The sequence below is a fragment of the Equus przewalskii genome, chromosome 17, assembly GCF_037783145.1.
Source record: "Equus przewalskii isolate Varuska chromosome 17, EquPr2, whole genome shotgun sequence".
In the NCBI taxonomy this organism is placed as follows: domain Eukaryota; kingdom Metazoa; phylum Chordata; class Mammalia; order Perissodactyla; family Equidae; genus Equus; species Equus przewalskii.
This window is the reverse complement of record NC_091847.1, coordinates 76,610,539-77,165,688: the sequence shown is the minus strand read 5'-3', so window position 1 is coordinate 77,165,688 and position 555,150 is coordinate 76,610,539. Positions and strand designations below refer to the sequence as shown.

The window sequence follows — 555,150 nt, the reverse complement described above, 5'->3', positions numbered from 1 at the left end:
TTTTTTTCTGGTTTTTTTTTTTTTTTTTTGCATTTATTTGCCGGCTGAAGCCTCGGTCCTGCTCCCGTCCGCCCGCGCCCGGCCCTCTGCTTTTTGTGCTCGCCCACCCCGCAGCCTTCCTCCCTGACGACCTTCGCTGTCTTTCCTCTGCTTCTGACAACTTGGCTCTTTTTTTTTCGCGGATTCAGTATTTAAAGTTTCGAAAACGGTCTTGCTGGTGCTAATTTCCTTCTTCGCAGGGCTGTTACGTGGATACAATAAAAGTTTATGTGAAAGCACCTTGAAAAACGTTAAATGCTACGGAAATTGGAGCTAGATCATTTCGATCTTGCAGAGTTGTTATTCTGTTCCTACTCTCCAGATGCTGTATCTTTTCTGCCTTGATCTGACCACTCACACAATGTAATCTTAAAAAACTAGAATTCCTGACAACTGCTGAGATAAAGTCCATGACCTTTATTTGTACGGCTGAAAATCAAGGTTAACTACATCTGTAGCTTAGAACAGGATCCATTGTTTCAACTCTCATTCTAGCTTTTGTGATCTCTTGGCCCTCCTAGTGTGATTTCCCCCCCTCATTTTTTCCAGATGATGAGGAAACTATATTATACTTTCTCAAAAAAACCATTTTAGTGCCATGCTATTACAAATTTCTGAAGTAATCTCTTATGTTATTATATCGGCTTTATGATATACACATTGGCAAATTGTTTTTTGAGTTTTCACTATGAAACCCAAATTAAAGGATATTGGACATTTTGGTCCAGTCCAACTAGTTTTATTCTTAACCAAACATCATCTGTATCAGTGGTTCTCAAGCTTAAGTGTGAGAAGCTTGTTAAAAATGAAAGCCGCGGAGTCCCACTCGAGATTCGTGAGAGCGCGGTAGTGATGGAACAGGTAGTTACTTAAACGGCACATAAACTCGCTTCAGGGAATAAGACACGTATGAAAGTCAAGCGAATAAAACATATTGGATCAAAGTTTTCTCTCGGTTTAAACTTTAATGGATCAAAAGGCTACTGTTGATTTGTAAGAAACCCACCAGGTGCGCTAAAGGGCAGACAGACTCTTTCCCCCTTACACTTATTCCCCGGTAGCATTCTTTCAAATACTGCTTAGCAATTCCCAAGAAACAAATCTCCCTGAGAGATCATTGGTCATTTAGGAATCACTGCGTAAGGCTTCTAGTACTTTCTCAAGTTAATTTGCGACAATCTCACTGGATCTTAGCTTCCTTATCTGAAAAATCAAAGGGTTAAACCCAGGTCAGTTGTTCCCAGACTTCAGTGTGGATTGGAGTCACCCGGAGGGCTTGTTAAAACTCGGGATTGCTAGGCCCCACCCCCGGGGTTTCTGATTCCGTTGTCTGGCCGGATTTAGAGTTCTAACAAGTTCCCAGGTGAGGCGGTGAAATGGCCCTCTGGCTCTGAAGGTCTGTAATTCCGGGTTCTGGCAGCTAGGAATCTCCACCAAGAGAGGAGCTTTAACACTCAGCAGAATCTGAGGCTCCATGGACATAAATATGCACTTGTGCGGCCTCAAGACCATTTAAGCAAAAAGGAAAACAATTATAAGATCTGTAAAAATACGTGTATCGTGTGTGTATATATATGTAATCTGAGTGCTGGGATTGTAGGGGGTTTTGGTTTTATCTTAATTTTGCTAAAATGAACACGGATGGAATGGATTATTTTTCTAAGAGTCTAGTGAGACCACTATCTCCCAAAATCAGAGAGAATACTTTTATTAATGCAACCCAAGATTACTTTTTTAGCAATTTTATCATCAGCTTGATTCAAAGTAAGCATTAAAAACTCCTATTTTACATATTAACCCAGCCTTGCCAAGTACAGTTGAATTTTTTTTAAATCTAATTGCAGTTCTTTATATTTATTTCCAATAAATTATATCTTGGCTTTGTCCCAAATTTAAATCCTCATTACCATCTCTTAAAATAAATAATCTTGCTTCACATGATCCACAGATTTGATAAGCAAAACTGGGGTTCATCATAGCCTTTAGCAAGAATGCTGAATAGGGCCGGCCCGAGGCCAAGTGGTTAAGTTCGTGCACTCCACTTCGGCAGCCCAGGGTTTTGCCTGTTTGGATCCTAGATGCGGACAGGGCACCGCTCATCAGGCCACACTGAGGTGGTGTCCCACATGGCACAACCAGAGGAACTCTCAACTAGAATATGCAACTATGTATTGGGGGGCTTTGGGGAGAAGAAGAAAAAAAAAGGAAAAGAAAAAAGATTGGCAACAGTTGTTAGCTCAGGTGCCAATCTTTAAAAAAATTTCTCATCACAAGAAAAAAAAGAATTCTGAACAAACGAAGGCCAAGAAGAGCGCCTGATGGCTTGCCCTAAATGCCTGGCTTAGTCATTCAGAGCCAGTATCAACATACCTTAAATTCAGCCAGCTTAGAGTGTACCTGAACAAACTCACACTTATCCAACATTTCATCACCGTAGTCACAAGACTGATGAGAAAGTGTCCAATTCTTCTGGTGAAATAAAGATGCACTATGTCTGGAATTCCCCTGATGTGTATCATCCTCGTAACTCTATCCTTAAACGAGGAAATTTACAAGATAAAGACCATAATACAATGCCTGATAGCACGGGATCTAAAAAAACGTTTTGCTTAACTGTTTACATTGCTCATCTTACAACATCCAGAAGACATACCCATTCACTCCAGACCTTCCCCTCAGATTTTTCCTGCACACCATTGACGTGCCAATTAATCGTATCGTTTTCATCATTAACTCTTTGCCCCCAAATTTTCAGTCTCTCTTTTTCTTTTATTTGTTTTTTTGAGGAAGATTAGCCCTGAGCTAACATCTGCTGCCAATCCTCCTCTTTTTACTGAGGAAGACCAGCCCCGAGCTAACATCCGTGCCCATCTTCCTCTACTTATACATGGGGCACCTGCCACAGCATGGCTTGATAGGCGGTGGGTAGGTCCGCACCCAGGATCTGAACTGGCAAACCCCGGGGCCGCGGAAGCGAAACGTGCAAACTTAACCGCTGCACCCCCAGGCCAACCCCTCAGTCTCTCTTTTAAATGACATCAACCTGTCAGCTTCGGTATCCTTAACCTTATTAACAGTGTCAATTAGTATTTAATATTACTGCATTTTCTCATATTTTTAATTTGTCAGAGAACAAATAGCATCTATGGCACCTAAAGAATGACTCCAGCTGTTTCATATCCACACATATTTATCCCTTTTCCTGGTTTTACATTAAATGGTTGGAAACTATTAAATGTATTTCTTCTTAATGAAGATACTTTGAACTGTTTTCCTTTTTTACTTTGCGAGTTTCAAAACCAGTTTTCTGGCTGCTATTAGGCAACACGAAATTGGATATATACATATATATTTCAATGGATGAATGTATATCTTTCAACCAAATTTAAAAGAATTCCTTTTTGTACAAATAAGTAGAGATATTACACAGTACTCAGGAGAAATGCAAGCAGTTTTTATTCAAACAATGACATGGTTAACTGAGCTCCCATTCTCACCCCAAACAAGAGAAACAATTATGGGTGGTTAATATTTTCATAGCCAGCCCTGATGGTCTAGTGGTTAACATTCAGAGCTCGCCTCGGCTCAGGTTCATATCCCAGTTAGGGAACCACACCACCTATCTTGGCTGTCATACTGTGGTGGCTGCATGTTGCTGTGATGCTGAAAGCTCTGCCACAGGTATGTCAGGGTGACCAAAGCATCACTCATGGTGGACAGGTTTCAGCGGAGCTTCCAGACTAAGACACGGTCACCCATGGTGGACAGGTTTCAGCGGAGCTTCCAGACACACTAGGAAGAAGGACCCGGCCACTCACTTCTGAAAAAACTGGCCATGAAAACCCTTTGCCTAGCAGCAGAGTACTGGCTGATATAGGGCCAGAAGGAGAGAGGATGGCACAAAAAGACGGGGCAGGGTTCTGCTCTGCTGTCCACAGGTCTCCAGGAGTCGGAATCGACTCAACACCACTAACAGTATTTTCACAGTATTTGTACACATTTCTGAGTTTTAATCAGATTTAAGACTATCGGGAAATTTTCATACCAAGTGCATATATTTGAACGTATTAAGTCTTTGAAACAAACTTTCTGTATGTGATTGAAAGACAAATGGCTGGAATCTAAGCTTTATATTTTTAGGCAAGTGTTATCATCTGAAACAGTTTCAGTTTTAACGATACAAACTTTGGTCTCAGTTTTAGGGATATGTATTTAATGATTAAAAATTATCAAACTACCTGGGAAAAAAAAAGCCTTACTGTGCAAGAGAGCATTCCATGCTTTACAGCTGTATGAATAAACATTTTAAGAAAGAAGTTAAAAATTATTGGAAAGAATACACATTCATCAAAATTAGTTCATAAAACAAAAAACCTCTCATTTGCAGAAAGCAGCTATATAGCCCACAAATCTCGTACATTTTTTTCATTTTTATTGAAAGTCATAATTTTTTCTCTTCATTATAGAAATTGCAAACATACAATATAGAGAATGGCATGATGAATACACAAATACCTATAATTAGATGTAACAGCTTCTATTTCACCTTATCTTCTCATATTACTCTTATGCTAAAGAATTTTAAAGAAAATTACAGTAATGATGACATTTAACTCCTAAATACTTTAGTATATATCTCTAAAAGATAAGAACATTTTGCTACATAACCACAATATTGTTAGCATATTCAACAAAATCAACAATAATCTCCTTATACTAGGCTATACCCAATAAAAAGCATTTTTCAAGAAGAAATTACACTTATAAAGAGAGGAATACCATATACCCAAGATACAACCTGGAGGGATTAAATTTAAATACTCAGTAATCTATAATAGTTTCCTGTGGGAGACAAGAAAACAGCTGCCTTCCTCACGAACGATAAGAGAAAAGATTTTTCCCATTAAACCATGAGAGTAGACAATACAAACCCGGAGTTATTCACGATAATGTCTCTCTGTGTATGGGTATAGCAATGGGGTAGACAATTTAGCTTGAAAAGCACATGTTTTTGAAGAATAAAAATTCTTCAATTCTGTAGTTCCTTCTAAAATTGGCTTTACACATCCCTCCTCTCCCAAAAACAGTGAACTTCAGAGCTAAAGCATAAAACATAATAGTTTCTTCACAGCACACAGACCACCCATCACAAAAATTGGACTTCTCAAATTAGGTACTTTTGTTTTAAAGTATGTTAAAGATTTTATAAAACTTCAAAACTTAAAATATATGAACTAGGTTTTTATTACTGAAAACTATACTGACCTTTGTTTAATAGCAGGAATTGCTAAGAGTTTGAAATGTACCAGTTTTCTGATTACGTATGAATGCCGTCAGAACCTGTATGCTCAATATCAACTGACCTATGGCACGTAGGATTTCCAGAGACGCCAACTTTTTTTTATAACAATCTGTTTCTTGTCAGTTTCAGTAATACAGCAAAGATGTTAGACTTTAACAAAACTGCTACTAAACATTCTGTTGTGCGGTGGTAAGTCTTACTTGGGTAGTAAGTAGAAGGTTGATAAGAATAAGGACATTCTTGACCACTGATCGCTATGCTCGTGAAACAGAATGCAGAAGACGTTAACAGCAAAAAAATGATTCATGATTTTCTGTGTCTAAGTAATTTTATGTAGCCTCTTGGAGAGAAAGGAGCAAAACAGAATAATTTTGATAATTTAAAATGGCAGGGAACATTGAATTTAACTACACCTAAAATACATCAGTAGGACTTCTTCCTCCCTCCTCCACAGGAATTAATGTATTTCTCACAGATTTCTGTTAGCTACTTCTATTATCTAAATGTCTACCCATATGAATAAGTGAATGACTCATATCACTGAAATATTTCATAGGATTTTATGATGATATTTCAGGGAAAAATCCATTTTAGCTTCTAGCAGAAAAATCTTTGGGAACTGTGATTAAAATACAGGAAAGTAAGAGTTCCATGAGTGAAAAGGGGTTTAAGAAAAGAGATTTTTAGCGTACCAGAACACTTTTGCAACTTGAATAAATATGTTATGAAATTGCCTTTTTTTTTTTTGAGGAAGATTAGCCCTGAGCTAACATCTGCCAGCAATTCTCCTCTTTTTGCTGAGGAAGACCGGCCCTGAGCTAACATCTGTACCCATCTTCCTCTACTTTATATGTGGGACGCCTACCACAGCATGGCTTGACAAGTGGTGCATAGGTCCACACCCGGGATCCGAACCGGGGAAGCCCCGGCCTTCAAAGTGGAACGTGTGCACTTAACCGCTGCGCCACTGGGCTGGCCCCAAAATTGCTTTTCTTTTTTTGAAGTTTGGCATCTATTAATTGCCTATTTTGTAAATAATTTTAAGACATCCTAGAGAGGTTTACACTACTTAATGATAAATCATAAATGCGACATTTATGGGTATTTGCTAAGACAACTAGCATACAACCAGGAAGTAGAGCCCCCACAAACCACTGCCTCACAGCACCATGCCACGTAAGGTGAGATGGCTTCACGGGCTGTGACCAGTGCAGTTCCACAGAACCCTGCTGCTCAGAAGAGCCCTGTGGTTGGGGTTTAATGCTTTAAGGGCACTCTAGTGAAATTCTTAAAAATTTTATGTTTGAATTTGTGTTTTGTGAGTGAAGTCCAACGGGACCACGGAGCATGCACTGGAGGCTTAAAGCCCACCTCTCTGCCTCCCTGGACAGGTTCTCAGCAACTAGAGCTCCCTGCTCCCTGGTGCCCTGGGCCCCACCTGGCCTCCCTCTCCCCACCCCTGCCCACGACCGCTGCTGCCCTCTGCACAGGGCAATAGGACTGTATTAGCAGGGGAGTCAGTAGGGGAGGCCCACTTTCTGACAGGGTTACCCTTCAGTGGAGGCCTGGATGCAGGCATGGGCATGGCCGGGGTCCTGCAAGCGGTTTGCTCTGCAGCATCTGAGGCCTGGCAAGGAAGCACTCATCCCTGCCTGGGCTGGCCACTCCACAGCACGTTTGCCAGGTGACTGAGCGGGGCTCTCCTGTCTACCCCTGTGGCAGGTAAGTAACCCGAGAGTGGAGATTTCCATTCCCTCGGGGTCGCTCATCCACTGGAGGTTAAAAGAGCAGACCCATGGGAAGGGAGACTGACTTTGTCCCCAAGCAAAGCCCCACATGTTCATTTTGCACTGGGCCCCACAAATTATGTAGTCAGCCCTGATTGTGCCTCTTACAATAAAAATAAACCCCAAAGACCTTTATAAACATCATAGCATGGACTGTGGGATATCCCTTTTCAAGGGTTTTGTTTGTTTTTAGGAGACTATTATCCTATTTCTCTCAGTTATCAATAGCATAACATACTAATTTAGCCAGTTCTTTTTGTTTAGGGGGCCTTTTCTTTGTTTTAAATTCTTCCTTTAGAGAATAAGATGAAACCAAAAGAAAATCATACTCTGAACAAGTAAAAAAAAAAAAAAAAAAATTGTATCAGCCTGGGCAAATTGCCTTATAAAATAACCTCTCTCAGCTTTAATTTCCCCCTTATATGAGGTGACTGGATTAGAAAATATGCATGGATTCTCTTAAATGTAACACAGTTTTCCAAAGTCTATTGCGACTAAAGTAAATCAAAGCTAATAAATTAACAGATATTTCCGACCTCCACTTAGTTAACTGTCTCCAGGGGGTCCTTAAATTACTACAAAATGTTAATTTTTTAAAACTGCACCACAAAGGAACTAAAATATAAAACACAAACACAGCTCTTAGAGCAAGCATCTCTAAGATGCTTAAGAGTTAAGAGTTCTTAAGTACAAGTCATAGTTACTGTTACTAAAAGGTGCCAGTGACTACCCCCTTATTGACTGCTTAATAGATTCTTATTTCCAGAATTGAGGGTGAGAATTCCTTCCTCCGAAACTTTGGGTCTCCAATATCCTGTAGTCTTCGCCTGGCCCCTGACACGCAAAACAGAGTTTGATAGACAAGGGTATCTCAAGCGGGGTAAAAGGAAGTGAAGAGGTCTGATAATGGTATGTCTCCAGCATTGCTGGATTGGAGTTCAGGCCAGAAGGACCCTCTGGAGTGCCTCTGTGCACACTGTAGAGAAGATTCTTGTGGTTCTGAGTCAACCTGTGACATTAACAATGCATTAGATTTAGATGATCCCAGGGAGGATGGTTCAGTTTTGAGGCTAATCAAGAGATTTGGTCCAGAATTTCCCAAACTTCTGAGGACCCTCCTAAATATCTTCTAAATAAGAAAAATCAGAAACTCAGAACAAACTCACAGTTGTACTTCAATCCAAAATTTCATCTTGGGTTTGAAACCAGATGAATCTCTGATCATGGAGAGAACAAGATGACATTTATCTCAGTGGGATCACCATGCTACAGAATTGCCCTATTGTTCGATCTGCATTTTCCAAAATTATATAATTCCCACAGGGCACCACTCAGATAGAAATATGCCAGTGCCCAATTCTTGTGATTAAATCCTGTATTGGGAAAGATGAAAAACTCAAAGAAACAGACATAAATTTTATACACACGTTAAGAAAGGTTGTCATGGCAACTTTGCTTGAAGATATGTATTTTTAAATCTAAGTAAATTTAACATTCGAAACACATTTGCATCTGCCTCAAAGGTTCTCTATCAAGAATTTTTTTTAATTTTCCAATTGCTTCTGAATCTATATCTCCTTGAAAGCTTAACAAAATCCTATGACTATAATGGCAGCATAGACTTAAGCACACATTTTCAGAAGGCTATGAGAAAAATCCAAAGAGAAAGCCCAATAATGTTAGTCTACTAGGCCCAGGAGCCCTAGGCTGCTCCCTCTACATTTTTAAATTGTGAGCAGGCCATGCCATATAATCTCTACATGGTCCTTTTAAGCTCTAAAAATCAATTATCTATTAGCTAATGACCTTGCAACACAAGCAACAAATCATGAAAGCTGAACACACCTAGTGCTGAGGTATAATTAAACCACAATTCATACAAATGACTGTAATAAATATTGCTCTTTAACCAGGTCCCACTAATTCTTAGCTTTGTTCCTCACTCTGAAAGTTCTCCAGTATTCCTACTCAGCATCAGTGTTGACAGTTTTCCTTGATAAGATACCTAGTTTAATTCTCTCGCTCACCCACTAAAAATAACAAAAATAATGGTTTAACTCCCAACAGTTCCTTGTGCTTCTTCCCCCACTACAGACTACAGCTGAAGCCTTCTGTGTTCTTTGTCACGTAGTCATCTACAAGAGCCTTCCTATGTTCCTTTCAGCCACTAACCTAATAGGTCCTTGATCTGCTTCCAAACCCAGGACCTCGAGAGCTCTAAGTGCTAGAAGGTTCAGCTTTGGGACATAAGACTTTGGGGTTCTCCCTCCTGGGGTGAAGCACAGAAGGGAGAGAACACAGTAACGATGTCATGTCTGTTTCACTGCTGGACCCCCAATGCCTAGCCTAAGATCTGGTACACATTAAGTGCTCAGTAAAAAACTGTTGCCTGACTAAATAGGTCCCATTTCTTTGGATAGGAATGCAAGTGAGGGAGAGGTATAGGAGACAGTCAGTAGAGCAAGAGGGCTGTGCTCTGACAGAGGAAGAGAGGTAAGGGAGTGAGAGAATATGAACTCAGGTGGTTTGGTTCTAAGGCTATGGTCATTCCTAGTCTGGAGAATCTCTGGACCATGCATAGTTTGAGGAACTAGCTAAGACAGATGTTCCCTGAGACTCCTATTTGTCTCTAGATCATGTCAGAGAAAGTGGGCTCTGTTCTATAGAACCATACTTCCATGAATCACTGGTTTTACAGGATAATAGGTGTAACTAGAAAAACGGGTACCTTCATCAAATATATTTGGAACATTCAGTGTTAAATCAAGTTAAAATAGGTTTCCATAAATTAGAACTTCTCAACACTTCCAATATATTAATATGTAAGTATCTGAGAAAGAATATAGTACGGAGAATCTGAGAATGAACATGATCAAGGAACCTTTTTCTCATAGTATCTCACAGGCTAGTGCTCCATGAGACACACTTGGGAAATGATGCTCTCACTAACCTAACAAAAAACTGTGATTCTTAAACATTTAAGGTTTAATGATTATCTAGTGATAAGATATAGAAGGAACAAAGGACTACTTGCTTACCAACTATTTTGGTTGATATTTTGTATAACTGCAGCCTATTATAAATCTATGTTCACACCTAAGAGAGGCATCTCTGAAAAATGTCCACACCTCTTAAATACTTTCAGTAATGGGGTACTTAGCATATCACAAAGTACTATTAGCATTAGAAGCAGTTTGGCTATCTGGAAATGTTTTTCAACTATTAAGTGTCTTCAAGAGTTTACTTTATTCTGCATACACAGAAAACTTCAATGAAGATTTCATTTATTTCTTCAAAAATATTGATTGATTGCCTTTTTGGAGACAGGCACTTTACAACTTTATCTATGATATAGTTACAATAGTGAAGTAACAGTTTCACTCTCTACCATCGTGTCTTAATTAAAACAAGAACTGGCAAGTATTTTAGATATAAATAAATACATTTGTTTAAATTACCAAACAGGGAATTTCTGACTTATTTGCTCATGGCATTTTATCCATGCTATAACAGGATCCAGTCCCAATCTGTAGAAAGACAGCCACCAAATTGCAAACCAATTAAAAGGGGCGTGGCACTGGAAGAAGGAGTGTCATTTCCTGTCTTTTCTTTATTGCCTGGATGTTTTACAAAATGGCTCCCAGTTCAAATTTTACAATTATCCATTCACTCAGTGTCATAAAATTCTGAAAATCAAACACTAAATGGGTTTCTACTTAAAAGTCTTTCCCCCCCAAAAAAGTCTATTCCCTGAAGCCCTTACAAAAATGAAGTAACAAAGGAAAATGTTTAAAATTCTTTAAGAGAAAAGTAGACCATATGGTTATGATTGCAACTGGTAAAAAATATAAAAATACACGTATGTGTTGGGCCAGCCCAGTGGTGTAGTGGTTAAGTTCGTGTGCTCTGCTTCAGCAGCCCAGGGTTCAAGGGTTCAGATCCTGGGTGCGGACCTACACACCACTCATCAAGCCATGCTGTGGCGGTGTCCCACATCCAAAATAGAGGAAGACTGGCACAGATGTTAGCTCAGGGCCAATCTTCCTCAAGCGAAAAGAGGAAGACTGGCAACAGATGTTAGCTCAGGGCCAATCTTCCTGACCAAAAAAAATATATGTGTGTGTGTGTGTAAACAGAAAAAATTTACACAGTTGTACAAATGTGGTGAGTTGGCAATATTAGTTTTCTTTTTTAAGATGTTTTTAATACCACTGTTACATTACTCTTTTAAGTATTTTCTTTAGCTATTATGCAGTACCTCATTTGAAATTATTGCTTGATTCCCTCTTAAATAGAACAAAATACGCCAATAAATCCCACTGAAGAGTCTACGATAATCTGAAGTTTAGATCTTTTACTTACTGTTTCTTAGCCAGTATTTGCCTATCTTCATTTACAGTATTTCTTCTAGCAGGAATGAAAAACTATTTTAGTTTGTCACTGGACCTACTGTTAATGCTGTAACGACTGAATGAGATAGGTCCGTACAGTATTTGGTTTCTAACAAAGCCCCAGGCCCGTGTCCTGCTTTCAGCTAACGGCTACTGGCAGCTCCGTCTCCCCCTTTATCAGCGCAGGGCCCTGGCGAGGGCTCGAGGCCACACTGTGCTGCCTGCTCTGGCTGCGCTGGTTCCTCCGACTTCTGTAGTAACAGTAACTGCTTTGTTGTCATACCCCCCCAACTCCTCCCCTTCTACCTTAATCACTGGTCTTAGTAACTTAGGAAACAGGCATAGGACTGGCTAAGAAGAAAAATAAGGTCACTAGTATCAATTTGCTGACATTATTAAATCTGCCCTTGAAAACAGTGTCCATTTCTCTCACAGCTACTAAACTACTCCTTGATGTCACTGTGTGTCCTCAGTTTTACACGCTCAGTAGAATTCTGTTTGATTAAGCAGTTTTCAACATGTCAACATAACCACACGTGAAAAAAGCAGACTTTATAGGTTAACAGTGCTTTATATGGGTCTGGAGAGAAACAAAGATGTCTGCAGGGATGAATCTTCATCTGTTTTCTCCAGAGTCCAAACATAACAACAAAGATGCTTAAGATCTCCTCCTAAAAGTTGAAACCCCATCCCAACTTGAACTTAACTATACCAAAGATTCTTCTTAGGATAGAGAAGTAACTTCATTTCTTAAATGCTGACTTTAACACCCAGATTGTTCTATGACTTTAGCAACTTAGATGCTAAATATATACCAAATACATAACTGTTTTGATAAAATGAATGGAGAAGTGAGGTCATTTTTAAAGTTGAAAAGAATAACAGGAATATATGAGAAGGGAAAGAGAGAAAAAGTAAGAATGACAAAAATCTGTGCTTACATTCTGAGTAAGAAAAGTACTAAATTTCCAGTTGTAGAAAACACTATTGGTTCCTAATATATTAAATGAAGAAAACATTATGTATAATACATCTGTAAAAATTATATGTGGATAAAAAAAGAGAGTAGAAGGCTCTACCTCAGGAGCTTAACATCAGCTAATTTCAAGTAGTGGGACTAAAGGGGACTGAGTTTGCCATTTTTGTGTTTCCGTATTTCCTAGATTTTTCAACAATAAGCCTATATAATTTTCATAATAAAAATAGGACATTTTGTTTTTAAGGTGCAAACTGTTTTAAGATAAAGAAAACAAATAAATAAATTTTGACACAGAGTCTATAAAACAAAGAGAATCTATTTATATAAAGAAATGGCACTGCACATTTGTGGGCCAGATGAACAGCATGTGAGCTCTTCATTTTTCCCAAACACACGCACAGAATTAACTTGCCTTCAATTTTATTAGCACGAAGTGTGGAAGAGCCTTTTCATTCCATAAAAAATGTGTTGTGCTGATGTTTTTAACAATAAACTTCTGAGCTATCAAAAAGAATGCAGATCAAAACCAGTGAAGAAAGTTTTAAGAAAACCAAAAAGCTGTAAAACTCCTGCTCGAGTCCTGCTTCGAACCGTCAGTGACACTGAGGCTACTAAACTTCCAGTTGCTGGACTGACAAAGGGGCACTAAGAACAACAGGGAACGAACGGATAACTTAGTTTACACATGATAACAGTACTTTTGTTTTTTAAAAATTCTCTAGAAGATGATTTATTTTTAATGTTTAAGTTGGTCATGTAACTATGGATAAAACGTTCTTATTTAGCTGATTCTTCCATCCCCTGTTTTCCTTGATTCCAATCATTACTGACAATTATACACTGCCTCATTTATTGGCAATATGCCCCCTCCCCCACTCTGCCTCAGCTGCTGTTTCTCCTTGGTCATTGCTGATCAGGGCTCACTTGCTTTAAAATCCCACTTATCTCATCTGATTTTACTGACACTTGGTTTACACATCAATTGCTCACTCTAACCTTCCACTGCCAGTTTCCAATTAAGGTACCTGGATAACAAAGGAAGATGCTCTATAAACACAAACCATAAAAAATGACAGGTGAGAGGGGATACATTTAACAATGTGCCTTTTTAGAAACAACAACAAGATGCTAGGAACTAAAGAATACATTTCACTTAAAGTTTAAGGACTTAAATTATTCCATAAATTAAACATTTTTGTCAGAAGTAAAGGCTGCATCTAATTATTTAAATTCTATGTTAACCACTCGCAACTAGGTCCAAAACGTCAGCTATCTGACCACAAACAGCATAAATTAACTCAATTAATAAGTAGGGTACATTCACAAAACTAAAATGACAGGTGAAATTCAGCAGTGCCAGAAATAAGCCCACTTGCAACAACATGCGCCATTCTCCTTCCTCTTCTCTGTAGCCGCACTTGGCACACTTCCTTCAAGTGTCTGTAAAACACAATTCTTCAACAAGAGCGTAACTGAAAAAGGTGGACTAAGCTACAATGCTATCAATAAAAAGAGTATTAAAATATAAACCTTATCAGTACTCAAGTGTAAATCTTGAAAGATATTTAAAATATTTTTGAAATAGCCCCAGTATTTCTTTGCTTACTAGCAAGAGTCACCTTTTTCTAAGTTTATTAGCTATTTTCTCCTGTAAAGGCTGTTTACTCATGTCTTTTGTCCATTTATCTACTGTATGTTTTTTTACCAATTTGCAGGAGTTCTTTAAATATAATATGGATATTATCCCTTTCTGTCATATATTTTGCAAATATTTTCACCCATCTTTGTTTTCTTTTTGTTTTTTTAATTTGGTTTTGGTTTTTGATTAGGGCGCTCTCATTTTTTTAATAAGTTCATTATGTTTAGTATATGACAATAATAAATAATAAATTTAGGAATTCTGTTTCCTCCACAAATGATCATTAGTAGAGTAATATAGTGCTGCTAAGATTTCCAGCAAACAGGACCGACAAGCCTCAATCTTAGTTTGTCACTTAGGAGGGGTACTTCAAAACACATTAAAAAACAACTGTATTATTTTCCAAATGATTCAGAGCTGTTCAAAATGATGAGTCTTGTATAAGCCATGAAATGAACACTATTGTCTGGAAAGGCATAAAAATAGCAAACACAAGGCAGGTTACCCAATAAAGTACTCAAATCTAATAACAATGACTAAACAAAGTAATTTACAGTGAGAAAAATTAAAATATTAATCCAAGAAACAAAATTATGGGAAGTCCTTTTGTTTCCCTTTAAGGTGATTTATTGGAAATAGGTAAAGGAGTTAGAACTATGTTTCTCTTTTATGAATATTCTGAAAACGTGATTCACCAAATTCTGCAAAATAACTTCTCTCTTCAAGAATATTAATTTTAGAAATCAAACTAAGCAAAAGAATACAAAGACAATGGCATAGAAAGTGATAAAACAAAAACTAAAAGTAGAAAGCGTCCCATTAAAATAATCACTATATTGATGTAATAAGTATAAATGTATATCACACATTAAGAAAATCTGATATACAAAAATCCAAATTTACATAATTAAGTACTAACAGGTGTTCATATTACACAATGATACTTGGTTTATAAAAGGAGTAAACACAGATTTTCTAAATGGTCATGTTCTTCAACAAAGCTAAGCACATAAGATTTTAACATCTCTTTGAGACAGTGATCCAAGCTTCTTCCTTGGAGGACGTTACCAGTTCATACTTAGTTTCAATAACTTGGCCCTCCACAGAAAGCAGGTGCAGTCTCCTCACCAATACACTCAGAAGTACTGTGGTCACCATATACGCACACCTAGTGAGGAAGAAAGTTGACTGGTTACTAAAGATTAGCAATTATACTTTAATTATATGGATGGCTCATTCTCATCAACAGTGATCATCAAAATTGTAAGTCCAAAGTCTGGCATCTTTCCTTTCACTTCACTTTCCCCATCATCTCACCTCAACTCCGGGCACTCCTGTGTGCCTGAGAATCCAAGCAAGGAGAAAGTTTTCATGACCGATTCATCATCAAACCGCTCTGGATCAAACCTAAAAAGAAGATTTGGGGCCAATCACAACAGAGCTCCACTGGCATTTTACATATTTCCACTATAGGAACACAGGCATATAATAAACTTTAAAAACTACTGACAACAGAAACTGCTGTCACATTATATTCGAATTTCACCTATTATTATGTTCCCAAATTACTGAACATATCGTCTCTTTCTGCTTATTTTATTATTTCTAAACAATTTATGCAAAATACATTTCTCTGGAATCAGCAAGGAATGAAACCATAACACAGTTTTACATCTTTTTGTGAGATATAAGGATAAATCATATAAAATCACATAATGAATACTTAAATTTAAGTGTTCAAAATATCTGTTACATGAGGTCATCTGACCAATGTGAGGCATTTTACATTGTCTCTTCAATTAAAATTTGTTTCTTAAAATTGAAGACACTAGACTCAAAATTATATTCATCAATTACATTACACCCAGACTTATTAACGAGCCAGGGTAACGAAGAGGCTAAGAAGGGTTTTTTATTGTGCAGAGTTCCACACTGTAAAAAGTCACTGTGGAAACGGATATTTTACACAAAACAACCCACTCACCACGGAGCATAAAAATTCCTCTCAAAAACAAATGTTTTTAAAAGATCGAAACTCTATCATGAAGGAAAAAAAAAAAGGAAGAATTCTGCTTTCATTTTCTTTAAAAAAAGTGTAAACTACCTTTCAACTTTTGGAATATACTATATTTATATAAAGAGTCCATAGAAAAATGTTATCAAATGTAATCACCTTTTCCTTTCATAAACTATCTTGAAAATTGAGACTCTTGAAGATACCTTGTATTTTCACATTAAAAGAGAGTCAAAATTGATTTTTCCAATTTTTATAAAATACCTTACAATTTTAAGGGTTAAAAATAAAATAAAAACCAAAATAAAAGACAGATCATTTAATCTCAAATATTGAGGCATTTTTTTCTTTCTTTTTATTTTTCAGCTTTCTTTAAGTATAACTGACAAATAAAACTGTAACATATTTAAAATGTACAATATGATGATTTGATATACATACACCTTATGAAAGGATTTCCACCCTCAAGTTAACACATCCATCACATTACATAGTTACCATTTTTTTGGTGAGAACACTTAATTTCTACTCTCTCAGCAAATTTCTATTATACAATATAGTATTACCAACCATAGTCACCACGTTATACATTAGATCCTCAAACCTTATCCACCTTATAAGTGAAAGTTTGTACCCTTTTACAGCCCCGTTTCCCCCACCACCGACCCTCCCAGCACCTGACAATGACGATTCTACTCTGTTGCTGTGTTTGATTTTTTTTTTTTAATGTTACACATATAAATGATACCCCGCAACATTTGTCTTTCTCTGGCTGGCTCATTTCACTTAGCATAATGCCCTCCAGGTTCATCTGTGTTGTGCAAATGGCAGGATTTCCTTCTTTTTAGGGGATGAATAATATTCCAGCATGTATATATACATGTCTTCTTTATCCATTCATCTGCTGACAGACACTTAGGTTGTTTCCATACTTGTAAATAATACTGCAATAAACATGGGAGTACAGAAGTCTCTTTGAGACAATGATTTCGTTTCCTTTGGATATATATATACACTCAGAAGTGGCATTGATGGATCATACACTAGTTCTATTTCTAAGTTTTTGAGGAACCTCTATACTATTTTCCACAGTGGCTGTACCATTTACATTCACACCAACAGTGTATGAGGGTTCCCTTTTACCCACATCCTTACCAGCTCTTGTTATCTCTTTGTCTTTCTTGATAACAGACATCCTAACAGGTGTGAGGTGATCTCTCACTGCAGTTTTGAACTGCATTTCTCTGATCAGTGATGTTGAGCACCTTTTCATCTACCTGTTGGCCATTTGTCTATCTTCTTTGGAAAAATGTCCTTTGCTCATTTTTTAATTGGGTTATTTCTTTTTTGCTATATTGAGTTATCTGAGTTCCTTATATATTTTGGGTATTAACCTTGTATCAGGTTGGTGGTTTGCAAACATTTTCTCCCATTCCATAGGTTGCCTTTTCATTTTGCGGACAGTTTTCTTTGCTGCACAGAAGCTTTTTAGTTTGACGTAGTCCCACTTGTTTATTTTGACTCTTGTTACCTTTGCTTTTGATGTCAAATCCAAAAAATCATTGCAAGACCTCTATGAAGGATCTTACCCCATAAGTTTTCTTCTAGGAGCTTTAGGGTTTCAGGTCTTACATTCACATCTTATTCCATTTTGAGTTGATTTTTGTTCATGGTATGTAAGATAGAGGTCCAGCTTCACTCTTTCCCATGTGAATAGCCAGTTTTCCGAGCACCATTTATGGAAGAGACTATCCTTCCCCATTGCATATTCTTGCCTCCTTTGTTGAAAATTAACTGACCACATATGCATGGATTTATCTCTCAGCTCTTCATTCTATGTGTCTATGTGTCTCTGATCTATTTGTGTGTTTCTATGCCAGTACCATACTGTTTTGATTATTCTAGCTTTGTAATATAGTTTGAAATCAGGAAGTGTGATGCTTCCACCTTTGTTCTTCTTTCTCAAGACTGCTTTGCTATTCTGCGTCTTTTGTGATTGCATATGGATTTAAGGATTATTTCTGTGAAAAGTGATATTGAGATCTTGATAAGGATTGTATTGAACCTGTAAATCGCTTTGGCTAGGAAGAACATTTTAACAATATTAACTCTTCTAATCCATGAACATAGATTATATTTCCATTTACATAAGTCACATTTAATATTTTCATCAATATTGTATAGTTTTCAGTGTAGAGATCTTTCACCTCCTTGGCTGTAGTTATTCCTAAGTATTTTATTCTTTTTGATGCTATTGTAAACAGGATGGTTGTGTTAATTTTTCTGATACTTTGTTGTTAGTGTATAGAAATGCAACTGATTTATGTATTATTGATTCTGTATCATGCAACTTTACTGAATTCATTTATTAGTACCAACAGGTTTTGGTGGAATCTTTAGGGTTCTATATGCAATACATGTCATCTGCAAATAGAGACAATTTTACTTCTTCCTTTCTGATTTAGATGCCTTTTATTTCTTTTTCTTGCCTAACTGCTCTGGCTAAGACAGCCAATACTATGTTGAATGAGAGTGGTGAGACCGGATATCTGTCCTGTTCCTGATGCTAAAGGAAAAGCTTTCAGCATTTCACCATTGAGTATGATGTTAGCTGTATGCTTGTCATATATGGCCTTTATTATGCTGAGGCATGTTCCTTCTATATTTAGCATGAAAGGACGTTTAATTTTGTCAAACACTTTTTCTGCACTTACTGAGATGATCATAGGACTTTTATTCTTCCTTTTGTTGATGTGGTATATCACATTTATTGATTTGCATATGTTGAACCATCCTAGGATTTATCCCAGGAGTAAATTCCACCAGATCCTGGTGTATGATCCTTTTAATGTACCATTGAATTTGGTTTGTCAATATTTTGTTGAGGATTTTTGCATCTATGTTCATTAGGGATATTGGCCTGTAGTTTTATTTTCTTGTAGTATCCTTGTCTGGCTTTAGTATAGGGTAATGCTGGCCTCATAAATGAGTTTGGAAATGTTCTCTCCTCTTCTATTTTTGGAAGTTTAAGAAGTTTAAGAAGGATTGGTATTAATTCTGCTGTAAATGTTTGGTAGAATTCACCAGGGAAGCTATCTGGTCTCGAATTTTCCTTTGTTGGGACGTTTCTGATTACTGATTTGATCTCCTTACTAGTAACTGGTCTGTTGAGATTTTCTATCTCTTCATGATTCAATCTTGGTAGGTTTTGTTTCTAGTAATTTATCCATTTCTAGGTTATATAATTTGTTGGCTAATAATTTTTCATAGTAATTTTTTATGATCCTTAGTATTTATATGTTATCAGTTATAATGTTTCTTTTTTCATTTTACAACTTTGAGCCTTCATTATTTTTTTTCTTAGTCTAGCCAAAGGTTTGTCAATTTTGCTTATCTTTTCAAAAAACCAGTTCTTAGTTTCACTGATCTATTCTACTGTCTTTCTAGTCTCTATTTCATTTATTTCCACTCTGATCTTTGTCATTGTCTTCCTTTTACTGACTTTTTGGCTCTGTTCTTCCTTTTCTAATTCATTGCTTTTGCAGTGCTTTTGCAAGAACTGCTTTTGCTACATCTTGTAAGTTTTGGTATGTTGTGCTCTCATTTTCACTTGTCTTGAGATATTTTTTGATTTCTCGTTTGATTTCTTCTTGGACCCACTGGTTCTTCACTAGCAAGTTGTTTAATCTCCCAATATCTGTGAATTTTCCAGTTTTCCTTTTTTGAAGAAGAAGAAGACTAGCCCTGAGCTAACTGCTGCCAATCCTCCTCTTTTCACTGAGGAAGACTGGCCCTGAGTTAACATCCATGCCCATCTTCCTCTACTTTATATGTGGGACGCCTGCCACAGCACAGCGTGCTAAGCAGTGCCATGTCCGCAGCCAGGATCCGAACCAGCGAACCCCAGGCTGCTGAAGCGGAACGTGCACACTTAACAACTGCACCACCGGGCCGGCCCCTCCAGTTTTCTTCTTGTAATTGACTTCCCATTTCATACTGGATTTTTTTTTTTACTCAATAAAAAAAACAATTTTTTCCCCAAGATTTTTAAACATGTAATCAAAAAAAGAATTTGGCATTTTAAAAGTTAGGTTTACAAACTTGACACACTCTTAATAGTAGTAATTATCTATTTATACATTGTTTAAGAAAATAAGGTCTATGAAGACATCAACAAAATATTTAAGAGTTCATTATAAGCTACAGCACTTTGCGATAGGTATCCAGTTTGAATGTAACAAACCACTGTGAGCAAATATATAAAAATATTAAATACAATTCTCTGGAAATATACATGATACCTACAGCTGTTTGTTCAGTGAGATTCTTCCTCGGTTTTTTTTCCTCCTTGTGGTCAGAAAGATAGTTGATATTATTTCAATCTTCTTAAAGTTATTAAGACTTGTTCTGTGGCCTAACACGACACATCCTGTAGAACGTTCCATGTACCCGTGAGAAGAATGTGTATTGTGCTGCTGCTGGACAGGATGTTCTGCCTGTGTCTGTTAGTTCCATCTGATCTAACGTGTGGTTAAAATACAATGTTCCCTTATTGACTTTCTGTCTGGATGCTCTACCCATTGTCGAAAGCGGGGTATCGAAACCCCTTACTATTACTGTATTGTTATCTATTTCTCCCTTCAGATCTATTAATATATGCTTTATTAATTTAAGCATTCCAATGTTAGGTGCATAAATATGTACAAGTGTTATATCCTCTTGATGAACTGACCTCTTTATCACTATCTTTATCACTATCACTGTCACTAAGGATCTTCTTTATATCATTACAGCTTTTGGCTTGACATCTATTTTGTCTCATGTAAGTACACCTACCCCTACTTTATTCTGGTTTCCGTTTGTGTGGAACGGCTTTTTCCATCCCTTCACTCTCAGCCTGTGTGTGTCCTTATAGCTGAAGTCTCTTGGAGACAGCATATAGTAAGGTCTTGTTATACTATCCATTCAGCCACTCTTTGTCTTTGATTAGAGAATTTAGTCCATATACACTTAAAGAAATTATTGATAGGTATGGATGTACTAATGCCATTTTGTTTCTAGCAATGTATAGTTCCTTTATTCCTTTCTTCCTCTTTTGCTCTCTTCTTCTGTGATTTCATGATCTTATGTAGTGAGATGCTGTGATTCCTTCCTCTTTATATTTTGTGTTATTTACTATAGATTTTTCCTTTGTGATTACCAGGAGGATTACATAAAACATATTATAGTTATAACTGTTTATTTAAAGCTGATAATTTAAGTTCAAACACATACAAAAGCTCTACATTCTCATATTCTCTCCTGATATTCTATGTTTCTGACGTCACATTTTATATCTTTTTATATTGTGTACTATTAATAAATTATTATAGTTTTAGTTATTTTTAATAGTTTTGTCTTTTAACCTTTATACTACAGTTAAAAGTGATTTACCCATGACCACTACAATATTATTCATGTTAACTATATATTTACCTTTACCAATGAACTTTATGCTTTCATATGTTTTCATGTTACTAAGTAGCATCCTTTTGTTTCAGCTTGAAGAACTCCCTTTAACATTTTAGCTTTTCTTTGTCTAGAAAATTCTCTCTCTCCTTCAGTTCTAAAGGACAATTCTGCCATGTAGAGTATTTTTGCATGGCAATTTTTTTTGTTTCAGCCCTTTGAATATATCATCCCACTCCCTTCTGGCGTGCAAAGTTTACCCTGAAAAATCTGCTGATTGTGTCATGGGGGTTCCCTGGTATATAACATGTTGCTTTTCTCTTGTTGCTTTTAAGATTCTCTCTTTGTCTTTAACTTCTGACAACCTAATTATAATGTGTCTCGGTGTGGGTCTCTCTAATTCACCTTTTTTGTACTCTTCAGGCTTCTTGAATCTGCATGTCTGTTTCTTCTCCCAGGTAGGGAAGTTTTCAGCCATTATTTCTTTGAGTAAGCTTTCTCTACCCCTTTCTCTCTCTCTTCTCCTTCTCAGACAAGCATAATGTGTATATTGGTCTGCATCATGGTGCCCCTTAGTCCCTTAAGTTATCTTCACTCTTTTTCATTTTTTTTCTTTTTGCTCCTCTGATTGGATGAACTCCACTGCCCTGTCTTCAAGTTTACTGATCCTTTCTTCTGCTTCATCTAGTCTGCTTTGAACCCCTCTACTGAATTCTTCAGTTCAGTTAATGTATCCTTCAGCTCTGTGATTTCTGTTTGGTACTTTTTTATATTTTCTATCCCTTTATTGAAATTCTCACTTTGTTCATACACTGCACTCTTGACCTCTGTGAGCATCTTTATGATTGTTACGTTGAATTTTCCATTGGGTAAATCACTTATCTCCATTTCATTACTATCAGTTTCTGGAGAGTTACCTTGCTTTATTGTTTGGAACATATTCCCTCATTTCTTAATTTTTTGTGACTCCTTGTGTTGGTTTCTTCATATTAGATACAACAGTCACCTCTTCTAGTCTTGAGAGCAGTCTTGTGTAGATGAATCTTATTAATTAGCCTAGCCCAGGCCCCTGGTTGCCTCTCAAACCTTTGTGACTGTCCAAGCTGCTGTCTTTGTTCACAGAGGCTTCCAGCAGTTGAAGGTACGCCCAGGTGTGTTGCTGTCCACAGGGAGAGGACCACAGTCAGCACTTAGAGGCAGGTTGATTAGAAGACGGACTATCCAGGCACAAGCTGAGAAAGTATGTAGTTAAATTCCTTCCAAGGACAAACTGGGAGACAAGTGTTCTTGTCTGTTCCCTCTGTGCGGAGCCCAGGTGTACAGCCACAGGGGGTGCTCCTGCACTCATTTCAAAACTGTTTCTTTGTTTGCTATATAGTCTTGTGGGCTCATAAATGCAAGTCCTGCGGGCTGTGACAGCTAGGGGAGGGGGCCCATCCCTCAGTGGTAGCCATAAAAACTGAACTGCGGGGCTGGCCCCGTGGCCGAGTGGTTAAGTTCACACGCTCCGCTGCAGGTGGCCCAGTGTTTCGTTGGTTCAAATCCTGGGCGCGGACATGGCACTGCTCATCAAACCACGCTGAGGCAGCATCCCACATGCCACAACTAGAAGGACCCACAACGAAGACTATACAACTATGCACCGGGGGGCTTTGGGGAGAAAAAAGGAAAAAATAAAATCTTTAAAAAAAAAAAAAAAAAAAAACTGAACTGCTAGATGTATGGACAAGCTCCTTCCTGAGAGGTATAGGCAAGTTGGCTTTATTAACGGTGCAAGTTGGAAGGAGAAGGTAGGAGAAGTGTCCACCAGCTATTTCAGGCTCCAGGGAAAATCACAGTCAGCACCTGGTGTGTGGTCATTAGAGGCCAGACCCTCAGCCAGCAGCTTGTGAGGTATGCAGTCAAACCCCTTCCAGAGAAAGACTAGAAGATGGGCATTTCTGCCTGCTCCCTCTGTACTGAACTTTGGGGGCTAGCCACAGGAAGTACCTGCTTGCTCGTTAACAATAGCTTCTTTGTTTGCTCTAGTTCTGTGGAACTTATGAATGCAAGACCCTCTGGCTATCAGAGCTAGGTGATTTGGGACACATCCCTCAGATGGCAGCCATAAAAGTTGGGGCACTACATGTGTGCACAAGGGAGATGTCAAAATCAAGCTGACAACTTGATTTTATTGTTGGAGTCAAGGGAGGAGGTGGGGGACGTGCCCACTGGTTCCCCCAGCTCCAGAGGCATCACAGCCAGTAACTAGGTGAGCGCTAATTAGAGGCTGGACCCTCAGGCAGCAGCTCATAAAGTATGCAGTCAACCTCCTTCCAGGGAAAGACTGGGAGGTGGGTGTTTTTCTGCACTGAGCCACTGTAGAAAAGCCACAGGGAGCACTCACGCTCCCACAATGCTCCCATTAAGAGCTGCTTCTTTGTTGGCTACAATGCTGTAGGACTCATGAATGCAAGCCCCGATGGCTTTCAGAGCTAAGTGTTTTGGAAGCCCATCACTCAGGTGTGAGTCCTCAAAGCTGGGGCAATAAATGTGCAGTCCTAACCCTCTGGTCCTCAGGGAGAAGCTGGGAGTAGGGGGTTCCCTCCCAATTGCATGGCACTGTGCTGGGGGTGGGGTTTATGTCAAGATTCTCAGCCTTTCCTACCCTTTCAATATATTTCCTCATTTGTCCAATGTGTAGGAGTCACTCAGCCAGTTTCTAGATTTCTCTCAGAGGGAAATGTTCCACGTGTAGCTAAAGATTCAGTGTGTCCGTGGGAGGAGGGAAATTCAGCAGCCTGCTATGTCACCATCTTGGTCCCAGTCCATATTGAGGTTTTTGACGTTTGCCTTCATCCTTTTCTGTTGAGAATATTATTGTAATCTGGTTTTTAAAGTTGATAATATTTCACCATCTGGTATAGAGTAATTTTTATATTATCACCCGTTTAAATCGTAGAACTTGACCCAGGGTTTCGTGCTCTGAAACACTGCTAATGTGTTAACAGTAATAATGCAAATACATTTGTTTTTGTAAATAAATCGTATCTAGACATTTTTCTAGGGGGAGAATAAGTTAATGTCAGTTACTCACTCAAAAAGAAAACTTATGACCACCACAATGAAATATCACCACATACCTATTAGAACTAAAATTAAAAATAGTGATTATAGTTAATGCTACTGAGGCTGCAGAGACGCTCAATCTCTCAAATACTGCTGGTGAGGATCTCTGAAAAATAGCCTGGCAGTTTCTTGCAAAATTAAACAGGCACTAACCATATGACTCAGCAATCGCACTCTTGGGCATTTATCCCAAAGAAATGAAACCCTACGTTCACACAAAAACCTGCACCCAAATATTCACAGCAGCTTCACTCATAATAGCAAAACACTAAAAACAACCCAAATGTCCTTCAGTGAGTGAAAAGTTGAACCAATTCTGGTACATCCAGACAACAAAATACTATTCAGCCATAAAAAGATACGAAACATCCCGAGGCCGGCCAGTGGCAGCAGTTAAGTTCTGGTGCTTTGGTGGCCCAGGGTTTGCCAGTTTGGATCCTGGGTGTGGACCTATGCACCGCTTATCAAGCCATGCTGACAGCATCCCACATATAAAGTAGAGGAAGATGGGCACAGATGTTAACTCAGGGCCAACCTTCCTCAGCAAAAAGGAGGATTGGAGGTGGATGTTAGCTCAGGGCTAATCTTCCTCAAAAAAATAAATTAAAAAAAGATATGCAACATCCTACCTTGACCTCGAGGGCATTAAGTGTAGTGGAAAAAGTCAATCTCTTCATCTCTGTGTGACAACTGTATTTAAGCTGCAATTAATCAATTGTCTTTACAGGGTCTATCTCAGACCTATGTACATTTTTGTTCCTGTGAACTCTCTCTCAAGGATCATCTCAAGGTGCTGACAAAAATGAATCTCTGGACGTTTCACAAGGAATGGGTAAGGAGGTGCCCAAGTTCAGAAAGCTTTTCCTTGGCATACAACATTATTACTAACATTTCCTAAATTTGATTACATTTGAGTCCTAAAAATTATTTCCACATTTTTAGCATATATTCTTTTCAGTATCTTCAATTTATAACCTAGATTCTCTGAGTGTTTTGAGGATAGAAATAGTGTCAAAAGTTCCAGCAAAGTGCTAATATTTTTCATATTACCCTTAAATTTTATCAAAAACTTGGCATTTTCCCACATGAGAATTTTTTTTAAAGATTTTAAAATTTGAAATTTTAGGTTTTTATAATTCTAAGTACACATTTTTCCACCAACGTATATCTATTTCATTTATTAACAGACTTTCTTTAATATCATTATAATGTTAAAAACTAAATTGACAGGAACACTCAATAAGCCCCAACCTTATACTCCAGAAGTAGGTTTCCTAGTAGTTCAACCATGCCAGCCTCGCCCCCTGCACTTCCCACAGCTGTCTTACCCTAATCAACTCAATACATAACCTTCTTCCGAGGCAGTAAATCTTAACCCATTTCTTTAAGGAAGATTTCACTAGATGCCTATGTAGGAGGCAAACAGTAGTAGCTTTGTTCTTCATCTTTCCCCTCCCTTGCCATTCTCACACACAACACATACACACACAACATCTATTTTCTGAATTCGACTAAAAGCTTAGTAATTGAGACCAACAGCAGGAAAACACAGAAATTACATAAGCAATACCTACTTACCAACAAAAGAATCCCAAAACACCATTGAAATTAAAGGACAACTGTAGAGATCAGGTAACGAGACAGAGCTTAGGACAGAAGTGGTAACAGGGGACACAAAGAACAGCAGACGGCCTATTCATGAAGAAAAGTAGTGAGCAGAAGACAAAAGGAAGGCAATGGCTTTCTTTTGTTGTAACATTGTCACATATTGAATTTTCTCCTCAAAACTTGGAAAAGGATGCAAAACATGCAAATACATAAGAATCAATCATCACAAACACAATGACAGATATTTCATACTTGTGTGGTGACGGCCAAGTACGGGGATCCTGAAGTACCACCCCAAGGGCATAAAGGACAAGGGTCTGTGAAAAAAAAGTTACTCTAGTTAATCAAGGCCGAAAGAGACAACATGACTCCCAGAAAGCCAACTCATCCTAAATGCTCTTATATTATAGATAATGAATACAAAATAAAAATATAAAATAATAGAAGAAAAGACAGGCCATTACTCTGGTGACCTTAGGGTGGGGAAGGCCTCCCCTAAGCATGTCACGAAGTCTGGAAGCCATAAAGGAGTAACAGATTTAACTAAATAAAAATTTAAAACCTGCATCCAGTAAAAACAAAACAAAATACACTATAAGCATCAGTGAAAGATAAAAATAAACTGGAAGAAAATATTTGCCATAAAACTGGAAGCGTTAGTACATATAATATACAAAAAGACATAAGCTAACTAGAAAAAGAGTGAGTTCCAAGCAGATAATTCACAAAAGAAGAAATACAAACTGTTAATATATGTATGAAAAGCTGCTCAATCTCTACAATGATCAAGGAAAAGCAAATTAAAATAATGAGAGAATTTTTCATATAAGATTTGCAAAATATTTGCAAAAGGTTCATAAATCTAGAGGTGGTAAGGATATGGAGAAAAAAGCATTCTCATACATTGTTGCTAAAAATATAAATTGCCTTTTAGAGGGCAATTTAAATTTAACATACATATGCACTTTGACCCAAAAAAACTCCATCTCCAAGGCTCTACCCAATACCTGTACAAGCATATAATTTGTAATAAGAAAAAAATTAATGTCAATCTAAATTTCCATCAGTGGGGACTACTTCAATAAATCACGGTACAGTCATACAGTGGAATATTATGCATCATTAAAATAATGAGTTGAATCTGTTTTAAGTGCCAGTTGTATTCATAGCCATCATGCACTCAATAAAAGAAGAAAATTAAAGAACAATACATGAAGAGAAACTTTTCACGTATAAATTCAGTTTTAAAATACATACACATGTATGTGTATACATACAGACACACAGAGTAATATACATACACAGAAAAAGACCTACAAAAATACACACTAAACTATTAACAGTAGTACTCATGGGGAAAGGAGCCTTTCTTTTATATTGTTTGAACTTTAAAATAAGCATATAGTACTTTCCCATTTAAAACAATTATGTCTTTGATTTAATAATAGGTAGCATTTATTGGACACTTTAAACAATAAAATTTAAAAATGCACACTAAAAGAGTTGAAAAGAGTAAGCGAATGAGTTAAGCATACCAAATGTTCCCTACCTCTCTAGGAATAATAAATTTGTCAACCTTTCCTTCAACATCTTGAAGCCGAGCAGAAACTGGGGTCAGCTTGGCAGCCCGAACAGTTTCACAAAGCACTTGCCGACAATATCTGTTAAAAAAATTTTTTTTGAAGAGCTTTACTTTGGAAGAGGCAGTCTGAAATGTACATACATTTTAAAATGTCTTTCAACAACTTTCATAACCTTCCTAATTTGAAATAGTCACATCATAATTCCTATTTGCTTGAATAAAAATATGTTATAGATTAGAAATATATAAAGTCCAGGTGGGTAAAAATTCAAACAAATAAAAACAGAAGAAAACTCAAAACAAAATTTTTATAATTCTACTCAAAAATTATAAAAATATTGACACAATGCCAGAAACCATAAAGAAAAACACAAATAATCTGACTACAGAAATTTTTTTTAAATATTTGCAATCATCATAAATAAAATTAAAAGACAACTAGGAAAAATATTCACAGTAAATATATCCTTAATGTATAAAAGCTCTTTAAAAATCCATACTTAAAATAATCAAACATCCCAATAGAAATATGGACAGAGAATATAAAAAAGCAGTTCACAAAAAAATACAAATGGCCTGGAAATATATGAAATGATACTCAACCTCATTAACAATGGAAAGACTGCCAATCAAAGCAGTCTTTTTTTTTTTTACTTGCCAGAACAGCAAAGATGAAAAAGAGTGACAATAGACAATATTAACAAAAAATGAAAAAAAACACACTCATATCCAGTTGGTGGAAGTATAAATTGGTACAACCTTTCTGAAGGGTAACTTGGCAATAAATATAAAATATTAATGTGCATCACAATGAGAAGAATAAAAGCTAAACGTTCTGAAATCTTGCCACAAGCCAGTTCTGTGAAATACTTTCTATGGAGTATCTCATTTAATCCTTGTAAGAACCTCATGGATGCTACTATTATTCTAATTTTACAGATTTAAAAAATGAGGCAATTGTTTAAGATCATAGAGCAAGTAAGTGGTGTTGACAGGATTCAAACCCATGTCCGTCTTACCTCATAGCCACTAATCATAAACACTAAACTAGTGCATATATCCTTAAATAATAATTTCATTTCTAGGCCCTTACTAGAAACAATTGGAAATATTAGTAAAGATGTAAGCATAGGAATGTTGATTGTTTACAATATCTAAAAACAACAAAAACAAAAGAGGAAACATCCTTTCCTCTTTGAACAAATATTTATTGGGTACCTACTACGTTAGACACTGAGCTACAACAGTGAACAAGACAGATACTCTCAAAGGAATTCAAAGTCTAGTTGGCAAGGGAAGGGAGAGAGGAAGGGACATTAAGGATGAACAATTTAGGGGCCGGTCCTTGTGGCCGAGTGGTTAAGTCCATGTGCCCCGCTTCGGAGGCCCAGGGTTTCACTGGTTCGAATCCTGGGTACAGACATGGCACTGCTCATCAAGCTATGCTGAGGTGGCATCCCACAGGCCACAGCTGGAAGGACCTACAACTAAAAATATACAACTATGTACCAGGGGGCTTTGGGGAGAAAAAGGAAAAATAAAATCTTTAAAAAAAAAAAAAAGACTTTCTAAAAAAAAAAGAACAATTTAAAAAGCTGCAAAGTAAGTGCGAGGATCCAGGAAGTGGAGGGCGCTGGGGACGCAGGCCAGGAGCACCTCATCAGAGAAAGGACTTGGCGCAAAATAAACACTTAGGCTGAGACCTGCAAAAACCTGCAGGTAGCTGGAGGAGAGACGAAAAGAGAATCTATGCAAAGAAGGGGCTGCAAAAGCCGGGAGATGAGAAAGAGTGCTGCGCCTTTGAAGAAACAAGCATTTCAGTGCAGGTGAATCGCAGGGTATGAAGCGGCCGCGTAGTAAGAGGTGAGGTGGGAGAGGAATGCAAGGCCTAGCTCTTGAAGAGCCTCATGGGCTAGGCTAGCAAGTTTAAATTTTACCCTAATGGCAACTGGAAATCACTGGAGGATTTTAACCTGGGGAGTCACCTGACTAGATGTGACTCCTCAGATCCAGAAAGGTCACTAGCACAGTGATTCTCAACTCAGCTACACATTAGAATCACCTGAGAAGGTTCTGACACCTTCTCACGCCCAGAGATTGTTGGTTTGGGACTGGTCCCAGGTTATCTGTATTTAAAGCACCCAAAGTGACTACGGTGTGCACTCACAGGCTCCAGGAGCCATCTGGAGAAAGGACTGGAGCAGGGCAAGATCCAAGGGTGCTGAAATACCCCAGACAAGTTGACGGTGGTGTGGACAGAGTGGGGGCCATGGAAAGAGCTAAAACTAAACTTCCAGCTGGAAGTTGTATGGAGATTAGGATCAACAGAACTTGATCACTGACTGAATGTGGTGAAGTCGCTACATGTAAGACTACTGTCCACAACATATTTAGAGAAAAAATGGAACTTAAGACATGTTCTGTACTTTAAAATGTTTTTAAATTTTTTGTTTTAAATACATATGTATAGCATAGAGAAAATCTGGAAAAATAGTAAAGATAGTTAATAATTGTTATCTCTTAACGCGACATTTACAAAAGACCTTCGCCACCTACTTCATACACTTCTGTATTACAAAAACTTCAAAAGAAAAGTATGTATTACTTTTAAAATTAAAAATAGTTGTATTAAATTTAAATAAAACTTCCAGGGCAGGCCCCATGGCGTAGTGGTTAAGTTCACCATGCTCAACTTCATCGGCCCAGGTTTGCAGGTTCAGATCCTGGGCGTGGACCTACACTACTCGTCAGCCATGCTGTGGTAGCACACACATAAAGTGGAGGAAGACTGGCACAGAGCTAATCTTCCTCAGCAAAAAAATAATTAAATAAATAATCAAATAAATAAAACTTCCAACATTTTGAAGAACCTGTAACAGAAGTGTCCTTGTGAAACCCATGGCTTTAAGTTCTTTCCAAAGGCTGTGTCCCTATCTTCTTTTCTATACTAGTTGAAAGATGCTCCAAGGTAGGGTTGCTTGCTACCCAGTCTCAGACTCCGACCCCTTAAGCAATCATAGCTGCTGTTTTTTAAAATCTTTTTAACTAAGGTATTACTTACACATAAAAAAATCACTTATTTTACCTGTGAATTTTAGTAATTGCATACAATTGTGTAACCACAACCACAAACAAGATATAGAACAGTTCTCTCACCCTAAAAACTTTCCTCACACCCCTTTGTAATGTGATCCCCTCCCATTCCGGGCCCCACACAACCAGTGATCTGCTTTCTATCACAACAGATTTGCTTTGTCTAGAATTTCACCTAAATGAAATCACACTGTAGGCAGTCTTTGTGTTTGACTTCTTTCACTTAAAATAATGAGATTTATCCATGTTATTGTATGTATTGATACTGTGTTACTTTTTATTACTTGATAATATTCCACAGTACAGATATAACATGATTTATCTATTCTCCAGATGATGAACATCTGGACTGCTCCCAGTTTTTTGCTGTTATGAATAATATTGCTATGAATGTTTGCAAACAAGTCCCTGTGTGGACACATGCACATGTGTTCATTTCTCTTGGGTAAACGCCTTGGAGTAGAATTGCTGGGTCATATGGTAAGCGTGTGTTTAACTTTATAAAATTCTGCCACATGGTTTCCCAACAGGATGTACCATTTTGCATTCCCACCAAGCAGTTATGAGGGTTCCACTTACTTGACATCACTCATACTATTTTATATAAGCTAATGCAAAGGTTTCCCACTACTTTATGATTTTAAAAAGCAAATTAAATTACCCATTAAAATCTGTATGTAAATATTTTAAGTACTACAAAAATATTTAGCTTTCCTAGATATTAGCATTAGCTTTAAATTAGATAGTTAAACCAGTTTTTAATGAGCTCCTCTTCCTTTTATTGTATTCTTACCTGAGCTGCTCAATTTTCTCTGGAGTAATAGGACCCTTCCCAAAAACTTGGTCTATCTCTTCATATAATTTTTTCTGAACTTCTTCAGAGGTGGTTAAAAAACAGATTGCCCAGGTGCACACTAAGTGAAAAGTCATATTAATAACAATGGAAATAGCTAATTCATAGTTTGAGTACAGAATAAGAAAAATCTTACTTTTTTTTGCTATTTTCCTTTTTTTCTGATAGAAGATACATAAATGCTACTAAAAAATAAAACATGATTGTTCACAGGATTTGTAATGCATTAAATAGAACATGAATATAGAATACTCCCAAAAAGAGACAGTGCAATGTAGACGATTTCTTTCTTAAAACTGGCAAGTAACTGAAGCGACTTAATGCCTTTTGCCTTAGGTAAAAGAGTAATGATAATAAAGACACTTCACACCTGGGGGAGTGTTAAAATGCTGCTGACTGTGATGGATTGTCTGGTTTACTCAACACTATAAAATCAAAAACTTTATTTATCAGTGCACTCAGAAGCCCTAATGAAATGACTCATACAAATCAAAGGAGCAGGAGATTTACCTATAAATCAATATTCTAAATTTTTACTTGTAAGGGTAGACACACCATTACAAGAACTGGGAGTGGTTATTCCTTAGGACAGTGGTTCTCAAAAATCACCTGGGAGCTGGTTGATGGCACGATCCCACACCCACAGATTCTGATTCATTAGGTCTAGGGTGGGGCTCAGGTGTCTGTACTTCTAACAAATACCAGAATTATTTTAATGAACACCAAAATTGGAAAATCACTAGCTTATGGCTTACTTTTACTTAAAATGGCTTATGGATTATATTCACTGAGGAAATGAAAAGGTAAGAAAATTACATGATGAACATAAAACAGAGGAAACAGAGTAGTTATGTTTCCTTTAGGAACCACTGGTATTACAACTATAAAAGAATGGAACCACCCAGATACAGAGTGCCTCTCTCCCTAGATTATGCTTGAGATGACTCTATCTACAGCTCTACATTTTCTACGTCAAGTACATTTTAAAATGTTTAGTAATTTCTATCTCTATTTATCAATTACCCTTTTCCTGAGCTAAGTGCTGACTTAAATTTGTCTCAAAGTTAATTTTTTTCTAATGTTTGCCTAAGTCACATATTATCCAATTCCTGTGCCTGGAAAAGACATAATTCACTTTCTACACTAAATAGTATCATCAATAAAATCAATAGCTATCTGGTACTCAATTATTTTGATAATTTACTCACATCCAGAGTTCATAAAGAGCACATGAGTAACTCCTTGTCTGTAACATTTTCCTGCATACGCTTCTTTATTATGGCTTTCGAGTGAACTGCCGAATTTCTATTTCACCAGTGATGTGAAAACTTGTGCAGTGTGCCATACGTATATGTATGCAATTTTACAACAATATACAGTAATACACAATATTGAAAGATTTAGCACAAGGATTTGCATACAGTAGGCATTCATATACCCTATTTGACTATATTATCACTTAAAATTAATATAACTGTATAAGCATAATAATCTCCAACACTGGTTCTTTTGTAGAACTCTATTAAAAAGTACGACTAGGATAGCTTAAAAATGTGATTTTAAGCCAGTAAACTTTCTTTAATTACAATACTGAACCAAGACACAATTTTATAGTTGAAAGATACCTTGGGGAGGTCGTCCAGAACTGAACTTGTATTGGAGAAAAGGAGAAAACACAGAGGAAGTATCTTGCTCAAGGCTAATAAGTAGCAGGGGGGGACTTTAATTAAGGTTTCCCGCTGTCTGCCACTCAGAAACTTCAGAGATGCCTTAAAAAACAATGAACCCATATGCAAAGAAATAGCCATACTCTGAAAATTCCCCCCAAAACTGCAAATAAGATTAAAATATGAATTCGACCTTGGAATGATCACTTTTTATGGCATCCAGAGCACGAGTCAGACTTTTTGAAGGCCTTTCGCAAAGATATATTTTAATGTAATAAATTTTTAAACAAGTTGTTTCTTTAAAAGGTTCAATATATTATTTTTGTATTATTTCTATTGTATTGTATTGTATTGTATTATTTTGTAGTATTTTAACTTACCTAAACTCCATTTAATTGACAACATCTCAACATCTCTAGATAGCAAAAATTTTACAAAGAAGAAAAATTTATGGGAAGTTTACATTTGTACTGTTTTTAAGAAAATTTCCTTAATTACCATTTGAAATGAAATGCTTCAAGTAAAAATAAATTTTTTTGGATTTTAAACTCATGTTTTAACACTTCTTTCAGCATTTTATATTAGTGTATTTTTACGGATATACACAAATTTTTATTAACACTGTATGAAAGAATGGTACTCTGCTAAACTAAAAACCAGTAAGGAAACTTAGAAACATGTCACACCTTTTAGAATTTTAAATAAAAATCACCTTCATTTCTACCAAAAGAGGAATTCTTTTAAATCATGCTTTCTGTGGCCTATATCCTCTGTTGGTAGACCTTAACAATAGGAGACCGGGTTGGAGTCAAAGCGAAAAGCCGCAGCAGGAAATTGAAAAGCTCACTGCTCCGGTTGGAAAGGTGTCAATGGCAGTTCATTTTAAAGCCACTAACTAGAATTCACAATCCATAAACTGTGTCAAGAAATTTATGGCAATGTTCAGAGGTGGCACAGAGCACCTGGGGTAAAAAAAAAAAAAAAAAAAAGGTACCTGTGTACAAGAGCGTTTCAAACAAGAGTAAAAAGAAGAGGGAAGGGAAGTTATAAAGAGGTCTTGCAAAGAGTGTTACCTTTATTTTAGAATAGCTTTACCCTTGTATATTTTATAATCTATCTCAAAAAGAAATCAATTTATACTTACATTTTGCAGTTATTATGCAACTGGCCAAAGAAAATATCATACTGTCTTCTAGGATCTAGGAAACAAAACTCAGTTTAGAAAGGGTGAAACATAAGGTGTCCCGTATTATGCCTTACGCTAAAAAAATCTAGAGTATAGAATTATGGTCAAGGAAAGGAAAAAAGTGCATTATTTCTTTATGATGTTTTTCACTTAAAAAACATCTATATAATGTAAATAACCAAGTAAGATTGGCAACAGATGTTAGCTCAGGGCTACTCTCCCTCAGAAAAAAATTTTAAAATAATGTAAATAACCAACCTAAATATTGCGTTGCCTCCTCGATGCAGTAAACACTTATCGGTAATATTATTGGCTCATGACACATTTTTGCAAACAAACTGGCTCAGCTCTATCCTTCCGGCTTGGCCTGGGACAGCAACAAAGCCACAGGACAGAGGAGAGTCTGCCAGTGCCCTCAGCCTGATTCGATTTCTGCACCCACATACACCTGGAAACCAATTCTGTCTATGAAGACTTGCACATGTCGAGTGGGACAGAAGATTCCTACAATGAACAGGTGAGGCAATAATGGCTATAGTCCTGTCCTTTGCCTGACAACACCACATAGCAGTGTGCTAGGGATGACAGACATACACTGGGAAGAAGCCAGGCTGCCATGCCTGGCCACACAGGTAGAGCAGCTTAGGCGATAAAGGTTTATACTTGTCCTCCTCTGTTATGATCAGAGAATTGTGGTCCAATATTTGCTTACCCAAATATTAAATAATATACAGCTGCTTCAAAGAGCTAAAAAAATAGGAGCTAAATTCTTGTACTATTTATGGATGATGTACAATAAAAGAGAAGCCACTGAATTCTAGGAGGGCATCTGGATTAAACTGAATAAAAAGCACACTCTATACATGTGTGATTATATTTTATTTGATAAACATTTAACAATTACATCACCTGTTGGTCATTAAGGTTCCCCTGTACTAAGGAGTCAATGAAAATATGTTGATTGAAGTTCATTCCTCTTCGTTCTTTTATGATTTTCTTTAAAATAGATTCCAATTGCATAAGGGCTTAAAGAAGAAAAACAAAGAAGATTTGAGAATATAAGCCCTTGTGAAGACTGAACATTTTTAATATTTCTTTTTTTTTTTTTTGGAGAGAAAGGACTTTTTATTACAGCTTGCTAGCAAGGGGACAGATAGCTGATTAATGTCCAAAAGAACCATCTTAAGGAGAACACAGAATCTTGAAACAGTTAAATATGCCAGTGGGTTATAGGCAAGAGGGTAGGAAATGGTGAACCCCTTGGTGTTGCAGACTGGGAGTTGCCACATCAGATCTTTCAGCTGTCATGAATATCAGCATAGGATCTTGTCTAGAGGCCACCACATTCTCTCAGCCAGGCTCTGTACTCTGATCTGCTCACTTGGTGCTTATGGCGATACTTTACCTGGTGGGCTCTGGGAGCACCTTGGTGAGAGGAGGGACCTCTCTGGAAACTGAGACATTGGTGGGGGCCATTGTTCTGACCTGGTCCAGCTGTGCTGACCTAATATTTCTGTACAATGTTACTATGTGCAGAATAAAACTTCCAAAAGTAAAAGAGTAGTAATTAACAATTTTAAAAAAGCTAATTTACATTTAAAACATCTATTTTCTTTTTGCTAAATTTAACATACACACAAAAAAAGTACATAAAACATATATGCACAATTTAAGGAATCATCATAAAGCAGATATCCTCAACATCGCCACCCAGGCTGAGAAGCAGAACAATGCCAGCACCTTAGAGGCCTCCACCCACACAGCCGTCTTCCCTGGTATCATCCACCTTCCTTCTAAATTCTGTCCTCAACTCCACTCTTCTCCCAAGTCACGCATCACTCATTTGGGGTCAGAAACAGATGTGAAATCATCAAAAAAGCAAATTTCTGAAATCTAAAAGATACAGAATAACTGATATCCAACAGTCAATAAAATTATCCAAAGAGCACTTCTCAGTTCCCATGTTGATCGCTTACGCTCCAGGAAACACTTTCACATTTGGCTCCCAGGATTCCACACTTTCCTCCCACTTACTGCCTGCTCATCCTCAGGTTCCTTTGTTGATTCCTTCTCATCTCTCAAATTTCTTAACAATGGTATGTCCAAGGTCTGTAGGCTCAGTTTCTGGACCTCTTCTCTTTTTCTATTTACATTCATTACCTTGGTGATCACCAGTGTTAAACTTTCAATACAATCTACGTACTGAACACTCCCAAATTTATATTTCCAGTCAGGACATCTTTCTCCTGAACTCTAGACTCATATATCTAACAACCAACTCAGCATCTCCACTTGGAGGTCTGAAGCATACTAAACACAACATAAACAGGGGGCCGGCCCCATGGCCAAGTGGTTAAGTTCGCACGCTCTCCTTCGGCAGCCCAGGGTTTCGCCAGTTCGGATCCCAGGCGTGGACATGGCACCACTCATCAAGCCATGCTGAGACAGCGTTCCCCATGCCACAACCAGAAGGACCCACAACTAACAAATATACAACTATGTACTGGGGGGATTTTGGAAGAAGGGAAAAAAAGATTGGCAACAGTTGTTAGCTCAGGTGCCAATCTTTAAAGAAATAAATAAATAACACATCCAAAACTGAACTCTTGATATTTCCCCCCAAAACTGGATTCTCCCACAGTATGCCCCATCTATTTCCTAATAACTTTATTTTCCAATGACCTTGGTGACTCCTTCACTCTTACAACCCACATCTATCAGCCAATGTTGGTGGTTTTGTCTTCAAAATACAGAATTATTCTCCCTTACTCTTTTTTTCATTCTATATTTCCTGCTGCCTGCCACATAGTCCTAGCCCATAACAGCTCCCTAATTACTCTCTCTGCTTCTGCTCTGGGCTCCTATAATCTATCACAGCAGCCAGAGTGATCCTTTAAAAACATAACTCAGATCATAACTCTGCTCAAAACCTCCCAGTGGTTTCCTATCTCATAGTAACAACCTAGTCATACAATGATCTACAAGCTGGACAAAATCTGTCCCTCCCTCAATCTTTCTGGCCTCATCTCATTCTGTTCCTTTTCTGACTACTTCACTCCAGCCACACAGCTCCTGGTTGTACCTCCCGGTGAGGAAGAATCTCATCTCAAGGATTTTGCAATTGCTTTTCCTCAACGTGGAATACACTTCCTTTGGCTATGCGGATATGCACATGATCTGCACTGACAGGCTTCCTTATCTTTCGCAAGTGTTTGCTCAAGTCACCTGATCTTGATGAGGCCTTTCCTAAAAACCTTATTTAAAATCACAACCTCCCCACCCCGAACACTCCCCATTCCCCTTCCTGATTTAATTTCTCCATAGCACTTGTCATCTTTTAACACACTATTCAGTTTACTTACTTAGATTCTCGCCTGCCTCTTCACACTAGAATGTAGTGCCACAAGGACAGGAATTTTTGTTTGTTTTGTTCACTGACATCTCCTCAGCACCAAAAACATACCAGGATATTATAGATCCTCACTAAATATTTATAGAATTGAATAAATATAACACATTAGTGATTAAAATGAGAAACTATTAATACTGTAATACAGTGGTTCCCAAACGTTGCTACACAGAATCACCTAGAAACCTTTTTTTAAAAAACTGTAAAACATAAGAAATATAAGTCACACCTCATACCAATTAAATCGGAACGTTTAGGAGTAGAAGCCAGGCTTCAATGTTTTTTAAAAGATCCAATGTGTAGTAAAATTTGGGAACTACTGTGGTACATACTCAACCCTACAAGCACATCAGAATAGTGTGGAGAGCTTTTATAAAAATATCTGATGCCCAGGGCACCTCTATCCCAGATTCTGAATAAACTGGTCTAGGATAGAGCCTGATCTCCAGTTTTTTCGTTTTAAGTTCCCAAAGTGATTCTAATGTATAGACCAGGTTGAGAATTACTCACCTAAACAAAGGAAGCACTGATCCAGCCACAGGATCCCACTCATATAAATACCAAAACATAGTCATTTTCAATGACAGCTCAAATCTGATCTATGCCCATGTGACAGTGCAACGAACATATTATGCTTGATAATCTACTTCTATTTAGAATCAAAGAATACAAATTAATTTTCATTTTATATCAATTGAACCAATATTTGTGAAACACATTTTTTTTTAAGGGGAATTAATCCAAACGCATGCATCAAGACGATCAGAATGATGATGAAAACAAGATACCAGAAAATGTGTCAAGTAAATTGGTTTTTCTGGACTTATGTTGGGACATCAAGGGACTCACTAGAATGGGAAGCCCCATGAGGACAGGATTTTTGTCTCCTGTACATAGAATATTGCCTAGCACACACAGGCCCCAATAAACACTCGTTCAAAGAATAAAGGAAGAGAATCCCAGGAAGTAATACTATTATATATGGAAAATAATCCATTATTCCAATGCAGCCTATGTATTTTAATTTACCCAGCCTACTTCCAAAAAAGAAAGTGAAGCAGCTCAGAATAAACATATTAAAGCATTACAATCATTAAATTACTGGCAGAAAATACAGAACAAAAAGAAAAGAGGGAGAAAAATTTAGGGGAGACATCTTAAACTAAATTCGCTATTTTTCTGTGTAGATTTTCAATGTTGTAACCAATGCCAAATTTACTCAAAATGGCAAGAATTTTTTATGTTGCTACATTTTTTACAAATATCTATAGAATATTTAATCATGTTGATACTATTTCCTTATTTCCTAATTCCTATATTGTTGGACAATTTGATTATTTCTGGTTTTCTACTTGTAGAAATAGCACTATAAAAAATACTCATGAGGGGCCAGCCCAGTGGTACAGCGGTTAAGTTTGCACATTCTGCTTTGGCAGCCAGGGGTTTGCCGGTTGGGATCCTGGGTGCGGACATGGCACCGCTTGTCAAGCCATGCTGTGGTAGGCATCCCACACATAAAGCAGAGGAAGACGGGCACAGATGTTAGCTCAGGGCTAGTCTTCCTCAGCAAAAGAGAGGAGGATTGGCAGCAGATGTTAGCTCAGGGCTACTTCCTCAAAAAAAAAAAAAATACTCATGAATATTTTCTTCTTTTAGATAATCTGATCCATTATTTTATGACTCTCATATATATCATCAAATCGCTTTCCCAGGATTTACCCTTACTTTCATCAAGGCTGTAGGCTGTACCAGTTCCACAGCACCTTCATTCTGCAGCAAGTGCTAGAGTTTTGTTTACTAACTCACTGCTTTGTCCTCTTTTTTGTTTAAGAAAAACTTTCATGGGGCCAGCCCTGGTGGGCTAGTGGTTAAGTTCAGTGTGCTCTGCTTCGGTGGCCTGGGTTCAGTTCCTGGGCATGGACTTACACCACTCTGTTAGCAGCCATGCTGTGCTGGCAGCCCATACACTATAAAACAGAGGAAGATTGGCATGGATGTTAGCTCAGGGAGAATCTTCCTTAGCAAAAAAGAAAAGAAAAACTTTCGTTATAGGAAACGTAGGAGAAAAACACAGACAAAACACACATGACCTATAATTTCATGATTCAGAGATAACCCTGCTAAAATTGGGGCATACTTTCTTTTGTCTTTATTAAAAATTAAGAGTGGCAAAACTTACCATCTTCATATTGTTTTTTCCGATTTGCACTTTTATCAAGTGATCCATCTAGAAAGCCTTTTCCAATCTCAGCCCAAACCTGAAAATAGGAAAACATACCTATTATCTGATAAGTAGGCTCTCTAGATAATACCGAGCAGTTTAAGCTAATAAATGAGGCACTCCTGTCTCACCTAGGGATCTGAGAAGCTCTACCTTTTAAGTGGGCTGCATAAGCATTTACTACGTAGTCTCTGAGGACAGGGCACAACTATATTTTAATAATTTCAGTGAAGGCACTTGCAAATTAGTTATAATTGGAAAGTCAAAAGTTCCTTTTCTTATTAGGAGTAGGAATGGGGAGGAAAAGAACATGGCAATAGAGCCAATTCTCTATTTTTTATTATAATTGCACCAGTGGATAAATAAAATTCATAGGGAATTCCATATTTTTACTTCACCTGTGATATTGGTGAGCACTGGCTGAGATCCAGAAAAAAGTTAAAAATTAGTCAAAGGTTTGGAGATAGTAAACAATGGAATAGGCTTCCAATTATTTCAAAATTGGGTAATTAGCTCCTGAAAAAACTTTAACTTGTTTATTATTCAAAAGTTCTAAAAGAACTTGAGGAAAGAACATAACACTTATTAATCAATGCTAAATATTTGAAAAATTATTATTACAGTTAAGAGTCCTCAACTCTTACCTAACAAAGATAAACTTTCAGATTACTTAAATGTAAAACATGAAAGTATAAAAAGTACTGTAGGGGCCAGCCCCATGGCCGGGAGGTTAGAGTTCCGAGCACTCTGCTTCAGCAGCCAGGGTTCACCAGTGTGGATCCCAGGTGCAAACCTACTCCACTCATCAGCCATGCTGTGGGAAAAAGTAGAGGAAGAGTGGCACAGATGTTAGCTCAGGGCTAATCTTCCTCAAGCAAAAAAAAGAAGAAGACTGGCAATGGATGTTAGCTCAGGGGAAATCTTCCTCAGAAAAAAAAAGTACTGCAAAAATGTGCAGTAAATGTTTATATTAGTAATTTATATTGGTAATTTATATTAATTATATAATAATTATATTTCATATAATTTATAATATATATTATATATAATTTATATTAATTAGTAATTTATATTAGTAATTATTACATTATATTATACTCAAAGCGAGAAAGGAATTTCTAAGCATGACACAGCACAGGGAAAAAATTCATAATGAAAAAGCTGAATGCATTTAGCTACTCCATTGCAACAACGAAAACCTGAACAGACTGAAAAAATCAACAACTCTTCTTGGACCCCTAACACATGGGTGGACCCGGGGCAAACTGAGGCCCCCAAGATTGGAGAGACAGGAGAAAACAGGGAGTCCCATCTTACTGGAACAGACTCACAAGTGGAAACCAGCTTAGGAACCGGCGCTGGGGCAGGAACACCCAAACCGTACTAACAAACTGCTGGAGGTTCAGTGCACACAACTCTGGGAGTTAAAAACTCCAGGGGGACTGAGTTATAGGGGGGTTCCCCAAAATATTGTGAGATTTACCTGCCGGAGCTTGACCAGGTTCCCACAGCAAATATGGAAGGAAAATCCCCTCAGGCTTCCAGTAGGGGGAGGCCAAGCACTGTGTTCTCAACAAGGCCCGCCCTCAGGGGAAACTAGTCAACAGAGCCGGACCTGCTGGGGTCTTATCAGAGCCTAACTGACCCGGGGCAGGGAAATACCCAACTCCAGGCAGCTCTAGCCTTCCACGTGGGGGAGGGGAATTACCCAACTCCAGCCCACTCTAGCCATCCTGTCCCACCTCACGGGGCAGAAAACACTGAGAAGCACTCGTGGGGCCCACAGTCCAGAGGCGCAGGCTCACTCAGAGACTGAGACGGACTCGCAGGACTGTGGAACACCTCCCCTTCCCCACCCCTCACCGCCACATCGCTAAAGCCTACCTACACCAGTTTCTTCTACCCAGTCCATCATGTCAAGCTGTCAAGAAGAAGGTACAAGGCACACCAAAAGGCAAAAAACACAGTTCGAAGAAACAGAGCAAGCATCAGAACCAGACCAGGCAGGGACGTTGGAAATACCAGACCAGGAAAGTAAAGCAACTATGATTAATATGGTTAAATTAAAATTTCAAACTACTATGATTAATATTAATAAGGGCTCTGAAGTATCCTTGGGTAAAGGATAAAGCAGACAGCATGCAAGAACAAACAGGCAACCTAAGCAAAGAGATGGAAATCCTAAGAAAGAACCAAAAAGAAACACTAGAGATCAAAAACACTATAACAGAAAAGAAGAATGCCTCTGATAGGCTTATTCATACACTGGTCACAGCTGAGGAAAGAATCTCTGAGCTAGAGGACACATCAGTAGAATCCTCAAAAGCAGTTTCGTACAAAACTAAACATTCTCTTACCATATGATCCAGCAATCATGCTCTTTGGTATTTAACCAAAGGAGTTGCAAACTTACGTCCACACAAAAACCTGCACACAGATGTTTACAGTAGCTTGATGCATAATTATCAAAACTTGGAAGCAACCAAGATGTTCTTTAGTAGGTGAATGGATAAGCTGTTATATCCAGACAATGGAGTACGATCCAGCACTAAATGAAACGAGCTATTGGGGCTGGCCCAGTGGTGTAGTGGTTAAGTTCGCACACTCCGCTTCAGTGGCCCAGGGTTCACGGGTTCAGATCCCGGGTGCGGATCTACACACTGCTCATCAAGCCACACTGTGGCAATGTCCTATATACAAAATAGAGGAAGACTAGCACAGATGTCAGCTCAGGAACCATCTTCCTCAAACAAAAAGAAGACTGGCAAGAGATGTTAGCTCAGCGACAATCTTCCTCGCCAAAAAAACCCAGAAATGAGCTATTAAACCATGAAAGACATAGAGGAACCCTAAATGCATATTACTAAGTGAAAGAAGCCAATCTGAGAAAGCTACGTACTGTATGATTCCAACTACATGACATTCTTGAAAAGGCCAAACGATGGATACAATAAAAACATCAGTGGTGGCCAGGAGCCGGGGGACGGAGAAAAGATGAATAGGCAGAGTACAGAGGATTTTCAGGGCAGTGAAAATACTCTGTACGATATTACAATGATGGATACATGTCATTATACATTTGTCCAAACCCAATGAATGTACAACACAAAGTGTGAACTCTTAGGTAAACTATGGATTTGCATGATGACAATTTGTCAATGTAGGTTCGTCCTTGGCAAAAAATGTACCATTCTGGTGAGTGATGTTGATAACGGGGAGGCTGTGCATGTGTAGATGCATGGGGTATATAAGTCTCTGTACCTTCCTCTTAATTTTATTGTAAACCTAAAATTGTTTTAAAATAATATTTCTTTAAAAAGCACTATAAATAAAAATGAAAGCAAATGAAAACTAGAGATAAAAATTAAGAGCTCTTGCAGATCAGTAAGAAAAAGAAACACAACAATAGAAGTATTGGTGAAGGACGTGAGAAAGCAGCCCACAAATGAGGAATACAAGAGATCCACAAAAATATTAAATGAAGTTTAACCTCACAAACAGTAAAAAAATAACTTTAATCATGAAATATCATTTTCCACTTATTAGGTAGGCAAATATTTGAAGGATCAATAATTCTACACGTCAAAGCACAAGGAAAGAGCACACTAATGCTGGGGGAAGATAACTGAGACAATGGTTTGGGAGGGCAGTTCTGAAGCGGTACGCAACTCAACATGGCATGTACATTTCCTCACAGTCCAACACCTGCGAGATGGGCGTGCACCTTACACTGATGCCACCTCTCCACTGCTGTCAGCCAAGCGGCAGTGACGGGGCAGAAGTCACTGTCCCTGCAGTCACAACTGGTTATTACTCCTGCGGCCTGACTGGACAACAGCAACCCCTTGGTGTTTCAGACATCAAAAGATCATTTGAGGAAAGACTTTAAGTTATGCTTATGGTCTGAAAACTTTCCTTTAACAACTTCTGGTAGCATTAAGAAAATACCAGATTCCTTCCAAAAATACATCATCTGAATCTACTCAAACCCAAATTGATGGACATTTCAAAAAATACTTGGCCGGTACTTTTAAAAATGTCAAGGTCACAAAACAAAGAAAAGCTGAGGAACTGTTCCACATCAAAGAGGTCTGACCACCAAAATCTGAATATGGGCTCTAGGTAATACTAGTGTATGAATGTTAAATTTCCCAAGTTTGAAAACTATGTTGTCTATATAAGAGAACATCTTTGTTTTTAGGAAATACTGAAGAATTTAGGGGAAAAGAGGCAAAATCTGCACTTTACTGTCACAGGGTTCAGGTAATGGGGGAAGGAATGAATAGAGAGATGGGCAGACGGATGGATGAATAGACAGAAAGACAGATAATGAATGACAAAAGCAAATGAGGCAAAATGTAAACAACTGCCGACCCTGGGTACAGGCAGTGGGGGTTCCTTGTAGTAGGTGCAACTTTTCTGTAAGTTGGAAATTATTTCTATTTTGAGTTACAAAGAAAGAAAGAAAAAGGAAGAGAAAGAAAATGCCAGTATAAAATAGGTACAGGTAACAGCAGCTTAGAAGAAAATCTTGGGAATGATAGTGGAGGTCTTCCTTTAAAAAATGCTGTCTCACCAACATGAAAAAACATCACCTCTCAACTGAGTCAAAAATTGATTCTCCATTAAAATTTGAAGACATTTTAGGAATTCCCTAACCAATTTATTTCGCCTGGGTACAAAGAGCAGTTTACTCTAGGAAGTAGAATTTAGAGTGATTTTTCCACTTTTATTTTTATGCTCCTGAATATATGAATGTTCTAGAAGAAACGTCTATTTTTTAATCATCAAACACAACTAATAAAACCATTTTAATGGGAAAAAGTATAATATTAAACAGTGACAGGGTGTTAAGCCACAGTTCCTAGTGATTTTTTTTAAACACATTATCTTGATTATTTACTTGTTTTTATAGATTTGAATAAAATAAGCAATAAACTTCTCAGAGAGCCAAAATGCGGTAAATGACCTAAGTATGATTTGAACCAAATAAATTAATGTTGACATTGATAAAAATAGAAAATAATAAATAAATTCCATATGTGAATCTACGAAAGGCACACAGTAAATGAATTTCAAACTGAATTGGGCTTTCTTCAAATCACATGCATTTTATTAGCATTTTAATGTTCCACTGGCTTTAACTTCTTTTTATATAGGACACAGTCTAGTCTATTAAATACAGTTTTTTCTCTTTATTATAGAATTCAGTATTATAACATATTTGCTAAATATTAAAAGAAAATTTCTTTAGTCATCTCCACTTTTTAAATTTCAAAAAGTAAGAGCTTAAAAAAGTAATTTTTAAAAAGACAATTATCATTGCTTGCACTGTTGCTTTTAGCCCAAAACAACGAAACTATACTACAGAATCTTAAACTTTCATCTTGAGAGGCAAAGTCTGCATTATTCAACTATCCAATGTGATGAAAGAATAATTTTAATTTGGCCCTAGACTTACTGTGCCATGATTCTTCTGGAAGCGAACGACTTCCTGGCCATCTTCAAACGTACTACCCATTACCATCTGTGTAACAGATTTCACAGCAAAACCAAGCATATGCTGGGAGAGGGGTACATGCTGGGACTCTGGGTAGGAGAGCCATTTATCTAATAATTCTTCTGAAAGCTGAAAGAGAACAGAAAACCACAACGATTTATTATTTCCCCTTGCTAAATCTTAGAAAAACTCAGCAAGTAGGTTCATTTCAGAGCACAGAGTTCAACTCCGATCAAAGTAAGCATTCAGGTGTTTACCTAGCCTGTCAGGCTAACACTGGCTCCACCTAGAATTACGTCCTCAACAGTTCAGGTTCAGAGTCTGTCACAGGGCTGATTTGCAAAACAAAAGCAACAACCTCGACAATAAAAACAGAAAATAGAAATTAAAAGTTCTTGACCCTAATGGAAACTAAGCGACCAAAGTCTGAGTATCTACAAAGAATAGCAAAGGCTCAGGGCAGAGTGCCTGCGACACAGTGAACAGTCAACAAACACAGGAGTAGATACAAAACCTAGACACGCTTCAGCGACAGAAAGCTCTCAGGGTCTCTGCCATTGCTTCGTTCGACAAATATTTATTAAATCCCTTGCGTAATGAAAACAATGTGTAGTCAGAAGCTCAAAAGCTTTGGAGTCAGGAAAACCTTGGCTTTACTTCTGGCCCTGTCACTTAGGAGTAACGTGACTTTGAGCAATTTGCTTAACTATTCCAAGGTTCAGGGGTCTCAACAGTGACACAGAGAGGACATCTCCTACTTGCACGGCCGCAGTGACAGGGATGATTATACCACGCCACATAGCAGGGTCAGGGTTTTGTGAGGGGATAGATGTAAAGCCCCTTTCACGTTAGGAACTCAAATTCAAGCTCCTTTCCCACATCAAGTCCATGAAAGTTTTGTCACAGTATAAAAGGTTAAAATTAAATTTTGTGAGAAACAGAATAAATATTCAAAAAGAAAAGATTAGCACCACAATAGTTTACACCTACTTAAAGTGAAGTATATGGACTATAACACTTTTTTTTGGAGAAAGGAAAGGAAGCCTTAATGATTCCATAGGATCAAGATTAATGAATAGTTAATATACTTTAAAGAACTCTGAGACTCAGGTGAAGTTAAGAAAACAAGAAAATAATGATTAAAATGGAACATAAGTACATAATTAAAAAATTACTTGCATGCTACTAACAAAATAATTCCAGGTACTTTAAAGAAGTTAGCATTCTACAGTTATTAATGAAGTCATCTAGCTTCCTTTATACTAAAAGATTTTAAAAAACAGTTTTGGGGGTTGGCCCCGTGGCCGAGTGGTTAAGTTCGCGCGCTCCGCTGCAGGCGGCCCAGTGTTTCGTTGGTTCGAATCCTGGGTGCAGACATGGCACTGCTCATCAAACCACGCTGAGGCAGCGTCCCACATGCCACAACTAGAAGGACCCACAACAAAGAATATACAACTATGTACTGGGGGGCTTTGGGGAGAAAAAGGAAAAAAATAAAATCTTTAAAAAAAAAAAAACCGTTTTGGAAACAAACCATTAAAGCGAGGCTATCTCCAGGTAAAAATAAGAGCCAACATAAATTCTACCTATAGGTAACGACAGTTCTAAACGCAAAGGTAAAATAAACACTGGGGAAAAAAGCCTTCTTGTAGGAAAAAATAAAATATATTAAAAGATATAAGATAAACCCATAAGATTTCCTTTCTCTAAATATTTGCTTCAGAAAACATACTTTTTCTTAATAAGCATGGGATTTTTGCCTCAAAACAACTCTAAGAAAAGTACTTAACTCGCAACCATCTCAGCTTCATGCCCAGAAATGGGAGGCCGAGCTGAGCAGCGGTATCGCCCACTTAGACGCTGAGCTGCCAGGCCTCACCTTCCCCACCACTCCATCTGCCGCTGAACGTTGATCCTACATAGAGGCCGTTGTAAGCAGACAGCCCCAATGCCATGCAACAAAGCCACACCCTCATCATTTACAGCCTTAGTGTTGAGCCATGTGTCCGAATTTACTCCACGTACCACATGTGAATGCTGACACTTTACCTTGTTCTTTATGCTGAAAGTAGCATTTTTAAAGTGTGCATTCCATTGATTTATTTGTTCATTTAATTTTCATAAATGGTTACATTGTTCTCTCATCATTAAGTACAAGTCTTTTTCCCACAGATTTAAAATGCCATCCATTATACACTGAATTCCCATGTGACTGTGGGATTATTTCTGAACATTGTCTATTTCGTTGATATATAGATATACCATTATCATAGTTTTGAAAATTTATTTTGTCTTTATAATGCTTCCCATTACTATTCTCTTCCAAAATGTTCCAGAAGAGAGACTGACTTCCAGAATCATGGAGTGGGGACCTTGCTGATTTTGCTCTCCCTCTAAAACTATGAAAATATGTGCTAAACAACTAAACAACTAAACAACTAAAATCAATCATTTCAGCACTTTGCAACTAACCAAAATTCAGTACCCACTGAGAAGCGTCAATCCAACAGAAACAACTGAACCTCGGTAAGATGCTCGAGTTGCGATGTTTTACCTTAAGTTATTTCCATCTCCCTTCTCTCCCCAGCTCAGTAGCATGGTAGCCAAAGGCCAGCAGCACTGCAGACAACAGAGAGACCTGACATCTCTGTGGCACTGTTACAAGCACCATCACCACTGGTCACCAAAATGGTCACTGAAACAGAGGAGTAAGGAATCCCAAAACTCTGTTCCTCCTCCAAAACAAGTAATGAGCCGGCGAAAACTGTCAGAACCAACTTTTGCAAAACTCTGGAACACAGTCCACAAACTTCTAACAACCAGGGGCAGGTCTGATGAAGAAAGAAGCTGCTGCTCTGTGTGAGAGAGCACTGCGGGATTTTAAACAACCGGTCTACCACCTCCATGCCCCAGACAGGCAGCAGCTATGAGAACAGTGGCCTGTACTCCAGGTGCTAATTGCTAGGAAGGAATACAGACATCATCCTCAAAGAATTGTGACTGGAGCCTCACCTGTGTGGCAGCTCCCATGAAGGACTGGTGCAAAGGCTTCCCTTTGTTTTGCCCAACTCTGAGCACAGCCAGAGCCAGGATGCGTGCCTGGGTGGCTTCTGCTGAAAACATTTAAAGGCACAGGTAGTGGCTACAACAGGTGGGACGAGAAACAACACTTGGGACAAGCAATAAACAGCCTAAGAGGCTGGGGAAGTAAGAGGTTGGGAGAAGAGATCAATGTGGGAACAAAAGCTTTTAAAAGCTTCTGCATATACCAGAGAATTAAGAAAGCCAAGCAAATGCCCAAGGGCAGGACACAAGCTCAGAAAAGGCTAAGAGAAGACTCAGAGAAGACTCTGAAGAAGAAGAAAAGGCTCAGAGAAGACTAAGCTTCCACATCTGGCAGGTCTTCTGGCTCCAAACAAGCAGGACGTGAAAGCTAAAGTAGAGCTGTAAGAAGCCTGGATAAGTGTTAAAGGAGGACCCCAACGCAAAGCCAACCCGCAAAGACTGGAAGAATAACTTTCTCTTTTTTCTTTTCTTTTTCTTCCTTTTCCTTTTGTCAGCTACAAGTGTTTGAGGTAAATCTGTCAAAACACCAGCTAACTCATTAAGCTAACAGACAGATGCTTCAGTGGCCACACATAACAAAGAATACAGACTTCACAAAAACAGTTTAGAAAAGACACTAAACCAGCAAACCACCACCCACAAGAGGCAGCAAGAACAAACTCTGAGGAAGGGAAGATTCTGACGTGGAGAGTTGCCATCCACAGCTGTGACCCCTCCAACAGAGCCTGGATCTCAGCCCTGGAGGCACATGCTCTTCCTCAGGCCCTCTGCCTTGCCCCAGGCCTGGAGTTGGTGACTGCTCCTTATACCTGCTATTCCTATATTCTTGAGAGTTCTCTTTACTTCTGACTAGCCAATCTCTCATTACTCCAATCCCCTGTTACAGTTGTTAATTCTTTATATTAAACTTTCCCTATTTAAATAATTGTGTGATTTCTCTCTCCTGATTGGATCCACACTGAAAAGACCTTTAGAAATGTTAATCAAGAAAAAGAGAGAGAAGGTACTGCAGAGCCTAAAGACATTAGAAATATAACAGAATATTTGGCAATAAAGCAAGAAAAGAAAGAAAAGGTATTAGGATTGGAAAAGAAATAAAACTGTCATTAATCTCAGACACCATGATAAACTATCAGAGTTAATAAGGGAATTTGGCAAGGCTAATGACTACAAGATCAATATGCAAAAATCAACTGCATATATCAGCAACAAACAAAAAATGAAATTTAAAAACAGTACAATTTATGATAGCATCAAAAAACTCACTACATACCTACGAGTAAATTTAATAAAAGTTGTACAAGATCTCTACACTGAAAAGTAAAAAAAACAATTGAGAAGAACTAAAGACAAAAACAAGTGGAAGGGTCCTCTTTCATGTTCCTGGGTTGGAAGACTCCGTAACAGGTAAAGATAACTTTACACAAATCAAGTGACCTACACAGTCACGTGGTTTATGATAAAGGTAACATTACAGTACAATGGAGAAAGGATGATCTTTTCAATAAGTTATGCTGGGTCAATTGGATAACCCGTATGTAAAAAAACGAATGTTAACCCTGTTCCTCATTCTCTACACAATTATAAACACCAAATGCATTATAGATCCAAGTGTGAAAGGTAAACAGTAAAACTTTCAGAACAAAACACAGACGAATATCTTCATGACATTATGGTAAATAAAGATTTCTTACATAGGACACAAAATGTAGTAACCATAAAGACAAAAAAGTATTAAGTTGGACTACACTAAAATCAGTATCTATTCACTAAAAGACGAGCTAAGAGCATATAGAACAAGCCACAGTAGAAGACACTTCCTATATATATACATGTATGTATATGTATGTATAGCCAACAAAATTCTTTAATTCAGAATTTTTAAAAACCTCTTAAAAATTAACGAGAGAAAAATCCAAAACAAATAGGCAAAAGACCTAAAACAGCACTACACGAAAGTGAATCTGCAACTGGCCAATAAACACATGGAAAGATGCTTAATTTTATTAGCCATCAGAAAAATGCAAATTAACGTCACAATGAGATACCCTATACGTCTACAAATACGAAGGAATGGTGAGGATGCAGAAAAATCAGAACTCTCATCCACTGCCACGGGACTGTAAATGGTAAAACCACCATGGAAAACTCTTTGAAAGCACCTACTAAGGTATCGATTCATTAATCCTCAATACTATGAGACAAGTAACTGTTATTATCCCCATTTTACAAATGAGGACGTGTGTCACAGAAAACAGTAACGTGCCCACGGCTACACAACAAAAACCACAGAGCTCCTGTTCCAAGCCAGGCAGCCCCATGCAGAGCCCAAGCTCTCAACCACTCTGCCTCTGTCTATGTAAGCAAGGAAGACAGGAAAAACTACATTCATGTCGGGCAAGAAGGAAACGAAAACCAGAAGACTGATGAACTTCAAAAATAGAAGGTGTTCTGAGATGAAGGGTCAGGATGAGGGCCAAGCGAAGAGTTAAGAGGAGGAGAAATACAAAGTAGCAAAAAGTTTGCTATCAGAAACTCGGAGTCTGAAACTGGTTCCAACATTAAACAGAATGAACGCTTTTAATGAGCATCACTGTAATACTTGGTTAAAGACCAGTATTTGACAACCATTAGATATAAACCTTCTTAAGGACAGCTTTTTGTATTGGTAGTTCTAGTACCTAGCAGTGTCCAGCAAATCCCGGGTGCTCAACAAATATTTAGTGAATTTACCAAAGCCCTTTTTCAAAATGACTGTCCTGTCTCTGCTTCAAAGAATAAGTTACATTTCTGACAGAGAGTAAGAACTCTCTCAAAAGTTATTATTAGATACTTCTTTAAATATTCAATTCTGTCTTACTAGTAATGTATGTCATAACTCTCTATGTAAAGTCATTGAACATTAGACCTTTCACTTTATAAAATTTGGCTTTTTACAAAGAACGGTTTTTGGCTTTCTAAAATGGAAAAAAATCTGATAATAAATACTGAACAATGCAATAACAACAGCAGGATACATAATCCTCCCCAAACCAACTCCTGCATATTAGCAGCTTCTGTGAGAATTAAAAAACCCAAATACATAGTCCTAAAAAGTCCATGAATAAAAGACTTTGTTCTTAGAGAAAACTCAATAAATTACTGAATTTTGGTTTTAATTATTCAATGAATTATTAAGCTTTGTTCCTAACGAAAATTCAATGAATACTGAGACTATCACTGATAGTTGAATAGGTCATTGTCCTTTCGAATTGTACAGTAATACAGGTTAATTAATGTGAAAGAAAATTAAATAATATAAAAATATAGAAATTAATTTCAATTAAATTCAACCCAGATAGAGATAACAACTGGTAACATTTTTGTATGTAGCTTTTCATGTTTTTCTATAGTTACGTGTTTCCATGTATATGTGTGCATATGTGTGTATATAGATATATTCTGGAAAATACAGTAATACTATACAAACTGTTCTGTACACTGGTTTTCTCACTTGCCATCTATTATGGATTGAATCGTGTCCCCCAAGAAGATCTTGAAGCCCTAACCCCCAGTACTTATGAAGGTGGCCTTATTTGGAAATAGGGTCTCTGCAGATGATGGAGTTAAGAGTGCATCAGGGCGGGCCTTAATCCAATTGTGACTGTGTCCTCATAAAAGGGGGAGATTTGTACACTGAGACACACACACATACACGGCAAGATCTCCTCATAAACATGAAGACAGATATTGGGGTGATAAATCTATAAGCCAAGGAAGATATAGACTGCCAGCAAACTGTCAGAAACTGGAAATGCACAGACGCTCCCTCACAGTCCTCGGAAGGAACCAACCCTGCTGACACCCTGATCTTGGACCTCTAGCCTCCAGAAGTGGGAGACCATAAATTTCCGTTGTTTAAGCCAGCAAGTTTGTGGTACTTTGTTATGTCAGCCCTAGCAAACTAACAGACAACCTTAAAATCATCTCCCCATGTCAGTGAATAAACATCTTTGCCATCTTTCTTAGTGTTTTCATTCTAATCCATTTAAATAATCCTCTATTATTGGATATTTAAGTATTTTCCAACTTCCGCTACAATAATCAATGCTTCAACAGTCATCATGGTACATACATCTATTTTGCTGACTTAAGAATTAGTCATTTAATCTTTTGATACATATTGCTGTGCTGTCCTGCACAAAGCAGGTATCAACTTACACTCTGAGCAGCAATACCAAAGTGCCCATTCCCCATACCTTTGACAGAATTGTCAATCTAACAGGTAAAAAATATCTTGACATTGCTTTAGTTGCCTTCTTTTGTTGTTAAATTATTGGTAGAGTTTAGACAAATTTCAAATTTTTTTAAGACATGCCTTTTTTTTTTTTTTTGGTGAGGAAGATCGGCCCTGTGCTAACATCTGTTGCCAATATTCCTTTTATTTTTTCCCTCCTCCTCAAAGCCATAGTACATAGCTGTATATTCCAGTTGTAAGTGCTTCTAGTTCTTCTATATGGGATGCTGTCACAGCATGGCTTGACAAGCAGTGTGTAGGTCCATGCCCAGGATCTGAACCAGCGAACCCTGGGCCACTGAAGCAAAGCATGTGAACTTAACCACTACACCACCAGACTAGCCTCAGTTTAACATATTTAATTGCCATTTACACGTTTTCACCAGTGTACTGTATGTTCACTTCCTTACCCATTTTTCTATTGGGGCTTGTATCTTTTTCTTAATAATGCGTAAGAGCTTTCTGTACGTAGCTGGCTTTTAAATGAAATCCATAGTACATCTTTCCCTAGTTCTGAGTGATAGGTAGTCAAACAGTTCTACGGTGACTTTTCCTTTGTAAGACAATAGATATTAAAAATTAAAAAAAGCTATAAATGGTATTCCCAAACACCAAATTTAGGACCCAAAAGGTTTCCCAAAAACCTGTTAGGACAGTACGTTACTTATCAGAGGTTTTAATTGTGAGTATCTCCCTACAGTATCAGATCACTGCTGATTATGCAACTAACAGATTAAATGCTTTCACCCTACTCTGGTAAAGGCCTTTTTTTTTTTAGCCATGACCATAAAAATTTTCTTACCAGTACTGTCACTTGTATCACATAAGTGCATTTTATCTGCTCATGGCTTAATCCACTTGCTTTGCAAAGTACTCTACAAAACAATGCAAATATTACAAATGATTCATGCAGGATTTTTCTCTAGGCACACATATCTAGTAGGTCTGCTAGAGGATTATGTGAATTTCTGTTAGTTTGTGAATCTCAACTGGTTTATACTGACCTGGAATTCTAACAATCTGTTGACGAGCTTCATTGATAGTACAGTGTTACACACTGACTTATTATTGGTAGAAATGTCCAAATCTATGACAAGTGCTTTCATTCCTTCCCAATTTTGTCATGCGTGATAGATGCACATTTACACAAAAGACAGAACTACCCAGTGGTTGAATAACAGGAATGCGTCTATGCTGACATATTCTTTTGCCAGCTATAGTTAAATTACATAAATCACATATTGATATATAAACTGGAAAGGCCCAACAAATGTACACTATTCATCTTATCATGTGCCCTGAATAAATAAGATACAATATAACTTACAGACTTCTTCAGAATGTTCTTATTAAAAGACCATGCTAATTTCAACTAACATAAAATTGGATTACAGAAAAATGAGTCTTGAGATACAATTCTACCTGGAGGCAGAAACAAATAAGATTCTGGAGTACATATCAGTTGTTCAGAAAGAATACAAACTTTCTTTTTGAAAAAAGTCTTTAGGTAATTATTCAGTAACTATTATGAAGTTATTAGAATCGCAGAGAAGCAAATGATTTTTATTCCACCACTAGGTGGAATTAGAATATTATTGTAACTGCAATACTCAAAAAAGACTAAACAAAGGAAGCAGAGAAAAGCTAGCAAGCAAAACTACATTCCAGGGTAGCAGAACCAAGATACAGAGAAGCGACAGGCCCAACCGACTGGGATCAAATCCAGACCTACTATCTACCAGCTGTATGACGCTGGAGAAGCTACCATCTACCTACTGTATGAGCCCGGACAAGCTACCGTCTACCGGCTGTGTGAGCCTGGACAAGCTACCGTCTACCGGCTATGTGAGCCTGGACAAGCTACTGTGCTTCAGTTTCTTCATCTGTGAACACAGGGAAGTAACAACACCTACCTATAAAGTTTTTGTGAGGATTAAATGAGTTCATACAAGCTATTAAACTAATGAACTCAACAATTTTGGCTATTAATATTATTACTAAGCTGTCAATTAAGAGGATTCTGGACAAAAGTTATAAATTTTAAAATCCAGAAATACTTGTTAAATTAGAATTTAGCCCAAAAGTCACAGAAGGATATGGGCTGAAGCATACAGAAGAGAGAAATCACACTCACAGAATTAGAGTGCGGGTGTACACACTGCCTCGGAGCAGAGATGGTCAGGGCGGGAAGGAGTCAGAATTCACAGGATGAGGTTTGAGAGGATTAGAGAAGAATCAGAACACAGAACTCAGATCTGGACCCAAAACAAGAAAAAAAACGCAAAAGGTTTATTGTGCCAATATGAAGTATACAACTTATTTTGGGGTGATAGCTCCAAACAAAACTAACCAACTGGCTACTATATGCTAAACACCGTTAGGCCCTCTAAAAAGCATGTCCTCAGGGCTGGCCTGGTTGCAAAGAGGTTAGGTTCACGCACTCTGCTTCAGCGGCCCACGGTTCACAGGTTCGGATCCCAGGCACAGACCTACACCCCCTCGTCAAGCCACGCTGTGGAGGCGTCCCACATAAAACAGAGGAAGATTGGCACAGACAGCTCAGTGACAATCCTCCTCAAGCAAAAAGAGGAAAGCTGGCAGCAGATTTTAGCACAGAGCCAATCTTCCCCACAAAAAAAAAGCTTGTCCTCGTTGGTATGATGTCTGGAATTTGCTTTAAAACAATCTAGACAGAGGACAGGGGAGGAAAGTAGGGGTACAGATAAAATAAGACTGTTTAATTTGATAATGGTTAAAGTCTGGTGATGAGGACACGGATGGTCATTTTACTACTCTCTATTTATGTTTCTGTAAATTTTCCATGATTTTAAAAATTATTTACTCTACATAATGCGAGAGTAAGTGGGGTTGGGGTGTGTCTGTGCATTTTGAGTGAATGTGGAGTTAACCTCTGCAGAACACAAAGGATCTCTATGTAACCCTCCAAACAAGACAGACACAAGCCACCAACTGTAAGAACCCTGCAGGGGGGAGAGAATGCATTGGCCAAGCTGGAAATACTGACCAGGAGGTGCAGTTTCAGAGGAGAGGAGAAGGAAAAATATAAGCAAGGAGAAATGTGAACAGAACAGAACAAGGTGGGAGGAAAAAGCAGCAAACAAATGGCAGGAAAATCTATTTCTCAAGGAAAGGGGAAGGACTGGTATTTCATGAGTGGTTAGTGTGCTCTAAGACCTGCTGTTAGGTATTTACATCCTTATCTCATATAATCCTCACAGCAAATCTGTGATGTGGGTGCTACTATCCTCAATTTAAGAAGAGGAAATAAAAGCTCGCAAAGGTCAAGTAACACACAAACCACCGTGCAGATACTAAACGACAGAAGCCAGACTCAAAACCTCTTGCCCAAGCCTAACAGTCCTTGCAGTACACAACAATGCTCTTCCCCAAGCAGCTACCTTAAACATACAGCAAAACAAATAGCTGTGTCTGAAGTACGCGGATTATGAAAAGGGGAAGGAAAACACAATCTAAGAAGGGAGAGAGACAAGTGAACCGACCTGACTTTGTTATGCAGCACATGCAGGTGGTTAGGGCACTTTAGGGAAGCTGCATGGGGAAGAGAGGAAATTAAACTGGAGACTGGACGAGGCGCTAGCCAAGCAAGGTGCGAACAATATTTTGGGGGAGGAAATAGCAAGAAGAGATCCATAGAGATAAAAGAGGAGACAATGAATTAATGTCAGTATTCCTTTGCTGATGTAACAAGTATTGACTGAGGCCTATTCTACACCAAGAACCATGCACAGTAATCAAAGAGAATAGATCCTCCCTTCAAGGAGCATACGATTCAGGAGACAGACATCCAAAGAATTACACACTGGGAAGTGCTGTGAAGGAAAAGTATAGCATGTTATGATAGCATCTAAAATGGGGACCTCCCTAGGAAGAGCAGGACGATTAGAGAGAGCTTCCCTGGAAAAGCGACCTTTAAACTAAAACCTGAAGATTGAGTGCCATTAACCAGGTGTGTGGATGATCGGGGAGACAACTCAGGCCAAGCGAGTAGCAGATACAGAGACTTTGAGACAGGAGAGAACAAGGTAGAGAACTAAAAGAAAACCAGCGTGGCTAGAGTTTCAACACGAAGGAGAAGGTGGGAAAGGAGGTGGGGAAATCGGCAGGCGATCACACATGGTCTTAAGACAACATTAAAGATTTCAGAGTTTGTCCCAGAAGCAAAGGGAAGCCAGTGAGGGTTTTTGATCAAGGGAGTGATAAAATAAGAACTGCATTTTGAAAGCATCTATTCTCAAGGGTTCTGAACTTTAAGTCCACAGGTACCAAAGGGTCTGTGCATAGAATCCAGGACCCCATGAACTTGGATGATGGGGGAAAATCTTTACTTTTCACAAACCTCTACAGAAGACTTAGCATTTCCTTTCATTGTGACTATAGGCCCCTTAACTTTCTTACCAATAGAGATTTCAAATATGTTCACATCATATTTCAGTTATTGCAAAATCTCAAAATAATGGTGTTATCCCTCATAACGTCATTACTTTAAAATCACAGAAGCTTTTGGAAGCATTGCTAGATCTTGTTATTTAATACATTAATAATGAAGCACATATATTACGATATCACAAGATGTTTAAAATAGTATTTTGATAACATAGTTGGTTTCCTTTGTAGTTGTATACTTAAAAATGTTATTCTCAGGAGTCCAAAGGTTTCACCAAAACTGCCAAGTGGTACATGTCATAAAAAAAGTTTAAGAGTCCCTGCAGAAGGGAGAAAACAGAGGCGGGAGAAGGGCAGAGAGACGGTGGAGAAACAAGCACCCAGGGAAGGTGATGGGAGCTTAAATGAGGACAGCAGCAGGGCTGCCGGGAGAAGGAGATCAACCTGAAAAGTATTCAGCAGGTAAAATTGACATTAGAGACTCTTTTTGAGTGTAACTTTCAAAGAATACTTAGTGTTATAAAAATGTTTACAATATAATGATAAATCAAAAACGCAGAGTCTAAAACTATTCATACAGTATGATGATTAAAATTCTACCGTGCATAGAAAAGACTGGAATAATAGAAAGTATTTTAAATGCTAAACATGGTTATCACTGAGTAATGAACACTATTAAAAATGTTTATTTTTTCCTTAGGACTCTTCTAAATTTTTCCATATTTTGTAAAATGACTACCAGAAAAAAACAAGCATAATTTTAGTTATTTTGGGGAAAATTTTAATGACATGGGAAAATGTGTATGCTATGTTTTAAAGTGAAAAGTATATAAAATTGTACATATAGTATGATTTGAGACCATATGTATACCTATAGGGAAATTATGGGTGATTTCTATATACTGTCAGATTTTCCATGTTTTCTACAGGAACACAGCACTTTTATAAATTACAGTATTTTTAAAGGGCACAAGTGGATGGATCAGCTTTGGACAGAAGGAAAGACTATACTATTTAAAATGAGAAGAAAGAACAAAGGACTGAAGTGGACTGAGTTTGCTGGTGGGGAGAGGACACTGGGGAGTCAGACGTGCAGGACCCTACAGACTCAGCAAGGCGGCGGCCAGGACACCCACAGCAAGCCCAGGGGCTGGGAGGCCCGGCAACACGGGAACAAGCGTGCAGGTCTAGGGACAGAGAACTGTCAGGCAGCACACCAGGCTCACCTGAGAGCCTCAGGGAGAAGGAAATGGATGGAGTAGTATTGTTAACCTTTGTAAACCATGTGTGGAGCGTCTCAAAATATCAGGTCCCCTCCCCTGACTGAGTTCGTCCAAGCAGAGGCCCGGGAATCTGCATTTTCAGTGTGAGAGCACTTCAGGCGAGCACAGACCATGCTTTGGGAAACACTGGCTTAGAGTCTGGCCTGAAAACAAAGGACAAATCTATCGATATAGAAATTCTTTTCAGGATCTCTGACTCCCATCATTCCGACTTACACAGGGAGTCTAAATGTTAATACTTTTGCTTTGTTTTTGTTTATTTTGTTTTAGAATTTCAGAAGAATAAAAATCAGCTTAGAAAGACAGGTAAGAAAAGAGTAGCAAAGACAAGACACACCAACAGTCAAAAAATGTACTATTATCTGCATCAGAGAACTCCAGGCCAAACTACTCACCACCTTACCTTGAGCAGGAGAGCAAAATTACTCTGCAGAGAGGCAGTCACACCATTCTCATACAATTTTTTCCTCATGTGGTTTTCACTCACGTTCCCACCAGTAGACTGATACCTTAATAATGACTTCAGCATGGTTTCAAAAGGGTCCGCTGAAACAGACAAATTAACGTTTCTAAATCAAAGCATTAAATCAAAATAAAAACTCTCCAACAAAAGAACAAAGAGACGAGGAGGTATGGGATTGTCGCTGAGAGCACGCAGCTCTTTCCACAATTCCCTTATCTGTCTTTCCCAAATATGATCAGTTCAAGAGGCAATAAAACTTGGCAAGAAGACACGGCTCATCAGGCCACATTGAGGGGGCGCCCCACACAGCACAGCCAGAAGGACCTACAACTAGAAGACACAACTAGGTACTGAGGGAGCTGTGGGGAGAAGAAGAAAAAGAAAAAAGAGTGGCAACAGATGTTAGCACAGGTGCCAATCTTTAAAAAAAAAAAACCAACTTGGCAAGAATACAATATCCTGACTGGGAAATCCACTATAAATCATTATTACTTACATAAATTTTCTATCTACATATCAACAATCTTTGATTTTTTTAAAAAAAGCTCATTCCACTGACTTTAAATCAAAATTGATGTTTGTGTATAATCATCAAGCATTACACCTAAAATTATGTAGCTGAGTTCAAAAATTTCCTTTCTTTTCTCCTTCATTCATTTTCAAGTGTTTCTTTAATGACTATACCATCTTCACACACAAAAAATACACCGTCACTGTAAACCAAACAACACGTTAAAATACAAAGAACAAAATTCACCTAACTCCCACCATACAGAGACACTCACTTTTAGAGATTTATTAACAACTGTTAACATTTTTCATTCTGAGAAAGATTAGCTCTGAGCTAACTACTGCCAATCCTCCTCTTTTTGCTGAGGAAGACTGGCCCTGAGCTAACATCTGTGCCAATCTTCCTCTACTTTATATGTGGGACGCCTGCCACAGCATGGCTTCTGCCAAGCTGTGCCATGTCAGCACCCGGGATCCAAACCAGCGAACCTCGGGCCGCCCAGAAGCAAAACGGGCGCACTTAACCACTGCGCCACCGGGCCGGCCCATGTTAACATTTCTTAACAGAGAGAGACAGACAAAAATCTGTCAGATTTCGCAAAGAACTGCAGCCCTTTCTCTCAGAGCGCTTCCCTCAGTTCACCGGTGTGATCATTGAATACTGTTTGCACGCTTCCCCACTCCCCAACACTAGACCATAAACAGCAAGGGGCAGAGACCACGCCTGGTTTGACTCATCACTGTGTTTCCTGACAGCAGCATCCTTCCACGTTGTGGAAAGCTTAGTGACTAAGAGCAGGAACTCAACCCAGACTGCCTGGCTTCACTCCGGCTCCATCACCAAGCAATGGTGTGACTCTGGGCAAACAACAAGCTCTCTGTACCTCAGCTCTCTCTTCTGCAAAAGGCAGACAATCATAATACCTACTTCACAAGGTTGCTCTGAGGATTAAGTGAGTTAATATTTGTAGAGGGCTTACAATAGTGCTGACATGTAGTAATTGCTATACAATGATTTGATAAACAAAATAAACTGTCTCTATCATTATATTAAGGTCTGAATGTACTCTTTTATTCAGCCATTGATAAATATTTAAGTTTGTTTCAAATTTTTATTATAAATAATACTAATATGTCTTTTCTCATTTATGTGATTACCAATTTATGATAAATTCCTTAAGATATTATTGGTAAGTCAAGGGTCACTGCCAATCTTCTCTCCAGAAAGTCTGTAAAACCTTTACACTCTATGTTTCTCCACTCCCTCATCAACGAGTTTTGCCAACATTTTTCATCTCTTCTAGTCAGAGAGTTAAAAATCTCATTTTTATTTGCATCCCACTGATTAGTGAGGTTGAAATCTTTTCATTTGCTTATTGGTCATTTGTATTTCTTCTTTCTTAATTACCTTTTTTGTCTATTTTTCTACAACTGCATTTTCTTTTTATTGAATTGCTAGTTTTTATTTACTTTATATATATGGGTGGTAAACAGTTTCCCCATTTCTCTTTTAAACTTCTTCATGGTGCCTTTTTATTTCACAGAAATCTAGTAATCGTTACTACACATTATGTTAGTAATACGCGGCCAACATTTTCCCATCTCTCTCTTTTACATCCTTTTTTAAGGTGTTTTTTATTGTACTGAAATTTTTCATTTTTATGGAGACAGATTTACTCATCTCGTGCTTGATGGCTTTTAGATCTCACGTCACTCTAAGAAACTCAAAACTTTAATATTTAACCATGTTTTCTTCTACTACTTTTATGACTCCAAATTTTAATCATTTGGAATTTATTTTGATATAAAGAGTAAGACAGGGATTAAGACTTATTTTTTCCAAATAGCTAACCAGTTTCCCCAAAACCATTCATTATCTTTCTCCTTTATCATCAAAGGCTATCTTTATTGTTTCTGCTTGGTGTATGTACCAGACTACCTACTCTGTTCCATCAGTCTGTCTAGTCCTGACACAGTACAAGATTCCTTAAATTAATCTAGCTCTATAATCCACCGTTCTATCTGATGGTGCCAGTCTTCCCCTCACTAATATTCTTTTCTAGATGTTTCTTAGCTGCTCTTGTACCTTTACTCTTCCAGATAAACCCTGCAACTATTTTTTCAGGTTCCCAAAAAAATCTTCTTGGAATTTACATTGGGATTTTATTGTATAGATCTATAAATTGAATGAAAAAATAACCATTTTACTATACTCTGTCTTAAAGAGGTAATAAATACAAAAACTTCAACAGAATGCCTGGCACGTAGCAGAAAGCATTCAATACATGTTAGCTATTCCCATCCAAGAGCAATGCATGGGTCTTCATTTACAGACTTCTATTCTTAAAAGATAAGGATCAGCTAACAAGAAAGAAAAGTAAACTTACACGTCTTATTAGGGTTGATATGCTGCTTCAGGACATCGACAGTGCCCAAACTAACCACAAGGCGCCTGCCGAACCAGAAAGAGACCACAGGCCCATATCGCTCATGCAAATGCACCAGGAACTCGTGCAAACTTCCACTGTTCACGATATCAGGAAGATTACCATCTCTGAGAAAAGAGCAACATTTGACAAAATAATCAATTTAACTTGGAAAAACCAGAAAAACAACAGCTGATTCTGAATTAACTATGTCAATAGATGAGACCAAAGGTACATGAAACTCAAATTACTGCAAAATCCAAAACTCAATATATTTGACTTCTTGCTTTCTGTAGTTATATTTAGATACAGATTTGTCTGGTATTTTGACAATTCATAACACTTCAAGCCAAATAAGAAAGCTACACAAGGAACATCTTTGACCTAGACACTGGAAAACTATCCAATTTTTGCAGCACCTCATTTTGAGATAGCAATGTACATCTTTGGCTGATTTAAATCAGATCACCTATGGCAATTTTTTCTTCTTTCCTCTTTTTTTTTTTTTGGTGGGGGTGAGGAAGATTGGCCCTGAGCTAACATCTGTGCCAATCTTCCTGTATTGTACATGGGACACCACCACAGCACAGCTTGATGAGTGGTGTGTACGTCCACACCCAGGATACAAACTCAGGGCTGCCAAAGCAGAGTGCATGAACTTAACCACAACACCACCGGGGCAGCCCCTTCTTTCCTTCTATCTTAATCCTGTTTCTCTAGGGGAAGTGAAAGCAATTAAAGGTTTTGATTTATAACAACCCTCCTTTCTGTTCTTAACAAAGTTTAGATTGTATGCCCAGAGATAAATTTAGAGTAAAAAAGGAATTAAATAAGCTGAGTGATCTAAAAACATGGTTTAGTTTTGATACCAAAAATTATCAAAACTAAAAAAATTAAGAGTTGACTCTACTTGATTCCAAAAAGATAATTACTCACTTTTCTTCCGTTGGTGGAACCCCCGGAATTCCTGCAGCTTGTCTGGACGCCTTAAGAAAAAATTTTAAATTAGTTTAGTGTAACGAATTATCATATATAGCCCATAAGTCAGACGTGTTTTGCCAAGACTTCCGCAGGACCTTAAATGATAGCTTTCCAATTAGGTTAAATCTCAGGAATTATTGCTATATTAAATACAAAACCTGAGTTCTTTGTATTGAAAAGAATTATCTTAATATTCTTCCTCTATGTTAACTAAACTAAGTGTCTGAAGAATTTACTATCCATTCTACATCAATTAATATATAATCAAGAATATTTTTCTTTGTTATGAGTCTATATATGGTCCCATCTGGCTTGGCTCAAAAAATAAAAAAGTCATGTTTATCATAGTTTCATTCGTAATAAAGTTCACCTCTTTCTACTCAAAGAATTTACCAAAATACAACATGATATTCGTCTTTTGCTTTAACACAATCACTATTCCTCAGGTTCATACAGTCAGTGAGGTATCTGGTTTAAAAATAAATAACAAAATAATTCATAGCAAATTGTTAAAGTAACAACCTCTAAGGAATGAACTGGGGAAAAGTTTGGGGAATTTTAATTTTCACAATTTTGTACTACATTTACGGTTGCTGTGTTTTGGGGTCAGCATTATTTTTTATTTTACAACAGGCATACTACTTTTATAATAAGACTTTTATAAAATAATTTTTAAATTAACTATTTACAGGAAAAATAACCTAAAATATTCAACTCCAGAATCAATTCTGAATTTTGTCAATGATTTTGACTAGCATCTATCACAGTTTATCTACCTAGCATTCTGACCTTTTTTCTACTTAACATTATATAAATGAATACATATTTATTTATTTATTTGACCATTTAAAGGCTAAACTGAGTTACATCATGTAGTTGGAAGTGCTTATTCATTTTCCTTCTATACTGCTGTAAAATATCTGGGCTATTTCTTTTCTTTCTCTTGTTTTTTCATTATTATAAGTAATGCCACGAAAATCTTTGTACAGTTTACTTTTTTCCTCCTTTGGAATATATATGCCAAAAGATAAATACCAGGGTTTTGCCGGTTTGGATCCTGGGTGCAGACATGGCAGTGCTCATCAGGCCACATTGAGGCAGCATCCCACATGCCACAACTAGAAGGACCCACAACTAAAAATACACAACTATGTACCGGGGGGCTTTGGGGAGAAAAAGGGAAAATAAAATCTTAAAAAAAAAAAGAAAAAGATAAAGTCAACGGTATAAAAAAATCCTACCTTTTACTTTCTAGGCTGAAATTATTACTGACTGAAACAAGCTTCCTGATTTCTCTTTAAACATGGTAGATTGATAACATTTATTATCTCTTCCTCCTGAAATTCTGTTAGAATGAAAGTAAAGGGATAAGAAAGGAGGAAACAAGGATAAAGAGAATGGGAGAGGAGACAACAGTGGATGAACAATTCAATCAACTTTTCAAAAGAGTTAGCGGTTGGAGTGATTGACTGACATGGTTCAGAGGCCTGCTCTGTGGGCCTGCAGACGAGGATTCCCACAAGAAGCAATCAGATTTGCCCTCAGTAACTAGAAAGGCAGGATAAGACACAAGGCTTTAACAATTAGTAAAATGTCAGTATAGAGATCCCTCAGACACCCTAGGTGTCCTTCTCCATTCCTGTGATTACCTTCCTTTCGGAAAGAGACCTTAAGATTCAAGAACAGGCTGAGGGGTGGCAACCCCTGCAACCCTAAGGGAAAATTATTTCCAACCTAGAATTTTATACTGACCCAAACTATGACTCAAGCGTGAAGCTAGAACAGAAACATTTTCAAATGAGGAAGGTTTCATTAAGTGTATTTTCCATGCACTTTCTTAGGAAGCTATCGGAAAATGACGCTCTACAGCAAACAAAGGAAGTGAAAGAAAAAAAGAAGAGAATCATGTGGATCCAGGAAACAGGGTACACAACCTGGTGAAGGGCAATAAATACCACAATGAGAGTAAAAGGGCAAGAGCCACGCAGTGAACACGATGGTCACCAGCACTGACTGCGGAAGGATGATGGAGAGCTCCAGAAAGAACAGCTTCACAGGAAAGAAAACGCAACTGAAGTCTTTGAATATTTGAACAACTGCACTGAGCAGCTATGACAGAAATGTTGAAATATTTGGAATACACTGCTGACAAGTAGCAGTGAATAAGCTCTGACAAAGTGCAAAGTCCACCCCTAGCGCTTCGGCAGCTCCCCCAGGCGCAGGAAGAGGGAGCCTTAGGAGTCTGTGCGCTCTGAGGACAACGGCTCCTACACCCACCTCCACACTCCATTAGCAGAAACCAAGAGGGCGCCCCAGAAGCCCAGGTGAAATGTGCTCCTGCCCTTTACTAGATCCACATCTCCCAAATAACCAAAAGGATGAGAGGGATCCCAAGTTGCCATGCACCTGGGAAGACCCCGCAAAACTTCAATCTTCCTGATAATCGTAGCCTCGCCGCTACCATCTGCCTTGAGACTATCCAGAATAATGTTATTATGACCTTTTCTCTAACTTAAATTAGACACCACACGATGCCCAGGACTACCATCCCCAGGTCTTCCATCACCCCCGCGACTTCTATTCCTACAAGTTAATCCTCTTTCCTGAGCCATCTCTCAGCCACTCATCCCCATGGTCGTACACTAGATCTGGACATTGCCAATAACTTCAACATCTCAAGAGTTTTAACATCAAGCACCCAAATCTCCAAGCACCTCCTATCTTTCCTTCTCACTACTTTTAGTATCTTGCCTCTAAAAACTATTTTTACCCCAAAAAGACCTGTAACCCAACCCACTCATATACTCATTTTCCACTTTACCCAGGTTAGATTCCATGGCCAGTCATTATAACCACTCCTTTGCCCTGTATCCTTTCGTCATAATCATGTAGCAAAGCACCAATTCTAATTAAATCCAACCTTCTGTCAACCGCCCCTGGACCCACACAGCTCAAGAGAAACAAAGCCAGGCTGACTAGTCTTATTTTAATTTCATGAACTTCAAGTGAGCTGCCTGGAAATCACACTTCCCTAGGCCATCACTCTCCTAATCTTCTAGATAGATGGCTATTTCACTCCTCCTCTCTCTTCAAATCCCTATCCTCACCAGTAACTGACAATCTTGCTTCTATTTCATTGAAAAAATGAAGGCCATCAGGAGCTAATGGCCATACCACAGTGACCTATCTGCCTACATTTTGCCCATATCCCCCACCTTCCCTCTCACTAGGGATGAAGTGTCTGTGCTCCAAATGAAATGTACCCCCATCCCTCCACGCCTGCACTGGACCCCATCCCCTCCCACCTACTCCAGAAAATTGGTCCAGCAATTCTCTCCTCTGTTCTTACAGCATCAGTTTTCCCCTCCGGACTTGACAGTCCTCATCAGCATATGAACACAATGTCATTTCTCCCACCTTAAAAAATTTCCTTTACCTTGCTTCCCTTTTCAGTTCCCAGTCCCGCTTCCAGCAAAACTCTAAAGAGTTGTCTATACTGGATATCTCTGAACCCACTCCATTTAGGTTTATTACCACCACCATTCCACTGAAACTGCTCTTATTAAGATTATCAGTACTACGAAATTCTCAGGTCTTAACTTGACATACTGCAACATCTGACTTGGCTGATTACTCTCTTCTGCATAAAACACTTGGCTTCCTTCTATTTACCTGGCTGCTCCTTCTCAGTCTCCTTTGCCGGCTCTTCTTCCTCAACTTCTCGACATTGGAGAATCCAGGGCTTGGTCCTTGGGCCTCTTCTCTCCTGTACCACACTCTCCGGGAGATGGCAACTAGTCTCCCAGCTTTAAATACCATCTATACACTGACAGCACCCAAATTTATATCTCCAGCCTGGACTTTTTTCTTAAACTCAAGACTTATATATCCAGTTCACCATCTCCACCTGGATGTCTAAGAGGCATCTCAAATCTGGCGCATCCAAAACGAAATTCCTAATCTCTGTGAAGCCCAATACCTGCCACCAAAATAAAACTAAACAAAAACAACAGCAAAGCCCTTATGTTCCCTGGAGTCAATTCATCCTTCCAGCTACTAAGGCTAAAAAGTTTGATGTTCTCCTCGATGCCTCTCTTCTCTCACATTTCACATCCAATCCACTGGGAAATCCCACTGGCTTTATCTTCACAATGGACCAGTTCTCAGCATCTCTGCTACCATAACCTTGGTCCAAGCCAACACCATCTGACACAGAAACTGTTACAACCTCCTAACTACTCTGCCTGTTTCCATCCCTGCCCCAGGGATGTCTATTCTTTTAACATAGTAGCCAAAATGATTCTTCTAAAATTTAACTAACAAAATTAAATTCCCTTAAACTTAAATGTCACTCTTCTGTTGAAACTCTCCAGTGGCTAACCTCAGAGTCAAAGCCAAGTCCACAAGATGGCCTACAACTAAGGTCCGCCCTTCCTCCCCATCATCTGACTTGATCTTTGTGACCGGTCTCTTCCTGGCTCCCTCCACTCCAGCCACACTGGTCCCCTCGTTTTCCTGGAACACACCAGGCATGCTTCCCCCCGAAGATGTGCACTTGCTGTTCTCTTTGCCTGGAATGCCTCCCCAAATATGTGAACGACTTGCTTCTTCACCTCCTTCCCGTCTCTGCTCAAATTTGTCATCTCTTGACCATCCTACTTTAAAATAACAATCCTGCCTACCCCCAGCTCTACTTCGCTCCATAACACTTCACACGAACATTCTACATATGTCATCTGTTTACACTGTTTCCCCTCGCCAGAATATAAATTCCATGAGTCAGGAATCTCGTGTCTGGTTTGTTCGCTGCTGTTTTCCCAGCACGCGGAACCGTGTCCGGCACGTAATCGGTTGAAAGAATACAGCGTTGCTTCTATTAGCTAATCAAAGGTCAGTCTCATTTAAAGATGATCAAAGATTCAAGACCTGAGGCCACTAAATGTGTAGTTTCTCAGAAAAACAGACACACTGAAAGCTCCAGACTGCAGGGGCAAGATTCCGGGCTGATGCGCGCACCAGCTCCGAGGGCGCGCTTCAGGAGGAGTTCCGCCGCCACCAGCGACGTGCCTGGAGGTGGTCGGCTACACTCCGACTTTACCAGAAGCACCACCCCGCTTCGCGCGCGACACGTCCAGAGGCGACTCCTCCCGGGTCAGCTCCGCGATCCCGGAAAGGCCACGCGCCCCACCCCGCCTGAGAGCCCCCAGGGGTCTGCTGTACCCTCAGGACTCGGGTTCCGGCGGGGACAGCTCGGAAGACGCACGGAAAGGCAGACGGCACAGAAACGCCGGGACAATCCTCGAGAAGGGGGAAGGGAGAACGGAGCAGGGCGCCCTGGAGCGTCCCCCCAGACCCGCTAAGGACCGGAGGTCAGGGTCTGCAGCGACTGCCGAAGAGCTGCCTACTGTCCCTCAGAGCCTCGGGGCCGCGGGGGCGTGGCGACGCTGGACCCGGAGGCCCCGCCCCCAGCCCGCAGCCCCCGCAGCCGCGCAGGCGCCCCGCAGCGGAGCCGTCCGCCCCTCCTCCAAGCCGGCCGTGCGCGCGCCCGGGGCGCGTCACGTGCTCCAGGAGCCGGGCCCGCGCGGGCGGGGGCTGCGGCGGGAGGACCGGGGCTGCGGCGGGAGGACCGGGGCTGCGGCGGCGCCGACGCCCTGAGGGCGGAGCGCGTGCTTACCGGGTAGAGGTAGAGCACCGCTCCCACCAGCGCCAGCAAGAAGGTGACGGCGAAGATGGCGAAGTCCAGCATGGCCTCCCGCCCGGAGCCACGGCTCGGATTCCCTCTCGGGCAGCGGCGCCTCAGCCGGGCTGGCCCCGGGCAGGGACGGGGGCGGGGCGTCCGGCCCCGCGAGCCAATGGGCCGCTGGGGGCGTCCCCGCGGCGGGGAGAGCAGAGGAGCGCCCGAGCGGGAGGGGGCTGCGGTGGCCACGACTGCGGACACGTCCCGGGCGCGGGGCCCAGGCTTCGGAAGGACGTTAGGAGCTGCCACCGCTCTGCGCCGACCAACAGTCTTCCAGTGGATTTAGGGTCAAAACTTCTAAACCAGTGGTTGTCAAGTGGACCAGCAGCAGCAGCATCACCCGAGAACGTACTAGAAATGCAGATTCTCCATCCCACCGCAGACCTGCAGAATCAGACGCTCCGGGAGGGAGGGGGACAGCAATCTGCGTTTTAACAAAGCCGGTCCACGCAGTGAGCACCACCGACCTGAGCTAACCCGGCAAGCGTCTGAGTCAAGCACCGTTAGACGGCCCTTGTTTCGCAAAAGAATTTATACTTGAAGCGCTAGTAAATGTGATTCCTTGACCCCTTGTGTGCAGGCAGCGGAGTGCTCAGTGGTGGATAAGATTTCCTGGCTCCGCTAGAGATGCAGTAAATCGACTGAATTTTCTAAGCTTCCGTTTCCTCCTATATGAAACAATCGAAATAATACCACACAGAGTTGCCTGTAGGATTAAATTAGATAATTTATGAAAAGTACTTAGCACAGCTCCTGTTAGAATTAGTTGTTCTGAGCATAAGAATACTCTAGAATCCCTCTTCTGTTTCACATGACTCAGAAGTTTTGACGTGAATAATGTAAGGCAACTTACTGGTGCTTCATTTAGTGAAAGCGTCCTAATAGTAATTATAGATTTTGTAGCTTTAATAATACAAAGTGTCAAAAAAAAAAAGCAACAACTCAGCAAGAGAAATCATTCTAGATTTCATTTTAGAGCTTCTATGATAAATGACATTAGGTAATTATGAAACATATCTCATTGACAATGCCAAATGTTTTGGCATCTATAGCAAATAAAACACTGCTATTTTATCTTTAATTTAGCAGAAATTGTAATTTTAACTCTAGTTCCCTGCGTATAGATGTGTTTCAAAGGTTCATTTTTAAATCTGTTTCGAATTTTAAATACATTTCCCGTCGAAATCATGTTCCAAATAGGGTTTCAATACAGAAAACGTCAGATTTTTAAATGCCTAACGTAGCTACATAACAGTAACCCTAGGCACCAATCCTCGAGGATAGATACAGGCCTCCCATTTTAGTCCTATAGCTTCAGATCCTCAGAATTTTCAGAGTCTGTGAAAAAGAGACAAAAATTGCAGAGGTTGAGCAGGGCACAGTATTTTAGAGATTAAGTCTCTAAAACTGTACAACTACCTGCTCTTCTTGTGTTCTTCAAACTTTAGCCCAGATACTCCCTAAAAGTATTTTGAAAAGCCATGCATCCATATACTTTCACACTTTTTTTGTGTTGACATCTAAAATTTTTATGTTGACCTTAAAGGATTAGATTTCTGGTATATTGTAAATATCACATCTTAAAATTGTTCTCTCTCTCTTTTAAATGTTTATAAAGGAATTTAAATACCATAGTGATATGACGACTGTCATCAAGCTTTTGTTGTTGTTACTGAGGAAGATTAGCCCTGAGCTAACATCTGTGCCAGTCTTCCTCCACTTTATATGTGGGTCACTGCCACAGTGTGGCTGATGAGTGGTGTAGGTCCGCCCCCCACCATCTGAGCCTTCCAACCAGGCCACCAAAGCTGAGCACACCCAACATAACCACTACCCCATGGGGCCGGCCCCAGGCATTTTTTTAAATACATAAACTCTTTGTGAACAGCTGGAAATTTTCCATGGTTTCTTTTTCTGAACTTAATTCCATTTCACTTATCCCACAGAGTTTTATCCTAAAATATTTTTATCCTTGAAAGTCATTTTTTTGTCACCCATCATACTTCTCTTCAACATGTGCGCATGTTGAATTTTAAAATATTTTTCAGTTCTGTGACTCTAAAATTCCTCTTTTAAAACTCCTATGAAATATTTAAATATTTTTAAAAGATTTAAACATTTAAGTAAAATATTTTAAAATTTTAAATATTTGAAGTTTTAAAACAAATATTTCTTCAGGATCAAGATATCATTACAATTTTGTTACACAATTGATCAAAAAATAATTACAGAATTTGGTAAAATAGTAAATATAAGTAAAATTCTATTGGAAATGCATCTCTTCAGAGTGAAGGACACTTTTTTCAATTACTTCATGAATTTATGAATGAATATTATTTACTGCTAAAATTAGCCAGGATTCATTGTCAATTCTATTCCTGTTTTTGATTTTAATAAATGTAAGCTCCGAAAACCTTTATTCGCATAATCAGAGAGGACATTGTTACAGCAATATCATTTAATTTCTCACAGTCCTTTTGAGATACAGGCCAAAAATCTTTTATATGTATATATATGAAATATGATTTAACTATGATTATATATATATATGATTAACTATGATTATGCTTATATTTAATGATCTGTTACCTCACCTCATCTCAAGTCATCTTTCCATTTTACTGGAAGTAAAGAGTTGGAAATGGAAACATCAGTATTGGTTGTTCTCCATTCTCCCTCAACTGCCCGCGTACCATTATATGGGGTCTTTGCCCTCTATTGTGATCACTGGAGCTGATTCCTACAGGCTCCCCCATAAGCTCAGCCTGGTTGGGTTCCACCACTAGGAGGCATCAGGAGGCTAAGCCTAGAAGGAAGCAGTTTCCGAAGCTTCCTGTTGCTCCCTCTCAGCTCTGAACTGTATTGTCGGGCAGGGGCTGTATCCCTCTACAGCCATAGCTTTGAGGTAGAGGCTCCTCGTGTGATCCTCCAGCCCCCTCTAAGCAACAGTAATGTTTTCTCTCCTTGCCCCTTCAGACTTCGGAGTGATAATGCTTTCTCCTGTTTCTAGTCTCTGGATACTTCACCGTCCCTTGTTGGTGCCCTTAGACCTCCCCACACCTCCCTATCCCGTCCCTTCATTAAAGTCTTTTGAAGCTTCTGGGTTAGATACTGTTTCCTGTTAGACCTTGCTGGTTGGCACCAGGCGTGCTCCTGGAAACAAGATGGAATTCTGGACCAAGTTAAACACATATTTGATGACCTTGTGAATGACGTCCATCCTTGATAGTCTGTGGCATGCAATGACAACAAAATTATGCAAATTAACACCCATGGTGGCATGGGATGGAATGTCAATCAGGGACAAAACTTTGGGTAGTCAAGTGACTCCTGATGGCAACAATAGGGATTCCAAAAGATTGTGGAGTGCATGGCTATTTCTGACTGCATTACAGATCTTACGAAAGGAAAAAACTATAGCATAAGGCCTTGAATTCTCAATATAAACTACCTCCAAAAGCCAGGAAGCTTGTATGGCGTGTCAGAAGAATCCCTGGTCCTGTGCAGCTGCAGGGCTGAAAGGGCTGAGTGTCAGGCTCCAAAACTCTAACTGTGCAGGTTGTAGAGTTATGATGCCAGTAAAAGCACAACCTTGCTCGTTCTCTTATTCAAAAGTTAGGGCCCTGTTTGAAAAGGAATAGACCTCTGAGATCAGGACATTTAGTGACTGAAAGACAGAGCTGAACTCCTCATTCCTCTAGGCTGCCTGGCTGATGGGAGCAGGTTCTTCCACCCATCTGCAGAAGCTGGCTTCTCTGACATAAAAGCCTTAAAGAAATTTCTCTGGGGTCAGATACATCACAGCAGAAGGCCTCTTGTCTGGAAGAAGAACTCCCCTTTTTTTCTCACTGTCTCTAGGCCCATAAAGAGAGTTAAACCCCTCAGGGCCCAGGGAGAGAATAGTGAATTCAGTTTCTAGAGGAAATAACCTAACAGTAGCATTCCAGGAAAAAGAAGGCAGGTGATCGAGTGCTCTCAGCAGAGTGGAGTGATTTATCCCTGATGTTGTTTACAAGTGCCAGTACATGGTGATATTGAAAAAGCAGAAGATGTTTAGTTGGTTTTATTATTATTTTAAAATTCTCTACACAAAATGAACCCCCTTATTGCCTGGACCTGGGGAAGCACACTGGCTTATCCATCATCAAAGGACCAATAAGACCTTCTGATCTGTATCAGTGTTGGAGGAGGTCATCAAGCAGACATCAACACCCACTGGCCCTTGAGCTGGACCCAGGCAATCAGAGGCTCCTCTTCTCCCCTGTCCATGGAGTGTAAATTCTGCCAACCGTTCCCACAGTGGGAGCTGTTCCGAGGACACGGCCTTGGGTGAGTAAGGTATTGCTGAGGCCATTTGGACGATATAAGTGACTGAACCCAGTTAAGGCCTCTGTAATAAACTTTTAAGATTTGGTGGATAAGTGCAGAAATCTACTCCTCTTGTGACCACCAAAGGCAAGTCTTGTAAGTAAGTTCCTTTTCTTGTTAAAACTGCCACTTACCAGTTGGGAGTGGCCTGCCTCTTTCTTTGATCCCTTCTTGCCCTTCATGTATAGGGGCCAGTTTATAAGGCAACTAAGAGGGAACGTGGGAACCACGTCCTCTATTGGCATGAAGTCTAGGGGTATCTGTTTAAAAAGAATAAAGGCTGGCAAAGGCTAAATTTATTTACACAGTTTCATTCACTCAGGATTTGGGATTTTAATGTTAGGTTGAGCACCTGAGATTCGGTCTGAATGTGATTGCTTAATAAACGGAAGCCTGGGGCTGGCCCGGTGGTGCAGCAGTTAAGTGTGCACATTCCACTTCAGTGGCCTGGGATTCATAGGTTCAGATCCCAGGCATGGACATGGCACTGCTAGGCAAGACATGCTGTGGTAGGCATCCCACATATAAAGTAGAAGAAGATGGGCATGGACGTTAGCTCAGGGCCAGTCTTCTTCAGCAAAAAGAGGAGGATTGGCAGCAGATGTTAGCTCAGGGCTAATCTTCCTTAAAAAAATAATAAAAATAAAAAAATAAACTGAAGCCTAGATTCAATGTTGGCCAATAGTCATTCAAACTGAGATGACAGAAATTACCTGACATACTATTTTGCAGGGGTCAGCAAACAGGATTGCAGGGCCCCATCTGTTTTTGTAAATAAAGTTTTATGGGAAGACAGTGATGCTCACTTATTTATGTATTGTCTATAGCTTCTTTCATGTTACAATGGAGAAGTGAGTAGTTGCAACACAGACCGTATGACCCTCAAAGCCTAAAACATTTATTATCTGGTCCTTCACAGAACTTTGTTAACCTCAGCTGTGGAGGAAGAAGTCCACAGGTTTAGGAAGATGGGAATGTTGGCATGGATTTCATTGGCATGTCAAAATACTTACCTCTCACAAAAGAAGTTAACAAACTGCTAAATAAGTGATATTCTATCTTCCTGCCCTAAAAAATCTACCTTAATAATAACAAAATTAAAATATGTTTAAAGCTATGATTTTTATGACTCAAAGTGAACAAAATAATAAAGAAAGCTAAGCTTAATTGTTGCATATGTCTGGTGTTTTACGAAGGCCTAGTGATGTTTGGAGGAAAAGTAAAATATAGATACATAGGAGCGAGTGACATCAGCATCATGGCAGAGTGAGCTCTTCCCTTAGACTCTTCCCAGTAAGATACAGTGAAAAGGACATTCATACACCAACAGAGGACATTCACACAACACAAAAGACATCTGAGAGGCCCATGCAGCCCTACGTCTGAAGGTGGAGGTTCTGGGACCCCCCCCCCAACCCGAGGAAATGGAAGGTGGTAAGGGCATCTCCTCTTCCTCCCAACCAGCAGCAACCGCACAACTTCATGCAGCTCTGGGGGGGGTGGGGGCGGCCCTTCACAGGAATACCTTTGCTCTCCAAGTTACCTCACAGCCTGTGGGAAAGCCCCACACAGACATGGCTAAGCAATTGTGGGTGTGTCTTCATCAAGTTAGCACCCCAGGAGAGCAGATGGTGAGGGCAGAGTGAGAACACCTTTGGGATAGCCCAGGTGGAAGGAAATGCCTCTCCCCACACCTGGCACTCCAGGTCAGCCAGTCAGCCAGAGCACCACACAGATAGAAGAGCAGAAGCTGTGAGTGAGCAAGCCACGGATCATGATGGGCTCAGAATACACAGCTCTTGACCCCCACCCAGTGGCGGCAGTGGGAACATTGCAACCAAATACTATCACTATGTGGAGGCACAACTCCAAGCCGTCAAAGAGTATTAAAAAATATACTAATACTCCAGACCAGAAGGAAAATGACAAGCACCCAGAAATCAATCCTGAAGGCACAGAAATTTATAAATGACTGAGAATTCAAAATAGCTACCATAAAAAACTCAATGAGTTACCAAAAAAAATACAGATAGACAGTTCAATGAAATCATGAACTGCTTCACAAGAGATTGAAACTATAAAGAAAAACTAATCAGAAATGTTGGAGGTGAAAAACACAATCAATGAGATAAAGAAAAATGTGGACACCCTGAATATCAGAGCTGATATTATGAAGGAGAGAATTGAAGCTTGGAGGACAGAAATATAGACCTGCTTCAGATGGAGGAGGAGAGAGAACTAAGACTAAAAAGAAATGAAGACGTTCTCTGAGAAATATCCAAGTCAATTAGAAAATGCAACATAAGCACTATAGGTATTCAAGAGGGAGCAGAGAAGGAGAATGGAGCAGAGAGCTTATTCAAAGAAATAATAGCTGAGAACTTCCCAAACCTGGGAAAGAAGCTGGAAATATAAGTGAAAGAAGCTGTTAGAACCCCTAATTATATCAGTGTAAAAAGACCTTTGCCAAGGTGTATAGTAGTAAAGCTGGCAAAAATCAATGACAAAGAAAAAATATTAAGGTCACCAAGGCAGAAGAAAATAACTTATAAGGGAACCTCTATCAAGCTTTCAGCAGATTTCTCAGCAGAAACCTTACAGCCTAGGAGAGAGTGGAATGATATACCTAAAATTCTAAAAGACAAAAACTTTCAGCCAAGAATATTCTGTCCAGTGAAAGTATCCTTCAGAAATGATGGAGAAATGAAACTTTCTCAGATAAACAAAAGCTAAGGGAATTCATTGCCACAAGACCACCTATACAAGAAGTGCTCAAGAAGGCCCTCATACTTGTAAAAAAAAAAAAAAAGAAAAAGAAAGAAAGAAAGGTTTTACAAAGCTTTGAGCAAGGAGATAAATAGGTAGACAAAATCAGAAAATTGCAGCTCTCTGTCAGAACAGGTTAGCAAACACTTAGTTATAACAGTAAAGATAAAAGGAAGGAAAACATTCAAAAATAAATATAACCTCATGATTTTAACCAGAAACTCACAACACAAGATGGAATAAGTTGTGACAATAATTATTAGAAGGAGAAGAGGAGAGAGATGGAATTGGCTTAATCTAAGGAAATAAGAGGCTATTAGAAAATGGACTATCTCATCTACAAGATTTTTTATAAAAACCTCATGGTAACCACTAAACAAATAATCAGAACAGAGACACAAATGATAAACAAAGAGAAAAACAAGAAAACCATCATAGAGAACTGCCAAACTGAATTGGCAGTCCAAAACACAGGATGAGAAACAAGGGAAATGCAGAACAACCAGAAAACAAGTAATAAAATGGCAGCATTAAGCCCTCATATATCAATAATCACTCTAATGTAAATGGATTGAATTTGCCAATCAAAAGACAGAGTGGCTGGATGGATTAAAAATCAAGACCCCACAATATACTGCCTCCAGGAAACACATCTCAGCGCCAAAGACAAACACAGGCTCAGAGTGAAAGGATGGAAGGTGATACTCCAAGCTAATGGCAAACAAAAGAAAGCATGTGTTGCCATACTTATAGCAGACAGAGTAGATTTCAAGATAAAAAAGGCAATGAGAGACAAAGAGGGGCAGTATATAATGATAAAAGGGACACTCCACCAAGAAGACATAACGCTTATAAATATCTATGCACCCAAGACAGGAGCAACAAAGGACATAAAGGAACTATTGACAAGCCTAAAGGAGATATTAACAAGAACACAACATTAGCAGGGAACCTTAACACCCCACTTACATCAATGGATAGATAATCCAGTCAGAAAGTCAACAAGGAAATAGTGGATTTAAATGAAAACCTAGACCAGATGGACTTAATAGATATATGCAGAACATTCCATCCAAAAGCAGCAGGATACATATTCTTCTCATGTGCACATGGAACATTCTCAAGGATAGACCATTTTTTGGGAACAAGGCAAGCCTCAATATATTTAAGAAGATTGAAATCATATCAAGCACCTTTTCTGACCATAACGCTATGAAGCTAGAAATCAACTACAAGAAAAAAGCTGAGAAAGGGGCAAAGATGTGGGGACTAAATAAGATGTTACTGAACAACTAATGGATCATTGAAGAAATTAAAGGAGAAATAAAAAAATATCAGGAGACAAGTGAAAATGAAAATACACCTTACTGACTCATATGAGATGCAGCAAAAGCAGTCTTAAGAGGAAATTCATAGCAATACAGGCCCACCTTACTAAGCAAAAAAAGTCTCAAATAAACAATCTTAAACTATACCTAACAGAATTAGAAAAAGAAGAACAAACAAAGCCAAAGTCAGCAGAAGGAGGGAAATAGTAAAAATTAGAGAAGAAATAAATGAAATTGAAACAAACAAACAGTGGAAAGGATCAATGAAACGAAGAGCTGATTCTTCAAGAAGATAAACAAAATTGACAAACTCTTAGCCAGATTCACTAAGAAGAAAAGAGAGAAGGCTCAAATAAATAAAATTAGAAATGAAAGAGGAGAAGTTACAATGACTACCACAGAAACGCAAAGGATTATAAGACAATACTACAGGGGCCGGCCAGGTGGTGTATTGGTAAAGTTCACAGACACCATTTTGGCCACCAGGGGTTCGCAGGTTCAGATCCCAAACATGGACCTACACACCACCCATCAAGCCATATAGTGGCAACATCCCTCATACATAATAGATGAACATTGGCAACAGTTGTTAACTCAGGGCCAATCTTCTTCTTCAAACAAAAGAATACTATGAAAAACTATATTGCAACAAATTGGACAATCTAGAAGAAATGGATAAATTCTTAGACTCATACAACCTCCCAAAACTGAACCAAGAAGAAATGGAGAATCTGAATAGACCAATCACAGGGAAAGAGATTGAAACAGTAACCAAAAACCTCCCCAAAAATAAAAGTCCAGGACCAGATGGCTTCTCTGGAGAATTCTACCAAACATTCAAAGAAGATTTAATACCTATCCTTCTCAAACTATTCCAAAACATTGAGGAAGACAGAGCATTTCCTAACACATTGTATCAGGCCAACATCACCCTGATCCCAAAGCCAGACAAGGACAGCACAAAGAAGGAAAATTACAGGCCAATATTGATGATGAACATAGTTGCAAAACTCCTCAACAAAATATTGGCAAACTGAATACAGGAATACGTTTAAAGGATCATACACTATGATCAAGTGGGATTTATACCAGGGACACAGGGATGGTTCAATATCCACAAAACAATCAATGTGATACACCACATTAACAAAATGAAGAATAAAAACCACTTGATCCTCTCAATACACACAGAGAAAGCCTTTGACAAGATCCAAAATCCAGTTGTGATAAAACTTCTCAATAAGATGGGTATAGAAGGAAAGTACCTCAACATAATAAAGGCCATATATGACAAACCCACAACTGACATCATACTCAATGGGGGAAAACTGAAGCCGTCCCTCTGAGAACAGGAACAAGACAAGGGTGTCCACTCTCACCACTCTTATTCAACATAGTATTGGAGGTTTGGGCCAGAGAAATTAGACAAGAAAAAGAAATAAAAGGAATCCAAATATACAATGAAGGAGTGAAACTCTCACTGTTCACAGATGACATAATTTTATATATAGAACACCCTAAAGAATCCATCAGAAAACTTTTAGAAATAATCAACAACTACAGACAAGTTGCAGGGTACAAAATCAACTCACAAAAATGAGTTGCATTTCTATACTTTAATAATGAACTAACAGAAAGGGAACTCAAGAACACAATCTCATTTACAATCACAACAAAAAGAATGAAATATCTAGGAATAAATTTAACCAAGGAAATGAAAGACTTATACAATGAAAACTATAAGACATTACTCAAAGAAATCTATGATGACATAAAGAAATGGAAAGATATTCCATGCACATAGATTGGAAGAATAAATATAGCTAAAATGTCTGTACTACCTAAAGTAATCTACAGATTCAATGCAATCCCAATCAGAATCCCAATAACATTCTTCACAGAAATAGAACAAAGAATCCTAAAATTCATATGGGACAACAAAAGACTCCAAATAGCTAAAGGAATCTGGAGGAAAAAGAACAACACTGGAGGCATCACAATCCCTGACTTCAAAATATACTGCAAAGCTACAGTAATCCAAACAGCATGGTACTGGTACAAAAACAGACACACAGATCAGTGGAACAGGATTGAAAGCCCAGAAATAAAACCACACATCTATGGACAGCTAATCTTTGAAAAAGGAGCTAAGAACATACAATGGAGAAAGGAAAGTCTCTTCAATAGATGCTGGGAAAACTGGACAGCCACATGCAAAAGAATGAAAATAGACCATTATCTCTTGCCATACACAAAATTAACTCAAAATGGATCAAAGACTTGAAGGTAAGACATGAAACTGTAAAACTCCTAGAAGAAAATGTAGGTAGTACACTCTTTGACATTTGTCTTAGAAAGATCTTTGTGAATACCATGTCTACTCGGACAAGGGAAACAAAAGATAAACAAGTAGGACTTCATCAGACTAAAGAGCTTCTGCAAGGCAAAGGAAACCAGGAACAAAACAAAAAGACAACCCAGCAACTGGGAGAAAATATTTACAAATCATATATCTGATCAGGGATTAATTACCAAAATATACAAAGAACTCCCACACTGAACAACAGAAAGACAAACAATTCAATAAAAAAAAATGGGCAGATGATATGAAGAGACATTTTTCCAAAGAAGATATACAGATGGCCAAGAAGCACACAAAAAGATGTTCAGCATCACTAACCATCAGGGAAATGCAAATCAAAACTACACTAGGATATCACCTTACACCCATTAGAATGGCTATAACCACCAAGACAAAAAATAATAAATGTTGGAGAGGATGTGGAGAAAAGGGAACCCTCATACACTGCCAATGGGAAAGCAAACTGACGCAGCCACTATGGAAAACGGTATGGAGATTTCTCAAAAAGTTAAAAGTAGAAATACCATATGACCCAGCCATCCCACTACTGGGTATTTATCCAAAGAACTTGAAACCAACAATTCAGAGACTTACACGCCCCCATGCTCACTGCAGCATTATTCACCACAGTCAAGACATGGAAGCAACCCAAGCACCCATCGATTGATGATTGGATAAAGAAGATGTGGTATACGTATCCAATGGGATACTACTCAGCCATAAAAAAGATAACAATCATCCCATTTGCAACAACATGGATGGAGCTTGAGGGTATTATGTTAAGTGAAATAAGCCAGACAGAGAAAGACAAACACTGTATGATTCCACTCATATGTGGAAGACAAACTAACAGACGGCCAAGAGAACAGTTTTGTGGTTACCAGAGGGGAATGGGGTTGGGGGTGGGCACAAGGGACGAAGGGGCACATTTATATTGTGACAAATAATAATGTACAACTGAAATTCCACACTGTTAGAAACTATTATGATCGCAATAAAAATTTTAAAAATATAGACACAATTCATAAATTATTATATATTTATTTCATGAAAATTTTTTTCTTCCCTTCATTTCTGCAAAATCCCGATTTTTATAGTCAAGATTTTCACGTCATTTGTGTTATGTTGACAGTAATGTCAAATTAGCATGTCTTGGGTCATTGTAGTTCTTGAATAGATTTTTAAAGTAATCTTTTCAGGTTTATTGAGGTATAATTTATGCAAAGGATAATCTTTTAATTCACTTTGTGTGTGTGTGTGTGTGTGTGTGTGTGAGGAAGACTGGCCCTTAGCTAACATCCATGCCAATCTTCCTCTCCTTTGTATGTGGGACGCCTCCACAGCATGCTGATGAGTGGAGTAGGTCCACACCCGGGATCCAAACCCGGGAACCCCAACCACCAAAGCAGAGTATGTGGGACTTTAACTACTTAGCTATGAGGCTGGCCCCCTAATTCACTTTAAATTGGAGAAATTTTGCTATGTTGAGGCAGTAGCAACTGGAATTATCAATAAAATTTTTGAAGTAATATTAGATTCAGAGTGAACCATGAATTTTACCTATTGTGTTCAACTCTAATGGAGTTACAATGGTAACGTTCTAATTGCAGGGAATATTGTAAAGTAGTTTAAATTTTCACAGTTGTATCACTTAGACTGTGATTTTTTTCACCATCTCTTAAAGCATAACTAGGTCTGTACAGTAATATAAAGAACGGGTACCACAATTTACTCATGTTATGTCTAGACCTACACATATACTATTTCAAAAGGAAGAGTAATTTAATATAGAAAACTGTTCCTAAGCCACCAATTGCCGCCACTGTGGTCACCACAATAATTTTTAAGTCCTTCCATTCCACTAATTGGAACTCTAAGAGAGGAAGAAAATGATTGCTCAGCACTACCGGCAAATGGTATTTCTATATACAAGAATCTATTGTGTTTATGCTATCTGAGAACAAAGATTTGACGAATTAATTGATAGATTTTTATCTACCTATTCAAATCCTCCTTCCAGTCTTATATTCTTCTCCAACTTTAGCACTAGCACATCCTACAAATCTTTACAGCATTTAGATGTGGTCACATTTTCATTTGAAGACATAGGACCTGAAATGAGAAGAAGCCTTTCCCCTGGAGCCTGAGCGGTGTTAGCTGTGAGAGCGGATGTTGAAAGTTCACCTCACTGTGCAAACACTGCCACCGAATCCTGATTGACAGGGATGCCCGTGTGTTCTTTAATATTAATTTTTTATGGATTTGTGATCTCTGGGCATCTCTCAAGCATGGGACCCAGGGGAGGGGCCTGTCTCACCCTGGTCTAAAGGTAGTACTGCCCATATAACAGGACATTCAGTGGGCTCCCTAGCCCTCTGACTTCTGGTTGGGCTTGGCCAATGGGCAATAGTAGCATAAGATGAGAGGGATGAGAGGAAAGTAAAGTGACGATATTTATCCTCCTGGCTCTCATGCTGCGGACTCACTGTTGGCCCAGCTCCTGTCCTATGGGCTTCCCCATACGGTTACTCTTTCTAGGAACTGTAGCTCTTGCTCTTGCCACTTCAGTCTGAGGGTTGATGACAGCTCACCTCTGTGGCTAGTGATGGAGTATTGAAACTTTGTGGTTTCCTTAAACCCTTCCCACATCTTCATAATGGTTCCTTTATTAAACTCTCTTTAACTACCCAGTTTCAGTGTTTGTTTCCTGCTGGGACTCTGATCTACGTGATGATTGTTAACTTGCCTGTTTGGTAATTGCAAAAGTTTTTTCAAAATTCTAACGAATAAGGGCAATCAAATATAGTTGGCCTTTATTTAGTAGAGACAGCATTACAGTTTCAGAGTTTTACTCAAGGGCTGTGTCAATTCTCCTCTGTAATGTAAGATATAGTTTCTAACTTGTGTGTTATGGTATTCCGTATTACATCTTCCTACTCCATTATTTTGATGACATCATACTGTTGGGACTTGGTGAGCATAAAGTAGAAATGTCCTAGATGCCTGACTTAAATAATACATGCCAGAAGGTTGAAGATAAATCTCACAAAAATTACTTAGGAGTCTGCTGTATTAATAAAGTTTCCTTGGGTCCAATGGTATAGGGTTGTCGCACATTTCATCGGCAGAGTCTGCGGTGGAGTTTAGGATGCAAGATATTTATTAGGGATCAATATATGTGAAGGAAGGAAGCTGGTTTGGGCAGAGAGAAGTGAAACCGTGACCCAGGCCCAACGAGTCCTTGGCCAATATAGTGGGGAATTATGGAATGAGAATTACCCGTGAAGGTTGGGCTTTGCTGGGCCTTTTTAATGCACCCACCTTGCTCCCTTCTGAGGCAAAACTTAGAAGGCAAAAGTTAGCCTCTGCAGTTTATCTCAGGACCACTATTTATACTCATAATCTTCTTTCTCCTCTATCCATGCTAGATTCCCTTTGCTCAGCTACCAAGTCTTGGGGCTTGCCTGGTGTTTAGTCTTGGAGAATGACTGGATTATCTCAACTGCTTGAGCCTCTGGTAACCATGTCCTTCTCAGGCTGTGGTTTCTCTCTCTGTCCATTTGCAGTCACACTTGGGCACAGGAGTACCAAGTAAATCACCTGAGTTCTACATATATTTCTCCTTGTCTCCCTCATACATCGCAGCTGTACCTCTTCCTGATAATCTGGATCAATTACCCCTGGCAAGATGGTGACTCCTTGCCTGCTTGTCCCTGGACAGAAGGAAACCAGAATATGCAGGCAATAGCTATTTCTTAAAACAATGGGACTCTTGCTGTGTCTTCTGATGTAGGTGTGCCCCTTTGGACACTACGAGCTTTATAACCCTGAAAAGCCCAGATTTGTGCTATGGGAAAGACAACGTCTCCTAGTGGGTCATTAGGAGTGAAAGTCAGAAGGGTACTCTTGCGTGCCCAGACCCATGTATTACCCTCACTGCAGCCATAGCACCATACAAAAGTCTTTGATTCAATGAGAATAGTAAATCATTAAGGATAGCAGCTCATTCTCATAGAATATTGCCTCCAAGCTGATGCTTCAGCAAGCCATTCTGACACTTTACTGGGATGGCAGCTGGTGGGTGATGTAATGAGATATGAACAGTAGATTCCATTGTCATGGGCTCTTTCCAGCATCTATTTACTGTAAAATGGGTCCTTTGGTCTGAGGTGATGTTATGTGGGATCCCTTGCCAGTGAGTCAAATAACTTCAAGGCTTCAAGATAGTGGTGCTGGCTGAGACACTACAGACAGAAAAGGCAAACCTACATAAAATATCTGTCTATTCCTGTGAGAATGAACCTCTAGCCCTTCCAGAATAGAAAGAGCCCCAAATGGCTAACTTGTCAGCCAGTGGCCCCTTGATTTCCTTGAGGAGTTGTGCTGTATTGGGTGGTAAGCATTCATCTTTGTTGCTCGTAAGTTGCGCATTCAGTGGTGGTAGTAGTTAAACCAGCCTTGGTAAGTAGAGAGTTCATGCTCTTGAGCCCATGTATAGCCTCCATTTCTGCCATTTTGGCTACTTATTTCATGTACTCACTGTGCCAGCCCTGGAGCGGCCAATGGGGGGGCTACCTGGTATGAACTGGATTGGTTGTTTTGTTCACTGGATTGTTTAGTGCCTCTTTCATGGTTGGTGCTCCTGGGGTGTTAATATGTGAAAGATTTTCATACTTCTTTCCCACTCCCATATATCTAGCTACATACCTCTATCCCAGACCTTCTTGTCCCCAATCTTAAAATCTTTTTCCATTCATGCCTCTGACCAGCTGGCCAGGCCTTTCATCACTGCTCATGATTCCATATATATTCTAACTTTGGGTTTCTTCTCTTTCCACATAAAGTGAATGACATGGTGCATCACTAAAGATATGCCCATTGAGATGGTTTTCCCCTGCCAGTGTCTTTAAGACCCCCCATAAGTAAGGCTTCAACTCACCTGCTCCCCATTTTTGGCTTTACCCACATACTGGGCCATCCATTCTATAAATTAAGGTTGGGCTTTCTTGTCCTTCATCTGATCTTACAGGATCACCTATAAAACCAAATGTGTTAGCTGAGGAAGTGGCACTGGTGCAACAGTGGTGGATACGATGGGGATCTGGGCTACTTGCTCGTACAGCTTGCCTCTGACCTATGGTCCTCAAGACTTGGTGGTCTGACAAGACCTAGCTGATGATGGGCAGTGTTGGGAAACTGAGTCTCTTATGAGAAAGGTTTTAACTACCATTTTGTTCTGGACGTATCTCTTCAAGGATGTTTGTACAGCAAACAACTTTGGAAGGTAGAGATAGTCACCCTTTGGGACAGAAGGCAGGTTTACGTACTCATCAGCATGTCCCTCTCCAGGGCAAAGGTCAGGCAGGTTTGCTTTCAGCCCGTTATAAAAGATCCAACTTTCCTAAACTCAGATTCTTCAGCTGTGACATACGATTTTGAAATGTGTTCTTATGATTTCATCTAGAAGTTTACAGTTATAGCTTTTACATTTAGGTCTATAATTCACTTCAGGTTAATTTGTAAATGTGAGAGATCAATTTTATTCCATATGGATAACAAGTTCCAGCATTATTTGTTGAAAACACTGTTCTTTCCTCACTGAATTATTTTAGCACATTTGTAGACAATCAACTCATCATATATGTATGGATATATCTAACGGACTTCTATTTTCTTCCAGAGATCTACATGTCTATCCTAATTCTGACACCACAATGTCTGGATTACCATAGCTCTATAGTAAATCTTGAGATCAGAGAGTGTAAGTCTCCTAACTTTGTTCTTCTTTTCCAAATTGTTTTGGCTATTTTGAGTCCTTCGCATTTCTCTATAAAATTTAGAATCGGCTTCTCAATTTCTTCAAATCCCCATTTATTTAGGTTTTCTTCATTTTTTCCAGCCATATTTTGTAGTTTCAGTGTACATGTCCTGCAAATATTTTATTACATTCACACCTGTTTCATACTTTTCAATGCTATTGTAAATTACATCATTTTGAATTTCAATTTTTCATTACTAGTATATAGAAATACAATCTATTTTTATATATTGACCTTGTATCCTGTGACTTTGCTAGGCTCATTTATTCCAGTTGTTTTCTGTGTGTGTGGATATCTTAGGATTTTCTACATTTACCTCACGTTAACTGCAAAGGAGAATTCTTTTACTGTTTCCTTTCCAATACGTATGCGGGTTTTTTTTCCTTCTTCTTGTCTTATTGCACTAGCTAGGACTTCCAATACAATGTTAATTAGGAGTAGTGAGAATAGGTATTCTTACCTTGTTCCTGATCTTAGGAGGAAATAATTTAGTCTTGTGCCATTAAATATGTTAGTTGCAGGCTTTTCATAAATACACTTTATTATATTAAGGAAGTTCCCTTCTATTTTTAGTTTGTTGAGAATTTTTATCTTGAACCAGGTAACTTTTAAAATGTTAACGCAATCTTAAATTCACAGGATGAATCATGCTTGGTCGTGATGCATGATCCTTTTTTTTTTTTTTAAGATTTATATTTCTTTTAATTCCCAATTTAAAAGAATGTGTAAACCATATTCAGCGATTATTCATGATGCGCTCCACCATCTCTGCCTGGCAGTGGCAAATTCAATGGTCCACGCAGCCTTAGGTCCCAAGCTGTTGCTGTTTTGATACAGTGGGAGAAGACAAATTGGGGAGAGGGTGGATTACAACCTCTGTCCGTCTGAATAATTGAACTAGATATGCCAATCTGTATTTACAACAAGTCTGTGGTCTAAGGGTACAGAGGTGAGGCAAGTGGTAAAATTCATACACTGCCTATTGTTTACTGTAAAGTCCTAAGTAATTTCTTTTTAACTTTTTATTAAGATTATGATAGTTTACAACCTTGCGAAATTTCAGTTGTACATTACTGTTAGTCACGTTGTAGGTGCACCACTTCACCCTTTGTGGCCTCCCCCTACCCCCCCTTTCCCCTGGTAACCACCAATCAATTCTCTTTGTCTCTATGTTTAACTTCCACCTATGAGTGGAGTCATACAGAGTTCGTCTTTCTCTGTCTGGCTTATTTCACTTAACATAATACCTTCAAGGTCCATCCATGTTGTTGTGAATAGGATGATGTTGTCTTTTTTTATGGCTGAGTAGTATTCCATTGTATATATATACCCCATATCTTCTTTATTTAATCAGCAGTTGATGGGCATTTAGGTTGGTTCCACGTCTTGGCTATTGTAAATAATGCTGCAGTGAACATAGGGGTGCATGGGACTTTTGGAATTGCTGATTTCAAGTTCTTTGGATAGATACCCAGTAGTGGGATGGCTGGGTCATAAGGTATTTCTATTTTTAATTTTTTGAGAAATCTCCATACTGTTTTCCATAGTGGCTGTACCAGTTTGCATTCCCACCAACAGTGTATGAGGGTTCCTTTTTCTCCACAACCTCTCCAACATTTGTCACTTTTGGTTTTGGTTATTTTTGCCATTCTACCATCAGGTGTAAGGTGATATCTTAGTGTAATTTTGATTTGTATTTCCCTGATGATTAGTGATTATGAGCACCTTTTCATGTGTCTATTGGCCATCTGTATATCTTCTTTGGAGAAATGTCTGTTCATGTCCCCTGCCCATTTTTTGATTGGGTTGTTTGATTTTTTGTTGTTGAGCTGTGTGAGTTCTTTATATATTATGGAGATTAACCTTTTGTCAGATAAATAACTTGTAAATATTTTTTCCTAATTAGTGGGTTGTTTTTTTGTTTCAATCCTGTTTTCCTTAGCCTTGAAGAAGCTCTTTAGTCTGATTAAGTCCCATTTGTTTATTCTTTTTATTGTTTCCCTCGTCTGAGGTGTTATGGTGTCTGAAAAGATTCTTTTGAAACTGATATCAAAGAGTGTAATGCCCATATTCTCTTCTAGAAGACTTATTGTTTCAGGCCTAATCTTTAGGTCTTTGATCCATTTTGAGTTTATTTTTGTGAATGGTGAAAAAGAAGGGTCAATTTTCATTCTTTTACATGTGGCTGTCCAGTTTTCCCAGCACCATTTGTTGAAGAGACTTTCTTTTCTCCATTGTAGGCCCTCAGCTCCTTTATCAAAGATTAGCTGTCCATAGATGTGTGGTTTTATTTCGGGGCTTTCAATTCTATTCCATTGATCTGTGCACCTGTTTTCGTACCAGTACCATGCTGTTTTGATTACTGTAGCTTTGTAGTATGTTTTGAAATCAGGGATTGTGATGACTTCAGCTTTGTTCTTCTTTCTCAGGATTGCTTGACCAATTCGGGGTCTTTCGTTGCCCCATATGAATTTTAGGATTTTTTGTTCAATTTCTGTAAAGAATGTCATTGGGGTTCTGATTGGGATAGCATTGAATCTGTAGATTGCTTTAGGTAGTATGGACATTTTAACTATGTTTATTCTTCCAATCCATGTGCATGGAATGTCTTTCCATCTCTTTACGTCGTCATCAATTTCTTTCAGGAAAGTCTTATCGTTTTCGTTGTATAGATCCCAAGGTATTTTATTCTTTTTGTTGCGATTGTGAATGGGATTGAGTTCTTGAGTTCTTTTTCTGTTAGTTCATTGTTAGCATATAGAAATGCTACTGATTTATGTATGTTGATTTTATACCCTACAACTTTGCTGTAGCTGTTTATTATTTCTAATAGTTTTCCTATGGATTCTTTGGGGTTTTCTATATGTAAGATCATGTCGTCTGCAAACAGTGAGTTTCACTTCTTCATTGTCTATTTGGATTTCTTTTCTTTCTTTTTCCTGCCGAATTGCTCTAGCCAACACCTCCAGTACTATGTTGAATAAGAGTGGTGAGAGTGGACACCCTTGTCTTGTTCCTGTTCTCAGAGGGATGGCTTTCAGTTTTTGTCCGTTGAGTATGATGTTGGCTGTGGGTTTGTCATATACGGCCTTCATTATGTTGAGGCACTTTCCTTCTATACCCATTTTATTGAGGGTTTTTATCATAAATGGATGTTGGATGCATGATCCTTTTTACACACTGCTAGAATTGATCTAATATTCTCTTAAAGATTTCTGTGTCTTTGTTCATGACAGATAATGGACCATAATTTTTTTTGATTTTTGTTTTGTGGTGGTGGCGGTCAAGAGTAGGATTACATGTCTTTCAATATTTTTGTTTCTCCTTGGCTTGCAGGATCCTAAATCTGAAATTTCCCCCATTCTTTTTTTTTACTCCTTCACCATCCAGTCTTCAGAGGGACTGCAAGTTCACACTTTTCTCAAGAAGCAATGCCCTCTGAGATTGTCACCTCATATCCCTCAACCAAATCCATTTTTTTGATGTACGGTGCTCTGAGCCACTCAAACCCCTTTTCAATATTTTTGCACTTAGGATGGGCTTTCTTTTTAGCTCAGTCTTAGGTCCTCTGTTGTTCACTTACTCTCTCTCAATTTTTCTGGGCTCTCCTTGCTCTCCACAGAGGCTTACTCTATAGAAACTTAAGAGAGAGCTCTGCTGGAATTTTTCTTTTATATTTCTATTTTTAGCTAATTTAAAGTTTGTAGTGTTATCTGTCTTCTGGATATCTTGAAGCCATGGGGTTTTTGAGGTTGTATTTGTTCTTGCCTATCTGTACTTTCCTTTTGGGGAACATGTGGAGAGATTCAGGTTTGGATAACCATTATTACTTTAGGCACCCTGTAAATCCAGATTCATTCATTTTGGATCTGCTTTATGATTCACCCATTAATTTTCCACCTTGCAAAATTGTATTGCTTGTCTTCTCTATTTTCTTTGTCCTTGTAGGTTTATGCCTTCACTGTTGTTCTGATAGAATTTTAATATGGACCAAAACTAAATACAGTACTCATATTCAATCTATTAGCCTTTATCTAAAGTGTATAGTCTTTTCAAAGTTCTGTGCAAACAGAGCCAACTGTGGCAAATGTCAGGTGGTAAGAGCTCCTCTTACTTGATCACTATTTTACTTACTTAAGATTTCAAAAACCTAGAAGTAAAATATTTCATACTTTTAAAATAACCCAAATTAAATCCTACTTTTTGGATATTGATAGAACTCAGATTTTCCTTTAACAAACACCTTTTCATGCTGGTTAATTTAACTGGCTAACTAGGCAAAAGCAAAATGTTTCCTAAATGACACATATTTCCACTTCAAACCTCCATATAATTTTAGTGCGTAAGATTTGTGAACACTAATTGCAAAATGAAACTAATTATATCATTTGTTGGGGGATAATTTGGCTCAGGAAGCAAAAGAGGAAAGAATGCGTAACAGGCATGTTCTACCGGCTTTTCACATTCGTTACTGTTTTAGGGTGAATAATGGCATCCAGGTATGTTTACATCCTAATCTCTGGCATTTGTGAACGTTACCTTACATGGTAAAGTGAAATTCACAGAGGTGATTAAGCTGAGGATCTTGAAATGGGGAGATCAAGCTGGATTATCCACGTGGGCCCAATATAGTCACAACAGGACTAACAAGAGGGTCACAGGAAGAGGCAGAGGCAGAGAAGATGGCGATGGGAGGATGGAAGCAGAGATGGAAGCAATATGCTTTCAAGATGGAGGAAGTAGCCACAAGCGAAGGCACAGAGGGGACCGCTAGAAGCTGAAAAACACAAGGAAACAGATTTTCCCTGGAGCCTCCGGAGGAAGTCAGCCCTGCCGACACCTTGACCCCAGCCCAGTGAAACTGATTTTGAGTGTCTGACCTCCAGAATTGCAGGAGTGAATATATGTTGTTTTAAGCCACTAAATTTCTGCTAATTTGCTAACAGCAGCAACAGGAATGTGACATAATCACCTTTAAATGCAATGATGTACCTTAAATGAAGAAGAGGCAAGTTTATCTAATGTTATGATCAATACCATCTATCAGTTAAATACCTTATAGTAAAGGTAATTAGATTCAGGATATCAGCTATTCACTTCAAAGAAACTTACTTTGCCTCTCTTAAAAGATTACCCCTTGCCAGGGAAGTATAGATTCTTCATTTGTGGAAGATAATCTAAGCACTGAGCTCCTTGAATAAGGCTTGTCCATTTATTTTAAAAACTGTGTTGCCTTAACAATGTGTATTGGATATTCCTTGTTTAATAATTTATAATCTGTCATTAACCCTTCACGGCATTTTTATGAAGGAACTCCATGCTTGTTATCCTCTATGTGAACATCCCTAGCAATGATCTGGGTCCCTACAACCAATGATATGCCGATTATCCTACTTTCACTAGAGTGAAATGAAAATTGTCTATTACAATGGTATATTTCTCACCTCTGATCTTACAACATGATTTCATTTGATCCCTAAGCCATCATTAACATTGCTATTTTACAGACGAAGTAACTGGAATCAGATAGGTTAGGTGTCTTATTCAGTCATAGAACTAGATGATGTAGAAATGCGACTTGGAGCCAGATCTCTTGTTCCAGGTGCACGCCCTTTCCACCATATCACAGTGTCTCTTAGAGATATTTGGTATCTCAAAATCTTACCCAATACTGTCCACCGTAGATCACAATTTATTATATTTTCTGTTGTTTCTATGTATTTAAAAAATAGTAGTGACCTTAGTACACATCTGTTGATGGTATATAGGACAATTGTGAAAAATAAAAGAAGGAAGGTTGTCTTCGGAAAGAATGAGCACTGGAAATTAATATGCTGCATTATAATTAGTAAATTTGTATTGTAATTTACATATGTCACTCACTTGTGAACTTGTGTTAATTAGCATTCCAAAGCTTCATTATTTTTAGGATACTGATGGGGCCAGATCCTGAACCATGACAAGTTCATCAAAGTAATACCCTCCTGAGAAAGTGTGCACCTGGATAAGTCTCTCTGCATGACTATGGCTCTAATTAATAAGACTCTTAATTAATATAACCACTACTTAATCAATATGGGAAAACCAAAGTATTGCATACAACACAACTGTTCATATTAAAATGATTTGTTTTAATATAAGTTTAGGTTGTTTTCTCAAAAGTTCCTTGAACTATAGACTCAAATAAAAGCTACAGATGACCTGCATATTCCATTTCAGATATAAAATTTGACGAAGATTTTAAAAAATTATTTTGAGGTCATAACTGGTTTATAACATTGTGTAATTTCAGGTGTACATTTTTTTTGAGGAAGATTGGCCCTGAGCTAACATCTGTGCCCATCTTCCTCTACTTTATATGTCGGACACTGCCACAGCAAGGCTTGACAAGCGGTGCATGTCCACACCCGGGATCCGAACCAGTGAACCCTGAGACACTGAAGCAGAACGTGGGAACTTAACTGCTGTGCCACCAGCCCAGCCCCTCAGGTGTACATTATCATATATCAGTTTCTGTATAGACTGCATCATGCTCAGCCCCAATAGTCTAATTTTGATCCGTCACCATACATATGTACTCCTTTACCCCTTCGATCCAGACTTTTTTTTAAGCTCTCCATGTTGTTTTTCAATCCCTGACACTGTGCTCAAGGTCTCACGTGTCTTCCCATCTGTAAATGTCTCTGTGATGTTCCTTGAAAGCATTCTGACAAAAACTGCTTAAATAGGATTCAGAAACTACTGTTGCTCTAGGCTGAAGAATTAAATCCATCTTCACCTTCTCTTTAATTATCATATGCATATGACTTCGCACAAGATTTTCTTCTGAAAACCCACGATCTGTTAAAGGATTCGGGCTATAAGTTAAAGTTGAATAATGTAAGAAGGCACTTACTTTCAAAAAGAATTTTTTATCTCTAGAGCATGAATAATGGTAATTCACAATGTTTCTGTAGCCTTTCCCTAATTCTTCAGTCTCTGCAAAATGACAACTGAACCACTTTTGAATGGATACAACTTTAGAAAATGCACCAAACACTATGTAGGTAAAGAGTTTCTACCAGAATGGAATAGACTGACTGTCAAAATCATTCTACTAAGTTCACTAGTGAACAAAATAAAAAACTGGCCAAAAAATTCACAATAAAGCTTCAAAAAATTGTTTAATCTCAGATTCTCACCAAATAAACATTATATGGTGAGAAATTATAAGCTTCAGCATATTGTGTAAAACAAATACATTTATTTGATGCTTGATATGGTGTTATGGACTTATTTCACAAAAGCAAAGTGGTCTTTTTTTCAACTGAGGCAATACTGGTTTATAACATTGTATGAATTCCAGGTGTACATCATTCTATTTCGATTTCTGTATAGACTGGCGCTCACCATCAAAAGTCTGGTTTCCATCCATCATTGTATAAATGACCCATTTACCCCTTTCACCCTCCCCCAATCTAACAATATATTCTCTGTATCTATGTGTTTGCTGATTTTGCTCTTTTATCTTCCACATGAGTGAAGTCAGATGGTATTTGGCTTTCTCCAAGGCAGACTTAATTAAGCCTGTAAGGGCCCTGGCTTTCATTGTCCTGTGACTGACAAATCTCACCAGATGAATGAATGCAGAGGTTTCCAATTCTAGCCAAGTGTCTTCAGTAGAGGTAGAATAGCGCACAAATGGTACCAGACTAGAAAAAGGTTAATGTTCATTTCTGTTGTCTTGCTTTACTGGATCTGGAGACAAAAGTACTACATAGCAAGAATCCAACAGAGCTTGGATTCTGTCTTATCATGGATTAGGTTCTATTAACTTTAACAGAAACAGAAGGATTAGGTCAACATTTAGACATTAATCAAAAATTGATGAATAAAAGATTTTAATTATGAAAGGAAATAAAAGTTTTTTAAAAACCTCAACCTAATGTATTATTTGATAAACTACAAATGAAGATTTCTGGTGTATGATCATTTCCTGGGGAAAAAAATGTAGCCATATTTCTGAGGTGGCTTTAAAACGAAAGGCTTAATATCTGTTGTTACATATGACAAAAATTGGTCAATTAGCATGACGTTTATCTTGTGCACAGAAGGCTACAGAAGCGGCTCTGCTCACTTGAGAAGCAGCAGTAATGCATTAGCAAGCACTGCATTCAGGCCTCTGCCCGCTCACTCGGTGAAGGCCGAGTTCTCACCAGACGCCATGAGCTGAGACTCACAAACCAACCGAGGAAAGGAACAGCATTCTTTTAATTTGATTCCAGCCCATTTTCATATACAAAGCTATTTATTATGTACAAAATAAATGCACATTCTTAAAAACTGTTAGAATACAAATTTCCAAAGGACTAAAAAGGGTGCAAAATTTTCAGTTATCATCTTCAATCACGCTATACAGAAACAAAGCAAACAGTAACTCATATACACACACTGAAAAATTTCCAAACAGCTTTCAATGTAACAAAACAAAACATACATATTATATATTTAATTTTAAAAGGACGAGGAAGGGAAGAATATATTGCACCAAATTAACAGTAACTTCATTATAATGAAAATACTAATCAAAAGTATTTACACATCTTTATTACGTCTAAAACTCTCAACTTTAAAACCTTTTTTTGGCATACAAATATTCAGTCACAGTTTGCAGTCAATAATTAGATATAAATAAGGCTTAATAATCTTTTTTCATTGTCAATTCCAGTAGAATAAATGAGAAGGAACATTTATGATAACGACACAACTTTTGTGAATTCCTTAGATGTTTAAGTAGCAGCACGATTTGCAAGTTTTTTAACAATTCCGAATTTTCAGAATCCTCCTCTGAATTGACGACGCGCATATATAAGCATTCAAGTCACTGTCACCCTCTATGGTAACACCGAAATACTCCGATTTAATCTGAGTCCCAGAAAAACTGACATAAGAGACAAATCATATGCGTTTGATATTTTCCTGTCTTAATGGATTCACTTCTACGTACAGCAAGGCATCTGACAGAAAATGACTGTCTGGCTAGGTCTCTGATTACTTTTTTCTGAATTTGTCATTCTAGTCTACAAAAGCAAACAGCCAAGGCAAGGAAAGCCAGACCTGTTAGGAGTTTCTGAAGAGAACAGACCAGCCATATCGGTCTCTAACAGTTTTCCTTATGTAGAGCTAACTACAAAATAAACAGTAAGCAGCCACAAAACCTTTTTGGTGACGGTATTTACGAATCACAGAAAGCAGTACAAAGCAGAATAGGAAAAAACCAGTCTAAAATGTGAAAGACCTTTAACAGTAAGATTTACTGTAACATGCCATAATTTTGGAAAAAGTGTGGAAACTACTATAATTACTTTAAAAGTTACCCAAGAAAAATAATCAAAATCCCAAAGGAAGAAATAAAGTTATTTTCTTTAATCCCTATATAAGAAACTAAGAGGTTGAATTTTTTTTTTCAGTTAAGTCCGATAACTGATAACTCCTTACCAGAACCACTTTCTAAAGTGTTTATTGATTAATATAATTTTAGTATTCTGAAGAGCAAAATAATATGTCTATCACAGGTAAGTTTTTCCTTTCAAAAAGCAAGAGGAGTATTTGCTGAATTTGAGGGTTGAGCCCACTAAATCTTAAAACACATTGCTCACATAGTGTGGGAAAATGTTTCCAAGAGAAGGAATAGCAAAAATAGCATTTTAACATTAACTAGTTAGTACGCTGGCTACCAGAGAACCTCTAGTTTTAATATATATTGTTGAAATATATTATTTCCAAAATAAAATTTTAAAAGGCCCAATTGTACTAAGACTTCTTGTTTAAAAGTATATATTTTGATCAATAAAATATAATTTTTCCATCCCACCTAAATCCTAACTTGTTTTTTTATTTTCAAATTACAACGCTACATCGGAATAGTGTTACAAATAGCTAATCACTCTGCACATTCAAAAATAGTTATAAATTTTAAATAATGAGACAGCCATCATAAGTGAAAACACCCCCCCCTCCCCCAAAACTCCACTCACAGTCAACTTTGAAAAATGAATGGGTAATTCTTTCAATAACAACATTGTGTTGTTGTTATTGTTATTATTATTATGGTAATATTTGTAAAATAAGTTTCTAAGGAAACATTCAAAGTATATCATGGAAAAAAAATGTTGAATTAGTAAACTTCTACTTGTTCTTTTCCTCTGAATTTTCAGTTCTTAAGATTATAGGCATTTAGACAAAAGTAAATACAGTTGTATCTCTGTCCTTTTATTTTTCACTAAAACCGTTAGCTTCAAATCCTGCAAGGTGTTTAGAAATTACCCACATGTGACAGATGTCAATGAGGAAATGTAAGAAGACGTGTCTGACGGATTACTACAATCTCCCAGGAAAGTATTTGACAATATAGCCACTTTTACTCAAGATTCTTATACTGAAGAAAATCACATTAACTCCTATACTCGAGGATATTTTCAATGTAGAAAATGGAACCATTTCCAATATAGGCCTAAGTATCTTAAACGTTAATGCTTTATTTTCTGTACTACTAGGACTTTTCATTTGAAAACTTAAAGATTATTTAAACTTAATCTTAATTATTTAACTTAAAGATCATTTCATCTTTGATCTCAATTATTTACCATACAGAGGCTGTACCTACAGAAGTCATCAGAAGTCCTTAGGGAATTTGCCCAATCCTTTTTAATTAGGAAAATCTATTGATTACTGGCATCAAGGCTACAAGAGATCTAATTCTATGTTTTAAATCTGGCATTTTGTTACTTATGCTTTTTATTAATACTTTGAAATGTTACCTAATTCAAATATGCAAAATATTCACTGATAGTCACTAGGAACTAATAAAAGCAAACGGACACTTTGTTGGAGGCAAATATTAGTTATAATTTTCAAATGTGTAAGGTCTGAAGAGGGCTTGTGATGAGAATACTGCAACTGAAGAGGAAGTCTGACTGTTTCTATGGCACACAAAACAAAGAGAAGAAAGCCATTCCAAGCAAACTTTAGACAAAATGTCTCCAAGGATAATGATTAAACCTATTTTCAAATTAGCCTGTAAATATTAGATCTGATTTATACAAATGAATGGAGATAATCTCTATAGAGGAAAATACTTTAAGATTTAATGTAATAATCCTGAGTCATACTTTTTTTAATATCAAGAATATCAAGTAAAGAGATTCAGAAAGTCCAGAGCAGTACCTGGACTCCTGTGTATTAATAGAAGTTCGTGGACAAGTCTGACCTGCAACCTCCATTAAGAAACGCCAGCCTAGAAAATGCTAGATTCAATTAAAGAAGTCAAGTTGCAGCCAACATTTTAATAATATTGAAGTGATGACTGATAACGCTACACTGTTGTTGCCTAATGGCATCAGAAAAAGCTCTCCAGAACAATGTTCTCAGTGGGGTCACATTTAAAACAAATCAAACGCTGAGTATATATGACAAGTGAATCAGGCAAGACAAATAGTGAGAATGGCTATTTGTTGAGTGATGCAAATGTTTAAGACTGGTCATTACCGGGAAAGAACAGCTTCAGCTGATGAGGGGAACAGTAATGAGGACGAGACACGAGTCTGGCTGATAAAAGAAAACGACAGATTAGATTTAGAAAAGAAAAGGAATATACTTCACTTCCTATATCAGTCAAAAACTGTATCCTAAAGACAAGTAAGAACTTATTTAGGGAAGACAAGTTTAATGATGTATTTGAAGAAATCACCTTCAGGCATGCATGCCCGCACACACACACCCTATGATACTACATATATGATATTATTTTATATTATATATTATATACAATATTTATATTTAATATAATCCATGCACTTGCATCTTTTCATTGGAAAGGTGATAAAGACAATGCTACTCATTTAATAATATTTTATAAATATAAATATGTAAAAAAGGAGCTAACCTCTTTAAATTCAAAGATTTCCATTAGTGACTTCTTGAATAATAATAATATAAAATATATGTAAGGCAAGGGCCATGAGTCTATCATCATTAAATAAAAATCTAGTATTCAAGTTAACAGCTTTCTCCGCCTACTCCTATTCAAGCAAACATAAAAACTCTTAGGTTAAGATTCAACTTTCAAATCTAAACTCTAATTAATTATAGGGTCACACATTCCTTTAGAAGCATCAAGTTGATCTTCAGTACCAGCTCTTCAAGGATAATTTTTACATGCCTTAATAGAGAAAAAGGAAGGCTCACTGATGTTCCTCGACAACGATAAACGAATACTTGGCATTTTCTCTCCTACAGAACGATGTGACCCAAGAAAAGCGCTGTGGCCTGAGGGAGATTAATAAACAGAAGCTGACTCACAGCTCACATAAGCTTCACGGGCCTAAAAGACCTTAAACCAAGTGCCCAGGCTTCATTTTCATACATTTTCCTAATTGTCATGCCCTTATCTACTTTTTCTTCTCTCCTCCAATTTTATCTAAGTAATGACAGAATATTGATTGGGAAGAGTTGAAAAAGTCTTACAAAGCTTGTTTGTTCTCTAAGTGAGCACAGCTATTATTGTTTTAATACTTTGACCTCACTTTCTGAAAGTGAAACCATTATCTCAGGCAACATCTCTCCCCGTCACCAGGATGCTGAGGTTTTTATTTCCATCATCACCAGTGCCAAGAAACAAAAGCAGACAAAAAGTTCTGGCTGCAAAGACAACAGACTTTATAATAGCCAAGTTAAGATATATTCGATTGAAATGTCCACCTGTTATTCCATTCTAATGATACTGTTAATTTCTCCTATTATACAAAATAGAAATAATTTCTATGGATAACGTCTAAATACACCAGAATTGCCCAAAGTATATCTTTCCAGTGATTTTATCTAGTGATTTTTAATTCAGTGGGCAAAATTGGTTAAAAGAGGATTATTCAGCTAATGGTTCTACTGTGTTTGCTTATTTAATAGATAAACTTTAAGTTCCATTCTCAAAGATTTTCCTGAAAATTTTACATTTTTGGTTTTTACTTTTTGGAAAAAGTAATATAAGAAATAACTGCCTGCTCTGAACATCTATTATCAGTCTAGGTAGGATTTCTATTTTACTGTGAACAAAGCTTCTTCCTATTTCTGTGATAAAATGAATCCTGCCTCTTCAGTTCTTCCATCTTAAAAAGCAGGAAAGTCAAACACCATAAATTTAGGAATTTTCCCCTGATAATCTAAGTTAAACTTTTTCGTAACTTATAAGCATCCAAAATAATCTCCAAAACCAATATTAAGTGGCCTTAAAAATAAAGAAGGCATCCTTATACCAAAATCTCTTAATAAATAAGCAAAAGAAAACATTTCCAAAGTTTTGATTTACAAACAGTTTTAAAAAAATCAATCACGTTGGTTCTGTTGACTTGAAACCTCCTAAAAAACATAAGATAAGTGAAAATAGAATGAAATAAGGTAACAGAAGCAATAATCTCAGTAAATCATAATTATCTCTATTGACTTGTTCTGAGACATCTTCACCACAAACTCATGAAGTCCTCAAAAGGAAACCTTCACATTTACATACATTCTATTTGCACTTGCTGCACCAGTTTATTTCAGTGTTATTTACTCAAAACATAACTGTTTTTCACTGAATAAAACAGAGGATTTTAAATGACTGGGAAGAAAATTCCTCTATAATTTTTTATTAGTCTTGACTCAAACATATGAAGTCTATTCAAACAGCTTCCCTAAACAGAACTCTTTACTTCTTATAAACTTTTTACTCACTCATAAGGCTATAAAGTAAAGGGTATGAGATACTGTGGGCAACAGGAGAGAAGAACTGCAGAAGGAAAATTTCTCGAAGATTCAATTGAGAAGACAATGGGACGTAAGGAAATCTATGATTTGTGTAATAAAAAAATATTATTATTATTTTAAAAACACTATTATTGTAAAAAGCTGTGTTTTTCCCCCCTGATCATTGACCCTCTTAAAGACCCACAACCATTCACTCCTGAAAAATGTGCAGGTAACACACAGAACTTCAACACAACCTCAGGAGATTCGGAAATCCCCCAAACCCCATGGAATCTCAGGTTAAGGACACTCTCGGTTGTAAAAGCTCTCTGACCTAACTCAAAAGACGACCTTATAAAAGCACTAGGTTTAACAATCTCTTTGAATTCCAAAACAAACCTATCAGCCTTTTGCTTTAAAATCTTGAATAGTAAAGCATGTAACATTTAGCTACGTATAGTATATTAATTGTAACCCTAAAAGTTATACAGAACATGAAACAGAAATGCATATTTTTAAAAATTACTATATCTAAATGACTAGTTTAAGTTATGCATATCTTTTCAATTGATACATCAATCACATGGAAGTCCTAGGTAAAAATGTAATATATTTGGATATGCTTGTTAACTCTTCTAATTATCAGGGAAAACACAGTATTTGCTTAGTAAAGAAAACCCCCAAGAAATTTTGAGCTTTGCTGATACAAATTGTGCTGCAAATGCTACTTAAATGAGCCACTGTCAAAATCATAACCAACATTTTCCCTTAATTATACTACTAATGAAATACATCTACAAAGTGTATTTCCAGTTTCTCTGATTCCTACTCAATCTTTATTATTTAAGGATAATAATACACTTCAGTAAATTCTCATTAGTAATGTACTTAGTAGTGGAATGAGCCAATGTACCAGTTTCAATAGTCTTATTTTCAACTTATCATGAAATCCTGGAATTTATACTGAGTTTTGAAAATCCAAGCATGCAACAGATACCTTTAAAATATTACGTCCAACGAGGAGTTCCATAAATAAATTGACGTATTTTTAAATATAATGGTCAGTAAGCAGGAGGATGATAGAAGAATATATTAAAAGCCATATCTCTCAACTGTCTCATTATCTGTACTTTTATTAGAAATACCTTAAACTTTGTTGTTCTGAATAATAAGCGAACTGAATCTAACTTCTTCATTTTTAGACTTTTTTGTTTTAAAACATAGTAAGTACCTTTCAGAGTTTGTTTTTAAAAATGGATCTAATGATCTTTAGGAATGGACCACTAAATCTATCAAATGTATTTTCTCAAATACACCTTAGTGTAGACCAAGAAATACTTAACAAGATCGGATTTAATAATATCAACCAGAAATTTTTAAAGTGGATAATGTCACAACCTACGTCTTTATACACATATCATATGAAATTTTGGTAATTCCTAAATGATTTTCAGGGATAAAAGCCCTGAAACGATTCAGATAGTTGAGAGATGTAGTTAAAGTGACAAAGCAATAAATCAAGTTTCAGTTATCCATGACGGAAGATGGAAAGAACAATCACTTGGGATCTTGAGTATTATATTCAGTTTCTCCAGCTGAAATCTGGCTGAGCCGCTTGCTAGATCCCCACAGTTTTCGAGTGAGCTGACCTGAACGCATCTGTTTAATCCAGAGAAATGGAGAATAGATGTTATTGAGAAAGAAAGAGAGAAAAAGAATACATGAAATTGATATACAAGACACTGATTTTATAAAACACAGAAGAAATAAGTTTTGTTAGGAGAATCATTAACATTTTAATGTTCTTGATTAATAATAATCAAAGAAAGCCTTCACTAATTGATTGTCTTTCAGTTGAGAAACATCTAATGCCAGCCTGTAAATTTTTAAATTAAATGTCTCAGTTATGTCAAAATTACCAGCCTCTCTTACTTTATATATTAACAAAAATATATTTTCACCTTATTAAAATAATCTTCTCAAGTTATACTTGATCTAGCTAACAAGACACAGGTTTGGGGATTTTCTTTCTTAAATATTTGCAGTACTATTAACGCCAATCACAAGGATAAGAAAAAAGTAAAATAACATTTTGATGAAAAGAAAGTACTTTTAAAATATTTTTACAGAAGAATTTCAAAAATAATATTTAACAAGAGAATGACAAAAAGTAATTTAGAAACAAGAATAGCATAAGCTCTCTGAAGGCACATTTCGTCCACCATTAAATCTGTAGCACCTAGCACACTTCCCAGCAGGTAACAATTACTAATTAAACATTAAGTGAACCAGTGAGTAAATGCCCCTCTGAAAGTGCTTACACTTCTGGGAAGGGCAGAAACTCCACGTGGGAAACATTTCTCACTCTAACCCGGGATTTGCTGGAATTCCTTCCCCAAGTGCAAGCACTTTCTAATCGAGACTCATCTGCCGCGTTTCTCAATGGTTACTTCTCCAGGGTACATTTACTGGAGTGATAAAGACAAGCCTCATGTAAAGATACTCTGGCATGCCTGTTTTTGCATTTTCATTTCCAGGAGTATTTCCATTCCCACATTACCATCTGATTTAAAAATATGAATTTCATGCTGATAGTATAATACATAAACTGCTACATGATTTAAAAATACACATTAATCAAGATTTTGATCTTTTAGGTAAAAATAGATCTTGAAATAGAAATCTTTTCATAACTAAACATTGATCTTTTTAATTTCTGCCTTGTCATTTAGAATTATATGTTAATTATGCAAGATTCTAAGTATTCAATTAGATTATTTGCTAAATAAATCCATAATTCAGTTGATACATCCAAGGATGTAAAATAGGTAAAAAAATATTTTTATTCAAAATCTACACACAGTTCAGATTCTATGTTTTAGAATATAAATCTTTCAATAAGGACAAAACACTTATTTGGCGTAAATATTACAAAACATTGATTTAGGCCTAAGAAATGAAGCTGCTTAGATGTTTTTTCCAAATCAATTTTTAAAAAGAAAATGTGTGTACATACTAGTCATTTCATTTTTTAAAAATTCAGTAAAATAAGAAACTCAGAAGTCTGAGCAGAGTTCTAAAGTAATCACCACACGAGCGGAGGAGAGGAGGGCAATACTTATTGGGGAAATTTATTAACCAAGAAACTCTATTACTGTTGAATGGAAAAATGCTTCAAATGTTTAAATATAAGTGAGATACCAAGATATAGACTTACAAACATTGTTTGGGGGACCTGTTACCTCTGAAAGCAAATGTTGTTGCAGCCACTTTAACTTAAGATCTCTCTTTTGTTAAAATAACATCCTGAGAAAAGAGCATAAGGACTAACAAAATCTTAAAATATTTATAAATCAAAAAGGTCCCTATGATTGACGATAGATTTATTATAACCACTGACTGTTATTCAGTAACGTCTTCTCTTGAAATAACCCCTACAGATGTCATATTTTAGATTTCTCAGAAAAGACTGCTGGTATTAATAAATATTTATAATGCCTAATATGACTCTATGTAATAAAGTAAATTTTCTAGAAGAATTGCTAAATTACTTGGAGTATAGACACTAAGCTTGCTTAAGACAGTATTAGATTCATGATATCTGAATATTCAGTAATTGATAAACCACTGGCAAATAAATTTACAGTCACTATAGGGCACACACTGAGAATTAGCATGTTATATGGGGATATTTGTAGTTCCAAGTAAAAAATGATGCTTTTACAAAAGGACAACTGACATACAGTCACGCTGGGTATTTGTTGAAATTAAAGTAAGTAGTTTCATTGTTTGAAGCTATATTTCATTTTTATAAAGGTTTTTTTGTATTAGAAATTCAAGTAGTGGCCTCGAATCTAAATTTGGAAAGACAGAATAAAAGAACTTTCTTATTCACACAGAATGATGGATGGAAATGTCAAATGTGTGCTTTTCATACTATAAACATCACTCTTGAATACCAGCTTTATCCTCTTTTCATTTACTATCCTTTGAAAGATCAAATTTGTTTTTCAATTTGTTTATCCATAATGGAGACTTCTGATTCAACTGGAACGAAGGAGAAACAAAGGAATCCCCAAGAGTACGGGAAATGAAATTCTTGATACTAGGTTTTACCTCAGCTGGCTTGCCAACACCCACTACAATCAACTTGCCGTCTTCTAATCCTACAAGAATATGGCTGTGCTCTTTGGTTACGCAAACACAGTGGATAGGCAATCGCATGGCTAATGGGTTGATGCTGAGATTCAAACTGGAAGAGAAATAAGAAACACACACATAATTACATGGATATATAATGGATTCACAGAATTTTACACCTGGGAGGTAACTTGATCATCTAGTTCTGCATTCTAATTTCACAGATATGGGAGCTTAAGTTCTGAAAGCTTGAGTGACTCGCATGAGGGCCCACTTTTATAGCGTTACTTAAAACACTTAACAGATGTTTCCTCTATTCTCAACATATATTTCTCTTCTAACCATATATATGAGCTCTCACTAAACGACTTTCACATAGTTGACTAATAAGAGAAAATTGGATAGAAAGGGCAAAAGCTCAAAAGTTTATCTTTCGGGGGGAGGTAAGCTCAATAAAATTGGTCTATTTGCCTTATCTTAAAAGATACAACATATACAAAATATTCAAACATAAAGCATAATATTAGAATCCTATGATGTACATACTATTTTCTAGACTAATCTGCTAAAAGATCCCACTGATTTTTCTAACTTTGGATTCTCTTAACAATACCCTGAAATCAGAGTTGTAAAAGAAAATATTGGAAAGATATGATTGGAATGGGGACTCCATGCTCTACTCCAGAAGAAAGAATGACAAAAAGGAGAAAGAAAATACAAAAATAGGGAGAGGATGTTGGTACAGAAGTGATTCTGATATGAATGCAATAAGATAACACCCTGGATCAGGAAATGATCTAAAAGAAAAGGTTTTTTAGGCAGGGCCAAGATAGGCTGAGAAGTATAAATAAGCCATAATAAATTTTTTTTGAGGGGTAAGAAAAGAATGTATTTGGGCACACAGGGAAATCAGTGCTTTGTGTATATAAACTAGTAGACAGGCACATCCAGCATTCAAACATCCTCTCCTTCACTGGGTTAAATAACAAGATTCCCCACTAATTTAACACACACTCATACACAATCCTGAACAGATATGTTAGCCCTAAAAATAGTTTATTTTAACCATAGTTAGGAAAAAATTTAAAAAATCCCAACTTTACTTGTAAAAACTCAAACTATAATTGGACAGACTTCCAAATCCATAATCCAGGCTTGGCACTATGACAAGTTTTTTTCTGGCTATTATTTATTTATTTTTGGTGAGGAAGATTGCCCTGAGCTAACATCTGCCAATCCTCCTCTTTTCGCCTGAGGAAGATGTTGCTGAGCTAATATCTGTGCCAATCTTCCTCTATTTTGTATGTGGGGTGCTGCCGATGAGCAGTGTGTAGGTCTGCACCTGGGATCTGAACCTGCAAATCCCAGGCTGCTGAAGCAGAATGTGTGAACTTAACCACTACCCCACTGGGCTGGCCCTTTTTCTGGCTATTTTTTAAAAAACTTTTAATTGTGGTAAAATACACACAACATTTTCTACATTTTTAAAATGTACATCTATATATCATTTACTAATCCAAGAATACTTTAGTTTCCCCAATTATTTTCATAGTTATCAAAAAAGACATGTTCATAATAAATGATAAACCAAAAGATCAGAAATCTTACATTGCTGATTTCCACTCCAGGCTGAAAGTACTGCCACCTTTTCTTTCTTTTTTAAATTATTTTATGGCAGTCATACTGGCTTATAACACTGTGTAAATTTCAGGTGTACACTACTGTATATCAGTTTCTGCATAGACTGCATTGTGTTCACCCCCAATAGTCTAGTTCTCACCCGTCACCACACATATGTGCCCCTTTACCCCTTTTGTCCTCCTCCCACTCCTTTCCCCTCTGGTAACCGCCAATCTGTTGTTTTTATCTGTGTTTGTTTATCTTCCACATATGAGTGAAATCATACAGTGTTTGTCTTTCTCTGCCTGACATTATTTCACTTAGCATTTATACCCTCTGCCACCTTTTCTTAAGTGATACTTCAAGAATTATTATTTACCTGTGGAGATCTCTTATGGACAGGAACCCTTGCAAACTGCCTGTGATAACGTGCTCTCCAATTACACACATATCTGATACTTGTTCCTTCAGGACTTGAGACCGTAGGTACTTGCCATTTACAGAAAACACATGCAGTGCATTCTTATCCTGCAAAGATCAGATGAAGAAAATTTAATGATCTCTAATTAAAACTGTGTTTTACCACAACTAGAATGGACCTGCAACTAAGATATACAACCATGTCCCCGGAGGATTTGGGGAGATAAAGCAGAAAAAAAAAAGATTGGTGAAGTTGTTAGCTCAGGTGCCAATCTTAAGGAAAAAAAAAAAAAGACTCAATTTAAAAAAAAACAAAAAAACCTGAGTTTTAATATTATCAATTAAAACTATGACTACAACAGAATGATAACTGGGTTTAAAATTTTGGAATAAACATACAGTTATATTTAAAGAGAAAGTGTGTAGACAATATTATTAAAGTGATTTCAAATCAGATTGCCAATAAATATTAAACAAGAACTCTCACTCTTCCAAAAGAATTAAAATCTCATCCAGTTCAAAAAAGTCCACATTCTTAAAACAAAACAAAAAGATTCTCTTAATTTTTAAAAAGCTTTATATCTGAAAGGAAAATAAACATATAAAATTCATGGCTTGTTTATTTATAATGTGCCCTGTGCAAAAATAATTTAATTTTATAATTTCCACTTAAGCTTATGAAGTTTCAGATAATCAGAAATTATTTTTGAAGTTGCATATTATATAGACCAATAGAAATTCCTAAAACAAAATACAAACGTGAGGCCAAGACTCTGATAGGGGTCCATCTACCAGTATGGAATGAACAAACTGAATGGTGAAAGGAAAACATGCTATTTAAAGTGTGGTGTTTTTTCCTTCTTCAAAATGCCTCCTATATATAATGGGGGAAGGAAAAGATACGCTCATAGGGAGTCTAGCCCTATGCATGAAGCTGTTATATACCTTGAGGGTGGTCTTTTCTTCAATGCTGGAGTAGATGACAACGTGTCCTTCCCAAGATATAGCCAAACTGGGAACAGTCAGGAGCAGAGAACTCTCACAAGGGGGTCGTAAAGTCCTCATGTACTGACCTTTCTGAATGGTATGTATAATCACAGTGCCATCCTACACACAGGAAATGTAAGAAAGTGAAAAGAACAAAAAAGAAGAAAAGAAAGTGGGTCAGATAAAGAAATGTGAGACCTGAGAACATGGTTATTCCACATGTACCTTAGGAAAAATTCCAATCTTGAAATTTCAAATAGTATTTTATTTCATAAAATGCCCTCTTCCCTTAACTAATAAATTAGACCAGTAAAATATCAAAATAGAATGCAGCCTCTAGGTTTTTTCTTTCTGCATTATGTCACTTTTGCAAAGTCCTACACATAGTATAAAATTTCTATATTTTTACCTATCCCCCAAGAAAAAAATTTAAATATAAATACTGCTTCTGAATTTGTAGAAAAAATTACTATTTCTTAAAGGTGAAATCTTACCCTTGATCCTGACACTGCCATGTCTAGCTCAGTGCTGATGCCAACACTCAACACTTCATCAGTGTGTCCGTACAGAATCTGAAAGGGTTTAGACGCTAAGCCCACAGGAACACCACCCTAACAGGAAAACAGAGAAGCAAAGGTAATTTTCTTGTAGGCTATTTTCTATAAAAGGTTTATACTCTACTTAAACTGTCTAATCATTAACACTGCAACTAGTTTTTACCACTGAGCCTATTCATAATAGTACTCATTCTTGTCTTCCTTCCTGGATTCTCAAATTATTCTCAGTTTTTTGAAGCTCAGAAACTCAATCTGAATGGTTTCAAAGGTGATTGTTATGGATTAATTTTAACAGGCATATTATTTGCCCTTTTCATCCACAGATTTATTCTTCCTTCACTTCAAAGAAACTTTTTGTATTATATCTCTGAAAACTTTCTCTTTTCCATTTATTAGAGTCCCTATTTCAGGGACATCAATTGCCTTTATGCTGACTTGTCTTTGATTTCGATAGTTATCATTCTTCTTCTAATTGCTTTAATCCTTTTGTTTTTTCATTTGTGTTCACTTTGATTAACTTTCTTCCATGCTAATAATTTGATTTTCAGCCATATCAAATCTGTTCCTTGCTATTTCTGCTTTGGGTTTATTTATTATATTTATAATGGCATTATTTTTAATCTCAGTTTGATTCTTCTTCAATCTCTCTTTTCATCTTATATGCTACTTTATAATTTCACCTTTGAGGTTCTATTTTATTGAACTGATATTCTCATTATGTTCTTCTAATAGCACAATTTCACTGCAAGGGATCTCTCCGCACTTGAGTTGTTTTCTCCTAGAAGAAAGAAGATTCTCTCTTCATCTGTTTTTAGCATGCTTTGCTTGTATATTACTTTCTATAGTATAGAATGTTTGATTAGTTGCATGGTGTTTGTTTTATGGTGATCCTGGATAATTCTTTCCAGATCTTCTATCTGCACTATATAACGTGGATGAATTCCCTTTGACACTATTACCTGAGACATATTTGCCTTCCTCTAAGAGGGTCAGTCTGAGTGCTTAGTGCACTGTATCTAATTTTTTTAAATCAGGAAAATCCTATGCTATTTAGGCAATTCAAGTTACAGAGAAAAGAGATCCCTCTAAAATTAATTTTATAAAGCTTTCATATCTCAATACTAAACATGGAAAACACAGAACAAAAACAGATTTATTTCACTTATGAACAGAGGAATAAAGTACTAGCAAATAAAATCCTGCAGTACAATATAACAATACATCATGAATTATAAAGGTTTATTATAGGAATTCAAGGATGATTCAAACCTAGGACACTTCTCAACACAATATATGAAATTAAGAAAAAAGAAGAGAAAAACCATTAATAAAAAAGGAAAAGAAACTGGAGAAAATGGCTGGAAAGGATGTTATTTGGACTACTGACAAAATTAGAACATGGCCTGTGGATTAGATAATGGTATTACATAAATCTTAAGTGTTCTGATTTTGGTAACTGCACTCGGGTTATGTATAAGAAGGTCTTTTGTTCTAAGAAAATATACATTGAAGTGTTTAGGGGTAAAAGAACATAATGTCTCCAACTTTTAAATTATTCAGGAAAAAGAACGATGCTGGGAGAGAGACATGAGGAGGGAATGCTAACAGAAATGGCAAAAATGTACTATTTTTATAACTTTTCTGTAGATCAAAATTTTATTAAAATTAAAAAGTGACCAAAAGACAAAAAAAAAAAAAAAAGGAAATTAACTACTTAAATGTAAAAAAACAACACTAGTGAAACCCATCAGCAAACAGTCTACTAAACGGCACAACAGTGAGGGACTTTCATCAAAATCAGACACAAGACTGGGAGGCTCACCATAACTTTCTTACTCTATTGCATTAGCTAACAACGTAACAGGGTGCGAAAATGAAATAATTAGTATGTTGAAAAAAATAAAAACACTTTTATTTCCAGATCAAGATTGTGTATCTACCTTTTTTCCAGAAAATCCAAGAAATACTAATAATTATGAGAGCTCGATAAGAGGGTTTGGTAAACCAATTAGATACAGGATAACTGTATAGAAAACAATAGCTTTTTTGTATACTAGCAAGAATCAGAAATAAAAATAATTTTTAAAAATCCCACCAAAATAGTAATAAAAATATAATAATTAGAAGTAATACAAAAAAGTACAGGATCCAAACAGAAAAAAGTTACATTTTATCAAGGGACATAAAAGATCTGAAACAAACATGGAAAGATAGTTCTTATGTCTGGATAGGAATAATTATAAAAATGTCAATTCATATCACACTCATATATAAATTGAACATGATTTCATTAAGACTAAAATGGGGTTTTTTGAGGAGGATATGGTTAAAATATTTTTAAAGTTCATATGGAAGAATAAATACTCATATAAGAATAGCTGAGAACAGGGCAAATCTTCCTCAAGCAAAAAGAAGAAGATTGACAACAGATGTTAGCTGAGAGTGAATCTTCCTCAGCAAAAAAGAAAGGAAAAGAAAAGTAAAAGGAAAGAAAGAAAGAAAAGAACAGCTGAAAACATTTCTTTTATAGAGGAAACACAGTGAAGGAGAATTTGCCTTAGCAAATATTAAACTTAAAAAAAAAACATTTTGGTGTTGATACAGAAATAGGTAAGTACAAAAGAATGAGGAATCAAGAAAAAGATCCAATTCAGTGGGTATTCATTTATGCCACTCAGAAGTAAACAAAATCATATTTTTTAATACTCTATATTGTTATTGAACATATATTATATATTCTCTCTATATCTACATATTATATACCTAATATTATATATCTATTATAAAAATAATATTTTCTATATACTATATTGTTATACAATATATATTCTATATATACATGTTTTATATATCTATTATATATTCTATATTATCAAATATAGAAAAATTAATTATCAATGAATTAAAGATTTAAATCTAAAAAATAAAAAGAAAAGTATTAAAAGAAAACTTTTAGATAATATTTTTTATACATCTGGAGTGGGAGAGAGCCTGTTAAGCAAGGTAGAAAATTCAGAAACCATAAAGGAAGAAGACACTGCCTTGAAGCATTATTATGAGAGCACAATAAGGTTGATGAAAATTATAAATCTATAATTTCCAGTAGTCCCACCTGAAAGTAACATAGGAATATTGTTACGCTAACAAGACAAGAAAAATAATTGTTTTCCTAGAAGAGGTTAACAAGGAGGAGTTTCTGGAAAATAACAGAGGGTAAGGTCACGAATCAGACAACAAACCTAGGAAAAAAATGTGGTGATTGGGACAGGACAGAATGGGGGTAAAAGAACGGAAAGAAGCTCAAACAATCATTCAACGCCAGAGAAAAATTCACTACTCTACTAGAGCATCTCAACAGTATTCCCAGGGCGAACCTCTGATCTAAACCAAGAGTATTTAAATGTGTGACTACCTGCTGTGTTATCTGCCATATCATACACGTCGTATCTCTGGAACCAGAAATCAAATGTATTCCACAGTAATCTGTAGCTAAACAAGTCACAATATCTGTAAGAAGGAATTAAGAAAAATGAGATGGCTTGTTTTTGCTGGAACAGAACTAACAGGGCAATCTTAGTTTATGTCCACACTATTACTAAACCAGTTGTTCTGGCAGGGAGGAAGGCAGGAATGGCATTGGAAAAGCACTGGGAAAGAGCGACACAGGAAAGAAGCAGCGTTAAGGGCACGTAGGAGAGCCTTCTCCGGGGCTGCACCCTCCTCTCAGGTGAGGAGTGGGCATGGGTAGGGAATGCCTGTCAGTATCTTGGCGGGAGGTTAGGTGGCTTGAGATGGCCCCCCAGTTAATCCCGATACGCTTCTCTGCTCTCACACCCTCTCCTCCCTGTTCACCTCCTCCCACTGGCAACTGCAATCCTATAGAATATGTGTCCTTAACCAAAACAGTATGGAGCACACTGTAAATTCACAACATAAAATACATTTTGCCCAAACTGTAAAAACTTGATCTCAGTGACATCTTAGGAGTTACTGGTACAGAATTAGTAGCAGACTCCATTTCTCTTTCCCAATAGGTTTATCAAGAAAAAATCTACTCAGTGTTTTATTCTTATATTGAAGACTGAGACAACAAAAAGCAGCAGGTTAAACTACAGTCAACCATTTTATCTCTCTTGCTTTACTATTAAGAAGAAACGGGGCAGTTGATCTTATTCCACTATGACAGATTTTTTTTCCATTTTAGCTTAAAATTCTTATTTCTATCAACCCAATTTTTTGGATTTACCCTAACATCTTTCAGATACTATGAAGCTGTGTTTAATTTATGTAGTGCTTAGTATACCCAAAAATATATTAGATACTCTTAAAGAAAGCATATAATATTCATAACACTGCTCTATCAAAAAGTTCACTCAGCTTCAAAGGTAAAATTTAATGCTCCTATAAGGAGTACGCACACTTTTATAGTTTTTTGGGGAAAAAAAGTTAATGCTTACCCATGTGTCTGATGTTGTGTGAAATAACTTTGCCTTTTGTAAGTGACATCACTTGAATGCTATTATCCCAGTGTCCAGCACTGAAAAGCAACTTCGCATCATGTGATACTATAAATAGCTTAGAAGTGATCTCCAGCCCCGGAGCAAAAGGACCATTCATACTGCGCTGAGTTCTGTAAACATAATGAAATATTAGATTTTTCCTTAAAAAATCACTTAGATCAATATCAACTATTTTTAAATCTCTTTAAAAAAGAAATTATGGGGCTGGCCCAGTGGTGCAGCGGTTAAGTTTGCACGTTCCACTTCTTGGCAGCCCAGGGTTTGCCGGCTCTGATCCCGGGTGTGGACATGGCACCGCTTGGCATGCCATGCTGTGGCAGGCGTCTCACATATATAAAGTAGTGGAAGATGGGCATGGGTGTTAGCTCAGGGCCAGGCTTCCTCAGCAAAAAAGAGGAGGACTGCCAGTAGTTAGCTCAGGGCTAATCTAGTGGTTTTTCCTCGTAACAAGGTGCTGGCTGTACTTGTTTTACAGTAAATATTAATTTACTTACTTTGGATTTGTCACAGTTGGATCCCTGATGAACGTGAAGTAATTAGAAATGCTTCTGTCATAAGGCAGCCACCCATGGGTTCCGATTACATAATTCATGCTTACTGTTATCTGGAAAAAGAACATATGAAGAGGAAAATGAAATGAAAGATTAAAGAAAGTTGTATAGAATAACCAAATGCTAACATGATGTTAGCATTTATCATTCAGGGAAAAATGTGGGACTGTGTACGTAAAACATGAAACTCATCAAGAAAGTCTTAAATAATTTAAATGGAAAAGCCGTGTTTATCTTATTCAAAGAAAAGTTGTCTAATACATCCCTCTTTAGTAAGATTACTTTCCTCGTAATTTCTCAAAGTTTATTAACCTCTGTTAGTTGGCAGTCAGAAGTAATTAAGGGTCAAGCCTTACCATAAAAATATGATATATCATATACCACCTAGAACATAAATCAGAAGTATAACTTATGAACGATTGCTAAGAAGGTCTCCCTTCTTAGTGACAGTCATAGTGAATATTTTCTTTTAAAAATGAAAAGCTTTTCTCCCCCTTTGATTATAATAGATTTCCAAAAATATCAGGTAACTTTAAAGGCAACTTTAAAAATACAGGTATTGAAGGTGAAAATCACAAGTATCCTACCCCTCAAAAAGTACTATTATTATTTTTGTATCTCTTTCTAGACTCTCTTCTAAGCAAACATACAATATGCATAATTAGAAAAACAGGTCTAGTTCTGGAATCTCTACTGTTCACTGTGCTATACTCCATTTTTATAATTTCCAAGTGATAAAATTAGAGTAAGACAGACTTAGTTTGGTCCATGTGCCAGGGCCCCAAATCCCTTACTTGCCAGCTCTGTGACTTTGAGCAAGTTACTCCTGAGTTTTAATTTCTCATCTCACAGTAGCGCCTACCCTCACAGGATTGTTGGGTGGATTAAACAACAAAACTCCCGGAAAGCACTCATTAACATGCACGTGTAGTTAATCAATTCTGTATTATTTCCATTTTCATTATTATTACCGCTTTATGACAAATTTTAATATCTGATGTTATTTCTATTTTTGTTATACAAAATTTCCTAGTATTTTCACATATTTATTATACAAGATAAATTTTAGAATTACAATAACTACTTAAAATAAAAGCTGTGCAGATAGAAGATACATTTTTTTATACATGGTCAAAATAATTCTATAAAAATTTTCTCTATTATTTTTTCAAAAGGCTTTTAGAATACTGTATTTTCTCAAATTTTTTTGTAAGTTGTCATAGATATAGACACGGCAGTGTGAAAAGGTATAAATCAACTTACCAGTAATTCAGGACTGCCTTGGGACATAAAAGAACGAGATTGATTTTTGGGGACAATGGCCTTTATTAGTGGAATACCATCACTAATTCCCTATAAAATAAAAGACAGAGCTTTAGTGGCTAGTTCTGCTTACAATTTATTGCTTACAATTTATAGGTACAAATTATTGAAAACTTCTATTTCTTTAAACAAGGATGAAGCCTGTGAAATAGCATTTTACTCTATTAAAACATATCATCGGGCCGGCCTGGTGGCGCAGCGGTTAAGTTCGCACGTTGCGCTTCTCAGCAGCCCGGGGTTCACCGGTTTGGATCCCAGGTGCACACATGGCACCGCTTGGGACACCATGCTGTGGTAGGCATCCCACATTTAAAGTAGAGGAAGATGGGCACGGATGTTAGCTCAGGGCCAGTCTTCCTCAGCAAAAGAGAAGAGGACTGGCAGCAGTTAGCTCAGGGCTAATCTTCCTCAAAAAAAACAAACAACACAACATATCATCATTTAATTTAAAATGTAGGAAAGAAATTATACACCACGTTTGGATGGCATACTTGAAACTTCTGAAACCCATCACCTTCTATTCCACTACTCTGCTATTAAACAGAGATGCAGATTTCAAGGAGCGTCAACCATTTAAAACAGCCAGTGACTTAGGATCCTTCTTTTTCCCTTGCCATACTGACATGAATATAAAGTAGAAAATACAGACCATATAAAAGTGCATTTCTCAAACATGTCAGTGGGAAAACTGGTTATATTTTCTAGAAATTTCCTTTCTAAAAACAGATCTGTTCCATTAACGGAGGCACTCCCTGAAAGCCACAACAGGACCAGAAAACATACTCCTCAGAAAACATCCGCCTTTACCTTACTGCAACGTGGAAGAGAACAACGATGTGAACTATGTTTCTTGATGTGACAACAGTTCATAAATTACACCTAACCATCACTAGGTAAATTACAAGCTAAGATTATTGGGTATATACTCTGTGCCAGGTGCTGCTCTAAGACCTTTAAATGAATTAAACAATGAATTATAAACCATATAAAGTCAGTGCTTATCTTTTCTCTTCACACCATGAATTAATCAGGAAAAGAACAACTTCTATTTGAACAAGCATAAATCAAAATGGTGTCTGAGGAAATTCATTTATTAAGCTCTTGCTTTCACTGCCTCCTCCATTTTCTTCACCATTTTACCACCTAGGAAAAGATGACCTACAAAGAGGCCTTCTTTTTTCATACAAATGAGTAAGAACTTCTTCTCATATGATGATGAAAAGGGATTAACAAATTATTGGTACCCAGGGATATCTATTGTGTCCTTTATCCTGCTCCAGACACTGGTCCTGGGCATGGAACTCGGAATGTATTATCCCATAAAAACAATCTCACAAACGATTAGACATGATGAAAATACTTTATCAGCACGACATCATAAACACAGTATTACACATCCATCAGGTTATGGGTTAAATAGGTTTTTATGGGCTGCCTCATGTCCCGTAAAGAGTTAACAGAGCAGGACGGAGATTGCTCTGTTAGAAAGGCCCTCCTGCAAAGTTGGCCCTTGGTTGGCATCTGGGAACTTCGTGGGCAAAGAGTTCTTTACACTGATATAAAACTTGTCCTCAATGATAAGGGGGGCTCAAGGTACCCAGACTATCTGTGCAAACAATAGGGTTTATGCTGAACTCCCGCTCTTCTTCTGGCAGTCTGGAACTCTGGCATGTGCTAGGCACAGGGTACCTATGCGACCAGCCCTCAACAAAAACTGGGTGCTGAGCCTCTAATGAGCTTCCTTGGTAGAGAAAACCAAGTTTTCACATTTCTCTATGGGAAGAATTAAGCCTGTCCTGTGTGGCCCCACTGGGGGCGGACTTGTGGATGCTGGCACCTGGTTTCCTCCGACTTCACTCCCTGGGCCTTCGCCCTTTGCTGATGTCGCTTTGTAACCTTGCGCTGTAAGAGATCTTAGCTGTGAGGACAACTGTATGTTGAATCCTGGGAGTCCTTCTAGCAAATCACCAAATCTGAGGGACCCAGAGGTAAAATCACCTGGTCTTGGGGACCCAGAACACATCCTGGGAATTAGTCATCATTTCTAAGCATTGTTTCTGTGAGTTCTGAGTTCTAGGCAACTGACTTAGATGCTTTTGGAACACAACCAAATCTACAGAGTTTGTATTGTTAAACATTTAATAACTATCTCAACAAATGTGCATCTAGGACAACAGTAATGAAGAATATTTTGAACTGCTTTCACAAATATATGAAAACATATTTACATTAAAATACTGTGGAGCTTACTACAACATTGTTCATTTGAGTAAAATTCAGTAGAAAGCTGTAACTGTCATAAACTTCATAAAAACTTTTTAGGGGCCGGCCTGTGGCCTAGTGGTTAAGTTCGGCATGCTTGGCTTCAGTGGTCTGCGTTCAGTTCCTGGGCGCAGACTCACACCACTCGCCAGCAGCCATGCTTTGGAGGCATCCCACATACAAAACAGAGGAAGACTGGCACAGATGTTAGCTCAGGGTGAACCTTCCTCCAGCAAAAAGAGGAAGATTGTCAAGAGATGTTAGCTCAGGGTGAATCTTTCTCAGGGAAAAAAAATATTTATACCAAATTATCAAAAAATTCTATATAAAGATTTCCCAAGATATTGAACCTGAGAAGCACATTATGACGATGCCCTAATGCAGGATTTGACCAACTAGGCCTGTGGGTCAAATCCACCCAACCATCTGTTTTGTAGGCTGTGGGTAAGCTAAGAATGTTTTTTTACTTTATTTACTTATTTGTTTTGGTGAGGAAAACTGGCCCTGAGCTAACATCTGTTGCCAGTCTTCCTTTTTCGTTTCCCCAAGGCCCCAGCACTTAGTTGTATATCCAGGTTGTAAGTCATTCTAGTTCTTCTATGTGGGATGCCACCACAGTGTGGCTTGATGAGCGGTGGTAGGTCCATGCCTAGGATCCAATCCGGCGAACCCCGGGCCATCTAAGCAGAGTGCGTGAACTTAACCACTCAGCCATGGGGCCAAGCCCGGTTTCTACATTTTTAAATGGTTATATTTTAAGTAGTTTATATGTACCTATACAATATCCTTGATTTTGCCTGTGGATTACAAATTCCAAAACGTTTACTATCTGGCCCTTTAAGAAAAGGTTTCCCAACCTCTGCTGTGTTGCATGAGAGTTACTACTTGTTCTATGCACATCTCGAAACTATTCTTAGTAACCTTTTGTCATCATTTTTTGCCAAAAGAGTTAATATTATCTGTCCTAACCAAATCCATAGGTATGACTGCATTTCACATTCACATTCTGAACTATTCAAACTAATTCAATGTGTCTATTTAAACATCTGAGTTTGAAGGTACTCTTTCAATTACAGCATTGACTATCTTGTACTTGACTATTCCTTCTGATATCAGCAATCAACAATCTGATTTACTGGGCCATATTTTATACATGAGCAGCCATTATAATTAAGAATTATTTTAGACTTCCTCTACATATCATCTCAACTGTCACAAAAGGCAACTTAATTCAAATTATTTATTCTTCTTGGTCAAGAAAATGTGACTAGGAGAAAAAAAGCCACAAGAAACAGTTCAGACCAGCACATAGCAGCAAACAAGCTTTTAATAAGATTGCTTTAAAATCTAAGAACAGATTATTGTAGTACTATTTACTATTTTGGATTATATACCACCCCTACATTAAAGAATTAAAGGAACGTTGAGGTGTATAGAATTCAGAGAAAAACTCTGAAATTACCGAGTTGGACATTACCTCTATGAAAAATGACTTGAGTTCAGGAAGGTGTTGAAATAGGTTTAGGCTTGGAGTGTCCATTTTGGTCTGCTTCTGCACGGCTTCTTCTGCTGATAATCTAGGAGGGTGTGGTTCCTTCAAAATAATTTTAAGGAAAAACAATCCCACAATTGTGTTAGAACATCTCTCACTGTTTCCCTCACACATACGGGCTGCACCTACAATGGATTACGTACCGCTCAAGGCTGACAATTCCAGGCCGTTGCTCACACTATTATTCCCTCAGCAGAGGTCCTACCCTCTTCATTTCCAGAGAAACCCTACCTCTACTTCTCTTACTGATATCTCTCCTGAATTTCCAAGTCAGAATTAATTATTCTCTTTTATTATTTTCCTCAGAACATTGTTTTAATTAGTACTTATTTCTTTCTATGTTGGATTACATATAGTTGTTTATGGTCTGTCTTCCCCAACTAGGCAGTAGGTATCTTAAAGCCAAAAAACAAGTCTTATTCAGTTTTGGATTTTCAGCATCTAGTAACCTAAATACAGTAAATGCTTAATAAATGTTTGATAAAATTAAATGCATTATTAAAAAGTCAAAATTTGCAATATGGGTGAATCTTTAACTCCTGAAGTAAGATCAAAATGTCAATATTATCAGAATCAAATTTATAGATATTATTGCATTTCTTTTCAAATAAATTATTCTTCCTTAACTTTAATGTCAGAGATATAGAACAGTATTACTTTTATAAATAAGAAGTGACAAATCAAATTAACATTCCAAAGGCACAGTTAAAATGCAGAAAAGAATTCTACCGAAAGGGGATTCTTCTATCTCCATCATAAACTATTAGATTATAGGAAACAGATGTGACAGCTATAAGTACTTCAATATTTAGCACTCAATTATCCATGTGAATATCATTCACTTTATTTTAAATCAAAGGCTGATTTTGTGTCATTTTTTATGGTGATAAAAAGCTAATTAGCACTACTCTTGTTAAAAAAAAGAAAAAAGAGAGAGAAAGAGGGGCCAGCCTGGTGGCACAGCAGTTAAGTTCACACTTTCCACTTCAGCAGCCCTGTGTTTGCTGGTTCAGATCTCAGGTACGGACCTACACACTGCTTATCAAGCCATGCTGTAGCAGGCATCCCACATATAACGTAGAGGAAGACAGGCATGGATGTTAGCTCAGGGCCAGTCTTCCTCAGCAAAAAAGAGGAGGATTGGCAGCAGATGTTAGCTTAGGGCTAATCTTCCTCAAAAAAAAAGAGAGAGAGAAAGAAAAGTAAAGCAAGTACAAAAATATTATAGAATCTATATGTCAAAGCCCAAAGAAGTGTTCTGTTTTATTCTGTTACTTTTGCCTTCTGACTCTCCCGGCAGGAAAGGGATAATGCACTGATTTCAAACACGACCATTCTGTAAAAACCAATGTTGGAGGCTTCAAATAAACTGTTGCTAAGAAATAGTAACAATTATAAAGCTTAGTCTGACAACCCAACTAACAGAAGTACATTTGTAAGCCAGAGTTTAGATATATTGTTGCTGCAACAGCTTGGAAATTTCAATTCAACAATATTTACTGCACACATACTATATGCAAGAAAGGTACAAAGATGATTAAGAGAAGGTTGCTGCCTTTATAATATAGTGAAGCAAGTGAATAAACAAACAACTAACTAAGGCAGAAAGAGTCATAATTAGGATGTAAATAACAGCCCATAAGAACATGGGAAAGTGGTCTAGTTCTCCAATGGGGCTCACAGCTATGAATTGAGAGGAAACAGGGCTCGGTGGAAAGGCTTTGGAGTCAGATGGCCATGTGTGCAAATCCTGCCCAAGTCACATCCTAGCTGTGTAAACTTGGAAAAAGTATGTGATTTCTCTAAAGTGTTGTAGGCTAGGTATTAATTTCTATGAGGCTTGGCTTCATCAATCACCTGAAAAAGGAGGGTAATTGGACATTTACTGAAAGGGTTAGGTGAACCACCTAGCACAGTGCTTGCAAAAGAAAGTGTCAACTTAACAAATGGCGTATTATCGTGTATTCCCCATTTCTAAGCTCATCTACTAACAAAGATCAAGACATCTTTGAAAACTAATTTCTATGAATCCAAAGTTGTATGCAATCAGGAAGACAATAATTTAACTTCATAAACTAGTATGGGGAAAGAAATACAGTAATATTTATAATTTGATTCTATAATTTGATTTTTAGGACTGGATGTGGGTTCTGGATGGTAAGTCTCCTCTTTGGGCAGATGTCAGCTATGAGAAGTCTTATACATAGAATGAGTCCCAATGTAATGACAGTTTTAATGGTATAACCTAACTGCAGTATTCAAGCATTCAGTTAGAGCTCCTTCTCCATTTAAATAAAGGAGCGGCATCTCACTGACAGGGGCCTTCAACCTCAGCTTTTCCTTTCTCAGAAATAACAAAATAAGATGATTGGCTTTCTGAACAACTATAAATCCTCTGTAATTTAAGAGTAATTGACTGCATATGTGAATTTTGACTGCGATATTTTATTATTTCAAAATGGGAACAATCATTTAAATCTATTTTTTTTAAGTGAGAGCATAACTCTTCTGAAATTCTAGATAATTCTGAAATAAAGTTTTAAATCATTAAAATCCTTGAAAATACTGGCAGTACTATTCTTTAGCAATTAAATTCTAGACTTCTTATGTAATGAATAACTTCTATGATTTACCTTTAACAGTTGACAAGGTGTTTGCCCAAAATTATTAATCATCCCTTCTAAGGCTTTTCTTTCCTTCTCATCTGTTAAGGCATCCAGATCCACAGCTCCTAAAAGCAAGAGAAGCAGTCAACTCACTACAGAGTGAAAACAAACCAGCCAACGCACACAACTGATTAATATATCAGATTGATATATTTTCAACAAAATATTATCCCATTCCTCAATTTATGAGAACATTGTAAAGAGGTGATTTTTGAAAAATCAGTAAAGCTTCAAACATCACAGATGTATAAACATAAATTCCATCCAGTATAACTAAAATACTTTAAATAAAAGTTAACTTGCAGTCTATAAAAGTTTCTCTCAGAAAAATACAAACTATACACTTAATTGTTTTCTTCATGATAGTCAAGCTGAAACAAATGTAATAACCACACAAACATACTGCCATAAGTTACTGCCGATCTAACACATGCTGGGAAAGGTGATACTCTGGTTAATTGATTATACCCTGCCATACTTAATATGGATTGTTAAATGGCTCTTAATTGGCCAAACTAGGTAAGTCTGATTTCAAAGTCTATGCTCCTAACCACCATCCTATACTACCTCCCAATAAAACTATTATCAAATGAATATGGCAAAAGGTAAAAACATGTCTATTTACCAAAAGTCATATGGGCTCTGCTCAAATTCACCTAACTTCACACTATCCACAATCTTTAGAACTATTAGCTCTACTGAAGGACTGGAAAAGAAAGAACTATTTCCTAAGCCTTTCAAAGCCTTCAGAAAATGTTCTTGATCCTGAGGTAAACATTAAAATAATGTCATTTTATCATTTGAAGAATTTTTTATTTGTAATTCTAAAGGTTTTCTTTCAAAGTCTGCTAATAATTTAATACTGAATATTTAATGTAGGACCCGACTCAACAGGACAAATACGACCAGAGATCAGAAACTTCTATGCCACCAATAATTGACATTTATATTTAGATTTGCATACATACTCTTAAATACTATTTTTTTTAAAAAGCATGAGTCAATCTTTCAAATAGAAAAGATTACTAGGGGCTGGCCCCATGGCGGAGTGGTTAAGTTTGTGTGCTCTGCTTCAGTGGCCCAGGGTTTTGCCAGTTCAAATCCTGGGCGCGGACATGGCCATGCTGAGGCGGTGTCCCACATGCCACAACTAGAAGGACTCACATCTAAAAATACACAACTGGGGCCAGCCCGGTGGCGCAGCAGTTAAGTGCGCACGTTCCACTTTGGCAGCCTGGGGTTCACCTGTTTGGATCCCGGGTGCGGACATGGCACCGCTTGGCAAGCCATGCTGTGGTAGGCGTCCCACATATAAAGTGGAGGAAGATGGGCATAGATGTTAGCTCAGGGCCAGTCTTCCTCAGCAAAAAGAGGAGGATTGGCAGCAGTTAGCTCAGGGCTAATCTTCCTCAAAAAAAAATAAATAAATAAAAATACAGAACTATGTACCAGGGGGCTTTGGGAAGAAAAAGGAAAAATAAAATCTTTAAAGAATAATAAAATAAAAAAAAGAAAAGATCACTAAAACTATTTTTTAAATGTAGTCTTTCTCATATTAGTTATGTCCAAAATACCATGCATAACACATATTTAATAATATTGTCTATCAATATAATGCAAGAGAAAAAGCACATCGGCTTATACCTTCATAACTACAGTAATAGAAAACATTGAGTGCCTCTACTGCAGCCGGCCCCCTCTGTTTATAGCCAAAAATCAGATCTATCCATTCATGAAGATGAGCAGAAACATATTCAGACTCCTGGAAAAAGAACAAACTTAATAATTAACATAGAGATACTTTACAACTACAATGTAAATATGTATACTTTAAACGAGTAAGAGCAAATTAAGCATTTCTACACACAAATCTTACCGCTATAAATAAATAATCTCAAAATCATGTTAAAACGTTTTTTCAATATCTACTACATATATTGCCTATAATCTATCTAGTATAATGTAGACATCATATTTATTAATATTTACTACATATGCATCTCCTAACTAATGGGTGAAGAAAATAACAAATATTCTAATAGCGCAAACATGAACAACAAAAAAACTGATGACAGCTGTGGAATGCATCTTTGTTGTGAAATCTCCATTGAAATAGTTGTGTAGAAATCCAATTCAAGGACACAGTGAAACCACACTGCAGCTGATGAAAGACGGCTGCAAATCACTCCACCCACCCCACCTACCCCACTAAGAGGTGACTGGGTGGAAGGCAGAGGAGCCTATTAGTGATGTCTTGAAACACAGTAAGAAAATCACTACTGGAGACAGGAGAAAAAGGGACGCATATTTTAGTTACAGGAAAGATATAGAAAGGGTACCAATGGGCTTGTGAATCTGGGGATGGAGATTTTCAGGCAAAATGTTTTTAAGTGCTAATTGGCTTCTTTTAGCTGCCTGTGATAAAGTGTGGGAGGAGTAACATGAGTTAAAACATGAACTCTTGGGGTTTTAAGCATAATTTAAAAAAAATATATAGGAGCCAGGTCTTGCTGGGTTTGAAATAAAGTTATTTCTAATTTTCAGGATCACTAGAGAGCAAAGACTCTCAAAGCGAAAAACCGCCTAAGTCAATGATCAAATCAGAATCTTACCAGTAAAATACGGCCTCAGGCAAAAGTTTAGTTTAAGAGTATGGGTATAAAACAATCTGTTGAGACCTCAAAGATTTAGGTTGTGCCTCATAGACCCACTCAACTAGAAAACGGAGCATCTTAGGAATCTTAAGGGCATTTTCCCAGAGGAGCCTCCCACTCGGTCCAAAGGAGATAAGGGACTATAATGTAAGGTAATGCAAAATGGTTTTTGTCCAACAGAGTTGACATATGAGAAACCCATAAAATTTTAAAAGAAACTGTAATAGTTCATGAAGCTGAGAACAAATGAGTTAAAATCTTCCCTAGGTTAGAAGAAGGAAAACAAATTGAGGTAAGCTTGGCTAACTGCAGCTGTGCATACTCAGCACAGTCAACTGTTGTTAAAACTAACCAGATATTCCTGTCCCTCCTTGGTATATGAGTGAGTTGTTTTTCCCTGGAAGTCAAGGTCCAGACCGTCCAGAAGGAAGGAGACTCAGTCTCACAAGGCCAAACGAGGCTGAAGGCGCCAGCCAGCAAGGCCACGTGCTTCCCCTCCTCTGATTAGAGTTTCAGAGAAAAACCCTCTAGCTTCTTCCCTATGAGGAGGTGGATTTGAGTTTTAGCTCCCATCTCCTCGTCTGACTGCCTTTCAATAATAAACCTCTTTCTTTCCCATAAGCCTGACATTTTGGTGATTGGCTTACGCAGCGCGTCAGGTAAATGAAACTAAGTTTGTGTTTGGTTTCACTCAGACTGAGACAGAAACTGTTCAAAAATGAAGAGAGACCTTTGCCTCCAACTTACTATGGTAGGAAAGAAGCTGGCAAAGATACTCATGTAAACAATGCTTTTATTTATTTTTTAATGGAAAAGAAAGAATGACTCAGAGCAGGGAGCCAAGAGCCCAAGGGTAGAACAAAAGAGCCACGGAAAACCACTCTCAGGGAACAGCAGAAGGCCCAATAAAGGAACCGAGAACACAGCCCTGCTGGAATTCAGAGTTGTTATAAACCAGTTTCTGCTGGGTGCCTCTTTTTTCTCTCCCTTTTGAATGGGAGTGTCTATCTATTACTGTTCTCCTGTCCTTGTCACACGACTGTTACGTGGAGGCAGATAACTTGTTTCTACTTCACAGTCTTCAGCGTAGTTTCATGCACACATGGATTTGATTTAGATCACTAACAAGATTCTGGACTTCAGGCCTCACGCCACAATGCAGGGATCAGCAAACTACTGCCTGTGGGCTGCCAGATTTGCAGATTAGTAGAACACAACCACACCCATTATCTTTTGTAGTACAATGGCACAATTTCGACACATACCATAGAACCAAGGAAAATATTTCCTATCTGGTCCTTTACAGAAAAAGTCTGCAGATCCCTGCCTTAATGAGATGAGACTTCAGGAGGGTCCTCGGAGGAAGTATGTCATTTTCCATGTAGAAGGAATGTAAATAATTTGTGGCCAGAAGGCAGACTTTGTGTGGTGGAGTAAAGATGGCTGCACTTTCTCTCTCACTCCCACTATTGAGAGAAGAGTTGACTTTCCCTCCTCCTGAATCTGCGCTGACCCTGTTACCCAGTGGCAGACATGATGCTGTGACAACGAGCAGCCTCAGGCCTTAAGAAAATCTGGACGCTTCCACTTTTGCACTCTTGGGGAGCCCTGAGCTGTCACGTAAGAGGTCTGGCTACTCTGCTAGAGAGACCACATGAAGAAGAGAGATCCTTGAGATACACGGAGAGGATGAAAGGTCCAGCATCCCAGTATCTCAACGCAGCCTCCAGAAGACTCCAACCTCAGCAGCCACAGGACCGACAGGGCAGGAGAATCTCAAGCAAGACCAGGAGAACTGCCCAATTGAGGCCTGTTATCTCAGAGTCACTGAGAGACAACAAAATGGCTATAGTTTAAGTCACTAAAGCTTGGGATAATTTGTCCCACAGCAATACATAACTGAAACACAAACTTCTAACATCTTATAAATGAGGAGCATATCTTCCTAAAATCCTGGACCCCTACTTCATGTCACAGATACTACAGAGGAAAGCATCCGAGAAGTTCCTGGCTAGCTGATAAGTAACAGATTATTTTTTCAGAGCTGTTTTATTTTTTTCCCAATTTCTTATTCATGCATAAGGTTAATGTTTATAAATATCATAATCTAATCCAGAATTTTGTAAATTTGACAAACTGTGTACTAATGAGAAGGAATGTTTCCAAGTATTGGCCTAACTAGTTTCATAGTCTGCAACATTTTGGTTTAGACAGAGAACTAAGTGGGCTACTGTGGGGAAAAAACCCACATCATCTGCAAGATAACCACACAATATCCCGTTAAAGTAATTCTCACCTGTCCTTCAATTCCAAATTGGAAACTTAGCCAAAAACTAGTTATATTTTTTTAAAGTGGCATTTAGGACTTAGTTGTCTTATTAAAAACTTACTGAAACCCTTCAGAGAAAACAAAAATGTACTTATCCTGTTAGGTTTGAAACAAATGTGGGAACTACAAAACATCAAACCACATCAGGATGATGCTTGGAGGGCAGGTGTGAGTCGCTCAACAAAGGGACACATTCTGAGAAACGCATCCTTAGGTGATTTTGCCATTGTGTGAACATTGTAGAGGGTACTCACACAAACCCAGAGGGTATAGCCTACGCCCTACTACCACCTAGGCTATACAGGACTGATCTTATGGGGACGCTGCCATATCCGCGGCCTGTCCTTGACTGAAACACTGTTATGCGCCGCATGACTGTAGTTTCATGTATTAACAGGCAGATATCTTATAGAACTGACATTTGCTTTGCTATATATCCTTTGACTGTCCTATATTCTCACTGTATCAGAAGATCCAGAACCTCAAAATAAATTACTATGTTATACTTTCAAGAACAGCATGTACAATAGATTACAAATTAATCTAGAAAAATCATTAATAGTCAGGTATAGTTTACTCCATCCTCTGGAAAACACATACATCTTTATCTTATTACTCTGTCTCATAACTAAACACAAAAATCTTACCAGAGCTTTTCTATGTTTATAGATGAAATCTTCAGCTGACTTAGCCCATTTGGGGAGGATGACATCATTCACTAGTTCTTTGGAAACTTGTAGACGACCCAAGTTAAACTCTAAGACATAAAAGATAAATGCATCAAATCATTTAGATTTAAATAAATCAAGTAAAATAAATATGAGGGCACATTCCTTAGCAATACTGAAGTCTTTTTTTTCTTCTTTAAGAGTGAAAGATGAGAATCAAGTTTCCTTCTTGATCTAAAATCACTGAGTAGGTAAAAATAATTCTTATCTGTGGGGGCTGGCCCGGTGCGGTAGTGGTAAAGTTCCTGTGGTCCACTTCGGTGGCCTGGGTTCATGGGTTCAGATCCAGGGTGTGAACCTACAACACTCATCAAGCCATGCTGTGGCAGTGACCCACATACAAAATAGAGGAAGACTGGCACAGACGTTAGCTCAGGGACAATCTCCCTTAAGCAAAAGAAGGGACACTGGCACCAGATGTTAGCTCAGGGCCAATCATCCCCATCAAAACAAAAAACAAAAAAACTTATCTATTGGAATGCCTTTTATCAGTTGATTAAAAAGACAAAATGAAAGTAAAATTAGTTATTACATGGTAAATCAGATTAATAATTGATTTTCTGTTGAGAAAAGTGGGGGAAACTACAGCTATGACCAAAACCTTAATCTGAACAAAAATGCAACATTAAGTATTCTTCTTATATTAAAAATAATTAGCACAGTTCCTCTAATGGTTAATTTACAAAATACAGCTCCTGAGAGCTTGCTGGTGCAACTTACACCTTAACCTCACTCAGTAGAAGAGTTATATTTGTCTTATGGAAGAACAATATACTTATATACCACTATTCTAAGTAGATACTGACATCACAAAGATTTGCTCATATAGTTAGAACACAGTATTTTGAGAAAATTGTCCCAAAGGTGAGGTTTTCTTGTTCATGCAGTGTGCGGAGGGAAAAGTGTTAACACAAAACACCTTCATGAAAGAAGCTGCCTTAGGATATCAGTGTGTCTCAAAGGCGGAGAGGTTGAAATGTCACAGAAGGATAGGTGCGCAGGGTCTCTGCCTTCATTAACCCAACTCCTGTACAGTAGATACTGTTGGCCACCTGAGAGCCACTCCTCCTTATTTGGCAGCAGAAACTGGATTTTATTCAAGAGCCCATCCCTGCCCTCTGTTTCATGCCTGCTGCAGGTGACTGGTGTAGGGGTTGGTATGTGACCCAGCTCTAGACAATGAGGGAGGTTATGAGAAAGGTTTTCTCACTCTTAGGAAACGACACAAAGAATTAACAGTCCCACTTCTTTCTAAGATGCTGTTGCATCTGCCTGTGATGCCTGGAACTGCTTTAGTCGTTTGTAACAATGAGAGGAACTAGCAGAGGACAAAGCCAAACCCTTGGAACAGCAGAGTGAAAATACAGAAAGAACTTGGCTTTGATGATGTTGTTGAGCTACTTGAAGCTACCATACCTCACTGTTTTCATTATGGAAAATACTAAAATGTTCTTGATTGCACAGTTATGAGTTTGTTTTATTAATATTAACACTAATGTTAATTAATATTTGTTGTCATTCTAACTAATTTACTTTGCTTTCTCCCACCCAGCACATTTCAGATGAAGAGGCAACGTACAGTTAGAAATGGAGGGCTCCAGCACAGTCGTGCAAGACAGCAACTGGCTGCCTGTGGTGAATGGCAGAAATTGTCAAGCTGAGAGCACCTTCAATTCCAAATTTAATCTGCTCGTCCTCCTAACTCAGATACTCTGCTTTAGGAGACTCCAGTCCTAGGGCTGAAGGAGAGCCCACGATCAGACTCAGTCAACAGATTCACTTGATTTTCTGAAAGTGACCAATTCTAACTGCCTTACTCAGAATCAGATGCCGTGCCTCCAAGAGCCTGTCCCAGAGTGCATGATCAAAGGATGTGAAGCCCTGGATATGCTCTCCCCAGAGAGACAGATAAGTCTACTGAGGTAGAAAGGGTCAAACATTAACATTACTTGCTAGGGGACGCAAAAGAAGTTGGTAATGACCCTTTGACACAGGAATTTCCCTAAAGAACACCAGTAGTAACAATCTTGCCAATTTCCTTATAAGTACTTCATAGAAAAAGCATTTGGATATTTTTAAATATTTAGTTCCATGATTCTCTACTTCAAAAACATAATACAACTTTTCAAATATTGTAGTAACTTATACTCTGTCATTATTTTCAATTTGCCTCATGTCTTCTTCTCTAAGTCAGAGTCAGCAAACTTTTCCTATAAAGAGTCAAAGAATAAATATTTTTGGCTTTGTGAGCCCTTATGGTCTCTGTTGCAACTACTCAAATCTGCCATTATACTGTGAAAGCAGCCACAGTCTATATATTAATTAATTGGCTGGCTGTGTGCAAACAAAGCTTTATAAACAGGTTTGGCCAACGGACCTGTAGTTTGCTGACCCCTGGGCTAAATCCTCATCTTATCTAACTCAAACGCTTTTAAGCTAAGTGGTTATATGGCTGGAAGAGCATATGGCCATTTTGCTTCTCTAGTAAACACCGTACTCTGACAGGTTCTCCTACCAATTGTTTGACTCACTTATCTTGGTCACTGGAGCACTTCCCTGAAAGGTAAGACCAGCGCCTGGGCATCAGCTAAGCCCTGTCACCGAGTAATACACAGTCAATGGACCTTAAATCCTCTATAGGGCATCACAAATATGTCCTGAAAGATATTTTTCAGGATCCTCCATTGGGACTTTTGAGTCAAAATGTTAATCTCCTATTTCTTACCATTTTGATTTTCTAAAAACTCTGGGAAGTAGAAGAATTCAGGAATAAGTTCCTTTACATCATAGGGATTGTCCATGAGAGCCTGCCAGGTAGCAGGGATGGAATGGAACTGTCGATCTGCACAGTCAAACCTGCATGTGGAGATTGAAAGAGAACAGCGAATGTCCAGTGAGAGCAGCAACAGGCAGGAAACAAACCTTCAAACTCCCCTCAGGTTTCCTATTGACTAGAGTTTCCCCTTAACGTCTAAACACACAATTTGTTCTCCTTTTTATGACAATCTATCTTTCATATTTGGTTGTTAGGAACTAAACACTGTAATTTTAATCATTAGTATCATCGTAGTTAAAACAGCTGAAAACCAATTCACACTGGACAAAATTTTCAAGTAATTAAATATAAATCTAAGAGACTTTTAAAAAATGGTATAATTTTTGCTGAGTAAAGTTTATTCCAGAATGTGAATAAATGTTATTTGGATATTTTAAAATCACAGAGTTTGTCCCTCTAAGCATTGTGGTGGTGACATATGTGGTTAACAGAGCTATAGGAATGCTTCTGACTTAATCCTCGATACAGAAATATCTTTACAAACTCTTCTGCCAAAAACCAGAGGGTGAATTAGGAAAATAGTTCTGTGGCTAAAGCTTTATATTTTACTTGCATATATTGTTATCTTATTTTAACTTCATTTTTAAGTTCCATTACAGGCCTAAGGAAGTTGAAAGAAGCTCAAATGGTCATGTTGCAATTTCATTATATTTTCTTTAATCACAAAAAGCATAAACCCCTTCTCTTTCTCTCCTTTGACATTGTTTTCCTAGGTTTATTTCGTAAATAATGACTTACTAAGTGACACTGATGACTAATTTTGACTCTTTTTATGCCTACTAATCTTGGTTTGGGGCAGAGCTGAACTTAGCAGAACTCAATTTAATTATAGTCAATGACTGGGTCACCAATAAAGTCTAATGATGGAGTATCCAAATTCAAGGAGAGGTACAGCTTTAATGCTAGAATCTTTTCGTTTGGGTCGGGGAGAACAGCTTTACTGAGATATAATTAACATACATATAATTCACCCTTTCTAAGTAGACGATTCAATGATTTTTAGTCTATTCAGAGTTGCCCAACCATCACCACAATCAATCTTAGAATATTTTCATCATTCCAAAAAGAAACCCTGTATCTACTAGCAGTCACTCTCCATTCACCCTACCTCCACCCCCCTGGCGACTACTTATCTACTTTCTGTCTCTGTGGATTTGCCTGTGTTGTACATTTCATGTACTGGCAGCCCTCCACATTGCAGGTTCCCAATCCACGGATGCAACCAACTGCAGACTGAAAGCCCTATGATGGCTGTGTCCTTACTGAACATGTAGGGACTTTTTAATTGTCACTATTCTCTAAATAACACAGTATAACAACTACTTATGTAGCATTTACACTGTATTAGGTTTTATAAGTAATCTAGAGATGATTTAAAGCATATGAGAGGATGTGCGTAGGTTACATGCAAATTCTACCCATTTTATATAAGGGACTTGAGCATCTGAGGTTTTGGTATCTGCTGAGGTCCTGGAACGAATACCCCTCAGATACCAAGGATGACTGTATACCATACAATACGTGGCCTTTTGTGTCTGGTTTATTTAGCATACTATGTTCAAGGTTCACCCATGTCATAGCATGTGTCAATCTTTCATTCCTTTTATTCATTCATGGCCAAATAATATTCCATTGTATGGATATACCACATTTTATTTATTCCTTTATCAGTTGATGGAAATTTGGGTTGTTTCCACTTTTTGGCTAATATAAATAACGCAGCTCTGCATACTTGTGTGCAAGTTTTTGTGTGAACATTAGTTTTCAATTATCTTGGGTATATATCTAGGAGTGGGATTGCTGGGTTATATGGTAATTCTCTGTTGAATCCTTTAAAGAACTGCCAGATTGTTTTCAACAGAGGCTGCATCATTTTACCTTCCCACTAGGAGTTCACAAGGCTTCCAATTTCTCTACATGCTCATCAACACTAGGTACTATCTGTCTTTTTGATTATAGCCATCCTTGTGGGTGTGAAGAGGTATCTCAACTTGGTTTTGATTTGAATTTCCCTGGTGACTAATGATGCTGAACATCTTTTCATGTGTTTATTGAACATCTGTATATCTTCTTTGGAACCATGTCCATTCAGATCCTTTGTCCAATTTTTAATTGGGATATTTGTTTTTTCATTATTGCATTGTAAGGGTTCTTTACATATCCAAGATACAAGCCCCTTATAAGACATAAAATTTACAAATATTTTCTCCCACTGAGTGGACTGTCTTTTCACATTCTTGCTGGTGTCCTTTGAAACACAAACAGAATCTATTTTTGAAGCTTTCTCAAAAAATAATTTATTCATAAAAGCATTAAAAGCTGAAAAGATCCAGTTATACTTTACTGGAGGAAAAATTACCTGCTATCATGGCAAATGTAACGTTTGGAGAGGTATAGTGATCTTGAGGTCAGAGTCTCTTCTTGAAAGTCAAGTCACTGTACTGTATAAAGACCCAGGAATAAGGGACCCAGGCTAATTTTAAGACATAAAAGCTACATGGAAAGAGAGTAGAATAGACAATATTTACATAGCTTTCAATTGGGCAGGAAAGGCAAAATGGTAATGTTAGAGAATAAGGCAACCTGGAGACAAAATGTGAATAAGTAGAGAGCTATCTGGAGGCTACATGGGGAGCCGAGAATTTAGGGAGAAGTTTGCTCCTCTAGGATCATTAAGAAAATGTGAAACGCAGGTAAATTATAATATTGACAGGCAACATGATAGACAGTGATGCCACGGATCTGTCTGAGCTGCTACTAATAACGTTAAGAGCTCCTCATTCCTCCCTCTTTTCATTCTTCTTGATTGATAAATATTTTTAGGGGGACTACATAGCATTGATGAGTTTTGAAGCTCTGGTAAATGTTTTAGATCTAGGTCTAAATCAGTTCCAATTCTAAATTTCCGGTATGTTCCTAAAACCAGTAAGAATCACAAAGGTACACCGCATAATAGTAAAAAGGAATTTATCTTAAAAGTCATTTGCATAAGTCAGTTTGAATGACTCATTCTAAAACTAGTATGGCTATTTTTATCTAGAGGTTATTATATGAATCAAAACTTAATAGGAGAGAATAAAAAAAATAAGGCCCTGTTATACAGTACATTATATGAAGGCAAAGAGTTTCAACACTAACACATAGTTTTAAGAAAACATCTTATTTACCCAAAACATACCTTCCACTCTGAAGCTGGATGTGGAGGGTGGTAAACGGTTCTGTACGAATAAGATAGTGCATAACCCCGGCAGAATTTGAGTAGTGAGTACCATAATGAAATTTATCAATAGTTCCCATAGGATCCTCAAAATTTTCATATCTAAAAAAAGAAACTAAAGTTTTTTAACCACAATAGTAAAAGTAAATTAGGAGGACATAAACTTGTACTGCATTGCTGAAAACACAGTTTTTAATAAGTCCTTTTTAATGTTTCATTATCTATGTATTTGTATCATCACACCACGTTAATAAATCAAAAAAAATTTATTCATTAATATCTTCTTCTGAACAATGAAATGTCATTAACATTGGATTCTTGAACAGTTTTGTACTATTCAATAATACATGTTCACTGTAAATAAATTAGAAAGCAGAGAAGCAAAAAAGAAACTTAAAATCAACTATAATTGCACTTTCCAGAGATAATTCATATTGACATATTGGTGAACATCTGTCAATCTTTAATGAATAATACAAATATATTTTAATATAAAAGTGCTATACATAATATATTGTTCACAACTTATTTTTTCATCTAACAATTTTCTATTAATGCCTTTCCAAATGATTGATTAGTCTATTTTTAACAGTTACATGGTATTTTTAACAGGTATGTGTACGGATATATGACAATTTAACTATTTCTTACTTTTAGATTTTTAGGTTGTTTCTGTTTTTCTGCTATTGTGATATTTAGACATGACAAGCAATGCGATAATTAGACATCCTTTTGTGGCCAAGGTAACGGAAAAAAAAATACAGAGGATCAGTCAAGAGTTGTGGAAGTGAAGATCTAACAATCTAAAGGTAAAAGAAGGAGACGGTGGATAGGAAGAAGGCCTAAACCAAATTATTAGCAAAGGACAGATACAGTGATTCACAAGCACTGTCACTGACACATGTGTAACTGTTTTGAATGGTGACATCTGAATTAGTGGGTATAAAATATGAATAAAAATGAACAGTTTTGGGGAGGTGTTTATTGCCTCCCAAAATAAGCTTTCAAACCAAAATAATAATCGGTTTATCAAACTGAGGTCAATTTCCTTTTACATAGAAATTATTAATATTCAAGGGAACAAACAAGTTTTTCAGGTCAAAGTCATTTGTACCCACGCAAACAAATACACTACTGAAATCTGAACCTTATATCTTTGATTATCAATAAAATAAGTTATTTATATGACAAGTATTTCCTGTGGAAGTGTCAAAAAAAACCTTTTTTTTCATATTGTCAGAAAAAAAACTTTGACTAATGAGATAATAGATACACAGTAAAATCCCACTAGTAAATCAAATCGAATCAAGTACTAAACATTGCAAAAAGTCCTAGGGAAGACTTGCAAATAAAAAGAAAAAAATAGGAATACTGTACCATCTACTCCTAAATAAATCTACAACTAAGTTTGTTTGCAAAACAGTTATTTGTCCTTATTATTAGAAGTCATAACTGACAAGTCATCCACAAGTTCACATGGAGAAAAGGGAAATTAAAATTAGATTATTCTTTTAATCTCACAAAAAGACTGTGAGACATTTACAGGGTCGATCATAAATATATACCACTATAAAAATTTCCTTTATTAAAATGACACTGTGTAGATTTCCACACATTTCACTGTTCTTTATTCACACTATTCATGGATAGGTTAGACTATTAATTTTACATCTACTAAAATATTCTATTATATGAATATTTTTACACATTAAATTAGTAGGTTATTAAGTCTAAAATACCTGGAAAGAAAAATTTCAAGAACCTATTACCCTTGAGCACATACTTTTTACAACATGAAAAGAAATTCTAAACAGTATCAATTTAAATTCGGCAAATAAGGGAAATAACAGATTATAGTTAATATACTTGAAGGACAAGTGATATATTTTCAAGAACACTTAATGAAGGAATTATCAGACTCTGATGATTAAAAGTAGCTGTGCATTTAAAAAAGGAACGCTTGGTTGGCCGCAGCCGAAATCAATACAAATTCAAACAAATGACGGGTATCTTTCGAAAGGGATAAAAGGCACTTACTTTTCTCGCATGGCTTTGGCATTTTTATCATTAATTACCCCAATTGGTTTGGAAAGATCTCGAAATACAGATGGGTTATTAAGGTCCAACTCTTCTGAAGTATAATCTTGTAAAATCCAGGGAAACTAAAAGAGCCACAATTTACAATTTACGCATTCCTTCTTGGAGAAGCTACTATCCCCATATCTAATATCAAATGCTTATCTAAAGACAAAAAGGGACAGTCTTTACAAATATTTTTTCCCTGTTGCAGTGTTTATTCATCTTTAGTTCAATAATCACAAGTATTATTTCCTGTAATTCCACTGGAATATTTTCAGTGAAATGAAAGAAACAAGGCTTTTATTTTTTAATTACTTTTCATGTGTATATACTTCTTGAAAATAGCAGGGCAGAAAATATACAGAAGGGCAAAAATAGTTTGTTTTTTTTTTTTAAAGATTGGCACCTGAGCTAACAACTTGCCAATCTTTTTTTTTTCCTTTTTTATCCCCAAATCCCCCCCAGTAGATAGTTGTATACTTTTAGTTGCGGGTCCTTCTAGTTGTGGCATGTGGGATGCCACCTCAACATGGCCTGATGAGAGGTGCCATGTCCACGCCCAGGATATGAACCTGCGAAACCCTGGGCCACCAAAGCAGAGCGCGCGAACTCAACCACTTGGCCACGGGGCCGGCCCCCCAAAATAGTTTTTATATCTTTTTTAAAAATAAAAAATAACTAGCATGCACATATATTTTTGTGTATTATGAAACTAAAAGGCAATTCCACATTAATGAGATTTATATAAAACTTACCACAGGATACTGTGCAAGGTCATTATAAGTTCGTCCTGCCATTGTATTTATTTGAATGAGGTAGTCAAAGTTTGATATCTCTCTGTTTACCCATTTCTAGACAGCACAACAAAGAACAAAATCAGAATCAATCTCTGTCTCTTAGAAATCAGCAACTATTACTGACAGCACCAACATAAGCTTTTGTTTCCATTATGTCCACCATCTTTCTGATAAAAGGAATAGGGCTTTAAAAAAAAAGCTTATTAACAGGGAGATAAAATCAACATACTTTTACTAAATTCGCTTCCTTTTAAAAACTGGTCTCTAGAAAAGGAACAGAAAAGTCAATATAAATCTTATACTGCAGTCTAAAAGATCTCCATAAGAATTAAGTCTTTTCTTTAATTAAATAAATATTTTATTTGAATATCTTAAAAATTTTAATTCTAGGACTGTCCAACTTTGAAAATTTTGTTATAAATTGAAATTTTCGTAAGTGCACATATTAAAAAATCAGTATCTTAATGTATTAAAATGGCCTATGAATTTTAAATAAACATGACGTTAACAACCCTCAGAAAACTGCCCTTACAGAGCAATGGTAGATGGGATTTTGCTACCGTAAACACAAAATTTTCTTAAGAAAGATACTATTACTATTTTCTTCTGATCACCTCAGTGTCCCTGGCCTGCTGCCTGCTCCACCCAGCATGGGTGTGCTCAGGGTTCCGTGGACAGATTAACATGCACCTCTAAGTTTACTGTGCTCCTTAATCGCAGGACAGACAGGGAAGGCTGAATACACGTGTATGGATTTTACAGAAAGCCCCATTACAACTGTCCTCAGTGCCAAACTGAGGAATAAGTACTATAATGAATAAAGTTTTTTCCACAGAAAACAGAGACTGTACTTTATTAAATAAAGCTTATTCCATAAGCAACAGGAAAGGACTGCTGATGGCTTTTGAACACGAGCAACACTGAAGATTAATGCACACGGAGGAGGAAGGAGAGAGCTGGGAGGCAGAGATCCTTATTAGGAGACCACTAACAGTCCGGGAAAGCAGAAAACGATAGCCTTTCCTTGGATTTTGGCAGTACAAATTCAAGAGAGGCTGGGATACAGGTGAGGGTAAGAGATCAAGAGCATTAGTTAACTTTGGCTGATAGAAGGATTAACAATTTTTTTTTTTTGACCTTTTTTCCATGGTGCCTTTTGCATTTTCCCATTTTTTACCTCGTGCATGGATTATTTTTATTATTAAAAAAACCCCATGTTATTCTTTTAAAAAAGAAAATTATTAAGAAAGAAGTCACAAGATATGTCCATAAACTGAATGATATGAGAGCTGGAGAACAGGACACTGTGTGTGTGAGGGAAACAAAGAAAGATTCAAAGATTAAAGACCAATCTGAATGGAAGAAGAGCAGTTGTAATTATCGAAATAAAATAATCAGAAGAAGAGAGTTTTACTTTTAAGCAAAAGTCTGAGATATGAACACCAAAACAGCGACTGTTAAAACTTCCCACCTGCGTCAATCCTGAAGCTTTGAATAACTCCTGTGGTGATCTGGTGCCATAACTATTTGGAGAATGAAGTGACAACAGTCTGCTATACACTTTATTTCTAACCTAGAAAACACAGCATTTTATAGCTTAAAAACTGATTAAGACAAACCAGGATTACTGTTTTATGACAGCTTTATTGAGATATAATTCCCATACCATAAAATTCACCCTTTTAAAGTATACAATTCAGTGGGCTTTTTTGTATATCCACAGAGTTGTGCAACCATCAACATTATCTAAATTTGGAATATTTTCATCATCCCCAAAAGAAACTCCATATTCACTAGCCATCATTCCCGAATTCCCATTCCCTGCCATCCGCTGACAACCTCTAATCTACTTTCCGTCTCTGCAAATTTGCGTATTCTGGACATTTCACACAAACAGAGGATTATGTTTTGACTTCTCTACTATCCTACACTTGGAGAAGTGAAGACGTGTATTTTTTGAGAAAGTTATAGAGTACAATGGAATTTGTTCATCAGACACTAAATCAGAAAACTAGCTAAAGTCTAGTTCAAATTTAGTTGTCATTTACTAATCACCTTGAAAAATAAATTAATTTACTGAGTCTCACTTTTACGTTAATGTCTACCCTTAGACTTCTGTGAATTATTCAAGGCTATATAAATGTAAAGTAATAAAATTCATCTGTGAACTTCAGTCTCCTCATCTATAAAAAAAGTAATAATGGAATTTGCCATATCTAATCTGAAGGTTGTTATGGAGATTAGATACTACATACAAATGTGCTTTAAAAACTATAGTTATACAAACGTACAGTATTCAACACAGCTTTCTAAAACACACATGCTTTGTATTTTCCTATGGGAGAAAATTTATTTTTAAAGTAAAAAAGTATCCTTTTGTAAAAATAGAAAAATGCTCTGTAACATCTGAATCAAATCATCCATAAGTAAACCTAGATCCCACCAACGAACAGAAACTTAGCTACTGACTCTGCTTAATCAGGTCATCTGAGAAGCAAATGCCAAGACAGAATTGAACATGCAAGGGTTTTATTAGGAGAGAGATCTGCGAGGGGAAGCGGAGAGCTAAGCAAGGCAGGAGGAGCTGTCAGATCGTGAGGCAAGTCTGACCCCAAGTGAGTGAACGAGGGAAGGAGGACTCGGGGCAGGTGACGTGCTGAAGGTTACACAGCTAGCGGTGGAGCTCGTACCCCAACCCAGGCAACCCTGCTCCAGTGGTTATCTCTGAACCACCTAATTTCATAAATCCAGTCATATCATATATATTGCATATTATGTCACAATTGGGTACTCTGAGGCACCTGTTGGCTGACACCCAATGTTCCACTGACTTCTTTATCTACTTATATACAGAACCTGAAAACAAGCACCCTCCAAACATTCAAACATAAATCCAAACAAAAATTCATACACTGCTTAGCCCCCAAAGTACATATTTTTTCCTCTAATATTTTGACTCGAAAGAGCAGAGTCCAAAGTTTCATTACAGCTCACTAGCTGGAAAATTACTTCAAGCTAATGCTTTGGGCCTTCCAGGAAGGGAGCATCTTACATACCTCTTTTTTAAAATTGAGAAAGTAGTTGGACTGGTCAACATGAAAAATCTCGAGGGCTGACCTCCTTAAGTTGTAACGCCGTAGGTGAATCTCTCGAACTTGAGAATGAGGCCACTTGAAATCAAAGCCTACTCCTGAAAACAGAAGAAATCTTGTGACTGGGGCACCATATAAAGTTACTATGCAGAAAAATATCTCCCACTTCTGACAAAAGTAACACTTAGGGAAAAGGAATTCAATTTTTGTATCATCAAATCTATTTGTTAAATTTAGTGGACATTTAAATGTTTCTTTTAAAACTATTTCAAAATTCCTTAGGTACTCTACTTCCTTTTCATGAGAAGAGAGAAAAATTATGAATATTGTATCTTAGAAACATTTTTCCTTTTCTCTTTCTGTTGGCATCTTAGATTTTAATATCCTTTTATTTTCAGATAAAGGATTAGGTGAGAAGCCTGTAAGAGTAAGTGTACATACAAATAAAATTGAGATTGTATTTTTTTTTTTTTAAGATTTTTATTTTTTCCTTTTTCTCCCCAAAGCCCCCCAGTACATAGTTGTATATTCTTTGTTGTGGGTCCTTCTAGTTGTGGCATGTGGGACGCTGCCTCAGCGTGGTTTGATGAGCAGTGCCATGTCCGCGCCCAGGATTCGAACCAACGAAACACTGGGCCGCCTGCAGCGGAGCGCGCGAACTTAACCACTCGGCCACGGGGCCAGCCCCTGAGATTGTATTTTACAGCTTAAGTTTATAGCAATCCCTCTAGTTAAACCTTTTAAAAAACATTGATAATTTTAAAAAGCATCCCCTTCAATACATTGTTGAATAATTTAATCCCATACTGACTTTCCATTTCTCTTTGTACATGACAGACTACAATTCCACAGTCCCATCTTATTGCTTTCTTCTCATTAATGATTGATAAACAGGATACTTAACTATTGAACAACAGAAATTATTCCCCCAGAACTCCTCACCATCTTCTTTCTCAATGCTGCCATCATAGAAGTAAATGTGTTGAGTAGTGATTTCTAATCTGCCAGGAACCACATCAATCATTGTAATGAGTTCACAGTCTTCTGACAACACTAATTTTTCTTTTTGATCCTGTTCTTCTTTCTCATCACTGTAAAAACAAAAACCAACCAAACAAGCAAGAAACATCCAACAATGTGTTCTGTGTAAACGGAAAAGAATAACATATTCAAATACAAATCTTACGTTTGGAAAACTAGTATTCAAAGAGTATCCGAATTATCTACAAAAAAAATTCCATTGCATGTTAAATTACTAAAATATTATCCACGTAGTCTTATTACCTAATAACTTAATTTCAAAAAAATATTTTTTACATTTTAATTGTATATGACTCATTAAAACGAAATATAGTGAATCTTTAGTACTACTGGCAAAAGACAGTTCAAACACGCAGCAAGACCGGTCATGTCATTTGAGTTATATTTGGGAGCCATAAATTGACCCAGGGAACATAGGAATCTGTGAATAAAGGACTGCATCATTAGTGGTGCTTTGTAAATAATTATTAGAAGTACTCATTATCATTGATTCTTAAACTGTAAAATGAGACTTTTCAAGAGCAACTAAAACTAGAACATCATCACAGCGTTCCCTGACCGTGGAAGTGGAGAGAAACAAAAAGCTGCTATGCCAAACCTTCTCTTAGGAGGACTGTTTTCATTTATGTTTATTGGAGGGGATGCAGGGGAAGGGACAGCTTTCTGGGAGCCTCAGTGACTTTTAACTGCCAAGTATAGAAATGGGAACTCTGACCACTCATGGAATGTTATTCAATTTTATCCTTCAAGTCAGTTGCTCTCTGGTCCTAGATATTTCACACTGGACTCATCTCCAGGATAGCAATGACTAAGTCTAATTTGGTTTCCAATGGATTTCCATGAGCAAGCTCTATAAGTATCACCAACTTAACTGGTAATACTACAACTCTTAACTTAAAGCTAAGCTTAAAAAAAAAAATTCGGGGCCGGTCCCATGGGTAAGTGGTTAAGTTCGTGTGCTCCACTGTGGCAGCCCAGGGTTTCGCTGATTCGGACCCTAGGTGCAGACATGGCACCGCTCGTCGAGCCATGCTGAGGCAGTGTCCCACACAGCACAACCAGAAGGACCCACAACTAAAAATACACAACTATGTACCTGGGGGCTTTGGAGAGAAAAAGAAAAAAAAATTAAATCTTTAAAAAAAAGTTAAAAATTAAGGATATTTTCTTAAACAGAGAAATTCCAATATTTACAGTGATGAAATGAAGAAATAAATGACCTAAGAGAGTAAATAGTCTGAAGGCTATTTATATTCTATGAAACAAAGTGTTTTGGCTTTTCAGTTTAAAATGAATGAGACTGACATGTATGGAATTCTCTAGTCATTGAAGAAAGAAAATAATATCTCTATAAAAAGGCTAACTAAACAATCTACCAAAGATAGCTCCCTAGATAACTATCCCTACCCAGTTCCCTGAAAATAATCAAAGAAATCTTTAAAAATTATTAAAATTATATGAACAAAAATCCTGCTCTGCCAACAAAGGATATTACTGAATCTGGTCAATCTGTAATATTAAAATAAGTTCCAAAGAAATACTTGCCATGTCTAGTTTATAATCCAAACAAAGTGATGTTTAGAATAAATCAAATACTTGAGACTTAGCTACTCATTCTTGGCTAAATATGAGGCTTTACAAACATAGAAAGTAAAAGTCAGGACAGATGTGTAAATCACCAAATTTGAATGCATTCCTATTCCACACTCAGATCCACTGGCAGAGTGGCAGTCTTACTGGATCAAGGGGTTCAAACACAAACACAAACTAATCACTGGTTGACCACCAAGCTATGATGTCCTAGGGGCAACCCCTAGCAGGCCAGGCTTTAAAAACAAAACAAAAATCTAATGAATACAGACATCACTGGCAACACATTGCAGGTAAAACAGACTCCACAGAAATAGTCTAGGAAATTCACTTAAACAAAGAAACCAAAATACAACAATAACAACCACCATTGAGGGAAGGGATCAGAAACCAGAGTGGCTACAATTTATCATCTAAAATGCAGTTTTCACAAAAATTATGAGACATACAAAGAAATAAGAAAGTATCAGCCATAAACACAAAAGCTCTAAAAAGAAACTGTCTCTAGGGGACCTAAGATGTTCAACTTAGTAGACAAAGACTTCAAAGTAGATATCATAAATACATCAAAAGAACTAAAGGAAACTACGTTTACAGAACTAAAACTCATTATGGGAACAAAGCCTATCAAATAGAAATTTTCAATAGAAAGATAGAAATTACGTATTTTAAAAAGGAACCAAACGGAAAATTCTGGAATTGAAAATACAATAACTAAATGAAAAACTCACCAGAAGGACTCAACTGCATATTTGAACTTGCAAAAGAAAGAATGAGGGCTCTTGAAGATAGATCAAAAGAAACTGTCCAATTTGAAGAAGACAAAGAAAAAAGAATCAAGCAGAATAACGAAAGAGCCTCAGAGGGTCACCATCAAGCAAAACAACCTATGTGCAAAGGGATTCCCAAAAGGAGAGGACAGAGAAAAAGGACCAAAAACTCTATTTGAAGGAATAATGGCTGACAACTTCCCAAATATGAAAACAATTAATCTACACATCCAAGAAGTTCAGTGCACTCCAAGTAGGATAAACACAAAGATGCCCATACATGGACAAAAAGTCAAGTGTTGAAAGCCAAGAACAAAAAGAATAACCTACAAGCACCATTATACAGGACATCGCAATAAGATTCACAGCACATCTCTCATCAGAAACAATAGAAGCCAGAAGGTAGTGGCATGAGATATTCAAATGCTGAAAGGAAAAGACTGTCAATCAGGCATTCTATATCCAGCAAAACTATCCACCCAAACAGAAAGCAATGGTCCTGGGAAAACTAGATAACCACATGCAAAAGAATGAACATGAACCCTTACATGAAGCCATATACAGAAATTAACTCAAAATGGATCAAAGACCTAAATGTAAGAAATAAAATACAAAACTCTTAGAAAAAAATAGACAAATGGGACTTCATCAAGATTAAAAACTTGTGCATTGAAGGATACCAACAACAAAGTGGAAGAAAACCCATTCAGTGGGAAAAAATTTTTGCAAATCATATATCTGATAAGGGATTTATACTTAGAATATACAGAGAACCCTTACAACTTAATAACTAAAAGACAACCCAATTTAAAAATGGATAAAGGATTTGCATAAAGATTTCTCCAAAAGAGACATATTTATAGATGGCCAGGAAATACATGTAAAGATGTTCAGCATCACTAGTCACCAGGAAAATGCAAATTAAAATCACAAGATACCACTTCAAATCTTCTAGAATGGTATAATAAATTAAGGGAAAAAAAGAATAACAAATGTTGGCATGGATCTGGAGAAATTAGAACCTCACACATTGCTCAGGAGAATGTAAAATGGTATAGTTATTGTGAAAACACAGTTTCACAATTCCTCAAAAGATTAAACATGTAACTACTAAATGATCAGCAAAGTTATTCCTAGTTATATATCCAAGATAACTGAAAACGTACATTGACACAAAAATTTGTACATGAACATTCAAGGCAATGTTAGTCACAAAAGTAAAAAAGTAGAAACAAACTAAACGTCCACCAATTGATGAATGGATGAACAAAGGTGGTCTATCCATACAATGGAATATTACTCAGCCATAAGAAGGAATGAACTACTGTTACACGCTACTACACGGAAGACCCTCGGAAACATTATACTGAATGAAATAAGCCAGACATAAAAGGCCACATACTGTATGAAATAGATGATAGGTCAAAGACAGGCAAATCTATAGGGCCAGAAAGCTGATTAGTGGTTGTCAGGGGATGTGGGGAGGGAAAATTAGGACTGATGACTAAAAGGCACAAGATTTCCTTTAAGGGTGATGGAAATGTTTTGGAACTAGATAGTGGTGACGTTGCACAACTCTGTGAATATACTAAAAACTAGTGAACTGTACACTTTAAAATAGTTAATTTTACGTTATGCGAATTTTCAAAAACCTATCTCAATTTTTGAAAAAAAGTAGCCAAGGGGCCGGCCCAGTGGTGCAGCGGTTAAGTTCGCACGTTCTGCTTCTCGGCGGCCTGGGGTTCGCAGGTTCGGATCCCGGGTGCGGACATGGCACCACTTGTCAAGCCATGCTGCGGCAGGTGTCCCATGTATAAAGTAGAGGAAGATGGGCATGGATGTTAGTTCAGGGCCAGGCTTCCTCAGCAAAAAGAGGAGGACTGGCAGTAAAAAAAAAAAAAGTAGCCAAAAATGAAGGCAAAATAAAGATTTCTACAGATAACAAAGATTGAGAGAATTTGTGGCTATTAGACATTCCTTACAAGAAATACTAACGGAAGTCCTGTAGGCTGAAAGGAAAGGACACTAGATGTACACAAAGAAATAAGTATGATAGTATACATGTGATAAATAAGTACGTATGATAAAATGATAGTTATGTAGGCAAATATAAAATATAGTTACATACCTTTCTCTTCTCTTCCCTTAACTGATTTAATGATAACTGCATAAAACAATAACTATAAACTGTTTTCTTGGGCATCAAACATATAAAGGTCTAATATTTGTCACAATAATAACACAAAGGAGACACGAGGAAATGAACGTATTTTATATCTGCTAAGGGGAAGTTTTTAAAATACAAATTTGAAATTTAAAATATATTTAAAGCTATTCAGGTTATATATTTCTTCCTGAGGGAGGTTTGGTAATTTGCATTTTTCAAGGAATTTGTCCATTTAAGTTGTCAAATTTATTGGCATAAAGTTGTCATTTCTTTTTAGTCATTTTAATATTTGTAGTGTTACCTCCTCTTTCATTCCTGATATTGGTAATTTATGTTATATTTCTTTCCTAACCAGTCTGGCTAAAGGTTTATTGTTTTGTTATCTGTTTTTTAATAACCAGCTTTTGTCTTCTCTGATCTTTCTATTTGTTTTTTGGTTTTCTCTTTCATGTATTTCTGCTTTTATTCTTTTTAATTTCTTCCTTTCACTTAAAGAGTTTATATTTCATGCTGTACTTTCCATCTAAACACAGCTTTAGCTGCATCCCATAAATTCGATACGTCATGTTTCCATTATCATTCAGTTCAAAATATTTCTAGTTTCAAGGTCCAGCTCCAAGTTATCCCAGCTCTAAGAAGGTTCCTCAATAACCTCAGTTAACACTGACGGCCTCCCACCAACTGATACAGCAGTAACTAGGGGCCCTGGAAATGCATAGCATTAGAATTTCAAGGAAGTACCTTCCACAATTTCACAGTCCCATTTTTCAGAACAAAATAATTTTAAATTCTCCAAATACTTATACATACATATTTACTCTGGCTGTTATTTCCTCTTCAGGAAGATCTAATTTATCCTCCTCCATATCACTAACTTTTACTTGTTTCACCACTTCCAAAAGCAATGAATCACTGGAAGGCTGTGAGTGCTGGACACCTGTTTAAACACAAAATAGCTATTAAACACAATATAGCCCTTCTGTAATTTCTGATTGTTAATTATATGATAATAATGTATATTATAAGTAAAGAAGGTACTTGAAATTTTCTAAGATAAAAAAACTAATTTACTACAGAAAAGTCATTATACATGATTTAGAGTAATCTATGCTGTTTGTGATTTTTAAAATTACTATACATATAATAAAAGGAATAAATGTTTTAAAATATGATATCTATTTTTAATGGTGGTATTATGTAAGTTTCAGAAATAGGACAATTAATCTCTAATCAAATTCACTTCTAAAGCATGCCAATAAGTAAGTCAAAGAAAGAAGTATTCTCATTGTACTAACAGAACTATTTTTACTATGCAATTGTACTAAAAAAATACTAAGAAAGAAGTGACACATTATCTTGCATTGGAGGATAATACACAGAACAAGAGCTAAACTGTTCCTTTCTGGAGCACAGGGAATTTAATAGATAATTCTGACACATATCTATGCAACAAATGTAACGCATTTTATAAACTGTGAATTTTGTAAGAGAGCAGGGCTAGCGTAAAGGAAAGAACACGGGCTGAGAGGTGGTCAATCTACATTCAAACTCTGTTCTGCCATTTATTAACCATATGACTCCTCTCTGAATTGATGTTTCTGTGACTGTAAAATGGAGATACATTACATTACACAAAAAATAAATGGTAGCTATTATTATTGTAATCGACCTCTCAATTATCCGATTGGCATAAGGACAGTAATAACAATGTATGCATAATTTATAGGTAGGACTGGAAAAAATTTATATATATAACTACGAATAAAGACATTTCATTTGTGGGAAATAAAAATAATTTATGCTAAATAACAAAATACTACAAATATGACAAATCTACCCTTAATTTCTCAAACAGTATCCTTGCTCAGACGTATGAAATGAATCAGCCTAACGGACAGTTGCATTTTTCTGTGTCAATCTCCCTTGATCACACCTTTCTCTACACTAGGAAGTACTGGCTCACACTTTCCCTAGAACAAGTAACTATTTCTATGGAACACGTTTTTTTCCTGTGGTATAATGTAAGGAAAAATTTATTGTTAAACATTTAATTAAACAAAGCACGTGAGAGTGCAATAAAAACTGAAAAGCAGGAAGTCTAGATAATCTGATACAAATAGAAAACTGACTTTATGTAGATGGATGACAGTACTCCAGTAAGAGTGTAAGCTGAAAATCTGATGGGAGATTGGTGAGTAAACTGAGGGCAGGAAGGACGGCAGGAACGGGGGCCAGTTGGGACACCATTCTAAGTTTGGGAAAAGACAGCACCAAGCTAAGCCTTGGCAATAGCAAAGAGAATGCATATAAGGAAAAACATTCAAAATATATGTAAGAGAAAGAATTAACAGGACATTGTACCTAATGAGCTATTCTGTGTAGGGATTAAGAGGCGTGAGGACAGACTCATAGTTAATACTAATGATTTAAGCATGAGTAACTAATAGATGGAGACAATGATAACTACATTACAAGATACAAGAGAAGCAGAATGTGGGGTGAGGCGTAGACAAAGGGGAAAAGATAAGGAACTCAGTTTCAGGAATGTTTTATGGAAGCCCCTGTGGAAGAATCCCAACAGGCAGCTGGGAACCTTGGTCTAAAGTTTAAAAGGCAGGTGAGAATTAGAAATACAGGTGGGAAAGTATCACTTTATATATACGTAATGTATCATTAAATATATACTGTAATACAGTGGTGAAGCCAAGAGATCACCATCTCGTAGGGAGCACAGGTAAAAGGCAAGACAGCCAGGCATAGCTCTGGGAACACTATCATTTAAAACGCGAACAGAAAAAAGGGTCAAGCAAAAAAGACTAAAACACGGTAAGAAAAGGAGGAGGTTAAGCATCAGTGCTAAGAAAGAAATACACTTAAGGAGGATAACTACCAATGCTTCAGAGACCTCGGAAGTAGGACTAAAAATAAGCTGTTGCATCTGGCAATCAGAAAAGATTATTTCTAATGAAGAAGTGTGGACAAAAAAATTTTCTAAAACTAGGGGCCAGCCCAGTGGCACAGTGGTTAAGTTTGCACATTCTGCTTTGGTGGCCCAGGGTTCACTGGTTCAGATCCCGGATGTGGACCTATCCATTGCTAGTAAGCCATGCTGAGGTGGCATCCCAGATCTAAAATAGAGGAAGATGGGCACGGATGTTAGCTCAGGGCCAGTCTTCCTCAGCAAAAAGAGGAGGATTGGGGGTAGATGTTAGCTCAAGGCTAATCTTTCTCAAAAAAAAAATATTTCTAAACCCAAATATTTTTAATGATACATTTAAGAATACACTTTCTGGGGCTGGCTCCGTGGCCGAGTGGTTAAAGTTCCGTGTGCTCTGCTTTGGTGGCCCAGGGTTTGTGCATTCGGATCCTGGGTGCAGACCTACTGTACTCATCAGCCATGCTGTGGAGGCATCCTACGTACAAAATAGAGGAAGACTGGGACAGATGTTAGCTCAGGGCTAATCTTCCTCAAGCAAAAAAAAGAGGAGGATTGGTAACAGGTGTTAGCAGAGGGTAAATCTTTCTCAAAAAAAAAAAGGAACATACTTTCTTTTCGACTATTGAAATTACATAATTTACAAGTGGATGTGTTCTAAAAGATACTTCACAAATCACTTTGGAATTCATAATGAACTTTCCATCAAAAATTTTATCAATAATGGTTAACTTTGAAGGTTAGCCCATAATGTAAAGACTATTCTGTACATATGCAATGGGATACTTACAAAGCAGTACTGGGATAAGTGAAACAAAATGAAATAAGAAAATATTTCTTTAGAAAACCACCATGAATTCTGGCAGCTGATGAAAATATTTATACACAAACGCAAAGAGTAGGTAAAACATTGTGCAGTTAATTCTGATGCATACTTCAGGCAACTATAAAGAGTTCTAAAGACTGATACCACTGGTTTTGTACTATTTCCAAGTTCACTTTGAAATGTACGAATTTTTTCTTCTGTACAATTATACTGTCACCATTATACTTGGGCTAATTTTGAAAACTGTAAAGAGAAAAAGAGAAAAAAAGATAGGACACTGGTTTTCTTGGACTTAAAACAATTGAGACCAAGAAGAAGGGACACAAAATTCTATCTGTGTACATGTGCAGAGGGGTGAGAAGGAGAGGTAGAGAGACAAGGAATTTCCTGGGGTGGGACCTCTTGGCAAAAATGCAGAAAAAATAGGGAACACTAACTCCTTAAATATTAGATTCAAGTCATTCACCAGAACATGTTTTCTGGTGATAAGCACCATCAAATTTCAAGGAGGAGATGAAGAATAACAGTTTCAGAGGACGTGCAGGAAGGACACGCTAGACCCAACTGCCTGTTCCTATCGAAGATACTCTCCAAGTTAGTGTTTGTATCATGGGTAGGTACATTATTTTGCATTAAGGAAAATCACTTACTGTGTCTGATTTACCTTAGAATGTAAGACCCTAAATGGCAGGCATCATAGCTCTTTAGATTAATTTCACGCCATCAACTGTATTGGCCAATATATTAAGGCAATTTTAAGAAGTAATATTTAAAAACTGGTACTCATTTCATCTATAACTTAGTCTTGGAACACAAGGTGCACAGGTGGTTATGGTCAAGTAACTACAATTTAGTATACACATAACTGGTCAATGACTCTTAACAATCAATATTTTTGGGTATTTCACCCACCTCTCTTCAAAAAGGAAGAGATGCCAAGTCAAATGGTTAGAAAGAAAGGGCTTCCTAAAGAATTGTAGTCACTCTTTAAAATCTGTTCTGAAATATTGCTAAGGCTATGTATTTTTAAGCACTGTCCCCTAGAAAAAGCCATTGGCCCACCTAAGACATTAAGTGTCCAGAGTTCTATAAGAAGAACAGGTTATAGAAGAAGGATCTAAGAGTTGTAAGATCTCTAAATGCGTCTGACACCAGGCTCAGTCGTGGTGAGCAAAAGGCTACGGGAAAAGGGCTACCGTTTCACCGCACCATAACAGATAGAAGAGACAATGCGTTTTACACCAACTACAGTCTAAGTTTATGATTTTAAATTATGTTTTACTTTGAAAAATTACAATCAATAGAAATAGAAAGTCATCTTAATTTAGGCCAAAGGTAACAGCATTTAACATATACAACCATTTAAATATGAATTATAAAATGTCACTCCTTTCATGAGGAAATACTTTTGAAACAATTAATAAAAACAATAACCAACCCCATCAACATCTTCACCATCCTCAATGAATAATTAAACAGCCAACGGAACTCACCTAGATTATCTCTCAAAGCACTAGCTTCCTCATGGGTTTTGAAGTTATAATTCGGTACCAATTTAAGTCTCATGCGGGAATAATTTTCTACATTAGCTAGTTTCCAGTGAATTGGATTTTGTTTCCTACAAATATTCATAAGTAAACATGGAAAATTATTTAGCTTAAAGTTACAAAGATTGGTTGATCAAAACACAGTAAAAGTATCAGGTACTTTACATTTTTTAGCATCATTTTATAAAAACATTCATATTTATAATCTCATTTGACCTAAACAACACTGAGAGAAAACCAACATGAGTAGAAATAGCTATAGTTTATACACGAGGAATCTAAGACAGGCTAAACTATTTGCACAAGATGCCATATGGTTTACAGGTAGCAGAAATAAGATTGGTACATAAACCTTCACACTTATAGCCTAATATATTTTACTCTTTCATGGTTATATGGAAGTTCTTAACTACCTATACGAGTTTATTCCAAATACAGTTTTCAAAATAAAATAATTTTACTACAGATGAAGATAATATAATTGCAAATGGATCAAAGATTTAAATATAAGATTTAAAACTCTCAGAAGAAAAGATAGGGGTAAATCTTCATGACCTTGGATTTGGGAATGGTTTCTTTGACATGACGTCAAAAATACAAACAACAAAAGAAAGAGATAAATTGCACTTCAAAATTCAAAACTTTTGTGCAGCAAAGGCCACTATGCAGAAAGTGAAAAGATGGGGCCAGCCCTGTGGCCAAGTGGTTGGGTTCTCAGGCTCTGCTTCGGTGGCCCAGGGTTTGCCAGTTCGGACCATGGGTGCAGACCTACACACCGCTCATCAAGCCATGGTGTGGTGGGATTCCACACAGAAGAACTAGAATGACCTCCCACTAGCATTGTGCTGGGGCTTTGGAGGGGAGGGGAGGGGGAGAGGAAACTGGCAAAAGATGTTAGCTCAGGGCCAATCTCCTCACCAAAAAAAAAAAAAAAGAGGCTGTAGCACAATAGGCTGCCATTAAAAAAAAAAGTGAAAAGACAATCTACATATTTACAAATAATATCTGAAGAGGGTATATTATTGAGAATATAAAAAGAATTCTTACACAGAAAAAGAACTCAACCACAAAAAGTCAAACAACCCAATTTAAAAATGGGCAAAGGACTTGAATAGACATTTCTTCAAAGAAGGAGGAAAAGTTATAAATGGCCAACAAGTACATAAAAAGACGCTAACGTCATTAGGTAAATGCAACAAAATCATAAAATCTCACTTCATACCCAGTAGGATGGTCATAATAAAAAACTTGGAAAATGACAAGTATTGATAAGGTTGTAGAGAAACTGGAACCCTCACACATTGCTGATGGGAATACAAAATGGTACAGCTGCTGTGAAAAACAGTTTGGCAATTCCTTAGTCAGTTAAACACAGAATTATCATACGACCCAGCAATTCCACTCCTAGGCACATACCCAAGAGAATTAAAAATAGGTGTTGAAACAAGCACGTGTTTGCAAACATTCATAGTAATACTATTCACAACAGTCACAAGGAAAAAAACCCAAATGTCCATCACCTGATGAATGAATAGAAACAATGTGGTATATCCATACAATGAAATATTATTTGGCCACAAAAAAGGAAAGAGTACCAACGCACGCTACAACATAATGAAAACATTATGCTAAGTGAAAGGAGCCAGACACAATAGGCCACATATTGCGTAATTCTATTTATATGAAATATCCAGTATAGGCAAATCCATAGAGACAGAAAGCAGATTGGTGGTTGCCAGGGGCTGGGGGACAGGATAACAGGCAGTGACTACTTAATGGGTCCAGGGTTTCTTTTTTTTTGTTTTGTGCTGAGGAAGATTAGCCGTGAGCTAACATCTGTGCCAATCTTCCTCTACTTTATATGTGGGTCACCACCACAGGAAGGCTGATGCATGGTGTAGGACTGTGCCTAGGATCCGAATCTGTGAACCTGGGCCACTGAAGTGGAGTGTCCCAAACTTAACCACTACACCACAGAGCTGGCTCCCAGGGTTTCTTTTTGATGTGATGAAAATGTTCTGAAGCTGGACAGTGGTGATGATTACACAACATTATGAATGTAGGTAATGCCACTAAATTGTACATTTTAAAATGGTTGAAATAGTAGATTTTATATATGTGTATTTTACCCAATAAAAAAAGGGCTGAAAAAATTACATGTATATAAAATAATTAAGCAAAACAGAAGTGACTTAGGATCAAGTAAAGAAAACGTAAAATATTCAAACACATAGCATCACTAACCCCAGATCAAAGAGACGGTGTCAGTAAGACAGAAGTAAACTGATTCAAAACAACTTCTATATCAAAGGGTAAAAGGAAAGAAAATAACTCCATTGTGAAAAACATACACAAACAGGGCTCTAAACATACCAGACCCGTAATTCACAAAAACAATCTAATTAATTAAAAGCAGTCTTCTATAAATTGGACATTTTAAAAATTGGACTGGAGAGGCCATTGGCTCAGAAAGTTCTAGACCAGAGTTCTAAAGAAAAAAGAGTATTTAATAAATGATGTATTCCTACCTTTCAGCCCAAGGTCCCCTCTCACATGTAAGATAGAGCTGTACTGCCTTCCAGCGTCTCAGAGCGGCTAACTGTTGACTGCTAAGTTGTTTAAGCATATTATTATACCTCAAGTTCTCTTGGCGTGCTTTCCGATTAAATGGTTCCACAAAAAACTCCTGAAAGAAACAGCAATACAAAATAGCATTGAATCATATATTTACAGGTATATTTAAATTTAATACAATAATTTAAAAAATTTGGCCTACTATCATGCAGTAAAAGAAGGAAGCTGGTAACCAAGAGAATTTTCTTATTCCATCAGAATCATTTTCTTTAATGAAGCATATGATTCTAGCTATAATCTATTTGTATTTTTTTAAAACTTAAAAAACTAACTAAGAAACAGGTGAAGAACTGCAGAAATGTAAAGTATCTCAACACAGGATTTTTGAGCTCAGTATTACCCTCACACTGTCAAGTGAAATGATTTTCTTTTGGGATCTTTTGATTTATAAGGCATCTGGAATGAAATGCAAGTTTAAATAGAGGGAAGAGGAACCACATTTCACACTACTATTGATGGCCCGAAAGGCAATGCCAGAGACACAGAAATCTACAGGGGCCAATCTCTCACAGTGAAAACTTCCATCACGGAGACTGCTGCTCTCTGAACAACATCCTAGCTGGCAAATTAATTCACATACTCATTCCAGTTTTCAGGATACAACAGATTCTGATAATAGTTTCCACCAAGATATAACTATAAGCCCTGAAACTACAGTTTTACAGTTTTCAAAGAGACAAATGGTAAGACTGCCTTATCTAACTCACATTGAAATTCATCTATTAGGAACTAAAATGACAGTATTAATGTTTCAAACAAATCAACACTGTATCACATTAAAAAGGACAGTTAAAGACATGGATTTAAAAGATATCTTTTAGAGAGAAGTACAGCAGTGTGTGACGAAGAACACAAGCTTTGGAGTTAGACTGGGTACAAATCTCAGCTACTTAATTCTCCGAGGCTCAGAATCATCGTCAAGGTAAGATGAGGTTGACAATATTGTCATCATAAAGATTAAGATTTAAAGTGCTTAATATTTGTGCCGGAAAAGTAGCAAGCTCTCAGTAAACTGCAGTTGTTACTAATACAATTGTTATTGTAATCATTACTGGACTCTGGGAAATCAATGATTTGGGATACGGTGTTACCAAACATTTAAAACAGATCATTGCTGAGAAAATCGAAGAAGTCATGACAGCTTCATGATAATTAAACATCAATTTCACAGTTTTTTGAAGTCAAACATACAAAGATATTCTTAAATTAAGCTTTTCTAGAAAGGCTAAAGGGGAAGTCAGAGAAAAAAATGTTGGTTGGAATAGAAATTGGTAGAATTTCTATGAAGGCAACGTAACAGTATTTATCATAAGTGCTGCATACCAGTAACTCCACTTATCCTCGGAAAGTCATCCTGGATAAGTACAAAAATATGATTATAGAGATGATTAATACTATTTATAATAAAGAAAAAACGGGTAAATTAGGTCCAAAACTGGGAAATAAATTTAACACATGTTCTCATATATAATATAGTGGAATACTAGACAGTCATAAAATGGCATGAAAAGATGTTCACAACATATTTTAAGAAAAGAGTAGCAAATGAAACTGAAATATTTTGGTTTGGTGCATTTGAGGCCTTTCCGTTTTCTAATGTAAGTGCTTCACGCTATAAATTTCCCTCTAAGCACTGATATACCTCCAGCCTCCTTAGAGATATGTACTATCAGCTTAATAGACTTTTCACATAATTGCTATGTATAGAACATTTTGATATTAATTTTTTGTTACTGATCAGTGTTTTTTTCCAATGCTGAAATAATTTTCAGGCAAATGACAGAAAATACTATTTGTTTTCAAAGTTCAGACTTGTTATTACTCTCATTTGAATATTAAATACTTGAAATCAACATTAAAAACTGGATACTAAAAATACTGAATAATTTTACCTGAAACTTGAGCTTGCTTTCTCCTCCCTCCCGGTCTCGTTTGTGCATATTCACCATTAAGGCTTCATAACAATCCTTCCAATAAAGTGCCATGTTCTCATGACCATCATAAAACGTATGGGTCTCATACTGCTTCATATAAGGTACAATCTTGTAAAAAATATATATGCAAAATTTAATATATATTTCCATTAAAATGGCAATTTAGTAGAAAAATCTTACTCAAAAAAGATAAAACTTACATATTTTTCAATGTAAACTTGCCATTCATTTGAACTGCAATATTCTTGAAAATCTTCAAAAAATGAAGAGCTACCATTGGTAAAAGGTAAAGAAGGCAGGTGCAAGTTCATGAAGAGCAGCTCATAAATTTTGGAAACCAGGGTACGCACAAGGGGAATCAGAAACGAGTAGGTTTCAGTCTGCTCCTTGACTGACTGGCTTAGAACGTGTTCCAGCTTCCCCAAAATGTAACACGCTTCATCCTGATTTTCAATCACTTTGGTCTGAAGAAGTGTGTTTAGCTTAGCTGATGCCATTGCACAAACCTGGAAGAAAACAGCTTAGGTGAGAAAGAGCAGAATAAAACAGACAATGAGCGACAGCAATAGTTCTTTGGCTCTTATTGAAGTCGTTTCTTTAAATATATAATAAAAGGAACCCATATTTAATTTGGAATATACAGAAAACTTGTGATGGATAATTAATCACTCCAATGTCCATTCTACTGCTTCTTATAGTTTCTAAGGATACAAGGGTGATTCCATCTTTTGTTCCAACAATAGATCCTAAAAGATATAAGCCGAACAGAAAATCCAACCCCTTGCCACAGTGACTGGTCCAGGAACTCATCTTTCAGCCAACTCATGGCACTGCCTTTGTCACAGGGATTCCTTCAGGCATAGCTTCATCAGTGCGAGTTCAGAATTCTGACACAGTAACTGTCAAGAACCGTGAAGGGTCTCTGATGCTACCTCACCTCCAACTTAACAAGTTAGCCTACCAGAGTTTCACAGATGCTGGCAGAAGACACGAGACTCCTCGGTCAGAGACACGGATCACAGCATTAACAACAGCTGGAACATCAGCATTCTCCCTAGTTCCCCGAAATGCAATTCCCACGGCGAGAGAGTAACAGGACTAGATGGTGCCCGTGCACACAGTGGTTGTGTCACAGGAGTGCAACCCAAAGCAGAAGGAACTCAAATCTCTTACAGTGGGGAGTGTGCCCAAACTTTGCCTTGGAGGGAGACATTATCTTTATTATATCGAACAGTAAACGATCCTGCCTTTTGCTCTGGAGGGAGACATGATCTCTGTCTTCCAATCCTCAAAAAGACAGTTTATAACAAAGGCATGCAGTGCCTCTTTTCAGATGTGCAGAACACAAGAGATCCCCGAAGAACTGCCTGCCAACAATGACTGCAGGAAGAAGCACTCTCTGTCTCTGGATATGAATGGGGAAGCACGTAGCCTCAACTGCTGTTGGCAGCCATTTTGTGACAATAAGGGCAGCCAGCTTAAGACAAGCTGACACACGCTGGAGAGCAATCCTGTGAGAACAGCAAATAAAGGGAACTGGATCCTTGACTGAATCATGCCTTAAACTCCTACTAACTATTGAATTTTCAACTATATGAGCCAACAAATCCTCTTAACTGCGTTAATTTGAGTTGATATTTGTTATTTGGAATCAAAGGCATTCTGTTACAGAAAGGACAGGTTTGTAGGAGACTGAGTCCTTGATCAGAAATCTAATTACCCTTAAAGTTCCAAGAAAATACATATTCAGGGCACAAACTGAGGCAAAGGAATACCCTATATTACTCTTAAGCTTTAGCTTTAAACTCCAACTAAGAAAGGGGCCTCATTCTGTCTAGGCAAGAGAAAGAGCCAAGCTTTAAAAACCATAGCAGGACAAATGTGCTTCCTTCTCCCTCTTAACCCTAGAATCCAGTTTTGCATCTTATTACTTAAAAAGAAAAAAAGAGAAAGAGAGAAAGAAAGTATTAGAACCTGACATCACTTCAATAATGTATTTGTGCCAAAAGCTGATCTGAGCTGTGCACACAGGCCTTCGCAGGCCAAGACAAGAAGCAGGGACCCAGGCAGCCCTTCCACGCAAGCCTTAAAGCAGCATACGGCGTCAGAGGAAACAGTCTCTAAGACAGCTCAAAACTAACTTTTCTACTTTTACCTTAAGCTTCTAGTAGTGAAGCTTCTCTGCCCTTCTCAGATTTTCCCCTAAACTTTTCACTTTAGCCTTTGAATTTGACTAAAGCAGCTTAATTCAAATAGAGGCCAACAAACGTAAGAAAAAATATCATAAAACCCCATCATCCAGGAAACACCAATGCTAACATTCTGGGCTTTTTGCTATGTGTTTTTAAAAATACTTCTTACATAAAAAGTTGAATATTCGGTGCTTTGCTTTTAACTTAATATGATGGTACTACATAAACACTAAGTTTATGTTTTACCTAAAAGTATAAAGATACATTTGATGAATATAAAAGAAGCTACTTGACCATCACTTTAATTTTGGGAAATCCTGACATTTTATGGGAAATCTTCTAACGCTTAAATACTGGCAATTAAATAACATATAGGGGCCAATCAAAACAAGTTTGCTGTCAGATTCCCTGTGCAGGCAGCTCCACTTAAACCTGCATGAGGGAAGAGGCTCCTCCCCCAGCCCCTAACACGCACAGCCTCGGGGAATATGCTTCTGCTCCTGAGAGAATGAAAGCCAACAACTTGCTAGTGAGAAAGGTTCCAGGTCACTAACTACGGTAGACAGGATCAGCCTATTTATTTAACAAGTACTTATAATAGAGCCCTACCATGGGATGGGCACCGGATATTTAATGCTGAACAAATTAAAGAAACAGACATTTTATTTAGGGAAACTTCATCAAAGAGAAAAACACTGAGGGTGACTAGGAGTGGAACAAAAATAGAGTGCTAATATCTGAAATAAATAACTACGTGGCATCCTGGCTGCAATTGCTTTAACTGCTATCAGGCTAATATTGATGAAAAAGCCAAAAAAGCTATCCTCATTCTAGTTCTAAGTGGAGAAACAAAGCACACTACAGTGAACATACGTTTACAAGGATTGTCTGGTCTTTTACCATGCTACCTCAGGATACGGTTTTAGAGTAGAACTACTAGATAAAGAGTACCGTAATTTTTTTAAAGTTCTTGGTTCATATATTTTCAAACTGCATTTAAAAGGGGGTACAACTCAAATTTCCACCATCCATGGATCAGAATGACCATTTTCTGTTTAACTTTTCTGCATTTTCTACGTTTTCTATAATGAACATGTGTTACTTTTATGATTATGACAAAAACATCTTTAAAAAATGAGTAACACAGGGAAATGAGTTTGATACAATTGTAAGAGAAAGAAAAAGAACACAAAATTATCAAAATATATTATGATTTCAATCATCTGAAAAAATAGGCGCATAAGAAAAAATACTAAATATAGAAGTTGTTTCCTCTTAGGCTACAGCACAATGAATTTAATTAATTATTATTTAATTTTTAAAGATTTTAGTTTTTTCCTTTTTCTCCCCAAAGCCCCCCAGTACATAGTTGTGTATTCTTAGCTGTGGGTTCTTCCAGTTGTGGCATGTGGGATGCCACCTCAGCACGGCCTGACAGCGGTGCTATGTCCACGCCCAGGATTTGAACTGGCGAATCCCTGGGCTGCCACAGTGGAGCGCATGAACTTAACCACTCAGCCATGGGGTCAGCCCCTTGACGAATTTATTTATTTTTTTCTCTTTATGTTTTTGTGTATTTTCCACGATGAGCATGTGTTACTTTTACAATTGTAAAAAAATATCTATTGAAAAGTATGGCTTTTTAATTTATTTTTGTTTTTTATTTATTTATTTTTTGGTGAGGAAGACTGGCCTTAAGCTAACATCTGTTGCCAATCTTCCTCTTTTTGCTTGAGGAAGATTTGCCCTGAGCTAACAGCAGTGCCAATCTTCCTCTATTTTTCGTATGTGGAATGCCACCATAGCATGGCTTGATGAGCAGTGGGTAGGTCCACACCCAGCATCCAAACCTGTGAACCCTGGGCCACCAAAGCGGAGCACACAAACTCAACCACTACACCACCAGGCTGGCCGCAAAGTACGGCTTTTTTAAAACAAGGCAATCGTATGGAATTTTAACCTCCTCATGTTCTTATCAATATTATAGCAAGTTTATATATCTTAGAAATACATAATATATCTCCATCAAGACCCCCTTGCCCCAAGTACTTAAAATTCCAGTATCAAAAGAAAATAAACAGGGCCAGGTAAACAGCTAAGGGACACATGTCATGACTAATCCAACCGAGGTCACCACAAGCATCCAATGTAAATGGAAAGATGACAGACTAAAATGCACATGGAACTTTTCCAACTTTTAAAAATTTTAATTAAAAATAGAAACAAAAAATGTTCCTTGGGTCTATATTTTATTTATGTTTATTTCAGAAACCTAGTACAATGCTAACATTGGGTAGGTACTCAGTGAGTCTTTGACGAATGAAAATATATGAAGTAAATGTGAAACTGGATTAGTAGCTTCATAGAGTAATAGAAAAAGATTTTGAAAGGAACAATTTAAAAATCGTTTTCCTAAAAATGCAAGCCCCAAACTGTACATGTACAAACAGCCTATGCAGGCTGCACAGCAGCACTAAATACAGATGACACGAGCAATGCCTTCTAACATAAGCCATGTGCGAATCCTTTATACGGAAACCTTAAAATTATACGGAGTGATAAACATCAGGGAGAGATAATTAGCTGCCTCTCAAGCTTCTTTCTGATCTCAAAACCAAAACGTAACTGAAATCACAGATATTTTTTTGAACTAATTAAAAAAATTAAAATATCGAAAACGTTTTATCATTTAGTTATCACACAAATAATACCTATGTTGCATGAAAGTAGAGAAAATAATGTAAAAGAACTGACAAACCTGCAAATTACCCCTTCCAATGAATCCTAGAAGCAACTGGATTTGAATTTGAGAGAGTTTTACCCATACTGGACTTTCCGAATACCAAACTGAGAGACCATCGAAGAGCTGCATCATATTCTCTAAAAGCTGTCACAAAGGAAAAATTGAGAAATAAAAACACTCAGTTTGTAAATCTTCCAATGATGCGTGTTCCCCAACAGAAATGCAAATCATAAATATTTCAAAAATGGTTCAATGTTCAGTTGGCAAAAGCGAAAAGAACTATCCTAGTAAGAGCTAACAAAACCTGACTTTTACCACATCCTATCCATGTTCATTGCTTCCGACTAAATACCAATGCTCTGAAAAGAGGGAGTACAAAATTTCTTTCCTTGAATAAAGTCCTCCACTACCAGAAAAGAATTTCAAAGAGGTCTTACTGTACCTTCTCCGTCCACACGTTTGGATTAACCAGCCCCTCTGACTGCAGGAAGTCCTGTACGATCAGCATGAGCCGGAAGGCATTCTCAGCAGTTACCGGATTAGTTTTTGCCTCTCTGTTCTCTGTGACTGTCCATTCTAACATCTTCTGCAGCAAACTAAGTGTAAAACAAAGTCCTCTTAAAACAATTTCAAGTTTAGAGAAATCGCAGGACATGGAAAAAAGACCCAGTTACTTATGAACAGGACTGTATCTCCAAAGATACACTACTACTGGCAGGTATCATAAGACATTGTGGATGGAATTTAGTAACAATGAAGCAACTTTTAATCTTTGGAGTATCTATTTTTAATACACCTAATACTAAAAGGCAAAAAAAAAGTTACCTGTTTGACTTGACCATAAAATAGCTATGAAAATAATTCACATTCCAGTCTCCCTAAGATAGTCCAGAGTTTCTTTAAAGCTGAAATTGGAAAGACGAGGGTAGAAAGCCTAACCCTGTGGAAAAACAGAGAAGTGTTCTCCCCGAGTATGCTAATGTTACAGAGTTCTCTCAGATGCAGAGAACTCAGCCCTTTGGAGAAGCAATTTTCATGAAAAGACTACTCCCTTCCCTCAGCATGGAAACACTCAAATTTGGATAAGACTGTAGAAGACAAGGCACCAAGTGCTTAGACACTGCAGCAAACAATTTAAACAACAAGGAACACGTAATCACTTAAAACCCAAATTAATTTAAGATTTAAATCTCCTCACACTGGAGTTAGTTCTGGATTTCTCTCTAGATCCCACTGGAATGGCAAAAAGACAGGAAAAGCACAAAGTTTCTCCTTTTTCCTCTCAACACCCACTGAATACTGAATAAATGTTCAATAATAAATATTATTTTAGACTCCTGCCCACTCCAAAAGGAGAGGGGAAGTCACCAACTGAATGCTTACATTAGTTTTATTTCATCTGATGGTCGAAGCAGCTCACTGGATATCCCTGGTTTAGTTAGCGCTGCAAACACTTGTCCCCGCTCAATCCAAGCGTCGTCATCAGACTTCTCCAGCCCCTTACACATCACATAACTCAAAATGTTTGTCAGTAACTGAAGAAGCTCCTCCTCACATCTCTACACAAAACATAAAGTGATGGTAAATTATCGGGGGGAGGGGCTGTTAAAAGCACATCGTAAGAACCATCACATACACTAAACCTGGAACTTTGGGTTCAACATTATACAAAGTCAGAGATACAAGGATGAAGAAAACACTGGCTTTGCTCTCAAGACACACAATTTAGTGACTTCTAGGCTTCTAATAGCTTAGATCATGAGACTCAGAACATGAACATAATATGAAATTGTTAACAATTACATACATCTAAGGATCAGAAGTATACATAGACATATAGAAACAAAAAGAGCATTTGGACAGATAAGGAATTTTACCTCCTGGCTTTCAAGTAAAGAGAAGTCATCGCTGAAGCCCGTGTCACTTGTGATGCTGCTTTCTTTGTCAGACGGCACAGAAAATGATTTAGTAGACTCTATGGGGGATGGTGTGCTAGGCAGGCTGTCTGGCATTTGACCTCCACTGTCACTCAGTTCACAGGAGTCAATTCTACTGAGATCTAAACTCAAGTGTGAAGGACTATGATGCCAGAATTCTTCTTGGTTCTCTGATTTGAAAGACAACTCTCCCACAGAGCTATCTTCTTGAAATAATGGTGTGTTTGAGTCTAGAGAGCGTCTATCCTCCAGACTCCACTGATCTGAAGACACATTAGTGGAGGCAAAAGAGTTGATTTTTTCCTCATCCATCTTTTCATCGAAGTTCCTCTTATTATCGTCAGCTGATATATTTTTATCATTGTCTTTCATTGAAACAGCCCTACTGTGCTTATGAAGAGTATTTCCATTTTCAAAATTTGCTTTTAAAAAAAGCCTAACTAAAGTGTCTTGCCAACCCACTTGTTGAGATATTTGATGTGCTGCATCTGGCTGGGATTGTAAAATCTGTAAAATCTACAAAGAGATGAAGAATACAAAATTCGTCAAAAAGTACACAGTATTTTACATCAAAAACAATTTCTTTTCAGTTATTTTAATGACAAAGTAACAATGAGAAACTTTGGGAGGATATACTTTCAAAAGATTATGTTCTTAAGTGGATTATAAGCTATATGAAGGGCAGACATTGTGTTTTTAATTAATCTGCATATTACTCATTGTACAGAGTAGGGATGTACTCAAATATTTGCTGAAAGATAAAAAAGGAAAAAAGAAAATGATCCTCCACATGTCAACACACTCATGTTATTACTTTAATTTGGTGAGAGAGGAAATATAAATAGAATGAAAGTTTGCATCAAGTGTAATAAAGTTATGTCCTCTCAACTAACAACTTTCCACGAGCCACCACATTTGCTCAGCAAACACTGAATATCTACCATGAGCCAGGCGAAGTTCCAGCACTGGGGACAGGAGGAAACAGGACACACAAGACACTATCAAAGTGTCTTGGTACTTTGGTATCAGACCCTAGGAACCCCAAGAATAAAGTTTTCTCATCTCATTTTCTTTATCCAGGCAAAGTTGATGGTTGCTTTTGCAAAAACATGTTTTTTCATTAACGCTATATTGTACAAACAAAACAAAAACTAAACTTTTAATTCCAAAAAACTAATTCCAATAAGACGGATGCTGCTATTTAGCTGGATTAAGAAGCTGAAATTAAAGAGTAGACACTGACGTAGCACTAAGTATGACCTCTGTTATCCATTTGATTTCACATTTTTTTGATAAAAACAAGTTCTCAAACACTGTCAGAAATTCAGTTACGATCTTTAAGACATTTTTATCACAAAGCCAATAAACTCCTACGTAGAGAGGGCTGGTTCAGCAGCGTAGTGGTCAAGTTCAGTGCGCTCCGCTTCGGTGGCCCCAGTACACGGGTTCAGATCCTGGGCGTGGACCTACATCACTATCAAGCCATGCTGCAGCAGCGTCCCACACACACAAGAGAGGAAAGATTGGCACAGATGATAGCTCAGAGCCAATCTTCCTCAAGCAAAAAGAGGAAGATTGGCAACAGGTGATGGCTCAGAGCCAATCTTCCTCAAGCAAAAAGAGGAAGACCGGCAACAGCTGTTAGCTCAAGGACAATGTCCTCACCCAAAAAGAACATATCTTCTATGTAGATGAAAAGAACTTTGGCTCCCAGTGTTTAGAGTGTCTCTTTTATCAGAATTTCTAGCTCTGAGAAGTTTCACAGCAGGAGATGAATAATGTTGGTAGGGACTTCAATATTAATGGTTCTAATGTATGCTGACGTTGATGCAGAAAGCAGATCACAATGACGTGAAATTTCTTTCTTCACTAATGCTATCAATAATGAGAAACCATTACTCTATTGGTGCAGAATAAAAATTTTTTTCTTTCAGATTAAGCTTCGCTTGGCAAAGAAACCTTTCATGACTTTAAAATTTCCATATAGTAAGACTTACTTTATGTCTATTTTATAGATATAAATGGATAAAACTAGGCTGCACTGAAAGCTGTTTCTAATTGCACACTGAAAGGAACGGATCAATTTATGTGCCTTTCACACAGCAACTCCATTTCACAGATTATGTCTTACAGACGTACATAAGTAAAGGTATATGTAAAAATAAGTTTTTAACAGAAGTTTATTAACATGGAAAAACAGGAAACAACCTCAATGTCCATCAACAAAGAACCAGATAATACTTTATAAACAGCCATAGAATGAAAAACTATGTAGCCATTAAAGAAAGAGATATATATGCAGATTTACTGAGGGAAAAATACTGTGACATAATGAGGGAGTAAGATAAAGAAGCGAATACTAGGCAGGTCAGTGGCTCCAGGGGAGGAGAGAGAAGGTTACAATGAGCAGAAAGCACACGGGATGACCATTCTTTGACTCAGTTAAAAGTCAAATGGGTGCACTGAGTGCAAATCACTGTTGGAATACTCATAAACGAATTGCAGAAAATTCTTCCCACAAAGTTCAAAATTTTCAGAAACTCTAAAATATGGTACATGAATTAGAAATGTTCACAATCATTGAAGGTTCTTGATAAAGAAACTACTCTCCAGTTACAATTTTTTGACTCTGCAAAGCACACATTTCCCGGAGCCCATGCAGAGCTAAGAGGAAGAAATCCATAGGCTGATTCCTTGTGATTACATGAAGTTAATTCACCTCAAAAAGGGGGACTGTTCATTTATAAAATGACAGATGTTAAAACTTACATCTTGTGCAAAATATTCAAGCTAAGAATTATTCAGGGTATAATGATACTGCTATTCTTAAACTGCATCTTAAAAGTTTACTAACCTTTCTGCAGATGACCACTCTGACATTGATGTGCGCTCTGCGGGACATATACACCACAGATAACAGATCTTTGAAATTAATAGCAGGATCTATCATGGGAAAAACAAAAAGTTAAAATTAAATTCCAGAGATAACCAAAGAAAGAACTGTTGGTAATAGTACATAAACGCTGAAATAACTGTTTTGTTTTTATTTTCTTTTTTTGCTGTCAACCACAGATGCCCTTTATTTTTGTCCAGCTTTGGTGAGACAATTGACATAAAACATTGTGTAAATTTAAAGTGTACAACGTAACGATTTCATATACATATATATTGCAAAATGATTACCACAATAACGTTAGTTAACACATCCATCACCTCATATAGTTACTATTTTTCTTTTTGTGGTGAGAACATTTAAGATCTGCTCTCTTACCAACCTTCAAGTATACAATAACACAGTATCGTTATCTACAGTCACCATGCTGGCCATGAGATCCCCAGAACTTATCCATCTTATACCTGGAAGTTGGCACCCTTCAACCACCTTCACACACTTCCCCTACTCTCTTGGCCCCGGCAACCACCAATCTACTCTGTTTCTACGAGTTGGATTTTTTTGGATTTCAGATAGAAGTGAGATCACATAGTATTTGTCCTTCTCTGTCTGACTTAATTTCACTTAGAAGAATGCCCTCCGGGTTCTTCCACGTTGTCACAAATGGCAGGATTTCCCTCTTTTTTATGGCTAATAGTCTATTGTGTGTGCTCTAATATTTCATTGGAGCACCTTTTCATGTACCTGTTAGCCATCTGCATGTCTTCTTTGGAAGATGTCTATTCAGGTCCTTTGCTCATTTTTTAATTGGATTTTTTTTTGCTATTGACTTTATGACTTCCTTATATATCTTGGATATTAACTTCTTTTTATATTTTGATTTGCAAATATTTCTCCCATTCCACAGCTTGCCTTTTCATTTTGGTGATGGTTTCTTTTGCTGTGCAGAGCTTTTTAGTTTGATGTAGTCTCATTTGTCTATTTTGACTTCTGTTGCTCGTGCTTTTGGCATTATATCCAAAAAATCACTGCCAAGACCAATGTCAAGGAGCTTTTTCCCTATGTTTTCTTCTAGGAGTTTAACGGTTCAGGTCTTACATTTAAATCTTCAATCCATTTGAGTTAATTTTTGTGAGTGGTGTAAGATAGGGGTCCATTTTCATCCTTTTGCATGCGGTTATCCAGTTTTCCCAGGACCATTTACTGAAGAGACCATCTTTTCCCCATTGAGTATTCTTGGATCCTTTGTCAAATATGAGTTGACTGTATATGCATGGGTTTATTTCTGGGCTCTTGATTCTGTTCCTGTGTTCTATGTGTTTGTTTTTATGCCTACAGCTTACTGTTTTGATTACTCTAGCTTTGTAGTATAGTTTGAAATCAGTAAGTGTGATGCCTCCAGCTTTCTTACTCTTTCTCAAAGAAAGAACCGTGGTTAATAGTTATATAAATGCTAAAATAATTACTTCATTTTCAGTAAAAATTATAGATGTTCAGGGGCTGGCCCCGTGGCCGAGTGGTTAAGTTCGCGCGCTGCGCTGCAGGCAGCCCAGTGTTTCGCTGGTTCGAATCCTGGGCGCGGACATGGCACTGCTCATCAGACCACGCTGAGGCAGCGTCCCACATGCCACAACTAGAAGAACCCACAACGAAGAATACACAACTATGTACCAGGGGGCTTTGGGGAGAAAAAGGAAAAAATAAAATCTTTAATAAAAAAAAAAAAAATTATAGATGTTCAAATTTTACAAAGACAATAGGCTTGGAATGTTTGACATCTTCTGAGTAAATTCGAAATAACTGTTCTCTTCTTTTCACTGCCTGAACACATTGTCCATACTGCTTGGATCTTATACTATTATTAATCTTTTTATGTATATGTCTTATCTTATCAATGAGATGGTAAACCACTCAAGACAAAGAACCTTATCTTACAACTTTTTGAATCCCGGGCACCTGATATAAATTTCACAGTAAGTACTAAAAACATGGCTTATAAAAACAAAATCAGAAACAAAAAAGAATATCTGAAACTAGTTTTCATTTTGTCTTTAAGAATTTAACCTCCAGGGGCCGGCCTGGTGGCACAGCGGTTGGGTTCGTGTGCTGCACTTCAGAGGCCCCGGGTTCACCCATTTGGATCCTGGGTGCGGACCTATGCAGCGCTTATCAAGCCATGCGGTGGCAGGTGTCCCACAATATAAAATAGAGGAAGATGGGCACAGATGTTAGCTCACGGCTAATCTTCCTCAGCAAAAAGAGGAGGATTGGTAGCAGATGTTAGCTCAGGGCTAATTAACCTCCATAAAAAAATATTTTGTATATATTTTCTCTAGTGTCATTTTCTTGTTACATAGACTCAATTATTTACTAATCAGTCAGCAAATAAACATTTACTGAAGGCCTACCAAGTAAGGCGCTGTGCTATGCTCTGGGGAGTCAAAAACAACAAAGGGACATCAGCACCCAAGCAAAGCTCTGCTGAGACAGGTAACAGGTAATTTAAAAAGCAACCTGAGGGAGGAAGGGGAAAACACTTCAGGAAAAAAACCTGAAAACCATCAAATAGAATTACGTCACATGAAGAACACGTCTTGAATGTATCAGTACTATCAGTCTCCGTCATACCTGCGTTTACAATTTGATTGGTGAGGTTTTTCAAGAGAGAAGTATTCACGGGTGCTTCACTAAGAAGGAGTCCCAATCCTGAGTAGCCAACTTCTCGGAGTCGAATACGTTGTTTACTTCGTTCATAAACATTTGTGCATTTCAGCATTTGTTCCATAACCTGGTCACAACAGTAATATATTCTTCTCAATATAGACAACTGAGAACAGGTCGTCACTTACATTCATATTGAATAAAATATTAGCATACAAGGTTTTTGGAGCATCACTTTATTCCTTAAATGTTAAAAAAAACCCAAAAAACCCAGCACTAATAGGGAAGAGCACTCCATATCATACTATCATTAAAAAATGGATCTAAGAATAAATTGGACTGAAACACATCTGTATTTGAATAATTAATACATTTGAATCTCTAATTTACATATATTTCTTGGCAAATGAAAGAAAAATAATGTAAAATTTTATTTTAATGGCTAAAGCGTAGATGGAAACAAACCCTGCAGCTTTAAGAGGAACAAAGGTGTGTTCTGAAAGAGAACGAGCATACTTCTAGATCAAGCTGGTAATCCATTTCAGCGACAGTTACAAAATAATTTCCAAGAACAAGGAAACATTTTGCGAAGAAACGGTCCACTGCTGAAATGGGAGAATGAATTTGTAACCCCACACTTCTTGCAGTGAGATCAACATTTTTCAAAGTGAGATACTGAAACTCTATGTAGAAATGGTAATCTTGGCAAAATAATATTGTGAACAATCCCTGGCAAGGCCAATTTTGGAGAAATAACATTTAATCTCCATGAAGGACCTTGTGTGGCACATGCTTTAAAGAGGAGCCTCAGGGGTCACCAGAACTAACACTCAGGAGAGAGTATGTCAGACCATTTCTACTGTGCCTTTGTTTTCCAAAGTTTAGAGATTTCAAACATAGGCAATCTAAACACAAGCCCAAAAGTAGATTTGATAATCTAACACCGATGATGTAAGAGGAAACAATTGTCGCAAGGCACTTGGGTCTTAATAATGAACAGGAGAATAAATCATGAAAAGAAGAGAATGTATTTGGCAGTAGAAATATGATTGACTCCTCTACCTGTTGTTAACAAAAAACGTGGAGCGGGTGGCTTCAGCCAAAGTTCAAAGTTTTGGATATTATAAATAGCTTAATAAAATATGTTCTATATCCTTTTATGAGTTACTAATTTCTCTGGCCTCAGTTTCTTCATCTGTAAAGTGGGGATAATAATAACATCCACTTCACAAAGTTGTTTCAAAGACTAAGTAAGCTAATATATGAAAAACATTTAGTTCATGAGAAATAGTGAGTGCTACATGAGGTTAGTTAGTATCTGCCAGGTAGACCTACTGTAAGTCAAAAGGGAAATGAGAGATTTTATATTGAGGGTGGTATGACAAAGTAGATTTTCCACTGAAATGATTGATCAGATGACAATACAATTAGTTTTTTAATATGCAAATAACAAAAACATGAAAAATATATTTCAAAACACACTGAACAATTTAAAATTAGATAGAAGTAGATATGAAAAAAGAATTTATATTCATAGAATGGACATATTCCAATGAAATTCATATACCCATAAATGCCCCAAAATATAAGGATGATTAAGAAACGTCTGTACCTTAAAAATGACTTCTCTTAGTCTGTCAGAGTACTTTTGGTTTAAGAGCAAGGCATAAAGTATGTCAGCGTTTCCTGGTTCAAACAGCAGTAAGAAAAGCTGACCTCTAGTTGGGCTGGTACGCAGGAGACTGAAGAGTATATCCAAAATTCCAAAGAGCTTTTGAAATTAAACAACACAAAACAAACAACCACACTCACATACGGAAGCACAAATAAAGTCATAAACCACGAACAGTTATTCAACTAACTTCTATATACCCTCACGTTCTAGCTTACCTGGACTATCTGATGTCTTCTGAACTAGCCCTGCCTTTCCCCTCCATTACGCTTTTGGCTTATTCCATGTCCTTTTGTAAATCCTCTCACATTACCCATATTCACCTGCTGAACCACACCTGTCCTGCTCTGTCCATACGAAAAGCCAGGTCTTCCATAAAGCCTTTGCTGGTCTCCTCAACATGTATTACTCTCCTATGAACACCTCATAGGACTCTGTATCTCTCTTATAGATTACCACACTCTTTTCTGTTTCACAAGTATTTACAAACCTCTCTTATCCAACCCTGCCTCCATTAGGCTAAAAGAATGATAATTCATTCATCATTATACACAATGTCCACTATTATTCTACGTATATAGTAAGTTTTCAATAAACGATTCTTTGACTGAGTTGACCAAGAAAATATCATTGGCAATGAATCACAGCGGGTGACAATAAGCTATCATGAAATAAGATGGCTACCCATGATTCTAAATAATGGCAAACTTTTGAAGTAGTTCAACCTTCAGGGAAACAGCCTAAGTTAATTCATCTATCCAGTACCAACATGAAGTCATGTAACCCTTACTACACAATGAATATTTGATGATAGGGGGCAAAATATTTGAGTCAACATCAATTAAGGCTGTTCAAATTTGGTGTAGAGAGCGGTATACAAAAAGAGCACAGAAAGAGTAGTAAATACACCTGGGTTCTAGTTCCAGGTTTATCAGCTATGTGACTTTTTAAAGTTAAGTCACCTAATCTCTCTGAACGTACATTTCCAACTGCGCAAACGAGAAGAGTAATTCCTAGTCTGTAATCACCAGGAAGGCTTGACTTTGCAGTATATGTGCATTTCTAACAAGTTCCCAGGTAGCACTGGTCAGGGACCATACACTGAGGACCACTGTCAAAAGGGTAGCTCTGAAGTATAAATAAATAATGTATGTAAAAGTTTTTAAAAATAGAAATACATTTACAATTTACTCTTTACGCAAAACTTTTATGAACCTATGTTATGTTAAAATTCATGTTAGAAATCTGCCCAGTAACTTTGATGACAGGTAAATATACATTATGTGACCTAGGAAAACAGGCTTCAGAATAGCCAGACAAAGCAACTTTTTCCCCATACTGCTTTCTAGCTAATTAAAATATTTTATTACACTGCCGTCTATTTTAATAACTTTCAGTGAAGAGATAAAATTTACTTCTTTAACTGCATAATACTGTATGGGACACTATAAATATTTTACTCTTAAAATATGTTTAATATCAGGGCCGGCCCAGTGGCGTGGTGGTTAAGTTCATGTGCTCTGCTTCAGCAGCCTGGGCTTCACAGGTTTGGATCCCAGGCGTGGACCTACACACCACTCATCAAGCTGTGCTGTGGTGGTGTCCCACATAAAACAGACTAAGGCTGGCACAGATGTTAGCTCAGGGACAATCTTCCTCACCAAAAAACCCCCACATATATATATGTTTAACAGATATATATATAAGTTTAAAAGGAGATGATATAGCAACATAAATGTTAAAAAGAAAAAACAGACTTATCTCGGGCAAATACCTGTTCTTCTTCACTGATAGCAGCTATGTAACCCATGATACTTTGTATCTCTTCATGAGTTCCACCTTTGCACAGAAAATATTTAATCAGTCCATACAAAGAAGTCCTTATTGTTCGAATATCATCTAAAGACAGCTCACTATATTTACAATCACTCCTGAAAAAGAAAGCAAAAGCGCAAAAATTGAAATTTTTAATTTTTACATTTTTGTACTTTTTAAAAGAATTTACAGTTTAAAAAAGACGGTAATTAATAGAATTAATGTAATAATAGAATTCATGGTATCTTTGGCTTTTCTTTTTAGGGAAAACCTTTTGAGGTTAGCAATTTCAATGACAAAGATATAAATTGTTAAAACAGGTTATATTTATGCAACACTCACTATGTGGCAGACACAGATCTAAGTGCTCTATACATTATTAATTTATTTAATTTATAATCCTCAAACAACCATAGGTTGTCAGTTTCATTATCTCCTTGTCACAGACCAGAAAACTTAAGCACAGAAAAGTTAAGTGAGTTGCCTATAGATAGACAATTAATAAAACACAAGATTCAAACCCAACGTATGTGATCCATTGTTTGTCATTTTAACCTCCACACTAGGATATTAGAATTCCTGGAAAATAAATAACCCAGACATTCCAATTAAGTAGCAGACAGAAAACAATATCAGACTGAGAAGGAGCAAGGACATCATACCCATAATAAATCCTAAGTGTATCCAGGAGAAATTGCACACCATACTTCTTTCGGAAAACTCTCCTACTGTCTTTGATGATGGTAGAAAGATATTGTATATGACCTAAAATAGAAAGTTCACTCTTAAAATGATATACCCAAAATAAAGTTACATAGGTAGTTATAAATTTCTAAAACTATAAAACCTTAAACCTTATCTAACAGTCTGCTCTCACCAATTCGAAAGGGAAAATCTCCACGGTTCCAAATACGGAAGTCAAAGAGTAAATATTGATACATTTGTTGCAGGAGCTGCATATTCTTCTCTAATGATACCTGTTCAATTAGCAACTGAATTGCCATCAATACATTAACGTCCATCAAGGTGCTTGGCACCTGAAATCCAAACAGAATAGGGTTCTGTAAAGTTCACTTTAAATAATTGTCATTAAGCTATAATTTCCAATGATTAATTCAGAACATCTACTAAATACAAAAATCTTGGTTAGAAAAATATAAACAACTTAAACATTAATTTTTCTGATGTAACACTAGAACATACTTTCCTAATGTCATATTCCTAAAACAGAATCTTAAACTGATCAAATATCCCAAATACGAAAGCCAACAACCAAGGTCCTATCCATCAAAGATTATACACTGTTATGTAAGATAAGTAATTCATATGATTCAACAGAAGTTTATTTATTTTTTTGTGGAAGATTGGACCTGAGCTAACATCCACTGCTAATCTTCTTCTTTTTTCTTGAGGAAGATGGTCCCTGAGTTAACATCTGTGCCACTCTTCCTCTATTTTATGTGGGATGCCACCACAGCGTGGCTTGACAATGGTGCTGGGTCTGCACTTGGGATCTGAACCTGCAAACCCTGTGCTGCTGAAGTAGAGTGTGGGAACTTCACCACCACACCACCAGGCCTGCCATCAACAGAAGTTTTTAAAAGCTGCTTGTGAAAAAAATTATATCTACTAATATAACTTACGCTGTAATAGTGAAATTTAAAAATATATATATTTATTTATTAGGAAGAAAAAACCCCAACACTGACTGCTAGTTACAATCATCAGCCACACCTACATCAGGTTAGACGAGCTCACCTTCTGAAGTAAGGCACCAAGAGTGGCAACTCCATGGGAGTGAATAAGATTATCCTGGTTAATAGGATGTCTTTGAATAAAGTGTTTCACAATCAAGATAAACGTTGCAATTAAATTTCTCTCTAGTCTTGACTCTGGAAATGTGAACATGTCATTAATTATTGTAATTACTCTAATCACTTTTATATCACTTTTTCTACATCATAATGCACATTATAACAAACAAGGAATCTGGTTCAGGAATTTGCCTCCGAAGGTCACTTGCAGAACAGAAATATCAGAGAGCACAGCAACTGCATACTGTATACTTATATACACATCTACATATTTTCTCTACCACAAATTTAACAATGTTGTTATATTTCTACTAAGAACACAAACCAACGATAGTCAAGAGTAAAACTAACATCTTAAGTTTTTCGACCAAGTATTATGAACTCTCTGAACTACATTAAAAAAATTAGGGATGGGCTGCTTCAGCAACAAATGGTTAAGTTTCTTCCTAGTGGTGGCAAGACACTTTAATCTATTTTTTGATTAATTCAAGTTTCTCAATGACTATTTTATGTTAATTTCATCTTAATACCTGATGCCTTTGTGGAGGTCAATACCACCCAATCTCCTTCCACAGGTGTTATCAACTCAGACACTGTGCTTTCATTCATTCCTTCAGCAATCTGTCCTTCACTGGAGTGGCTGATTTGTTCCAAGAGAGGAAAGAGTACATTTAATCCACCTATGCAGTTTATGATGTCCTGAAAAAGAAAATTACAATTTTATAATCTTATAAAACAAGGGCAATTTTGTCATTTAATATCTACAAGGCATGCACGAGGTTACAATTTGAGATACCTTCAGACAATGTATAGGATAGCCTCAGCTAGAGAAACCCTTGTATGAGCAGATGCTTGAAAGAGCAGCCTCACGGTCACCATAATCAATATTTAAGAGACCAGGCCAGACCATTTTTACTTGTTTTCTAAAGTTTAGGAATTCCAAACACAGGCAATCCACATGTGACCCCACAGGCAGACTTCATAATGTGATACCAATGATATGAGGAAAAAACTGTCACACGGCAATTAGGCCTTAATAACAAACAGCGGAATAAGTCACAAAGAAAAGGAGAATGTATTTGGCATAGAAATAAGACTGACTCCTCTACTTTTAGTTAATAAGAAAGGTGGAGGGAGTGGCTTCAACCAAAATTCAAGGTGACTATTTTGGATAGCTTAACAAAATATATTCAACATCCTTTGATAAGTTACTCATTTTTTCTGGCCTCAGTTTCTTCATCTGTAAGATGGGAATAATAGTAATTCCCACTCTATAAAGTTGTTAGAAGGATTAACTCAGCTAATATATGAGAAGTGCTTAGCCTGACATCCATGGTGGGTGCTACAGAAGGTTAGCGATTATTAACTGCTAAAATGTTCCAAACTTCCGTGTAGACCCAGCCTAAGTTTGTAAACAACCTTTTCATATTCTTTGCCTGTTTTTACATTCATTTTTAAGAGCTGTGTACAGTAAGTAAATTCGCTTTCTAATATTTTTTCCCCAGCTGTCATTTCATTTAATTTTTTTTGTCTTTGATTTTGTTGCAGTCTAAAAATGAAAGTCTTTTTCTTGATAACTGTTTCTTTTTGATTTTGATGTAGCTGTAACTCAAGGCAACAAAGACTGCTCTGATTTTCAAGTATGTACAGCACAAATAATCAGCTTTCTTTATGTAAGTAACACAGAGAACTAGCCTTGTAAAACCAATCTTAGAAGTGACAGCAGAAGTTATCTGATAAAATTGGCAGACGTCATAATCTTACTATGTTAACAAACGAGAATAAGCGTTCCAGTCTCAGAGAGAAAAAGCTTTATACCACATGAATAACATGAGATTAATACTAACTGATGGATTCATTTTTACACAGGCAGAATTATCCGAACGATTTCTGTTCCATTAAAACAATAAGCATATCTGATTGGTGTTAACAGACTAGAAGATAAAAGTTTTTTGCTGATTTACCAGCAAGTTCCTTCACAACTTTCATATTTCTTTTGATTTTACTTAGGCTATAATTTCTATTTAAGACATCTAAGGAAATGTTGTATTTTCGGAATAGGATCTCTCTGCCCTTCATATTAGCCCAAACAACCTTTACTAACGTAACCATTCAGTCCACCATGTTGTGGCACATCCCTGCGCCAGGACTGGCGAGAAAAGCACAGGCCCTCCTTAGACGTTCTCAAGGCTACTGAAGAATCGGTCACCATGATGAGTGAAATGACAGTGTGACAGGAACACAGGACACAAGCAGTGAACTCAAGTCTTGGAAAATAAGCAGAGAACTTAGATAGAAGTGTATGTGCAGCTTCATATAAATATGAGGCACATGAAAGAGGCAGACAAGATGGAATAGCGAGAGGCAGACGTGTGAAGAGAGAAAGTGACTCATCTTCAACCTTGGAGAGGAAAGATCTGCTGTTGTTTAAAGCTGAGGGACAGGAGACTGTAGACAGGGAGAAGCGTGTGGTTCAGGAGAGAAGGGAGAATCAATGAAGTCTCTGAGAAGGTTAGCAGGGGTTGAAATCTGCCACACAGTTTCTGGGATTAAATATGTTAAAGTGGAGCAATTAACTAAGGCAGTACATTTTTCTATGGAAACCATTAAGATCATGGCATGGCTTAAAATGGTAACCAAGTTTCAAGCAAATCAAACAGTCATTCAACTACTTATTCGTTTATTCTTCAAACTGTCTATCTTGCCTGCAAACATTTTAACCAGGACTTATTATTCAGATCAGGTTGGTGGTGCTTTTAAACAAACTCCTTTAAAGCATCACTAAACTTACATACTATGTTGCCTGTCATTGATCATTAACTTACCTTAATGTCCCAGTTCACTACTTTGTTTCCTGTTAACCTCCCATGCAAACAATTAGCAGATAAATCAAGACAGATTGAATTTTTGCAGGCCTAAAAATAAAAGAAAATATGGCAAACAGCTAAGTGCAATGAAGACAAAATATAACTCTAAATATGGAACATTTCACTATAATTTCAAAAGGTATACAGTACAGTCAATGCTAAGATGCTCGCGACATGAAGTTAGTGTTACTGTTGTGAGTGCCTCAGAGGAACCAGGACTAGATGCTAAGGCGCTCACTCATCAGATGCAGGTCACTGCTCCTGCCATCTGACCCACGAGCTGTAACTACAATTTATGAGTCACCAATCACAAAGTTTTTAAACGTTTCTCTTTTAAACCAATATATGCAAACAGATTTTTGACTTTCTAAAAAATTCAGTGTTTTGCTCCCATTAATACTTCCTTGGGACAATTTCACGATACACACAAAAAATGTGATTAAATATGAGATAGAGAAACCACAGAACAGAAAAATTTATCAAGATAGGAAAATCCAATCCCAGGCATAAGACACTATTTTCCCTCATGTTACAGACTGACAATGCTAGTTATATTCAGATTAAGAGCTTAGTCTGCAACTCTAGAAATGGTTAAAGTAATTTAAGTTCCATAAAGGCTTGTAAAGCAGGTAACTTCACGTTTAATCTGTGAATTTGCAGGTATTGAAACATCCTTGCATCTAATCTCCATTCCAAAAGAAAATAAAGGAACCTGCACATTTTAGCACAGATGATGTGGCTATTGCTTTCCTCTTAAGGCAACTGAGAAAAACTGCCTCAATAAAACAAACGGAAATTGAGTTTACATTTAACTTCAATGTAAAATTGGTCCAGAGACAGAAATGTCTCTCTCCCGCTACTACCTTAGTTTGGGTATTGTGCATCTATGACTTCTCCTACACAGTAATCTCCTAACGATATGACTGCCTTCAGCCACCTACCCCTCCAATCCAACTTTCACACTGCAGCTTGAGACCTTTTTCTAAATGCAAACCGCATCATAGTACTCTTTGGCTTAAAATCCTGTCCACTGCCTACCATTTAGCCTGGCACAGGAGGTTTGCTATGATCTGGCCTCTGCTTGCCCTCTAATCATTTCCTGCCATCTTCTCCTCCTGCTGAGAGCCCTATACCCCAATACATGTAGAACCCACTTTTACAGTCTACGCCTCTGTAGGTGCTGCTTACTGTTCCTTGCACATCCCTCCTCGATTTTCCCTTTAAAACACAAACCAAACCATCTTTTCTATGATATTCTAATCTCCTGGAAGAACCAACCATTCTTCCTTTGTACCTGCACTGCATTTTGTACAAAATTCCAATAGAGAAATATTGTACAGCGGTTAAGGATACAGGTTAAACAGGCAGGCCTTTCACCAGGATTATGAGGCGAGGCAAGTTACTTTCTTTAACTCAGAAAGTAGAAACTAGAAAACCAGAGCTCAGAAAACTACAGCTTAAAAAAGGTACAGATAATACCATACACTCCTCAGAGCTTCTGTGAAGATTACATGAAACAATACATGTGAAGCATTTAGCAGAGTGCTTAATATATTGTAAACACTCAATAAATGGTAGTTAAAAAGAAAAATGCTCATGAAGTTATACTGCACTTATTTTTTTTTACATATTTATTTCACTTTAGATTGTAAGCTTCTTAAAGCCAGAAACTTTAATTTATCCATCTTTGTATCCTTGGCACAGAAAAGACACTCAAAAAATTTTAAACAAATGGATAGTGAAACACCTCCTATAAAGGAGACAAAAACGAAAAACTATTAACTGTCAAAAAATCCTCTAGAGTAGCTTTCCCCAAACTAGCGTTTGTTAATAAGTGAGATAAAAACAAAATGTGCTCTAGGCTAAAATAACTGATGAGAAGTAGGATAAAGCAAAAGGAAACTAGTTTCTTCATAGCAGCGTTTTTCAAGTGCACGATCAATCTCCCAGAGGGATATCCAGGAGGCAACAGTCCCCCAAACCTATTTAACCATAGAACACTTATATCACCATTTTCAAGAACTATTCCTCCAATAAACTTGTTTTATTGTATATATTTGTCATATTGTGTTTCTTGAGGCAAAACAGTAACAGCTATTTTTTTAATATCACAGAATTTTCACTTCCAACAGTAAAAATTCAACTTTAATGTTATCAAGATCACAGCAACTTTGAAAAAAGAACATGGCAATCATAATGCCAAAAAGACCCAGTGAGACATCAGGTCTAGACACGCCACCAGTTATACAGTGAGATTAAATCCAATTACTTTCTATTTATCTATACTAGATAGTTATAATGAAAATAAGAATAAGATACAGTCCCTGCCAAAAAAATAACATAAAATCTAGTTTGGTAGACAAACATCTATCTTTGGAGAAAAGTTAGCATTACAAAAAGCAAACAAACAAAAAATTAGACTCAAGACATTATAACCAAAGCAATGCATGAACCTCAAATGGATCAAGGATTAAATTTTTAAAAGGCTAAACAAATATTTTGGGGAAAATTTGAATGTGGGTTATATAGTCCATGAGTTATTGATAATTTTTTTAGGAAAGTTAAGGACTATGTAGAAAAATTTAGGAGTAAAGGGTCCTGTTAGCTACGTCAATCTGCTTTCACAAATGATTTATGATAAAGAAAAATGTGGCAAAATGTTAATAAGTGGTGAGTTTAGGTGGAGTGTACACATGATTTCAACCTAGCATTCTTTCAGCTTCTCTCTAGGTTTGAAATTAATCAAAACAAAAAAGTTAGGGGGAAATATCAACCAATAAGTAAATTTTATTAGGGTAGCTATAACAAATAAGTATTCAAAGTAATATATGACAACCACGTACTAGCTGGCTAAACCAGAAAAAAAATTCTATGACGTAAAATCTCACACAACAAAGCATTTTCTGGGTCAATGGAACATTCACTATAATGAAGGCAATTACTATTGTTGTTTATGCCACTTCTCCCTTTTCTTTTTCCCAGTTCCACCTTTGATCTTCTTTTCCTCAGCCCTTGCTGACCTCAATTACTTTGACTAGATAGTGAAAGTAATTCCTTTCCTTGAAGGAAAAAGGACTGGGCATGGTATGCATATAGGTAGTTCTTTTTTTTCCTCCTGAAGTGAACATTTCATTTTTATTATTTTCTTGCTAACATCATATTTAAAAAACAAAGAAAATGTTGAGCACAATTCTGTTTCATCTCTCCTTCCAAAAGAATACAAGTTTAAACAGTTTCATTTACTGAAGTCGATTCATTAGACAAATTCCCAAGACAACTACTGCCATCCATACTATTGGGACGACAACGGTAACGTTTGAACCCTAGTTGAGAGTTGCACCTTAATTTTTTACTGCTAACTCAAGCCCCTCCTTCTCAATTACCCACTGAAATGACAAAAGAAATTTAAAAAAAGAATTTTAGTTCACAGCACAGCTACATCTAGACGGACAGTCCACGCATTTACTCTGACCTTTGCAGTGTAGTGAAGGAGGACGTTACCCGGCAGGTCAGCCATGTCAGACTCTTGAAATTTCCAAGGGCTTAAACAGTTGGGACCTGAAAATTATATATACACACACACATGTATCATTGAATATATATGGTCTCCCCAGTTCTGTATAATCAGAACAAAATTTAAAATTAAGCTGTTTCAAGCTACTCACATAACATAGTTAAAACACACAACCAAAATGTACTTTATTTTTTACATCACCTCCAATTCGTGCAAAACCTAGAAAAGTTGGCAGGTGGGGGCAGGGTGTGTGGATCAATCTCCACTACAGAAACGAAATTTTATATAGCATTAAAGAACTAATATTGAATATAACAAAGTTTATTAATTTATCTGTCAGACAATTCAAATTCATAAGAAAAACTAGCAAAAGAGTCAATCAATAATGTGAATAGATAGCACAGAAATGGAATAGCAAATGAGTAGGAAGGAACTGTTGACTTCACTAAAAAAATCAAAGAAATACAAATTAAAACAATGCTCCATTTTACATCAAAAATGGAGGAAAGCACTGACCATTCCCTCCTAACAAGGCTGTGGTCAATCTGATATACTTATGTATTCCTGGTAGGCACTATCAACTGGTATACCCCTTTTTGGAAACTGATTAGGTAAAATCTATTGAGAGCTGTAAAAATATTTACAATCTTTGAATATTTATCCTGGGAATTTATCATAAGTAAATCTATCAAAATAAGAAAAAACCAGTAAGTATGACAGGTCATCATATTTAGTACTTTAAGTTTACAACAATATTAAAAATTATAAACTTAAGTAAATCATGCATGATGAATCCAATGAAATACTATGCATCCATTAAAAATGATCATTATGAACTATATAATAATTATTTTTAAGAGTAGAATTATAAGTAGGAAAAATTATAAAAACAAAATCCAAATTACACAGCTGTAATGACTACATTAAATGACTTATTCACTTGGAATTTGTTTAAAGATCAATTTCAAATACTTTGGTGAGTTTTAAAGTAATGACAAGGTTCCAGTACAAACTCTGAAAGTCTGGACAGTCTCATTCATCTCAAAACTCCCATGTAATCTAAAAAAGACATTTTGACAAATAATTAGCTGTTTTGCAGAGTTAATATATCTCTCTACTTAGAGGCTTAACTCTTGAACATCCTACTAAAATATAGATATAATTTTGAAAATAGTTATGATCCAATAACAATCAATGTGTATCTTTAAAATCATAGCCAAAAAGAAAAAGCCAAAACACAGCTTATAATTTTATTCAAGGACTCCTAATTCTACTGCCTTAATGAATTCTTGAGGTATATTAATATATAAATTATAAAAAAGATAAGTTTTTAAATGTGATTTCTCATGAAGACAGGTCTGTATTTTGTTTCATCAATTTATTAAAATCTGTCAAAAGTACTGGAAGTATTATGGGTGAACTGTGGGAACCCCCTAACATTCATTTGTTGAAGCTCTAACCCCCAATATGACTGCATCTGGAGACAGGGCCTTTAAGGAGGTAATTAAGGTTAAATGATGTTGCACGGGTTGGGCCCTAATCCAATAGGGCCCCACAAATGAAGAGGAAACGACACCAGAGACATCTCTCTCTGCACACGCACACAGACGACAGACTCCCTCTGAGGACACGGCAAGAAGGCAGCCATCTAAAAGCCAGAAACAGAGGCCTCACCAGAAACCAAGCCTGACAGAAACCTGATCCTAGAATTCCAGCTTCCAGAAGTGTGAGAACATAAATAGTGTTTAAGCCATCCAGTCTGTGGTATTTTGTTATGGCAGTCCTAAGAGACTAATGCAGGCAGTATTATGGGTGATATCTAAAATATATCCCAAAGGTTTGCTTTATTTATGCCTACCAAAAAGGTACGGTGTACTATGATTAATAATACTGTATAACATATTTGAAAGTTAAGAGAATAGATCTTAAATGTTATCAACAGACATAAAAAAATGGTAATTCTGTAAGGGGATGGAGGTGTTAACTGATTTTATTATGGTAATGATTTTGCAATATATCTGTGTATTAAATCATCACATTGTATACCTTAAACTTACATATGTTCTATGTCATACTATCTCAACAAAGCTGAGGGGAAAAAAGTATGATGTGTGGTGGGCTTTTTCTTTCCTTTCAGCTTCAATTAAAACAAATACACTCTTGAGATCAAACATATTCTTCAGAATATATTTAGGCAACAGAAGAAAACTATTTAAGTTCAATTAAACACACGGATTGTATATGCTCACCTGCTAAATATAATGCCTTCACCTGAGGAGGTTGTAGTGCTTCACAGAAAATTATAACAGACCCTAGCTGACCCTCCAGAGATGTGGGACATCCCCATTCACTGTCTTGAGTGCCAGCTGATATCAATTTGGTAATCAGTTTTGATTTTTCAATTGTTCCTCCCCAGGAGGCTGATGACAGAATCCCACCAAATGACGTCCGGTGAGGGGTGATGGGAGAAGAAAAAGGTGGATCTGGGATTTGGGATGGTGGAGGAGTGGTGGTTCTTTGCCCAGCTGAACCGATGCAACAAGAAACAAAAGCCTAAAAATTAAGAAACAATATAAATCACACAATTTTAATTAAATCTCTATCCTCATGTTTAAAATGAAACAGTCCAGAAAATTAAGCAAATAAATGCACTGAAAACTAAAAGTTTTATTTTTATGGGATTATGATGTATGCATGTGTGTACACATAAGAAATCATTACATACATAACCTTTGGGCTCTGGGATTTGGACACATTACTTTTATAACTCATTTTATATCCTTTCGTAAATTTTGAATTTTTAATGAGTGTATATTAAAAAAATCTTTTTAAAACAATTTTACTATATTCTAAATTAGATAAAACTACTTTTCCCCTTAAAATTTATAAACAAAGAATTACACATCAGTATAACAATGCTAATCACAAGTTATCCTGAAATGGTCACTGAGATGAACAGCAACAAGAAATTACTAGAATCCTAGAAGGATCTGGGAAATAATCTAATCCATTCTGTCACCTTCAGAAAAGGCCCTTTCAAAATTATCCAAAAATCCTCAAAGAACTTTTACACTAATGCTCTTTAAGAATCACCTCTACTGAGTAAATTCCATCTTATACCTAATTACAATGGAAAGATTCAAGTTCCTTCAGTATTGTTTCAGGTTCAGTGGAGATGGAAGAGTCCATCATAACAGTCTCTAAGCATTTCCTGTGCTTGGAGAGCTTCATTAAATGATCCTTTGCTCTGCTCTATTCAATTTTTTTGGCTTTCCTGTTATAAGTCTTTTGTTCTAACCCTTAAGTTACATTTGTTTCTTCCTTGAATTGTTTTTCTTTATTACATCTTGTCTCACTTCATCTAATGATGACAGGCTAACAGAAATATTAACTTACTATATCTCAGTATATAAAAAACACTAAAATTTATGGGCATATATTTAGAATAAACAGAACCTTCTACATTCAAGTGAAAATTTTCAAGAGTTCTCAATCAACTGAGCCCATAAAGAGGAGGTTAGAGGTGCTTACTTCATTCATGGCAGGAAATCTGAGAGGCGCAGAGACCTTCTGCTGTCCATTGTCGTAGATAAAGACAACGCTCTGACCGAAGGGCCTTTTCCCAGGCATGTGAACAATGGTTATGTTGTGCTGGTAAAGTAAAACATGTATTTAAAAGGTGAAAATTACATCAAGTCTTTGGAATAACAAATGTTTTCAGAGTAATACTCTATAATTCGAGTGAAGAGTAGACCATTAAGATTAAGCATAACTAAATGCTGACTAAAATGATGTTCTTAAAGTAAATAATTTTTTCTGTAGTACTATAAAAGCACATACATCAACTTTAGAAAATCTACACACAAACGTAACATAGTATCTTTTCTGCATTTTCCAAGTCTGTAAGTATTCTTTAGAACCGATTTTTGTAATAAGAAGCATTTTATATCTTCAGAAATATATAAAGAGACTAACAGAATTAAGAGAGTAAATCCTATGCGTTTTCATCACAAGGAGAAAAGTGTTTTCTTTTTTCTTTCTATTGTATCTATATGAAAAGATGGATGTTGGCTGAACCTATTGTGGTAATCATTTCACAATATATGTAAATCAAACCATCATGCTGTACGCCTCAAACTTAGACAGTCATGTATGTCAACACGACTGGAAAAAAACTTAGTTTAGAAATGGCTACAGATAATTTCAGATCTAAGCATTAACCAATTAAAAATTATATTCCTAGGTACACTAACTTATTTAGCATCAAAGTATTATTGAGTATTTTGCAGCCATAATATGATTTTAAAAAATAGTCAAAGGCTGTCTTGTTGAATATAAGAATAAGTCTCCCTAAATTTTTTACTAAGAATTAATTTAGGAAAACCCGGGTATTTGGTTTCTTTACTGAGCATGGTGTGACGGCATTTTCAATTTACTATAAATTATTTTATTTTTGATATGGTATGTATCAACTTAAATTTTTCCTCTCGCTTGATATTCTTCCCATACTTTTTTCCTCCTTTCATTATACTCTTTAAGTATGTACTACACATAGACTAGGAGAAGAAATATCTTTACTTCATGAATCAAAGACTCTCATCGAAGTCCATAATTAATGTTGAGCTCTCTATTTCACTGATTCATCTACAACGAAATCATTCCGAGGAATTTTTGGAGTGCAGATGTGACTGACTGATGTCTCTTCTATAACCAGTCTTCCTTGCTACCTCTTTTTCTTTCCTTTTCTCTCATTTATTTCACAAATGTGTTTAATGACTATCATGTATCAGGTCCTTTGAAATCATCTTGGCATTAAAAAATGATTTTAAAAAAAGCAACAGAAATAGATTGTTTTTAACACTTTATGCTCTCATTTTAAATTGAAATTCAGAATCAAATTTTATTCTAGAAAACTTGAAAGAAATCATAACATTTCATTTTTTTAGCAGAAAAATGATAACTGCTGAATTTACAATGATGATGATAAACGATATTAACCTCCTTATAGATGAATTTCAACATGAATAAAACTTCAAAGTGAAAATTAATCAACTCTCAAAAAGCACAAGCCAACAGCTGAGGTACATGCACCACATGTGTGGTTTTTAAAGGAAAGAATCAAGAAGTTAAATATGATGCCCCAAAGTCTTACCCAGAGGGAATCGCAGAAACTGTGGTCGGGAAGCATAACTGTTGCATATTCTCTTTTTGTGCACACTGCCACAACCAACGTACCTGAATGCGTAATGAAAGCTTCAAAACCCATTCCACTTCCTGTAAAAAAGCTAACAAGAATATATACTATCAGAACTTTTGAAGTCAGTTGTTCAGTTTTATCCTTACTGAAGCACAGAAAACCATAACGTCATCATCAATATTGTTACCAGACATGCTGTGGCTTACACTCTATTGCCACACATCAGGCCAGGCTTGCTTCAAGGATGATTTTTAAATCTTTTTTTGGCATAAGAGTTTTGTACATTAAAAAAGGTAGCCTTATAAGCGGAACTCCATTAGCCAACTATAGTAAAACTATAAACTTTCAATTCTTTCAAGTAAGATTCAGCAAGCATGAATAAAGGTCTTAAAAATCACAAGGCATATCAAAAATTAGTAGTTACTGAGGTAACTCAGTTTGGATGTACAAGTATATAGGTTTTCCGGTCCTTCATAGAAATATATAGCACCTTCAATGGAACAGAGAGCTCACTATTCATTTTCAAGTTTATTATTTCTTTTTTTCTCCACTTTTAACAATATTTTTAAGAAGGAACTTTGTTTCCAAACTAGCCTCAGAAGTTAACTGCAAACTATTTGAGATATATACAACTATTATTATGAAAGCACCAAACTAGTTATAATTCAACTGTGTATACCCTAAGGATGAAGAGGCTTCAGATAAAAGCCTCTGCTGTACATTTAAAAACTAGATGCTTGGAAAAGCTTTTTCCTGTTTAAGAATCACAGCATATATTGTTATGACAGTGTACATTTATATTCCATAACTTGTACCTGTACAATTGTTTTCTTTTTCCTCCTTTGTTAGCACTGCCAGGAGTCAACTGATCCTGATCTAAGCAAAACCAAGCATTGAAAGAAAAGGCAGACCCTGGCCATTTCTGTATTGAAGGCACAGTAATTCCTGCCATACTATGTGACAAGTTGAAATACTGGAGGGCACTCTCTAGACTTTGTTTCCGGGCCATTGTCAGGATTGCTCGAGTTACAGGAGTGGCATAAGGGTGAACACACTCAGACTCATCCACTCTCAGCAGTCTGAGCAGTCGACGGATTTCTTCTGAGCTCACTGACTGACTCCCCAAGGAACCATGGAGTGCAATCAAGTTCTCAGCACAAGTTCGGTGGAGGGAAGAATGGGAATCAAGGGTTTCAATGATTCGAATTCCCATGTTTGCATTGACACAAGTAGTTCGACTCTGCCTATTAATGCAACAAATTCTTTTCAACCAATCAGAGATGAAGATTTGCAGGTCATGGGATTCTAGCTCTGGAAGCCACTGGATAAGAAGCAAGAGAGGCTGGACATTACTAATGCCCAAAATCCCAACTGAAGTGTGGTCACCCTCTACAGCCTGTAAAGCAATAAGAGACAAAAGGTTAGTTACTGTCTTTGACATGGAAATAAAGAAACTTCTTTTAATAAAGCTAAAAAACTCACCATATTCATAAGTTCTTTAAGTAGTTCCACTGCTGGCTGACCCAAGGATTTTAATACTTCAAACATATGTGTATAACCAATTCTTTCTTTAAAGACTTCCTAAGGGAGGGGAAATCAATACATCAAAGCACATTTTCAAAGACTGAATTTGTCGGAACATTAAAAATGTTGAATAATATCCATTTAAGTTACCTTAATATTTAAAAGATTATGAATTCAATATTTGTTTTCTTAAGTTACCTGTCTTCATCTTAAAATAGATTCCATATGGAATACAATGTTACAATAATCTACCAAAATGTAAAATAAATGGAATTAGCAAAAATTGTGCTATAAAATTACTATATTACTTGCAGATTATTTACTCTCTTCACTTGATTTGTAACTAGTATACCATTACGTGAAGTCAAAACAAAAACGGAGGAAAAATGAAGAGACTCTGGGGGTGAAAGGAGTCAGACAATAGCCTCAAAGGACTAAATTAGAGTCCTGGCAATACTGAGTAGTGGTCAGAAAAAAAACTGGGTACAGGTCTCTCTCTACTTTGTGTCTAAATGGTCTGAATTATCTGGAGCATCAAGTACATTTTAGTAAGGTCTAAGGCACATGTATTTTTGAACTAGTGGGCACCCAAAGCCCTAAGTAAAATATAAAGACAATCAAAAAACCTAGCAATTCTAAATTGGTCCAGTAAATTAGGTAGGAATGCATACACTAATTATAAAATCAAAAGATGTAAACAAAACGAGTAAGATTGGTTGTCTCCGGGGAGGGGAACTAGTTGACTATGGGCCAAGGGTAGGAAGAAAATCTTTTTTCAAATGGCGTTTTTTTAAATAATCTTTTGAACTCTACCATGCAAGGCACTATATAGGAAAAAAAAAAGAACATCTTAAAAAGATGTGAACATCATTTCAGGTTTGAATTTCATAATACAGTAAGGGAGATCTGCTATACTCACAAACCAATTACTTAGAACTTAAAATGATTTTTTCCTAAAAGAGACTATTATAAATGGAGATCAGATTCCCAAGCCAGGCTTTAAAAGTTGTAAAGGCCTATTCAGTAGGAATCTAACCTACAAGTTATATATAGCAACATTTATAGGGCAAAAGTTAGTCTCCTAACAAAAACCAAAGGAAAGTAAGGAAGGCATGGCTTAGGGAAAAGGAGTAATTCATTCATTTCTGGTACTAGAAAGGTGAGGCATGAAATATACTAGAGGTGGTGGATAAGAAGGTAAAATCCTAATAATAATAATAGACACTGACATTTATTAAGCACTTACCATGTGCCTGGCACTATGGTTACCACTTTACACAGATGATCTCACTAATCCCTGAAACTACTCAAACAGGAAACTAGTAGCACAAAATGAGCATATGTGAACAGTGGGACAGATTCAGTGATAGTGAATGAGAAGTGAAACAAAATCCTGATGGTTAGTGACTACAAAGAAACAGAATTTTCATGGCCATCTGGAAAAGTCCCAAATTGACAGCGCTGTTCACAAGTGAAAAATGTTCATAGAATAGGCAGTCATAAGCTGACCAAGTAGTGAAAGAGTGATTACTTTATTAATAGCGACAAACTATGATACAAAATTTAATTCTTTATTCCAGTACTAAGATGAGATATTTTGCAAACTATTTCATTTCAGGCATGAAATCACTATGCATTATGTACTTTCATGCATTACTTTGAGAACTATATAGTGAAAACTGGTATAGCTAAGATAGCATCCTAGAGCTTGGGGACACACGCTTCACCTTAGCAGCTGGAGATTTGTTCATGACTGCCGTCAAAGCCTGAATGGTCGATACAGCCAAACAGTCCAACTGTCCCTGAAACACCTACCACAGGGGAAAAAGTAAGACATTAACAAATGTGTTCAAGATTCGTATTCAGTTAGGAAACCTCCGCTCTGAAAATCTGAAAAATAATTACTTAACATGCAATACATTCCTCTTCCAATGAAATGGATTTCTGAAACACTATAACCTGCAAGAAAAGCTACCTAGTGACCACGTGTCAAAAAGGATAAAGATACATTCAACTCATTACATTAAAATGTTTTGAAGAAAAAAAAAACCAAGGTTAATACATGCTTTTTAAAAATAATGGACAATCTCAAGAGGAAGGGAGGGAGGTCTATCATTGGAAATTCTATTATGTTTTAATTTCCTTCAAAAATAGACTTGGACTTCCTAGGTCTGAATTTCATTAGCATGTATAATAAGACATCTAAAATAGTCTGGTCTCCTCAGCTTCCAAGCCCTGTGTTGTAACTGAAATGGTATGTGCATACACCAATCAATCCCACTTGCAAATAGTAAGGTATATCTATTTTTATATAAAATGAGGAATTTGAGGTAGAATAGAAAACGAAAAGTGTATCTATAAGCATCGTCCTGTTTTCGAGAAGGCAATCTTTAATGCCAAAAGTTGTAAGAAAAAATAAAAAGCAGCTCCATTTTGCCTATTTCTGTTTAAGCTTCATCATAAAGAAGAGAGGTGTTAAATTTCAGGGCAGTGAATTTATAGTAAAAAGACAAAAACAAAATATAACATCAACAATATTAAAAAACTGAATTATATCATCAGGCTTAGTCAACCATGAAAGCATAGCATGAGGACTAGAACGTTGGAAAAACTAAAAGTCCTGAAAATCTGCTTTCGGGAATATATTACTATGACTTGAAGCTAGTCACTCCACAAAGAGGATTTTCCTCTTTCCTTCACTCTAAAAAGATCTGAGGAAAAAGGGACTGATTAGATCTTTGTTGTTTTAAGCTAAGCTCTACCACTTTCAGACAAGTATTTAAGCTAGTAACTTGGTTTCTGTTGATATTGTTTATTAAACATTACTACATAAAACAAACACATTAAATATGTAATAAACATAATATGTGTTAAACATTCTGCATACAGAATTTCATAAAAATAAGATCTTTCCTAGACTTTATCCAAGAGGACTAGGCAACACAGTACCTACAATCAGGAATACTAACATAACCCTCTGAGAAGACCATTACAACTGTCTCATCCGTCTATATAAGGAGGCTTTAAGAGAGATTAACACTTATACAGAAATCTAAAATGGTACTTTGTAATTGCTATTTCACATCCGGAACAGAAAATAATAGATTATCATGTCTCTTTTCATACCACAGCTCTATTTAGAAACCTGGACATCAAGATATTGTTAATAAAAGACACCATATAAGCTCCTCTCAAACATTTTGGGAAAGAAAACTAACAAAGCAATTTTTGTAGGTAGTTTTTTCCAAACTAAATTACCTAAAGTATTGTGAAAACGAACATAAACTGCATATTTCTGCCCTATACCCACATAGAGTTGAATTTTTAGAAAAGAAAAAAGATAAGTTTTATACTAAATTAAGACTCAAAGAGTTTGGCATCTTCTTCCCTTCCTCCAAGATTCGGGTTGTCCATTGAATTACAATCATCACTTGTCAAGAAGAAGCAAAGAATCAAGATATTAAAACTGATCATACATAGTCACAAACAAAGCCCTAAGGTCCCAATACACCACAATCCTCAGAAAAAGAAGCCCCCAAAATATGAAGTCACCACCAGGTGAACAGCATTGATATGGGGATCCCATTCCTGTACTTTGTATCTCCTCAAACTAAAAAGAACACACACAGACAAAGAGAGAATACTGTTGTTGATGGTTTATATTAAAAACCAAGATTTCAATATATTTGTCTTTTAGATGAAAGCAACTTTTAAATTGCTTTTAACAATTTTCAAAATAATGAAGATCAGAATTAGATAATGTTGTATATTATAAGACATGGGAAGAAAAGTACAGGAATAGTTGCTCCCATTGACTGATTTTGGACTTCAGCTGAAACAAGATGCAGGCTTTGTAGATACCTGGTCCTCATTCATTTCTGTCAGTAATTTGTTGGCAAGGTCTTTCTCGTTCTTGTCTGCCACCTTATTGTTAGCATTTAAAAACAGCTGTTAAAAATAGAGACAAGAATAATGGAGAAAGAACATTAAATTGTTACCTATGAGCAGAAATGAAGCTTAAATGGATTTCCATGTCTCTTGAAAATAAACCCAAGAATTCACTTGCAAAGTATACCGCTTGTAAACTGACAATCAACTACTCACATTTTGGATTACAAACCAACATTAATTCATATACTATATAATTATTATTACTTTCTCTCATGGAACTCTAAGTTACTAAAATAAAAAATGGCAGTAATTAAATTAGTTAATATTCCTAAATTCTGAAAGGATCAGCAGAGGACGCCTCACAGAAAAGAAGGATAAAGGGGCTGGCCCCATGGCCGAGTGGTTAAGTTGTGTGCTCCGCTCCAGCAGCCTGGGGTTTGCAGGTTCGGATCCCGGGTGCAGACCTACACACCGCTCATCAAGCCATGCTGTGGCAGCATCCCACACAGAAAAACGAGAAAGACTTACAACTAGGATATACAACTACGTACTGAGGCTTTGGGGAGAAAAAAAAGAAGGAAATGTGCTATTGAGACAGACTAAAGATACTGTAGTAAATAATGTACAGTAAGGGTTCTGTAGCCACGTATGTTTGTGAAATGCTATTAAACTAACTTTAAAAGGGTTCTTTCTGGAAATATTTCTCAGAGTCTCAAATATGCTAATGTGTAGTTGGACAAGGGAGGTTAGCATGAAGCATTTCCCGAATTTATCTGATCACACATTTTGTTAAAAATTCTGTAACACTATTCTCCAAAATTATCAAGAATTAAGAACAATTTATATTAATTTCTTTACTAGAAAGGGGGATTAGGATTATCTCTGATATACATGGAGACTGCCCTCTACCGAAAGAAGGATAGGAATAAAGTATTTAAGTATAAAAAACTCAGAATCCCAAAAGATCTCAGTTGCAGTCTGGGTAAAGAGAAAGATAACTCAAATAAGACTGAAAAGGGAGAGAAAGTTAGGTCATAAAGGGATTTAGCAAGAGCATTCTAAGAAGGAAGTTCTTCTTAGGAAGTTCTATCATTTTAGAAATGAGAAAACAAAAGTCCAGTAATGTGCCGAAGTAAAGTGGTGTAACGTGGACAAACATATGGTGTGATATGGTATGCAAGAGCACACGGAAAGCTTAACCTGAATATAGATTCGTGAACACAATATAGGCTTTGGAATCAGAAACCTGGATTAGAATCTTGACTCTGCTACTTACTAGCTGTCTGGTTTTAAGGAAAACTATTTAACTTCTCCAAGCTTGTTTCTCAAAAATGAAAAGAATAATATCTCATGAAATAGGTGTGCAGATTAAATGAGATAATCCATGCTAAGTTATTAGCCCAGTGTCTATGCTAATGGATACTATTAGCACATAATAAGGGTTTAACAAATGCAAGCTGGTATTATCAGCAGCAGCAAACATTGTTAAAACAGTGATATTCCATATTATCAAGGTGCAGGGACACAGAAAGGCTCAGAACTGACGAAACCAAAAACGAGTGAAGTCTTTCCAGAAAGCAATCCATATCAAGAATTTTAAGAAAAGTTCTTACATTTAAATCAATAATTGTATTTCTAGAAATATACCCTAAGAAAGAGTCACAGACTCATACCAAGATTTTAGAACAGAGATGCTCACTTCAGCCTTAATCACAATAGCAAAAAATAAGAAACCACCGAAATAGCCAACAATAGTAGAATAGTTAAATAAATAACGGTTCATCCATTGGTTGAAAGAGAAGTCCTCAAACTTTCTGGTCTCAGGACCCCTTAACACTCTTAAAAATTACTGAGAACCCCAAAGAACTTTTATTTATATGGATAACATCTATCAATATTGACCATATCAGAAACTAAAACCAAGACATTTAAAAATATTTATTTATTCATTCAAAAAAGTAACAATAAACCCATTACATGTGACCTAAATTACATATTTTTATGAAAAATAACTATATTTTCCAAAATATATCTTAGCGAGCATGGTACTGCTTTTACATTTCGTGAATCCCCTTAAATGTCTGACTTAGAAGACAGATAAACTCTCATATCTGCTTTTGCATTCAGACTGTTATGATAATGCTACTATGGTTAAAATTTATGAAGAAAATCCAGCCTCAAACAGAAATATTATTAAGATTAGACTTTGCAGACTCCCTAAAATGATCTTGGATCCCACACTTTGAGAACTGCTGGCCTGAAATGTTTGCAGTCATTAAAAACAATGTTTTGAAAAATGTGTGATGGCATATGGGAAGACTCATGCTGAAACATGTTTAAAAGCAGGATAAAATAGGGGCTGGCCCCGTGGCCGAGTGGTTAAGTTCGCGCGCTCCGCTGCAGGCGGCCCAGTGTTCCGTTGGTTCGAGTCCTGGGCGCGGACATGGCACTGCTCATCAAACCACGCTGAGGCAGCGTCCCACATGCCACAACTAGAAGGACCCACAACGAAATATACAACTATGTACCGGGGGGCTTTGGGGAGAAAAAGGAAAAAATAAAATCTTTAAAAAAAAAAATAAAAAAAATAAAAATAAAAATAAAAAAAAAGCAGGATAAAATATTCAGTAGCATCCAATTTCATAAAAGAAAATATATCCACATTAAAAATACATATTCAAATATTGTTATGTATACTTTAACCACACTTTTAAAATTTAAATATTATATATATACACTTTGTAAAAAGATTTTAAACATTTTTTTATACTTTTTTCCTCCAAAATCTCTATTTTGACTGCATATTGCTGTAGAATTTAAATAAAACTCTATTTTAAAAAAACAAAAAGAAACTGCTCAAGGTCACCAAGGCAACATGTATGAATCCAGGCAGGTGTGACCCAGAGTCAGGCTTTCAACTACACCATTCTACTCATCCACTCCCAACACTCTTTCCATAAAGCAGCCCTCAGCTGCGCCTTTCATAAATTCTCACTCCTATTAAACGTATGGATGATAAATTTTTGTTGTAGTTGGTTTTAAGGGGTAGATGTGAGGAAGAAAGGGAAAAAAGTAAATAAAACGAATTAAATAAGATGAACAAGACTACAATATAAAGAGCTTTCCAGAATCTGAACACTTAAGTCCTCAAATGGAACTTTGCATAATTACAATATGCTGCAATGCCTATATTTTCAAAACAATGATTTTAACTTCAAAGTAGAGTGCTAAAGTCAATGTGATGGTTTTGAGTCCTTGTCTTTACTACTAGACATTTGTTGTTAGTTTCTTCTCATTAATTCAAATTTCCTTGCACAGTTTTTTTTTAAAAAAATTTACATTAATTCAAAGCATATCTCCATTCCAAAATGTGATACAGTAAAACAAAATACCTTAAATATTTAAGGTTCATCACACCTATCATAAAAGTTCAATGCATGATTCCATGGAATGGTCCTTTAAGTACTTTACAGTTTGATGAAACTCATTTTGACCAGCCCAGAGATCTTTACACAAACACTTAAGGAAATTAATGCATACTCAAACTGGTTGGTGAATCTCATAAAAAAGAAAGGAAAGAAACTGTAGCCATAAGCCTAAGGTTTTCCATGTAATTCATAAATTGTTTATGGCACTTTAAGCTTTAGTTGACAATGTTTCCAAAGGGTCTGAATATTTAAATAATACTACTCTTGATTCTGTATTACTATATAAAATGGAATAAATGACTCATTCCTTACTAACAAAAACCAATTTAAACAGAAATCGATCACAGACATTCGTAGCATCCTGTAACACATTTGAGAACTTAAGTTTTTACAAGGTTCTAAACACTTTTACATATTATGGAATCATATCACCTATCTCCATCAAATTTGTCCGTCAATAAAATCTGCAATTCTCCTACATTTAATGCACAGAAACATTTTTTCTACTGACTAAATAGTGATCTTAAGTACTAGTACTAGTAATACCCAGTTACAAAACTATGTGTAACAATGAAGCATGAAAGCAGGACAGAATATCTAGGTAAGAAATCCTAGGGGCCGGCCCCGTGGCCAAGTGGTTAAGTTCGCGTGCTTCGCTGCAGTGGCCCAGGGTTCGGATCCTGGGCGCGGATATGGCACTGCTCGTTAGGTCACGTTGACCCACGTTAGGTCCGACATGCCACAACTAGAAGGACCCACAACTAAGATATACAACTATGTACGGGGGGTTTGGGGAGATAAAGCAGAAAAAAAAAAAAAGATTGGCAACAGTTGATAGCTCAGGTGCCAATCTTTAAAAAAAAAGAAAAAAAGAAATCCTACTTCCATCATATATAAGTGTTAACCCTGGGCTAAAGACTTAATCTCTTAGGACATAGTTCTTCATTTGTATAATAAAACAGTTGCACAGTTTATTGCACAGGTTTCCCCTTGTTTTTAAGACTTAATGACTCTAAAGTTTAATGATGAATCTACAGTGATTCTTTTTTTTCTTTCTTTTTTTTGCTGAGGAAGATTACCCTGAGCTAACATCTGTGCCAATGCTCCTCCGCTTTATATGTGGCATGCTGCCACAGCATGGCTTTGAGTCATGAAGGTCTGTTCCCAGGATCCCAATCTGTGAACCCAGGCCACCAAAGTGGAGTGTGCCAAACTTAACCAGTAGGCCATGGAGCTGGCCCCAATCTACAGTGATTCTCACTAGAATATTCTAGAAATAAAGACCACTGCCAGCAGGTAAGGCCCAGATCCCAAAGTATGGCTTTCCCCTCCAAAATGGGTTTCTTCTCTAGCATTTCCTGTTTCAAAACAAAATGTGATTAGTAGTATCAAATAACTAACTTTTAAAACACTATGACTATTAGCAAGTTTCCAGATCTAAATTATAAAAAATTTTGGCCTGAAGCTGGCCCAGTAGTGTAGTGGGTTAAGTTCACATGCTCTGCTTCGGCAGCCTGGGGTTCGCAGGTTGGGATCCCAGGTGCAGACCTACACACTGCTCATCTAGCCATGCTGTGGCAGTGTCCGATATACAAAATAGAGAAAGACTGGCATGCATGTTAGTTCAGGACCAATCTTCCTCACAAACAAAACAAAACAAAAAAACTTCGGCCTATACCATAGTAGAAAGAGCAGATACTAGCTCACCATCATGACAGCTATGCCAAACAGCTTTGTACTTTTTAAAAAGATATTGTTGACCTGGAATGGCAGAGATTTTTATTACATCTGAGTTTCATATTTTGAAGAAGAGTACATACTAATACATTTTAGTAGGAACTACATTTTATCCTGGCGATTTACATTCTACAACGTGTGACTGGCAGGTTTTCTAATTGTATGAGATTTTGTCTTTATCACTAAAGTTGCCTTTATAATTGGATAAAAAAGCCACACTGCTTTCTTACAATGAACAGAAACCTTTATAAACATTTCTCTGATGCTGCGTTCATCTCTCTAGGATTTCTTTCCCAAGTATGATTTTTAAGAGATGGGGGGGACGCATCTTGACTCCCCAGTGGTAATTTTGTACTTTTGTTGACTTCATAAATATTCATTACTATTTACTTCATCAATATATTCTTTATTATTTTATGCTATTCTTTACTATTTTATAAAAAGTAAGTAACATGGTGACATAAATGTTTTCAGGTATATCCCTCCAAACAGTGTGGAAAAATTCAAGGAGCTGATATTAAAATCCTTATTCTGGAATATTCTCACAGAACCAGAATGAACATCTAGTATTTTTCAGCAGGGAGTCCATGAAGGGAATACCTCAAATAGAAAGAGGTAAAAGTTATCTGAAGTAGTTTTATTTTCAAACACTTCTCACAAAGCTCTCTAAAAAATTTCTGATACCATCTTGAACTTCATGGAAACAGGATCTAATAATAAGAGATATTAGTTATTACATACTTACACACAAATGTGCTACAAGTGTAAATCAGTAAAAAATAAGAAAAATGATAAGCAAATTGGAAGTATACATCAAGAACCCTAGTAGTATTTCTATTTTTCTACTTTTCTATATTTTCCAATTACTTATAAGTTGTTTTTAAACAATGTTCCCGCATTTAAAAAACCCAAAAGCTTATGCCCTTTCACTTAGTAATTCTCCTAGAAATAGAATTCTAGGAGCCAGCCCCGTGACCAAGAGGTTAAGTTCGTGCGTTCTCCTTCAGCAGCCCAGGGTTTCGCCAGTTCAGATCCTGGGCATGGACATGGCATGGCTCATCAAGCCATGCTGAGGCAGCGTCCCACACAGCACAACCAGAAGGACCTACAACTAGAATATACAACTATGTACCGGTGGGGCTTTGGGGAGAAAAAGTAGAAGAAAAAAGAAGATTAGCAACAGATGTTAGCTCAGGTGCCAATCTTTTTTAATTTTTTTCCCTTCCCAAAGTCCCCCAGTACACAGTTGTATATTCTAGTTGTAGGTCCTTCTGGCTCTGCTATGTGGGACGCCGCCTCGGCATGGCTTGATGAGTGGTGCAATGTATGTACCCAGGATCTGAACTGGCAAAACCCTGGGCTGCCAAAGCGGAGCACACGGACTCAACCACTCAGCCATGGGGCAAGCCCCCTCAGCTGCCAATCTTAAAAAAATAAAATAAAAAGGATTCTATTCTATGAAACTTGAAAGAGTTATGTAATAGCAAAAAAACTGGAAATAAATTAAGTATCTACCAATTAGGAATAGTTAAGTATGGTACATCCACCTAATATAGTATTATGTAGATATTAAAATTCTAACAGAGGAAAATGCTAATGAAATAATCTCAAATGAAATAAAAGCACAAAATTATATGCATCAAATGCTCACACCAAATTTTTACAACACATAAATAACAAAAAAGACTTTAAAACTCAACAACAACAAAAAACCCAACTAAAAAAATGCACAAAGGACTTGAACAGACATTTCTCCAAAGAGGATACACAAATGGCCAATAAGTACAGGAAAAAATGCTCAATGTCACTAATCATTAAAGAGAGAAAGGCAAATCAAAACCACATGAGATACCGCTCACACCCATTAGGATGACTATTATCAAAAAGAAGAAAATAACAAGTGGTGGTGACGATGTGGAGAAATCACAACCCTTGTGCACAGTTGGTGGGAATGTAAAATGGTGCAGCTACTATGGAAAACAGTAAGGTGATTATCAAAAATTTAAAAATTTAATTACTATATGATCCAGCAATCCCACTTCTAGATATATACCCAAAAGAATTGTAAGCAAGGTCTCAAGGAGATATTTTTACACTCATGTTCAAAGCAGCATTATCCACGATAGCCAAAAGGCTGGAATCAATACAAGGGTCCATCAACAGACGAGCGGATAAACAAAATGTAGTATATACATACAATGGAACATTACTCTGCCTTAAAAAGGAAGGATACTCTGCAAAATGCAACAACATGGAAGAATCTTGAGGACATTACGCTAAATGAAATAATCCTGTCACAAAAAGACAAATACTGTATCAGTCCACTTATATGTGGTACTTACAGCAGTCAAAATCATACAGACAGAAAGTAGAATGGTGGTTGTCAGTGACTGAGTGGAGGGGAGAATGCGGAATTGTTTAATGAGCATACAGTTTCAGTTTTACAAGACGAAAACAGTTACAGGGCATGGATGGGGGTGATGGTTGCACAACAATGTGAATACATTTAAATACTTCTGAACTGTAAACTTAAAAAATGGTTAGGATGGTAAATTTTGTTACATGTATTTTACCACAATTTAAAAAATCAGTAATAATAATATGCTCAAATTTGAATCAAAACACAAAATAATAGCTTCTTAAAATCAAAGACAACAATAATAATAGAAAAATACCTTGCAGTTCTGTAGCAGCCGTATGAGATGCTCAAAGCAATTGCTGTTAAGGAAAATGGCCTGAAGAACAGGCCTATCTGTGCAGTCTAACATGGCTGTGATAGTATCTAGGAAAATAAAAACAAAATTGTCCATTTGTAAAGCGGAAAATTTGGGATCATAGAAACATTTACTCTAGCCATATTTGTAATTTAGGCCTTTCAGCTAACAAACAGATGGAAATTCTTTAGGAAATAAGAGGGACAGGGAGTAGGAAATGTATTTATTATTTATTAAGAGAAGTGAACATTTTTATACTTTATTATAACGTATTTAACTTTTTATATAAATAACTTTTATTATAAAGTATTTAACATATATATATAAAATATATATATAAAAATATATATATATATATGAGAGGGAAATATTTCCCATTTACTTAGTTGTTCTTCCATTATAACGCTCAAGTATAACCAACTGTGGTTCCCAATTTGCTATTAATAAGCAGCACCTGGTTATGTTTGGCAACATGGTCTCACTTATGCAGTAGAACTTTAACAAATGGCCACTGTGAAAATGAGACTTAGGTAATTAATCCATTCCAGATGACGCTTTGCTCTTGTTTCCTACTGAAGGGATATCCCCATTCAGAAACCAAGGGACAGTTGGTATAGGTAATACAATAGTTCCTAACAAAAAATAAGTCCATTTAACATAGACTCAAACTTCCTGATCAACTTACAATTTATAATTATAAAACATGCCGTGTTATAACATGTAAGAGAATAGAAACTATATAAGATGGATCTTATTTTCCTACAAAAACACTGTTGTAACAAATCATTAAGATTCACCAAGAGCTTGATGTCCAATATTTTTAAGTTGCACACCACACACATATACCCACACACAAACATTTTTTTAAGTCTCTAGAGCTATACAACAAACGATTAATGTTGGTTAAGTCTGGGTGGCAGGAAATAAAAAACTTTTATTTTCTCTTTACTTATCTGAATTTCCTGGTTTAGCTGCAATGAAAATATTTTATTTCTATAAAAAGGAACTCTCAGGGGCTGGCCCGGTGGCGCAGTGGTTAAGTGCGCACGCTCCGCTTTGGCGGCCCGGGGTTCACCGGTTCGGATCCCAGATCTGGACATGGCACCGCTTAGCAAGCTATGCTGTGGTAGGCGTGCCACATATAAAGTAGAGGAAGATGGGCATGGATGTTAGCTCAGGGCCAGTCTTCCTCAGCAAAAGGAGAAGGATTGGCAGCAGTTAGCTCAGGGCTAATCTTCCTCAAAAAAAAAAAAAAAGTAACTCTCAGTTAACAATATTTGTACCTATCAATCTAACAGAAGAATGCAATAAGAAATCACATGTATTGGTGAAGGAGATCACAGAGAGAAACAGATAGAAAAGCACAGAATGACACAAAACAGAGAGAGGAAAAGAAAAACAAGACACACACACACACACACAGAGGATCTGAGAAAACAAAACAAAAAAACAGAGGCCCTCCAGAAGAAGGACAAATGTTGAAGTGACCTCTATCAGAGATGTTACAGAAGCACATACAAAACTGATCATACATGACTCCTTGCCATGGGTTAGAAACTACAAATGGCACTTTCTGAAAATTTATTTTTCCTACAATTTCAAAATCAGCGCTGACCTTCTTTTTAACATTGATGCTTTTAGTGGATTATACTTCCAAAAATGAATATAGAGTTTTGATTTTGTCATTGTTAAAGCAAAGACGTTGACAAATCAATTCCATATTAACTATTCTGAAGTTAACATCTAGTAACACAATATCTGAATTAAACAATACTTTCTATACAATGGCCTTGTATTTCAAATGAAATTGGGGAATGTGAAAGTAAAAAACCAGACTTAGAGCAAACCAAGTCTAACGAACTTCATGTAATACTTACTCAGCATTTTGATCTGCAGAGCTATGAATCGGCTCTCCCACTGTCTGGACCTCCTTTGATTAGGTAAAGCTGAATGATCAGAATTCAGCAACTTAAAATAGTTCTCCAGAAGAGTGCTGGTTTCCACTTGCCGCTGGTCAGAGCTGCTAGCGAGAAGGATATGCACCACTTCTGTAAGGCACTTCAGAGTAAGCTCTACCTTCCTACCCACTTCTTCAGGATTTCCGTCCTCCCAGGAATCACAATCTGCCAAAACTCTCATAAGAACTTCCATGGTGGCTGGAGAAATTGCTTGCAAAGCATTCCTCTGAAACATGAGAGACATTCTGTTGATTATAGCAAACCTAACTGAAGTCTTGTATGTTTGCAAAAAAAAAGAGAATTTAATAAATCTGCAGACAATTTTTCTCTTAATAAATCAACATATAAAAAAATTTTAAACACTTTGACAGACACTGCTAGTATTTTATGCCTATTATTTTACACATCATTTCCTCACTACTAATAGAATTCTGATTTTATTCAGATAGCAATGTGCCCACATGGAAAACTTGCTTACCACCTCCCCCTGCAGCTAGGAGTAGCCATGTGACATAATTCCGGTCAAGGATACACGCCAGTAGACTAGGAAGAGGCTATCACTTCATGAATAAAAAGGGAAGGACCCTTTGCTCTTGGCCTTTTCACCTTTTTCCTGCCTGAAGTGTAGACATGATGCTTGGAGCCACCTTTATAACACGAGGAAACAAGCCCAAGAATTAAAGTAGCAGGCTAGAGAGCAGAACAGGAGTATCGAAGTACCTTAGTCTCTGATGATACCACTGAGCTGCTATACCAGCCCAGAATTGCCTACATTTGGCTTTCTCATGCAAGAATTAAAAAACACACCTCTACTTGGGTAAGTCTCTCTCAGGCTTTCCGTTGATTACAGCAGATCCATCCCAAATGATAAAGATATATAAGAGGACTGGCTTGGCTCCGATTCTACAAACATATTTCGGAAACTCTAACTAACTGGTAGCTATTTGAGGTGATCCATTAAACTTGAAAATAAACAACATACACTGTCCTAAATTATTAAATTGATACATACTGAATCAGAACATAGCTATCAAAAGCATCTGAAAGTAATAGTACTTAGGCCATTAGGACTTGTTATTATCAACATAATAAATAATATCAACAGTAAGTGCTACTATGGAAAGAACTGATGATGGCCCACCCAACATCCATTTTCCTCCACTTCCTTAATAATAGAACCCCTAATGTTCTGGTGGACACATGGCTACCAGGAACAGAGATTACATTTCCTAACCTCCCCTGCTGCTAAGAAGGCTTAGGAAGTAAGTTTTACCAAATTTTTTATCTGGACATATTCGCCTTCTTTGCAGTTATCTGATGGAGTCTGGCAAATGAGATAAAAAAGACATCGAGCGTCTGCTTTTCATTACGTCCTTTACAGACAGTTGGCAGACGCCATTTGTCTCTTTCTTCATCTCCCCCTCCGTGTTTGTGCCAAAAATGCAGATATCATGGCCAGAACTCCAGAAGCTACCTTGCAGCACAAGAAATAATAGTAAAGATAACAAATTGACATTCAGAAGGAAGCTGAGTCCCTGAAGATCCTAGTCCATGAAATTAACTCTGAACTACTGACTGCTATTTTCTTTTTACTGAGAGAAAAATGTAAACTTCCAACTTGAGCTGTTATAACTTTACTATTTACTGCTACTTACAGAGGATCATAAATCCTACGGACACCTGTCATTCACTTAGTTCTTACAGGTGCAGGCACTTTATTAAGTGCTTTCCATATATTACATGTCATTTGGTCTTACAACTATCCTACAAGGGTTACGATTCCCATATTATAAATAAAGGAACTAAAACACATGTAAATAGTTTATCCGAGGTCACACAACTAGCTAGAGATGGGCATGGGAGTCAAATCTATGTCAGTCTGGCTGCAAAGCCCTTGCTCTTCACATAACATAAAACAGAACAAAATGCCATTGGGAAACCCGTGCATGATGCTTTGGGAAGGGAGACCAGTCATTGGACTTCAATCTTTCTGCTCTTTATGACAAGGCCATTCTTATGCCTTTAGACATTCAATCCATCTAAATACCCTGTACTGATGCTACAGCCACAAAGAACCTTCTGACTTCAATACAGCTGCACCTGTAACCACAATCTGATTACAAGAATTCTGAGTGTTTTCAGTATGAAACAATAAATCGGGCTTCCAGCATCTGCTTGATTTCCATGTTGAGTTTTAACTACTGGAGGTCTCTTGGGGCTCGATTACCCTTGGCACTAACAAGAACGAGCCTCTGTCTATTCAAAAAGGAAATGGGATCCCCCCAGCTTTTCCACTAGTCAAAAACAAGGTCATTTCCTATTTTATTCACAGATACTTATTAATTCTTATTCTTAACAGTGGAGAAATGATGAAAATGGGAGACACTGAAGGAAAAGGCTATCAGCTAATAAGGGCAGGCGACAAAGCAAACAAACTGAAAAATAAGATTCTGGTCATCATCCGTCTCACTACAAAGAGACTCTTCCACCAGTGTGAAGAGGAGAAGTCAAGGTAGTCAACCAGGGACCCCAGTGGTATCATTAGCAATACCTGTGACTTTGTCACCAACAGAAATCATATACATTTTCATACACTGCAATTGTTGCAGCGTCCTGAAACATGACTTACGTTCATCTCCTCTTTGAAACTGCATTAGTCACTAGACTTGCTGCTACTGCTAATGTAATGTGCTATAAAGAAGCACATACTATGTTACAAATTTGCTTTATTACTATTTTAGTAACTGCATTTCAGTATAATTAGTTTCCTTTGTGATCTTATGTATTTTATTTTAGGCATTTGAAAACATTCTCACAAGGGGCTTTATCAGACTGCCAAAGGGTTATGCAGTACAAAAAAGTGTTAGAAACATCTGATCTAAACTGTGTGGTTAAGAAAACACATAGAATGTTCTTTCTGAACTATAATCCTGTTTTCAACTAGCAGTTTTACTCAAGTTCACCATAGATAGCTTTTAAGATGCTCAATGTAAAAAAAATAAAGAAATAAACATTACTAGAATTTCTTTCTTGTAAATTATAAAAAAACTAGCTGGGTTTGCTGGAAAAAACGCATATAAACCCTGAATGTATACATTTAGTAATTATAGGTAGACAGAAGAGTGACCAAATTCATATATCTTAGGAAATCAAACCGCTAGAGTATAGAGGTTAGTCAGCCCTATTAATCCACTTGGTGAGCTCAAACTCCAGCAGTTTGATGAGTCTGATGAAATCAAACATTAGCAGTTTGGACTAACAGGGCAGACTAACCTCTATACTCTACAGTAAGAACTAATAGCTGAAAGTCAACACAACGAAGAACTTACAATACCCCCAAAATTGTTAAATCTGGTTATTTATGCAGTAATTTTATTGTTAGTGTTAAATATTATTACTTAGGGTTTTTGGAAGTTGATAAATAAAAGAAGTATGTAATTAGTTTTAAACAAGATTTAAAATCAGAAAAGTATTTCTATGGTTCCAGAAATTAGAAAAAGACAAAAAATACATTAAATAATCCATGGAAAGCTCTTCACACTGTTAATTATTGTTTTATATACTAACTTTCAACACTTTCCTCACCTGCCCACCAGCTATGATGGCTCCAAAGAGATGCAGTAAGCAACACTTAAGACTTTCTTTGAGATGTTCACTCTCTTGAAAACACTCTGCGGATATAACACACAAACAAGTAAATGAGAGTTCTCTTTCACAGTATGATTCATCTCTAAGGAATGTCTGACACTGAAACATTAAGAACTATTTTTAAAAAGGCTAATATTTGTTAAAAGACAAGGTTGATACACAGTTTTTCATAGGAGAGGAAAAGAGAAACCATCTATCAGGTAGCATTTTAGATACTTTATTTATGTTATCTCATTTAATTCTCATAATACTCCATATGAGGATATTTTACCCCATTTATAAATGAGCAAGTGGAAGGTCAGAATTTAATATCTTGCCTAAAGTCACAGGGCTACTAAGTGGCAGAGCTAGAAATAAATCCAAACCTGACATAAAACTAGATGTCTTTTTTAATACTACTACTTACTGCCTCTTATTTGAATAATTAAGTCAATTATACCATTAAAAAATCGAAAGAGTTGGACAAAAAGATTTCATGGGTCCACTTCGGGGCCAACACTGTAAAGGTTTAGTACTGACAGTAACCTTTCATCTAACATTATCAACTGTTTTATTATTTTTAAAAAGTTATATACACACATGACAAAGAAAAATTAAAACAACATAATTAACAAGGAAAAGCCAGTCTCCCTCTACCCGACGACTCAGTCCTCCACGCTCCCCACACCTTAAAAGAAAGGATAGCTGTATGCACACTACTGCATCCCACTTTGTTTTGACCTTAACACGCGCTGGGTATTATTACACCTTCACATGTACTCGGCCTTATTCGTTTTTGTGACTGGAGAGCACATCACCACAATGAGGTACCTGAATTTACTTAACCAGTTCTTTCCTGAGAAACTTTTATCCTTTCCCTTTCTTTTGATATTGCTAATAACCCAGAAATGAATAACCTTTTCTATATATCATTACACACAAAAACAAGACTATAACAATAGAGTTATTTCCAATCTTATACATAACAAACATTACCAAAAAGAAACAGTGCTGAGGTAAAATGCACTCATAGAAATTTACATATAAAAAATTAAGTCATTTCTGGGGCTGGCCTGGTAGCATAGTGGTTAAATTTGCACACTCTGCTTCAGTGGCCCAGCGTTCACAGATTCTGATCCCAGGCACGAACCTACACATCACTCATCAAGTCAGGCTATGGTGGCATCCCATATGAAAAAGAGAGGAAAATCAGCACAGATGTTAGCTCAGGGCCAATCTTCCTCACCAACGGAAAAAAAATCAAGTAATTTCAGCTATGCTGGAATAACTGTCACTACACATGGCTTCCTGATATAAATAACTAGAAAATTGGACAAAATAGGTTCTAGAAATTTTCCTTCTCCTGTGGGTAGAAAAGGCAGGGAAAGCAAAGTGATCCCAAGGATCACCTGCACTTCCTGTTTACAGACATTTTCTGAACAACTGCACAGACAGGGGGAACCCAAAAAGAACATGGGTATTTGATGAGTTAGGAGACAGATAAACAGTTTGGGAAGGCCTAGTTAACAGGAATTTGTGAGCAGTACTGGAGTGGAGGAAGCTGTACAGAGAAAGAACTCCAGAAATATGCACAGGGCTCACACTGAGCCGAAGAATCAATCCTCAATGATAGCGTGAAATCCCACAAGACAGGCAAAAACCTACCAAGGCACTGTAAGCTGAATAACTGTCAGATTTCACACAGAGCTGGAAGATGACAGAGTTCTGTTCAGCACACAGAAAACACATAAAAAGGATGTAAAACGATACAGCAAGTAAAGTCTAATCATCAGATTGCTAGAGTGGTTACGTGAGTATCTGACAAAGTAGGCAAGGAATATCACCATGGTTAGAAAGGGACACTCATTATCAAAAACACACCATGAGCGGGCCAGCCCCATGGCGGGGTGGTTGAGTTCACGAGCTCCACTTTGGCGGTCAGGCGTTTTGCCGGTTAAAATCCTGGGCGTGGACACAGCACTGCTCATGAAGCCATGCTGAGGCGGCATCTCACATGCCACAACTAGAAGGACTCACAACTAAAAATATACAAGTATGTACCGGGGGGCTTTGGGGAGAAAAAGGAAAAATAAAATCTTTAAAAAAAACCCCAACAAAACAGACCATGAAAGTAAGACTCATTTTTTTATCTGCAATAGTTTATTTTAAAGACTTTACAAGTACTTGGGATAAATACTTAGGGATAAATTAACAAAATATGTGCATAATCTATATGCTGAAAACTACAAAATATTGATTGAAGAAAAAAACCATAAACAATCAGATATATCAGATTCATAACTAGAAGTCTCAACACTCTTTTTTCTTTTTTTTTCCTGTGAGGAAGATTGGCACTGAGCTAACATCTGTTGCCAATCTTCCTCTTCTTGCCTGAGAAAGACTGTCACTGAGCTAACATCTGTGCCCATCTTCCTCTACTTCATGTGGGACGCCACCAGAGCACCGCTTGATAAGCAGTTCTAGGTCTGTGCTCGAGATCAGAAACAGCATACCCCAGACCGCTGAAGCAGAGCACACAAACTTAACCACAACACCACCAGGTCGGCCCCTCTCTCAATATCCTTAAGATGGCAATTCTGCTCAAACGGTTCCATAGATTCAATACGATCCCAATCAAAATCCCAGGCCTTTTGCAAAAATATTGAAAAAGATTCTAAAATGTATATAAATATGCAAAGGATCCAGAAAAGCCAAAACAATCTGAAAAACAAGAACAAAGCTGGAGGGCTTAACGATTTCAAGACTTCACATCAAGTATAAAGTCACAATAATCAATATAGTCTGGTGACAGCATTAGGGCAGACATGAGGAACAAAAGGGAATCCTGAAATCATCCCACACTATATGGCCTCCTGAGTTTGACAAAGATGCCACAGTAATTCACTGGGAGGAAGAACAGCCTTTTCAACAACTATTCCTGGAACAATAATGAAAAACCTATGCTGGCTAGAAAATATTAACTCAAAACAGAAAACTGACCTAAATGTACAAGTTAGAAGAAAACATAGGAGGAAATCTTCACGACCTTGAGGTAAGCAAGCTTCCTTTGATAAGGCACAAAACCACAGACCATAAAAGAAAGAAATTTATAAATTAGATCCCATCAAAATTTAAAACATGCAATGCAAACCACATTTAACATGTAAAACTTCTAACGTTTTTTTTAAACACTCCACTAATTAAATGAAAAGGCAAACTGAATAGGAGAAAATACCGTCAGTGACCAAATTTGGAAAAACTTGAGCATCCAAAAGGATTGACTATAACTGACTGCAAAACAGTGAATAAAAGTCACTGAGACCATGGCGATACACACAAAAAGAGAGTAATAAAAGTCACTTGCCCCGCCAGAAGTGACTATTATTTGAACTCATTTTGAAAACAGTAAAAGGTAAAGATTTAAGCATTTTATCCAGCCTTTTTAGGAACTGAAGTTTACCCCCAGTTGATGAGGGAAAATTCTTTTTTAGAGAATACAATAAGTGATAGATGTAAAAGGATAAGAGAATTAGAAAACCATAATTCTGCAGACCTCAATGAAATAACTGATTCAACCAAGGATCATCAACAGATGCTAAAACATTAGATGAAAAGATGTTGAAAAACAAGATATTCACACCGTGCCTAAGTACCATCCTGAGGGTAACTAGCAAAATTGCAAAAGGAAAATCATTTTGATAATTGGAAGATCTCACTATCACTACTGTGAGCAATGGTTAACAAAGGGTGGGCAAAACTCTCTCCTTCTCTATAGGAAAACAAACGAAGAATTATATCACTGGAAATCTGACAAATGTGGACAATCAGTGGACTAGGCAACGGCACTTACAGTAAAAATGGTCCTTGCTGTGGACTAGGAGAGCTATGAAGGACTATCAATACCCGATGGGAATGCATAACCTTGGGATTCCCTGACTGCAGTCTAACTTGTAACTTAGGCACCTCCCTTCCCAGGATCTGGAAGTCACATTCGTGGACTCCTACATGCGCAATGGCTCCTACAGGCTACTGTGCTTCACAGCCGGGGTGGCCCACACACCCGCCAATTTGGTCTCACTCTCTCACTTGGAGAACCCAAGAACAGCCCTTGGAATGTTGTGAGATCTCCCACTGGAGAGAAACCCTGCACTGTTCTACTGGCACACTGGGTTTCTTGTCCTGCACCCTCCAAGTGAGCCCAGTTCCAGGCGGGACCTGCCTGTGTGAACAAGTGAAGCCACATCACTTCTGGTGGTCAAGCAGAGGGGGCACTGCAATCATCTTCACCAAGCAACAAACAAAGCACTATTTCTGTCTTATTTCTTAGGGGAAAAAAGGAAAGAGAACTGAAGCAAATATGGCAAAATGTTAAGATGTGACAAATTTGAGTGAGAAACAAGGTATTCCTTTTATATTCTGCAAAACTTTCTATATTCTTGGAATACAGTATAATCATTTTTTTAAGAAATAAAACTAGAGTCCATATAGGTCACATGTACGGTGGTGGCCAATTCTCTTAAGTTCATTATTAGCAAAAACTCTGAAGTTCTAAAATATACTACCATCTTTAAAATATTTAGCTCTTTTAAGAGAAAAACGCTTTGAGAACAGTAAATAAAATAAAACCAAGAACAATAATCACAACAAAACTTGAATCAAGTACTCCAGTGATCGGGTTCTTAACATCTTTATCTTATAAATACACAAAGCTGAATCAAGGTTAGAACTGGAATAAGAATAAAGAATAATCAGAAGTAACATCAAAATCAAAGTAAATCAGAGCTGTTACTTACGATAAAAGAAAGGGACGAACTCCACTGTGAGAGAAGCTGGTTTATATTTCTGTCTGCTCTTTTCCACAGTACTAAGGATTCGTCTATCATTAAAAAGAAGTTAATACCAAATTATAACACAGGAAAGTAAAGATGGCACAATTACAGAAACTATAAAATAAATTTAATATTTTATTTTTGATTTGTGTACTGAATAACACATCTCCAGGACTGGCATAATCTTGAAAAAGAAGTCTAACCGAAAACTTAAATACTCACCAATGAAAGGATTTCTTCTTTTGAATTAAGCAAAAAAATTTACAATGCTTAACGGTGAAACACAGCAGACAGGTTAAGTCGCCAAACAACTGGAAACAGAAAAAGGAACTAGCCATTTAAAATTCCCAGTCTGTCAAAGAGCTTGCTCAGCAGCTCTGTAATCTGACCCCTAAGGTAGGACAGCTTACCACTACAGTGCAAGTGAAAGTCAGGAGAAATCAGGCTACTCCGTGCCACCTTCTGAAATTTTACCTGCACACAAAGAGTCTATACCACTGGCTTCTTCCACCTTAAGGATATAGATCCAGTGGAATGGGATTAGTTTTGTTTTTAATGACAATTCCAATCCTTTTGATGGCTGAAATATTTCTACAGACTTTGGCAAGGCCAACACAAATAGCACGTGCTTTTACCAAGAACATTTCAATTCAACACAAAATGAGTCTCTTAGATAGGCATGGCAGTCTAAGGATTGAGGAATAAAGGCTACTGTTACAATGATACATCAACTGGTGGACTGCTGAAAAATTTTAAAAATCACATTTTTTTCATGCCCTGAAAAAGCTCTTAACATTGTTAGATAAAACCAACAAAAATGGAAAATATTTGAAGAACAGCCACATAGAAATTCCACACATCTAAATATGATCTACTGATAAAGCATGGGTTTAAGATGCCTCCTCGTTTTTTTTGTGAGGAAGATTGGCCCTGAGCTAACATCTGTTGCCAATCTTCCTCTTTTTGCTTGAGGAAGTTTGTCACTGAGCAAACATTTGTGCCTATCTACCTCCATTTCATGTGGGACGCTGCCACAGCGTGGCTGGACGAGCAATGCTAGGTCTGTGCCCCAGATCCAAACCCATCAACCCTGGATCACCAAAAAAGAGTGCACAAACTTAACCACTACGCGACCGGGCTGGTACCAAAGATGGCTTCTCCTTAACAACTATAATTGAGATATTAAAATTACTTTCCTTATAATTATTCAAAGCTAGAAAGAAAAGAAAAGCCAACTGACTGTAGAATAAGCCAAATAGGAAAGGCACAGCTGAAGTCAGTAACCATAGAACAAAGAGTTCTAAGACACTGATCTAACATTCGGATTTGGGAGAAATCATATTAGAGACCATTTGTTCCTGGACTGCCTTCCAAATGTATGCCTATTTCCATTGTGTAGAAGGCATAAGAATTATCATACTCTCTGTATTTATTTTAATTTCAAACATAACATCCTAGAACACTATTGGATTTTCCTATTTAATTAAGACCATTATCAAAGATTTTTTGTCTTTACAAAAACACAATATCACTGGAGTTTCAAATAAAAAATTCAGTCACGCCTTTAAAAAAAATTCAGTCATGTGGTAGAAAAATTGATTTCTAATTGATTTTATTTGGCTTTCAGTTAGTTTTTTCCATGAGATTATTTACGCCTTTCACATTAGAAATTCTGATATTAACTAACAGATTGGATACACCCTATCCAAACACCTTGTGCTACAAACAACAGTAAACACTCTGACTTGGTTAACATAACGAAAAGGTATTCCTGCAATTTGTGATTAGCGAATTATTCTAAAGGCTCTGTATTAGATGTTATAATTTCCATTATAGTGGTGGTTAAATCTAATATGCTAACATAAATAAAAGGGGTGCAAACTATCATACATACCACAAATATTAAAGCATAAGTAGTTTACACTGAATATTTTCAACAAGTTAAGATAGAACAGCTAAAAATGTACCATTTTTAGAACATAACATACTTGGTTGCTCCACTATTACGATATTTGGGCCAAGCATCTAGCACTTAGCAGATGGGAATACATATCAACAAGTTTCTGAGAGGGTTGCAAAATGTCTGTTTGCATCTCGGTTTTCTAAGTTCTTGTCCCCTGGTCAATTTTTCTGTGCTTCTTTTTTGTGCTCCCATTACACCTAGGACATAACTATTTTTCCTAAACTTTTTATCTGGAAATAAGGTCAAGCTCTTGCAAAAGTTGTTTGTAAGTGGGTCAGGCTAAATTGAAAATGAAAATGGAAAAACCTTAGGACTGAAAATATAGCAAATTTGGGAGACCTAAAAAAGAGGTCTGATTGTGGGTGATGATACAAAACTCTTCCTATTCTGTGACCATAGGGAGGCAAGACATATGAGTTTAAAATTCTCTTTGAGCTCTGTACTGGTAATTATGCCACTGTCACTAAGCTCCAAACCCATCATCTGATATCGGATCTGTTTTGTGATGCTGGGACAGGCACTCTACAAACCACATTTCCCTTCTTCCGGCTGTTGGGTTCACCAATAGCAGGTACTAAACGGAGTTTGGACGGTTGAAAGAGTGAAAAAGGAACTGATTCCTTATTTTCTACCAGCCTGCAGTTCTCAACTGTAGCGTCTGCAGTTGGTTCTTGTCTTCAGCGTCTTTTTGGCAGTCCCAGAACGAGCCTCTTCGTGGCTGCTCGGCGATACCAGAACTGGCTAAGCAACTCTCCTTCCCCAGAGGCCTGAGCCCCAGCACTGCAAAGCCTCTTCTCCAAGCTTGTAGTCTCTGATAACCCCAATCTCTTCCCTTTGTTCCCACAGCCCCAGGAAGTAGCTGCTTCCTGAAGTCACTATCTCTGCATTACATCAATGTCTCCCTTTTGCTGAGTTCTCTAATTCCTAATTAACAATTTCCTTGTGCTATATTCTCTCTCTTTAAATATCTAGTATGGTTCCTGCTTTCCTGAGTGACACAAGCCTCACAATTAAAAATAAATAGACAAAATATTGTTAAAAATAATTTTCAAATTATGAAATATGCTTTAATAAAAGAGAACTTTTCTTGAAAAATATGTACACTCTACTTAATGCTACTATGCTCTGAAATTTTCCTATCAGATTATTAGCATTCAATTGTATTACAAAATAAAAGTCCAGGGTAAATTATTATCTGGAATTGGTATTTATCACTAATTCATTACCTCCAACATAGTTCTCTATCTCAGGATAGAGACGGGGTCTTTTATACACATCTTACCAATTGCTTTCACAGACAATAAGACCTGCTTTGCAGAACTGCATTTACTGTGACATTCAGGTTTCAAATGAACATTATGATGTACAAGACATACCCTGAAATTCTATGCCTCCAATTTCGATACGGATCATATAAACTTTCACAAAATGCCAACGCATGGATCACAAATTCTTCAATAGATGTCTGATCTGCCAATTCTTTCTCTTTTTTTTTGCTTTTTAACTGAGAATAAAGTTAAACATAAAATTACGTTTATTTAAAAATATTAAACTGTGTAACATCCTTACCTACATCACTAAAAGACTACATGTTTCATTCATCATCTAATAATAAATCATTTTCATTCAAATAAGCCTAAGTGCCATTTGAGTCTAAAGAGAGTCGGTTAATCATAAGGACTGGATAAAACCTCTCCAATTTTCAACGCTTCCCAGGAAGAGTTTCCAGTGGACAGCCACACATCTTTCCAAAGGAGAAGATGTTTCCAATAAGAGGGATATTTGATGAATAAACACATTGTGTCAGAAAACGGCACATTGTGTCATTTTAAAAAGTCATTCGTGACACACTTTAACTTTTAATTAAAATAACGAAATATATTAATAATTGCTTCTCTATTTTTAGATAATATGTATATAAGATGCCTGAAATATATAGTACCCAATGATAATTTTCTCCTCTGAACTATTACTTCCTATGAAAACATTTAACTTTACCATAATATTTAAAAGGAAAACCTAGTTATTCTCAGTAAAGCAACAAAAAGGAATACATTAATTCACACGTACTTGCTGAATATAGAGTGTTGTCATAGTGATGACATAATTAATGTATGAACACGTTCCAATTTCTTCCACATTAGACAGATTTCTGTAAGAAAAAAGAATATCCGTATATTTATTACATATGAATAGTGAGAAAAATGTATGTTCATGTATTCCAGTTGAATTTTGAAAACATTCTTCGTAAAGGAAATACAAATGACATTTATTAAAACTTAAAATCAACACGGTTACATAACTGCTTTCCCACTGAGAATGTGGAACACACCTCAAGGACCACTTAACTACTATAAAAAGAATGTTTAAGAAATACATGCTGCTTAGCATTTATTTATTATAGAAAAGTGGAAAATATCACAAAGCAGAAACAAAAGAAAAAAAATCACAAATATTCTTACAATCCAAACATTAGCAACTGCTTACATTTTGGATTATTTTCAGGTTTGTTTTTATCTTCCTATGCAGATTCTTAGTTTGCTTTTTTTAGATGTTGCTACCATTATAACACGTGTAGTTTTATAGTTTTCACTTTGCTTTTAGTTCCCTTTTTAGATCTAATGCATCCCTTTCTAGATCTGATACATCTTCTCAACTATGTTAAAAGGTCTTGATCGAAGAGCCAGCTTCTACACATACTACAGACATAATACCGTCTTGTTTAAAGTAGAGGGTCAATAAGCACGTGGTGTTTAATTAAAATATAGTCCTCATTTTTATAAGACTGAAGAATGACACATAAAATGTTAACATTTCCTCTATCTAACATCACCAGTCTTTTTCTTGGCATAATAAAACAAACTCTATTAATTTTATGAGACATTGTGACATTAAAAAATAGTTTCTATCTTAAAATCTAGCAGATGCTAAAAGAACAGGAAAAATTAACTAAGTTAACAGACTTTTTAATGTAAGAAGTCAGACTAGCATGACATCTTTGAGAAAAGAAAGTGTAAAGGAGAGGTAAAACTAAGACTCTGTGGAGGAATCAGGGAAGATGGCAGAGTAGGAAGCACCAGGAATCCATCTCCATACCTACAAAACAATTGCACTGGTAGAACTGGTCTGATGTAACTATTTCGGATCTCTCAGTCTAATGACGGCTCCCAACTCTCAGGGGAAGACTAGGACAGTAAGTTGCAGTTAATGTTGGTTAATTTCAGTCTATTTCAGCCACTAGCATAGTAGCAATCACCCATCCTCCAACCCTAGCCACGGGGTAGGTAGCTGTGCACATGTTCCTAGAACAGCCTGCTAACAGCTTAACAGAACCAGAGTGGGCAAAAAGGACCCTGTCCTTGGAACATCAGGGATTTGCCCTCTGATCGCTGACTGCTGCTCCTGATCACAGAGGTGCAGAGAAAGAGGCAGGCAGCCATTGCTCTTGCCCCAGCCCCCACTGTTGCAAGCCCCTTCCCACCTGGCTGAAGTAACTTCCAGGGGACTTAACTGGCAACTGAGGAAACTACCTCAACATAATAAAAGCCATGTATTTTTGAAAAATCCACAGCAAACATCATGCTCAACGGTCAAAGACTGAAAGCTTCTCCTCTAAGAACAGGAATAAGGCAAGGATGGTTGCTTTTATTGCTTCTATTCAACAAAGTACTGAAAGTTGTAGCCAGAGCAATTAGGCAAGAAAAAGAAACAAAGAACATCCAATTGGAAAGGAGGAAGTAAAATAATCTGTTTGCAGATGATATGATTTTATATGTAGAATAGTAAAGATTCCACACACACAAAATTATTAGAACCAATAAATGAATTCAGCAAAGTAGCAGGACACAAAGTCAACACACAAAAATCAGTTGCGTTCCTATATACAAACAATGAATAACCTGAAAAGGAAAGCATGAAAAACATTTCGCTTAGAATAGCATCACAAAGAACAAAATATTTAGGAATTAACTTAACCAAGGAAGTGAAAGACTGTACAATGAAAACTAAAAAACACTGCTGATTTAAAAAGACATAAATAAATGGAAACACATCATGTTCATAGATCAGAGAACTTATTATTGTTAAAAATGTCAATACTACCCACAGCAATCTATAGATTCAATGCAGTCTCTATCAAAATCTCATGATGTTTTTTGCAGAAATAGAAAAACCCATCCTAAAATTCATATGGAATCTAAAGGGACATCAAACAGCCAAAACAACCTTGACAAAGAACAAACTCACACTTCTTGATTTTATTTCTTAGCACAAAGTGACAATAATCCAAACAGTGTGGTACTGGCATACAGATAGACTTATACACCATTGGAACAGAATACACAGCCCAGAAATATCCTCACATATATGGTCAAATGATTTTTGACAAGGGTGCCAAGATCATTCAATGGGTAAACGATAGTCTTTTCAAAAAATGGTGCTGGGAAAATTGGATATCCATATGCAAAATTGGACCCTTACTTTACACCATATACAAAAATTAACTCAAAATGGATCAAAGACTTAAGAGCAAGCCCTAAAATAATAAAATCCTTAGAAGAAAACATATGACAAAAGCTTCATGACATTGGATTTGGTAATGACTTCTCAGATATGACACAAGAAGTACAGGCAACAAAAGAAAAAGTAGACAAAGTAGACTCGATAAAAATTAAAAATTTTGTGCATCAAAAGACACCATCAACAGAAGTAAAAAGGCAACTCACAGAATGGAAGAAAATATCTGCAAATCATATATCTGACAAGGGAGTAATATACAGAGAACTCCTAAAACTCAACATTAAAAAAAAATCAACCAATTCAAAAATGGGCGAAAGATTCAAATAGATATTTCTCCAAAGAAGATATATGAATGGACAATAACCTCATGACAAGATGCTCAACATCACTAACCATTAGGGAAATACAAAACAAAACTACAATGAGATAACACCTCATACCCATTAGGATGGCTACTATCAAAAAAAATTAAACAGCAAGTGTCGGCAAGAATGTGGAGAAACTGGAACTCTTGTACGTTGCTGATGGGAATGTAAAATCATGCAGCCAGTGCTATGGAAAATAGTATAAGAGTTCCTCAAAAAATTAAAAATAGAATTATCATATGATCCTGCAATTCCACTTCTGGATATATACCCAGAAGAACTGAAAGCAGGGTCTTGAAGAGATATCTGTATACTCATATTCATAACAGCATTATTCACAATAGCTAAAACATGGAAGCAACCCAAAGGTCCCTCAGTGGATAAACAGATAAGCAAAATATGATATATGCATACAATGGAATTTTTTTTTCTGCTTTATCTCCCCAAACCCCCCCTGTACACAGCTGTATATCTTAGTTGCATGTCCTTCTAGTTGTGGTATGTGGGACGCTGCCTCAACGTGGTCTGACGAGCAGTGCCATGTCCGCGCCCAGGATCCGAACCCTGGACCACCGCAGCAGAGCACGCAAACTTAACCACTCGGCCACAGAGCCGGCCCCATACAATGGAATATTATTTGGCCTTAAAAAGGAAGGATACTCTGCAATATTTTACAATATGGATGAACCTTGAGGACAGTATGCTAAGTTAAATAAATCAGTGTCCAAAAGACAAACACTATATGGTTCCACTTATATGTGGTAGTTAGAGTAGTCAAAATTACACAGACGGCAAGTAGAATGGTGGTTGACCGGAGCTGAGGGGATGGGAGAATGGGGAGTTACTGTTTAATGGATACAGAGTTTCAGTTCTACAAGATGAAGAGTTATGCAGATGGATAGAGGTGATAGTTGCATAACAATGTGTATGTATTTAACACCACTGAACTGCACAGTTAAAAATGGTTAGGATGATGGGGCCGGCCTGGTGGTATAGTGGTTAAGCTCAAGCAAAAAGAGGAAGATTGGCAACAGATGTTAGCTCAGGGCCAATATTCCTCACCAAAAAAAGAAAGGTTAGGATGGGAAATGTTATGTTATATGTCTTTTACCACATTAAAAAAAGTGAAAAAAAACAAGATAAAAGCAGAAAAAAAAATAAATACATGATTTAAAAAGTATATATGCCACAAGCATCTGATAGGGCAAAATAAGCTTCTGCAAGAGTTCTGTTTTCAATGATGGTGGACTAGGACCAATCTTCCTCTAAGGATAACTAGTAAAGATAGTTGTTAAAGTAGTAAAGATAATTAAAAAAAATCTTTTAAAAGTCTCTTTAAAGGCATCAGAGAACTAACAAGGTAGTAAAAAATTACAAAGCCAAGATGCTGAAAAAGTAAAGCTGTAAAGAGAAGGGACCTGTATTTAGATCCATTTCTCCCCTCATGACTTCCACCTATCCTGACAGAGGCAGCTGTAAAAAGGGGAAGGTGATGAGTCCTTCCGACAGTCCCACAGTGCTGAAAGAAGATAAAAACTGGAATTCAGAGCCCAAAGAGAATAGTTTCTAAGGCTTTGGTTTGAGATCCCAAAGGGCAACACTCAAGAAGTAAGAGTGAAAAGAAATGGATCAGGGGCTGGTCCAGTGGCACAGTGGTTAAGTGCGCATGTTCTGCTTCAGTGGCCTGGGGTTTGCTGGTTCAGATCCTGGGTGCAGACACGGCACCACTTGGCAAGCCATGCTGTGGTAGGTGTCCCATATAGAAAGTAGAGGAAGATGGGCATGAACGTTAGCTCAGGGCCAGCCTTCCTCAGCAAAAAGAGGAAGGCTGGTGGCAGATGTTAGCTCAGGGCTAATCTTTCTCAAAAAAAAAAAAAGGAATGGATCAGTATTCACAGAGACCAAAGACCAGATCATTCCTACTGTTGACTGTATTAGGGGGATCTTAGTGTTCTGAAAGCTAATGCAAATTATCTCTGAAGAAAGTATCCTCCTAGGCCTGAAATTATAATTTTTCAAAAACAATGCCTAACACTCAATGAAAATAACTATTCACTTCAGAAGACAAGTTTGAAAATCAAACTAAGCAATACAGAAAAGAATCAGAGAGCCTGCCCTGATGGCCCAGAGGTTAAAGTTTAGCGTGCTCCACTTCAGCAGCCCAGGTTCAGTTCCCGGGGACAGAAGCACACCCACTCGTCTGTCAGTAGCCGTGCTGTGGTGGCAGCTCACATAGAAGAACTAGAAGGACTTACAACTAGAATATACAACCGTGTACTGGGGCTTTGGGGAGGGGAAAAAAAAGAAAAGAAGAAGATTGGTGACAGATACTAGCTCAGGGTGAATCTTTCCCAGCAAGGGGAAAAAAAAGCAAATAAATATCTTGTTGTGATTTTAAAAAGATAAAAGAAACAGATCCACAAGTTGAGCAAAAACAATTAAAGACCCAAAATGAAAAAAGGAAAGAAAAAAAAAAAAGGAAAAAGTCAGACATAAAACAATAGAAATTTAATCAATTCCATTAATGTGAAGCTAAAAATTAGACAAAATTAATTCATAGTATTAAATGTCAGGATAATAGTTACCTTTGGAGCATGGTGAGGGGTAGCAATTAAGAGAGAGCATAGGACGGACTTCTGGGGTGACAATAATGTCCTATATCTTGACCAGTGTGGTGATGACACAGTGTATTTTATAATTTATTAAGCCATACATTTACAATCTGATCACTTTATGCATGTTATACTTTAATAAAAAACAGTGTCACACCAAGGATAAGGCAGTAGAAGCAGTATGTGCTGAACGTAGACAACAAGAGGATACACTGTAGTAAACTGAAAGACAATAATAAAACTGATGAAAAGTCTGCTTTTTTAGTATCACCAAGTGCCAGTAATTAAAAATATTCCTTTCTGGAAAAGTATCTTTTTTTTTTTAAAGAACTGTTTTATTTTTTATTTTATTTTTTTTTAAGATTTTATTTTTCCTTTTTTTCCACAAAGCCCCCCAGTATATAGTTGTGTAGTTTTAGTTGTGGGTCCTTCTAGTTGTGGCATGTGGGATGCCACCTCAGCATGGCCTGATGAGCGGTGCCATGTCTGTGCCCAGGATTCGAACCAACAAAACCCTGGGCCACCAAAGCAGAGCGCATGAACTTAACCACTCGGTCACGGGGCCAGCCCCATGAAAAATATCTTTTGTTGGTCTAAGTTCTAAAACAACTGAAGCAGTTGATTTTTGAAAATATAATCTTCAGATAGCAGATCTTTATTACTTATCTTTTCATAAACTTTGTATTCTACATGAAAGTTAGTTAAGAGAACTCCCAGTTATATCATTAGCCCCTGACAACCACGGATCCAGTTATACAAATCCATTTTGAGAGTAAACTTGTAGCGGTTTGGAATTGCTCATATCTATTTCAGGCACAGTTCGTGTCCTCAACCCCTGTGGTACTTTATATTCCTACAATATTAAAAAAATTTGAATAAACAATGATAGCTCAATGATTACAAAAACAAAGAAACAGAACTTGAGTTTCTTGAATTCTATCATGATATGACTTGGAGTCTTTGTGTTTAAAGTTTAAAACAATGATGTCTGCTTGATAATATGAATTTTAGTTCATGAATGAAATACATTTGTCTTATTTCATGCCTATAACCAGAAATAATTTTTACAATACAGAAGAAAGGGATGTTAAAAAATAAGCTGCTCCAGGTGCTAAATACACCACATGGGAAAATAATTTTTTTAACTAATTAAATAAAAACTCAGTATGGAAATAACCAAAGATAACTGCATAGTGTGAAGTAGGAAGGAAAAAGGCAGACTAAATTTCCTCCATGATGTAAATAAACCTCAATGGACACTTTGGGAAATTATTTATCCACCATTCACACCAATATTCATTTGTGTTTTTCCCATCAAGTACTACAGAGTCTAAAGTAAAAATGAGAGGAAAATAACTTTAACTGAATGTTCTCTGTGTGTCAGGTCCTAACATGGCTGCTCTTATACATTAAATTGTCTCTTTTAAAACTTGTAACAGCTATCTGCAGAAAGTAAGATAATCCTCAGCTGACAGATAAAAATGTAACTTTCTAAACTAGTTGAAAAGTGATAAGTAATTTGCTCAAGATCAAAGAAGTATTTAATGACAAGATTAGGATTCAAATTTGAGCCTTTTTGCTTGGTTTTCAGATTAGGGACCAGGGATATGAGGAAATTTTAAAACCTAGCCAAAAGAAAGGAGAGAGAGATAAGAAGATAACACTGGTTCAAATTAAAAGGCAAAGCAATGGTAAATTTTATGTTATGTATATCTTACCACAATAAAAATTTTTTTAAATAAACCAAGGCAAAATAACAGACACGCCCCTCCAGATCTGCACCATCTAATATGGTAGCACACTAGCTTCGACTGGCTAGCCCAAATTGGGACACGTGGTAAAGTATAAAACACACATCAGATTTTTAAGGCTTAGTACCAAAAAAAGAACTTAAAAACCTCACCACTAACTTTTTCTATTTATTGCATGAAATTATATTTTGGATGTATTAGGATAAATAAAATATATTATTAAAGATAATTTTACCTGTTTCTTTTCCTTTTTTTTATGAGGATACTAGAAAATTTTAAATTATACATGTAACTCACAGTGTATTTCTATTGCACATACTATCAACACTCTGTAAGCTCTATATAGAGAGGAACTGTATGTATTTTTTCCCCCTGTAACCAGAGCACTAAATACAGTATACACATGTAGCACATATCTAACTTATTTATTAAATATGTTTATTTATTGAATAACTTAGTGAATGAACTAGAAAAGACTTAAAAAAGGTATTATGGCTAATAAGTGCATGAAAAGATGATCAACATCATTAGCCATGAAAATTAGTTGCAAATCAAAATCGCAATGAGATAACGGTTCATCTCACTAAGAGGCTATAACAAAAAGACAGTAAGTTTTGGTGAGGATGTACAGAAAATTAAACCCTCATACACTGCCGGGTGGGACTGTAAATGGTACAGTTACTTTGGAAAACAATCTGGCAGTTTCTTAAGAGGTTACCCACGTGACCTAGCAATTGCATTTCTAGGTATATACCCAAGAGAAAAGAAAATATATGTCCACACAAAAACTTATAAATAAACTCATACAGCTCAACAACAAAACAACCAACAATCCAATTAGAAAATGGACAAAAGATCTGAACAGAGATTTCTCCAAAGAAGATATACAGATGGCCAACAGGCATATGAAAAGATGCTCAACATCATTAGTTATCAGGCAAACGCAAATCAAAACTACAATGAGGTATCACCTCACTCCGGTCAGAATGGCTATAATTAACAAGATAGGAAACAACAAATGTTGGAGAGGGTGTGGAGAGAAGGGAACCCTTGTTCACTGCTGGTGGCAGTGCAAACTGGTGGAGCCACTATGGAAAGCAGTTTGGAGTATCCTCAGAAAATTAAGGATAGATCTACCATATGATCCAGCTATTCCACTGCTGGGTATTTATCCAAAGAACTTGAAAACACAAAGGCATAAAGATACTTGCACCCCTATGTTCATTGTGGCATTATACACAATAGCCAAGACATGGAAGCAACCTAGGTGCCCATCAAGGGACGAATGGATAAAGAAGATGTGGTATTTATACACGATGGACTACTACTCTGCCATAAGAAATGATGAAATCCGGCCATTTGTGACAACATGGATGGACCTTGAGGGTATTATGCTGAGTGAAATAAGTCAGAGGGAGAAAGTCAAATACCATATGATCTCACTCATAAGCAGAAGATAAAAACGACAAAAAAAAAAAAAACACATAGCATTGGAGACTGGACTGGTGGTTACCATTGGGGGAGGGGGGAGGGCAAAAGGGGTGATTAGGCTCACATGCGAGGGGATGCACTATAATTAGTGTTCGGGTGGTGAACATGATGTAATGTATACAGAATCTGAAATATGACGTATATCCGAAAAAAATAAAAATTAAAAAACAAAAACGAAAACAAAAAACATGGTATATCCATACAATGGAATATTATTTAGCCATAAAAAGGAATAAAGTATTAATACATTCTACAACATAGATGAACCTGGAAAACATTAAGTAAAGTGAAAGGAGCAAGTCACAAAGGACCACATGAGTGTATGATTTCATTTCTATGAAATTTCCAAAATAGAAAGTAGACTGGAGGTTGCCAGGGGTTGGGGGTAGGGTCAATGAGGACTGACTGCTAATCAGTACAGGGTTTCTTTATGTGGTGATGAAAATGTTCTAAAATTAACTGTAGTAATCATTGCATGATTCTTCAAATTTATTAAAAATCATTGAATGATATACTTTAAATGGGTACATTGTATGTTATGTGAATTATTTAAAAATATAGTTAAATTGATTAGTCAGAGGTTATTTGGTTTCATTAGAGTACTTCAAAGGGCAGGATTTTTATATATTTAACAAGGAAATACCTTACATATAACTTAAGCATTCCTCATAGCTATGCTTCTCAAATGCATAGGGAGGGGAGTAATACGGTGCAGATTACATGAAAATGTCAAATACATGTTTATAGTGATACAATGTAATCCATGAACTGGCAAAACATTAAAACTGTCACTTTTGATAGACTATGGCTCCAGCCCTGTCTATATTTCTACAAAACTATTTCTCTCTTTTTTAAAACCCTTAACTTTAGATTTTCATAAAAAATAAATGTGACTTCCAGTTTCCAGTCCAACAATGTAAAGAGCTTGGGAATCATCATTTCCATCCTTACAAGTGAAAACCTGAACAAACCAAAAATCAGTAACTCTTCTTAGAGTCATCAGAAACCACAGAGAAAGGAATAGGTAAAGGCAAAATGCAATCTTTTATTTTTCTTATTCTAATTAGATCTAACATAAGAGTTTGTTCAAAACAATAATAGTAACAATATTTTGGGTGATTATAGCTTATGGATAAGCGAAGCGAATGACAGCAATATTATAAGGGATGGGATGGAACCTAAAACTTCTAGAAGATAATGTAGGCAAAAATCAACTGACTTTGGGTTTGCTGATGGCTTTTTAGATACAAAACCAAAAGCGTGCTCCATGAAAGAAAAAAATTGAAAAGTTGGACTTCTAAAATTAAAAACTTCTGCTCTGCAAAAGTCACGGTAAGAGAATGAAAAGACAAGCCACAAACTACAAGAAAATATTTGCAAAACACATAACTGATACAGGAATTGCATCTCAAAATATTCAAAGATCTCTTTGAACTCAACAATAAGAAAACAACCCAATTAACAAATGGCAAAGAATCTAGATACTTCCCCAAAGAACATATCAATGGCAAATAACCATATGAAAGGATAATGAACACCATATGTCATTATGGAACTGCAAATTAAAATGAGATAGTACTACACATCTATTAGAATGACTAAAATCTAAAGCAATGACCTCACCAGATACCAGTGAGGAACTCTCATTCACTACTGGTGGGAATGCAAAATGGTACGGCCAACTTTGGAAGACAATTTGGCACTTTCTGACACAGGCTTACCATATGATCCAGCAATTATGCTCCTAGGTGTTTACCCAAATAAGTTGAAAACTTATGCCCACATAAAAATCTGCACACAAATGTTTATAGCAGCCATATTGACAACTGCCAAAAGCTGGAAGTAACCAAGATGTCCTTAATTGGGTGAACGAATAAACAAACTGTAGTACACCCACAAATTGAGTATTATTATTCAGTGATAAAAAGAAATGCACTATCAAGCCACAAAAAGATGTGGAAGAACCTTAAAAGTATATTGCCAAGTGAAAGAAGTCAGTCTGAAAACAGTACATACTGTGCGATTTCACATCTATGAGATTCTAGAAAAAGCAAAATTATAGACATAATAAAAAAATCAGTGGTTGCCAGAGGTTGGGGCATGAGGTGGGAGAAATGAACAGATAGAGCACAGGGTATTTTTAGGGTGGGGAAGCTATTCTGTAGGATGCTGTAATGGTTGATACATGACAGTATGCATTTGTCAAAACCCAAAGAACTGTCCAACACAAACAGTGCACTCTACTGTACACTATGGACTTTAGCTACCATATCAACACTAGTTCATCAGTTCTAACAAATGAACCACCCTAACGAAAGATGTTAATGGGGGAAATGTGGAGGGACGAGAAGGAACATGTGGGAACTATACTTTTTCCAAAATTCTTACGTAAAACCAAACTGCCATAAAACATAAAATGTGTTAAAATTTTTGAAAAGGAACTTAAGAAAAAAAAAGTAAAGTCCCTGGAAATAGAAACATGTTCTGTGATTGGTAGCTATTGAACATTAAATTTATCATCAGAGATTATCTCCTACTTAAAAAAAAGTGTTGAACATTCCAGTGCTTCTCTCTATTGTTGAGCTAAATATATTGGACTTAAAACAATTACTTGTCTATATAATTTCTGATTTCAGTAAAATTGTACTAGGTAGTTAACAGAAGAAAATCTACCAAATCAACCATTATAGAGGAAAACTCATGTCTTACCACCTCAGTAAACCCTTTTCCTTCAACTCTTATAATCCTTATATTATTGTTCTAAATTTTAAGGTTGAGAAAGAGCATAAAATCAGAAATGTGACTAAGGTTCTGGGAGAGCCCAAAATGTGGAGAAACGTTTTAGCAATTATTGCTCAATCCTTCCAAGATTCCTGCAATCAAATGCAAAGAGAAAGTAAGTGAAAGGTAAATGAGTATATTAAGTCCCTATTTGTCTACTAATTAATTATAAAAGTATTTGTAAAACGAACAGTATGTATTATGGGAATGGCTTTCAGAAAGAAGATAGATTTTACGAGACACACGATGCCCCTAACCGAATGGTTCTTATGTAGATAAATGTGAAATTTGTGAAAAATCAAAATGCATGAGCTCTTTGGAATCTTAACTTCCGTAAGTAAGGCTCAAGCTCTGTATCTCTATTAAGCTTCCCAGTTGATACTGATGCACACCAAAATTTAAGTACCACAGATGTAATCATCTATAAACTTGGAAAATATAAGCTGTAGAATAATTATACTTTCTTTGGTAAAATTATAAAATGAAAGATCAGAAAAATACATTTCACAAATGATAAAGCACAGTAGTAAAAATGTACATACGTTTACAGGTGAGAACCATACAGAAAATACCAGTGCAATAAATTCTTGGTTAGGTAAAAACTCCTGACAACCAAAAGAATAAAATATCTAGGAATAAACTTAACCAAAGAGGTGAAAGACCTATACACTGAAAACTATAAGACATTGAGAGAAACTGAAGAAGACATAAAGAAATGGAAAGATTCTACACTCACGTGTTGGAAAAAAAAACATAGTTAAAATGTCCATACTACCTAAAACAATATACAGATTCAATGCAATCCCAATCAGAATCCCAATGACATTCTTCAAGGAAATAGAACAAAGAATCCTAAAATTCATATGGGGCAACAAAAGACCTCGAACAGCCAAAACAATCCTGAGAAAAAAGAACAAAGCCAGAGGCATCAGAATCCCTACCTTCAAAATATACTACAAAGCTATAATAATCAAAACAGCATGGTACCGGCACAAAAACAGACACACAGATCAAAGGAACAGAATTGAAAGCCCAGAAATAAAACCACACACCTGTGGACAGTTAATCTTTGACAAAGAAGCTAAGAACATACAATGGAGAAAGGAAAGTCTCTTAATAAACAGTGTTGGGAAAACTGGACAGCCACATGCAAAAGAATGAAAGCAGACCAATAGCTTGCACCCTACATGAAAATTAACTCAAAATGGATCAAAGACTTGAATGTAAGACCTGAAACCATACACTCCTAGAAGAAAATATAGGCACTACGCTATTTGACATTGGGCTTAGCAGCATTTTTTTGAATACCAAGTCTACCTGGGCAAGGCAAAACTGAAGAAAAAATTAACAACTGGGACTTCATCAGACTAAAGAGCTTCTGCAAGGCAAAGGAAGCCAGGAACAGAATGAAAAGACAACCCACCAAATGGGAGAAATATTTGCAAATTACATATCAAACAAGCGGTTAATCTCCAAAATATATAAAGAATTCACACGAGTCAACAACAAAAAAACCAAACAACCCAATCAAAAAATGGGCAGAGGATATAAACAGACATTTTTCCAAAGAAGACATACAGACAGCCAATGGGCACATGAAAAGATGTTCCACATCACTAATCATCAGGGAAATGCAAATCAAAACTACAATGAGCTATCACCTTACACCGTCAGAATGGCTGTAATCACCAAGACAAAAAACAACAAATGTTGGAGAGGATGTGGAAAAAAGGGAACCTTCACACACTGCTGGTGGGAATGTAAACTGGTGCAGCCACTATGGAAAACAGTATGGAGATTTCTCAAAAAATTAAAAATAGAAATACCATATGACACACCTATCCCACTACTGGGTATTTATCTAAAGAACTTGAAATCAACAATTCAAAGAGACTTATGCACCCCTATGTTCACTGCAGCACTATTCACAATAGCCATGAAATAGAAGCAACCCAAGTGCTCACTGACTGATGACGGGATAAAGATGTGGTATATATAATGGACTACTACTCAGCCATAATAGAAGACAAAATCGTCCCATTTGCAACAACATGGATGGTCCTTGAGGGTATGATGTTAAGCGAAATAAGCCAGACAGAGAAAGACAAATATTAAATGATTTCACTCACATGTGGAAGATAAACAAATACACAGATAAAGAGAACAGATTAGTGGTTACTAGAGGGGAAGGGGCTTGCGTGTGGGTGAAAGGAGTAAAGGGGTACATACGTAGTGACAGACGAAAATTAGACTACTGGTGGTGAGCACAATGAAGTCCATATAGAAATTGATACACAATAATGTATACCCCAAATTATACAATGTTATAAACTATTATGACCTCAACGAAATAACCGAAAAACAAAAAAACAAAAAACAACAAAAAACTCCTGTCATTGTCTTTACTCTAAAACAATTTTTTTTCCTTATCTTGGCCGAATCTCTCTATAACTATATATAGTAACTAAAAGGCTTTCCAATATAATGATAAATCACAAGCCTATTGCAAAAGGCACACTCATTCTTTAAAGCTTCATAAGAACAACAAACACCATTAATAATCAATAAATGCATTATTGTTTTGGTAATAATTTTCTAAAACAGATAACTAGTTTAATTTGTAACAGATACCTGCAAAGAATAATGAAGAACTTGACAAGCAAAATTGACAAGGCTTGTTGTTGTTCTTCTAACCCATCTGCCATTTTCTGAACACACTGCAGAAGCTGGATCCTCAGAACCTGCAGAATATTATCAGGAAGCAGCGATATTCCTGGAGGCACATCATCTACCCTACAATACAAAGGGAACAAAATAAGAAGGGTGTTTAAATACAGGAAGAAAATCGTTGGCACTTTAAAGAAATTGCATTTTCAGCTCAAATCCTAAAGAAGCTCTTTTATTCCAGATACTTTGTGCCTTCTGCTCTGCAAGGCACCATCAGATTATTAGTGACATTTTAGAAGATTATTAGAGCAGAGTGCTTAGTCTACTTCAGAGGAGGCTTACTGAAGAGAGAGAGAGAGGCTATTTATCGTCAACTGTGTCATTTTTAAAGAAAATATTTAGAATATAAATTAGTTCACTTTCTACTTAGAAATACAATATATACATGTGTGTATACCATTTCTAAAAGAAATAACTAGCAAATAAAAATGGTCTATAACTAGTTTAATATCCGTCAACTGCTTTACTAAATAAACTATATTCACCTACCTATAGGCTCCCTAAACCATGTGATCGGAAGGGGGAGAAGACAACCAGCAAAAGGAAAGGAGAAAGATAAAGAGGTGAATGTAGAGCCGCAAGCACGAGTATCACTAGAAGATTTTTTTAAAGGAATATATCAATATTTTGTGACAACTGGTTTCTCTGTAAGAAGACTACATGGTTCTTTTTTTTTTGGTGAGGAACATTGGCCCTGAGCTAACATCTGTGTCAAAGTTCCTCTGTTTTCTATGTGGGATGCGGCCCAGCATGGCTTGATGAGTGGTGTGTAGCTTTGTGCCCAGGATCCAAATCTGCCAAACCCCAGGGTGCCAAAGCAGAGGGCGCAAACTTAATGACTACGCCACAGGGCCGTCCCCAGCTACATGGTTCTTTAAGGGCAAAAGCCAACACCAGCAGTGACTGGCTCTTCTTGTATGTCTCTCACAATAAAAACCCCCGAGATTCAAAGTTAGAAGAGCTTCATGGTAAGTTCCATCTCTGTAACAAGAAGCACTTCACTGATTCTCTGAAATTCCCTAACCTATAAAATTGTAATATCATCCGCCCTATTTCACAGGGCTCAGAAGCAAGAAAGTCGATGTGCATTTTCATCACTGAAATGCGTAAAGAACTCTAAAATGTGATATGTTTTAAACATACTATCACTAAAGCCTAAAGTCTCTTCATAAGCCACTATATATTCATTTCCCTTATCTTTATTAAGAAAAATGCCCAAATCACAGAGGAACACCCTGAAGAGCTCCTATGATTAAATGACAATTATACTTTATAATACTCTCTTCTTCAGATAATATGAAGTATTATTGCTATTTTTACACTGACTAAAAGGCTGTTTCACTCACTGTGGATGGAAAAATTTGAAGCATGAGTAGTCACATAAATACATATGATAAATATTATGAGACTCTTTCTGAACCACCCTTCAACATAAATTGAGTGTTTTATAAAATAAACACCTGGTTTTAATTAAATTACACAGACAATGAAGCACAAAGCACATTACCAAGACTGCCAAATTCTATAGCCATGTTACAAAAATACATATTTCATTTTAGTGTGGGCATCATTTCACTTGCAGCTTTGGATTCTTTCATTCTCTCTTATTTACAGATGGTACCAGAAAAATTCTCATTTTTATATATAATTTTTTTCCTGCTGAAGAGCTAAAAAGAGGTGATTAGAAAAAACAGAGTAACTCAAAATAGACTTAAATACAACTGATTTTCAAGACTAAGCTAAAACTATTCCCCTTACTTTTCCAAAAACATAAGGCAACAAGAAAGAAAACAGTAGCTTTCCCAATATTAAATGCTAGTTACTTAAAGGAGTAGTTCCTTTTGTCCTCAGTTGTCCCATTCTCTATTTGCACTTCTTTTTTTTGCTGGCAAAGATTTGCCCTGAGCTAACAACTGTTGCCAATCTTCCTCTCTTTTTTCCCTCCCCAAAGCCCCAGTACTTAGTTATATATTCTAATTGTAAGTCCTTCTAGTTCTTCTATGTGAGCCGCCACCACAGCACGGCTACTGACAGATGAGTGGTGTGGTTCTGCGCCCAGGAACTGAACCCAGGCTGCCAAAGCAAAGTGCACCAAACCTTAACCATTAGGCCACCAGGGCTGGCCCTATTTAAAAATGATTTTGATTTTACTAGACAGAAAAAAAATCAGCTTCTAAAAATGAAATCTACATTTTTTTCTTTTTGTTAATTCTCATTATAAAACTGGGACTTGGTTAGGACATGATGTACAGACAAAGTTGAAATTTTTGGCCATGTTCCTAATGTGATGAGGATTTAAGAATTTAGAAGCATTTTCCCACCTCTAGGACTTTTACCACCCAAAATTCTCAGCTCATTTTGCTGAAATTCCCCAAACTCCAGAAATCCATCCCACTCCTCTGTTTGGGTATTGAATGTCTACTGTAAACAGCTGTCAACTGTTGTCTCCCTCGAACAAAGGAAGAAGTCTAGCCTAAATTGCAAGGCTTTAAATTTTGGTAAAAGCAATTCTTGTTATGAATTCTCTAACTTGGAAATTCTATACAGTCAGTTTACTCTAAATGAGGATAATTTGACTTTCTTATGTTTAAGGTGTCTAGACTAGTTTTATACAGCTTGCACACAGCATTCACGTGAAAAATTTAAAGTTTTCTACTACTAAAATCTAAATTCATGGTTCAGTTTTCTGACAAAGATATGAAATACAATTTGAAATAAACCAACTAAATCACAATAAAGAACTGCTCTTTCATTCATTCTTCATTTTACTTTAAATATAGTGGCAATATAAGTCTACAAATGTTTTCAGAAATGACCTCCCAAGAAAGGAGTTATTTACAAGGTGCGGATGATAACAAGTGCATCTTAGGAAATCCCAAGCATTCAAAGGCCCAAATCCTGACTCCATAAAACCCTTAGGCTCAAGACTTAAAGTGAGCCATAAATTATTAAAATAAAGCACTTCTAAGCACAAACTACGAAAATTTACTCTTTTATGAGTAGAAATCAATAATCCGTGGTAATCTTATTTTGAGGTCAAGATTTAATACTGATTTTCAACCTTTATAAATCTGTTACAAATAATCTAATGAGGAAGTACTCTGAAACATATTTATAAATAATAAAGCACTAGTGCTTTCTGAGCATAACCACATCCTTTTGTAAATTCAATACCTTCTTCCAAAGCTCTAATGATTTTTTCCCTGAATTATTACATTACCTCTTAAACTGGGCTTCTTGCCTTCAGTCTCAACCCCTTCCAATGCAACCTCTACAATGTCACACCAAAGTGACTTAAAACACAAACTTGATCGTGACACCCTTACGCAGAAAATTTTTCAGTAAAGCCTTGTATCTTGCTTAAGAAATATCAAAGCCCATCAGCATGCATGGCATTTCCTGATCTGGCTCCTATTTCATTCTCCAGATCTAACTCACCTGCGCCTATCCTCCGACTGCCTACCTCCAGCCGGAACGGCAGACAGTCCTCCTCGAAGATTTTTAACTCTCCAGATACTCTTTCTCATCATCAACCACCACCCATTTCTTCTCGCCCCTCTCGACACACCTCTCTAAATAGAGTTGATTTTGCGGCTAAAAGTGTCTCCTCATTTCTCCAGCTTTTTATCCCAGCCAACCTAACCTCTCTCACCTAAGAACTACTAGGTCTTCAAGATGGCTCAAAATACAGTAAAAATTTATCTGGGAAGTGGGCCTGGGAGAACTCTGAGAGTGGGAAATGGTGGTGGGCAGAGGAATGGGAGAAAAGGTTTGTACTTTCACTTGTACTTTTCCATGAGATTTGAATTTTTCCCTCATTTTATGATTTTCAAATCTAATTTTTAAAACTCTGAATACTTCACCTCCTCCAAGATGTTTTCTAAGACCCTACTCTAAGGCCAGGAATAGAATTAAGTTTCAATTTGCATCCCTGTAGTATAACAAAGAAATTTTAGGCAAATGAAGTGATTCACGATGGGCCCTTAAATACTTTCAAGAGAGGGACTGGCCGCATCTGACAGACCCATCCCCCAACTTTCTGGGAGGGGAGAGGAGCTGGAGACTGAGTTCAATCACATGGTCAATGAAGTAATTAGACCCAGTAAAACTCTGGACACCCAAAGCTCAAAGAGCTTCCTTACTTGAACACACTGATATTCAGGGAGGGCAACACATCCTGACTCCATAAAGAGAGCCTGGAAGTCTTCCAGGCCCTGTCCTACATGTATGCCATATAATAAAACCATAATCATGAGTATAGCATTTTCAGTGAGTTTTACAAGACACTCTAGCAAATTATTGAACCTGAAGGAGTGGTGAGAACTCCCAAATTAATAGCCAGTTGGTCAGAAGTGTGGGTGGCTCCCAAGACTTGCAAATGGTGTCTGAAGTGAGGGCAATCCTGTGGAGGACTTTGCCCTTAACTTGTGAGATCTGGCACTAACTTTGTGTAGTGTCAAAATTGAAGCAAATTGCAAGACATCCAGTTGCCAGTGCCTCACCAAAGCAAAGAGGCTTCTAGAAGCCAAGTCTAGTATCAGCAAGAAAGAGTGATCAATTAGCAATGTCTGCCATGAGAGCAGGGTCACACAGGAGTATCATGTGTGTCACACAACTGCCATCCTTGTAATATGCCATCAGTGACATCTTTGGCCAAAAATTAGCAAACTTACCCAAGGGTAAGAAATTAAGTGTTTCTACATACCTGGTAGGCAGCTTTTCAAAGTCAACATCTAAGAACTGTTCATAGCTAGAAACAAAATTGTCCAACCACAGCTTCAGGTAATCTGGATCTTTCTGAAATAAGAAAACCATTATAATATTAAGTATACCTGTCAAAAAAAAAATGCTTTCACACCTATTAAGCAGATATGAATTGGTAAATCTAAAGAAGCAACAATGTGAAATCTCTAATTGATATTCAGAAAGACATATATGTTGTTTTAAAATGTGTATTAAGTAAAGTGTGCCCTTAAATGGCTTCCTATATCACTCACACAAAGAGCTACAGTTTTAACAATGTCCTATAAGATTCTAAACAATCTGCCTTTCCCTATCTCTGTGATGTTATCTACTCTTACCCTGTACTACACTGGCTTCTGGCTGCTACTGGGACATGCCAGCCATGCTCCCACCTTAAGGCCTCTGCAATGGCTGTTTTCTCTACCCAGAACATTCTTCCCCCAGATAGCTGGCTATCTCCCTCACCTTCTTCAAGTTATTCTTTAAATGATATATTCTCAATGAAGCATAATTTTACCACCCTATCTTAAAACTGCAAACCTTACAAACTGTTACCTTACTCAATTTGGTTGCCTCACCTCATGTTTCTTTCTCACCTTCTAACCACTCTATAAATTTGCTTATTTATGAATTTATTTTCTGTCATTTCCCCTAGAATATAGGCTTTACAGGTGCAGGGCCTATATAATGGCCCACCATGACTGATTTCTTTTTGTTTACAACTGGATACCAAGTGCCTAAAACGGTGCCCAGCACTGACCAGGTAGTCAATAAATATTTGTTCAATGAATTAATAAGAAATAGAGGGGCTGGTCCCACGGCTGAGTGGTTGAGTTCACATGCTCTGCTTTGGTGACCCAGGGCTTCACTGGTTCGGATCCTGTGAGCAGACATGGCACTGCTCGTCAGGTCATGCTGAAGCGGTGTCCCACATGCCACAATTAGAAGGACCCAACTAAAATTATACAACTATGTACCATGGGCTTTGGGGAGAAAACGGAAAAAATTTTTTAAATCTTAAAAAAAAAAAGAAATAGAAAATGCACAAATAAACTCAAATCAGAGATGGATCATTAACCTAAACAATAAAAGTAAAATCTTCTAAAAGAAAATATGGGAGAACTTTTGCAACCTTGGGGTAAAGATTTCTTAGCTAGGACACAAAAATCACAAGCCACAGAAAGAAAAATTAATAATTGGTCTTAATCAAAATGAAAACATCTACTCACCAAAAGACACCATTAAGAAAATGAAAGTGTACCAACAACAAAAGACACATTTGTCTTAAGTACACATGGAATGTCAGAGTAATGTTTGCAAAGGAATCTGAGTTTGTTAATGTCACTGAACCGTATACCTAAATATGGTTAAAGTGATCTCCAGAAACTGACCCTAAAAACACAAACATCTTTGAATTAAATGACAAGGAATTTAAAATGGCTGTCTTAAAAATGCTCAATGAGCTAAAAGGAAACACAGACAAGTAAACGAAATCAGTAAAATGATGTGTGAAGAAAAATAGTTAAAATCGTAAATGTTATGTATATTTTACCATAATTAAAAAAATAATTAAAAAATTAAAAAGGAAATGAAAAGGGAAGCCATATACAAACTGAAAATATTCTTAGTACATACATCTGACAAAGGACTTGTACCAAGAAGGTATAAAGAATTCCGATAAATCAACACCAAAAGTATAACAACTCAATTGAAAAATAGGGAAAAGGGTCACACACTTCAAAAAAGGGGACATACGAATGGCCAAACAGCATACAAAAGTATGCTCAACATCATTGGTTATCCAGGGAAATGAAAACTAAACTCAAATGGAATACCATACACACTCACTAGAATGGCTAAAATTAAAAAGACTGACTATACCAAGTGTTGGTAAAGATGTGCAGTAACTGGAATTCACATTTCTGGTGGGAGTATGAAATGGTATAATCACTTGGAAAACAATTTGGCAGTTTCCTTTAAAGTTAAACATAGATTTACCACATGGCTGAGCCATTCCTCTTGAAAGAAGTGAAAGATATATCCACAAAAACACTTGTAAAAAAGTGTTCATAGAACACTTATTTTTAACAGCCAAAAGCTGGAAACAACCCAAACTTCCCCAACAGGTTAAGTGATAAACAAATTGTGGTATATGCACACAATGGAATGCCATTCTACAATAACAATGAACTATTGATACAACAACAAACAGAAATATCGAAAACATGTTGATCAAATGATGTCAGGCACTAAAGCATATACACTGTATGATTTCATTTCTACAAAGTTCTAGAGCAGGCTATGACGACAGAAATTAGATCAATGGCTGTCTTTAGGAGGACTGACTACAAACGGGCACAAAGGGAACTTTCCCAGGTGATAGAAATTTTCTATTTTTTGATTAGGGCAATAGTTACATAAATGTTGGCTTGGTCTTAAACTCATCAAATTTGATACTTAAATTCTGTGCATTTTATGGTCTATAAATTACACCTCAAAGCAGACTTGAAAAATACTATGATTCTTTGAGTGACATCAGCATCATGGTGGAGCAAGCTCTTCCCTTAGACTCTCCCTACTAAGATACAATGAAAAGGACATTCATATACCAACAGAGGGAATTCACACAACACAAAAGATGTCTGAGAGACCCACACAGTCATATGTCTGAGGGCAGAGGTGCTGGACCCACTGGGGAAGTAGAAAGAGGTAAGAGGATCTCCCCCACCACCCTCTGAACAGAGGAGACCCTGGGGGTGGGACCAAGGGCAGTTCTGAGAGGAGAGGGGAGGGGCGGCCCTCTGCAGGAACACCTCTGTTCTCCAAGTTCCCTCACAGCCCACAGGAACACTACACAGAGGTGGCTAAGCTATTGTGGGGGTGTCTTCATCAAGCAAGCACCCCAGAAGAGGAGATAGCAAGGGCAAAGCAAGAACACCCCCAGGATAGCACAGGTGAAAGAAAAGTGCCCCTTCTCCCACCCAGGACTCCAGCTCAGTCAGTTGGCCAGAGCATGCATGCATACGATAGAAAAGCAGCAGCTGTGAGTGAGCAAGCCGGGATGACGGTGGGCTCAGCATACACACCTCTAGACCCCCAACCAGTGGTGGCAGGCGGCAGCTGCAACCAGATACTATAATGATGTGGACACATAAATTACACCATCAAACAGTATGAAAAAATATATGAATCCTCCAGACTAGAAGAAAAATGACAAGCACCCAGAAATCAATCCTGAAGGCAGAGAAATTTATAATCTAAATGACAGACAATTCAAAATAGCTATCATAAAAAATCTCAACAGGTTACCAGAATATACAGATAAGACAGTTCAAGGAAATCAGGAACTTCTTCACAATGAAATCAGGAACTTCTTCACAAGAGATTAAAACTATGAAGGAAAACCAATCAGAAATGTTAGAGATGAAAAATACAATCAATAAGATAAAGAAAAATCTGGACTCTCTGAATAACAGAGCTGATATTATGGAGGAGAGAATGAGCAGTCTGGAAGACAGAAATACAGAAATGCTTCAGATGGAGGAGGAGAGAGAACTAAGACTAAAAAGACATGGTGAAATTCTCCAAGAAATATCTGACTCAATTAGGAAATGCAACATAAGGATTATAGGTATTCCAGAGGGAGAAGAGAAGGAGAAAGGAGCAGAGAGCTTGTTCAAAGAAATAATAGCTGAGAACTTCCCAAACCTGGGAAGGTAGCTGGAAATAAAAGTGAAAGAAGATAACAGATCTCCTAATTATATCAATGTAAAAAGACCTTCTCCAAGGCATATAGTAGAAAAGCTGGCAAAAGTCTATGACAAACAAAAAATACTAAGGGCAGCAAGGCAGAAGAAAATAACTTTCAAGAGAACCCCATCAGGCTTTCAGTGGATTTCTCAGCAGAAACCTTACAAGCTAGGAGAGAGTGGAATGATATATTCAAAATTCTGAAAGACAAAAACTTTCAGCCAAGAATACTCTTATCCAGCAAAAACATCTTTCAGATATGAGGGAGAAATAAAAATGTTCCCCGATAAACAAAAACTAAGAGAGTTCTTTGCCATGAGAATCCCCCCTCTCACAGAATAAATGATCAAGAAGGCCCCTATACGTGGGGGAAAAAAAGGAAGGGTTTCAATCACCTTGAGCAAGGAGATAAATAGGTATAAAAAATTAGAAAATTGCAGCTCTCAATAAGAACAGATTAGCAAACACTTAATTATAACATTAAAGATAAAGCAAAGGAACACATCAAAAAAACATATTATCCTCTCATTTTACCAAAAGCTCACAAGATGGAATAAGTTTTGACAATAATAACTTAGAAGGGGAAGAGGATGACATCGGCTTACTCTAAGGAAATAAGAGCCTATCAGGAAATGGACTATCTCATCTACCAGATTTTTTATACAAACCTCATGGTACTCACTAAACAAATAACCAGAACAGAGACACAAATGACAGATAAAGAGAAAACTAACAAAACCAGCATAGAGAACTCCAAACTGAATTGGTAGTCCAAAATACACGGGACAAGAAACAAGAGAAATGGAGAAGAACCAGAAAATGAGCAATACAATGGCAGCATTAAGCCCTCATATATCAATAATCACTCTAAAGGTAAATAGATTGAATTCTCCAATCAAAAGACACAGAGTGGCTGGATGGATTAAAAAACAAGACCCAACAATATACTACCTCCACAAAACACATCTCAGCTCTAAAGAAAAACACAGGCTTAAAGTGAAGGGATAGAAGACAATACTCCAAGCTAATGGCAAACAAAAGAAAGCAGGTGTTGCCTTACTTATATCAAAGTAGACTTCAAGACAAAACAGGTAATGACAGTCAAAGAGGGACAGTATATAATGATCAAAGGGACATACCACCAAGAAGACATAACCCTTCTGTCCCAAGAGAGGACCACCAAAGTACATAAAACAATTATTAACAAACTAAAAGGAGATATTAACAACAACACAATATTAGCAGGGGACCTTAACACCACACTTACATCAATGGACAGAACATCCAGACAGAAAGTCCACAAGGAAATAGTGGACTTAAAAGAAAAACCAGACCAGATGGACTTAATAAGTATATATAGAACATTCCATCCAAAAGGAGCAGAATACACCTTCTTCTCAAGTGCACAGGGAACATTCTCAGATATAGATGATATGTTTGGAAACAAGGCAAGCCTAAGTAAATTTAAGAAGATTGAAATCATATCAAGCACCTTTTCTAACCATAACGCTATGAAACTAGAACTCAACCACAGGAAAAAAGCTGGGAAAGTGACAAACATGTGGAGACTAAACAGCACACTACTAAACAGCCAATGGATCACTGAAGAATTAAGGAGAAATCAAAAAACATCTGGGGATAAATGAGAAGGAAAATACATGACACCAACTTATATGGGATGCAGTAAAAGTGGTCCTAAGAGGGAAATTCATAGCAATAGACCCACCTTAACAAACAAGAAAAATCTGAAATAAGCAATCTTAAACTACACCCAACAGAACTAAAAAGAGAACAAAGCCCAAAGTCAGCAGAAAATAATAAAAATTAGAGCAGAAATAAATGAAATTGAAATTAAAAAAAGAAGAAAGGATCAACAAAACAAAGAACTGGTTCTTTGAGAAGATAAACAAAATTGATGAACCCTTAGCCAGACTCACTAAGAAAAAAAGAGAGAAGACTCAGATAAATAAAATCAGAAATGGAACAGGAGAAATTACAATGGATACCACAGAAATACAAAGGATTACAAGAGAATATTATGAAAAACTATATGCCAAATAATTAGACAATCTAGAAGAGATGGATAAATTCCTAGAATCATACAACCTCCCAAAACTGAATCAAGAAGAAATAGAGAATCTGAATAGACCAATCACAAGGAAAGAGATTGAAGGAGTAATTAAAAACCTCCCAAAAAATAAGTCTAGGACCAGATGCCTTCTCTGGAGAATTCTACCAAACATTCAAAGAAGATTTAATACCTATCCTTCTCAAACTATTCCAAAATATTGAGGAAGATGGAGCACTTCCTAACACATTCTACAAGGCCAATATCATCCTGACACCAAAGCCAGACAAGGAGAACATAAAGAAGGAAAATTACAGGCCAATATTGCTGATGAACATACATGGAAATATCCTCAACAAAATATTGGCAAGCCAAATACAGCAATACATTAAAAAGATCATACACCATGAACAAGTGGGATTGATACCAGGGACACAGGGATGGGTCAACATCCACAAATCAATATATGCGATAGGCCACATTAACAAAATGAGAAATAAAATCACACGATCATCTCAATAGATGCAGAGAAAGCATTTAACAGGATTCGACATCTATTTATGATAAAAACTCTTAATACGATGGGTATAGAAGGAAAGTACCTCAACATAATAAAGGCCATATATGACAAACCCACAGACAACATCATACTCAAGAGGGAAAAACTGAAACCCATCCTTCTGAGAACAAGAACAAGACAAGGGTGCCCACTTTTGCCACTCTTACTCAACATAATTTTATATATAGAAAACCCTAAAGAATCCACTGGAAAACTATTAGAAATAATCAACAACTACAGCAAAGTTGCAGGGTACAAAATCAACTTACAAAAATCAGTTGCATTTCTATACTCTAATACCAAACTAATAGAAAGAGAACTCAAGAATACAATCCCATTTACAATCCTAACAAAAAGAATAAAATATCTAGGAATAAATTTAACCAAGGAGGTGAAAGACCTATACAATGAAAACTGTAAGGCCTTACTAAAAGAAACCAACGATGACATAAAGAAATGGAAAGCTATTCCATGCACATCGACTGGAAGAATACAAATAGTTAAGATGTCCATATACCTAAAGCCATCTACAGGTTCAACGCAATCCCAATCAGAATCCTAATGACTTTCTTCATGGAAATAGAACAAAGAATCTTAAAATTCATATGGGGCAAAAAAGACCCCAAATAGTTAAAGCAATACTGAGAAAAAAGAACAAAGCTGGAGGCATCACAGTCCCTGACTCCAAAATAGACTACAAAACTATAGTAATCAAAACAGCACGGTACTGGTACAAAAACACACACAGATCACTGGAACAGAATTGAAAGCCCAGAAATAAAACCACACATCTATGGACAGTTAATCTTCAGCAAAGGAGCTAAGAACATACAATGGAGAAAGGAAAGTTTCTTCAATAAATGGTGTTGGGAAAACTGGACAGCCACATGCAAAAGAACGAAAGTAGACCAATATCTTGCATCATACACAAAAATCAACTTAAAATGGATCAAGGACTTGAAGGCAAGACTCGAAACCATAAATTCTTAGAAGAAAATATAAGCAATACACTCTCTGACAGCAGTCTTAGAATGATCTTTTGAATACCATGTCTATTCAAACAAGGGAAACAAACAAAAAAATAAACAAGTGGGACTTCGTCAGACTGAAGAGCTTCTGCAAAGCAAAGGAAACCAGGAACAAAACGAAGACAAGCCACCAACTGGGAGAAAATATTTACAAATCATATATCTGACCAGGGGTTAATCTCCAAAATATATAAAGAACTCACACAATTCAAAGATGAAAAAAAAACCCGATCACAAAGGCAGAGGATATGAACAGACATTTTTCCAAAGAAGATATGCAGATGGCCAATAGGCACATGAAAAGATGTTCCACAACACTCATCATCAGGGAAATGCAAATCAAAACAACACTAAGATATCACCTTACACCTGCTAGAATGGCTATAATCACCAAGACAGAAAATAACAAATGTTGGAGAGGATGTGGAGAAAGGCAAACCCTTGTACACTACTGGTGGGAATGCAAACTGTTGCAGCCACTGTGGAAAACAGTATGCAGATTTCTCAAAAAATTAAAAACAGAAATACCATATGACACACCCATCCCACTACTGGGTATTTATCCAAAGAACTTGAAATCAACAATTCAAAGAGACTTATGCACCCCTATGTTCACTGAAGCATTATTCACAATAGCCATGAAACAGAAGCAACCCAAGCGCCCACCGACTGATGATTGGATAAAGAAGATGTGGTACATGTATACAATGGAATACTACTCAGGCATAAAAAAGACAAAATCATCCCATTTGTAACAACATAGTTGGACCTCGAGGGTATTATATTATGTGAAATAAGCCAGAGAGAGAAAGACAAACACTGTATGATTTCACTCATATGTGGAACATAAACTAACACACGGACAAAGAATAGTCTAGTGGTTACTAGAGGGGAAGGGGGTTGGGAGTGGGCACAAGGGGTGGAGGAGCACATTTATATGGTGACCGACAAATAATAATGTACAACTGAAATTTCACAATGTTAGAAACTATTATGACCTTAATAAAAAAAACTATGATTCCTCAGAAATGTCTGTTTAAATATAAACTGCATCATTAAAAATGATGCTCAAATTGGTTTCCTTCCCCTCTTTAACACTTCTTTACTTCAGTCAATTTCAGCATCACACTCAGGAGTCTTACTTAGTCATTAAATATCATTGGTTAGGCACTGCTCTGATAAAGGGAACTCAAGTAATTTATCTCTAAAATAAAAGCATTACACTACAAGTCAGAATTCCTAAAAGAATGTTCCCAGAATATGCACAAACTGCTGACCCTTTGTGTATTTGTTTTTTCTATTAATATACTGTTTCAAAATCAGATCGTAAATTGCCACTATCTACATCATCACTGAGAAACTAGAAGGAAATATTTCAGCAAAATAAGTACCTCTTGTGAGAAATTTTCAAGAGTTTCATTACTTGCTTTTTTCATTTCGAACTAGCATATCACTCACTTATTCATTCACTGGTTTATCCATTCAGGATAGGACCACAGAAACACAGGCAGGTGGAGTTTCTTTTATCATCGCTCCTTTTTGAGAAAGCAGAGGATTATCTCTCTGCAAAGGTTAGACACAGAACAGTCTCATAATGCCATAAGAATTAAAGCATTTCTCCTCATGTTTATTTAGGAACTGTTCCGGATCTGGTTCAAAGTCTAAAGGTCAGGGCGACCAAGTGTTTGGCAAGTACAGAGTTCCACGAAGCTCAGCAACAGTAAGGAAAGAAGTGGTACTTAAATTTGGAAATGTTTCATTTAGTAAGAAGGCAGTTACAGTTTTTTGAGCACCTGCCATGTGCTAAATACTATAGCAGACATTTCAAAAATATATATCATCCCACATACTCCTTACAACTAGCCAGAGAAGGTTTCATTTTCCCTGTTTTACAGGTTAGAAAAAGGAAGTTCTAAGGATATGTAACTTGTCCACAGTCACACAGCTAGTATTCGATTAAATGCACGGATATCCGAATCGAGTTGTACTCTTTCCACTACACTACACTGTCTTTGAACTGTGAGCAGGAATAAAATGAAGCTTAGTGGGCAAAAAGAGGAAAAGAGGAAGTTAGTCAGGACCAGAAACTCAAGGCCATAAACAATTTAACACATAAAACAGCCCCATTCCACACAGCCTGAGAAAACCTTCAGAAGATCTATACTTGACTACCTAAGGCCATAAAAAGAAAGAGCTCCACACACCCAGAAACAGCACTAACTAAATCGCAAGCTTAGTCACCTTCATGGGTAAGAGAGTTTGGCATATGAAACACCACAGTATGGTCTATCTCCCCATTTGTACATTATTTATTCACACAGCACACAAATGTATTAAGTACTACATGAGCACTGGGGCCAAACTACCTAGACTCTAAACCCTGCTCTGCCACCTTCTTCAACAAGTCATCCTATGTTTGCACATCAGTTTCTTCCTCTATAAAGATGAAGATGACAGTAGCTTTCTTTACAGGATTGTTGTGAAAATTAAATAACCTAATACTTGTCAAGGGCTTAGAACAATGCCCAGCACGTAATACATGCTTGATAAATATTAACAGTATTTTCATAACCTACTATGTATCAAAATCAGGAAACTCCCACAAAACAGGAATGTCTATGCTACACATAAACATATTTAAATATTTCATGATTCCCCTTGCCACATGATTTTAATTGTACTCTTTTTCCTCTCAAATCTTTTTGCATTTACTATCTGTGTGACTTTGGGCAATTTACTTCATCTCTCTGATCTGTTCTTCAGAAGTATAAAATGAAGATAATACTTCCTACCTCACAGGGTTGTTAAGAGCACTAAATGAGATAATACATCTAAGGCAAATGCTCAAAACAGGTTGGCTACCATTATTAACATATAGACTGTTATCAAGTTGCTCATGGTCCAATGTAATAAAATAAACAATTATAAAATAATTACAAAGTCAACTTTATTATTTTGTACTCAAATATTCATCCACTCATCTGCCATTGTTTAACATAAAACAGCCTTTCATTTGGACTGTATTTAGCTCCCTACTGGTCTTTCTAACTTCAGTTTCACCCACCTACATACAGCTACCAATGAGATTTGTTCAATTTAAATTGAGTCATCTCTTCTTCCCTCCTGCTCAGATACCTTCAATGGCTCCCCATAACTACAGTATGAAGTCTAAACACAGAGATGTGCTGTCCAATACAGTGGCCACTAGTCACACATGATTATTTAAATTTCATAAAAGCACAGGAGGCTTATCTTCTCATAACATGCACTACCCTGCTGCAAGGCTTTTGTAGGTAGTGGAATTAAGGGATCCATATAATTTTACCTAGTTCTTAAGGGGTAGAGTTATAGGTAAAAACAGAGAGAACGCCTTACTTCCTCCATGCAATGATATTTCAGTTGTAGTATTCCTTCAAATTTTAAAACTATAAACTTTTAGATATGTATACATATTTCAAGCATGTTGGGCAGCTCCCAACTTATATATAAGATGCATTTAAAAGTTCACTTAAATCAGGTATATTCATAATATATTTTCTAACATCCTACCAGAAGAAGATAAATTCCCCCCATAGAAATGCTATTATTAATGGCGATTAGACTTTCAGGCGAGCCCTCAAGTTTTTGTGATAGAATCTAGCTACTTCAAAAAACATTTAGTAAGTACACACCAACCATGTATCAACCAAGGACAGTGCTAGACTCTATAGATACAAAATCAAACAAAACTCTTATGTCAATTATACCTCAATTAAAAAAACCCTACAATCTTGTATTCAAAGTGCTTTTCCTTCAATAGAAAAGCATAAACAAATAAATGCAAAAAGGCATGAGAAGGAAAGCAGTTGTGAAAAGTACTGAAATAATACAAAGAAGCAGGTGCAGAACCTCTGTCAAGGTTGGAAGTAACTGAATAGTTACTCAAGAGTTTTCACAGATCATAAGCAGAAATTCACACAGAGGGAGGAGGGAAGAGGAGAATTCCAGACAGATAGAAAATAGCAATATATGTTCAAAGAGGTACAATATTTGGTACTGTTCCAGTGTGGAAATAACAGGAAGCAGCGGCACAGGTACACAGGACGGCAGGACTGGAGAAGTCAGCAGGCCCTAACCAAGGACTTAGGAGCACTGCTCACTTGGATGAGGACAGATTTGAAAAGGTGGAAAAGAAAAAGAAAAGATGGCTGTGCTTAATCAAGTTTATAAGTATTAGTCAAGCAAAATTAAACAGGGCTTTTAACAATATGTTATCTTTAAGATGAAACATGCCTTACAAATGGCATTGGAAGGGGCAGATACAAGATGAAATTTCCAAAACATATATAAACACAAACCTTATCTTCCTGACTCAATTTCATTAACCAAAGAAGCATCTTTTAATTTGATTGATCCTTTCCGTTAAGTTCATTATTTTATTAATTTCTGCTCTTTCTAAAAGCACTTTATTATACAAAATGTCCAACATACATAAAAGTAGAGAGAATGGCATAATGACTCAGCTTCAACAATTATCAAATCATGCATAATCCACATTCTTTCACCTATATCCCCATCCTCCACTGGATTATTTTGAAGCAAACCCAGCTATCGTATCATTTCATCCACAAATATTTCAATATATATCTCTAAAAGATATCTTTTAAAATATGACTATTATCACATCTAAAAAAATTAATAGTTCCTTAATATCAGTGTTCAAATTTTCCTGATTTCTTCATAAATGCCTTTCTTAACTGTTTGATGAGGACCCAAATAAAGTCCATAAATTACAATTGGTTGACATATCTTTTAAGTCCTTTTAAACCTAAAGGTTTCTATTACCTTCCATTTTTGCCCTAATTTATCTGCTGAAGACACTGGCTCATTTGTGGTGTAGTATTTCTCACATCAGGGATTTTGCTGACTCCATGACCGCATATCTTTATGCCATTTAACATGTTCCTCAGTCCTCTGTATTTCCTACGAATTAGTAGATCTAGAGACTATCAGATTTAGGTTCAACTTTTTGGCAAAAAATACTACACACGTGTTGTTATATACGTCCTTCAGAAGGCACATATCTGGTTATCTCTTTTGTGACGTCAGAAGCTAATGATCATCATTTCATAGATCCAGTATTTTATAAATGAGTAAATTCTGCAACAAACCTTAAAATTTCCTTATAATACCACCATGACCACTAGAAGGATTTTCACAAGAGGTATAAATTTACACTCGATCTCACTTCCAGATGTTAAGATTATATCCAGATACAGATTACGTTTATGCCATTCATCCCAAGATGTTATATAATGAATAACGTATATTAAACATATTCCTTAATACATGTCAACCTTCTTATATATGTATGTTTTCTGCAACAACTGAAAAATAAGGATAATAAATCTGAGAATTTTCACATAAAAAGTTATAATTTCCTTCACTCTATTATCTTTGGGTTTATCTTGTTCTTATCTTCTTGAAATGGATGATATATTAATAATCTATTCCTGTATAACAAATTAAATTTAGGAGCTCAAACAACAAATACCATCTCACAGGTTTTTAGGGTCAAGAATTCAAAAGCAGCTTAGATGGGTGGTTCTGGCTCAGAGTCTCTCATGAGCCTGTAATGAAGATGTCAGCTAGGGCTGCAGTCACGGCAAAGCCTCAGTGGGCTGGAAGAACCCCTTTCAACGTCACGCACATGGTGTTGGCAAGGTGTCAGTTCTTCATAACATGGGCCTCTCCATAGGGCTGGCTTCTCCCAGAGCAAATGACCCAGGAAAAAAGGAGTAACTGAGATGGAAACAACAGTGTCTGTTCTAACTTCAGAAATGACATACCAACACTTTTGCCAAATTCTATTGCTCACAGAAGAACCCTGGTACAATGCAGGAGAGGACTATAAAAGGGTGTGACTACCAAGAGGTGGAGATCTTGAAGGCTGGCTGCCTTACATGACTAATTCATTAAATTTTAACCTTTTTTCTTTTCTAAGGTACTTATTTAAAGCGATAAATTTTCCTAAGTAATGCTATAGCTGCCCCCGACCAAGTTCTAAAATGCAAATACTTTTATCATTCAGTTCCAAAAAAATTCTAATTTTCCTTTATTACTTATTCTTTAATCAAAGGTTTAGTTGGAAGTGTATTTCATGGCTTCCAAACTTTTTTTCAATCTTTTTGCTATTGATTTCTTCCTTAACTAGAGTCATGTCGCATAACGATGTTTCAGTGGCGGACTGCATAGATGACGGTGGTCCCATGAGATCAGTACCACACAGCCTAGTGGTGTAGCAGGCTATGCCATCTAGGTTTGCGAAGCGCAATCTATGATGTTTGCACAATGATGCAATCGCCTAATGATGCATTTCTCAGAACATATCCCTGTTGGTAAGTGACATGTGACTGTACATTCTTGTCAGAAAACACACTGTATTACTTCAATCATTTGAAATTTGCTTTATGGTCTGCTATATTACCATTTTTTTAAATGTGTGTGCTTGAAAGGAATGTATGTTGGGCACTGTGTTCGAAATAAATTCCTAACATCAAATACATTAATCCTATCATTTTAAATCTTCTGTACTTTTACTGATTGTCTGTTCATTCTATGAATTACTGAAAAAATGTGTTAAAAAAACCTACTGAAACATGTTAATAGCAAAAAAACCTACTATGGCATATGTTCATTTCTCTGTAGTTCTGTCAATGCTTGCTTTATTCATTTTGAGACTATGTTATGAGCTGCACACAAATTTCAAATTGTTACATTTTCCCAGTAAATTGAACTGTTTTCGTTTTCCTGAAAGTGGCTTTATTTCTACTACCCATTCCCTTCCATCATTATTACTGAAAAATTAGCTATTAATCTGTCATCCCTTTGAAGATAATCTTTTTTTCTCCGGCAGCTTTTGAAATTTTTCTCTCTTTGGTTTCCTGCAAAACCACTATGGTTTCACCAGATGTATCTTGGTATGGAATTTGTTTTATTTTCCTTGAGATTCACTGGACTTGCATCAGTCCTGGAAAGTTCTCATCTGTAATCTCTTGAATATTACATTTGTTTCATTCTTTCCCTCAACATGTATTAAACCTTTTCACACTATCCTTCCTATCTCTTAACCTTCCTTCCATATTTGCCATCTCTTTGACTTCCTAGGATGTATTCTAAAAGACTTCTTGTGATCTCCCTTCCAATTCTCTAATTCTCTTCAGCTGTCTAAACTCCTATTAACCCCATTCATTGGTGTTTTGTTTTTTTTTTTTAAAGATTTTATTTTTTCCTTTTTCTCCCCAAAGCCCCCCCGGTACATAGGTGTGTATTCTTCGTTGTGGGTTCTTCTAGTTGTGGCATGTGGGACGCTGCCTCAGCGTGGTCTGATGAGCAGTGCCATGTCCGCGCCCAGGATTCGAACTAACGAAACACTGGGCCGCCTGCAGCGGAGCGCGCGAACTTAACCACTCGGCCACGGGGCCAGCCCCCATTCATTGGTTTTTAATGATCATTATTGGGTTTTTTTTCTATTTCGAGGTATTCTATTTCTTTTTTGAAACTGCTAGGTCACTTTTTATATCATATTCTTGATTCTCTCTATATATACTTTTACATTTTGGCATCTCTGAAATCAAAATGCATCTTGCAATTGCTCTGAGAGAGGCCACTGTTATGACATATTTGTCATTGCCTATGCAAAACTGGTAATCGGTGTTCATATTGACGTCTCTGCTAGATTTATGTGCACAGTTGATACTATAACATGTTGAGTTTAATTGCTGTTCATAATGTCTTCAAAAAATTATACTGCGATTAGGCCATAAAATGAAGTTATTGTGTACACAGAAAGGCATGAAAACAGAGCAACAGGGTATAATTGACATTAATGATGCAAATATTCATTACTGTAGAAGTGATCAGAATTTTCTATTTTCTTCCAAAGCAACAGCCAAGTGCTTTACAAACTTGAGAATGGGAGATAACCTCAAACAGCTGAAACTGAAATACATTCAAAAGAATTATCTATCATATGCCAATCAATGCAAATGAAGATAAGAGAATCTGCCAAAGTCTTTGGAAACATGAAAGAAATTTCAAAGTAATGAGAGCCTGGTATGGTTGATTCATACATCATGAATTGAGATATTAAGCTGCAATCTGAAAAAATATTTAGTATCTACACTGAAGGTTTCTTCTTCCAGAGGGACTTGCATTTGCTTTTTGGAACTTCTCTAGAAGAAAGGTGAATTTGATTTGCAAATCCATGAAAGAATCAACTTGTGGTAACATCTTCTCAGGGACTTTTCACCATTCTGCTCTGCTTAACAAAGGCACTTCTCCCTAAAGTCCTCAACTTAGGGTGGGAGAGTGAGGTGGGTTTGCTTCTAGTTCATTCTCACCCCAAGAGTGTATGCCTTTGGGATCATAAGGGAAAATCTATTAGACGTCTTGCTCTGGTTAGTCCCTTGGCTTTGACTTCTGTCCATCCACAAGGCTGTGAAAACAAAAGTTCAAGTACACCAGGAAAAGTAGCTTCCATTCTCCACCTACCTAAGTTCCTGCTTTCACTAAGATTTAGCCTCATAATGCCTTACTATCCTGCCAGCTTTAAGATGTTCAATGAAATGGATGATACAAAATTCTGATGAAAGGAAAGCCGGTCACATCCAGGAAAGGTCTGGAAGCCATTTTAACACAAAGAAAAGCAGCAATATTCTAATAGAGGTCTCTGTGTAAAAACAGGCTTAGAATACACCGATCCCTAGTGAGAAAGACTGCAAATTTTACTCTAGATATTTCTTGAATTTTAAATAACTACTCATTCAGATAACTACCCTAATGAAGTTCCAGGTTTGATTAATATAGTGTAGAAAATTCACAGTTAAAATTAGCAAGGCTTATGGGGCTGGCCCCGTGGCTGAGTGGTTAAGTCTGTGCGCTCCGCTGCAGGCGGCCCAGTGTTTCGTTGGTTCGAATCCTGGGCACGGACATGGCACTGCTCATCAAACCACGCTGAGGCAGCGTCCCACATGCTACAACTAGAAGGACCCACAACGAAGAATATACAACTATGTACTGGGGGGCTTTGGGGAGAAAAAGGAAAAAATAAAATCTTTAAAAAAAAAAATAAAAATAAAAAATAAAAAATTAGCAAGGCTTAAAAAGGTCAACAGCTGGAATGTTGGAACGTTAGGTATAATATGTCTTGCTGTGTTAATTTTGTGTTCATCTTGGATTTTCACACAGTGGACAGGTCAAGCAATCTCTGGTTCAAGCATTTGTGGGAAGTCAGTCGAGTGATCAAAGGTACCACTGTCGAGCGGGATGTCGACAGCAGAGAAGGTTGTGCACATGTGGGGACAGGAGGTACACAGAACTCTCAGTACTTTCTGCTCAATTTTGCTGTGAAACTAAAACTGCTCTAAAATAAAGTTTATTTTAAAAAAAGAGGAAAATATAAAATTCAAGAGATAAAATGACAGTAACTAACGTGCAAACAGCATGGCATGATGAGTGGTACATAGGTCCATGCCTGGGAATATATATTGGGTTTCAAGACTGATATGATGGGATAAGACTTTTCGAGTTCCCAAGATGGACAGGAAGTAGATTTTGCATATGGGAGGGATAAGAATAATTTGTAACCAAGAAATCAGACTGTGGTAGACTGGATACTTGGCCCCAATTTTTCACTCCCTTGTAGTAAACTGGCCAGGTAATTCTGCAATGGGAAAACGCAGACGTAGAAAAGGCCAAGTAGCAGCAGCATGTCAGATAATGATCAAGGTTTACGCTTCTGAAACTGGGGTTCAAAAACCCTGGGGATTATCAGAAATATTTTCCAAGTCCATAAGGTCCACACAAGAATTTTTAAACTTTTGTTCTCATTTCTATTAATTTTTAAATTAATTTAAGCATATTACAGTTGACTAACCTGTAACTAATACTCAATTGCAGTAGTCACATTTGTAATGGTACCAAGTGACCATCAGTGACTGTTCAATTTGTAGAGCAGTATTTTTCAAATTATAGATGGATTCTTGGCAATCTGAAATTTTTCAGAGGCTCTGGAGTACTACCACACAAAGTGTGGTACACAGACCAATAAAGGTCCTTGGCCAGATAAGTACAAAAGTCAAGAGTAAACATTCAAAAACTCTAATAGCAGTTTGGCAATAATTTTAAATCTTAAATTTAATTTAAAAATTAATAAAATGGGACTTGCATTTTTAACACCTTCTCCCCCACTCTTTTTAGAATTATTTTGCTAAAGCTACCAATAATCTCTTAACTGTCAAATCCAACACATGCTCCATAATGCTTTTCTTCACTGCTATGCTGAATTTGACACTACTGACTACTCCCTTCTCTATAACAGCCCTCCACTATCTGAGACAAACACTCACTCTTGATTTTCCTTCCATTCAAACTCCTTACAAACTCTTCCTCCTCTATTCTCTTCTTAAATGACAATGGTCTCCAGGACTCCCTGACTTGGACCCTCTTCTCTTCTAATGTTCATCTAACTCTTCAATAATTGCCAATATGACTCTCAAATCTTTATTTCCAGCATAGAAATAAAGGTGCCCTTGTGAACACCATTAAATGGGGTATATCTCTAACTAGATGACCCACAGGCATCTGAACTCACATGTTTAGCTGAAAACCTAGTGAAATTGTGCTAGCTAACCTGGTGAGTGGGATGACCAAGAACTAGTTTCCAAAACAAAAAACCCTGAGAATCATTTTAGATTCTTCCTTTGCCCTCATGTTTCACATCTATACATTTAAGTGCTATCAATTCTATCTTCTATCAGAGAAACTTAAATTTTGATATTCAAAAGGAAATAAGACATTTTCATGCATCTCATCAACTTTTTAGAGTACTGCAAAAGCTCCTGAAGTCAAACCACAAAGGTACTATTCTTTTCCTAAGGGCTACTCCCATGTCTATTGATACAAAATATGCATACCTTGCTTTCACACCTAACCTTCTAAAAGGAACACGTTAATTGGCAACCACTAGGCCTGAGCAGCTAACGATTCTGTTTTGTTTCGCTTAGATTCTGTTTTGTTTCGCTTAGAGTCAAACATTACTTTCCTTACATTCAAAGTCATTATTAAGCCACAGAAAGTAAAGAGCCACTTTGCACGTACCAGAGACTTATTAAACATGGGTTAAATTATAAAGGTTGATGTACATTGGTTCATGTTACTAAAAGCTTCACTAAGAATTATAACCAAAATTATACAAATAAATTATAATTTTCTCATTAGAAGAGTATTTGTTCATTCCATTTTTTCCAAATCTATGTATAAAAAGAGGTACTTGCCTTTTGATCTGAATAAAACACCTTGAAATTTTATTTTCTTTATGAAGCAGAACTTTTATTCTGAAAAGGAAGTTTATTCTGAGCTCATTGCAAAACTATCTATTTCAGTCATATTCCAGATTTAGCAGGACAAAGGGCAACAGCAGGAAATGGAGCATCACCAAAGTGCAAAACAAACTCGGTTTAGAGTAAAGATTAAAAAATCTCAAATCGCTATTAGGATCATAAGCACTATGCTTAAAAGCAAAAATAAATACAGATTAAAAATTAAGACATTCATGAGCACAGCTTCACCACTACTGATAAAAAGAGAATATGGCCGTCTATTATTATATAATAAAAGGCAAAATGGAAGTAATCTTGATGCACACACTCTCATGCTCATGTATATATTTTAATACTAATAAGGATTACATTTTTATATTTTTTACACTTACAAGTGCATTTAAATACACTCAATTCATTTTTTTTCTCAACAACTTTGCAAGAGATACAAAATAGTTATTTTTTCCATTTGACAGATGAGAAAACTGAAATATAAAGAAATTCAGTAACCTGTTTTCAGGTCTTTAAGATCAGAAGCAGAATTGGGACTAAATCTTGATTCTGATTAAAATGAATTTCCCAAAAAAAACCTAATGACAAAAATGAACCATGAATCTTAACCTGCACTGGCGCATTTCAAAAATGTCATGCTTTTTGAGTCACTTTGTGTCTTTTTACTAAGTTAAAGCATTTGATAATTTCTACTAGACAGAACAAAAATAATCTTATCAAAGAATTTGAGAGGCTCAGTTTCTTTTCTGCATCTTCTGGTGACCAACTGTAACACTCCCAAAAGGCTAAATATGGAACAGAAATATATCCTCTTGCCTATTCAAGAGGAGTTGAGATAGGGACTTCATGATACACGTCTTGTTCTACGCAATATACGATTTCCAAAAAGCTGTATGATAATACAGAGACCAAAATTGTTCTCAGCACTGTCTCTCTTACCACAAGAATACTAAGTGAAGAAATAACGTCACAAGATAGGGGAATAACATGGTGCCTAATACAGATAATATGAACTAAAATCTTTAGATATTAAAAGACAAATCAGAGGGCCAGCCCCGTGGCCGAGTGGTTAAGTTCGCGTGCTCCACTTCGGCGGCCCAGGGTTTCACCGGTTCGAATCCTGGGCGCAGACATGGCACCACTCATCAAGCCACGCTGAGGCGGCATCCCACTTCCACAACTAGAAAGACCCACAACTAAAAATACACAACTATGTACCGGGGGGCTTTAGGGAGAAAAAGGAAAAATAAAATCTTTAAAAAAAAAAAGATAAATCAACTTGTCTTCTATACTTAAGGAAAATATGCTCAGACAAGAAGTAGTTAACTACTGAACTAAAATCCAGATACGAGATCAAACCTCTTCAAATTAATGTTTAACTTATAAGAGCTATATAAAATGCACTGCTAATGAAATCCTTGACCCTGGGTGGAGATGACCACTTGGAGACAAGAAAAGTTCAGATTATGTAATTTGAATTAGTAGTCTTATACACTGGTGAAAGAATGTGTAGAGAGCAGGACCATTGGGTGATCAGAAATCATCGTGCCTGTATGACGTAATAATAACTACATGAGGCTAACAAATAACCTACTAGGAAGACAATGCAATTAAATCCTATTCCTAGAAGGAGAAAGTCAAAAGTCAACCTGAAAAGTTTGGTTAAAAAAACAAACTGTAAAGTTTTTTACCCAAAATCTTTTCAAGTATCAAGTTTAATATGTAGGGACCCATGTGCTAAAAATGGAAACCAGTAATTTCTTTTAATTCTCCTTAAAGGACTTTAATCACTAGTATTTAGGCTTGCAACTCAATCCAGACTAACAGGTAGAAGACATATTTACATAGTCTTAGTATTCCTTTGACCAACCAGTGTTACCCAAGGTTTATTTCTGATCTAATGCTTTTTTTTTTTTGAGGAAGATTAGCCCTGAGCTAACATCTGCTGCCAATCTTCCTCTTTTTGCTGAGGAAGCCTGGCCCTGAGCTAACATCCGTGCCCATCTTCCTCTACTTTATATGTGGGACGCCTACCACAGCATGGTGTGCCAAGTGGTGCCATGTCCCCACCCGGGATCCAAACTGGCGAACCCTGGGCCACTGAAGCGGAACGTGAGAACTTAACTGCTGTGCCACCGGGCTGGCCCCTGATCTAGGGCTATTTAAATACCTCCTTAACTTTTATAACGCTCAATGGCAACTTCTAAAACATCACATTACACAGAAACACTATGATGGTACCTTAATACTGACCTATTGCTAACACACTCTGAACACCTGTGCCAAGGTTAGCACTGTGGCGCGGAGAGCGTCTCAGCTTCACGGCCTGAGACAGACCTTCTCAAGTCTTCACAGTCACCTTCTTTAACCAGCTATGTGTACAAGTCTAGAACAGACAGCACACCAACTAGGGCAGCAAAATGACAGACAATGTTTAAATTTTAATCATTAAAGATAAACTTGACACTCAAGAAAAATAACTGGTCACCTTGGGAGGATGCTAGTAAATCAAGTCATTATTCTGAAAACAGAGTAAAAAATCAAACATTTATTCTGCCTGCTTTCTCTTTAAGGAACTGTCATTAAATAATTGATGAGGGGACATTTCTCTATACATATTCTACTAATAAAGAAAGAAATAATAGAATTGGAATATCACAGTTTTTCTACCTCCTAATGAAATAATTAATGCATCAAGCAAAACTCACGGATGGCCAAGATACCCATGAATGATTCTAGCCTCCCCCCCACCAAATAGAAGGTGAATCAACCAAGCCTCTAGATCAGCAGAGAGGAAGAACTAACTAAAATCAAGGGAATCCAACCAGCAAAACCCAGACTGAGGAAAACTCTAATGTCAAAACCTAGCTTCCTCAGCAAATAAATAGAAGAAATTAAAGAACCTGGTGAGGGGGAACCTATGAGACTTAACAGACACTTTCAACAAAATATGACACGTATACTTTGTTCAAATAGTGAGTCAAACAGTAGGAAAAAAAACCATTTATGAAACCACCAGTTTCATAGTTTGAACACTGACCAGATATTTGATGGTTTAAAGAATTATCATATTACGATTGTTTTTAAGAGGAGTTCTTATTTTATAGATATATTTTTAAATATTTATGGATAAAATCATGTTGTCTGGGATTTGCTTTAAAATAATCCAAGGGTAGAGACAGGGTAGTGGAGGGTTACAGATGAAACATTACAGAACATGAATTGATCGTTACTGAAGCAGGGCGACAGATACAAAAGGGTTCACTATAGTTTCTTCTCTCTTTGTGCCTGCTTGAAATTTTCCATAATAAAAGCTTAAGAAAGAAAAATGAACTAAAAAGTTTTATATGACAATCCACAGAATAAGGACAAAAAAACTCCACGTCCCTCAGAGGTCAAAACAAATGAAAATCTTAAGGGTGAATTGGACAGGTATTCTCCCTGTACACACTCATACAAGCACACATGTACACACACACTATTACTCAACAAATGAGAAGACCGAGACCCAAAGAGGTAAGTCTTGCTCAAGGTCACAAAACAAAACAGCAGCAGAGCTAAAACTGGACCCCACAATTCCAAGCCCAGAAAGAGGTTTAAGCGGGAGCTCAGTTGAAAGATCTGAGCAGTCCTGAAGTGGCTTGAAGGCCCATCAAAGCTGTAAAGAAAATTCTCAAAACCTAGTCAAGTGAAAAAAAACAGGCGGTTTGAAGGGCTATATGTGAGTGAGAGCAAGAAGGCTGGAGAGAGTGGAGAGAACAACTGGGTATTTAGCAATCGCCCTTACTAGGGAGCAGAACTGTTAAATCTATGATGTATATTTGGAACGACTTGCTTTCAAGATGTTTGAAGAAAAGAAAGTTGTTATCTAGCTTACAAGCAGCTTACTCATGAACCAGTGAAACATAAAATCTTTATCCTAAATAACGATTTTTTTGGAAACATTTTTAAATCTTATTAAGTGCACAAGTGATTTAAATATTAAACATAAAAATGGGATTTATCTTCCTATCCAAGAAGAGGTTTCAAAACCTGACCATGAAGGGCCTTCTTATTTACTTAGACATTTTCATAAAAGAGTAAGGATTCACATTTATATAAAAAAGCCATTAAGAATAAAATTCTCTGCATGCCAACAAACTATGCTATCTTTTCAATAAGCACAGTGTCACTTAAATAAAACATGAACTCGACCTAGAAACAACATAACTACTAAATAAGACAAGGTAACCTCATTTACCTTTTATCATTCTGAAAATAGTAAAACCTAGTAAGTCTGATGTATTATAGGTAAATCATTTTCAAACTACTGGGCACTCACAGTAAAATGCATTTTAATTTTTGGCTGTCATGTGTTAGTGACTATTCTCAAAAGTGTCTGGTGAATTGGATTCCTTTTTTATTGGAAGAGTGGTCTATTTTTAAAAAGACATTTCTGGCATTAAATTACACAAGACTAAAGGCTATTTTAAAAATCCATTTTAAACATTTCAAAGTATATGTCCTTCAGTAACTGTAAGAAATACCAAAGCAGGAAGTCAAAGAAAATTCCAGTGAGATCTCTAAAATTTACTATTACAGATAACTGAGATCACTTGTTAAATAACTTGTTCTTTAAGGAGCTGAAAGTAAAAAAAGGAGCCTGAAGGGATAATGCAGAAAGGGAAGCTGAGACTTGAGAACTTCACCACACAGACCTAAAGTAACTTAAGCAGTAGATTACAGATCTGTTTCTCTGACCATTCCCAGTATCTTCAAAGTAGCAATGTAGCTCCTCACTCGAAAAACATGTTTTTAAGTAGTACCCTTCTCCTCCAGTAACCCAGAATCAAAGCCGGCATGTAAAAATTCAAAAGACAAAAAGAGGAATGAAAATTATTTTTGAATGACAAAACCAAAAAATATTAAGGGAGTCATTACGGATAGGAGCATGGATGTGAACCAGGCAGTACTGAGTTCTGTGCTCGGTTCTGCTCCTCACTAGCACCTTTAACCTCTGCATCAGCCTTCTCAGTATTAAAAGGGAACAACGGCCACCTCGCGGTATTGCTGTGAGGATTAAATGAGACTGCTCACAAGGGGCTAAGGTTATGGCAAGCTCACAGCAACCACTTCAAATCAATAACCTTTTTTATACAATTTAAAAGGTGAATTATGAGAAAAATGCTTAATGCCCTTCTCTTAAAAATATCTCTATCCTACTCCCACTTGTGGGAGAAAAAGAAAAGCACAAACAAAAGAAAAATATTTTATTTTTCCCTTAAGGTCATAGTTTCACTTATATAATCTTGCGATCACTGAAGACAAATAGCAAATAAAAACCACACCCTCCAGTTTTTAACTTCATGCAAATATTGAGTGTATGTATGAACTCCAAAAAGTGGAAAACAGAAAATCCCATGTTTTTAAATTTGCGGTCATTACTTGAATAAATATGCTTTTATCCATCAAATAAATTGATAAGGACAGCCACAAAATTTTACAATAGAGTATTTTAACTTAGAAATAAAAAGGAAAGCATTTACCTTCGTACAATAAAGCATCCAAAGTTCAAAGAGCCTCTCTCTGGATGCCATTCTGGCTTTCAGTCAGGCACTTTAATTTTTCCTCAAAAAAAAAAAGTTATGTTCAAGACCACAGCATGTTCATTTTATTTTCCAAGTTTTTCAGCCGTTACAGTAAAGCTCAAAGCAGCAGGGAAAACAAAAAGAAGTGAAACAAACGGACTTGTCTTCTGGTCAATAAAATTCGGTTTCAGCAGTTTCTCCAACTTATCTTCATCAGCGGTAGCTGGGCAATTAGATAAATCTGCGAATGACAAAAATACGCAAAGGATGGCTAGAAAAAGAGGCCATATCAAAAATTTCAGATTTATCAGAACTAGTGATTTGTTTACTCCACGTCCCACAACCAACCGGCTACGCTTTTGCACTGATTGACTAGATTTCATAGGAACTGGGGTTTCAGGAAAACCTCAGAGCTGACACTCTCCCATCAACACCAAGTGAGAGTCCTCCGGGGCAGACCCGGAGATGCGTCCTCGAGACCAAGCAGGCGTCCAGGGATGGTAACAGCAAGACGCCGCTCCTGCGCACACGTTTTCCATAAACGTAAAGAAAAAGCACACTTGGTACTGACATATTTCAAAGACGGAGAATCCCTTAGAATTTCCAGTCCGCCTCGTACAGCCAGCGGGAACGTCCGCGGGACGGCCGGCAGGGCGCGGGGAGGGGGGGCGGAATTCCCGATCTGTTTGCGCGAACGCTCCTCAGGGAGGGACGGGCGACCTGCCCACCTGGCACCACCTCTCCATCCAGGAAGAAGAAGGGAGCACGCCCCGGCAGGGAAACACCGGGAAAGCCGCCCAGGGGTTCCGGGGACCTTTAAATCCCCTCCTCGCATCCCAGGCGACTGGAGCCGAGGCAGCCTAAGGGGCGCCCAGCCGCCAAGAGAGGTTCTGGCGACCGGGCGACGGGAGGTTGGCGTCCGCGCCCCGCTGTCCGCGCCGGCCCGGCCGCCCGGACACGCCCGTCCACCTCGCCCCTCACGCCGCCCCGCACTCCCCCGCGCCGTCACGCCCGCGCCCCGGCCCTCCGACTCGGCCGCGCGGCCCCTCTGGCCACGCCCCGCTGCCCTCACCGCGCTCACGTCGGGGGTCGCGCCGCCGCCGGGCCGACGTCCCACTCGCTGCCCTCGCCCCCCGCCCGGGTGAAGCCCCGTGTCACCCCACAGCTAGAGAGCGGGCGGGAGGGGGAGGCGGGGCGCGCGGGCCGGGAGGGGCCGGGGGCGGGGCCGTCCCCTCGGCTAAGCATTCCGGCCTCTGAGGATTTACCCGGCCCCGGGGCACTCGTTGTTCATTGGTCGCGCAGATGGGAGGGGGCGGGGTGACCCGAAGCCCCGCCCCAGCATACCTGCGCAGTCGCAGTCGACAGGGTCCGCAGACCTGGGGTTGGCGCCAGCCTCGGCCCACTGGTCAGTCATTCCCCAGCTGTACGCGTAGGGTGAGCGACGTGCTGACGTCCTCGCCCTGCCACTGCTGGGGACGGCCAGACGTAGCGCTCGGTTGATGGCGTCATTTCCGGGAGTCATCTGAGGGCGGGGAGCCCTACAGGGATAACTGAAGGGGAATTCGTTTTGAGTTCTTGTTGTAAAGAGGAGGTTGGTCCGTGGAGTATATATTGTAAAAACAGGCAACTTCCCCCACAACCCCCAAAATCCTTTCCCCTAATCGTGTTTGGGCCTCGCTCTGTTTCCGTCGCCAGGTGTCAAGTCCGTACCCCACTAAGGGCTTCAAAAGGATTTTGCTCTTTCAGGAAAAGAAATAAAAGGAAAACGACTGCATTTACTAGATATAGACAACTTGCGGGGTGGGCGGGGGGGACTGTTTCAGGGAGAGGGGAAGAGACATAAGAATAATAACGTTTGGTACACTTCAACATTTTTAAAACTTTTATTGTGAAAAACTTGAAGCATATACAAAAGCAAGCTACAGTTACCTGTGACATAAAGCGTTTCGCTCTAGGAGGGACCACATACACAACCGTGGTGTCGTAAGATTAGAACCACATAGCCTAGGTGTGTAGCAGGCTTCACCATCTAGGTTTGTGTAAGTGCACTCTATGATGTTCTGGCAATGAGGAATTCGCAAAACGATGCATTTCCACAATGTATCCCCATGTTAGACGACTCATGACTGTAGCATAAGGAAACCCCATCACCCATCTTCAAAAATTAACTGTGTCATCTTGTTTCATCTATACCAGCAGTCAGGAAACTGAAAAGAGTCGGAGAATAAACAGTTAAGGTTTTGCAGAACATCCTGCTTGCAACTTACTTAAAAATCAAAATAATATTTCAAGAAATGTGAAAATTAGACTAAATTCAAGTTCCAGTGTCATAAAGTTTGTTGGAATAGCCAGGCCCATTCCTTTACTATTAATATTTTCGCTCCAAAGTGACGGAGTTGAGAGTAATTTCGAGTGCTAGTTGCTTGCAAATTATGCCTTTCAACAGCTCTCCTTGGTAGTCTAGCAGGCATGCAAAACCTAACATGTGAAAACTTCGGAGGGAGAGGGTGGAATTACTCTTGCTTTGGGATCCCCCATTTTAGTAATTAGCAACTCCGTTTTTTCAGCTGCTCTGTCCAAGAACATAGGAAGTATCTTCACCATCTTTCTCATATTCCTTACATTCAATCTAATCCTTTCTGCTATATCTTCAAAATACTTCCGAAATCTAACCATTTTTCTACACCACCACTGCTATCACCCTGATGTGTATTACACTAAATCTTTTCTGGATTATTGTAATAGCCTTCCAGTTTGTCTCCTCTGCCTATGCACTCTCCCCACCAATGGATTATTCTCAACATAGCAACCAGAGTGATCTTTTAACATAGAAATAAGATGTAACTCCTCAGCTAAAAACCCTCTGATGGCTTCCCATCCCACTTAAAACGAACAGCAAGGACCTGTGTTTTCCTCCACTTCCCTGTCTTACTTCTCCAACTATTATTCTGGCCTTCCTTTATTTCATTCTAGACACATGGCTATCTTGCTGCTCCTCAAGTTCACAAAGCACACTCTAGTCTCAGGGATTTTACATAAGCTGTCCCTCTCCTTGGAATGCTCTTTCTCCAGATGACCACACACAATCTTCAAGTCTCTGCTCAAGAATCACCTTGTTTATTGGTATACTCTGAATATTTGTGTCCTCCCAAAATTCCTATGTTGACATTCTAACCCCCAAGGTGGTGGTATTAGGAGGTGGGGCTTTTGGGAGATACTTGGATCAAGAGGGAGGAGCCCTTATGAATGGGATTGGTGCTCTTAGAAGATAGATGTCACAGAGCCCCCTAGCCTATTCTGCCATGTGAGGATACAAGGAGAAGTCTGGGACCCAGAAGAGGGCATTTACCCAACCATGCTAGTACCTTAATCCCAGACTTCCAGCCTCCAGGACTGTGAGAAATAAATTTCTGTTTATAAACCACCCAGTCTGTGGTATTTTGTTGTAGCAGCCCAAACAGACTAAGACATCCATGAAGGATTCCTTCATTCTTTAGACAATAGCATCCCATTTTCTCCCTGCCTCTATTCTTCACTGTAGCACTTCTCAGCTGACATGTAATTTCTTTGTCCATTGTGAGTGCCCCCCTAGTAAGATGTCAGTAACATGAAAATAGGGACTTTGTTCACTGCTATACTTTCAGGTCCTTGAATAGTGCCTTAGACACAGTAGGAGCTCAATAAATATTTGCAGACTATTTAGTGAAAGAAATAAATTACCTGTTTCACTATATGTCTCTGTACTATCCCACCTCCAGTTTTCCTCCCACTACAAACTGTTAGTTTACAGCATATTGGACTCATCATAAGAATAGCAATATAAAACATAAATTTAGGGGCCGGCCCCGTGGCCGAGCGGTTAAGTTCCCGTGCTCCGCGACGGCGACCCAGGGTTTCCCTGGTTCGGATCCTGGGCTCGGACATGGCCCCGCTCATCAAGCCATGCTGAGGTGGCATCCCACATGCCACAACTAGAAGGACCCACAACTAAAAATACACAACTATGTACCGAGGGGCTTTGGGAGAAAAAGGAAAAATAAAATCTTAAAAAAAAATCCATAAATTTAATCAATTTGTAAAATTATTTCAAAAACTCATAAATATGTTGTCCATAAACAAAGGTGATAATATTGTTGTGCACATTTCTTCTCCAACTTTCAAGTGCACACACAGGACCTGGGGATTTTGCTAAAATGCTGCTTTTGATTCAGTAGGTCTGGGATTCAGTGGGTCAGCGGGCTATCAAGCTCCCAGGTGACGCCAATGCTGCTGATCCACAGTCCACATTTTGAGTATTAAGGTTCCCAGAGTTAATAGAAGATGCATTCTGCTTTGTTTGGGAGGTAGTACTGATAGAGTTACATGGATTCATCCATCTATTCTCATCTTTACCTTCCCCTTGTGACTAGTGACACAGGTACTGAAGAGATGTAGTCTTTGACACAAAACTAAACCAACTGAATTCTCTGAATTCTCTCGTATGGCAGTTTTGTAGTTACAGCTAGGAAGAGATAAACATATTATCTGGGATGACACATGATAGTTCCTGCTGGGACATAAAGGACGGCAGTATTTTGTTTTAGTATCTACGTCATGGTGGCAGCTTTGCCACCAGTAAGAAGACTCCAGGGCACTGACTTACCCTAGTAAACTCACAAAGGACTAATGCATGTAATCTGTGTGGCAGGTCCCTCCTTTCTGTCCCATAGGAGGTCTCTAGCTATGCACTGAAGAGGAGAAAGTCAGGGAACTTATCCATATTGTCTCTGAGGAATCTGCCAGTTGATTCTCTTTCCCACCTAATAATTCTAATAATGGGGTAGGCTGGTGCCCATCACACTTCTGTGAACAAGGATTATCCCAGTCTAATATCTCCTTTCCCTTTCCTTCAGACAAAATACACACTGGATTGCAGTGGAGCATAAGCAGTTCTTTTGCTGAAGATTTCAAGTCTCCTAAAGCTATATAGAGAGAGTCAGGGGAGATCAGGAGTATGGATCTGGTTAATTCCTTTCCTTATACCACATACAAGGAAACAATCACAATACCTTACTGCATAGGTTTAAATAAGATGTGTCTCCTGGACAATCCCTGTTCCCTTTGCTCTCCCAATTCTCGTCAGTTTTCCATGTGCCCCTCCCCAAAGTCCTATCTTTAAGCTGTTCCCCTTGAATGTCCCCATTATGCTCACAGAATAAGAAAGTGAGAACTCCAGCACCTTCTTGAGTCCATCAAATTCTGTTGCATTTAGATGGCATCTAGGTGTCAGCTAGATGCCAACAGTTTTCCTCTGCTGAGGCCTCTGATGGCGCCTGGGAGTGGGGATAAGGTTTGGTTTTATGAGTGGGTCCTTCAACAGCACTTAGGCATCTCTCCACCAGTGAAGCTATGGCCACCTTTTCTCCAGACACACCTCAAGGTAAACACATTTGCCACCAGGAGAACACATTTTCTTAATAAGACTGTTACCCAGCAGCCTTCCAACACAACATAGCCTTGTTATATTAAAATCATGTTTCTGGCCTGATTTTCATGACAAAAGGCATACTCATGAACTGAAATGGCCCTGCCTAAATCCACTGGGTGGTCCTGTGTTCAAAGAGTTTCTCATCTGATGGCAAGGTTAGGAGTTTCAGTTCACCTCACCAGATATAACCTTAGAAGGTTACTAAATTAACAACAAAAATTACATCTGCCAAGTCAATTGGACTACTCATGTCTCTCAGTCAGGCCACTATCTCCCCATAGAAAGAACTACATAAAGAGGGAAATTATAATCTCAGAGTTGCTTTTTCATCATGATCCAGAGAAAGTAAAATTAAGCAGATTAACTTGATAAGTAGTGACATCCTGTATAATAAACTGCAGGCAATCATTCCCTCTGTGGGCAATCTGCCAACGGAGGCAGATACTCATTTGTGTGAGACAGAACAGTTTCCCTTGGACAGAGTTGGGGATGTATGGACAACTTTTTGCTCTTTGACTTTCCCTTTCGTAAATTCTGTCCTGGTCGTCTCCCTTCTGTCCATACCTTTTCAGTTAGCCTGGCTAGAAGCTTGTCAATTTTATTGATCTTTTCCCAAAAAACAGCTTTGGTTTTATTGACTTTCAATATTGATTTCCTGTTTTCAATTTCATTGATTCCTGCTCTAATTTTTATTATTTCTTTTCTTGCTCGTCTTTTTCTAGTTGCCTAAGGTGGAAGTTTAGCTGATTGATTTCACATTGTTCTTCTTTTCTAATATGTGCATTCAATGCTATAAATTTCCCTCTAAGCACTGCCTTTACCACATTTCACAAGTTTTAATAAGTTGTATTTTCACTTTCATTTAGTTCAAAATGTTTTATTTATTATGAGATTTCTTCTTTCAGCATGTGTTATTTACAAGTGTGTTGTTTAATTTCCAAGTATTTTGGGATTTTCCAACTATCTTTATGTTACTGATTTCCAGTTTAATTCCATTGTGGTCTGAGAGGAGACACTGTATAATTTTTATTCTTTTAAATTTGTTAAGGTGTGTTTTATGGCTCAGAATGTGGTCTATCTTGGTGAATGTTCCATGTGAGCTTGAGAAGAATGTATATTCTGCCGTTGTGTGAAGGAGTCAATAGATATCAAGTATATCCTGTATGATTGATGGTTCTGTTTTCAACTATGACCTTATGTTTGCCTGCCGGATCTGTCCATTTCTGGTATAGTTGGAATCTCCAACTCTAATAGTGGGTTCATCTATTTCTCCTTGCACTTCTATCAGTTTTTCTTCATGTATCTTGATGCTCACTTGTTAAAAGCATACACATTAAGAATTATGTTTTCTTGGAAAATTTGCCCCTTTATCATTATGTAGTGCCCCTTTTTATCCTTGCTCAAAACTTTCCCTGCTCTGTCTAAAATTAATATAGCTATCCCCACTTTCTTTTGTTTAGCGTTAGCATGGTTTAACTTTCTCCATCAATTTACTTTTCATCTATATATGTCTTTATATTTAAAGTGGGTTTCTTATAGACAAAATATAGTTGTGTCTTGTTTTTTGATCTATTCTGATAATTTCTGTCTTTTAAATAGCGTATTTAGAGCATTGATGTTTAAAGTGATTATTGATATAGTTGGATTAATATCTACCATATTTGTTACTGTTTTCTATTCGTTGCCCTTGTTATTTGTTCCTATTTTTTTCTTCCACTTTTTCTTACTTCTTGTGCTTTTTTGTTTTTGTTTTTCTTTTAGGGGAAGAGTCACCCTAAGCTAGTATCTCTTGCCAATCTTCCTCCTTTTTTTTTTCCCCCTTTTTCCTCCCCAAAGCCCCAGTACATAGTTGTGTATAGTTGTAAATTCTTCCAGTTCTTCTATATGAGCCACTGCCACAGCATGGCTACTGACAGACCAGTGGTGTGGTTCCCCACCTGGGAACCGACCAGGGCCATGGAAGTGGAGCATGCCGAACTTTAACTGCTAGGCCACTGGGGCTGGCTCTTCCTTTTGTGGTTTTAATGGAGCATTTTATATGATTCCATTTCCTCTCCTTTCTTAGCATATTACTTATACTTCTTTTTTTAGTGGTTGCCCTAGAGTTTGCCATATACATTTACAACAAATCTAAGCCCACTTTCAAATAACCCTACACTGCTTCACGGGTATTGCAAAAACTTTATAATAACAAAATGTTTTTAATTCCTGCCTCCTGTCCCTTGTATCATTGCTGTCATTCACTTCACTTAAACATAAGCAGATATACGCACTTATATACCTAAGTGTGCATAAGTGAATATATTGTTGCTATTATTATTTTGAACAATCTGTTAGATCAATTGAGAATAAGAAAAATAAAGGTTTTTATTTTACTTTCACTTATTCTTTCTCTGATACTTTTCCTTTCTTTATGTAGATCTGAGTTTCTGACCTATATTGTTTTCCTTCTCTCCGAATAACTTTTTAACATTTCTTGCAAGGCAAGTCTACTGGCAACAATTTCCCGCAATTTTTGTTTGTCTAAGAAAGTCTTTATTTCTCTTTCACTTTTGAAGGATAATTTTACCAGGTACAGAATTCTAGGTTGGTTTTTTTCTCTCAATACATTAAATATTTTACTCCATTCTCTACTTGTTTGCATGATTTCTGAAGGAAGTGAGAGGTAATTTTTATCTTTGCTCCTCTATAAGTAAAGTGTTTTTTCTCTCTAGTTTCTTTCAAGATTTTTCTTTATCTTTGATTTTCTAACATTTGCATATGATATCCCTATGCCAAGGTGTACCTTTTTAGGCATTTATCCTGCTTGGTGTTCTCTGAGATTCTTGGATCTGTGGTTTGGTGTCGGTCATTACTTTGGATAAATTCTCAGTCTTTATTGCTTCAAATATTTATTCTGTTCCTTTCTTTCTTTTCCTTCTGGTATTCCCATTACACATATTACACTTTTTGAAGTTGTCCCACAGTTCTTGGATATTTTGTTCTGGGTTTTAGTCTTTTTTTCTTTTTGATTTTCCATTTTGGAAGTTTCTATTAATATATCCTCAAGCTCAAAGATTCTTTTCTCAGACACATCCAGTCTACTAATCAAAGGCATCCTTCATTTCTATTACAGTGTTTTTGATGTATAGCATTTCTTTTTGATTCTTTCTTAGAATTTCCATTTCTCTGTTTACATTGCCCATCTCTTCTTGCATGCTGTCTACTTTATCTATCAGAGCCGTTAGCATATAAATCATAATTGCTTTAAATTCCCTGTACAATAATTCTCAAATCCCTGCCATATATAAGTCTTGTTCTGATGCTTGCTCTTTCTCTTCAAACTGTGTTTTTGCCTTTGAGTATGCCTTGTAATTTTTTTAATAGCCAGACATGATGTACTGGGTAAAATGAACTGCAGTAAATAGGCCTTTAGTAATGTGAGGTGTTAGGGGAGGAGAAGCTTTGCCTAGTTCTATGATTAGGTCTCAGTCTTTCAGTGAGCCTGTACCTATGAACAGTGAACTCCACAGTGCTTCTCAGATTTTTCCCCCTTTAGGTGAGACAGGATGGCTAGAGTGGGCTGGAGTTGGGTATTTCCCTTCCCCCAGATCAGTTAGGCTCTGATAAAGCCCCAGTAGTTTAGGCTCTGGTGAAATAATTTCTCTTAATGGCTGGACTTTTTTAAAAGAACAGAATGCTCTGGTTATTTGAAAATGGTTCCTTTTCCCCTCCCCCTACTGGAAACATGAGGAGATTTTTCTCTGGTATTTACTGTGAGAATCTAAACAAGCTCCTAGAAGTAAAACTCATAAAAGTTGGGGGGGGGGGTCCCCCCCATGACTAGGACCTCCTGGAGTTTTCAACTCTCAGACTTGTTGACTCTGAGCCTCCAGCATTCATCAATTACAGTTCAGGATTTCCTACCCCAGTATGGATTCCCATGGAGGATTCTGCTTAGGACTTCTGCTCTGGTATGTTGTGATTCTCTGTATTCACCTGTCTCTCCAATTTGGGGGCAGACATTTACCCTGTGACCTCACTTCTCTGATGAAGCTAAGAAGAATTGTTGATTTTTCAGTTTGTTCAGCTTCCTACTTGTTGATAGCATGGAGCAACAACTTTCAAGATCCTTATATGCTGAACCAGCAACTCAAATTCCTCTTCATGCCTTTTCAGTAGGTACTACACAGTTGTCTGAGCTACAGTGTCAGACATGCTAATGCAAACACTCTGATTATGATTACATTCATTGGGATATGGGTGTTTCCAAAATTCCTCAGCCACCCATTTACAGATTCTTTTATTAAAGGAGATAACTTTATGTATTTTCCTTTAGAATCACAGAACTAGAGAACTGGAAGTTACCTTAGAGATCATGGAATTCAATATCTCCATTTTAAATGTTAAAAAATCGAGGCCTGAATCTGAATATAACCAAGCCTCTAGACCACCATATTCAATAGAAACTTCTGCAATGATGGAAATGTTCCACATCTGTACTGTTTAGTACAGTAGCCACTAGCCATATGTAGCTATTGAATAATTGAAATGTGACTTGTTCGACTGAGAAATAAATTTTTAGTTTTATTTAATCTTAACTCAACTAGCCACATGTGGCCAATGGTTACTGTTTGGGACAGTGAGCTCTAGAGATAATTTGCACTGTAGGAAACATAGAGAATAGACGAATAAATAAGCTGACAATTTACTGAAAATAAATTGAAGTCTAGAGGAGTTGCCTTGTCCAGTAGCACACTGCTTTTGGTTGACAGAACTGGAACTAGAACCCAGAATGCCTTAATCCTAGGCTTTTTTGACTCTCTTAAGCTGCCTTTTCAGAGTCCACAGGATGAAGAGTTTAGAGCAGGGTTTCTCAACCGCAGCACTGTTGAAATTTTGGACTGGATAATTTTTTGTTGCAGGGAGCTGTCCTGTGCACTGTAGAATGTTTAGCAGCATCCCTGGCCTCTATCCAGTAATGCCAATAGTATCTTCCAGTTGTGACAACCAAAAATGTTTCCAGACAAGGCCAAACATCCTTGGGGCGAAATCATCCCCAGTTGAGAACCTCTGTTTTCCAGGATTTCCTAGTCACATAAGAGGTCCTCCAGGACCCCCATGAGAAGCAAGGTCCAACTTACTTGATACTGTAATGAGAACTTCAAACATGTGATCTAGTTCTAAAAAATGAAAATTAACTCAAGATAGGGCTGCCTATTGGTGGCTACCACTAGAAAGGGGACTAAAAGCCAAGTATGCATTATAATCATTTGTTGAGCACCTATGTACATAGTTCATGCTTTACATCTTTTATCTCTAATTCTTAAACTAACATTACAAGGCAGATGGAATTCTCATTTTACAGATTAGATAACTGTGGTTCAGAAAGTTTAAGGAACTGGTACAAGGTCACACAGCTAGCCAGCAAAAGGGAGAGGCAAAATTCATGCCGATTAGCCATATCTGAATTTAACACCCATGTACTTTCTACTTTGATACCCATCTAACAACCTCTTTAGCTCTCAGGTGTTGTGGAAGAGGCAGATCTGAAGCATAAGATAAAGAAAGGAAGAGAGAGCCAATCCTGATGGCCTAGCAGTTAAAGTTCGGCATGCTGTGTTTTGGTGGCCTGGGTTTGGTACCCAGGCATGTAACAGCACTACCTGTCTGTCAGTAGTCATGTTGTGGCAGCAGCTCACATAGAGGAACCAGAAGAACTTACAACTACACACAACTATGTACTGGGGCTTTGGAGGGGAGAAAGGAAGAAAAAAGGAGGAAGACTGGCAACAGATGTTAGCTTATGGTGAATCTTCCTCTGCAAAAAAAAAGAGAAAGGAATAGAAATAGAATAAAGAGGATTCTTAAAGAGGTAAAGGTACATTCAATGGGGAGAGTTGCAGGGAGATACCACCAAATAACTACAATGGTTAAGGAAGGCTTCCAGTAGAGAGTGGTATCTGAGCTAAGCCTTGAAGAAATGTTAGAATTTGGGTGTCCAGAAAGAAAGAAGAGAAGTCTGTAAAGACAATGCCTTAGGTAAAGTCTTGACTCCTGAGGAAATCCTCCTCCGCATTTTGAGGAAACCATGACTGACCTGAGCAGTCTAGCTGGGGTGGAAGGAGGACAGAGATGAGGTTGGGAAGATATAGTTTGCATCTAGCTCACAGTGGGTCCTGAATGCTGGCTCAATGATTTAATTTCATTCGTGTAAAATTAGAGTTTTTAAGCTGTTTTGAGTTTTTAAGCAGTTTTAAATTTAATGGCAAGATTACAACTATATCTGTTGTCCTCGACCTTGTGATATCTTTCCCAAGGCAACAGGTAATCATACACTCCCCTCACACACAGAATACAGTAATTAAAATTCAGTTGAAACATGAAAGCAAACTACTTTGCTTTCATGTACAATGAACTTTCTATAGTGGCTGGGACGCTAGTTAATTGAAAGACTTCCACAGTCTACAGTAGAGAAAAATTCCTTAATCAAGAAGAAAAAGGAAATTACAGGAAAATTTTACTTAAAAGTTAGTATTTTCTCTTTTTAAATTCCTATTTCCTTCTACTTAAATGTGAAGAAAAGCAAATTTTGAGACTGGGGAGATTTATTGTTCTAAGAAAGAGGCTTTCTTGAAATTCAAGTGCTCTAATTCAAACTCAAGTTATTCAATACCTGAGATCTCTTTACTTGTTATGTATCAAGAAGTATTTCTTTCTTACAGCAATATAATACTATAAGAATTTAAAATAAGAAAAACCTTTGTGTAATTTACCCCGGCATCTGCTGTACCACCACACATCTCAATTAATTTTTCCCTACATTTTTCACAGTAAAAGTCAAAGAATGTATGATATTTCTGACATCAATCTATCAGTACTCCTAGGAACTATATCTGCACTGTGTTTTCAGTGTTTTCAATAATTATTTTGATTTGTATATTGGTTTGATTTACTGGCTCCTTTTACTTTTTCTCTTTAAGTAAGAAAGCAGATTATCAGCTTCTCTGGAATCAAGGTTATGAAATCTAGAGTTTCAGTGGTAAATAATTGTAACCGTGACTCACAGGGCTTTACTTTTTCATGCTACACCAAAGTTTTATTAGTAATCAAATAAGTAACACACAAAAAATAGGGCTGAGATCAGCTAGTTCCTACTTAAACTGACAGTGTGACATATTAAAGGCAGTCAATTAAACAATGATTAAAATAGGAAATACTTCACAGTTTTTTAAAGAAATTTCTGAAAAAAGTTACATATTTCATTTTTCCTATTTTGTTATAATGGATTTAATGCGGAGGGAAAGATCTTTGTTTACTGAGCATTCCATTCTCATATTTATTTCCTGCCAAAAGGATCCTTAGCTTTTGTTTATCACATGATTCACCAAAGTGAAACAGATTAGTAGATTAAGAAGATTGTAGTTTCTAAGAGCGAATGAGCAGACACAAAATAGTGCCCTAAAGAAATAAATATGAATGAAACAAAGCTTGTTTAGTACAAGTTTAGAGGGAGAATAGAAAACTAAAGAAAACAAATTTTTTTCAGTTAAGTTTTTGAGTTTCCAAATGAGAAACTAAGCAGCCTCTGTAAAGGATATACCTTTAGTTGAATAATTTTGCAAATAGACATGGAATCACAAAAGCCTAGTTTCCTAATTATATCTTCTTATTGTTTGCAGTTACCCAGTTGGTCCCATTAAAAGCTTTCTGATGCTTTAGTGGATACTGAAAGATCATTTTATTACAATAAATGGGGAGGGGTGTAGATTGGGGAGTCATTATTTAATGGTTACAGAGTTTCATTTTGAGATCATGAAAAAGTTCTGGAGATGGTTAGTGGTGATGGGTACAAAGGGGTGTGAATGTACTGAATGGCAATGAACTGTACACTTAAAAATGGTTCAAAAAGTAAATTTTAACCTTATGCATAGTTCACCATAAAGGAGAGAGAGAGAGAGAAGCTGTTTTTCCATTTGAATAGGTTATGGCAAAAAGGCAAGAAATTCTAAAAGCCTAATTAGACATTTTGTGTAACATTTCATGCATTATAAATTTTATTTCTCATCAGTCAGTTGTAACAGCTATTAAAAATAACAGAAGTTATGGAAGCAATTACAAACTCCTGAGTGACCAGTAACTGACCAGCTGAGTCAGCATATAGATAATGAAAATAGTAACTTCCTTTCTGTTCTAGGTTCCTTATCCAGGCTTTAGAGCTTTTGCTTTCAAGCGATGCCTTGGTAATTGCCAACCTTGCCAACTTCCTAGGCTGTGCTCCTAGGAATTCTATTATCTTTCGGTCTTTCCACTCCTGTTCTTAAGTACCTGTATAAGTGAGAGGGGCAGTTAAGCTAATGTAACACAGATGCCATAGAACACAGTGGATTAAATAAGACAGGAATTTTAAATCTTTTCTAATGATCTAAAAGTAGGTAAGCTCCCCAGGTGGTAGGGCAACTTCATTCCACAATGAGATTCAAGGACCCTGGTTCTCCACTTCGCATTGCTCTTCCAAGCCCAAGGATTGGAACCAGCTTGTCAACCAGCTCACAGGAAGGGAGAAAGAATGGAAATGAAGGGCAATTTCCTTCCAAGCAAGTGACATAGAAGTTGCAAATCACTTCTCATATTCCATAGGCAGGACTTTAGTCAATGGCTACATCCAGCTGGAAAGGATACTGGAAAATATTATTTCTCACTAGGAATCCATGTGCCTAGCTAATACTATGGAAAAATGAATTGGGGGAAGAATTTGCAGTCTCCCACACCACCCTTCTCCCACCCTTATCAGGATGACTGAACTTGGTTTGTTTCATTCTCTCTATAATATCAGTATCTCCAAGGACTAAAAACTATGAAGTTGTATCTATCACAACATTCTTCTAAAGGTTTCCATAGTCTTAAAAGTTCTCATAGTTTTACAATTCCTATATAACAAATCACCTAGAAACTTAGCGGTGTAAAACAGCGATTTTATTGTGCTCACAGATTCTATGGACCAGGAATTTGAGCAGAACAAAGAAGGGATGGCTTATCTCTGCTCCACAATGTCTGGGCCTCAGCTGAAAGACTCAAAAGGCAGGGAGTGACTCAATGGCTGAGCCCCGAAATAATCTGGAGACATCTTCATTTACACATCTGGCGCTTGATGCTGGCTGTTGGCTTGGGACTTTAGCTGGTCTGTCAACATAACACTAACCTGTAGGCCTTACATGTGGTCTACTTGCATGGGCTACTTTAGGCTTCCTTATTGCATGGTGGCTGGGTCCCAAGAGCAAGCACTCCAAAAGGGCAAGGTGGAAGTACCTGGTATTTTTATAATATAGGCTTGGAGGTCACACAGCATAGCTTCCATCCTACTCTGCTGGTCGAGGCAGTCATAAATATCTTTCCAGTTTCAAAGGGATGGACATAGACCTGACTACTTAATGGGATGAGTGTCAAGGTCATACTGTAAGAAGAACATGTGGGATGGCAGATATGGTTGGAGGAATCATTGGAAAATACAATCGGCCAAAATTCTCTTAAAGCATTTTAAGTGTATACAACCAATATGGGATTGGTTAAGCTAATTATAGCACATGCATATAGAGGCAAAGTACATATCTAGTACAAGTCATAAAAGTCACATAAAGAATATGGGAAAATGTTTAGAATGTAATGGTGGGTGTATCAGTTAGGAATGCATTTGCCAGCTAGTAAGAGAGCAGGGCTTAAAGATGGTAGCTTAACAAAGACAGAAGTTTATTTTTCTCTCTGGTAATATGAAATTCAGAGATGGGCAGTTGTTTGGCATTCGTTCCGTGGTTTATGGAGGTCAACAAGACATTTCTCTTGGGCTTTCCCTCGTGGCCCCCTGGTGGCTGCTAGTGCTCCAGTGCTAACACCTGAGTTCCAGGCAGAACAAGGGAACTTGCCTCTCAGCTGAGGAGGAGCCCTTTACAGATATTTTGTGGAAACTCAATGACTTCAACTTACATCTTGTTGGTCACTTTTACCTACAAGGATGACTGAGAAATGTAGTTTTAGGGGGTCGCATTGTTATCAAAGCCCAATATCTTACCTTTTCCTAAGGAAAAGGTGGGAAATGGGTATGAGATGAGCAGCTAGCAGTCGGTACTGCAGTGGGTATTTTAAAACAGGTTACCAAACATCATTACCAATTTTGTGAACAAAATATTTATCCATTCACTCAAAACACTGTAAAATCCCTACTCTTTGGAGGCATTATTGTAGGCACTAGGGGTACAACAGTGAATAAAACAGAAAAGAGGCATTATTGTAGGCACTAGGGGTACAACAGTGAATAAAACAGAGAAAAATCTCTGCCCTCAACCGTATTTCTACAGATAAGCAACTGGCAGAAAAATGAAAACAATTTAAAAGATATGATTTAAAATAACAGCACAAAATAAATTAGATGCTATATAATAGGACAAAAAAAAAGAATGCTTTTTAACATATTCTATGGGACTGGTATTATCCCTGATGCCAAATGCAAACAAAGAAACGTTGAGAAATAAAAAATCAGTGTCAAAAACACAACAACAACAAAGTTGGGTTTATCTCCAAATTATTTAATATTAGAAAACTATAAATGCAGTTTTCCACATTAATAGATGAAACCGAAAAACCTCAATCATCTCGATAGCTGCTCAGAAAGCATATGGTAAAATTCAACATTAATTCATAATAAAAACTCTTCCTACATTAAGAATAGAAGAAAATTTCCCAGTCTTGATATAGATTAACTATAAAAACCTAGAATAAACATGATTTTAAGTGAAGAATTTCTAATAAAATTAAGAACATGAAAAGAATACCCATTATCACCACTTTTATTTGACATTGTATTGGAACCAGTGCAAATTCAAGGAAAAAAATTAGAGGCATAAGAATTGAAAAGGAAGAAATAAAACTATCATTATTATGTGACTGCATACATAGAAAACTCCAAAGGATCTATGGAGAAAAATATTAGAAATAATAGGAGAGTTTAGCATGGTGGCTAGATTTAAGATTAATATACAAAAATTAGTTGTATTTGTATACAACAGCAATAAAAAGCTAGAAAATGTAATTAAAAAGAAAAAACTTTATGTAGAATCAAAGAATATCAACCACCTTTAACTATCTAGTAATAAATCCAAGAAAAGAGGAATTTCTCCATTACAGGGGAAATTTTTAAACTTTTAAAAAGATAAGATACAAGACCTAAATAAGGGAAATATAGACCATGCTTATAGGTTGAAAATTTTGTTACTGTAAAAATGTCACCTCTCCCCCAACTGATTTGTAAATTAAATGCTATCTCAATTAAAATACTAATAGTTTTTGTATGAATGCCTGGAAATAGAAAAAAAAGTAATTCTATCATATGTTATATAAAATGTGTATGAATATGGAAAACAACAAGAATCTTCAAGGATAAAGGGTAGAAATATGCAAATAGCCCAGAATAGCCAAGATATTCTTGAAAAAGAGAGCAACATGAGACTTGTGTCAGCATGTATCAAGATTTATAAATTTATAAAATTATAGTAATTAATACAGTGTGATGGTGGTGCAAGGCTAGACAAACAGACACATGGAACAGAATAGAGTCTAGAAATAGACCCATACAAATATGGTCACGTAACTTGTGACAGAGGTGGCACTGCAAAGAGGTGGGGAATGAGCAATCAATAAATGGTGCTGAGATAACTGCTCTCTGAATGGGGGGGGGGAAAGAAATTCGATCCCATTTCATACCATAAACAAAAATCCACTCCAGGTAGACGACAGACCGAATAAGAAGCCAAAACTGTAAAGCTTTTAGTAGATAATATCTTCATTGTTTCTGAATAGGGAACGATTTTTTTATTGTGGTAAAATATATATAAAATTTGCCATTTTAACCATTTTTAAGTGTATAGTCAGCAGCATTCATTACATTCACAACATTGTGCAACCATCATCATTACCTACTTCCAAAAGTTTTCAACACCACAAACAGATATTCTGTAACCATTAAGCAATACCTCCCCATTTCCTGCCCACCCAGCCCCTGGTAACCTCTAATCTACTTTCTGTTTCTATGGACTTGCCTACTCTAGACATTTCACATACGTGGAACCACACATTTGGCCTTTTGTGTCTAGCCTATTTCACCTAAATCCATGTTGTAGTATGATCAGAACCTCACTCCTTTTTATAGCTGAATGATGTTCTGTTGTATGTATGTGCCATATTTTATCTATTCACCTGTTGATGAACACTTGGGTTGTTTCCAACTTTTATCTTTTGTGAATAATGCTATTATGAAAATTAGCATACAAGCATCTTTTTAAGTCCCTGTTTTCAATTCTTTGGGGTATATACCTAGGAGTGAAACTGCTGGGTCATCGGTAATTCTGTGTTCAACTTTCTGAGGAATCACTAAATGGGAGTGACTTCTTAAACAAGAAATAAAAAAGCACTAGCCATAAGGGAAAATACTGGTAACTTTAAACTACGTTAGGATTAAGAAACTCTGTTCTTCAAAAGCACTCGAGAGTGAAGACTCTAGAATGGGAAAATGTATTTGCAACACATATTTTTGATAAGACTCTTATTTGGAATATACCAAGAATTCCAACAAATAAGTAATATAAACTATCTAAAATTTTTTTAATGGGCAAAATATTTGACTTGGCCATTCACAGGAAGAGAAATACAAATGGCGAACAAATATTGAAAAGGTCCTCAAACTTAGTTGTGATTAAGGAAAAGCAAATTAAAATCACAAATAAAAACTACGACATACTTATGAGCTTCGCAAAAGTTAGGAAGTATTGTTAGACAATAGAAAGTATTGTTAAAGATATGAAACAACAGGAGTTATCATACATTGTTAGTGAGAGTAAAATTGGTACAATAAGTTTGAAAATCAGTTTGGCATCATGTGGTAAAGCTACAGATATGAATATCCAATGACCTAACAACTACTTTGCATATAGGCTGGAGAAACCGTGCACATGTGTACCAGAAGATATGTATGACCTGTACCATTTGAGCATCAATCTATGTATTTCACCAATTTAACAGACTAAAGGAGAAAAACCATATAATCATCTCAATCGATGCACCATATGACAAAATTCAACATCTATTCATAATATAAACTCTCAGTAAACTAGAGAAGATCTAAAATCTAAAGAGCTCCAAATGCGTACGAACTATAGAATGTAATGCTTACTTTCCAATTTAAATATCCTCTGAACTATTTGGCATACAAAATCTAAGATAGTAGCTCAAGACCAATGTTCCTTAAAGACTATTTATTACACCTTTAGAACATCTTTATAATTAAATGTTTTGTTGCAAGGGATTTCAATGATCAAGGTGGGTTGAAAATAAAGTGTTAATACTACTTTGGAAAAAAATGTTAGTTCCCACATTAATATATTAATGCATATCCTACAGTCCCTTATCTGAAGCACCACCTTTTAATTTACAAATGGGACCTCTCTAGGTTGGCAGGAGGCATACTCTCCCTTACGGTGAATTTTGCTAGTTCATAAATTGTTTAATTTAGAGTTAAATCTGGTTAGAACATGGACTTTAGAGTAAAAAAGTCTTGGATTTAGATCTCCAGTTCTTGGCTTCCTAGCTTTATGATCTTGGGCAAGGTATTTAATCTCTCTGAGTTTGTCTTTCATAAAATTGGAATTAAAATAACACCCAAACCAGTTGTGAGGATTAACAGATCAACATAAAGAAAGCATCTGGCACTCAATAAATGTTATCTATTATCATATTTTGGCACTAAGCTAAGTACATATACTATGTTAAGTGAACAACACTTTTGTTTCCCATCCTCGTTGACAGTCCACGTGCTGCATGGTTTGGGAAAGGGCAGGGCAGGAGGTTAGAAAGAAGGTACCTGCTGCTAGATAGCAAGTCATTATGCAGTTCTTCCTTTTAAATATCTGTCTGAAATACTAAGGCTTGCATTGTAAGTTCCATGTACATTATTGAAAAAAGAAATGATTAAACATATTGTCATTCACTGTGTGTTTAATTTTATATCTATGTACAAAGCCCATATAGTTTTCATAAGTGAATATAATTCCTCTTTCATAACAAGTGACTCAGTTCATTTCTGCTCATTTGCTCTTTAAAACAAATGCTTTCTGCCCTGCATTGTGAGTAGAATCATTGCAAAGCTGGGGAAAGTAAGAAAATTTAAGAAAACCAAGATTTAATGATTGTGGCTTATCTAATCTCAAATTTTAAGATTACTCAGCTAAGTAATTTTACTTCCAAATAATTAAGTCTATCTAATTTCAGCTTCAAATGATTTCACAACTAATTAAAAAAAAGTCACTTATTCCCTACGATTTAGTGTCCTCCGCTAAAAGATAGGAAAACAATATTTACATTTGGCTCTATCACAGATATTCTGAGAAGGAAAGTTAAGCAACATATGAAAATGCTTAGAAATAAAGTGAATAACAAATCCTACCTCTCTCCTGAGAGAACTATAAAGATCAAATGAAATATTGTATATACAACAGGTTTTTCCACAAACTGTACACCAGATTGCAAGGTATTATTACTACTACTACAAGACATTTATTGAATACAATAGTATCTAAAGGGGAGATTAACGTAGAAAATCAGAGTCTAGGGCCAGCTCTGTGGCCAAGGGGTTAAGTTCGCGTGCTCCCCTTTGGTGGGCCAGGGTTTTGCCGGTTCAGATCCTGGGTATCGATCTAGCACTGCTCATCAGGCCATGTTGGGCAGCATCTCACACAGCAAAGCCTGAAGGACCTACAACTAGAATATACAACTATACTCTGGGGGTCTTTCGGGAGAAGAAGAAGAAAAAAGAAGATTGGCAACAGATGTTAGCTCAGGTGCCAATCTTTAAAAAGAAAAAAACGTACCTTGACTGTTTAAAAACAAAACACAGAAAATCAGAGTCTATAAAGTCAATTTTTATAATGCAGACAGTATTAATAGTAGCCAATTTTTATATGTAAATGCAGTGAATGCTGATGTAATATTTCACAAAATCCTGTCTCATTCATCTGCTTAATATCTATGAAATTTTAACTACTTGGTTCATCTGTTGTGACCTGAATTATTTAGCTCCTTTTTATTTAGTTTAATATTCTAGTATTTTAAGTACAAATGTTTCTCAAAGTGCCCTAATACTTAGAGTTGAGAAGAGAAAAAAAAGAAGGGTACTTTTCCACTCAAATGTTTTTAGCAATTAGATGGCTTTCTCCTAATTCATTACCCATCATTACACAAATGAATCTCTGCTGCTCATTCTAAAGTCCAACTCATGGAGCTGCCCAAGTGAAGCCCCTTGATCACTAATCAATATCTCTTGTGACCTTCAATTGGGACTCCTATTTAAAATCACTCCTTTTGGGGCCGGCCCCGTGGCTGAGTGGTTAAGTTCACATGCTTGACTGTAGGGGACCTACACACTACTCATCAAGTCACACTATGGCAGCATCCACATAGAAGAGCTAGAGTGACTTACAACTAGGATACACAACTATGTCCTGGGGCTTTGGGGAGGAGAAAAAAAAAGAAAAAGAGGAAGATTGGCAACAGATGTTAGCTCAGGGCAAAACTTCCCGACCAAAAAAGCATTAAAAAAATTTCTTTAAAGAAATAAAATCACTCCTTTCAGTCCTCTGTCTGAATGCCTGCATGGCATGTGTCTCTGAATAGTCCTTTATTGTACACGGGTCTCTGACTTGATCTGCTCTCGAAGGTGGCTCTCTCTTCAATTCGCCCCTTTGGACCTCCAGACATGAATTTTCTGTGCACCACAAAACTTACAAGTTGAACCATCATAAACATATCCCCTAAATTCGGTGAACGTGTTTAGTCATTTTTGTATGATTCAGTAACAGGTATTAATTTAACTTAAATTGATCAACAAAAGGGAAATTTATCTTGTTTTGGGGGATCTAGATTTTTGCTTAATGCCATTTTTCAGTGTCATGACTAGATTTTCTTCTATGTTCCACTTAATCTTCGATTTTTATATCAGGACAAATTGTTTTATAATCTTAGGTACCCACTAAATCATTTGGTACTTACATGTGATTCCAATATTTGCTTTTTTAGGCTTTGGAATCAGCTAGGCAATTCTGCCCTTTCTAGGTGATCTGGGGAAAATTATTTAATCTCTTTGAACTCAGCGTCTTCATCTAAAAAGTGGGAATAACAGTACCTTCCTCATAACACTCCAAACCCCCTACTTCTTGCAATCCACCCATTCCTGCAAGGGTGAATTTAAAAAATAATTCATTTCATTATGTTGGGAGAATTGTTTACTTGAGAAAAGACTCCATTTAAACTTTACTTATTGTCTGCACCAAAATAATTTCAATATTTAAAAAGAAAGACTGAAGAAAGCTATAAGAAATTTTAGATAAATATTTATCTGCTGTCTAGTTGGAGAAGGACTGTCTAGCATAGATGTTATCAAATTAAGAGGCAAACTAGAAACGGAAAAAGAGCTATTTATAGACAGAGAGTTAGTATATTTAACACATAAAACATGTTGTTTCTCAAGAAAGCCTTGAGAAAAAAATGAGATAGACCTAGTATATTGACATGGTAAGAAATCCAAGCCAAAAACAGGCATCCACAATAAAAACACAAACAAACTATATATGACAGTACTGTATAATAATTTGACTCACCTTTGTCTCTGGTTCCTGGGAGTGAATCTAAATTCCTAGAATTTCACAAGTAAAAGGAGTGTCTTTGTTATTCACGAGCCCCTTGGATCACTTCTGGGTTTATGCAAATGAGGTGACTCATTGTGGGCCCTTAGATAGCTTCAGGATCAGGGCTGATCACGCCAGAAAGACCAATCATGTGATTACAAGGTTGAGGCTTTGAGCCACATGATATCAGCCCCATCTCCTGACTTTGGGAAAGGAGAGGTCTGGAGAACGAGTTCAATCACAGGCCAATGATTTATTCAATCATGTCTATGTAACGAAACCCCAATAAAGACTCTGGACATGAAACTCAGTGGTGCTTCCTGGAGGGTGAACACATTGATGTGATACGAGGGTGAAGTGCCTTGATTCCACGGGGAGGAGGCACAGAACCTCTACATTCAGGACCCTCCCAGACCTTGCCTTATAAGTCTCTTATTTGGCTGTTCCTGGTTTGTATCCTTTCTAATAAGACTGTAATTGTAATTATAGTGCTTTAGTGCTTTCTTGAGTTCTGAGTCGTGCCAGCAACTTATCTAATCTGAAGAGGTCATGGGATTGTAGCCAGCTGGAAGTGCAGGTAGCTAGGGGACCCTACTTTTGACTGGTGTCTGAAGTGGGGACAGTCTTGTTAGGGACCACGCCCTTTCATTTGTGTGGTCTATGCTAACTCTGGGTGGTTAGTGCTGGAACTGAACTGCGGTATACCAGTTGGTGTCAGAATAAACATCAATTACATAAAATACATTGAGATGCATGAAAGAATGGTTGCCAAAATATTAATAGTGTTTATTTCTTAACTGGTTTCAGGTGATTTTTATTGTCTGAAAAACATCTTTCACGTCTTGATCAAATTTTTTTGTAATGTTCAATAGGGTGTGGGGGAAAGCTTTTTACACTGTGGGGAGAAAAAAGTAAGCTCCCAAATGCACACTATTAAGTGAAGAAAGATGCTGAATAACCGGTATTCTATGATCCATTTATATTTTTATATATATATTCCATGTATCTTTATATAAAGAATATGAAGATATGTGCATATTAATAGAATGATAACAGGAATAATGTACTCTAAAATGCTGTTGACAGTGGTGATCTGTAAGGGAGGGAGTCATGTGCTATGTATATTTCTATATCGTTTGAATCTTTTACAACTAGAATATTTGTGTTATTCAAGTAATAAAAAAAAGACAAACGATCCCATAGAAATGTTAAAAAAAAGGCCCACAGAAATTGATTTTCTTTAAAATATATTACAATATAAAAATGGGCTAAGTGAAAAAATTGATGTTTCACATAAGAAAAAAAGTAATATATGAAAAATACCTCACTAATAAAAAATGTTAATTTTAACAAAAGAGAGATATTTCTTTTTAGAAGTTAGAAGTCTTTAAATTATCATATTTAATTTTCATGAGGGTGTAATCAGATGCACAAACAAAAATTACTTTTAGATAGAGTACATAATTTATAGAAAAAAACTGATAATATTATTGAGTGTGAAAGTGCTTATGCTCTTTAAATAGTAATTTCATGTTCTAGAATCTAAACCAAGAAACATAGTAGTCAGAGATGCAAAAAATGATTTTTATACAAAAAAATATTTGGCATTAAAAATTGGAAATATCTAGGGGCCAGCCTGGTGGTGGAGTAGTTAAATTCACACACTCCACTTCAGTGGCCCAGGGTTCACAGGTTTGGATCCTGGGCACGGACCTACACACTGCTCATCAAGCCATGCTGTGGCGGTGTCCCACATACAAAATAAAGGAGGACTGTCACAGATGTTAGCTCAGGGCCAATCTTCCCCACCAAAAAAACCAAACTAAAAATGAAATATCAAAATGTCCAAGAATATAGGGAATGGATAAATAGATGTGAAAATCCTATAATATGCAATATTACATATCCATTAAAAAAAACCAACAATTTTGAAGAACTTTTAAGGCAAAAGAAAAATATGTCATAGTGCTCAGTTTAAAAAAAGCAGGATTTATAACTGCATATGATTCAAATTATGTTTACAGAAGACAAATTACTCAGTTTTAAATACAATTATTTTTCTATCTTTTTCAAAGTTCCTTAATGGGAGATTATTATTTTAATAATTTTTATTATTTTTTAAATTAAATTTACTCAGTGGCATTTTAAAGCAATGTTTCAATCAGTTGTCTGTTTAATTTTTGGTTTCCTGATAGAAACCTAACTCAATACAATAAAAATATTTTAATTCATGGATAAAGCACTGAACCTTTTAAGGTTATAGCTCTAAATCTGACACTAACTGTAGAATTCTGGGAAAAGTATTTATCCTCTCTGAGCCAAATTCGCTCATCTGTTTAACAAAAAAGCAGTGGGGGCTGGCCCTATGGCGGAGTGGTTAAGTTCATGTGCTCTGCTTCAGTGGCCCAGGGTTCATGAGTTTGGATCCCAGGTGGGGACCTACACACTGCTCATGAAGCCATGATGTGGCTTGTATGTATTTTGTATTATCCCACATACAAAATAGAGGAAGACTGGCAGAGATGTTAGCTCAGTGACAATCTTCGTCACCAAAAAAAAAAAAAAAAGCACTGGATCAGATTTCCAAGGTCTGTTCTAGGTCTAAAAATGTTATGATCCACTGACTTAGACACTTTTTGAATAAAATAAAGCAAATGCCATGAAATGAGTAATACTTTCAAATTAATGCATATTTTTATTAATGCAGTTGAACAAATAATCATATGCATACATGCAAGTCATTTATTTGTTTAGAGACAGTATTAGATTATTATATCCCTCTGCAAGTAATCTACAACCCTTCAGGGATCTCAACCAATAGGTAGGAAAATACTGATAAAGACAACTGGCAAATATAAATAGGAAAGAAGCTAAATCTCAGTTCAGAGTAAAACTTCAAAGTGATATTTTAAACTGTATCTTCAAATGTTGACTAGCACTTGGCAGAATTATCCTCGTTTGAGTCTCAAATTCTCATTTATAAAATGAGAATAGTAATTGCTGCTTATAGGACTGCTATAAAGATTGAAAGATAATTATGTGAAAATACAATGCATAATATACAGTAGATATTCAGTAAATGTCAGTTCCTTTCCCTGTGCCCTTTGCATTCTGAAAATGACCATAATCGAATAGGAACAGAACCTGTAAAACTTCTATATCTGGAAATTTAATGATACAGAAAGGGAAAAGAAATAAAAGATTTTCTAGCTATAAAATCTGTATTAGACCCATTTAGTGAATAATTTGTCTCATTCCATAGCTTCCTGTTCCTGACCTGCATCCAGTCCCTGTGACAGACACCACGTCATGAGAACTGTCATCAACATCGGGGCCATGTGGATAGTTTCCACAAAGTCATGGGTTCCGTAGAGCCAACATATTTCAGAGAACCATTGAATTCTGTCACTCATCCTCACTCTCTCAAGTTGCAGGTGAAGAAGTTGAGGGCCAGAGAAAGGAAGGCATGCACCCAAGATTACCAAGCTGAGCAGGTGGCAGAAGTAGTTCTCTGCTCCTTCTGTCACTTGACAGCAGTCTCACACCTCATGTGCTACTTATCCCACCAACATCCCCGCTGAGTTTCCTATTTTAGTTTACTTCCTGGGAAAATACTTTTAGCCGAAGGGTATAGACAAAAACAGAAGAAGTAATTGGATATAAAATTGCAGGGCAGGTTTAGGAAAAATTAGAAATAATCAATATACAGCTAAAGCTTGAAACTGAATGAAACTCATGGTCATTTTAAACCATCTTTTCTTCTTTTGTACTTTTTAAAGTGGAAATGGGTAAAGCCCTAGCTTCTGTGCTTACTACAACAGAGTTAAAATCTATGGAACTGTAAACTCTAGTGTAATTAAAAATTAAAACGACCTCAATGTTTCCATGGAAATAAAAAGACCTCATGAATAAAGAATTACTATTATGCAACTGATATAGAAGTCTTTTACTCTGAAAGCCACACGTTGTTTTGTAGCTACTACAAGCTAGATGTTTTTGTTTTGTTTTATTTCTGCCTATATCCTTTGGTTAAATTCTTCCTGAAAGTCTAAATACATCCATATTTTTGATGAATGTAATTCTGATATCAAAACACTACAGTGTATTTTCAAATGTTAACCAAACCTAAAAAAAGAGGAAAGACCTTAAGAGAGTTAACATATTTACATAATTCTAATCATGTTTTTAAAGCCAGAATTCATAATTCCATCTAAGCATATTTTAGGTAAAAGCAACATAAGTGAAGAAGTTTAATAGTTTATTAAATCTAAAATTGAATAATGTATTAAAAGACAACAAAAAATTGATAGTTTAAGACAGTTGGTTAAAAAAAAAGACAAGAAAGCAGAAAGACAGACTTTTCCAAAATACTTTTGTAATCAAGCCTAGAAATCTGATGCCCCTCGCTGCAAGGGAGCGTTGTATGTAAGTATGGTATGTTAAGCAGCAGTTAGACTGGTTACCTTATATTGTAATGTTTCTGGGACACCCCTGTTTACAATACTCAATACGTATTTGTTGGCTAAGGAACTGAAGAGATTGTTTCAATTAGCAACTAATATTGAGGTACTTCCTGCCCCTACATTTCCTCACAGGTTCCAAAGTGGACTCAACTGACCAGTTTGAAGCATTCTCGGTGTTCCTTTTACCTTCTTAGCCATCTTTCCTGCTCTAGGTAACCTAAATGTTGGAGGGCCCCAGGGCTAGATCCTGGGGATTCTTCTCTTCTTTATCTACATTTTCTTTTGAGGTGATCTCTCTGTTCTCTAGTTTAAATACCATCCACATGTTGATAAATCACAAAAAATGTTTACCTCCAGTCCTGATCTCTAGACTTTATAAGTGCCTACTTAATCTTTCTATTTGGAAGTCAAATTCGCCAGGTCTAAAAGAGAGGTTTTGCTTTTCTCTTCTGAAAATATTCGTCCCCATCAGTTTTCCTCAAAGTGGTAAAATTCATTACCAGTCATACAGCAGCTCGAGACTAAAACCTTGGAGTCATTCTTCATTCCTCCTCTTCCTTCACACACCATCTCCACCCCCCACCGCCCATCAATCTGCAAGTTCTGATGATTCTGTCTCCAAAACAGATCCTGAATTTGTGCATTTCTCTTTGCCTCCTGTATCACTATCAATCTAGTTCCAAATCACCTAAGGTCTCACCTGCGTAACTGCAATAATAACCTCCTAACTGCTCTCCCCATTTCTATTCATGTCCCTCCACAACTCATGCTCCTACAACATAGAAACCAAGGTATGTCACTTCTCCACTCAAAACCCTCTAATTGTTTTCTTTGTACTCAGAATGAAGTTGACCCTATGATTACCATGGACTCCAGGGCTTTCTATACTTCCCTGACCTCATCTCATACCATCTTCTCTATTGCTCTCTCTCTAAGCTCATGCCACATTGGCCTTCTTTCTGCCCTTTAACACTTTTTTCCACCTCTAGGCCTTTGCATTTACTGTTCCTTCTACCTATGAAGCTCTTACCCCTGCTTTTTTGAATGATGGCCACTTTTCATCTGTTGAATGCCAACTCCTTGAAAATACCACCAACCAAAATAACCTGTTGATAAAGCAAAACTAAGTTTTCTGCTTACTGTGGTAGGAAGAATATTACCTTGACAGATCTTAGCAGTATCTCTGAGGGGTAAGGGCAAAGGTGAGATACTTTTGAGGTTTCTGGAGTCTAGCTTGAGTTTTTCAGTGCAAGGACCTGATTGGTATTGAGTAAAGTCTGCAAGGCTGATGGGGGAACCTCGAATCAAAGTTACCCATCAAGAGTCCTCCTTCTCAGAGAAATGGGCCTGCCTTCGGACCTTCGCCACGCTCAGTCATCGGCTGGGAGCAGCCGGGAGCAGCACGGCTTCTGCAGAAGCACTACAGTAGAGTCAGAGCATAGCAACTGGGGCCATCTGTCAATTCTCTGCAGAAACAGCTCTGAGTGGCTTATTTTCATAGCTGCTACAGCTCGCCCCTTGCGCTGAACAGATTTCTCACAGGTCCAGGGTGCAGGTCTACCATGGTTCCTGCGGGCCTGTGTTCCCGAGGGGAAACTCAGAAGGGACCTCTGACACTGCAGTTGATCTTTGGGGTTACAACTGGTACTCATGCTCTCCCTCTTTCACTAGCTATTCTGATTTCCCTCATTCTAAAGTAAGACTTGGGGACTTACTGGTGGGGTGACTCAAATCTTAACTCCTGAGGGGTCCGAGCCATCATACTGTTCTCAGGCTGACGACTGCTGCATGCGTCCATCCACAGCTACAATGAGACGGGAGGACCAAAAAGTTCCCAAATGGCTCATCTGGGTTCCACATGTCCTCTTCCTGCTGAGCAGGGTCGAGCACCCCTGCCAGAATGCTGATGTCTGGATACAAGGACTTCAGAGTGCACTGCCAGCAGCCATATCCTAAAGTTCAATAAAAACTTTGTGTTCCCCGTGGCAAGACTACGCCCCCTTTGGGCACCAGGACCTCCAACCCTACAGAGCCCAGAGTTAAAGGGATGAGAGGCATAAAATCTCCCAGTGTGTCATTGGGAATGATGGTAAATGGGGCCACTCCTGCTTCTGCCCCTTGATTCTGCCCCATGTAGTCTTGCTGTTGGGAACACAGCACCATGCAGAGGTATCTGATTTGACGCATATACTACACGTTCAAGGATGGCACCCATCCTTTCATGCTGCAGCTCTTTTAGGAAGCCACTTCAGCATTCCATGAATTTACCATCTTAAGTGCAACAATTCTTTAAGAAACAAACCAGAGCAATAATATTGCATACATATTCACATCTCTCTGTAATTATACTAAATATGGTCTTAATTGCTCCACTTAACCTAGGTGACCAACTTCTTTTTCTCCTGGAAAAAACTAGAAGACAGAAAACCAGTTACTGTTTAACTATTTTTCTAATGGGCATGCCTTTCATATTATCTTTATAAATTTTAAGGAGGTTATTTGTATAACAAAATCCAAAGGCATTTTCACATTCTCTAAATCTATATCTTTTTTTTTCTTTCTTTTTTTTTTTTTTTTGCTGAGGAAGATTCACTCTGAGCTAACATCTGTTGCCAATCCTCCTCTTACTTTGCTTGAGGAAGATTAGCCCTGAGCTAACATCTGTGCCAATCTTCCTCCACATTATATGGGGTCACCACCACAGCATGGCTGATGAGTGGTGTAGGTCCATGCCCAGGATCTAAACCCTTGAACCTGGGCCACCAAAGCAGAGTGTGCCCAACTTAATCAGTATGACAAGCGGCCGGCCCCAATATATCTATTTTTAAGTGTATAAGAATAACAGTGGGGGCTGGCCCCGTGGCCGAGTGGTTAAGTTCACGTGCTCTGCTGCAGGTGGCCCAGTGTTTCGTTGGTTCAAATCCTGGGCACGGACATGGCACTGCTCATCAAACCATGCTGAGGCAGCGTCCCACATGCCACAACTAGAAGGACCCACAACGAAGAATATACAACCATGTACCGGGGGACTTTGGGGAGAAAAAGGAAAAAAATAAAATCTTTAAAAAAAAAAAAGAATAACAGTAAAATACAACTGTTTAGTGGCAAATGTTGTGCCTCTCATTTTTTTTCTTTAGATTTTGTCGAAGTATTCAAAGATTACATATCAATAAACTTAGTTTAACAATTGCCTAAGGTATTTAAGTTAGCTAAAAATCTAGAAATTACAATTTTAGTTAAATATAAACTTAAGAATTTTGATATTACAGAAATATCATAAGATTATAAACCTTTTTAAGATACCCATCATTACAATTTTATCTAGTTAATCATGATTCTAAATTTTTGTAATCTTTAAGAATTTGTAGAAATAATAATAAATTGTTTGTCCCATAAAACCAATGCAAGGAATATAGGAATTTTAAATTACGAGACATTCTATAATCTTGTATAAAGTAGAATATCATGTTGGCATTAACTTCATATATTAAAGTTAGGAAGTAGATAATTGGTTTCAACCCTTTAAACCAAAATGATAAACTCATTCTAATTTGTCCAATGATTCATCTATTTATCAGGAATATTTTATGCACATTTTATATATAATATATAAGCTTTGTATTCATAAATGAAATTATAAAAATTCTTTATATTCTGTTTCAATGCCCTTATCCTTAGAATCAAGGCCTTTTCTTCTTTTCCTGTAGTTTTAACCAGAAATATCTCTTAAAAGCAATTTTAAAGAAAAAGAAACACAAAACAATTTAATGATTTTGCTTTCTATTTCAGAAATTCTTAATTAGATATTCCTAGATTTAGCACATAATGACAGAATAATTATTTTCATCAATTAATCTTTAAAGATCTCCTAGGGAGGAAAAAGGAGAAGAGTAATAGAAAAAATGAGAGGGAGCTAGCTTTAGTCAAATACAAAATTATCACTGTAAAAGACTAATTATCTTTCCTTAATTAAAGAGAGGGGAAAGTATAGATGCAGGAAAACCTATTTTGACATACAAGCACATGAGAGAGGGAGGGGAGGAAAGATGGGGGAGAGAAAAAGAGAGAGTCATTACAGCAGGTTTAAACATTAACTCAGGCCCTTGACAATCTGATTTGTATGATTCAAAGACCAGTAATTATTAACAGTTGAAGTATGGAAATGAGAGGGGTGTCTCATATTAAACAAAGTGATCTTTCTCTTTTAGACTAACAAGACCATCTCCTTAGGAGGTGTTTTCAAGGGAAGGAGAAAAAGTCAGAAGGATAGATGGGACAGAGGGAAATAGAGGAACATAGGATAAGGAAGTGGAAAAGAAGAATAAAGGATATTATATTCAAATTGTGATTTGAAGGAATCTAAAAGAGATAGTTTTAATATGTTCACATTTTTCTCTTGCCTTTGCCCAGGAACCATTTAAGGAAGCAATTTCATAGTTCTTTGACTATATTTTGGAAGTTTCCTCTTGCCTTAAAATGTAGACAATTGTACGTTTTTGATATTTGCTTCCTTTTTGCTTCAAAGAGCCAACCAAAAGGAACAATTTTGTTCATATCAAAAGTTCTCCAAAGCAATCATTATATTCCAAATAATCCTCATATCACATAGAAAGTTAAGAAGGTACATTTTCATGTTAGTATAAATACATGTAAGAGGCAGGAGTCCATCCCAGAGTGGGCACAGAACTAGAGATAAACCTAGGAGTCTCGTGACAGTCAGTCAAATATCGTGCACTTTCTATCTTGGGGAACTCCTTACCAAAGAGAACTAGACTTTTATGGACAAAATAAAACCAGAGTGAGTAAAGTTCTGATAAGATTTTCATAAATGATCTGAGACAGTGTTTCCTAAAGGATGCCAGTCTGAAGAGAAACCTTCTGAACATACAAGCCCATCCTCATCCCTATGAACTTTCTTTTATCAATGCACAATGAAGAAATGACAAGGACAAACAGACAAACAGTAGGGTTGTCAGTCATAATGCAGATTTCTACCAAAAATAAAAGTTTTTCAAACCTGATCAATCACTGGACTTTTAAAAAGAGTTTCTTATTCCTAAATACTACTCTCAAACTAAATAAACTAAACTTACCAGTTTGGAGTGTTTGTTGAAAAAATAAGAAATGAGAGCTCAAACCCAGTAGGAACTTACCTCGCCATCATCATTGGAAAGACCCTGTGCAGGAGGCTCAAAGGGCCTCAGAAAAGCACGCTGTTTCCAGGGTGACCAGATTTTGATGGGACCTCCCAGCTTGTCAAATGCTGGCTCCTTTAAAATATCTCCAAAATAACCTGTTGATAAAGCAGAACTGAGTTTTTTGCTTACTGCAGTAAAGGAGAATAGCATCTTGAGAGTTTTAGCAGTGTCTCACAGGGAAAGTGAGGGAGACAGTATTTATGAGATTTGGGAATCTGGTTTAAGATGAGTTTTAAAGCAGGGGATCTGATTGGGATCAGGCAAAGTTTTTACATAATAGTTTTTGAGTGGACGCCATGAGACGAGTCTTTGGAAGTGGCTCTTTCACAGCTGTCTGCCTTCTTAGACTAATCTGCTATTCCCTCCACAACCTGAATTGTTCACTGGCCTGGAATAACTTCTTTGATTTAAGATGTTTTTTCCTGTGTTTGAATTGATAGTACTTTTCACACTATATCACAACTGGTTGATAGTGTAATTGTGTGCCCCTACACTGTGAGTAGGGCTAGGATTAGGTTTTGTTAATGTTTCCTACAGCCAGCAGGTAACACAGTGTCTCATTCTCAATAAATACTCAGTCACTGTTGATAATGATTGGAGAAAAACACACAAATGTGCCGACTAGTCTGATTTTCAATTTATGAACCTGAACCTCAAATGAACTCTTAATCAAGTAGGCCCATTAATAATATTATACTTTCCTCATCTAATTACTCTATTAGCTTTTTTCCTCAACTCCCCAACACAGTTCCCCAACAAACCCATCTTAAACACTTCCCTAAGGGCCTTGCTTGTCTCCCTGAGAACACTGAAGCAATCAGTTTTCCACAAACTCACACTTGTCCCCCCCAGCAGTATCTTTACCCATGTAGTATGCCCTGTCATCTATCTATAGATGAAGTACGTATGCTCCCTCTAAAGTCAAACCCTTCAGTTGGGCATTAGATCTCATCCCCTTTCTCCTACTCAAAGACATTTCTTCAGCAATTCTCTCCCCTCAACAACTTTCCCATCTCTTGTTAAGTTGTTTCCCATTTATTTTCTATGAGGACACTCTAAAATCTTCAATGGCCATTTAAATGGTCATTCATTCAAAAATATTTTCCAAGCGTCTACCCTGAGATACAACAATGTACCAAAAGAGACAAAGATCCCTGCCCCTGTGGTTTATAACCTAGTAAGGGGAGACAGATAAATTGTAAAGTTTATTCTCAACACAACGGCCAAAGTGATCCTTTTAAAGGGAAAGTCATATTATGTCATTTCTTTGCTCAAAACTCAGCAATGGCTTCCCATTTCCACAGAGTAAAAGCCAAAGTCTTTATAATGGTTTATAAGATCCTACATGATCTGATTCCCTGTTACCTCTCTGACTTCATTTCCTGGTACTCTCACTTGCTCACTCCACTCCAGCCACATTAGCCTTCCCGCTGACCTTCAGGCATACTGGGCAATTCCCAATCTTGCAGTTCCCTCTTCTTGACACTACTCTGCATGCTATCTGCATGACTCTCTTATTCCCTTCCAGGATTTGCTTACATGTACCTTCTCAATGAGGCCTGCTCTGGTTCTTTATTTAGAATTACAACTCTCTCCACACTGAGCCCCTATTTCCCTCTTTGTCTGTTCCACTTTTGTTCCATATCACTTATCAACCTAACATATAAAAGTACATAATATACATATAATAATTAATATAAGTACATATAATATGCTTATATTATAGTATAAGTACTATAATATACTTATTTACTATGTTTATATATACCCATTTATTATGTTTATTATTTATTGTCTAGTTCTCTCTTCTGGAATCTAAGTTCCAAAAGGGCAGGAAACATGTCTGTCCCGTTGAATGAATGAATGCCCATCTTTAAGACTTTAGAGTGTCCTTGTAGCATATAAATGTAAAAAATCCAAGTGTTTTGAAAAGCAATTATAGATGCAATAGTCATGACCAGAAACTTGTTACACAATTTTATTACCGTAATCAATAAATTATTCTATCACCTCCATTTGGACATCATAACTATCTTCAGAAATCTGTGAAGCTCAATTTTTCACCCAGATTTTCGGAAATTTTTTTGATTCAATGGGCTCCTTTAATAGATCATTTTAATAAGATTTTAACCTAACACATGCTAAGCAAAATGTAAAATTCTTAGCCCGGCCTTCTAGAATTTCTACCACTTAGCCTTTCTTATCGTTCTCCAGCTTCTTCATTGAATCCTAATGTTCTCACAAAAATGAGTTACTAGTATCCCCAAATGTGCCATATAATTCCTTCTACTTGCTCCCTGAAGTCCATACATCTACATTTTAATCTCATCTTCATATCCTGTCATGAGATCCAACTCAAAGATCCTATCATGAAAAGAGCACTTGCTTTTCTGGACTGTGCAGCAAAAGGAATGGGGATTGGGACTGGACAGACCCTGGTACCAATACGAGCTTTATCACTTAACGGCTGTGTAACAAACTCAGGCACATTATTGAATTTCTGAATTTCAGTTCTCCCATTTGTGGGAGACACAACTGTGGCCTAAATGATATTCAAAGAATGCTGTCTTTTTCTCTTACTAAAACACAATTTTTCTTGGGGTGGTAATGTGCCCAGATTTTAAAAAGAACTACATTTCCCAGCATCCCTTGTAACTAGGGTGGTCATACAACAATGCTCACCAATGTGATACAAGTGGAAGCTGCTGACAGGTCTTCTGAGAAAGACCTCTGGCTCACTCGTCTAGCACAGGCTGTTTGCCCATTGCATTCTTCCTGTCTGAACTCTTGTTAATGCAGGAGGTGGAACAACCATCATGGGCAAAAAGCAACAAGCATGTAGCTGAAAGCCACAGGTTAGAGATGGTTATATGAAAAGATTAAAGGAGTCTGAGTTCCTAATGGCAACATGGAATCACCATACTAGCCTGGTCAGACTGCCCTTGGACTTGGTTTCATAAAAAAATAAAGAAAAGAAAAGACCTCTTTGGTTAAGCCATTATAATCATGTCTGTGTTGCAAGCAGCTAAAAGTGCTCCCCAACAAATACACCATCTTGAAATAATGCTTACCTTTCAGGATTTTAAAGTCCATTATTAATTTAATTAATTATAAAAATTAACATATATTGAATGCCATGCATCAGATTCTGCTGGACCAATCAGATACCCTAAGTCTCACAGTGATATCCACACTTGTCTTGCTCAGATTTGTTGTACTCTACTCTATCTCATCACCTATCCTTGCACTTTCCTTACAACGTCCTACTTCATCTCCCAACTTCACTGCTCCTGCAGAAATCCAAATGTTACATTATGTTGAACTGTCTGGAGAACTTCCACATCTAGTGTCAAGATGGAGTAAAAGTGACCAGATTTAGCCTCCTGTCTGAAACAACTATAAAATACATGAAACAATGATCCTCAAAACATTGGACATCACGCAACAGAAGACAGTAATCCCTGAGAGATGGAAACCAAATAAGATGAGGCCTGTGTTATCCCAGATTACCACCCAAATAGAGTTCCTAGGCTGTGGCACACGGATGGGGAAGGTAGGCAAAGCTTCTCTGAGAAGAGGAAATCCAGGAAGGTCAAAGCAGGTGGAGTTTACAGGACAAAGTACTGGAGAAGAGAGAGCTACAGAGATAGAAAACTCCAGAGATCTGCAGAAGGCCACTCTCTAGCACTTAACAGAGTACTTACTGTTCAGTGCCTGAGTATAAGGAAACTACTTGAGGCTAGGGAAAGAACAATCCCTGAGGCTCACATGGGAACTATAGTCTGCTTATTCCCATCAGCCAGAGAAGAAAATCTCATTAATTCAAAATCACACTGTAGAGTACTAAGAAGGGTTTTGCCTCAATAGTGGGACAAAATTAACACAAGGTTAAGTGCTGCTCTGACCCAAAGCAAGATGTTAAGGGAACAAACCTTTTCCAAGAAACTTAACTGCATCCTAGAACAAAACTCAAAATATTTACAGGAATATAAAAATATCCAGCACTCGACAAGGTAAAAGTTATGTCTGAATGCCAATCAAAAGTTGCCAGGAATCAAAGAAGCAGGAAAAAATATAAAAATAATGAGTAGAAAATCAATCAATTGAAATTACCTCAAAGAAAAAAAAAAAAGACGATAGAACTAGCAGACAAGGATATTAAAATAAAATAGTTTTACAGCCACATTCCATATGTTCAAGAAGCTAGAGGAAACATTCAAGGTGTCAAGTAGAGACATGGAAGATACAAAAAAATTCCCAAATCAAACTTGTAAACATGGAAACTACTTTGTGTTGAGAAATACACTGAATTATTAACAACACCAAGTTGATCTAGGATTAACAACAGATTAGACATTTTAGACACTGCAGAAGAAAATATCAATGAATTTGAAGACAGAGCATTATAAACTGTACAAAATGAATAGAGATAGAAAAAAAGATGGGAAAAAATGAACAGAGCATCAGTGAGATATGGAATAACTTCAACCACACCAATATATACATATAATTCAAATCTCAGAGAGTAAGGCGAGGAGACAAAAAATGTTTTTGAGGAAAAAATGGTTGAAAATTTTCCAAATTTGATTAAAACTGTAAACCTAAACACCCAAAAAGCTCAAAAAACCCAAAATACAAAAAACATAAAGCAAATTATACCAAGGCATATCATAACCAAGTTGCTAAAAACCAGTGATAAAAAGGAACAATTAAAATCAGACAGAGGAAAGAAAGACACATACACTAAAGAACAACGGTAGATTTCTCACTGAAAATAATTCAAGGTAAAAGACAGCGGAGCAATATTTTTCAAGTAACTTGGAATTTTTTATCTAGGGAAAAGATTAAAAAATGAAGGTAAAACAGTTTCTCAGACATGATAAACCTGAAAGAATTCATAAGCAACAGACCTACAGCACAAAAACATGTTAAAGGAAGTTCTATTTAAAGGAATCTTACAGGAAGGAAAAGGAAAAATGACACTGGATGCAAATGTGGATCTCCACAAAGAAATGAAGAACATTGGAAATAATAACTATGTGGGTAAATAGAAATTTTTTTACTAGGTAAGTCTCTTTACAAGATAATTGATTGTTTAAAGTAAAAATAATAACAATGTACTGTGGAGTTTATAAGATATACAGAAATAAAATGTTTTACAACAATAGCATGAAGGCAAGAAGGGGAAAATAAAAGTACACTCGTGAGATTCTTACACTGTATGTGAAATGGTGGAATAGTACTTGAAGGTAGACTGTGACAGTTAAAGATGTACAGTATAAACAATAAAACAATCATTAGAATAACAAGAGTTACAGGACTTATGTCAGCATCATGGCAGAGTGAGCGCCTCACTTAGACTCTCCCCACTATGATATAACAAAAAGGACATTCATATACCAACAGAGGACATTCACGCAACACAAAAGACATATGAAAGGCCTATGCAGCCATACATCTGAAGGTAGAGGTGCTGGACCACCCAGAGGAAGTGGAAGGAGGTAGGGGGATCTCATCTCTCTCCCCTAATGGCAGCAAACCAGGGCGCAGGACCATGACCAGCTCTGGGAGCAGAGGGAGGAGGGGTGGCCCTCTGCAGGAACATGTTTGCTCCCCAAGTTCCCTCATAGCCTGTGGGAAAGCCCCACACAGAGGTAGCTAAGCTATTGTGGGATGTGTCTTCATCAAGTCAGTACCCCAGGAGAGCAGATAGAGAGGGCAGAACAAGAACGTCCCTGGGATAATGCAGGTGAAAGGAAGCACCCCTGCCCCCAACTGGCACTCCAGGTCAGCCAGTCAGCCAGAGTGCCTGAACAAGTGATAGAAAGGCAGCAGCTGTGAGCCAGCGAGCTGCAGATTGTGGTGGGCTCAGAATATACAGCTCTCGACCTACACCCACTGGCAGCAGGTGGAAGTTGTGACCAAATACTATCACCATGCAGAGGCACAAATCCACACCATCAAACAGTATGAAAAAATATATTAGAACTCCAGACCAGAAGGAAAATGACAAGCATCCAGAAATCAATCCTGAAAGCACAGAAACTTATAATCTAAATGACAGAGAACTCAAAATAGCTATCATAAAAATACTCAAACAAGTTACAAGAAAATACAGAGAGACAGTTCAATGAAATCAGGAACTTCTTCACAAAAGAGATTGAAACTATAAAGAAAAATCAATCAGAAATGTGGTAGATGAATAACACAATCAATAAAATAAAGAAAAATCTGGACTCTAGGAATAACAGAGCTGATATTATGGAGCAGAGAATTAGCAGTCTGGACGGACAGAAATGTAGAAATGCTTCCGATAGAGGAGGAGAGAGAACTAACACTAAAAAGAAATGAAGAAATTCTCCAAGAAATATCCAACTCAATTAGGAAATGCAACATAAGGATTACAGGTATTCCAGAGGAAGAAAAGAAGGAGAATGGAGCAGAAAGCTTGCTCAAAGAAATATCAGCTGAGACCTTCCCAAATCTGGGGAAGCAAGTGGAGATACAATTCAAAGAAGCTAATAGATCTCATAATTATATCATTGTAAAAAGACCTTCTCCAAGGCATATAGTAGTAAAGCTGGCAAAAGTCTATGACAAAGAAAAACTATTAAGGGCACCAAGGGAGAAGAAATAACTTACAAAGGAACCCCTATCAGTGGATTTCTCAGCAGAAACCTTCCAGGCTAGGAGAGAGTAGAATGATATATTCAAAATTCTGAAAGACAAAAACTTTCAGCCAAGAATACTCTATCCAGCAAAAATGTCCTTCAGATATGATGGAGAAATAAAAACTATCCCAGATAAACAAAAGCTGAGGGAGTTCATCACCACAAGATGCCCCCTCCAAGAAATGATCAAAAAGGCCCTCATACCTGAAAAAAAATGAAACAGTTTATGAAGCCTTGAGCAAGAAGATAAATAGGTAGACTAAACAAGGAAATTGAGGCTTTCTATCAGAACAGGTTAGCAAACACATAATTATAACATTAAAGATAAAGGAAAGGAAAACATCAAAAATAAATATAATATCATCATTTTAACCACAAACTCACAATACAAGATGGAATAAGTTGTGACAACAACAACTTAGAAAAGGAAGAGGAAAGGGATGGAATCAGCTTAGTCTAAGGAAATAAGAGGCTATCAGAAAATGGACTATCTCATATATGAGATTTTTTATACAAACCTCATGGTAACCACTAAGCAAATAATCAGAACAGAGACACAAATGATAAATACTAAGAAAACCACCATAGAGGACTACCAATTCAGTCAAAATACATGGGATGAGAAATAAGGGAAATGCAGAAGAAACAGAAAACAAGCAATAAAATGGCACCATTAAGCCCTTATATATCAACAATCATTCTAAATGTAAATGGGTTGAATTCTTCCATCAAGACACAGAGTGGCTGGATGGATTAAACAACAAGAGCCAACATTATGCTGCCTCCAGGAAACACATCTCAGCTCTAAAAACAAACACAGGCTCAGAGTGAAGGGATGGAGGATGATACTCCAAGCTAATGGCAAACAGAAGAAAGCAGGCATTGCCATAATTATATCAGACAAAGTAGACTTCAAGACAAAACAGGTAATGAGAGACAAACAGGGACAGTATGTAATGATCAAAGGGAGACTCCACCAAGAAGACATAACACTTATAAATATCTATTCACCCAACACAGGAGCACCAAAGTACATAAAGCAACTATTAACAAACCTAAAAGGACATATTAACAACAAGACAATAATAGTAGGGGATCTTAACACCCTTAACACTCTGCTTACATCAACAGATAGGTCATCCAGACAGAAAGTCAACAAGGAAATAGTGGATTTAAACAAAAAACTAGACCAGATGGACTTAACAGATATATATATATAGAACACTCCATCCAAAAACAGCAGAATACACATTCTTCTCAAGTGTGCATGGAGCATTCTCAAGGATAAACCATACGTTGTGAAACAAGGCAAGTCTAAATAAATTTAAGAAGATTGAAATCATATCAAGTACTTTTCCCAATCATAATGCTATGAAACTAGACATCAACTACAGGAAAAAAGCTGGGAAAGTAACAAACATGTGGAGACTAAACAGCATGCTACTGAACAACCAATGGATCATTGGAGAAATAAAAAAAAACTAGAGACAAATGAGAATGAAAATACACCATAACAACTCATATGGGATGTAGCAAAAGTGGTCTTAAGAGGGAAATTCATAGCAATACAGGCCCACCTTAACAAACAAGAAAAATCTCAAATAAGCAATCTAAAACTACACCTAACAGAACTAGAAAAAGAAGAACAAACAAAGCCTAAAGTCAGCAGTAGGAGGGAAATAATAAAAATTAGAGCAGTAATAAATGAAATTGAAAGAAAAAAAATAGTAAAGGATCAATGAAACAAAGAGCTGGTTCTTTGAAAAGATAAAACTGACAAACCTTTAGCCAGACTCACTAAGAAAAAAAGAAAGAAGCCTCAGTAATTAAAATTAGAAATGAAAGAGGAGACATAACAAGGGATACCATAGAAATACAAAGGATTATAGGAAAATACAATGAAAAACTATAAGCCAAACAATTAGACAACCTAAAGAAATGGATAAATAGAATCATACAACCTCCAAAAACTGAACCAAGAAGAAACAGAGAATCTGAATAGATCAATCAGAAGTAAAAAGATTGAAACACTAATCAGAAACCTCCCAAAAAATAAAAGTCCAGGACCAGATGGCTTCTCTGGAGGATTCTATCAAACATTCAAAGGAGATTTAACACCTATTCTTCTCACACTATTCCAAAAAGTTGAGAAGACGGATCACTTCCTAACACATTCTACGAGGCCAATATCACCCTAATCCCAAAGCCAGACAAGAACATCACAAAGAAGGAAAATTACAGGCCAATATCACTGATGAACATAGATGCCAAATCCTCAACAAAATATTGGGAAACTGGCGGCTGGCCCAGTAGCACAGCAAATAAGTTTGCACGCTCCGCTTCAGCAGCCTAGAGTTCACTGGTTCAGATCCCAGGCACGGACCTCTGCACTGCTTATCAAGCCATGCTGTGGCAGATGTCCCACACATAAAGTGGAGGACAATGGGCATAGACATTAGCTCAGGGCCAATCTTCCTCAGCAAAAAGAGGAGGATTGGTGGCAGACCTTAGCTCAGGGCTAATCTTCCACAAAAACTCCCCAAAATATTGGCAAACCAAATACAAACCAGCAATACATTGAAAGGATCATGCACCATGATCAAGTCAGATTTATATAGGGACACAAGGATCTGTCAACATCCACAAATCAATAAATGTGACAGGCCATATTAACAAAATGAGGCATAAAAACCACATGATCATCTCAATAGATGCAGAGAAAGCATTTGACAGGATCCAACATCCATTTATGACAAAAACTCTCAATAAGATGGGTACAGAAGGAGAGTACCTCAACAATAATAAAGGCCATATATGACAAACCCAGAGACAACATCATCCTCAACAGGTAAAAACTAAAAGCCATCCCTCTGAGAACAGGAACAAGACAAGGGTACCCACTCTCGCCACTCTTATTCAACATGATTTCTTTTTTTTTAAGTTTGGCACCTGAGCTAATAACTGTTGCCAATCTTCATTTTTTTTTCTTCTTCTCCCCAAACCCCCCAGAGTACATACTTGTATATTCTAGTTGTAGGTCCTTCTAGTTGTGCTATGTGGGACATCGCCTCAGCAGGGTCTGAAGAGTGGTGCCATGTCCGTGAATGGGATCCAAACCAGCAAAACTGCTAGCCGCCAAAGCAGAGCACATGAACTTAACCACTTGGCCATGGGCCGGCCCCTCAACATGATTTTATATATAGAAAACCCTAAAGAATCCATTGGAAAACTACTATAAATAATCAACAACAACAGCAAAGTTGTAAGGTACTAGATCAACTTACAAAACACAGTTGCATTTCTATACTCTAAAAACGAACTAACAGAAAGAGAACTCATGAATACAATCCCATTTACAATCCCAGCAAAAAGAATAGAATATCTAGGAATAAGTTTAACCAAGGAGGTGAAAGATCTATACAATAAAAACTGTAAGACATTACTGAAAGAAATTGCTGATGACATAAAAGAAATGGAAAGATATTCCGTGCACATCAATTGGAAGAATACATACAGTTAAAATGTCCATATACCTAAAGCAATCTACAGATTCAATGCAATCCACATCAAAATCCCAATGCCATTCTTCATGGAAAGAGAACAAAGAATCCTAAAATTCATATGGGGCAAAAAAGACCCCGAATAGCTAAAGCAATCTTGAGAAAAAAGAACAAAGCTGGAGGCATCACAACCCTTGACTCCAAAATAGACTACAAAGCCACAGTAATCAAAACAGCATAGTACTAGTAAAAAAACAGACACAGATCAATGGAACAGAATTGAAAGCCCAGAAATAAAACCACACATCTGCGGACAGCTAATCTTGGACAAAGGAGCTATAAACATGCAATGGAGAAAGGAAAGTCTCTTCAACAAACGGTGTTGGGACAACTGGACAGCCACATGGAAAAGAATGAAAGTAGACCATTATCTTTTGCCATACACAAAAATTAACTCAAAATGGATTAAAGACTTAAGGTAAGATGTGAAACCATAAGACTCCTAGAAGAAAAGATAGGCTGTACCCTCTTTGACATAGGTATTAGAAGGATCTTTTGAATATTATTTCTATTCAAACAAGGAAAACAAAAGAAAAAATAAATAAGTGGGACTTCATCAGACTCAAGGCCTTCTGCAAAGCAAAGGAAACTAGGAACAAAAGGAAAAGACAACTCACTAACTGGGAAAAAATATTTGCAAATCATATATCTGACAAGGGGTTAATCTCCAAAATAAATAAACAACTCACACAACTCATCAACCAAAAAAACAAACACTCCAATCAAAAAATGGGCAGAGGATATAAACAGACATTTTTCCGAAGAAGATATACAGATGGCCAATAGGCTCATGAAAAGACATTCCACATCACTAATCAACAGGGAAATGCAAATCAAAACAACACTAAGATAGAACCTTACACCTGTTAGAATGGCCATAATCACCAAGACAAAAAAATAACAAATGTTGGAGAGGATGTGGCGCAAAGGGAACCCTCATACACAGCTGGTGGGAATGCAAACTGGTGCAGCTACTGTGGAAACCAGTATGGAGATTTCTGAAAAAATTAACAACAGAAATACCATATGACCCACCTATCCCACTACTGGGTACTTATCCAAAGAACCTGAAATCAACAACCCAAAGAGACTTATGTACCCCTATGTTCATTGCAGCAGTATTCACTACAGACATGGAAGCAACCCAAGTGCCCATTGACTGATGATTGAGTAAAGAAGATGTGGTATATATATACGACGGAATACTACTCAGTCATAAAAAAAGACAAGATTGTCCCATTTGCAACAACATGGATGGACCTTGAGGGTGTTACGTTAAACAAAATAAGCCAGACAGAGAAAGATAAATACCATATGATTTCACTGATACGTGGAAGATAAACAAAACACACACAAAGAGAACAATTTAATGGTTACCAAAAAAAATAACAGGAGTTACAGCTAACAAATCAGTAATGGAGGTAAAATTGAATCATAGAAAAAGCTCAATTGCACCAAAAAAGGCAGAAAAGGAAGACTAGGGTAACCAAGAACAGGTGGGACAAATAGAAAACAAATAGCAAGATGGAAGACTTAAACCCAACCCTATCAATAATAACATTACGTGTAACTGAAACTCAACAATACGTAAAACAGGATAATGCATCCCAATGAACAAGTATGATTTGTTCTAGGAATGCAAGGATACAAGGATGTTTTATCCTTTGAAATTCAATCAAAATGTCTTACCATATGAGAGGGTAAAAAAAGAAAAGCCACATGATCATCTCAATATATGCAGAAAAAGCACTTGACAAAATCAAATATCCCTTCCTCATAAAAACTCTCAGCAAGCTAAGAACAGAAGGAATCTCCCTCAATTTGGTAACGGATATGCAAAACCTATGGTTAACATCATACTCAACGGTGAAAGACTACATGCTTTCTCCCTAAGATCAGAAACAAGGCATGGATGTCCACTCTAACCACTTCAAACTAAAATGGCACTTTAGGTTCTAGCCAGCATAACAGTCGAGAAAACAAGATGAAAGGCATCTAGATTTGAAAAGGAAGATGTAAAACAACATGATTATCTATCTAGAAAATTTGATAGAATTTACCAAAAAGCTATTAGAACTAATAAGTGAGTTTAACGAGGTTGTAAGATATAAGATTCATGTAAAAAATCAATTGTATTTCTATATAACACAAAAATCAGAAATTGAAATTAAAAGCCAATGCCATTTATAAGTTCTTAGCGATAAATCTGACAAGATATACGTAAGCTCTGCACCCCGAAAACTACAAAACACTGCAGAGAAAAATCAAAAAATCAATATTAAGATTTCAATTACCCTTAAATTGATCTATATATTCTACATAATCCTAGTCAAAATGCCACAGGCTTTCGTTTCGTTTTTTTAAGAAATTGATGGGGTTGGCCTGGTGGTGCAGTGGTTCATATGCTCTGCTTCGGCGGCCCAGGGTTCACGGGTTCAGATCCCGGGTGCAGACATGGCACCGCTTGTCAAGCCATGCTGTGGTAGGCGTCCCACATAGAAAGAAGAGGAAGATAGGTATGGATGTTAGCTCAGGGCCAGGCTTCCCTAGCAAAAGAGGAGGATTGGCAGCAGATGTTAGCGCAGGGCTAATCTTCCTCAAAAGAAAGAAAGAAAGAAAGAAATTGATAAGGTGATTCTAAAATTCACATGAAAAAACCAAGGACTTCGAATAGCCAAAACAAAGCTGAAAAAGAAGAGGATGCAAGGACTTATACTACTTGACTTCAAGACTTATTATAAAGCATAGTAATCAAGACAGTGTGGTACTGACACCAAGACAGACAGTTTATCATCTCAGTACTATTGACATTTGGGGCCAGAATTCTTTCTTGTGGGGGCTGTGCTATGCATTGTACGATGTTGAGCAGCATCTCTGGCTTCTATCTACTAGAAACCAGTAGTATCTCCCTCGTTGTGAAAACTAAAACTGTCTCCAGACTTTGCCAATGTCCCCTGGGGGCAAAATTGCCCCAGTTGAGACCATTGAGATAGACAATAGATCAATGGAAGAGAACAGAGAATCCAGAAACTGACCCACATATATAAGATAAGGGATTTTTCATTAATTCAACGGAGAAAGTATAGTCTTTTAAGAAAAATGATACTGGAACAATTGGATATTCATACGCAAAAAAAATAAGTCAATCTATACCTTGTACTATGTATACAAAAATTAACTCAAAATGAATCATGGACCTAAAGGTAAAACGAACAGAAGTAGGATAAACTTCTACTCCTAGAAGTAGGATAAAATTTAACCTTGGGTTAGGCAAAGATCTCTTAGATACAACACAGAAGTATGATCCATAAAGAAAAAAAGATAAATTGGACTTCATCAAAATTAAGAACTTCTGCCCTTTGAAAGATTCTGTTATGGGAGTGAAAAGATAAGCTACAGATCAGGTGAACATATTTGTAAATTGTATTGTTAATAATTGACTTGTATCTAGAATATACTTTTTAAACCTCTATATAATAAGAAAACAACAATTCAATTTAAAAATGGGTGAAAGATTCAAACAGACACTTCACTAAAGAAGATATGCATATGGCAAATAACACATTAAAAGATGCTCAACAGTACTGGTCATTAAAGAAACAGGAATTAAAACCACAATGAGATGCTACTACGAACCTAATACAATGTCTAAAATTTAAAAGCCTGTCAATACCAAGTGATGATTAGGATATAGAGCACCTGAAACTCTCATACACTGCTGATAGGAATGTAAAATGGTACGATCACATTGGAAAATCATTTGAGTGTTTCTTAAAAAGTTAAATATATACCTACCATATGACCCAGCCATTCCACTCCTAGATATTTACCCAAGAGGAGTGAAAGCATATGTCCATACAAAGACTTTTACTTAAATGTTCATAGCAGTTTTATTTGTAATACCAAGAATGTAAACAACCCAAATGTCCATCAACAGGTGAATGGATAAACAAATTATGGTATATTCATAAAATGGAGCACTACTCAGCAGTAAAAAGGAATCAACTATTCATACATCCTGTGACACACATGAATCCAAAATAACTATGCTGAATGACAAAAGTCAGATAAACAGTTTAGACTATATGATTTCATTTATACAAAGCTGTAGACAAAACAAATTGATCTCTAGTGACAGAAAGCAGATCAGTAGTCGTCTGGGGAGGGTGGGGTGAGGAGGAGAGGCAGGGAGAAGTGGGGATGGATTACAAAGGGGCACTAGGAATCTCTTGAGGGTGATGGATATGTTCATTATCTTGACTGTGGTGATGGTTTCATAGATGTATACACATATCAAACCTTATCAAACTGCACACTTAAAATATGTGCAGTTTATTGTATGTCAATTATACCTCAACAAAGATATTTAAAGATAAAAATTCTGCTGGTATCAGACTCTCACTCTGTCCTCTGGTTTTAGAATTCTTTTTTCTTTAATTGAGATATAATTGGCATATAACTGTGTAAATTTAAGGTGTACAATGTGTTGATTTGATAATTTATATTTTGCAGTACGATTCCCACTGTAGCATTAGCTAACATATCTATCATGTCACATTATCATTCCTTTTTGTAGTGAGAAAAATTAAGATCTAGTCTCTAAGCAACTCTGAAGTTTATAATACAGTATTGTTGACTGCAATCACTATGCTGTATATTAGCTCTCCAGGACTTATGCATGAATATATATACATATACTCACACACACTAGTTGCAAGTTTGTACCATTAAACAACATATCTCCTGCACTCTCATAACCATATCACATTCTCAAAGGTTTTCCATATTAATCCATTTATTTTTCTAATGAATCAATTTAGCATCCATTAATAAGTGAGATTTTTTCAATTCTAGTTTTAAATTTTCTTCTTCCTCAAGTTTTATGAATTCAGTTGACAGTGAATTTTGTATTATCTAACAAGAGAATTTATAGTTAATATGTACGTGGCAAAAGATCACTAAGGCTTTGCCATTACGACTAAGTTAATTAAGCAGAATTACAAATGTCTAGACATCAGAACAACATATCATTTAAGATGTCTAAAGCCTAAATCAGCTGATGAGGAGAAGTCACTGCAGTCCCCCTTCTGGAGAAAGTAAGATGTTCTATGGTCTTGAAAAATAGGCAGAGTGGAATAAAGCAGAAAAAGCAGAGGGAAAAAATTAATGATCCCTCCTTTTGAAGTTACATACTTCTGTCATTACTGCTAAAATATAAAGCTGTGCTTGAAGATCTCACAGTGTCAAAATGTGGGGAAAAAGGGACTATTTATACCTTATTACACACATTGTTTTAAAATGTGGATGGCTGGCTGAGTTGAGAGTACTAAATGCATATATATATCCCCAAATGTGATGATAACCGGAGTTACTGGTAGTTATGCTTAAAAACTTTCAGGTTCCAAATTTAACATAAATCTCTAGCCAAAATTCTCAGGTATTAAAGTGTTTATTGAGTATGTTCAAGATGAACAAAACTACCACTAGCTCCAGGAAAAGTATAAAAAGAAAACTAATAAGTTTAAGAAAAAAATACAGGATTTTTTTAATGAAAAAATTACATTATAACAAGGACACTATACATTAAGTTACAATATATATACACATTTTTTAAACTTTTTAAAAAATCTGGTACAAATTAAACATCTTTCTCACACTGCATGATTAAGTGTGTATTTTAACAGGCAATAAAGATGAAACACAAGCTGGTGGGCCTCAAAATTAGAAACTTTAAGGCAGGACCAGATCCCAAAACCTGTTTTCTATCACATTTGTGACTTTTAGAAAACATTTACCTTTACAAGATATGAAAGCTTTTCCTTTTAATTACGTTAAATGCTAACACAGAAATTCCTATTGAAGGAAAGGCCCACCATGGCGATGATTATCTGTAATCCACCGTAGGACACATAAAGTTCCCTTGGAGGCTTGGAACACGAAAACCACGAGGAAACAAGCTCAGCTGTAATTATGAATTCCTAACTGCTTATTTTGAACGTCCAACTTACTACTTTAGCTATTATACCTTGTAATACACAACACAAAGGAGCAAATGTTAAACTTTGCTGTAGAGCTGTTAGGAGAATGCCAAATATAGCTACTAAAAATTTTATGCACTTGTATTTAATACCCTTGCATTTAGAAAATAATTGAATATTTAAATATGTAAACATACTTTTTAAAAAGCAATTCTAAGCACCTTTAAACTACAATACTGACATATTGTGACTGAACATGCATTTAGAGGACAAATGAATTTTTAAAAACTAATCTGAAACCATTTTTAAAAGGCTACTAATTGAAATACTTACATGAAAATATTGATAGTTCCAGTTTCTACCTAAAAACCAAAAGAGTATACAATTAGGGATTTAAACCTTCTTCATGCTCTTTTTCTTCTTCTATTTTTGGTTTGTGGGGAGGATGCACTGTAACTTTCTGTCCTCATAATAAAAAAACAGTATCAGAAGAGACATTCACATCGAACGGAGTGAGAGAAATGTTTTTAAACTGTTTTGTTCTTGATCAAGTGCCAAAGTCTGAATCCTCCGACATCCCTCATCCTCACGGGCAACTGACTGGAGTCTGTATCTTAACAAGCATTTCTCCTTAGCAACTCAACATCAAAACAGAAAGGAATGTCTCCAAAAGAATATACTGCAACTGGTGAAGTATTTAATAATAAACCATTACCATTACTGAAAGATGAAGAGCTATTATTCAAAATCTTGAAAAAGTTTCCATAAAAACTACAAATAACAAATGAAAGAATATTGCCTACAATAAGCTATAAATTAATTTGGACTTCTTCCTTTTAAGTTCATGCAGACTTAAGAGAACTCTGGGTTTGAGGTAACTAAGAGTTGTATTTAACTTAGCATAACATAATCAGATTTGGCAGCCTGCCTCTATAAATGCCAACATCAAATATTTTCAATTCTTAGGCAAAAGAGAAGCAATTCTTACTAAAAATCACATACGTAACGGAATGTTAACTTTGCATTAAATAGCAGTATAAATAATAAACTTTATATTAAATAGGATATAAATCTACAGAGCAAGGAATTTTAGAATTCCACCCACTTCTAATGTAACAGTGCTTTATGCTTAGATACATGTCATGTACCTGAAATAATTCAAGTAAATTAAGAATGAGAGATTGGACTTAGAAAAGCCAAAAATGACTCATATTCATCTAAAATATTAAGGTTAAGTTTCTTATTATTTTCTGCATGCTTTGAATATTAAACATTTATATCCATTTAAAATCATTATTTTTAAACAAAATTTTAAATATACCCACAAATGGCCTCTGGGGGAAAAAAGTCATTAGTTGATTTCTTGACAGTTATAATTGACATTTCTAATTTACCAACCTTCCAGAAAACAGAAACTTATAATGAATATACTGATTAGTACTTATTCGGTATTTAAAGTACATATACTTACTCAACAAGCAAATATAACACATTAGTTGTTTTAAAGTTTTAAATATGAACCAAATTTTAAACTATAAATACTTACCTTGAAATACTATAAATTCTAATTCCATCGATTCAGTAAGAACTCTGGCATAGAAAAATAAATACAACTCAAATTCCTTTCTAACCAGAGCTAAATCTTCAGTACAAAATAGGGGGGAAAAATCCTCTGCTGATATCAAAAAGCTCCCCAAATTATCTGTAAACACCAGAGAATTGTATTATTCTTTCTGAATTCTCTCAATTTCTATGTCTCTCTGACATAAGTAGTGTTTTGCCTACAATACTGTATAAATCCATGCAATACACATTTATTTCTGTTGCTTATCTGATTAATTCAAGTTAAAATTCTCATTACTTACCAAGACACTTCAAATTTCTACTAGATGACCATTAGGATGCTATCGGTTTGTAGTTATAAACATAAAAATTAGAAGGGAAGAAGCTAAAATGCAACCACAGTTTCCACGTGTATGACTGCTGGGCTTCGTGTTAAAATGTAGAGTCTATTGTTTTATCTTTCCAACTGACACAGACAACAAACATTCTCTCACCTGTCTGCCAATTTAAAAAATTTCCTCACAACTTTAAAGATTGAATAAGTCATTTTAGAACTTAAAAAAAAGTTATCACACACACACACAAACATACATTCACACATTGTTTTGTTTTTGTTGTTGTTTGTCTTTTAAGAACCCAAATTGGATATTTCCAGGGGATGAGTTAGATAACTATTTGTGTTCAGACTATATTACCATGAATAAGTTCAGATGATCTTTTGAAATACTGGCCTTCCTCATCAGATAATCAAAAAGCATAAGAATTATACAAAATAAAGGGATTAAAATATCTCTTAAGGTAAAAATATGGAATTGGCAACAAACATATCAGTTTTAAACCAAAGCTGCTCATTGAACCAGTCTTCAGTCCATATATCACAATGCCGCACTTTGACTATATTCACCTTCTTTTCTATGACATCAGCAGTCACCAGAGTTGTAAAGTCTGAAAAGCTTCAATAATTTACGTAGTAGATAATTTCTTATAGTCCAAAATTGTTTTTGTGTCCATAGACAATGCTGGTTCTTTGGGTTCTTGCTTAACTTGGTTCACAGAAATGGTACCTTCTGGATTTTCTTCAACTTTAAAACCAAACATAAAAGAAAAACCCTAAAGGTTAATATAATTTTTAACATTATACTGTTTAGAATCATATGAATTTAGAAGCAAAGCAAAAAACAGTAGTTTAGAAAAAGAACCAAGTAATTTAGAAAAGCAGCCAGTATATTTGAGAACTCCGTGCTTCTGACATCTTAATGGTCACTCATATTAAATTCCGTCAGTATGCTTTTAATAAGAAAAAAAGAAGAGATCAAGAAAACTATAAAGTTATTCCTTCTAAAGATACCTTGAGAAAAAAAGCAGTTCATAATTTGATACAATATGAGGAATATCTCATACTTAACCGTCTTTAAAAAGATGTGTGAATAAAAGTCAGGAAGCTTCCATTATTTGAAAATGATTTGTTTTGCAAACAGCAGGCATATGTGTTACAAATTCACAGATGTCTTACCATTCCTATATAGTTTCCATATGAGGTCATATATCAAGGAAAATGTTCTCTCCCTAAGAAACTTTACTACATAAGAACTTTAGAAAAAATATGCCACGTGTTAAATCACAGCTCTGACTTAGCTGCATGAACTACGTGTTTGCTTTTCTGACACATTTCAGAGTGCACTTACCCTTCTGATTTCAAAGTACTTACGACCAAATTAATCTAAATGTAGTATACCAGCATCACTATGGTGAACTGGCAGGTGGGATGTCTAAGACCAAACCTTTCTCTCTCTTTCTCAGGAATATCAGTTTTTCAGTTGCTATAGGGAACCATATTGCTCAGAGAAGTGTGTTGAGCACAGCAAATGCTTGTCATATATTGGTGTACTGGTGTTTAATCCAAGCCACAGAGAACACCAGGAGGATTCTGGATTTGAGTGACTCTGAGAATGCATATTCAGGTGAAGCAGTCCCTTAGATTATGATCTAACTTGATAAATCATGCAAGTTCAGATCCAAAGAGGGTCTCCTTCAAAGCATTCTGACTTAGAGCTCCCAGAAATACCTTGGCACGACCCAGAGGGAGGAAGCACGTTAGAATGGAAAGCAGCTTTGTAGGCAGACAGATCTGGGTTTGAATTCTGCTCTGTCACTTACTAGATGTGATCTTTAGGCAATTCCTTAACCTCCCTGAGCCTTAGTTCCCCCATCTGTAGAATAGGGACACCACCAACTATTTCATGCAGTCATTGTGAGGAGTAATTCATATATATTCCTTTCCCGCCCTTCTACCAAACTTCCTCAATATTGACAACTGCCACAGCCCTCTGGATAAGTTTTCTTAAAAGTAATGCTCCCAATAAATTTAAAAGACAATGATTCTTTTCTGGAAGGAACTATCTCACAGTTTTCCTTATCCAGAAGAATGATGGCTAAGAATGAAGAGAAAGTACTTTCTATGTTCTAAGGATAATTTCCATGAAGATTTTTGCTCTTCAAAGCAATCTGCTAATCTTTGTCCACAGCAGTGCCTAATCCAGAATAACCTGTTTAAAAAGAAGTGACACAGCTAGGTCAAGCAGGACTTAACAGACTCTACTACCATGTTGACTGGGTGTATTACAAAGTGAAGGTAGCAAGGTCTTGGATTAGAATGAAGTACTCACGTCTTACTAGTTACCTTCCAATTTCCGTAGAATTTAACATTTAAGTCCATGACTCAAAAATCTTCCTTTTAATCTTTATATCTGCCTACTTCATTCCATTTTTCTTTGTTCGTGTGTACATAAATTTTTCCAGAATAACTTTACACTAAAATAGTTTTATTTTTTCAATTTCTCTTATTTCTTTCATGTACTCTAACATGACTTTCCCGCTTTCACATCACAGATTTTTCATGTAAAACTAGGCAACTAGGGAATGAATAATTTTGATATGAAGAAAAAAATTAAAAAGTTTAAAAGTTACAAAACTCACGCTGATATCTTTTCCCTTTTTCTCATATTTTTACTTGATTTATTTATATATTATAAATCCAATGAGTAGAAATTCTAGTTTTTTCTGTAATGTGATAGTGATGATAGTCCATGAAGGTTAAAAAAATAAAACCATAAGTAGTTGTAACTTACTGAGAGCTGAGTGGCTGTCTATAATCTGTATTGGAATGTTCTGCACATCTTCCAAGAGAATCCGATGAACACTTCCTTCCAGATTCTCTGCATCCTCAACATCTCCAACTTCTACCAGCTGGTCCATTGCAACCAGATTTTGATCTGGTCCTGGAAGGTTGCCCACAGTAGATGCAACACTACTGCTTTGTGTTAGGCATGAATCTGTCTGAAGACTATGACTCTGACCAAGCAGTGGAGAATTATTATTCATTACAGCACTTCCTACTGAATCCAGAAGTCTTGAAGGACTGGAGGACGGATGGTTATTTACTGATACCGGAGCCGGTGATCCATCAGGAGAGGTGAATCTTGGTTGCAAATGCAAACCCTTTTAAACCAAAAAGAGTTATATCAAAATGTTTGAATTTATTATGTATGATTTTTCTTCCAGGATATAGTACTCTTTTGACAGAAAATTGTCTCAATAAAATATAAGGGCACAGTTACTAACAAATATTAAGTGAGGACAGAAACAAGGGCCAAAGGAAAAATAATACAACTAAATTTTATTGCATGCATAGTCAACTCAAACTTTTTTGAAACATATTTTAAAAATTATTATCTTAAATCAAGACACAAAAAATTCAGGAAATAATGAAAACATCTTTGATCATTATCATAATTCTACAACAATTCTGCAAAATCCCTAGAAGAAGAAGAGAGGAGATTGAGGAAGAAAGACAAAGGTGTTTGGCTGTTTCACTAGATACCTACCTGTAGTTGTGTAAATATTTTTGGCTCAAATGAGGAAAGCAAGTGGGCTGGCTCTGGAGACAAAGCACTCCTTATCTGATTTGTCTCCACTTTGCTGGTAACTGATTCTCCTGGTGAATTTCCTAAATTATATAGAAAAATAAACTGTTAAAACAAAATGATTCTTATGGCTTCTAGAATACTACACTTTATTACAACCCTTACTATCAGAATTGGAATAAGAAATAAGGTCAACGACATTCTTTACAGAATTAGAACAAAGAATCCTAAAATTCATATGGGGCAACAAAAGACCCCAAATTTCTAAAGCAATCCTGAGAAAAAAGAACAAAACGGGAGGCATCACAATCCCTGACTTCAAAACATACTACAAAGCTACAGTAATCAAAACAGCATGGTACTGGTACAAAAACAGGTGCACAGAAGTAAGGTCAACGATTTGGCAAGGACTTTTTAAGAAGTTATCTATCTAGTCCACTATTTCCAGAACCTGGTAGATCATCAAAATCACTTAGAGAACTGAAAAATTCCATCAATTCCTAGGTTCAACCTCCATTAATTTTAATTTAGTATATCTAGGATGGGATGTAGGAAACTATTATTTTTCTTGAAAGATTCTCTATCTGTAACTCTAATCTAGTCCATTTCCCATGCTACAATGCTGGACTACACCTAAACTTCTCTAGAGGTGGGACACCTACTGAGCCCCTTAATTACAAAGACTAAACTTAACTCATCTCTGGCAGCTGTCGTGCCTAGGACAACGCCTGGCATAAAGCGGAACTCAATAGTAACTATTAAATTTCTTTCAATAACTCACTTTGGAAAATATAAAAGTAAAAAGCTCTGTTTTCTTAATTATCTCAATGTTTAAAGTAATTGTCCTTAGGGAATTTGAGTCCTTCTCAAGTAATTCTTATGTTAACCCAAATATATTAATCTCTCTGAGTCAATCAAAAACCAATTAACAACAATTATTTATTGCTTCCATACCATAACTGAGTAATTTTTTAAAATGGCCCTGGTATCAGATAAGGATGGATTTAAGTGCTGGCTTTTCTCTGCAACCTTAAACATGCTATTTAACTTGGTTTCTACACTTCAGTCTCCTCACCTGTCAAATCAGAATAAGAGCCTCTTCCTCGAAGGACTGCTAAGAGGATTAAACAGCACTCTTATGTTTCTTGGTTTCTTAATTTCTAATTGTCTCTACTTGACACTGCTGCAGTCGCCCACTACTGCGGCCATACTCTGGACTACTCTAAATCTAAAATCTCTAATCCAAACATCCCCTCTCTGATCACAGCCTCTCACTCTCCCAGGGATTTTGGTCAGGTACTCCACGACAGCTGTTCTTCAACCTCACCTGAACCTCCAGTCAGTGGATCTCTCAGTGTTCTTCAGATCCATCAATCTCTTCCTTAATAAAATTCTCTCCCTATGCAGCTTAGAGTCCTGAGTTTATCATTTCAGTCACTCTCTTGCAAATACCTTAAACTCCCTGTCTCTGTGTCCTTTGGTCATACCTCCCTGGTAAAATCCTAATTCTGCATGAAAATGGCTTCCAGCGCCTACACACGGGAAGCTGAATGATGCTGGAGAAGAAACTCGCTGCTACTGCTTTTACCAATTCATGATCGTCAGCTTCTACAGGACCTTCACCTGTACCTGACAACCTTACAGTGTTTCTCTCACTCTGTATTAGGGATGATACCTAATCTCCATTTTCCTCAAATCTTGGCCACCCTTAGAGATCTTAGCTCATTCTTAGCACTCTTATTTAAAGAGTAAAGAGAAGCTATCAGATAGAAATTTTCTCAACTTCTCATCACCAAAGCTATCAAGTTCCTTCATCTTCATCTATCTCTGCAGGTCTCTCCTGTCTTAAAATACCTTACTTCAACCCCTCAACCATGCTCCCTTCACAGCAAACTTCTTGAAAAAGTGGTCCACATTGTCTCCACTTCTTCATTCATCTCCCATCCACTCTTTGCCCACAATATGGCTTCCTCCCAATCCACTCCACTGAAATGGCTCTGATACTCAAGCTTTCCAAATCTGATCTCATGATCTTTTCTTTTCTCCCCGCTGCCACCAGCGATAGCCTATTCTTTTTTTATTTACTTATTTTTGAGGAAGATTAGCCCTGAGCTAACTACTGCCAATCCTCCTCTTTGTGCTGAGGAAGACTGGCCCTGAGCTAACATCCCTGCCCATCTTCCTCTACTTTATACATGGGATGCCTATCACAGCATGGCTTTTGCCAAGTGGTGCCATGTCCGCACCCGGGATCCAAACCGGCAAACCCCGGGCTGCTGAGAAGCGGAACGTGTGCACTTAACTGCTGTGCCACCGGGCCGGCCCCAGCAACAGCCTATTCTTATGCCAGTGTTGCTGAGCTCAGTAAATGCCACTATCAGTCAATTGCTCATGGAAGAAACTCAGGAATCAACCCAGATCATTCCCACTCTTTTACCTCCCACTTTTGGTTATTCAATCAATAACCAAGGCCTTTGAATTCTACTTTTTAAATAACCCTTAAATCCGGCCAATTCTAGTATAATTGCCACCAACTATAGTTAAACCACTATCACCATTCATTTGGACAGCTGAAGCAGTCTCCTAAACTGTTTTGCTTATCCAGTTTTATCTCTAAGTATTGTCTACGCTTAAACCACACTAGCTTTCTTAAGTTCCTTGACCATGACAAGCTCTTGCTTGCTTAGCCTTTGAACATGCTATTCCTTTGATTGCCAAATTCCTATTAATTCTTCAGTTCTTAGTTTAAAAGTCACTTTCTCAAGAGTCCCTTCCCTACTCCCTGGACTAAATTATATGTCTCTATCACTATTCCCATGCAATTCTGCACAACTTTCATGGCACTTTCCATAATAGTAACTAATTAGAATATATTTGTCTACTGTCTTTTTCTCTTGCTAAGCTTTAAATTCAATGAAGCAGGAAACTTCCCTGTTCTTTTTATGCTCTGCATTTATCACAGTAAGTAAAATATGTGCAGAACAAATGAATAATGCTAAAATATTTGAAAGTTATTCTGTAGGCAAAGTGACTCTTAAAGGTTAGTAAGCTGAAGAATAAAGAAATAATTGTACTGTACATAGTTATTCATTAATTTATTCTAAAGCATTTATTTATTTTTTAAAGGCTTAGGTTTATTTTTTATTTTTATTTTTTTGTGAGGAAGATTGGCCCTGAGCTAACATCTGTGCCAATCCTCCTCTATTTTGTATGTGGGACACTGCCACAGCATGGCATGATGAGTGGTGTGTACGTCCACACTTGGATCCAAACCCACAAACCCCAGGCCGCCAAAGCGGAGCACACAAACTTAACCACTACACCACCAAGCTGGCCCTCTAAAGCATTTATTTAGGTGTTAACTTTTTAGCAGGCATTATGCTAGGAAGTAGGTATATTAATTTGAATAAAATACAATCCTAGTCTCCGAGGAGCTCAAATCGTAATGAAAGATACAGATGCGTAAACAAAAGGATACCAAGTTAAACGCAGGAGTAAATACAAAAGAGTAAACATCTAACATTATATGAGGGAAGTAAAGAGAACACTTAACGTCAAGAGACTGAGATTGCCATTGGAGCAGTGAGAGGAGTCTGCCGTGTAGAAAAGGAGAAAAGACACTTCCAGAAGAGAAATCAAAAGGGCTGAAATAAGCTTGGAATATGGAGAGAACATAGGAATAAGAAGGTAGGAGAAAAAGCAAACCATACAAAATGGACAATAGTTTCCTGATCAAGGCATCTTAGGGTTATTACTAGTGGAACCAGCCTAGCTTTACAGTAAACTGTGCTAGTAATCAGACTCAAAATTTCAATCATAAAGAAGCAAAAAAGCTGATTATAGGAGGAAATTTAAACAGCTGGAATTATTTTGAAGAATCCTAACATAGTTGCTCTTGCCTCTTTGGGCCAACGTTGCCTTATCTATAAAATTTGATCAGGTGAGATAATATTTAAATGTCTTCCAGTTTCAACACTTTGATTTCATATTTTAAAGGTATTCAAGATAACCTACCTTCTGCAAATGTAACTGTCACAGTTTCTCTGAGAATATTCCCGCTATCTGTAGTCCATTGAAGCTGAAATGGGAACATTTATTTCAGTAAAAATGATAAAGTACCTATGCTGAAAAATATTTTAAAACATCAATATAACTGTCATATTTTATTCAGTCCTAGTATAATTGTGCTTTGTTCTGTAATACTCTCTTCACTTGTTCATATTCTCAAGCCCTAAGATACTTCACCATCCAAATACATTAGCTTCCCAAGTTCAGATAGCAAGAATTTGGATATTAAGTGTCCATGGCGAGGACCATTGCTAACCAAATCTGTTTCAGTTTCTGAATTTTGGATAGGGAATAATTAAGAGTTTTGGATAGCACAGAATAGTAGCTCTAGCTTAAAAAAAATCTGAATTTATTCAGTTACTGAATTTGGATAGTAAAAATCTGGAAAGCAAAGAATATTACTACTAAGATTTTAATGCTGTAATCACTACCTGCATCATAATTAGTAGTTCCTGGGTAATTATACTAATCTCTTCAGAGTAGCCAAAATTTTCATAGAAATGACCAATATTCAGCGGGAAACTACAGTATCACAGTATAAGGTAAAATTGATACACACAGATGGCATATGGAACCAACATCAAGTTGTATAGTCAAGTCTGAACTATTCTACTTAAACTTGCCAATCTATTTTTAAAAGAGGGGAGATATGTATAGTATGTACTCAGTGTCTGTTAAATGGATAAGATATACTTTTTACAGAGATAAACTATGTTGATTTTTAAATGAAGATTACTATTGTCATTATAGTCAGAGTTAGAATTCACTGATTTTTCTTCTTGTGAGAGTAATAAAAAAAATTTTAGTCAAATAATCATCTAAGAGTTCATAGCGTTTACATTTTAAGAAAAAGATACTCCTATTTTTTCTTATATCACAGTTATTTACATGACCTAATAGCAACTATCCCTAACAGCAACCATTAGGCCCTATTAGGCCAGAAGCTAAGAAAGATTCTGTAACAAAACAAGGAAATACAGTTGTAATCATACCGTTGCTGGAATAATCTCTGAGTTATATACACTATCTCCATTTCTCAAGGATTTCTGTACCTCATGGATGTGATTTTTTATGTCATTTACAGTTGGAAAAAAGGATAAATTATGTCTTTCAGGTACCTCATCAGGTTTGAACAGTTCCCTTTCCACAAATTTTCTGTGGAGAATATAAAATAGAATAACATAAACAATCTAGCAATCTACTTTACATCAAAGGAGAGAAAAAAGTTCTCTTTTATCATAAACCTCTGTAAAGCAAGGTTTACAGCTTTATAAGTAATTCCTATTTTTCTATTTTTAATTTTTTCCATACATGAGATGATAGAATTCATGAAGATCAAAGAAATGTAATATTTTCATTGGTTAAACACCTGTATATCTTAGAGTGAGCTTTGACATTTTTATGAATTTAAAGGAATCACTGTTTTCAACGTAATAAGTTTTTGAATGCTCATTACGTTAGGCCCTGGACTGAACACTTCACATCAAACATCTCCTTTAACCCTTACTATAATCTTGGGAGGTGGGTACAATTATCACTCCCACTTTACAGATGAGGGAACTGAGGGCTGCAGAAGTTAAATGATTTGCCCAAAATTATACACCTACTTAGGAAAGAAGAGAGCTTGGTCCTATACCCCAGTTACATGCATAGACATCATGTTATATTGCTTCCAAAAGGCATCAATTATCATATGAAATATTATCTGCTTGAATTTTACAAGTAGATGAAAGAGAACATACATAGAAGGTAGCACTGCCAAATAAGCATATAAAAAATAAATACATTTAAAAAATGACGAAGTTCAACATATATATGCTTTGTGCATTACAGTGGTAGACCACACTGCAGAGCTGTACTAGACCTCTGTTCTTGGGATTCAAGTTTAGTAAAGAGTGGATGGCTTTACCAAACTTTGGCTCTGTTCTAAAAATGCCCAAGAAAGCTGTTAAATAGAAAAGTCATGTATTAATTAATACATAATCCTAGGAAATACTCATTGTGTTATTCAGATCAGACTACATAATAACCAGTAGGAACAAGGTCAGTTTAGTACCAGCAATCCTGGTGAAGAGGACAGGCTACAGAGTTAGACCTAGATTTCAGATCTGCCTCTGCTTCTCAAGCTAGTTATTTAACCACTCTGGACTCTCTATTTTCTCATCTGCAGAATGGGGATAAATATACTGACTTCATAAAGCTATAAGAATAAATGAGATTGTGCATATAATGTGCTTAGCACAATACTTGGCACACACATAGTGCGTGCCACATAATAATAATAATCATTATTATATCTTGAGTATCAATAAAATTAGACCAGAGTGCTATATATAAAATTTCATTAGACAATGAACTAACCATATTCTTTCATTGTAATAAAATTTAATTGCATTTCAAATAGCTTAAAATAAGTCTCTTGGCCTCGGTTTTAAAATCTTTGGTTCTACAAAGGTTTTTTTTCTGGGTATGCAGTATATAATTCAATTCATGTATCATTTAGAAATAATCCAATTTGCCAAATCTGAATATGGAATGTCTCAAGTGAGTAATTTGAATCACTACTCATTGCTTGCCAAGCATCTGCTGGAAAATGATGAGTTCATAAATAAGATTATTTTAGTATTTAATAAACCATATTCCTTATCTACTCTGATAGTATATATCTTGCAAAATGTATATAACGTTAAGTGTATTATTTAAACCAAAAAACAAAAATGAAAAATGTAAAAAAAATGTGTTTCTACTGTACCTTAGCTGTTTCCTTACTGCATACACTTGTTCTATTCCCTGTGACACTAATTCTTGAATCTTACGTGCTACTTGAGGATGCAGACGTGAGGGCAATGCACAATTCTCGTCTCTAACTGCACTGTCCTCTTCTTCAAGAGAAGACATAGGAAAAGGGGAAGGTGACAGAGGGAGGCAAGGAGCCTCTAATTCGTGATACTGATGAGCCTGCTGGGTGGGTAACTGTACATACCACCTGGCAAGAGAAAACATTTAAAATTATATTACTAGACAAAGGCAAGAATCACAGTTAATTATGTTAATACCCATCAAGATAAGAAATAATCTTTTAAGAAAAAATTATATATGATTGCATCATATTAAATATAAATAAAATTTTGAAAATAATAAATTAAACATAAATAAAATAAATATAAATAAAATTTAAAATGTCCTTTGCTTAACTCTTCTAAGAGTGGCTTTATACTCAATTAAATAAAAATATTTATTAAACATTTACAGATTTTTCTTTGCCCTAAAGTTAGAGGGTGCAGGATTTAAGTACATATGAAAATGGTATTTTAAATTTCATATTAAGTAAATTTTGCCTCAAAGTAATGAGACTTCTTTTGTTTGTTTTTTTGCTGAGGAAGATTAGCCCTGAGCTAACATCTGTGCCAATCTCCCTCTATTTTATATGTGGGTCGCCACCTCAGCATGGCTGATAAGTGGTGTAGGTCTGCAGCCAGATCCAAACCCAGGAACCCAGGCTGCTGACGTGGAGCGTGCAAACTCAACCACTGCCACAGGCTGGCCCTGTAATGAGACTTTTGAAATCATTTTCTTTGAATTGTGCATTTTCCCATTCTTCTACCATTTTGTACCCAGATTACAACTTCTGTGTTGCACCTATAATTCTTTAACCAAAGACAGGATATAATTCAGAGCCAGTTAGGACTGAGTTATGTGGGAGGATCTTCTTCAACAGGAGCTCAACCTGTTGCCTCTTCTGCACTGCAGCTCCTGTTGCCCCAACAAGCAAGGGAACCAACTAAAAGGTGAACCCAGGTCTCTCGCATAGCAGTGCAGTACAAAAAACAGATGCTAGGAGAATGAACTGATCTGGGAGGAAACTGTTTTAATTGATATTTGTGTACAAAATGCTTGCAATGACTGGTATTGCATGACATGGAGCCTACTCAAAAATTATACACAATGTTCTCCAAACTGAAGGATCTAATTATTGACTCCATTCATTTTTCATATATCGGAAACATTTTTTCAAGATCACACAAAGACTATATTCCATAAACTTAACTCCATTATACAGCTGCAAATTCTTCACATGGACTCACACACAAAGGAAAGTAAGAAAGCTAATTTTTTTTAATTTAAAATCTGAAGCATAAAAGATATAAAATGGAATTTTATGTAGGGCTTAGAATTTATTTCTAGCTGCCATAAGTAATCAAAGATGGGTTTAAAACATATACAGGTGGGGCTAGCCCTGTGGCCGGGTGGTTAAGTTTGTGCGCTCCACTTTGGCAGCCCAGGGTCTTGCCACTTCAGATCCTGAGTGCAGACCAAGCACCACTCATCAAGCCATGCTGAGGCTGTGTCCACATAGCACAGCCAGAAGGACCTACAGCTAGAATATACAGCTATGTACTGGGGGGCTTTGGGGGGAGAGGAGGAGGAGGAGGAGAGGGAGGAGGGGGAGGGGGATGAGGAGGAGAAGAAGAAGAGAAGAAGAAGAAAACAGAAGATTGGCAACAGATATTACCTCAGGTGTCAATCTTTAAAAACATATATATATTCACATACATATACACACACAGAGGCAAGTTTGGCTTTTAATAAGTGTCTGAAACAAAGTACTAAACATATAATGAACTGTGTTGCTAAATATATATTTGTTGTTTTGGGAAAAAATTTCCATATGGTATAAAGAATTTTTGGGTCAAAATTATCCACAACATTTGGCTGATAAGCTCAATGGCTTATTCAGTGGCAAATCATGTTAATACTTAGGATACCACTAATGAGACATCTACCTTATAAAAACCATTTCTTAATGAAATAATTGGAAGATATAATTATAATTTCTCTTACAGGAAAAATTTTTGCAAATGGAGATAATTAACTTGTAAAATAAAAGAACTATATAAATGGCATACCTAAGAACACCACCAGCATCCACCAAATTCTTCTTTAGCATATTAAAGGCTTTTTCCTGCTCCATTCGGATTATTTTCTTATCAATTTTAGGGTCTGTAGGAACTTTATATTCAGGAAACTTCTGCACCTTTTTAATGTAAATCCTTTTTATAAGAAAAAGAAGAATTTGTTTCACTATATTATAATCTCAAGAAATCTAATTTATCAACCAGAAGTTTAAGCATTAAAGTTTAGAGAAAATTCAAATAATCTAGAAAGCATTCAGAGGATTATGTGAAAGATATGCCAAATTCTCAGTGCATAATTAGCAAATTAACAAAAATCATGAATTCAGTAAAAATACGTAAATATTTATGGATATTAACTTTTTTTCTGGATTTGCCTCTGCTCTATTCTCCTGGAAGCCATAAACCTCATGCCTGGATTACTTTAGTAGCCTCCTTCTGGGTCTCTGGGCCTCCACTCTTTCATTACTTAAATCCACTTGATACATCAATGCCACAATCTTTGTTCATATTTATAGTTCTTTGTTGAAGAATCTACCTGCTCTTTAATCAAGTATGAACTTCTTGGCAGCATTCAAAGCATTCCATATGATTCTAGCTTATTTACCTAATCTTACTTTCAATTACTGCAAGTATAAAATTGCTTTTCCTGTGAAGTTTATCATCTTAATATGTTCCTTCCTCCTCTGATACCAAATATACAATCTCACTATATCTTTATTTATATAGGTATCCTGGCCTCAATATGTGCCAATTGTCTACCTCTCCAAATTCAATCTAAATTTCATCATCCAGGCCAAGCTGGACTTTCTTTCCTGTTAATGAGTCTGCATGGATATATTCCTTTCTGAAGACAGTCAGCTGATCCACACATTTGACACTATACACTATACTCTTATGTGCTCTAATAGTTTTCTGTTTCTTGATCTACTCCAACAATATTTTAAGCTCCCTGTGATTAAGCAAAATCTTATACCTCTTTTAGTCTCCCTCCTTCCCATGGCACCCAGTGAAGCTGCTGGGCACAGAGCAGACACTCAAAAGTACTTGTAGAATGATAGAGAGAATGAAATCATTTCTTTGCATACAGAGATTTTTCTCTCAAGTTATACCTAAAGTTTTAGATTTATTATATTCCAAAAGCAATTGAAAGTTTTGTTTCATGGTCAGGTTCAAATATTGTTTAAAGTTAACATTATCAAATTGAACACGAAAAGCCTTCTGAACTGGCTTTAAAAACTTCTTAAGAATGCTGAGATTTATGAAATGAGATAGGATGCTAAAATAAAATGTTTCGAACATCAACTAAATCCAACCTTTACATGTTATCTTTTTAAATTTTGTTTTATCTGATAATTTAAAACACTCTGAATGTCTGAAAAAAGAATATTAGTTAAGGACATTATAAAAATCTTTTATTTGTTCACATTTTTCATTGTGATCCAGAGCACTGACTACTCTGTAGTCCTATTCTATCTAAAACTTACTATGTTGGTCTCATACATTGCTGGTATAAATATAATTGGCAAAATATCTCTAAAAATCAACTTTGCAATACCTGTCAACATTTAAAAAGAATATAACCTTTGCCCTAGCAATTTCATTGCAAGGAATAATCCTATTGATACACTAGCACAAGTGTACAAATAGGTACAATGTTATTAACTGCAGCTGTGTATATAATAATAAAGAATCCTTTTCAGAGCCTACATGTCCATCATTAGAGGACTAGTTAAGTAAATGATAATTCATCTATAAATGGAATATTATATGGCTATTAAAAACAAGGAACCATGAAACTAACATATGTCAATTATATATCAATTTTTAAAGTAAATAAATAAATAAAAACAAGGAACCAGTGCTTTTATGTACAGATATGGAGCCAGCTTTGAGAGATATTGGGAATGAAGAAAAAAGCAAAAGATAAAGTAGTATATGTCATTATATTCACACCAGTATGAAGCAGAATAGCTTGCAGTTAATAAGGACAAAAGGCATTCCAAGTGGAAATAAATCAATGTGAATTCATAGCAGGAAAGAAGGTAGACCACTACCTAACTTTAAGGAAAGTATTAGTAAGCTTTACTGAGATCTTCAACATTTATGAGGGTAAAGGAGGACATACATATGTATATATATATGCATGTACACAGAATATCTTTGGAAGGTTAGTCAAGAAACCCTAGTAAGACTTGCTGCCTTAGAGAGGGACATAGGGAGCAGGGATAAGAGAAAACTCAGATTTCACGTATACTTTTTGGTGCTGTTTAAACTTAATAAAAATGTGCATATTAGCTATTCAAAAATCAGTACTTAATAAAAAGAAATAAAAGAAAATAAAGCTTACCGGGCTGGACAAGTGGCTTTGTAGAGCTGACAAGACCTGCTTTCCTGCTCACTGATTTTTTTTAACTGGAAACCTTTTCTCCTTGGCCCATACTGACACTCCATTACCACGGCTCTACTCCCTGTGGGCCCAAACCAACTATTGATATTAATTCAAGTATCCACCTGTTCTGAATACTAGATTGAAAACAACTTGCTGGCGGAAATGTCAAAATCTATACTTCCAGTTACACAACTTTAAGGAAAGAAAACATCGGTAAGTCTTACTAAGATGTACAAACACATACATTTAAAGGTATATTGTAATATTTACCAAATGTACCACATTATGGTAAGGAAATTGGCAAATACCACATTTACTGAACATCAATTGATATTTATATACATATGATTTTAATGATAAAATTTACCACTTTATAAACAGAATTTAGCAAATCCTAAATTTGTTAATAAATATTAGAGTCATTTAAAATTTTATTATTATTCTTTCCTTTGAGGGAGATTGGCCCTGAGCCAACATCCGCTGCCAATCCTCTTCTTTTTGCTAAGGAAGATTGGTCCTGAGCTAACATCTCTCCCCATCTTCCTCTGTTTTATATGTGGGACACCTGCCACATCATGGCTTAGGTGCTAGGGCCACGCCCAGGATCTGAACCTGCAAACCCTGGGCCTCCAAAGCAGAGTGCACAAACTTAACTGCTGCACCACCAGGTCGGCCCCAAAATTTTATTTCTTTTTTTCCTTTTTTCCCTTTTTTTAATTTTCTATTTTTTTTAAGAATTGGCACCTGAGCTAACAACTGTTGCCAATCTTTTTTTTTTTTTTTTGCTTTTTTCTCCCCAAATCCCCCCCCAGTATTTAGCTGTACATTATTTTTAGTTGTGGTCCTTCTAGTTGTGGCACATGGGATGCCACCTCAACATGGCCTGATGAGTGTTGCCATGTCCGTGCCCAGGATCCGAACCCTGGGCCATCAAAGTGGAGCGCACAAACTTAACCACTCGGCCATGGGGCCAGCCCCTATTTCTTTTTATAGTTATTCATTTCCTTATTTCTATTTGGGCTGTTAGATAATGTGATAACCAGCTTCTAAGATGGCCCCCAATGATCCCTGCCTCCTAGTACTTATGTCCTTGTATAATTCCCTCCCCTTGAACATGGGCTGGACTCATTAACTTACTCCTAATGAATATGGCAGAGGTGACAGGATGCTATTTTTGATATTAGGTTATAAAAAGACTGTGACTTCTGTCTTGGGTACTCTCTTACTCTTGCCTGGACTGCTCTCTGGGTGAAATCAGCTGTCATGTGGTGAGGCAGCTCTGTGGAGAGGCCCACAGGACAGGAGTAAGGCCTGCCAGCAGCCCCGTGAGTGAGCTTGGGTACTCTCTTACTCTTGCCTGGACTGCTCTCTGGGTGAAATCAGCTGTCATGTGGTGAGGCAGCTCTGTGGAGAGGCCCACAGGACAGGAGTAAGGCCCGCCAGCAGCCCCGTGAGTGAGCTTGGGTACTCTCTTACTCTTGCCTGGACTGCTCTCTGGGTGAAATCAGCTGTCATGCGGTGAGGCAGCTCTGTGGAGAGGCCCACAGGACAGGAGTAAGGCCTGCCAGCAGCCCCGTGAGTGAGCTTGGGTACTCTCTTACTCTTGCCTGGACTGCTCTCTGGGTGAAATCAGCTGTCATGTGGTGAGGCAGCTCTGTGGAGAGGCCCACAGGACAGGAGTAAGGCCCGCCAGCAGCCCCGTGAGTGAGCTTGGGTACTCTCTTACTCTTGCCTGGACTGCTCTCTGGGTGAAATCAGCTGTCATGTGGTGAGGCAGCTCTGTGGAGAGGCCCACAGGACAGGAGTAAGGCCTGCCAGCAGCCCCGTGAGTGAGCTTGGCAGCAGATCCTCTCCCAGTCAAGCTGTGCGATGAGTGCAGTCCAGTCACCTTACTTGCAGTCTTGCGAGAGAACCTGAGGCAGAGCCACCTTGCTAAGCTGCTCTGGGATTCCTGACCCACAGAAACTGTGAGATAATAAAAGTCTGTTGTTTTCAGCCACCAAGGTTAGGGCAATTCGTTACATAGCAATGCATAATACAAGTAAGTAGATGTGAAAACTATGCAGTTTAAGATTTTAGTTGGATACCCTACTCTACGTAGGGTGTAGCAAACTTTTAAAATATGAAACCAAAAGCACTGTAATCACAAATAAAAATGTTAATAAAACTGGCATTAAAATTTAAAACTTCTACTTAAAAGACACTATGAAAAAAGGTAAAAGGTGGGGCCGGCCCAGCGGTGCAAGTTAAGTGCACACGTTCCGCCTTGGCGGCCCAGGGTTTGCCAGTTCGGATCCCAGGTGCGGACATGGCACCGCTTGGCACGCCAAGCTCTCGTAGGCGTCCCACATGTAAAGTAGAAGAAGATGGACATGGATGTTAGCTCAGGGCCAGCCTTCCTCAGCAAAAAGAGGAGGATTGGCAGCAGATGTTAGCTCAGGGCTAATCTCCCTCAAAAAAAAAAAAAAAGGAACAGGAAAATAACAGTTTGAGAAACAGTATTTTATAATACATATAACAAAGAACTAATACGCAGAATATAAAGAACCATAAATAATTTTTTAAATTTAAAATTAAAAAAACAAACAGAAAAATGGGAAAGGCTATGAAGAGACAATTCAGAAAGAAAAAAAGGATATTAAATGAACAAATAAAAAGATGTTCCACTTCACTAGTAAACAGGGAAATGCAAATTAAAACAATAGCAAAATACTATCTCACACTTTTCAGACTGGCAAAAACAAAAAAAATACAATACTCTAAAACCGAATCCACTGATTAATCTTAACACCACAAAAAGGTGTTAATGCACAGGTAGCAATAAGAAGGACACAGTGCACCTACGGAGTATTCTTGCAAAACACCTTAGTGAAGATTTAATCTTCATTTAATCAAGCCTCTAGATCTAAGAGTTTACAGGAAATACAGGAGATAAAAGGACATGGTAAACTACACCACAGAGAAGGAATCTGCAAAATCCAGGATCTGGCAAACTCTAGAGGACAAACTACCTGGGGAAAGAGGAGAGAAATTTCTAGATGAAATTTAAGAGAGATGTTAATCAAATGTAACCCGTGAACTTTGTTTCGATGTGAATTTGAACGGACCTGTGGAAAAAGAGTTAGAAGTGGAGAAATGTGAACACTGGACATTTTATGACATTAAGAAATTACTATTAATTCTTTTAAAGTGTGATAATGGGATTCTCATTCTTCATATGTATAAATGTATATAAAGAGTCCTTATCTTTTGGAGATATACTTTAGTATATACCGTATACTTAAGTAATTATAGATGAAATGATATGCTATGGGGAATTTGCTGTATAATCTTCTTGGGGTGGGGAGTGAGGTGGGGGCAAGGGTATAAATGAGACAAGACTGACCATATGCTGACAGGTGTTGAAGCTGGATAATCACATGGAGTCACGGAATTTCATATACTATTCCCTCTACTTTGATATACATATGAAAATTTCCCTGATACAAAGATTTTTAAAAGTCTGACAATGCTAACTCACAGAGTGAATGTGAGAAAGGTAAATTTTCATACGTTACTGAAAGGAGTAAAAGTTGGTATAAGTCATCAGTCTTTCACGTACGATTCTGAAATCTAAAGAGCTCAGAAAATAAAATTTTTTGGAACTTATTTGGATACAAAACCTGAGGCTATTTATAGTCCTTATTTATTTTATATATGAGGTTATTTATAGTCTTTATTTATTCCTCTTGGTGTGACTATCCATAAAGTATTGTGATATTGCCTATAGAATACTTGCTAGTAGTATTTTACAATATTACCATATTAGATTCCAAGAATTCAGAATTCTGAAAGACATCTGGCTAAAAAAATTTCAGAGAAGAGATTTTGGACACGTACAACTACTCTAGAGAGCAATTTAAAATAATCTTGTAAAGATGAAATGGGCATACCTCACAACTCAGCAATTCTACTTTAATGCATACACTCTAGAAAAACCAATTGTATCTTTTCAACAGAAAACGTATATTGTGGAGCTCTGACTATAGCATTCTTTGTAATATTGAAAAGTTGGAAACAACCTAAATGATTGTTAGTAGAAAAATAACTGCAGTTTGGTATATGCTGGACTGTTATACAATAGTTAAATTGAATTAACTAGGATCTATAAGTATCAATATGGACAGATCCCCAAAAATAAGGGTGAGTGAAAAATTTACATAACAATGTCTACAGTTTACTATTTATGTATATTTTAAAATATCTGAAACAATAAAATATATTTTTATAAATACAAATATGTATGTTAAAGTATAAAAATATAGACTGGAAAGATAGTGGCTGCATGTGGAGAGTTAAGAATGGGATTAGAACTAGGGTCGGGAAAAACACTGCATTTCTTTTATAGGATATTGATGAAACCTCGGCAGAGATGGCTATATTTATCTCATCTTCCTCTAAGTATTTCTCTTTACCCTCAGAGGCACAGGATGAGGCTGCAGCTCTTCCAGCTGAACCAGTACCCCACAGTCCTGAAATAAATCACTGATGTTTAGGTTCTTTGGGGTTGATTAGTTCTAGGGTGAATCTCTGGGAATAGTTTGAAACTCTACTGCTTTAGTAAATGCTAGCCCAGTGTTTGAGAATACTGTACGTAACACAGCTGATGCTTGAGAACCCTAATATTAGAATTCTATATAATAACTCCAAATCATATACAAATTCTACACAGCAACTCTAGAGTCATAAGCCATACAAAATGAACAAAAATTTTTCCCCCAAGATAAATCAAGAAACAAGGAGAGAATATCTGGATTAGATGAAAAAAAAAACCCAACAGATATACAATTTAAATTAATAAAATGGCTCTATTGTTTAATTTTTATTAAATAGGTCTACTTGGAATTTCAATATTATTTTCTATTTATTAGCATAATATCTAAAGAAAGCATTATTTATTTACACTAACATATTAAAATGCAATTTTATGAGATAAAATAATTGGTTATATTTACTATAAGTTTTCTTTTTAATTTGATATGTATTTTCACCAATTAACATTCAGTTGTCATCTACCAAAATGGAAATGTACCACCTTAGGAAACTATACTTTCACAATGGATCACAGCTGCTGCTGAATCTTTTAAAATAATTCTTTTAAAAAGTACCTGCATTGACAAACGGGATTCCATCATATGGGACATACTGAGATTTCCACATCAAGCGTGTAGCCGGCTTGGCTGGGCTCGGAGATTGGCGGGTCCCCCAAACACTCTGTGTTTGCTGCTTGTGAAATGTTAGGACACTTTCCAATTCAGTCTCACTTATACAGTAGCCACGATATGAATCTCCAATTTTCTGCATGTAGTAGAAATTAAATAACAAAATTATCAGCAAATATGTTTCATTGTACAAAAAATGTAATGCAGTGGTTGTCCAAGATGAAAGACTCATCAGCTTTCAAAACAGAATGTCATGTCTCCCTTCAGATCAATAGTGTATTACAATCAGTGAGTCTGATCTGAATTCAACCAGCATCACCAAAAAGGAATTGTCCAGGTATTTGTTAGAGAATACATAACACCAAAGTCACTGCCACACTATCTTTATCAAAACCTTCTTTGAGAGGAATAGTATTTAGGGAGGATAGCTTCAAGATCATATCATGTAACCATTCTTCCAGATATTTAAAATTCTACTCCTGGATCCAACCAGATCAGCATAAAACTAGGCACAAAGCACTGGTTCCCTGTGGGAGATCTTTTACGGAAATTGATTTTGATATGATGCCATAAGTCTATTTGAAAACCTATGAAAATTGTGATGATATCTCCTAGAAAAATGATGTCAAAGAATTTTACCATTTTATCAAGATTCTTTTTATGAGGATCCTTCTCTGAAATAAATTCCTGCCTGGCCCTAGTATAAAAAATAGTTAACAGTTTTCTTTTATCTTATAGAAATTAGCATAATTAATTTTATCTAATGGACACAGAATTTAGTAACTAACTAGGTTTCCCCTTCTGAGATGTAGATGCTTAGATTATGGACAAGACACACATTCACATCCATACAGTTCATTAAGATACACATCTCTTACTTCCCTTCTACGGTTCCATTCTTGTTTTTCTTTATTCTTTAGCTTCTCTTTTAATTTCCACCTTGCTAAGATATTTTATGTATTTTTGTAAGCTGTCTTAAATTCCTTTTGAAACAAGGCAAGGTATAAATAAATCATGTAAGTAAATTGATATTATCTACCCACAACTATGTGAGTATCCCTTAACTAGAGGAGAAGCTTTTTCTACACCAACAGAGATAATCTGTTAACTGTGATCCCTTACGGTGCAAGGCATACAGACCTAGAACTGACTCCATGCACTGTAGGTAAAAATTAAAATAATCATTAGATATTTACAGAAAAGATATATAGGACTTACAATGGAATTTGAAGACTAGTTAGAAAGGTAAGTAGAAGAAAAAATAATATATTAGGAAATGGAGATAAAAAAGAGCGAAAGCAGAGATAAGGGAAGATTCTGAAGTATTTGTAGGAAGTAAGAAGACTAGGCTAACAGAAATGAAAGTCCAGTTGCAGAAAAGTAGGGATAGGTAGGACAAGATTCAGTGACACCAGGTCCTGGAAGACCTTGAACGCTAGCTACAATGACTAAGTGATGTGGAAACAACACTGAACCTAGAGGGCAGTGAGAAAAGACAACGAAAGCAATGTTTAAAGACAAGCAGTTTTAGAAAACTAAACGGTAAGGAGCCAAAGAGATTAGAAGGAAGGGTGTTACTATAATCAAGTTCAAGATAACAAAAGGTCTGTGGAAGAGGAGCCCCTGCCCCTGAAAAAGAGAGACCTTAAAGGAAAAACTGAAATAATCAGGTGACTCCCTGAATATGGGAAAGGAAGAAATTAGTCTAAAATGTTGTGCCCGGGTGTCTAAGAAAATGCTATTTGTCATTACACGGACAAGGAATTTAGGAAGCAGAGCCAGTTGTGTTCAGGATACATTCTGTGTAGGATATGGTGAATAAGAGGTGAAACCAAGTAAAGCTTCAAGTACTCTAAGTAGCTGGAGATCTGGGACAAGAGCAAGGGCACAATTACAGAACTGGTGATCTAGATTTGGGAATCGTTTTTATAAAAGCAATAGTTGAAATTAAATAAAGTTGATGAGCTCTCCAAGGGACAAAACGTAGAGAAATAAAATCAGGTCAAACTGTGAACCTTGAAGAATTTCCACGGAGAATATGAAAAGAAATAAGTGCAAGCAGAGAAAGAGAAGGAATGGTCAAAAGATAAAAAGTAGAGAAACACGGTAGTGAAGTTTCATGAAGACAAGGGAAAAGAGTTTCTAAGAGCAGAGATGACAGTGAAGTGTGAAGGGATTCATATGATCTCTGCTTTAACATAGTTCACAATCTCTAACAAACAAAAGAATCGATGAGATCAGATTTAGCATAAACATGAACAAAATATTACAGATACAGCTTCTATTAGTGGTACTCAAAAGTGGACGTTGCGGGATGAATTGTAGTTATAACCGATTAAGTGCACCTAGGTAAGGACTATTTTTCACTCACCTCGCAGCTCCTAAGACGGCAGGCCCACATGGGTGTGTTAGAAGAAAGTGTCTGGAGAGGGCCCAGAAAGGGCTCTTCAAACATTCTGGAACAGGAAAGGAATATAGACAAATATACACCACGAGTTACACACACCTCACTCAACTGCTTTCTCCTGCCAGCCAATGCTAAAGACAATATATTGAGGTCATCAATAGGAAACTGTAATATTAACGACAGATTGATCTGATGGGTATATTAATTATAATTTTCTTTAATCATTACTATTTGAGTAACTGCTAAAGCAAAGGCCTCAGTTTGTTCTTCTAAGTACCTGTAGTCCCAACAAATTTAAGTATTTTATATCTCTCTCTAAAAGCTTATTTTGTATTCTTTCATTATATAATTATTTTTCACTTATCAAAAAATGAGCTAATAAAACATCTCAGGTGACTTGTTAGGAATAAAATGATATTATGTCAAGTTCTAACACTAAATGTCATAAATATGGTGTTCATTTAAAAATATTTTCATAGAACAATTAAAAGAATATAAATAATACAAAAACTATGTCTATATTTTCCTATATTATTATAGGTAGCATTATTTTAAGGCAAAAATAAAAGCTGAAATAGATGTCAACAAAAAACATTTTAGGGGCTAGCCCCGTGACCGAGTGGTTAAGTCTGTGCGCTCCGCTGCAGGCGGCCCAGTGTTTCGTTGGTTCGAATCCTGGGCACGGACATGGCACTGCTCATCGAGCCACGCTGAGGCAGCATCCCACATGCTACGACTAGAAGGACCCACAACGAAGAATATACAACTATGTACTGGGGGGCTTTGGGGAGAAAAAGGAAAAAATAAAATCTTAAAACAAAAAAAAAAAACCCAACATTTTAAACACTTCACCACAGAGGAATTAAAGGCATAATAATGTGATGAAACCACTAGAAATTTAGGAACTAGAATGGATATTTCTTGATTCTAAACACTCTGTTAGTGTCAGACAGGTTTTCAGACGGCTTCAGAAGCTCACAGGCAGGTGTCCCGGAGGAAAAGCAGCACTGGGGCATTTAGAGCCTCTAGAGCAGCCTCCTTGTTGCCAAGATGCCATTAAAATAATTGAAGAGACATCTGACGACAGCTTATTCTACTTGCTGAATTTATGATCTTTTCTATAGTCAGGCAGCTTTACATGTAAGAATTTTTTAAAAAATTTCCATGGTGATACCAAAAGATGAGCTGCTGTTTCCCACGCACTCACCTGGTCACTGTCTTTTTGGACAATGTGAGGGATGCTTGGGGATGAAGAATGTAACTGCTGCTGTTGTCTGCTAGAGCATCCACTCTTACAACAGGTAATTTTCTGTCACTGGGCTTCTCCTCAGAGACATCTTAACAATAACAACAAGAACAAAGCAACATCAATATCTTGAATAAGACCACGAGACTGCAACTAACTAGAACTCATATATTTGAAACAGGAAAGAGAAGTGATACTCTGAAGCTAAAGATGACAACACTTATCATGCTTTATAGAGAATTTCTCTGATAAACTTGTTAACTTTCAAATTATAATACTGACTATTGCAATTTTGTAAGTAAGTTTTAGAAACTTAGATTGAACAGCTAGGATGTAAAAGTGGTAGGAGTAATTGTCATATTAAGAGTTTCACAATATAATAGGAAAATGTAAAACTGACTCTTTTGTTTCTATACCATCTTTACAATGTTTTCTGCAAACTATGGTTTTTTTTCTTAAGTTTTAACGACTTTAACAAAAACAAAGAATCATAACACTCAGGCAAAATTATCTACGTTAAACCATTAGCTCTGAAGGAGCAACAAACAGTGTTGCTATCATGTTAGAAAAGAGATTCAAATAGATAGAAAAGGAAGCGAAGCAGAAGGAAGAGAACTAATATGGATATTATCAAACAGGTAAAGAAAGAACAAAATACAAAGAAATGGGGAGCATGATTCTCCTTTCTGAACCTGAATGAAAAAAGGAAAGAAGAAAAGAGCACACGGGATGAAAAGAATCATTAAAAAAAAGTAACGAATCACACGGCTAACAACAATATTGATAAAAATACAAATGTAAAAACTTCTCCAGTAGCTGTTAGCACTATATTCTTGTTATTGTTGCTGTTATTATTACTGTTATTATAATTAAGAAAAATTTATTTTATGCTCACTGGTAATTTGGGAGGAAGCAAGAGTCAACCAGCTTCATAGAATTCCAAAATGAAATAGACAGCTAACCTAGACAGGAGTTGAAAAATGAACTTGAAATTTATTTGGGCTAAGAAACTTTTTCTAAGTATTCAGTTCACAATCTCACCCAAACATCAATTTTAGCACTGATTTTCATGAGGTGATTTTCTGAAATACACACTTGTTCTTTAAAACATTCTCCATTCCCCTACACCCCCTTACTACTCACCCTGAGGACTAGTCACATCCACAAGCTGCCCCTGAGGTATAACCACTGGGGCCATTCCTGTCTGCGTGGATGGAATTACACGAAGCACCTGTCCATCTTCTGACGGGCTGGCAACAATCATCTGGGAAGCATTAACAAAGAAATCAAATGCATAAGCCTACAATGATTTAACAAAATTAGCACTTAAGTAAATTACTAAAGATATGTCTACCACTACAGTGGACACTATCATTTCCCTCATTTTATAGATGAAAACACTGAGGTACATAAAAAAATTTGTTCAAAGTCTCACAACTGATAAGTGGTAAAGCTAGGATTCAAACAGGCACGTTGACGCTATGTCCTATGATCTTAACCACCATGGTCTTAATCACTACACATCATGAGGTCTAATTACTTAGTAATCTGAAAAGGCTCTGACTGGAATTAATATATTTACTTTTTTCTATTTATTGTATCATCCATATGTGTTTGATCTATTTGTGTGGTAATCATGTGTCCCACACTCTAAGTCATTTTCATTAGTTTAAAAACAGTAACTTGGGGCCAGCCTGGTAGTGGAGAGGTTAAGTTCGTGCTCCACCTCAGTGGCCCAAGGTTCACTGGTGCATATCCCAGGCGCACCGCTCCTCAAGCCATGCTGTGGCAGCATCATCCCACATAAAATAGAGGAGGATTGGCACAGATGTTAGTTCAGCGACAATCTTCCTCAAGCAAAAAGAGGAGGACTGGCAACAGATGTTAGCTCAGGGCCAATCTTCCTCACCAAAAATAAATACATAAATAAAAATAGTAACTTGTTAAATGTCTAGCTAAGCAGGATTTATTTTTATATCTCTGCATTTACACATATCCTGTTTTGGTCCATAAGGAATACCACAGAGTACCCCCAAAGTCTGCAAACATAGGAAGAATCATATATTTATTATACTTTTTTTCTCAGTTTAACAACTGAACCCATTGCCTCAAATTTAGAGGAATGTCAACTAGAAAAGGCACCTAAAGTTGAAGAAAGGCATTTTGAAGCTATCATTTGAAAATTTAACTAATACACCATTTGAAAATGTTTACCCTATATTTCCAGACTTTGTGGACACCCTATAAACTTTATTACCTGACATACGACTCTTCTACTGACACACTTTTACTGTTTTACTCCAAGTCCACTGTTCTCAGTTCCCCTGATCACAAGTAACTCCTGTTAATCATTCACGATCCACTTTCCCAGACTTCCCTTTTGCTATGTAAGACATGAAAACACTGCTGATGCCTGATAGAGACTGACTGCATTCTTACTTTTAAAAGGGTCATTTGAAAAAACTTAAATTTGAAAAAAAATTAAATTAAATAAAACAACTCAACAAAGTAGAATGCTTTAAACATAATCATTAACATTTCCCAGAAATTAAGAGTAGGAATTGCTTCCCTCCCCTAGTGTTTATCAAGTTTCTTAAGATAAAAATATCTCGCCGTACCTCCTATCACTTGAGCATGAAAGAGTAACTGTCAACTCTGATGATGAGAATTTCTTTACAATTATTGAGTGCATACGGAGCAGCAGGACTTTACATGTATCACCTTATTTAACCCTCATCACATTTATACCAAGTATATACACTTTACATACAAGGAAATTGTCACAGAGGTTATAAAACTCACGCAAGGTAACACAGTGCTAAGAGTGAGGTAACAGGTACAAGTGTTACAGTGTAACAAGCTAACACAGAGCTGAGATTCAAACCCAAGCAGTCTGACTCCCCTTAATCACTCCTCTATACTGCCTCCCAATATCTGATGATGTTATTTAAACCTAAAAAAGACAAAAGCAAAATAATACAAAAAAAAACCCTGCTGAACTTTAAAAGGCAATGGTAATAATATTGTTTTAAATTCCGTATTCCTTATAATGAGATTAAATATCTGTCAAAACTATTTCATTCATTCTTAGAAAATGAGAATGCTGTGGTTATTTTTAAATCTGAACAAAACACATATATTTATAATTTACTCATTCACATGAAAATTTCTTATAAGACTGATGTGTGGAATATCCTCTTGATTTTGAAACTGTTTCCCAAGCACAGTGGACAAGAGTCTCCTTCATTTTCTCTCTCCTTAGCTTGTTCCACCTGGTACCTAAAAAACTATTTTTAATTCACATAATTTCATAATGGTGATGATAATATGACTTTTCCTATTTAAAAAAGCTAATTATCTTTCATCTTTGCTATGAAACCTAACAGAGCTTTGAAGTCATCTGCTGCAATACATCCTATGGCGGCAGACTCTAAATGAGTAGTCTCATATTTGTTGGGCTCTTTGTGTACAATATATCTAATGAATCCAAAATACCATCTCTGCCTCACTCCAGAACTTCCTCATTCTTTGCAGTTTCACCCACTACAGAATCTCCAGGAGTTCCTTGATAGCTTCTACACAAAAAATCATATTGCAACAAAAAGAACAAGAAAAGTCATTTGTTTCAAAAAGCTCCACTTGGGAGGAGATGTTGATAATGGAGAACACTATGCATGTGCGGGGGCAGGGGATATACGGGAAATCTCTGTATCTGCCACTCAATTTTGCTGTGAAACTAAAATGACTCTAAAAAATAAAGTCTGCTAAAACAAATAAAAAAACCAAAAAGCTCCACTAAGTTTCTCAGAATATCATCACTTTCTGATCTTTGGTTCTTTGAAGAAAATACTTTCTTATACTCTATGTTTCTTACACTTATTTCCATGCTTCATGCCACATGTTTCTTATTTCATAGCTTTAAATAACCCTTTGTATCCTCTCCTATCCCAAAATATGTAAAATCACCATTATAATCACTTCGTATAGAAAGTTTAATACAATTACAAACAGAAGGGGAACTCTAACCTCTTTTTAGAGTCAAACAAACAACTTTGACATGCTTTTTAGGAAAGGTACCATGTATAAAATGATAACCCTTCACACATTTAGACTCTTGATCCTTCTGTTAGAACATACAGTCTTTCTAAATATTCTGAAAGAAACTGGAACAAATGCCAAATAACAAAAGAAATTACAGTGTTTCATTCTGGACACGAAATATTAAAATGCAGTTGGCTCACATCTAGGTTATCTGCTGCACGTGAACCTCTGCTGGTGATGAAGTATGTAACAGAAGCTCACCCTCACTTTGTATGTCAGTCCTGCAGGAGGCCCAGAAATATGCTGAGCCTGAACACACACAAAAAGGACTTGTCTACACTTAGCCCCCTCTCAACCCCGGAATTTAGCTGGATTATAAAGGGAAAAAAAGGACATATTAACTCAAGAATGCTCTAGACTAGAAACAGAAACAAGGATTAATTTTAGGTAAAATGGTTGCCTACTGTGGTACAATTTATAATTGAAGTACTGATTTTAAAAATAATTTTATTATGAAACTAATAAATATTCATTGTAGAAAATTTGGAAGATACACTTAAACAAGAGATACATTATTCTTCATATTATTACTAATGTAAGTATATTCTTATTAATCAGCAACTTAGAAGTTTTTCTCAGTAATTTTCTTTATTTCAAACAAAACCATCTTTCCTCTCTTCTACTCTAACTACAAACTTGGTCATAAATACTTTTAGTTAACAGTTTAAAGTAGCACTTTCATCTTTATGCATTGTTATTCACATGACACATACATATCTACCTACCAAGATCAGCAAGGGTATGGCTAATTGCCAGTACAACATGGTACTTCCATGGCTTTCTTTTTCTTCAAGAAAGCACACCAGCACGCAGCATGCCAGTCGGTGACTGAGATGTTGATAAAGCAATGACTTTGAGTTCAGTGAAATGCATATATAAAAAATAAGTGTAAGTTATATGTAAACTCAGGCACGTCAGCACTAGTTACAGATTATGCTACATTTCCAACTGATCTCAAAGCACCAGTGTGCCTAGACGTGGTGGCTGGGAAGCACTGCTTTGAACTACTACTTGTAGTCCTGAAAGGAAACCTTTTAAAGTCCTTACATAACTTAAAAATGAATGTCATGGAAATAGTATTTTCAAAGCAATAGTGTCAAGAAATTAAGGTCATCTAGTAAGACTATTTTGCTAAATAGCATAAAACTGGTTATTCATCACATAGACTCACCATTTGTGCGTTAGAATCCCCCAAGGACTGAAGCTCATATTGAACAGGTTGCCCATTTTGGTCCACTAGATGGAACTGCTCTGCAGAAAGAGTCTGAGTCTGAGTCAGGGGCCCTGGCACATTCTGTGATGTGAGGGAATCATCTGCTTCACGAGTAGTAATGGGTAAGACTCTAGGAGAACCATTTTGTCCAAAGGAAGGGTCCCTGGAGTCCATACACGTTAGAAGCTTTTGCAGAGAAAAAAAAATCACTTAGATGTTTGTAAAATATAATGTCACAATTTTTTTTAAAAAACAGAATGTTTATAATAAAAAGGTAAAGAATTCATTTTTCAGTTAACTATTCACTTTACTTTTTGCAGGAGCTGTCAATTTACAAAGACTGATATAGACACAAAGCAGTTCTTAAGTGAAATTGTTGACTTTTGTTATATTTTATTTCAATTTTATTTGAAATAAAATTGTCCATGGGAATGCAACCTGAAATGATGAAATATAATTCAACATACATATTTTTCTTTATATATAAATTTTTATGAATACATTATGTTAAGTAAAGCTCTATATTATGAAATTAAATATATGTGGAATTGTGGGTAATTAAGTGTCAAGATTCTTGAATACATCAAATATGACACTGTTCCTGAAGTATAAAATGAAGTTACATGGCATGCTGTTTTCCCTTAGAGTGGGAGGAAGTTCCCAGTTGAACCCCTCCTTCACATACCTGAGAATCTGTCTGTGACTCTTGGGAATCATTATGGTTGACTCCTAAGGAATCACTGGACTGCTCCATGCTGATATCATATTCGATTCCATTTTCTTCAATTATTCAATAGCTGCAAGAGTTCAAATCTCTGATCAACTAAAGCACTTAACATTTTTATGGAAAGTTTGTTTAAAACAGACCTCTCACCTGCCCTACAGCATCACCCTATACAATTTAGCTTAAATCATATCCCTTCTACAAATAAGAAGATAAACATTTCTGTTAAATGACTTGCCAAAGCACCAGAATACATTCAAGGCAGAGCAAAGATTAGTGTTATTTAGTTTCCTCATCCTATCCTTAATTCCACTCATGTACTGGCTTATTAAGGTTGCTATTAGGTGACAGGTATTGTTGTAGCCCTTCAAAAACTTCTAAAATTCTTGGGGCTGGCCCTGTGGCCGAGAGGTTAAATTCACGCACTCTGGTTTAGCAGCCAGGGGTTTCGCTGGTTCGGATCCTGGGTGCAGACATGGCACCGCTCTTCAGGCCGTGCTGAGGCAGCGTCCCACATAGCACAACCAGAAGGACCCACAACTAGAATATATAACTATGTACTGGGGGGCTTTGAGGAGAAGAAGAAAAAAAAAAAAAAAGACTGGCAACAGATGTTAGCTTAGGTGCCAATCTTTAAAAAAAAATTACAACAAACTTCTGAAATTCTCAGTTTACAAAGATTTAATGCAAATAAAAGTTTTTAACTTCATGAGTTGAATGCGCCCTATTGTAGCATTAGATAATCTTAGAAAAGATCTCTTGGTATAGATGGAGACTGGGTATACATAACTCTTAACATAATATACAATCATACCCCTTAATATTGGCTTGACAAGCTTTGACAATGAAGAAATGTGTATTCCAAACAGTCTGAGACACTTAGGCCTAGAACAGTGGTGTTCTAGTGGAGGCGACTTTGTCTCCTCACACAGTTCTCTGCCCTTGGGGATATGTGGCGATGTCAAGAAACATTTTTGAGACACTTAGGCCTAGAACAGTGGTGTTCTAGTGGAGGCGACTTGTCTCCTCACACAGTTCTCTGCCATTGGGGATATGTGGCGATGTCAAGAAACATTTTTGAGACACTTAGGCCTAGAACAGTGGCGTTCTGGTGGAGGCGACTTTGTCTCCTCACACAGTTCTCTGCCCTTGGGGATATGTGGCGATGTCAAGAAACATTCTTGGTTGTCACACCTGGTGGGGAGTGATACTGGAATCTAACGGCGAGAAGCTAGGAGCACTGCTAACCATCTTGCAATGCACAGGACAGCCCCACAACAAGATGTCGATGGTGCTGAGGTTCACAAACCCTGGCCTAGTATATTACAGTGACTACAGGATTCCGTAATATCTAAAAAGAATGACATTTTATGTCTCAAAATTGGAGTGCAGTCAAATGAAACTGGACGAATACCATTGAAACATTTATAATATAAAATAAGCTTCTGGAGTCTTTTTAAGAACCTACCCATTTAATTTTACTTTTCATAAGACAAAATAAGTTCTTTTTTAAAAATCTTTAAAATTTTATTTTTTAAATTAACGCACATTAAATTGAACTCTTTTTTTGGCATATAGTTCTATGGATTTTAACATATGTAACCACAAACACAATGAGGATACACATAATTCCATCACTCTAAACCCTAATTTAAATTTATACCTTGTACTTAAGATTTATTCAGTATACATATTTGAATATATTGAAAATTTATTTTTCTGTGATAGCATCTAAACATACATTTGTAAAATTAACCATTTCATAAAATCTACAAGGTTTGCCATTTCATTTTTCCAAAACATAGTAAATACTTCTACTCAAATATAAGTTGTAATAGGCTATAAAATCAGTCTTATTTTAATATATGACTATAAAATATCTTAAAACTGCTTCTTCTTTAAGATTTTAAATTATCACTTGTATTCTAATCTAATTTATTATAAAAATTCCAAAAACCTACAGTTACCTCATAGGCTATTAAAGTAAGAAAAAATTTTTTATAACTTTCTTTTCTGTTCTGAATTTTTACACTATAAATACATTAGTCAAGAATAATATTTTTTAGAAGGGGTTTAAAAAATAATAAGAAAGTTCCATTAAGAACAATACAGCAGGTTAGATACTGTAGAAGGCTCTCTTGTTAGATAACAAAAAACAGAGTTGATCTAAAACAAAATCTTTATTTTGTGGCTGGGCTCTGCTACAGAAAGTAACAAAAACCAGAGGCCACTCCAGTCCTCCAGCCTCTCCCCCCAGAAAAAAGAGAAAAGAAAAAGCTGTGAGCTAAAACTTGAGTGATGAGCACAAGCAGAGGAAATTTCCAAGGGCCATGATAACACACCGGTTTTGTGGCTGGGACACTGAAGCTTGGACAAGCAGCTGATAGGGGAGGAGAACTTAAAAATCCCAAGGGGAGACTAGGAACATGAAAGGTCCTGCTTCTGGTAAGAACAAACGCAGCTATTATTTGAAGGCACATAAACCCAATTAAGGCTCAGTTTCCCTTCACATTAAGATCAATCAAATATAAGTTTACAGTCAAAGAGTGTCAAAAATACAAGGAAATAAACCACTGCAAGAGAGGGTGAGTGGACTTGGACACCCCCAAAGACTTCAAATGTTGGAACCATCTAATAATGAACATAAAATAATTATTTAATATTTAAAGAAATAAAAGAATGAATCACAGGAATAAGCAAGCAAGAAGAGACTACAAAAAGCTTAATTTGAAAAAGAACCAAATAGAAGTTTCAGAAACGAAAAATATCAATTAGATGCAGAAGAATTACTAAATTGGAAGACAGATTCTAAAAATTGCCCAGAATGCTTCATAGGAAAAACAGAAGATGAAAAATACGAAGAGACTTAAAACTAGGCAAAATAGAATGAGAAATTATAGCACATCTATCACTGGAGTCTCAAAAGGATAGAAAAGAGAAAATGGACAAGAGACAATATTTGAAGAGATAATGACTGACAATTTTTCAAAACTGAAGACATGAATTCCCAGATAAAGTAAGTACAAAATGTACCAAGATATATCAAAAGAAATCCATACCAAATGTAGTGAAATTGCAAAATTCTAAAAAGAAACAGCAAAATCTAAAATGCAGTCAGAGAAATAAGAAGATCGCCTGCAGAGTACTGACATTAGATATACAGCAGACCACCCAATAGCAGCAATGGCAGTAATGTCACAGGAACAATAAAAAAGAAAATAACTAGCAATGTACAAATGTATATGCTCAAAACAACTTTTTTGCAAAAGAGGATGAGAGAAAGACATTTTAAGATTAAAAAACCCTGAGTTTACAATGAACAGATCTTACACGAAAGAAACTTCTAAAGAATATAGAAAACAAAAATGATTTGAGATGCTAGAAAAATGGTAGCCAAAAAAAAGTAATAACTCTATGAAAATTCTAAATAAACACTGCACAAATAATAAGATTATAATTTTGTGTACGTGTGTTTTAAGGATAGAAATAAAATACTGGAGAGCTAAATAAAATACACATAACTCAGGAGGGGCGGATGATGGATAAACACAATATATCAAAACTTACGGGATCCAGGGAAAGCAGTGCACAGAGGGATATTTAGAGCAATAATGCCTATATGAAAAAAAGATAAAATCTCAAAACAATAACCTGACTTTATACCTTAAGGAAAAGAAAAAGGAGAGCAAACTAAACTGAAATCTAGCAGAAGGAAGGAAATAATAAAGATAGAGGGGAGATACGCAAAATCAGGAATAGAAAAACAACAGAACTATCAATGAGTCTAAAAGTTGGTTCTTAGACAAGATTGACAAAATTGACAAACTTTTAGCTCGACTGACAATAAAGAAAGAGGGAAGGCACAAATAACTAAAATCAGAAATGAAAGTGGGGACATAACTACCAATCTTACAGAAATTAAAAAGATAACGAGAGAATACTAAGAACAATTGTACAACTATCTCTATTCAGATGACATGGTCTTATATATACAAATCCTGAAGAATACACAAAAAACTATTAGAGTTAAACAAATTAAACAAAGTTGCAGGATACAAGATAAACACACAAAAATCAGTTGTATTTCTATATACTAGAAATGAACAACCCAAAAATGAAATCAAGAAAATAATCCATTTATAATAGCAAGAACAAGAACAAAATACTTACAAATAAATTTAACCAAGGAGGTACAAGACTTGTATGCTGAAATGATAAAATACTGCTTAAAAAAAATTAAAGAAGACCTAAATAAACATATAGACATACTGTGCTCACAGAACTGGAAGATGTGAATACTGTTAAAACGGCACTACTACCCAAAGCAATCTACAGATCCAATGCAATCTCTATCAAAATCCCAAAGACCTTTTTCTCAGTCATAGAAAAGCCAACCCTAAAATTCATATGGAATGCCAAAGAACCTGAATAGTCAAAACAATCTTGAAAAAGAAGCACAAAGTTGGTGGACTTGTTCTTCTCAATTTCAAAACTTACTTCAAAAAAATGCCCTAGAGTACTCGAAAGAATGTGGTACTGAACTAAGGATAGATATGTAGATCAATGGAATAGAATTGAGAGTCCAGAAATAAACTCATATATCTATGGTCAAATAATTTTCAACAAGGGTACCAAAAGCATTCAATGGGGAAGGAATAGTCTCTTCAACAAATGGTTCTGAAAGAACTGAATACACACATACAAAAGAATGAAGATGTACCCCTACCTTACACTATATTAAAAAAAAAAAACAAAAATGGATCAAATAACTAAATGTAAGAGCTAAAGTGATAAAATTCTCAAAAGAAAACATAAGGGTAATTCTTCATAACCTTGAATTTGGCAATGTGTCTTTAGATATGACAACAAAGGATGAGAACTAAAAAAAAATAAATTGGATATTATCAAAATAAAAACTTCTGTGCAAAGGACACCATGACAAGAGTGAAAAGACAATCTAGGGAGAAGATATTTAGACATCAAATATCTGACAAGGGTCTATAATATATAAAGAACTCCGACAACTCAATAACAAAAAGACAACCAAAACAACCTATTCAAAAAATGGGCAAAAGAGTTGAATAGACATTTCTCCAAAGAAGACATACAAAGGGCCAACAAGCACATAAAGATGCTCAAGTTGATTAATCATTATGAAAATGCAAATCAAAACAATAATGAGATATCAGTTCAAACCTGCTGGGATGTCTATATTTTAGAAAAAGAAAATAACAATGGTTGGCAAGGATGTGGAGAAATTGGAATCTTCATGCATTGCCAATAGGCAGGTAAAATGGTGCAGATGCTGTGAAAAACTGGCAGTTTCTTAAGAAGTTAAACATAGAATTACCATATGACAGCAATTCCACTCTAGGTATATACCCAAAAGAATTGAAAACAGGTGTTCAAACGTAAACCTGTACACAAATGTTCATAGTAGCCCTATTCATAATAGCTGAAAGTGGAAACAAGCCTAATGTTCACCAGCTTATGAATGGACCAACAAAATGTGCTATCTTCATATAAAGAGATAGTATTCAGCCATAAGAAGGAAAGAAGTAGTGATACATATACTACCACACAGAATAACCTCAGAAGCATCATGCTAAGTGAAGAAGCCAGACACAAAGAGTCACATATTATATGGTTTCATTTACATAAAACATCCAGTACAGGTAAATCCATACAGGCAGAAAGCAGACTGGTGGGTGCCAAGGACTTAGAGGATGGGGGAACAGAGAGTAACTGCCAAACAGGTATAAGATTTTAATTGGGGATGATGAAAGCATTTTGGAATTAGATAGAGGTGGTACGTGCACAACACTGTGAATGTACAAAATGCCACTGAATTATCCATTTAAAAACAGTTAATTTGGGGGCTAGCCCTGTGACCGAGCAGTTAAGTTCATGCTCTCTGCTTCGGTGGCCGAGGGCTTCACTGGTTCACATCCTGGGCGTGGACCTAGTGCCACTCATCAAGCCGTGGTGAGGCAGCGTTGCACACAGTAGAACTGGAAGAACCTACAACTAGTGTATACACCTATCTACTGGGGGGCTTTGGGGAGAAGAAGAAAGAAAAACATTTTTAAAAGATTGACAACAGATGTTAGTTCGGGTCAATCTTTAAAACACAAAGCAAAAAATGCTTAATTTGGGGGCTGGCTCTGTGGCCCAGCAGCTGGGTTCAGAGTGCTCTGCTTCAGCAGCCTGGGTTTGGTCCCAAGGCCCGGACCTGCACCGCTTGTCAGCAGCTGAACCATGGTGACGACTCACATACAAAGTGGAGGAAGACTGGCACAGATGTTAGCTCAAGGCGAATCTTCCTCAAGCAAAACAAAAGAAGAAGATTGACAACGGATGTTAGCTCAAGGCAAATCTTCTCAAGCAAAAAAAGTAATAAAAACAGTTAATTTTAAGTTACATGAATTTCATGTCAATTTTTTGTGTGGTGCTGAACTAACATCTGTGCCAATCTTCCCATATTTTGTATGTGGGATGCCGCCACAGCATGGCTTGATGAGTGGTGTCTAGGTCCATGCCCAGGGTTCAAACCTGCAAACCCTGGGCCACCAAAGCGGAGTGCATGAAATTAACCACTACAGCACTCAGCCAGCCCTCACCTCAACGTTTTTAAAAAAGTAAAATGGTACCAAAAAGAAAAAACAGATGTACGTGTGTGAGTATGTTATGTGTGTGTGACAATCAGGAAAATGTGAACATGCATTATATAGTTGATGATACTAAGGAATTTTTGGTGTGTCTTTAGGTCTGTGAATGATATTATGGATGAAATTAATTACATGATGTTATGATATCCAGGATTTGAGGTGCTCTCTCTCTCTCTGTGCCTACTACTTACCTCAGTTTCCTCTTGTGTGGCTCTGTGTGGCATGCACGCCTCTTCTTGGGAACTGTGAGTAAAAAGCTATTTTTTCAATGGCAATCATCTCCTGATTTGTTGGCCTCACCATATCTGAATAGAAATAAAATCTATTTTAGGAGTGAAGTCAGCATCATGGAGGAGTGAGCTCTTTCGTTAGAGTCTCTCCCCTAAGATACAATGAAAAGGACATTTGTAAAGCAACAGAGGGCATGCACGCAAGACAACAGACATCTGAGAGACCCAGACAGCTGTACATCTGAAGGTGGGGGTGCTGGACCCTCCAGAAAGCAGTGGAAGGAGGTATGGGAATCTCTCTCCCTCTACAACTGCAGCGACCTAGGGTGCTGGACTGCGCGTGGCCCTCAGGGGAGAGGGGAAAGGGGCAGTCCTGCACAGGAACGCCTTTGCTCTCCAAGTTCCCTCACAGCCCATGTAAAAACTCCACATGGAGAAGACAAAGCAACCTTAACACCCCAGTTACATCAATGGATGGATCATCCATATAGAAAGTCAACAAGGAAATAGTGGAATTAAGTGAAAAACTAAACCAGATGGGCTTAATAGATATATATGGAACACTCTATCCAAAAACAGCAGAATATACATTCTTCTCAAGTGTGCATGGAACATTCACAAATACAGACCATATGTTGGGAAACAAAGCAAGCCTCAACAAATCTAAGAAGACTGAAATCATACCAACCATCTTTTCCAACCATAATGCTATGAACTAGAAATCAACCACAAGAAAAAAGGTGGGAAAGTGACAAATATGTAGAGACGAAACAACATGCTACAGAACAACAAATGGATCATTGAAGAAATTAAAGGAAAAATAAAAAAATATCTGGAGATAAATGAAAATGAAAATACACCATACCAACTCATATGGGATGCAGCAAAAGCACTCCTAAAAATAAAATTCATAACAATACAGGCCAACCTTAACAAACAAGAAAAATCTCAAATAAGCACTCTTAAACTACACCTAATAGAACTAGGAAAAGAAGAACAAACAAAGCCCAAAGTCATCAGAAGGAGGGAAATAATAAAAATTAGAACAGAAACACATGAAATTGAAACAACAACAACAAAAAAACAGTAGAAAGGACCAGTGAAACTAAGAGCCAGTTCTTCGAAAAGATAAACAAAATTGACAAACCATTAGCCAGACTTACTAGAAAAAAAGAGAGAAGGTTCAAATAAATAAAATTAGAAATGGAACAGGAGACATTAGAAAGGACACCACAGAAATACAAAGGGTTATAAGAGAATACCATGAAAAACTATATACCAACAAATTAGATAATCTGGAAGAAATGATTCATACAAACTCCCAAAACTGAAGCAAGAAGAAATAGAGACTCTGAATAGATCAATCACAAGTAAAGAGATTGAAACAGTAATCAAAAACCTCCCAAAAACAAACATCTTGGACCAGATGGCTTCTCTGGAGAATTCTACCAAACATTCAAAGAAGATTTAATACCTATCCTTCTAAAACTATTCCAAAAAGTTGAAGAAGATGGAGCACTTCCCAACACATTTTACAAAGCCAACATCACTCTGATCCAAAAGCCAGACAAGGACAACACAAAGAAGGCAAATTACAGGCCAATATCGCTGATGAACATAGATACAACGATCCACAACAAAATATCTGGCAAACTGAATACAACAATACATTAAAAAGATCATACACTATGATCAAGTGGGATTTATACCAGGGACGCAGGGATGGTTCAACATCCACAAATCAATGTGATACACCACATTAACAAAATGAGGAATAAAAACCACATGATCATCTCCATAGACGCAGAGAAAGCATTTGACAGGATCGAACATCCATTTATGATAAAAAAGCTCTCAATAAAATGGGTATAGAAGGAAAGCATCTCAACATAATAAAGGCCATATATGACAAACCCATAGCCAACTACTCAATGGCTCTGAATGGCTCTGACTCAATGAAAACTGAAAGCCATCCCTCTGAGGATAGGAACAAAACAAGGGTGCCCACTCTCATCATTCTTATTCAACACAGTACTAAAGGTTTTGGCCAGAGTAATTAGGCAAGAGACAGGAATAAAAGGTATCCAAATTGGCAATGAAGAAGCAAAATTCTCGCTATTTGCAGACGACATGATTTTATATGTAGAAAACCCTACAGAATCTATCAGAAAACTATTACAAATAATCAACAATTACAGTAAAGTTGCAGGGTACAAAATCAACTTATAAAAATCAGTTGCATTTCTATACTCTAATAATGAACTAACAGAAAGAGAACTGAAGACTATAATCTCATTTACAATCGCAACAAAAAGAACAAAATATCTAGGAAAAAATTTACCCAAGGAAGTGAAAGCCCTATACAATGAAAACAATAAGACATTATTGAAAGAAATCAATGATGACATAAAGAAATGGAGGGGGCCAGCCTGGTGGCGCAATGGTTAAGTTTGCACGTTCCGCTTCAGCGGCCCAGGGTTTGCTGGTTTGGATCCTGGGTGTGGACAGGGCACTGCTTGGCAAGCCATGCTGTGGTAGGCATCCCACATATAAAGTGGAGGAAGATGGGCACGGATGTAAACTCAGGGCCAGCCTTCCTCAGCAAAAAAAGGAAGATTGGCAGCAGATGTTAGCTCAGGGCTAATCTTCCTCAAAAAATAAAAAAAGAAAGAAAGAAATGGAAAGATATTCCATGCACATGTATCAGAAGAATAAACACAGTTAAAATGTCCATACTGGGGCCGGCCCCGTGGTCAAGTGGTTCAGTTCATGTGCTCTGCTTCGGTGGCCCAGGGTTTTGCTGGTTCAGATCCTGGGAGCGGACATGGCACTGCTCATCAGGCCATGCTGAGGCAGCATCCCACACGCCACAACTAGAAGGACCTACAACTAGAATATACAACTATGTACTGGGGGGGCTTTGGGGAGAAGAAGAAGGAAAAAAAAAAAAACATTGGCAAAAGATGTTAGCTCAGGGCCAATCTTTAAAAAAGAAAAAATTGTCCATACTACCTAAAGCAATCTACAGATTCAATGCAATCCCAGTCACAATCCCAATGACACTGCTTGAGGAAATAGAACAAAGAATCATAAAATTCATTTGGGGCAACAAAGGACCCTGAATAGCTAAAGCAACCCTCAGAAAAAAGAACAAAGCTGGAGGCATCACAATCTCTGACTTCAAAATATACTACAAAGCTATAGTAATAAAACAGCATGGTACTAGCAGAAAAACAGACACACAGATCAATGCAGGAGATCTGAAAGCAAAGATATAAAACCATACATCTATGGACACCTAGTCACCCACAAATGAGCTACGAATATACAGTGGAGAAAGGAAAGGCTCTTCAATAAATGGTGCTGGGAAAACTGGACAGCCACATGCAAAAGAATGAAAGTAGACCAATATCTTTTGCCATACACTAAAATTAACTCAAAATGGATTAGCAACTTGAAGGTAAGACCTGAAACCACAAAACTCCTAGAAGAAAAACAGGCAGTACACTCTTTGACATCAATCTTAGAAGGTTCTTTTCAAACACTATGTCTACTTGGACGAGGGAAACAAATGAAGAAATAGACAAGTGGGACTTCATCAGACTAAAGAGCTTCTGCAAGGCAAAGGAAACCTGAACAAAATGAAAAGACAACCCACTAACTGGGAGAAAATATTTGCAAATCATATATCCAAAAAAGGGTTAATCCCCAAAATATATAAAGAAGTCACACAACTCAACAACAAAAAAACAAACAATCAAAAAATGGGCAGAAGATATGAACAGACATTTTCCCAAAGAAGATACACAGATGGCCAACAGGCACGTGAAAAGATGTTCCACATCAATAATGAGCAGGGAAATGCCAATCAAAACTACACTGAGACATCATCTTACACCTGTTAGAATGGCTATAATCACGAAGACAAAAAAGAAATGTTGGAGAGGGTGTGGAGCAAAGGGAACCCTCATCCACAGCTAGTGGGAATGCAAACTCCTGCAGCCACTATGGAAAACAGTATAGAGATTTCTCAGAAAATTAAAAATACAAATACCATATGACCCAGCTATCACATTACTGGGTATTTATCCAAAGAACTTGAAATCAACAATTCAAAGAGACTAACACACCCCTATGTTCATTGCAGCATTATTCACAATAACCAAGACATGGAAGCGATCCATGTGCCCATCAACAGAAGAATGGATAAAGAAGATGTGGTGTATATATATATATATATATATATATATGTATATACATATACAATGGAATACTACTCAGCCACAAAAAGACAAAATTGTCCCATTTGCAACAACATAGAGGGACTTAGAGAGTGTTACATTAAGCAAAACAAGCCCCACAGAGAAAGACTAACACCTTATGATTTCACTCATATGTGGAAGATAAACTAACACAGGGACAAAGAGAACAGATTAGTGGTTACCACAGGGGAAGTTGGGGAGTGGGCATAAGGGGTAAAGGGGCACATTTAAATGGTGACGGACAAATAATAATGTACAACTGAAATTACACAGTTATAAACTATTATGACCTAAGTAAAAAAAAAAAGAAAAGAAAAGGAAATGATAGGCTTTGAGGTTGCCTTTGAAAGCAGTTGGGAGCTCCTTGGCATCAAGAGAAATGTCTCACTGCGAGGCTATTCTCTAGAAAAGATAAAGTTTTCAGTCCAATAAAAAAAATCTATTTTAAAATAATCATAAACATATAAATGCTAGCATCCTAAATAAAACCTCAGCAAACAAAATCCAGCAATGTATAATAAAAAATGTTCTATCTCAGATGCCACCAACTTTAAGTACAGCCAATATGAACAGTAAGTTTAGACTAGAATTTTATATGAACAAAGTATGATACCAGCTGCCTAAAATAGCACAATGGCATTAAAAAAATGAAAATTCTAGAGATAAACTTGACAAAGATATGGAAGATCTATGCACTGAAAACTACAAAACCTAGATGGGAGAAATTAAAAAACTGTTAGAATTAATAAACAAATTCAGTAAAGTTGCAAGATACAAAATCAATACATAATTTGTTATTTCTATACACTAATAATGAACTATGAGAAAGGGAAATTTAAAAACCAATCCTATTTACAATTGTATCAAAAAGAATAAAATACCTAGGAATAAATTTAACCAAGGAGGTGAAAGACTTGTATAGTGAAAACTACAAGACATTAATGAAAGAAAGTGAAGATACAAATAAATGGGAAAATTTTCAATGCTCATGGATTGGGAGAATCAATATTGTTAAAATGTCCTTACTACCCAAAGCAATGAACAAATTCAATGCAATCCCTATCAAAATTCCAACGACACTTTTCACAGAACTAGAATAATCCCAAAATTTATATAGAACCACAAAAGACCCCAAATAGCCAAAGAAATCTTGAGAAAGAAGAAGAAAGCTAGAGGTATCATGCTCCCTGATATCAAATTATATTACAAGGCTATAGAAATTACAACTTAATGGTATTGGTATAAAAACAGACACACAGATCAATGAAACAGAATAGAGTCCAGAAATCAATCCAGGCATATATGGTCAATTAATTTATGACAAATGAGCCAAGAATATACAATGGGAAAGAACAGTCTTTCAATAAATGGTGTTAGGAAACCTGGACAGCCATATGTAAAAGAATGAAACTCAACCACTATCTTATACTGTACACAAAAATAACTTAAAATGGATTAAAGGCTTGAACATAAGACCTGAAATCACAGAACTCCTAGAAGAAAACATAGGTGGTAAACTCCTTGACATAGGTCTTGGTGATGATTTTTACAATCTGATACCAAAAGCAAAAGCAACAAAAGCAAAAAAGTCCCAAGTGGGACTACATCAAACTAAAAAGCTTCTGCACAGCAAAGGAAACCATCAATGAAGCAAAAAGGCAACCTACTGAATGGAAAAAAATATTTGCAAATCATATATCTGATAAGGGATTAATATCTAAAATAAATAAAGAATTCATACAAGTCAACAGCAAAAAATCCAAACAATCTGATTTAAAAATGGGCAGAAGATCTGAATAGATATGTTTCCAAAGATGATATACAGATGGCCAACAGATACATGATAAGATGCTCAACATCATTAATCATCAGGGAAATGCAAATCAAAATTACACCAATTATAGTATCATAAAGAATTGTTCCATCACCATAAAAATCTCCTGTTACGTCATCTATTTATCCCTCCCTAACACCCTTCCACCCTCCAACACCATCCCCAACCTCTGACAACTACTGATCTTGTTACTATGTCTATAGTTTTGCCTTTTCAAGAACGCCATATATTTGGAATCATACAGTATATAGCCTTTTCAAACTGTCTTCTTTCATTTGTCAGTGTGCATTTAATGTTTCTCCATGTCTTTCTGTGGCTTGATAGCCTATTTCTTTCTATCACTGAATAATAATAATTCATTGTATGGATATACTACAGAGTGTCTATACATTCACCTATTGAAGGACATCGTGGTTGCTTCCAAGTTTTGGCAATTGTGAATAAAGGTGCTATGACTATCCATGTGTAGATTTTTGTTGGACATAAATTTTCAGCTCATTTGGGTAAATACCTAGTAGTACAATTGCTGGATTTTATCGTAAGCCTATGATTTTTATGGTGATGAAACAATTCTTTATGATACTGTAATGGTGGATACATGACTTTACGCATTTGGCAAAATCCATAAAACTGTCCAACACAAAGAGTGAACCTTAACGAAAACTAAGGACTTTTGTTCATAATAATGTATCAACAGTGGTTCATTAATTTTAAGAAATGTACCACACTAATGCAAGACGCTAATATAGTCATGTGCCACGTAAAAACGTTTTGGTCAACAACAGACCATATATATGACAGTGGTCCCATAAGATTAGTACCATAGAGCCAAGCTGTAGAGTAGGCTATACCACCTAGGTTTGTGTAAGTGCTGTATGGGAGGAAGAAATTTTCCTCTATACTCCTGGCTGGTCTAAGAATTAAACTGTCATGAGACAGATTAACAGGAGAAAAACAAACAAAAGTTTAATAACATGTACACATGGGAGAAACAGAGGAAAACCAAGTGACTGACCAAAATGGCTGGAGCCCTCACCTTAAATGCCATCCTCAGCCAAAGATAAAAGAAAGTGTTGGGGGTGAGGAGAGTGGACTTCAAAGGGAAAGAACACAATTCACAGGTAGGTGAAAAGGAGAAAATGTTTGGAAAACAGGTGTTTGGCCACACAGAAACAGAAGAACACAGAGGGGAGCCCAAGAAACAGATTTTTCTAGGTTCCTCCCTATCTACCACCTAGTTCATGTTACGCTAAGGTGGTAGCCTGCTTCCTGAGACATGTTTTTTTTACCTGAATTCTTTTGGGCAGTTAAGGTGGAGGTAACGAAAAAAAAAACCAGATTTTTACGAATCTTTCATTTCTTAAAAAGAATCAGCCTAAAATAATCCCTACGTTAAAGAGACACATTTTGGGGTAGAAAATTTTGTTCCCTTTCAGTACACTCTATGATGTTCGCACAACCACAAAATCACCTAAGGACGCGTTTCTCAGTAGAGATCCCTGCAGTAAAGCAACGCATAACTGTAACGGAAAACAGTGTGCTGGGGGGAGGGTGGGAGACGAGGGGGAGGAACATGGAAATCTTTGTATTAGCTGCTCGATTTTTCTCTAAATCTAAAACTGTTCTAAAGAAAGTCTTTCAGTTAAAAAAAAAAAAAAGCAATCAGAGAGACTGTAAACCAAAGCCAACAACAAATCACAGTATATGAACTCCAAAATTATCCTGGAAGTTTTGGTTAAGTTATCACACTCTGGACAATGTTGGAGTTAGGTTGCAAAAGAAAATATATTATTTTTTCACTAACTTTTAAAATAAAAATGAGAAGGTTTTGTCAGTAAAATTGTATAAAATAGTTGAAGAGAGTGTTCTGTAGTGATAGGGTATAGGTTTGAATTTCAACTTTATACTTACTTGTCAAATTAGCTAATGACTCTGAGACTTAGTTTTCTCATCTGCAAATTGGCAATACCATTGTATTCACCTCTTTGGGTTGTTACAAAGATTAAACAAAGTAATGTATGCAAAGGGCTTGGTGCAATTCCTAGTACAAGGTCAGTGCTCAGTAAATTACTTTTCAATCTTTAATTGTGCAAACTAAGATTAAAATTTCACCTACCCAGACTAAATAAACTCTTAGCTTCTTAAGGGCAAAAATTTGTTAACAGTCATCTCATCAATGTAATCAAAACTTTCATCAATGTAATCAAAACTTATCTGGACTTAGTATGAAGCTTCTAAATATACTTTTCTATACTGTCTGAAAAAAATTACAAAAAGTTTTTCAGTTTTAGATGACTAATAGACTCTATTTCAACATTACTATTGTTTAGTTTAAAAATTCACACATCTTTGGGGCCAGTCCGGTGGTGCAGTGGTTAAGTTCACACCTTCCGCTTCGATGGCCCAGGGTTTGCCAGCCGGATCCCAGGTGTGGACCTATGCACCGCTTGACAAGCCATGCTGTGGTAGGCGTCCCACATATAAAGTAGAGGAAGATGGGCATGGATGTTAGCTCAGGGCCAGTCTTCCTCAGCAAAAAGAAGAGGATTGGCGGCAGATGTTAGCTCAGGGGTAATCTTCCTCAAAAAAAGAAAAATTCACAAAACACATAAATGTAATAGAGAAAGAACATGGGGTCAGTCTAGATTTAATGAAAAATTCAAATTGCTAATTTCTCTGAACTTCAATTTCTAGTTCTTTAAAATGAGGAGTTGGTATGGGTGATATCAAAGATCCCAGCTAGTTCTAAGATTTTATGTTTCTAACAGTAGATTATCCTGACTTTTTTTTTTTTTTTTTTTTTGCTTGAGGAAGATTGTCCCTGAGCTAACCTCTGTGCCAATCTTCCCCTATTTTTTGTATGTGGGACACTGCCACAGCAGTGCTTGACAAGTAGTGTGTGGGTTCACACCTAGGATCTGAACCCCCAAACCCCAGGCCACCAAAGTGGAGAACACAAACTTAACCACTACACTACTTGGCCGGCTCCTAATTTTTTTAAGTATATTGAAATATTCACTGTTTAAAGATATTGACATTAAGATTTAAAAATATTTTTGAGAGCTCTTTAATTTTTTAATGTAAGTATTATTATGATAGAATAAAGATTATGCATTTAATTGTGATAGCCAAAAAATAATTTAATGTTTATAGACAATTATTAGCTAGAATCATTAACAAACACTCTACTGTTACGTGGTGTAGGACCTATTATCACCATTTTACAGAAAAGGAAACTGAGGCCCACTGTTCAAGGGTATAAGGTTATCATTTATTGAGCACTTAGCATAGTAACGCACTATGCTAAAGCTGTTTTACATACATCATTTTATTTAATCCTTTCAACAAACCTGTGATTCAGCTGCTTTCTCCAAGTTACATATAAGGAAATAAGAATCAGGCAATTAAATAACTTTCCCAAGATTACAGAAATACTAAGCGGCTGAGCAAGGATTCAAACCTACATTTATTGATTCCAAAGCCCACTCTTTATTATCACAATAGGACCGCTTTCAAGGTAACAGACAGCTCCCTCCTTCCTTCATTAGTCACAGCTTTAAATCTTTTTTTGAGGGAGAGGATAGGTTAACAGATAAGAGATGCTAAAAAAAGTTCTTTGTGCATTTGTTCTCAACTTGTCCTGGTTGAAATTTAATTACAGGCAGTCCCTATGACACACAAGCCCCCCCTGCAAGCAACCTACAGCTCTCTAACCCGATGAAGAGGCCAGAGCTCTAACCACACAGGCATGGCGTCCACTGCGAAGACCTTCTGTAAAGAGAGTCAGGAGCGCAGCTCGGGAAAGAGAGGGAAAAGTGCAACTAGCTTAGGGGAAAGAACCCTAAAAACTCACGCCTAGTTTCCCAATAGGTGCCCTGATCCTGTTACAAATTGTCCCCACTGGCCTACATCTTTTTCATTTTGTTTACTTTCTCTTACCCTATCTGAAATTTCACCAATGAAATAAATTTTCATTGGAGTTAACCAGCATTTTCTCTCAAAAAGCGAAAAACTCTGGAGAGACTATCAGTCATTAAGAAATTTGTGTAAATTTCTATCAGGATATCTTTCCTCTTTTAAGATGAGTTAAAAACACCTACCCTGAAAAGCTTAATTTGGAGGTGAGAAAGCAAGTGCATTTGAACTCAAAGCACTTAAACTTAAAAGGGATTCGGCAGGCCTGAGCTAGGTGCTGCCGTGAAGACGCAGGGCAGGGTGACCGCCCTAGGGAAGGCGTGGGGAGGATGCTCACAGAGAAGCTTGCCAAGGCAAACCTCTTACTTCAGAACTTTGCCCAGACTGGGATCTGGCCAATGGAAGAAAGACAACTTCTTTTCTCTATTGTCTTCTGAGAACACAAAACTCAAAATTTTCCCTTCAATATGCACCACAGGACATCTGAAACAAGCCTTTGTGATTGTTGTTAGTGCCATTGTGTCGACTCTGACTCCTAGTGACCATGTGGACAGCACAGCCGAACCCCGCCCAGCCTTTTTGCGCCATCCTCTCACCTTCCGGCGCTGTATCAGACAATGCTATTCACAGGTTTTCACGGCCAAGTTTTTCAGAAGTGAGTAGCCAGGTCCTTCTTCCTAGTCTGTCTAGTCTGGAAGCTTCACTGAAACCTGTCCACTGTGGGTGACCCTCCTGGCATTTGAAATACTGGTGGCAGAGCTTTCAGCAGCACAGCAACAGTATGACAACCAACAGACAGATGGTGTGGTTCCCTGACCAGGAAATGGTCCCGGGTGGTGGGGATGAGCGCACAGAATCCTAACCACTAGACCACCAGGGTTGGTGTTATTGTGATTACACTGATGAAATACTACTTTAAGTAGTTTCTATATGCAAAAGTGGGTTTCAATATCTATTGACCTAACCCATTGTTGAAGTGGAGATTAAAAGTACATTTTTAAGGGGGTGGCCCAGTGGCATAGTGCTTAACTTTGCACGTTCCACTCTGGTGGCCCAGGGTTCGTGGGTTCACATCACATCCCAGGTGTGGACCTAGCACAGCTCATCAAGCCATGCTGTGGTAGCATCCCACATAAAATGGAGGAAGATTGGCACAGATGTTAGCTCAGAACAATCTTCCTCAAGCAAACAAATAAAGTACATTCTTAAGTTACAGACATCCTTTTTGAAAAATAATTTGAATACAGTGAAAAGTATTACTCCTTCCTCCCCTAATTCTTCTATCAATCTGCATTACTTTCTTCAAGCTTGACAATTGCAGGGTGATTCAAAATAGCCGATTTTCCCATCTAACCTCAATGTTAGTATGTGCTGTAAATATTATCCCTAACTTTCAATTAACTATGTGAAAGTAAAGTTTTTAAGAATGAAGATATTAATATTAAGTAGCTAGGTATAAAATGTTCTTTTCCAACTGGTAACCACAAACAGAACAAAGTACCTATAAACAAAGTACAATTTGACTTTTTCATTAATATGTAATAGGCAACAGTTGATTTTTATAGAGCTATAACCTTCAATTAGTTAAAAATAAGACTATTACCTTCAGGCAGTAGCTCAAGTTTAAATTCCAGGCCTGGAGCATTCTACTACCCACAAAATGCCCTCTCTTGTTCACTGAAGTTCTTCCTTTTGGGGCACTAAATCATGATAGTTGTAACTTCATTTATGTGAAAGCTATAATTATATCTTCATAGCAGCATTTTTTCTGTAATGAGAAGGCAGGTATTCATATACATTTTACTTTCCTACACATAAAGAAAACTAGTTTTATTATAAAATAGCCATCACCAGCCTGGTATAACAGAACCATCAATTGACTCAGTTAAAGAGAACTAAAGCCTAGGACTGACTTTACAGATAACTGCTTGTGTCCTGGGGCAGGTGACTTAACCTCTCTGTGTTTGTTTCCTTATCTAAAGTTAGGTAGTTGGACTAAGGTTTTAACTCTCACATTCTATAACTACTACTGACACAAAGACCTCTACAGGAAATTACATTTTTCTCCATAAGAAAAATATTTACAAATAGGGCATCTTTCGGAGTCACGGAAGCTTGAACACAAAGGCCCCCCTCCCCACATCCCACTGCCTGTAAAATCCCAGCCTTGATTTGACAAGCTTATTTCTTAGGCAAGTGGAATTGGGATTGGAGAAAGAGAGCTGAAAAAAAGAAGAAAGTATTAAATATGTAGTCTAGACAGTTAATCATGATTGGACTTCAGAACATACACTAACGCATTAATTTTGCTTTCTAGAACGTTTCATATCACATTAAAAAAGTGGATGTTACCTTATATTAAAAGCAAAGATTAGGAAGAAAGTGTTAAATTAAAAATTTGCTGTTTTTATTTATAGAGGAAAGGGCTGTTTATTGTTGATACATAATGAATGCACGGCAGAGGGAGGAGACTGCTCGGGCTGTAGTGACCCACATCTCTGCGGATCATACGTGGTCTATTGCTGTTTTGATTTTGTTGAACAGCATTTCTGTGTGTTCAAAATTTGAGAGGTAATTCTCAGCTGCAATTTCTAAAATATTGTCTTAACATCTGATCATTTTGTTGAGTTTCTCCTACAGGCTTTTGTGTAGTAAAATGTATGCGTTAAAACCAGTGGTCCGAGAATAAATCACCAGACAGGATAACTCAAGGATGAAGCCCCTTGAAGTTTAGTCAGAGTTTCTCTTAATTCTACGTAGCTTGGTTACTGTCTCAAGATTTAAAGGATCTTGAAATTTATTCAATATCAGTGTCAGATCTTATTAACTACATTAAAAAATATTGCTCAGAAGTACTTTAGAAAATACAATTTCTCTCCTCTTTCAGGGTAGGTAAATGACATAATGTTCATTTTATGATGTATACAAAATTACTATGAATAAGTGATGTCAAAAATTAAATCAAGACTCCTAGTTCACAAATAATTTATAAAATAATTTATTTTTTTAAAGATGGGTTTTGAAAGTTGTAGTATGTTAAATCAACATCAAATTTTTAAATGTATGTAAATATACATAAACAATAACTCATTTTAACTTTTCAGTGAAAAAAATTTAACACTAGTGTTCACAATGTCTCTTTTATCTAAGGTTTGTCCTCCCTATAAACTTCCCTGTAATCTTGGTTCTACCCATTTCTTACCCTGTACACACATACCTCTTTTTACCTCTTTGCTCTTTGACACCTTCACAAATTATTCCCTATAATCCTCACAATGCCTATGAGGTAGATCTTATTATGTCGAGTCATAGGGAAGAAAACCAAAGCTGTCAAGTGAGTCGCTCAAGATCACAGACAGCATCAGAGCTCAGATTCAAGACTAAGCAGGGGGAAAAAAAAAAAAGAACAGTGAGGACTCCAAAGCCCATGCATAGTCTTTATACTATACCACACCATGACCTCATATACAGAAAAAAGAAACATATAATCAAGAAAAATATATTTTCCAAGCTGTGGTTCTCCAGCCAACAATGAGTCTTCATCGGGACCGTAGCAAACGAATCATGCAATCATGCAGGAGATGGTTAAGAACCAAAAGCTTGCAGTTAATCTTCTAAGTAAATTTAAGAAAAACAAAGTAAAAGCACTAACTACCCCAGGTATTGCACAGAGGCAACACCAAACATGACAAGTCACTGTTGAAAAAATACCAAAGCCATCACACTGGGAGTACACTTATTCTGGAACACTTATTAACTAATTTTCCCTTAACTAAAGGTCACAGTCAAATGAAAAATGTATTTCAGTGAATTCAACATTTCTGCTTTGCAAATTGAAGATTCTTCTTCCTAAGCATTCAGGTTCTGTATCTTACTGATCATATTTTTCAATTCAAATTAAGATCAACCTGTATTGACTCCATCAGGTATTGTATTTTCTTATTTTGATAGATTTCAAATTAATGATAGCTAAAAATGTATTAGTCTACTGATTAACTAAACATTTTTAGAAGATATTTTAACCAGTGATATATTATCAATAATAAAAAATTATCTGAAAAAGAACTCAATTATTTGAAAATTTAGGTTCTAAGAATTTTAATTGAAGCAGTTTTACTGCTGTAACTCAAAAATCACTTAATGTTTAGAGGAGAATTTTAAAACTGTCAAATTTCTTTCCACTTCTCCAAAATTTTAAAAATATGGATTAAACAGCAGGACTTCAATTTAAAAAGTGTTTCAAACTTCAGGTGGTCTAACTTACAGGACACACACAATTCTCACCATTGCAATGAATCACACGGTTAAATGACCACCGTTGCCATCTGCAAGCCCAGTCCTTTCCTAGAACTTCAGCACCTAGGCTTTCTCATTTTATTCTTCTAACCATGAGGCTGTTCTCCCTTATTCACATTGGCAAACCATCTACTTCAACTGACATCAAATGATGATGGTAATAACAGTTAACGTTTACTATGTGGCATTTAATTCTCACAGTTGAGGAAAGCGTGGCACAGAGAGGTTAACAAATTAGTAGCTGAGGCAGGATTCAAAGTTCCTGGGCCCGCATTCGGGTTCCAAGGCCTGCATTCTAAACAGGTGAGTCAACTGAGACCAGTCCTAGCTTCTCCGCCACGCCTCTCTAACAAAAGATTACCTTTCGCTTACAATTGTTTAAATCACTTCCCATATTCTAAGGTTGACTTAAATGTCGGGTGTCTACTAGTAATTTCAGTACATCTTCAGGCAAGGGAAAAGAGGACAGCTTCAGTCGTCTTCACCTGCACACAGCGCGCCCCGCCTGATTCTAAACCACTGTCTCCTGGAGGCCCCCTCTGGGAGCTTTCCTGGAGAACGCCCTAAAAAGCGACTTTGAGATCCGGATAGTTCTCTCTCCGTCCATCCTCCCTCAGAAAGACAACTACGTTAGAGTAATCCTCGGGCACTGCGATGAAGGCACAGGCCTTTGGGTAACTTCAAGACAAAAAAAAAAATGTCGGAGCGCGGAGAGGGCGTGGGAGGACGCCCTTCCCGGTCTACACGTACACTAACACGGGCGCACACAGAGAAGAGCCCCCGAGAGCGCGGGCGCCGCCGCCCGGGGCCGTCCTTCCCGCGGCGGGGCTCCCCGGGCTCGGCTCCCCGCCTCGGCACGCCCAGCCTCCACCCGCGCCGCCGGCCTCGCCGGGGCCCGCGAGCGCGTCCCGGGCGGGGTGGGCCTCGCCATGGAGGGCCCCGCGAGGCCGCGAGGCGGGGCGCGGACGCCTCAGGGCCGGGCTGCGGCAGGGGCGGGGACGGCGGCGGCTCGGGGGCCGGCGGGTCGGGAGGTGACGGGAGGAGGACGCAGGAGAGGGAAGGGGGCTGGGAGGCAGCGTCCGGTCCGTCGGCGCTGACAGCTCTGCCAAACCTCCGACTCGCCCAGTCCCGCCGCCGCCGAGAGCCCTACAGGGCGAGCAGGGAAGTCCACCAAGTGCTGGAGCAGAGGGGAGAAAATTCAAAACGAGTCTACTCAACCTCGTCTTGGCTCCGAGGCCCCGCCATGGAGACCAGCACCATGCGCAGGCGCACCACTCCGAGAGCGCGCAGCGCAGGGCCAGGAGAAACGTCCACTGTCGGCCACCGTCCTCGGTTGCCTTTCAGATTCGCTCTGTGTTCTGTATTCCAGACCCTAACCTGCATCTAAAGCGTAGAGGGCGGGGCGAGAACCCACGAAAAATCTTGACGGAGTGATGTTCTGATTGGGAGTATGCGAGAGAAAATAAACCCAGAAAGCCTTTAGTAAATGAAAGCTGAAGGCAGAGAAAATATAATAGATATTGGGCTGGAGTCTGGAAGGTTTAATGCAAATTAGATATCCCGAGGGCGGCGCGGCAAAAAGACTACGATTCCCATGGTGACAGCGTCTGAGAAGCGCTGCTTTCTGGGAGTTGTAGTATCTAGGAGCTGAATGTGAAGTGATCGGGTCTAAAGACAGCTTCTTAAAATTTAAAAAAAGAGAGAGAGAGAAGCAGATTTGAACTGGGCCTTTCTGTTTCTTCATAATCCATCACAGGCCTAAATATATTAAAAGAAATCCAAAAAGATTAAGGGGACACGTCGCCTTTAAGGCTGTGCCGTACTAATCGATGATTCCTCGATCTGGGATAGGTAGTTGATGTGTGTGGGCTGGTCCTCTGAGGCGGCGCAGCCTCGTGGTGCCTTCTTGCTGAGGAGCCCCGAGGAAAGGAAGCGGGGCCCGGTCTTGGACGGCAGCCTCTCGCTGCCCTGTGCCGTCTACTGTTGAGCTGCCTCCTCTTGCAGTCCTCAGAGACCAGAGCGCCGGTCGTCCGACTGTTGCCCCGCGCGCATCCGCAGGCAAGTCTCGTGTGTGCTCCCCGCCATGGCTCAGCTCCAGACACGCTTCTTCACTGACAACAAGAAGTAAGTAAGCCGCCTCCCCTTCTCTCCCGCCTCCCTCCTCCCTGGGATCCTTTCCAAGGACTCCTTCGGTATGACCTTGTGGATCCCTGTTTGTCTTTGCCGTCATGTCACTCGCCCACCCCACCCCATTTTTTGCTGGGCTCCTCGCTTGAGTGCGTTTTCTGCTCGAGTGGAGGCGGGACCTTAGAGCATTTCTCAGGGACCGACCTCTGAGATCATCTCTTTTCTGCCTAGCTTCTCAGGCTCTATATAATTTGAACTGTGAGTGCAGAGGGCCTGAAGGGCTTCAGGTTTGCTTCCAGAATGGAGTACATTATGTAATGTAACAATGAACAATGCACCAAGTCGTTACAGGCTGTCTGCTAGTGGAGTTTCACAGTTTCTGGCGACACAACTTTTTCTTTTAGGTAGGTGATAGACAATGCTTTTCTAAACCAGGTTGGAAAGCGGAACTCTGAATAGGAGGTTGGTAGAATTCGTTTTTGATAGAAGTGTGAAGTCAATTCAGTTACAGATTTGTGTATTTGTATACATACATATACACGTATGCCTTTGTGTGTATATATATATATACACCGCGTGTGTGTGTGTAAACATACATGTATATATAAACATTTTTACCAGTGGTCCCCAGGTCTGTAGCATTTGTTTGAAACCTAATTATCTTCTGCCTTGTGGTGTATATTACCGTATTAACTTTTCTTTGTGTTTGCCTGGTCTCTTCAACTATATTGTAAAGCTCTTAATGGTAGGCACTATGTATTAAGTTTCTTAGATTGACTGAGTCAGCAAATGTTTGTCAAATTCTTCTGGTACTGATAATAATAAAGATTTGTTTTATTAACAAGGTTATGTCAGCTATAAGCTCGAAAACGCCCACTTCAATTAAGATTATATCTTTGTGTTTATAGCTTTATGAGTTGACCTCATTTTACTGAACAAAATAGTAAATGAAAGAAAGAACCAAAATTTTTAATTTCTAGGTTTCATTATCTTTTGGGGAACCTAAATAACTGCTCACTTTCTTTGGCATGAGAAATATGTAACTACAGCCTTACTATTCGAAGTGTAGTTTAGGACAGGCAGCATCAGCATCACTGGGGAGATTGTTAGAAAAAAGCAGAAATCCTGGACTCCACCCCAGACCTGCTGATCTGGAATCTACATTTTAACAAGAACTGAAACACCCCTCACACCCCCATTGTAGCAAAAAGAGAAACTTTTCCATTCTCTGCAGATACAGCCTTAATTCAGGCCTTATGGAGACTTTTTTTATTACAACTTTATTGAGATGTAATTAACATACAATAGAATTCACACATTTGAAGTGTTCAATTCAGTGTTTTTTAGCATATTTGCAGAATTATGCAACCATCACTACAGTCAATTTTAAAACATTATTCATTCCCCTTTAGCTCTTACCTGTCCCCAATCCTTCCACTACCCCCAACCCTGGGCAACGATTAATCTACTTTCTGTTTCTGTAGATTTGTCTGTTCTGCACATTTCATATAAACGGAATTATATAATATGTGGTCTTTTGTAACTGGCTTCTTTCACTTAGTATAATTTTCAGGGTTTGTCTGTGTTATAATATGTATCAGTACTGCATTTCTTTTTATGGCCAAATAATATTAACATTGTATGGATATACCACATTTTTTTCCATTGTTTAGTTGGTGGATATTTGGGTTGTTTCCACCTTTGGCTATTATGAATAACGGTAATGTGAACGTTTGTGTACAAGTTTTTGTGTGGACATATATTTTCATTTCTCTTGGGTATATAATTAGGAGTGGAGTTGCTAGGTCAAACAGTAATTCTATGTTTAACTATTTGAGGAATTGCCAGATTTTTCCCAAGCAACTGCAACATTTTACATTCCCACCAGCAATGACTAAGGGTTTATCTACATCCTCACCAACACTTATTATCTGTCTTTGTTATTGTAGCCATCCTAGTGTGTGTGGAGTGATAGCTCAGTGTGGTTTGATTTGCATTGCCTTGATTACTAATGATGTTGAGCATCTTTTCATGTGTCTGTTGGCCATTTGTATATCTTCTCTTGAGAAATATCTATTTTAATCCTTTGCCCCTTTTTTAAATTGGGTTGCCTTTTTATTATTGAGTTGTAAGTGTTATTTATGTATTCTAGAATCAAGTTCCTTATCAGATGCATGATTTGCAAATATTTTCTGCCATTCTCTCTTACAAGAGTTTCCTGGTCTCTTCTTTCTGTCATGTGTTCTTCTAATCCAGCCTCTGCAGTGCTGTCGAGAAAGATCTAATGATCTTCCCTAATGATGTTATTCCTTAACTCCGACTACTACAGTGATTCCTCATTACCCAGGGAAAGAAAGAAATGCTTCTTCACACAGTATATAAACTACTCCGTGCACATCTCTTTAGCCTTATCTTTGGTCACTACCTAGAGCAAAATTGGACTTTCTGGAACAGGCTGGCTGGGCAGTGTAATAACTCTCAGTTATTGTTTTGCTGCTTGCCCCACTTTCCCGCACCCTTTTTCCTGTCCACCCACCTTTCACCTGGCAAAAACTCGCTTTTCTAGATAGAGCTGAAGGCCCTGCTCTTCTATCCTCCTTTTCTCTGGTTGAAATGACCTAATACTTTGTTCTCCCAGTTTACTTGTCACTTGTAACATTGTTCTTAAAAAGTCTGATTGTAGTTGATTACCAGACTTTAACTCTTTGTGAGAACAGAGACCATATCTTAATTCGTTTTTGTTAACCCCATGTAGCAAGATATCTGGTATGTATTAGATACTCAGTAAATGTTTGTTTAGTGAGTAAATGGACATTTCTTAAAATATCTGTAGACTTGATCTTGATGTATCGTTTCCTTTTTATAGATATGCGGTAGATGATGTCCCCTTCTCAATTCCTGCAGCCTCTGAAATTGCTGACCTTAGTAACATCATCAATAAATTACTGGAGGCCAAAAATGGTGGGTATACATGCTCTGAGAAGTTACGAAAGGGCACAGTGCCACTAACTACACTAAAATATATCACATTTTAATTTTATTTACATTTTTTTGGCTTTATTTTATAATACTACATGCATTTTATAACGGTAAAATTTATGAATTATATGGGTTTCCCTGCTACATGATACTCTGAAAAATGCTTTAAAATAAAAGTTTTCAGAAAAAAATATTACAGTTTAATCTGCTTTTAAGGGAACATGGAGATAAGGTGGTTGAGATTTAGGAATAAAGATGTTGATATAATAGTCGTGATGTAGAGGTCATCAAGACATTGGGATTGTGCTAGAGAGGGCTGGGCTGGGTAGGCATGAACGAACATCTTGGTTCTTGGGCCTCACTTGCTCTACTTCTGCAAGGCAAAACGACATTATCAGTATTTGAGTATTTTGGGTAATAACAGATGCCAAAATTAATAGTGGTATTTTTTTTTTAAGTATTTAGAATTCATAAGACAATTAATGGATAAAGCAAACATTTATAAACATGCAAGAGTATCAAGTAAAACATTTATAAAGGTATAAATATTAAACATATGTATTGTACGAGTATAAATTATTAGCGCATAAAATTAATATGAACAATGTCTGCAGAAATATTGATTAAACAAGATTGGCCATAAGTCGATAATTGTTAAAGTTGGGTGATAGGTGTATGAAGGTTTATTATATTATTCTCTACTTCCGCCTCTGTTTTAAATTTCCTGTAATAAGATGTTTTTAAAAAACTAATGAAACCATACATAAAATAGAAGATTTAAACATGAAAAATTGAAAATAGCATAAAGTGTGATGTTTAAAAGAAAATTTGTCCATGGAATCACCATTTAGAGGCAAGCATATTTTCACACAGGTGTTTCTGACACTTCAAGGCTCTTTTGATTCTACCCTAGTTGGAGGAATGGGGAGGTGAGAGTTAGAAACATTGCCTAATATTTTCCCTTCATCTTCACATAATCCCGTAACTTTTTTAAGTTTGAGATGATGTTTTTGAACATCTGTTTTGGGAGGGGCAGGGTCTGTAATCTTTTCATTGCTAGCAAGCGGTAGTTCTTGATTCAGAGGTATTCTGATAGCATTTCCTATCAGTCCTTGTCTTTACTTTCATCAGGAATGTATGGAGATTCTGATGCATAGTTACTTTTCTAAATTTGCTGGAAAAGTCTTTGAATTAGAAGAAGAATTATTTTTGCAATAGAGGCTTTGCAATAGCAGTATATAGTTGTTTGTTGTTGCCCAAATAGTTGAATATTTTTCTAATCTTGTAGATAAACATTGGTTTGTCTTTTTGTATAAATTAAATAACTGAGTCATTGCTCTTGAGTTGAAGATGCAAATGATTCAGATTTCAGATTTTTAAAAGTAACAATCTAAATGGTCAACGAGGGAATTCTTTCAGAAGGATTATATCTAATAAATGCAGAAAGAGTGAAACATTTTCAGCATTTTGTAACTAAATTAAGTAATGGATTTAAGTAGTGATTATCAATAGCTGCTAAAACCATTAATTAGGTAAAAGGCTGACAGAGAACATTATGATGGGTGGGATCAGACTGACATCATCTGAGCCCAGAGGTGGATCTTAAAATCATAAAAAAGACACAACAGGATACTATGCTTCCTGTGATGCAGTAGGAAATGCACACTACTGTGTGTAAATATTCTTGCCTCCTTGCCCAAAAAAAGCACACTTGAAATCTAATCTAGTGTTTAGGTCTGCCTAGTATACAGGATGTACAGGTGGTAGAGGAACATGTTAGAGGACACCTTGGAGTTGGAATCAACCAAACCCAGAATGTAAGAAATATTACAAGACAGATGTCCCAGTTTCTTCAACAAATAAACGGCAAGGGAAGAAAAGGAGGAGAAACAGTTAAAGATTAAATAAAACGTATTAATCAAATATAATGTGTGGATTTTGGGTGCTGGTTCTAAAAAGCTCACTGTAAAAAGACACTTGTGAATTGAGGAAATATGAACATAGGCTATTTGATATTAAAAGGAATAATTGTTAAATTTTTTAGCATTGTGACTTTTTAAAAATTCCTTATAGCTTAGAGATACATACTAAAGCATTTACAGATGAAAAGATGTGATTTCTGAGGTTTGCTTTAAAATGAACCAGTAGAGGAATGGACAGAGGAGTATAGATGAGTGTCCATGAGTTGGTAATTGTCAGTGTGTGGTGGAGATGGGGATTCATTTTGTTATGTCTCCTGTGGTATATATTTGAACGTTTTCATAGAATAAAAAGTTTTTTGAAAAATTAGACGAAAAATAACAATAAAGAAATTATATCAACAGAACAAAGTATTTCTGTTCTTAAAAATCACATAGTATGGGGGGCTGGCCCGGTGGCATAGTGGTTGGGTTTGTGCTCTGCTTCAGCAGCCTGGGGTTCGCTGGTTTGGATCCTGGGTGTGGGCTTATGCACTGCTTATCAAGCCATGCTGCGGCAGGCATCCCACATATAAAATAGAGGAAGATGGGTGCAGATGTTAGCTCAGGGCCAATCTTCCTCAGCAAAAAGAGGAGGATTGGCAGAGGATGTTAGCTCAGGGCTAATCTTCACCAAAAAAGAAAAAAGAAAGAAAGAAAATCACATAGTATATACACTGGAATACATGGCCTGATTGTCATGGAGAAATTCTGGAGAAACTCAGAGGCCACACTGGAATAACAGGTCCCTGTTTGTTTTGAGGTGTCTCGTGTACCTCTGCCAATCCACTTCATGTCCTAAGAGTGATAATTTTATCATGTATTTTCTTTAGAGTTCCACAAACATGTGGAGTTTGATTTCCTCATCAAGGGCCAGTTTCTGCGAATGCCCTTGGTCAAACACATGGAACTGGAAAACATCTCATCAGTAAGTTCAGTGCTCACCTGCTCTTTTTTCCTTACAGTATTATCAGATAATGTAGGTAACTCCGGTTAGAATCAGCATGAATCTACAGCAACCAAGATCTTTTTGATTATTGGTTTTTCCTAGAAATTTGAGCTTCAGTTTCTATATTAAATTTTGAAATCCCCTTTTTTCTTCTGAGAGTGTATTTAAGAAATGCAGATGAATGAATATGGAAAGATACCTTCATATTTGTGGAAGAATGATCAAGAAAGGGCATAGCAAATATATGTTTACTACTAATAAAGGTGTACAAAATGATTGTGCACATATAAAAACTTACAGGTGAGGTTATTGTGATTTATAGTGACTTCTCCCCTTCCTCTAATCTCCAAACTGCTTTTAATATTGCTTCTATAATTTAAAATGCAATTTATAATTGCTTTTATAATTTGGGGGGTAATTTTTAGAACTGTGGTAAAATATACAGAAAATTTACTATTTTAACCATTTTTAAATGTACAAGTCAGTGTCATTAAGTACATTCACAGTATTATGCAGCCATTATAACTCCATTTTCAGAACTTTTTCATCATCTTAAAGAGAAGCTCTATACCCATTAAACAAATACGCTTTTATGATTTTATAATTTAAAGTTTCTTATATTCTTTTTTCTACTTTTAGCATAAATTTTCCAAGGTCATTAGTATTTCTTTATATTACTCTTAGCATACTGTTAGGTCAAATAAAGGTTTTCACTGTTTGCGTGGCTCCACATTGTCTGGTTGTGAAGGGGACTTAGGTGAAGGAGCTGTCTTAAATGGGGTGTGTTATCTTCATAATGTGCCATCTTAAAACTGCACCCCCTGATGGGTGTCTGGTTTCTCTCTGTGACCAGGAAGAGGTTGTGGAACTGGAATACGTGGAGAAGTACACCGCACCTCAGCCCGAGCAGTGCTTGCTGCACGATGACTGGATCAGTTCCATCAGAGGGGCGGAGGAATGGTATTGCCAGATGAGCATTCTCGTGTCTGATTCCTTATGCCACCGCATCACTCTTTTTAAGTGCATGATGTGCATGTTTGTCTCTGATTCTCTGTTCTTTTGTAAAAGTGATTTTGTGATAGACGTATCAGTGACCATGCCAAAGATCTTTACGTTCATATAGTCAAGAAGAAACATATGTATTAATAGGTTTTCTTTTCTGTCTCAAGATGTTATAGTGACATATGTCTTTGGAATAAGTCTAGTGTCTTAGGGTATTTATTTGATTGAGCATGTTGCTTTTAAAAACTAGGTTATAGTTTGTTTCATAGCCGGAAAAAAACCCTTTTATAGCCACAGATTTCCTGGCCTACTACCATGAAGATGCAGATTGTGCTATTTTAGGGCTAAAAGGGGCAGACTGGGATCAAGAAGGTATGGATGGCTCAGAGCAAACCCCCACTGGCCTTGCTTGTAGAACAGCACCTCAAGAGTGGATCATAGTAGGAGCTTACTTTCAAAGAATGTCTCCCTGGAGTTATTACCCAAAGTTATGTTTTTACTGGTTTTACTTTTTCTTTAAGTGGTTTTACTGTTTTTCTATTTAATGGTTTTCACTGGTTAAATACAAAGGACTATTAACGCTTTACAAGCAATTTGCTTAGCTTCCCTGAGAGTTGTAGTGTTTACAACGATAGTAAAAGTGAGATCTAGGGTTTGTTGGTTATGTTTTTATTTTTAGGAGGTCAGGAAAAGCCAAATGTAAAATCTTCTGATCTATTCTAGTGTGTTTTGAAATCTTAATCTTCGTATTAAAGAAGAGTTTGAAAGAATAATCCTCAAGAAATTGCCTTAGAAATACAATCAATTTTAGGGTTTGAAAAAGCTGCTTTTTGTATTTCATAGGATTTTTTTCTCCTCATAGGATCCTGACTGGTTCTTATGATAAGACTTCTCGGATCTGGTCCTTGGAAGGAAAGTCAATAATGACAATTGTGGGACATACAGATGTTGTAAAAGATGTGGCCTGGGTGAAAAAAGGTGGGACTCTTTGCCTGAACTAAGAGGGTTGTGGATAGGGAATTGGCAATAAGCATTTTCAGTGCTGGGGCAGAATGGGGACAGGGTAGGAAATGTCTCATGTCTCAGTTATTATGAGGTCTTTCAAAAATATAGAGTTCAAGGGGCCAGCCCAGTTTCGCAGTGGTTATTTTTACGTGCTCCGCTTCAGTGGCCTGGGGTTAGTAGGTTCAGGTACTGGGCATGGACCTAGCACCACTCATCAAGCCATGCTGTGGTGGCATCCCACATAAAATAGAGGAAGACTGGCACAGATGTTATAACGCTCAGCACCAATCTTCCTCAGACCTGCAAAATATATATATAGTGTTCAAGAACAAGAGGTTTATATAAAAAATTGAATAAATTAGGGAAAGTGAGTCCTTCCTAAAATTATATCAGATAATATACATTTTTAAGTTAATATTGAGTGTGTGAAACTCACACAGTATAGTACTTTTCTAGTATTTTTGAAGATTGTTCCCTTTACACTGTAAGTTAACTTCGGTTTCCAAGCCGCCTATGTGAGCTCTTTTATCTTTTTAACGTCTTTCTCAACAACAACAAAAAATTCAGTTCTTTGGTTTCAGAACATGATGTATTTTAACTGTTCTTCTGATTTGTTTCTGATTGTGTTCTCCTCTTCAGACAGTTTGTCTTGCCTGCTGCTCAGTGCCTCCATGGACCAGACTGTCCTCCTGTGGGAGTGGAATGTGGAGAGAAACAGTGTGAAAGCCCTGCACTGCTGCAGGGGTCATGCTGGGAGTGTGGACTCCATCGCCGTCGACAGCACAGGGACCAAAGTGAGTAGCTGTTGTCTCATAGGACTCTGTCGAATGAGAATTTGAGCTTACGCAAAAGGTTTTTTCTCCACGTATTCATTGTGATTGGCCTATTTTCATATCAGTTGTTTCAAACGAAAAGTAAAGACTCATACAATCAGAGATGCAAAGATTCACTTCCTCAGCCTGGGTATCTCTGGTTTTGAACTTTATGTAAATTACAGAAATTTTTAAAAATCACATAAACAAGCAATTTCTTTTCCCTTCTTAAGTCATAGTGATTGACATTTTCAATCTTTCAGCTACTCACAGTGCTGTCATCAGCTGAAGTGTATAGTTGATTGTCTAAGCCTTAGCACACACTAAGGTTAGTGTCAGTAGAGGTTGTTTTACTATCATTGCTGATTTACTCTTTGTCACGACGAGGTGGCAGAAGTTAGTTAAAAGGAAGCAAACCTGAAGACAACACTGTATTGACTCTTGAGGGCTTACAAACTCTCTCACCATTTGACAGTTCCCTAAACCACACTGAAGTATTCTGGATTTAAGAGTGCTTCTTCGGCATTTCTATGCCAGTTTGCCAGAACAGAGGACATTTGATGTATTCAAAGGAAAAGAGTTATGATTATTCATATTGAGCCATGAAGAAGATTTCCATGTTGTTGAGTCCAAACTTAAGTGAATTCACTGTACCCTGTTTTTTGGCTACGAGAGACAGAAGCTCCTCTTGAACTTATTCAGCTTCAAAGATTGTGAGATCCAAGGAAGGAGTGGACAGTCACACCACCAGCAGGGTGATGAGGCAGTGGGGTCTCAGGACCCAGTGGAGTGGAGGCTTGAACGTGGCCGTCACACCCTTCCCTCTCCTGTTTCCCCAGGCTGACTTTTGTTCTCTCTCGCCTCAAACTGGCTCTCTCCACATGGCAATGAAACCTGGCCTTCACTAATTCCAGATTTTACGTCCTGTGTCATCTGTCCCTGGAGAAAGACTAACTTCACCTCCCAGGAACAGAAGTTTTCAAAAAAGGTCCTGAAGGAGGAAGAGACCTATTGGCACAGTGTGGTCACTTGCCCACCCTGATCTGAGCAGCCGTGGCCAGGGCACAGAGCCGTGTAAGAATGGCAGCTTCCTCAACTGCCAGGAGATAGAGGGTGCAACCTCCAGGAGACTAGGAAGACAGGCAGATGCTATCACAGTAGTAAGGATTTCAGAGCAAAGGAAAGGTTTTAAGTTAAATAGCAGAAAAAATAAGGCAAATAATATGATGGATTATATTACATACTCGTTTTCCCTTCATATTATTCTGTTTAGTTTTGCAGCGGCTCCTGGGATAAGATGCTAAAGATCTGGTCTACAGGTAAATTAAATATTTCTTTTGCTTTGACTTATTAATGATATTTCAAGAATTTTGCTGGAAGAGGAGTTTTTAACCCATATTTTGCCAGAGCTTTTTATGATACAAATAAAGAAGCATAGTATAGAGAAAAATTAGTGTATTTCTTTGTGTTTCAAAATGTTTTTCTATCCCACCACCCCTTATTTACTGGACAATGTCACTGAATTGCCACAAGTATCAATAACATGTTTGGTGCAATGGGACATAACTACCTTAGTTCTCAGAGTTCCCTTATTCAGGAACTTGGAAATAAACAAAAATACCTTCTGAGTCATTTTGATATACTTTACTGTTAGAGAAATTTCTTAGTTAAGCTGATTTACTTAAAAAAAAACCTTAATACAGTTTTACCAAACTTAACTTTTTTACTTTGAAAACATAAATTAAAAGGAACAACTAAAGGAGGAGGAGGGAGGAGTCTTAGAAGAAGGTGCCTTGATAGTGCTAAGAAGACGCCGACAGTAGAAAAGGGGAAAAAAACCCACAGACATTTAAACTTTAAGAAATGGTGGTCTAAAACAGTGCACAGGTAGACAGATCAGAAGGCTTCTGTTACTTCTGAGGGAATTGCCGTATTACAGTATAATACCCTAAATACAATTCACAAAGTAGAGTTGGGGGATCAAGAAAAGCTTAAACAGTTTTAAATAATTATGCGTAAGATGGCAGGATATATATAATCCATTTTAGTAGATTTTCCACAAATGCTTAAAGCAAACAGTTTTGAGGGAGAAAGTGGTTTGTTTAGAAATTTTTCCTTTTGTGGAATATTTTATTCTTTGATAGCACTGGGTAAATGAGATATTGTATATGATTAGTTGTTACCCTAAAGGCATTTATAGGGAGAAAGCAGATAATATTTATAAAATAGTTAAAAACATTAAAATCTATGGTTTTCCATCTGGGTTTGGTATCTAGCTAAATGATATATCACAAAGATTTTTTTAAAAAGTCAAAAAGTAGAGCTGGCCTGGTGGTGTAGTGGTTAAAGTTTGAGCGCTCTGCTGCAGTGGCCTGGGGTTCATGGGTTCAGATCCTGGGTGCAGACTTACACTCTGCTCATCAAGCCATGCTGTGGTGCTGTCCCACACACAAAATAGAGGAAGATTGATTGGCACAGTTGTTAGCTCAGCTTGAGGAAGATTGGCCACAGATGTTAGCCCAGGGCCAACTTCCTCACCAAAACAAAACAGTCAAAAAGTAACTATAAAACATCTGATTCATTGTTAGAAAAGTTAAATAATCAAGAAGAATAAACATGACTGGAATGTGTGTTTGTTTACCTTGTCATTCCCTTCTTCATAATAATAGATTATTATCTCCTACAACTAATAGAATATTCATAGATGTGGTAAAGTGATGAGTATTCATGATGATGATCTTAAAGACATAGCAAGATATCAAACTGGTTAGGTTTTAGGGTTTTAGTGTACTTTATTTTTTGCTTTGTCTTTTTGGAAGATTGGTAACCCAGGTATTATTTTATATATAATTTTCTATGAACCAAAATAAGGAGGAATATGATTCCCTAACCAGTTGAGATAACATAGAGAAAGTATATACCCAGAAATGTTGTAAGAATTCTTTGAGACTGTTTGCAATTAATATTTACCATAAATTTTAAAAATATCAACTCTGACTCTCTGTGGTACAGTCCCTACAGATGAAGAAGATGAAATGGAGGAATCCACAAATCGACCCCGAAAGAAACAGAAGACGGAGCAGTTGGGACTAACGAGGGTAAGTATTTGTGAGAACTGACTATACTTGGCTTAGGTCTGTATTAACAAATATCTGGTAATTTAATGTAATCTTTCCTATTTAAATTTCCTTTTGTCTTGCTTTGCTGCTTCAACCATAATTAGGCTTTCTTTCAGCAGATTTGTAAATTTTTCTTATAGATACTCTATTATGCTACATTTATCTGTCATTGAATGTAGTAGCTTCGAGCCGGCTTACAGATCAGTAGGTTGATTATTTAGCTGTTATTTGATCTCATGGTGCATTTTGGAGCAGGATCTTTTAATTGTTAAAGTTTGCACTAAATTTAAGTGAAGCATCTCATTACCTGATGATTTAATAATATTGTTTCATACACTGAGGATATAATTCTTATTAAGGATGCTAGTTATATCTCCTAAATCACTAGAAACCGAGAGTTTAATTTGGGTTTTGATTCTATCATTTAGCTCTTAGATCCAATTAAATTGAACTCAGAAAGTTCATCCAGAGTCTTATTTGTTCTGCTTTGTTAGGAAGATATTTGTCATAATAAGGTCTGACCTGTCTTAATGTCTTACTGAGAAGGACAATACTGAGGTTTAGGAAAACATAATCTTCATTCATTTTCTAACAGCTGTAATGAATGTGCAGTAAATCAAGGCCACATTTGCACATTATTTCTTGTAGTCACCAATAACAAGATATAAAAATTGTTGAAAATGAGGAATAAAGTATGATCATAAGTAATTCATCAAACTCACATCAAATGCAATTAACAGTAGCACTTACTGGTTCCAACTGGAAGTAATGATTTAAAGTTTCTTAATACATTTAAATATTGACTGCTGAATTGCAAGAGGAGTGATCTGGCAGCAACTCAGCTTCCTTATCACTTAATCTGGTAGGACAAATGAAAGCTGTAAATGCCTTACCAACTGGGTGTTGTGCCAGTGGTAATTTGCTGATGCATATCCCTGATCAACCTCCAAAGAATATATCTGAGTAGAAAAGATTTCTTGAATTATAAAAATTCTTTACTCAGAAGGTAACTTTTTTTACCTTTCTTTTAATTTGAAGTTTGGCATACATATGTTAAGTGTACAGCTCAATGATTCTTTACAATCGTGTATACCCAAGTAATCACTATCCAAATCAAAACACTGAGAATTAGCAACAGCCTTGAAGACTCCCGCTAGCCTCCCTCACAATCAGTAACCCCCAGAAGTAATCACTCTTATGACTTATACCATCTTAGATTAGTTTCACCTATTTTCAACTTCATGTCTGTGAGATTTCATGCTACTGCATGTAATGATCTTTAATATAAAGCATTCCATTGCATGAATATACCAGAATTTATCTTCTCTTCTTCTGTTGGACATTTAGGTTGTTCCTAGTTTTGGCCACCATAAAGACAGTTGCTAAGAAAGTTCTTAGGTGCATAAGCAGTGATTTCTGCATATATAGAATTGCAGAAGTACAATTGGCTGAGTCATAGGGAATGCACATGGTCAGCTTTCTGGATATTAGATACTGCCAGAAAGTTTTCCAAAATGGTTATACGAGTTTTTGGTCCCACTGACAGTGTATGAGAGTCAAGGTTACATCCTTACAAGCACGTGACATGGTCAATTTTTTAAGACCATAACTGATTTTATTTTACCACATAAACGTATGTTTGCATTTACTTACTGTTGAAAAGTGTATCATTTTGTCGATTTCTGGTGGTGTGTAGTGGAATTTAAGTCCTCGCCCTTTGATATCTAATTATGAAGTGCCTGTTCATGTTTTTAGCCCATTTTTTTTAAGTGTGTTGCCTATCTTTTTTTAATTGATTTACTTTGTAAGAGTATTTTTAGGTGTGTACTTTTTATAAGCTCACTTCCATTGTTCATTTTATTTGAGAGAAAAAATAATATGTTCATTTTCTTGTTTAGGTTTTTATAGGCTGTAAATTCATGCATTCATAAATTATTAACTGGAGTTATGCTGGCAATCCTTGAAGTGCTATTTAAAGTGAAAAATTGTGCTGCAATGGAACAAGTTGGATTTTTAAGACCAAAATGATAAAACAAATATCAAAAATAGTTATCTTTTCTCTGAGTTTCTTTCTAGTACCTTACTTGAATTATCATGACTAATGCTACCAGTCAGTTAATTTACTTGTCATTTGTTTCATATGTCAACATATAGTAAGGTTTTTTCCTCGTTTCTTTCAAAATTGCTTTTTCCCTCCAGTGCTATTCTACTGGAGTTTGTTTGTAGTAACGGTGTCAAAGTTGACTTTTCTACCTTTTTTAAAAAAAATTTACATATAGGAAAATTCACTTTTTGGTGAATAGCTTTGAGTGTTGATAAATGTGTAGAGTGTGTGACCACGACGTAATCGGGACATAGAGCAGTCCATCACCCCCTGAAACTCGTGGCCCCTTCGTAGTCCCCCTTCCCCGCTGCTTCTCGCCTGACAACCACTGCTCTGTTCTCTGTTCCTATAATTTGTCTTTTTCCAGAATATTGTGTAAGTGGAATCACACAGTATGTAGCCTTTTACATCAAGCTCTTTTTCACATAGCACAATGCATTTGAGATTCACACCCCCCTCGTTTGTTTTTTTTCCCCCAGAAAAGAAAAGATTCATCTAGGTTAATGGGATCATGGTTTGTTCCTCTTAAATGCTGAGTAGTATTCTGTTGCGTGGATATACAATGGTTGGTTTAATCGTTCACAAGTTGAAGGATATTTGGGTTGTTTCCAGTTCGACAGTTATGAATAAAACTGCTGTCACCCTTTGTGGACAGAATTTTGTGTGAATCAAAGTTTTCATTTTTCTTGGGTAAACATCTAGAAATGGGCTTGCTTATTGCTGTAAGTTTGCCTGTGGATCTTGCCATGCCGAATCCTCTCCTGGAGCCTCTGATGGATTACCTTTATGTTCCTTGCTGTTCATTCTCTTTCGGGTCACAGAGCGGTGGTTCTGTCCCTCACTCGGCTGTCAGGTTCCTTTACTTCTTTGAGGAAAATTTTAGAGGTGGAAGAGAGACCTTACGGCTCATTTGGTCCAGGAATTGGCAAACTATAGCCCAACAGCCGATTTGGCTCTGGCCTGTTTTTGTACTACAGAGAGCTAGGAATGATTTTGACGTTTTCAAGAAGTTTTAAAAACAAGAAAGAATATGCAACAGAGACTGTATTTGGCCTGGAAAAGCTAAAAAATTTACTTTCTGGACCTTTACTGAAAAACTTTGCTAATCTCTGATCTAGCATACCCCCCTCATATTACAGATGAGGTAATACTATTTAAGGAGGTTAAATGTAACAAAGTTACAAAAGTAGATTAACTGTCTCCCATTTCAGAATTCTTTCCTTCTGTCTTTCATATGTTCCTTATATTTCAGACAGACACTATACCTAGTTTGGGGATTTTAATTTGAGAAAGACATTAGAGATTTTGGAGTACTGACAGATGAGCCATGGACATTATTTAAAGATTAGATGCTGAGGAAATGAAGTGGCGAGAATAACCTATTGAGATTAGTTTACCAGGAGGAGTCATCTAGAAAATGGCAGCACCTTTGATTGAAACTGAGATCTTCTGACCCAGAGCTTTTTTCTGCTAACTTCTACACATAACGTGTTTGTCAATGGGGAGAATTAAGTTAGTGTTAATATTAATACTCCTCAAAATGACAAGCGGAACAGATGGGGAAGCAGCAGAGCACAGTGGGAAGACGATGAACTTTGGAGTAGTATGTGGGTTTAAACTTAAATCTGCCACTTACAGCGGTATGACCTTGAGCACGTTATCTTTCTCAGCTTCAGTGTCTTCCTCTATAAAATAAAAACGAAATATCTATCTTGAGGATTATTGTAAAGAAGAAATTAGGCATGATATGAAAGCTAAAGCACCTGACAAAACATCTCGCATATGGGCTTCAGAAGTTATAACTGCTATTATTGTCTTAATTATTCTAAACGGAAAATGCTTTCCCTTTTGGGTATCTTTCATTTCTAGACTCCCATTGTGACCCTCTCTGGCCACAAGGAAGCGATTTCCTCCGTCCTGTGGTCAGATGCTGAAGAAATCTGCAGTGCATCTTGGGACCACACAATTAGAGTGTGGGACGCCGAGTCAGGCAGTCTTAAATCAACTTTGGTAAGAGTGATAAATTCAGTAGTTCTCTGATTAACTTTGAGCTTTTAAGTGATAAACTTCTAGAGATAATTACTTTTAGCCCAGCATGGTTAAATGTTCTTTCCTTTTTGTTTTTTCAGACAGGAAATAAAGTGTTTAATTGTATCTCCTATTCTCCACTTTGTAAACGTTTAGCATCTGGGAGCACAGATAGGCATATCAGACTGTGGGATCCCCGAACGAAAGGTGAGTTGTGTGAAGCACTGGAGGAAAAATATGTGTAAATAGTATCAATTTCTTTTCTCACTAGAGATTTGTATAAAAAGATAATTTTCTACAAATTTTTTGGGGGGTTTGTTCTGCCTACTCCTCTTTTCTAAAATTCAATAATGGTTCATCTCGTTTGCTTTGTTCAGATGGCTCTTTGGTGTCGCTGTCCCTAACGTCACATACAGGCTGGGTCACATCAGTGAAGTGGTCTCCAACCCATGAGCAGCAGCTGATTTCAGGTTCTTTAGATAACATGGTCAAACTGTGGGATACAAGAAGGTAAATTCTATTTGTGATCTACACTAGAAATCTGTCAATTGCCCGTTGTATAAGAGAAAATGAAATGAATACTGAAATGATTATCCAAAAGCAGAAGGGTGAAAAAAAACTTCTTGGTCATACAACCTGAAATGATAAATATTGATATCGAAAAGAAAAGCCAGGATCAAAGGAATTTTCTCCGTGTTAATATGTTGTTTTTTGCATTCTGAAAGAATTGTGATCATTTCTCTTTTGCCAAAAAAGAAAAAAAAACCCACAAGTTTATAAAAGCCATCTTTCTGACTTTGTTATATAAAACAAGAAAAAAAGAGAAAAATTATCCTGACCCTTAATATAAATATGATAATTATAAAAGCAGAAGGCCAGTGCTCTCTGAATAAATGGAACTGTGATCAAATTATAAATTATATGTTAATAAAAAATTAACTAAAAATACAAATTTTTAAAGATAACCAGATATTAAAGGTTCCTTTCTTACTCATGGACTAGTGCTATGTTTCTAGTGTATGCAGATATAAAATGCATACACAATTTAATTACATATTTTTATAAGTAGAATGGAGAGGCATTCACCCAGATACCTGTTTGTTTGTTGTTGTTTACCTTAAATCTGCATCCTAACATCCTCATACTACCTAATGGTACATGATTTGTTACTATCTAGAAGGTATATGCATTTTAATTGGATGCTTTGTATAGCAATTAGCATATAGTTTCTGATAATAGTAGTAAGTGCTATAACAAAAATGAAGCAGAGTACAGGGGCACTTCTTTGATGAAGGCCTCTCTTTGAAAGTGATATTCCAGTGGTGAACTGAACAATGTGAAGGTGTGAGCCATGCACAGATCATGGCAAAGGGAACAGCAGATAAGGTGGGGAAAATCTTGGCATGTTGGCAAAATAGCAAGAGGGCCAGTGTTGATGGAGTAGAGTAAGCGAGGAGAGTGGCAGGGCATGAGGCAGGTGATGGTTACATCGAGCAGGACGTTATGGGCCATGGTAAGGAATTGGGGTTTCATTCTAAGTGTAATGAAGAAAGCTTTGGAGGTATCTGAACAGGGGAGCAAGAATGGAGGCAGAGAGGCTATTGTAGTTCAAGAGACAGATACTGGTGATTTGGACTGTGGTGGTAGCATCATAAATAAGTGGTTGGATTTTAGGTGTATTTTGAAGATAGCTCTTTGGCAGAATTGGCTCATGGGTGGAATATGCAGATAGGAATCAAGGATAATGCCCATATTTTCTGCCTGAGCAATTGGGTGATTAGTGGTGCCATTTACTGTGATGGGAAAGAGTAGAAAAACAGGTTTGTGAGGGGAAATCAGAGTTTTGTTTTGGTTGTAGTGACTCAGGAGAGAAGTTTGGGCTAAAGATATAAATTTGGGAGTTATCAACATATATATGGATAGACAAAGGGTATATAAAGCCATGAGTTGGGGGGAGAAGAAAAGTAGTCAAGGAAGTGTGAAAATGGGCCTAATTATAAATAAATTTTTATAAATAGCATTTTTCCTGAATATATTTGTTGCAGTAAATCTCTATAGTCTGCTAATGATACAGGAAAAACAGGAGAGGTAGTCAAGTAAATACTCAGAATTTTAAGGTTAAGTGGTTATTGGGGTAAGAATGGTAAAATCGGTAATGTTTTCAGAAAAGTATAAGTGATTATTCATATATGGTTGTTTTAATACTATGAAATGCATATAACCTGTTAATATTTTATCTTTTAGTTGTAAAGCTCCTCTCTATGATCTGGCTGCTCATGAAGACAAAGTTCTGAGTGTAGACTGGACAGACACAGGGGTAAGAATTTATTAGTTATTTGGTGAAGAGGAAAATTTTTATTTGAATAAATCTGGTGTTTGTGTTTATGGAGTTACTAGTTTAAATATATCTGATATTTATAATTCAGTTTTCTAAGTTTCCCTTAATATTATTCATAAAATCTCATCTCATTCAAAGAAGAAACAAATTATTTTTGAAGTATAGTTGACATAAAATATTAGTTTCAGTGATTCGACACTAATTCAGTGTCGAATTAGTGATTCAACATTTATATATATTACAAAATGATCACTACAATAAAGAGGAAACAAATTTGTTGTTTAACATTAGGAGTAGTAAAATTTGAAAATTTTGAAGCAGTTTTTTCCTCTTGAGTATTTTAATGAAATGTTTTAAGTCTGTAAAACTTGCTACTTCAGACTAATTGGATCAAAGTATTTCCCACTTAGAAAAATCTTACAAAATTAGTCTAGATTATAAAATGTGTTTAAAGAATTACAGTTTAATTATTTCTGTGTATATACATTAGCCCTTATTGCCTAAGAATTCTTTCCAAATACAGGTCCTAGTGCTACTTGAATAATTTGTAATGTCCATTTACCCACAAACAGTTAATGTGCTGCCCTTTAAAAACTTAATTTTCTTAAATAGGTAAAACTATATCACTTTTCCAACTTTTTAATTTTATTACATTTCTTAGCACATGCTTCATAGAAAATACAATAGCATATTATGCCTCAACCAAATTCAAATGGTCACTTTTCAAGTTTTAATATACTGTTGTAATATAGTAGTGAAAAGTGATGTAATTGGTGCATTTAAGTATTAACTCTCAAGGCAAGTTATCTGCTCATCCATAATTCCTTCTATAATCAGAGTCATCAGTATTTAATTAGGTTGGCTGTCATATGAAATAATTGTATTTACTTCTGTGTTTGTGTTTTTTTCTCTCCCTTTTTACACAGTTACTTCTGAGTGGAGGAGCAGACAATAAATTATATTCCTACAGATACTCACCTACCACTTCCCATGTGGGGGCATGAAAGTGAATGATAAATGTGACTACAGAGATCCTTTCTATAAATGAACGCAGATGCAGAAAGCAGATTTTGAGATTAAAGTTCATATAATGTGTCACTCTCAGTAACAGTTATCACTGTTTTTCTTTATTTTGTATTTATTATATAACAGTTGTGTTTATAATCTATAAAATGTGGCCTGTATTCTCTACATTATGCAAATTCTTGAAATTAAACTGAATTTTGAATTTCTTTTTAAAGATACTGGTTTGAATTAAGATTTTCTTTTGAAATGCTGTAAAAGCATATATTAAAAATATAGTAATTGTCCATATTTTTATTTCTGATGGAGAAACTTAACTTTTTAAAGTTAGCTGTTTTAAAAAAAAGTATCTTTAAAAAAACCTAATAAATTTTAATAGAGAAAAAATTAGAAATACAATTTGCTTTTTGGGAAAATAAGTGATGTCTAACTGTAATAAGACTTTGTAAGTATTCAGAACATTAAAACATGTAGATGTTGCCAATTTATTAAGAATTTGTTGAAATATTTTAAGTGAAGTACTTCATATTAAAGATATATCAGAAACCTTTAGAAACTGCACACAAATTTGATGGTAACCAGGAATATCTCTCCCAAACTTATCCTCGTATATACATTAGATTCTTTAGACAAAATTTTTCCATCCGTATTAGATAGTAAACATTCTACAAATGTTAAATATTAGCATTTATCTAAATTCGTATGTTATATACCAAATATTTAAAGTAAATCTCTTAGTATGTGAGTTCCATCTTTAATGGATTGGTATTCCTCAAGCAGAGCACTTCAGCCTCTGAGTAATCTGTGGGAATCAGTCTGGTCTCATCACTAGGCTAATGCAACGTCTCTCACTCGAGGTTCCTCTCGCAGAGGTCTAGGAAACAACAGCTATACTTGGCTGCATTTGAGAGCCAAATTCATAGTAGACGAAACCAGGTGGGAGTTTGGTTAGAGGCAGTCCAGGGCTGGTGGAGTGGCTTTGTTCCACACCCCTTAGGGACCCAGCTAGCTCTCCTCCTTTGATACAGTCCTCATTCTCACACAGACCAAGAGCTAGAGCTCCAGTTACGTCATTTCTTAGAAGAGGGTATATTTTAATGCCCCAAAAGTGAATAAAGGTAGCTGGAAAATTCACACACACAGTCTTTGTTTTCCTCAATTTGTGCAGACTGGTATAAATTTCATCATATCTGTAGTCTCTGGAAATCTAACTTTCAGAAGACAAAGATGAATTTATATTCCTGTTTTGGACAAAGTATACCTAATTGCTGAGTAAGTCAGTTCAAGAAAAAAGGCTGAACTTCCACCATTTACCAGGGTCTCTAGTGGGATGGAGGAAAGAGAAAAAACACAGAAATGTAGAAAACATGGACTTTTTGACTACCTTCAAAAAGTGCACATTCTGGAGCTGGCCCCGTGGTTGAGTGGTTAAGTTTGCGAGCTCCGCTGCAGGCGGCCCAGTGTTTCCTTGGTTTGAATCCTGGGCGCGGACATGGCACTGCTCATCAAACCACGCTGAGGCAGCGTCCCACATGCCACAACTAGAAGGACCCACAACGAAGAATATACAACTATGTACCGGGGGGCTTTGGGGAGAAAAAGGAAAAAAATAAAATCTTAAAAAAAAAATGCACATTCTTACATGGGAGATAGTCATTTAAAAATTAGTTACAAGAGTATCCTAAGTGCAAAGGAAGATGGAAGGTAGAAAGGTAGCATAGAGATGGGAGGAATTAGCTTTGTGAGGAGCACGTTGGCTGTCAAGGAAGGTGTCATAGAAGAGTGACATTGGAGCCAGATTTGGACAGATAATTGGTTAGGAAGGTGGAAATGCAGGTTATTTCTGGCAGAGGGAGCGGCACAGAGCATCAGAAATATAGCTCAAAAATACTGTGAGCAAGGAAGTGAGCATAATATTTCTTCATATGCTAAGAAGTTTAGTTTTGTTTCTCTCTTTTAAATAAAGCTGCCGTTCTTGCCTTAACTAAGACATGATCTTTTCTTTTATTACTTTTTTTTTTTTTTGGAGGAAGATTAGCCCTGAGCTAACATCTGCTGCCCATCCTCCTCTTTTTGCTGAGCCACTAATTGGAATCAGGTTTTATTAGGCAAGTAATATCCAAACTTTGCTAATCAGAAACTGCCAGATATAAAAACAGGAACTTTTAGTCACTTTAATATGGGAATTTTTTGACTGTGACTTCTAGTATCAAACATTAATAATGTTATTTTGTTATATAAACCAAATATATCTTAATGGTACTTAGTAGAAAAGTATTTTTGGTTTGTTTAATAAATTGGCTGTCTGTTCCAATATTAGTTCCACTGATTTGCAGCTTTGAGGAAGTAAATTATTTTCTGGCAGTGGTTATAAAAATGGCAAAGAACATAACACCGTAGCAATCCTCTGGCATAGGTACTAAAGTGACCTGTATTTTGAAGAAGAGGAATATATATGTTAGAAGGTGAAGTTATTTGACCAGATTTCAGGCAGCCAGTAAATGGCAGGTAAGGATTTGAGTTTCCCTGAGTTTCGAGCTGAAGCTCTTAACTAATTCATATTCTGCCAATTCTTCAGTCATGCACAAGAACGATGTTTTTATAAATGTAAAGAATAAGTGTGAAAATGTCTTCACATGCTTGAAAGAAAGGTTATATAAATTTAAGTGGCATTTATTAGTACCAAATCACTATAATGTTATGTTCAGCTTTGCATGTTCTTGCCTTTAAAATTAATTTCAACTTTAGTATGCCACTAAAGGTATTAGCATAATAATACAAAAATGTGTACTTTAAAGATCCATTTCTGTATTTGCATATAGGAATTGTTTATGAGCAAATAGGAATTTTGGAAATTTTCCTGTCGTTCATATTATTTGAATTATCACGTTATTTGTGTCATTAAAGGAAACCACAACCCAGACAGGTTAAAGAGCCTATGTGAAGGTATAGAGCCAGTTAGTGATGGAGACAGGAGACATGGCTCTGATAATAAAGACCACAGAGAAACGATCTTTAGGTTTCTGTACAGGTTTGTATCAGGTACAACCTGATAGAAAGTTTAGAAACATGTGAAACAACTTATATGTATTTAGTAAAGGTATAAATAACATGCCTGGGACTTATTAATACCAAATTAAGTTTAATGGCTGTTTCAGGGGGAGGAAATACTTTTTTTTATGTGTCTACAACACTTCACATTAAAAAATCCTTTTAATAATGCTGTCTCTAATTCTAGCCTTACTTGAATAGACAAAGATGTAGTAAGGGAGAAAGCCTGTTTAGCTTGCCATGTGTAATTACTAGTTTGGGCATCTGGGGAGATGGCTGTCCATACCCTCACCGCCTGCCACTGACCTGTTGCTTCTGACTTCCTTGATGAGATGGAACAGATGACAAAGGAAGTGGAACACTTTGAAGAAATGGAGTTATTTCCATGACATCAGGTTCAGTAGATCCCTAATTCTTAATAAAACAGTACAAAAGGGTAGAATTCTTAACATGTTTTCTAATATCAATTGAGGTTTTATTCGGGAGATTAACCAGAGGTTTGCTTGATAGTGCAAAAATAAAAGTAAAGCTCACTGTCCTCTAAGGAAATTAGGACTCAAGGTTGGGATCCCAGATTTGTGGGGCCCAACATTCCAAGTCATCTAATGGTCTTCTTTTCTAGTTAGCTTGTAGAATCCTACCACGGAGGAAAACACTTTATACTAGGAAAAATCTTAATATGTTGATAGGAAATTAAATAACAGTTCTATAAGTGTTTGTACTTTTAAATGAAATTAAATCTTCCCATATAAAAGCATTTTAATGGTGTTAAATCCTTTCATTTTCTAAACGAGGTTTTTTATGAAATACTAAATTTTAACTACTGCAGCTGCCTCATTTGTTAAGGGACTAGTACAAGCCATTTAAATATTTCCTTATCAGTCCTACAGCTAGAGGAAGATTATTAATTTATTCCACAAACATTGAATAGCATGAGTAAGCAGACCCGATTCCTGCCCAGGAGGAATGTCGGTATCGCTACCTCGTTTACTGAAACCATTCCGATACTGTGCCCCGACTTGCACGCTTTTCTAAGTGACCTGTGAAGAAAAAGTGATTATGTGTAAATGCTACATTTTATGGTGGAGACACTGTGTATCTTTTGGTAATTTTCCCCAATTAAGTGAACAAAACCCATAGGCCTGGTGCAGAGTCACTACTCTGACTTACTGGTGTGTGCCTTGGAGGGCCTTTCTCTGCTTCAGGTTGAGTTGAAGAAGCTATTAGTCTAATATCCTCTTGAGTTAAATGTTGACCAAGCATTTTGTAAAATATCCCAAGAAACTTACGATGGTGCGTGGTAACATTTTGAAAGTCATTTTGCTTACCATATTAGAATGAGTTATTCTCTGGGGAGAAAGGTGTTCAGTTCTTGTTAGATAGTTTATACTGTATCCTTCAGTCATCAATTAGCTATCTTTGCTTCTATTCATTTATTGATTGAACAAACCTTCAGAATCTAGTATGTATTAGGGACTGTGCTAAGAGAGAAGACTATGGAAATGCATAAGGTTTTCACTCCGGAGGAGCTCAGCATCTACTGGGGAAGACAAGCAGGCAAACGATTACGGTACAGTAGAGTTGAGGGAGAGTAGAGGCATGCCGTTAGTGGGGACGCCAAACTGAGCATGAGTGAGTCAGGAAAGATGTGAGCAAGTACAGCAATCATCAGACTTGCCAAATGCTAATTCTTGCCCTTTTAAGGATCTGGACCTTGAGAATCTGAGGAAAGCTGTGCATTCTTTCCTAACAAACAAACAAAAAAACCACCATACCAAAATTTTGCATATTATCTTAGGTATTCATCCATTCCTCAAAAGCCCATATATCTCAGGGTAAGACTCCCTGGTCAAAGACGTCTTAATATTTTCAGTCCAACTTATCTCTGTAGTATAAATAGCCTACCCTTTTTCCTATTCTAAAACTACTTTTTTCAGGTTTTCAAGGTAAGAACTTTGTTATAATCTAGAATCTCACCCCATCTTTGTCTCTTTTATGATCTTACAGCCTTTAGTTACCACCTCAGGTGTAAGCTTTTTTCCTTTCTAGCCTATATGTCACAGTTTTAATTCGTATTTCGTAAAGTTTTAAGAAAGCTGATAATATTTTTGAATCACCTTTAAAAAGAAAGCAATTTGAATTTATCTTCCACCAGAAATATAGTTTTACTTTTGCCTTCTATTTTTTCCTTGAGGTTTTTAGGTTCAAATTTTACCTCTGACTCTCGAAGGCTCATTTATGACAACAAATTATCCTATGTGCATGTGCCTTTGAGGTGAGTTTTTAACAGTTGTTAACTTAATCCTCTTTAAACCTTTACAGTAAGAGTTAACGACAGCGCGCGAGCATTCACCGCGTGCCGGCACTGGCAGAAGCCCCCGAGGACTCAGGAATGACCGGGGCTCAGAAGCCTCTAGCAGCTTCGCAGGGGTGGCCCTGAGGGCCCGGCAGGTGCAGGGGCTCGGAGGAGGCGGGAGGACCCGGGCCACGGGCGCGGGGCTCAGAGAAGGAAGCCGAGCATCCTTCCCACTTGCCCACGCCCCGGAGGTCTCAACTCGGTTCCTTACACCGGTGTGCGGACCGCCGTGGTGTCTTCCTTTCCCTTGATGAGGTACGGAGGCGCCCGGGAAAGGGGGGACAGAGAGGCCGCCCCCGGGGGCAGGCTGGAGCCTGCAAGGAGCGAGCGCGGCGGCCGGGCCCAGGTGCCAGGCGCCGGGTTTCAACCCCCGCCCCCGCCCCCGGAGCCGACACTCCCCGCACCGGGGCGGCGGGGCGCGGGCTCGCGGGCGGCGGTGGCAGACGGCCCTCTGCACGGCCGAGCGCGACCCAGGCGGCGGAGCAGCGGCGCGGCGGCCCGGGGGCGCGGTGAGCGTCTGCGGCGCCGGCCCTCCCTCTCCGGCGGCGGCCGCGCCCTCCCCGGCCCTCCCCGGCCCTCCAGCCCGAGGCCGAGCCCGCGGTTCCCATGGCGACGCCCCGAGGCGGAGGCGCAGGCGCAGGGGGAGGCGCGGCGGGAGGCGCTGCACGCGCGCAGGCGGCGTCTCGGGGCCCGGCCGGCCGCCTCGTGGAGGAGGTGCTGGGCCGAGCCCCTGCCTGTCTGCGGGCGGAACGGGCAGCGGTGGCTTTGGCGCGGCCGGGCGCTCTCGGCGCCGAGGGCGTCCCACCCACGGCCCCCGGGGCCAACGTGCGCGGCGGCCCGAGGCTGGCTGCGGGGCTTTCCTTCGAAGGCGGCGGGCGCTTCCGTTAGAGGCAGATGCTCACAGCCTTTAGGTGCTTTCCTGCTGACCTCCTTTTATGTCGTGCTCATTTTTATGCCATTATTTTGTCATGGGAATGTCTTTCGAAACTAAGTGGCCAGCGATTGGTAAAAGCAAAACCTAAGTAAATGTGCGGTTTAAAGCGAACTGCGGAAGGCACGAGCTCCCGAGGGGTTGCGGGTACAAACCCTGAGGCCTTGAACCCAGCCCCGCGCACGGATCCGGCTTGTGGAAACGCGGATCATCTGGTCAGGTGCCCAAATGATGTCACTGTCAGATACCTGATGCTCTGGGAAAGATGGAGAGGGGAAAAATCCGTCCTAGCAACCAACCCGCCATGCCGTGGGTTTGCCGGTAGAGGGGGTGGGACTGTTGTCCATGTAATAGATGATCTTGATGCACAGAGCATAGAAGCTGTTATAAACTATGGGTCACTGTCACATAGCTTGTTGGGAAGATAACGTTTATCCGTGGTTTTGGGTTTTCTCTAAGTATTTTGAGTGTTGGTTAATTTGATTCTGACACAGGCAACGCACTGTAAGGCGATATTCCTTTAATCATCTTCACATCAATATTTATGGAGTAGCCACAGGTGCCTCCTCCTTTAGTAAGAGTTAATGATGCGTTTTTTGGCCAAATAAACATCTAACGGTATGTATATATTTTTTATATGACCAAAGTTTGTAACCTTTTTATATTTGTTGTCTGTGCCTAACCTACCCAGTATTCCTTGAAATTTCTGTGTTTATTCAATCGTGTAAAATGATGTACCTCTAGCCATTAAAACAGTTGTGTGCAAGACATTGTTCTAATTGCTAGTGGTTATAATTGCCAGACAAAAATTATAATTTTAGAGTTATATGGGTGTTCAGAAATCAGCCCGTCCAAGTGCAAAAAATGCAAACATGAGACTGATGAAAAATCTGGGAAGCTATATTTTTATTAGAAATATTTATTAATAAAGAAAAACTATACCAGTGACTGAACTGGGACCAAATATCAAAATATTAAATATCATACATAAAACCTAATATATTGTTTTGATCTACTATGCTGTCCAACCTTGTAAATTCATTCTGTGATACAGCCTATATGTAAAATTTTTGCTTTTATAGTTTACCTTTTTCAGTACTCACTGTGCCTTCTTTAAAATTTTATTCTTTTTATATTTGTTAACAGATGAGGTGTGTGACTTTTAAAGATGCCTGTAACTGGGAAAATTTCCCCAAGTGAACTGGCTTTTGTTGTTTAATAATATCTTTATTCCTTTTTTCCATTTTGTCTGTTTTTCATTCATCCCTTAGGTTTTTCCTTTTTTCTGAAGGTAAACGTTTCGAACTTCTGCTTGGGTCCAATATTCACTGTTAAAAGTTAGTCGCCCTCTATGTAACCCGTTATTATCATTGTTATCATTAGTAGTAGTACTGTTTTGCCACTGTTGACTTGTTTGCAAATAACAGTTTTTAGATTTTTAAAATTTCTTTTTGTGTCTTTTTCTTTGTTTTATCATTTAGTGAAAATTATTTTAAGATTTTGCTGATTCATTATTTATTGAGATGCGTTATTTTATTTCCAAATATTTGGAAATTTCTGTTGCTATTGATTTCTAAATTTGTGATGTTGTGAGAGAACACACCCTTTATTATTTCAAGACCTTTAAATTTATTGTTTTTTGCTTGTGTTGTTTTTTCTGCCCAGCCTATGGTCTATCTGGGTGAATGTTCCAATTACCTTTGGGGGAAAATGTGTACTTGGCTGGTGGTGAGTGGAGTGCTCTATAAGTGTCAATTAGGTCAAGTTGATTGTGAAGCATTTTACATCCTCACTTTTTCTGTCTCCTTATCCTGTCGGTTGCTCTGGAAGGAGTATTAAATCTCTAATTATGATTGTAGATTTGTCTATTTCTCCCTTTAGTTCTGTCATTTTTTTTTGTTTGGTGGCTTTGTTGTTAGTCACATACACATTTAAGATTGGTATGTCTTATTGATAAATTGAACCTTTTATTATTATGAAATGTCCATCTTATCTCTGAATATCCTTTTTACTTGGAAACCTGTTTTGTCTGACATTCATATAAGCTTACTGTTTGCCTTAGATCTTTTTCTGTTCTTTTCCTTTTAACTCACGTGTGTATTTATGTTTGAAGTGTGTTTCTTATAAACTACATATGATTGGGTTGCACTTGTTTATCCAGTCTTTCAGTTTCTGCGTTTTAATGATGTTATATAGTCCATTTATATTTTTGTAATTTTTTCTGGGTTTGTATTAGCATATTGGTGTCCTTTTTCTATTTTCCCACTTACTCTTTGGTCCTCTTTCCTGCCTTCTTTTGGGTGAATTGAGTTTTTAAAAAAATATTCTATTTTTTCCTCCTCTCTTGACTTTTTAGTTTTGCCTCTTTGTGTTATCTTTTTATTGGTTGTGCTGGAGATTACAATATGCATCTTGAATTTATCACAGCCTATTTTCAAATACATTCTAGTACTTCATGGACAATGTAAGAATGTTATAATTTATGCTTCACTTACCGTCCTCTCATCTTTGTACTGTTGTCATGTATTTTACTTCTGCATATGCTCTATATTTTTATTATTTTTAATTTAGAGAACCAATCTTTTAGTGAAATTTAAAGATGCATGTGAATATGTAATTTTTAAAAATTCCTTTGTATTTATCAATATATTTACCCTTTTGGATTTCTCTCTTGCTTCCTATAGAACTGAGTTTCCATCTGTTATCATTTCCCTTCACCCTAAAGAATGAATATCTAGGCCTGCTTGGGAAAAATTCTTTCAGCTTTTAACTGTGAAATTTTATTTTGTTTTCATTTTTGAAGGATATTTTTATTGGATATAGAATTCTTAGCTAACTTTTTTTTCAAGACTCAAAGATGGGGCCTGGCTCCGTGGCCAAGTGGTTAGGTTCACCCACTCAGTTTCAGCAGCCCAGCGTTTTGCCGGTTCGGATCCCAGGCACGGACATGGCACTGCTCATCAGGCCACGGTGAGGCGGTGTCCCACATGCCACAACTAGAGGCACTCACAACTAGAATATACAACAGTGCACTGGAGGGTTGTGGGGAGAAGAAGAAGGGAAAAAAAAAGAGGAAGATTGGCAACAGTTGTTAGCTCAGGTGCATCTTTAAAAAAAAAAGACTCAGAGATGTAGGTCCCTTGTCTTTTGGCCTCCGTTGTTTTGTTGAGCAGCTCACTCCTCTTCCTGCTGTTCTGCCAAAGTGGAGAGCAGCTGGGGCTGTCGAGTCCTAGGTAGGGCTAGTCACCTTCTGGATTTCTGTTCAGTAGGTTTTTGCACCCTCAGCTCTCTGATGGGCTTTAAGAAAACGCATAATTTTGTGGGTTCTCCAGCTTATTCTCATGGTTAGAATGGGAGTGTTCTCTTGCAACTTTCTAAAGTGGGAATGGAAGATCAGTACAATACGGATTTAATTAGTATTGCTTAAAAATCTGTCATTACTCTTACTTTCTAGATTTTTTCCCGGTTATTCTTAGATTTGTTTTCCCAACGAGTTTCAGACTCAGTCTGTCTTTTTTAGCAGAGCTGCAAACAGTGTCTTGGTAGGGATTTAGATTCCACTGAATGCATTGATTAGAGACAATGACTGCTTTACTTTGTTCACTCTTCCTATCCAAGAACAGGGCATGGCTTTTCTTTTTGAAGTTTTCTATTTTAGTAGTGTTTTAGTTTTCTTCTTGTTAGTTACTTGATGTGGAATTTATTCCTAGGAATTTTAATTGGGATGAATTTTTTCTTGCATTATATTTTCTGTTTATTTTTTGGAAATCAATAGGAAAACTGCTCGATTTTGTATATTAATTTTATAACCAGCTACCTTCTTAAAAGACCTTATTGCTTCTTCTAATAATTTCTCAGTGAATTGTCTTATGTGTTCCAAGTATGCTATCACATCATGTGTAAAATGATACTTTGGCCTCCTGCATTTTGATATTACTCCCTCATTTCTTTTTTTAGTCCCACTGTATCACTTAGCAGTTCTAGAACAATGCTAAATAATAGAATAATGGGGGCTGGCCCCGTGGCCGAGTGGTTAAGTTTGCGCGCTCCGCTGCAGGCGGCCCAGTGTTTCGTTGGTTCGAATCCTGGGCGCGGACGTGGCACTGCTCATCAGACCACGCTGAGGCAGCGTCCCACATGGCACAACTAGAAGAACACACAACGAAGAATATACAACTATGTACCGGGGGGCTTTGGGGAGAAAAAGGAAAATAATAAAATCTTAAAAAAAAAAAAATAATAGAATAATGGTGGGCTTCCTTGGTGTTGTTCCTTGCTTTAATGGGAATGCTCTTGGTGTTTTACCATTAAGCATTATGGTGGCATTTGTGTGTCTGTGCGCCTCCCATTAAGGTAGAAGCCATATAGCTGTTTTTTATTTTTTGAGGAAGATTAGCCCTGAGCTAACTGTTGCCAATCCTCCTCTTTTTGCTGAGGAAGACTGGCCCTGAACTAACATCTGTGCCCATCTTCCTCTACTTAAATGTGGGACGCCTGCCACAGCATGGCTTGTCAAGCGGTGCCATGTCCGCACCCTGGATCCGAACCAGGGAACCCTGGGCCGCTGAAGCAGAACGTGCACACTTAACCACTGCGTCACCAGGCCGGCCCCTATCTGTTTTATTGAAAGATTTCTTTTTAAAATATCAAGAATGGATGTTAAATTTCATTAAATGCCTTTTTATCATGAAGGATGAAGAATATATCATACTTTTCTTCTTACTAAAGTTTTAATGACACATTCTGGAATTTTTTGTCCCAGGTGGTTTTCATCAAATTTTTCTTATTTTTACATTATGTACCAATTATTTTAACAGTTAAAACAAGTCAATTCTGTTTTGTTTGTTGTAATTAGTTAGATTTAACTGAATTAAGTGCTCATTGTTAATCCTTTTCATAATTTCTTGATTTTATAAATTCTTGATTTTAAATATATTTTAGTCATATGGATTGTGGCTTCAAATAATTTTTGTTTTGTTTGTTTTAGGAGGGATTTGTGGGCTGTGTATTCCTGATTCTTGCATATCTAAAAAACCTTTATGGACACTCAGCCTTACTAAATGACATATTTCATTGATCCTAAGAAGCACTTGTTCATATTTTCACATCTCTGACATCATTTTTGAAATCTGAACTTTTTATGTATCTGACAATTGGTTATTTGAAAGCATAGTTTAGTTTGTAGCTCTTTTTCTTTTTTTGTGCGGCAGATTGGCCCTGAGCTAGTATCTGTTGCCAATCTTCCCCCTTTCTGCTTGAGGAAGATTGGCCCTGAGCTAACATCTGTGCCAGTCTTCCTCTATTTTGTATATGGGACACCAGCATAGGGTGGTTTAATGAACGGTGTGTAGGTCCACACCTAGGATCCAAAACTGTGAACCCCAGGCTATCAAAGTGGAGCACCCAAACTTAATCACTATGCTACCAGGTCGGCCCCTGTAGTTCTTTTTCTTATATAGAAGTACATAAAATGATGGTCACCTTTCAAATGATGATATCTTCAATTTGATGAAATATGGTAATATAATTGCAAATTATTACTTTACTGAAAAATGATTTTTTATCTATAAGGCTGGCAAAGATCAGAAAATTTAATAACACAATGTGTTAGTGAATTGTGGTGAATAAGTCCTTTCCTACATTATTGGTGGGCATAAAAATTGGTACAATCTCTATGGGGGATAATTTAGCAAAATGAAAAAATTTTTAAATGCATATATCCTTTGATTCAGCCATCATACTTCCAGGAATTTATCTCATAGGTATACTTCATGTATTTTAAATAATATATATATATGTTTATTCATTGCAGCATGGTGGGAAATAATAACATTCTGGAAATAACCTAAATATTCATCAATAATAGACCAGTTAAATTAATTATACTATATCCATACAATGGAATGTGATATATCCATTAAAATTATATTCCAGAAAATTCCATGTCATGTTCTTTTTCCCTCAGCACTGCACACAGTACTCACTTTTATCCGTTATCTAACATTGCTGAGAAGATGTCGGAGGCCAGCATAAATTATTTAATTTGCAGGTGGCCCTGTTTCTTCTGTCTAGATGCTAATGGAATTCTTTCTTTATCCTTAAAATTCAGCAACATTTCATAGTATGTCTTGGTCTTGATCGTTCTCTGTTCATTTTTCCTGGAACATGATGAGCCCTTTCAATTTTCAGCTTTATATCCTTGAATATTTTGGCTGTTCCATATGTCTCTCTCTGTCCAAGAGTGTTGTTTATGTTAGATCTCAATTGTTTATCTTCCAAATCTATCTATCATCTTTCTTCTACCCAACCACTTTGTTTGAATCTAACCACCTTTATCCTGTACCCTTCATTCTGAGTGATTTTCCCAGGCCTGTCATCCATGTTACTAACTTGGTTTTCTGAAGTATCTGTTCTACTTGAGTTGTTTCTAATGTGGTTTCAAATTCTCTGGGTTTTTCCCTCTTCTTTTTTCTTATATCTTTTACTTTCTTCAGCTCTTTTTAAAATCTGTTTTATGGAGTTATGTTCTATTTATCTGCATGCAGAGAAGCTTTTCTTTAAGCTTCTATTTTATGGAGCAATTCTTCAAATGTGTGTGTTTTTTCTCCTTTTCACATTGTGGTTCCTCCTTCTTTTCTTGCAGTGCCACTTTTTCATGTCGTTTATTTTTCATGTTCTTTATTGTTAAAAGGGGCGATTCTAGTCTGGTCTACTCTTTGCCGGAGAATGGCCTACGTGGAGTCTTCCTAGCCCCCTCCCATCGGCCTTTAGAATAACTGCCGTAGAGGCTGAGATAGCAGACTGGATACATGGTTGTGAGCTCTCTTCTTTATCTGACTGCTGCGTGGCAGTTCTCATATGTTCTCTCTAAGCAGTTTCCCATGGTGTGTGTTAATCGTTGGTTCCAGAGACAAGTCAATGCTGGTATGTCTCTGATTAGTCTACTTAGTGTGCTGTGCAAGGCTGACTACCAGCTTGCTGTTTCTGTTTCTCTACAGCCATGCCTTGCCTCTCGGCAGGGAAAATAAAAAATGTCAAGGCTACCATAGGTTTTAGGGAGCCCAATACATAATACCTCTCACCTTTGTGTTCCCTCCTGAGTTTGGAACCGATTCAAACGTAGTCAGAGGAGCTAGGCAGACAGAGAAAAATATCAACCTGACCACTGAGAGAGCTATTGGAGGATGTATATATGCTGTCAGCGTTCTTATTCTTCGTGCCCCAGTCCAGACCTGGACCAGCCCACCAGAAGGAAAGTTTGGGTCTTCATAATAGACACACTTACCTAAGACTTTTGCCTCACACTGATTAAGTTACAAGTCATGGATAAGAGGTTAAAAAAGAAACCAAATTTCCTAATTTTAAGACTTTTGATAAATTAGGTCTACCCAGCAAAGAAGTGTGAACCAACGGTAAACTCACCAGTCAGGTTTCACACTTAAGGGAGAAGGGGCGAGAGGCTGGGGATATTTATGGAAAATGCCTCCTCATGGAAACCAGAGGAGTTGAAAAGAAGCATTCCCCACCTTACACATCATGATCCCTTCTTCAGTAGTCTTCTTTGCTACCCTGTGATAGGGAGATAGGCACCAAGTAGAATGCTGTCTACTTCTTGCATACGTCTGGTTGCTGTGCCTTGAAGGACCCATGTTTTCAAGTTACTGATTGATTATGTGTATTGTCCTTCGGGACCCACTTTTCCCAGACCCAATCAGCGAGAGATTAGAGGAGAAGCATGTCAGATGTGGCCATCCTCTTTAACTGTGATGCAGACTTCACTGGTCTGACCTTTATTCATTGTGTCGTGAGTGCATCAGTCCCATGAGATGTGGCCATCTTGCACAGGAGTTTCCTTCTCTGATTTTTGTCATATTTTGGTCAGGGAAAAGAATTATGCAAACGTGCACTCATTCTCTCTTTTTTCCCAGAAGCTGTTAACCTTTTTGATCATTGCTCACCTGACAGATGAACATATTTTTCTTTCGTTTGTGTTTGTCTAGTTACAAAAGAGATTAAATAACATTTTTGTGTACAGTATTCACTGGACTTCTGAAGTTCTTTTGTGAATTGCCTATTCTTGTTTTGCCCTTGTTTTTCAATTTGTGAGTTTGTCTTTTCACTCTTGAGTTATGAGTTCTTTAATTTAAAAATATTAACTTTTTCTTCTTCATATCTTTCCTTACCCAGTTATTTCTTTTCAAATTTTGTTTGTGCCCCGTTTTTTAAAATATAAATTTAAATTTTTTATGATGTCCTACATGATTTCTGTGCCTGATATCATGTTAGAAAGGTTTCTGACCCCAAGTTTATAAAACTCCCATATGTATTTTCACATGGTATTGTTATAAGGTTTTAACATTTAAATTTTGAACCATCTAAGAATCAAACACTTTTTTCAAATAGGTGGTTAATTGTCCCAACAATATTTACTGAATAATATATCCCTTTCTCAGTGATTTGAAATGCCGCGTTGATTGTAGTGGACTGAATGTGACCCCAAAGAGAACAGATCCTAACTCCTGCAGTCTGTGCATGTTACTTCATACGGTAAAGTTTTTGCCAATGTAATTGAGCTAAGAATCTTGAGATGAGATTATTCTGGACTACCTGGGAGGGTCCTAAATGCCATCAAAGTGTCCTTATTTTAGAGAGAGGCAGAGGGAGATGAAACACTCAGAGGAGAAGCCAGTGAAGACGAGGCAGAGACAGGAGCTGCCACTCGCCGAGGGCTGCCCGCAGCCGGGAGCAGAAGAGGGCAGGGATGTTCTCCCCTCGAGCCCCCAGAGGGCAGCCCTGCCAACGCCTGATGTTGGGTGTCCGGCCCCAGAGCTGTGAGAGGGTAAATTTCTGTTGTTTTGGGCCACCAAGTTTGTGGGGATTTGTTACAGCAGCCACAGGAAATTAATATGTTGATCACATACTAAATTCTTTTATACTTTTTGGTCTCTTTGTGGACTTTTTTTTTTTAAGGAAGATTAGCCCTGAGCTAACATCCGCCATCAATCCTCCTCGTTTTGCTAAGGAACATTGTTGCTGAGCTAACATCTGTGCCCATCTTCCTCTGCTTTATATATGGGACACCTGCGTCAGTGTGGCTCGATGAGCAGTGCATGGTCTGCACTTGGGATCCAAACTGGCAAATGCTAGGCGCCAAAGTGGAACATGCAAACTTAACCACCATGCCGGCCCCTGTGGATTTGTTTTTCTGTTTCATTTGTTCCACTGCTCCATCTGTTTTGGTGCTGGTACCATTCTGTTTTAATTAGTAAGGTTCACATTCAGGTTTATTTTTCAACATAATTGTTATTTTATTAAAGTTGTACACATACGTGACCTTTAAAAGTCAAACATTAAATGATTATAATGTGTAAAAGCAGTCCTCCCATTCCTGCCCCAGTTCCAATCTCCAGTAGCACCTACCTTCAACCCTTCTGTGTCCTCTGGGATTTCCCGCCGTACTTCTAAATCACATGTTTATATGCTGCTTTTTGATTTATTAGTTGAAGGCATTATCTACTTACTTTCCACGTGGTAGATGAGGACTAGCTATCCTTCACCACCACTGTCCCCACTTGTCCTCCCCCAGTATAGCTGTGTTACGATTTTTATTGAATCAAGTAAGTGTTTACACAACTGGGGGCTATTAAGTATTGAAACAACTTAGTCAGTAGTGCCCTATAACCATGCCTCCTTTTTTGAATATCCTTTCCCTTCATTTTTTATTGGAGTTAATAATGGTTTTGTTTTTTTATTTACCCAATTTTCTGACTACCATTGATTTCTTTTTCCCAAGTTGCTCTAATGTTTCTGCAACATGGCTATGACTAACATGTTCAAACCTATCAGTTATGTTTCCTAGAAATCTCCTTTCCAGAGCCCTTCGTCCTCCTGCTTGAGTGTGAGCTGCGTGCTCTGTGAGCTGTCATCGGGGGCCTGCCCTCTGTTGCTCTTCTGGACCGGACTTGGTCTTCCATCTTGCTCTGCTGCTTTCGAGCAATCTGCTCTTCTTCTGACTCCCAGTGCTTTGTATGTGATCTGCTTTTTCTCTCTTCAAACTTTCAGGACATTTTTATCCCTGGTTTCCTGAAAGTTCACAATGATGCATTTTGGAATACATCTCTTTTTGTATGGAGAATCTGTGTCCTTCAGTTATAGGAAAATGTCTTCAATTATTTCCTCCCTTAGGCAATCTTTAGAGTACTCTTTAGTCAAATATTGGACTTCTTGGACTGTCTCTAATTTTCTTACTTTTTTAATGTTTCTACTTTCTGAAGTATTTATTTTTCAACCCTTCTATTAAATTTTTAAAAATTTTGTGTATCCTATTTTTTCCCCCAAGGTTCTTTCTTACTCTTTTGTTATTTCTTTCTGAGTGATAGTCTGTTCTTTCTTTCATGGAAGAAGCATCTTTCTCCCTGAGGATGTTGTTGGAGGGTTACGTTTGGTTTGGTTTTCCTCCCTGTGTTGTCTTTGTTTCCTCTCAGCTGCTTTCTTTTCTCTATTTGTTGGTTTAGGTCAGAAGACTTTCCTCAGGTATGAGGTAATCTTTGGCTCTGCATTTGTTTTTAAGAGTAAGACTATAACAAAGTTAATTGGAAGCTTTGTATGTATGAGTGAGCTTGTCACTTGTGAGTTTTACTCTAGGGTGAGTAGGCAAAGATCCATCCTTTTAGAATGTCCAAATGACATATTCCTTTTTTCTGGAGCTTTTAATTTTTTCCAGAGAAAAGAATATTCCAGTCTTTTCTGAAGAGTGGAGAGGTGTGTGTGTGTGTGTGTGTGTGTGAGAGAGAGAATGCTTTGCCATAGTGAGCAAGGAAGAGGAAAAGAGCTTGTCATTCAGTGATTCAGTCGATAGACTTTCGCTGAGTCATTTTGTTTTGAGACCAAGACCTCTGTTGTGTTGGTGTGCCCAGTCCAGAGCTTTCCCAGTTCAATTTCTTCAACTCCCGTTGAGTGACACAGATTAAGGAGGGGTTTCAGAGTCCGGCCATCTGTGTACAGACTTCAGTGAATTCTCCTTCTACTTCCAGATGCTGAGTCTTTCAGACATTCTGCGGAGTGCTTGACTCACTTCTCATTAGCATTCCTGTTAGTTGCTTAGGGTACTACTTTTTCTGTTGCCTTCCAAAATTTATTGAAGTTTCTCACCTGCTCTTGTTGCTATATTTATTCTCTCTATTCTTATGAGTTGCTAGATCACTTTTTTCAGTTTAATCCTCTACCGTTGTTTTAGTAGGTTTCAGATAAGTAAAATCGCTATATAGAAGTGTAAGTACTTAATATATATTTAATGATACATGAATGAATAACCTTTGAATAAGGGAGTGCTAGTGTTGCGCAGTAATAGTAAATAAAGTACAGGCGCACCTCGTTACTGCGCTTTGCTTTATCATGCTTCACAGACACTGCATTTTTTACAAATCGAATGTTTGTGGCAACCCTGAGTCAAGCAAGTCTTTCAGCGCCATTTTGCTAACAGTATTTTTTCACTTCTTGTCTCTGTCATATTTTGGTAATTCTCGCAATATTTCAAACTTTTTCATTATATTTGTTATGGTGATCTGTGGTCAGTGATCTTTGGTGTAACTATTGTAATTGTTTTCTTGCACCACAAAACGCGCCCATAGAAGACAATGAACTTAATTGATAAATGTGTGTGTTCTGACTGCTCCACTGACTGGCTGTTCCCCCATCTCTTTCCTTCCCCTCGGGCCTCCCTGTTCCCTGAGACACAACAATATTGAAATTAGGCCAAAATAACGCTACAGTGGCCTCTAAGTGTTCAAGTGAAAGGCAGAGTCACACGTCTCTCACTTTAAATCAAAAGCTAGACATAATTAAGCTCAGTGAGGGAGGCGTGTTGAAAGCTGAGATAGGCTGAAGGGTAGGCCTCTTGTGCCAAACAGTCAGCCAAGTTGTGAATGAAAAGCAAAAGTTTTCTTTGAGGAAGATTAGCTCCAAGCTAACATCTGCTGCCAATCCTCCTCTTTTTTTTTTCCTGAGGAGGATTGGCCCTGAGCTAATATCCGTGCCCATCTTCCTCTATTTTATATGTGGGACACCTGGCACAGCATGGCTTGATAAGTGGTATGTAGGTCCGTGCCCAGGATCTGAAGTGGCAAACCCCGGGCCACCAAAGTGGAACATGCAAACTTAACTGCTGAGCCACCAGGCCAGCCCCTAAAGCAAAACTTCTTGAAGGAAGTTAAAAGTGCTACTCCAGTGAACACACAAATGATAAGTAAACAGCCTTATTGCTGATATGGACAAAGTTTTAGTGATGTTGATAGAAGATCAAACCAGCCACAACATTCCCTTAAGCCAAAGCCTAATCCAGAGCAAGGCCCTGACTCTCCTCCATTCTCTGAAGGCTGAGAGAAGGGAGGAAGCTGCAGAAGAGTCTGAAGCCAGCAGAGGCTGGTTCATGAGGTTTAAGGAAAGAAGCTGTGTCCATAACATAAAAGTGCAGGGGACGCAGAAAGTGCTGACGTAGACGCTGCAGCACATTATCCAGGAGATCTAGCTAAGATCAACAATGAAGGGGCTACACTAAACGAGAGATTTTCAGTGTAGATGAAACAGCCTTATATTGGAAGAGGATGCCATACAGGACTTTCATAGCTAGAGAGGAGAAGTCAGTGCCTGGCTTCAAAGCTTCAAAGGACAGGCTGACTCTCTTATTAAGGGCTAATGCAGCTGGTGACTTTAAGCTGAAGCCACTGCTCATTTACCATTCTGAAAATCCTAGGGCCCTTAAGAGTCATGCTAAACCTACTCTGCCTGTGCTCTACAAATGGAACTACAAAGCCTGGATGACAGCACGCCTGTTTACAGCATGGTTTCCAGAATAGTTTAAGCCCACTGTTGAGACCTATTGTTCAGAGAAAAAGATTCCTTTCAAAATATTACTGCTCATTGACAATGCACCTAGTCACCCAGGAGCTCTGATGGAGTTGTACAATGAGACTAATGTTTTCCTGCCTGCTAACACAGCATCCATTCTGCATGGATGGATCAAGGAGTAGTTTCAACTTCAATTCTTATTATTTAGGAAGTACATTTCATAAGCCTATAGCTGCCATAAATAGTGATTTCTCTGGTGGATCTGGACAAAGTAAATTAAAATCTTCTGGAAAATATTCACCATTCTAGACGCCATTAAGAGCATTTGTAATTCATGGAAAGAGGTCACAGTTTCAACATTAACAGGAGTTTGGAAGAAGCTGATTCCAGCCCTCATGGATGACTTTGAGGGGTTCATGGCTTCAGTGGAGGAAGTAAGTGCAGATGTGGTGGAAAGAACTAGAAGTGGAGGCTGAAGATGTGACTGAATTGCTGCAATCTCATGCTTCTTATGGGTGAGCAAAGAAAGTGGTTTCTTGAGATGGAATCTACTCCTGGTGAAGATGCTGTGAATATTGTTGAAATGACAGCGAAGGATTTAGAATGTTGCATAAACTTAGTTGATAAAGCAGCGGCAGGGTTTGAGAGGACTGACTCCCAATTTTGAGAGAAGCTCTACTGTGGGTAAAAAGCTGTCAGACAGCATCGCAGGCTACAGAGAAATCGTCTGTGAAAGGAAGAGTCAATTGATATGGCAAACTCACTGTTGTCTTATATTAAGAAATTGCCACAGCCACTGCAGCCTTCAGCAAACACCACCCTAATCAGTCAGCAGCCACCAACATCGAGGCAAGACCCTCCACCAGCAAAATGATTATGACTCGCTGAAGGCACAATGATGGTTAGCGATTTTTAGCAATAAAGCTTTTTTTTTTTAAAGATTGGCATCTGAGCTAACAACTGTTGCCAATCTTCTTTTTTGTTTTTTCTGCTTTTTCTCTCCAAATCCCCCAGTACATAGTTATATATTTTAGTTGTGGGTCCTTCTAGTTGTGGCATGGGGGACGCTGCCTCAGCATGGCTTGATGAGCGGTGCCATGTCCGCGCCCAGGATCCAAACCAGTGAAATCCTTGGCCGCCGAAGTGGAGTGCATGAACTTAACCACTCGGCCACGGGGCCGGCCCCCAGCAACAAAGCATTTTTAATTAAAGTAGATACACTTTTTTTTAGACATAATGCTGTTGCACACTTAATAGACTACAGTAACGTGTAAACATACTTTTATATGCACTGGGAAACCAAAAAATTCGTGTGACTTGCTTTGTTGCAAAATTTGCTTTATTGTGGTGGTCTGGAACTGAATTGTGCCTGTAAAATAATAAATGTTAATAGAATATAAAAGAGAAAACTAAAAATTATAACTGAGTTTGTTAAGTATTTTTCACAATAATGAGTTATATAAAAGCTAGTTGTACATGTTAATTGTAGTAAATTTGGAAACCACAGAAACTGTCACCTGTTATCCCACTGCAAAGAAAACTTTGTTGACATTTTGCAGTGTTTCCTATCAGTTTCCCCCCCAAAGTTGAGTCATTAACAAACTGATTCTTTGATGAAACGTTGATTGTGTTTGTAAGAAAATTCATGGCTTGGGAGCCACAATAACCAGGAACACTATATTAATATTAAACAGCAAACTTGTCTGCTGCATTTTCTTAATCGCATCAATCACAGATTGTTTTTCTCAAGGGGATTTCAGTGCTTCAGTTTGCACATTACCATCAGTCTGATTTGCTTGCTTTTTAGTGATGTCACGGTAATGAGATGTTATAAGAGAAGTGAGGACAAAACTACCTCTAAAGATAATATTGATCTGTTTTAAGATTTGTACTCCAAATCTGGGAGATAGCTAAAAAATTCAAATATTGTCTAGTGCGTAAATGAATAAAGTGTTCTATGTAGTGACTGTGTTCAAGTGAAAAAAAATAATTTTTACTAGAAGTAAAAGATTTCTAGTTAAGATGATATGGTAAGGTTTGCTCCAAATTCGTAGTAGTCACAAATAAAAAAACAAACCCCAAAATGTTATACCTTGGCTGGATAATAAGATAAACATGAACCAGAAACAAAATAGAAGACAGAATGGTGAGTGGGACTGAGACGGATGTGCTGAGCTGTCAGTATAGAAGTAGGCCCTGGCCTCTGGGAGTTCAGTTTCTGCAGGTTGGTAGAAATTGAAAGTGTTTCCCATGCAATGTTCCTTCAACTCCCTGATTAGATCAACATTATTTCAGATATCACTGTATTGGGGGCCCTAAAATGTCAGTATAAGACACTGTGGAAGTGGATGTAGATGTCAACATTACACTGAACACATCCATTCACCAAACATCCTGCTTTTAAAGCATCCTGTTCATGCTTGTAGCTTCATCTGCTTATGTGAATGCACTTGAGTTCAAGTACATTCTGCCAAGTTATGATTTGTGTTGGTGAACACAGATGCCATAATATAGGCTGGAAATATCATGTTTTGCAAAAAAGTTACATCCAGAATTTTTGCCTGCACCCACTGTGTGTTTTGTTCTCAATTGAAATGTTCATATAAAAGGAAAGATAATTATGTGATTCATTTACGGGCTGCAAGTAAAGAATGTGTGAATTCAAAAACAAAAAATAATGGTGAGCTTTCTTCTTCCACTTCCCATCTGAGGAAACTTGCCATGATCCAATTACTTCTGACCAGTTGAAAAATTTGTTTAGTCCTAATGCTCAGTTAGGAGGACCATTTAGCTCTGACACTAAACTATATCCACAAATTTTGCCATTGTTAGTAACAAAAAATGGTATTTTGGCTTTCAGCTGCTACAGTTTATATTATTTGTTCTCTAAAAGTGATGCCATTTATTGGGTCCCCTCAGAGACCCAAATATCTCATGTAATGGTGAGAACATTGAGAAATAAAACAAAAACGTGGAATTTGGTGTAGTAAAATATACAGATGTGAAGGCTTTTGGTGAGACTGGGAGGTGTGCTATTTATAGTAGCGTCAATAAACATAAAATACTTAGGAATGAATTAAACAAAAGATGTGCAATACCTCTATATTAAAAACTCCAGAACACTGTTGAGAGAAATGAAAGAATACCTAAATAAATGGAGATACATGCTGTGTTCGTGGATTGAAAGACTCAATATTAAGATGCCAGTCCTGCACAACTTAATGTTTAGATTCAGTGCCATCCAATCTAAACCCCAGAACTCTACAACTCAATAGTAAAAAAGACAAACAACCCAATTTAAAAATGGGCAAAAGACTTACAAACACTAAACAATGGAACATATAAAAATGACCAATGAGTACATGAAGAAGTGCTCATCATCATCAATCATCAGAAAAATACACATTAAAGCCATGAGGAAATACCACTACACAGTCTCTAGAATGGATGAAACTAAAAAGACTGTCAAAGTGAAATGTTAGTGAGGATATGGAGCAATTAGAACTGTCATACACTGCTAGTGGGAATGTAAAAATGGCAATTTCTTGTTAAGGACGCACCAATCTTGTGACAGAGAAAATCCATTTCTAGATCTTTATCCAAGAGAAATGAAAATGTGTCCATGAAAAGACTTGCATAGGCATCTTCATAGTAGCTTTATTTACTATAGTCAAAAATGAAAACATATTGTTACCTTCATAGAGTGGATTACTATTAAGCAATAAAAAAGAACTAACTAGAGAAGGAAAAACTAAGGTGAAAAAAATCAAAACAGTTATTACTTCTGGTAGGCTAGGCATTGTCTGGAAAGAAATACAGGGAACTTTCTTGGGAGCTGGAGATGCCCTATGCCATAATATCCATTTGCAAAAGCATACAGCTAAACACTGTACGCTTCAATGTAGGTACATGTTATCAAAAAGAACCTGATGATGACGATGACGACGATGGAGTGAGGTGGTTGGGAACAGGCGAAGGTACAAATCATACAAGAATGGCAGAATATTGATAACTGAGCTATCATTCTATTGTTGTCTGCATATGTTAAACTATACCTTTTAAAGAAATTAAGAAATAAAAAATAATCTTGTATTTACCCTGAAATTTACCAATTTCGATCATCTTCATTCTTTCCTCTAGATCCAAATTACTGTTTTAATTTCCCTTCAGCCTGAAGAACTTGTCAGCGTTTCTAAAAGTCCCCTGGCTGTGAATTCTCTCAGTTCTTTATCTGAAAATGTCTTTATTTTGATTTCATTTTTAAAGGACAGTTTTGATAGATACAGAATTATGGGTTGATCTTTCTTTTTTCTTTTGTTCAACACCTTAAATATGTCCTTCCATTGTAGTCTGGTTTTTGTTGTTTTTGTTGAGATCTTACCTGTCATTTGTACTTTTGTTCCCGTTTATGTCATATGCCCTTTTTCTCTGCTTTCAAGATAGATTTTCTGTTTATCTTTGGATTTAAGCAGTGTGTCTATGATGTGCCTGTTTGTGATTTTACTTGTACTTATCGATCTATAAGTTAAAGTCATTTATAAAATTTGGGATGTTTTATTCAAATATTTTTCTGTCCCATTCTACCTCTTCTGTCCTTCTGGGTCTTTTTCCCTCTCGGTTCTTCAGATTAGGTGATTTTTATTGATTTATCTTCACCTTCACTTCTTATGTCTCCCATCTTCTGTTTGTTCTTAAGCCCATCCAGTCAGGGTTTAATTGCAGTTATTGAACTTTGCAACTGGAGACTTTCCCTTGTTTTCTTTCAATATTTTCTTTCTGTTCACCTATTGTGTACAGACCCTACTTTGTCTTGGTACATGTTCATAGCAGCTGCTTTAAAGTGCTTGTCTCATAATTGCATTATCTGGGAAATCTTGGGAATCTGTTTTTATTGGCTGCTTTTTTTTTACGGAGTATGGGTCACGTTTTCCTTTGTCTTTGCGTGTCTAGTGTTTTTTGATTGGATACTTGGCATTTTAAACGATGGATTTTAGAGGCTCTGGGATGCTGTTCTGCTTCTCTGAAAAGAATAATTTTTATTCTAGAAGGCAGTTATCTTGGCTGAACTCAAACTCCAGACTCTGTCTCCTCTGTAGTGGTAGCAGCTGAAATCCTTAGTTAGTTACTTCAGTTTCCAGCTGATGATTTTCTGCCAGGACCCCTGGGGTCCCCTCCCTCACCTAATGGTTAGTTTAGTGATCAACATGGGTCTTGGGAGGACTTGGTATACTGATTTTGGGGATCACCTCTTCTTTGGCTCCCTCTCTTACACATTATCCTTCCTAACTTTCTGATAGTTCTCCAACCTGGAAGTCTGTCATTGGATGTCTCAAGCCAGTAAGACTTGGCTTTCTGCTCAACGCACCCCCGCTGACAGGCAGATTCAGCAGCGCCCTCAGTCAGCAAACCACAAATGTGCAAATCCCCCTTCCTGAGATTTACCCGCCAGCCACTGTCCTCCCCTTGCCAGATCATGTGTGCTTTCTGTAGGCTTCTAGAGAGGGAAGGGAGGACCAAGTTTACTGCTCTCACATCCAATCAGATAAGCTACTCTTTCTCTCCCATGAAGGAGGTGGGAGGAGTAGAGGGAGGCCAGGAGTACACTGTCTGAGCTACATCAGCGTGAGAGTCAAAGTGGGGAGGAGATGTTATCTTCTGATACTCCCTAGAATTTTGTTCTCTTAACTGAGCCTGGGCCTGCAGTCAACTTAGTAGAAGAGGTCAGCAGGTTGTCCTACAATTGGATGACCCTCATGTTGATAACAGTCTGAGGGGAAAAAAATCATTGAAGCAGTGAAGAGCAACCAAAGCAGAGAGAAATTGGAGGGGAAACATAAAGTGCCAGTTTTCCCCCCTGACTTTTTATTTGTCAACAGTATAATGCTTATATCAAATCCTGTCCCCCTTTGTCCCAAGATTGAATTCCCTCTCTATTTTCTGTCCCAAATTAAGCCAAGTTATCCAGCATAGCATATGAGAGGTTCTGCAGTTACATGGTGACTGATCTATGCTGCCCGGGAATCGAGGAGGATGTCCAGCAGGGGATGTCCAGAGGATATCTGGAAGAGTGACCGCCCGTGGACTTTACGTGTTATCTTTGTTCTATTTAATGGTTTTGATTTAAACCTACTTTGTCTGAGATTAACAGGCTATCCTTGCTTTCATTTTGTCTATATTTACCTGGTATATCCTAACCCATAATTCCTTCTGTGTCATTTTGTTTTAGGTGGATCCCAACTAACATAGAGTTGGTATGGTTTCTGTGGTTTATGACTTGGGGTGGTTTGCAGCGAGGAGGAAGTTGGCATTTATCACACTCAGTAGCTCGTCATTTTCACTCTGTCCCCTTCGTTCACGCCGTTTGTCATGCTGCCGCACTCCTGCGCTCCTGCCCGCCTGTGGCTTTGCTAGTTCTTCCTGCTCTTGTTTTGCCCCTAGTAATTTAGAAATTAGATGTCCTATTTTTGTTTAATTAGTAATTACTTCAAAATAAAATGAAAGTTTGCACCTGTTTCTTTACAAACATTAAGAATACAGCAGTATCTGCTGATTCCCCTGGAAATGAGGCAGGAGCCACAGACTTCAGTCCCTCCCTTTGTTCCTGCCTCCCACCATTTATTGCAATAATTCGGGCTTTTAAACTATTATTATTTCTTTTTTTTATATCTCCTTAAGGGATACTTTTCACGTTTGCGTTTCCTTATATAGCCATGTTAACTATGTTAAGAACAATTACTTAGACATAAATTTTTAAGTTTACAGGTTACAATTTCCTTCTCTATTTCTTTTATAACATATCTCCCCTATACCTAAGGTCTTTGTTTATTTATTGGATATAAAGTATTTCTTTGAGTGATTTTTAAAGAAGAGTATGTATCCGAATCTTTGCATATCTGAAAATATTTATTAAATATGCTGACATAGCAGTTAGAACTATAGGACGTTTTCCCAAGGAAATGACAGCAGTATGCAAAGATGTGTGCACAAGTTCACTTTGCAGTATTATTACAAAAGCAAAAGTTAGAAACGGATAAATGACTACAAGTAGAGATTTGTTAAACAAAGTAGAGTTATTTCCAGCCATTATTGCAAAATCATAACAGTTTTATCACCTGTGTCACTTTAACTGAAATCAGTATAAGTGCCATGAATCTTTTTGCCTTTTACTTGTGCAAGTTGTAATTATAATATAAATTTAGACCACACAGAGAAATATTAGCATGTTTAACTGTTAACATTAATATTCTATTTAGTATCTTTTTTCAGTTTTTCAATTAGATTAGATATTGGCTAAATAGATACTTACTATTGGAAAGATTTTTTAAAGAAATTTAATTTTAGTCCGTTCCTTGTAGTCCCTCCATGGCTTCCTTTGGGCAACCCAGACCAGAAGATAACCAGTCAGTTGTCAACAGAATGCAAAAGAAATACTGGAAAACGAAACAAGTCTTTATCAAAGCAACAGGAAAAAAGGAGGATGAGCATGTGGTGGCATCTGATGCCGAACTGGATGCCAAACTCGAGGTAAATTTGAGGGTTCTGTGTATTGCACATAACTGGTCATTATCTGGGACTCGGGGGACTACGACCCGCTTCCACACCGAAGAACTTTTCAGGATAAATGCAAATGTGGAAAGAGAATGTTTAATTGTATCTGTCAATCAGATCTTCTGCATAGGAGGTCACAGTTCTCACAAATTGAGCATTGGCAGAACTGTATTTATAAATTAAGGAAATCATGAATTAAGTAATTTCTCTGGCACAAGTATTACAGTTTTTAAGCTAGATGTTAATGAATTAATTATATCCCTAATTGAGACCATATACTCAGTATATATCGTCATCATATTTTGTACTAGTTTTGTGTGAAGTCTTACACCTCACTGAAATAGATTAACTGAAATCAGATAGTGAGTGAGGATTTATAAGTCAGAGTTTTTGTTTCTGTTATTAAGGGGTAGAGCGATTGAAGTATTTCATTGTGCATTTTTGGCTCTGTTTTTCTTTTTAAATAAAAGGAATAATTACCATGAAACAACTTTAAACCTATAAGTTTTTTCCACTTTCAAGTAACTAAGCTAATTAGAGGAAAGATCTTATGTATGTTAGTGAAGAGGTCTGGAATTTTAAATGCAGATTTACTAACTCCACGTACATGTACTAATTTAAGATAGTTTTTACACATATTTCCAGGCAGGGGCTCTGTTGTGCTTGGAATATAATCATTTGTTGGGATTCTTAAAAATGTAGGTATAAGTAGATAGATCCTACTCTACTGAGTATTTTCATTCTACAAAACGTAAACTTACGTCATTGCCATGACAAATATGGAGATAGATAACAAATTAACAAGCTTTTACTATTGTGTTGAAAAGCATTCCTCTTTGGATTCAATGACAAATATGGAAAAAATGAAGGGACTTTATTATAAGTAATATATGTTTCAATGCTAAGAGAACTCTTCATTGTTTCTGCATATATTCCCACAAAAGAGATTTTTTTGTATTGTTTTACATCATTAGGTAATCTATGGGTGACATAGTTTATATTCAGTGTCAAATATTTGGAATTAACCAAGAACTATGTCTCACGTTTGTACTGTTTTTTTTAAGAATGAGGCCAGCCCTAGTGGCCTAGTGGTTAAGTTTAGCACGCTCTTGCTTTGGTGGCCAGGTTCTGTTCCTGGGCACAGACCCTCCGCTCGTCTGTTGGTGGCCATGCTGAGGCAGCAGCTCACACACAAAAAGAGGAAGATTGACAATACATGTTAGCTCTGGGTGAATCTTCCTCAGCAAAAGAGAAAAAAAAAGAAAGAAAAATATTTTTGTTGTATGTATACTTATATCAAATCATCACCTTTTACACTTTAAATATATTACAATTTTATTTGTCAAGTTATACCTCACTTAAAAAGGTATTTTCATTGTAAAATTAAAAAACAATAGTATATAAATCTTTCAAGGACCCATGGGGAAAAAATCAACAGTAATCACTTCATCTTAGTAGAACAATAGTTTTTGCATTCTTTTCTAGTCTTCTTCCATATGGATTTAAAACGGCTTTTAAATTGCCAAGTCCATATACCAAATCCAACTCAAACATACCTAAAATATATAGAAAATTAATGGTTGCCCCTCCATTTAGATTTTAGCACCTGTTATCACTCTTCCTTAGGTCTGATCAAACATGAAAATAATCGCAAAACCGCTTCAGACAGAGTACTCAGGCTTAATGGTGATACTGGAAATTTATTTGGTAATCAGAGGGTTAGGGCCTGATATTACACCACAGGGCCAAGGTCTTTTTGAACTAAAGTCTCAGAACAGTTCTTCAGCGTAGGACTTTGTGAGAAAAAGGCTGCACCCCAAAACCGATGCCGGCTTGTTTCTCTGCGAAAACCTAAATTTGTAGGGAGAAGAGTTACCTCGTGCATATAATGTGTCCTAGTCTCAAATTTTCATGCGCTCACTTTGAAATGGAGTCTACTGCATATTATGTTTTTCTGTTACCTATTAGCAACAGTAGTAATGAAGGGATTGATATTCATGGGAAATTCTAAACAAAAATAATCCCAAAAGTAATTTCTTTTTGATGTTGTAATACATTATTTAACGTTTATGGTAAATTCACTGGCCTGTTTTGCTTAGACCAATGTTGGAGCAAAGCCAGACTCAGAGGCAGCACTTTCTAGGATTATCTGTACTCTTGTCATCTGTGGTTGACAATGTTTGATGCAGTTTATGTTGGGTTTGTCTTTTTGCTGTTTAGATAGTTTGGAGCTGAAGGGAGGACAAACTCCACAGGTATAAGTTTTTATTAGCTCCCATGTATTTACCGCAATTTTTTCCAGCCCTCATAGGGGAAATCAATATGTGCTTTCTACATCAGAAATAAAACCAAAACTGAGGTACATCGCAGTCAAGGAAAAGAGACACAATCGTCATAAGAAAATGTTCTGCTTTTGAAGTGCTTATAACAGATACTTTTATTTGTTTACAGTTCTTTAAATTGTCCTAACAAAATTTATATTTCAAAGGTTTTTCACTCCATTCAAGAGACATGCACTGAACTTCTGAAGATAGTTGAGAAATATCAGCTAAGACTCAATGGTATGAAATCCTAGATGTCTATCTGATGATTTCCATTTAAAATAAATATTCATTTGCGTTTTTGAAAATGAGAGCTTTAATGTAAAAATATTAGTTTTTGAACTTTTTTGTGAATAGTTTCTTATGACAAAATGTGAACATTTAACAGTGACCTAGTCTCAAAGCCCCCAGAGTCCTAAAATCATCAAATCTTGAAGCAGATTCATTTTGCTGAGTTCACTTTTCCTGCCCAGTGTCTTAGGTGGATTTGCCTCCATCACTTAAAAACTCTCTCTCTTGACCTCCTCTTGCCCTTGCAATTATCATCCCCTTCCTCTGCTCCTTTCACAGAAAATTTTGACATGCACTCATCCCTGGGTATCCGCAGGGATTTGTTCCGGGACCTCCCACAGATAAGAAAACCCACGGGTACTCAAATTCCTACAGTCTGCCTTTTGTATCCACAGGTTCCGCATCCATGGGTTCAACCAGCTGTGGATTAAAGTTGACTCGTGGATAGGGCCAACTGTGATTGTCTGTATGCACGGTCTCCATTCCTTTCCTTCTACTTTCTCTTGTACTCCAGTCACGTTTTCTTCCCCACCACTCCACCAAATTTGTTCTTGTCATAGTCACAAAGAGCTAAGTCCAATGATCAATTCTCAGTCCTTGTCTTATTTGACTTATCACATTATTTAGCATAGTTGATTATTGTCTCATCCTTGATACACTCTCTTTACTTGGCTTCCAGGCACCACACTTCCCTGGATTTCCTCCTACTGGTCATTTCTTCTCATTATCCTGCCTTTGCTGGATTCTCCTCTCTTCTTGACCTCTTCAGTTTGGAAGTCAATCTTTGGATCTCTTCTCCTTTAACTACAATGGTTTCCTGGCTGTGGCCACCTCTCTGATCCTGCTTACCTCTCATCTCCTCTGCTAAAACTCTCTCCTCTTCAGCCATATTGATCTCCATCACAGTAGGCATATCTGCATAGTATGTTCCCTGACTGCCTTTAGGTATTTGGTCAAATGTCATCTTTGAGTGAGACCTTCCCTGACCCCTATATCTAAAATGAAACATCCCTCTTTCTCATAACTCTCTATCTACTTAACAGTAGCACATAACAATATTCAACATTCTATATATTTTATCTATTGTTTTTCTTACCACCACTAGAATATGCTCTCCTTAAGGACAGGAATTTTCTGTTTTATTTCTGCATCCTCAAAGCCTAGAAACAATGTCTAGTATATAATCTGTACTTGCTCAATGAATGATTTTCTTGTGTAGCTATGTAAATTAATCTCAAAACTTTATAATCAAAGCTCATATATTGTCCCAATAAAGCAAGAAATCCAGTAGAGCATGATAATTTTTTGAGTGCCTGCCATATTTAACACTATGTGCTTTTCCCAAGGAAATAGCTGGAGAAACAACTTTTTGCAACAAAATAAGAGATACAGAAGAGTATGTATTTAGTTCAGAAGAGTGATACAGGTAGAACTCTGAATTCTCTCGGAGTGAAAAATAACTGTGGATTAGAGTCATTGGTAAAGGCACTCCATAGTTGAGAGTTGAGGTAAAACTTAAAGGGTTTATAGAAGTTGGATATCTGCAGTCAGGAAACAAAGGAAGGTTGAGGTCAGATTTCTAAGGACCTTAAATATTTCACCAGGCAGTAAAAAGCCATCACAGTCATTGGACCAAGGGAGTCCTGTGCTAGAAATGTGAAGAAACACTGGCAGGTTTGTATGTCTTGCATTTTGTCCTGAAAAATCCCTAGCTCTTTTAGCCCACCGGTGGAGCATTTCAGGATAAGGGAGAGATGTGCGTGTAAAGATTTCATTGCGTACTTTATCTTCTGGATTGTTATAAATATGTGACTTCTTGAAGACTATTCTAGCAATGCATCTTCTGTTGAGACTAACATCAGACAGCTACAGGAGACGAGTCCAGCACTGTAAACCCTATGGGAACTCTTGACTGGGTAAGGACACAGAGGAGTGGGAGCGGCTCCAGTTTTTGGCAGTGGGTTCCAACACAGAATCAGCACAAATTCAGCTTCATCTCCTACCCTTTCTGCACTGATAAGGGTGAGGCTCAGTGATGATTCCTGTTCAGTTAAAACTTGGTAATGAAGTAATCCAAGTTCTCAGAGAGTGTCGTATACAAATTAATGTTCTTTCTAGTAGTTTTCTTTGAGGTATATTTTATGAAGTCCTGACTCAAAGGAAATGTGTAATCTGTACGTCTCTCAAGTAATCAGAATATTAAATTAACAACAGTCCCCAAATCCAGTCCTCTCTGGATCAGGTTGATTGTTCATAAAAGAGCACATGGTTTTATTAAAGATAATACTCCGGGATGTGCAGACACCCTCCTCCTTGACACCATCGTGCTCTCCTATGGGACCCCTTGCAGCCTCAACAGGGAGGAGCGGGGGGAGTGGGGAGAGAGCAAGTCAGAGGCCTGAGTTCTGTTGCTGCCCCAGAGGCACCCAGGGCCTCTCTTTCAGTTTGTAACTTCAGTTTTTCCATCAGCAAACTAGGGTGAAATGGCATGGCATTTGTCGTTTTTTTCACTTTAACCTTAGAGTTTGAACACTTTGTGGGTTCCCTCCGTTGGTCTTATTGTGGTGATGGTCATCTTATGCTACAGCCGTGCTTCTAAAACTGTGGTGAAGTTCCACTTTTTTGTTTCGTGTTTTACTTTCAATCTCTTGTAAACTGACACTTTTGTAAAATACAGTAAAAATGAATTTTTAGAAAAGTTAAAGAAGATATGCAAAATATAAGCGCACTTTTTTTTGTAATTAGACTCCACAGATCTAAAATAGTCAACGTGGTGAAAGTTTCTGAACAGTTTCTTAGTTTTGGTACTTGTCACAGGCTGGTAACAAATGGTTCTGGACTGGCGTGTGTCAGTGGGCCACACTTTGAGTAGCATTTACATGACAACTTCTAGGGTTTCAGGAGCAAAATTGTAGCCAACTGTGAGTCTGAGATATTGAGCATAGGAAACTGAAGCCAGGATGGGAGTCGAGAGTAAGTTACATTTAAGTAGGAAACGAATATTTTACAAAAGGCAGTGGTCCTAAAATGCGTCTCTGCACATTTGAAAATGCATCATTTGTGGGTTTGTTTTATTTTGTTGTTTTGGATTTTTTTTTTTCACTGAAGATCAATTTTTCCCAAAGTGAGTTCCATGGATTTGCTGCGTCAAAACCCAAAGCCCAAGAATTTACATTTCTAAAAGAAGTCTTTCTTCTTCTTCCCCCCCCCCCCGCAAGTAATTTTAAGTATAGAGAATATTGCTGTGAGAATTTTACTTGTGTGTATTTTAAACAAATGATGAAACAGTTAACTGTACTGTAATTTTTTTCCTAGTTATATCAGAGGAAGAAAACGAACTAGGGCTCTTTTTAAAGTTTCAAGCAGAACGGGATACAACGCAAGCTGGCAAAATGATGGATGCCACTGGCAAGGCACTCTGTTCTTCAGCCCAGCAAAGGTTTACCATGATTTTGCATCATCCTTAAATCTGTAGTCAATATGACAGTTTTGACGTATGTACCTAAATTTGCATATTTGTAAAGGTTACTGATCATTCCAGTAGAAGGTTAAAAGAGAAATATATTGCAGTATATAATTGATTTGAGGCCTAATTCTTATTTATTTTGTATTTAAAATAATTACTTAAAAATTGACATTCTTAGTTGCTTAATTCCTAGAAATAGACTTTAGGTATTTAAATTTCTTAAGTGGTCTAATGTAACGGAGGCACAGAATGGCTAAAATTTAAATATGTATAGTTTTATTTTTTGCTTTCACTTTTTTTGATACTATACTATCTATGAGTACATTGGAACATTTTTTCTTTTTAAGCAGAGGGAACTTTTTCTTCTTAATTATATACTTTGTATTCATCATTTTATAATTTTTTAGCATAAAGATACCTGTTGCAAAGAATCTCCTGCAGTTACTAAATACAGCCAAAAATCTTTGCATTTTTCAGAAGAAAGATAAAAGCAGGCCCTATCAGCCCCATAAGGACGATGTAAGACTTAAGTGGCTTAATTCTTTTTTTTTTCTTTTGAGGAAGATTAGCCCTGAGCTAACATCTGCTGCCATTCCTCCTCTTTTCGCTGAGGAAGACTGGCCCTGAGCTAACATCTGTGCCCATCTTCCTCTACTTTCTATGTGGGACGCCTACCACAGCATGCCTTGCCAAGCGGTGCCATATCTGCACCCGGGATCCAAACCAGCAAACTCTGGGGCCGCCAAAGAGGAACGTGAGCACTTAATCGCTGTGCCACGGGGCTGGCCCCCAAAATGGCTTTGTTCTTATGCAGCACGTCAGTGCGGAAGTCCTTTTCCAAGGGAGTGACAGAGAGACAATGCAAGGCCCTCCAGTGCCACTAAGTCAAAAGCAGACCAGAGGAGCAGGGTTTGACTTGTGTTTCTTAAGTCCTTGTTTTTTCGTCCTCATCCTCAGCTGCTAAGAACACAATTCTCATTAGTTCTTCTAGTATTTTATCTGCTTTTCTATAGCCAGGTTTCTCCTAAATTTGTTAAATGAAGGGATTTCTATTTATAGGACTCTGCTTTATGAATAGAGAACCTCTTTTACCCATGGAACTCTTTTCCAAATGGCAGATTTACTTGGCAGGTTATTTATGCATGGGTTAACAGCCAAAATGTTGCAAAAATGATATATCTCCCAAAATAAGAAAGGGAGAGATATAGACATATCTTTATTAACAATTCAAAGTTGGCTGTATGATGCTGACTTGCTTTCTAAAGCTCCTTAGGCATCTTAATAATCCTATTTATAGACTCATCTTGATAGAAAATATGGTTTGTCATTGTTTTAAACCTATGTTTTTGTTTCGTTTTGCTTATGGGATGTACCTCCCTCTGATTCTTGCATTAGATTGGCCCTGTGTACTCCCCTGTCTCGTCTTAAGCAAGAAGTAGCAACGTTCAGTCAAAGGGCGGTATCTGATACCTTGATGACAATTCATCGGATGGAACAGGCACGCACAGAATACAGGGGGGCTCTGCTGTGGATGAAAGATGTATCCCAAGAACTGGACCCAGACACCTTAAAACAGCTGGAAAAGTTCAGAAAAGTATGAAAATGTATTCTTTTCCTTTTCTTGATACATAAACCTATTAAACTTCTACAAAACAGTTTAATCAAGATCATAAAATGTCACACTGTTTTTGAAAAACATGTTCTTTTATAAATTCTTGGTTACTTGGAAATCTTTGGTTGAACTACAAAAGGCCCTCACGCTTTTTTTTTGCCAAGGAAGATTTGTCCTGAGCTAACATCTGTTGCCAATCTTCTTCTTTTCATATGTGAGCTGCCACCAGCATGGCCACTGACCAGTGGTGTAGGTCTGCGGCTGGGAACCAAACCTGGGCCACCAAAGCAGAGTGCGCTGAACTTAACCACTGGGCCACTGGGGCTGGCCCATACACACTTTTTTTTTTTTTTTTCTGAGGAAGATTCACCCTGAGCTAATGTGCATTGCCAATCTTCCTCTTTTTGCTTGAGAAAGATTCGCCCTGAGATAACATCTGTGCCAGTCTTCCTCTGTTTTGTATGTGGGTTGCCGCCACAGCATGGCCAGTGACGAGTGGTGTAGGTCCACACCCGGGAACCAACCCTGGGCTGCCGAAGTGGAGCATGCTGAATCAACCATCAGGCCGAGGGGCTGGCCCCCACTTTATTTTTCACTCTTTGAGTGGCATCCTCACCCCACCCCATCAACCTTTTCTATTATTTTTTTTCCCTCTCATAATAGGTTTAACTACTCTTTAAATGTTGCTTCCCTGGACTTTTGTGATTTGTTTACAGGAGGGAAATAGATTCCTAGTGAGGAAAACATATAATTTAAGTAAAAATTCATGTAAAATCATCATTATTTATAAGAAAAAATGAAGGTTATCAAATTTTTCATTCTGCCACAATACATAGTTTGACCACAAACTTTTAAAGCAACTGTCTATGTATGGACATACGTTTTTGCTAAATAAACTTCTTATTATAAATAACATCCCCTAAATTTACCGTATATGAATAATGAAATTCCGTCACTCATTCATTTCATATTTAGAGTACCTGTCATAAATGTCGTATTTAATGTTGATGGAGCCTTTACTCTGTACCAGCTGTTGTAAGTGGCTTGCCTCACTGATTACTCCCGATAGACCTGGGAACGAGGTGGACACATGGCCTCAGGCCACAGCGACCTATTGTTCCGTCCCCTTTAGAGTCCTTGACAATTAGAAGATGATCTAAGGGCGTGGTTGCACAACACTGTGAATGCACTGACATCACTGAATTGTACAGTTTAAAATGGTTTGGTGTATGTTATGTGAATATTACCTCAGCTTTTTAAAAAAAGAATACAATCCAAACCTCTTATCTGACCCAATAGCCCTGCAGGGTCTGACCCTGACCCCTCGGCAGCCGCGTCTCGCACTTACTGTCCATGATCCAGGGAGGAGTGCGCTCTGCCCTGGCCCTGCCTCTTCTGCAAGCATGATGAGCTCTCCGCATACCTCCTACGCCCAGGACTTTTGTCCTTGCTTTTCCCAGGGCCTGGAATGCTCCCCTCAGGGTCTTAGCATGACCCACCCATCATCTTTCTGTCCCAGTTCAAACGTCATGCCTGAGCTCACCCCGGGCGTCCCTGATCATCTTATAAGACAGTCACCCATTTCTGTTCATTTACACGTTCTCGTTGCAACGTGAGATTATCTTATGTATTTGTTTACTTCTTTTTTCCTGCTGCCTCCCCACTCCTGTCCCCCCCACCCCCCACTCAGGGGAGATGGGGAAGAACATCGTTCTGTTCACCACAATATCCCAGTGCCTAGAACAGTGCCTGGCACATAATAGATACGTTATAAGTACTCATTGAATAAATGAATTAGTATATTTAAAAGTTGAGTATTCACATGGCTTGGTGACATATAACTCACCTTATGTATAAGAAATATAACAGACCTGTGTTTATATATATCTCCATGATTCAGAACTATTCTTAGTGCTTCTCAACACTTTAACTATCTCCCCTTTTTGTTTATTCTTCTACTCATAGATAAAATATTATCCATCAGTAGTTTTAGATTTTTTTATTATTTGGAATCTGTGGTTTTTTCTTCGTAACTATGTACTTCCTTCTATCATCACATAACTTTTTTAGCATAAAGATATCTACTAGAAAGAATCGCCTACAATTACTGAAAATAGCCAAAATCTTTACCATTAATCATGAAATAATAATGCAGGGAAAGAGGGTTCATGTCCTTTACTACAATTTCATGTGTCTGAGAATATGTATCATGAACCTGTGTAATATGTTTATATCTGTGTTATCAGTAATAATCATTAACATTTTTATGGTTGCAGGTACAGATCCAAGTGAGAAATAGCAAAACTTCTTTCGAAAAGTTAAAGATGGATGTTTGTCAGAAAGTGGATTTACTTGGAGCGAGTCGCTGCAACATGTTGTCTCATGCGCTCACGACCTACCAGGTACCCACCCCCATGGTCAGCATGTCCTTGCAGTAAAGATGAGTGGTGAGATTCCTTTTTAAAAGTTGTCTAAAAGGTGTAAGAAATTGCATAGTTGATCGGATTCCTTTGACTTTGCTAAAATTGACTTATTGAGGTTATGGAGGCCAGAGAGTCATAGAATTCTAGAGTGAAAAAGACCGTAGGGATTGCCTACTCCTGTAGCTTCATGTTACTCTCCTTGGGGTCCTAGGAGAGAGAGGGGGGCACTTAGGGAGCATCTGGGTGAGGAGGGGGCTGTTGAGGAGGCAGGATTTAAGGCCGGTTGGACCTGGCTCACCCAGAGCTACCCCACTTTGAACTTCTGCCTCCAATTTCATTTGAATCAAACATGCTGTAGCCCAGAAAGTTTAAAAGTTTTGTGTTGTTTTATGAATGAGGAAAGTGAAACCTATGAGAATTAAGGTAAATGGCAATGTTTGGCTTAAAAACCTAAGTTCTAGGTCACATGTTCTTTTCACTCTGCCACGTTGCCATCCTACACCACTGTAACCTCACAAGTCTCACTTGTGCTTAGATGACCCCAAATCACACATGGTAGCATGCAATGAACGCGTTAGAATGAATAACTGGCAGTTACTGATTTTAACAGGTATTTGTATTTGGCAAAATAGGAAAATACACTGTCTTTAGTAAGGAAAGAATAGCAAACTAACAGGAATGGACGTTCCCTGCTGCTTTCAGGGAATCCACCTCATTTAGTGCAGTGCTGTGGAATTCGGGAATCCAGAACGCACGCCCCTGAAAATAGGAGTACGTGACAGTCTCTGTGGCATCCTTCCTGAGCCCCGGGAGCTGTTAGTTCAGTCCCCCTTGTTCTCTGCACTCGTCCCCTTGCTGTGAATAGGAACCTTCCAGCAGCAAGGAAATGTCCCATTACTCGAGTTAGCCTGAGAACACATTTTTTGAGCAAGTCTTTCTTTTTCTTTTTTTTTTTTTAATAGATTTTACTTTTCCTTTTTCTCCCCAAAGCCCCCCAGTACATAGTTGTGTATTTTTAGTTGTGGGTCCTTCCAGTTGTATCATGTGGGACCCTGCCTCAGCGTGGCTTGATGAGCGCTGCCATGTCCGCGCCCAGGATCCAAACCAGCGAAACCCCAGGCTGCCCCAGCGGAGCATATGAACCTGACCACTCAGCCACTTGCCCCCGGGCAAGTCTTTCTTGAACCTTAAATGAAAGACCGAATTTAGTGGTTCATATTATTTTTCTCCAACTACATGAGGTTTGTATATGCTTACCAACATAAAGATTTACAGAAATACCCCTAAAACAAATATGGTATTTTTGTGCTTTTACCATTTCCCTTTTGGAAGGTGTTCTAATCCTGCAGTTTTGTCCTCTTGGCTGCAGTTTCCCTCCAGCTGGCTCCAGTGTGCATCCCAGTGCTGTGTACAGACAGGCGCACAGACATGCAGACGCTCATGCCAATTCTTATGAGAATTCCTATTTACAGTGCTTCCCAGTTCCCCAAACTTGGAAACTGGTTTTAGTTCCTGCTTCTTCTTATTCAGCTACGTTTTATCTACCACACTGGGAAGGAAACATAGCTCCGAAAAACGTCCTGGATTCGAACAAGAACGGTAGTGCCACCTTTTCTTTTTCTGCAGAGGACACTGCTTGGATTCTGGGAGAAAACAGCTCGAACGATGTCCCAAATCCATGGGGCCTGTACTGGCTTTCATCCATATGATTTTGTAGCTCTCAAGGTACATTTTTTCCATTATCTTGTGTTAGATTATTATGCTTTATTTGGATAATAACATTGAAACTATTTTTGCTAAGCCTAATTTAAAATTTGCAAAACATTGGGAAACATTTTTCTACACTCCTTCGGCCAGCTGTTTTTCTGCAATTCACGCATTCCAAGTGCTACCAGCAACACTGAACAAATACATGGGAACCTACCGGCCGGCTCACGATACTAGTAGGGTGGGGGGGATAAAAGAAGGAGAAAGTGAAAAGAAAAGTGAAATGCAAAAGAGATAAGAGAAGGTTTATGGAAAGGAAAACTTAGGAGGAACAAGTGGTGGAAAGTGTCCTGTGTTTATGTAAAAATGACCAGATTACCTACCTGATAATTTTAGAAGTTAAAGAAAAATTTCCTTGCTTTACTTTTACACTCATGTCATCGCTGTGATTCACGATGCAAAAATTCTGCCAGTTGGGTCATTATGTGTGTGTGATTGCAGCTGAAGAGACTACTGTGTTAGACTAGCTCTTTCTGTGACGCCTATGTGGTCCAGGTTCTCTCGGGCTGTGATTATAACGCTGTTAAGATTTGTAAGTCTTCTGTCAACCTTCTTTGCACAAGGCGGGTCCAGCAGAGCTGCAGCGTGGTGCTCATCTCTTCAGTTCCAGCAGGCTGGGGTTCAGCACCTCTGAACTTACCATTCTGCCTTATTTGCAGTAGAGCTTGAAAATGTCGTTGGTGGTTTGCTCAGGGCAGATGTGGTGTCTGTGACAGGTTCACATCTTGCAGTTGCGTATTCCTGGGGCCTGGTATGGATCTTTCAGTCATGTTTTGACATAACGTCTTTTGTTCTAATAGATACTCTTGAATTAGACTTTTGGGTTTTTTGTTGTGTGTGTGTTTTGTTTTGTCTTGTTTTTTACTTTTTCTATATGAGTGCTTCACTGGATAGCATACTGTGTATTTAGGCAAATTTAATATCTAACTTCTGCTCAGAATTTAAGTTGAAAATCTTTAGCTGGATTTAGGGCATTGCAATAGAGGCCAGCAACACAGTGTAAGTCTTCTTTGGCATATGACAAAGTTGTAAAGCTGGTGGCCAGCCTAAGTCACAAGCACACACAGGCGTCAGGGTAAACAAGGACACCGGCTCCGTTCAAACTACGTTAGCAGACATTTCCCATATCTCTCACTCTCTACTTCAGAACTATTCTATTTTATGTTGTTTTTTAGAATTTTTATTCTCGTTTTGTTTCACAAAGAGAGAAACGGATTCTTTCCATCTCCCTAACGTTGAATTTCTTATCCTTAGCAAGTGCAAGACACTTCAAGCAAGCCTACTGAAGACCACAAAGGACAGATAGAAAGCGACTCTCTCCCTGGAACCCTCGATAAGTAAGCAGGCAGAGGTTGTATATCGTGCTATGGAGTCCTGGATGCACTGTGTGATGTATCTGGAAACAGTTGTTTCTTCTCTGGCTTACTGGATACCTATTTCTATGTCATTTTTCCAATTAACATTAAACATTTGTTTTGAACCTTTTTTTCTCCCCATTTTTAACATGGGAGGCAAAGTCGATGATAGGAGTACAGAACAGTTGGGGTGATCAGTCCAAATTCTGTAGTTTGGTGGGCTGAGCCTGTGTTAAGAGTTTCTACCTGGCGATCCTGGAAGGGCGGCTTGAAACAGGAAGGGACAGGTGCAGGTGCAGCAGCTGTGAGAGAGAAACTGCTGAAAGTCTGTCTCCAGAACAGCGCAGGCGGGAGTGGGCCTGGTTCCCCGACAGCGGCCTCCTGCCCTGCACCGCCTCACGCTGCCCGTTTCCCTTTATCACATCTCACCTTTGTTTTCCGTTCTGAGCTGCCACTTCTCGTTTTAACCAGATTGCACCGACTATAATAATGAACCCAGAGATAAGGCCCAAACAGTGACAAACCAGATGCTGTTGAGTGGACGGTGATCCGAAATATAAGCATCTCCCCCTTTCCTCTATTGGGAAATCCAGACATTCTTTCTGGCTAACTTGAATATATAAATGTTTTAGAATGTAGATTAAATAATCAAATGTATAGTTATAAATTAAACTTATTAATTTAGTTACACATTGACATTTAAAATTATATGTTATGTTAAATATGTTAATTTAGTAAATTTTTTCAATTATCATATTTCATGAAAGTTTTATTCAAAATCATCTTCAGCGTTATGAGAGCTACCCTTTGAGTTTGCTAACAGCTTCCAAAGCACCTTCACCTTCCAGCCAAGTTGTTTAAAAAACCATATATGTATATTGTCATTGGAAATTTCATTCCAAGTCATAAGTATCTATTTTCTCTGTAGGTTTATTTTTGTAGTATTTGCAAATAAATACTGTATCACTTTTTGTGTCTTTAACGACTTATTAAAAACAACCTCCAATACTAGAATTGTGAGGTTATACCTCACAGTTGGAATAATGACTAAATCTGTGTTCAATTTCTTTGTCTCATTTTTTTATTATTATACCAGATGGATGATATAAATATCCAAAATTTGTATTGATTGAGAATGTTTTGGGCAAACGTGTCTTCATTTGCAAATATCACTGTTGGTGAAAATAGCGTACTCCGTTTTTCTGCAGTTCTTCATTCCCCCCGTTTCGCTCCCAAGTATTCTGGAGCAAAACCCTGGAATGCTAGAAAACTGACTTCACACTCGACGGCTTTGTTGACAGATGTTCTCTATGATATGGTACTTAGCCCAGTGCCTGCAGTGCTGGACACAGTGCCTGGTGCTTTGTCACTACTCAGTAAAAATAAGGGGTGAAGGATTGTTTTCACGGTCTCTGTAGATCTAGAGAAGAAGTAAGATTCCTCTCAGACAGATTTTAGGAGATCTGCTGGACAACTGTTTTATGTATCTCCTCAGTTAAAAAAAATTGTTTTAACCATATAAAGCTGTTGGTAGAATGAGTCCCAAATGTATTATAACCAAAATCTTTGCCTTTTTTGGTTTTTACTTAAGGTTAGTTTTGTCAGATGAAGAAGTGAGCTTGGGAAGTGAAGCAGGTAAGATGGTAAATTCATTAACTTGTGAAATGGTCACATTTTTTTTTTTAAAGATTTTATTTTTTTCCTTTTTCTCCCCAAAGCCCCCAGGTACATAGTTTCGTATTCTTCGTTGTGGGTCCCTCTAGTTGTGGCATGTGGGATTCCGCCTCAGCGTGGTTTGATGAGCAGTGCCATGTCCGCGCCCAGGATTCGAACCAATGAAACACTGGGCTGCCTGCAGCGGAGCGCGTGAACTTAGCCACTCGACCATGGGGCCAGCCCCGAAATGGTCACATTTTAAATGTCAGAACAGTTTGTCACAGCGTTTTAAAAGAGATTGTGTTAATATCCATTCAATTAAAAAATATGTCATTTTATAAGTCTCTTCTGTGCAAACACTTCTGAGTTAGCTTTCTTTTCTTTCCCAGCTTTACTGAGTTGTAACTGACATATAACACTGTGTAAGTGTAAGGTGTACGATGTGATGATTTGACCCATGTGTATATTGTGAAATGATGGTCACAGTAAGATTAGTGAACACATCCATCACCTCACCATATTTATTTTGGAGGCAAGAGCATTTAAAATTTACTCTCTTAGCGACTGTCAAGCAGACAATACAGTATTGTTAGCTATAGTCATTAGATTCCCCAGAACTTATTCATCTTATAACTGAAAGTTTGTACCCTTTGACAAATATCTCCATTTCCCCCACCCTCCCAGGCCCTTGCAACCAGCAATCTACTCTCTATTTCTATGAGTTCAGCTTCTTTACATCTCACATTTAAGTGAAATCATACAGTATTTGTCTTTCTCTGCCTAACTTATTTCACTTAGCATAATGCCCTCCAGGTTCATCCATGTTGTTGCAAATGGTAGGATTTCCTTCTTTTTTATGGTTGAATAATATTCTACACTTTCTTTAGCCATTCATCTGTGATGGACACTTATGTTGTTTCTATATCTTGGCTATTGCAATAATGCTACAATGAACATAGGGGTGCATATATCTTTTCAAATTAGTGTTTTTGTATTCTTTGGATAAATACCCAGAATTGGAATTGCTGCATCATGTGATAGATCTATTCTTAATTTTTTGAGGAATCTCCATACTGTTTTCCATAGCAACTGCACCAATTTACATTCCCACTAATAGTGTACAAGGGTTCCCTTTTATCCACATCCTCACCAGCACTTGTAAGCTCTTGTCTTTTTGATAATAGCATTCTAACAGATGTAAAGTGATATCTCGTTGTGGTTTTGATTTATATTTCCCTGATGATTAATGCTGTTGAGTCCTTTTCATGTACCTGTTGACCATTTGTACATCGTCTTTGGTTAGAAAAATGTTCAGGTTCTTTGCCCATTTTTTTTTTTTAAAGATTTTATTTTTTTCCTTTTTCTCCCCAAGCCCCTGGGTACATAGTTGTATATTTTTAGTTGTGGGTCCTTCTAGTTGTGGCATGTGGGACGCTGCCTCAGCGTGGTTTGATGAGCAGTGCCATGTCCGCACCCAGGATTCGAACTAACGAAACACTGGGCCGCCTGCAGCGGAGCGCGCGAACCTAACCACTTGGCCATGGGGCCAGCCCCTGCCCATTTTTTAATTCAGATGATTTGGGGTTTTTTTCTAACTATTGAATTGTGAGTTCCTTATATATTTTGGATATGAACCCCTTATCAGATATATTACCCATTGCATACATTGCTTTTTCATTTTGCTGATTTTTTTTCCTACACAGAAGATTTTTAGTTTGATTTAGTCTAACTTGTTTATTTTTGCTTTTGTTTCTTGTGCTTTTGGTGTCATATCAAAAAAATCATTGCCAAGACGAATGTCAAGGAGTTCTTTTCCCTATTTTTCATTCTAAGAGTTTTATGGTTTCAGATATTACATTTAAGTCTTCAACACATTTTGAGTTAATTTTTGTGAGTGGTGTAAGATAGAGGGCTAATTTCATTCTTCTGCATGTGAATATCCAGTAAGTATAGCTACTCCTGCTGTCTTCTGGTTATCATTTGCAAGGAATATCTTTCTTCATCCCTTTACTTTGAGCCGATACGTATCCTTAAAGCTAAGCTGAGTCTATTGTAGGCAGCGTATCATTGGATCTTGTTTTTTCATCCATTCAGCTATTCTGTGTCCTTTGACTGGAGAGTTTAATCCATTTACATTTGATTATTGATAGGTAAGGACTTACTAACTGTTTCGGACTGTTTTATAGTTCCTTCCTTCCTTTATTCCTCTCTTGCTGTCTTCCTTTGGGACTTAATGGCTTTGTGATGGTATGCTTTGACTCCTTTATCTTCACTTTTTGTGTGTCTGTTACAGGTTTTCCCTTGCAGTCACCATGTTGCTTACAGAAAATATTTTATATTCATAACATTCTATTTTATGCTGATAACAACTTCAATAGCATGAAGAAACTCTATACTCTTACTTCTTTCCCCCTCACATTTTAGGTTATTGATGTTACAATTTACATTTTTTTATATTGTATATCCAATAACAAATTATTGTAGTTACAGTTATTTTTAGTATGTTTGTTTTTTAACTTTTAAACTAGAGTTGAAAGTGATTTATGCACCACTATTACAATATTAGAGAGTCTGACTTTGACTATATATTTACCTTTACCAATGAGTTCTATACAATCATGCATTTTTACAAGGTTAATTAGCATCTTTTCATTTCAGCTTGTAGAATGCCCTTTAGCATTTCTTGTAAGGCAGGTCTAGTGGTGATGAACTCTCTCAGCTTTTGTGTGTCTGGGAAAGTTTTTACATCTCCTTCGTTTCTGAAGGACAGCTTTGCTGGGTGTAGTATTCTTCATTGACAGTTTTTTCTTTCAATATTTTCAATATGTCATCCCACTCTCTCCTGGCCTCCAAAGTTTCTCCTGAGAAATATGCTTATAGTCTTGTAGGGGCTCCCTTGTATGTGACAAATTGCTTTTCTCTTGATGCTTTCAAAATTGTCTTTGACTTTTGATAATTTAATTACAATGTGTTGCAGTCTCTGGTTGGGCAAAGCTGCTGCCATGCTCTGAGGTGAGGGGCACCCACTGACTGGGCTCTTTGGTCAAGTGGTGCTGCTGATTGGGTTCTCTGGTCAGGTGAGGCTGTGCTCTGAGGTCAGGTGGGGTCACTAGCTGGGTTCCACAATCACCTCTCATCAGGCCAGGTCGCTGGCTGTGACCCTGGCCAGATGGTGCCACTGCCTAGCCTCTGTGTTCAGGCAGGGCCACGGGCCAAAAGCTTCATGATCTGATGTGACCTCAGCTTGTGCTTTGTAATGAGGTGGGGTCACAGGCCGGGTTTCCCAATTGGACAGGATGGTGGCTGGGCTCTGCTGTTGGTGGACTGTAGACTTCCCGATTGCGTGGGGCCGCATGCTGTACCCCACAGTTGGGTGTGGTTTGAGGCTGCACTCCATGGTCAGGTGGGGTCCCTGACTGGGCTTCTGGCTGAGGTGAGACCACAGGCTCTGCTCAGCAACTGGGCATGGCCATGGGCTGGACTGCACTACCAGACTGAGCTTTAGACTGGGGTGTGCTGCTGGCAAGTACTGTAAGCTGGGCGCTGAGGCTCCCCAGGGTCACTGTTAGGGCTTTCTCATCAGCCAGGCTGCAGGTTTTAAATCAGTTTTAGAACATTTTCTCCCCTCAATGAGATTTCTTTTGCCCATTTGCAGTAATCCCTGTTCCCATGCCTAGCCAATCACTAATCTACCGTCTCTCTATATAAATTTGCCTTTTCTGGACATTTCATATAACTAGAATCATGCAATATGTGGTCTTCTTGTGTCTGACTTCTTTCACTTCTTATAATGCTTTTGAGGTTCATCCATGACATAACTTGTGCTGATAGTTCCTTTTTATTGCTGAATCCATTGTATGGCTATCCATACATTTTGCTATATAGTATTTTCATTATTATTCAGTTTCAATTCTTTTAAACTTTTTATTATATCTTCTATGACCTATGGCCATGAGTGATTTTAAAGTATGTTTCTGAAATTGCCAAATTCTGGAGATATTAAAATTCATCTCTTTGTCATTGATTTTTAATGTAATTGCGTTACAGTCAGAAAATGTGTCCTTGTGGTACTGATTCTTTGAATTACTAAGACATCCTTTATGGACTAATAAGTGGTCATATTTTGTAAATATACCATGTGCTTGAGAAGAATGTATATTCTCTAACTATGAAATGCAGGAGCTTATATATGTCTGTTAAATCAAGCTTACTTGTGCTGCCATAAGTCTTTTTTATCTTTAGTAATTTTTTATTTATTTGATATATCAATAATTGAGAAAGGTATTTTGAAATCTTCTCTATTGAAGTGGATTTTTCAGTTTCTTTCTGTGGTTTTTCACCTTATATATTTTGAGGATTTTGAAGTGAGGAGTGCATATAAGTTTAGAATTTTTATATCTTTTTGGTGAATTAACCTTTTATCATTATATAGTGACTCTTTCTGTCCCTAAAAATACTTCTTGTGTTAAAGTCTCCTCTGTGTGATATTAGCTTAGCTTAACTAGTTTTCTTTTTGCTAAAATTTGCTTGGTATACATTTTTCTACCCTTTACTTTCAACCTTCCCATGTCTTTATATCTTAGGTATGTCTCTTGTAAGTAAGATTGAGGTGGATTTAAAACAAAAAAAAAGTCTGATAGAGCAATTTGTCATTCTTTTATTTGGTAAGTGTAGTCCATTTGCCTTTATTGTCATGATGTATTTTAGACCTTTACTTTCTGTTTTCTGTTTGTTTTATCCTTGTATCCTTATTCTCTTGTCACCTGTTTTGTCTTATTTTGGATTGTTTGAGGCTTTTTCGTTTGTCTTTAAAGATTCCCTAGGCTTTTCTTTTTCCCATGTACTGGTTTGGAAGTTATACATTTTATTTCTGGTTTTGGTGGTTTCTCTTGAATTTTATCAGGCATACTTCATAAAGTCTAAAGTTTATGAATATCTCAGTATCCCCCAAAACATTACAAAGATCTTAGAAAACTAATTCTAATCACTCCCATCCCAACTCTCCAACTATTATTATCCAATATTTTATTTCTGTCTCTTTTTCTAATCTCCCACAAATTAGAACATTATTTTTATTTTGTGAAGAAATGTTATTTATATTTACCAATATTTTCCCTTTGTTACTATTTCTTCTTGTATTTCAGAGCTTCATTGTGACCTCATTTTCCTTTTTCCTTAACTACAGCTCTTTGTTTAGAAGTTGTTAAAGATGCCATGGTGGTGAGCTTGGCTTATGTTTATCAGAAATATTGTTATTTCTCATTTTTAAAGATAGTTTTGCTCAATAAACAATTTTAGATTGGTTGGTGTATTCTTTCAGCACTTTGTAACTATTGTTCTATTGTTTTCTGCTTTCCATGGGCTGTTGAGAAATGTTTTGTTGGTCCAATTATGGTTCCTTTATAGTGAATTTATCTTTTCCATCTGGCTGCTTTTAGGATGTGCTATTTGTTTTTGATGTTCTGCTATTTCAGTACAGTGTATCTAAATGTGCAGGTTTTTTTGTGTTTTTTCATCTTTCATAGTATAAGTTGTGTTTCTTGTATATGTGTTTTTTATCAGTTCAGGAAAATGCTCAACCATTATCTTTCTTTTGATATGATAAAGTATGCATAACTCAACCATTATCTTTTTTTTTTTTCTGGGAAAGATTCACACTCACCTAACATCTGTTGCCAATCTTCTTCTCTCTCTTTTTTTTCCCCTCCCAAAGCTCCAGTACATAGTGGTATATTCTAGTTGTAGGTCCTTCTAGTTCTCTGTGAGCTGCCACCACAGCATGGCTACTGACAGACCAGTGGTGTGGCTCTGCACCTGGGAACCGAAGCTGAGCTGCCAAAGCAGAGTACACCGAACTTTAACCACTAGGCCATCAGGGCTGGCTCCATTATCTTTTAAAATATTGCCTCTCCTCCTTTTTCTCTATTCTCTCCTTCCCTAACACCAGTAAGCTGATGTTAGACCTTTTCATTCTTCCTTCATATTTTTTAACCTCTCTTTCATATTTTCCATCTTCTTTCTCTGCTGCATTCTATGTAAAGTTCTTTCACTAATTTTTTCTTCTGGCATTTAATCTACTGTTTAATATACATGAATTTCCCCCTCCCCCAACAACTATACATTTTATGTCTAAAAGTTCTATGTGTTTGTTTCACAAATATGCCTAGTTGGGGTTTTTTTGTTGTTTTTAAGATTTTATTTTTCCTTTTTCTCTCAAATCCCCCCAGTACATAGTTGTATATTTTAGTTGTGGGTCCTTCTAGTTGTGGCATGTGGGATGCGGCCTCAGCATGGTCTGATGTGTGGTGCCATGTCCGCGCCCAGGATCTGAACCTGTGAAACCCTTGGCCACCAAAGTGGGGTGTGTGGACTTAACCACTCGGCCATGGGGCTGGCCCCCTGCCTAGTTGGTTTTTATAGTCTTTTGTTCTTTCTCACCTTTTGACTCATATCTGTATCTAAAAATATAAGCATTTGAAGTCCTTGATGCTGGTGTCCTTATCTATTATTTGTTGGTTTCTCCCAGTTTTCTTGTGGTGGCTTATCAGTTTGTTTAGTGATTTCTGATTGTGAGCTAATACTTATTTCCTCTTAATCTGTGGGAATCCTAGAAGCTCAGATGATTTTTCCCTAGTAAAAATTCACATTGCTTCTTTCCAGAGCGAGGTAACGCATCCATCTGGTGACCACTCCAACCTCCTTCCAGGGCCTTTATCTTATGTGGGAATCCTGGGCTCAGCTTCGTTCCTTGGTGTTTGCTGAAGGCTTTGTCTCAGGAGAGCAGTGTGCATATGGGCACCTGCCTTTCCCCTCTGCTCACTACTCATCTCTCCCAGCTCTGGTTTCAGCTTACATTGTTTGTTTCTAATAAGTCTAGCAATGCATTAAAAGTATATTTTATGGTTTTTGCAAGAGGTTTTTTTTTGTAAGGGAGGGTACTTCTGAGTATCTAGTCTATTATATTTACAGGTAGCATTTTTCATTGGTCATATTAAAAAGAACGTTTTGAAAATATTCAGTGTCCCTGGGACCAAGATACCACCATCACTACTTGTAGGAGTGGAAACTGGGATAACATTTCTGGAAAACATAAACATCCCAGACTTTAATTGAATAATTTTACTTTTAGAACTATCTCAAGGAAGTAATTTGAAATGCCTTCAAGCATTCATTCTCTGAGATATCTACTCAAGTGGTGTTTCATATAATGGAATAAAACTATGCCTTTTGAGCTAGCCTTTCTCTCACATATACCTGTGTTGATCCCAATCTCACACACATCTGTAGCATTAAAATAAAGCCAAAGCCCACATGAATCCATCCCAAAACATTACAGAGTAAAGCAGATCGTCATTAAAGCTTTCTAGAGAAGCGAGAGGAAGGCCATGACCCTGCATCTTATAAAGCAATACTCCTTGAACGATCCTGGTACTGGGGGCTGGCCTGATGGCGTAGTGGGTAAGTTCACACACTCTGCCTTGGCGGCCCAGGGTTTGCAGGTTCGGATACCAGGAGTGGACCTAGCACCACTTATCAAGCCATGCTGTGGAGGCATCCCACATAGAAAGTAGAGGAAGATGGGCACAGATGTTAGCTCAGGGCCAGTCTTCCTCAAAAAAAAAAAAAAAAAGATCCTGATACCAAACTTCTTAACCTCAAGTTTGTGTGCCCAAGGTGCAGCAAGCCAAACATTGAGACATCAGTGCTTGGAGACTGAGAAAGGTTTATTTGAATTGGCCAAACGAGAAGGTGGGAGCATGGGTTCAGTCAAATCCACCATCCCGAGAGCAGAAAGCAGGAGGGTTTATCGAGCTAAGGGGCTCGGTAGGAGGAGCTTCAGAGAAACAAAGGGTCCCTCCCAATAAGCCCCTGGGCAGTCTGACTTCTGGCCTTCAAGGCTGCTGAGGGCCAGATCACAGCCTCCCCGAAGGCCTTCTCTTTCTTCTGCGAAACAAGCTCACAAATCCTCGAGACGCAAGTCACCCCTCAAGTTAAACAAGAAAACAGCAAATTAGCACGATTCATCTATGCCTGTGTTGGGAACAAGGTCAAAAGGCAATCATGTTCTTATTGAATATCTGCAGTAATCCTCAGGTACCCGGCTTCAATCCTTTAACACATCTGTCCATTCCCCCAACTCTTTTTCTGAGTCTTACCAAAAGTTTCTGTGGTGTGACTGCCTGTCTGTCTGTCACCCATTCCTTCCCTGCCCTCAGACCCTAATTCTCCTCCTTGCTTCCTTCTCTCGCCACCTCTAGAATCCCTTTCCCATTCCCAGAGTTTTCCCTCCACTTTTTTTCCCAACGTTCAACTGAAATCTTTACCAATGAAGTCCATTTTTCTATCTTCTGTATTTTTTCCACCATCTTTATATGCTAACTGTATTTGAACTTAGAACCTAATTCATCCTGCAGTTTCCTTATCTTAAGGCTAAATAACCGTGAGTTCCTTATATCTTTCTTTTGCATTTGTTTTCCTTTTGATTACTTTGATTGATTTAACCTTTTCTACTTTATTTTGTAGCATCAAATTTTGTAGCAACAAACTGAGCATTGCATTTTAATAAGAATGTAGTAAGATGTTACTTCCTTGTCCTTAGATGTATTACACCCTTTAAGCTCTCTATCCAGCAACACTACCCACTTTTGTATACAGGAGACATTTACATTTCATTTATATTTTTAGAAAATGACTCTGATGATAGTTGAAAATATCAAAATCTTGGATTTTTTTGGGTCTTTATGTCTATCCTGGGTTGCAAATGAGGTAGAGATGGATTGTGTGGGAAACTGACTCTAAGAAACTGGCTCCCATTGTAGTAATAGGGCATAATTTGTCTCAATGTAGGCCCAAAACTTGTAGATAATTTTTATTAAAAAACCAGTTTTTGTCTATGGGGGTTTTGGTTTGTATGTTTGATTTTTTGTGTGTGTGTATGTGTGTGTGAGAAAGATTGTCCCTGAGCTAACATCTCTGCCAATCCTCCTCTTTTTGCTTGAAGAAGATAGGCCCTGAGCTAACATCTGTGTCAGTCTGCCTCTATTTTGTATGTGGGTCACTGCCACAGCATGGCTTGATGAGCAGTGTAGGTCCATGCCTGGGATCCAAACCTGCGAACCCCAGGCCACTGAATCAGAGTGCATGAACTTAACCACTATACCACTGGGCTGGGCCCCTGTTTGAATTTTTTAAGTGTTAAAAACATTCAAAAGAGCCTAAGAGAGTATGCTGTCTTTTAGCACATGCGTTTGATCTCTCCCTCCTGATAAAGTCTCTGCAACAGTCACTCTGGTGTAGGTGCTGCTCACAGCCACATGCTGCTCTCAGAAGGATAAAGCAGCCCTTGAATTAAAAGCAGACCATATTCAATCATTTATTCACCCAGTCAACCTAAAAGGAACACGTGGGTGTCAGAGACACGAAGATCAGGCAGAACAGAATATAACATGGCCTTTTAGAGAATATAGGAGGAGAACAGGTCCATCAGGAGAGGAGGCGGCTTAAGAGTGTGAAACTTGTTTTTTTAGCTGAGGGAGGTACAATTGACATATAACGTTATACTAGTTTCAGTTGTACAACATGACGATTTGATATTTGTATTTATTGTGAAATGATCACAATAAATCTAGTTAACGTCCATCACCGTACATAGTGACAAATTTTTTTCCTTGGGATGAGAACTTTTAAGATTTACTCTCTCAGCAAATTTCAAATATGCAGTACAGTATTATTAACTATATCTGCAGTCACCATGCTGGGCATCACATCCCCATGACTTATTTATTTTATAACTGGAAGTTTGCGCTTTTGACTGCTTTCACCCATTTCCTCCCACCCGACCTCTGGCAGCTACCAATCTGTTCTCAATATCTGTGAGCTCGGTTTTTGGTTTCTTTGTTTTTTTAGATTGTACCTATAAATGAGATCATATGGTATTTCTTTCTCTGTTTGACTTATTTCACTCAGCACAATGCCCTCAAGGTCCATCTGTGTAGTCACAAATAGGAAGATTTCATTCTTTTTTATGACTGAATAATATTCCGTTGTATATATCTACCACATCTTCCTCATCCATTCGTCCATCAGTGGACACTTAAGTTGTTTCCATAACTTGGCTGCTGTAAATAATGCTGCAGTGAACACAGGGGTGCATATATCTTTTCGAGTTAGTGTTTTCTTTTTCAGATAAATACCAGGAAGTTGCCTTGCTGGATCATATGGTAGTTCTATTTTTAATTTTTTGAGGAAGCTCCATACTGTTTTCCATAGTGGCTGTATCAATTTATGTGGAATGTGAAAACTTTTAACTTTCAAGGGGATGTATATATATCACAGGACCTGAATTACCTGTGGATATTATAAGGTTATTTGTTTATAGACATATAACAATTATATATATATATTATATTAGGTATCTATATACACAAATACAACTTTTATATATGGTTCTTTAAATTTTTACATCTCCCTTTTATATGTTTTATAATCTGCTTTGGTCAAGTCAACACTTTGGCAGAATCATTATAAAATATTACAGTAGATAAGCATGCTAAGTTTCTTCTTGCTCCACTTATTTTTATGTGCTTTTGTTTTAGCAACTGAAGATCAAAAGGAAAAACATTTTCAAATGAGAGAATTTGAAGCACCTCAGATTTCTAACTCTGAAAATGGTAAGAAATTATAATTTCACTATATATCTGGATAATTTATTACTTAAAATTCTTTAGTTTTTATTTGGTATTTATTTCCTTAACATTAAAATCTGTTTAGGTGTCTACACAGGGATGCAACCCGATGCTTCTACTCTGTAGCCCATCACAACGGAAATTAAATAGTTCCTTGTTTTGTGTGTTTTGACCCTGTCCGAATGTATCTGTGTAACTGAGAGGCCAGACAGGACTGTGTCTGTCTGTCTGCTCCGTGTCTGACCATCCAGCAGTGCAACACTTGGTGAATACTACCTTGAATGTCTTCCTCCAGCAAGTACGTTGCAGGCATTTTCTCCCAGTTGGTCCTTTGTCTTTTGACTTCTCATATAGTTGGTTCTTGCCCTGTAAATATTTTAAAATTTTTATATAGTCAAATTTATTAATCTTTTTTTATTGGATCTGGATTTTTGTCATATACAAAACCCAGATAGAGGAATTCATTTATGCTTTCTTCTAGTATTTATGTAGTTTTTACATTTAGATCTCTAATTCATTTGGAGTTTATTCATATGTACGGTGTTAGAAATGGATTAAGGGTTATCTTTTGCAAATGGCTATCTTTTATATCATTTGTTTAAAATGTCATCTTTGCTGCAGTAACTTGAGATAACTTCCAGTCCTATGCTAGATTTCCATATGTACTTAGGTTTATTTATGGACTTTTTTATGTTTCTTTTTTCTTTCTTTCTTACTTTTATTTTTGAGGAAGATTAGTCCTGAGCTAACATCTGCTGCCAATCCTCTTCTTTTTTTTTTTTTTTTTTTTTGCTGAGGAAGACTGGCCCTGAGCTAACATCTGTGCCCATCTTCCTCCACTTTATATGGGGGACACCTGCCACAGCATGGCTTGCCAAGCAGTGCATGGGCCTGCACCTGGGATCTGATCCAGTGAACCCCGGGCCGCCGAAGCAGAACATGCGAACTTCACTGCTGCACCACTGGGCCGGCTCCTTTGTTATGTTTCATTGGTGTGTGTGTGCACCAGTGCCGCATGGTTTTAACTACAGAAACTTTGTGTGTTTTTGCATCTGGTAGGGTCAGTAACCTCCTCCTCTTTTCATTTTTTTCTTAGCTATTCTTGCATGTTTATTTTTCAATCTGAACTTTATGTCAAATTGTCTAGCTCTGTAAAAAAGCTCACTGATACTTTTATTGTGATCACATTAAATGTGAAAATTGACAGCTTGATGGTGTTGAGACATCCTAACCCAAACACGGGACATCTTTCTATTTGTTAAAGTTTACTTGTATATCTTTCAGATATAGTTTGCTTCATATAGGTTTTGAACATTTCTTAAGTTTATTCTTAAGTATTTTTTCTTTATTGTTGCCATTATAAATGAGGTTTTCTTTGCCAGTGTATCTTTTAACTGGTTATTGTTTTGTTTATATGAATGTTATTGATTTTTGCATGTTAATTTCATATCCTGCTGCCTTGCTGAATTTTTTGTAGTTTTTTTATTTTTTTTTTTTAGGATCGGTACCTGAGCTAACAACCATTGCCAATCTTTTTTTTTTTTTCCTGCTTTATCTCCCCAAATCCCCCCGGTACATAGTTGTATATCTTAGTTGCAGGTCATTCTAGTTGTGGCACGTGGGACGCCGCCTCAGCATGGCCTGATGAGCGGTGCCGTGTCTGCACCCAGGATCCGAACTGGCGAAACCCTAGGCCGCCAAAGCTGAGCACGCAAACTTAACCACTCGGCCACGGGGCCGGCCCCTGAATTTTTTACGGTTTGAGTTGGTGTTATCATTGACTTTCTAGAGTTTTCCAGGTATACTGTAATGTCATCGGGAAGTAGAGAGAGTCTGTTTCTTCTTTACCGATTCTTGTGACTGTAGCTGATTTCTTCTGTTTAATTGCATTGGTTACCACCTCCAGAACAATGTTCAGTAGCAGTGGGCGTTTCTTGATCTTAATGGAAATGCTTATAATGTTTCTGAATTAATTAAGATGCTGGCTTTTGGACTGAGGTATATATTTTATGTTGTTAAGGAAGTATCCATACAGTCCTATCTTCTCAAGAGTTTTTATTAGGAATGGTCGTGGAATTTTGCCAACAGCTTTTTTAGCATCTATGCCAGCAATTATTTGATTTTTATTCTTAAATATATTAACATGATGAGACATATTAATAAGCTTGCTGATATTACACTATCTTTGCATTCCAGTTATGGGTCCAGCTTTGTCGTTGTGCTTCTAGTCTGTTGATATTTTATTTACTATTTTTGCATTACTATTGATTTTCCTGTGAAACCATCTAGGTCTGGTGCTTTTTGTGTTTTCTTCTCTGTGGAAATTGGTCTGCTTAAGCTTTCTATCTGTCCTGGGATCAAATGTAGTGATTTGTATTTTTCTCAGAATTACTCATTTTTTCTAGATTTTCAAATTTATTTGTGTGGAATTGTACAACATCTCTTTTGATTTTTAACAGCTTTCTTGAGTTATAATTTAAGTACTGTAAAATTCACCTGCTTTAAGTGTAAAATTCAGTGATTTTTCTAGTGAATTTATAGAGTTGTACAACCATCAGCACAATTGAGTATTAGAATATCTCCATTACCCCCCACATTCTCTCATGCTTGTTTGCAATTAATTCTTGCTCCCACTCCCAGCCCTACGAAATCACTAATCTGATTTTTGTCTCTACAAATTTCCCTTTCCTGGACATTTCATATAAATGAAATCAGATAAAAGATAATCTTTTGTGTCTGCCTCTTTTTTTTTTTACTGAGGAAGATTCACCTTCAGCTAACATCTGTGCCAGTCTTTCTCTGTTTTGCGTGTGGGTTGCCACCACAGCATGGCGGCCAATGAGTGGTGTAGGTCGGCGCCCAGGAACTGAACCTAGGCTGCTGAAGCGGAGCATGCCGAACTTAACCACTAGGCCACGGGCCAGCCCTGTGTCTGGGTTTTTGTGTCTTCCATTAAGCATATTGTTTTTTAGATCCATCCATGTTGTATATAACAATAGTTATTACTTTTTTCCTTAATTTTTTTGCTTTAACTCTTTTTTTTTAATTGAGTAAAATTGGCATATAACATTGTGTTTCAGGTGTACAGCATTTAATTTGATATCAGTATACACTACAGAGTGATAACCAGCAAAATCCATTTACCATCCTTCACCATAAAAACTGAGCTTCAGCGGTTTTGCCAGATCCCCAACCTCCATCACCTCTTATAACCACCAATCTCTTCTCTGTATCTACAAGTTTGTTTTTGTTTAGTTTGTTCGTTCTGTGTTTTTTAAAGATTTTAGTTTTTCCCTTTTTCTCCCCAAAGCCCCCCAGTACATAGTTGTATATTCTTTGTTGTGGCTCCTTCTAGTTGTGGCATGTGGGACGCTGACTCAGCATGGTTTGATGAGCAGTGCCATATCCACACCCAAGATTCGAACCAATGAAACACTGGGCCGTCTGCAGTGGAGCGTGCGAACTTAACAACTTGGCCACGGGGCCAGCCCCTGTTCTATGTTTTTTAGATTTCATGTGAATGGAATAGGCATCTATGTGTTTGTTTGTTTGTTGTTTTATCTTCCACATATGAGTGAAATCTTACGGTATTTGTCTTTCTCCATCTGGCTTATTTTACTTAGCATAATACTCTCAAGGTCCATCCATGTTGCTACAAATGGTAGGATTTCATTCTTTTTTATGGTTGAGTAGTATTCCAAAAAGACAACCTGCTGAATGGGAGAAGATATTTGCAAATCATGTATCTGACAAGGAGTTAATATCCAAAATATATAAAGAACTCATACAACTAAACAACAACAACAAAAATGAGCCAATTAAAAAATGGGCAGAGGACCTCAATAGACATTTTTCCAAGGAAGACATACGGATGTCCAGCAGGCACATGAAAAGATGTTCAACATCATTAATTATTAGGGAAATGCAAATGAAAACCACAATGAGATATCACCTCACACTTGTTAGAATCACTGTTATCAAAAAGACAAGAAATAATAAGTATAAAAGGGAACACTTGTATATTGGTGGTGAGAATGTAAATTGGTGCAGCCACTATGGAAAACAGTATGAAGATTCCTCAAAAAATTAAGAATAGAAATACCATATGACCCAGCTATTCCATTTCTGAGTATTTATCTGAAGAATACAAAAACACTAATTTGAAAAGATATGTGCATCCCTATGTTCACTGCAGCATCATTTACAATAGCTAAGATATCAAAAGAACCTAAGTGCCCAATAATGGATGAATGGATAAAGGAGATGTGGTATATATACATATACCCAGACACACACACACACACACATACATATATACACACACACACACTGGAATACTACTCATCCTTAATTTTTTTATTGTGGTAAAACACACACAACATACAATTTACCATCTTAGCTATTTTTAAGTGTACACTTCAGTGGTATTAACTACATTCATAATATTGTGCAGCCATCACCATTGTCTATCTCCATAACTCTTTTCATGGTGTAAAACTGAAACTAAACACCTGTTAAACAATAACCCCCCATTGCCCCATCTCCCTAGCTCCTGACCCCCACCGTTCTGCTTTCTGTCTCTGTGATGTTGACTACTCTAAGTACCTCATATAAGTGGAATCATACAGTGTTTGTCTTTTTTGTGTCTGGCTTATTTCACTTAGCATAATGTTTTCAAGGTTCATCCATGTTGTGGCATTTTGCAGAATTTCCTTCCTTTTGTAAGACTGAATAATATTCCTTTATATGTATATACCACAACTTGCTTAATGTATTTCATTACTTTTTATTGATGAATAGCATTCTGTTGTGTGGATATACCAGGTTATGTTTATCCATTTACCAGCTGACAGACATTTGGATTGTTTACAGGATTTTGGCTATTGTGATATTGCTGCTATGCACATTCAGTACTTCTCCTTTAGTGGACATACGTTTTCATTTTTCTTGGTTAGATTCCTAGGAGTGGAATTGCTAGGTTATATGGCAAATTTGAGTTTAACTTTTTAAAGTTTTTTTAAACAGTTTTTTGAAATGGCTGTAACATTTCGTTCCCACCAGCAAAATACGAAGGTTCTAGTTTCCCCACATCTTCATCAACAGTTGGTGTTGTGTGTCTTTCTAATCACACACATTCTAGTGCTTTTAATTTGTGGAGCTTTTGTTTTGTGTTTTGTTTTGCTGAGGAGGATTCACCTTAGCTAACATCTGTGCCAATCTTCCTCTCTTTGCATGTGAGCTGCCAGCACAGCATGGCCACTAACAGACGAGTGGTGTAGGTCCAGCCCAGGAACCAAACCTGGGCCGCCGAAGCAGAGTGCACCTAGCTTAATCACTAGGCCACCGGGGCTGGCCCTTAATTTGTGGCTTTAATTTGCATTTCTCCAGTGACTTATGATGTTGAGCATCTTTTCATGTGCTTATTAGCTGTTAATATATCTTCTTAGTTGAGAAATCTATTAAGATCTATTGCCTATTTTTAATTGGGTTATTTATCTTATTATTAAGTTGCAAGATTTCTTTTTATATTCTTGGTACAAGTCCTTTGTCAGATACATGACTTGTAAATATTGTATCCTAGTCTTCTTCTTTTCTTAATTTTGCCTCCTGAAACACAAATTTTTAAAATTTTATGAAGTCCAATTCATCACTTTTTTTCCTTCTTCTATGGATCATTCTTTTGGTGTCATATGTGAGAACTCCATCTAACCCAAGGTCACAAAGATTTTCTCCTTGAAGTTTTATCATTTTAGCTCTTACTTGGAGGACTATGATCATTTTGAGTTAATTGCTGTGTGTGGTGTGAGATAAGTAAGTTTTTGTTTGTTGCATATTCATATCCAGTTGTTCCAGCACCATTTGTTGAAAAGACTCTTCTCTCTCCATTGAATTTTCTTGGCATTTTTGTTGAAATCAAGTGACCAAAAAAATGTAAGAGTGTATTTCCGGATTCTAAATTCTGTTCCACTGATCTATATACCTGTCCCTGGCCAGTACCAGTCTATCTTGATTATTGTGGCTTTATAAAAATTTTGAAAAAATTTGAAGGGCTGGCCCAACTATGAATTTCTAGTGAGGAACAGCACATTCAACATATCATGGAATATCAGTAAACTACTTATTATGTCTATTTGTGCATGTTTCCAGACCTATGGCCAGCTGAAGAGTTTTAACTCAGAAGACTGAGGAATATTAAACCCTATTAAAATAATCAACATGAAAAGGACCTGTTACACTGTAAAGCATCTCTTGTATACGGTTTTTCCTAATTGATCCCATTTTGTTCTGATCATTAAACTTACCTGCTTAAGTTGAACTATAAAAAAATTTAAAAATGAATTAAATAAAATAAATGAAATGCGCATTGTGCTTATATACGTTTACATTGTGAAAGGATTCCCCCATCTAGTTAATTAACACATCCATCACCTTGCTTTCTTTCCTTTAATCCTGCTTTCCTTTAGTCCTTTGAATATATTTATAAGGGCTACTTTGAAGCTTGGTCTGTTAAATCTGGCATTTGGTCACCCTCACAGGCCGTTTCTGTTGTCTGCCTTTTTGCCACTGTATGGGTCATCTGCTCCTGTTTTTTTGCATGCCTTGTTATTTTTTGTTGGATACGACATTTTAGATAATATCTTTTAGCTACTTTAGACGGGTCCCCCCGTCTGAGGCTTGTTATTTTCATTTGCTTGTGTATTTGGTTAGTGACAGGCTGGCTTATTTCAGTGGAGTCTGTTCACCTTCCCAGCCCTCCCCAACAGTGGGACGCCTTACCGGGTGCAGGCCTAGGCGTATCCCCTGTCCCCCTAGGATGAGGTGGTTTTGGAACGGTCAGACCGTCTCTTCCCCTGACCACACCTGGCTGTTAACTCCACTAATTTCCAGCTGATTGTTCTACTGTTTTCAAAAATGCCCTGGACCATAAATTTGTCTACAGACAAAACCAATCAAATTTGGACTGCCTTGAAAGGATAGTTCCTGACATCAGTGTTTGAGATTTGTTCTTACCCTGGGCAGGCTCTTGCCCGCTGGCTTTTTCCCTGGTTCTTTCAGGCAAACTGGCTGGCCTACAGTTGAGCCTATTTGTCCAATGAATCTCCCAGTCTTCTCCCAATTGCCTTTTCACACAACCTCCGCTGTTTTTGAGAGCATCTTCAGCCTCGAATCTCTGCACACTGTTGCAAATGAAGTCAGTTCCTTTGGGACGAGGTTAGGAGCTCTTTATTTGACGGTCTGCTTCTCCTTCCAGGCAAAATACCTGGCTCAGGGCTTGATCTGGGGGTGGGAACAATGACATGTTTCTCTCTGAGTGACATCCTTGCTCTAGGAGCGGAATGCTAAAGTGACGAGGGTGACAGTAGTCCCAGGTCTTCTTGGCTTGCCCCTTCCTGCCTCAGCGATCAGGGGCCCCTGTTCTCAACCTGCCACATCCAAGGCAGTCTCCATCCCATGACTGGGGGCCTGGGGTCTGGGTGCGAAATGGGAGCGTCCACCTCCTGGCTGTACTCCCTAGGACTCAGCCTTAGCAACAGGTGACCGAGGACGGGATATGAAATGCTGGCTTTCTGCCCCTCCTGGGAAGATAGCTGCTGACCGAGAGCTGGGGGTGGAGGGAGCCCTGCGCTCTTGGCTGCTCTGGGCTAGACTGGAATTTCCATCTTGCTGAATTGGGAGGGAAGGAAGGGAGTGGTTCTTAGTTCAAATACCACAGTCTCTCTTCTTTCTGAATTTTAATAGACTTTCTTGAGTAAATGTTTCTTCATTTGATGTGAGTCTTTGCAACAATTTCCAGAGACTTTAAATGGTTTTTTTTTAAATAGGTTTCACCAGTTATTTAAAAACTAGTGTACAGGACCACAGACCTCCTCACTCTATCAGACTGGAAGCCCCTCTCTCTCATTTTTGTTGATAAAGGTGTTTAGGGTCATGATTTTTTCTTCGATTATTGCTGCTTAAGTATCCCATGGATTATGATATGAAATGTCTTTTTTATCATTATTTTTCAGAAACTCCATTTTCCTTTCAACCAAGAATTGTTTAATAGAAGGTATTAAAATCTACAGGTAGGGGCTGGCCCGGTGGTGTAGTGGTTAAGTTTGGCGCTCTCCACTTCAGCAGCCTGGGCTTGCAGGTTCGGATCCTGGTGCCAACCTACATCACTCATCAAGCTGTACTGTGGTGGTGACCCACATACAAAATAGAGGAAGACTGGCACAGATGTTAGCTCAGGGCTAGTTTTCCTTAAGCAAAAAGAGGAAGATTAGCAACAGATGTTAGCTCAGTTCCAATCTTCCTCAGCAAAAAAAAAATAAAATAAAATAATATTTACAGGTAGAAGTGCCTTTTAATTTCTTGGTTTTGTATTTTTAATTATTTCATTTTATTGCATTGTAATCAGAGCATGTTGTTTGTAATATTTCTACTTTAAGAAACTCACTAATTTTTTTGTCTACCTTTGTATAATTAATTTTTGTGAATTTTCAATGTGTGCTTGAGGAGAAGGTATATTTTCTATTAGGGTTTGTGTATGTGTTTGTTCAAAATAACTACCTTATTGATTATGCTGTTGAACTATTTTGTATCTTCTGTCCTCTTGGCCTGTTTTTACTGACAGTGGTATAGTCAAGTCTCCCAATATTGATTTGTTTCAATTTCTCTTTGTATGTCCTGTGGTTTCTCTTACATAGATGGTTGCCTAGTTATTTCACACATGGCTATTCATAACTGTTGTATCTTGATTGTGAAATGTGGTCATTTTGATCTATTGTCTACCTAATTAGAAATAACTTTCCCATAAACTTCCAGTCAGTTTAATTCTTCATTAAAAATTATTGTTAATAAAGTATAACAATGAAACAAGTTTGATTTGCCCGACACCCTCATTTCCTCAAGAAGAAAAAGCCATTCTGTTTTTGTCTTCGCTCAACAGTTGCAAAAGATTTACCTGTAGAGTCACTGGAAGACGACTTTGAGAAGGAATTCTCCTTTCTGAACAGCCTCCCGGGTGCTGGGTCTTCGAGTGCCTGTGGATCCCCCCAGGAGCGCCCTGCCCTGGGGAGCCCCAGCGCCGGTCTCTGGTCCCGAGAGCCCTCGGTCGGGTCTGAGCCGCGTCTTCTTTGCTCGCGATTCCTGCCCTCACAGCTCTTTGACCTTGGTCTTCGTGCGGCTGGAGCTGCCCACAGTAAGTATCCGTGGGACATCTGGACACCCGTGACTTACTTTATCTTTATGAAACGAAACTGTGCGCATGTGGATGCGAAACTCAACAAGGAGACTGGGGCTAATGTCAGTACCACGAGACAGAGCCTGCAGCACCCCAGTCGACTGGAAAAGTAACATATTATCTCCGCTGGAGTCTGTCAACGAGAGCGAAACAGCTGCTCTCCTGCCACCGTCCCCAAACCCCACAGTGTCTTCATTGACTTTCCCGGGGGTCTTCTCTGCATAGAAAATCAGTGTCTGGACCTGCTGAGTTACCCCACCTAGGGCCGGTCATACTGTTTCTTCCACTTAGCAAAACTTGGCGTCTACTCCTCCTGTGGGTTCAGAGTTGACGAGAGAAAAGGACAGCTCTGCAGGCTGGTTCCCCGTAGCCTTCGGGCAAGGCAGCGGGAGCGGACTGTGGGAGGGGGCTGGGGCGGCGTGTTGCCCTGGGGAGGGGGCCGCCTGCTTTGCTGCTACGGCCGGGACTCCCTCTGCCCGCCTGCTCTTCCACCCTACCGTGTCCAACCCAGCACCCTCCCTGGGGAGTCATTTTGCTCCCCGCTTCTGTTTTGGTTACGAAGTCCTGTCAATTCTAAGACACGCCTCAAATGTCCCCCCTCCCTCCTGGCCTCCACTACCAGAGCCACCGAGAGTCTCCTTTGTTTCCTGGGCTGCTGCAGGAGTCCTGCCCACAGGCCTGCCAAACGCCAGTTCATCCCACGCCTCCTCCAGGTGTTCTCTTCAGGAAGCAGATACTGATGTCAGGACCCCGCTTACATTTAGAAACGTGAAGCACCACGAGCTCCGGGATAAACCTGCCTGTGCCTGCCTTGCCACCCTTATTGCCACCCTTACTCCAAAGCTTTCTGTGACCTCATGGAGTGTGTGCAGATCCCTCTGAGGCATCTCTGCTTGTGTCGCTTCCTTGAATTACTGTGTTCGCAATGGAGCCTGGCCTTGCGCCTGGACCTTAGGTCCCCAGGCCAGTGCTTCCTCCCTGGCGGCCCCTTGGAGACGCCCCAGTGCTGCCACAGGGAGGGACCCCCTCCCCCAGCTTCCCGTTGTGCTCTAGCTGTTTTCGTGGCTGTGATCACAGTTTGTCTTGCCTTATATCCCTGTCTTTCATCTCCTAGTAGATTAAAACCCTTGAGTACAAGCCTCACGGCTCCTGTATCTTAATGCATTCCTTGTTCTTAGTAACTCATGTTCATAATTTATCTGAACACCATCATACTTTATTCACTCTGCAAACACCTCAAGGGCATAGTCTGTGGGGTGATTTATCCTTGTGCTTTCTGTGACAGCAGCATAAGTTAGCTCAATAAATAAAGTATCAGTTAAACAGTCGCTTAGTAAGAATATGTTAAATAGCCTAAAAGTAAGAATGGGCAGTATCATTTGATAAAGAGGCACCCCATCTAGACGTTTTGCTATCGTAAAATTTTAGAAAACAATTACTCTCACGTGGCGTATCAATGGCCCAATAGTTAAAAAGATTTACAAGCACATTCATTCTCCACTGTGAGCTCCTGTTGCTTTAGGGAGCTCTTTCTCCTTCACTTGCCACATCTCTGGCAGCGCTGGATTCTCCTCCCATTTTTCTGGCAATGGCGACGATATTTCTTCACCACTCAGGACATCTGTCTGGTCCCTGCCTGCAGGCTGACAGCATGTTCCCATGCAATAGCGGAGGCAGCGGGTTCTCAGTGTCTGAGTGTCTTGCTCAAGGTCATCAGGCAGTTTAAACAGTTCAGAGGGGACCAAACTCCGGTCTCCTGCCTCCTCGTACCGGCCTCTCTCTACTCCACTAGCCTTCCCTTTAGGTCTACTACTTTTTCTCCTGTGATGGAGACCTGAGAAGTGAGCTGCCCTGAGAGTTAAAAGATGTATGTTCTATGGGGCTGGCCCAGTGGCGCAGCGGTTAAGCGCACAGGTTCTGCTTCGGGGCCCAGGCTTTGCCGGTTCGGATCCCGGGTGCGGACATGGCACTGCTTGGCAAGCCATGCTGTGGTAGGCGTCCTACATATAAAGTAGAGGAAGATGGGCATGGATGTTAGCTCAGAGCCAGTCTTCCTCAGCAAAAAGAACAGGATTGGCAGCAGACATTAGCTCAGGGCTAATCTTCCTTAAAACAAACAACAACAGCAACAAAAAAAACAAGAAAAAAAAAAGCTATGTTCTAGGAACCCAGGTAAGAACTTGAGCCTCAGATGATCTCTTCTGTACAAGGAGGTAGTCAGCAGGATAATCCAAGTTCTTTCTAGCCTTGTGCTTTAACTACAGCATAAATAAGTTTTCATGTCACAGCAAACACTTCCCTGTGACACCAAGTCTTCATATTGAGACTTTCTAATGACTGCATATAGTATTTTGTCACATTTATCCACCATAATCTACTTAATTCCTTCCTTTTTCTTTTTCATTTTCTAGATAATGCTGCAATAAACATAATCATGCATGTTTTTCCTTCAGTTAAATTATTTAAGATAAATTTCTAGGAATGGGACTATGGAGTCCAATGGTATAAACACATTCATAGGTTTTGAGATTCTGATTGTCAGGTCTATTTCCTCTCCCCTAAATCCTTGGAACATCTCTCTTTATACCTTATCCATTTGCAATTGTTAAAAAGAAAAAAAAATTATATATTTATTTTAAAACCATTTGAAAAATGTAAGGAAGTCATTCTGGCTGGGACTAAATTTAGATGATTTGAATAACATACACAATTGCGGACAAATTCTAAGTATGCCTCCTCTACTGTAGAATCTGACCCCGCTTTAACCATTGGAGGGCTTCTTAGATTATTTTGCTTTTCCTTGTTTTTCTGATGCCACTTCCTATCTGATTAACAGTGATAATCCATGACTTCCTCCCCAGGCTGGGCCTCGGCAGGGGCATCAGAACCTCCTCTCTCACAGACTGATAACCAGCCCCGGCCTTCACGGAGTCCAGGGAAAGTAACGAAATGTAAGTTACTTGTTTGTGTTCTTTGCTATCATATTAACAATCAGTTGAATTCAGATAAATTTAGAAAAGTCTTCACCTCAATATTGTCCAGAAAAAATATTTTCTTAATCATGAATTAAAATGAAAGCTATACCTGGCTATCCCTCACCATGGAAAGACTCGAATAGAAATTGTGAGCATGTCATAGTAAACTGAATTCTGTACTTGAATCTTTTATATCTGTGTTAAGGTTTGTTAGTAATGGATGACACCATTAGGGAGAGAAGACACTCTTTGATTACGGATGCCTATCGACGAAGACCGCATCCAGGCACTTAGCACGGGGCCTGGTACATAGTCATTGCTAACATATATTGAGTACTTACCATGTTGTTGTCTGCAGAGCTGGTCCATGTTGTAATTACCATGTAGGGTGTACACAGAAAATAGACACACTCTCTATCTTCCAGGATTTTAGATACATCTTAGTCACTGATGTTGATTTTTTAAAACTTCTTAATTGGAAAGAATTTCAAACATACAGAAATGTTGCACAAACGAAAATAGCACAAAGAACACCTGTGTGCCCTTTACCCAGATTCACCTAGTGTATTTTCCCCATTTGCTTTACACAGGCCTGTGTGTGTGTGTGACATCCGTCATGACCCTTCACCCCTAATGACTTAAGTTTGTGTTTCCTAAGAACAGGCGTGTTCTCTTGCATAACCACGGTATGGGTGTAAACTTCAGGACATTTACTGTCAACACGGTAGTTTCCTGTCATCTACCGTGTATTTGTCCTCCAGTTTCGTGAGTTGACCCCGTCATGTCCTCTGTGGCACTTCCCCGTTTGGCACAGCGTGTCAAGGGTCATGGACTGCATCCAGCTGCCACGTTTCTTCAGCCTGTTTTAATCTGACACATTTCCGCAGCTTTTCTTTGGCTTTTGGCCATTTTAAGAGGATCTAGTGCCTCTGCTCCACTGCTTTTTGTTTTTAATAGGATACTCTGTATTTCTGTTCACCTGAGGTCTCCTCGCGATTAAATTCAGGTTACTCTTTCTCCACGGGGAGACGGCAGGGGTGCTGGTCCTTCCTCAGGCCTCTCCCCCGAGAGCTTGCACTGGCCATCTCTCCCTCATTGGTGAGGTTAATTTTGACCACTCATTCAAGGTGGTGTCCAGTTTTTCTCCTCTATGATCACTATTGTTTTATTTTACTCTTTCTTACAATTACTAAGCAGCCAGTGGGGAGATTCTCCACGACCACGCACACATCCTGCTCTTCATCAGAATTTCCTCTTTGATTTTGCATCCACTGTTGCTTTTTGCCTGATTCAGTCCTTAATATGATGGGCAAAAAATGATGATTTTCCAACCCTACTACTCCCCCACATTTTTTTTTTTATTGTGGTAGAAAACACATAACAAAATTTACCATCTTAACCATTTTTAATTGTACAGTTCAGTCATGTTAAGCATATGCACCTTGTTGTGAAACGGATCTCCAGAGCTGTTTCATCGTGCGCATCAGAAACTTTATATGCATTAAACAGTTCTTCCCCCCTACTGTCAGCCCCCCATAGCCACCAATTTTGCTGTCTGTTTCTATGAATTTAACTACTTTAGATACCTCGTATGAGTGGAATCATACAGTATTTGTCTTTTTGTGACTGTCTTATTTCACTTAGCATAATGTCCTCAAGGCTCATCCGTGTTGTAGCACGTGACAGGACTTCCTTCCCTTTTTAAGGCTGACTAGTACTCCACTGTATGGCCAGACCACATTTTGTTTATCCATTCATCCATTGATCACATTTTTAAACAGCCTATTGACATATAACTCACATGCCATACAATCTGCTCCTTCCGCCAGCCCTCAGTACTCTGTAAACAAAAGACCTCTCCCCATTTATTATCAGCACGGAGTCATGTTTCGCCCTCAGTACTCTGTAAACAAAAGACCTCTCCCCATTTACTATCAGCACGGAGTCATGTTTCTTCCATGGTTTATATCACAAGGGGAACGTCTAAGGAGTGGTCATGTCTGTTTCTTGATGTTAGTTTTATTTATGGTTGCTTTTACTTTATGAAAATTAATAATAATTATTTGGGTTCTTTTTCTCTATATGTATATTATGGTTCAGTATAATTCATTCATTTTCTATTTGTTGTCCTGTAAGAATCTCTGGAGGCAAGAAACGTGTACACAAGGAGACCCCCCACCATGAAAACAGTGTAACTAAGGCCTTCACTTCCCATTGTGTCAGATGAATATTAAACCATCTCACGTCTGTGCAGTGCTGTGCGGTTTCCCCTACACATCAGGGAGGTCAGGCATTGCTGGGATGGCCGCAGGTCCTGGGTGACACTGTTCTTCCAGCATAATTACTAATAGCCCGCCTCTTCACTCTCAGATATCCTGGTTTAATGATAAGTTATATGGTTATTACTTTACAGATGAGGAAACAAGAGCCCCTGCGGTTCAATGATTGCCCATTATTACTCATCAGCAGGGGGTGTGCCCAGGACTCAAAGTCAGAACTTGTGTGGGTTTCACTGACTATCTTGGGGTTCCCAGAAACAGAAGTGGACGCACATTAAAGCCTTTCACTCTGTCCTGATCCTTGAGACTTGGGACCCCACAGCCCGAACTCCGGCTCTCTGGCCTGTGGAAAGTGGTGACCATGATGGCAAGAGAGCGTTGCCTGAGACTCTTCTGCGTGGGCCCGCCTTCCATCCTCTGCCCACTGTGTCGCTGGCCTCATATGTAGGTCTTTAGATTGTCTCCTGGGTCTCAGCCCTGCTTTCTGGACCCCCTGGCCTTCAAGAGCCTAGCCTTCTGAGATGACCACTGTCTGCGCCACTGTGCATTTGTTATCAGTCCCAGCCTTCAGCCCAAACATACATCCTCAAATATCTGCCACAGTGCAACTTGTAGACTATTGAGGTACAAGATTGCCAGTCTCCACAGGAAGACGAGAGGGAGTCGGTTAACAGGAAGTTGTATCTGAGACACAATCTACTCCATAAGATGTATATCAAAAATTTGTAGAGTGCACATGGAAAAGACAAAGCGAACAACTGTAACCCAAAATGATAACCGTTGGGTGTGTTAATGTGGTAGGATTAGGGGGATTTTTTCCCTTTATGTCCTATATTTTAATATTACTTTTACTATAAATATAGATTTTAAGCACTGAGTTTACAAATGTAATGTTCCTACTTTGTAGGAACAAAGGTTACTTTTAATTTTGAACCTCATCTGAGAGCCATCTGTACATAATCTTAGTGTTTCTAAGCAGACTATTTCTGCCTGCCTTTTCCCTTTTAATCGAGTCCTTTCTCAGCACATCGTGCGATTGCCCATGTCTCAGAGCCTCAGCAAAGCACAAGGCATCCGCACTGGCTTCTCAAAATTATCCTCAAGGAGATATAATTGATAGTTCATGCTTGTCAGTTGTCCTAAATTTTGATTCAAAAGAAAAGAAGCATCTACTTTAAAATCCTAAGCGTTACAATAATGTGATTTCAAACTCTGAGACTCTTAAATGTGCTTTTTTCTTTTTTAATAGCTCCCGACAATGGTAACCAAGACATGTCAGCCTGGTTCAATCTATTTGCAGACTTGGATCCACTTTCAAACCCAGATGCTATTGGACACTCAGATGATGAACTTCTTAATGCTTGACTGAAGTTATGTCATTTCAATGGCCTTGAGGCATCAATTTTGCAACATATTGCCTTTGTGGAAAGGAGGTTATTCTATAACCCAGACACAAAAGCATCGTGTTTGCAAATATCACCCTTGTCAGCCACCTTTAGCAGATGGTAAGGACCACGTTTAAATAGATTATCTCTTTAATATCTTGGATTTGCAGCTGCTGATAATAATGTGGAAAATAGAAACTATTGAGTCTGAAATAGATACCAAAATGTATTTCATAAGAACAGCGAGGAATATTTCTGTCAATAAGAAGTTGGGCTTATTTCTTTGGAGAGCCTTTACGTGTGGGCGGCCTCGCTGGCTGTGGGCATTCTCCATGGAGGGGAAGGGCAGCATGGACACTGAGGTGTGATTGGGGTTGGTTTTTAAATAAAACAGTGGCAGGGGAGTTTTCTGTTGTGGAAAACAGCACTTAGAACCAGACCAGATTTGTCTTTAGTTAGGAGGGAGGGCAGGGTTTGAGAACTCAGTCTGCTTTAATGACATCAAGAGAAACTTGGTGCTTGCTTTCTCCACTTGGAGGTTAAGAGGTAATATTACTTAGTTTTTCTCCTTCATCCAAAAATCACAGACGCCCCTCAGTTCCATTACTGAAGTCTCATGGGGGAGTTGCAGGATGATTTATTTGTTAAGTAAGTCCATCCTCCGCAGAAACGGAAAACTCTCTCTTCCCAGCTTATAAACCACAAGAACGTCCAGTGGCATTCAGGACATTGCGCAGGTGTCATCAGGCCTGGTTTTTCACACATTGCTATCATGAAGCGCAGTATCCATATTCTTCCTGGAAAGAAAATGAGGGGCGGCCCCTCCCTGAGCAACTGGCCTTAGTATTCCTGCAATTACCCAGAAACTTCTGCCTGAATGAGGGGAAATTCTGAACACCTTATCCTTATATATATTTGCATACTTGCCCCATGTTTCTTGACATGATCTAACCCAGAATACTTCCTGGCAGTTACAGACAGCCCTACAGGATCGTTAGGGAGTGTCTTATTGTCCCCTGGCCCTTTCTGTGGGGAACACCTGGGGCTCTATTTGATTGCTAAGGAAAAACTGTCACCCTGAGAGGGTTTCGAATCTCAGTGCTGGAGGGGAGGCTGTCGAATGGAAATTAGTGTGCACGAAGGAAAACACCGCCACTGTATACACCATCATCAATCACTCAACTTCCGGTGCTTTTTTCTCGCACCCTTTAGTTTCGAAGCAGTTCGCTACGTGTCTTATTTTTGTCATCCAGTCCTTGGTAGCTCCACAAGAAAACATTTTAACTAAGTTATTCAGAGTAGTTTCCATGTGCTCCTACTTCCAAGCAGGCGTATTTATTACTTACAAGAGAACTGCTTGTAATGTCCAAGACATTGCATATAGAAGACCATTTATTAGGAACGGACCAGAGTAGGTAAAACACAATCCCCTCCCATCCACAGCAGTCTGCCCCAACTGCCATCTGAACTGCCCACGGCCCCCCAGAAACTGCTGCTCTGCCCAGCCCTGCATGGGCCGGAAAGGCCCTCCCTGAGGGTCAGAGACGGGGCTCAGGGAAAGGCTAGGAAGTCTCTCCTCAACGTCTCTCACATGCTTAGCTCCATGGCTTTGATGGTCCCTGGAGAAGCATTTTTAACTCTTCAGTGAACTTCCCCGAATGCAACACTGTCATTGTTCTGCCAAGATCGAATCCCCAAGGGTTTTGATCACGAATCGCTATCTAAATTCTATACCCACGGCAACTCCCTGCTCTCAACTTTGAGTACCGCAAAAAAAGGCTAACTTTGTCTTGAGTTTGTGCCACTTTCCTTTCACTAATTTTCACTAATGCATTAGTTCAGGAACATTTGCGTGTCTCCCTCGCATGCACGCAGAGCAGCCCGTTGTCCTTTACAACAGGCACCTGGATAGAGGAGATCCAGCAGTCTCAGCCAGGAGCCGGAAGCCCGGACCACGAACGTGAAGGGACCCTGCCCTCAGGCTCCCGAGAGCAAAGCTGCTCGGAAAACAGAAACAAAGGATTTTCATTATTCAGTTCTTAGTTTCTCTAACATTTTCTCTTTCAACACAGAGTACGTCGTCGCCCATAACCCAAAAGCAACACTAACTGCCTCATCAAGTCCTGCTAGGACTTCAGGTCTAACAAGCTCGTTGGTGAAGAGCACACTGACAACTTGGCTATTAAAATGACGGCAGCCATTCATGTTTTCTCAGCACTAGTTATTTGAAGCTCAATCACTAATTTAGGGGCCAGAAACAGAATTCGGCCATTCCCACCTACACTGCTAACATAGGAGACCAGCCACACTGAGTCGGGAGTGAAACGAGGGACACGATAAACACAGAGCAGAAGGCGATCCGTGCTGTTTGTCTAAAGCCACATGAACCATCCAATAGGGAGTAAATGAATTAACTAAACCAAAGGTAGGCTGAGGACAATTCTTCCAAAATAAATGGATGCTTTTTATATTAAATGGGGGAATCTTGTTAATACCAAATAATACATTTAAGAAAAGCCCCCAGAACTAAAATTTGCCTCTCTTTCTACAGAGAGGCAGGAACACCAGGGCATATTAAGATCAGATTGGTGTCACTTTGTAATTTTTGAAATCTTTCATTAATTGTAAAACATAGCTCTGATATGGGAAGAAACATAAAAACTGTATTTTAACAAAATAAGTTTCAGCATTTGTACAATGAAAAAAAGTGTATTTCAACTATGGAGATTTATTTCACGTATCTCTCTTTATAGACCATCTGGAAATGTAGAGGTCTTAACAGCATAAGAACAGAAGAAGTCTTACTGTGCTGTATCTATTTTTCTGAGCCTCCTTTAATAAAGATTACAAGATGGCATCCAAAAAAAGTTTATTTCCTAAAGTATTCAATACAAATCCAATTATTGTTTCTCTAGTCAAAAACTTGGCCTTTCCCTCAGGACCACAGTAGTAAGAAGGTAATTTGAATTGAGATAGAGACCACAGAATGAAATAAAACCAGGGCAATTACTATCCCGGTGAGACTGATTCCTTCTGATTTTCTTCATACAGAGGGCTGTAAGACAGGGGAATGTGTGTTCTTGTGTAAATACTCAGTAACAAAATGCAAACTAGCAAATATCAAAATTTTGAGCCCAGAAGTAATAACCAATGAAATATAAACCATAGTATTTAGCCTGATTTGCTGAAGGCAGGAACAGAGAGAAGCCAGAATCGATCCAGTCATTTGTGTCTTCCATCACGTCACAGGACCCTGCATTTCCTTACCTGGAGCAATGAAACAGCCCCGGAGTCTTGCGAGACAGCAATTAAATTGGGAAGGAAATACAAACTTCAAAATAGGAGCTAATTCAGCAGTATTGAAAGTAGTGTGTTTAAAACATACCATGGCGAGGTGTTTAAATATGGCAAAGAAAACCTGTGCAACAGGATGGGAAGGAAAACGCCTGCTGCTCAGGAGGGGTCACTTCCAAAGACCCAACATAAATTTAAAAGAAGACTGAAGAGTTCAATAAAAACTGTCCTTGGCATTTACGTTCAGGACATGGTTCCTCACTCAGTACTGTCAATAAAACGTTTAATCTCCAGAGTAAATACAAAAAGAAGATAAAGGTGTGGGTGGTGCTAACAGGTAAGATTTTGAAATAAATATAGATTTTTAAAAAAAGGTTGTTTTCGGGGCTGGCCCTGTGGCCAAGTGGTTGGGTTCGCGCGCTCCGCTGCAGGCGGCCCAGTGTTTCGTTGGTTCGAATCCTGGGCGTGGACATGGCACTGCTCATCAGGCCACGCTGGGGCAGCATCCCACATGCCACAGCTAGAAGGACCCACAACAAAGAATATACAACTATGTACCGGGGGGCTTTGGGGAGAAAAAGAAAAAAAATAAAATCTTTAAAAAAAAAAAAAAAAAAAGGTTTTCTTTCTCCTGTTTCAAAGTAATACCCTCTCATTTAAAAGTCTGGAAAGGGCCAGCCCCAGTGGCCTACTGGTTAAGTTCGGCATGCTCTGCTTCAGCGGGCTGGGTTGGGTTCCCGGGTGTGGACCTACACCAGTTGTCTGTCTGGCCATGCTGTGACAGCAGCTCACATACGAAAAGAGGAAGATTGGCAGCAGGTGTTAGCTCAAGGTGAATCTTCCTCAGCAGGGAAAAAAAAAAATCAACCTATCAGTCAATACACGTCTGGAAAATACTGAAAAGAAAAAGAAAAAGAAATCCTCCACAGCCCTACCATTGAGGAATAACCACTGTTAACATTATATACACCTTCTGTTATTTTGTGGTACCTTTGGGCTCACATATGAATTAAATTGTGATCCAGCTGATTTCATGTTATTGTCTTCTCTGAAATGGGTATACCAAGTTATTGAGATTAAAAAATTAGTTTTGTACATCTTTTTCTCAAAAAGTCAGATAAAAAAAAATCCACCAAAAATGTGATTGAAGTCACTCTCTGCCTCTCTACAAGATGTGCTCCCCAAATTATAAAAAACTATTTTTCTGGAATTTCTGCAGCTATAGCACCATTAAAACCCAGAGGGCTTGAGGACTCGTGTCACTGACTTCCTTAGCCAGGAACTGGGGTCTAACCAGCTCACTTTCTCTTCACTCTCTGAACCAAGCTGCCAGCAGTTGAAGCGACAAAGAGGACCACAAAGGAGAACAAACAAGGCGACGGCCCAATGGCACATCATCTGCGGTGATATTAACAACTGTATTTCATTAATGTCGCTGTGCCAGGAGAAGGAGTGCTAAGGCTTTGTGGTTAAGTTGGAGTTCTAGCATCAGACTCGACTCAAAGCCAGACATTTCCAAGATGTATAACCATGGATCAGTTACTTAATCTAATTCCAATTTTGTCCTCGATAGGACAGTAAAAATAGCAGTAACTGGCTGGATAAGGTTACTGTAAGAATTAGGGTAAAGAGTGACAAGTAAAGTGCCTGGCGCTTGCTAAGTTAACAGTAAGTGTTACCTATTTTTATTAGGATTTCAGCTCAACATCCTTGACTACATTAGACTTTACAAGCTAAAAAGAATTTTATGGGACCCTTTTCCTTGACCAAAAACTTAGATTTCCTAAGGAATGAAATAACTTACCTAACAGAATATAAAGGAGATGATGACAAGTGTTTGCGTCCATTTTATAGGGTAAGCTGGTTTCATGTTCATTAGCCATTTGACTGACAGCACTATCCCCAGCATTTCCTTCATCACGTAAATAAGAGAACTGAGATTCAAACAGGTGACTTCTTTGCCCAAGATCCCATGACCATGAGGCTGCAGAGCCAGAACTAGTACCCAGATTATGGCCTTAAATCCAGGGCTTTTTCTGCATCTCCTCTGGATCATCCCAATGATCTCAAAAATAATTGCTTGACGCATGGAACTGAGATGAACAGTTAGATTCCTGGTTTTTCACCATCAGAGCTTCCAGGACACTCTTCCACAAAACATAATGATTTAGCAGGACTGGCCCATGCTAGTGGATAAAATCAAACAGAGTATACAGAGAGAAATTCTCAGTTTGAGGAAGATGAAAACTGCTGAAAAGACAAGTATTTTATGTTTTTACAAAACCAGCAATTTGGAGATACTTATTAAAGACAGGTAGCAACAGTGTCTTAAAGCTTCCGGTCTCATTTAAGATACCAGACCAACCCAGAGACACATACACAAAAACTGTAGCTAGAGCAGTATTTTTCAAATAATTTTGATTACAACTCACAGTAAGAAATGCACTTTACAATCTAGTATGTATGGATCTCTGTGTCTAGCAAAAGTTTTACAAATAATACTCTTCATATGTATGAATATTTTCTATTCTGCTTCATTAAAAAAAATGTTGGCTGGACCCATGTAATTCATTTCAAGATAAAAAGTTTGAAAAACACTGAACCAAAGAGATACAAAGGCTATTTGTGTTACCATACCATGTTCTAGTAGAAGTCTACAACAAAGTATTTAACAAACACACCTAGGGGCTGGCCCCGTGGCCGAGTGGTTAAGTTTGTGTGCTCCACTTCGGCAGCCCAGGGTTTCACTGATTGGGATCCTGGACACAGACATGGCACCGCTCATCAGGCCATGCTGAGGTGACATCCCACACAGCACAACCAGAGGCACTCACAGCTAGAATATACAACCATGTACTTGGGGTGGGGGGGTTGGGGTAGAAGAAGAAGAAAAAAAAAGATTGGCAACAGATGTTAGTTAGCTCAGGTGCCAATCTTCAAGAAGGACACCTAAACTTAGCAAGCAGAACCCCCTGATACTGACGTACACTTGGCAGGGATCCACTAGGAAGACACTGTATTTCACACCCAGCTCCTTAAAAGCAATTGAAGGGAAAGGATCATTACAGACCTAAAAACATTTTTGGGGGTATATTTAACACTAAGGAATCAAAGCAAAACCAAAAAAATCAAATAAATGGGAGAAGAGAGGAACACCCAGTTGAGGTCAAAATTTTCTTCTCTCAACTTCTTTAAAAGTAGAGGGAAAATAGAGGAAAAAACCAAAATTTTGTGCCAATTTGAGAATTCTCTCTATATTTGATAATGTGTTAAACTATAATGTAAATATATACATTTGTTCCCCCCAAATTCTGGCTTTTCCCCCTAGAAGTAAATTTTATGATTTTTTAGAAAGTAATTTGGTGACCACTTTCTATGACTGACAGCTGTGTGACTTTTTACTTCACTTCAAAGGCGTCCGTGCTTTCTCAGTGGTTACACCGCATGTGGTCTTCCTCAGGGCATATCTGACTAGTTCTGTTGTGGGCATAGAGACTAAACCCCTCCACATGAACAAGTGTCTTGCATATATAAACTACTGTCACAAAGGAAGAATATGGCTGGTTTTGCAAGAATGAATTACCAAAACAAAAGAAACAAAGCCCTCTAGGTGTGCTTCAGAATGAAACTGCCTCCATTAAATCTCCAACATACTATGAAGTATGGGATTATTTATGAACATGTATATCTTTCAGTGTACTTGCTTATATTTTAATGTTTGCCTAGGGCTTGCCAAAAAGATCAGGAACTTTCTAGACAAGTGAGACAGAAGCAAGAACATCTGACACTATTATATATCCTGCTATTAACACAAACTCCTTTTCCTGTCAATTTGTGAAAAAGAATATATGATTTATGTTATTTAAGGCTTAAATATCTGAAAAGAAATAAAATTTGAATTTGAGGGTGATGTCAGCACCACAGTGGAGTGCATTCTCCCCCTAAACTTTCCCCTCTAAGATACAGTGAAAAGGACATTCCTATTCCAACAGAGGACATCCACACAACACAGAAGACGTCTGAGAGACCCACGCAGCCACACATTGGAAGGTGGAGGTGGTGGAGCATCCCACTCAAGGAAGTCAAACGACACAAGACAAAGCTGCTCTTTCTCCTCGAAGGGCAGTGACCAAGGGATTCTGAGAAGAAAGGGGGGAGGGGGCGGCAGGCCTCTGCGGGAACACCATCGAACTCTGAGGTCCCTCACAGCCTGGGGGAAGGCCCCACACAGAGGTGACTGTGCTATTGTGGGGGTGTCTTCATCAAGCTAACACCCTAGGACAGCACATACCAAGAAGCCCCTGAGATCACGCAGGAGAAAGAAAATGCCCCTTCCCTCCACCCTGCACCCCAGTTCAGCACCTGGGAGCTGTGCCACAGATCACAGCAGGCTCAGAATACACAGCTCTTGACCCCCACGCAGTGGCGACAGGTGGAAGCAGTGATCAAATACTACCACAATGCGGAAGCACAAAGCCACGCTGTCAAACAGTGTTAAAAAATACATTAAATCTCCAGAGCAGAAGGAAAATGACAAGTACCCAGAAATCAACCCTGAAGGCAGAGAAATCTATAATCTAAATGGCAGAGAATTCAAAATAGCTCTCGTAAAAAAAATAAGTTAGAATAAAATGCAGATAGACTAAATGAATTCAGGACCTACTTCACAAAAGAGATTGAAACTATAAAGAATCATTCAGAAATATTGGAGATGAAAAACACAATGGAGGGGATAAAGAAGAAGATAGATTCCCTGAACAATAGAGCAGATATTATGGAGGAACAAGTCAGCAATATTGAGGACAGAAATATAGAAATGCTTCAGATGGAAGGGGAGAAAGAACTAAGACTAAAAAGAAATGAAATTCTCCAAGAAATATCTGACTCAGTTAGGAAATGCAACATAAGGACTATAGGTATTCCAGAGGGAGAAGAGGAGAATGGAGCAGAAAGCTTGTTCAAAGAAATAATAGCTGAGAACTTCCCAAACCTGGGGAAGGAGACGGAAAAGCAAGTGAAAGAGACCAACAGATATCCTAACTACATGATTGTAGAAATACCTACTGCAAGGCATATAGTAGTGAAGCTGGCAAAAGTCAATGACAAATCAAAAATACTAAGGGTAGCAAGGCAGAAGAAAATAACTTAGACAAAGGAACCCCTACTAGGCTTTCAGTGGATTTCTCAGCAGAAGCCTTACAGGCTAGGAGATAGTGGAATGATACATTCAAATCTTTGAAAGACAATAACTTTCAGCCAAGAATACTCTATCCAGTGAAAATATCCTTCAGATATGATGGAGAAGTAAAAACTTTCCCAGGTAAACAAAAGGTGAGGGAGTTCATTGCCACAAGACACCCCTCCCCCCACAAGCAATCCTCAAGAAGGCGCTCATAACTGAAAAAATGAAGGGGTTACAAAGCCCTGAGTAAGGAGATAAACAGGTAGACAAAGTCAGAAAATTGTAGCTATCCATCAGAACATGTTAGCAAACACTCAAGTATAACATATAAAGGGAAGGAAAACACCCAAAACAAATATAATAATGTCATTTTAACTGCAAAATCACAACACAAGATGGAATAAAATGTGACTAAAACAACTTAGGAGGGGAGGACGACATGGACTGAATGGGCTTAGTCTAAGGAAATAAAAGGTTATCAGAAAACGGACTATCTCATCTACAAGATTTTGCATACAAACCTCATGGTAACCACTAAAAAAAATAAGTAGAATGGAGACATAAATAATAAATAAGGAGAAAAACCAAGAAAACTAGCATAGAAAACAGTCTAACGAATTGGTAGACTGAAATACAGGGGACGAGAAACAAAGAAAATGCAGGAGAACTGGAAAACAAGCAATAAAATGGCAGGATTAAGTCCTCATAAAGCAATAATCAGTCTAAATGTAAATGGATCGAATTCTCCAATAAAAAGACAAGAGGGGCAGGATGGACTGAAAAACAAGACCCAACAATATGCTGACTCCAGGAAACACATTTCAGCTCCAACAACAAACACAGGCTCAGAATGAAGGGGAGGAAGACGATACTCCAAGCTAATGGCAAACGAAAGCAGGTGTCACAATAATTAGACAAAGTAGACTTCAAGACAAAACAAGTAATGATAAACAGGGGCAGTATATAACAATGAAAGGGACACTCCAACAAAATGACAAAACACTTATAAATATCTATGCACCCAACACAGGAGCACAAAAGTACATAAAGCAACTATTAACAAACATAAAATGAGATATTAATAACAACACAATAATAGTTGGGGACCCTCAACACTCCACCTACATCAATGGATAGATCATCCAGACAGAAAGTGAACAAAGAAACAGTGGAATTAAATGAAAAACTAGACCAGAGGGACTTAATAGATATATATATAGTACCCCCCATCCAAAAACAGCAGATTACACATTCTTCTCAAGTGCGCATGGAACATTTTCAAGGATAGACCATATGCTGGGAAACAAGACAAGTCTCAATACATTTAAGAAGACTGAAATAATAACAAGCATCTTTTCCAACCATAATGCTATGAAACTAGAAATTAACTACAAGAAAAAAGCTGAGAAAGGGACAAAGATGTGGAAACTAAACAACACGCTACTGAACAACCAATGGATCATTGAAGAAATTAAAGGAGAGATCAAAAAATATCTGGAGACAAATGAAAATGAAAACATACCATACCATATCTATTCATATGGGAGGCAGCAAAAGCAGTCCTAAGAGGGAAATTCATTGCAATACAGGCTCATCTTAGCAAACAAGAAAAATACCAAATAAGCAATCTCAAACTACACGTAAGAGAATTAGAAAAGAACAAACAAAGCCCAATGTCAGCAGGAGGAAGCAAATACAAATCAAGCAGAAATAAATGAAATTGAAACAAAAAAGACAGTAGAAAAGATGAATGAAACAAAGAGCTCTTTAAGGAGACAGACAAAATTGATAAACCCTTAGCCAGACTTACAAAGAAAAAAGAGAAAGGTTAAAAAAAAAATTAGAAATGAAAGATGACAAATAACAACAGATACCACAGAAATACAAAAGGTTATAACAATACTATGAAAAGCTATACACGAAGAAATTGGACAATCTAGAAAAAATGGATAAATTCTTGGATTCTTACACTCTCCCAAAGCTGAATAAAGAAGAAATAGAGCATCTGAATAGACCAATCACAAGTAAAGAGATTGAAACAGTAATCAAAAACATCCCCCAAAAATAAAAGTCCAGGATCAGACAGCTTCCCTGGAGAATTCTACTAACCATTCAAAGAAGATTTTATTCCAAAAAATTAGGGAAGACAAAACACTTCCTAACACATTCTATGAGGCCAACACCACCCTCATACCAAAGCCTGACAAAGACAACACAAAAAAGGCCAGTATCACTGATGAACATAAGATGCAAAAATCCTCAACAAAATTTTGGCAACCAGAATACAGCAATACATCAAAAAGATTATACACCGTGATCAAGAGGGATTTATATCAGGGACACAGGAATCATTCGACACTCGCAAATCAATTGTGATACACCACATTAACAAAATGAGGAATAAAAACCACACGGTCATCTTGATAGATGCAAAGAAGGCATTTGACAAGATACAACATCCATTTATGATAAAAACTCTTAAGAAAATGGGGATAGAAGGAAAGTATCTCAACATAATAAAGGCCATATATGACAAGCCCACAGCCAACATGATACTCAATGGGGAAAAACTGAACACCTCCCCTCCGAGAACAGGAACAAGACAAGGGTGCCCACTCTCACTGCTCTTATTCAACACAGTACTGGAGGTTTTGGCCAGAGCAATTAGGCAAGAATAAGAAATAAAAGGAATCCAGATAGGCAATGAAGAAGTGAAACAAAGAAGTGAAACTCTTGCTGTTTGCAGACAACATGATTTTAAATATAGAAAACCCTAAAGAATCCATTGGGAAACTATCAGAAATAATTAACACCTACAGCAAAGTTGCAAGGTACAAAATCAACTTTCAAAAATCAGTTGCATTTCAATACTCTAATAATGAACTAACAGAAAGAGAACTCAAGAATACAATCCCATTTACAACTGCAACAAAAAGAATAAAATATCTAGGAATGACTTTAACCAAGGAGGTGACAGACCTATACAATGAAAACTGTAAGACCTTACTAAAAGAAATAAATGACATAAAGAAATGGAAAGTGATGCCATGCATATGGATCAGAAAAATAAACATAGTTTAAATGTCCACACTACTCAAAGTAATCTACAGATTCAATGCAATCCCAATAAAAATCTCAATGAAATTCTTCATGGAAATAGAACAAAGAATCTTAAAATTCACATGGGGCAACAAAAGATCCCAAATAGCTAAAGCAATCCTGATTTGAAAAAACAAACCTGGAGGCATCACAATCCCTGACTTCAAAGCTACAGTAATCAAAACAGCATGGTACTGGTACAAAAACAGACACACAGATCAATGGAACAGAATTGAAAGCCCAGAAATAAAACCACACATCCATGGACAGCTAATCTTCAACAAAGGAGCTGAGAACATACAATGGAGAAAAGAAAGTCTCTTCAATAAATGGTTTTGGGAAAACTGGACAGCCACATGCAAAAGAAAGAAAGAAAAGACCATTATCTTATGCCATACACAAAAATAAATTTCAAAATGAATCAAAGACTTAAAGGTAAGATGGGAAACCATAAAATTTCTAGGAAACAATATAGGTAGTACACTCTTTTGGCATCGGTCTTAAAAGAATCTTTTCAAATACCGTGTCTTCTCAGACACGGGAAACAAAAGAAAAAATAAACAAGTGGCACTTCATTAGACTCAAGAGCTTCTGCAAGGCAAATCAAAACGAAAACACAACCCACCAATTGGGAGAAAACATTTGCAAATCGTTTTTCCGACCAGACGTTAATCTCCATAATATATAAAGAATTCACACAACTCAACAACAAAAAAACCACTCAATCAAAAAATGGGCAGAGGATATGGACATTTCTCCAAAGAAAAACAGATGGCCAACAGGCACATGAAAAGATGTGCATCATCACGAATCATCAGGGAAATGCAAATCAAAACTGCACTAAAATATCACCTTCTACCCGTTAAAATGGCTATGATCACTAAGGCAAAATTAGAAATGTTGGAGAGGTTGTGGAGAAAAGGGAACCCTCATTCACTGCTCGTGGGAATGAAAACTGGTGCAGCCACAATGGAAAACAGTAAGCAAATTTTTTTAAAAATTAAATACGGAAATACCATATGACCCAGCTATCCCACTACTGGGTATTTATCCAAAGAACTTGAAATCAACAATTCAAAATGACTTACGCACCTGTCTGTTCACTGCAGCATTATTCACAATAGCCAAGATGTGGAAGCAACCCAAGTGCCCACTGACCAATGACTGGATAAAGATGATGTGGTGTGTATATATATATATATATATATATATATATACACACAATGGAATAGTACACAGCCAGAAAAAAAGACAAAATCGTCCCATTTGCAACAACATGGATGGACCTTGAAGGTATCATATTAAGTGAAATAAGCCAGAGAGAGAAAGACAAAGACTGTATGATTTCACTCATATGTGGGTGGAAGATAAATACATGGACAAAGAGAACACTTCAGTGGCTACTGCGGGAAGAGGGCTTGGGGGTGGGCACAAAGGGTGATGGGGCACACTTATACGGTGATGGACAAACATTAATGTACAACTGAAATTTCACAATGTTGAAACTATTATGACCTCAATTTTAAAAAAGTGAATTTGAGGCAATCTTCATAAAAGTACACAGGAAAAATACCCTCAAGAAGAACAGACTTTATTTTTAACATGAAAGTTCTATTTTCTTGTGAGGCAGCAACAAGTGTTCAGATCCAGGGAATACAGAAGTATACAGTAACAATATTTATCACCATTGGAAATGCTGCTTTTTGGGAGAATTTTGTTAGAAAAACAAAATTAAAAATAATTGCATTTTAAAAAGATTTACACAGCTTCAACAGAGATGAACCACACAGACTTTTTAAAAAACATCAATTGTATTCTTCAACAGGACTGTATAAACAAGTATTGTTCAGGGCTGCTCTGCTTATCTCTGATCTGGGCAGAGTCAAACTTCAACCTTGAAGGGCGGAGTTCAGTCCGCTCAGCTTTCTAACGCATCTTCAGCACTTCCACTGGTCCAGTTTTCAGACACCAAAATTCCAAGCATTAACGAATGATTCTTAAGTTTAGAAATAGTAAATTCTGTAATGTCAATTTTTCTTTTATTTCCTTTAACAAAAGAAAATCTTGACAACCCAGTCCTAATCTTGGACTTAGAAGGCTACAAATTCTGCCATTTTTTATACCTTCCTCCAGTAAAAGTCAACCATTAGAAAGAAAAAAAGCGCTTCTCATTACCAATTATCCCACAGCTGCCAACAGCACCTTCCAGAAGGCTGACTCAGCTTATTACAAGAAATATTTTAAACAAAATGAAGAATCTAGTTAAAAAAATAATTCTGGCATCCATGCTCACCATCTTAATCAAAGAGGCAAAACATTTTTTGAAACATAATTGCTCACAAAAGCCATGACAAGTAATAGACTTAGTCATGAACAGAAACAGTAAATTTATATATTTTTATCACCTCAAAGAAGAAATTGTTTAAGGGTAAAAAGTAACAAGACTGACAAAGTAAATGACCAGAGAATAGCTCCTTTTGCCAAAACAGACATGCCACCTATTTCTCTCTTTTACTGCAATGAAGTACATTTATTTAAAATTTTTAAAATTTTAAATTATATCCCCATCGAAGCTATTCTAATTTATTTACCTTCTGTACAGTTTCCTACAGAACAACAAGATAATTATGGAATGTGATTTTAGAAAACAATATTATGTATTCTATTGAGGGGAGACCCATTTAAAAGAAAAAAAAACACCTGTGAACAACAGGTTAAACGAAAGAGCTGAATGGACCTACGGTTACATCCTTTCAAGACTGCGAAGCTCGGATGCTTACAAATTAGCCCTGGGGCCCTGGCAGAGCTGTCTGCACCTTGTACCTCTTCCTCTTCACTCTCAGGCTCTGTTTCTCCCAAAGCTGTGATACGTTTGGTTGCCATACAATTCATTTACCTGCAAATTCACATTCTCCTGACAACTCAACATTAGAAGTTCCGCGTATAAGACTATGTAAATAATGAATCTTAAACTTGTTCTCCCATTCCAATTTTAAAGTACTTTAGATTAAGGATATATGATGTGAATCAGACAAATGTGCCAACAGAGTCAAAGGAAAAACTGTTTATGAAGCGGCATTCCAGTTGTAAAATACCCTCGTGACTGGTAGGGACAGAGAGAAGCAAGCAAGCATAAGGCAAGGAGAAGAACACAGATTTAACAGAACTCAGGTGACCCCAAAACTGAGGGTTTTTATAAACGTCATTTTTAACTTCCTCCTCCTGCCATTCGCACCAGCTCACCGGGTGTGTGCCTGCCCTTTCCTTCGAGACTTCTGACAGCAGTCCGCAGTGGTGAGGCGGTGAAGCCAAAAGGCGTAACAAAGAAGGCAAAGAACCAAGGTTCTCCAAAAAACCAACCAACCAGAAAACTTAGAGCCTGAAAACTGAGCTTTTTACTGATTTAGAAGCCACAATGCACTAATAATTCCAAGTAAATTCATTTTGGCTGGAAAGGGTGCCAAAATGCATCAGTCCTACAAACAGAAACCTGGCAGGCTTACTCACATGAGTGAATGTGTCCAATTTGCCTACATACGTCTCCATTTCAAACTTAACTGGGCATATTTTTAATTTCTTAGATGTTTTCAGGGTGTCTAAGAAGTCCTTCCAGAAGACGTATTGCTAGCACTGGGCTTTCTCTGATGGGATATGTCTGGACAAATCGACTTAGTAACCTTCTAAACTGTACCCCTTTTACAGGTATTTAAATTTTCCCTCCCTCTAATATGTATAGGAACATTAAATTATTGCATCATAAGGTCATATACGAAGATCTTAGAAGGATGCTTTTTAATAACACTGTTTGCTGAAACTCATTTTTACAAAGAGCTGTTTCTTAATTTCACTACCACATATCCAGACATGAAATACTGCTGTCATGTGATACTGGCAGTGACCTTACTAGGTTGAGCCTAAATCCAAAATTGTATGGGTTTTTCAAAAGTTCCTGTTATTTATGCTCCAAAGTTCTTGCCTGTTTTCCCTACTACGGGAGTAACACTGGAGGGAAAATCAGCAAAATCTTTAAGCAACAGATCTCAGTGCAACCACCATAAAGAAAACGTCAGTCACAAGATTCTGTGACTAGGGGTTGCTAGTCAATGGATTACACTCCTGGCAAACGACTAACCCTGACCAAAACCACAAGACGACAACATCACAAAAGCAAAGGAGGAAATCCATGCACAGTCATTTCAGGATCTCTTGGGACTATGATACAGTGATGCTTAAAGGTAGAAGGACACCTGTGGTAAAGAAGGGAGACTGTGTGAGAAATGTCTCTCAGAAAACCAAAGGGGTCCTCACTACTGGCTAGCAGTCAACACGGGGCAGTCTCCTTTCGGTTTACTGACCTTTAAACCAAGTTCCGAAGATGGGTGAGAGCACAGTAAAGCACTAGTCTCCGGGCTGTGATTGTTCTGACCACACGGTGAGATGTGCACAGGAGAAGTGAGGAAAACAGCAGTTTTACAAATATCTCACCCAAAGCACAAACTTCTGACATCAAAAAACATAAATCACATAATGTACTAATATTGCTTTTTATCTCTTTTTGTATATACTTGTTCAATGCATTTCCCTATCAATTCTTGTCTGGGAGAAGAACCTAGTCGTGACATTAAGATTGCTGGGAAAACGTCAACAATCCCTTTGGTCCCAAAGCTGAAAAGAGCTGAGAAAAACACACATCTAGAAAGGGAAACAAGAAACAGAGGCCACCAAGGAATCCTGTGAACATCCTGTTTGCTACGTTTCAGAAAATGTAACATTGGTTATTATAAAATAGTTGTTTTGATATAAAAGATGGTTCTTGCAGCATCATTCACATCTCCCCTCAGGAATCATGTTTGCAGGGATCAGTTTTTTGTTTTAAAGAAGTTTAATTTGAAAACATAAAACAATGTGACATCGGTCGTCCAAAAGTAAAGAACGAGACCCGTCCTGTTCCAGGCAGCGTTTGCGAAGCAGCAGGCCAAGCACAAGGGCTGGCCTTCACGAGCGAGCAGGGCCATCAGAGGGGCGGCCTTCCTCCAGGAGCCGTCCCACGACGTATCCCTGGAAGCTGGAGCACGTGGCAGCCAACTGGGAGTGCACGATGCCATCAGAGTCGGGCGATCTGAGGTTCTCCATGGCCCAGAACAAGGGCCGGCAGCCCGGGGCCCTACCCTTCAGCTTCCTCAATGGGTTCTGGCGGCGGGAGCAGAGAGGCCGAGGGCAGGACTGTACTCGTTCCTCGAGAGACTCGGTCTTGCTCTGTGTTTGTAGACAGGGAGGCCACAGCGATAGGCTGCAGCAGAGTGGTTGTCATGCCAGTAGTGACTGTCAGACTGTGACCAGAGCCCTTGAGGGTAAGATCTGGCGTGGGGAGGAGCGGCTTGAGGATGCTGACGAGGCAGAAAGCAGAGCCACTTTTAGGAATGAAATTCACCTTGTTTTTGTCAGGACAGTAAAAGGCTGGGATTTCATGGAGCTGTTTTGGCCTAGACATAGAACAGACAACCCAAAACTTTTAAGTCATAGAATACTGGAATTAAGTTCTTTTATTATTTTTTTTAAACAGATAACTTATGGATACATAAAAGGAATACAAAACTCAAGCTATGTCAAAAGTTTCAAGTGCTCTGGACCAAAATGGCATTAGACACATGATTCAAAATACGTATCTTAGAATGCCAGAAGGACACCATTCGTCAATGCCACTTTCAGTTCCCTGGCGAGCCCCATGTACCACACAGGTGGCTCAGGCTGACGTACACTGTATCTCAGTGGAGATCTAAGACAGCCAGTAAGAAGATAAAGAACTCCCTAAAGCAAAAGAAATTCTAGATGTTTAAAGACAAAAACAGCAGCTGGCTCCGGGGCTGAGTGCTTAAGTTCACGTGCTCTGCTTCAGCGGCCCAGGGTTTCACCGGTTCGGATCCTGGGCACGGACATGGCACCGCTCATCAGGCCATGCTGAGGTGGCGTCCCACACAGCACAACCAGAAGGACCACAACTAGAATATACAACTATGTATTGGGAGGCTTGAGGGAGAGGAGGAAAGAAAAAGAAGGAAAAAAAAAGGATTGGCAGCAGAGGTTAGCTCAGGGCCAATCTTTAGAGACAAAAAAGAAAAAAGAGGAGGAGGAAAAAAAAAAAGACAAAAAGGCATTTCACTACCACGGTTTTTCCAACATCTGTGCTACTTTGGAGGGAGGAGGCAAGGAATTTAATGACATACAATGCCCATCTTTTGTGAGGTTCCACCACTGCATGACTAAACTTGGCTTCAAGTGCACTTAAAAATCTCTTTGACTGAAACAATTGTTTGAGTTAACTATGATGGTTTTCGGGGTAACATAATAGAAACGTGAAATCAAAATAAAACTAATGGCAGTCCTTTTCAAAGTTTTAACAGCAGCCAAATCTGTCTCCCGGTGCTCCTGATAATTAACCCAAATCGTTGGAAAAGGATACTAGTGTTAATAGCATTCTATGAAAATAAAAATATAGGAAAATTAAATTGTTATAGTAACATACAAGTGCCACAAAATTAAAAAGAAATTAAGGTGGGAGAACCTAAATAATCAAGATTTGGGTGGAAAAAGATCATACGATCATATGATAAAAAAGTATGTTCTCATCTCGCCTAAGGAAATAAAAAAAAATAAAAATCCAAGTGTGCCAAGCCTGCCCTAGATTCTGGAGACCCAAAGACGAAACAATCTACAAGGAGACAGACTAAATGCGTCAGTCCTTGCGGGGAGGAAGGTACTGGGGACAGAACCGATTTCAATGTAATTCGTCTCCTTCGTAATCTTACGTGTTTTACGCATTTAAAGACATTATGCAGAGAAGTCATGGACTACTTCAAAGCACCCATAAGCTTTAGCAGAGTGCCAAAGGCGTCACAGCAAAAAAGGCGTCCACAGCACAAAAAAGGTGTCCACAGCACAAAAAAGGTTAAGAACTCCTGCAAGAGAGTCTGACAGAGGGGACAAAAATGGCACATGAAAGGTTCAGAGGCAGAAGGGAGGCGATGACCTGTGGACAGAGGAAGAGGGAGAGTTTCGCGGGGGGAGGGGGCAAGAAAGAGAAAGGGGGAGGGGGAGGGGGAGGGGGAGGAGGAGGAGGAGGAGGAGGAGGAGGAGGAGGAGGAGGAGGAGGAGGCGGCGGCGGCGGCGGCGGCGGCGGCGGCTTCCAAGGGAAGTGACATCTGAGCTGAGTTTTAAAGAATGAATCAACAACAGACCTGGGGAGTAGGGGCAAAAAAACCATTGTTTCAAGTAGACAATGCTTTGGGTGGACAGATTTTATTGACCAATACTGAATACTACCCAAATATGACCCATGGACAGCTCTGATGAATATAATTCAAGAACAAAGAAATTACATCATTTAAATTATGTTTTACTGGTGTACCATCTTTTTTTTTTAATACAATGGAAACAATACGTTGAGTACTGTCAGGGTCACAAGTGCATTTGCATACATTGCTGATAAGAAGGGTGCACATCCTTTTATCTTTACTACTCTATTTTCATTATGGTTTTCAATTCCTTAAAGAAGACAGAAAACTGAGGTTGTTTCTATAATTAAATAATGGTTGAATTTCCTTTTGAAGACAGAATTATTAGAGATAACCTTCATTCTTATACTGGAAACAAAGGCTAATCAATTTTTACACCCTCTTCCAAATGAGGCCTAGTTTTTTAATTAATTAATTAAATTGTTTGAGGTTATCTTGTTAAAAATAACTTAAGATATGTGGCTCCTAATGGATCTTGAGGATGAAACCTCACATTTCTGAAATGCAAATAAACTTCCTGACTTTGATATTCTTTCAATGACAGAATCTTAAAAACACTTTAATTTCCCTGCTGCTTTCATGAAAACAGACTTATGACAGATCCTGCACCAAATAATGTAAACAGCAATAACTTATGTAACTAGCCCCCAGATCAAGAAACAGGACGTGAACAGTAAAGAGCACCCAAAACCCTCGCTTCCTGCCCTCTTCCAGTCACTATCCCAACCCACCAAGAGGACTCACTCCTGACCTCTGACACTGAACTTCCAGGAGCCGATTCCAGGAAACACATTACCCACCCCTGGGGTGTACGACCTATACTAATGCTAAGAGAAGCTGCAAGTACTAATATTACTTCCAAGTATTCTCCAACTTAAGAACCATATGTACAGAAAAAAATCTCAGAACTAGTTTTAAAATTTTATTTTTCCCTAAAAAGTTATTCCAAAAGGATTGTGTCTCAAAATAGATATAACCGTTTGCTAGCTGACTCTCTGAAAAATGGACAGACAGGCTGCATTACTACTCTAAGTATTTTCCTACTGAGGCAAGGAATTCTTTGGTATCCTTTTTTAAAGGCTTGCATAATTTTTTCTTTTTTAATTCAGGCATAAATTATCAGCAAAGAAAATGGTGGGTCCAGGTTACTTGTAACGGGAAGGAGGGAAGGAGAGAGGGAGGGTCACGTACATTCTAAAAGGCACCTGTATGCTGTACAGAGCCCGGAGAATCTGGGCAGCAGGTCAGGGAGGTCAGGCGCTCATCAGGCGGGGTTAGGAACGGCACTGACCTCATTCGAAAGGACTTACTCAGTGCGCATGGCACGGTGGTGGGATGCGCTGGAGCAAAAAGAACACGGGGACAAAGCAGCACAAACTCTGGTCACGGCCCTTCTGGGCCCAAGTCCAACCACCTATTTTCTTTCAGGTAAATAAACATACATTTCTAGAAACCAGACCATCAACCCTCACCCCACTCCAACCCCCAGTTCAGGTCAGGGTTACTACCTTTAAACCAAAAGAGAGACTTAGAAAATTATTCTTTAAAGAATGACTAAATAAGGGAAGTTTTTAATTAGGACCAATAATCTACCTTTGCTTTAATGCCAGTGTGTCCAGTGGGTTTTGCTCTAATTCTGACATAGCTAGGGCAAAAAGAGACTAATTATTTTAGACTTTGAGTAATTTTTTTGACAGAAGGTTAAAATTACCTGTAAGAAATCCACTCTCAGGTTACTGCTGTGAATTTGTTTTTTGGAACATAATGAAAATGTGGAAAAATGAATAGGTTTTTGCGTGCTACACATCCTACCTGTAAAATTCATAATAACCTATGTATGTTTTTAAAAGAATAGGTTTACCTTCTAATAACAGATGGATGTGCCATAGCACATTTCATACGTTAGGGTTTACCCTATGTTTCTTTGATCTATCTATGACCCCCACATCTGCCCTGTGCTTTCTTCCCCTCCTTTAGATACAAACAATGTAGTAGATAGAAGCTCAGAAATGGAGTCCTGAGAAATTTTCCAAATGCAGCAGTCTAAAGCAGATACCACAGGACACTGACCTACACAATGAATATTCACTCAAAGTCATTTATAAAACAAATTCAAATTGGTTTTGAGCCAATCAAAGCACTGCTCTGAACTGAGGCAAATCTTAACTACCAATAAGTAAATCAAGGAGCTCGGCTCCAAACAGGTCCATTTGGACCATTTGATTTTTACTTAACAGAATCACTCCATTTCTTTCTTTCTTTCTTTCTTTCTTTTTTTAAAGATTGGCACCTGAGCTAACATCTGTTGCCAATCTTCTTCTTCTCCCCAAAGCCCCTGAGTACATAGTTGTATATTCTATATTCCAGTTGTAGGTCCTTCTGGCTCTGCTATGTGGGACGCCACCTCAGCATGGCTTGATGAGTGGTGCTAGGTCTGTGCCCAGGATCCAAACCAGCAAAACCCTGGGCTGCTGGAGCAGAGCGCGCGAACTTAACCACTCGGCCATGGGGCCGGCCCCAGAATGACTCCATTTCTTAAGAACTGTCATGAAAAGGTCGAAGCCAGCATTTTCAAATTCAGCATAAAAATCATATGAGGTATTTGTTAAAGATGCATAGTTCAGGTCCTACCTCCATATTTACTCATCAGGCCTGTGACAGGGCCTACGCATCTGTAGTTTCGACTAATACCTCAGATGATTACAATGCAGAGAGTCCATGAAACAGATTTGGGGAAATATTGCTTAAACTCTCAGCTGGCGCCAGTCAAGCTTTTCGAGTGACAATGGTGGAAAAAAAACAACATAAGCAGTTGCTAAAACAGTTTTCAATCACGTCACAAAAGCAGATTGGAGACTGACAGCCGGAATTTCCTAGTAGAGAAGTTAAAGGGATTCACAAACAATGTTCTTTGTGTGGCAAAATTATTCAGAATTTAGGTTACAGGAAGCACTGACAGGAGGTGCTCATTGAGGAACAAAAGGATGCCATATTTCAAAATGATTCCAAGATGTTCACAAGGGAGGAAAAAGATAAGCTATGTGAAATCGGGCAAGGCTGGACAATCTCCACATGGTATCTCAGGTTTCACAGTGAGAAAAACCCAGAAGGGCGACTCTAGGACTTGCAGCCATAGTGAGCCTGGAAGGTGAGGGCTAAGAACTCTCTCACATCCCCAAATAACGGTCATCACCTAGTGTGTGCGGCCTCACACACACCTACAGCCCTGCAGCCAGCACCAACAGAGCCAGGAGCCAGAGCTCCTGGAAACACCAGCCTGCAATACTTTCTGGGCAAATTCTGAGTCTAAAATTGGAGTACTTGACTAGAGTACCAGCCAACAGAAGCATACGAGCACAGAAGATCGCATGCAAAGGGTACGAGACACTGTTTAAAATTCTGCTTCTGACATGTCTTCATCACAGTAACACGATTCTGCAACGTAACAGAATTCTGTTTCCTATATTGGCAGACAAAATTTTTAAAAACTGTTTTAAAGAACTGGAGACCACAAGTAGATAAAAACTGAAGGGAATTCAATCCTTGAAGGAAGGAATCACACTGGGTGAGACCCGTGGTCCATCTGGAATAATCTGGAAGAATCTGGAATAAATATACTGCTAAATTCAATGTGTGATGTGGTCTCTATACAGGTTCAGCAGACGCTACGCTGAGGACCTCCAGGAAACAGGCATGACAACTGGGTATTAGCTGATATTACGTGTTACTGTCAGTATTCTTTGGTGTGATAATGGTATTATGGATGGAGGAGTTACTGTGGTTAATTTAGGAAACGAATATTAAATTATATTTAAGGTTAAGTGTCATGATGTCTGCAACTTACTTTCTCAAACAGTTCAGCAAAAACCACCACCACACACACAGACAAAGCAAATACACACAACGTTAACTACAGAGTCTAGGTGGTGGCTACACGGGAGTCACTGTACTATTCATCAACTAACTTAAACATTCGCATAATAAGGGGGGAGATACTTACGAGCATTCCTCAAAGACTTTGACCCTTTCACAGCCCTCAGGAGGTTCCCTTTTGAACATGTAACTGTTGTTAGGTTTTGGTGAGGTTGCATATTTGGGCAGAGGAGAGTTGTTTCCGTTCTCTGCAATAAACAACACACCGGATTACTAAGAAGTACCACTACGTAACCGCACCGTCACACTATTCAATCGTCCTTGGCCTCCCCCACACCACGAGCTACTTGAGGGTAGGAACAGTGCCTCACCCACCCACATTACCCCAGGATCTAACACAATTCCTGGTAAAGAAGAGGTAACGTTTGTTTCTTTCTTTTTAAGATTGGCACCTGAGCTAACAACTGTTGCCAAATTTTTTTTTTTCTTCTTCTCCTGAAATACCCCCAGTACATAGTTGTATATCTTAGTTGTGGGTCCTTCTGGTTGTGGTATGTGGAACGCCACCTCAGCATGGCCTGACGAGCAGTGCCATGTCCACGCCCAGGATCCGAACCAGGAAAACCCTGGGCCACCGAAGCGGAGCACACAAACTTAACCACTCGGCCACGGGGCCGGCCCTGAGATAATGTTTCTTAAATGCAAAATAGATAAGACTTTTTTTTCCACTTACAATCACCACAGCCTAGGCCTGTATCACTCTATCCTCAGTACTGAAGACTGATCTATCTCTCTGCCTGACAGTCACGTGTCACTCAGTGATGGGGACATGTTCTGAGAACTGTGTCGTTGGGCGATTTCGTCGTTGCATGAGCGTCATAGAGCACACTTACACAAACCTAGAAGGTGTGGCCTACTGCACACCTAGATTGCATGGCACAGCCTACTGCTCCCAGGCTACAACCCTGTCCAGCATGTCACTGCACTGAGGACTGCAGGCGACTGCAACACAATGCTAAGTATTTGTGTACCTAAACATATCCAAACATAGAAAAGGTACAGTAAAAGTATGGGGTAAAAGAGAAAAAATGGTACCCTGTACAGGGCACCGACCATGAACGGAGCTGCAGGACGGAAGCTGCTCTGGGTGAGTCAGCGAGGGGGTGGGGAGTGAATGTGAAGGCCCAGGACAGCACTGTGCACTGCTGCAGACTTGATCAACACTGGACACTTAGGCTACACGCAATTTATAAAAAAGCATTTTTTCTTTAATAACAAATTAGCTTACTATAACTTTTTTACTTTATAAACTTTTTAATTTCTTAAAACTTTTTGACTCTTTTACAATATTACACACAGCTTAAGGGGCTGGCCCGGCGGTCAAGTGGTTAAGTTCCCACGCTCCGCCCCACGCTCCGCTTTGGCGGGCCAGGATTTCGCTGGTTTGGATTCTGGGCGCGGACATGGCACCACTCATCAGGCCATGCTGAGGCGGTGTCCCACATGCCACATCTAGAAGGACCGACAACTAAAAATATACAGCTATGTACCAGGGGGCTTTAGAGAGAAAAAGGAAAAAAACCTCAAAAACACAGCTTAAAACACAAAGACACTGCACAGCTGTACAAAAATATTTTCTTTCTTTATATCCTTATTCCATAAGATGTTTTTCTATTTTTAAAACTAAAATTTTTTTTTCACTTTTTAAGCTTTTTTGCTTAAAACTAAGATGCAAATACACACATCAGCCTAGGCCTACACAAGGTCAGGATCATCAATATCAGCCTTCTCCTTCCACATCTTGTCCCACTGGAAGGCCTTCAGGGGCAATAACACGTACGGAGCTGTCATCTCTTATAACAACAGTGCCTTCTTCTGGAACACCTCCTGAAGACTGAGGCTCTTCTTGAGGAGGTGTCACTCTCTTCAGGAATTTGTCCACGGTGGTTTGCTTGGTTTGTTTCTTTCTTCATCACAGATTTGCCTGTGAGCAGATAACGCATCATGAACATTTCTATTAACAAAAACCTTTCAGTGTTGGGATCCACGTTTCCAAACTGTTTAAGGAGCTTGTTGAGGCTGCAAAAGCTTCTGCTCAGCCCTTCACTGTGAATTTTCTTGGGCTTCTTCTTTTTCTTCTCCTGCGGGTTCTTTTTCTCTTGTCTCCTGTTCAGCTGTTTCAGTTTCAACAACTCCTCATTAGCCAGTTCCTCAGGAACCACCTCTAGGAGCTCCTGAGCGTCACCCTCATCCACTCCCAGGTTAAGTCGTCTGCCATCTCAGCCACAGCCTCGTTGATTTTTGCAACCTCCTCGTCCTTGGCAAATCCTTTTAAATCACAAAGCTCCTGAGTGTCTTCTTCCAGATGCCACTAACACACTCCTTGCTGACATCACCCCAGACAAGGCTCTCAATGCAGTCATGGATGTTGTAATCCTTCCAGGATTGCATCAGTGTCTTCTCAGTGTCTTCTTTAGTTGCAGCAATAGCCTGAGCAAAGGTCTTCCTCAGGCAGTAGGCCTTAAAAGCTACCGTAACTCCCTGATCCTCTGGTTGGATCAAAGAGATGTTATCTGGAGGGAGAAACACTGCTCTGATATTGGGAGAAGATCACCAATGAAAGGAGGGTGTCCAGGAGCATTACCAACAGTAAGCGAAATCTTGAAAGGTGTGTCATTCTCCAAACAGTACCTCTCCATTTCACTGACACAGCAGTTCAGGAGGGCATCTTGGAAGAGGGGCTGGGTCATGCGTGACTTCTTATTGCTCCTGCAGTGCACTGGCCGTGTGGGCTTACTGATATACTTGAAGGCGCTGAGGGTCTCACTGTACCAGATCACAAACGGTTTCTATTTGTAGCCTGCAACACTGCCCCCCAAGCAAGACTGTTATCCTGTCCTTAAAAGTCTGGAAACTTGGCATTGACACGGCCTCCTTACGAATGTAAGTCCTTTCAGGCTCCATTTCCAGAATAGGGAGGTTTCATCCATATTGAGTATTTGCTCTGGCAGTAATTTTCCTCCACAATCAGCTTATCTAGAGTTTCCAAAAATTCTTCAGCTGCCTTCACATCCGTACTCACGGACTCACCACTCACTTTCACATTATGTAATGAATAACAATTCTTGAATCATTTAAACCACCCAGAGCTAGCAGTAAATTCAATACCGTAGTTCGGTCCAGCCTCTTCTTTCAACATCACAACATTTTGCTTGGCTGTGATTGTCGTGGTGCTGACAGAGATGCTTCTGTGTCTGGTCTTCAATCCAGGTCAGCAGAAGTCTCCCCACGTCTGATATAGGCCCTTCTCGAATCTTTGTTAGGCAACGAAGGAGATCTTTTAACAGCTTCTGTCACTTTGTTCTTGTTCTTCAAGATCATAGCTATGGTACAACAGGACACCCCTGACTGGTGAGCAATAACCATCAGTGATTTTCCACCTTCGTAGTCCTTAATCACTTTAATTTCATTTCCAGGTCAATCACTTTACGTGGCCTCTTACTGGTAACATTAGCAGTGGATTTTTACACTTAGGGGCCATGATGAACACAACACCACAAGACTAAATCAAGTACAAGAGAAAATGATGCAATCAAGAGACACAGTAAACACAAGACGTATGAGGCTGCTGCCAAAGTAACATGGCATACTGTTGGACAGTAAACTTTTTTTTACACAAGCAGAAAGACTACACTCTAAAATAACAGTAAAAAGTATAGCATAGTAAATACATAAACCAGTAACACAGTCCTTCATTATCATTACCAATTACTACGTACTGTACACAACGGCATGTGCCACACGTTTATATGACTGACAGCACAGGTTTGCTTACACGAGCATCACCATAAACACATGAGTAGCGCATCGCACTACGACCTTATGGCAGCACTAGGCATTTTTCAGCTCTATTATAATCTTCTGGGACCACCATCAAATATGGAGACTGTTGTTAACCGAAACATCATTTGGTGACACATAACTGTATTTCTATTCCATACACAGCAATTAGGCTCAAATGCCACTTCCACTCTTCCCTGTACAAGTAACTTAAATAGTTCCTCATTGGTTGCTTATCATTCATTCTTGGTCTGCCCTTTAGAATTTCTAAATTTGATCTCTCTGTTCCTCCGGTTACAATCTCTGCTCCAGGTAGTCAGAGCCATATGCGTCCTGTATGCGAAAGACCTCCTTTTTGCCTGTGAACTTCTCCATACCTGAGAGGTCCTTCTCTGTGCATTTTCCAAAACGTCCTTCAAAGGCTGGCTCAGGGTTTTTGAAATCTTTCCAAATTAACCCTATCAGAGGGAATACTTCTTTACTCTCGTATTACTGTTCAGTGCTGACGTCCTCAGTTCATACTACGGTAATTTAAAGTTCTTGACATGTTACACAACTGTCCTAGCTTTCAGTCTGACTGTGTCAGCTAAGCTACAGATTCCTTGCTGGCTGCAGCACTATGGCACCGGTTTCTTATAAAAGACATTCAGAGAAGCTAACCAGTCACTAGTCTCCTACAGTCAAATGCACCAGGACACAAAATTTATGGGATTCCTACATGTTATTGAAGTAAAAATAGAAAGTATGGGAAATCAAGGGGCAGATTTTAACAGCTGCGGTTTTTAAAATTCTTGGGGTGCTGTGGAGGTACACTTGACTGAGCGCTAAGCCCGCAGCTTGCTAAACGGTTTGCATTCACTATCCCTTTTAATCCTCACAATAAGTATAAGAAGTAGATAATTATGCAGACTCTTGACAAGAAACACAAGGCCCAAGAACAGGATTGAGTTCAGCGAGTGTCAGAGTTGTGTGCACACTGGAATCACCTGGGAGCATCGACAACTCCTGGCACCTGTGTCCTGGCCCCAGGGGTTCAGATTTATTGGGTCTGAGGTGTTGGCCTGGAATAGCCATGTTTTATTTAACCTAGAAGCTGGCAAAATAGGATCCAAATAATAAATTTTACAACTGCCCATAGTTTGAAGTGACTTCTTCAGAAAATCTTATGTTCTCTGCACTTGCTATAGCCTCAATAATTTAGGTGACTGGCAATAAAGGCCCGTTGTAACAATGGGACATTTTATGACATTCAACACACTGAGTAGGAGGTTCTAAATGAACGACTATTGAACAGAGCTACAGAATTCACAAATAAGTATCTTATTCTTGCTCTCAAGTACAGGAAATAACTGCGACTGAACTAACAAAATATTGCCCTGATATAGATAGATGAAAAGTCATATATTTGTTCTAAAGCTAAGAATATTAGTATTAATATTCAAACTGCTTATGTCTCCAAGTCATTAAAGTTGCATAAGTCGTTTAATACTCTAAGCAGCCCTCCAACCTCCTACTCCAGGCTTGCCTTGAACACTCACTTTTGCATAGATATAAATCAGCTTAATTTTTGTTAGAAATACCACAAACATAGATTCTAAAAGACACTAACTTGTAGGTTTCCCATTCAATTAAAAAACAATAAGTAGTAAAAATATGACAACTAAGACATCAGAGAACAAAGTGCTTTTCAGAACAATGTTCATCTCATTAATACCAAAAAGATGTTTCTTACTAATAAAGAACTCATATTAACAAGTGCAAAAAAAACCTTACAAACAAAACTCACCCAACTTGACCACCCCATGGGCACCACAGTAAAATCTACTGTTTTACACACCAATTTTTTTAAATCTATGTTTCAAATACATCTCCAAGCAATTATCTTAGTAGCCTCACGTGTGTGTCTTCTGCTAGAAAAGGAATAGAATGAACAATGAAATAGGTGGTATTATTCACTTCTCATCACAAGTTCCTCCCGCATCTTACCTTTATCCCTGGGATCCACGAGCAGGTCGTCAGCTGAACAAGGGCTCTCCTCGCTGCCCTCGTTGGAGATGGTGAGGAATGACGTGGGGGACACAGACTGGCAGCGGCTGCTGTTGTTGCTTCCCCTGTCCGCCCCACCGGGGGTCTGCGTGTCGATGCTGCGTGTGCTGCTGCTTCTCTGAGCCAGGGGAGGAGGTGCACGATGGCCATCGGGAATATCTTGTGGCTGTTAAAAAATTTTTAAACCATATGTATGCGTATTATTGATTTTGAAATTCAGCCAGAAACGCACCCAATGTCCACTGCACCCACTGTCAACTTTCCCTTGTTGTTCCAGATGACTCACAAATCAGAAATCCCCTACATATTAGGCCTTACGAAACAGAAGCCTTTGTGATGCTCCATTAGTGACACCCTAGTCTAATCTGACTTGCCCACCAGGCAATGGGCAAAGACTCCGTATTCTCAGGGTCTCGTACACGACAGGCGGCCAACGCTTGCTGCACGATGCTCTGCACTGAGTTAATCATCATGTGCTCGATATTATTTTTAAAGTTATAAAGAAGCACCGTGGTAAAAGAGGAGAAACTGAGAGTAACACTAGGTTCCACATTAGAAAAGGTCATCCACTGTGTGAATTAGTGATACCTGATGACAGGCCCTGTTACCTTCCACCCCTGCCCACTTCCCCCTGAAAGAGATTTTTCAAAGAAACCTTCCTAAATGAGGGAAAAGTTAACCAGAGCAGGGCTAACTATAGGGGGAAATCAAGGGGAACATAGAGGAAAGCTTGTGTGGCTCACTCAGCAGGGAACCAGCTCCCCGTCCGCCTGTGGTTCGTTTATCTTTACTTTATCAGGGAAGGGCTCCCCATCATGCAGTAGGGAGGAGAGGCTGTGGGAAGTGGTGTTTCCTCTAACTAAACCAACCTTTAATCTTAAGGGAGAGGATCTTAAGCACCAATAAAATACTACTTCAAACTCCCCAATTTCTCTTTCACTGAAGAATGAAAGCTTAAATACACCCTGCGATATGGTCTGAAATACAAACAGGAAACTTTCTCACTGTGTCTTACATATGACTCATTCTGATGCGTGTTACAGTTAGTAGAACACACATTCTTTTGCGTATTATAGGCAAGCAGAATTGCACTTCATGATACGGTCAACCAAACAGTAACTGACAAACAATAGAACAGGTACATTCATGCTTACAAAGTATAAGATGTCATATCCTTCCCTCCCCAACAGATTAGTAAGCTAAACTTTTGTTAAATGGAGTTACAGCAAATGAAAAGTGTATCACCTGTCTAATGATTTTTAAATATAGATAAAAACATAGTTTCTGTTCAAAGATCTAAGTTTAAGTTACATCCGTTGTCTCTGTGAGATATAGATATAAAAACTTTTCGTGCACTTGCCAAGGTCAAAGTTTTCCAAAAGAGAGAAATTTTCACTCTCCCTCAAGAAGGAAGAAACCTAACTGAACATGGGAAACAAAAGGACAAAGTTCTTCCTAATTAGAAGAGTAAACGTTTGAGGTGCCTTGCAGACCCCGATTACTCACTACGAGCTGCTCCTCCTTCTCCCCGGTCTCTTTAATTATTATTTCGATCTCCTGATTCAGTCCTTCCACACTATTCCGGAACCGGGAGCCTGTAGATTTGGCGATGGGGATCACTGGAATAAGTGCACTCTTTGGAACAGGAGCCTTAAGAAAGAGCGGTGGAGGAGGGACAAGAGAGGTTAACATTGCCTTGTAATTGTCTAAATTGAAGCACACTCCCACTCAACATGAGTAACTTTAAAATAAATCAAAATAAAGTTGATGGCCTCCCAAAAAGTGTGAGTAACTAAATCTCTCCCTCATACACGTGAAATATAATTTAAAGTCAAAACTCCAGACAATCAAGACAGAATTTCAGAAGTTTATTCACATTCATGAGGGACTGTAAAGAGATTAGGAATAAAGGAAAATAGTAAAAGAATGTCGATCTCAGAAATTCTTTTATGACTGTAACAGAGTTCAGACTTCAGAACATAACTTCAAAGTCTTCTAATGGCACAATTATCTATATTCCAGGAAAGAAACAAAAAAAGAAGCAATTTATCAAAAGAAAAAAAGAAAAGAATATTTTGGTTAGAAAAACAAAGTCACTTCCAATGTCCATATATAGCAGCAAGACTGTAGAAATGAGAATAGCTTTCCTGTGAAATTTCATTATTTAAACTTTCATTGCAATGATTTTAATATGCTTTGTTCAGGAAAGAAAATGATATAATTCATTTTAATCTTTTTCCAAAGCCTACCTCTAATTTTTTTAATAAATTTTTTTCCACTGGCACAGTATTACTTTTGAAAAGAAGTAACTGATAATATAACTACAGTATGTTACTTGGTTTCCTGAAAAGATACTCAAAATATGAAACAAGAATCGCAGAGGTACCTGCCAAAGTCAACAGCAACAGGGTGCCAGAAGATCCTCTCGTAAAGAAATGTGATGAACCTGTCCTTCCCTTAGGGAGGTCTCTTTGAAAAACCTCACTTTCAGGGGAAGGAGGGCAACCAGACAAAGGTACCAGGGCCTCTAATCAATTATCACTAGTTTCCATTCAAGGGACAACCTTGTCATCTGATATACTACTTAGTGTTAAAGCAGAAAGTAAAGTGTTACAAAGTATTTCTCCTCTTCCATTCCTGCTCACCTTTATAATTAAAAATTTAAAGAAATAAGCAAAACACAGCCATTCTTGGAAAATCCAAGAAATTTGCGAGAAAAAAGCCAAAAGGAAGCTTCAATCTGGAGTGGAGGGCAGCACTTCCTCCCTGCCCGGTTATCCTGGGACGAGAGTCTCACTGTCCTCGCATGTGAGAGGGGAGCACGAGGCCCACCTCAGAGCAGTTCTGCAGAGGTATGAGAGGACACGCGGCGTGGTGCCGGCCCACAATGATGGATGCCCAGTAAACAGGGGCTACCATGTTTTCCTTTTAAGCAGTCATTTAATTTATTTAATTAACTTATTTTTTAAAGATTGGCACCTGAGCTAAGATCTTTTGCCAGTCTTCTTTTCTTCTTCTTCTTCTTCTCCCCAAAGCCCCTCAGTACATATTTGTATATTCTAGTTGTAGGTCCTTCTGGCTCTGCTATGTGGGACGCTGCCTCAGCATGGCTTGATGAGCAGTGCCATGTCCACGCCCAGGAACTGAACCAGCGAAACCCTGGGCTGCCAAAGCGGAGCGTGCCAACTTAACCACTTGGCCATAGGGCCAGCCTCTCAATTTTTGTGTGTGTTTTCCCTACTACGTATTTTATTCTTAAAATAATCCTTTCTTGTCTTTTCACAATTTTTTTCAAGTATCATTTTTTTCTACATATACTGCCTTCTAATGTTCCCCCTTTTTAATCCCTCTGTTCCCTAATCTTATCTCCATACCCTCAAACTTCTCATATTATTTATTTCCTTTTTTTTTTTTTTTAAAGATTTTATTTTTTCCTTTTTCTCTCCAAAGCCCCCCCGGTACATAGTTGTATATTCTTCGTTGTGGGTGCTTCTAGTTGTGGCATGTGGGACTCTGCCTCAGCATGGTTTGATGAGCAGTGCCATGTCCGTGCCCAGGATTCGAACCAACGAAACACTGGGCCGCCTGGAGCGGAGCGCACGAACTTAACCACTCGGCTACGGGGCCAGCCCCTATTTATTGCCTTTTCACGTCCATCTTTTCTTTTTGTCCTGTTTTCTAGTCTCAGTATCCACTATCAAAGGAAGGAACACGAAAAATCTTAAGTTTGGATATTACATAGGTGTTTTATAGAGAAAATTTTTCAAATCCAAATCTTTGAGCCAGATCTTTGAGTGTAGATCTTTCAGGCACTAACATATCATTTCCAAAATTGTTTTTTGATGAAAATCTTTGCCACACCAAAGACTCTATCTATTCTCTTGGTCTAGTTCACGGCCTCTGAACACTTCCTGTCAGACCGCTTCAGCTTCAGCCGTGGTAACAACTCTACATCCGCCCTGCTGGGGGCTGAAGCGCCGTCAGCATCATCGATCAGTACTAGATGGAAAACAAAACTTCAGCTCACTGACACTCTGTATTTATCAAAATTTAAATCTGATATAACCTGGTGTCAGCTAAACTAACTCCAGATAGCACACAGTGGCCGTAAGATAAGAATGATGGGATTCTTAGGAGGTGAATGGGAGAATTATTCTGTGAATTTACAAATAGAAAATTATGGGACTACAACCTGACCCACATGTCTTGAAAGGCTTAGTTCTATTTCTTTTGGTTCCCTCTTTCTTCAAATAAAAACTATAATAAATACTATGTTCAGGTAAAACAAACCAATTTCTCAGCATTTTCTGTTCTTCCTGTTGGAACAAAGTCACATCTATCCCAGATACTTCACAAAAGCAAAGTTAAAGAATGCTCTTCCTTTATCTCTTAAAGTTTATCTGACAAAAAGCCAACATGTGCAGACACAACACACACTTATATTCTACACAGAAAGACAGACTATTCCCCCAAAATATCAAGAGTAAGCTATACAATGCTGAACTCAAACAATTCTGAAATGTGTTGGCTATATCTTCTAATGAGAATATTTCTTGAAATACTCCTTAAAAATATGACATTTTAAGCCCGTGAGGGCTTTGTCAATTTTGGAAACCACTGACATGTGAACGAGTCTCTCTTCTAAGAAACTTGGCAGCATTTACTCTTCACAACAAATAGTTCCCCCTGAACTTCCAGGGAAAGAACCACTCAAAAAGTATGTGGGAATTCTTTTCTAACTGTAATAAATCCATTGTAAGCCCAAGACAAAGATCTTTGGTTAACCAGTGGTTGTTGACTACACCAGCAGCACTGTCCCTTGCCTGTTAAGGGACGCTAAAGGAATTTCCCAGTAAAAATAACCCTCTACATATCATGAAATGCACACAAATAACTGCAATCACTTGGAAAGCCTATCAAGACCCCAAATATTCAAACTTCTCAAACAAATAAAGGAAAATCTATGCCTAGAAAAGTATAAATATAGAAAAAGGTTTCAGCGCACAGAAACTGGACCCAAGGAAACAGCTAAAATTAGGGAAATACTCTACAGAATCTGAAACATCAAAAGCGTTCCTGAAGCACTTGTAATAATATAAACATTTTTCCATGTTAAATACAAAAAATTATTATAATAAAGTACAACAGACGGTATGAGCTCAACAAGAAAGAAATGCAAAAGGAAAAAAGAGAAGAAAAAATGTCAGGAATAGCTCTACAGAGGGTGAAACTCTGGATGATGTTTTTCTATTTGACTTAAAAAAAAGTAACACCTTTACTGAGATATAAATTTCCTACTTGATGTTTTTTGGTTTCTAAAATTTCTGTAATAGGCATGTAAATACTTCTATAATAATAAAAGTTTTAAAAAAATAAGGTCAATATGAAATTGGCAGAGAAGCCTAGTGGAAAACACAAACTAGTTTACTTCTCTTAATATTAAGGTGCTACCGCAAACAGCCTAAGATTTACTGAGCAATTATGTGCCCAGAAGTGCGTTCAGTGTTTACAACACTCTGTCCCATTGAACCCTCGGGACAACACAACAAACAGGTAACATTACCACGCACAGAGCAGGGGGACTTCACACAGCCAGCAACCCGCAGGACCCAGAGCTGCAGCTGGGCAGTGCGACCTCAGGGCCCCCGCGCTCGTCCTCTGCACTGTTCATGCCCTCCCAGGTGACTTTTGGGTCCTTTTTTACTGTCTAATCTAGTTCATTATTCACAGACAATTATATTTGTGTTTTACGTATTTGTTTTTTAAGTTGGTAGATATTTTTTATAACAGTTTATTGAAAAATAATTCACATACCACACCATTTGCCCATTTAAAGTGTACAACTTTTGCTTTTTTAATGGTTAATGAACAGAAGTGTACAACCATCACCCCATCTTAGAATCACAAATCTCTCACCCATGAGCAGTCACTCCCCATTTCCCCCAACTTTCCCTGCTCTAGGCAACCACCAGCCTACAATCTGTTGACGGCTGTGCGTACGCTGGACGTTTCATATAAGTGGAATCATAGAGTGCGTCCTTCTGTGCCTGACTCCTTCCGCTTAGCATAACGTTTCAGAGGTTGGCCCACGCTGTAGCATGTATCAGTACTCCATTCCGTTTTATGACTGAATAATATTCCACGTATGGATATACCAATTTTATTTACCCATTCATTGTTTGATCGGTTCATCAGACATTTGGGTTGTTTCCAAATTTTGGCTATTGCGAACCATGCTGTTATGAATATTTGTGTAAGTCTTTATGCAACCAGGTTTTCAATTCTCTTGGGTACAGACCTTAGAGAGGAAGTGCTGGGTCATACGGTAACTCTATGTTTAGCCTTTTGAGGAACTGCCTGACTGCTTTTCAGAGTGGCTGCACCATTTTGCATTCCTATCGGCAATACGCAAGGGTTCCAATCTCTCCACATGCTCAGTGACACTTGTCATGTCTTTTATAATTTTAGCCATCCTAGTGGGTACGAAGCAGTATCTCACTGGAATCTTGCGCTGCATTTCCCTATCAACAAAGGATGCTGAGCATCTTTTTCACGTGCTTATTGGCTATTTGTATATCTTCCTCGGAGAACTATTTAGATCGTTCGCCCATTTTTAAATTAGCCTGTGTGTCTTTTTATTACTGAGCTGCCAGAGTTCTTTACATATTTTAAATGCAAGTGCTTTATCAGATATAGGATTTGTTAATATCTTCTCCCAGTTTGTGGGCTGTCGTTTCACTTTTTTGATGGTGTCCTTTGAAGTACAAAAGTTTAATTTTGATACTGTCCAACTTACCTACTTTTTCTTTTGTTGCTTGTGCTTCTGGCATCACCTCTAACAAACCACTGCCTAATCCGACACCACGCGTACGCCCACGTGCTCGTCCAAGAGCTGTTAGGTTTCGCTCTTACATTTAGGTCTTTGATTCATTTTGAGTTACTTTTGTATGTGGCGGGTGTAAGGTAGGTAGATATATTTTTAGAATCATGTTTTAAAGGCTAGAACTGGTATTATCCTTTACTTCTATTTCTCCATCACTTCCATCTCATCAACCATCAGCTAACATAGAGCTTAACATCTCAGGCTGTGAAGTCATAATGCCTGGACTAGCATCCCAGCTTTGTCTCATATGACTCTGAACAAGATACCTGACCTCTCTGGGCCTTAACTTCCTCTTCTGTAAAATGGGGTAATAACAATCCCGACCTCAAAGATGAGGGCTAAATGCTAATAATATATACAAAAAAATGAGGGGCCAGCCCCGTGGCCAAGTGGTTAAGTTCACGCGCTCTGCTTCGGTGGCCTGGGGTTTCGTCAGTTCGGATCCTGGGCGCAGACATGGTACTGCTCATCAGGCATGGCTGAGAGGGTGTCCCACATGCCACAATTAGAAGGACCCACAACTAAAAATATACAACTATGTACTGGGGGGTTTTGGAGAGAAGAAACAAAAAAAAGAAGATTGGCAACAGATGTTAGCTCAGGTGCCAATCTTTTTTTTTAAAAAAAAACAAGAAAACTGAGTAGCGTGCTTGCCATATAGTAAGTACTACACAGAGTTCAATTATTAATTAGCACTTTTTAAATATCACTCAGATTTGTCCATTCTCTCCAGCTCCACACCTTCTACCTTACTTAGCCCACCATCACTTCTTACTTGGATTATAAATCCTATTCATTTTTGAAATGGTTTTCCTGCCTCTAACCTTGTCCTCTCGCAAATTCATTCTCTATTCTGAACTCATAATGCACATTATAAAATGTGTATCTGATCCCATATCAATCCCCTGTATTTTTTTTTGCGTGGAAGATTGGTCCTGAGCTAACATCTGTTGCCAATCTTCCTCTTTTCACTCGAGGAAGATTGTCACTGAGCTAACATCTGTGCCAGTCTCCCTCTATTTTATGTGGGATGCTGCCCTAGTGTGGCTTGACGAGCGGTGCTAGGTCCGTGCCTGGGATTTGAACCTGCGACCCCAGGCTGCCAAAGTGGAGCATGCAAACTTAACCACTACGCCACGGGGCCAGCCCCTCAATGCCCTGCATTTAAAAAAATAGTTCCCTGGTGCCTCTAGGACAAAGCCCAAGCTTCTTAACAACTGAGACATGAAGACTTTCAGGTCTGGCTGCTATTTACCTCTCCAGCCTAATCTCTTACTACTATCCCTACCTGGAGCCATGATTTCTCCCACCTCTGGAAGGCTGGATGAATCCTACTTAACCTTCAGGATCAACTTAGACACAACTTTCTCTGAGAAGCCTTTCTAGAGGGTTCCATAGCCAGTCCAAGGATAAACAACCCTTCTACAGCACTTCAAACTCTTCCCTATCAACACACTCATTACACTGTAATAATCACTGTTTACTTATATTTATCTGAGACATGGTGGAAGGTAAGCCCAATATTTCATTTAACATTGCATCCCCTAATGAATACTACAGTACCAGCCATATGGCAGACGTTTAATAAATGTGATCTGGTTGGAGGAAAGGCCTCAAAAGTAAATATATCTCAAAATGGTACTTTTCTCCACTAGAGAGAGAACCTACTAAAACAAAGCCATTCCCGCAACTTAATAATATTTTCATGTCCATAGTCTGAAAGTTCCAATTAAACACGAAAACCGCTGTCACAACTATCACAATGCACGTTGCCTTATCTCTGCTTGGCTATGAACACTCAATAAAATGAGCCAAGCAGTCGAGATGCTTGGGGTGTCAAGTGCACAAAACTCCAGCTACCTGAATTTATTCTTTGAGTTACTCTATTTGCTAGTCCTTACCTTCTCTGCCAAGAGATGTTTTAGAATTAAACAAACGTGAACTTCACGCCAACTCCAATAAGCTTCATCAAGCAATTTCAACTTGCAAGGGAAAAAAAGGGAACTTCTGGATAACTTTACTACTTTGCTGATTTTAATGCAACTTTTAAAAAATCACTTCAACTTATAAACTCCTAAAACCCATCACTTAATCTTCAGCCCTATTCTACTTGGAGTAAAACATGGGTTGGGCATAAAAAGTGGCCTCATCTCTTAGAAATACATATGAAATATCTATGGATAAACTGGAGGGAGAGAAGGGGGGTAAATTCACCTGCAGAACCATCTGGTCTGCAGCCTTTTGAGAGTGAGAGGGTTTTGTTTTTAAGCAGTATTCCAACTTTGACAGTTATTAGTCTGTTCAAATTTTTCATTTCTTACTTTGCCAATTTTACACTTTCTGTTTCTCCAGATATAAACCCAGGCTGTTTAGATTTTTAAATGTATTAGTGTATATTCATATTCTATAATTAAAATACCTTATATATGGAAAAAAGCTATTGGAAACTACAACCAAACTACAAATTTGTGAAATCAAATTTGACCCATGTATCAATATTTTAGGACAAATTAGTTTGAAAAAATATATACCTCTACCCATACTTTCTCGTGAAAACAATCCATACACACTTGGCAACCATCAGAATTTCATCCATCAAGAGCAGTTCACAGGGTTCTACGGAGAAACCAAAGCAGCTGAAGGCCTTCCACTGAGGCACCTTCTGAGGCAGGCGTCACTAACACCCTCAGCCTTCAGATGAGGAGAATGAGACACAGACAGGCTACCCATCCGGGCTCGGGCTCCAGAGCCAGTGCTTCTCTCTTTCTATTATTACGCCTCCAACATACAGAATTGATAAAGACAAAAATACAGTAAATCAAATACCTAATTAGCTATGTCTCCCAGAAGCCACACCACAGGTCACCAAAAGAAAATATTTTGTCAACTTAATCTTCTGGTTTTTTATGAAGGCTGAGATTCAGTACTCAATCGCTATTTCAAATATGCTTTTGGACATTTTTGTCCTAAACAGTTACCTATGAAATAACAAATCATCAGAAAAGCAACAAATGCCTGCCTGGACTTTGTGGTGTCTGAGCTCCTACCTGACACTGGTTAATAGCCGCGTGGTTGCCGTGGAATGGAGACTGTCTTTCTTTATCTCGATGATGCCGACTGCTGTGTTTACTTCTCTGCAATTGCTGGCGTAGTTTTGCAATCTGAAAAGGGGAAAAACAAGTGCGTCAGAGTGTTTTCCACACCACACAAAACATATCCTCACTTAACAAGAACAAGTAAAATTTACCCTTAACTCTTTTGGTCTTAAAACCGTATCACAAAATTTGATTTACCATACAAAATTTATATATATACACACACATACAAATGTTTGTGCATACATGTGTATCCTTCTTTTAAAGAAAAACAAAATTATTTTCCAACACTGTTCTGAGCCTTCAAGCTTCCAAAGTACTGAATAAATGAAGTTTTTGGCATTTAGAATAAATTACATTAAAGCTTTTACAAAGAATTAAAAAATAATGATAATTACTCTCTCACTGCCCTTACAAGGAGTCACATTTTAGATTCAGATTTCTTTCTCAAACACCTAATCTTCAATAGCTCCAAAACTTAAACAGTAATTAAAAAATCAATTCAAGCCATGAAATACATTCGCAGATACAATGTTTAAATAACAAATTAAATTTCAATCAATATCCCATATTATCCTTGACTGAATTTTTCTATTTCTACTTTACGTATGAAATGCAAATACCCTAATTACAGGCACAGAAAACGGTAATCAGAGCATAGGGCCATAATCAACCCAGTTATACTAGGTTACTGAATTTCAGAAATACTACCATTATATATAGAAATAATAAAGGTGAATTTGTTCTATCATTACAATTTTATACATCTGATGTTTTATTATATTAACAGGTAGGGACTCTCAATTTTAAAAAAGGACAAAGAAAAACACATAATCAGGTAAGTAATGTGTGCATTTTCCCACTCAAATCTCTACCCAATCAACATCATAACTTTTTCTGCTGTTGTTTCTCAAGTAAACAAGACAACCATCAAAAAAACAAAAAACGGAAATTCACAAATCCTTGAAGCCCACAACTTTAAGGAACTAGCCCATGAAGGGATCCAATTTCCACACCCACTTCCATGGATGCATCCTCCTGACCTCCTTCAGCTGATCTGTACTGCCCCAGGACGCTGACCGCTTGTGAGACCCTTTCTTCTTTTCAGAGTATTCTTCAGCCCACGCACTCTCTGTCTTTAATGGAAAAAGAGGAAGGGGTATTTTAATCATCATTTAACAATAATGCATACCACATTTGTGACAACATGGATGGATCCTGAGGGCATTACGCTAAATGAAATAAGTCAGACAGAGTACAACAAATACTGTACGATCTCACATGGGGAATCTTTAAAAAAAAAACCAAACTCATAGAAAAAGAGATGCGATTTGCGATTACTAGAGCCTTGGGGTTGAGGGAGGGGGAACTGGATGAAGGTGATCAAAAGGTACAAACCTCCAGTTGGAAGATAAATAAGTACTGTGGATATAATGTACAAGATGACAACTGTAGTTAACACTGCTGTAATGTATACAGAAACCTTGCTAAGAGAGTAGATCCTAAAAGTTCTCATTACAAGGAAAAAACACTTTTTTTGTAACTATATGAGGTGATGGATGTTAACTAAACTTACAGTGGTAATCATTTTGCAATGTATGTATGTTAAGTCACTATGCTATACACCTTAAACTTATACAGTGCTATGTCAATTATATTTCAATAGACCTGAAAAAAATTCCTTTCTAAAAAAAGATTATATATACCATATTTTTCTATTATAAAATAGATTCCCATTACAGAAAAATTAGATACTAGAAAATTTTTAATAAATTACCCACAACTCTCCCAGCACCAGTTAATTACTGTAATATTTTAGTCTATTTCCTTCATTTCTATTACTAATAAAAAACTAGTATTATTTTTACATAATTCTAAATATAGCAATTATTAAACAAATGCATACTAATAATAGCTAACACTCCTGTGATCTTATTGCACGCTAGGCACTGTGTTCTAGGAAAGCACAGGGAAGGGCCTTCACTGTATTATCTGATTTACTACATACCAAAAGTTAACAAATTTTGCAGATGAGGAAGCTGTGACGATGAGACGTGAGATAAGTTGCCTAAGGTCTCACAGCTAGAAAGTAGCAAAGTCAAGATATAAACCTAAGACTCCAGAGTTCACAATCTTAACCTCTATACCATGTCTCGTCTTGCTTTAAATATCTGTAAAATACAGCCTCAAAATGTTAAATCCTTAGCAGTTATACAAAATCCAGAATTTAAAAACACTGTATCAGAAAAAAAATACAAATGAGTTCTTGGCACAAGAAAATACGCACAACCTCACGCATAATAAGAGAAATGCAAGTTAAAACTTCACTAAGACCGGGCGATTTAATAACACACACTCCCCTACAGTGCTGGTGGGAGCGCAAATTAGTGCAGCCAACGCTGTCAAAGCTGCAAATGTGCACAGTATTTGACGCAGCAACCCCTCTGTGGGTCATTTATCCTACAGATGTACAAAATGTATACCTTTATGCACAAAAGACATATCATATTATTCCTGTAGCACTGTTTTTACAAGTAAAAGATTAAAATAATGTAAATAGAGGATTGGCTAAATAAATTATGACACATCTTTACAACAGAATACCACACAGCTATAAAATATGAATAAGGAAATTCACAATGTACTGATACAAAATAATCTCCATGAGAAATTGTTAAGGTAAAAACTCAAGACTCAGTACAGTGTGTATAGCAACTACCTGTATACAGGACCGATGGAAAGAAGAGACACATATGTAAAGCATCTCAAGAAGAATACACGTGGTAACAAAAGAAACTGATGTATCAGTGGCTGCCTCATGGGAGGAAGACCCTTCACCATATACCACTCTGCACCTCTTGAATTCTGCACTATATGAATGAACGTAGAGCCTATTCAAAATAATACTTCTCTATATATAAGGGGGGGAAAACCTTTTAAGGTAAGAGACAATCTTTCCATATGGATAGAGTGAAGTCCTCATGTGAACAACAAGGTTGCAGAAGAATAGGCTATCTTACGTTTAAGGAAAAAAAAACCTTTTTTTTTTTTTTTTTTGCAACCTCCAAGGAAGAAACTGATTTAGAGGGAGATGACCAATGGATACTAAAACCATTAGATGAAAAGTTACTAGGGAACAGAATAGTCATGTGGTACAAAAAAGTACTCCATGGATTACTTGCTAATGGCCAAAAAAAAAAGTATGTCCTTTACAAATATGTAGGATAATTCACAAAACAACAATGTTATTAAGACCAAAAAGAAAAGTACGAGAATGAGCCGTTCTAAATTAAAAGGGACTAAAGAGAAATCAAGGACAATGCATGAATCTCAGATTGGATCGTGGTTCAAAAAAAAAAATCTTGCGGAAATTTTACCATGGACTGGATGTTACAAGATATTAAGGAATTATTGATCTTGCCGGGTGAGCTAATGCTACTGTGGTTATACAGGAAACACCCTTATTTGTAGAATATATATGCTGAAGGATTTAGGGATACAGTGTCATGGTATCTGCAACACAGTTTCAGAAAGCGCAGCCAACTCACACACATACCAACAGAAGGACTGATAAAGCAAATACAGCTAACGGTTAAACTGGCAAATCTAAGGGTAGCTGTAGTATGCTTTCAATTTTGTTGCATGTTGAACATTTTCTTAGTAAAATGTTGGGGGGGGGGACCAGAATCTCGAATCCTATCAGTTGACATTTTATGAAATTCATTTAGGACAACTCCATAAAGAAATACTTCTATGAAAAAGTATCAGACCAACAAAAAAATACAGAAGGAATGACAAGAGAGTTAGAAAATCATCATTTGGAACTACTAGAATAATTACTGATTTAAACAAAATAATCAATGAATGCTAAAATCAGTGGGTGAAAGTTTGTTGGGGAACAGGATAGTTCCAGTCTCAAATACCTCCCTCCAGATCACCCATGAGCTACGAAGGGAATCCGGCGGACAGAACTCATCCGTGACGTCACGTACGTCTCGATGCACATGCACAGAGAGGAACACACATCACCCATAATATTCCTGCTAAGAGTGTAGTAACTTGAATCTAATCATGAAAAGAACAGATAAACTCAAGTTGAGAAGACTCAACAAAAATACTGGCTTGCACTCTTCAAAACGTCAGTGCCACGAAAGACAGACAAAAGCTGAGGATCTGTTTCAGATCAAAGGAGGCTAAACACACACGACACCTAAATGCCACGTGTGCTCGCTGACTGGATCCTGGCTTACAGGAGAAACTGCTAGAGAACACTACTGGGGAAACAAAAAATCTGTGCGTGTGCCACATACTAAATAACAGTATTTATCAATGTTAAATCTCCTGAATTTGGTAATTATATTGGCAATATTTTTTAAGTCCTTGTTCTTATATATGCTCAAGTATCTGAGAAGAGTCAGAATGTCTGCAAACAATAACAACAGTCATAATTAGGTGTACACAAAGAAATAAAGCAAAATATGGAAAAATGTTTATTGGTGAATACAGATGAAGAGTATATTGACGTTCCACAATGCTTGTGAGTTTTCTATTAACTTGAGACTTCTTTCAAAATAAAGACTTTTCAAAAATTAGGGAAATTACTAAAGATATTAATTTTAAGTATAAAAAATAATTCAAGGAAAAGCAAAGGAATATAAAAGTTTCCTATAGATTTAAGAACAAATTAAAGATAATGAGAATGAGTATTAGTTAGCAAGACAAATAAAAATAAGCCATAAAGAGCAACAGAGAGCTTTGCTAATTTCAGCAATGAGATGTTCAGGCAGGAAAAAATACTTAGCAAAAGTCATTAATTTTACTTAAACTCCTAATTCAAAAGATAATTGCTTTCTTTGTTCAAGTAAGCTATGCCTTTATTATAAGACACTCTTAGGTACTACTAAAAAGCAAAATTCAATTTTAATTATGTTTCACAATTTTGTTCAGTCTCGCATTGTATATCGGAAAGCTATTAAGCACCTACTAACATGCCAGGCACTGGACCAGGTCAGGTACTGGGTCAGAGAGGAACCACAGTTCTTATTCTCAAAGAGCTTTTTGTAGGAAAGAAGGAATAAAAAGCCAGTTATGATATCATGCGATGACAGAGGTCCCCTAAGAAAGGCACCTACCCCAGAACTAGGAGGACAGGGGAAGTAGGCAGGCAAGATTTGATGGCATTGGGAGAGGCTCCTGTGAGCATTAGAGCATAAACTATCAAGGCAAACAGTGGGAAGGCATTCCAAAGCAAACAGAAAAGCTGGGAAGCACGAGTGAGTGGAATACACAGGGCACTGTGGAGAGTTGGGGAATATTTTCAAAATTACTTTTAACAGAAAAAAAGCAGTTGCACAATCAAGAAACTGTATTTGTTTTAAAGGATTCCATGATGCAACTCTCCATTTGCTACACTGCAGCCCAGCCTGTAAAAAACAATACGTAGGGGCCAGCCCCATGGCTGAGTGGCTAAGTTCGCACACTCCACCTCAGAAGCCCAGGGCTTCACTGGTTCAGATCCTGGGCAGGGACCTAGCACCACTCATCAAGCCATGCTGAGGCAGCGTCCCACATAGCACAACTAGAAGGACCTACAACTAGAATATATATACATACAACTATGTACTGGAGGGATCTGGGGAGAAGAAGGAGGAAAAAAACTACGTATAGAGTCACTGGCATAGAGAAATTTGATTTAATATATGAAAAAAGAAAGGACAGGAACACCAGGCACCTGGTAAAGCATCTGGAAATGGAGATGATTTCAGAATCCCAGGCTTACCCAGGTAAGGCAAAGCTACTGAAAGGCAAGTACAGGGCTATACTGAGGTCATAGATTCAGGTCTGGAAAAAAGAGATTTCAACATCTCTTTTCCTCAATATTATTACTCCAATTTTAACCAGTGGACCATGGTTTTATTCAAAATTGAAACAGTTACTCAAAAAAGTAATTTTTTTAAAAAAGCTAATTCAGCTCTTCAGTACTTTCATTTCATCACACTAAGATATAATTTTCTAGTGTTGCTTTTATCTACCGAACATGTAAAATAGTTATTTTTTTCCTGCTATAAATTCCACATTATTCTTCCAAAAAAAGGAAATAACTTCTAAACAAGTTTGTAGACTTATTAACAGCCACCTTCAGTAATTCATTATTTTAGTCTCTCATTTGCCAATTATTTAATTTTATTAGCTTTTAAAAAATCACAAGCCATCTTACAAAGTTTCTGAACTTTGTAAGCCAAGGTACAATTGGAAAAATAAAACAATTTAATAAGTTATTAATCAAAATCAACCTCTGAAGAGGAAAAAATAGCCTCTGCAATGTCGGACTTCCGAGAGAAAATAACTAAGATTTTTAAAAGCAAAAGACCACTGGTTTATGCAATAAAGAAAATAAACAAAAGAAATAAGAAAGAAAACCAGGCACGCATCACCTGAGTCACAAATTCACACAAACAAGCCACCTGAGAGGTCAGGAAAGCTGGGAAGAGCACACCTTCCAAGTCAAAGAAGCCAAACAATCCAACCACACACACACGCTACATTTTCTCCCCCTAAAGTGGTACAGTCAGAAAACACAAAAGGTACCCCCTGGAAATCAGGGAGATCAAATTAAATTAATGAAACTGCAACCTAGTTAGATAATGCTGGGAATACAAATTAGCGTAACCTTTGTGGAGGGCGAACTGGCAAATGGTTTTTAAAAGAATCCTTAAAAGAATGCTGGGGGAGTGGGAACAGCACGCAGAGGTTGGTGACAACGTAGTAATAATAAGCTCTGTATCAAACTCTAAAGCAGAAACGGCAAATCAGCCTTGCAGAGGATGAGGCTCCTGGACCAACCCTGCTGGAGCACTGTGCCAGAAGGCTCTCAGGCTCTTCAGGCTCCCAGGGAAGGAGTGATGTCTGCCAAAGATGCACAACAACAGAATGATGCCACATTTTTGCTATCTTTGTGTAATTAGAATGATAAACAAACAGGTACAGCAAAATCTGAATCATTCAGTCATTCTCATGACCAAACAAATGATAGGGCTGGGGAGCGGACCAGAGGAGAGATTAGTATCTTTAAAATTTGTTCCCATATTCCTAACTCTTGATACTGCCTTCCTCTATATTTTCCAGAACCTCCCTCTCCCATTCCCGCTCCTCTCCAGATAGTGAGAAGGACCTTAGTGTTACATATGATATTTCTTAAATGAAAAAACCAGGGCTCAGAGTGGTGACACAATATGACTTGTCAAAAGTCAATGGCAACTTTCTGGAAGCACCCAGCTATAATGTAAGAGAATCACTTCCATCATCCTGTCTGCACCAGGGCTGATAAAAGTTCCCCAGGCCCTCAGCAGTGGCAGAAATTGCTAATCAGTCCCAGTAATTTTTAGCCTGAATTTTTTTCAGCAAAATGCTCCAGGAAGCTAACAGCAACTGACATACTGCAGAGGAGATGAAACCTACATGCCATCCTTGTTCTAATCTGACAATAATCAAAGGTCATAATCTTAATAGCAAGCATTTATTGAATGCTTACTATGTGTCAGACACTGTCCTAAGTGTTTTACATATATTTCTTGCTTAGCCTTCATAATAACCTTAAAGGATAAGTACTATTATTTTCCTCATTTTACAAAGGGGAAACAGAGGCACAGAAATGTTAAGAAAGTGCCTGAACCCCAAAGAGGATATACAAAAGGTCAATAAATACATGAAAAGATACTCAACAATACTAGTCATTAGGGAAATACAAATCAAAACCACAAGATATCACTTCATACCTACTAGGATGGCTACAATCAAAAAAAGGGAAAATAAGTGTTGGTGAGGATAGAAGAGACTGGAGCTCTCATCCATTGCTGGTGGGAATGTGAAATGAAGCAGCTGCTGTGGAAGACAGTGTGGTAGTTCCTGTAAAAGTTGAACGCAGGACCCAGGAATTCCACTCCTAGGTATGTACCAAGTGGAGCTGAAAGCAGGGATTCAGACAGACACCTGTAACACCAGCGTTCACTAGAGCCAAAACGTGTGAAGAAACCAAATGTCCATAAACAGATAAATGGATAAACACCATGTGTGGCACAGCCATACAACCAAATATTCAGCCATGAAAAGAAATGCAGTTCTGATACATGCTACAACATGGATGAACCCAGAAAACATTATGCTAAGGGCAAAATGAGCCAGCTACAGAAAAACAAATATTGTATGATTCTACTTACAGAAAAATCTAGAATAGGCAAATTCATAGAAAAAGAAAGTTGAATAGTGGTTACCAGGGGCTGGAAAAAGGAGGAAGATTTACAGAGCTTCTGTTTGGGGTGATGAAAAAGTTTTGAAAACACAGAGTGGCAATGGTTGCAAAACACTGTGAATGTAATTAATGTCACTAAATTGTATACTTAAAAATGGTCAAAAGGGCAAATTTTATGTTATACATATTTTACCAAATTTTAAAAAGTTGATTTAACTAGCCTACGTACCTTAGGGAATCTAACATCTACCAATAAAGTATTTGAGAACTTCTGATTAGTCCTGTTAGTGCTGCAGTCACTTGCCAAAGGTGGGGGCCCACAATGCAGACGAAAGCCTGGGGTGCCCCAAGCTATCACTGCATCAGACCTTAGGAGACTCTACATGTGAGCTTCACAAGCAAGATTAACAGTACAGTAATTAGAAATGTTCTTTACATTTGTACCCTTAACATTCCCAACTCGGGGGACATTCAGAAGAATATGATGCGAGTATGGGATTTACACTTCAATTCAACGTAGTCAGCGTGAGGTCACAGCAATTTGCTAAAAAGACTTAGGAACTGTGGCCACAGATCAAGGAGCTCTCGATGGCTTATAAGATTGTATATTATAAGATTGTATATTCTTACTGATAAGACGAAATATCTGAACCCAGTGAACCTGAAACCGCAGAGGAAATAAAGAGCACTGTAGAAATGTTCAAGGAAATACACCCATTCGAATTTAAATATGACATGAGGATTAAGCAGAAAGCAAGCAGAGACTGTACTCATTTTCCATACTACATGCCCTAATCTCAACAAAGTTACAGATTTTGAATAAATGCAGAGTTCTGCAGAACTCTTTGGTTTAAAAATTCACAATTTCTGAAGATTCATTACTTTTGATGAGAACAGACTCTGCATCTCCATTCCTGTAGTTGCCACTGGATTATAAACCTCACAGTGATCTCAAATTGCAAGCCTCTCCTAAACAATGGGGTTCAGTTTCAAGAGTATCAGAACAGAAACCAAGCGAAGTCCACCAAGGACACCTGTCACTTTGGAAACCAACATGCAAATCCAGAAACCACTCAAACCATGTTTACTTGGTTCTGTGAAAGGACATGCTCTCATAAAGTGCTGGGACCAAGCAACCATCAGTGATGGAAATCTGAAGTCTAAATCCAGCACTGTGGGTGATTTTCAACAATCAGATAAAGCAGCTTTTAACTCTGTAAATGATTTTCATTCTCCACTGGCAATAAAGCTGTAACTGTTCTGCTCATTCATTCCTTTGCAAATATTCTTGAGTGCTTACCCTGTCGGTACAGTACTAAGTCCTGAGGATGAAAACACAGAAATGGACAAGCCAGACACAGTTGCTGACTTTGTGGGCTCACCAGCTGGTGAGCATGAGAAACGTTAAATAAGTGATTAGACAAATATTTAATTAATTATAATCGTAGTAAGTGCTATGAAAGAAACTATACCAAACTAAGACACAGCCATCAACTGGCTTTATGACTCTGGACCTCAGCTTCCTCATTGGTAGAACCAGGCGGTAGATCTAAGGGGTCTTTTAAGACCCTTTTAATCAAAAAATGTAAAAGTATAAAACGTTGCTTCCAGAGTCCCTCTGTCAGGAATTGATGTTTATAGAATCCATCGATAATGTAACATAATCCCCATCTCCCCACACACAAAGATTTTTGGCACAAAAATATAAGGTTAGATAGAAAGTAAAGTTATCCTTACTGTTACAAGTTCTTAGGTCCAAATTTCATTTATTAAATACACTGTGATGTTCTAAACTAACTAGAAGAGGAAGAGGAAGAAAAGTATGCCCATAAATTATCCGTATGTATCGGAATTACTTTGGGAACTGTTTAAAATGCACATTCCCAAGTTTCAACCCAAACCTCCCACAGCATATCTGGAGGCCAGGCCTGGGAACCGCACTTCTGAGAAGCTTCTCAGGGCATTCTCACACACACTAATGTTTTAAGAATTTGAGCACAGAGTAGAATAACAGTATGAGAAACGGTTTCAGAGTAAAACACTTCAGCATAAGAACTGTAATAAACCAACCTGTGTGGCCTTGTCCCTCATACAAGGAGCAGCTTGCCCATGACTGTCACGAGGCCAGTGCCCTGCAAGGTACGGAGCCGCGAGGGTATCGAGAGAGGAGGTGCGGCGGATAATACTGGAGGGGCTTGAGGAAGGCGGCCGCGTCTTGTCACCTGGATTTAAGACAAATAGATTTATTTTAAAATAGATTAGAAAAGAAACAAAGTATAAACTAAGTTTTAAACTATGTAGAAGTTCTCCAACTTAAATATAAAAAATAAGTCATAAAAAGGAATATGCTATTGATTCACACAAACTTGGATGAATGTCCAGGGAATTTCACTGAGTGAAAACAGTCAATCTTAAATGGTTGCATTTATATAATTTTTTAATTTATTTCATATATTCATTTATTTCATTTATATAAAATTTTAGAAATGGAGGAAAGATTAGTGTTTACCAGGAGTTAGAGATGGGGGAGGGTTTCAAAGCCAACTGTTGGGAGGGAAGCAGGCGTCCTAAAAGGGGAACGTGAGGGACCCTGTGACAAGGAACTATGCAGCATCTTGACTGCTGAACGGTGGTGGATATACGAGCGTACAAAGGAGACTAAACAGTACAGAATCCAACACGCAAGTACAAGGAAGACTGAAGAAACCTGGATCAGAGCAGTGGGTGGCACCATGTAACATGCTGGTTGTAATGTACTATAGCTCTACAGAATGCTACCATCGAGGGAAACTGGGCAAGGTGTATTTCTCTCTGTATTATTTCTTACAACTGCAATTATCTCTACAAAAAAATAGAAAGTAAGACAAATGTATATCTACCCATTTAAAAAAATGCTGACCTTGGTTTTAAGATTAAATAGGTATAATGTTTATTTATATATATTAATATATAAATGATAATACTCATTTATCATTATATCATCTATACTCAAAAGGACATAAGGCAGTGAAGATAACCTTACAGGTAAAATTTCATTTTAATCAGCTCTGTAAGACACAGATTTTAGTGAGATTTTGTTACAATAAACACACTGTAAGAAACCATATTAACCAGGCTGTAGGAGCTATAATTGAAGCCACATATGCAAAAACTTTTTACATTTCAAGCTACAGGATACATATTTGGATGTAAGCCAAAAATAAAAACTAAAAAAACTAGGGGTAATGGGAAATTAAAGGCGATGTAAAAGAAACACTCATATATCCCCTTTTTTTTTTTAATGGGGGAAAGGAGCAGGCTTAGCTAATTTATGCTTTAAAAATAAAAAAATTAAGGGGCTTTAAAAATACTAAATATATATGTAAGTAGGATATTATATTATCTAGCCATAACCTAGCTCCATATGATAACAAATACCTTGCTCTAAGGCCATATATGAAAACACTTTAAGACGCCCTCTTCTATTTGTATTACGTTATGTCTTAATAAGGGTCTTGCATAGTTGTAAGTATAAAAATTCAGCTGCTAGTTATGTGACCCAAATAACAAAAGATTCAATTTCACTAAGATAATAGTTACAGCAGCTGTGTTGATGATAATCATAAAAGCCGCTTCACAGACATGCCTCAGATACATAATGTGCTTTCAACATGGCACAGTTATTTCCCTAAAACAATGCCCACTGCTGCAAATGCTAATCATCTCTGGATACAGTCCTCCTGTTACAGTAAACAGAAAATAAATGCAGTGCATATCCATAGGTTCAAGAAAGTACCCACATTATCAATCGTGACAAGTAAAAAGCAATAAATACACGTGTTCACGATTTTTCCTCTAAAAAGTTCATCTCTACTGGGACAGTCACAAAAAGATTGTTCTCAGCTAGGGAAAAAAAGTCGCACACACTATGTAAACTGGTGTATACTCATTAAAATCAAATTGCTAAAAGCTGTCTGGCACATTTCTTCCCCAACTATGACACTGCCTTAGTCACCCACCAGAGTCCTAATCAAACGCCCCTTCCTAAGGGGTCTGACTCCATTTTCAGGATTTTTAATCCTCCAAGAGGTGACTTTTCAACTAGGCCTCCCTACTACATTGTCTAATGAAACGGAGACTAGGAAGGCTACACATGGCCACATGGAAAAATACTCAATATTTTCTCTTTTGAACTCCCCTCCTAGAAGCCATTCATTTAAACACTTACTAAGGGTCTGTGAGCCAGCGCTAAGCCCTAGAAATTAAGACGACTACGTTCCAGCCTTCGGTGAAGAACACAGTCTACACGGAGCTTGTCATTACTCCACTTCCACCCAGGTTTCCCAAACTGACAGGATTTGGTGCCTAATTACGAGGGAGTTTAGAGGAGGAGAGGGAGCCCAGGATTCAAAGACGACTAAAGACTCCCGGCCCAGAGAACAAGGCTGCGTTTACAGGGAAGTCCAGAGGAAGAGACTGGACAGCTGACAAGAGCCTTCCCGAGCTGGCCGCGCAGGCCTCCAGGCCTCTCTCTGCCTGGACTACCTTCCTACCCTTTCTTTGGTTGGGCTGGTTCAGATGTCTGAAATGAAATTCAAAATTCAGTTTAGACGTTTCCTCTGGAAAATCTTCCCTGAACAGCCACCCCAGCCCAAGAAACACATCAACGTCTTGGTCAAAAGCCCTGCTGTGTGCTCCACAGCACGGTTCGCTGCGGCGGCCCCTGACCGCTCCGGGGCTCCACCAGAGACTGCGATTCTGGAGGGCAGGAATTTTACTCCTCCCCACCCCAGGGCTTAAGACAGTACTCGACATAGATGCAGAGAAGAGAACGATGCCTGATGATACTGTCCTCTATCAACAAGGGCAGGAGCGTGCAATAAATTCAGATATTCTTTGGTTAACCCAAAGTAAATCAACACAGACAAATACTACCTGTTATCACTTATATGTGGAAAGTCAAACTCATAGAAACAGAGAATAGAAAAGAGGTTGCCAGGGGGTGGGGGAAATGGGGAGAGGCTGATGAAAGGGTACAAATCTTCAGAAAGATGAATAAATAAGGTCTGAGGATCTAATGCATAACATGTTGACCACAGCTGATAACACTGTATTGTATAACCGAATGTGCTAAGAGACTAGAACTTAACATGTTCTCACCAAAAAAATAAAAAAATATGTGAGGTGATGGATGTGTTAATTAACTAGACGGGAGGAATCCTTTCACAATACATACCTATATCAAATCATCATGATGTACACTTTATCTTACAGTTTTGTCAATTATACCTCAATAAAGCTGAAAAAAAACGAAGTACATCAAAACAACAAAACAAAGGTTCAAACTTGATTTTGTTCTTCAAAAATCAAGTCTTCTGGGGCCAGCCCAATGGTATAGTGGTTAGGTTCACACAATCTGCTTTGACGGCCCAAGGTTCACAGGTTCAGATCCTGGGTGCAGACCTGTACACCACTCATTAAGCCATGCTGTGGCAGTGTCCCACATAAAAACTGAGGGAGACTGGCATGGATGTTGGCTCAACAACAATATTCCTCAAGCAACAAGAGGAAGACTGGCAACAGATGTTCGCTCAGGGCCAATCTTCTTCACCAAAAAAAATAAGTAAAATCTTTACAGAAATTAACTGCAACAGGCATTATAAATTTCAGTCAATGCCTTGGGCTGTGGGGTTCACAGCGCCCCGACTAACGGTACCAGTTCAAGTGATTCCTGGGTAACTTCAATGGCATTAGTAGAGCATCCCAAACCATGGCCCCCGGTATCACATTGCAAAGGTTCTACTGACCTTGTTAGAGTTAAGTATTTGTAGAACTTGATCAGGTATTGGCTTAAAGGCTGTATTTCCTGTTATCCTCAAAATCACTTAACAAGAAGAAGAGATTAAACTAAACACAGCCATTTATTCAGAAAGGGGAAAAAAATCTTTCCTTTTTCAAGTATATATAAAGAACCTAACAGTACAAAAAAACTCCAATAGGCCACCACACAGAGATAACCATTTTAATGACTGTTTATTTCCAAAAATCTGTCTACACTTACACACGTACAATTTTATATAAATGAGGCCCTATTAGGCATGCTACTACTTATTGTTGAGAAATCAAAAAGGCATGTTGAGGACCCCTTTCCTTTGCAATAAATATAAATCTACAATATATCACCATTTTTAACAGCTGTATAGTAGCCTACTGAATGGATATACCATAACTTAATTCCATACTGATGGACTTTTCCAGTGGCAGATATATATCTTTTTATACTTAATTCTCTCTTTGTGAAAAAGTTTCTAGACATCAAATTGTGTATCCAAGGATAAACATAGATTAAAACTTTTTTTTTTTTTAAAGATTGGCACCTGAGCTAACATCTGCTGCCAATCTTTTTTTTTTTTTCCTTCTTCTTCTTCTCCCCAAAGGCCCCCACAAGCTGTATATTCTAGCTGTGAGTGCCTCTGGTTGTGCTGTGTGGGACGCCGCTTCAGCGTGGCCTGATGAGCGGTGCTAGGTCTGCACCCAGGATCAGAACCAGCGAAACCCTGGGCTGCTGAAGCGGAGCATGCGGACTTAACCACTCGGCCACAGGGCCGGCCCCAAATTAAAATTTTAAGTACTGCCAAATTGCCTTCCACCAGAAAGGATTTTCCTCTAATAATACTCATTTGCCCACATTCTGAACTGTATTTTATCAATTTTTATCAATCTAAAAAAGATGAAAAATACTATTTTATTTGCATTTCAATTATTGAGTTCAAATATATTCATATGTTACTGGCAATTTATATTTCTCTAATACGTTACACCAGTATCATAAAAATATTACTCCTATTCTCTCTTTTCTTAATCTTACAGACATCTTTTCTTCTGATGAAGAAACATTTAAATTGAAGGAGGTTCTTTCAGTTTCATTTTAGCTTCCTTCTTTTATTAAATTCAAGTAAAATTAAATGTGGTCGATTTTATCTTAAATAGCATGCACAGCATGATTAAATTCTTATAAAAGTATATGTCTATTCACCCACTGTCTAAACTGCCTCCTAGCACACACACACACACACACACACACACACACACACACACGCACGCCCTTAAAATGTCTCTGGAAAGACAGAAAAAAACTGATGACACTGACTGCCTCCAGGAAGGGGAATGGATGGCTGGTAGAAAGAGAGGTGCAAGGGAGGTATTTCACTGCCTTCCCAATTGTACCTTTTAAATTTGACACGTGAACTTATTACTGATATTTTTAAAATTCATATTCTTTGATTCAATGATTCTACATTTAGGCACATACACAGAATAGTCAAATGTGGAAAAGGGCTTTAAATTCAAAGATATTCATAACATTTGCAATTGTAAAAATCATAAATATGTCCAAAGTCATAGAATAGGAAACTGATGGAAAATACATAATGGAATATTAAAAACACTAAAAATTTTGTTTTGAAATGATAAACTTACATGAGAATTTATACTTAACAGAAAATTTAGGAAAAAAGTATGTTTCCATAATTTATTTCTAATTTCATATCTTCTTCAATTATTTCCATATTTCTTCTTCAGTTAATTTGTCCACTAAGTTCTCAATGAAACATTAACAGGCAATATAACTAATAACTGATACAGGCACAGTAGTACCTAATTAATAGTTAATCCTAATATGAACTAAATGATTAATTTAACCAAACTGCCTAGAGATAGGGTATCAAAAAAAGGATTATTCTAGAAATTTTAAAAATCCAGTTAGTAATTATTTTGTTAAATATGAGACTTAATTTATATAAAATGGACCCTTTTTTTAGTGTACAATTTGAAGAGTTCTGAAAAACAAAGAGACCCATTTAATTACCGTGACAATCAGGACTTAGAACACCGCCATCACCCTAAAATGATTCCTCTCCACCCTTGGACCGAGGCAAACTGACCCTCTCTCTGTCAGAGTCAGTTTTGCTTCTTTAAACACGTCACATAAATGTGATCATCTGGTGCGTGTTCATGTCTCACTTCCTCACTCAGCACAATGTCTGAGAGGCCCATGCTTTTGTGTGTTAGCAGTTCACTCCTTTCTATTGCTGAGCATTCCACTGTGTGGCAAGACATGGTAGTCAATTTTATGTGTCAACCTGACTGGGCCACGGGGCACCCAGACAGTCAGTTACACGTTATCCTGGGAGGCTGTGTCTGGGTGAGATGAACATCTGAATCGGTAGCCTGAGTAAAGCAGACTGCCCTTTCCGACGTGGGTGAGCCTCGTCCAATTCACTGGAGACCTGAATACAACAGGAAAGGCTGAGCAGGACAAAAACGGGAAATATGCTGTCTCTGCCCGGCTGCCTGCACTGCGACATGGGTCCTCCGCTGCCTTCTGACTCAGGTTCAGACTGGAATTTAGAGCATCAGCCCTCCTGGTCCTCAGGCCTTCAGACGGGGACTGGAACCACGCCATCGACTCTTCAGGGTCTCCAGCTTGCTGACTGCAGATGACAGGACTTAGCCTCCAGAACCACATGAGCCAACATGAGCAAATTCCTTATAATAAATCAATCTCCATCTGTCCATCTATCTCATGCGTCAATAGGATGGATAGAGATATACAGATACATATGACACATATATATCCTACTGGTGGTGTTCCTCTGGAGAACCCAGACTAATATAATATACAACAATTTGGTTATCCAACAGCATGTTGGTGGACATTTAGGTTGTTTCCAGCATTTCAGAATAAAGCATATATTAACATTCTTGTACAAGTCTTTTTGTGGACGTTTTCATTTCTCTTGGGTAACCAGTGGAAATCCTGGGTTGAAGGATAAGTTTAGCTCTCACTTTATAATACACTGACAAAATGTTTTCCAAACTGGTTGTACCAGTTTACATTCCCACCAACAGTGCATAAGAGCTCCAGTTGCTCAACATCCTCACCAACACTTAGCATTATCAGATTTTTCATTTTAGTCATCCTAGTAGATGTGTAATGGTATCTTGCTGTGGCTTTAATTTGCATTTCCCCAGTGACCAATGAGCTTGACCACTTTTAAGTGCTTTTTGGCCACTGGTCTATCTTCTTGGTGAGGTGTCTGATCAAATCCATTGCCCATTTTTTGATTGGGTAGTTTGTCTTCTTATTAAATTGGATTTACATATTCTGGATGCAAATCCTTTGTCAAATATATGTATGTGAACATTTTTGCCTAGTCTCAGGTATCTTCATTTTCAATGATGTTTTCTGAAAAGCAATTTGTAATTTCAATAATACAATTTATCAACTACTTCTGTTAACAGTTTGTGTTCTTCTGTGCTTTAAGAAATCTTTGCCAAGCCAGCCCTGACAGCCTAGTGGTTAAGTTCAGCACACTCCGCTTCAGCAGCCTGGGTTCAGTTCCCAGTCATGGAACCACACCACTCATCTGTCAGGAGCCATGCTGTGGCAGCGGCTCACACAGAAAAACCAGAACGACTTACAACTAGAACATACAACTACGCACTGGGGCTTTGGGGAGGGGAAAAAAAAAGAGGAAGATTGACAACAGATGATAGTTCAGGGCAAATCTTTCCCAGCCAAAAAAAAAAAATCCTCCCCCAAAAACTTTCCCTACTCCAAGATCAAGAAAATTTGCTCTTTTCTTTTAGATCTTTTTCAATTTTAGATTTCACATTTAGATCTTCAATCCATTTAGATTTCATTTTTGTGTACAGTTTGAGGAAATGGTCAAAGATCATTCCCCCCACATTTGTTCCAGAACCATTTGTTGAAAATACCATTCTTGCCCCCACCAAACTACCTTAGGAACCTCTATGGAAATACGTGGGCAATTTCTGGATGTTCTATTCTGTTCCATTGATCTATATCTCTGTCCACAGGCAGTATAGTATAAGTTATCCAATTTAATTATTATTTTCCAATATTGTTTTGGCTATCTGTGTTTTCATGTAAATTTTAGGTTTAATAGTAAAACATCAAATTTTATATTTTTTTTCATATAAATTTTAGAACCAGAGTAGGGGTCATGAGAGCTGAGATCCTTGGTTTGTTCCTGATCTTATGAGGAAAGAAATATGTTAGCTGTAAGCTTGTATTATCTATCTATAATAATAAAGCTGCTTTTTATTAGAAAGTTCTCTTCCAGTCCTAGTTTCCTGAGAGCTTTTAACATGAAGAAATGCTGAATTCTATCAAAAATGCTTTCTGCATAAACTGAGACAATCAGCTAGTTTTCCTTCTTTGCTCTTAGATAATAGAGTGAAATACAGTTGATTCTCATTATTCATGGTAGTTATGTTCTAAAGTTACTGTGAACACTGAAATAGGGGATATTGAACCATGCCCCTAGAGGAAATATAGGGTTAGACCCCTGCAAGCATCTAACCACAACATTTTCATCAACCGATCAACACATAACCTTGCTTTACGTGTGCTTCTCTTGAAAGACACCTTATTTAATATATATGATGAACACTGAAATCATGGCCAACAGCACTATAACTCATGCCTGAACAAATTTTATCTAACACACACATTGCCTCCATAAGGCACATCACAGCCTCCTTGTGCTTAGGATCACTAGACAGCACTTCAGCACACACTTGGAGGCCATTTTAAAGGAAAAATATCAACAAAAAGTGAAAAATGAGGTACTAAACAGACTGTGAAAAGTATGCTGGTTTATAGTATGAGAGCTGAAACAAAGCAGAGCCCTTTGTTTGACCTCAGCTGGGAACACGTGCATCGTCAACTCACATTCCTTCCTGTCTGCAAATGATTGCAAAACTCTCACAAGCACTGATTTTGGAATTACAAAAACATTTTAGCTAGTGGGCAAATTTTCAAGTATGGAATCCGCAAATAATACAGATTGACTGTATACTGATTGATTTTTTACTATTAAATCAACGTTGTATCCTTGGGATAAATTCCACTTAGTCATGATACATAATCATCATATTTATATTTATACTGCTTGACTTAATTTGCTAATGTTTTGTTTAAAAGTTTTGTGTTTGTATTCATGAAGAATATTGTCATGTAGGTTTTTTCACAACGTTTCTGTATGGCTTTTGTATTAGAGTAATACTACCTCATAAAAGGAGTTGGGAAATGTTCTCTCTTCTATTTTCTGGAAGCGTTTATGCACAATTAGTATTACTTATCTCTTAAAAGTGTGATAGAGTTCACCATTGAGCCATGTGGTCTGCAGTTTTCTTTATGAGAAGGTTTTTAACTATGAATTCAATTTCTTTAATAGACATAAGGAAGCTAAAAGGATACGCAGATTTTCTGTTTCTTCTTGTGTCAGTTTTGGTAGTTTGTCTCTTAAAGAGTTTGTCTAAATTTATCTAAATTGTTGAATGTACTGGCATAAAGTCCACAAAGATCCTTTATCGCCCTTTTAATGTATGTAGGATCTGTACTAATAGCCCCTTTTCCATTCCTGGCATTGGTAATTTGTATCTTTTTTCCCTTCATCGATCTAATTAAAGGTTTATCATTTCCATTTATCCTTTTGAAGAACCAGCTTTTGATTTCACTGATTTTCTCTATTTTAAGTTTTCTAATTCACTGATTTCTGTTCTTATCGTTATTTCCTTCCTTCTACTTCCTTACTACTTACTTTGGGTTTAATTTGCTCTTCTTTTTCTAGCTTCTTAAAGCAGAGGCTTAGAAAATTAATGATTTTGGAATTTTCTTCCTTTCCAATATTAGTGTTTTTCAAAGCTATACATTTCCCTCTAAGCATGTCTTCGCTGTATCCCCAAAAATTTATGTTGTGTTTTCACTACCATTCAGATTAAAAGATTTTCTACTTTCCCTTGTGATTTCTTCTTTGACCCATGGATTATTTAGAAATGTTTTTTCAATTTCCAAATATTGTGGAGACTTTCCATGTATCATTCTGTTATTGATTTCTAATTTAACTCTGTTGTGCACAAAGAATATATTTTGTATGATTTCACTCCTTTTAAAGTTAATGAGACTTATTTTATGGCTCAGCATATGGTTTACCTTGGTGAACATTCCATGTGCAGTTGAAAAGAATGTGCACTGTGCTATTGTTGAATGCTCTATAAACACACATTAGGTTATGTTTGGTGATAAGATTGCTTAGGTCTTCTGACTGCTTACTGATTTTCCGTCTACTTGTGTTATCAATTACTGGGAAAGGAATGTTGACCTCTGCTTCATGAATTCTGAAGCTTTACTAACAGAAGCATACAGAGTTACAATTAACATATGTTCTTGATGAACTGTCCCCTTTGTTATTATGAAATGTCCCTCTTTTTCCTTATTCTTAAGTCTACTTTAAATAGTAATCAGTACTCCAGCTGTCTTATGCTCAGTTTTGTGCAGTGCATATTTTTCCATATTTTTACTTTTAACCTAGCTGTTTGTTTATATTTAAAGTCTTTAGGTTGCATATAACAGGATCTTGTTCTTTGTTAAATCCAGTCTGATAATCTCCATATTTTGATTAAAGCACTTAGACCATTTAACATTGACATGGTCATAGCAATCTACCATCTTGCTATTTTCTATTTGTCTCATCTGTTCTTTGTTCTTTTCCCCTCTTTTCCTAAATAATTTTGGCTTGAGTATCTTAGTAGTTCAGATACCCTACTGATACATTAGCTACTCCTTTACTTTTTGCGTCGTTGGCTCTAGGGCTCTACAATTTGCATTTTAACTTATCAGCCTACCTTCAAACAAAATTATATATCTTTACTTGTAATGTAAGATCCTTAGGACTGTATGTCTCCATTGCTGCCTCCTGTCCTTTGTGCTATTATTGTCATATATTCTATGTACACATTATAGACCCACACATGCTATTATATTTAGCTTTAAGCAATTACCTTCCAAACAGGTCAAATGATGAGAACAAAGTCTTTTTTTTCTTTTTCCAGGAAGATTAGCCCTGAGCTAACAACTGCTGCCAACCCTCCTCCTTTTGCTGAGGAAGACTGGCCCTGAGCCAACATCTGTGCCCATCTTCCTCTACCCTACATGAGGGATGCCTGCCACAGCATGACCTGCCAAGCAATGCCATGTCCACACCTGGGATCTAAACTGGCGAACCCTGGACCGCCGAAGCAGAATGTGAGAACTTAACTGCTGCACCACCAGGCTGACCCTAACACAGTCTTTCATCTTTCTTACTCACTCACTATTTCTGTTCTCTTTATTCATTTGCATAGATCCAAGTTTTCATCTGGTATCACTTTCCTTCCACCTGAAGAACTGCCTCTAGCATTTCTCCTAGAGCAAGTGTGCAGGCAACAACTCTCTCAGATCTTATACATATGAAAAGTATCTGCCGTTCATTTTGAAGGATTTTTGCTGGGTATAAAATTCTATCTGGGTTTACATTTTTATTTTATGTTTTTAGCATTTTAAGATATCATTCCATTACGTTCTACCACACATTATTTCTAGCAAGAAATTTTTTGTTCCTCTGTACATAAAATGTCGTTTTTCTCTAGCCGCTTTAAAATCTTTTTCTCCATCACTGGCTTCAGCCGTTTGATTATGACATGCCTCAGTATGGTCTTCTTTGTGTTTATTTGGCTTGGGATTATTAAACCTCTTGGATCAGCAGGTTTACAGTGTTCACAAGGTTAAGAAATTTTTCTGTCACTATTTCTTTAAACTTTTTTTTTTTTTTGCTCTGCCCCTGCTTCTGGGACAATTACACCACATTATACCATAAATCACAAAAGTTCTGTTCATTTTTGTTATTTTTAGTCCTTCTTTTCTCTGCGTTTAATTTTTGGGTAGTTTCTATTACTATGTCTTCAAGTTCACTGATCTTTTCTTTACCAGATAAGAAACTGCTGTTATCTACTGTTAATCCCCATCAGTGAATTTTTTCATTTCACTTTTATATTTCTCATCCCTACGAATTCCATTTTCTTTTTTTTCAGGGAAAGATTTGCCCTGAGCTAACATCAGTTGCAAATCTTCCTCTTTTTTCCTTCTCTCTGCAAAGCCCCAGTGCACGGCTGTATATCCTAGTTGTAACTCCTTCTAGCTCTCTGTGAGCTGCCACCTCAGCAGGGCTACTGACAGATGGCTGGTGTGGTTCCACAACCAGGAATTGAACCCGGGCCACCAAAGCGGCGACAGCACCAAACTTTAACCACTACACCATCAGGGCTGGCTCCATTCAGTTCTTTTGAAATATATTTTCTTTTTCTTCTCATTACATTCATGTTTTCCTTTAAGTCTTTGTGCTTCCTGAATATATTTATAACACCTGCTTTAAAGTTTCTGTCTGCTAACTCTATCATCTTTGTTATTCTTAGCCTGTTTCCGCTGCCTTAGTTTTCTCCCAGTGTTCACATTTTCTGGATACTGGTAATTTTTTATTGGATGCTGTACACAGTGTTATACTTTTTAGTGTCTGGATTTTGTTATCTTCCTTTAAAGACTGTTGGGCTTTGTTCTGAAAGTTAGTTAAGAAATCTGTGGGGGCCGGCCCTGTAGCTGAGTGGTTAAGTTCACACGCTCCGCTTCGGTGGCCCAGGGTTTTGCCAGTTCAGATCCTGGGTGGGGACATGGCACCACTCGTCAAGCCATGCTGAGGCAGCGTCCCACATGCCACAACTAGAAGGACCCACAACTAAAAATACACAACTATGTACCGGGGGGCTTTGGGAGAAAGAGGAAAAATAAAATCTTTAAAAAAAGAAAAGAAAAGAAAAGAAATCTGTGGATTAGCTTTATCTTTGAAGTTTAAGTTTTAGGACAGATTGGGGTACTGAACATCCTGGATGATCAGAAAGGTCTCACCACTCCGTCTGGTCAGTGCTTGAGCAGCTCCCCAGCCCTGGGAATTACTCAACTTACAGTTCCCTGGTCAATCTGTGTCCAGTCTCACAGAGTTTCACTCTACATACACACTGCTTTAGCAAAGGCTAAAGGAAACCCCTATCTATATTTCTACAACTCTTTTTCTACATAACTCCCTCTTCTCTGAAACTCTGTCCAGCAATTTTCAGCCACTTCAGCCACTCTGAATTATAATCTCTATCTCACCAATTCAAGAAGACATCACACCCTGACCAAGATCCCCCTACTGCACCACAGTCTGAAATCTGTGTTCCAGCAGAAATCCAGGGCAACTACAGTGCTCATCTTGTACATTCCCACACTGCCTGTTGTCCAATATCAAAATGCAGCTGTTTAACACCTTTTGTCCCATTTTCCCCATGGTTTACATAGGAGATTAAGTCCAGAGATTGTTTCTCACGGCCAGAAGTAGTTGTTTTCTCACGTCCAAGTAACCATACTCTAAACTCAAGTGACTCCTGATGCATCATCCAGAACTAGAAAGAGATCTTTCGCTTAGCGAGTTGTTTTACTCATGGAACAGTTTTTGATGCATATAGAACAATATAAATAACGAGGAAAAATGAAAAATAACAATAAGGAAAAAAATGAAATAGCTAAATACAACTAACATTGATTGAGCAATTAATACATATGAGGCACCATGCTAACGGCTTTCCATGCACTACCTCATTAAACTACACAACACCACTCTGAGGTAGAGATTACTCAACTCACTAACGCAACCAACCTTCATTAAGCACCTATTATGCACCCAGACTGTTCCAGGTACTGGTGACATCGTGGTGAGCACAGAAGTCAAAATGTACAATCTTTAGGAGTCTATCATCATTAAGCCCCTCCAGTTGAGGAAACTGAGCTTTAGAAAAGTTAAGTAACTTGTCACCATTACATAGTTAGTAAGAAGGTAGAGCCAAGGCTTCAGTGCAAATCTCTTTAAAACTAAACTCTGAGCAAGCTCTAAACTACCACATGAAAGGCCTTTCAGAGAATTCACAGTCTAGTGAGAAATACAGATACCTAAGTACATACGACATAGGATGATAAACACCAGAAGAGTGGTATGTCCACAGTGCTAAGAGGCGCACTCACAGGGCACCTATCACATTTTACTACAAGCAGCAAGAAGAAACCTATGGGCGCCCTCGACACTGCCTAGAAACCTGCTTAGCTAGATCACCTGGTTCATTAGGCACACGTCTATTGCAGGCAGGAGTGTTGCTAACTTTTCTGCAGCAGTATAACAAAGATCCCCCTTCCTCCAGTTTTCAACAATACGTTTCTCATCTCCTTTTGAGCCCCCACCTGCAACTTCCTCAAAGCCCAAATTTATAACCTGTTCAAAGAAACTTCTCCATCATGAGTGACAAAATTCTTCCCACCTCCGCCCACTGCCTGGTTCCAAAGTCACTCCCACAATTTTACATATTTGTTATGGCAGCACCCTGCATGCAGGTATCTGAATCTCTATTAGTTAACTATGCTGCATAACAAATCTCTCCAAAACTTAGTACGGTAGCTCCAAAACAACAAACATTTATTATCTCACAGATTCTGCAGGTCAGAAATCCAGGTGTGGAGCTGGCCCCGTGGCCGAGTGGTTAAGTTCGCGCGCTCTGCTTCGGCGGCCCAGGGTTTCACCAGTTCGGATCCTGGGTGTGGACAAGGCACCACTGGTCAGGCCACATTGAGGCAGCATCCCACATGCCACAACTAGAAGGACCCACAACTAAAAAAATATACAATTATGTACTGCAGGGATTTGGGGAGGAAAAGTAGAACAAAAAAAAAAGACTGGCAACAGTTGTTAGCTCAGCTGCCAATCTTTCAAAAATAAAAAGAAGAAAGAAAGAAATTGAGGTATGATTTAACTGTGTCTGTGACTCAGGGTCTCTCACAAGGATGCAATTAAGGCATCAGCTGGGGCTGTAGGTACCAGGGCTCAATGGAGGGATCTGCTTCCAAGCTCATTCACATGGCTAATGGCAGACCTCAGGTCCTTGTTAACTGTTTTTGCCAGGAACATCAGTTTCTTGCCACTTGGCCCTCACTAGAGGACTACTTAAATACAGCAAGTTGTGACCCCAATGGAACAAGGACTCAGCAAGCGAGTGAGGGAGAGCAAGATGCAAGTGACAATCTTTCGGCAACCTCATCTCAGAAGTGAGATCTCATCACTTCTGCTATAGTCCTTTGTTAGAATTGAGCCACTAGGTCCAGCTCGCACTCAAGGGGAGGGTATTACACAAGGGCACGAATACCAGGAGGTGGGACCAACTGGGAGACACCTCAGAGGCTGCCTACCTACAAGAGGTCATACCTGCAAGAGGTCAAACCAAGGGACTAGTCATCACAAATGAGGGATACCCAAGGGGAGGGGAAATGCCTAAAGGGCAGAGGTTATGTGAAAGAGGTGGCAACTCTTTCACATAACCTCTTAAATTCAACTCTTAAAAACAGGGATTTGGCAGTGATGGGGCAGGAAAGAGCATACCAAAAGAACAAAAAAGAAATGACATATTCCTCTAGGAACTATACGTACCTTACAATGGCCAAAACAAAAGGACTCGCAATTTATGACCACGAATTGGCCAGAAAAGGGCTTGAATGCTACCCCAAGGATTTTGGATTTTATCCTGAAGGCAGCAAGGGAAATGACACTATCAGATTTGCATTTTAGAAGGAATTTTTAGCCAGCAGCATGGACAGAGAAGGAACTGAGTCAGGAAGCTCTATTAAGTGACTATTCCAACAATCCAAGTGAGCAAGGCAACTAGAATCAAGAAACATGAACTATTTCAGAGCAATTCGAGAGGTCAGCAGTCCTCTTAGGGGTATCCACGTGTGCTGCGTTCATGTTGAAGGGAGGCGGACAGACGAGCAGCAGAGTGGACAGAATACGGAATTTGAAACTATCCAGATCCCATGCAAACCCAGCTCCATCAGTCATACTGCCACCTGGTCAGTTACTTAACTGTTCTGAACCTCTCTCACTGCCTCTGTGAGATAAACAGGGTTGTTGTGAGGATTAACCGAGAATGTTCATGTACAAAGCCTGGACGTGGTAATATAGCATCTAGGATATAATTCATTCACTTTCAAACACATGGAGTTTGATATAGCTATAAGATATTCAATTGAGACTTACCAGGCAGTTTGACACGTCAGTGTGTGTACAAGAGTGTGTGCAGAGTTCTGAAGGACAAATTCAGAAGTAACGTGTGTCTAAGTAGGCTAAAGTCATCGGTGCACAAACAGCTGACGAGGCATAAGAGAAGTGAGTCCCGAAAGGAACACTAAGAAACAAGAACCTGTCGGGGACATGCAAAGAAAGAGAAGTTTGAGAAAGAGGCTGCCTCTGGATTGCTGTGAGGATTAAATAGAAAAAAAAACACCACATAAAACACCCAGCATGTAGAGGACACTGTACTTTCTTTCAAGAGCCATTTCGATAAAGTCAGGTCAGCAGGCAGAAGTCATACCGGATAGTCTGAGGCACGACTGGGAAGTGAAAAGTCAGACATGACCCTTGAAAGAAGGTTCCGCATGAAGGGAAAGGAATAAAGTCAAAGCTTTAAAAGAAATGTGATAGAAGAAATGACTGGCCTTTACTTCATCACTCTAAAGCAGGCACTAGCAACTTAAACACTAAATTCAAGCCCAAAATAAACAGTAAAAGAAAATGCTTTGTGGTGAAGCAAGGACTTGGCTCTCCAGCATAGACACTGGGCAGTTGAAACCAAAGTTCACGCTACCTTAATTCGTAAGTATGCCATCTCCTTTCTGAGCTCCCATTGTAAGCAATTAAAAAAAAAAACTAAACAGATCCATTTGTAACCAATAAACACTTGTTAACATCAGTCTTCAAAGAGCAACAATGAAGGAACACAATACAAAAAGTAAATAGAACTTAAGTTTCATATTTCAAAAGGGACTTTAGAATCTTATCAATTTTCATATTTCAACAGGTACCTGAGAATCTTACCAATCACTGCACATATCACGTTGTACTTGCTAACATTCACAATATTAGTTTTAACTCTGTCTCTGTCTACCTCGCAGGAAACACGAATTTAGAACTGCCTGCCGTATGTCTAGAGCGCTGAGCTACTGGCAATTCTGAACCTATCATTTCTATCACCTCTCTGATCATCCTCCTGTGTTGCCTACCTTCCAGAGCACTCATCCAATAAACATTTTTTGAGTATCTACTATTCATATAAAAAAGAATGAAAGAAAAAAGTCCTAGCTCCTGGAAAACATTGTAATAGGGAAAAATGACACCATAAAACCAACAAATAACATGTTAGGCATTAATAATAGAGAAAAACAAAGCAGGGCAAAGGAGCTGGGAAGCGTGCTGTATAGGGTTGCCGTTTGATAACGACGTTAGGGCAGGCCTTTCTCATAGGATACCTGCACAGAGACCTTAGAGCAGACACAGGAGAGGGGAAAGAGTGTCTGAGGAGTGATCCAGCCAGACAGCGGAACAAGTGAAAAAGCTCTAAGGGAGAAGCCCTCCTGGCCTCCAAAAATCGCTTAACCTTTGCCCTCCTGGTACCCTCCCAACCAAAACTGTAAGGTTCACCACAACAACACCATTTTGGTCATTTCCTCCTTGCCATACTCAATGCTACTGTCCTAATTTCACGTTTCATCACTTCTTGCTTTGACAATCGCACCAAATTAGTCTGCCTTCAGCTTCTCCCTCCTCCACCCCATCCTACGTTCTGCCACCATCTGTTCATGTTACCCAGTTCTCAATGAGCCCACAACACACACTGAATAAAAGTACAATCTTAATCTGGCAGTTGAAAACTCCCAATGTGCCCCAGCCTATACTTCCTATTTTTCCTAGTGCTTCGAGAAAGAGCCAGCAGAATACAGGGGTTAAAGCATAGACTCTGTCACCTGACTGTCCGGATTAAAAACCTTGATCTGCCATTTACTAGATGCATGATTTTGCATGTTACTTACATCTCTGTGCTTTCAGTTTCCTCACCTCTAAAATGAGGATAATGGTGATACTCCTTTGAAGACTGTTTAAAAAAATCTATGCAGAGCACTTAGGATCATCCCTGGTACATTAAACATACTTTATAATAAAGTAATTTCAAATATTAATCCACATATATACTTCTCCTGCCACCTATCTTATGCATTCAATAAACATTGATTAAAATGATTATGCATCTACACACAGAATACAATTTCAATAAAATTGAGTGAGGTTTACTCTATATGTTATATCTCAAAAGAAAGTTAAAAATATAGTCCTTCCAAAAAAGAGGTATCTCGAGGTATACAAAACCCTCCAAGGTTAACAATAAAATATGTGTAATTCTGCATACAGTATGATACAATTCTACCAAATTTGTCAAAAGTTTAAAAACTAGAGGTATGTGTTTGGAGGGTACATGTATATCACTATATAAAAACTCTGCAAGAATATCCAAAAAACTGTTAACAGGGGCCATGGAGAAGAACATTTATTTTTCATTTTATTTTATTTTTTTAAAGATTGGAACCTGAGCTAACATCTGTTGCCAATCTTTTTCTTTCTTTCTTGTTCTTCTCCCCAAAGCCCCCCAGTACGTAGCTGTGTATTCTAACTGTAGGTCCTCCTGGCTCTGCTATGTGGGACACCGCCTCAGCATGGCTTGGTGAGCCATGCTAGTTCCACGCCCAGGAACTGAACCGGCGAAACCCTGGCTGCCACAGTGGAGTGTGAGAACTTAACCACTGGGCCAGGGGGCAGGCCCCTATTTTTCATTTTAAATCCTTCTGAAAGGCATGAACTTTGTACACTTATTTATTTTTAAAAATTAAAAATATTTGAAACCCACACATGACAGGCCGTGTGCTGACTTACAGTCTGATGAGATGGGCAGGTTCCAAACAGAATTCAGAAGCCTAATGAGTCCTTTAAAAAGGGAGAGGTGTAGACTCCTCTGGAAGCTTATGAAATAGGAAGCATCATCAAGCTGAGACCTGAAGAATGAGCATGAGCATCTAGGGGTAGGAGGAGTTCTTCAAGCCAACGGGGGAAAAATGTGCAAAACACCCGAGGCAAAAAAGGGCACTTGTGCACAAGAAATCAAAACATGGTCAATACGGCCAGGCCACAGAGACAAAGAGTACAGCTAACTTCCTTTCTTCTTATCCTGATGAAGGCCTACCTACTCTTAAGACCCAGTTCAACCATCATCTCCAAGAAACTTTCTCCAACTGTCTGGGCCAAACAGATTTCGTCTGTGTCCCCACAGGACTGAGTATACATTTGAGCACTTGCCACAGTCTACCAAACTCACCTCTTCGTCTTTCACACTAGCCTGCAAGACCCTTGGAGGAAGGGATCTCACATATCCTTTGTCGCAGAGTGCACAGTAGGGGTCAACAAACTAAAACCCATGGACCACCTAGCTAAGAATAGGCATTTCCATTTCTAGGAAGCTGAGGGGGAAAAAAAAGAATATTTTGTAACACATGAAAATTATACGAAATTCCAATTTGAGTGTCTATAAATAAAGTTTTATTAGAACACAGCCATACTCATTTATTTACATACCATCAATGGCTGCTTTCTTACTACATATCATCAAGGACATCAATTTACATATCACCAATGACAGACACGATTTGTTATGACAGAGACTGCATGTGGCTCACAATTCTAAAATATCTACTACCTGGCCCTTTCCAGAAAAGGTTTACCCACCCCTGGCAAGCTTAATGTCTAGCATAACATCCCTGAGCTGTCTTGCCATCTCCCTACCACCTCGCTAATTTGAAAGTTGAATATCAGAATTTCCAGGGTGGTAATGTATACTTAATATTACAACTTCTTATTTAGGATATAAAATATCTATTGTTTTCATAGTATAGTCTCCCATAGAAACCAAAACTCTACTAAAATCTTGACAGTTTATAATTTCTGTAACATAATTATAAACATTTTCTATTTTGAAGAGAACATGATTTAATGCTGAAGTCACCTAAAAAGACAGACAAAAATGAACCCTCAGCTGAGGCTCGCGTTCCACACGCGTCCTCCAAGGGCTGCTTTCCTGGACTCAGGTCTTCCGTGGAAACCAAGGAGAATTATCACGTATCCGGGACAAAGGAGAGGGGCTCACCTCCTCTGCACCGGGTACTTGAAAAGGCTAAGCACGCAGGCCTTGTCTCTAAACCTCCATGATGAAACTAATGCAAACCCTACTGAAGAAAGAAATTTTAGATTGGATTAGAGAACATATTGGAATCCAGGAAAACTGTTAAAGTTTTATATAAACTGTACTTTTACTCACGCAGAATAAATCAGCTACTGGAAAAACCCTTTTGAAAACTTATACACCAACTGGTGCCAAACCTTTAAAGAGGAAATTAAGGAATTCCGCTGCATTTCTCTGCAGGATGCCAAATTAATGACTTAGGTAAGAATCTTCAATTTTGTGAAAAACTAAACACCTGCTCTTTATTTCTACTGTTTGTGATGCACCCAGCAATAAAGGAAACAGTAATTAATTGCATATGCTCAATCAAGGAAGAAGAAATGCGATTTACAGGTCTTGGAGACCACTATTAAAACTCATGAGGGGCCAGCCTGGTGGCACAGCAGTTAAGTGTGCACGTTCAGCTTTGGCGGCCTGGGGTTTGCCAGTTCGGATCCCAGGTGCAGACACGGCACCACTTGTCAAGCCATGCTGTGGTAGGCATCCCACATATAAAGTGGAGGAAGATGGGCACGGATGTTAGCTCAGGGCCAGTCTTCCTCAGCAAAAAGAGGAGAGAGGATTGGCAGCAGATGTTAGCTCAGGGTTAATCTTCCTCAAAAACAAAACAAAAAAACCTACTGAAATCGTGACAGCTGAGTGAAGATCCTTCATTGCCAAATGAGTCAGAGACAGCCAGTGCCTCCCTGCCAGTCAGGCTGGAGGAGGGCGACTGGTTCTGCACATGAGCTGAGAATGAAGTGACATGTCCAAAGCTCACGTAAGAACCGGTGCACCTTCTCCATGCTTTCTCCTGTCTACACGGTGGACAGAATGAGACAGTGGAGTTTTAGCTTGAGTCTGAGTCATCGGTTGGAGGAGAGCTCTGCCAGAGGGCCACCCAACCTACACTGGCCATGATAAACCTTTGTTAAGTCACTGAAATTTCTGGAGTGTGTGTCAGCAGACAGTGTTACTCACCAGAACACAGAGCAAATAAGCTGAAGTGGGATGGGAGGGACATGCTTAGTGCAGGTATTTGTGTTGTTCTAGCAATATATGGGAATTCTGGGGAAAACCAAAGGAAAAACACATCTATTTTGAAGTACACATTATCTTTCACCATTTATAGCTGACTCTATCAACGCCCTCCCATATCCACTCACAACCACTAGGGAGGGCACCTGCTGTTTCTATGGACGGTTCTCTGGACAATTTCTCAAGCATCTGTGCCTTTGTCACAGAGCTTTCTCTAACTGAAGGAGCACACTCAACTTGGCAGCAAGGTAAGCAGGAAGTGCCTGGGAGCTAACACCCCTAAAACCTTCAACCGCTGGGGGACGAGAGGTGGCGGATCAATACCCTAGCTTTCTCATCCCGCGACGGGCTAATTCTGCAGCATGCTCTACAGGATCCATCAGAGGCGCCCAGCAGGCCTGAGCTCTAGCTGCCCACTGCGGCAGACTGCTTACTAACGCATCCTTATGGGCTTCCACCCCTCCCCACCTCTTTCCTACTTCCTCAACATCCCCTCAACCAAACAAGCTCTTGTCTCAGGATCTTCTTGTGGGGGAACCCAAATTAAGCCACCATATAACATTAACTTTCCAAACTCTGTGTTTATAATCTACAACACTCCAACTTTCCTGTCAACGTGGCAAATTACATGGGACACAAAATAGTCAATCATTAAATTATTTGTCTGACTCTTTGGACCTCAAACTGAAAATCACAGTTACTCTAGATTCAGAAACTGGGAGAAAGACCAACACTCTCAAGCTTTCAAAATTAGCAAAGTGTCGGTATATGTGGTAAGTTTATTTGAAGCACTGAATGCAAGGAATCAAAATTCAAAATGCAAACACCAGAGAGGAGCTACTGTCTGTGCCCGCCCGGTGCAAGTCTCTCCCCGTCCCTCCACTTCTTTCGGGAACAGACTCTCATCCCTGAACGGCCTGCGTAAATGACCCAGGCTTAGTTAGTAACCATACCTCCTCCCTCTGGCTGCAGTAACTGATTCTGGAAAGGGCACGCAACCTAACACAGTCCTTCCCTAGAACTGTTCTGGCTGGAGTTGGTGGGGAAGAAGCCCTCCTGCCTCGTTGGTCTTGCAGATGAAAACAGGAGTCTGGAATGGTCTGCGGCCTTTTCCCTGCTACAGAGACAAAAGTCCCTGCCCTGGAAAGTATGCTTCTTGAGGACACAGACTTAGTTTGCCTTATTTCATCACTTGTTTCCCCAGCAACTAAAATCGTGTCTATCACATAATAGGTATTCAATAAATACTTGTTGATTTGAGACAGCAGGACAGAACGAAGCTAACAGACACAGATGAAAGATTCAGGGGTTATGAGAAAGTATTCTGAAAGCCTTTCATCCTTGTTGACAGATCTACCCAAGTTCGTGGTTATTCAGAACTTCATCAATTCTGTTGTCATTCTACTAGTTTAAACTGGGTTGTCCTTTTCAACCAAGAGTCTAGAAAAATACTGCTGCAAGCAAACAAAGGAAAAACCCAAAAAGTCAGATAAAGCAAATTGGTGCTTTAATATTTCTTCATTTTTGACCCAATAAAGCACTAAGGATTAAAAAAAAAAGAAAGAAAGCAATACTCATCTAGTATTTTTTCTGAAGGATGATTTAAGGAAATATTTTCACAATGACATGCCTGAAAATTCCACTTGAAACAATGTGAGGAATATTCTCTTAGTTATGTTCCCTCTTGGCCAAAATTATCTCCAAGGACAGTTTTTATATTTTAAGCTTGATTCAGTTAACAAAGTGACTTTCAAGAAAATAATCTGGAGAATTTTGGGGGAAAACATCTCTGGTTCACCCTCTCCCCCAAAATAAGCAAACTATTTTCTCTTGATTATTTATTTTGCAAAGCTGGTAAGTTTTATTGAACTTCTGGCAATAAAAACAGAGATTTCCACAAATTGAAAAAACTCAGATTTCCACACTATGTGGAATTGACAAGCCTGTTGGGAAGTAAGCAAACCCATCCACACTGATATTACATGATTGATATAGAAAAGCATATGCTTTTTAACAATTAAAATTCTTCTCCTAGAATCACTACTGCTCTGGTTTATTTTTGGAATCGTTTGTTATGAAATTTCTAGGAACACCACAGCATAACATTTGTGGGTTTAAAAGGCTGAAAAATACTTCTACTTAAAATGCCCTATTTTCCAACCTGTTTTACCAGTTTTCCCAGATCACTCAGTCCGCTCATTTATCAATGTATTTATTCCCTATGCTTCCCTTAAGACTAGAGACAGTCCTACACCAGACGCTCTTAGAGGCACTGCTAGACACTCCAACTAGAGCAAGAAGAGAGGAACTTCTGGCATACATTATCGTATTTTTGTGTCCTGTCAAACCATCCAGCTTAGCGATACCTATTCATAATAGGTATTCAATGTTGGCTAAATTTTATTACATAATACTGTGAAAAGATTTTAAAAACACAGACCTAGAAACTAAATAGACATGAGCTGAAATCTCACATTGAGTAGTTCTCTGAAATACTACATGACTTAACTCTCTGGGCCTGAGCATTCTCATTTATGAAATGGGAATAAATACAGCCTAATTTGGAGGCATGCATCCAGTGCATGAGGGATGAATTCAAATACTGCATCCTTCCCTTTCCCAGTCTTTGCTGATACAGAAAATAAAGAAAACTAGACCCAAAATCCACTGCTCTATACTACACTTTAGATGATGTTCTTTTATTTTATTTTTTTTTTTAAGATTTTATTGTTTTTCCTTTTTCTCCCCAAAGCCCCCCGGTGCATAGTTGTACACTCTTCGTTGTGGGTCCTTCTAGTCGTGGCATGTGGGATGCCACCTCAGCGTGGTTTGATGAGCAGTGCCATGTCCTCACCCAGGATTCAAACCAACGAAACACTGGGCCGCCTGCAGCAGAGCGCGCGAACTTAACCACTCGGCCATGGGGCCAGCTCCTAGATGATGTTCTTTTAAATAAATCTGTATGTCAGAAGAGAATTATGATTACTAATCTCTCTTTAAAAAGACAACAGATCTTTTCCTTTTTTTTTTTTTTGGCTGAGGAAGATTAGCCCTGAGCTAACATCTGTGCCAATCTTCCTCCATTTTATATATGGGTCGCTGCCACAGCATGGTTGACGAGGTGTAGGACCACACCCAGGATCTGAAACTGTGAACCTGGGCAGCTGAGGCAGAGTGTTTCAAACTTAACGACTACACCACAGGGCCAGCCCCCAATAGAATAGAATTCTTTAAAAGTTGTACTTCCTGTAGTTTAGAATTTTGCAATGAGATTACTCCTACAGTTCACTGTGGTTTCTCCATTTGCGTTTTTTTTGCTCATTTGTAGTTAAACTAAAAGCACTGTTTGTATTGCCTTTCCTCAGCTTATCTCACACAAATATAAAGAAAATATTTTAATAGAAAAAAAGGTTGTCCTTCCTAAATGTTTAGATTCTAGACAAACTAGAGTTTATGCACGCAGCGTAGTTAGGCCAACAATGTGACAGGTGCTTCTCAATAAAATTTTTAGGACCTAGGTGTTCTGACCAGGCATATGCATGCCAATTTGAGAGTGACTTCACTTCTAACATGACTCTACTGCTCTCTTCCCTATTATTATTCTCAACCTCATCCACTACTCTTTTCTGTGGTCCAGCCATGGTGGATGTCCACTTCACTACACCTCCATTATCTCCTCACCAGCCACTATCTCAAAGGCCTCAAAAGACTGAAACCTAGCAGAAATAAACACAGCTGGCATATCTCTACAACTAGACGACCCAACTCATTTAGCTTAGCTCAGACTCCTGAACTGTCTAAACAGGGCCCAAGGGTTAAGTTCGCCTTGAGATTGGTCTACAACATATCACAAGAAGTTCCAGCCAAGGGCACCGTGACCAGCTGCTCCTCTCCATGTCATTATGTCCTTCACCCTAATGACTGGATTCAAGGGCAGAACGTCACTGCTCCTATGAAAAGAGAGCACACACACGAGAAGCTTCTTCTGAGCCAATTCAAGAAGAAAAATTTACCAAAATAGCCCAAATAGAGGCCTGGAGCAAGCCCCAGTGGTAACAACATTTTTACTCTACTTTTAATCCTTTTGTTTTTTTACATTTAACTCCATTACAAATCACCGCTACAGTACACACAGATTTTTGACTGGCCTTTTTACTACAGAAACGAAACATGGTATCTCAAAATATTCAAAAACAGAACTGAATAAAGTATGAAGTCAAAGTTCTTTGTGCCACGTTCCCTCACCCCACGAGTGGAAATCCAGCTAGTGGGTAATAATGCCTGACACTTGTCAGAATATAAATGAACATATGTACCCACTCAGATAAAATTTTTAAAAAACAGGATGTGGTAGTTTGAGCTTCTCTGACTCTTCAAGCTTTTTGTCCCTCCCATCCTCGTGAGTGCGTGTATGGTACGTTATATATGTCTGTGAGTGTGTAACACTAACTAAATTTTTTACCAACAAAGTATTCTTCCAGGGCAAACTCTGTTGAGTCTTATTTTTTTATTAGTTTACTAAAGACCACAGGTAAACTATTTCTAAGTTTTCTTCAATTTTCATGACTATTTTGCTGAAATAATTTTCTTCTGTTTCAATTGCTTTTAATGTAAAGTTTACAACACTCAATCTGCTTTTGATTATATCAAGTTTTATCAATTAGACCCTTTATCATCAAGTTTTCCTTTGCAACAATTATTACTATCATGCCCAACTTTATAAGGGCAAATTGTGCAGATCGTACATATGACCACATGTATGATCTGTACAGGGTTTTCAAAGTATAAAGATGCAATATATACGAGCACTGTAACATAAAGGAAAGTATGATTTCTACATTTCACCTGAAGTATGTGAAAAGTTAGGTATGTATATTGTATTCCCCACAGCAACCAATAACAACAAAATCTATACAAAGAGATAGCATCAAACAGCCAATATATAAACTAAAATGGATTACTAAAAAATATTCAAGAAATCCAAAAGAAGGTATACAACAGGAAAGGGTGGAATGGAAAACAGAGAACAGATAATAAAATAGCAGACCTGTATCCAAACATCATAATTTCACTAAATGTAAATGGTCTAAACACAGTAATTAAAAGACAGAGATCATCAAACTAGATTTAAAAAAACAAGACCCAACTATATGCTATCTACAAATACAGTAAGAGAGGCTGAAAATACAGAATCATATTAGAAAGGCTGGAAAAACAGATACTAAACAAAGTAGACTTCAGAACAAAGAAAAGTGCCAGAGTAAAGGAAAATGTACAATGATAAAAATCCCAAAAAGACAAGAATTATAAATGTTTCTGCAAATTAAAATGTATATATGCATCTCTCTTCAAAATACATGAAGCAAAAGCTAACAGAAATGAAAGAAAAATCCACTATCAGACTTGGAGAATTCAATGCATCTCTCTCAGTAATTGATAAAACAAGTAGACAGAAAACCGGCAAGTATATATAAGACCTGAAAACCACTATGGATCAATTTTACATAACTGACATTTATAAAACACTCCACCCAACAACAGCAGAATCCCAACGACACAGGAAACGTTTGTCAAGGTGATCATATCCAGGGACAGGAAGCAGACCTTAACAAATTCAGAAGAAATGAAATCACAGAAAGCATGTTCTCTGGCATGGAATGAAACTAAAAATCAACATAAGAAAAGTATCTGGAAAACCCTCAAATATTTAGAAATGGAACAAAATTCTTCAAAATAATCCCTAAGTCAAAGAAGCAGCTTTATAAGGAAACTAGCAAATGTTCTGAACTGAATTAAAATGAAAATACAACACATCAAATTTTGTGGGATGCAGCAGGTCAACAACTGCTTAGAGAAAAATGCATAGCATTAAATGCTTTTACTAGAAAAGAAGGTCTCAATTTAAGCTTCCATCTGAGAAACTAGAAACAGTAAACACGAAAATACTAAAGAGCAGAAATCAATGAAACAGAAAAATAACAATGTAAATTAAACCAAAAGCTAGTTCTTTGACAAGATCTACAAAAATGATAAACCTCTAGCCAGACTGACTAAGGAAAAAAAGGGAAGACACAAATTTCCAATATCAGGAACAAAAACCCCCAAATATCCTTCAACTGAATAAACAAACTAGGGTACATCCATATGATGGTGAATGAATAAACAAACTAGGGTGCATCTATCTAACGAAATACTACTCAGAAATAAAAAGGAATGAAGCACTGATAGCTGCAATAACATGAATGACTCTCACATGCATTATGCTGATTAAACGAAGCCAGACGCAAGAGGCTAAGTATGGCACAACTCGTTTATATGACATTCTGAAAAAAGTAAAACTACAGGAACTAAAACAAATCAGTAGTTGCTATGCCCTAGAAGGAAAGGGAGGGGAATGACTTAAAAAGGCAGTAGGAAACTTTATGGGTGACAGAAATATTCTATATCTTGATTGTAGTTGTGGTTACACAACTGTGTTCTTTGTCAAAATTCATACAACAGTGGATGAAAAAGAATGAATTTTAGCATAGGTAAATTATACTTCAATAAACCTGACACCCCACACACCTGCCCAAATGAGGCAAACCTTTTTTTTAATAAAGATTGATACCTGCACTAACATCTGTTGCCAATCTTCTTTTTTTTTTTCTTTTTCTCTCCAAAGCCCCCCCATCCCCAGTACACAGTTGTACATTCTAGTTTTAGGTCCTTCTGGTTGTGGTATGTGGGACGATGTCTCAGCACAGCCTGACAAGCAGTGCCATGTCCACACCCAGGATCCAAACCCTGGGCTGTGGAATCAGAGCATGTGGACTTAACCACTCGGCCACGGGGCCTGCCCCTAGGCAAATCTTTTAAAAACAGTTACAGCTAAAATAGTTACATCCTCAATAAATAAATGGTCAGTCAACAGACACAAAGTTAACAAACTTCATATAAATAGTGAACAAGCACTGAAAAACAATATTCCACCCCGTTATTAATAAGTTATTATTTCTTATTAAATGATAGCGAGTGGCTGCTATATAAGGTGACTGAATATATCATCTCAAATACTATGACCCCAAGAAATATGTAAGGAAATGCAAATGAAAACTATGATTTACTCTGTCATACACGTTGGTAAAACTAAAGAAAAGGCAAGGGGGCCGGCTCCACGGCCAAGTGGTTAAGTTCGCACGCTCTGCTTGGGCGGCCCAGGGTTTCACCAGTTCGGATCCTGGGCGCGGACATGGCACCGCTCATCAAGCCACGCTGAGGAGGTGTCCCACATGCCACAACTAGAAGGACCCACAACTAAAAATATACAACTATGTACTGGGGGGATTTGGGGAGGAAAAAAAGAAGATTGGCAACAGTTGTTAGCTCAGGTGCCAATCTTTAAAAAAAAAAAAAAAGAGACAAGACAAGAAGTCTAATTCTGACAAGGCTTCACAGCAACAAGGAGAAACTCTCCTTTCTGTTGACAGGGCAAACTGATTCAATCTTTTTTTGGAAAACAGTGCTACAAAGAAGTAAATTATTTAAAATTTAACTAAATAATCTCAATCCTGGGGATTTTTTCTCTAAAGAGGATACACATAAATGTACATTCATACCAGCCCTCAAACACATACATTGACGGGCCAGCCGAGTGGTTGACTTCACGCACTCCCTTTCAGCAGCCTGGGGTTTCATGGGTTCGGATCCCAGGCATGGACATGGCACCACTCATCAGGCCACGCTGAGGCGGCGTCCCACATGGCAAAACCAGAGGCACTCACAACTTAGAATATACAACTCTGTACTTGGGGGCTTTGGGGAGAAGAATTTAAAAAAACATACATTTACAAAGATATTTTAACTAAAGTAATTTATAAGGAGGAAAATAGAAACAAATGTCCACTAAAAAGGAGAATGATTAAGACAAAGTTCATAAATTTGGTGAGCAGTCAACCTTCTATATAACAGCACACTATACTTTCTTAGTTCCTATTTGAGGGTTCAGACTCATTAAAAAATTTATCACTTTTCAAATTTTTTTTAAATGGTTAGAACATGGTGCAAATCTGACCCCTATGTGAACCAAAGAGCTTTCTTTGCACAGGGGAAACTGTTCCACAACCTCTTCGTACACTCAGCCTTAGAATCAGCAGCAGCCCGAAGTACACTGGTAATCACAGTGTCAGACACGAGTGTGCAGATGGATCATAACCTCATCCACCATTACTAAAAACACACAACTTCCCAGTATAAAGGGATCTCCAACAGGACGACTTCCAAGACTACTGAAGACACCAGACTCGACAGTGAACCAGCAGGATAATCTTCATCAACAAAGCTCGATTATAAGACAAGAAAACGGTACTCAAGACAGGCAAACTCCAGCACTACAAAGGCCTCCAAACCAGAACAGAACAAACAGACTTTTAAAAGACAAACAGACGATGGCACATGGGTCTTCATTTTTTTTTTTTTTTTTGAAGAAGTCATCCATTCATTCATTTGAACAGAATTTTTAATGGGTCTCATTTAAATCTTACAAGTTTTCCCCAGCCCAAGAGAGGGGGAGAGAGGGACAGATTAATTGCAACAGAAGTACTCAGGGGGCCGGGTGGTTAAAAAAAAGTTTAATTGGTAGCGAGACTGTTCAAAGGTGTGCGTACTAAATCTCCCTTATACAATTTAGACATAACACCTCTGAAGTAGGACAGGAGCATTCCTGTGACACTAAATCAATTTCCAGGAATAGACTTTCCAAGGATTCTTAGGGACAGAATTAACGGCAACTGCTTTCTAGAGAAGCGAAGAATGTCCATCCTACAAGTCACCTAGTCATTCCTGACTGCACACACAGCACTGACTCAAGACGGAGTCCTGTACGGCCATATCAGGCTTTTGTCATAAAGAACCCCTCTTCTTAGTAACATTATATATTTTCCTGTTTTTACTCTTAACCCTTGAATATTGCAAAAAGCCATATTGTCTCTCTCATTAATTCTAAAGTCCACAAGTTGAGGAATGTCTCCTCAACACCTTATAAGCTGCTCTGCACAGACGGAGCATGGGTTCTAAAATAATATAAACAAACATCACTGGCCCTTATCTTTAAAAACATCAGTATATATGCACAATGGAAAACATAATTAATGTGAAATGTTTCTCCAGAAACTACTAGATAGATCTCAGTAGAACAGCCAGTAAAATAACATGACAAATTTTTTAAGAATGGCAAGTTGCGGGGCTGGCCCCGTGGCCGAGTGGTTAAGTTCGCACGCTCCGCTGCAGGCGGCCCGGTGTTTCGTTAGTTCGAATCCTGGGCGCAGACATGGCACTGCTCATCAGACCACGCTGAGGCAGCATCCCACATGCCACAACTAGAAGAACCTACAACGAAGAATACACAACTATGTACCGGGGGGCTTTGGGGAGAAAAAGGAAAAAATAAAAAATCTAAAAAAAAAAAAAAAAAAAAAAGAATGACAAGTTGGAAGGGTACATACAAAAAATAAGTACGCCTTTCTCTTTATCTTCCAAAATTTCCATATTATTATAATATTACTTTTGAAATGTTAAAAATTTTAGTGCATTATGCTGCAAAAGTCTATGGCCTACTATGTATGCATACAGAATATAAGAGCAATTATGAAACCAGTTCACAACGACAACATTACTAACTCAACCACCCAAGGAGCCTCAACATCTCAGCCATCATCATGCGCTCTCCTCTCCCTCATCTCGCACACCTACTCAGTTAACAAGTCCTATCGGTTCTCTGCTTCTCAAATAAGCCATTTTCATTCACACTACAACCACCTTATTTCACACAAGAAATTAATAGCGTTGAAAATGATAAAAATGACGGTAAGTATAAAAGTTTCCTCATTTTTAATTGCTTTAAAAGGTAACTGACCATCTAAAGTAAAAATAGTAGTAAGGTATTGTGGGATTTACAACAGAGAAGCAAAACATTTGACAACAATAGCACAAAGGATAGGAGACAAGGAAAGGGAATATATTAATGTAAGATCCTAACAGGAAATATTAGACCACACAGATATAGAACATTTCCATCACTGTAGAAAGTTCTTTTGAACAATGCTGCTGTGGTGGAACCAGTAACAGCATAGTAATAACACTAATAACAAATAGTGGAGATAAAATGGAATCATAAAAAATAATTAATTCAAAAGAAGACAGGAAACAAGAAAGGAGGCAACAGCAGAAAAGAGGTTTCAACCAAGTTTTGGAAGCAGATGTCTAAGCGGTAACTTAGCTGCAGTCTGATTATAAGCTCAACCCAAGATTTCCTGATCCACCCAGATACAAGTTCTAGATTTCTATGAAAAGAAAAGCATCTTGCCATTCACAGGAAAGCAATGAATAATTTTCTGTATTTTCAAATTCTCATATGAATAAACAAACTTTTTTTGTTTAACAAGCATCAAGAGCAAGGAAAGAAATGTTTCATTTCATTTGAAAATGAAATGTGGCTGTGCTCATTTCAAGTTCAACCCAGAATTATTTGCACAGCAAAAAAAGCCCCAAGTATGTTTTGCCTTAAAGAGATCAATTTTTCTTAATATCACTTTTTATGTATAGGTCTATAAATGAAGTCAAGTAGTCAACGTGTGTGCACAGTAATTCTGCTACACCTATATCTGAGACAGATCATGTCACTCAGAATTTTTTCAAACTTATACAAAATTGTGTCTCATGTTGAATTCTTTTCATATTATCTCCGCTTATGGTTTTAGCAGCTTTACTATATAACTTGCCAATAAATTTTCATATTATAAAAAATAACTTTACTATTTAAATTAAATATACTGAGCTTACCTTTAGAAAAATTAAATCCCATTTGGCTTAATTAAGCCAATTATTTAATCAAAATGTACTGTGGTTGCCTTATGGGTTTTAGAAATCTGTGAAAAGCAAAGGGATTACTTTCAAGAAAGGTAAGCTAAGCTTAACTAAGTTTTTCTCCAAGAGGAGCTAGAGGGAAAAACAATACAAAACGAATAGGCTTATAACAAGCTAGCCAAATAAAAAGACCCACAGAGAATCAGTCTGGACTCAGAAGAGCGTTAATTATGACTATATCAGTATATCTCAACTTACTGATCACAAATGCAGAGTTCCCTGAGAAATGGAAATTACTTCAAGAGGTTCTCCAGAGCAAAAAGACTGGGAAGAAATGCCCAGAGAGACTGAGTGGACAGGCTGTGGACCTAAGGACCCCAGACTCATCCTCAGGAATGAGATGCAGGGCTCTTCCTGGGCGAAACTGGCCCATGAGAAGAAAAAGTCTGCATCTGAGTCCTTGCATCATCATCCTCCTGTAAGACCCTCCAGCCCAGCAGCCCGACCCAGACAGACAGAACACTCACTAGCACTTCTGTGTCTTATCTCAATATTAATAGAAAACTAAGGCAAGTTTCCAATACGAAAGACAAAGAGCTCTGAGGTCAACACAGAGGGCAAAGGAAAACTCTGAGGGCATTTACACCTTCTATAAATGGTTTCAGAAAACACTAACAAGGAAAAATTCAGAAGACAAGGAAACAATCAGAGAGCAAGGTAAGTTCTCTTGGAAAATGAAAGCATCATGGCCAATATTTAAAAATCAATTGAAAGGATAGAAGGTAAAATCTGCTAGAAAGAAAAACAAAAAGATTCAGAGATAGAAACTAAGACAGAAATGAGAAAATTATAGGTTCAATCCAAGAGGTCCCACACAGCAGGGGTTCCAGAAAGATAAAAAAAGATAACAGAAAGGAGAAATGATAGAAAATTTCCCAGAAATGGAGAGTCTCTAGATGGAAAAGTCCCACAAAGTAACTAGTGCACTGAATGGGGGGTTGGGGAGAAACGATCCCACACCAAGGTAATCATTTCAGAATGACGATAACACTTCTCTAGAGGAAACAATGCACACACACACAGCCCACTACATACAAAGGACAAAGAATCAGAATGGCATCAAACTTCTCAACAGCAATTCTAGAAGCTACAAGATGAAGTTCTTTCATTCGTCAGTAGAAAGATTTATTTCCAACCTAGAATTCTACACCTAGCCAAACCATCCAGTGCAAAGACAACTATCTACAGACATTCAAGGTCTTAAAAATCTCTCTCTCTCTCCCATGTGCCATCTCAAAAAATTATTGGAGGTTATGCTCCAGCAAAACAAGATGCAGAGATTAGCACACCCAAAACAGGAGAGAAGCGAAGACTTCCCAGAGAAGTTCCAAGGCAATGGCTCCACCACAGACCCAGCGCGCAATGAGCCAGCGTGGAAGAGGAGGATCTAAGACTCCAGAAGGGATTTTGTTGCTAGTGCCCTGGAGTGGATTCTGACTACTAGGACCCCTGGGGACAGCAGAGCAGAACCCTACCGGGTCTTTCTGTGCCATCCTCTCCCCTTCCGGCACTCTATCAGACAGTGGCCCCTGCTAGTCACAGGGCTTCCATGGCCAATTTTTTTGGAATTGGATAGCCAGGTCCTTCCTCCTAATCTGTCTGAGTCTGAAGCTCTGCTGAAACCTGTCCTCCATGGGTGACCCTGCTGGTATCTGCAATACCAGTGGCACAGCTTTCAGCATCACAGCAACACGCAGCCACTGCAGTATGACACCCAACCAGCGGGGAGTGTGGTTCCCTGACCAGGAATCCAATCTTTCTCCAAGAGAAAAAGCAAAACTGAAAAAATACCTGATGTTTCTTAAAATATTTAAAAGAAAGTTTCTGTTATCAAAAGTTTGGGGATGGGGACCAGTCCCATGGCCTAGTGGTTAAGTCCGGCATGCTCCACTTCAGCAGCCCAGGTTTGGTTCCCGGGTGCAGACCTACACCACTGGTCGGTGGCCATGCTGTGGTGGCATCCCACATACAAAAGAGAGGAAGACTGACACAGGTCTTAGCTCAGGGACAATCTTCCTTAAGCAAAGAGCAGAAGATTAACAATAGATGTCAGCTCAGGGCAAATACTCCTCAGCAAAAAAAAACAATGTTTGGGAATGAATTTGTGATAGGTACATAGAAAACAAAGCAAACCAAAAACAAAGCAATTTTAACTTTAAGGAGCATAAAAAGTTATAAAGAAAGGAAATGTAACTGTAGCACACCACAAGATTCTGCTGTGAACAGTATTTACATGTCATAATAATTTAAACATTAATAATGATTTAGGGGCCATCCCAGTGGCGTAGTGGTTAAGTTCACACACTCCGCTTCGGCAACTCAGGGTTTGCTGGTTCAGATCCTGGGCGTGGACCTACACACCGCTCATCAAGCCATGCTGAGGCAGCGACCCACACAGAAAAACCAGAAGGATATACAGCTGGGTTGTATATGTACTGGGGCTTTGGGGAGGAGGAGCAAAAAAGATCTAACCAAAAGGGTGCTATGACTACAATGGTAGGACTGGAGAACATGGCGAGAAGAGAGCTAAGTCTACATTTCCCATAGAAGGAAGTCACTATATAATAATAAAATAATAATAATAAAATGAAAAAACATCCCGAAGGAGCAGTCTCAGCATGTTAGTAGAAATACATAGGTAAACACCAGAAGAAACCACTAAGAGCTGTGGGGGGCAGGAAGTGGGAGTGGAGAGAGATGTGGCAGGAAACATTTTACTTGATTATAAGTTTAGCACTGTTTGACATTTTAAATTTCATATATATACTTTGATAAAACCAGCCCTGGGGATCTAGTGGTTAAGATCCAGGGCTCTCATCACCGTGGCCCAGGTTTGTTTCCACTCAGGAAACCACACCAGCCATCTGTCGGTTGCCACACTGTGGTGGCTGTGTGTTGCTGTGATGCTGAAAGTGATGCCATCGGCATTTCAGTTACAGCAGGGTCACATATGGTGGGCAGGTTTCAGCAGACAGACAAGGAAGAAGGACCTGGCCACCCACTTCTGGAAAAACTGACCACGAAAACCCCATGAACAGCAGGGAGCACTGTCTAAGAGAGCGCCGGAAGGGTGGAGGATGGCGCAGAAAGCCCAGGCAGGTTCCACTCTGCTGCGCACAGGGGCGCTACGATCTGAATCCACTCAGGGCACTAACCACCAAAATTTTGATAAAAATAAACTTTAAATTTAAAAATACAGTATTAAGACAAACATGCTATTTCCTCAAGTAATCTGGAGATGGAGTAACTTCCTTCCCTTCTATTGCTAAGTTATCTACCATCTTAACCCACCGTGACCTCCTTCCCGTCCTCAGAGAAAGAAGTGACCTCAGTCGTTTCTGAGATTTCCAGACTCTGCCACGTGCTGGATCCCATTGCCTCTCACATTTTCCATGGCCCTGCTCTATTTCCATCTTCTCTTGATCTTGTATTCTTCATTCGCCTGTGAATCCTTTCCCCAAACCTGTAAAACATGCTTAAGTTTTCCCCATCCTATAAAGAAACAAATGAACCTGTCACTTTCCTTCCTTTCAGTGACATAAGAGTAATCTATACTCCAAAAGAGTAATCTATACTCCATAGGAGTAATCTATAATCATTACCTCTACTTCCTCACCCACCACTTTAATCCAATGTGTGTCCCCAACAGGCTACTTGAACTACTTCTCAGAGAGCATCAAGTGACCACAACGCCAAATTCAAAAGCCTGTTCTCCAGGCTCAGCCTACTTATTCCCTTCACAGAATTGGAAAATCTTTACCATCTCCTTGAAATCCAATCTTTTGTTGGCTTTCTCAACACTCTTCTACCATTTCTCCTCCTACCACATTCTCAGGCTTCTTCACTGGCGTTTCTTTCTACCCTTAAAATGCGTGTTTTCTCCCAGGGTTTATCCTCAGCATTCTCCCCATCATCTTATCCACCCTGGTGATTAGTCATTTCAAGTGCTGCCCACATGCAAATGCCTAGCATGAAGTACATGCTGAATGAATGTTTACTGAATTGAAATGAACGAGTCCCAATTTTTTGCTCCCAGTTCAAACTGCACCCTTGAGTTCTAAAACTCTATTTGCCACAATCTAGAAAATTACCTGCATTTCCTGAGAGCACAAACCAAATACGTCCAGAACTGAGCTCATTTTCTCTTCCCAAACTTGCAGTCCCTAATGTGTTACCCAGTTAGTACCACCATCCAAACCATCCCCCTCCATCCCCCTTTCTCAGCCCCTACATCTAACAGGTGACCGAATCAAAGTCTCCGCAATCTTTCACCCTCGTCATTCCCGATGCTGCGGCACCTAATTCAGGTGCTTGACGCCTCTGTGAGTTAGCATCCTACAGTCTCTCCCATCTCAAACCCATACGCTTCTCATCCAAAATATTTATAAACGTTATGCATTCTAAGAATGTAAATACTACCATAATAACAAATCAATATTTAATGCCTAAATCCTTGGATGATGAGGATGACAAAGATGGTATAAAAATAGCTAATATTAAGACATTCCTGGGCCGGCCCGGTGGCGCAGCAGTTAAGTGCGCCCGTTCCGCTTCGCCAGCCTGGGGTTTGCCGGTTTGGATCCCGGGTACAGACATGGCACTGATTGGCAAGCCATGCTGCGGTAGGCATCCTACCTATAAAGTAGAGGAAGATCGGCACAGATGTTAGCTCAGGGCCAGTCTTCCTCAGAAAAAAGAGGAGGATTGGCAGTAGTTAGCTCAGGGCTAATCTTCGTAAAAAAAATTAAAAAAAAAAAAGACATTCCTACACCCCCACAGAGATTACAAGCGTTTTATCCTTCTAACCCTCTGTTGTAAGAACTATCAGTTAGTATTCCCTTGAAGGGGACTGACAGTCTTAACATTAGCTATTTTCATACCATCTTTGTCATCCTCATCATCCAAGGATTTAGGCATTAAAGTGAATTTGCCCAACTTTAAACAGCTACTAAGTAATTGGTACTGTCAAGATTTGAACCCTGGCAGTCTGGCTCCAGAGCTATTAACCATGGAATACATTCTGTTCAAGGCCATTCTGAAAGCATACCTTTCTACTCTCTTTTTCTACTGCAGCCTTTCTCTTCTCCCCAACACCCTATACATTTCAAGACACAAAGGACTGAATATATGTATGTTTTCACACCTCTATCATCCAACTGCGAAGTTCTGTTTCTCCCCTTCCAACCCGAATCAAAAGCCATCTCCCGACAGAACTTCCACACCCACTGTCGACAGAACTATTCACTTCTCTCTGAGCCCAGAGCCCTCATCACACTATCCACTATGTCCCTGTCTTCCACAGCTGCTTCGTGACTCTCTGGAGTTCCCTGCGTCTTTTACATCTCTGTATTGCACAGGTACTAACACAGAGAGTAGTTCAATCACTTTAAAAAATTGAACTTAATTAAATTTAAATTCTGCTAGCCAAGATATTGATCTAATAATAAGGTTCTACTTTGCCTCATTTTCGACTGTAAAACAGAGACGTTACAAACCAAAAGGAGTCCCTGGAAGGTGTGAAGTTAGCAGCAATCCTCCAAATGTTAGAGAAACCCTGAATTCTTAAAGCTGTGTCCTTCAGACAGTACTGGAAAGCAGGAGTCTAAGACGCCGCAGACATGCAGTCCTGGTATCCTACTTCCTGGGTATCAGTCCAGAGAAGGCCATCTTTGTTGTTGCTCTTGCCATTCCCCACCCCAATAAACAACCAAATTCATGCACAACACGATGCCTCCAGAGGAAGGGAAGAATTAGCAAAAACACAACTTGCCACCTACATACCAGACACGCTGCAAAAGTAACTTTTTACATACCGTCCTAATACCCTTTTCTCTAATGAGGACTTTTCAGACTATTTTCCTTGGTGCTTCTAGTGACTGTCTTTCAAATTCAGAGTACAGCAAAGGCTCAGAGGGGTGGCGGGCTCGCCAGGTCCGAGTAGGGCCTGGGAGCCTGCAGTTTTAACAAGGACCCTAAGTGATTCTGATACAGAAGAACCACAGACCACACTCTGAGAAACAGTTCTGGATGTTCACAGGCAATGTTCCCTCCAATCTGAAATTTCCTACAACCATAAAAACTAAGCCTACACTGGGTTACCTTTGCGAAAATCAGAAGCAAAACTAACATGATACACAATAGCAACTTTTTTTTTTTTTTTAAAGACTGGCACCTGAGCTAACAACCGTTGCCAATCTTTTTTTTTTTTTTAATTCTTCTCCCCAAAGCCCTCCGCCCCCCCCGCCCCCGTACATAGTTGTATATTCCAGCTGTGGGTCCTTCTGGTTGTGCTATGTGGGACGGCACCTCAGCACGGCCTGATGAGCGGTGCCGTGTCTACACCCAGGATCTGAACCAGCAAAACCCTGGGCCGCTGAAACGGAGCACGGGAACTTAACCTCTTGGCCACGGGGCCAGCCCTACAATAGCTAACTTTTATACTGAGGTACTATGCTGAGTATTTTTCACTTCTGTTTCATTTAATCCTCACCGCCATAAGAAGTTGCTATCATCATCACCTACTTTACACATGACAAAGTTCTGGGTTGGAAAGTTATTCACTGCCCCACTGCCCCACATCACATGGCTTCTAAGCAGCAAAACACGGATGCTAGACCCAGAGCGTCTACCCGAAGCCTACGCTCCTCACCCGTGTGATGCCACTTCTCGATCTGTAATACGTCTAGTTGACATTTTATTAAGTAAGACAAAGTCAGCAAAAGGAGGGAAGGCACCAAAACGAACGTAGCTCCTCAGGACAAAGCACTCTGCCATGGAGGTGGCAAGCACTGAAGGCGGGAGTTTCAAACACCTGTCAGGCATGGGGGCTTGGATCACCTCACAGTCGTCAAGAGAAGAAGTTCTGGACCAGCCAAGGATTAGCTCTAACCCGGGAGTAAAGCACCTGAGCAGGGATCCGGCAGAATAAGCACACCCTCTGAAGACCCGAGACCTTCCGCCCAGGGACTTTCAGATACTGGATCCCTAAGTCATCTGACACACGCCTAGAAGCTGGCGCCTGAGCTGGATGGACCCTGGAATGCGAGTCACATGAGGCTTACAGAACTCTGTGAGCAGACCACCAGCAAGCATTCCTACACTTCACTGAGGCAAGCGGGCGGTAACCTCCCTTCAGTCAAAAAGGGAGTCTAGTGACTAAAAAGACTCCTCTTTCTCCCTTTTCTCTCCTTCCAGATTTAGTCTGAGAAGTACAGCAAATGGTCTAGTTTGTACTATGAAGACTTGAAATGTGAAAATGCTGTGTCCCACTCTGCATGGAAGTCCAAAGAGTGACACGTTCCTGGAAGGAAGTTATGGGACACCCCAGTGTCACCTGATAACAAGCAGCATTCCTCTGCACACCTCGCTGAGCGCTGCTCTGGAGGAAAAAAGTCCATTTTTCTGGGGGTTTTTTTCCGGGAGGGGAAGTGATTTTACAGCATGAATACTCTGTGGAATGGCAGGTCTGAGGGAAAAGAGCTCTGGGAAACATGAAGAGTGGGCACATGAGGAGGAGCCCAAGAGCCTGGAAACGGAGCCCTTCTAGAGATGCGAAGAAAAGAGCGCCCTCCTGCACACGGTGCCAATACTGATTAACCCGGCTCGCCTTGCAACGCTGCTCCGCCTTAAGGGTCAAAAAGCGGAGGGGGCAGTCGGACCAGGCTCAGCACCTCCCTCCTCCGTCAACAGTGCCGGCTCCAGCAGCTCTCTTCCCTTCCACCTGCCACAGTGCTGCTCCAGGAGGCGAAGATGCACTGAAGCGATTATGTTCCCCAGATCTAAGAGCTGCTTCACAAACAGCATGTGTAATTTCGGTGTGTTACGTATTTCCCAGGTTCCTGAAGTTACCTCCTTGACACGGTTCCGGAGTACCCCCCAGCAGAGTTCAAACATCAACCCTACCACTTGTCACTTAACCTCTCTAAAACCTATTGCGAGAGTTAAAATGAGATCTTGTAGGTAACTCACCCACCAGACAGCAGGAGCTCAGTAAGTCATGGCTGTTATTTGAGGTGGAGGGGGTTCTGGAACTTTTAACAAAGTTTCAAGACAGCATTTTGCATGTTCAAAAGGTTTAAAACAAGCAGAAAATACTACTGATCATTTTTTAGGGCAATTCTCTCCCCCAAAAATATCCAGTGCCTAAAATCCTTGATAAAATAAACTGTAAGATCCATCCTACTCCCCACAACTACGTCATCTATCTTATATTGGTTAGGAAGTACTGTATTAAGTTTCCTGAAATTCCCAGCCATTCCGCCTGGAAGATTCTAACAGAAATTCCCAGAGAAGGAAAAACAAAAGTATACGCTGGCAATACTAACACACAAGCTAAAAAACACCCATTTCCTTTTTTCACCGGATTCTAACAAGAAGGCAATCAGATGATAAATTTTATCTTTCCACTTCCACAATCTGAATGTCTCTTTTGAGCTACTCTTCACGAATGACCCGGGCGGAACCCAACAGCTCCATTCAGGACCTTTCCCAAGCAAGTTCCCAGCTATGGAGAAAAACTACTTTTACGTCCCTAAACAAGGAGACAAACCTTGGGGTTTTTTTTTTAACACAAACAAACGTTTTACATCCTAAACACAGAATCAGAAAATCAGAAGCACGCCCCGAATCTGACTTCTCCCTTCTCGCTGCCCACGTACCCAGCGTCAGGAAAGGCTAACGCGCGCCCAGCCCCGCGCGGCCGAGGGATCCGGACCCGCTCCGCCAACGCACGCGGCCCCCACCCCCGACGCGGTCTGAGAGAAGCACCAGCACAGACACCCGCCACGCTACCCGCACCCCCGGCACGAACACACAGCGACACGCCACGCCGGCCTCACCCGCAGCGCCAGCGGGCGGCCCGAGCCCCAGCTTCCCGTTCACGCGCAGCGGGAGGAGGCGGAGAAGGAGCAGGAGGCGGCGGGCCGGGCCGCGGGGGGCGCGCGGCAGCCCGGGGAGCACGGAGCGCCCCCAGCCGCCGCCGCCGCCGCCGCCGCCGCGCCCGTCCCCGCGCGCCCTGAGCCCTTCGCGCCGCCGCGGCCCCGCACCTACCCGCCTTGCACGCCGGCGCGCTCGGGCTCCGCCGCTCCGGGGAGCCGCGGCTCTGCTCCGGGGACCTCCTCCGGTGCCGGACGCGGGCCGGGGGCGGCGCGGCGCCCGCCTCGCCGGGCCACAGGTGGGTGGGCGACGAGCAGGGCGACGACACGGGGCCCAGCAGCGGCGGCGGGGGCTGCGGCCGCGGGGGGCTCCCGCGCGCCCCGGGCGCGGCGCCGCGCGTGGGGCTGGTGCCGCGCGTGGCCGTCGCGGACGCGCCCGTCTGCGTGGCCACCGTGGGGCTGGTGCGCGCCGCCGCGGGCCCGCCGCCGCCGCCGCCGCGCGTGGGGCTCGTGCTGCGCGACGCGGTGCGCGGGCCGACCCCGCCGCCGCCCGCGGGGCCCGAGGCGCCGCCGCCGTTGTTGCCGCCGCCGCCGCCGCCGCTGCTGCTCCGCGTGGGGCTGCCATGTTGCTGCTGCTGCTGCTTCAGCTGGAACGGGACCGTCGCCCGCATGGGCTGCAGGCGGCTCCCGGCGCCCCCGGCCGCGGCGACCGCGCCGCTCCCCAGGGAGCCGGCCGGCGTGGGGGACCCATTGCGCCTCACCCGCTGGGACATGGCCCCTCCCCGGGGGCCGCGCGGGACGGGGGCTTGGCGGGAGGCGGGGGGCAGGGGGAGGCTCTGGAGGCCGGCGGGGAGGCGCTGGCGGCGGGGCGCGGAGGCCGGAACCCGGGGCGCGCGGGCCGCGGCGCGGAGCGAGGTGCTGCAGCCGCCGCCGCCGCTCCTTCTCATCAACAATAGTGTCTCCGCCGCCGGCCCCGCCCCCGCGCGCCCATTGGCGCCGCGTCAGCGCGCTCGAGCCGCTCCGCCGCGCCCATTGGCTGCGAGCGGCTCGGTCGGGGCCCCGGGGCCTTAGAGAGCCCGGGTTTGCGCGGAGACCGTCTGCTCTTTAAAGAGAAAGAGGCCCGCCCCCGGGGGCGGGGGAGGAGACGGCCGTGTGTGGAGTGTGCGCGCGCGCCTGTGTGTGTACACGTGCGGGTACACGCGTGCGCGCCCTGGCCGCGCGCGTCCGTCCGTCTCCGCCGGCGGGAGCCCTGGGGACTCGGGCAGCGGAATCTTGCCAAAGGGAACGTCCCGCAGCGGAGCGGTCGCCAGGGATGCGTGAGGTCTTCGCAGCTCGTTTCCCTCCCTCGCTGTTCACTGGCCGAGGCCGCGTCCGTGCGTGTCTTTCTGGCTTTTTTCCCTTGATCTTTTTGTTCTGTCCTATTTCCATCAACGTTTGGGCAGGGCTCAAAGGAGAAGAAATTTAATTAATCTTATTGACATTTTACATCTCGTCTTTTTGTAGGCTCCACAAAGAGCCAAATCTCAGAAAGATTAAAATTTCTGGTTAGACTGTGGTTTTAGATTGTACCTGTGAAGTCCGATCACCAAATGCTCTTGCTACCCTCCTGTAGCTCAAGTAATCAAGAATTTATTTTAATCAGCTGCTTCACAGCTCCCTGGTATCTTGGGAAGATGTCCACTACCTTACAAGTTTGTGAAGCGCCATGGTTTACGAAGGGCTTCACTGGATCCTCACAATCGTTATTTGAGGCAATTGGACCAGCCATTCACGTTTTTGCCTAGTGGAGGGAACAGGTCTTTGTAGCATGGGCCAGAACAGCCGGAAAGAAAGCAGTAACACTAGTTCTAAAAGGCCTCAGGGGCTCCTCCTCCCATACCCCAGAGACTCACCTCTCAGGCCGTAAATTGCCTGTCCATGACCTCTTTCCTCTTTACCACTGTATGAGATGTACATTCTAGACAGATTTCATCTTGCGAAAACGTGGGAGTGGAGGGCGCGGTATGATTCGCTCTGGACCTGAAATTCTACCAGGACCCTGGGCACTGTGGTGGAAAGCCTTTGAAGACCTGGAGAAGAGGTTCAGATCCCAGATACACGCTTCCTCTGTGACAGTGGATAGGTCACTAGCCAGTTTCCTTATCTGTAAAATGTGGTTAAACAATACCATCTCCTTCATACAATTGTAGTTATTAACCAAGGGTTAAATGAGAATGTGTCGTGTAGGACGTGCTCGGCACTTCCAGAGTCCCCGTGTGGTTCAGAGGCCAACAGCTCTCCTTATCGCCCATTCCCCTTTCCCCTCCTCTCTCACCCACCACAGAGAGACCCGGGACCCTTAGCCCAGAAACCTGTCTTAAGTTGGCTGGTGCTCTGGATACACCTGACTCGCTGTCCGTCCCACAACCTGGAGTGAAAAACAGCTTCTCACGAGCTGGGACACATAGGAATCTGCCAACCAGATCCGTGCAGAGAGCTGATGGTCTTGAAACAGGGGTAAGAGGGAGACAGGCCTTTAATAAGGATGTCGTGGAAGCTGTGTCTGGCCCTTTGTCCCGTCAATACGTATTTACTGAATTAAACGAGGGAGCTCAGCAGCCCTGGTATCTTAGGCTTCCTAATCAATTACTTTTGATGTTGCCAAACTAGAGGCCTGTTTATTGGTGGCATGAGACTTTCAGCTTTTCTGAGCTAAAGTATAGATTTCAGCACAGAAGTTCGTGAAATCAGAGAGTTAAAGCGTTCTTATCCCAACCAGGAGCTCACCTTTTGCTTCTAGTCACGTTTCCTATAGAAACTCAAACTCCACAGCTCCAGAAAATGCCTCTTTTTCATCATTTTTGACAGCTAACCTCACTCATCAGTTTGGGGCTCCACTTTAAACAAATGAGAGCACTTCAGCTGAAGCGGCATCAACCACTGCAGCCCCCTTTGTACTAAAGGCTATTTGTGATGACGTGTAAATGAAACTTTGAAGGTATGAAATCATCTAGGAATGCTCAAAAAAACAAAAACAAAAACAGCCATGCTTGGATACCTTAGAACTCTTCAGCCTGTTTTTAAGATCTAATGGCAATGCATGAAAGCATCGTGTACCCTTGCCCTCGACTTCATTATCTGCTGTTGGAGATTCAGTGTGCATCAAGGTGACGTATTAGTGTTCATTTTGCTAGTTTATCTCTGAGGATAGTCCTTGTGTTTCAAAGATCAACAAAATAAACATGTCTCCCTCCAGTTTAACCCTGTTCTTTTTAGGATATAATTCAAATTTTCCGTTTTCTACCCAAAGATAAAATGTGACTTTATGAAGTTGAAGAAGCAACATACTGGGATGGGTTTATCTGTATTTCAGCTCCACAAGACAAAATTAGGTAGGATCATTCACTTCTGCGCTTTTTTAACTCTTTAAAATGATCTTGTAATGGTAAAGGAGAGTAAGTTTTGAGAAAAAGTTTATCTTCCTGTAGTTTTTTTTCTTCCTTTAGTTTTAGTAGAATCAGCTATACCCTTTTATAAATCTCTAAAATGTCATTGAACGGAACATTATGCAGCCACTTAAATGATAATAATGAGGTCATAAATTCCTTTCACTTTAAAATGGAAAAAAGAAAAATTATGCATCCATTTTAGCTGCAATAATACAAAAATGTTCATGCATTATAAGCAAACATTGGAGGGTAAAATACTGGTAAGAAAATAAAATAGTGATTTTTAAGGTGGGATTTTGGGAGGTGGTTTTTTCCCCAAGAAATGTTGATATACGATTTCCTAATAAAAGGAGAGAATTATCAGAACTTAAACTGCTGAGAGATGTTCTTTACTCAAAATCTGACTGCCTCTTCGCTGAGACTTGCCTTAGACCATTTCCTCAAGGCCTGCCGTGGCACCACGCGTTCTGGTGTTATTCTTACTTCTCTGACTGCTCCTAGGTCACTTCTGCTGGCTCCTTGTCCATCTGACCCTTCAATGGTGAGAGGACCTCAGGATGCCATCTCAAGCCTTTCATTCCACTCACTTCCCAGACTGATAGCTTCATTTGTGCCCAGAATTCCACTGATGATCACGCTGCCATCTATTCAACCACCTGCTTAGCATCTCTCCTCATATATCTCACAGGTGCCTCAAACCTTGTCCACAACTGAATTCATCATCTTCCCCCCACTCATACACCAACAGCACCTGCCTCCTCTTCCAGTTTCCCATTATCTCAAAGATCGGTGCCACTGTCTACTCATGGGTCTAAATCAAAACCCTGGAAGTCATCTTGGCTCTCCTGCTCCCTTATGGCAAGTCCAGTGAATCACCATATCTTAACGACTCCAGCTTCTAAATCTCTGGTGACTCTACCACTATTCTCCAGACCCACCCTCTCTCCAGCCACTTCTCTCTTCTCCAGCCTGTGCTCTTATGCTAATCCAGCCAGTCTTCCTGGGTCATCTCTACCCCTGCCTGCTTCTCCAAGCTCTCCATTCCCCATCTTAATCCATTCCCAACACATGTCTGGTAGCCCTTTAAAAACACAGATTTAAGGGGCTGGCCCTGTGGCCGAGCGGTTAAGTTCGTGTGCTCCGCTGCAGGCGGCCCAGTGTTTCGTTGGTTCGAATCCTGGGCACGGACATGACGCTGCTCATCAAACCACGCTGAGGCAGCGTCCCACATGCCGCAACTAGAAGGACCCACAACAAAGAATATACAACTATGTACCGGGGGGCTTTGGGGAGAAAAAGGAAAAAAATAAAATCTTTAAAAAAAAATAAAAAACACACAGATTTAATCACCTTACTCTGCTGCCTAAAGCTTTCCCTTTCTCTTAGGATGAAGCTCCCAATCCTGAGACTCAGCACACGTCCCATGGCCTACCACTTCCTCTCTAGGCTGTACCCATTCTGGTCTTCTTTGATTTCCCGTAAATATCCCATACTCTCATCCTGAGGCCTTCACACTCGTTATTTCCTCTGCCTGGAACACTCCTCACTCTTGTCCACTTGGCCAACTCTTATCAGTTTTTAGATCAGCGAGGCCTGGATTGTCTCCCTCCCCGCTTGACTTAGCTTCCCCAGGTTTACAGTAACACCGTACTTCCCTGTTGTAGTCATCATAACACAACTCTTTGTTCAGTATCTGGATTTCCTTCTCAATGTTAAGCTTTACAAGAGCTTGTTCACTCAACCGATAGTCACTGGCAGCCTCTATGCACAGAGCATTGGCTCTACAGCGATGAAGGAACCTACAGGCTCCTCATTCTCTCGGACGTACATCTGCTGGACAGACAATGAGCAAAATAGGCATGTGTGCACACACACATGAATAAATTACCAACTGCAAAGTTCTGTAAAGGAAACCACAGAGTGCCATGAAAGAAAGCAACAGTGGAGATCTAGCTAAGCTAGATAGAAAGGTCTTTTTGAAAAGGTGACATTTAAGATGAGACCTAAAAGATAAGAATGAGCCATCCATGAACAAAACATTCCAAACAGGGAATAGCTGTGTAGAGACTAATAAAGGAAAAAGCTCTGCGGGTTTAAAGAACCAAAGGAAGACCAGTGTCAGCAAACGGGAGGGTAGTTCAGATATGAGATTAGAGATAGAGGCTAGATGATGTAAAGATTATAACAGATGCCAAAAATTAAAAAAAGCTATCTAAGATTTACTGATATCCATGAAATAAGTGCAAAAGGGAAATTTCTGTGCATAGGGCTCAGTAAACATGTTAAAAAAAATCTTGATCCAACTCTCCAAGTTCTACTCATCGCAGCACAGCAACAGTCTCCACTCTCTCTTCTTCCTAAACATTACCCCCAAAACGTGGCTCCTCTTTCTTTGGCCTCATTCTCTCACCTTCAAGAGTCCATTCTTGCTCCTTGAACAACTCCCTGCCTTTGCTAATGTAAGTCCCTCTATCCTTCCTGACTTCACCATTTCTGCAGCTCCACCAATTGATCCTGCTCGGCACAACAGAAGCCCAGAGCCCAGGGGCGGAGTCTTCCCAGAAAGGGATGGGAATGAAAAAATACTTCCACTTTCAGTTTTGTTTGTGTTTGTTATCACTACTCTAGCTGTTCCTTTCATGCTGAGAATCCATTCTGGCCACCGTGTGGAGAACGGCTTGCTGGGAGCAAGAAGCAGCAAGAAGTAGTGAGAAGCCTATTGCAAAAAAATCTGAGCAAGGGGGATTGCAGAGAGGAAAACATGGATGGAGTCAAGATCCACCTTCCAGGTCGAACTAATTGTCTTGCAGGTGATAGATGAGGGAGAGGAGCCCTCAGGAAGCCCCCCAGGTCTCTAGCTTGACCACCGTAGTAGTTGGTGGTCTGTTTGTAGAAATGAGGAGGAGGGGAGGGAGGAGTAGCCTCGGGATGGAAATCAGTCTAGGTCTGGACATATTACATTTGAGTTTCCTATGAATTACTTAAAAGGAGTCATTGAAAAGGCAGCCACGTAGATACGACTCAAGTTCAGAGAGGTCAGGCCAGGAGGTATAAATCTGGGAGTTTTCAGCATATATTTGCAGCTGTGTGAGCAAATGAACCCACCCAAGGACTTACCACTACTTCTCCGTCTTAGCACAGAGCCTGGCACACACTAAGTGCTCAGAAACATCGTAATTTAAGCTCCTGTCTGTGTTTGTCACCCTCGTATCCTCGTGCCTAGGACAGTGTCTGGCATATGGCAGGGACTCCATCATTTCCTGTGAATGGAATGAATGATTTAGCAGCTGTGGCATTCACGGCAGTAAAACAGTGTCCCTCAACTCCGAAGACGACTTGCTTTCACCGTAGGCTGGTGCTCCGGTTCAGCAGGTAGTCTCAACAACCTGGTGAGAAAGACAGGGGCGTGCTCTCCTCATGAGAGAAATGAGGACACTAAAGAGGTTATGTGGCTTGCCTGAAACTAGAGCCTGCGTCTTTTGACTCATATTCCAGCAATCTTTCCCCATAGTAGGGATGAGTCTCGACAGACTAGCAGCTGCTCCAGATGTTTTCTACCTACCAATTAACATATGCTGTGAAGAAATTAAAAAAGAAAAACTGAATAAATTAGGTTTGGAATTGGCGAGTACTCCCACTTACAACAATCTTCTACTATTCTGCCATGGAAGCTTTTCCATTAAGATTCAGCTCAATGACCGTATGGCCTTCTCCAGTTCCCAAAGAAGGGCATTGGCTCCCTCCTCCTCTTGTTTGCTGAGGTTGTGCTGTCCGAGATTTGGTTCCCACTATACCAGCAGTTTTGTTTCTTTTCAGAAACTCTTCAATCTAGGTGCTGCAAGACACATTAATGAACAAAGGCATGGTGTAGAACCGTGCACACTGCCAACAGAGCTGCTCTTCTCTCTTTGAGGATTATAGTTATGTAGTGCTTGTATGTGCATGCATAGGGTGTTCTGGAAATTCTCCCAAGAAACTGGCCTCTGAAAAGAGGAACTGGGCGGGGTAGGGGCAGGAAGAAGATGTTCTTATTTGTGCATACTCTTTGTACTATTTTTAAGGTTTCTTGTTGTTGTTGTTTTGGGTTTTTTTGTGAAGAAGATTCACCCTGAGCTAATCCTCCATTATGGATCCTCCATAATGGATGAAGATTCATCCATTGCCAATCCTCCTCTTTTTTTTTTTTGGCTTGGGGAAGATTAGCCCTGAGTTAACATCTGTGCCAATCTTCCCCTACTTTGTACGTGGGATGCCTCCACAGCATGGCTGATGAGTGGAGTAGGTCTGCAATGGGGATCCAAACCCATGAAGCCTGGGCTGTTAAAGCAGAGTGCACAGAACTTTAACCACTCGGCCACAGGGCTGGCCCCTATTTTTTAAGTTTTTAAAGCATGTTAAGCTATTAGTTTTCAGCAAAAACAAAAATTTAATGTAAAAACATTAATCTCAGAAACTGAGGTTATTTTGGTGAACACTAAAGTTTGAAATTAGGACTTATAAATGATAATTGCAATCTTATGTAAGCTTCAGTATCCAAAATATTTCTTTATTTTGTTTAGATTGAATAATATTGAGAAAATTCTGATCAACGAAGATAAGTAATTGCAAATGGTAACTGTTCTTTTAATTGCTTTTCAACTAGGTAGATTCAGAAATTTGAAACAAGAATAATGGGAAATGTTTGTTGGAAAAAATAATCAAGTGGGGAACAGATGGAGGTTCGGAGGACACGAGAATGCCAGAATATCGATAATTGTTGAAGCTGGATGATGAGTATACAGTTGCTCATTATTCTGTTGTTTACTTTGTATCTGTTTCAAAGTGTCCATAATAGAATGTTTTAAAAATTGTGTTCATAAAAATAGCCAACAACTGCTCACATGCTTTATTATAAAAGTCAGACAAACACTGCACACTTATAAAGCTCTAAATTCAAGGATCTGCAAAACCCTCTCTACCCTACCTGCACGTCACACATTTTATTGCACGTAAGAATGCACATCGAGGGCCAGCCCACTGGCACAGCGGTTAAGTTCGAACGTTCCACTTTGGTGGCCCAGGGTTCACCGGTTCCCATCCTGGGTGCTGACCTACGCACTGCTTGTCAAGCCGTGCTTTCAGGCGTCCCACATATAAAATAGAGGAAGATGGGCACAGATGTTAGCTCAGAGCCAGTCTTCCTCAGTAAAAAGAGGAGGATTGGGGGCTGGCTCCGTGGCCGAGTGGTTAAGTTCGTGCGCTCTGCTGCAGGCGGCCCAGTGTTTCCTTGGTTCGAGTCCTGGGCGCGGACACAGCACTGCTCATCAGACCACGCTGAGGCAGCATCCCACATGCCACAACTAGAAGAACCCACAACGAAGAATACACAGCTGTGTACCGGGGGGCTTTGGGGAGAAAAAGGAAAAAATAAAATCTTAAAAAAAAAAAAAAAAAAAAAAGAGGAGGATTGGCGGCAGATGTTAGCTCAGGGCTAATCGTCCTCAAAAAAAAAAAAAAGAATGTACATCGAGCAGATGAACTTCAACTTTGTTGTATATTTAATTGTGCTCAGCACATATATGCTGTGATCACATAGTCACCTGTAGATTTTTCTGTAAGCAGACATGTGCAGACTGAGTTTTTTAAAAAGACTAATGCAAAGCTACACCTTTCGAAGTAATGATATATTTACAATAAATTCAAATATATGCTCAGAAGTGACAGGAAAAGTTTAATGCTAACAGCAACATAAAAAAAATAGTTTACCTGATCATAAACATTAACGAGTGGTGGTCCCAATGTATTAAAAGGTATTATATTAAATTAATTGATTTTATTACTAGGTTTTTATTATTAGTTTTTTTAGTATTTAAAATATATTTTTAAAATGAAATTCAGAGTAAACATCTACTCCACTCCTGAAGCACAGGGTAGCCTAAAAACCATTCCGCTAGACTGTGATAAAATTGAAGGCAGGAAATGTATTTTATTAATCTCTGTCTCTCCAATACCAAACACAATAGTTTGATGAGTGAATATTGTTAACTGAAGGTATGGAAAAATCGATTTCTAAGCCCAAAAGTAATCTTATTAAAAATTCGTCTGTGCTGATTTTTCTGAGTACACAAAGTCGATCCTCATTATAAACAATTCAATACAGAAATTTTTAGTTAGACAATAAGAATCTGCAGTTCCCCAATCTTTCATTTTTCTATGTATAAAGTATATATTTATAAGAATTTTTTTACTTTAAAAAATAGGATCACATTATGGATACAAGTTTTCAAAGCTGTTTTTTGTCCTTTATCTAGGACATCTTTTCATTCAGTATACATCTAGATTCTACCTCATTCCTTTTAAAGGACACATAGTATTCTATCATGTGGCAGTACCATGATTGAACCAATCTCCTACTGATGGACATGTAGGGTATTTTCAGCTTTTTGATGTGACATACAATGGTGTAATGACATCTTTACACTTATACTTTGCATTCTTGTGAGAGTATTTTAAATTTAGTGTTGTATAAAGCAATTTGTATACACAGATTAAGAAATCAAATAGCTTTGGAAGGCTGATTTTCTTAAGTAGTCATTTGCTTCATTTTCATTGCTCTTCCCAAACCCCCCAAAGAATTGTTAAACCTCTCTGAGGATGATTAGTGGTTTGTTTTTCCCTGAAAGACGTGCTAATGGAGCTTCTTTTCCCTGTTCTGTTTATACCAGCTAGGTCCTAGGGCTTCTGCATAGCTCTCAGCCTGCGACTTCCCTTCTCTTCTTGGCTGTGTGTGTATCATGTCACTCAACCCAGAGTCTTCTCTTTTTTTTTATTTGCTTGTTTACTCCTTGGTTTTGTAAGGGCTTCCTAAGAAAGGCTGTGTAGAAGGTAAATTTTTTGAGACATTGCGTGTTTGCAAATGTCTTTATTCCATCCTTCTATTTGATTGGCGACCTGGCTTGGACAGAATGTTCCCTCAGAAATTTGGAGATCTTGCTCCATTGTCCTCTAGCGTTCGGTCTTGCTGTCGACCACTCCAATGCCATTGTGATTTCTGATCCTTTATATATGATCTGTTTTTTCCTCTTTTAATTCCCTAGGACGGACACCAGATGTTTTTCAGATGGAAAAATGTTATTGTATTATTCTTTGATAATTCTTTTCCCTTCACACACTAGCCCTGCCCTGACCTGAGAGAATGACCCCTGTGGACTGTAGACTCTGTCAGCTGGTTTCTGATTAGGCTTGGCCACTGCGAGCTCAGATCACAGGAAGAGAATGAAGTCAGAGTGTTTCTGCCCCGCCGCATCCCTGATGCAGCGCCACGTCTCAGGCAGTGGCTCTGTCTCCGCTGGAAGGCCCTTCCTCCTGGGCTCCAGTTCTCACTGGGCTGTGCTTCCACCACCTCCTCCAGCCTTGCCCCTTCATCTGTGGGAGTGTGACAGCTCCCCACTGCTGCTGGTCTCTGGGCACCATCCCACCTTGTCGCTTGCCTTAATCCTTCCTGCTCACACTTCCATAAGTAGTCTCTTCGCAAAAGTCTCTGTACCTGAACCATGTGGGGTGAACTGGATTTGCTGTTGGCACTCTGACTGATACAGCGTGTTCTTTCTCTCAGTCACTCTCTCTCTGCATCTCTGTCTCTCCGTTTTGAAGAAAGATTGTGCTTCCTGGACTGACCCTCTCACGCTCTCTTCCATTTTCCATTTCTAAGTCATCTCTTGGATCTACGTCCTGGGAAGTTTCCGTGTCTTCATCTTCCAACCTTCTACGAATTCTTATTTCAGCAATCGTACTTTTCATTTCCAAGAGCTCCCTTTATTCTCTGATCATTCCTTTTAATTATAGCTTTTCATTGCTGTTTATTCATGTTTCATGGATATAATTTATTTGTCTTCCTGCATTGTCTCTGTTTTCCAAAATTCCTTTGTTTTGGTGTCCGCCTTTCAGGATGGAGACATTCCTCAAGTGTCAAATGGCTTTCACATAGCAGCTCATTGTTCGCTCTGTGTCCTCAAAGGGGGCTTGTCCCTTGGTGGGCTTTATTTTGGGGTCATCAAGCAGGAATTCACCTGCTGCACTGTAGGGCCCTCAAATGTCATTTCTCTCCTGCTGGTCAATTTTTCCAGAGGAGAACCCAACAGTTTCTTGCCTGGGATTCTTGGAGCCAAGTGCAGGGAGAGGCTGAGCAGCTTCCAGTTCAGAATAGACTTTCATTTAATGGGAAGATTTTTCTGGAAGAATTTCCTTGAAGTGAAATTGTGGTATCCAAGGGTATGCGTTTTAAAATTTGATAGATTCCAATGCAATTTTTGGAATCCTCCAAAGAAAAAAGTTTAATATGGTTTAAAAGAACCAAGAAAATGCATTTTATAAGCTTAAATGTCAGCAGGGTTTAATAAAGTACTTTCCTTATGGAATTAACGTTCCAAGAGGTGAAATAGACGAAAATAAATTCTTCTTTTCCATGGGTCCTACTCGGCTTCAGAATTAGTGCCAACACAGGCTATTTGAAATATTAAATTTCTTTTTTTTTTTTTTTAAGATTTTATTTTATTCTCTTTCTCCCCAAAGCCCACTGGTACATAGTTGTGTATTTTTAGTTGTGGGTCCTTCTAGTTGTGGCATGTGGGACGCCGCCTCAGCATGGCCTGATGAGCCATGCCATGCCCACGCTCAGGATCCGAACCGGGGAAACCCTGGACCATCAAAGTGGAGCGGTGAACTTAACCACCAGGCCACAGGGCCGGCCCCTGAAAGATTAAATTTCTCATCTTTCTAGAAAACAAAATGAGATTCTCCAAAAAAGCCATGTGATTGGTATTGCAGTAGAGGAAAAAGGAAACCTATGAAGAGGTGCTTTGCCTTCTTTATCTATAAGGACCTAAGGAAGCAGCAGCTAAAAAAAAAAATGCTTCAACCAGATGATCTTAGGTAACTGATGTTTGAGTTTATGACTTAACTGTTTGTGGGAGATCTGATGTCAGGGTGGTGATTACTCTCTAGGTTATGAGAATAGCTAGGGCAAGAAACTATTCCAACACACGCCAGAGAGAGGCAGGCCACAAGACACGAAGATACGTTACTTCTAGGGTCCCTAAATTATATACAGATCACAACTGACCTGTAGGAGCTAGCTCTATGCTAATCAAAGTAGGTTTTCCTTTTTTAAAATTGCTGACCATCCTACCCCATTAGGTTGCCCCATATTTTGTCCTAAATCCTCCAGTACACAGCAGACAGTAAGAAACTCTTCATGAACTCTACTCCAGAGAGGCCGACACTCAGCCAGAAATAGACATTTCCCTTCCAAAATGATTGCAAGGAGGTCTTCAAGTTTTCTGTCTCTATGGCGACAGCTTGATGGAGATCGTTGAGGACCAGTACATGAAATATGCCTTGCCCTTTCAAATTCTGTAACAACCACTCTACATCAGCTTCAGACATTAATCACTGCTGTGTGATAGCAATCACTTTACCGTTGCTGAACTGGAGCTGGATTTCTTAACAGAGGGAAACACAAGAGAGAAAATACATCCACTCTACATTGCACCAAACCAATTCCTTCTTACCTATCCTTTTACTCTGTAGATATAGTTAAATTTTGCTTAAAGAAATGCAGTTAAATGCTGGATATTGGCAAATGTACAGTCTGAGCACTGGTTCATAGTCAACAAAATCTGAGCTTCTGCTATGTACCAGATACTGTGTTCTATTCAGATACTCATCACTATCAATAAATATTTGTGAATGAGTAATTTTAAGAGCACTCATATCACCAAGGATTACCACTATCTTTTCTCGGTTTCATTTAGCCTGCCAGAATACAGACAGAATTCAAAGGGCGGAGTGCCAAATCACTACTTCCTGTTACACACAGTGGGAAGTAGCTAAGCTTCCTATTTATGTGTCAGTGGTCAGTTGGGAGAGTTAACCGAGCCATGTACCCTGTGAGATGACTTAGACAGCTACCATGTAAATAAACTTAACCACTTGCCCCTCCCATGTGGTGAAAGCACAGGCCTGCCCAGACTTGATATTTAGAAAACTAAAATAAGACTCCTTGTTTGACTCAGCTCCTAAGTAGTTATTACACATGGAGTACAAAGACCTTTTCCTGGAGCTCTCTCGAGGGAGAAAAGGACTTCAGAGGACTAGCAGCTCTTTGACCTATGAACAAGGACAATCACCTATCACGTTATTGTTTTATGGGGTTTTTTTAAGCAATGTCCTTTAAAATCTTCTCTACTAACTCCGTTTTAAGTACAGACCGTTCGGAGGGAGACTTCAGCGTAGACTGCTTCTCAGTATGTGCACCGTCTATTAATAGTAAGGATGAGAAAGAGGAAACCAAAAGGGAAGTCAAATTCAAGCTCAATGTATGAGTTAATAAAATGTCAATTCCATTCCTCCTTGCCCGCAACCCAAGAGGCTCTCCACTAACGAAAGTCTGAGCTTCCCTCCCTTTCCCTCACTTCTAGCATGATTTCTCTTTAATGCTCTGTAAGGCTGGCGTTTCCAGTTGACTCTTCTCTTAGGAACTCCCCCCAGTTTCTCATCACTTCCCACAGTGTGATTCTACTGATCCCTTAATCTTCTGTAACGCAAGAGCAAAGGACTAGTGAGTGATAAATAACCTTAAACCAAATTTCCCCTTTTTCTTATTCTGGCAATTACAGCACTATTCTGCCAGGACTCCAGATTCTAAGACATAGGATGATAATTTTATTGATAGTTGACATCTGTTGAACGCTCACTGTAGGTCAGGCACTGGGCCAAGTACTGTACATACTATAACACATTTATACTTTACAACAACTTTATACACAGGCAGTATTGTCCCCATTTTTATGGATAAGAGAAGGAGGGGTAGCATTTTAAATGGATTGTCCAGGTGTGCATACCTAGTAAACGCCACAGGCAGAATGAAATCCCAGGAAGTCTGAATCTAGAGGTCACACTTTCAACCTCTGCACGAGGGTAATTTTCTTCCTTACTCTTTGACTTCAGAGATGCAGTCTAATAGTCTAACAGAGTAGTTAAGTGGCTTTGGAGCCAAAGTCCCTGAGTTCAAATTCCAGTTCCTCACTTACAGTTGCATGATCTGGCTTAAGTTATTTAATTTCTTCTCACACAGTTCTGTTGGAGTTTGAACTCATCAATTCACGTAACAAGCTCATAGAAGGCGCTCAGTGACTGTTGGCTTTTGTTATTGCCCACGCCTTGGTCAAGCCCTGCTGCCTGGTTTCTCCTCATCCCGCCTCTTCATCTCCACAGCTGCAGCGCCGACCTGGGCCCTGCCACTAACTTTTCTATATTAGTTCGTCTACAGCAGGCAGATTGATCTTCCTGAGACGATTTCACGTGCTGTTTCCAGGCTCGAGAACCTCCAGTGCCTCCCTATCACAGATGTTATCAGATCCGAATTCCTCGCCTTGGCCTTCGGGTGTATTTCTACAAATTCTCTCGCTGACCTTCCTCATTCCCTCTCTGCTCAAGCCCTATTCACGTAGCTGGCCATGTGATTTTTTAGTTTGCGTCTTTTGTATTTTCTGGAATATGACAGTGGGGCTTTCTTTAATCATTTAAATCTTTCATAAAAATGTTCTTGGTTCCTCTAGGTAAGTATGTTAATATATTCAATTAAACTTGCAGTGACTATTCTTCTAAGAAACCTTTTCTGGCTAACTCCACCCCAGCTCGATCATGCCAATTAGCTTCTACACCTGTCTGAAAACACTCTGCATTATGTTAATCTGTACTTGTTTGTGTAGCACTTTGTGTTTGTACGCATCCTCAAGTCTTTCCTGGGCAATTTTTTCAGTTCTCCAGGCCAGAGATCCTGACTTTTCTTCTTTTCCAACCTTGCCTTCATGCCTAAGGCAAGTGCTTCATAAATGCTGTTGAGTGATTGACAGTGTGAAATAGTTGATGCAAGAGAGGAAGGTCTGTTAAAGCCAAACAAAGGAATGCGACCCTCGGCCTTCTGTTGCTTTGAGTGCAGGTAACAAGTAACTGCGTTCTGCAGCTTTGCACATCAGGGCACTTTTCAGAATAAGGCAGGCCACTTGCCTCTGACAAACAGGGCATCCTTTCAACCGCAGCCAGAAAGCTGATCTCTTGATTCTCCATTCCTGGGCGTGTAGGCTTGCAAGCAGAAGACGGCAAGGAATAGGCTGCCATGACATGTCCAGGGGACTTTGCCGAGACAACACAAAGCCAGTAACCCCGCAGTGGGGAGAGGAGACAGGTTGCAACTAACTCCTCGTCCCCTGCTTTAGCAGAGTCAGCAAACTGGCAGCTTTCCCTCCCTCTACTTAGAGAAGATGATCCCCCTTCCAGGCACCTCCCTGGATCCCTGATCCTGAGGAGACCCTATGCCCTCTCTCCCCTTTCCACAAGAAGCAAAACAAGAAAGCATCCACGGATACTGTCCACCTCTGGATGAGTGATGGATAGAGGCGAGAAGGTCAAGAGATTTTCAAAGTAACACTTGAAAGGGGACCCAAAGGAACTGAGTCATAGATCACCTAAAACCATTGTGCCAACTACTTCTTTGGTAGAATGACAAATGGAAGATAATAACTGAAACCATTGAAATGAAAATTAATCATTCCAGTTATACCAAACAGAGCAGAGAAGGCCTGTCAACATTCACACAAAAATGTAAGGGTGACCAAATTCCATGGGGCTGAGGTGTGGCTTTTACTTTAAAGGTGGAAAAAAATTTTAATTCTTCATAATTCAGAAGTGGAAACAGGGAGAACCAAAGGTAGTCCAAGTTCCATGTTTTATAAATGAGGAACTGAGGCCCAGAGAGGAAAATTAACTTTCCCAAGGCCACAGGAGCAGTGACAGAGCCAAGATGCGAGCCTGGGTCTCCTGATGGTCCAGTGCAAGGTACATCCACCGAGCGGCAAAGAAGCCTGCGATCGGGCAAGGCTCTCACCCTCAGCTAAGGCCCGGAGAACGTGAGTAAACATGATCCATTCCCAGAAAGACAAAGGTCCACCCCCACCGTGTCGGGCCACAATACAAGCCCAGGTTTTTCTAAAAGGACCAAGTTCTCTGATTTGCGTATTGATCTCATGTCCAAGTGAGAGAAAAAAAAAAGTGTGTGACGAGAAAGAGAGAAAGAAAGAAAAGAGAAAAACAAAACCAAACAGTATAACCTAGAGCAGACGCAGTCTTCTTAGTGGCTTAGGGGTGTTTGGTGGCAAACTAGGAGCCGGGAGGATCTGGATTCTCCTGCCTCTGTCTCGGACACTCACCAGCTCTGAAGAGTCATTTAACCTCTGTGGGCCTCAGTTTCCACCTGCAAAATGAAAGTACTCTAAGTAAATCATTTCTAAGTCCTCTTTATCTCTAATATTTTAGAATAATGTTAGAACAGTATTCAAGCCTTGTGACACTAAGAGAATTTTATCATATCCCAGATTAGTAACAGAAAAACATATATAAAATGAGGGTGGTGAGCAAATAGGTGGCTGATTGTGAATTCAATCACTCAGATATTTATTCTGAGCATGCTCTATGCCGGGCCTAGGACTCTGAAGACAAAGAAGACACGGCCCCTGCTCTCAGGGAGCTGTCGGCTTGGAGGAAAGACCTATGAGACTCTATTCCCAATAATCTCTTATCTAAGTGCTATCTAGGTCTGACCAAAGATCAAACAAAATACAATCTGTTCGGGAGGGTTTCGCCAGAGGCACCTTGGTAGGCAACTTCCTGGTTTCTTTTCCCTTCTTACGTCTCCACCAACTCCCATTACTGTATCATAAGCAGAAAGAGCTGCCTGGCCCCTGCAGGAACTCGCCTGCAGAGCATCCCTCATTCACGCTTACCAGCCAGATGCGTGGTAGGTCAGACACTGTACTATCAAAGCTGTTCACCAAGAGTATTGTAAATAATAGATGTAAATAGTCATTAACTCGAATTGTATCCTGGGTCAAAGCAAAATGCTACAGTTCATCGTTACTGGAGTTCATGCCCATTACTCTGCTCTGAAAATGGACAAACCCGAGTAGGCATCTGTTTGTTGGATACACTTAGGGCAAGAAGTGGTCTATGAAATATGTGCCTCTGCAGAGGATGCTCAATTCCAGAGGTATTCTCAAGACTTGTCAGACGTGCCAGCAAGGTGCTTCATACAAGATACCCTCTCTAGTTTAAGTTCAAGTTCTGCTATTGTTGCATACTACCTACTCAACAGGTGTAGTGACGCGAAATCTATCACTGCTGCATGTGACGCCCAGGAGAGAAGCTGCATCTCTGTTCAGCAGACAACCATTTCAGTGGGCATGCAGGTCTATCATGGAAAGCAGAAGCTTCACAAGTGGAGTCATGCACACAGGCAACCTTGAATTACTTTATGTCTTAACTTAGGTGTTGTCCTTCTACTCAAACAATACCTATTTTGTGTGTAAATTACCCACATTACAGAAGTGGGGGAAAGGGGAAGAGAGGCAGGCCCAGAAGAAAATACCTGGAGTGGCAGGCCCAGCCTCTGAAAAAATAACAGACTTTAGAAGAAAAATGTTGACAGTCAATTCTCCCATGAATGAGACATGAATAGGCACCTTCTGCCTCTCCAGCTAGAAATCACAGCGATCGATCGGGACTTTGAACACAGTCACCCTCCTCTCCTTTTTGGGAACCCACCCCATTTAAAAAAACATTCTCTACAAGTTTGAAAATAGAGTTCTGAGCCTGTCTGATCATAAGCCCCAAACCGGGATGAATCACTCAGTCATAATGTCGCTGGCTTCAGCAATGTCCTATGATTAAGCAAAAACCTTTCCAAAAAGCCTCCAAAAAAGAATAAAAGTACACTGAGCAGTTCACTGCGCATTAAATGAGCAGGCCATTACTATGTAGGGGCAAATAGAAACAGTAAAGAACGTTGCATAAGCTTTCACATCCCACTGAAAGTCACCCTAGCAGCAGGAAAGCAAAAATGGCTGCAGGAAAACTACGTGACCAGAGCACTGTTCTCTAAAACGTGCTGCAGGCACGGGGCGGGTGGGGGGGGGGTTCCTCTTCTTTCTTTCTTTCTTTCTTTCTTTCTTTCTTTCTTTCTGTTTTTTTGAGGAAGATTAGCCCTGAGCTAAGGTCTGCTGCCAATCCTCCTCTTATTGCTGAGGAAGACCGGCCCTGAGCTAACATCCAAGCCCCATCTTCCTCTACTTTATATGTGGGACGCCTACCACAGCATGGCTGACAAGTGGTGGGTAGATCTGCACCCGGGATCTGAACCGGTGAACCCCAGGCCACCGAAGCAGAACGTGCAAACTTAACCGCTGTGCCACCTGGCCAGCCCCCACTCTTCTTTCTTTTTGTAGGGTGTTTGTGTCACAGGGGGTTCTTTTAAAATATTGTACAAACATTGCGAAAAAATTAAAATGTACAGTTAAGCAATAAATAAGTAAATAGAAATAAAACAAAGGAATATCATCCCCCCAATATTATTACCATTAACTGTTCCAGCCATTTTTCTGTGCATTTGTGTATACATATTTCACACATACAAAGAACAAGAATCATACCACATATGTTATTTTGTAGCCTGTTCTTTTTGCTGAGCAACATACATCATGAAATTCTTTCCATGTAATGTATATTTCTAGGGCTATTTTTAATAACAGTATTAAAAATTTGCGTGTGAACTAGAAAATATGGATGTACATTGTGTGAATGCATCCTGATTTCTTTAGCTAATTCCCACTTCTTGGATGATGTTGTGTCATGGGCTGAATCACGTCCCCCTAAAGTGTATATGTTGAAGTCCTGACCCCCAGCATCTCAGAATGGGACTGTACTTAGAAACGGGTTTTTAAAGAGGTGATTAAGTTAAAGTGAGGTCGTTAGGGTGGGCCTTAACCCAGTGAGTGCTACCCTCGCGAGAAGAGGAAACCCGGACACAGACACATGCAGAGGGGAGACTACGTGAAGATGCAGGAGAAGACGGTCATCTAGAAGCCGAGAAGAGACTCCTCAGAAGACACGAATCCTGCCAACGCCTTGACCTTGGATTTGCAGCCTCCAGACTCGTGAGGAATAAATTTCTGCTGTTGAGCTGCCCATCTGTGGTGCTTTGTTATGGCACCTCGAGCAGACCAATACGGGTTATTTCCAATTTTTTCCCATTAGGAACATCCTTGTGCTTAACTCTCTGGGCACACATCCAGTTATTTTCTTGGAATACGTTTCTAAACAAAGATTGTTGGGTCAAAGGGTGAGTATCTTTTTTGGGCTTCTGACATGTATTGTCAAATTGCCCAGGCCAACGGTGTGGTTTCCAGATACTCCCAAGGTCTCTAGTCTTCCAGATGCCAGAGTGTTCGAAGGTTTTTCCTCTTTTTCCTAATTATGCATTTTTCAAATTTTCCATTAAGAATACATATTACTTTCGTTATAATAAAATATATTCATTTTTACAAAGGGAAAAGAACCTAATACAATATAAAAGATTTCCACATTTGACTGAATTAAAATGAAGCTTTTGGGGCTGTCCCCGTGGCCGAGTGGTTAAATTCTGGTGCTCTGCTTCGGCGGCCCAGGGTTTTGCCTGTTCGGATCCTGGGCGAGGACATGGCACCGCTCATCAGGCCATGCTGAGGTGGCATCCCACATGCCACAACTGGAAGGACCCACAACTAACAATACACAACTATGTACCAGGGTGCTTTGGGGAGAAAAAGGAAAAATAAAATCTTTAAATAAATAAATAAATAAATAAAATGAAGCTTACATGAAACAGTGGTTTGAAGAGACAAAACTGAAAGTTAATCAAGAGAATGAGAAGACAAGACAGAAACTGGGAAGAAATATTTGCAAAAGACATACCTGATAAAGAAGCGTTTTCTAAAATATACAAAGACCTCTTAAAACTCAACAATAAGAAATTGAACAACCTGATTAAAAAAATGGGCAAAAGACCTGGACATCTTACCAGAGTAGATGTACAGATGGAAAATAAACATACGAAAAGATTTCAACATCGTATGTCATTAGGGAGGTGCAAATTAAAACAACAATAAGGTACTACTATCCACCTATTAGAATGGCCAAAATCCAAAACATTGACAACACCAAATGCTGGCAAGGATGTGGATCAACATTCATTGCTGGGCCGGCCCAGTGGCATAGTAGTTAAGTTCACACGCTCTGCTTTGGTGGCCCAGGGTTTGCAGGTTTGGATCTGGGCGCCAACCTACACACTACTTATCAAGCCATGCTGCGGCAGGCATCCCACATATAAAATAGAGGAAGATGAGCATGGATGTTAACTCAGGGTCAATCTTCCTTAGCAAAAAGAGGAAGATTGGCAGTGGATGCTAGCTCAGGGTTAGTCTTCCTCACCAAAAAACCCCAAAACGCATTCATCGCTGATGGGAATGCAAAGTGGTACAGCCACTTTGGGAGACAATTTGGCAGTTTCTTACAAACTAAACAAACTCTTTCCATATAGCCCAGCAATTGTGCTCCATATTTACTGAAATGAATTGAAAACTTATGTCCACCCAAAAACCTGCACACACATTTTCATGGCAGCTTTGTTCATAATTGCCAAGACTTGGAAGCAACCAAGAAGTCCACCAAGGATAAGTAAACTGTGATACATCCAGACAGTGGAATATTATTCAGTGCTAGAAAGAAATGAGCTGTCAAGCTGCGAAAAGACATGGAGGAAACTTAAATGAATACTACTAAGTGAAAGAAACAAATCTGAAAAGGCTTCATATTGTATAATTCTAACTATATGGCATTCTGGAAAAAGCAAAACTATGAAGATAAAAACATCAGCAGTTACCAAGAGTTAAGAAGAGGAAGAAATGAATAGGCAGAACCCAAAGGATGTTTAGAGTAGTGAAACTATTCTGTTTGATACTATAACGGTGGACACATGTCATTATATGTTAGTCAAAACCCAC

General features: G+C 38.1%; 6 protein-coding genes and 2 long non-coding RNA genes across 80 annotated transcripts; 2 read left to right on the top strand and 6 right to left on the bottom strand.

Moving 5' to 3' along the window:
• Positions 1 to 14,281: 14,281 nt before the first annotated feature.
• On the bottom strand, positions 14,282 to 69,613 carry CYP20A1 (cytochrome P450 family 20 subfamily A member 1). 7 transcript variants are annotated; one of them, XM_070580859.1, is made up of 15 exons: positions 68,477 to 68,669; positions 64,498 to 64,601; positions 64,292 to 64,390; positions 63,212 to 63,261; positions 62,237 to 62,403; positions 59,280 to 59,422; positions 45,788 to 45,955; positions 40,285 to 40,363; positions 35,606 to 35,721; positions 34,655 to 34,709; positions 31,784 to 31,904; positions 27,865 to 27,976; positions 26,568 to 26,632; positions 15,455 to 15,544; positions 14,282 to 15,305 (listed from the first exon to the last, which is right to left on the bottom strand). In XM_070580859.1, the coding sequence occupies exons 3-15, from the start codon at positions 64,358 to 64,360 to the stop codon at positions 15,155 to 15,157; spliced, it is 1,386 nt and encodes a 461-aa protein (XP_070436960.1). In that variant the 5' UTR covers positions 64,361 to 64,390; positions 64,498 to 64,601; positions 68,477 to 68,669; the 3' UTR covers positions 14,282 to 15,154. The 7 variants fall into 7 exon arrangements, with proteins under 7 accessions (XP_070436960.1, XP_070436958.1, XP_070436959.1 ...); XM_070580857.1 differs by lacking the exon at positions 64,498 to 64,601 and having other exon boundaries at positions 64,292 to 64,419; positions 68,477 to 68,699; XM_070580858.1 differs by lacking the exon at positions 64,498 to 64,601 and having other exon boundaries at positions 64,292 to 64,419; positions 66,929 to 68,696.
• Positions 69,614 to 98,485: 28,872 nt separating this feature from the next.
• On the bottom strand, positions 98,486 to 301,979 carry NBEAL1 (neurobeachin like 1). 12 transcript variants are annotated; one of them, XM_070580766.1, is made up of 60 exons: positions 301,853 to 301,979; positions 285,266 to 285,405; positions 281,828 to 282,064; positions 255,409 to 255,686; positions 254,824 to 255,029; positions 253,438 to 253,720; positions 229,098 to 229,189; positions 224,297 to 224,458; positions 210,218 to 210,299; positions 209,524 to 209,651; positions 206,149 to 206,231; positions 201,314 to 201,399; positions 197,648 to 197,954; positions 195,732 to 195,838; positions 187,862 to 187,948; positions 185,728 to 185,811; positions 183,959 to 184,057; positions 183,292 to 183,872; positions 182,432 to 182,564; positions 180,811 to 180,930; positions 179,529 to 179,832; positions 177,238 to 177,323; positions 173,724 to 173,813; positions 171,429 to 171,597; positions 170,843 to 170,976; positions 169,962 to 170,121; positions 169,747 to 169,849; positions 169,044 to 169,200; positions 167,210 to 167,368; positions 165,565 to 165,724; positions 162,898 to 162,986; positions 159,984 to 160,559; positions 159,490 to 159,665; positions 158,549 to 158,702; positions 158,122 to 158,250; positions 153,372 to 153,677; positions 153,130 to 153,279; positions 151,132 to 151,289; positions 148,550 to 148,674; positions 144,106 to 144,232; positions 138,670 to 138,818; positions 137,692 to 137,825; positions 136,107 to 136,208; positions 134,594 to 134,689; positions 133,797 to 133,921; positions 131,721 to 131,861; positions 128,432 to 128,562; positions 125,626 to 125,735; positions 121,640 to 121,757; positions 119,963 to 120,060; positions 117,255 to 117,371; positions 113,456 to 113,545; positions 112,136 to 112,245; positions 111,579 to 111,751; positions 110,534 to 110,628; positions 107,059 to 107,175; positions 106,523 to 106,684; positions 105,537 to 105,685; positions 103,514 to 103,649; positions 98,486 to 101,056 (listed from the first exon to the last, which is right to left on the bottom strand). In XM_070580766.1, the coding sequence occupies exons 6-60, from the start codon at positions 253,486 to 253,488 to the stop codon at positions 100,955 to 100,957; spliced, it is 8,169 nt and encodes a 2,722-aa protein (XP_070436867.1). In that variant the 5' UTR covers positions 253,489 to 253,720; positions 254,824 to 255,029; positions 255,409 to 255,686; positions 281,828 to 282,064; positions 285,266 to 285,405; positions 301,853 to 301,979; the 3' UTR covers positions 98,486 to 100,954. The 12 variants fall into 12 exon arrangements, 11 of the variants coding, with proteins under 11 accessions (XP_070436867.1, XP_070436866.1, XP_070436869.1 ...); XR_011528531.1 differs by lacking the exons at positions 254,824 to 255,029; positions 255,409 to 255,686; positions 281,828 to 282,064; positions 285,266 to 285,405; positions 301,853 to 301,979 and adding exons at positions 130,902 to 131,035; positions 254,552 to 254,768 and having other exon boundaries at positions 98,625 to 101,056; XM_070580765.1 differs by lacking the exons at positions 254,824 to 255,029; positions 255,409 to 255,686; positions 281,828 to 282,064; positions 285,266 to 285,405; positions 301,853 to 301,979 and adding an exon at positions 254,552 to 254,768.
• CARF (calcium responsive transcription factor) lies at positions 255,339 to 355,819 on the bottom strand. 28 transcript variants are annotated; one of them, XR_011528534.1, is made up of 22 exons: positions 355,694 to 355,774; positions 353,397 to 353,559; positions 351,783 to 351,947; positions 333,232 to 333,343; positions 332,505 to 332,732; positions 328,376 to 328,496; positions 327,194 to 327,323; positions 325,951 to 326,035; positions 323,526 to 323,715; positions 318,337 to 318,457; positions 315,981 to 316,124; positions 313,826 to 314,059; positions 312,066 to 312,228; positions 311,020 to 311,083; positions 306,967 to 307,088; positions 306,211 to 306,580; positions 303,987 to 304,164; positions 303,066 to 303,221; positions 301,853 to 301,881; positions 285,266 to 285,405; positions 281,828 to 282,064; positions 255,339 to 255,686 (listed from the first exon to the last, which is right to left on the bottom strand). XR_011528534.1 is itself a non-coding variant. In XM_008517380.2 (17 exons), exons 4-17 carry the CDS (start codon positions 333,298 to 333,300, stop codon positions 304,046 to 304,048), a joined length of 2,160 nt encoding a protein of 719 aa, XP_008515602.2. In that variant the 5' UTR covers positions 333,301 to 333,343; positions 351,783 to 351,947; positions 353,397 to 353,559; positions 355,694 to 355,774; the 3' UTR covers positions 303,776 to 304,045. The 28 variants fall into 28 exon arrangements, 2 of the variants coding, with proteins under 2 accessions (XP_008515602.2, XP_070436879.1); XR_011528537.1 differs by lacking the exon at positions 255,339 to 255,686 and adding an exon at positions 279,891 to 281,218; XR_011528536.1 differs by lacking the exon at positions 353,397 to 353,559 and having other exon boundaries at positions 355,694 to 355,819.
• Positions 355,820 to 355,951: 132 nt separating this feature from the next.
• Positions 355,952 to 376,403, top strand: WDR12 (WD repeat domain 12). The gene is made up of 13 exons (XM_008517381.2): positions 355,952 to 356,599; positions 359,469 to 359,563; positions 362,373 to 362,467; positions 363,342 to 363,448; positions 364,353 to 364,468; positions 365,135 to 365,289; positions 366,581 to 366,626; positions 368,320 to 368,405; positions 372,400 to 372,540; positions 372,660 to 372,765; positions 372,936 to 373,068; positions 374,803 to 374,875; positions 375,823 to 376,403. Exons 1-13 carry the CDS (start codon positions 356,559 to 356,561, stop codon positions 375,898 to 375,900), a joined length of 1,272 nt encoding a protein of 423 aa, XP_008515603.1. The 5' UTR covers positions 355,952 to 356,558; the 3' UTR covers positions 375,901 to 376,403.
• LOC139076682 (uncharacterized) lies at positions 359,638 to 372,220 on the bottom strand. The gene is made up of 2 exons (XR_011528569.1): positions 372,167 to 372,220; positions 359,638 to 359,954 (listed from the first exon to the last, which is right to left on the bottom strand). It is a non-coding gene; the product is annotated as an uncharacterized lncRNA (long non-coding RNA).
• Positions 376,404 to 380,846: 4,443 nt separating the features above from the next.
• ICA1L (islet cell autoantigen 1 like) lies at positions 380,847 to 448,004 on the top strand. 28 transcript variants are annotated; one of them, XR_011528564.1, is made up of 17 exons: positions 382,037 to 382,477; positions 382,752 to 382,875; positions 390,711 to 390,804; positions 390,906 to 391,096; positions 402,459 to 402,627; positions 405,140 to 405,212; positions 408,579 to 408,702; positions 410,125 to 410,323; positions 412,618 to 412,743; positions 414,391 to 414,489; positions 415,786 to 415,868; positions 417,478 to 417,521; positions 428,138 to 428,212; positions 437,160 to 437,411; positions 440,315 to 440,404; positions 443,957 to 444,212; positions 446,846 to 446,959. XR_011528564.1 is itself a non-coding variant. In XM_070580783.1 (16 exons), exons 5-16 carry the CDS (start codon positions 402,466 to 402,468, stop codon positions 444,070 to 444,072), a joined length of 1,443 nt encoding a protein of 480 aa, XP_070436884.1. In that variant the 5' UTR covers positions 381,987 to 382,237; positions 382,752 to 382,875; positions 390,711 to 390,804; positions 390,906 to 391,096; positions 402,459 to 402,465; the 3' UTR covers positions 444,073 to 444,305. The 28 variants fall into 28 exon arrangements, 16 of the variants coding, with proteins under 16 accessions (XP_008515610.2, XP_008515607.2, XP_070436891.1 ...); XM_070580783.1 differs by lacking the exon at positions 446,846 to 446,959 and having other exon boundaries at positions 381,987 to 382,237; positions 443,957 to 444,305; XR_011528566.1 differs by lacking the exons at positions 390,711 to 390,804; positions 390,906 to 391,096 and adding an exon at positions 407,086 to 407,285 and having other exon boundaries at positions 382,088 to 382,237.
• Positions 425,246 to 428,615, bottom strand: LOC139076681 (uncharacterized). The gene is made up of 2 exons (XR_011528568.1): positions 428,504 to 428,615; positions 425,246 to 425,527 (listed from the first exon to the last, which is right to left on the bottom strand). It is a non-coding gene; the product is annotated as an uncharacterized lncRNA (long non-coding RNA).
• Positions 446,947 to 534,774, bottom strand: FAM117B (family with sequence similarity 117 member B). 2 transcript variants are annotated; one of them, XM_070580780.1, is made up of 8 exons: positions 533,989 to 534,774; positions 493,015 to 493,166; positions 483,740 to 483,832; positions 482,649 to 482,762; positions 474,225 to 474,368; positions 472,659 to 472,884; positions 466,960 to 467,080; positions 446,947 to 449,572 (listed from the first exon to the last, which is right to left on the bottom strand). In XM_070580780.1, exons 1-8 carry the CDS (start codon positions 534,758 to 534,760, stop codon positions 449,554 to 449,556), a joined length of 1,641 nt encoding a protein of 546 aa, XP_070436881.1. In that variant the 5' UTR covers positions 534,761 to 534,774; the 3' UTR covers positions 446,947 to 449,553. The 2 variants fall into 2 exon arrangements, with proteins under 2 accessions (XP_070436881.1, XP_070436880.1); XM_070580779.1 differs by lacking the exon at positions 446,947 to 449,572 and adding an exon at positions 457,238 to 461,150 and having other exon boundaries at positions 533,989 to 534,772.
• Positions 534,775 to 555,150: the final 20,376 nt, after the last annotated feature.

Bases quoted from the DNA above. Each gene is read 5' to 3' on its own strand.
- CYP20A1 (XM_070580856.1), bottom strand. From the start codon at position 69,002: ATGCTGGACTTCGCCATCTTCGCCGTCACCTTCTTGCTGGCGCTGGTG. The intron at 63,262-68,930 runs GTAAGCACGCGC...TTTTTTCTTAAG, and splicing joins CGGTGCTCTACCTCTACCCG to GCGTCCAGACAAGCTGCAGG. The intron at 59,423-62,236 runs GTAAGTTTACTT...TGTCTGTTTCAG, and splicing joins TATCAACCCTAATAAGACGT to CGGACCCTTTTGAAACCATG.
- NBEAL1 (XM_070580766.1), bottom strand. From the start codon at position 253,488: ATGGCATCCAGAGAGAGGCTCTTTGAACTTTGGATGCTTTATTGTACG. The intron at 169,850-169,961 runs GTGAGAGCAGAC...TTTCTATTTTAG, and splicing joins AGATTTTCCCTTTCGAATTG to GTCATATACAATATCTTTCT. The intron at 107,176-110,533 runs GTAGTCACACAT...TTTTCCTGTTAG, and splicing joins TATGGCAGATAACACAGCAG to GGTGGTGTTCCTGTGGGCTT.
- CARF (XM_008517380.2), bottom strand. From the start codon at position 333,300: ATGGAGCAGTCCAGTGATTCCTTAGGAGTCAACCATAATGATTCCCAA. The intron at 328,497-332,504 runs GTGAGTCTATGT...AATGCTTCCCAG, and splicing joins GGGATTCTAACGCACAAATG to ATGATTGTTGCCAGCCCGTC. The intron at 323,716-325,950 runs GTGAGTGAAAAA...TACTACATGCAG, and splicing joins GCCGTCTTAGGAGCTGCGAG to AAAATTGGAGATTCATATCG.
- WDR12 (XM_008517381.2), top strand. From the start codon at position 356,559: ATGGCTCAGCTCCAGACACGCTTCTTCACTGACAACAAGAA. The intron at 363,449-364,352 runs GTATTGCCAGAT...TTCTCCTCATAG, and splicing joins ATCAGAGGGGCGGAGGAATG to GATCCTGACTGGTTCTTATG. The intron at 365,290-366,580 runs GTGAGTAGCTGT...TATTCTGTTTAG, and splicing joins TCGACAGCACAGGGACCAAA to TTTTGCAGCGGCTCCTGGGA.
- ICA1L (XM_008517383.2), top strand. From the start codon at position 382,353: ATGTGCGGTTTAAAGCGAACTGCGGAAGGCACGAGCTCCCGAGGGGTT. The intron at 410,324-412,617 runs GTATGAAAATGT...TTATGGTTGCAG, and splicing joins AGCTGGAAAAGTTCAGAAAA to GTACAGATCCAAGTGAGAAA. The intron at 437,412-440,314 runs GTAAGTATCCGT...CTTCCTCCCCAG, and splicing joins TGCGGCTGGAGCTGCCCACA to GCTGGGCCTCGGCAGGGGCA.
- FAM117B (XM_070580779.1), bottom strand. From the start codon at position 534,760: ATGAGAAGGAGCGGCGGCGGCGGCTGCAGCACCTCGCTCCGCGCCGCG. The intron at 483,833-493,014 runs GTTGGTTTATTA...TTTCCATTAAAG, and splicing joins TGAGGGACAAGGCCACACAG to ACAGAGAGTGCGTGGGCTGA. The intron at 467,081-472,658 runs GTAAGATGCGGG...TGTTTATTGCAG, and splicing joins CGTGGATCCCAGGGATAAAG to AGAACGGAAACAACTCTCCT.